We start from the raw sequence: 543414 nt of genomic DNA, 5'->3' as shown, positions 1-543414 counted from the left end.
CTTATTGGTACAAAGGTGTGATTTTGTTCCTTCTCAGACAGGCTTAAGTTAGCAGGTGTGGTGACTATCCTATTCGTGCCTCTGTTCACACACACACACATTTCAGCATCACTGCGGAAAAAGACAAGCTGGATTCACTAGGTTCTGTCGCACTGCCTCTCGTTATATTTAAACAAATGCGCATAAGTGCAACGTCGCGCTTTCACAAACCAAAACATAACACACTCCAGTGTACTGATACATGGTCATGGCTTGGTTTTGTCACACCTCGAAGAGGTTAGCAGATAATGCGATGGGCCTTGAGGTTGGAAATGCAAAGTGCGCTGGGACCGCACTGTAGCTCGCAGGTCTGGATCAGAGGCGCCCCCAGGCCCACTTTATATCAATCGATCAAAGAAATGTTTATTTAGACCAATGGTCTTTAAATAACACAATTACACATATAATCAAATTGTAATATACATTTGAAATTTTACACCAAAATGTAACCCTATTTAAAATCATCTGCTAAAATCTCGATAAGACCAGAACATCTTAAAAATACCTGGTTATATTTATACCACTTCATTGCTCCTTATAGCTCCTTGTTATAAATCACCTAAAACCAAAACTAATATTGCTTACCCATGTAGGGCCTTTTTAACTGCAGTCATAAACCTTCCAATAGCAATATCCAAATAGCGCATGTCAATCTGCCTGTGTTTCCATTTATAAATCCAATATCCCTGCACTTGACAAACCCAATATCCCTTTCTTAGCAAGTTTATATTTATTATTTTATCAGACTTTTTGAGCTTTTACAAATATTGGTCCTGTTAGTGACTTGAGTTCAAAGTGAGAAGGCAATCTTCCCCAGCCCATCGAACACAACCCAAGCATTCTGTGGCATGTACATATATTCTCCCCTCTCCACACCCTCCTCTGGGCCTTCTTTTTTCAGGAACAGACCCTGAAATGCTGCCAGCCTGCGTTTGGACTCTCAAGCCTGGCCCTTCTTTCACCCCTCACCTTTTCTCAGCGCTTATGCTTAAATTTAACAAAATGTACATAGACAATAATGCATTCCCCTTTTCACAATCCAGGATCATTTAGGGTTCCTTCTTTTCATCATACTAATGTTGAAATTCATGTTTAAATGTAGGAATGAGTGGGATACCCCAGTATCGTCTAACTTCTTTGTGTTTTAACAGAGAACAAAGTCATGACCTTGTATCACAAAGCAGACACTTAGGAGAGAGTGTTTATTTATTTGTAAAAAGCCTTAAGTTGCACTTTTGTGTAATTAATAAGTGGCTGAGTGTGTTGCATAGAGGTGTTGAAGTTAAAGCCTACACCGCACTGTTATGTCACTCATTTTTCCTAGTAGTGCATAATTTAATAAGCAGTTGAAATATGTATCGTGACTGTATTTATGGAAAAATATATAGACAACGCAATGCAATCATAAAGTCATTTGTAGGTCATTTTTAACGGTAAGGTGACTGAGGACACAAGTAGCGTAGATTTGTTGCATTTTCATAAATGTAATGTAAATGACAGGCGTTACAAATACTGAAGGTAATGCTTCTCAGTTCATTGACCTGAAGGATGAGTGGTTGAGTTGAAGTTGCTGTCCGTTAAAATTGTGACTCAAAGATGTCAGCAGGTGAGTGCTTAACTCATTGAGCCATATTGCCTGACCCGGTGTCCCGAGGTCTGCTCAGCAGCATTGTTTAAAATAAAAAATGTAAATAAAAAAAAATACATAAGTACTTTGAAAAAAAAAATAGAAGTTATATAGATAATATAAATGCACATCTGTTTTGGTGCATTATGACACTAATGCTTTAGGAATTCAAGAGGTAAAAATGTAATCCTGTTCATACCAGACGAGTGAGCAGTGCGTAACAAACTTCATAAAGTTGCTAAGTGTGCCATCTTTGAAAAACCTAACGTGCAGGCAGAGTTTCCCTATTTGTAGGACATTTTTCCTGCTGAATCTTTTTGTGAAATTGTTTTTGCAGGACATTCGACAAACTATTCTTTTCTTAAAAGGATGAAGCGATGTTTTTAAAAACTTTGGAAAGTTTGCAGAAGGCCGTCTTGCAATTGTGGCTCTTGGTTTAAACAACTTAATTGGGGCATTTCTCTAATGCCCCTTTACACTAGCTTCGGCAGTCTTCAGATGTTTGCTGTCTTAAGGCATGCTGCAAAGTTTCAAGTAAGGGACCTAAACATTAATACATTTGAGCAATTGTAGAGACAACCAACTTACCAGACCAGCTACCCGACAACGTGGATGGACCCTGGCAACCTATACTACAAAGCAAACAAAAATAACCACCCTAGAGATGCAGGTAGCTGGCAGCATGTTGCCAACTTTTACAAAAACGTCTGACATTACAGAGAAAACTGTAGTAGAGGAAATGATATCTGACTTGGTACGGTCAAAGCATCTGTAAAATAGATACAAATTAGGTAGGAGGATAATGGCATGTGAGTTAAGGTTGTGAGATAATTATGGGAGTGTCCCATTGTTTAAAAAGAAGGTAATACTATCGAAAACAATACAGCTGTTAAAGGCCGTGGTCAGAAGGTCGAATAATGTGTGCTTTAAGTGAATCGTTATTAACGCAATGTGTATTTTGATGGAGGCAGTGGTTGGGGAGGAAATTGATAGTTTCCAGTTTTTTGAGAAAGCCTCACTTTTGATAACCAGTGCATCTCTGTCGCAGGGTTTCCTACCCAACACATTAAACAGGCCAGATCATGCCAATACTAAAAAAACGCAAATCTAAACCAAGCCAACTACAGGTTAGTCACAACCCTATTAGGGCCGGGGAAAGCCATTGAATGCTTCAAGTACAATCAACTTACCAAATCAACTTATCACTTTCTATCAATAAGGATTCAAAGCAGGTTTCAGCATTGAGATGGCTACAGTAAGGTACTTCACATCTGCCTTATCATTAATATAGAATATTCCTGCTTTCTGATATTGCGGAATCTCTCAGCAGCCTTCGACACTGTATCATTTTAGACCGCTAGAAGCACCTAAACGCAGAATGGAATCCATGCTAAAGTTCTAAGTTGGTTCACTTTCTGCCTCTTCTACCTTAGCAATCACTCACACTTGGTAGCATCATCTTTTCTACATTCATTATGAGAGTTCATTAGGAATTAACATCAGAACCGCTGCTATTTTACCTCCATCTCGAACCTTGCTCAGAAAAGCTGAGACTGGCGTTCAACATAAACTGGTAGTCCAGTGATGCACAGTTTTACCTAAAACTTTGTATCTGAATTGCACTGATTTCTTTCTTCAGAAAGCTCAGCACTGGATGTCTAACAACTTCCAACTTCTAAATACACTAAAGACTGTGTTTATGTTTGTCACACCAAGGTAAAACACAAACTTGATATCTGTCTTCTATCACCCTGAATGGAGTTACTTTTGATAAGTTTCTCGCCCTCTGGCCGATTTCAAACTGATCTCCAAAGAGAGGCTATTGGCACTTGGCTTTTGTGCCAAACATCAAAGTTACCCGATTGGCCATTCCTTTAGGTGTCATAGGGGTGGTGAGGCTAGTGGTTCGGATACAGGGATGATTACTCGATGTTGTAATAGATAGAGTGCAGGAAAGACACTTCCAGAATTATTCTCAAGTCACTCTCTGGCTTTATTTAGAATTGTCAGTATCCGGATCTTATAAACATTATGTTCAAGGCATGTGAGCTGTAGATCACATGCTGTGCAGAGCCTGCCATCTAGTGGTGGGTCCGATGTTTGCACATTGTTTTTGTTCTAAGAAGTCTTTTCCAATCACAAGGTAGGTGACTCCTCCTTTCGGTGATAGTGTGCATGGCCATTGACTCCATTGTTAGATTGTTTTTCTCCGCCATCGGGTTCGGATGTGAATTGATGTGCACCAGTTCAGCACCGTTTCTCGGGTTCCTTCAACGCGCAATCAACTACCCTTGACAGTATTGTTTCTCGATTGCGTTTCCCATTCTCCATGTATCGTTTCAACTTAAAGATCTTCGATCGGAAAATCTCGTAGAGGGCCGTTGGGCCTACCAGCACCGTGCTCGCTAGCAGTTGATGAAACTGACTCCATTCAAGCTCTGTCACGGGTGTCGCGCCAAGTTTCCGCGCACTGACCTGCACGAAGTGTGCAATCTCTGTTTGTCCCCGGAACACGACGAGAAAGACGTGCTGATCGTTTCGATCAAAGAAGACGCTTAGTGACCGTCTGGCTCGACGTCACGTGATACAACACCAAGGTGGATCCATACCGAACATCTTCCCTCAAGGAGCCGAGGAAGAGAAACAGGTCTCCGTGTCTGCAGCCGACATGGAAGAAGAGGAGCAAGTTACACTGGGTCAGCGTACCGTGAGTACTGAAACCCCCTTGCTCCAACAACCAAAGACAAAAAAGGTCCTTCCTCTGCCTGTGGGCCAAAGTCAGCACAAAGAAAAAGTTTTGAGCACCCAGCCCGCGGGCCCGGCGCTGAAACACAAAAGCCTTTCGGCTGAGGCTCATGTCGGCCCCATGCAGGCACCGAGCCTAAATCCTCTGCGCCGAAATCCAAGCACGTCCTGGTCCACAGTCCTTCTTTGTCAAAGCCTAAATCTTCGGTACCGAAGAGTTGGGAGGGGAAACATTCGACGCCGAAAACTGCAAGTAAAGATAAAAAGACTCCGACAAAAGAGCCTCGGTCCGGTGTTACACCTTCGGATCCGAAACAGAAAGAACTGGTTATTAACCCAGATACTGGACATATTCATGCCAATTTGCCTGGAATAAAGAAATTGGACCAACAGGATAAGCACCACATGCCCCTGAAGAAAAGGAATGTGGGTACAAACCCTTCACCACCTTATGTGCCACCCCCTTCACTTACTAATCCTCAATTACTCATCACACCCACTAATTCACCATTATCACCTGACCCACACGATAAAGGGGATGGAGATGAGGATAGGCCACAAGATGTTGACCCATGATAGGATTATGATACTGATCCACACAGATACTGACCCGGACTTATACCCATCCAGGCCATCACCACCTGACGACAATATAGGCTACATCGAGCTTCTTAATAGGGCTGCTAATTACCATGGGGTGGAACTACATAAGGAGGCTTTAGAGGAGGACTTCTTGTTTAAGACTTTAAGCTCCACTCAGAAAACTACACATACACTACCAATGCTTAAGCATGCAGATGAGGTTTTTAAAGATCCTGTAAGGGCAAGAATCATCACGCCCAGGGTTGAGAAAAAAATGTAAGCCAGCACCTACTGACCCTGCCTACATCAAGGGTCAGCTGCCCTTAGACTTTCTTGTGGTTTCTAATGCTCGCAAGAGAGCTAACTTACAGACCACAGGTGATGCCCCTCCTCCTGATAAGGGGTTTCTGTTAATTGATGCCTCTGGCAAAAGGGTAGCCTCACAAGTAGCTACTCACTTGCACATTACTAATGCTCGGGCTTTGCTAGCCAGATATGATGGGGCTCATTATGATGAGCTAGAAAAACGTATGCAATTTCTGCCTGATGAGCACAAATCTGAGGCAAATGATCCTATCCAGGAGGGCAAACTTATCACCAATACCTCCATCAAGAGCGCATTAGATGCACCCGACTCAGCAGCGCGCGCAGTAAACACCAGCGTACTGCTACATAGACACGCATGGTTGAGAATTTCAGGTTTCAAACCTGAGGTACAGGCCTCCATTATCAATCAGCCTTCTGATAAGGAACACCTCTTTGGTCCAGTAGTGGACACCAGGCTGGAAAACATGAAGGACACCGAGGGCGCAAAGTCCATGAGTGCTTTACAGTTACCTGCGAGTAGGGGTGCCTATCGGCGCTCCTTGTACAGGACTGGCTTCAAAAATATTACCACAGAAAATCCCTCCTCTTACAAGGGAGTCAACCAATCTCCCTCATCAAGAGGCTATTTTAGAGGACGTTTTAGAGGAAACAATGGTAAGGTAAGAGGCAGAGACAACTCCATACGCACTTCCCCCGCACTTCCTTCTGTTACGCCCGATCATTACACTCCTGTAGGGGGATGTCTGTCCCAATGTCTCCCGGTCTGGAACACCATCACCTCAGACAAATTAGTTTTACAAATTATCCAATATGGTTACTTCCTGGAACTTACAAACACTCCCTATGACATTACGTGTGATCTTGGAAGAATGTTTGGGGAACATGTTACCCTTCTAAAAAATAAGTTCTCTCTCTGTTGGAGAAAGGAGCGATAGAACCAGTCCCATTAAAACATCAAGGGACCGGAGTATACTCCCTGTACTTCTTGATTCCCAAAAAGGACGGCTCTCTCAGGCCTATATTCGACCTCCGTGAACTAAATCTATACATTGTCGGACCACTTTTACATGGTCGCACTCCAGCAAGTGCTACTGCTCCTTCAACAAGTCGACTTTCTGTCCACTCTGGACTTAAAGGACGCCTATCTCCATATCTCAATACACCCTGCTCACTGCAAATACCTCAGGTTCGTAGTAGCAGGCCAACACTATCAGTTCAAGGTGCTCCCATTCGGAGTAACTACCACACCCAGGATTTTCACCAAGTGCCTGGCAGTAGTCGCAGCTCATCTTTGAAGACCACACATTCACGTCTTCCCATATTTGGACGACTGGCTCATAAAAGCCAGCTCGGAAAAAAGCTGATACGTCATGCTCACAAAACAGTGCAATTGCTCCACAATTTTGGATTCACAGTAAATCTGGCCGAATCCCATCTACATCCATCCAACACACAGGTGTATCTAGGAGCCACAGTAGATACACAAAAGGCTTTGGCCTACCCCAATCCGGACAGAATTCCCAACATGCAAACTTTACTCTATCAGTTTCAGCCTCAACACTGATTGCCAGCTCGAGTGTTCAAGTTACTAGGGATGATGGCGTCTTGCATTCTAATAGTCCCTTACGCAAGACTCCAGATGCGTCCCCTTCATCAGTGCTTAGCACGTCAGTGGAACCAGGCTCCGGTTCTCTTATCAGATCTAGTGTTGGTGGACGACCGCACCCATCACTGGCTGCAGTGGTGTAATACACAAAACCTTTCAAAAGGCCGGCCCTTTGAACACCCGGTTTCACAGATAGTGCTAACAGCAGAAGCATCGCTCACTGGTTGGGGAGCTCATCTCCAGACGCATACAATTCAGGGCATGTGGAACCTGCAGCAAAAGCAGCTTCACATAAATGATCTAGAGCTGCTAGCGATTGTTCTAGCGCTCAAAGTGTTTCAAGTTCATCTAGTAGGCAAAGCTGTCCTGATCCAGACAGACAACGTGACAGCAATGTACTACATACAAAAACAGGGAAACACGCTCTCTCCAGCTGTCACAACTAGCACAGACCATCTGGAGATGGGCCATACGTCACAAAATATTTCTCCTTGCAGAACACCTTCCAGGATTAAACAATCAGATTGCAGATCTGCTCAGTCGTAAAAGACAACAGATCCACGAATGGGAACTCCACCCTCAAGTTCTCCTCCAATTCTTCCAAATGTGGGGTTTTCCGGACATAGATCTGTTTGCCACAAACCTAAACGCAAAATGCCCAAGCTTCACATCCAGACATGCGCACCCATTGTACAAGGGCAATGCACTATGGATAAATTGGTCAGGGATATTTGCCTACGCTTTTCCGCCTCCTATTAATTCCATTAGTGGTACGGAAGCTCAGACAGGTGTCCCTGACATTAATCTTAGTTGCTCCCACATGAGCCAGACAATCCTGGTTGACAACCCTGTTGGACCTCTCAGTAGTTCCTCACCAAAAACTACACCTCACTCCCAGTCTTCTCACTCGGAGAGATGAGACATTCAGATCTCAACCTTGCAATCTGGCAACTGAAATCGTAGAGTTTGGCGACCTTAATTTTCCGCCACATTGCATGAATATTATCAAAGAGGCTAGACGTCATACCACAAGGGCATGCTATCTAGCAAAGTGGAAGAGATTTGTAATATACTGCAATAACAATCAGATAGATCCACTGGACGCTTCAATTCAAAACATCATTTGCTATTTACTACATCTGCAGCGTTCCAACCTAGCATACTCTTCCATACGCTTACACCTTGCTGCAATAGCTACATAGTTACAGAACAGACAACATCTGTCTCCTTTTAGAGTGCCTGTCATTAAAGCATTTATGGAGGGACTTAAAAGAATGATTCCTCCAAGACTTCCACCTGCTCCAGCGTGGAATCTCACCATTGTCCGCACCATGCTACTGGGTCCACCCTTTGAGCCATTGCATAGATGTAAAATACAATTGCTCACTTGGAAGATAGGTTTCCTCATAGCTATCACATCTCTGAGGAGAGTGGGTGAGCTTCAGGCCCTAACCATAGAAGAACCATTCTTACAAATACACCAAAACAAAGTGGTTCTTTGGACCAGCCCTACATTTTTACCAAAGGTCATATCAACCAATCTGTTGAGTTGCCTGTGTTCAACCAGATTCTGTGGAAGAACGTGAGTTACACACTTTAGATGTGAAAAGAGCATTTCTTTACTATATAGAAAGAACGAAACATTTCCGCATAACATAATAACTGTCGCTTTTGCTGCACCACATAAAGGCAATCCTATATCTAAAACAGGCATTGCAAGGTGGATAGTCAAGTGCATTTAAATATGCTATGCAAAAGCGAAAAGAACACTAACAATTCCCCGTTGAGTGTACTCCTCACGTAAACTAGGGGCTTCTATTGTATTATTAGGAAATATATCCATAGATGATATCTGCAAAGCTGCAATATAGTCTACACCTCACACATTCATAAAACACTATTGTGTAGATGTGTTAGCAAGACAGCAAGCTAGTGTGGGCCAAGCAGTTTTACGTACACTATTTCAGACAACAGCTACAGGTTAGCCACCGCTTTGGGAGATAACTACTTTATAGTCTATGCACAGCATGTGATCTACAGGTCACATGCCTCGAACGGAAAATGCTACTTACCCAGTATGTATCTGTTCTTGGCATGTAGAGCTGTAGAGTCACATGCGCCCACCCGGGTACCTATACCTGTTGCAATTACATCTTACTTAGATACATATATACGTGGACATCTCTTACTAACTCCATTATCACACTCTGCGGCAAACAATCTAACAATGGAGTCGATGCCCATGCGCACTATCACCTAAAGGAGGAGTCACCTACCTTGTGACTGGAAAAGACTTCTTAGAACAAAAACAAAGTGCAAACATCCGGGCCCACCACTAGATGGCAGGTTATGCACAGCATGTGACTCTACAGCTCTACATGCCAAGAAGAGATGCATACTGGGTAAGTAGCATTTTCCTTTCTATTCTATTCACGGTGTCTAATCTAGCGCACTGCTATACCCAAAAGGTTTCCTGGCGCTAAGATAAGCACACCAGCAAAACCAATCATGCTAAAATTAGAATAGATAGGTTTTTAAGAGTTTCCTGAAGGATATTTCTGGCTGAGTCAGTCTTAGATTAGCAAGGAGGGAATTCCACAGCATGGTAGCCAGGAAAGCGAAGGAGCGGCCGCCACATCTGGTCCTTTTGACCTTAAGAATGGTCAGAAGGAAGGAACTTTTGGAACATAGTGTTTTACTTGTAACGTAAGGGCAGAGAAATCTTCAAATCAAAAGGGGACCTTTTCCCTGCATTGCACAGTGGGCCATGCATAGGACCTTGAAATTGATCCTCCTTTGTATTGGGAGCCAATGTGGTGCAGCAAATGCTGTAGCTGCTGAATGCTGTTTGGGGAGCTCAAACAGTGAGCATGCTGTGACATTCTTGATGATCTGGAAGTGCCTTAGGACGTATTGAGGGCTTCCCAGAAACGGAGTTGCTGTAATTATGGTGGAAGTTAATTAATCTCAGTATGGCCACCCTCTTAGAAGAGGTTGGTAGCCATTGCATGACTTTTCTAAGTGTTCGTAGTGGTCAAAACATGTTGCGGGCAGTTTGTTAGCATGGGTTTCCATAGTGAGTTTGCTATCTAGCCAAAATCCAAGGCTTTATAACTGGTGAGAGAACTGGCCACTCTCCAAGACATTCAGGCCAGGGCAATTCTTTCCAACAGGATGAGTTGTTGCCAACAACCAGCACCTCTGTCTTACTACCATTGAGCTTAAGGCTGCTGTCTGACATTCATTCTGTTATTTCCTTAAGGCAGACATTTATATAGCTGGATGTCTGCTGAGATTTAGGAGTAAGTGCGAGGATCAACTTAGTATCAGTGTAAGAAACGAGATCCAAGCCGTGTGCCTGCCAAATTCTCGCCAGCAGGAGGACATAGACATTAAAACAAGTTGGACTTAAAGAGGAGTTCTGTGGAACTTAACAGTCAATGGAATAGGTGGCTGAGAAAAAAATCTCATCGCAAACCTGAAAGTTTATGGTACTCGGGAATACCTAAGTAATTTAAGGGCAGAGCCTATAATGCTGGCATTTTCAAGTCTCTGGACCAGGTTAGAATGGGAGGCTGGGTCGAAAGCAACACTGAGATCCAGCATGAGCATGACTGGTGATCCAGCTCTATCCAACATGGTTTGGAGCTCCTTAGCAGCCACTAATAATGTGGTCTCTGTGCTGTTTCCTGGCCTAAATCCTGTTTGAATAGGATGAAGGATGGAATGATTTTCCAAAGAACTAGATAGATGTTTATTAGCATGTTTCTCAGGAATGTTACTGCCAATTGGAAGCAGAGAGATTGATCTTAAGTTCTCGACCACCAATGGGTCTGCATGCAGCTTCTTAAGCAGAGGTTTAACTATGGCATGTTTACATGCCGCAGGAACAATGCTATGTGCTTGGGGCCTGTTTAGGATCTTCATTAGAGTTGGTAGAATAATGTCGCTAGCTTTTAGCTTTTAGACATCAGGTGGGGCAGGGTCTAGTGGAGAGTCAGTTTATATAGAAGTTAGGATGATTCCAATGTCCTCTATATTTGGAGACGGAAAAGAGGACAGTTGGGCTATCATTATTGGTTCTTCAACACAACAGTAATTCTTATAATTTTATTAGATCCCTACTCAAAATTAGTATGTCTGTCGGTGATGTTATTACTTCTGCAAAAGCCGAATTGATGAATAATTTCGAAAGGAGAAGAAAGGAAAAGGAGAGGAAATTGGACTGCTGATGCAAGGCCAAAGGGAGGTAATTCCAGTATTTGGCAGACAGACAGCAAAAGGAGCCTCTGCAAACCTGTGATTTATGGATCTGGTAATGAATTCTATTGGCCAAACACAAAGAATGAGAAGGTCTGTAGAGGACAAGACTGTTTTGCAGATAGATCGGTCCTTCCGGTAAGTGTTCTGTGTGGCAGCTACAGAGAGCCTTAAAGATTGAATGCTTACTAATCAGGTGCCAGTGAAGATTGCAAGGACGATGGGGGTTGGGGGTAAAAATAAGATGTGCTGTGGTGTATAGAGCTTCTGATGGCCTTAACAGAATTGTTGGGTCTCCTGTCACCCAGAAAGTGTTTCCGGGTATTGTCCCATTATCGAGAGTATCCATAATACTAAGGTAACCAATTTATGCTATTACTCCTTTCAAATTCAAAATAGGTTAGTTGTTTTTTCCCACGGAAACGTGTTTCTTTTTCATAAAATTGATAACCTGTGATAACCTAAGTTCCAAATAGATCCACTGTTGTGGAATCTTTCTATTCACAAGAGTTAACGTTAAACCTGAAAGGTGCTCCCAGTCTTTTTCATTGCAATCTCAGTTTTAATATAATGGTCCTTCAAAGTCATAACGTCAAGTTCGAGGCATATGAGCTGCAGATTACACACTTGTGCATGGATCGCCATCTGGTGTTGGGCCCGGATGTTTGCAGTTTGTTTTTCCTCTTGGAAAGTCTTTGGAAGTCACGAGGTCGGTGACTCCTCCTTTGGATCGTATTGCGCATGGGCTTCGGCTCCATCCTCAGATTGTTTTTTTCCGCCATCGGGCTCGGATGTGATCTTCGCGCTCCGGTTCCGAACAGCTTCCAGTTCGACGGTCGACACGCAATCCTCACCTTAAACCGCAGTATTGTTTTGATCGTGATCTCCCCCACTCGACGCGCCTTCTCATCGGCACGGACCTTCAGTTCCAGTCGTCGACGGCGGCCTTCGGGCCTATCCAAGCTTCGGTCCTGGCTAATGGAAAGGACTCCGTTTAAAAAGTGCCCTCGATGTGGGTCCAAATTCCCCCACACCGATCTCCACGAGGTATGCAATCTCTGCCTCTGCCCTGAACACGAGGCTCGAGACTGTCCGGCATGTAAGTCCTTCCGGTCCAAAAAGACTATTCGGGACCGAAGGGCCAGAAGAACTATGGTGCACTCCTCGACGACGATTCCGGACGACATCTTCGGACAAGGCATCGACGCTCCAGAGCAGTACACCGAAGAGGGCCTCGTCAGCGCTTCCGAGGCCGACGACTCAGATGTGGAGGACATCACCCCGGCGCAGAGGGTCGTGAGTACTGATCCCCCCCCACACCCCTGCCGGCACTGAAAAAGGCTCCGGTCACACCTTCGCCTCCGGGCCTAGGCAAGACCAAGGACACTGCTTCCAACACCCCACCTTCGGGCCCGGTGAAGAAGCCAAGCAAGCCTTCCGGCGGCTCGGGCTCGAGCCAGCCTACTCCCGGTTCCGATGAACACGTTTCGGCGCTGAAAAGAAGCTGACCCCCATATCGACACCGAGCTCCGCACCGAAGCACTCTGGGTCGAAACCCAGCTCTTCGGCACCGACACCACCTTCGGTGCCGACCAAAGCACACAAGGCCACCGGCACCGACACTTCGAGGCCGAAATCCATCTCGGCGCCGACCAAGCGTCCGGAGGTTCCCAAACCAGGTTTCAAACAACGAACCAGCACGGAAAAGCCTAAAAAGCCAACGGCACCGATTCCTTCGGCGCCGACGGACAGACCAGCCTCACCAGACTTATTTACACCGGATCCCTTGCAAAAAACACTCACCAAGGATCCAAAAACTGGACTTTTGACCCTTTCTTCCAAAAAGATACCTTTGGAGAAGCCTGCTCCACCTCCAAAGAGGAAGGACTCGGCTACCTCCCCGTTCAGAATACCTTCCCCACCTCCTCTACCTTCTCCACCACCACCACCCCCTCCGCCTTCTCCACCCCAACCTCATCGTTCTCCCACCCCTTCTCCACAAGATGATGATCACGGGGACCCATATGATGACATAGGGGATGTCCCACAGGACCTACCCACAGGGACCCCACTCCTACAGGATCCCCAGACCCATGGGACGACTACAATATACCTGACATCCCCAACGGCCCACAAGATGACCTTTACCCCTCCAGGCCATCTCCACCAGAAGACTCATTGGGTTTCCACCACCTACTGCAAATGGCGGCACACTATCACGGGGTAGACTTACATACCGACCCCATGGAGGACGATTTCCTCCTTGACACGTTCGACACCACACATAGGTCTACCTCCATATAACCTATTCTTAAAGGAGTAGTAAAGCATGCGCCAGAGGATTTTAAGGACCCAGTTAGAGCCAGGGTCATTAACCCGCGCATCGAGAAAAAATACAAAGCTGCCCCCACAGATCTCTCCTACATCAGAGGGCCAGCGCCACTAGACTCTCTAGTGGTATCCACTGCACGTAAAAGGGCAAATTCCCAGGCGTCAGGCGAAGCACCACCACCTGACAGAGTCGAAGCTACTGGATGCATCAGGGAAACGCACTGCGTCACAAGCAGCCAATATGTGGCGTATCGCCAATACTCAAGCGCTATTGGCCAGATATGACAGGGCACATTATGACGAGTTAGAGAGCATAATGCACCACCTCCCTGAAAAATATAAAGCTAGGGCCAACAAACTAATTCCAGAGGGTAAAACCATTACAAACACCTCTATACGCTGTGCCTTAGATGCAGCAGACACAGCTTCCAGGGCCATCAATACAAGCGTCCTCCTACGTCGCCATGCTTGGCTGAGAATATCAGGGTTTAAACCGGAGGTACACGCCTCCATCCTTAACCTCTTCAGTGCCCATGACGAGATAGTCTCGTCATGGAGCACGGTTGCGCTGTGCCCATGACGAGACTACCCACTAGTGCAACGCCCGGCACAGGAAGGAGAAAGGGCGTGGCACTGAAGGGGTTAACCATCACTTTGACAAGGAACATCTATTTGGCCCAAAGGTAGATGAGGCCCTAGAAAAAATGAAGAAGGATACAGATACTGCGAAGTCCATGGGAGCCTTACAGTCACACCCTCCTAGACGCTCCTTTTGCCGCTCTTCCTTTCGCAGTACATCTAGAGGCTACTCCTCAGATACCACGTCCACTTCGTATAAATCCCCCACACAGTCCACCTTCACGAGGGGTTCTCAAAGAGGCGGCTATAGGGGTAACAATAATAAAGGCAGAGGCAAAACAACGCCCGCTCTGCCACAACGCCTACCCAATGACTTCCCCCCCCACTCCCCCCAGACCATTCCACTCCGGTCGGGGGCAGACTCCAACATTTCCTTCCCGTCTGGGCTACCATCACCTCAGACAAATGGGTGACACAAATAATTCAATCAGGCTACTGCCTAGAACTGATATCTACCCCCCCAAACAGTCCACCCAGGCAGCGCCCAATGTCACAAGAACATTTAATACTCCTAAAGCAGGAGGTAGTCTCCCTCCTACAAAAACAAGCAATAGAACCCGTTCCTACCAACCAACAAAACATGGGAGTCTACTCCCTATATTTTCTCATACCAAAAAGGGATGAGACTCTGCGGCCCATCCTAGATCTCCGGCCCCTAAACACATACATAGACTCCAGCAGGTACTTCCGCTCCTCTCCCAAAACGACTTCTTGACCACCCTAGATCTAAAATACGCGTATTTTCACATTCCGGTGCACAAAGCTCACCGCAAGTACCTCAGATTTGTAGTGGACGGTCAACACTTCCAATTCAAGGTGCTCCCGTTCGGAGTCACAACAGCGCCAAGGGTATTCACCAAGTGCCTAGCAGTGGTAGCAGCACATTTACGAAGACCACACATCCACGTCTTCCCATACTTAGACGACTGGCTGATAAAAGCCGGGTCGTACAATCAGTGTGTTCAATACACATCTACCACCATTCAATTACTCCACCAGCTGGGCTTCACAGTAAACCACCAGAAGTAGCATCTCCAACCATCCCACATAAAACAATACCTTGGTGCCACCATAGACACCCCAAGAGCACTAGCCTGCCCCAATCCGGCAGGGATTGCAAGCATTCAAGCTCTACGCGCAAAATTCGCACTACAACACTCCCTTCCAGCTCGAGTGTTTATGCAACTATTAGGGATGATGGCCTCTTGCATTTTCATAGTGCCTCACGCAAGACTCCAGATGCGTCCTCTCCAAGAGTGCTTAGCGGGCCAATGGAACCAGGCCCAGGGTCAATTAACAGATCTGGTGTTGGTAGACGGTCGCACCCATCGCTCTCTGCAGTGGTGGAACACCACAAACCTTTCCAAAGGGCGACCGTTCCTGGACCCGGTTCCTCAAATAGTACTGACAACGGACGCATCGCTCTCCGGCTGGGGAGCTTATCTACTACATCTCACCACACAGGGCAAGTGGACACCTCAACAAAAGTTACTCCATATCAACCATCTGGAGTTACTAGCAATCTTCTTAGCCCTAAAATCTTTTCAAACTCAAATTTCAGGCAAGGCAGTCCTGATCCGGACAGACAACATGACAGCCATGTATTATATGCAAAAACAAGGCGGCACACACTCTCCACAGCTCTCTCACCTAGCACAGAGCATATGGAGATGGGCAATACCCCAGAAAATCTTTCTCCTAGCTCAGCATGTCCCAGGAGTTCAAAACACAGGGGCAGATCTGCTCAGCAGACAGACACAACAGATCCACAAGTGGGAGCTTCACCCACAAGTTCTTCACCCATACTTTCAAATGTGGGGGCATCCACAGATAGACCTCTTCGCCATCCACGAAAACGCCAAATGCCCAACCTTCGCCGCCAGATACCCACACCCATTGTCAAAAGGGAATGCGATATGGATGAACTGGTCAGGCAAATTTGCATATGCTTTTCCGCCTCTCCCACTCATTTCACTAGTGGTGCGCAAACTAGAACAACAGTCCCTCACACTAATCCAACGTGGGCCAGACAACTGTGGTATACCACACTGCTGGAACTATCTGTAGTGCCGCACCAAAAACTACACCTCTTAACCCAGAACCATGGAGTGATCAAACACCCGGACCCAGTGCAGCTCAACCTTGCGATCTGGCTCCTGAAATCTTAGAATTCGGGTACCTAAATCTTCCCCCAGACTGTATGAATGTCATCAGATAAGCTAGAAGACCTACCACTAGAGCGTGCTACGCCGCCAAGTGGAAACGTTTTGTTGTTTATTGCCATAACAACACCATCAATCCACTGGACGTGTCCATTCAACACATAATAGGCTACTTACTCCACCTACAAAGGTGCAATCTAGCCTATACGTCCATTCGACTACACCTCGCAGCTATTGCAGCTTACCTACAAAACAGGCAACATCTTTCACTCTTCAGAGTACCTGTCATTAAAGCCTTCATGGAAGGCCTTAAAAGAATAATTCCCCCTAGAGTGCCACCCTCACCTGTGTGGAACTTAAATATCGTTCTCACAAGGCTAATGGGGCCTCCCTTCCAACCTCTCCATAAATGCGAATTACAGTTCCTAACATGGAAAACTGCCTTTCTTGTAGCCATCACTTCCCTTAGACGGGTCAGTGAGATACAAGCACTTACCATTCAAGAACCTTTTCTCCAAATGCACCATAACAAAGTTGTTCTCTGTACCAACCCGAAATTCCTCCCTAAAGTCATTTCTCCCTTTCACCTAAACCAAACAGTAGAACTACCAGTATTTTTCTCGCAACCACAGACCGTTGCAGAAAGGGCTCCTCACACACTGGATGTGAAACGAGCCTTACTCTACTACATTCAGAGAACACAACCTTTCCGTAAGACCAAACAACTGTTTGTTTCTTTCTCTCCACCACACAAAGGTAACCCCATCTCAAAATCGGGGATAGCTAGGTGGATTGTAAAATGCATTCAAATCTGCTACCATAAAGCGAAGCAAACGCTATCCATTCCCCCAAAAGCCCATTCTACTCGAAAAATAGGGGCTTCCATGGCATTCTTAGGGAACATCCCATTAGATGATATCTGCAAAGCAGCTACATGGTCAACACCGCACACTTTCACCAAACACTATTGTGTAGATGTGCAAACTAAGCAACAAGCTAGTGTGGGCCAGGCTGTACTCAAAACATTATTTCAAACCACTGCAACAGATACGGGTGGTCGCCGCTAACGGTGGGTACTGCTATATAATCTATGCACAAGTGTGTAATCTGCAGCTCATATGCCTCGAACGGAATATGCTACTTACCAGTATGCATCTGTTCTTGGCATGTAGAGCTGCAGATCTACACACGCCCACCCGCCTCCCCGGCTACCTTTATCTGTTCCAGCTTATCTTATTTAGATAGCACACACATGGGCATCTTCACTGTTACTACTACGCTCCATCTTTTCCTGCTGGCGAAAAACAATCTGAGGATGGAGCCGAAGCCCATGCGCAATACGATCCAAAGGAGGAGTCACCGACCTCGTGACTTCCAAAGACTTTCCAAGAGGAAAAACAAACTGCAAACATCCGGGCCCAACACCAGATGGCGATCTATGCACAAGTGTGTAGATCTGCAGCTCTAAATGCCAAGAACAGATGCATACTGGTAAGTAGCATATTCCTTAGTGGCCTATCTAGGTAGTCAAACGATTTCAGAGGTTCATATTTTTTCCCCCTCCCGTGTGGAAATCCGCCGTACTACAACTGTGTATACTAATCACTATACAGTTTATTTGACTTCCATTTATTGTCAAATCTTTTGTATTGCAAAAGGAGTCAAACATCTTACAAATGTTGGAGACCACTTGTTTATGAATGCAGCAGCACCTGCAAACCAGAGTTATGGAATTAATTTACTTAGTACAGATTGAGGCACAGCTGTTTTGTCACCTCAATGGTTACAATTATGGACAATGTACAAGTCATGATGCAAATAAATGAGCAACAAGATTTTTTTTGTAATTACAATATTTGGTCCAGACCTTACATTGAGGTTACTGCTACTACACAACTCAGTTACAGCACAGAGAATGTTCTCTTCCAGTCCTAACAGCGCAAAGAGCACCTATTTCTAATTAATGCAAAAGAAAAAATGTCAGGTCAAGAAACAGGAAAAAAAAAGTGTCCTATTTTACAGTACTCTATAGTTAGAGATGAGCAATTGCAAACAGGAAGTCTGTTTTATTATGCTTTACCCCTAAAGAAGCGCAGCTTGTACGCTGGACATGATATTCGTTCTTAGTGAACTAATGTTTTAGAAAGTTTGGATAGAAAATATGAGGACGGTTGGACGGTAATTGCCTGGAAAATTTGTTATAAATCAGGATTAATCCAGTATTGGGCCAAGATGATTGGATATCAGTCAACAATGTAACTTAGTGTTTGCATTTATTATGTACAATTTCACTCTGTCACGCATTTTTGCTCTGAAAATCAGATGCTTGTGAAATCCACAGATATACAATGTTTGGAGGCTTGTGTTTTATTCCATGCAGTACTGTGTTAATTAACTTCAGAATGCATCGTCCCCAAATACTTGTTTTCAAATGGTGCAAATGAGCAAGATCTTTGTCTGGACCATGTAAATTCAGTACATGTTTGGACTGCTAGATGAATGAGTGTATCCACCAATTTACTCAAAAAAATGTATATCTGGGGTGGGAGAACATTTTGATAGATTTCCTTTTGTTTACGTCACAAGCATGCTTTCAGTCGCATAATAGAAATCAGCTCATCGACTGAGTACTATATTTACACACCTTTTTTCCTCACCGTAAATGAATGCTGTAGTCGGGGATGATAATTTGCAACTTTGAGTGCTCATGACAAGTCTCTGTGGCCTTCAACTAACCACTGGATGGAGTTGATGAGTTATGATGTGAGTGGATCACAGCAAAGTGATGTAGACCGAACTACCAAAAAGCTCACTGACACACTGCCAATGTGTGCCAGAATGTGTCTACAGTCTACAGGAAAGTAACCAGGTGCACCCAGGCCTAAAAGCACTGTGGTGGCTCCTAGGGGGATCAAATTCAGAACTGGTTGCACCATGAAAAGACCTTCTAGGAGAAAGGACCTGGCTACATGCCAAAACTCAATGCACTCCTCCCAAAAATGTGCATTCACCTACCTGGTGCCAGTCCTGTCAATGGATCTTTAAACAACGGAAGCAAGACAATATATCACAGCCTCTCCTCCCATCGATTCATATAGACCCAGAACTCTCAGTCATTAACTATGCACCCGCCAAACCCCACCCGGAACTCTAAACTTGTGCGTTACGGACCCAACTCATGGTCCATAAATTACCCAGAAAATCTGACCAGTAATGCTAAAAAGAACATAAAGCACAGAACCTTAAAACACTTATAGTAGACAACTACCACACCGCGGCTAACGGCAAGATGAAAACCAACTTCATCTTTTACACAAATCTCCCGACTAAGTGGAAAAACACCTTCCTTCTTCACGTCCAAGTCACCAAGTCAATAAATATTCCCTATGGCGAAAAAATCTCCACAACCGTCACCCCTACCTTTAAAGGGGAACTCACAATTTCCATCTTCAGAACAGGAAACGCTCTCATACAGGCCACTGACCCGCACCGCACCACTTTTGATCAGCACTTCCCAACATTACTCTCCTCTCTAACTCATCGGTACCATCAAACCCAATCTCCCCTACCCCCCCCTGACAGAAAACCCGGAACCGACCCAATCTCCCTCCCCGGACAACCCACGCTACAACTCCTGGACATCTAACCTTCATTAATTATAATCTCACTACCCCTATCAATCAAAGCATTTATAGAGCGCGCTACTCACCCGTGAGGGTCTCAAGGCGCTGGGGGGGGGGGGGTGGGGGTGCTGCTACCGCTCGAACAGCCAGGTCTTGAGGTGTTTCCTGAAGGTAAGATGGTCCTGGGTCAGTCGTAGGTGTGAGGGGAGGGAGTTCTATGTTTTGGCTGCCAGGTAGGAGAATGATCTTCCTCCGGCGGTGGTTCTGCGAATCCGTGGGATGTTGGCGAGGGCGAGGCTGGCGGAGCGGAGTTGTCGGGCGGCAGTGTAGAACGAGAGGCGGTCGTTGAGGTATTCGGGGCCCATGTCGTGGAGCGCTTTGTGTGCGTGGGTGAGGAGTATGAACGTGATACTCTTGCTGACAGAGAGCCAGTGCAGGTTTCTCAGGTGGGTTGATATGTGGCTGTGGCGAGGGATGTTTAGGATGAGTCGTGCGGAGGCGTTCTGTATGCGTTGTAGTTATTTCTGAAGTTTGGCGGTGGTTCCTGCGTATAGGGCGTTTCCGTAGTCCAGCCGGCTGGTGACGAGGGCCTGAGTGACGGTCTTTCTGGTCTCAGTAGGGATCCATCTGAAAATCTTCCGGAGCATGCGCAGGGTGTTGAAGCAAGAGGCCGAGACGGCGTTGACTTGCTTGGTCATCGTGAGGGAGGAGTCCAGGATGAATCCTAGGTTGCGTGCGTGGTCCGAGGGTGTTGGCGCGGAGCCCAGAGCTGTGGGCCACCAGGAGTCGTCCCAGGCAGATGGGGATTGTCCTAGGATGAGGACCTCCGTCTTGTCTGAATTCAGCTTAAGGCGGCTGTGCTTAATCCATTCTGCGACGTCTTTCATTCCTTCCTGGAGGTTGGTTTTGGCGGTGGTTGGGTCTTTGGTGAGGGAGAGTATCAGCTGGGTGTCGTCGGCGTAGGAGATGATGTTGATGCTGTGTTTGCGTGCGATGGCGGCGAGTGGACTCATGTAGATATTGAAGAGTGTTCGGCTGAGCGAGGAGCCTTGGGGTACGCCGCAGATGATCGCGGTTGGTGCTGATCGGAAGGGAGGGAGGCGGACTGCCTGGGTTCTATCGGAGAGGAATGAGGTGATCCAGTCCAAGGCCTTTCCTTGGATCCCAGTGTTGAAGAGGCGGGTTGCTAGGGTGCAGTGGCATACGGTATCAAAGGCTGCCGTGAGGTACAAGAGGATGAGGGCGGTTGTCTCCCCGTTGTCCATTACCATAACACTCTGCCATCAAACACCCTCTACAGTGGCTTCAACCGATACCACCAGGTCCAGCAAGCGCACAGTTAATAAACACCACAAGGCTCATCCTGAGCTAGGCAGATCAGACTCAAACGACAGTCTTTCCATTACAGAAGACACTACAGGCACCCCCACCCCTCGACTTCAGGAGACCCAACTCTACCCTCGCAAACTATTCCCAACTCCACTAATGTCCCTACTCCTCCTGCCCAAACTATCTCCAAATCCAACGTCACCAATAATCCCTCGGACACTGGCCTCCCTCAAACCACTGAACACTCTACCTCCCCTGACCCACCGCCACATGCCCACGCCGCCTCCACTTCTAATCACACTGCCAATCACGGACTTCCTCCTAACCATTACTCACTCCCCTCCCTTGGACCCAAGACCCACAACACCTCCTAACCTCTTGACCAGAAGCAACAACGACCGACTCCTCACGTCCAATCTCTCCCCATTCCTAATCCCAATGATGCCACTCAATCCCACAACCTAGTACTATCTCCTTCCACAGACCCTAGTCATACACTGCTCCCGACGAAGGCAATATGCCCTTTCAGCGCACTTACCCAGCTAGTGATCTGAATGGAGCAGAAAATAGACTCCCTAGCGGCAGATATCCTACACCTACAACAAGACCCTCCCAACCGGATTAAGCTACCATGCTCACACACTCTGGGTAGCTACACACCTTCCCCCCACACAGTCTCTTCTATAGCCCCACTTGGCACCCCATGGCCCACCAATCCTATGAGGAATCAGGCACCTCGACCTAGCCAAGCTCTCTGCCCCATTTCAGAACGAGGAGCAGATGATATCAAGGACTCTTATCTCGCAAAAAGACAGAACACGGCCCCTTTTGCAATCCCAGTTTTAGTGAGCACTAAAAGAATCCCTAGACCTGTCCTTTTGCCCAGACCCCCTGCTCACTACACTTCTATACATACATCACACACCAACACTGCGGCTCCCCGTCCTCTATCGTGCATGCTCCTCAACTGTAGATCAGCAGTACAACACACCACAGATATTGCTGAAGTTATACTTGCGGAAGAAATAGACATCGCATTCCTCACAGAATCCTCGCTCAATGACCATTCTACCCCCATCCTAGACCTTCTCACCCCTCCAGGCTACAACATCATCGACACGACAGACCGATCAAAACCGGTGGCAGCCTAGCTATCATTCACAAAGAAGGAGTACAGCTTACCAGATTAAAATCCACAGTCACAAAAATTGAGCAATCCTTTGTCCAAACCTCAAATCCTCCCACCCTCACAACCTGCCCCCCTTTAACCACCCCTGACCAAACAGATCAAAATCATACCACAGACAACAAGGCCCGCTTCCAACTGAAAAATGACGCTAATTGGTCGAACTTCAAACTCATATCGGAAATGGAAGTCTTCAATATAATTACAAGCTTAAAGTCTACTTCCCCAATTATGGATCCCCTCCCATCCACAATAGTAAAAAAAACTCAACCACATCATTGCCCCTTTCTGGACAAAAATCATCAACTCCTCTACAAATCACACCTATACTCAAGAAACCAGGGGCCGACCCCAGCAAGCTCAACAACCTCAGACCTATCTCCAACCTTCTATTCCTAGCTAAAACATTGGAGAAGTGCGTTCTCCAAAAACTTACAAACATATTGATGACTTCAACCTCCTCGACTCCTTCCAATCGGGTTTCAGGAAAGGTTGTAGCACCGAAACAGCGATGCTCAATATTGCACATAATATCCACAGAGCCTTAGATGAAGGTGAAGCCTGTCTCCTCATCCTTATTGACTTATCAGCGGCATTCGACACAATAAACCATCTAGCTTTACTTGAGACTCTGAAGAGGCGCTCTGGCATTAATGGCACAGTACTAGAATGGTTTACTTCCTTCCTTTAGCACAGTTCGCAACAAAGTAAAATCAACTCTTTGTATCAACACGAGTCAAACTGGGAGTACCGCAAGGATCGATCCTCACACCATCCCTCTTCAATCTCTTCATGGTACCCCTTACAAATATTCTGAAACAAGCAGGGTTTCAATACCACCTATATGCAGATGACTCACAAATATACTACAAAATAAAATCACCCAGTGACGTCCGACACCTCAATATCATGCTAACCAAGATCCAAACCTGGTTTAACCACTTAAAATTGAACCCGGACAAAACAGAATTATTACTGTTCTCTCTGAAAAGTAACCACCAACCAATTCAAGACTGGCTCAAGGAGATTGACGCTCTAAACTGCTCCCTCGTCCTATCAGACTCAGTAAAGTCACTAGGCATTACCCTGGATAAGAACTTGCCAATGAAGGACCACATCAAGAACTCTGAAAAAGGTGCGCTTTACTCTCTAAAACACCTCTGGAAAATTAAACCTTTCATTCCCCAAGATGATCTCAAGACAATAGTACAATCCCTAGTCCTTTCTAAACTGGACTATGGGAACGCCATCCTAACAGGGTCACCAAAAGCTCAACTAGCCTCACTAAGGTCAGTCCTTAACATGGCAGCTCAACTCATAACTGGTGTAAAAAGATTCGAACACATCACACCAACCCTCAAAGCACTCAACTGGCTTCCCATGGAAGGTAGATGTATTTACAAACTGGCATGCATCACACACAAGGCCCTTCATGCCCAATCCCCCAACTGCCTATACAGCAAACTGGTAAAAGCAGGAAAATCCAGAACTCTGAGAAGCACCAACTCACTTCTTCTCATCCCTCCGCACTCCCTATTGACCTCAGATGCAACCCCTCCTTCTCTTGCTTCAAAAAGGACCTGAAACTTCTTCTTCTCAACCAATACTTTATCGACCAAGTCAACCAACCTAGGTATCAATAACCTAATGCACTCCCCCCTCACTCGGACCTTCAAGAATGGTGGTTATCTGACTGTTTCGACCGCCTGCGTCTTTCTCCCCTCACTGTATACATAAGTATTATGTCTTTGCTTATACCTTTATGCACCCTCATGTCCTGCGATGTTATGCAATTTTTCTTTTCCTTTGTGCATGTAAAGTGCTCTGATACCCACGGGTCTAGCTAGCGCTATATAAAATTTTATAATTAAACAGCGTTTCCAAGGGTCCATACCCTGATATGCAAAACCTAACTACTATGTTAGAAACCCCTGAGCACAGAGGTCCTGAATCACTCGGGATCACAACGTAGACCAAACCTGGTGTGAAACGTTGTCATGTCAAATATGAACAGGCAGGATTGGAAGAAATCCATTTCACGAGGACAAATGGAAAGATAATTTTGCACTCACAAATCCACTGAGATTTTATCATGAGTAGAAGTCTGCCCTTTTGAAGTAAGGCTATCAAAAGAACTCATCCCAAAGTCCATATTCGTGCACCCGTGCTTTTTGGCACCATACAAAATTGACAGTGTAAACACCTAAAAAAGGTATTATAGTTTACCATAATGTTTGCAATGAAGCCAGATGTGGTCTTGCAACAGTGCAGCCCTAGACATTCAGTATGTCAACAGAAGGAAGGAGACCTACCATGGACTCAGCCCAAATAAAAAATAAATTCAGAGGTTGTGGACTCCAACAGCCACACTGCAATGTGTGGTAGTCTTTGAACCCTAGTGTTCAGAGAGACATACAGTTCAGTATTTCAACCAGACCTATTGCTCCCAAATTCAAACATACTAACACATCCTTTGTTATACATGTGAACATCTATTCAGATTAGTTCTGTAGTTTCAGTCCAAAGAGTAGAGCACTTGTTACCCAGTGGGTGGTACAGTTACCTCAAAACCAGCTTTCTGCCCAGGGGGACTGTAATGCATTATTGTGTGCATATGTTTTTAGGGGCAGCGGGGCAATCCTCTTCTGGCTGCACAAACGTATTGTCGCTAGTCTGCAGTAGGGAGTCCTATGTCTTGACAATGTTGCCCCTGTGATCGCCATTGGAATTACAGTGCTGGTGGTGGAAGGACTATTGCCAGAATTGGACCAGCACTCAATTCAGATCTGTGGGAGAGGACTCCATGGTTAGTCTACAATTTCAAATTGAAGCATCCAACTTGCCAGTGGAGCCTTGACAGTCACAGCACATGAAGCAGTTATTTATTAAGCACGCAGCCAACACCACATGCTTGGTAAGTCTCTCGTTCTCAAAGGGAAAGATCATTGTCTCATTGAAATCACGTTTTGTCGATAGCTTTGGCTGCTGTTCTCTGGAGGCATCCTGGAGATAACAGGAACTGGGTATACTATGAGGCACAGATTCTCAAGTGACCTTCTATTTTAGAGGTGTTTCTAAGTTGAGTCACATTACAACTAGATATGTATCTTTTCTCTTTTACTAATTAAATAGTTTATTAATGATCCATTGCATCTGCTCTTTTGTCAGGGTCACATCTCATCTCACTTTCTTTAAATCCACATCAAGCCACTACAGAAAAATACATTAACTTAAATTAGTAATTTAATTCATTGATAATTCCAAAATGTAAGTACACAAACATTCATGTAGAAAATGTCTTCTAGCCTGCTTTCTCTAGCCTCTGTATTTTTCAGTTACCTTGCACTCACATAATTAAATGAAAGCCCCCTTCATGGTAGCTCCTGTGCAGGTTGAGGGGTTTCTTTTGATTGACATATTAAATCGTTCGCCATTAGTGGTCTCCTGAGATAAAACTCTGATCTGGAAGTGCTTGCTCTGGATTTATTTCCTCTTGTTCAATCAATACATAAACTGTTCAGTTGCCTCCTCTGTGGCCATATCCAACACTATCTCTATGCTTTTTCTATCTCCACCGCTTGCTGATAGTGGTATTCCAGCATGTGAAGTTTTCATTTTGGTATGGTGTAATGCATAGCTTTAAAGAGGTGCACCACAGGTGATTTTTATTCCTAAACCAGGATGTTGGATTTATGTTCATTTCATCTTTGTTTTACCTTATGTTTTGTTGTCCTACATATAAAGGATCTCATGGACATTTGCTACAATAGATTATTTTTTCGCAGTTGCAAGTGTGGTATCCATGAATGTAATAGGTGTGATTGGTCCAGAATACTGTCTTTCTTCACATTGTTACAGTTCGAAGAGGAGAGCCCTGGAAATGTTCCCATTTGTCTTACTCCAAGGCAAAGTCCTGCTTTAGGCCTTTATTTATATACGTTGTCTAAGTCAGGGCCACGTCGGCAGACATTTTGATTTGCATCCAGGTGTTACTGATCCAGCGGCGTACCAACAACAGATCATCCACTACCATATACTCACCTGGGCCCATAAACACACACTTAAGTTGAGTAAAAAGTTTATAACTTTCCAAAATTTTCAAGACTAGTTATTTCTTACTCCTAACTAACCTTTCACTGATCAAAAAGTTAATTCCTCTGGTTGATGGACCATTAGTTGAACTAGTTGATGGTGAAAATGTACATAAATCTAACCTTTCTATATTTAAAGTAAAATAACCACAGACTCTGGAAGTTTTAAAACCTTTATCTAAATTTTCAAACTCATGTGAACCATCTCAAATACACAGTGCAGTCACCATCATTCTTAGGAGGAACAATTCAATTAAGTCATCAAACAAACATAACACGGTTTTACTCAATGAACGATGTCTAAGGAAAAGGAGAGGATAGAGAAAAAGAGCATCTGCAAATAACGTGAAATTTATAATGACCAAGGATGGTGTGAAGACCAACACCCTGGCCAAAGGGCTGGTAAGGGTCCCCCGGGAAAGATCAGGCGACAAAGACTTCAGGACAGGATTCAGGACAGGATTCAGGAGAGGATAGTTGACCTCTCTAATACAGATGGTTACGCTGCAACCCTTTCTGACACTCTCTTCCTCCTCGAGATTCTTCAGCGATCTTCTTATCTAACCCAATTAAATTAGGATAGAAGGTTCTGCATTCGGCTTCTTCACAGCATCTCTCCCAGCATCAGCATCTCCCACTCCACAGACAGCATCCCGAGCTCTGCTAACTAACTAAAGCTATCTTAATTATACCTTTCATTCCTCATATACTACCCACTAAAGTTTCAATATCGTAAAAATACGAAATCTAATTGGTCAGCCAAGAGGGGAAGATCATCACACCATGCTTACATGTCATCTGAAACTGTTTGACCATTGTTCACAAACCCATCCCCTTAATTTTTATTCATAATTTTATTTCCCACCAGCATTCACATTTCATTTGCAACATTTGTTAATAGTCCAGTATGTAAGTCCACTCCGTTGAACTTTTCACCATCCGTTCCCAGGCTGGGAAACTTTGCGACCTTGGCTTTTGTTCAAACTCTGAGTCATCATTCCGGTTTCACTTTCAGTAGATATGCGCAGTCGTCACATGACTCAGCTTACTTCAGTTATACATGAGAGGCCCAAATGTGAACTAGTCATAAAGTCAAAAAGACAAATGTTATTTTCACAAATAAACAGTTTCACTGTATACTACCCATCTCTGCTCTATTCCCCTTTACTTATTAATGCTTTCCCTGCATTAGCATTTAGTAAAATAGCTCATTTTGTTACAGCTAAGCAGATGCCATGCACGCGAGTCTTCAAGACCCCATTTTAGTGCCTTTTGCTTATGTGGAAGAATTTCCCTCCAAGCATTAGCTCATCATACTGCGTAGATGCAGTTGACGCATGCGCAGTAAAGATTTCCCCGTTTAAAGCGTTTTTAGTCCTTTGTTTATGTTATTCATATTAGTAAACACATAAGCAAGCTTCACTAACCCGCATATTTTTGTGGTGCGTATTAGTTATTCACAAAACATATTTAATAACATGTTAGTGAGTTAAACAAGAGGATTACTTCCGAGCAAGTCTCTTCTTTACGAGTCCTTGCTCCATCAATCCCCTCTCTGATGGCATTTTGAGCCATCACAAAATTACCCATCCCTCCTCAGATGCCAACTTTCAGCATTTCTCATTCTTATTTTCCTCTTTTTCTTTCTCAATATCATCTTTGTTTTCTAAATCTTTCATAGATCCTTCCTTTCATTTCCTCCATCTGTATTTCTTTGTATTCTCTCTTTCTTTTCTTTCCTTTCCCATTCACTTTGTATTTTCTTTCTCTTCCTTTATTTCTACTACATTTGCACCAAATCATTACTGCTTAGACTATTATTGGTATTCCAACTACTGGAAGAATTATTTGACCTAAAATACTTTTCCCTAAATCAGAAAACCAAGTCCATATTGAGGAAATACTCTTTGTTAGTCTTTCCCACACACTGTCAACCTCCAGTGGTTTCAAATCTTCATGAAGTTTTGTAATATTCTTTATATACCCTCTAATTTCCTTACTTTCATCAGGAATGTAAGTGCAACAATGTTGAACTTTCAGCATTCCACAGACTCCGCCCTCTTTTGCTAATAAAATATCAAGTGCAAGTCGGTTTTGTAAAACCATAGATCTGATTGCAACCATTTCTGTATTTATCATCAAGAAACCCCCAGCAGTATCTGTCGAGAGACAATCAACTATTGTCGACAATTTACAAATTCTATGTGAATTCAGAATGACTCCCACTGAAGGTATCAATGCACCAAATATGTCACCTACTATTTGTGGAAAACTAGCTCTCTTTTTCCGTGTTAGCCCATTAATGTTTTCATTGCTTCCAGTGATTCTCTTTACATGATACATTTTCGGGAATACTATCCCAAAGTAGCAGCTTCCGCACCACCGTGCAGGCAACTTATAGTAAGCATTATTCCCACACACGTAGTAAACCTCAGGAAATACTGGATCAGTTCCTCCTTTTAGTCCCCAACCTCCCAAAATTAGGAAGTTATGTTCACAGTCACTGGAACCAATAGATATGTTATTATAATCTGTCTTTAATCTATGGAGGCAGGTTATCCCTTTCTTCACAAAATCCAGGGACATCGCAGCATGAGCTTTGCCAGTTTCATAAATTCCCTCTTTCTCAGCCCATGGAGGTGCATGGGTTTTCTGTTCAGCAGCTTTCTTTTGGAAATCCTGTCTCCTTCTCTCAACTAAATTCAAACACACTTTCTCTTCTTCACGTAATACACATGTTAAATTATTCTTGTGTGCCTTAACTACATCTATTGATTTCATTGTTAAGAAAAATTGACCCATGAACTGTGCATCCTGACTACTAAGTACTGGATTCATATTCTTTCGAATAGGAAGCTCAGAAAATACTACATCTAAGTTTGAATAATAATACTGAAGTTTCCCCATTGCATAACACAGACTTGCTCAAACACTACATGATATACCATATGTTAAAGGTCAATGGTGATATGTGACTCCCTCTGATACTGACACTGGTAATTTCATACAAACATAACAATCACTAATCTCCATTGTATCTACATATTGAAATAGCAACTTAGTAAAAACATTTAAAGATGTATCGTTATCTAGTACTGTGAGATGAAAATCTGTCTCATCTGCTGCTTCTAATTCTACTCTATCTCCTTTTATTGTAGCTACTTTCCCATTAGTATCTGTATCATTGGTTTTATTTATCATAAATAAAGGAACGGCTACTGTTAGAAATAGCCATACTAAGATCACTAATAAAATACTACATATGCAGGCTTTATAACATCTTCGTCCTAAACTTCGTTTCGGTGACTCAGTTTTTTGCCATTTTGATCTGAGAGGATATTCTCTCCTCTTTATTTCTTCACTTGGAAATTCAACTCTTGTTTTTAAGGTGGTCTCAATTCTCTTTCTTTTAAAAATAAAATATAATCTTTATTATTGCATTTCTCCATATACATACTTCCCCTCCTTCCTCCCCCCCCAGGTATTGTCTTCCTTGGTATTTACATGAAATCAGGTATATTTATGATATCATAAGCATTACATTGTACTTCAAAAATCAAATAAGTATATTATAGTACATCAAATGTTCACTTTACACAAGACATTTCAGCATCGTATGGTCAAAGCCTCATATGGTCTCATATAGTCAAAGCCTTTCCTATTACATTATATAGTTTAGACAATTAGGGTCTAGTCTCGGGGCTCTAGGCTTTGCATCCACTGCAGCAGGGGATCCCAGATTTTCAACCCTTGTTTCCTTTTATTCCGCCCCTTCCTTCTATAGATAGCTATCTCAAGGCTGTGAGTAGCCAGTAATTGCGCCCGCCACTGTTGGAATACGGGTGGGTTTGAATCTAGCCATGCCGAAGCCAGACATATTCTAGGTATTGCCATAGATATAAATACCAACCCTTGCATATTATTTGGTCGGATATTTCCATCTATACCTAGCATTATTTCTCCGGTTGTAATTTCGATTCTCACATTAAAAATTTCTGATAAAAAGCCAGAGATATCCCTAATCAAACCTTGTAATGTATCACATGTTGCAAATATATGTACAATGTCGACCTCGTACAACGAACATCTTGGGCATTCTGTGCCTTTACCAGACCTCCATTTGGCTATCCTATTTGGTGTATAATATAGTTGAAAAAACGTTTTATAGTATTGGGCTTGTAGCCTAGCAGACATTAATGTAGATTGAAATAGTTCATAAGATCTCAGACATGACTCTACCGTCGTTCCCAGTTTGTCCTGCCATTTTACGACAAATTTATTCATGTCATCGGGGAGTGTGGTGACCAAGCTATCGTAGATTTCACCAATCTTTACTGCTTTATTCTCCTTTAATATTTCAAAGATCTGAATTCTCTGAAATTTTGATCGCCCACCCCCTTTCTTTGTTAACAAAATCTCTGACTTGAAGAAAATGAAAGAAGTCTCTATAATCTAGCGTATACTCCTTTCTTAGATCCCCGAATGATTTAAGCCCCGTCAAAGAGTAGAAGCAGACAATTTGTGTGATCCCTGCATTTAGCCAATTATTCATACATGTGTCATTGAAAATCTCTGGGAGATTATTGTTTTGGGATAAAAGAGTGTAGTAGGAAAACCTTTCGACTCCGACCAGTTTACGCACATTATTCCAGGCTATGTGTATGCCTGCCAGGGTTTTGAAGCGTACTCTTTTAAAGTAGCAGTTATGTATATGTCGCCATAGATACCCGCTAGCCTCATTGCCCAAGATAAGCTCTTGTGGTGTTGGTATATCCCTATTTGACCTGTTGTCCCTATTTGGAGTTAATAACACTTTACAATATTTCAGGATCGTAGCCCACCAATATACTTTAAGATTAGGCAGGGCGAGGCCGCCTCTTTCTTTCGGGAGTGAGATGTATTTAAGCGCCCTACGAGGTCTTCGATATCCCCATATAAAGCAGGAAAACATGTTATCTATGGCTTTGAACAGTTTTGGTGTAAACTCCAAACCAATTGTCCTGAAAAAATACAGAAATATTGGGAAGAAAAGCATCTTTATGACATTACATCTACTTCCAATAGTTAGGTGCAGGTTATTTAGTCTGCTGAGATCTTTTTCAGTTTGTTTTATAAGCGGATCTAGATTGATCTTCACCAAGTTTTCCAGATTTGCTGTTATGGTAACCCCCAGATAGATGGCACTCTCTACTGCCCGATCGTCATTACTCGCAGATTTGTTATTAAGAACTATCTGGGTTTTATCCTGATTCAATTTATACCCGGATACCTTCCCAAAGTCTTTAGCCTCCTCATCCATCGCTTTTATTGCTGCGCCTGGGTCACTTGTAACCAGCGCAATGTCATCTGCGTAAGCTAAGGTCTTTGTATCGCCATTTAGGGACTTTATTGGTGGAATTGCCGGATTATTTTCGAGTCTACAGATAAAGGGGTCAATAAAAATTGCAAATAGTAGGGGGGAGCATGGGCACCCCTGCCTTGTCCCTCAGGTTACATCTATTTTTCCTGATACTGCCCCATTCACCATTACTACTGCTTCAGGATTTATATACAACATTCGAATAGCTTGGATGAACTGTTCCCCTATATCACTCTTTGACATTGCTATCCATAGATATTGCCAGGAGACCCTATCAAAGGCTTTCTCTGCATCTAATAATATGAGTGCCATAGGGTCTCCTGCCATCTCGGTAATGTCAAACAGTGTGATCACTCTCTGTACATGGTCGGTGGTAGATCTCCCTGGAATGAATCCATGTTGTCGGCTTGATACGATCTTATGAGTGATTGGCGCTAGTCTGCTGGCTAGCAATTTTGCATATATTTTGGAGTCGCAATTTATTAAGGTGATAGGGCGATAAGATCCAAGTTCTGCCGCGTCTTTGTTTTTCTTTAAGAAAACTAAAATTTTAGCTCGAGCCCAAGATCCCGGAGAGTGTCCTCCCTGAAAGACATGTTTGAATAGGTCACTTAAGCTCCCCTTTAGTGGTTTATAGAATTTGGCGTAAAACTCTGCTGGTATACCATCCAACCCGGCTGCCTTCCCTTTGGCTAAGCTATTTATTGACAGTAATATTTCTTCCCACTGTGGTATTACATCCAAGCTGACTTGATCCTCCTGCGGCAGCTTCGGGTTTATTGTCTGATCAAGATATTCATCAATCTCATCTTGTTGTACATTGGTTTCCTCATATAGTTCTTGGTAGTATCTCTGGAATGCGGCTCTTATCTCTTTAGGGTCATTTCTAAGGCCATATTTTGGATCTCTAATCTTTATAATCATATTAGCTGTATTTTGTTGCCTAGTGCGTACCGCCAATTGATGCCCCACTTGTTCGCTCAGCTCGTACGCATTCTCCCTATTCATTGTAGCCTTGCATATCGCCTTTTCTATGAAAATATCGATAATGTTGTTTTTAGCCACTTCCACCGCTCTCAGTACCTCCTCGATATCCCGACCTTCTTGTACCACCCTTATCAATCCCTCCTCCGCTTCCGCCAAATTTTTTTGCAACATCTCCATTATTAATTTAGATTCTTTGTTAGATTTTAACGAAAACTGTAAGGTTTCTCCTCTGATTCCTGCCTTAAGAGTGTCCCAGACTATCTCTATTGAGGTACTACCCAGGTTATCCTCTATAAATTCAGGTATCCATTTGTTTATATATTGACAGTACTCTTTATTTAGGAGCAGGGCCCTCTCAAAGGTCCAAATATTCTGGTCGTCATTCATTTTTCCACTGTCAAAACTCATGATTAGGGGATTGTGATCCGATAAGACTCGCGGTAGTTTGTCTATTATACAGTTTGAGATTATGGCATTGGTTACAAATACATAATCTAATCTAGCAAATTTGGCATGTGGATTGGAGAAGAAAGTATAACCTGGATCTTTAGTGTGTTTTGCCTGCCAGCAATCACTCAGACTGTGTGTGATGCACAATTCTTTAAGGGCACAATATACCTTGGGTTTTCTCCCTTTATATATAAATCCAGACTCTAATGACCAGTCAAATGGCAGATTCAGATTAATGTCGCCACATACAATCAATGGGAGTGGCCAGTGAACCAGTTAATTAGTGACAAATTCCAATACATCCGGATCGTCAGTGACATTGCCATATATAGAACATATAGCTAATTTTTTCCCGTTATTGAGCTGGCATTCTGTGATTGCCCAGCGGCCATACTTATCGACTGCAGATCAAACAAATTGCATTCCCCTCCCCATTGCCAGGATGGCAACCCCCCGTGTCTTTGTCGCTTGCGTAGTGGCTATAACCAGCCTATACCCTAGGGTTTTAAGAAGATGTTGTTGCGACCCCTCCATATGTGTCTCTTGGAGACATATGATATCAGCCCCTATTGCTCTTAATCCCACCGCCACTCTTTGCCTTTTTTTCGGGTCATTAAGGCCACAGATATTAATAGACAGGATTTTTAATTTAGCCATTTAGGGTTTTAGCTGCCCCCTCCCTCGATCGTATCATCCATTCATACCACTCATACCGGCTTTGACCTTTACTCTGATGCACCATGATTTATCTATCCTGATTGCATGTCTTATACCTTTTGAATGCTTTTTACCCCGATTCCCCCCACCAACCTGTTTGCAGCCTCCCCCCTCCCACCTCCCTCCCCCACCCCTCTTAGGGCAATCAGGCTCAATCCTGAGCCTGTGTGATAGCATCTGAGTTGCCCGCACTCCCTCCACCCTCCCTCTACCTTGCCTTATGTTCAATCTAATTTATATGTGAGGAAAGGAAGTCAATTTACTACACATCTATATTCCTCATCTAGTATCACTCATGAAAGAGAGAGGGAGTCCTGGAGCTATCCCCCCCTCCCCTTCAAAATATATTCACAATATCCTCGTCAGCCCCCCTGGAAGATCAGAGGAATATGTATTACTATCCCATTCTCTGTCTTACAGGCGTTTTGCAACATGAGGTGGTTAGCTCATTTAGTCTCGATAGGTTTCTTTCCTGCTGTTATAATCTCGTCTAGCAGTTTCTGTGCTTGTATTTCGGATGTAAAATAGAAAACCCGTCCTTGATGAATGATTTTTAGTTTAGCCGGATTTTGTAAGAAAGTTGATGCGCTGGTTTTTTGGAAAGGGGTTATGAGCTGCCTGAGTCTCCATCTCCTTTCCACGGTGGCATGTGCAAAGTCTGGTTTGGCAAAATAGGAGAAGTTTTCCCCCTTCCTCTTCATGTTGGGTCTAGCCAGATCGTAGACGGCTTGCCAGAGTAGAAAGTTCCCAAAGTATATTAAGATCACGCGTGGATATCCTTGTGTGTTTACAGAGCGCTTGGGAGCTGACAGGGGAAACCTATGTACCCGCTGGATTTCCTTGTCCCAGTCCCAGTGTGCTAGTTCCGGTAGAGAGTTTTTCAGTAGGTTTATTGTGAATCCTCTAACATCTTTCCCTTCGATGTTTTCAGGAATTCCCAGCAGTCTCAGGTTATTTCGGCGTTGACGGTTTTCTACTCCCTCCAGCTTCCACATCACGTCTTTTAGCATACTGTCTTGTGAGGATGCCTGCTCTTTTAATGTATCCACCGTGTTATCTAGATCTTCTGTGCATTTTTCCACCATGCCCAACCTATCTGCGATCTCTGTGCATGTTTTCCCAACCTTGCGCATAGTGCCTTTCAGTTTCTTTGAGACAAGCCGTGCTTAGCGATTTTCGATCTTTATCTGATCCGGAAGAGACCTCAAGGACTGAAAGATCATTGACAAAGATGATTCTGCGGCTTCATCCTGGGTCTTCTGCGCCCCCAATCAGGTTGTTGTTCTTTTGAGAGTTTTCCTGTTCCTTTTGGGTTATTGGGGAATAACATTTGAGTTGCTGAATAATCCCGTCCAAGTTCTCCTTCTTCGTCTAGGTTTTTCTTGTGTCTGTGTTTCTCCCCTTCCGATCCCCGTTTTGTTCTTTTCTGGACTCTCTTTTCCTCTTGTTGGCTGTAGTTGCTAGTGGAGGTATCCTCACCTTCCACCCCTTCACTGCTGCTAGAGAGCCCAGTCTCTGACTCAGCTGATTCTTCATTCAGGGAATAAAATCTTTCCATGGAATCTGGGGAGAGATATCCTGCCTCATAGCTCTTTTTTTTTCTTCGGGATATCCCCTTCAACATTAGCTATCTGTTGAGACTGCTGAAGCCCTTTTTCCCTAGGCTTGCTGATTGCTGTATCCCCTTCAGTATTCTCCTCTCCCTGGGGGTCTCTACAGGGCTCCTCCGGTGAACCCAGGACTGTGTTCTCATCGCACGACCCCCAGGATGGCCTCCCCTCCTCCACATGTTCTGATGAGATAGCTAGGGGGGAACTCTGGGGGGTTTCTATAGAAATTGCTTCCTGATTAGACATATTTTTGTCCTTTTGTGGCGCACCCGGTGCCCCCATCCCTTTGTCACTGTCAATAGGGGAAAACATGCTGGTTATTGCAACTTGCTTTTTCTCTCTCGACCCCCCCGGCAGCATACCTTTCAAATCGGTGATTTGAGTGCCTTTGAGAGCCTCCGTTTTGTCTTTGCCCTTTTCTTGCTTGGCCCCTTTGCTGGCACGAGTGTCTGTCTTCTTTGCTGCCGCCTCAGTCTTGGGATCATTCTCTTTGCGGGAGCTACATAGCGTATTCAGACACGTCCTGCCACGACCTCCTCGCGCTGCCATGGGTTCTAAAGAATGGCTTTCGCGATCTCTCTCGGCTTCACCGTTACTACGCAACCCCAGCCAGCAGCTGAAGCAGATCCTTCCGCTATCCCCTGACAGCAGAAGCCGAGCGATGGATTCCCAGTGCGTGGAGCCGGCTGTCGCGCATCGGCGGCTCTGGGCTCCGTTAGGTCTTCGGAACCACCGTGTGCAGAAAGGATTTGATAGTCCTCGCATTTCTCGCCCCGATTTCCTTGCGTTCTTCGGTGATTTCTTCTACGTTTAGCCCGGTTTATCTCACTATGATTCTGCCAACGGATTGTATTTCATCCATGTCGGTGATCGGTGATGAGCCTGGTAAGTAAGCGGAGCGGAGTGGAGGTGAGTGATTTCGAATCTCACTCAGACGTCATCTTGCCTCATGTATCAGGCAAATTCTGATTGGGCTCAATTCTCTTTCATTGATCTGTGCAGCATCTACTTCTTCTGGTTCCTCACTTAAATCTAAATTCTCAAATTCTTCTAGCATTACATAGGTCCACTCAGGGGCCTTGTATTTATTGTTCAAAATTCTCAGTCTTGGGGTTCTCCGTGTATTTCTTACAGTTGACTGTTTAGACTGAGTTTGACTAGTAACCACATTCACTTGCTCGGGTCTTTCATTTGTTTTTCTCAGGTAGTATCTCAATCTTTTCACTCCACTTGGCCAGTTATCACCTTTTCTGACCCTTTTAACCTGAACTGCACTTTCACCCTCTTCGTCCTTTTCTAAAGTTCTTTTATTTTTAGTATGTCTAGGCACAATCTGTACTTGTTCTGAATCACTCTCTACCTGTTCTTGTTCAGGTCTTATTATTGTTATTTCATCCACCTGAACCTGCTCTTCTTCCCCTATCTAATCATGTTCAGGTCTTATTTCAATTTGATCTTCTTCTTCTACCCGAACTTGTTCTTCTCCTAACTGGTCCTGTTCAGGTTCTTCTGCTGCCTGAATGTGTTCTTCTTCTCCTATCAGTCCATGCTCAGGTCTTTGAATAGTTCTGTTTGTCTTTGCCTGAGTATGTTCTTCTTTCCCTGTCTGCTCCTGCTCAGGGTCACGAGTAACTTTGTTCACTTCTTCCTGAGCATGTTCTTCTACAACTATCTGATCCTCACTACTTTCCTGTCTTTCTAATCTGGTTCTTCTTCTTTTCTGAATAACAACTTCAGGTATATCAATAACTGGTGTCCAACCCTCCTGACTTGTGCTCGGTTGTTCTTCGTCTATTACTTCAGAATCTATCACTCTAAATTCTTCGACTTCACAACCTTCAGCTGTCTCAACTGGTTCAATCAGTTGCTGTTCTTCAGTAGGGCCTGGAACTCTTTTGGTATGGCTGGTGTGAATCCAATTAGGTAAATCTGCACACTTCACTGCTGTTGTAGTGACCAGTATGACTTGACGTTGTTTATCCCACCTGGGTGCTAGGCACTACTTTCTGGCACGTTTCTTCACTACCACCCAGTTTCCAGGATTCAAATCATGTGCCTGTGTTGGCTGCCTGGCAACTGCATCTTCTCCAACCTGGTGAGAGACAGAATGCACTAGGTCAGCTAATCCTTTGCAATAGTCCAATACTAGCTCATCAGTTATACTCATCAATTTATGTCCAGGAATAAATGCTTGTCTCATTACCCTTCCCATAAGTATTTCATGGGGACTCAATCCTGTTTTTCTGTCAGGAGTACTTCGGAGTCCCATCAACACAAGAGGCAATGCATCTGGCCATTTCAGTGATGTAGATGCACATACTTTCTTGTGCTATTTAGTTGCTCAACCACTCCAGAAGCCTCTGTGCGGTATGCGCATTGCAGTTTTTGTTCAATATTGAATGATTCATAGATCAATCGAATTATTTAATTATTAAAATTAGGTCCTCTATCTGATTCCAAAGTGACTGGGAAACCGAAACGAGGAATCAATTCCCTCAACAGTATCTTAGCAACTGTGAGACTGTCATTTCTCCTAGTGGGATATGCCTCCACCCATCTTGAAAACAAGCACACTATGACAAGGACATACTTCATTCCATTGCTCGGAGGCAACTCTATGAAGTCAAGCTGCAGTCTCGTGAATGGTCCTTCTGCCTTTCCAAATTTTCCCCAACTGACCACTGTCTTCCGGCCTGGAATTTGGTGCTGACAAATTAGGCATCTTTGGCAAAGGCTCTCTGCGACTACCCTAAACTTTGGATTGTACCAATTCTGTCTGAATAATCTGATCATTGCATCCCTACCAACATGCGTGTCCCCGTGATACATTCGTGCCATTTGAGAGAGTAGGCAGTCTGACATAACTGGTCACAACCTGATTTCATCCAGATTTCCTTTTCATTTGCCTCTTCCTGCAACTGTCTAACATCATCCCATGTCTCTAGAGGTGAGAAAACATAAGTTGGCAGCTGATTTCATTTGTTTCAATTTTTCTTTTGAGTGCCATGTGATTTCTTGCACAATATTGAGCAATTTGGTCAGCATACCTGTTACCTGCCGCCACATAGTCATTTCCTGACTGGTGAGCAGCACACTTGACCACTGCTATTTCTTTTGGAAATTGTATTGCTTCCAACAATTCTTTTAAATTTTTCCCATTTCTTATAGGGGATCCTGAAGAAGTCAGAAATCCCCTCTGCATCCAGAGCTGGACGAAGTCGTGCACAACCTCGAAACCATATTGACTATCTGTAAATATGGTTATTCTCCAATTTTTCCCAATTTTGCATGCCTTTGTTAGGGCCACCAATTCAGCTACTTGTGCAGACTTGACTCCCGGTAAACAGGATGCTTCAATGACCCCTGATACTTTACACACAGCATACGCTGCACCGAGTCCTCCTCCCTCTGTTCTCAGAGCCATCTACAAACGGTTCATGATCTGGCTCTTTCAGGAGCTCTTCTTTTATATCGGGACGAAGCTTGGAACACATCTCAGTCACATCCAAACAATCATGATCCACTTCATCTTTCACTTCCTCACAACATGTGTCTGGCAATAGTGTGGCAGGATTCATTATTGTACATTGTCACATTTTCTGCTCCCAGAATCACTCTTTCATACTTAGTCATCTGACTAGTGATACGGTGCTGTGTTCGAGTTCTTGTTAAAAGAATTTCAACTGAATGTGGGAAGTAAACTTTGACTGGATGTCCCATCACAATCGATTCACTTTGCTCCAGACTCATACAAGTAGCAGCTACTTCTTTTAAGCAGCCAGGTAAAGCTGAAGCCAAAGGATCCAAAGTAGCAGAAAAATATGCTACTGGACGTCGGCTTAATCCATGCCTTTGAGTCAACACTGAAAGTGCACAACATTCTCTCTCACAACAAACCAGTGCAAATTCTTTTGTATACCCAGGCATGCCTTAGGCAGGGGCCTTACACAAACAATCTCGCAATTTCACCAACACTTATATACACTCATCATCCCAGACAATCAGGTCCTTCGGTCTTTTCCGGGTCAACTGAATCACTGGGTTTGCTAGTAGGGAAAACCCAACTATCCACTGCCTACAGTACCCAACTACTCCGAGAAACATTCTCATCTCCTTTTGTGTCTGAGGCAGTTGCATTTGCTTGACTATCTTTATTATTTCTGGGGTCACTTTTCTAACTCCCCTTTCTATTTTGTGGCCTAAATATTTAACTTCTTGTTGGCAAAACTGCAATTTTTCTTGAGACACCTTGTGTCAGTGACACAATCTTCTCGCGATTTCGATGCCACCAGTAGGGCATCAATGTACTGAACCAGGACTGAATTTCTGACCATGACCAATGTTTTCTAGAAATTTTTCAGGATTTGGTTAAAAATCAAGGGGCTCTCTGTATACCCTTGATGAACTCGGCACTCTGCCAAAACACGGTCTTCGAGCCTAAATGCGAATAAATATTGGCTGTCTGGGTGCAAAGGAATAGAGAAAAAGGCTTGGCATAAATCAATTACTGTAAACCAGCCTGCATTCCAGGGTATCTGATAAAGGATCACTGCTGGATTTGGCATTACTGGGCAACAAGGCACTACAATTTTGTTGATTTTTCTCAGATCCTGCACTATCCTGTATTTTCCGCTAGGCTTTTTAAGTCCCATTATGGGTGAGTTACAAGGACTACCCATTATTTCTTTTAGAATGCCTTGTTTAATCATTTGATCAATTTCTGGAGCAACTCCTGCTTTCACTTCCAGACTCATTTTGTACTGTTGTGTGTTTGGATAAACTGCACCTTCTTCCACTGTTAATTTTACTGGATCTACATTTAGACGTCAGGCCAATATCTTTTCCTGTAAAATCCCACACTTCTTGATTTACTGTTGTTCTTAACTCTTCTGGTAATTAATTTTCAGTCATCTATGAATACATCTCATCTACTTCAGTCCCTTGCTTAGCAAGTAGGATTATATATACAATGTTTTCATCAGGGATTTGGAAAGCAACACCATCCGGTGTGCAGTAGATTGTGCAATTCATTTTGAACAACAGATCCCTTCCTAACAGATTTACTGGACTGGAATCTCAAACTACAAACTGATGCATATCTTTAAAATTTCCAATATGACTTCCATTGGTTTTGTGATCGGGGTTCTAATTTGTGGATTCGACACCCCTACAACTTGGATAGAGTCTCCCGAGAGGGGTATGTTTGGGATGTCTGCTGTTCTCACAGTAGACTGGGTAGTACCAGTATCCAATAGAAAAGTGACATCACTACCTTCCACTTTCCCGACAATAAATGGACCTGACTGATCTACTGGCAAGGATGCGCCAAGCACGCACTCCTCTTCCTTCACCCTCAGGCACCGTCATTGTGCATAGTCTATCTCGTCATCATTCTGTAAAAAATATTGCGTAACCACAGAATTTTTCTTACCACTTTCTCCCTGAAATCCGGAGTTTGCACTGTCTTTGAGAGTTCCCAAAGTTTGGCATAGGAGCTGCTGGCACCTGATACTGTGGAGTGATTACCTGCTGCGGCTGATTCATAATCACTTCATTTTGCATCTGTGGATTTAAATTTTGGTTTGGCCCATTATTATTCTGAATATTCTTACACTCGTTCTTCCAATGTCCAAGCTTTCCACACGCATGACAAGGAAACTTCTTCTTCGCTTCCTCTCTATTCATTCGTCCTCCTACTTTACCACCATTAGCTGCTTGATCATTCTGATTCTGCTCTTTCACCTGATTATCAGTCTGTGTATTTAATTTATTTTCCTGCTGCTCTGCCAATTTCACTTGTGCCCACATCATTTTCTCTTTTAGCTTTCTACGCCTTGCCTCAATATCATCCCCACAATACTTGGCATACTTCAAAATGTCATCAATCATCTTGCTCTGCCAGCACAACATGTGCTGTTGATTCATCTGACTAATCTCTGTTTTCAAACCATACACAAACCGATACACAAAATGTCTCATATCCTTATCACCAATATTCTCAAAACCACTATACTGCTTCAACACCTGCAGTAACCCCTCATAATACGCATGTACAGATTCGTTTGGCTCTTGAGTTGTTCTATCTATCTTTACCCAATCTGTTTCTTTAGGAGGGAGTTTCCCTTTCAGGAAAGTAATTACTCGGTGATATTTTTTCATCACCTCCTCTGAGGGTGCTCCTGTCTTTCAGTCTCTAGCATACTCCTCACTTGGCCAATCAACTGTGATCTTACACTCTGTCCATAAGTCAGCAGGTACCACAATATCAAACAAACCATCCAGATCCTTCAACAGAACCTTCGAAACTTTCACAAACCTCTCAACCTGTTTACACCGTTCAACGGACTTCTCTCTCAACCTGGGGAAATTGTTTGTAAATGACAAAATATCTTGCCTGCTCCACGGAACATGAACATATCCACCACCAGAAACCTCTCTCATGGGACACAATCTCTCTGCCTTTTCTGATTCTTTTAGTAAGAATGCAGATGATGCTTCCTTTGCTTGTGCTTCCTCCTTTGTCCTTGTCCACCTAGTCCTCCATTTGTCAATGTCTCCCCATTTCTGCAAAATGTTCATGAACTCTTTTACCTGTAGTTTCGTACCAGATGCAATTATATTCTCCAAATCCTTGTCAGTAAACTCCACTCGCTATGGTTTCAGTAACAATCTCCAATCTCTGAAGCAAGTTCTGTCAATCTCTCATGAAACATTGCGTTTCTGGTTATACTCCTACATATAAACAACAACTCTTCATCATTGTAAAGGTTCAATCTTTCTATTCCCACATTTCCAGCTATCATCTCTTCCAACTCCACTTTCAATCTGTAAATATCTAAAATATTTGGTGTTGAGCTTCGCTTTTCTATTCCCTGTGCCCATCTTTCTAAATCTTCTGGAGAAACTGCTGTTGTGTTTCTAGTTCCTAACGGTACCATAGACCCTTTTTCCTTTGAACTTCCAGGTGTGGCTCTTTTTGGGGTTTCAATCATGGGTTCTCTTATTGGAAGGTCCATTAATGAAATGACTGAATCACACTCACTAGCCTGATCATCGGATATTACTATCTCTTTTCTGGGTTTATTCAATGGAGTTGTTACTACTTGAGGTTTTGGGCAACTCATTTTATCTCCATACAATGGGATAACAGGACCTATAGTCACTGGTACTGTCAATGCTTCAACATTTAAATGTAATTGACTTATTTTCTGTACTATTTCCTCCCTAGTTTTACTCAAATATTCTCTTTCTTTATCTTGGAGCACTCTATTAACTGATGTATCATGTAAAATTTGAAGAATTAAGGGTGTTCCCATTACCGGCGCGCTTGGGGTGACTCTACTGGGTTCCTCTTGATACGGTGGAGGATTTTTAGTTAAAATGTCCTCCAACAATTTGTCATCTGACTCACCATATCCTGTTACATTCAGGTGTTTTGTTTTTCTCCTTACACTTGCTTCCCAACTGTTCCTCAGCCATTAACACTGGGTATAAGCCTTCTGATACCATAGTTCTTCTCCATTTCTTCATCTGACCTTTGCGTAACTCATGCAAATACCTGGGGAAAAATCCTTTATAACTCTTTCTGCCTCTGCATTTTTCTCGTTCATATGACTCAGTCTCCCATTCTTCAAAAGCCTCATACTGAGTTAACCTAGGTCTTGGTTCCAAATCATTCATTTTCATTCTAAAATTCTCAAGAATTCTCACATTAAACGTACCATGTTCTGGAAAAGCTAGAACTCCATCACCTTTTGTATATTCTATCCAATTCTCGAACCATACACAAGTATGATATCCTCTTCCCATCATCATAAAGGAAGCAGGTGTTTTTGGTGGCGGAATAGGAATTCCCTCTCTAGTCAATACAGGTTTATCTTTCTTAAAGAAATTCTTAATTTTCTTTATGAACGACATTTTTCTCTTTTCTCAGTACATTCTGGATGAACGATGTATGAAAGAATATTCCACAAACACTTGAACTCTTCTATCAGCTTGACTCACACCAGCAGTCAAATCAAAATCCAACATACAATTTCTCTTTCGTTCAATCCTAGCGCAGCTTCTATCTATTTAACCAATCAGATTCAGGCTCACGCTTGTGGTCTGACCAATGCCAGTGCGGCCTTTTGTGACGTCAGTTTTACTGCTTGCTATTGATCCCTTCTTTGCAATCTGTTCTGTCTCACGCCCGCTGTTTCAACCAATCCCAGCGCGGCTCTCTGTGACGTCAGTACAACTCTGGCAACTGACCCTCCCTTCACAAGGTAATACGAAAACATATTTCTTTTACTTTTCTTAAAATAAAATCAGTTAATAATCAATTCAATATGTTTATTAAGAATTTGGATCTCTAATGAGGTCCACTTAAGACGTACATAGACAGTCATATAAAAAAAACCAGCAATAATTATACAATACACTTCATTAAAACCATTATATCTAGGCCGCTACATCAATTTGTACAAATTTCGATCCTCAAAAGACATCAAAGATTTCCGAAATCAACTCTGGGGATTCTTTAGGCAGCCATGGGGTCCTCCAGTACAGGAAAACGGAGAATGACACAGTATAACATTCTAAAAACGTGTGTAATTTGATAGCATAACATAAGAAAGCAATTTCATCTAACGGAAAATTATTAAATATAGTGTATCATATAGCAGCAACAATGGCAAATTATTAAAGTGCATCATATAGCAGCAACAACATAGCAGCAATTGTAAAGTTACATCCTATACTGAGATGGGAAAGGATCAAAACATGTTAAGTATAAGTACAATTTGGAAAATTATCATACCCTAGCAGCACCATATATTTTATATAAAGTGCGTCAGAAAGCGGCGAAATCATTTCCCTTAGGACTTATTTAAGATAGATAAAACCTAATTTAGTACAAACAGCAATAAGTTAACAACAATCATAAGTATATATTTTTCACAGGTGAGAAATAAATACAAAAGGTCTGGGAGACATGAGAGCTTGGAATTTTGAAGGCAATATAATAAGAAAACGAATTAAATGCATAGCCAACCATACTCAAAGACTAATTAAGAACATTTAAAATATATTCATAAACTCCCTAAGTTTTATGCATTTAATTTTTTGGACAAAACAAAAATTCTCGAGCAGCCGAAACATTTTTAATACTATTCTGGATAAACATTGGTCGAAGCCACCTAAATCGCAATTAAATCAAAGCCGGACATACAAACAAGATATGATCAAGGTTCTGAATACCCTGATTACAAAATTTGTAGTTTTTTCCACCTTTCCTAGTAAGTGTTCAATTTACGGTTAAGTCATTTAGTGGTAAAAGGTTCATACGACAGAGGGTGAGCCACCAGCTCTCGGGGAAGAATCCTTGACTATTGTTTCCAGTCTGACCCTTGCTCTACATAAAATGACATCTCTCTGATAGCTAATTACGCCACTTGAAATCTTTAAGAAAGATTTCAATTCTGTGAGAGAGAATGACAGCACGAAATCCTCTTGCACGTTAAAATATTGCAGTGCCAGGAAGAAATCGCAAAAAAAAGAGTATTTATACATTTGTCCTAAAAAACTTTCCTGTTGCATAAAAATCCTCAATGAAAAAGGTTTAGTATTCTTTAGCTGGTAGCCCCAACGTATTACCTTAGCTAAACCTTGTAAAAAAGAACTTACCGAGCCAAATTCTAGCCTAATGGCGGCTATTGGGACAAGAGCATTAAGGTTGCATAATTTAAGGAAGATTTGGCCTTCGATCTTATCCAAGAAGCTCCATTCACTTACTGGTATGGATTCAATTGCGTATAACAAGGTGGGAGGAATTTTAGCTTTAAAAACTAAAAGCAGATGTGAGAAATGTCTTCGACCCATAGCACTATAAAATCGGCGTAGGCCATTTGCACAAGATGTCGCTTTACAATATGTTCAATATGGGGACTAATATGGGGACTAATCCTTGTACTACTTGAAATAACTTTCCCCAGATAAAGGTAAGAATCTCCAATCTCCAATTTTTCTGGACCAATTCTCCAATTGAAATTACAAACTTTTCTATTTTTTCCTTGTTTCATAACAAAACCTTACTTTTAGAAACTTTTATCTTCAGAAATTGTGCAGATGTATAGTTCTGTAGTTGTGACAATTTTTTGTTTAAACCAATAGGGGTCAGGTCCATAATTACAATGTCGTCTGCACACATAAGGCAAGGAAAGGAGCGGCCACCTATCTTTGGCGCGTCCCCTTCCGTTAAGGAAAAACAATCTGGTAGATCTCTTACATATAGAGAGAACAGTAGAGGTGCTAATGGGCAACCTTGCTTCAAGCCATATTCCATAGAGATTACTGAAGATAGGCCCTGAGTTCTCCCCATTAGTACCGGACACCATGTTTGCGAGTGTAGGGCAATAACTAAGGATAACAGGGTTGAAGGCACCCCCATTTTCTATAGCTTTTTCCAGAGAAGTGGGCGGCCTACCTTATCGAAAGCAGTAGAAAAGTCTATAAATGCTACATAGACTTTTGTCCTGCGAAAGACCGTATATTTCTCTTCTATTAGTTTCAGCAAACAGATGTTGTCTAAGGTGGAGTGTTTTTTCCTGAACCCTGCTTGCTCAATGGAGAGAATGTTGCAGGCAAAGATTTTCCCCACTGAGTCAAATAAGGCTATTTGCCGGTACTTACCTGGAAGATGTCTTTCGCTCTTTTTGTACAGCAGAATTAGGATGCTACCGGACCATGACGAGGGGGTCCGCCCATACAGATAACAATATTCAAACGGAGGGGTAAGATATGTTGCCTATAGTATTTGCTCTTTTTTAATGACTGACATAGGGATTTCATCTGGGCCCATTGTCCCTGAGGCTCTCATTTTTTTAATCAGTCTAAAGACTTCCTCCTTAGAAGGAGCATTATTGTAAACTGAAAGTTTTGGGGGAGTTCTTTAGAAAGAAGTCAGACCAAAAGGAATTTGAATTTGTGGAGTAAAGATCCAATAAGTGGAATTTCCATTCTTCTTCATTTATTGGAATGGGAAGAGATTTCATTCTAGTACCACAGCTTTCCGCAATTATTTCCCAATATCGTTTTGAATTATTTTTAAAAGCAGCTTCTTTTGATTGGACCCATTCGTAATCTTCCTTTTTTTGTTTTAAGGAGCGCTTTTTCCGTTGTCTTTTCCTCTTCAGTAAACCTATCACAATAATTCAAAAATGGAGCCTTCACTAATTTGTTTAAATCCTTATTTATTTGAAGTAATGGATTAAAACCAGATCTCTGTTTAATTATTGGGTGGATAGATTTACAAGACATAACCATACTGTTTATACTATGGCCATAAGATTCCTTCAAATTATTTTGGGGGTGATCTAGATATTCTGTTACTCTAAGCTGCTTATCGCCTATTAAAATAGTTAAAGACTCTTTTATTTTAGAAATGGCCAGAGAATTCCAGTGAATTCTGCCATTTGCTTTGTTAAAAGCTACCGCTTTATCCTTAAAATTCCAAGAGCTCTCCTCAACACAATCCGTTAGAAACAACATAAAAACATTCGCTACTCTGCCTGTTCCTCTAAACAAAGGATAGATTTCAACTTATTCTGGAGTTTTCAGAATTACTCCTCTTCGACTGCGAGTAAAAACCTCTGTTTACCCTTCATTCAAGCTCGGAAGAACCTGTTACTGCTTCAGTGTTACCCCTACTGGGAAAATAAGACCAGAGTTTCACCAGCGAACTCTCTGCTATCACTCACACTCTACTTTTATACAAAAATATTCCCTAATTTAATACTGCCAGCCCTACGTAGCTTCTCAGTATTATTCCAACAGACGAGTAACCTTACTGCAGTGTGGCTTCTGTCACCACCCGCAATTCATTTTCCCGGGATTTCCAGACAACATAAAACGAAACGCTAACTCTTTTGCTAAACATAAATCAATAATCAATATTTATCACCAAACTATGAGGAAAATGTGTTGGTGAAATGTCTGAATGCCCCCCAACATTAACCATTGTACAATAAGAATCATAAAGCTACATACATTGGCCAACAGATACTGCATGTAATAAAGTATAGATCATGTCCTGTGCAAATCAAAGAGGGAAATGTAAACAACTGCCCTTTCTTCACTCCTCAGGCGACGCTGGGTATGCACTCTCCCCACATCTCCTCACCCCTTACAGGCGTGCAAAAACTGTACCACAGCGTAGGTACAATAGGGCATACATACGGACTCGAGCCATCATAGAGCGCACTTTTGGTCTGTTGAAGTTGTGATTCAGATGTTTCAACCGTACAGAGGGTGTGCTGCTGTACCCCCAAGAAGTCGTGTGCAAGATCATATTAGCCTGTTGTGTTTTGCACAACATTGCCTTAACGCATGGCTTGCACATACCGCTGGAACCTCGGCTAGTTCTGAATCTGGGAAACCGGGCCATTGCACATAACCGAGGTCAGGGTATGCAAGTCCGTGATCAGCTCGTTGCCACGTTTTTCACATGAGCAACCTGTAGTGTCATGGACAAAATGTGGTTTGCTGTCTGTTGCCAATGATGAAACTTGGATATACACGACTGTGTCAATAAATTCCTTCCTGAAACGACTTTGCAAGCCACACTAACTGCATGTAAATCACAGCTGTTGACAGTAGTCAAAAGGTTGAGCGTGCTTCAGCTCATGTGCCCATGTCAGCGATCAGTGTAGTGGATGTCCCTAAAGAATCTATTGACGCAGATGAAAAACGATACATGTTCTGAGAGACCTAGCTGGACCTCATGAGGATGGGTCACTTAATCACAAAAGGCCATAACCATTGCATTGTCGGGCCTGTGCCCTCAACAGATTTGATTCCCCCACAAATGATGGGCCCACAACGTGAGTGATGATTTCATGGGTGAATCAGGCACCATATGTCTGTGATATATTCACACTGCTCCACCCCAATGTTACGTAACACATCACACAACTCTGGTAATGAGAACTCAATATGGACTACATGTACCATAATGCAAAGTGGGAGAAACTGAAACTGGGGTTTGATGTTGTGTCAGCCCCCCCACCACCGTCCGTGCAGAAATGTCATTAAATGGTCTTTTCCCACTTTTGTTACATATTCATAATTCTCACCTGCACTGTCATTTAGTTTTTTTCCACAACAGAACAGCAGGATGGCGGTGGATTTGATTTCTGATTGTGGATGGATCAGGATGAATCCAAAATGGCTGCCAACTATTTCCTGGGATGTATTTCCTGCCTCCCACTGCCTGTAAAACATTTCCAGTATGAAATAATGTGTTCCGGGTCATTTTCGGAGTTAACAGCCCAAAGTCGGAAGTTCCGATTTCGGAGCGTAATGCGCGTGTGCGGACCCACCGCTCCGGAACCGGAAACTGCGCTTACGGGCCGTAAACTCCGAAAATGACCCAAAGGGTATTGGATGCTGTGACTTGCATTGCATTTGTAGAGTTTGGGTTCCAATTCAGACAGATCATCATGTGCCATGGAGTCAAGACATTAAGTGCTTCTAAATTTGCAAGGTGTGTCCACTGACAGACGTCTCACCCTCAGAAGCCTGTATGACATTTTACATGTACAGGTAGCTGTCACAACAATCCCCCACTGTTCACTGGTGTACTGCACTACCTTATCAGTCACCAAAGCCAATATGTGCCACTGGATTGTCAGATTATGTGTGGGGACAGCAAAAGACAGCAAGTGTGTCTGGAGGTACGCATGATGCGAGAGGACATTGTCCGATCTCTGGCCACCCTCACCACCAGCATCAATTCAATGGCCACAGTAATGTCGTCTCTTGTCTCCCAAATCCCTTCCCATACCACCGTCAATGTCTCCCCCTGTCCGTTGCCCCTGACTGTTTCCCTCCGTACTCCTCGTGTGTCACGAACACATGTGGTGCCTGGTCCTGCACCCGCCAGCCGTGTGCCTGCATCAGACTCTGAGGATCTGGACATTTGTGGTAGTAGAGGATGACCAGAAGGACACTTGACTTTTGACTGAGACGTCGTCCTGAACAATTATTTCATTTTCCCCTTGTAGATAGACTGTTTTCCCTGACGCTCCCTGACGTGTTATATTTTTGTTGCCCCTCCCCAATCCAAGTTCCCTTCTCCATCTGTATTAAGATCATCATTTGTTTTCCTTTCTCCATTCCAAACGGACGGTTGTTCTTCTATTCATTCATAAATATCTTTGAGGAATTCTAATTACTTTAACTTGTTTGACTTCATTTAGAATGTCTGGTTCAGAATATGCAAAAACCAAAGGAAATGATGGACGGAGTGTTGAACATTGCAAGCACTCACCCCCAGTCAACTGATCTGGGTTTAATCCATCACCGTTCTTTAGCCCACTCTGCCACCCCAGTTCAGACATGGCCATATGCAAATCAGTCTGAACCTGTGCCTCATGGGAACAGTCCAGCCCGAACTGCCAAGCCATGTCTTCCCTGGACCGGAAACAAGCTTCCTAGGACCGGTTTCTGGCATTTCAGCCGTCTTCAGCCAGGCTTGCTTGAATCCAGTGGCAAAGTGAGCAAGGGACTCACGTCTGAGCATACCCTGCCAACTTATGGCGAACAAAGCAAAAACCAAAGGAAATGATGGACGGAGTGTTGAACATTGCAAGCACTCACCCCCAGTCAACTGATCTGGGTTTAATCCATCACCGTTCTTTAGCCCACTCTGCCACCCCAGTTCAGACATGGCCATATGCAAATCAGTCTGACCCTGTGCCTCATGGGAACAGTCCAGCCCGAACTGCCAAGCCATGTCTTCCCTGGACCGGAAACAAGCTCACTCAGACACATATTTGGTGAGTCATCTGCTATGCACATAATGGCTTGTTGCAATGATGGGTTACATTTGTAAATGTGTCACACACACACATACCTCCTCACATCTCTAGGCTACCTACATCGTTACACAGGACATGATACACAACAGAATCTTAGTTTTGTAGATCTTTATTTTTTCAACACACATATTCACGTAGTTAATTTGCCTTGGGGTTCTTGTCACTGGCGATCGTGCTTGTGACATCACAATTTTGGGGGTGATGATCGCTCGGAGGGGTCAGGTCTGGCTCGTTGCCTACGTGTAGGTGGGTATTGTCCTTGGGCCTGTACAGGGTGATCTACATGTGCTGGGGCAGATGGTGTATGCACATTTGATGTTTGTGCCTGGACAAGGGCTGGTTGTGCACGTGGTGGGAGTGCCTGTACAGGGGTTGGTGGTGGTTGTGCAGGTGGTGGCAGTGCCTGTACAGGGGTTGGTGGTGGTGGTGCAGGTGGTGGCAGTACCTGTACAGGGGTTGGTGGTGGATGTGCAGGTGGTGGCAGTGCCTGTACAGGGGTTGTTGGTGGTTGTGCAGGTGGTGGCAGTGCCTGTACATGGATTGGTGGTGGTTGTGCAGGTGGCGGGAGTGCCTGTACAGGGATTGGTGGTGGTTGTGCAGGTGGCGGGAGTGCCTGTACAGGGGTTGGTGGTGGTTGTGCAGGTGATGGCAGTGCCTGTGCAGGTGTTGGTGGTGGGAGTGCCTGTTCAGGCCGCCGGTGTGGATGTGTACCTTTGCTGTGGTGCTGTGCAGTTGGTGGTACAGGTGTGTGGATGTGCTGTCTTGTAGGCAGATATGATGGCTCCCCTCCCTGCGTTGACCGTGAAGGGAGACGTTGGATCACTTTCAGCATGACCTCCATCATCTTCATGTCCAAGGCATGGTGTCTTGCACTCTCTTCCCTTTGGATGGATATCATGTCTCTCATATTCCTGGACATGTCCTGTCAAGTTCTATCCATTCTATCCAAAACTTGGCTCAGCCTTTCCACCACCTGAGGGAATTGGACCATGTCCTGCAGGGACTCAGACATGTCGGACAGGGTAGCCCCTATGGCACCAATGTCCTACCTCACGTCTCTTCTTAACGAGTCCTTGCTCCATCATTACCATATTACAACTGGATAGTTTGTCATGCTAGCCCCTGCTGGTGAATGTCTTCCAGAGATACTGTCTAAAGCCGTCTTCAAATCTACAAAGCACCATTTGGAATCTTGATGGGTCGTCTGAAGCTTTGATTAGCTTTGCCATTGGTGCTATGGTGACAATCAATTTGCTGGCCGAATGGAAACCAATTATGGATCCTTCCTTGAGCCTTATTTTAAAAGATTGGGTATTGAATCGCGTCTCTCTTGAAGGCATGTCTTGTGGTAAAGTGGTAGCCTTGGTGTTTGAAACGGAACCGTCCTGTTTAAAAAGAACTGTGGGAAGGCCATTTGGACAGAGTGCATCATAACTCTTGCTATTTGGTTTTTGCATTTCTGCCCCATGGCTGTATTAATGACCCACAATAGACTAGCCTGAGAGAATTGTGTTTGTGGATGTATTCGGCTGGGAATTGGCAGTTGCACATGGGGCCTAGTGATGTCCTACATGGGATTAGTAGAGCCTTGTGACCCCTCTCCCCCATACGCCCATGGTCTGTGCTGTTTAAGGCCTGTTTTTGATCCGTAGCCCTCTTCCAGGTGGCTGCTCCGCATGTAGGGACCCAAAGGGTTAATCTACGTATGTTTATTGGAAGCGACCCACTGTTGATAGTTTACATGATTACTTTCTAATTTCAGATCTCTGGTAAGCCAAAGCTATTAACTTAGGCCCAGAATTGCTTGGAGACTTTCATATGTCAAATCTCACGCAGCTGAGACCATTTTGGGTCAATAAGCTCTTTTTTTTGCCTTCCACAAGCCTTACTTATATTTTGGCCATAGAAATTTAAATGTTACTCTAAGAGGCAGTTTGTCTGAGTGGGCCTTTAGTTATCTTCGGGAAACAACCTTTACAACAAGGTTTTTACCATGTTGTACCTTTTACCACGCACGGTTTTAGAACACATGCTTTTACAACACATGCCTTTACCATGCATTTAAGGTAAGTTCAGGGGTGTGGGGGGACTCCCCCCACAAACATATTGGCCCTGATTCACAGAACTAACTTAAGACAAAATCCTAAACTTACTACCATTTTGGTATTCACAGAATGCACTTACTACTTCTGGTATTCACAGAATGCACTTACTACTTTTGGCATTCACAGAATGGACTTACTACTTTTGCTATTCACAGAACGGACTTACGACTACTAACTTTATGTCCGCAGTCAGCCGGAATTTCCGCCCCCGAAGCAGAGATTCCGCACCAGGAGCGGGAATTCCGCTCCCGGGTCGGAGGCTCCGCTCCCGTGCCAGAATACACAAACTGTGGCCGTTGATCATTTTAGCCAAGGGTAAACACCTGTCCAAGTGCCTACCATCCCAGACCATGCATCAGCTGACACACTGCAGCCAATCCTAGCTCTGCAGCATGTATAACTGCAGAGCAGACACACACAAACCCTTTCAACATGTCACTGAATGTGTTTGTTGCACTGCCCCTTGCCATTCGGCAAAACTACTTGAGGAGTAGGAGGAGAGCAGAGAGGATCTTCAGACAGAGGATCAACCTATTTGGAATGTCCAACCAAGGTGTAAGGGCCAAGTACCGTTTCCCTCCACAAGTCATCTTGGATATAGTATGTGAGTGGGAGCAGGAACTTGACTCTGTGACCTGCTGCTCACATGCAATACCAGCATATCTCAAAATCCTTTCTGCACTCCATTTCTTTGCCACTGGGTCTTTCCAAAGGGTCTCCAGTGACCATGTGGGCATATCCCAGGCGAGCCAGTCGCGGTGCCTGTATCAGGTACTGAGATGCATCGCTACTAGAGCCCACAACCACATACACATGCCACATACACTGGCCCTGAGACAAAGGGCAGCACGAGATTTCTATCTCATTGCACAATTCCCACGTGTGCTGGGTACAATTGATTGTACCCATGTGGCCCTTCAGCCACCCCGCCGCATTGCAAACATCTTCTGCAACAGATACCGATGGTATTCCATCAACGTGCAAGCTGTCTGTGATGCCAGTGGGAGGTTCATTAATGTGCATGCGGTGTTCTCAGGCAGTACCCATGTCAACTTCATATTCCGCATGTCACCACTTGCCCGGCGGATGGCTGTGGGAGAATTTGGCAACATGTGGCTACTGGGTAAGTACCAAGCATTAAAAATGAGGAAAATGTGTTGGTGAAATGTCTGAATGCCCCCCAACATTAACCATTGTACAATAAGAATCATAAAGCTACATACATTGGCCAACAGATACTGCATGTAATAAAGTATAGATCATGTCCTGTGCAAATCAAAGAGGGAAATGTAAACAACTGCCCTTTCTTCACTCCTCAGGCGACGCTGGGTATGCACTCTCCCCACATCTCCTCACCCCTTACAGGCGTGCAAAAACTGTACCACAGCGTAGGTACAATAGGGCATACATACGGACTCGAGCCATCATAGAGCGCACTTTTGGTCTGTTGAAGTTGTGATTCAGATGTTTCAACCGTACAGAGGGTGTGCTGCTGTACCCCCAAGAAGTCGTGTGCAAGATCATATTAGCCTGTTGTGTTTTGCACAACATTGCCTTAACGCATGGCTTGCACATACCGCTGGAACCTCGGCTAGCTCTGAATCTGGGAAACCGGGCCATTGCACATAACCGAGGTCAGGGTATGCAAGTCCGTGATCAGCTCGTTGCCACGTTTTTCACATGAGCAACCTGTAGTGTCATGGACAAAATGTGGTTTGCTGTCTGTTGCCAATGATGAAACTTGGATATACATGACTGTGTCAATAAATTCCTTCCTGAAACGACTTTGCAAGCCACACTAACTGCATGTAAATCACAGCTGTTGACAGTAGTCAAAAGGTTGAGCGTGCTTCAGCTCATGTGCCCATGTCAGCGATCAGTGTAGTGGATGTCCCTAAAGAATCTATTGACGCAGATGAAAAACGATACATGTTCTGAGAGACCTAGCTGGACCTCATGAGGATGGGTCACTTAATCACAAAAGGCCATAACCATTGCATTGTCGGGCCTGTGCCCTCAACAGATTTGACTCCCCCACAAATGATGGGCCCACAACGTGAGTGATGATTTCATGGGTGAATCAGGCACCATGTGTCTGTGATATATTCACACTGCTCCACCCCAATGTTACGTAACACATCACACAACTCTGGTAATGAGAACTCAATATGGACTACATGTACCATAATGCAAAGTGGGAGAAACTGAAACTGGGGTTTGATGTTGTGTCAGCCCCCCCACCACCGTCCGTGCAGAAATGTCATTAAATGGTCTTTTCCCCCTTTTGTTACATATTCATAATTCTCACCTGCACTGTCATTTAGTTTTTTTCCACAACAGAACAGCAGGATGGCGGTGGATTTGATTTCTGATTGTGGATGGATCAGGATGAATCCAAAATGGCTGCCAACTATTTCCTGGGATGTATTTCCTGCCTCCCACTGCCTGTAAAACATTTCCAGTATGAAATAATGTGTTCCGGGTCATTTTCGGAGTTAACGGCCCAAAGTCGGAAGTTCCGATTTCGGAGCGTAATGCGCGTGTGCGGACCCGCCGCTCCGGAACCGGAAACTGCGCTTACGGGCCGTAAACTCCGAAAATGACCCAAAGGGTATTGGATGCTGTGACTTGCATTGCATTTGTAGAGTTTGGGTTCCAATTCAGACAGATCATCATGTGCCATGGAGTCAAGACATTAAGTGCTTCTAAATTTGCAAGGTGTGTCCACTGACAGACGTCTCACCCTCAGAAGCCTGTATGACATTTTACATGTACAGGTAGCTGTCACAACAATCCCCCACTGTTCACTGGTGTACTGCACTACCTTATCAGTCACCAAAGCCAATATGTGCCACTGGATTGTCAGATTATGTGTGGGGACAGCAAAAGACAGCAAGTGTGTCTGGAGGTACGCATGATGCGAGAGGACATTGTCCGATCTCTGGCCACCCTCACCACCAGCATCAATTCAATGGCCACAGTAATGTCGTCTCTTGTCTCCCAAATCCCTTCCCATACCACCGTCAATGTCTCCCCCTGTCCGTTGCCCCTGACTGTTTCCCTCCGTACTCCTCGTGTGTCACGAACACATGTGGTGCCTGGTCCTGCACCCGCCAGCCGTGTGCCTGCATCAGACTCTGAGGATCTGGACATTTGTGGTAGTAGAGGATGACCAGAAGGACACTTGACTTTTGACTGAGACGTCGTCCTGAACAATTATTTCATTTTCCCCTTGTAGATAGACTGTTTTCCCTGACGCTCCCTGACGTGTTATATTTTTGTTGCCCCTCCCCAATCCAAGTTCCCTTCTCCATCTGTATTAAGATCATCATTTGTTTTCCTTTCTCCATTCCAAACGGACGGTTGTTCTTCTATTCATTCATAAATATCTTTGAGGAATTCTAATTACTTTAACTTGTTTGACTTCATTTAGAATGTCTGGTTCAGAATATGCAAAAACCAAAGGAAATGATGGACGGAGTGTTGAACATTGCAAGCACTCACCCCCAGTCAACTGATCTGGGTTTAATCCATCACCGTTCTTTAGCCCACTCTGCCACCCCAGTTCAGACATGGCCATATGCAAATCAGTCTGAACCTGTGCCTCATGGGAACAGTCCAGCCCGAACTGCCAAGCCATGTCTTCCCTGGACCGGAAACAAGCTTCCTAGGACCGGTTTCTGGCATTTCAGCCGTCTTCAGCCAGGCTTGCTTGAATCCAGTGGCAAAGTGAGCAAGGGACTCACGTCTGAGCATACCCTGCCAACTTATGGCGAACAAAGCAAAAACCAAAGGAAATGATGGACGGAGTGTTGAACATTGCAAGCACTCACCCCCAGTCAACTGATCTGGGTTTAATCCATCACCGTTCTTTAGCCCACTCTGCCACCCCAGTTCAGACATGGCCATATGCAAATCAGTCTGACCCTGTGCCTCATGGGAACAGTCCAGCCCGAACTGCCAAGCCATGTCTTCCCTGGACCGGAAACAAGCTCACTCAGACACATATTTGGTGAGTCATCTGCTATGCACATAATGGCTTGTTGCAATGATGGGTTACATTTGTAAATGTGTCACACACACACATACCTCCTCACATCTCTAGGCTACCTACATCGTTACACAGGACATGATACACAACAGAATCTTAGTTTTGTAGATCTTTATTTTTTCAACACACATATTCACGTAGTTAATTTGCCTTGGGGTTCTTGTCACTGGCGATCGTGCTTGTGACATCACAATTTTGGGGGTGATGATCGCTCGGAGGGGTCAGGTCTGGCTCGTTGCCTACGTGTAGGTGGGTATTGTCCTTGGGCCTGTACAGGGTGATCTACATGTGCTGGGGCAGATGGTGTATGCACATTTGATGTTTGTGCCTGGACAAGGGCTGGTTGTGCACGTGGTGGGAGTGCCTGTACAGGGGTTGGTGGTGGTTGTGCAGGTGGTGGCAGTGCCTGTACAGGGGTTGGTGGTGGTGGTGCAGGTGGTGGCAGTACCTGTACAGGGGTTGGTGGTGGATGTGCAGGTGGTGGCAGTGCCTGTACAGGGGTTGTTGGTGGTTGTGCAGGTGGTGGCAGTGCCTGTACAGGGATTGGTGGTGGTTGTGCAGGTGGCGGGAGTGCCTGTACAGGGATTGGTGGTGGTTGTGCAGGTGGCGGGAGTGCCTGTACAGGGGTTGGTGGTGGTTGTGCAGGTGATGGCAGTGCCTGTGCAGGTGTTGGTGGTGGGAGTGCCTGTTCAGGCCGCCGGTGTGGATGTGTACCTTTGCTGTGGTGCTGTGCAGTTGGTGGTACAGGTGTGTGGATGTGCTGTCTTGTAGGCAGATATGATGGCTCCCCTCCCTGCGTTGACCGTGAAGGGAGACGTTGGATCACTTTCAGCATGACCTCCATCATCTTCATGTCCAAGGCATGGTGTCTTGCACTCTCTTCCCTTTGGATGGATATCATGTCTCTCATATTCCTGGACATGTCCTGTCAAGTTCTATCCATTCTATCCAAAACTTGGCTCAGCCTTTCCACCACCTGAGGGAATTGGACCATGTCCTGCAGGGACTCAGACATGTCGGACAGGGTAGCCCCTATGGCACCAATGTCCTACCTCACGTCTCTTCTTAACGAGTCCTTGCTCCATCATTACCATATTACAACTGGATAGTTTGTCATGCTAGCCCCTGCTGGTGAATGTCTTCCAGAGATACTGTCTAAAGCCGTCTTCAAATCTACAAAGCACCATTTGGAATCTTGATGGGTCGTCTGAAGCTTTGATTAGCTTTGCCATTGGTGCTATGGTGACAATCAATTTGCTGGCCGAATGGAAACCAATTATGGATCCTTCCTTGAGCCTTATTTTAAAAGATTGGGTATTGAATCGCGTCTCTCTTGAAGGCATGTCTTGTGGTAAAGTGGTAGCCTTGGTGTTTGAAACGGAACCGTCCTGTTTAAAAAGAACTGTGGGAAGGCCATTTGGACAGAGTGCATCATAACTCTTGCTATTTGGTTTTTGCATTTCCGCCCCATGGCTGTATTAATGACCCACAATAGACTAGCCTGAGAGAATTGTGTTTGTGGATGTATTCGGCTGGGAATTGGCAGTTGCACATGGGGCCTAGTGATGTCCTACATGGGATTAGTAGAGCCTTGTGACCCCTCTCCCCCATACGCCCATGGTCTGTGCTGTTTAAGGCCTGTTTTTGATCCGTAGCCCTCTTCCAGGTGGCTGCTCCGCATGTAGGGACCCAAAGGGTTAATCTACGTATGTTTATTGGAAGCGACCCACTGTTGATAGTTTACATGATTACTTTCTAATTTCAGATCTCTGGTAAGCCAAAGCTATTAACTTAGGCCCAGAATTGCTTGGAGACTTTCATATGTCAAATCTCACGCAGCTGAGACCATTTTGGGTCAATAAGCTCTTTTTTTTGCCTTCCACAAGCCTTACTTATATTTTGGCCATAGAAATTTAAATGTTACTCTAAGAGGCAGTTTGTCTGAGTGGGCCTTTAGTTATCTTCGGGAAACAACCTTTACAACAAGGTTTTTACCATGTTGTACCTTTTACCACGCACGGTTTTAGAACACATGCTTTTACAACACATGCCTTTACCATGCATTTAAGGTAAGTTCAGGGGTGTGGGGGGACTCCCCCCACAAACATATTGGCCCTGATTCACAGAACTAACTTAAGACAAAATCCTAAACTTACTACCATTTTGGTATTCACAGAATGCACTTACTACTTCTGGTATTCACAGAATGCACTTACTACTTTTGGCATTCACAGAATGGACTTACTACTTTTGCTATTCACAGAACGGACTTACGACTACTAACTTTATGTCCGCAGTCAGCCGGAATTTCCGCCCCCGAAGCAGAGATTCCGCACCAGGAGCGGGAATTCCGCTCCCGGGTCGGAGGCTCCGCTCCCGTGCCAGAATACACAAACTGTGGCCGTTGATCATTTTAGCCAAGGGTAAACACCTGTCCAAGTGCCTACCATCCCAGACCATGCATCAGCTGACACACTGCAGCCAATCCTAGCTCTGCAGCATGTATAACTGCAGAGCAGACACACACAAACCCTTTCAACATGTCACTGAATGTGTTTGTTGCACTGCCCCTTGGCATTCGGCAAAACTACTTGAGGAGTAGGAGGAGAGCAGAGAGGATCTTCAGACAGAGGATCAACCTATTTGGAATGTCCAACCAAGGTGTAAGGGCCAAGTACCGTTTCCCTCCACAAGTCATCTTGGATATAGTATGTGAGTGGGAGCAGGAACTTGACTCTGTGACCTGCTGCTCACATGCAATACCAGCATATCTCAAAATCCTTTCTGCACTCCATTTCTTTGCCACTGGGTCTTTCCAAAGGGTCTCCAGTGACCATGTGGGCATATCCCAGGCGAGCCAGTCGCGGTGCCTGTATCAGGTACTGAGATGCATCGCTACTAGAGCCCACAACCACATACACATGCCACATACACTGGCCCTGAGACAAAGGGCAGCACGAGATTTCTATCTCATTGCACAATTCCCACGTGTGCTGGGTACAATTGATTGTACCCATGTGGCCCTTCAGCCACCCCGCCGCATTGCAAACATCTTCTGCAACAGATACCGATGGTATTCCATCAACGTGCAAGCTGTCTGTGATGCCAGTGGGAGGTTCATTAATGTGCATGTGGTGTTCTCAGGCAGTACCCATGTCAACTTCATATTCCGCATGTCACCACTTGCCCGGCGGATGGCTGTGGGAGAATTTGGCAACATGTGGCTACTGGGTAAGTACCAAGCATTAAAAATGAGGAAAATGTGTTGGTGAAATGTCTGAATGCCCCCCAACATTAACCATTGTACAATAAGAATCATAAAGCTACATACATTGGCCAACAGATACTGCATGTAATAAAGTATAGATCATGTCCTGTGCAAATCAAAGAGGGAAATGTAAACAACTGCCCTTTCTTCACTCCTCAGGCGACGCTGGGTATGCACTCTCCCCACATCTCCTCACCCCTTACAGGCGTGCAAAAACTGTACCACAGCGTAGGTACAATAGGGCATACATACGGACTCGAGCCATCATAGAGCGCACTTTTGGTCTGTTGAAGTTGTGATTCAGATGTTTCAACCGTACAGAGGGTGTGCTGCTGTACCCCCAAGAAGTCGTGTGCAAGATCATATTAGCCTGTTGTGTTTTGCACAACATTGCCTTAACGCATGGCTTGCACATACCGCTGGAACCTCGGCTAGCTCTGAATCTGGGAAACCGGGCCATTGCACATAACCGAGGTCAGGGTATGCAAGTCCGTGATCAGCTCGTTGCCACGTTTTTCACATGAGCAACCTGTAGTGTCATGGACAAAATGTGGTTTGCTGTCTGTTGCCAATGATGAAACTTGGATATACATGACTGTGTCAATAAATTCCTTCCTGAAACGACTTTGCAAGCCACACTAACTGCATGTAAATCACAGCTGTTGACAGTAGTCAAAAGGTTGAGCGTGCTTCAGCTCATGTGCCCATGTCAGCGATCAGTGTAGTGGATGTCCCTAAAGAATCTATTGACGCAGATGAAAAACGATACATGTTCTGAGAGACCTAGCTGGACCTCATGAGGATGGGTCACTTAATCACAAAAGGCCATAACCATTGCATTGTCGGGCCTGTGCCCTCAACAGATTTGACTCCCCCACAAATGATGGGCCCACAACGTGAGTGATGATTTCATGGGTGAATCAGGCACCATGTGTCTGTGATATATTCACACTGCTCCACCCCAATGTTACGTAACACATCACACAACTCTGGTAATGAGAACTCAATATGGACTACATGTACCATAATGCAAAGTGGGAGAAACTGAAACTGGGGTTTGATGTTGTGTCAGCCCCCCCACCACCGTCCGTGCAGAAATGTCATTAAATGGTCTTTTCCCCCTTTTGTTACATATTCATAATTCTCACCTGCACTGTCATTTAGTTTTTTTCCACAACAGAACAGCAGGATGGCGGTGGATTTGATTTCTGATTGTGGATGGATCAGGATGAATCCAAAATGGCTGCCAACTATTTCCTGGGATGTATTTCCTGCCTCCCACTGCCTGTAAAACATTTCCAGTATGAAATAATGTGTTCCGGGTCATTTTCGGAGTTAACGGCCCAAAGTCGGAAGTTCCGATTTCGGAGCGTAATGCGCGTGTGCGGACCCGCCGCTCCGGAACCGGAAACTGCGCTTACGGGCCGTAAACTCCGAAAATGACCCAAAGGGTATTGGATGCTGTGACTTGCATTGCATTTGTAGAGTTTGGGTTCCAATTGAGACAGATCATCATGTGCCATGGAGTCAAGACATTAAGTGCTTCTAAATTTGCAAGGTGTGTCCACTGACAGACGTCTCACCCTCAGAAGCCTGTATGACATTTTACATGTACAGGTAGCTGTCACAACAATCCCCCACTGTTCACTGGTGTACTGCACTACCTTATCAGTCACCAAAGCCAATATGTGCCACTGGATTGTCAGATTATGTGTGGGGACAGCAAAAGACAGCAAGTGTGTCTGGAGGTACGCATGATGTGAGAGGACATTGTCCGATCTCTGGCCACCCTCACCACCAGCATCAATTCAATGGCCACAGTAATGTCGTCTCTTGTCTCCCAAATCCCTTCCCATACCACCGTCAATGTCTCCCCCTGTCCGTTGCCCCTGACTGTTTCCCTCCGTACTCCTCGTGTGTCACGAACACATGTGGTGCCTGGTCCTGCACCCGCCAGCCGTGTGCCTGCATCAGACTCTGAGGATCTGGACATTTGTGGTAGTAGAGGATGACCAGAAGGACACTTGACTTTTGACTGAGACGTCGTCCTGAACAATTATTTCATTTTCCCCTTGTAGATAGACTGTTTTCCCTGACGCTCCCTGACGTGTTATATTTTTGTTGCCCCTCCCCAATCCAAGTTCCCTTCTCCATCTGTATTAAGATCATCATTTGTTTTCCTTTCTCCATTCCAAACGGACGGTTGTTCTTCTATTCATTCATAAATATCTTTGAGGAATTCTAATTACTTTAACTTGTTTGACTTCATTTAGAATGTCTGGTTCAGAATATGCAAAAACCAAAGGAAATGATGGACGGAGTGTTGAACATTGCAAGCACTCACCCCCAGTCAACTGATCTGGGTTTAATCCATCACCGTTCTTTAGCCCACTCTGCCACCCCAGTTCAGACATGGCCATATGCAAATCAGTCTGAACCTGTGCCTCATGGGAACAGTCCAGCCCGAACTGCCAAGCCATGTCTTCCCTGGACCGGAAACAAGCTTCCTAGGACCGGTTTCTGGCATTTCAGCCGTCTTCAGCCAGGCTTGCTTGAATCCAGTGGCAAAGTGAGCAAGGGACTCACGTCTGAGCATACCCTGCCAACTTATGGCGAACAAAGCAAAAACCAAAGGAAATGATGGACGGAGTGTTGAACATTGCAAGCACTCACCCCCAGTCAACTGATCTGGGTTTAATCCATCACCGTTCTTTAGCCCACTCTGCTACCCCAGTTCAGACATGGCCATATGCAAATCAGTCTGACCCTGTGCCTCATGGGAACAGTCCAGCCCGAACTGCCAAGCCATGTCTTCCCTGGACCGGAAACAAGCTTCCTAGGACCGGTTTCTGGCATTTCAGCCGTCTTCAGCCAGGCTTGCTTGAATCCAGTGGCAAAGTGAGCAAGGGACTCACGTCTGAGCATACCCTGCCAACTTATGGCGAACAAAGCAAAAACCAAAGGAAATGATGGACGGAGTGTTGAACATTGCAAGCACTCACCCCCAGTCAACTGATCTGGGTTTAATCCATCACTGTTGTTTAGCCCACTCTGCCACCCCAGTTCAGACATGGCCATATGCAAATCAGTCTGACCCTGTGCCTCATGGGAACAGTCCAGCCCGAACTGCCAAGCCATGTCTTCCCTGGACCGGAAACAAGCTCACTCAGACACATATTTGGTGAGTCATCTGCTATGCACATAATGGCTTGTTGCAATGATGGGTTACATTTGTAAATGTGTCACACACACACATACCTCCTCACATCTCTAGGCTACCTACATCGTTACACAGGACATGATACACAACAGAATCTTAGTTTTGTAGATCTTTATTTTTTCAACACACATATTCACGTAGTTAATTTGCCTTGGGGTTCTTGTCACTGGCGATCGTGCTTGTGACATCACAATTTTGGGGGTGATGATCGCTCGGAGGGGTCAGGTCTGGCTCGTTGCCTACGTGTAGGTGGGTATTGTCCTTGGGCCTGTACAGGGTGATCTACATGTGCTGGGGCAGATGGTGTATGCACATTTGATGTTTGTGCCTGGACAAGGGCTGGTTGTGCACGTGGTGGGAGTGCCTGTACAGGGGTTGGTGGTGGTTGTGCAGGTGGTGGCAGTGCCTGTACAGGGGTTGGTGGTGGTGGTGCAGGTGGTGGCAGTACCTGTACAGGGGTTGGTGGTGGATGTGCAGGTGGTGGCAGTGCCTGTACAGGGGTTGTTGGTGGTTGTGCAGGTGGTGGCAGTGCCTGTACAGGGATTGGTGGTGGTTGTGCAGGTGGCGGGAGTGCCTGTACAGGGATTGGTGGTGGTTGTGCAGGTGGCGGGAGTGCCTGTACAGGGGTTGGTGGTGGTTGTGCAGGTGATGGCAGTGCCTGTGCAGGTGTTGGTGGTGGGAGTGCCTGTTCAGGCCGCCGGTGTGGATGTGTACCTTTGCTGTGGTGCTGTGCAGTTGGTGGTACAGGTGTGTGGATGTGCTGTCTTGTAGGCAGATATGATGGCTCCCCTCCCTGCGTTGACCGTGAAGGGAGACGTTGGATCACTTTCAGCATGCCCTCCATCATCTTCATGTCCAAGGCATGGTGTCTTGCACTCTCTTCCCTTTGGATGGATATCATGTCTCTCATATTCCTGGACATGTCCTGTCAAGTTCTATCCATTCTATCCAAAACGTGGCTCAGCCTTTCCACCACCTGAGGGAATTGGACCATGTCCTGCAGGGACTCAGACATGTCGGACAGGGTAGCCCCTATGGCACCAATGTCCTACCTCACATCTGTCTGCTGTTGGAAGAAGTCCTGCTCCCAGTGGCCATCATAGCCAGGTGTAGGCCCTCTCTGCAGGTGTCTGCCATGGATGGGACGAGCAGGTCCAACAGCAGGGGAGGGGGTGGCAGGTGGGAGCCTGTGGGCAGGAGAATGGTGCCCAGGGGATACCTGCACCACAACAGGGCTGTTACTTCCCCCAGATGGTGGAGAGGATGGCAGTGATGCACTGTATAGGGAAGAGCGGGTAGGGGAACCACCATGTCAGTCCTGGACGTGAGGGCTGTGAGGGAGTGATGTCTGTGTTGGGATGCGTGGGAGCTGTGGCTGGTTTGCTCGATGCTGGGGACAGGCAATAGTTTGCTTGGGAGGAGGCTGACGAACGTTGCTTGGCGGAGGATGGGATGCCCTGACAGATTTTGGCAATCTGGCACGATAGCTCTCATTGGCATCAGTATCGTCATCGCCGGAGTGGATGGACATGAAGTCATCATCATCCACCAAAACGACGTCTTCAGGAAATTCCTCCTCCTTCTCCTCCTCTTGAGCAGTACTTGCTGCCGACATAACTGCTTGGAGGATCAGGGGATTCTCCCCTCTGATTCCCCGTCGGCCCGCACTGGTCATAGGTCTGTCATCCTCATCCTTAGCATCCCCTGGAAGACAGAGATTGCAACCGTATTAGTGATTGACCTGGTATTACATGTGGTGCAACACAAGGGTTGTATTAACTGTACTTTGCATCAACAGATGAGGATCATGTGACCTGATTAGGGTACCACCACAAATGACAGCTCACACCATAGCACTGAGGTGTTACACAGAGATGTGCATGATACAAGCAACCTCACCAGCTCCAGCCACAACTTTCTGTCCCTTCGTGTTCCCCCCTAGTGTCACCTGCTGAACCTGTCTCCTCATAGCTGTTGTAGACATAGCTGTCCCTGATCCAGCAGTTGTAGAGGGAAGTGACAACATTCTCAATGATCTGCATCACTAATTGACAGACAGGCACAGGACACTCCTGATTTGTATTTCACTTTGTAAACAACAACTGCTGATTCCATGCAGAGGGGGATCTTGATCTCTGTCATGGCTTAGGAATCTAAGCTAGTGACTCACCTCATGCCAGAATTACCTGAAGGATAGGTGCGCAAGGGTTTCACTGCTGCAGCCAGGATGTCATGCAGTCCCCGGGATGGTGTCCACTGCTGTGGTGTCATCCTGTCAGCAGCTGTGATGAGACATACATGTCCATATTTTTGTACAACAGATGGTAGCTCTGAGCCAACATGTCATTCTCAATAACCATTTGCGGGTCATCCAGGACAATGTGCAGCATGTTTACCTCATGGATTTTACATGTGGGCACCTGCTCACATGCAGCATTTGCCATTCGTTACCTCCACGCAGCACTGACATCAATAAGATGACACATCAACAGACACACCTCATGCCAGAATTACCTGAAGGACGGGTGCAGGAGGGTTTCACTGCTGCAGCCAGGATGTCATGCAGTCCCCGGGATGGTGTCCGCTGCTGTGGTGTCATCCTGTCAGCAGCTGTGATGAGACATACATGTCCATAATTTTGTACAACAGATGGTAGCTCTGAGCCAACATGTCATTCTCAATAACCATTTGCGGGTAACCCAGGACAATGTGCAGCATGTTTACCTCATGGACTTTACATGTGGGCACCTGATCACATGCAGCCTTTGCTAGCTGTTACCTCCAGCACTGACATCAATACGATGACACATCAACAGACAAACTTGTATGAGAAGGTTACTGATATTTCAAGGAAGGGATAAATGACCCGGACTCCTCCGCATTACACTGATTTCACCTTTGCCATTTAGACTTTCATTTTTCCTGAGTGTAATGTTGTCTGTTGACAAGTCAGAAAGGGGTTCATGTGTGAGATGTGCAATACTCAGGGACATGATGTTGCTCATGTGTGCTTCCCTACGCATGAAGTCACACAGCTCATTTTTGAATGAGAGAACACAGATTTCTTATGTCCATCCTTTGAGTGTCCTCTCTTTGCATACTCTATTTACAACATCATGGTACTACTTGGCTGACAACGATTGGTGTCTTGTACAGCAGACATCCAAACCTCATATGTCAAACACTCACCTATACATGTGAATACGGTAGGAGAGGAGGCAAGCAGAATGCAACATTTGGTTATGATCACACATTGCGGATAAGCTGAGAAGCTTTGATGCTTTCTGCCTGCACTGGATTAGCGTGTTGCTCTTCAGCCAAGTTATTTTGTAGGTGTGACTGCATGAAGATTCACCTTAGCAGCCCCTACATCCATCTCAAAGGTACACAACTGGCATCAGTGTTGTCCTCAGCCATACCAATTTCATTATGATTTAACCATATATATTTTGCTAGGGATTTTTTCCTATCATTGAATTGCAAGCATGATGTGTTTTGGTCACTTCATATGACACATTGTACTATTGTATGTCGATTCTGCACTCACTTGGCATACAATTTGTGGCATCCTTTCATTAGCCACCAGGGTCTGATCTTGCATGGGTTCAAATGCCATATGTGAGCATATTGTGATGCAGGACAACAGTGTTGTACAACACATACAACATACGGTGGAGGTGAAAGGCACATTTAATGAGCATTCAGCCTGATTTATTCTTGGGTTTACTTCCCTTGGCCCAGCACCGGGACAGTGTGTGGTCCCTGAACAGACGTCACAGCCAACCTTGTAGCAGAAGTCAGTGTGTGTCTTTGATTCTGGGAGGACCTCGTTGTACCTACAATGATAAGTGTGTTTTGCAACTTTACATTTCTGCAGCCACATGTGATGCACTAAATTTCTGGCACAAAGGATGAGCACAAGCAGTTGTGGGCACCAGCGTTGCTGAAGTGTGTTATACTTAATATCATGAGTGATCCCACATATAACTTAGAATGGGCCCACTACCTAGATGCAACCTATATCACAATGACAGGTCTACGAATCCTGAGGTAAGGTCCACTATCGTGTTTTGTTGATGGCCAACAAAAAAGCCAGCCAATGTAAGAGGTACATGACCAGCTGTGTGGACTGGGCATTTAATCTATATTGGAAACATTCAAAGTTGGACAGTGGATGCATTGTCAATACTACTGACCCTGGTATCTCACTTCTTGTTCATCATTACCATATTTGTGCAAATTGGATTTCTTGATTAGGTCTACAGACACTATTACAACATAGTGGGGACACCCTTTTGACTAGTTGTGGCACTCGATTACAGGATTGGATTCCCAGGTCTGGGACTGTTGGTGAAAAACATGTCATGTTCCACAATTACAAAGGTATGATGAGCCAAGACATGTTATATTTTGTCTTTCGCTGTTCACAAATATAATTTGCTAAAGGTAGATGTCCATTGACAACTCCAATAGTAATGCAGCTATTTTTTCATCTCTGGTTGACTTTCATATGTGGGCACTATATGTCCCTCTGTTACTCCTGACAATGTATGCATTTTGACTATCTCCTGTCCAGTTTGACTTACCAGTTGGTGAGGGTGGTATGCCTTTCTCTGCACGATGTTGATTCCTCCCAGTAGATGCAGGGACCTCTGCTACTGCAGCTGTCTGTGCTCTGGCCGAATGTGTCAATGGGTGAGAAGAGAGAAAAGTAACCAAATGGGAAATGTGCTTGTGGAACTTTTCAGGGATTTCCCCATTTCTTCTGCATGCTAACAGTGTTGTTCAGTCCTACCGCAGACTGGGCAGGTAGGAGCAGTGGTGCTTTGGGGATGTAATGGCGTGGCAGGGTGGGAAATGTTCAACAGAATAGGTGTATGACTATTTTGATCTGATGATTCTCTCACCTTCTGTTTTGTGATTTAGGCTGGCACAGGGTGATTTACTTCTTGGATAATTTGTGGCAGATTTACAAGCCCCTTGGAAAACATTTATACCGCCGTTGCGTCACTTCTGTGACACAGCGGTGGTGTAATACAGGTGACACAATTCGACTTATTCACAACGTGATGAATCTATGGGGATGCGTCACGTTGTGAAGCCCTGTGCAACATTAAACCTGCGTCAGCTTTGATGTAGGCGGGGTGGGCGTTTTTTTGGGATATGCCTCGTAAAAGTGATGCAGTGTAATCGACGAGATTTCACGGAGTCACTTTTCATAGTCTGCTGCTACGCAACCTTACGCCTGCTTGAAGCACACGTGGCACAGAATGTTAGGTATGGGCGGTCCATGGCCATTGTTGGAGTTGCATCACACTTGCGACACTACTCCAGCAAAACACCCCCCTTATGCCATCAGATGCAACACACATCTGTCTATCCCTGCGCCACAGTGCACCGCATTGTAAATGTGACGCATCCGCGGTTGCGCAAGAGTTGAATTGCGTGTCGCATTGTTACTGGCGCATCCCTGCTAATATTTGTCAATTGCTACTTGGCAGGGTTGTGTATTACGGCAACAGTACAGTGCCCATGTTTTCAAAAGTGGGGGAGGGATTTGCCATTTCTAATGCAAAGGATTGTGGGACTTGTGGTGCTACATACAGAGGGTGACACATGAGTCTCTGACTGACTATAATTTTTATATACACTTTGGACAACTTCCTTACTCACAATGACAGTGCAACACAGACAATCTTTTCATGCACTTTTTCTTTTCATCCCATTTACCTGGTACCACGTAGCGGACGTCACTAACAGGTAGCCCATGGACCAAGTGGGGGTGTATTGTGGTAAGGATATCCTCCTCCAGTGGGGTGAGACGGATGCGGGGTCCAGATTATGCAGCAGGGAGGATCCTGTTTAATTCGTTCCGGGAGTACTTCTCCTTCACCCTCTGCCTTTCATCCTGCCACTTTTTCTTGATGTCCTGGACTGTGCACCTCTCCTTCCCCACTGCTGTGACAGCAGAGGCTAATTGCTGCCATAGGGCTGCCTTCTGTGTGCCACTGGTGCAGTAGGGTGGGAGTCCATATAGGCGTTTGTGGTGCCTCACTATATACTCCACAAGCATGGTGGTCTCCTCTGCTGTGAAGTTCTTCTTCCTCCTCAATAGTTCAATTTTTCTCTTGCGGTGTCAGCATTGTGAATACAAACTCTCTGTGGCCAAACTTGTGCCTTCAATGTGTGCTGCTTTTATATGTTTTTTGGTGTTGGTCAATTAGTGTTAATTGGCTTCAGCTGGAGCGTGGTGGGGGATGGTAGGCACTTGCAACATCATGGCAAACTGGAGCTGTTGGCTGGGATTGGCTGTAGTGTGTCAGCTGATGCATGGTGGGGTATAGTAGGTACTTGGACAGGTGTTTACCCTTTGCTAAAATGATCAATGGCCACAGTTCGTGTATTCCGGCCTGGGAGCGGAGCTTCCGGCCCGGGAGCGGAGCTTCTGGCCCGGTAGAGGAGATTCCGGCCCGAGAGCAGAATTCCCGCTCCGGGCGCGGAATCTCCGCTTTGGGGGCGGAAATTCCGTAAGTCCATTCTGTGAATAGCAAAAGTAGTAAGTTCATTCTGTGAATTCCAAAAGCAGTAAGTGCATTCTGTGAATACCAGAAGTAGTAAGTGCATTCTGTGAATATCAAAATGGTAGTAAGTTTAGGATTTTGTCTTAAGTTAGTTCTGTGAATCTGGGCCTTTGTGTATATATATATGTATACATATATATATATATATATATATATATATATATATATATATATATACACAATGCGTGGTAAAGGCATATGTTGTAAAAGCATATGTGCTGTAAAGAAATGCGGGGTAAAAAAGGTGTGGTAAAGGCATGCAGAGTATTTCCCTGCGTTGTTCCATCATACAACCGCGATCTTCATGCCCTGAGCATCGCCTTTTCCAAACAAAGTTCAGAAAAGAACCATGGTTTTACCACCCAAAGTTTGCACGGTATTATTTTGCTTCCGAGTGCACTCTCCTTGTGCATGAAAGAAAGCAGTTATGTGTGGCCAGAGACCATCTCCTCTACACCGGGCCTGCCCTTGCTGTGTGTGGCATTATAAAATACTTCCACTAGTTTAAAATACTATCAGAGAGCTCCTTTTGACCCTTCAATACTTCTAGTACACAATGCAACCCAGTTTCCTTTTCTCTCAATATAATGGCCTTGCATTATTTGCATTAATTGCAGAATAAAGCCGCTTTCAAGTTTTTAATCAAACCTACAGTTGTGTACATGAGTAAACAACACTAAGGAAGTTAAAGAATGCCCAATTGATGCTTTGCTGATACTGGAAGAATTGGCTTATTTAACAGCATGGCCTCCATGAAACTCTACAGTTAAGGGATCAGAAGCCTCAGCCATGTAGGATGCTCGGTTGGTAGACCCTACATGGTCTTTCTGTTGGGTTGGGAGATGTAACTCAGGCAGAGTCCATATGCGATCCAGATGGAGAAGCCAATCATCCTCAGCTGGGTGGAAAAGGTTCAGGTTGAAGTCTCCTCTCAAGATGATTGCATAGTCCACAGACTTTTAGCTGGGCAATAAATGAGCTTGTTTAGAACTGAAGATTTGGAATGGTTTTTCCGATTGACTATTTTTGGATTGCTCAAAGCGTGATAGTTGTCCACTGTTGTCTGTTTAGCCTATGGCGGCTTTCCTTTTTCCTTGTAGAAATATGTAGGGTGAAATCTTCTGCCTTGTCAGAGGAACTGGGTGGTGTAGATTTAGCATGGGGTGCCGGGTGGTAGATCTACCACCGCTTTATATATGTTGATTGAAACAGCAGCTGGCGCACAGGCCAGTGCCATGGGATTGTGTGTATATGGATGATGCATTGATTTGTTACTTTTAGCTGTAATGTTCGGGCCAATGGTGTTATATACGGCTAAGCTGCTTTTGAAATTATCAATAATTGCCTGTCAAATTTGAAGAATACTCAACAGTTTCTTTTAAATAGGAGAACAACTAATAGGTGTTGCAAATCCTGTCACCTTGTCTTGTGCATGCTCAACAAATTAAATTAAGCTTCCAATTTTATCAATTTATTTCCGCGAAGTTGGCATTGATTGCAATAAACCCACTTGATTGTCTAGCGCACAGAGCAGAGACCATAATGTCATCACAACTTTGAGTTCATTCCACAGCGTGGGAGTCATCTGCTTGATGTGTCTGCTGAGCTGGGGATGGATCAAGATCTTCCCAAAAGTTGCATAGTAAGATATTGTGTAGTGAAGCAGGGATACATTCAGGCTGGTACTGTTGGCTCCAGGTTGAAGGCACACAAATAATGTCATGTTGCAATTTGTTTCATAGAAGATAAAAAGGTTGCCTGATTAATACCTGCTCAAAGTGCTGCCCCAGCTGAGACATTTTTTGAGATGTACTTTGCAATCTGGGGGTGGGGGAGGGTATGGTCTATAGACATGTTTAAATAGGTGCTCCTAGAGGCTGAGTCGGCTGTGATGATTGGTGCACGACTGCACACAATATGTAGATTTAGCAGGGCAGAGCTTCTTGTAATCTAGCCACAACGATCTATAAATGTTTCATAGAATGCAATTCTCTGACGATGGTACCCAGTGGTGTGAACTGCCCCCTACCTGCCAGGCCTCTGGCCAGATGACAACACGCAATCTACTTGCTGACATCATGCCACTTCTGTGTTATTGGTTCCTTTATGGCAGGAGGAGCCAATTGACTGCTGACTCTTGTGGTCCATCCCTTGTCAATTCCTCTCCATGCACATTTGCTGCATCACTAGTAGACTCATTGTTGGATGAGAACCATTTAATTGCCCAGTAAAGTGCGCTGTGCAGTAAAAGCAGCTCTGTAAGGTGCAGTTCAATGTTAAGGAAACATGCTGCTCTGGTGTTGTAGCTTCCCATATGGCAGAAGGAACCAATGGACTGCTGGCTTTTGTGGCCTCGCCCTGTTTTAGACCTTCAACACACGCCTCTGCTACAGCACTAGCGGGTGTATAATGGGGGCAAGAGATGTCAATTGCTCAGTAAAGTGCTCTTTGAGTTAAGAATGGTTTAGATAAAGCTGTAGTGCCTCTTCATCCGTCTTCCTCATCCCAAGCCTCGCTGAGCATTGGCTCTCCGCCTGCATAAGTTTATCCAAACTTAAATAAAACAAGTTCCTACCCATGAGATGACTTCCACTTCTTGCCACTGTTCCCATGAAGAAGGGAGGGCCATCAATCCCCACTGATAGTGGCGCTTAATGTCCACATAAGAATAGACAACAGAGGGGTCCTGCCCTATATCAATTATGAAGGGGGGGAATCATGGGGCAGACTCTATTTCTATTAGCAAGGGAAATCTGCATGTGGGCAGAGGGCAATATCCTCTCTGTATTTGCAATGTTTCTTTCGGAGAGGGAGAATGGGCCTGTGGACCATCCGAGCAGAGATTTCTCTTCTGAATCACTGCCAATGAGTTGAGGTTTTTCTCTAGATAGCTTAGAGTTTTGGGATGTCAGAGGTGGATCTATTTGCATCCAGAGAGAATGCTCGCCTTCATTTTTAGGTCTCGCTGAGCCCAGCGCATGCTCTGGCTCGGAGAGACATTTTGTGTGTGAGTGTTTTTAAGTGCTGCTGGCTGGCCTAGCGCTTGCGTGCACGTGAGAGTGCACGCGCGCAGCCGCCATGCGCTAGGCCAGCCAGCAGCACTCATGAAGGCCTTTCTGCGTCATCGCGATCATTTTCGCTTTCACAGCGATCGTGATCGCGATGACTTTCGTGGCCAATGCTTGTTTTTTAAAATTTTTCTTTTAGCGCGCCAATGCTTGTTACTCTTTCTTTCACTTCCCCTTCTCTACACAGAGCAGTCACTGCCACTCCCTGCCCGCACAGAGCATTCCCTTCCACTCCCCGCCCGCACAGAGCATTCCCTTCCACTTCCCCGTCCGCCTCTCCATACTTCCGCCGCATGACCCTCACTCCGCCGGCATTTTCTCTCTTCCTCTGCCTTCTGTCACCTTTTCCAGTTTACCTGGCTCTCCCTCACTCACTCACCGACATTTGTCAATCCTCACCATGCGTGACAGCATTTTGCCATTTTGCTGCGTGTTGTGTGGCTGCGCACCTGATAGGAGTCCATTTGTAGGCTCCATGACCGCAGGGGCGTAACACAGGCCCCCGCAGCCCCCGCGGTGCGGGGGGGCCCCCAGCGCTCCAGGGGCCCCTTCACTCAGTCTCAGCAGAGCCATCAAGCAAGCCTCCATTTAATTCACAATTGAAGTTCATTCATAATTAAATAGTGCGCACGGCGGCGGCCTCTCCATAAATTAAATGGTGCGCGCCTCACACGCCACGGCCTCTTCATTATTTAAATGGTACCGCGGCCTCTAATTGGTTGATAGTGATGGTGCGCACGCGCACGCCGGGGCCCCGGCCGGGCGGGGCCACAAGGGACCTTCACTTCTTGCCGTGCCTCCGGACCCTGAAGATTACATCGCGCCCATCCTAGATCCGAGAGAAGTGGAGAAGAGCTGGTGTGGTAAGTGGAGAGTCCTGCACTGCAGGATGCCTCGCATAGCTTTATGGTACTCCGGCACCTGAAGATTACGTTGCGGCCCCTCCTCGGGCCAAGAGAAGTAGAGAAGATTGCGTGGGTGAGGCAAGTGGAGGGACCCGCAATGCGGGAGGTCTCCTGTGGCTTTATGGTGCTCCAGCAGCACCTGAAGATTACGTTGCGGCCCCTGCTCGGGCCGAGAGAAGTAGAGACGAGCTGGTGCGGCAAGTGGGGGTTCTGTTAAACCTGTTAAAGCCTGTTTGGAAACTTTTTATAAAAACACATATATTGAAATCTACTGAATGGATTTAAACTGCGCACAGAAAAGCCCACTTTCGGAGTAAAGTTCAATTTCATGCCAGGTTTGGTGTCAATTCGTTCAGTGACTTGGTCCATAGGCATAAGTACAATTCCCTACGTGAGCTAAAATGGGAAAACACAACTTTCTTCAACCGCCCCTTAACTGTTATTGAACCCTCCCATCCCTTATCATGGATCTATACATAAATTGGCATGCCGGACTTTAGCTGACTATTCAAGCAACTGCTAACTCTGGTGCAAATCCGTCCAAGGGATTAAAAGTTATAGACCGATTTTAAAGCATGCTTTTTTAAAGGAAAATGCAGGGTGACTGCCACTGTGTGATATAATGGACTGGCACACATGCAATTGTACTGCTGATTATCGAGACTCAGGATATCGAGATACAATAACATCCAGGACAAAATGTGGAACACCGAAATAGCAAAAGGCGAGTGCATATAGAGGAAGTTTAGATACACTATTCCCAACTCCACATCTGTGTACCTTGTACTGCGCAGGTACTTATATGTGGAGTTAGGTATAGAAAATCTAGACTTACTTGCCATTCGGTGTTTTGGATTCGATATTCTGCCCTCGATGTTTATATACTTCCATATTCCAGGGGCGTAACACAGGCCCCCGCGGTGTGGTGGAGCCCCTGCGCTCCAGGGGCCCCCTCACTCCATCTCAGCAGAGCCATCGAGCAAGCCTCAAGTCTGTGCGCGCATGATTGAAGTTCAATCATTAATTAAATGGTGCGCACGGCGGCGTCCTCCCCATAAATTAAATGGTGCGCGCCGCGCATGCCACGGCCAGCCGCATGGCCTCTTCATTATTTAAATGGTGCCGTTTTGGTACCGCGGCCTCTAATTGGTTGGTAATGGTGGTGCGCACGCCCGGGCCCTGGCCGGGCGGGGCCACAAGGGACTTTCACTTCTTGCTGTGCGTGGGATGATGAATTCAACTGTGGAAGACTAAAAGTGGAAATGAAACAAAAGCGGACCTGGGGGGCCCCTGGAATTGCTGCCGCTTCACAGGTAAGACTGTGGCTGATGTATCGCTTTCAACACCTACAGCTGGCTGCAATTTCCGTGTCCTGCTACTGTTATGTACAACCGTTGCTGCTGTGCTTGCTGTTAAGTCTTTCTATCCTCTGTGATGTCTGTTGTTTTTTTCCCTGTCGATCTAACTTAATGCAAGTTGCTACTGCCCTTTCACCCATTACCACTGATTTGTCCTAATTCGAGGGGCGGAGTCATGGTACAACTATGGACATTTTCATGGTTATCTATTGTCACTGTGAAACATGCAGGCCCTGGAAATGAAAATAGATATATTCTCCTGGAACCCATCGATTAGAAGGGGGTGGGGGTGTGAGGGGTAAAAGGCGTCCAAATCTGGGGGCTGGGGGGGGGGGGGGGGTTAGGAGTGGAGTTCTGCCCCTATGTACTCACTATTTTTTAAACCTCTGCCCCAAAAGAAATTGAGACCAAGGAAAAATGCAACAGTGAAGCAGTTCAGGCTACTTAATTGATCACATGCAGATTTTATTTTAAGGTAGTTTATGGTGTTAAGGCACCTGCTGCAGGAATCTACTTGTATCCGGCAAGTATCCAAGTATAATACTAGTAAGATCACTCAGGTGGATTAAAAACTTGCAGTGTGTAACCTGCTGGTGATAAGTCTGAATCGTACAATTCTTGTTGGGTTAATGTGTTCCTTCCTGCATAGTAATGTGTGTAACGTATAGCTCAGAGCTTCCTATGGTCTTCTCCTAGCTCAGTGCACTAATGTATGTGCTGCAGAGAACCTTGCACAAGTTGTCAGTCATAATTTCCAGTATTGGATAAAATAGCCCAGTGGGTCATGGTTGTGTTGCAAAGATACTGAATACCGCCTGATTTGTATACTGAGCTGCTGGGGTCACTGGGATGTAAAATGCAGGTCTGCTCTAGCATGGATGGGTGATGGAAATGGAATAGAGGGATTTCAGATAGGCCGATCAGTCATGTTGTGGCAGGGCACTGTTTCATGTGTCACTCCTGAGATGCAAGCTTGACACAGTTTTTAGTCACTATCCAACAGCACCTTGCACAGCCTTAGGCCATCCCTTTGAAAGCCTTCAGCGCGTGAAAGGGGCTAGGGATGCAAACATGCAGACACTGGTAAAAATGATCACTCTCCGCACAGCGAGAATAGGGAAAATGTACACCTTCAAAAGTTGCAAAAGTTTTACTCTGGGTTTAAGTGGGATGAAAAAACTGGGGGGGGGGGTCTCCCAAAGGGTCATGGCCACTGTAATTAATGTAAATCTGTGCTTAGCATAGTATGCCGCCCAGCTTGTATTTTGCTGTTTCTGTCTTTGCATCCAGATATATGAAACAACAAGTAACATCATACCTACAACATGTCAGGACTATTGGCTGTGTCAATGGTTGTTAGTGCATACGCTAAATAAGCAGCAACTATGACTTGTATATATTAATGAAAAAGCTTCTAGTTAAAGCCTTGGTGACACCACCACAATGTTGCTGCTCCTGAGTTTCAAAAAGAGAAGCAAAACCCAGAGAGAAAATGACTCTCTTTAAAGGATTTACCTTCTCCTTCAAAGCTCACCTGGCAAGATGTCATGCCGTAACTTCTCCACTAGTGAGCAGTGTGAGTATGCACACATCGATGTGCCCGCTGTCACTGCAGTCCGGAAAAAAACGGACCGCCTGTGCCAGGGCACAAAAAGAGCCCGATAGAGACCCGTTTTGGGGCCCCCTTTAAAAAACTGCTGGTGCTCAGCACCGGTGTGACCCGGTCCACTTAAAGCCCTGGTTTTACTCATGTCACCAACAGCAACTGATGTTCCGGTTGTAATTTCGACCATTTACCGTAAATCTACAGCAGTACGTCTTGTCCCTGCCATGAAAAGGCTGCTGCTGATGCCACCATCTGACTTAATGGGCCAGGAGTATTGCAATTACTAATCTAGACCTATACTCATTATGCTAATCTAGACCTATATTCCTTATGCTATTATCTGTAAACCACATAGAGAGCTATATTTTTCTTATGGCAAGGTCTGTGCTATATAGGTGAACTCAGTAGTAGAAGTCTAAACAGTTGCCAACATGGTATCACAATCCACATGTTATAGGTTGCTGGGCAAACCATAACTCATCCTCCCACCACTCACTGCTCTTGACTGCCCAAAAGACATGACCAATAACATCTCGAGTTGCATTATCAAGGGCATCACTGATACCATCAATAACAACAATATTGTGAACACAAGATTAATGGCTCTCGCTCATAACAATACACATGTTAAACAATTTTTTCAAGGCACAGTTTGAGAGTTTTGGTCCACCAACACCTCTTACAGGTAACATAACATGTATTTGTAAAAGCGCACGTTCACGCGGAGGCATCTTGGTGCTGAATAACAGATGTTTATTGTTACCCAACTCAGTGGTACGCATTTTATTGAACTCAGATGGATGAAGGGCTGTGTGGACCCGCCAGGATTTGAACCTGTGACCATGAGGTCAAACACAGGGCCCTGTAGTGGATGCATTAGACCACTGAGACACTAAATGCTCCCGACGATAGAGACTGTGTAGTTGCACACAATATGGTTTCTGTACATTGTTTTTAACTTTGGAGCCACACCCATCAGTCCAACTGCACCATTTACTTAGACAACAGACTTTAAGAATATCTTGCACTGTTTCAAAGACGCTGAACAGCTCATAGTCACAACCCTAAGCCACACTTAGTCTTCGATCCCTCTTCGCCAGCTTTAAGCCACACCAGGTGTAGAGTTTTCTGGCTCCCATAATATACTCAATGTGTGGATTTTTGTGACACATTGTTTGCACCTGATGTGCCACTAGCTAGTACAGTGCTCTCAGGGCTTATTACTTGAAATATACAGGATGCATTTATCTCTCCAGATCATATACATAGTGAGTGGCGGGGTGGTAATCAGAATTATTAGATAATTTGGATTGGAATCCGGGAGGGCATCATGGTGGGGCCCGGCCGGCAATAAAAGTAAAACGAACATAATGTGTATTATGCTGCTCGGCCTCACCTCCCTGTCTGTTCTTTGGCTTCTTAGCCTCGCTTGATCACCTCATCATTCGACTGCTACCAGAAGGCTCCAGTCTTTGCAGCTATTTGTCTCCGTGTGGGAGAGTGCAGTGTGTGTGCTGCTGTGCGTGTGACACGCGCACAGTCGAGAAAGGTACTGAGAAAAGAACCACTTCGCTATGGTAACTTTCAAAACTAAAATATTGCAGGTCAGTACATCCTGTCCATGGGTTCCACGTCGAAAGTAAACTAATTTGGGCCTTAAGTATATTTCACACATTTAATATGTGAAAGGAGGAGTAATCGTGACAACGACTTCGTCGATGCAGCCAGCGCAACGGAGCACGCACAACATTTATTCAAAGACTAAAGAAAGACCACTTAGGGTAGAGGGGCACAATGTTTAAACTGGCGGGTCCTTCACAGTTAATGATGCTTCTCAAGAGCAGGGTGTACCGTGGGCTCGGCCAGGGCGTGGGGTGAAAGGGCTAATACTGAATCCGCCCCTTATGGACAGGTGGCATGGATGTCGTGGGGTTTCAGTGGTGATGGCGAAGGTCTTTGCTTCAGACCCGAGGGTCCCTCACACACAGCAGTATGAGGGGATCTGGCCCAGTCTGCACTGGCTGCATAGCCAAGGAGAGATGGGCTGACTCTGGGTGGGCTCCATTGCAGCAGGGCAGGTGGTCAGTGGCTGCGTTCGCTGCAGAGCCAAGGAGAGGTCGGCTCACTCTGGGTGGGCTCCTTTGCAGCAAGGCAGGTGGGCCGTTTCTGTGCTGGGTGCAGAGCCCCAGGGGAGGTGGGCAGTGTCTGTGCTGGGTGCAGAGCCCCAGGGGAGGTGGGCAGTGTCTGTGTTGCCTGCAGAGCCTCAGGGGAGGTGGGTGGTGTCTGTGTTGTCTGCAGAGCCCCAGGGGAGGTGGGCAGTGTCTATTCTGGGTGCAGAGCCTCAGGGGAGGTGGGCAGTGTCTGTGTTGCCTGCAGAGCCCCAGGGGAGGTGGGCAGTGTCTGTGTTGCCTGCAGAGCCCCAGGGGAGGTGGGCAGTGTATGTGCTGGGGGCAAAGCCCCAGGGGAGGTGGGCAGTGTCTGTGTTGCCTGCAGAGCCTATGGGGAGGTGGGCAGTGTCTGTGTTGCCTGCAGAGCCCCAGGGGATGTGGGCAGTGTCTATGCTGGGTGCAGAGCCTCAGGGGAGGTGGGCAGTGTCTGTGCTGCCTGCAGAGCCCCCGGGGAGGTGGGCAGTGTCTGTGCTGCCTGCAGAGCCCCAGGAGAGGTGGGCAGTGTCTGTGCTGCCTGCAGAGCCCCAGAGCCCCACGGGAGATGGGCAGTGTCTGTGCTGGGTGCAGAGCCCCATGGGAGGTGGGCAGTGTCTGTGTTGCCTGCGGAGCCCCAGGGGAGGTGGGCAGTGTCTGTGCTGGGTGCAGAGCCCCAGGGGAGGTGGGCAGTGTCTGTGTTGCCTGCAGAGCCCCAGGGGAGGTGGACGGTACACTATACTAAGCACAGATTTTTCGCTTAGGTGTTTTTAGCCACGTCCGTCCGTAATTACATCGAACACACACTTTGGAGAGACCCCCCCCCATATTTTTCATCCCACTAAAAGCCCCAGAAACAACACCATGTCACTGTCACCTCATGGCCTGGCACTGTGCATCATGCATGACTCATGACAAATTTCCAGATTGCCTATGTGTAGTGGCATAGTGAAACCTCCTCCACCGAACCCCGCCCCTTGCTTTAGGGACTACGGCGAAGTCCTTGATGGGCCTCTACTGTCTGCCACTCTGCAGACAAAGGCTCAGCTCATAATTAATATGAAAAGGTGGACAAGTGAGTAGGTGAAGGGATGGGTGGATGGCTAGATGGATTAGTGAAAGGGTGAATGGATGAATGAAAGGTTGAATAGATGGATAATGAGAGGATGGATGGATGGATGGATGGATGGTTGAGTGAGTGGAAGGATGGATGGATGAGAGAAAAGGTAAATAGATGGATGTATGGGTGGAAGGTAGATGGATGGGTTAAAGGGTTGATGGATGAGTGAAAGGATGGATGGGTGAGTGAAAGGATGGATTGATGAGTGAAAGGATGGATGGATGAGTGAAATGATGAATTCATAAGTGAAAGGGTGAATGGATGGATGAGTGAAAGGGTGGATGTAAGGATGGATGAGTGAGTGAAAGGGAGGGTAGATGGATAAAAGGATGGATAGATAAGTGAAAGGGAGGGTAGATGGACAAAAGGATGGATAGATGAGTGAAGGAGTGAAAGGATAGATGGATGAGAGAAAGGATGGATGAGTGATAGGGTCAATGGATGGATTGATGAGTGGATGAGTAGATGGATGGGTGGAAGGAAGGAAGGATGGCTAAGTGAAAGAGTTGACGGAGAGAGAAAAGGAGGATGGATGGATGACTGAAAGGGTGAATGGGTGGAAGGATGAGGGACTGGGTGGTTGGATGGGTGGAAGAGTGGATGGATGAGTGTACAGATGGATAGGGTGAAAGGGTGGATGGATGGATAATGAATGGATGAGTGAAAGGGTGGATGGAGGGATGGACGAGTGAATTGATAGATGGAAGGATACATGATGGATAGGTTTGCAAATGGTTGAATATGTTTGGGATATGGATGGGCTTACTTATATACTATTGCACGACCTCCTCTGATGGGTCTGTAAAACGTACCTTTTGTCTCAAAGTTATGTCCTGAATTTTGACGTCCTGTCCTGAATTTTGACCCGTGGTAGGGCAAAGTGGTAGGTGGTGGGCTGGGCTGCCGGGGGCTGGGGGGCCCCCTCCATGTGCTTTGCAGGGGGGCCCCCTCAAGTTTCGTTACGCCACTGCATGACCGCTCCTTATTTTCACACTTCACGAAGTTGTTGTGAGGATGGTGTGCTGCAGGGTAGGCAGTTCGAGCCGAGCTGGGACATTCCTGTCACTGCGCTTGGAAAAACCTGCCAGCTAAGGAGAAAGCTGGTTAGGGTCGCAACGTAAACACAAAGAACGGACCTTTGAACGAAAGCCCCTACATAATTGCAAACGTGTATAGTAATATTCGAAGATATCGGTGCTCCGCACACTAACTCACAGAATGCTTGTAATATTCTGTTGAATAATCAGAATCTACCACCTCAACTGACCACTTTCAGCAACACGATTTCAAAGTTTTTTTCGTAAACTATTGATGGCGCTATTTAACAAAAATAATTTGGTGACATGTAGTTTGTAAGGCACTAGTTCTAAAGACACGTTTTGTAGGATGCCTGTGCTCTAACTCTCGCACCCCCTTAAACTACAAGGAAAGGGCATGGCATAAGGCCTCAGGTGCATGCCAAATGTGCCCGGGTCACACGTCCGGTTGCTGGTTACAGAGCTCCGCAGCTTTAGTGGCAGTGACTGCATGTTTACATCCCAGTTTTGTTTTACCAGAATTGGGAAAATATCATTGGTCGAGCAGGAGAATCTGTTTTGCTTTCGGGTTACGCTGCCTGTCCTTTTCTCAATAATGAATGCACGCGGCATGTCCCCTACAAACTCCGTGTTGCTTTAGAAGTTTATTGGCCCAGGAGGGGGAAGGGAACAGTTACTCTTCTTACAGAAGTGCTAATAAAAGCGCTAATGCCAATTGCTGTGGTTTTATGCGCAATGAACATCTACATGATTGAACTGCCTATTAAAGACCTTTCATGCTTGTCTTTCTCTCCATGAGAATGTATCTTAATGTTTTTGTTATAATTGTAAATACTATACAATTATAATGCTTCAACTTAATCTTTGTTTTTTGTGGGATTGAAAAAGATTTGGAAACAATCCTAATGGTAAACAGAGTTTCATCTATCAAAAGTGCAATTTTGTTGTAAAACATTGTGTTAGGGTATTTTTTTACCCGAGATGATTATGTTTGTGAAAACACACTTAAAAGGGAAATCGTGTTTTATAGGTACTTGCAGAATCCAACAGACCCTATAAATCACAATCCGTTACAACACCTGCCAATGACACCCCAAACCATCTCTAGAGACCAACCAAAGTATCCCTGACAATGTCCCATAAATGCCACCCAAGCAGTTCCTACAGACCACCCAAGCACCCTCAACCCTAATTCAACACTAGACCACCCTTTATAGAACACCAGCACGCCCTCTACACAGAGCTGGCTTTAGCGCTGGGGCATAGCCAATAGGTCTCCCTGTGGGACCTTATAAGTGTTCAGCCATGCAACAGTTGATGTTGTTGCACAAGGATATTGTGCTGCATAACTAAATACTTATAAGATCCCAAAGGCGAGACCTATTGGCTATGCCAATGCTTGTTGCACTTGAAATCGATCTTCAGAGGCCTTTCAGTGGTCAGGGGAACTGATGTATGCCTTTCCACCCTTCCAACTAACTCTGAAGGTCATGAAAAAATATCCCAGGGAATTGAGAGGTGATGTCGGTCACCCCAGGGCAGTACAGTCATACTTGGATCCCTCCTCCAGATAGCAGTGCAGAATCATTGGACTCTGCCGCTGTCACTATAACCCTTAATAATCCCCCTTATCCTCGTGGATCATCAGCCCACCGGCAGTAGACAGTATGGCTTTTGAGAGGCTGAATTTGCAGAAGGGCTGTTCATAGGAGATGGCAGTGATTATATAGTAGTAATGCTGCCCAACAAAACTGAAAGCATATTCCAGACACTGCAGAAGGTTTGAAAAGTGGTGCAATACTAAGAACGTACACCCTTCTTGAGCTGATAATTTGTCTGTCCTTGATTTATTTTTTTTACGGCGCGGTTTGGGATTTTTCAGTGTTCATGGAAGTGTAATGGAAGAGGACAAGATGGGACAAGACAAGCCTGGGAAAAGTTTTGAGTGCCTGAGAAAAGTTTGAGTGTGTTAGAAAAAAGTGGCCAATTGTGGAATATGGCAAATATATATTGACATTTCGTAACATGACATATTTAAGTTGGGAAGTTGGGAAGTGTAGCCCAAAAAACGTAGTGCATCATTGTTTAAAGGATCAGCACTAAAATGTAAAGTTGCACTAAGGTTATTAAAACCCACCCCATGAATATACTGATGCGCCCAGTTTAAATAACCACTCTATGCCATAAATATGTTACTGGTCAAATTAGCTGATTGAATTTTAACACGTCATGAAAGTAATTTAGGAGTAGGAGTTGTGTAGAGCAAAAGGCAAAATCAGGCATTTGTTTCCAGGTCCTACACCTAGGTTAGGCATATGAGTTTTTGGAACCCAAAAAAGGGTCATTTATGGGCCTTAGGCCTTTATGGTAAAATGCCAATAATAACTGGTTTTCACATCTAAGCCATACATCTGACTTTGAATAAATGAATTTTACCTGTATGTTGAAGAGGCAACACACAGGTCTAAAACATGTCTGCTCTACTCAAAAATAAGAGTTGTATTTTATTGATTTATTGTTAAAAAAGAAAGGTAACATATTTCTCTTTAATTTGGTGTTAAATAACGATAAAAATATCTTTTGAGTCAACCATTTCTTAATCCTAGGTATCCCAATTCGCTTCCTTATTACCACTGTTAATGTATTTATCAAACCATGGCATAAGTCTAAAATATGTCAGCTCTACTTAAAAATAAGAATGGTATCTTATTGATTTATTGTTAAAAAAAGAAAGGTAACCTATTTATCTTTAACTTAGTATTAAATAGAGGTAAATGTATCTTTCGAGTCAACCATTTCCTAATCTCAGGTATCCCAATTCTCTTCCTTATTACCACTGTTAATCAATGTATTAATCAAACCATGTTTTTCCATAATCATGGCACACAATCTGTGAGTGAAAGGTTGACACAACAAATTGTACTTCCTAAAAAGTGGTTTGGGAGAGTTGACCGGTGACTGAACTGCAGTGGCCTCAAGTTCACTGGAGCAAAGACCAATGTTCCCCTTATGGAGTCGAGAGAGAAACTCCAAATTTCTGAAAAACTCACTCAGTTTCCAGAGTAATTTGGATTTCAGCATTGTTTACCAATAATGCAAATCAAGTTGTGAGGGACCTGGGAGCCAAATCTCAGTCTCAGGCCCACTTAATCTCAGAATTTGATCTACATTTCATATTCTGTGACAACAGAAATGTGCTCTACCTTACACAGACAAGAAACATCACAAAAGTATAACTGGTGTATTAATCAATACCAAAGGCTCAAATAACCACATTGCATTATGCTCAAAATATTCTAGGAGGATAACAATCTCTTCACCTTCCTATTCTGGTAGCATAGTTCATATCCTGAGAGATCTTTTAGTATTTATGAATTATGGCACATAGAGCAATTTAGTTTGTAGGTTGTGCCTTGTAAATAATATAGTAACATATAATGAAATAATTAAATGTGCTGAGAGAAAGTGGTGTTTCATGTTTTTATTGTTGAAAGGTGTAAACAGATATTAACAAGGTATAAACAAGTATTAACTATTTTTTTTACCATCTAATAACCACTCACAGAAATCTCAATACAAAATCAGTGTATGAAACATTCGACATGAAAATACCAAGTACTGTTTCAATCTGATTCATGACTCAATAATAGGGCATTCTTGATATAACTGTTGACTTCATATTTCAAGCAACAGCATGTCTGGCCAACAAGATAAATAGATATTCTTTCTCTTAAATGAACTTTAATTGTAGATACTTTTCAAATATTTGTCCATTAATTATGTACAAATATCAGATGAATTTGCAAATATATTAACACTAGATTTTCTTCCATGTTCATCAGATGAATATGCAAATATATTAACTCTAGATTATCTCCCATGTTTTCTCCCTACCGAAATCAAGGATGCATTTTAAGGCATACCTACTATTCCTTTTATAAATCAGTTTTCTAGCAGCACCACCGCCTTGTGGTTTTACAAACCCCAAAGCTCATGTTTTTCCTGCATTCGTGCTACCATCATGATGTCTCATGCCTATGAACAAATCACTGAAAAAAATTTGAATGGTCAAAGCTTAACCTTCCTAGTTCTCCATCATTCACTTTTTTGCCCATATATTTATATGATAGCCCATTTACTGAGAGATTTCCCTTAAGTAGCTTTTACCTGCTTATTACTGGATGTCAAACTTGTATACTTAAAAGATATTTTCTACTTGCCCAGGCACCAAAAACGTCTGCCTTTATTTTACTGGAGTTCTTATTTCTTTTTATAGAGGTAGTGGTACATTATTGGTAATCTATACTTCAGACCCATTCTTTTTCTACCAGTAGCGCTGCATTATCTGTGTACAGAACTCCATGTTCATCGTACATGCATTGCTATTACAATTTTATTGATAGTCTGCTAAAGCAGAGTTAACATCAATGGTGAATATAAAAATTAGTGGTTGGCAAAAATGTGTATTTCAATGCACAATCACTGTAATTTTCTTTGCAATTACAGGTTTACACATATTATGCATCAGAAAATTGGCAATCATTTTTTACTGCAAGATCCCATTTTCAGCACCAGCTCATGAGTAAACATAATCCCAAGACGCCTTTTCAATGACCTGTAAGTTGAAAGGAAAGCATACACAAGTGCGTACAACAAGCTGTGCAAGATACATATATCCAAACAGTTCTAGTAATCCATTTTGTACTGCAACTAAGTCAAATGACATGAGCCAAATTTACCGAGGTTGCTTATTTGACATAACTGTAAATAAACAAATTAAGTGAAATATGGATAACCAGGTTCTACACATAAATATACTCAAGTAATAAGAATTACGCACACCCCAAGTATAAATCATTGCCTTCCCCCTTGCGGTCTCATATATGGACATAACCAACCCAATGTTTCTGTTCCTCACTCTAGCTGTAGCTCCCTGATACGGAACCTCTGTTAAATTAAACAGCCCCTGTGGAATTACCGTTTACGGTATCTACATGCAAAAATATGACCTATTTTTTCAGTCAAATATATATTTAGAACTTGAAAACAGAAATACATAACTTCCTGTATTCAGTTTTAACGTATTGCTTAACTTTAGTAAAAAAGTATAAACTATGGTGTATTGCCAGAAACCTCTACTGAACCCTTATTGAACAAACAGCAACAGGACCTGTTACTTGTGAACAGTCTAAAGTCAACTCACTGGTACCTTTGGAAATCTGAGGCAAAGCTATACCCTTTTTAAAGGCGGTTCAAGCTATTTCTAGCTACACAGATTACCTTAATCAATGTAGTGATCACAGCTGACCACAGCGAGTGATAACTTCCCAAGAAATCATTTCTTGGGCCATCAGAGAGATTGACTTTGTGTTCTTAGCTCGCTTTAAATGTCCTCTACCTCAGACTGTGACAACATTCTTAAAAGGAGGCTTGTCTGCTCAGGATGTATGACGTTACAACGCACACTTTTACAACGCATGCACTTACAACGCATTTTTTACAACGCATAATCCATTACAACGCATGACATTACAACGCATGACACTACAACGCATTTTTAAAAAATACCTTTACAACGCATTTCCATTACAACGCATACTACCTTTACAACGCATACCATTACAACGCATAATATTAAATTACATTTAAGGTAAGTATTAGATAGTATAGGGGTAAAAGTTACTATTCTAACTCCAGGGGGTGCAACAGTAGGGTAAGTGTTGGATAGTATAGGGGTAAAAATTACTATTCTAACTCCAGGGGGTGCAACAGTAGGGTAAGTGTTGGATAGCATAGGGGTAAAAATTACTATTCTAACTCCAGGGGGTGCAACAGTAGGGTAAGTGTTGGATAGTATAGGGGTAAAAATTACTATTCTAACTCCAGGGGGTGCAACAGTAGGGTAAGTGTTGGATAGCATAGGGGTAAAAATTACTATTCTAACTCCAGGGGGTGCAACAGTAGGGTAAGTGTTGGATAGTATAGGGGTAAAAATTACTATTCTAACTCCAGGGGGTGCAACAGTAGGGTAATTGTTGGATAGTATAGGGGTAAAAATTACTATTCTAACTCCAGGGGGTGCAACAGTAGGGTAAGTGTTGGATAGTATAGGGGTAAAAATTACTATTCTAACTCCAGGGGGTGCAACAGTAGGGTAAGTGTTGGATAGTATAGGGGTAAAAATTACTATTCTAACTCCAGGGGGTGCAACAGTAGGGTAAGTGTTGGATAGCATAGGGGTAAAAATTACTATTCTAACTCCAGGGGGTGCAACAGTAGGGTAAGTGTTGGATAGTATAGGGGTAAAAATTACTATTCTAACTCCAGGGGGTGCAACAGTGGGGTAAGTGTTGGATAGTATAGGGGTAAAAATTACTATTCTAACTCCAGGGGGTGCATCAGTAGGGTAAGTGTTGGATAGTGTAGTGTAATATTATGCGTTGTAATGGTATGCGTTGTAATGGTAGTATGCGTTGTAATGGAATGCGTTGTAAAGGTAGTTTTTAAAAATGCGTTGTAGTGTCATGCGTTGTAATGTCATGCGTTGTAATGGATTATGCGTTGTAAAAAATGCGTTGTAAAGGTAGTGCGTTGTAAAAGTTGCGTTGTAAAGGTTGTTCCCCGTCTGCTCATGATTCACTGTATGAGGTTCCCTACTTGCGTACTTTATTTGTTTGAAGTTTTCTAACCACAGACGCGAAAAAATTATTGCTTCCCATAAATTATATTAATAGAACGCCTGCATGACTAGATTCCAAATTTCATGGATATATTGTTTCAAATAGGTGCCCCCCATTGTTTTTCTTCGCAATTCAAACGTATTTTGCTCCTACTTTTTTTTGCATTTCCTTTTACTTGTTGATATCCTTGGAGCTGACTATATGAAGGTACGCCTCTATAGTGTTTCTGTACTAGTCTTTTGTGAGTACAGTTGGCTCTCCTTATACCACTGTTTAAATCACAGATCCGTACTATTACGTATCTCATTAAATTTACAACCCAATAATAATATGCTAACAGTCCACAATGCAAAGTCTAACGTCTCCATTGGGTGTGTGTACCACAAACCCAATGGTGATATTACATTTTGCATTTTCCTCAACAAACTGAACATGTGTTTAGTAGAAGATAAGTATCTGCTACCCCACATTTGCATGTTATCGGAGCCAAGTTCCTTGCTACATAAAGGTGCACTTATCAACAAGAGAGCATGATGCGCTGTTGCCCCAGAAAAAGAACAACTTGTTAAAAAGTTAAATTACATCAATAAAAGTGGCAAGGCATTATAAAGGAAGATAAACAAATTCACATTTTTGGGAATATTACCAGTTCCAAAGGTACAGCAACTTTGTTTACTTTGTGCTCTAAAAACTAAACTAAACATAGGAAAAATAATGCTTCTGAGAAATTGCACATAGATTCAAACTGAAATGTGTTTTATAATAAAATATACTTAGAGTCATTATACCATTTGGTATTAAATTAGAAACTCATTTTTTTACTGCATAATGTAAATAATTTATTTTAATTCTACAAATATTTTATTTTAACCAAAGAAATGTATTTTACAACCAACAAAATCCACATACCCTATTTTATTTTCTTCATAACATTTTTGATACAAAAGAAAATGCATATATTTTACAGTGAACAGTTTGTTTTATGTAGCCACTAAATTATTTATGTCCCACCCAAATAAGCTATTTTAGTTTTAATGAAGTAATTTTTTTTCTCACTTTAGTTGTTAGTATGAAAAAAGGTCAAATCACATGTGCCTATTCTGCCCAGTCTTGGTATATTTAGCAAGTGTCCTCTCAGAATTCTTATGCAACTCATCGATGTGTGAACCTAATATCTTTTCAAATTCTTGAGCTCTTTTTTCTTCTTCACGAAGAAAAAGTTCTGCTGCGGAGAATGACATATTTTGGGAAGGCTGAAAAACAAAAAAACACAGTGATTATCAGGAGTATCTCATTAGGTGATTGTTTAAGTCTACAGGTGTGGACATGTATTTACATTGTAGAACAATGTATACAACCATCTGTAGTACATGTACTTCTAAAAAGGAATTTCTAAATGTACAATGGATAAAGGTGTTTCAACTTCAGCCAAAAGGAGTTTCTGAGATGCAGTTCTTCTAACAACAATCTTTATGTTTATTTTGCTTATGTTACATAGACTGCAAATCTTAATTGCTTTTAGGTGTAGAAGCATTATGTTGGACTAGATGGGGATGGATGCCGTGAATGAATTTGAAAGGTGGCTTACCTGAATTTGGTTACATAGTTCAGAGTATTTTATTTGTAGCATTAATATAGGTTTGTAGGTTCCACAGATGAGCGCACATAATTACATCATGCTGCACATGATGGTTAAATTAACCAAGAACTGTGATTCCAATTCCGGGCAGTTCAGTACGTGTTAGCAGAGCCATCTGGCTTCTATAAATCGTTTATTACATACAAGCAAAATTAAGATGTGAGTATTATACACTATGAAATGTAAGCGAGTGATAGGGATGCAAAATTAACTGGTTAGTGCAGGTGATTAGTAGAAATTAACTTTAGTTATGAAATTTGGATATGGTTCTGTTTACTATGGCCCTTCTCTAGTGAAACAAGTTAACTCAGCCAAGCTCATGGTGAACAAATTCTGCCAACTATTAGAGAGTGTGTGTTTGGTATCAATAGGGAAACACTATAACATTGCCGGGGTTCATGATTTCAGTCTTCATTATGAGTGCTAAATTCTCTAATGTATGATTTCATGAATAGTAGAAATGTTAAGACACTCTAGAATGATCCAAGAAATACAATGTTCTTCATTATATTTTTTGATCACTAGGAGCACCCAGGAATTTGTAAATTCAGGAACTAAATCTAACAAAATGGAAAAAGGAAAAACAGTAATACGGCTGTGTTCTTGGCACCACAATGTACATGTGAATCCCTGTGATTCCTCACTTATGAAACATAGACTTGGAAGCCTAACTCACAGCATTCACATCAGACTAGGATTCTGTCCTGAGATCTATCTAGCTGAGTCCTGAACCAAGCTCATGAAAGAAGGTTGTTTTAATTTCTGTGTCACTTCATATACCAAAAACAATATCTACCTAATTACAAACGGTAAGTATATCTTTCCCTGGACTTATCCCTCATAATCCTTACATTTCTATTGTGTACCACCCCTCAAAATTGCTGCCTCCAATGGCTGTTGCAATGAGGTGTATTTGTTGCTTTGGAATGTAATTAATCCCAACTTCTTCCTACGCCCTTTAGATACCTTTTAAGGAAGCAGCAATATCATTTGTTGGGTGGCTGAGCCTCTATGAGTTTCCTAGTCCCCTCCAATAGCTATGTGGCAGTTTAGATGCATCTTCAAGGGTGATGTGCTCCTCACTGATACGTTTCCAAATGGAGGTTCATTATCAAGCAGACAAGGAACACACACAAATGTATATAGATACCCTTATATTTAGGGGAAGTCAAGATTCCTCACTCCTGAACCACATATAACATAGAAGGAGAATAACTGCAGAAATAATCTTTGCGTATGGGTAAGATTCCTGTTCAATCAGGGATTGTTTCAACAGGGCTCAGTGGGCAATTGTTAGCTCTCACAGGAAAGCTTGAAAGAACATCTTACTCCCAGCTCATCCTCTGTCACCTATCACACATGGGGAACCTTGATTTAATCTTTCAATTTTTCCTACTTAGGTACTCCCCATTGTATTTCATGTATTAATTTATTCAAATGCACGTTCTTTTCATTATAAATGCACAGTAGTCAGAATTGTTTAACGATGGTCTGTTTGCAGTGTAATAATTCTGCTCGTTTAAATATATTGTTTAATGTTTTTTTTCAGTTTAACCGTAACTCTTCATTTTCCACTTATCTTTTCTAAAAAGTAAACAATGTTTCACAGAAAAATAAGTGTGTGAAAGGTTATTAGGGCTCCTATACAGTGGCCGCTCCTCCGCCAATGAGGAGGAGTGTCGCCCCACTACTTAAAAGGAATAATACAATGACAATAACGTATCGCTATTGATTTTTTCCTATTGCAGTCAGTGGTGGGGCGGGGCGGGGCAGCGCAGGGGTAGGAATGTTGTTCACTCCTAAGTGCGCTTGAGTGCTTGGGAAGCCCTCCTGGGCTGGCCAAACAGTTATGCACACGTTGCATCTTCCCCATCTTGCTGCACTACACAGCCTAGTGAGGATCATGCATAGGATCCCTGTCCCCATCTGAGTGCTAAACCACAGTGCTCAGACCAATCACAATGCTGCATTGCATTGTTGTGATTGGCTATGGGGAGCCAATAGCGTTGTGATTGGCTCAGGAGAGCATGTGTGCCCGGGTGCCTCCTGCTGCTAGCCGGGACTGGAGACCAGAAGATGAAGAGGACGGAGGAGAGGAGGCCGTCCGTCTGTTTCAGATAAGTGCTTTTTATTTTTTGCCACCCCTTTCCCAACCCAGGATCCCCCATCCAGTAGCAGCCACTACTGCTCCTAAATTGACTGTTTCCATAATATTCAGCAAAGATTAAATAGCATATATAAGCTGCAGTAGAATGTTATTTGGGGAGAGAGGAAACTTTGAGCCGCCTTACGATGGCTGGCAGACATTGTCCGCCCGCCACCGTAACGGAAAACGGGACCGAATGCCAGAGGTGCGGTGGTCCCGCAAGGCCAATTAGGATGTGACGCCACATTGGCGGGCACATCCTCGACTTTAACATTGCGGCGGGCGGTGCTGTAAGCAGCACCCGCCGCAATATTAAAGTCCATGTTGTGCATTGCCATGCACAACGTGACAGGCACCGCGCGATGCCTGCCTGCCATCTTGTGCATGGCAATGAAGGGGGGTACCATAGGTACCCCCCAGTGCAGCCAGTGACCACCCCCACCTCCCCGGGGGCCCGCAATGGGCCCCCAAAGTAATTTCCCACATGCCTTTCCCTGGCGGAGTCTCCGCCATGGAAAGGCATTGCCATCGCAGGCATTATAAAATGGATGGCGGTGCCTCCAAGACACTGCCACCATATTATGGCCTTTTTCCGCCCGGGCGGCAATCGTAACGATTGCCAACCAGCGGAAAAGCGGCGGACGGTCTTTCCGTCTGCTGCGGTACCCCTGGCCTTACTAATATGGTGGGGGGGTGAAACAGGAACAGATGGCGGGCGGATTGCCACCACTGGGCCAGCGGTGGCTATCCGACCGCCATACTAATAGGCCCCTTTGTTTGCAGAATTGTAAAGGAAGGTACATGCAGCTCCAGACAGGCTTATTGCTCTGCATGGAGACACCAAAGATGCTGAGAGGAGAGACAGAAATAACAGTTGTCTTCTTAGGGAACATTACTTCTGTTGTTCCACTAACATATGTGGGTGGGAGCAAGGCTATTTAGGAAACTCACACAGGATCCTCTTGGTGTTAAAAGTAGCATAGTTAATGTTATATTACGTTTTACTTTTCTGATTGTTCACCAATATTGTTGCCACTATCTTGTTTGTTTTAGAGTAACCACTATTCATATTGTGTGCACCAGGAAATGTTTTTGATTGTAATAAAATCATAAAGAACATTCTGAGTGTGAATTCTTGAGTGGAGAAAAGAGGTTTAAAGTCCATAAATACTCATGTGAATCAGACAGGACTAATTGTAGCCTAATACACACCTTCCTCATAAACTACTCAATAGGTTACAGTTCACTGCGTTCTCTGTCCCATGATGGTATGTTTACTAAGCCTGCGCTGCTAGTAGGTCTAGAAAATCCAAATTTTTTGCTGTATTCTGAAAATATTCCAGAAAACATATTAAACCTATTAATGGCCCTAGAGTCCTTGCAAGGACTCTAGTTCTAGGATAAAAATAGAGAAATATATTGTTATGTTCTATATAGGTACCCCTATAGCAGCTCAAGTAATGAGTAGCAGCAGCGCGTATTCGCTTGTAGCGCTAGCACTAGGTGACGGCTTGCTCTTTATAACCTCCCGATATCCGAATTGCTTTCTAACTTGTTTTTAAATTGTTTTTAATGTTTTGGTGTTACCTCAGGTGCCGTAACTTGCTCAAGCCAGTCCCCGGTACGCCACAGCTTGTGCTGATTGATGCGGAGGGACATGGCTCCTCCCCCCACCTCCTTCACTTCCGGGGGTAGAATACATTTAAACAGAAGCGAATAGATGCGCAGCAGTAGCAGCAGCGCGTATTCGCTTGTAGCGCCAGCACTAGGTGACAGCTTGCTCTTTTTAACCCCCAGATATCCGAATTGCTTTTTAACTTGTTTTTAAACTGTTTTTAACGTTTGGGTGTTACCTTAGTTGCCGTAACATGCTCAAGCCGATCCCCGCCGCAGCTTGTGCTGATTGATGCGGAGGGACGTGGCTCCTCCCCCACCTCCTTCACTTCCGGGGCAGAATACTTTTAATTAGAATGCCGGATCGGACGTGTGCAGCTGGCGCGAGCACGCGCCGAAGGCGCGCCAAATGCAAGCCCTTCTGCGCCCGTCCGCGTCTGGCGGGGCCAGGGGCCACAACCCCTGGGTCTTGCCCTCCGCAATGGATGCATTATGAGGCAGAGGAACTATTTAGCATAGCAGGCCCAATAATGAATAAATGTAAACATTCTATTTTACCAGATATCCCACCAAATAATGATCAATTCAAATGTCCTCACTGTTGTTTCCAACTGTCTACTGGTATACACACTAACTCTACCAAATCATATAAAATGTTCCTTCTAAACTGCAGGTCACTGCCCAAACATACGGCAGAAATCTTGCTCCTGCTTGAAGAAGAAGGGCCAGAGGTCCTGTTCCTGATGGAAACATGGCTTAACCCTAGCTCTGACCCTGACCTTGTCCAGGCACTCCCCCCGGGTACTCCATACAGAGGCTGGACTGGCCCACAGGGTAAGGGGGCGGGATCGCTATTATCTACAAAAACCATCTAACTTGCTGCATAATAGGCAGCTTAGTACCAGACTGTGAGAACGCTGTCTTCTCCATAGGTTTTTCGCCAACAGTCACCTTCTCGGGTATCTTTATTTACCGGCCCCCTGGTCCCTCTACGGAATTTTGTAACTCCTTGTCGGACTTGGCAGGTAATTCTGCTAGTACATCGGCTAACTTCACATTATTGGGAGACCTAAATCTCCACTTTGATACCCTTCACAGGCGGGCGCAACCGAAATGATAAAGGATCTGGCGGCATATCAGCTCCAACAAAAAGTTAGTGGGTCAACCCACATAAAAGGGCATCTACTAGACCCCATTTTCTCAAATTTGAAGGACTTAGTGGGAGAGAAACCTATCCCAGTTCCGTGGTCAGACCACTTTCTAATTCCATTTACCTGGTCCCTGTCACCCACATTGTCACATATGAAACCTAGCTACACAAGCTCACGTCCCTGGTCCAAATTATCAATGGAAAAATGGACCACAGTACTAGAAGAAACTAGACCAGTGCCAACCTCGGATGTGGTCACTGCTAATGAAAATTTTAATAACTGGATTCAGGAATCCCTAGACTTGCTTCTCCCTGTAAAACGGACCCAAACTAAATTAAGAAGCGATCAAAAGGCATGGTTCTCAACAAAACTCCGGGGCCTAAAACAGAATTGTAAGAAGCTTGAGAGAGACTGGAGGAAAGACTTCTCAAGTGATAAGAAACTGAAATATAGAGATGCAATCAAACTATATCAAGATGAAATTAAACTTGCCCAGGCAGCCTTTTACGAAGAGTAAATCTTAACAGCGGCCAATTCCGCCCGTGAGATCTTTCAGATTGTCAAAACACTCTCCAGACCTCCATCTCCTCCGGTTATCCCCAACACCGCAGGCACTCGCTGTAACGAACTAGCTGAGTTCTTTGTTAAGAAAATCGAAACTATCTTTGCCTCATTCCCCCCCTTTAAGGACCTCACAACTCACAGTAGCCAACCCCTCCTGGAAACTATTCCATTGATGGATAAGCCAGCACTGGAAAGCATCCTGTCCAAGATAAAAAATGGGTCACCCAAAGATCCAGCACCTATAATGAAATTGAGGCAGGTAGCGGAAGTTGTGTCTCCTGTCTTCTTAGAGCTGATAAATGCCTCATTCTCTTCTGGAGTGGTTCCTCCCCTATGGAAGGAAGCAATGGTCAAGGCACTTTTAAAAAAACCCAGACTTGATCTTTCAGTCCTGGGAAATTACCGACCTATATCACTTCTTCCCGGAATCAGCAAAATCGCTGAAAAACACTTCAACTCAGTACTGTCCACCTTCTTAGAGACACATAATCTCCTTCATCCGTCCCAGACAGGTTTGCGACCCTTCCAGGGAACCAAAATGGCCCTGCTATCGGTAGTGGAAGAGGCAAGGAAAATTGTGTGCTCCGAAGGCACCGCTGTGGTCTTTCTGTTGGACCTCAGTGCTGCCTTCGACACAGTAAACCTTCGTATTCTGGTTCACTGACTCAGAAAACTGGGAGTCACCGGAACGGCTTTGGCTTGGCTGCAGTCCTTTCTGAGCAACAGATCCTTTCAGGTCTTTGATAATGAGGTGACCTCCACTCAGATGCCCCTCAGTTGTGGAGTACCGCTGGGGTCATCCCTGAGCCCCACCTTATTCAACGTATACATGTGCTCCTTAGCAGAGGTGGTGTTACCGTTTGGTGTACATGTAATTACCTATGCAGACAACACGCAACTTGTGGTCGAACTTAATCAAGCTGAAAGCTCCCCCTCCAGTCTTCATCCTTGCCTGGGAGAAATTGCCAATTGGATGAATGATTCCTTTCGTAAACTGAACGGGGACAAAAGCGAGATATTGATCCTGGGGAATCATTCCCCCATTGATCTAAAAACTATATGGCCGACCACCCTCGGCTCCCCCCCTACCCCAACGTCTCAACTAAAAAGTCTGGGGGTCTGGATGGACCAAGATCTTACCTTCAAGACTCAAGCAAGGAAAATGGCAGCCGCGTGCCACGGTATCCTGAAAATGATTCGAAAGGTCCTTCCCCTTCTCCCCTTCCAGGCAAGAAAATCCCTGGTCCAGGCTCTCATTTTGTCACGATTGGACTACGGGAACGCTCTTTATTTGAGCGCTCCTACTACAACCTTCTCTAGATTCCAGATTACATAGAATTGGGCGGCAAGACTACTCCTGGGCGCTCCCAAACATCACTCCACTAAACCCGCCTTGAAATCCCTCCACTGGCTCCCTGTCAAGGAGAGAGTCAGTTTCAAGGCCTTATGTATCATCCATAAGTCATTAGCGGGAAAGGGTCCTGCCATTCTTCATAACATCTTTCAGCCCTCCCAGACTAACAGACGCCTTTGTTGAAAGGCCTTGAATTTTGTCTTTGTCCCCAGGATCAGGAAGGCCAGAAGTGGGGGACGGCTATTCTCATATAATGCAGCAAAGCTATGGAATGCCCTTCCCCTCCATTTACGAAAGGAAACTAATCATCTGGCTTTCCGCAAATCGTTAAAGACCTGGTTGCTCCCCTAATTTGGCCGAACTCTATGCACTTGCTGCTATCAGCGCTGGGATGCCTCCTGGTAGCCATGCGCTATAGAAATGTATTTTTCATTTTGTTTCATTTCATTTCACCTTTCACCTACATTCCCCTGATATTACACTACACAACGGATCTTAGTACTGACCTTTTACCTAGTTACAGTAATGTCCAAAGATGACATGGGGTTTTCTCCAAAAAGCTTAAGCCTCATTCATTATGCATGAGAATTCTTGGAATCACAGCAGCACAGCAGGGCCTACCATCTCCTGCATAATAACTATGTATAAGGGTCATTCCTTCCGTCATCCTAGTCCTACATGACACAGCAAGGTATATCCCCGGGGGGTACCACTTTGGGTATATATACACCATATCTTGCTGAGGTATTCAGAGGCGAAATAGACTTCCATGCCGACACACTGATGCAAGATGCTGAGGTTCTTGCACGTAGATACTCCAGCTCGCAGTGGTCTGACATCCCTTGCGAGGTGTCCATCTCGAGACTAAGACGGGATCCCACAGTCTCTCACTTCAGGTAATGGGGTTGACTGTATCCTAGTGGGATTCTTGGCTTTACCCCTGCATACATGCTAGGTACACTTAGGTACATCTAGTTAGGGTTGCATCGTAGGAGAACGCATTTATTACTGTCATGTATTTTATATACTTGCCTGTATTCATTGTTTTAGCACGATGGTAGAAATCTACCATCCTTTTACTCTGTTAGTGCTTCTAATCATTTATATCTGTTTCGGTCTAATGGTTGTTTCAGCACACCTATTTTACACTAGAATGACGCTGGTTCAATAAATGCTTATTGAAAAACGTCCCCATCGTTTATTCTGTGTATCTCTCTGAAACAAAGTGAGCACAAGTGGCTGAGCGAAAAGTATCGGACTGTTTCCACGATCCCTGATGAGACAGGGTTGTCATGATCGATAGTTGCCAACAACTATTCTCTCCTCGATAAGAGGGGTTTCTAGTGGCACTGTGAGCTAGCTGGTATACAGGCTACCATACCTGTTAGGGGTGTCCAGAATCAGTCTGACACCAATCCTGCAGTGTATGTTGTCTAAACATGCAGATCCTATATAGGTTTATAGGAACTATACAACAATATAGGAAAGAGACCAGCTTAGGCTGAACTAGTAATAGCTCACATAAGCTGCCTCACTCCTTGATGAGTACACTATTGCCAGGCAAAAGCAACCTAGATCCAAAAACGTTCTTTTACCATCCTTGCTTCAGCTTAATTACTCACATTCTGCTACAGAGTGTGACAAGTGGATCCAGATATGCATTACTTACTACATTAGGCAGAAATGTACTGGTCTTACAGATTCTGCTAATTACCCCAGAGAGGAGATATTGTTGCATATTTATGATGTCATTATCAATGTCACTCACCTTGATGCTTTATGCTGTGTATAGTGATAATTCAGTTTCTTATTCATAAAAGGGCTGCATATTAGAATATCATATACAGAAATATTTTCTTACATATTGTATCCTAAATATTGTTTGCAAAAATATTCCCTTTGGGTGTACATTTTTGATTAACTCCAAAGGGGCGAATGATATGTAAGACAACATATTTATGTCAAACAGTATTCTGACAACACTATTCTGGGATTGCACCCTAACAAGACAGGATAAGTCATGGTTAAAGGGCCATTTTACCTAGCTTCATCTCTGAACTTGCTTTGACTGGGGTAACATGTAAATAATATGTTTTGCCACTAATTATTTGCCCTTTTCTAATTTTATATTTTCTACTAGAGCTTGTCACAGGTCAAGTGGTCCTCTACAAGATGCAGTTCGGGAATAAACTGTACAATACAACGGACTTTATGTTAGCAACAATACTATCACCGAATTTGTTGTTTTAACGGTAAGTGAACTCTGGTACTTGTTGAGTGGAGCTATCAGCAGTCCATAAGGGCTGTAAGACCTAGATCATTTATTCTGCCGTAATTGGGCAAAAAAATGGTAAGCTGTATGGGCCACATTTATCAACATTTTGCGCCGGCGCAAACTCACTAGAGGTGACGCAAACCAGGGCAAAGCGTTGATGTCTTATTTACTTTTCAGCTCAAAACGTGTTTTGCACTGAAAAGCTGATTAAAGTTAATGCAAAACAGTGCAAAGTTTTGCGTCAGGGGGGTGGTGCATGGGCGTTCCCATACAATTTCCAATGGCTTTTGATAACATTAGGGGTCGCATTTCTGCAATAGATGGGATCAAGATCATGCGGTCTCTTTTGGAGTGCTGTAGCAGGACAGCAATTTTAATTACTTATTTGAATATTTACTCAGTGAAAAAAAATCATTTAAAAGCAGTGCACTTAACTACTGGAGAAGTAAAAAAATGTATCACACATTGTTTGACCTGTGACCTTTACATAGGGATTTGCCATTTCTTGGTCATTTGCATTGAACCAAAAGTAACCAACCAAAGAGCTGTTCAGTCAAATGTCTATTTGCTCATCCAGATCCATTTGGGTTATACTAATTTGTTACTAAGTACTCATACATGGTTTTGGGGTTTCCTCTGGTTCAGTAGAAGCATATGGAAAAGGCATGCAATTCTAAAACAAGAAAGATACTAAAATCTTTAAAAAGGGGCTAGACTGCGCAATGACCCGTCTTCTCAACCTTCGCACCATTTCTCAGGCAGTGATTGTTCATAGACCTGTAGCACTATGATACACAGTGGCTAGCCACTGAGAAGCAAGAAGCCCAGTTCAGCAGGACTCCATTTGAACATGGCACCTGCCAGCCATCACAGCTCCAGTCTCCTTCCTGGTCCAAAGGGGGAGTTTGAAGGAGTGCAGAGTGGATGATGTCCACTAGTTCACTGGTAAAAATAAATATCTCTTTATCTGAACTGGTAATGACCAGAGCATGATCTACAACATCTGACCATCAGTAGATTCTGTACTCCTTCCCAGTTATGGGGGCCGCTCAACCAACATCCAGTGGACAGCAAGCACAACCCTTCTGACAATTTCTGAATTTGGAACTACAGCGGCATAAAGTTGACCGCTTTGCTTCATGCTGGCTTTGATGTATTGCAATACCTGTATGCAACTTGACGACGTTCCATGTGTTGCGGAGGTAAGTCTATGATCTCCACTATTACTATGACGGAAATGAAAAGACAGCATGAAAGATTTATCAGGTTCACGACAAGTGTGATAGGAGTGAACATCTCGAACAAAGTCGAAGAGCTTCCACGGTGAGACCTGTAATTCCTCTTCAGCTGACCTGTTGTTAGAAAGCCCCTGTAAAGGCGCCTGAGCGGCCATCTTGCAACGGATGCCTGCAAGGGGAGACTGCTTAGCCTTTCTTTAGGATTCTCCTCGTCTACAGTCCCTCAAAATGGTTTCTGCTAGTTACTGTGCTTCTAGCTCCTATTAACGTGCTCAAATCTATGCACCAAAAATACATCTGCTGTCATCTTAATAATGCGATTGCTCTTAGAACAGAATTTATTTTCACATAATTGCCAGCAGCTTCTTCTGTCATTCACATTATTTCTTATGCTATTATTATGTCGTGTTTTTCGTACTGCTTCTCATTTTAAGATTCTAGGTGAACATCAAATAAGATCCCGGTGCCAGAGTGAAAGTAAATAATTGGTCCCAGCTAAGCCTTAAACCACACAGACACCGCTGTCAGCATTTATGGTCGAATAATTCCTTTTGGACAAAAATAGTCCTTAAAGGGAACTGGGCACAATACTGGAAATTGTTTATTTTAATGTGCAGAACATTTTCAAATTCTCCTGTTATTCTCACAAAAATGTTAGAGAATTAAAGATGGGTACCGGTGAATATGTAGTTAGAGATATTTTTCAGACTGGGAAGGCATAAAATGTATTATCGCTACTCTGAGGAACAAAAAGAGTTACCAAAAACCATCATCCCATAACAGAAATGGTATCTTTCAAGTGTTGAAGATAGGCAGGGTGGAAAGAAATGCATGCCCTTTCACTGAAATGTTATGTATGGCTTCTATTAGAAGCTATTAGCGTCAATAACCAGATTGTAAGCCTATTCTCTGCTATGATGTAGTAATAGTGGGAAACAAGGACAAGTGACTTCAAATAGACAATGAGAGTAAAGCTTAAGTTGTCTATGATGCCACGCAGAATCCTGAGGTGAAAAAAATATGTTATTCAGTTTTTATCCACTTCTAATTTTTAGTTATATATCTGATCTGCTTGCAAAATCTGTGTAGGGGCAGAGAAGTAATGGGGAAGCCATAAAAAACATAGACTACCTTCCCAACGTTAGAAAAACCCTGTGGGCAGATGTACAAGAAGCTGGCGCTGCCGGAGCGTCATTTCTTTTGACGCAGCGGCGGCGCAATCAGTGCTCCACACTGCTCTATCTTAACAAACTGACGCATTGGGCCCAATGCATTGGTCCAATGCATCCGTTTGTAGAGGCCTGCGCCAGGTATAATGTATGCAGGGTAGGCGTTCCCATGGTAAAAGCCACATAGAACTGACGCAGTGAAATTTACAACTTTTCACTTCGTCTCCCTGCGACTTGACTGCGTCAAAATCCGTACGCCTTCTCAAACCAGGTGTAAGGATTGATGCAGGGCTTTTAACATGGTACTCACCTCTGTTCTGACGCATTGCTGGAGTAGTGTCAGTCTTACGACCCACTCCAGCAATGCGTCACTATAGCGCCAAAAGATATGTCAGAATTCCTGATGGATGCGTGAATCCTTGCGCCATGGAGCGCTGTATTGTAAATACAGCGCATCCATGGTGTCGTGAGGGCATTTACGGCAGTGCAAGTAATCTAACGCATCAATGCTGATTCTTACAAATATGAATTTTTAGAATTCAGGGCACACTGGATGGGGCTACACCATGTGATTAGATGGGTGATGGAGGTTTTTGATTAATTTGTCTTTCCTCCTCCCATTCCAGATTAAAAGAAAATAATATGTGCTACTGGGTGCCAGTTCTTGTTTGTTTAAATCTTACAAATATGCCTCTGCTCTCCTGCCACCCATCCCTACCACCATCTGTACTACACTGACAGGCTCCCTGAGAGCCCTGTCAGTGCAGCCATGAATTCCTTTGTTATGTAGCAACAGGCGGGAGCCATAGCAGTCGTTTCACACTGTTGCTCTGTTCAATGGTGATTAATATTTCCTATGCCATGGAAGTCATGGAGACTTCGATTATTCCACCATTGCCCAATTTATCGCCGAAGCTGTCAGCAAAACTACTGCTAAAATCAGCAATGTCTAAATCTTGGGCCACAGACATCCATGAACTATCCCTGAAGGCTCACGCTCACGCTTACTTATGCGACTCCCTATACCAAGAACCAGGGAGAGCCACTTACTTAGCCTCCCACAGAAAAATATTTGTGAAAAAAGAGTTAATGAGACTGAGATGCGGGCTCATCCCTTTAAAGGCCCACAAATTCGGAAGACTACCTGGAGCTTTCGACCAGCAGTGTCGGCTATGTAACTTCCCAAAGGAAAGCCTAGCACACATGATATGTGTTTGCCCAGTTTAAAAAATCTTAGAGGCTTTTGACTGAAACCGCTGTTTTGTAACCTCGGCATAAAGGACTGCAATAAATCTATTCTTGCTTTCCTGAGCGGTATAAACTCACAGCTAACAGCCCGGGGAGTGAAATTCCTTAAAGAAACTCAGAAACTATTGGCCCTGGCATCATCAAATTCCTAAGTATTAATGCCTTTAATCGACGGATGGCCTAAAACTCTTTTTTTTTGCTCTTCCTTTTTAATTTTTTTTTTAGAAATGGTTTAAGCTTATTTTTTTACTTACGCTGGTGACTAAATTCTGCACCTTACACTTTAAGGAAGCTGGGGCCAGATGTACGACCAAGAAAATAGCACCTCGCAAATTGCGAGTTTTTTGCGACTCCCAATTTGGGAGGCTTTATTTCCTATGTACAACAGTGTATTTCACACTGTTATCGATTCCAAATGAGGTCACAAATTGAGAGGCTCATGAAAATTAATGAGCCTCTCGCAATTTGCGACCCCATTGGGAATGACAGGCCCTCCCAGGTATGGTGGCCTGCTGGGCTCAGCAGACCACCATGTCTGGAACTGCTTTTAAATAAAGCATTTTTTTTAATGCAGCCCGTTTTCCTTAAAGAAAAATGGGATGCATTTAAAAAAAAAACCAATTGAAACGTTTTCGTTTCATTTTTTAAAGGGCAGGTAGTGGTCCCTGGGACCACTGCCTGCCCTTGACAATAATATTTTCCCCTGCATTTGCAAAGGCGAAGGGGTTTTGCGAGTGCATTACCACCCTCTTGAAGAGGGTGGTAATTTGTGAGTGTTTTGCGCCCGCAGGTTATAGAAGACTGCATCTCCCTGGAACACGGGCTAAAAATTCCCTGGCTTAAATATGGAGACTCTGGAGTAAATTGGTTCTGTAGACCTATTTGCCAACCCCTCCAAAGTGGGTATGAAAGACAAGGCTTTGGTTAAGGACCAGTCTTTTAAATATGCACTAATGCTCCGGGAAGATACAGAGTTGGTCAAGCAGTCGGTCAGTGAACACCTAGTAGTTAGATCTGTCAGAGGCATGGTCTCACCATGTTCTCATTCATTCAGCATGTTGTTCACTCCTTGCTGCTGTAAAGCAGTGATGCCCATATATTTGGAGAATATAGCTAGAAAATGTACATTTTTGTTCCATTTCTTACCAGTTTTAATGGGGATAATTCGAATACCCCCGACCATCCCCTGAGTATATAGCCTCACTATTAGCATCAACGCCATGCACATATATGGGCTTCTGTGCCTTCAGTGTCATTGGATGCTACCTGCGATCAGGGTCTCTGCTTTGTTTGGTATACAAAGCAGAACATTACCTTAAACCACCCGCTGCTGCCTTTGGAGGGTCGGCTCCTCAACTTGCACTTTGTACACCCAATTAGTTAGAGGGGAAGTGAAACAGGGTACGTGAAGTAAGGGAGAAAAAAGGGTCAAATAATTTGAGGATTACTTGGGAGAGGGTGAACATTCGGGAAAGAAGGAGTGAGGACTGTGTGAGAGAATCATAGGGATAAACAAATGAAGGGGTTATGGAAATAGAGAAACAGGTATAAAGTGACATTAATTCAACATTCAGTGTGACAAAGTCTGTGCCAGTTTCTTTTCCAATCAATCATATTGTATTTGATCAGAGAGCACCTTATGCCAGCAATCTTATGTCTATATTGACCTTTCTTGAGCCACCTAAGTCTTCCAAGATCGTTCATGAGTTTGAATCCCTAGCTGGGCCAACTCAGCCTCTTGTCCTTTGAAGGTTTATAAACTGACTGCAATTAATTGAATAATAATAATGCTTGTAATATTCACTAATTTAAAAGTGTAAAACTGTTGTACTAGCTTTTATTTAAAAGGCAAGTTATACTTACAACTTAGTATTGTGAAGTTTAGGACTGGAAACTGTAATGTAAAGTGCACTGTTTGGCTCATTTTGTAAAATATTCCCAGGAGAGCCTCCTCTCTCAGTACACTCCTGGAGAACATTGAGCCTGCCTACCCCATCACCCATTCAGTGCAATCTGGGGCAAGAGTATTTACACCACTATGAAAGCTCAGCAGTGTGAGAAAGTGAATTATTTCTATGGTGGGTGGTAGTGCATCACAAGTAATGAATCCACTAACTTGTTAGGTCCAGTCAACGTTTTCAGTAATGTAATCCTAAACTCAATGCCTGGTAGTTATGGCACAGAGCAGACAGGCTCAACTCAATGAAAATGTGTAAAACATTTAGATGTACAAAAACGGTTTAAAAGTGTAAAGCACAAAACAATAAAAACCCCGCACAAATTTATTAAAATAGGGAAAAATAATAAGCAAAATGATATGAAATTGACAAATATCAAATAACAGAAATTAGTGATATGAATTTTTAATGATCTGAGGGAAAATAGAGCCAAAAAGTGTGAAGCACCAATGGTAGTCAATGGTTGCGGTAGACCCCGACCAAGGCTCGATTTGAGGCCAAGCAGGACGGACTGTGGGTCAGACACAACAAGCAGAATGGGCCTACTAGGGCATGGAAGTAGGGAAGATCAAAAAAGTGTCTAAGTCCCAATCTGAAAAAGGACTTTGTTGTCTTTTTGAGAAAAACTCCCCTCTGTGCGAGACAAACCTGAAACTTTGACCAACGATGTGGTACTACCAGTTGGATTTCTTCCACCGTCAATCCCCTTGAAGCTCTGGAGCAAAACATTTGAAAAAGTTCACTAACTTCTTTTGGTGGCCAAAAAACCACGTAAGTACACTTCCAAGGCTCCCAGGAACTCAGCGGGAGCACTTATAGACTCTGAGTGCCAGGCAGAGGGCATCAGCAAAGTCCAGTCCAGGTCCAGTTGCCACTGGTCAGCTGGAATCCTTTACAGGAATGTCACCATCAACATTTTTTATGTTCCTGGACCTACCTAAGGAATCAATCCTATGAACCTTGGCAATCTTCTTGTCCTTGGATTTCAAGTGGAAGGGGGTCCAACCTCCTCAGGTCCTTCTTACAGATCACATATGCCAAGTGCGGCAGGCTTGGTCTGTCTGGAATCATTTTGCAAGCCCAGTAGTGCTTTGAGGAAGGCTGGGTGAAGGTCCAACTTTGTAGGGTTCACCAGCCTGTGGGTGTGTGACACCCCAAGACATTCATATTTCCTCTCTGACCAATGGACTGAAGGCTCCCAAGTCCTGCTCTAACTACTTTTTCAGTAGTTGTATTTACTTTACTGCAAACAGGCCCAAAATGCAGTGTGTCGGGGCAACTCCAAAATGGTGTCTTAGGCCACCAAAACCTATCCCCCCTACATCTAACACTACAATCCAGTTGAAGGAAGCACTTTACCCACAACAAATCCAGAGACAAAAGTCTTATATGGCAAAAGCTGGGTCCTTCAGCAACCAGACAGGGGATACATAGGAACTGTCTTGGCATCCTGTTCTTTCTCTTTCAAGTATGCCCCAAATATTACATGTGGCTCAACTGACTTGTTAAGCAGGATTTGACACTGATGTCAGCATTATGCCCAAAGCCCCCACCAGGCATATTCTGTTGAGCTCAGAGGAATCATCGCTGCCTATTCAGGTCAGCCTATTACTTGCTCTGGTAGGCATTTCACACCTCTTTTGCACCTATTCCAAGGCTTGAGCACAGGCTAATGGCAATTGGCCTTCTCACAGTTCAGGCAGGTAAACAGTAACTTTCTAAAAGTTACTTTTCCTTAATATTTATTACAATCTGACTTCACCATTGGATTTTTATTAACTACTAAAATAGTTGTTTAATTATTTTTCTTGCCTGTACCATTCCAGAGATAGCAGTATTAGTAGTTTGATCTGTACTCTGGTTTTCTACGTAGGACAGCTAGACCTGCCAAAGTGAAATTAGATTTTTGGGCCATGTCACTGTAAGGACCTGTTAACATTCATTCTTCCACACGTCACACTTTAAATACCATTCACCCATTCTTGCTGGCTACAAGGCTTCCATATTTTAAGGAGAGGTTCCGACGTGTCAAATAAAGTTATTTTAATAGGCCTCATTGCAGGTTTTACACTACTGCATTCAGGCTACCATGGTAGGCCTAAACCCATGCACAGTAAGTGCTACAGTCTACCGGTGACATTCAACTTTCAATGTCATAGTTGTATTTCTACACGTTATACTGTGACCTAATAGAAAAGGTAAGTAAGCCAATCAGAGAGTAGCCAATTTCAACATGTTATAGGGGTCAGGACACATACACTGAGCACTGAAGCACAGTGAACCAGTTTGCAGAGTATTATACCCAAAAATATTTCAGGAAAAAATAGGGGTAACCATTCAAAAAGGGGCATTTGTTCAGAGCCAGGTTCCAATTTTCTAGCATTTTGGATTTAAATATTTTCTGTTTTCAGTGCCATCCTTAAACTACCTCCCTCTTTTGAATGTTTATTCCATCTGTCTAGAAGATTGTTATATCGAGTGCACTGGGTTTGTTTGTCACTGTAGGAAGTATTGCTCATTGAGGTCAGGGTAATGGTGATCTTTGAAGAAAGCTAAAAAGTGAGAACAACAAATGATAGTTCTGTGAGGTGTGTGGCTATTTTGGAGCAGGCTTTAGGCCTTGTATTTAAAGATTTGCGCAACAGGAGAGCTATTGGGCACTGAATGGGCTGTCATTTCTTGACAAGTATCTCATTTCTTCAGAATAATAGTGGAATTTGCTGAAAGACTCAGATTCATGTTGCTGTTTAAGGACTGGGAATAGTAGATGAGACTGGGTTCTTTTTACAGACATATTGGTGGTCACTGATGGGAGTGCCAGTGGGTAGCGAACACTGATATCTAGCACATCCAAACATTTCATTTATCAAACGCAGACTTTTTATTTAACTTTAACCAGTGTGCATTGATGTTTTTTGACACAATTGCTTATAATCTTCAATTTGACTCTTGGATTCCTCGAAGTACTTACCAACTGAAATCCCAAACCTATTTAAGTCATCTTTTTACTGACCCTTTTCACTTAAAAATGGGCCATTCTCTTAAATAATCTCCAATAATCCTTGGGGGAGAGGTGGATTCTCCAACTGTAAAGTGGTCTTAGAATTGATATCATTCTAATTAATTTTACTGCTACAATCTGCTTTGTAATGTTCTGTTTGCCACCATATATGACATAAGTCTATTGCAAGAGAACTCTTAATTGCCATGCAGAGTTTTCAAGTTCTGGTTAGTTTTACTCCAGTATACTAGCCCAACATGCTGTATGTGGAACACTGCAAAGTCCTGTTCTGACAGATTCCATGAGGGACTTCAGTACCCCCATGTAAGAATGTCTTTAAAGTAAGTTCAGGTTTGACTAACATGAACTATTTGTCTCCCGCTTTCACCTCTTGGGAAAACAGCATTAAAAAAAACGAAACAAAAAATAATTTGGGCTTTAAAACATCACCAGCACTGCAAGGTACCACATCCAACTTGCTCCTCCTCCGCCCGAGAACATTTCCTGGTCATTGCGGGGGGGCCATGCACCCCCAACTATACACTCCTGGCTACGGCCCTGGCCTAGAGCCTGGAGGGGCCCATTGAACACTTTTAATACCCTACCAGAAGTCAAAGGGGCCATTTTCATTGCTTGCACTAGGCCCCATGGCATCCTTGCTACACTAAATGTTAATGTGTTTGTACTTGTATAGCGCACTGCCACCCCCAACGGGGGCATCCTGGCGCTTTTACTCATACCGCTGTGGAACCCTTCCTGGCTTTCCATGTGAGGTGTCCACTCCTGGGCACCCCCATGGTGAGGCCAGGCATCCCAGCGCTGTTGGGGCCGTTGTGGAGATTAAGCAAGCTATTGCCCAGAGTTGCAGCGTGGGACCCATGATTAGAATAGGCACTGAGGCGAGAATATCCGGTCCGCGGAATTTATAGCCCGAGACCCTGCCGTGGCGGGAATCGAACCCTGGTCCTGGACCAGTGCTCTGCATCGAGGTCTGCCACTCTAACCATTGAGCCACACTTCTCCACTGTTGTTCCCTCCATGTTCCGTTCCCACACCTGTGCCTAAAAAAAACAAAAATGCTTTTGCGCTACTTTTGTTTCTATTATTTATTTATTGGTCCAACTTTTGCACCCACCCGCTAAATGAGGCGGGTGGACATGTCATATTAATTGTTTTCTTTACTCTGTATCCATGCTGCACATTGGGGATGCTACACAGCATAGCTAAAAACCATTGCCAAAGCCAACAGCTCCCAATGGCGAGACATATTGCCTTTGTCAAGGCATGCTTGCCACTGGAAAGTGTTTAGGCAATACATTACCTGACATTGCAACAATAGGCCTCGAGCTGCAGGTCTCTATAGCGGGAATTATGAAGTAACAAAAACTTTAGGGACATTCTAAAATGTGCATGTTCCACCGTTGCTCAAGGATGACTTGTGTAAAAGTCCCATACAAAGGAAGCCAAGCATTTTAAGGCAACATGATATGAACAGATTATTCTGTACTTTAGCACTTGCAGCAGGAGGGACTTCAAAGGCGGTGAGGTAAAGTGAATAAAATTTCTGTAACAAAAATAGTAACCAACTGCCGTAAAAGTCCTCATGTTTAATAGAGATATCTGTGTGTAGTTTTGAGCCAATGGGAGCTACTGCGGAGATGTACATATGGTCAGTGGTACAGGTTGGGCTGTTTAGGTCCCCAGTGAACACATCCAGACTAAGGCTAACAGCTGGATGCTAAACTGGTGTAGCTGTGGCCTCCAGTTTTGTGACAAGCATGGCTGTCTCAACCCATGACCAGCCCTGCCAAACAGCGAATCGGGCTGAATTACTAACGTCTCGCGGTCTCTGCTCTCCGTGACACCTGGCGAACCAATGAATGAGGGCCATGCAGATGATGTCCCTTGCAGAGTACATAATTATACAGCCCAGAGCCTGCTACATACCTTTTTAGTGGGCTGCCAAGTTCAGTTCCAGCCACTAAACAGGAGAGTTCAGGCATTTCTAACAAGCAGAGGAACTAGATGGTGATGTAATGGAGCCCGATGGCTATGAAACTAGCAGCATTCAGGTGAAGTGAGATATGGATATGCTATTAAATAGGACCATTTTTAATTCCAAGTCATTTACCACAAACAAATCATGGTAGCAGTTTTTTATCCCTGTTAACCAATTAATAAAAAACATAGGCCCTGATTTAGATCTTGGTGGACGGGTTACTCTGTCACAACGATGACGAATACCCCGTCCCCCGAAATTCAAATCCCATTATATTCTATGGGATTATCTATTTCTGTGGACGGGATATCCGTCACCGTTGTGATGGAGCAATCTGTCCTCCAAGATCTAAACGAGGCACATAGCTTCCTGTTGTCAGACCTGGGTCCTTATTGAACTATAAATGGGAAATAATTCGTGGCGGAGGGGTAACGCTTGGTAAAGCGGGTGTGCTACCAATGTAACAATACGTGCTGTATCTTCCGTGTATTAACTACCAATTATTGGAATGTTGATTTGGCAACAGCTTCTGCTTAGAACAGACTAACAAAGCTGAAAACTTGCTGTAAAGGATGGATAAGTAAGTAAAACATTTATACAGCCCACTAATACGCCATGCAATGTCAAACAAGAAGACCCTGCTCACCGGTGGGCTGCTGTCCCCTTTACTGTACAGAGAATCCATCAGAATGTTTGACATGTCAATCCCCGACGGCAGGCTCCTCTGATGGCGCTGATCCCCAGCAGCTGTAAATGAGGGTATGGCGTCCACGGCTGGATCTCCGCAGATGCTGAGTCTCTCCGACGGGGAAGACATGCCACTGGGACTGGGACCATCACTTCCCAGAGCACTGTCCTTGGTGGTATGGTACCTGAGATCCATCAGACTGTCCATCGGCCATTCATCTTCATGTTCAAAAAGTCTAAAAGAAAGTTTTAAAAATACTTAGTTATTCATTGAATTATGTGTCTGAATGAATGGAGCCACTTATAAAGTGCGACCAGCTACTTCTATGGAAGTGTGCCAGTGCTATAACAGAAACCCGAGGTCACCAGTTACCACACACACAGACTCTATTTATGAATGAGCAAAAATACACTAGTACAAGAAGATGGCGGAAACGGCCCCAACATGGATGGAGCTCCATATAAAGGAAAGGCTCAGCGATTAGCATTCTAGGCAAACAGGAATGTTTTAATCTGTTTTGTAAAAGTCAGAAGGTTTGTTTGAGTATGAATGACTACTGGCTTTGTTTTAACCTCTCTTGACATTATTGCATTGTAATGTATTTCATTGTACTTTTATGGTTTATTTTTAATTATATTGAATAAAGTTTTTGAATTTGACTAGTGGCAATGGCTTCTCCATCAACCTGGTGGTAACGGCCAACAAACGCCCCCTTGTTTGGTTTTCCTGAATTCAGGGGTCATGCGAGTGATGTTTGGATCTTAGATCTCAAGAGGCAGCACATCAGGAGAATGTGACGTCATAATGGTGGCCTGACATATACTGTGAATTGTTTTGTGGCTCAGACACAACGCTTTGATCAGGCATATTGGTAGCCAGTGTAAATGTTGTAGATGCTGTGAAATAGGTAGATCTTTCCTGAAGCCCAAGATCATTCTCATGCTGTGAAATAGGTAGACCTAGTCTGAGGCCCAAGATCATTCTCGCAACTGCGTTTTGGAAAAGGTGAAGACGGGGGATCAGATATTTGAGGGCACCCACCAGTAGGGAGTTGCAATAATCCATTCCGGGTACAATGAGAGCTTGAAAAAGTCCTTTCTGGCAAAGGAGGGGATAAAGGGCAGAGTTGTTCTGGTTATATGTAGTAGCTGGAATCTCTGTGTTAAATATTTGTCATGAGCATAAAACGACTTAATGTTAGAATGAACACCATCTTACCAATAAATTCACAAACATCAATGCGTGGTAGGGGCCGAAGGTACCGTTAGTTCACTTAGCATTAACTGGTGAACTTTTGTGCTTTAATGTTAGTTTTTAATCACATTTCTGCACCTAACTATAATGCTACTTTAACCTTTGTTTTTTTCATGAATATTTTGTTTTTCTTTAACATAAGCTAAGATCCTATTACCGTACCTAACTTTAACGTCACTTCTATCTTTGGTTTTGTCAATGATTCTCTGTTTTTGTTTTTTAATGTAAAGGAAGATCATACTACCATAATGAACTATAATGTCTCTTTACCCTTTGTTCTTTTCAGTGACTTTCTGTTTGTTTATCATATTCTGGCAACACCCCACTGTGAATGGCATTCAGCTATCTGCAGCGAGCGTTGGCCCAAACCTACGCCCCATGGCTGGCCAACTCCCTCCTCTTTGTACGGCTTTTGGCTGAGCGCAGTGGGGAGCATGGTGCTCCGCAGTGCCCCACTCCCCAATGGGTGCACAATCTCTCTGTCTATATGCATAGTAGGGGATTGACCGCAGGCCCTGGGCCCATTACCACCGCTGACCGACAACCCCTCATTACGCATGACCTTTAGTAGTGCGTAGCCATACGCTGGCCCTGAAACAACCCACTTCAAGCAGCCAACCCCCACTGTGCACAGCCTATATATTGCACAGTGATGATTGGTTCCAGGTTTTGCTGCCCCAACTGCTTCCACCTACTCTGCAATGTCAGTGTGCTGCCCCTAAATTTCCCATCTACCATCCATTGTCAGAGTACTAACCCTGTGCCCCCACCTGCCCTCCGTAGTCAGCTTGCTTACCCTGCTGCCTGCTCTCCATTGTCAGCTTGCTGCCCCTGCCCCTCCCCCTCTTGCCTGTCCTCTGTTGTCCAAATGCTGCTCCTGACCCTCCTGCTGGCCCACCATGGTCAGATTCGTGTCCCTGCCCTCTCTGGCCTGTCCACCATTGTCCATGTGCTGCACCTGCCACCCTCTGCCTGCCCTCCATTCTCTGTGATTTACTCCTGCCTCCCTTTTGCTTGCCCTCTATGGTCAACTTGCTGATCCTGCAGATTCCGGCCTGCTCTCTGTGATCAGCGTGCTGACCCTGCCCCACTCCTGCCCCACTCCTGCTTGGCTTCTGTTGCACAGGTGGTGCCCCTGCCCCCTGCCCTCCATTGTCCGTGTGAGTCTCCTGCTCCCCTCGCCTGCCTTCTGTGGTCAGCCTGCTGCCTCCGCCACTTCTGTCTGCCCTCCATTGTCCATGTGCTGCCCCTGCTCCCATCCCACCGTCCCTCCGTAGTCAGCTTGTTTACCTGCCTGCTCTCGTTTCTTTGTGTGCTGCCCCTGCCCCCTCTTGTCTTTCCTCCATGGTCAGCTTGCTGCCACTCCTCATTCTGGTCTGGACTTTGGGGTAGGTTTGCTGCTCCTGCCCCAACTTTGCTTGCCCTCCACTCCTTGTGTGCTACCCTGGCCCCAACCCACCTGCTCTCCATATCAGCTTGCTGCCCCTGCTCATTTTGGCCTGCCCTCTGTGATCTGTTTGCTGCCCTGCCCTCACTACACTGCCCTCTATTGTCCATGTTATGCCCCTGCCCCCTGTGGTTAGCTTGATGCCCCTGCCCATTGCAGCCACTGCCCTACATAGTCAGCTTGCTGCCTTTTGACCCCACCAGCTTCTCCTCCACACTTAGGGGTCTATTAGGATGGCGGTCGGAAAAGCACTCCGACCTCCATGGTAGCGGGAAAACACCACCCACTAGGACCGCGGAATTGCTGGCCAAGCCAGTTTGCAGAGATTCTTGAGGAGTTATTGTTTGATGAATCCGTAACTAGGCTTTATTCACTCCCATTTGTGCTATATTATAGCGGTGGGAGTGTATGCGGCACTCTGCGCTATTATTGGCTGTGCTTTTTCACTCCATACTTGATTTCTCTGTTATTATGTTTCATTTGCCAGAGATCTTCCCACCAATAACATTTTGGGGAAGTGTTTAACCTATATTGCAGATGTGGGAAGGACAACAAACAGCAGTCACAGTAGTTCCTGTTGGAGGCTTCATCCTGCGTAGACTATGGTTATGGGGTGGGGGGGGGGGGAGGGAGGTGAATGGGCCAATGGCGAGGCTCAATAGGCGGGAAGTGGTTGACAAAGCCAAAGTTCGCTTAGAGGCAAAAGTAAGGATGCATGTTCACAATCCTCTGCAACCGGAAATTGTTTTTCCACCCTAGTAGCAGTGCAAGACTGTGTCATTTTAGCGGTAGGCAAGTGGTGGCCTTCTGTGGTCTGTGCCTTATCCATGATACCGTGAGGAGAGGGGTTCACGGCTCCCTTGATTGCGTGCTTTACCAAGTCTACTCACTGCACCAAAATCATTAGAAAGAAAAATGGTTCTGGTCGCCATGGCCCAGCACAGAGCAAGAGTATGCTAGGGAATCTGAAGTGGAGTAAATAGAAACGCTATGACAGCATGCATGCATCAGTCATGCAAGAGAGGAACTGAGGTCTCCCCTCATGCCGGCTCAAGCACTGTCACAAGGCTCCTCAAGACTGTTAACGAATTACCCTGACTGTGCACCTATACAGCGAATCAGGGAGATTATATCCTTATATCACATCATCTAACCTACCTGACCTAGCACAGCAAGAGGCAACTGGAGACAAAAACCAAGGGCCCAGATGTACTATGATTTTGTGTCAGGGTTGGGTCACTTTTGTGGTGCAGCCCGAAGAAAAATAATTTTTGGCATCTACTAAGCAATGTAAAGTCACTGTGCTTGTTTTAGTAAATTCAAAGTAATGCAACGCTGAGCAGAACACTTTGCGTTGGGTAGGCGTTACATAGTTGGAGCATGAACATTCCATGCATGCATCCACTTTTTGGTGCAAACCCATAGTTACAAAGGCTTGTAAAGCGGGCTTTGCGCCAAAATGATTCGCCTACCCAATGAAAGCGAACTGGCGAGAAATATATTTACCCTCGTTACTTCCTCTTCCCATGCATGCTGCATTTTATTTTGCAGCACACATGGAAAGAGCAATATGTCTCAATTGTTTTTGTGTAGAATCCTGCCCGTAACGCAGGCACCCTTGCACTATGGTGCAAGAATGCCTGCCTTGGTTCTATGCTGCACACAGTGCGCCAGCACAAGACGGCAAAAATGCTTTATATCTTTGTAAATATGGAGCATTTCTGCTCTCTCTCGCTCATGCAACACGATGCATGAAATAATAATAAATATGCCCCAAGATGTTTTATGAGAAAGAGCAGCTTATATAGCAGGGAAGGAGACTAGCTTTCTTAGTGCTTTATATGCAGATGTGTATAAATCTTTACAATATTTTGCAGGGAAAAAAAGTTCTTAGGCTTATTGGTATGAGTGCCTGTCGTAAGATGAGGCTCCACCTCAGTCCAGTAAGATGTGTGAGGAGGCAGCTGGACAAGTTTTAAGAAAGACAGAGCCTAAAATAGTCTGACACAACAAGCTGCTTTGACTCGTTTCAGTGTACATATGTGAATTGTAAACTCCATTGCTTATTACACATTCCATAGGGTATAATAAAGGCTCCCTGTTTTCCGTTTTTACTGATTTTTACAGATAAATACAGACAGAAACCATTTATTTTCTTGTCTACATTTATTTTTACATGTGGATAAAAACGGAAATTGGGTGCTTTTTGAGTGATTCTAAATACTGCCTGCCATGACTGCCAGGCCAATCACTGTGTGGATTGATAGGTAAGGGGGTTAAAAAAAGAAAGGAATTTTAGTAAAGAGGCTTGAACAGCAGTGGCTATGCACAAGGCCGATACGGAAATGTGCATATTTTCATATAAGTGCATTGATTTATCTTCTGCAGGTGCTCATATCACGGAAACCTGGCAGGCATTCAAGCATGACTGCATATTTATTGGTTAAAAAAATGTAGAAATATACCAGTTTCAGCTTTATTTTTTTCACTAAACCCATAATAAATATGGATAAATACAGATAAAGTTGGCAAAAAATAAATATGGATAAATACAGACGGAAATGTCAAAAGACATAAATACCATAAAACTGAGAGCCCCAAGTATAATTCACTAAGAAGGTAATAAAGCAGACAAGATATCCGTCACATTTGTGACGGTGTGAGCCATCAGGCAAACTTTAAATTAGTCCTTTGGTTTTCATGAACAAGTCTCTCCAAAAAGGAGTGTTGCTCTCCTGTCAGATATGGTAAATAAACCAACTCAATGTTACAAATATGTTATCAGGGCGTCTCGACGTTGTAGAATAGTTCCTTTTTATTTCCAGTGGCTGCAGCTTACACTAGACAAAAATACAGCTGGAATGTCAAAACTTTGAAAAGGAAATAATGCAGTTTAATGCACCCATTAAATATCCTCTGTGGAAACATTTCTTGGTGTTCTTGTGTGTTTTATATTGATTTCTCTGGTACACTACACAAAACAGGTCAATTTATAACAATCAAAGAGTGTTTCATTCATGAGCTGGTGGTCAGCGGTATGATTTGTGTCACCTGTCGTGGCGCCATTGGAGGGAACCTACCCAGAGGCAGATGAGCTCTCTACTGCGGGGAGATCAATCATTTGTTCACATTCGCGGAGTTCAACAAACCACATCGACTCGGACAAAAGAGGCAAAGTAATGACTCTTTATGTGCAGAGAGTATGTGACCTGTTTCCTCAATGTGTCGCGAGGACAGGCTGACTCGGTAAATCTTGATGAGGCAGCTGATGGACTAATATAAGACTCACATCCACATATACCCTTGTCTGTGCACAAACAAGCACAGATGCACAACACAACTGTGTGTGTACGCCTGCACACATACACCAACACACACACAGGACCATCCTACTAGAGACAAAGATATGCAATTAAAGGAATAACAAAGCAACAAGCCTTCTCCATCTGTGTACCCAAGATCTGGAACGACATCCCTTTATGCACCATGAGCCTGTGAGCGCGCTAACTCCGTTCCAGTGAAAGTAAGAGGTTAAGATACACTTTAAAAAAAAAATTGCATCACAGAACAGGAACAGTCCATTCCTGCTATCAGAATCCAGCTACCCCTCCAATCACTTGTTGGCTGCAACTTTACCCTGGACCCCGTGCAGTCCTCTGCAGTTAGGGTCGGATTGGTAATGCGGGCACTTGGGAAATGAGTTCTAAGTGTGGGCTGCTTTTCTTGGCAGCCTGGGGGCTGTCTGTGCTGTTAAGATGCCGCCAGCGGCCCAGTAGGCGTCTGAGTGGCCTTTCTAGAGGCAGATGGGCGGAGGTATCACTCCCTTTCTCTCGCTGGGCCGGCCCATTAATGGATGCTGATTGAGCGGGGTCAGGAGACCTGAGCAGAAGTAGTTTCCCTTGGATTCATGTGTGCCTCAGCAGTGTGAACGAATCTGTAATTTTTTTTATCTATGTGAAGTTAATAAAAGAAGCCCCCCCCCTTTCTTTTCATACAACTTTGCTGAAGCAGTGTTTTGTGGCAAGGCAATACGCAAATGTGGGCCACGTTTTTAGGTCTCGCTAGCGTAGGCTGCGCACATGCGCAGTCTCGCTGGCGAGATTTAATGATATGGGGTATTTTCTGTAAGGGGCATGAAGCCCCGCACCTCTTTTCCATTGGTTGGCGTCACCGTTTATGCTAAACGGTGGCCAGCCATTGGAAAAGAGCTGTTGGTGACGTATTTGCTCGGCTTTCTGAGCCATTTGGACGGGCTCGTCTGCCTTCCTTGCATCGCAAAAGGTTTCTTATCACCCATGGCCCCATAAAGACAAGAAACCTTTTAGCAGGTGAGGCCATCCAAGTGGGACGGCAGAAAAAGCAGAGCAAATACGTCATGGCGAGCGCTTGTTTTTTTAGCAAATCCTTTCTTTGCACATGGCCACTGTGAGCAAAACCAACAGTTTTCTGCAACTTTAATCTACAGAGCCGTTATGTTAGTGTTAAGTATACGTGCAGACAGAAATAGTCTCAAAACTCACAATTTTCACACCCAAGTGTCAACGTGAGAAATAAACGTAATGAAAGGGTAAAGTTTTCTCGCACTGAATCGATTACTGGTGGCCTGATATGAACCCAAAACTGAATCCGCAACTAGATACTCGTTTATAACTTAACCCCCATTGCGGTTATACACAATTTCCACTAAACACTAACAAATCTTGGCCGTTTTTTTCTAAATTTATTCAGCACAAATTCTCTGAACATCGCACAGGCTCCGGCAAATAAAGGATAATTACTTCCGTTTGTTTTCAAATTAGTTAAATGCAAATTTCTGAAGCGCAGCGTGTTTTTGAGACAGACATTTGACAAACATTATCAGAAAACATTCAGTTTGAATAGGGAACCTGCCCTGAAGCGAAAGATCTTACTTTTGGTTGAATATTTATTTAAGCTGAACTGCAGAGCACCTCTAATCCGCGCATGGATGTCTTTCTCCAGCACCTCTGTTCAGCCAAAGAAATGATGCGCAACCCGACTTACCACCCCAGAAACTGCCCCTGTGCTACAAAACCACCCCCCAGAAAAAAGGGAGGAGGGAGTGCCCTGGGTCCATCTGTGAGTTGGTACAACTAAAGTCCAGTTTAACCTGGCACAAGTCCAACCAGGGCCCAGAATCCAGCATAAGGCATCTGCAGAGGCTCGCTAGATTCTGGTCCCTGGTTGGCTGGCCACGAGTCCAGCCCAGTCCTGGGCGAGCCAGCCCGTGGTCCGGCCCGGTACTGGGCGACCCTGTCCAAGACTCGCCCGGTCTTGGGCGAGACACTGCCCAGAGGCCCGCCTGGTTCTTGACAAGTCTGCCCAGAGTCTGTCTCAGTCTTGCTTGCGCCTATCCAAAGTGCAGTGCAGTGCTGCTTGTATAGTCCCGTCCTGGTGAGCCTGCAGCTTTGTGCTGTTCACAAGCGCAATAATTTGCTCCACAAATGTTATGTTCCGAAGCGGTTAGACTTCCACAACAGTGTAATGAAATGTTGTGGCCTCCTCTTCCAGAAGGTTCTCTCTCCTGCCCTGGGGGGAGTCGGGCTGACCTTTCCCCGCCCCCTCACCAGGCTGACACGTTGTGCTGTTCAATACAGTCTGCTGTCTTCACCTCTGGCACCAAACATGTCCTGTACACCTGCCAACCAGTGCACCTGCAAGGACATTGTGTTTCCTTCCCGTGTCTGACATCAGCAGGCTCCACCCCGACCTTGAAACAGGGAGACGTCTCTGCAAGCCTGCCTGTTAATGTACATAACCTACCTCACCACTGCCAACACGTAAAGCAGCTTTACTCCAGCAACCTTAGCGACAGAGCAACCGAAATACTCACAAACACCGGGTTTTTAAGCTATCAGAGGATTCACGTTTCAGGGGAGGGGGTGTGCGTCAAAAAGCACCTGTCAAGAATGTTTATATAACTCCAAAGCACCCCAGGCTCATGAGAAAACAAAAACGTGGAGTCCATGAGATACTCCTGCATGGGTCAGAGGAGGTCGAGAGCTCAGAAATAATAATAATATAAACTTTAAAATAATAACATAATAAGCAATATTCACAAATACCACTTGAACACTGCCCATTACAAACCAAAGTTCTCAGGTGCTTTAATACGGATTGCCATTACACAAAAACACAAGTACTCATTTTGTTGGAACAGAATTCTGAAAGGCTGAGTAGGCCCAGCAAGATGCAAACATGTGGCCTGAAGTTCGCACCCCGATCTCTGCAACAAGGTGGTTTTAACACACTGAGCTAACCATACCACATTAATTTACATCTCGGGCTGCAAAGTAAGGTTGAATATTTCCGTCTAATAACCGTTTTTAGGTCTCGCCTGACCCAGCGCATGTGCTGGTCTGGCAAGACTTATTGCCTAGAGCTACAATGCATGTGCGCGGCCGCGCGAGCCGCGCTTTACCGCGATTACTTTCACTTTCGCGGCCGCACTGCCGCTTTGATCGCGATCGCTTTCACTTTCGCGGCCGCTTGTTCTACTCGCAATAGTGTTATGCAGAAGTACCCCATAGTTTTCTGTGATGTATACCTTATACAGAACCTTTTTTCAAACTATGTCCCTAGCTTTTTCATTGCTTGACAGAATGTTATTTTCAACAAAACACTTTGAAGTGTGCGCAAGTTATGTTCTCAATAAATGCATAAAATCGAACCCAACAAACCTTGTAAGTTCTCGCATTTCACGGAGTCTTTGGGGTCATGTGTTTCATATTTAAGTTGCTTCCATGCAGAAGCTGGTCTGATTTCATCGTCATCTGTGGCGCCTCAGTCACCATGGGCAGAAAGCAATGTGCTGTGCCAAGTTCAGCATGCCAGCCAGACCGAAGGCCTAAGAAAAGAGACGAGGCAGCTGAGCCCGCCCAGGTCTGTCCTCAAGTCCTTCATCCCCTTCTCATTAGCAAGTAGCAGTCTCTACCTTCTTTTTGCTGCTTACAACCATTCGATTAAATCCGTATTTTGATGTTTAGAGTAAGTATTACTTTAGCTTATGTTAATGTAATCTTTTTTCTATTTCTTTTATTATAAATTAATACAATTACAAACAGCTTCAGGTCTTGTAATGCAGCATTAACATTAAGGATGAATGAATATGTTAAATTAAAATTACTGTTACACCTTCAATTTTCAAAAGGAGATTAGTTGCTGGTTTGAATATCTTGCAACCTCAATTTAAATAAAAAATAATAATGAAAAAAACGTTTAATGGCTTGTCATGATGGTCTTAGTTTCCGATGTCCCTCCCCTTAATAACCTTGCGAGACAGTTTGTGTGATGTCACTTCCTCTCACACCTTTGATTTTTGGAGTAACAGTGCTACTGTGCTAGGAGGGTCGAGAAGAAGTGGAGAGCTCTTGCGAAGAGGCAATGACTAAACGTAGTGCATGATTTTCACCTCTTTAGATTTCGAACATTTTAATGAGTGCATTCTGCATCTTGACTTTAATATACATTTGTTGTGACTTATATCGGCGTGTCTTCAGCAATTCTGAATTGACCGCAAAATAACCTACTGTAGCCCCGATAAATTAGACGATCTCGCAAATTAACGAGGCAATTGATTTCAGAAGAGAAGTGTAAAATCACGTTCTCCTTAAATAAATTACTTAAAGTATTTTAAAATTAATTGTGCAAATGGCCTAAATGTCAGTGTTATGACGAGTTTGTAAGTCATACTGAGGATGTAGTTATTGAAACATTTGCAGTTTTAACACACGTGTTTTCCAGAATATAAATTATTTTTTTGAGATTTGGTATTGCACTGGAGATGGAGTTACTGATGAAGGTCCTTTCTTATATTTGAGGGCCTTTACTTATTAGGTCTCGCCTGATCCAGCGCATGCGCTGATCTGGCGAGACTTTTTGTGAGGGCTCAAAAAAGTGCTACCATGGCCAGCCTAGAGGTACGGTGCATGTGCGCTGGCGCGCGCGCGCCTCACTCCCGCGGCCGCACGGCCACTTTGATGTTTGGATCGCGATCACTTTCACTTTCGAGGCCGCAGGACCGCTTTGATGTCCTCCTTGAGCCAGTTCTTTGGAATTTGGTCACTCCGGCGATGCCGATCGGCAGTCAAATCGTGTTAGCGCTTTTTTTTATTGAGTAAGTAAGTATTGCTGTTTTATATAGCGCACCCGACCCGAAGGTATCCGGGCACTTTACATGAACACCAGTTGCATTACAAACACTCGGGAGATTAAGTGATTTGCCACGAATCACAGGATAATGGCCCACAGCCAGACTCGAACCTGGTTCCCCAGCTTCAATGTTGGTTGGGCGCTCTAACCGTTAAGCCACTTCGTCTGGTTGGGTGCTCTAACTGTTAAACCACATCCTCTGCTGAATGTTATTACGTGAACATATGGCTGGTATTTTTCTCTGGGTAAAAGACGTCATCTCCACGTAACCATAGATATGAGGGTCAAGTAGTAAAGAATTTAGATCGTGCGTAATGACTTTAATAAGACTTGCACATGGCAAACAAAAAAAAACACAGCTCCAATTTTAGAATTACGCAGTCAAACGCCTTAGGAAGCTATAGATAAAAGAGCAGAATGATCAAGCACAAACTGAGCCTCTCTAATCTTTTTGAGTGAGCGTTTCATACCCGACATGCGCAGTGCACACTAGAGAAGGAAACCTACCTGTCTGTGCATAGCACATTTTCCCCTCTGACCCTAAGTGACGTGCAACTCTCTGCATAGGCCGGAGCGAGGGCTAGAGAGAGGGGAAGATGGCAGTGGTGGCGCTTCCTGCCGATTGGATTAAGAGTTGGGAGAAATCTGGCAAAACTGATTTGTAAGTACAGAAACGTCAAGCAGTGGACAGTGGACTGAATGTAGCAGCGAACTGCGACGGGGTATGGGAGAGTGCTTTTCTTCAATCCTCAGTCGGCAACGGTAGCTTGGCATCAGTTACACAGAATGTTTGTACACTTGCACACGCTCATTATAGTGTACATGTGACTCCAGAGTAGCTTTACCTGCAACCCCAGAAACTTCACTTACCTCTTTTTTTTTGTAGAGGCCATATATGTGGCTAACTCTGAGGTAAATTGTTTGCTGACTGTTTCCTTTTAAGTATTGTTTACAACAAAAAAAAACTAACATTCTCCATGGCATTTCAAGCTAGCCCCAAATGCATTCGAATAAGAAATTAAAAGTAGCCGCTTTAAGAACATCTGTGAACGATATGCTTGCCCTATCCCAGGTATTTCCCCCCCAAAGGCTATCTGTCCTACATCATCCTCTCATCTCGTAGGTTCTCACACATTGCCCTCCCTTTCAACCCAGTAGCCAGCTTTTTTAGCCCGAGAGTCCCACACAACGACGTCTTGTCTATAAAGTTGCCATGTTTTTACCTTTCACCTCTGAGGTTCCCAAAAGTTGATTTTAGTAGATGTTTCGTCATTTCACCACCTTCGACTGGCTTTTACCATCACTGTCTCTCTTGAGAGATAATTTCCTGACGTGGCCGTACCCTTTTCAGAGTCATTCATGCTCCTGTCTATTATCATTCCTAGAGCAACTCTTTTGACCCCAACCCTCTTTTCACTTCCACAGTTCCTGTAGTACACCATCTTTTCCCAGGTACAATATTTCTTCTTTTCTCTGTTAAATCTCACTAATCTGGTCTCCTAAGAGTTATTTTTTACCAGTTAAAATCCCATTCACAGACTCACAGAGCGAACACGTGCTAGCCTTATCCCCTCAGTAGGGTCTAGTTACTTTCTTCCCACACTGAATCCTATGGGATTCTCTACTTCTTTTCCCTATGGAAATCTTCCCAACCCACAGGCTCCACTCCAGGGAGTTTTCGTGTGAATTACTTCCTTTTATGCATTTATTGTATTTGCGTATATGAAGCATGATCCAGTGGGCAACAAAGTGCTACACATACAACAATGTATGTTGCTCCATGAGGTTAGATGCATGCATGTTGCTCCATGATGTTAGATGCATGCAGGTACCTTTAAAATGAGAACTCAGTGTATTAGACGCACAACATAAAAGTGGGGTAAAGTGGAATAGGTAAAAGGTTCTGTCCTGATTGGTAGAAACATTGTGATGCGGTGGCGTTGGAGATCCTTCCTGAAATGCAACATCTAAGTAGCGAGTCTAAAGTACAAGGGGATGTAGTTCCTGGGTCTTGCTCAATATGCATACAAAGTCTACTTGGTTAACTTCAAGTCCTTTGGATTTAGAGTGGTCAGGGGGCATCCTAGTGGTGCCACACACCCTGTTTAGAGACAAGATTGTCGTGTTCACTCAGATAGAGTGCCTTATAGATCATAATGCAAACAAAGTGGATTCTGCTGGGGAGCTAATGCCATTCTTTCAAGGTATTGTAGATGTGACTGGCTTTTGTTGATTACCAGAGCGTCTGATTGTGTCTGACTTTGAATAGTGTCAGTCAGGCTGTGGCTGAACAGTAAGTGTTATGACGTTTTAGTTATTAACATATAGTATATTGCTGAAGACCAGTTTTTCTACAATATGGTATACCTAGAATGGTATTTGAGCCAGCCCCTTGCTCTTGATCACATGTCGTTCTTGTCCTGTCCCTGCTCTTTAGTCCCTGGCTTTCCTCTTGTTTTTCTCACTTTAGAGCATTGATGCTTTCCATTTTTTCTGATAGGACTAATTGAATCCTTCCATTGCTAATATGAGTGGCCTATATTTCGACTTGCGTTTACCCACATTATGGTGTACATCATGTTCCTTGCACGCTTCCTTGTCCTCCCCACCTTTATTTTATTTTATTATTATTATTTTTTTTTAAGCATGGTCCTGGCATCTGTTGACTGCCACTGATTCGGCCACTCTTTTTGTCATTTTGTTGCTGCTTCCTCAACATTTTCCATCCACCTTTTATTTAGGTCTCACCTGACCCAGCGCAAGCGCTAGTCTGGCGAGACTTTTAGTAAGGGCTTCAAAAAATGCTACCATGGCCAGCCTACAACTTGCGTGCATGTGCACGGGCGGGCGCTTACGAGCAGAGGCGCCATATGGCTTTCCTCTCTCGTCATGGGTCATCAGCTTTCAAGATACAAGAGCTTTCTTTCACATCCCTGAAGACGATAGCTTCCTTGTCATTTGCGTTACTAAGCAATACTGGGCGGAGCCAACTGTTAAATTAAATGAATCAGGTTATTCGTGTTTACAAGCATCTCCTGAGAAATGCGCAAAACTTTCAAACGACTCCGTGGTTTGAAAGTTTCACTACGTTTCTCAGGAGATGCTTGTAATCAGCTTTCAAGATAGGAAAGTTTTCTTTCACATTCCTGAAGTCGATAGCTTCCTTTTCACTTGCCTCTATATACCTACCTCTCTTCTACCCCTTTACCTCTACTCTACCTCTCTTCTACCCCTCTACCTTTCTTCTACCGCTCTACCTCTCTTCTACCCCACTCTCTCACAGACAGACACTCTCTCACAGACAGGCACCCTCTCACAGGCACCCTCTCACAGGCACCCACTCACAGACACTCTCTCACAGACACTCTCTCACTCCCTCTCACAGACACTCTCTCACTCCCTCTCACAGACACTCTCCCACTCCTTCTCACAGACACTCTCCCACTGACTGACTCCCTCTCTCTCTCACTGACTGTCTCCCTCTCTCTCACTGACTGTCTCTCTCACTGACTCAGTGCCACCACATCATCATTGAGCAACACCACAGCATCTCTGAGCAACACCACAGCATCTCTGAGCAATACCACAGCATCACTGAGCAACACCACAGCATCACTGAGCAACACCATATCGCCTGCACCTAGCGCTACCTGGCAGACGCCTGCGATCATCTTAATCATTTTAATAGCCCTCGTTTTGTCGTATGTTCTTTGGTTAATTCGATTCACTTTGACCCCGGTTTTTAATTAGCTTAGAATTGCCTAAAATATTCCATAGTCGCCCCTACCTGTGCTTCTATTCCCGGACCGCATCGCTGCACTGTAAAACTTGGCTGCTTTCACCGCCATTTCGGCGGCCCGGTCCCCGCGCTCTGTTTTCCTGGGGCGCCATCTTGGGTGGGTCTTGGAAGCACTACGCCATCATTTGCTGGAGCCGTCACGTCAACGGGCTAGAGGCTGTATCTGGAGTGCATACTTAAGGTGGGTGGGAGAGAGCCTCATTCTTGATATCGCCTGCACCTAGCGCTACCTGGCAGACGCCTGCGATCATCTTAATCATTTTAATAGCCCTCGTTTTGTCGTATGTTCTTTGGTTAATTTGATTGTGGAGAGGTGTGGCTCACTGGTTAGAGGCGGCAGATCCGCAAGCAGAGAATCGGCCAGGGACTGGGTTCAATTCCCGACGCGGCAGGGTCGTGGACCAGGGTCAAAACGGACTCGATAATTCTCGCCTCGGTACCTACTCTAACCAGGAACACACTCGGCAACTCTGGGCATTAGCTTGCCTCATCTCCACAACGGCCCCCCACATTTGCCGGGGATGCCTGGTTTCACCTTGGAGATACCCTGGAGGTACCATCTCAAAGGGATAGCCAGGACGGGTTCCCCAGCGGTCTACAGCGCCAAGACGCCTCAGGGCAGCAGTGCGCTTTACAAGACATACATACATTTACATTCACTTTGACCCCGGTTTTTAATTGGCTTAGAATTGCCTAAAATATTCCATAGTCGCCCCTACCTGTGCTTCTATTCCCGGACCGCATCGCTGCACTGTAAAACTTGGCTGCTTTCACCGCCATTTCGGCGGCCCGGTCCCCGCGCTCTGTTTTCCTGGGGCGCCATCTTGGGTGGGTCTTGGAAGCACTACGCAGCCATTTGCTGGAGCCGTCACGTGAACGGGCTAGAGGCTGTATCTGGAGTGCATACTTAAGGTGGGTGGGAGAGAGCCTCATTCTTGATATCGCCTGCACCTAGCGCTACCTGGCAGACGCCTGCGATCATCTTAATCATTTTAATAGCCCTCGTTTTGTCGTATGTTCTTCGGTTAATTTGATTCACTTTGACCCCGGTTTTTAATTAGCTTAGAATTGCCTAAAATATTCCATAGTCGCCCCTACCTGTGCTTCTATTCCCGGACCGCATCGCTGCACTGTAAAACTTGGCTGCTTTCACCGCCATTTCGGCGGCCCGGTCCCTGCGCTCTGTTTTCCTGGGGCGCCATCTTGGGTGGGTCTTGGAAGCACTACGCAGCCATTTGCTGGAGCCGTCACGTGAACGGGCTTGAGCACTACTTAATTGGTTGATTATGACGCGCAGCGTGTACGCGCATCGGGGACGCCACAGTGACGCCGGAGTCACGCCAGAGTCCAGCCCGTCTGCGCCCGTCCGCGCTGAGGACGTGCTGGGCGGCTGGACTCCGGACTCGGACGGAGCTGTTGCCTCCTCATGGAGATATACGCACCAGGAGTTGCTACGCCTGAAACCTCGCCACTTGAGATGCTCGCACATCTTTGAACCAGACGACTTTTTTCGCCCCCTTCTATGTGATTGTCACTATACGTGTCCATCAGGTAATTTTGCTCCCCCTCCCCTTCACCCCTCATTCAATCCCCCCGCTGCTATCAGCCCCAAGACAATGGGAGTAGAAGGCATCTTGATCAATGCCCGCTCCCTGGTTAAAAATAAAATAATGTTTAGAGAGATGGTCTTGGATAGAAAGCCTGCCCTAGTGTTTATCACTGAAACTTGGGCTAAAGAGTCATCTGGCCCTGATCTGATGGAAGCGGTCCCAGAAGGATACTGCCTGGCCAGATTGGACAGACAGGGACGAGTGGGAGGTGGGATAGCTATTCTTTATCGAGATCACATGCAATGCCACATAGTGCCTATACCTGATCCTCAGGATGGCGTTCAGGCTCTCTTTTTTGTGGTAAAGGAAGGGCGTTGCCCTCTTTTTAATGGAATGCTACTGTATCGACCTCCTGGCCCGAGGACTGACTTCATGTGTAATCTTCTCCAGTATTTGGAGCCCTACTTTGGTCAAGAAAATTTCTCCATTCTAGGGGATTTTAATTACCACTTAGAACGGCCTGATCTAGCAGATACTTCGTGTCTTATTGATGCCCTGGCGTCCTGTGGACTCACGCAGCGAGTCCGCGGGGCTACCCATCGTGCAGGCCATATTCTAGATGGTATCTTTTCTAACGACCAACGCTTGACCGTCAAGGATCCGATACATCTGTCTTGGTCCGATCATCTTGCGGTTCCATTCCTTCTGGAATGCCCTCAGATGGACAGAAGCAAAATGGGGAAACACACTATGGGAACTGGTAGAAATTTTAGAAACATTAGTAATGATTCCCTTGCACCATGGGTTGTCAGTCTTTCTACCGCGGGCTCGGATAGTGTCCAGACCGCGGTCGGCCATTTTGAACAGGTTATTGCCGAGGCCCTGAATGAATTGGCTCCATTACAGACCCGTCGTCGAGCCAGGAAGAGACCCTCTGCCCCATGGTATTCGGAATCCCTTAGACTTCTCAGGCAAGAAGTGAGGAGGATGGAGAGGCTCTGGCATGCTAGCTGGGACCTCAAGAATAAGGAAGCTCATAGACTCCTGGTCAGGAAATACAAGGCTGAGATTGTGCAGGCCAAACAAGACTACTTTGTGGCCACAACAACTTCCCTCTCCTCGCCGAAGGAGCTTTTCAGAATCGTTGACTCTTTGATCAACCTACAAACATCTGATCCGGTAGTACCTTCGCAGGATCTGTGTGATAAAATTGCTTCCTTCTTTCACACCAAAATACAGGATATCCACCTGGCTCTTGAGATACAAAAAGCTTCGATCAGTGGGCCCTGTGTCTCGGTTGAGATGGATAGGACCACGTCTGACATCTCCCCATTGAGTATTCTTGACTCTTTCCCCCCGCTGATCTTACAAGATCTGGAGATCTTGCTCAATAAAACCAATTCTGGCTCCCCCCTAGACATCTGCCCCATGAAGATCATCAAGCAGTGTAGGGAATCTCTCTTACCGCCTCTACTAGAAATTATGAATCTATGTATGAGAGATGGTATCTTCCCCTTGGAGTGGAAGAGTGCAGTAGTTAAACCTCTGCTAAAGAAAGCCTCCCTTGATCCGGAGGTCCTAAAGAACTTCCGTCCGATCTCTCTGCTTCCAGCCCCTGCGAAGATGCTTGAGGCACATCTAAACAAGCATCTCGCTGCCTTTGTTGAAGGCTCGGGCTGTTTGGACTTTTCCCAGCACGGATTCAGGAGGGAATACAGTACTGAGTCGGCCCTCACTATCGTGCTTGATAAGATCCGCACTAGAGTGGATGGGGGCCGGACCACCCTCCTGGTCCTGTTAGATCTAACTGCGGCCTTTGACACCCTCTCCCCCTCAATACTTTTACATCGTCTGAGGGATGTGGGGGTGAGGGACGCAGCTCTAGATCTGTTGACCTCCCTCCTTCCTTAAAGGAAGGGAACAAAGAGTCAAGCTGGGAGAGTTCCTATCTCCATCCCGACCGGTGCTATGTGGGGTCCCGCAGGGGTCGGCCCTTAGTCCGACCCTATTCAACATCTACGTGACCCCACTGGCCAGATTAATAAGAACTTTCGGGATGGAGGTAGTCTCTTATGCAGATGACACCCAGATCCTCGTCTCCCTTTCCCATTCAGATGTACCAACTGCCTCCAATTTTAGATCTTGTATGGAGGCAGTCGGTCAGTGGATGGTTCAAAATTCGCTCAAACTGAATGGGGAGAAGACTGAGGTGATGGTGTTTGGAGGAAATCAGAACATCTGGTCAGCCAGTTGGTGGCCTGATTCGCTGGGAGTATGCCCTTCCCCCAAGATATCTGCCAGGAATCTTGGGGTGATGATAGATCCTGCCCTGGATATGGGCGCACAGGTTAGTAGAACCATCTCTACCTGCTGGGGCTTAATTCATACCCTGCGAAGAATCAGGAAATATCTTTCCCTACAGTCCAGAAAGCAAATAGCTGTCGCTCTCATCGGCTCACGACTGGACTACTGTAATGCGCTGTATGGGGGCTAAATAGGAGCCTACTACAGCGCTTAAAGGTAGTCCAGAATGCCGCTGCTAGATTTGTTCTGGATGTTCCTAGACGCTCCTCGGCCACTCTGGCCAGGAAAACACTGCATTGGCTACCGGTAGAATATCGAGTACGGTTTAAAGTTTTATGTATGACCTACAGAGCCATTGCAAGGAATAACGACATGGGAGTTGGCTCTATCATCTCCCACTATATTCCTGGAAGGGACTTGCGTTCCTCCAGGAAATTGCTTCTGACAGTTCCCCGCATACGAAGAGCCAAGTGGGGTGGCAGGGCTTTCTCCACTCTGGCTCCGAAGTGGTGGAATGATCTTCCTTTGGACCTCAGGTCGTTACCTTCCCTACAGAGATTCCGAAGTGCCCTTAAAAACTCGCCTCTTCCAGCGAGCCTACGTGTAAGGCTGTACATTTATATCTCTATTTTCCTTATGTTAGGCGCCTTGATACCTGCGGGTTATTGTCTTGCGCAGTATAAATCTTTTATCATCATCATCATCACCACAGCATCACTCACGGCCCCACCACAGCATCACTCGGCACCACATCAGTATCACTCACGGCCCCACCACAACATCATTTGGCACCACATCAGTATCACTCAGCATCGCCTTTGCAATAGGACTCCACCACATCATCATCACCCAGCAAGACCCAAGTATCATTCAGCATCACCTCAGCATCGCCTCAGCACCAGTCACCACCTCTAGCACCTCAACATCACTCAACACCACCTCAGCCTGCTCTCGGAATCTGCCATCTGTTGTTTCTACCCTAGCGTCTGGCCGCTGCTAGTGTTATAATACAGGTACTAGTTCACAACCTTCGTCCTCCAATTGTTTATGCCCCCTCAAAAAAAAACTTTAACAAGCATTGCAAGAACAAAAGAAAAATGAGGAAATTTGTTATGGTACATACATTTTTTAATATGGTCGTTCTGTTGGACATAATGCCTTCTTGGTCATATATAAGGAAACAAAAATACTTCTGGCACTTTTTTATTACAACTTTTCAGCATGCTGCACAGCAGCCACACTTCTTTACAGCACAGCTTAAACACATTGGCAAAGTCAAAAGCTCTGCCTAAACACTTATAAGGCCCCAAAGGCGAGACCTATTGGCTATGCCAATGCTTGTTTATCCTGTTACATCAACAAGAAAGTGGAAAACCACTTCAGAATTACTTGACGAATTGGTACGGGGGTAAAGTAAAACTCAGGGAGGAAGTGGGTAAAATAAATAGCATTTTCAATGCAATCGGTCTCACATTGGCAAGAGTTTAAGCTATTGGCATTGTAAATGACCATGCCTTTTATTTATGCGTTTTTAAAAGCAACCAGCACAAATAAAAGGCATGGTTATTTCTCATTTGCGAGAGTTAGAGCTATTGGAATTGCAAATGACAATGTCTTGTATCTATGTGTTTTGGTTTGGAGTGATGTAGGTCCAAATTTAGGATTGACGTTATTGCCCCTTCCGAAGTCTGAGTTGATGAGCTTTGCTGTCCACAAGATGGAGCAGCAACAGCAGCAGCAGCAGCAGCAGCAGCAGCAGCAGCAAGAGTCTTATTACAGTCCCAGAAAGAGTTACAAATATATTGTTCTACTGCAAGGCCAGACCTCGCTTTATTGTTGGGTGGGATCACAGTGCAGCTCTCTGCGGTTTGCTACAACACCCAGCGCCCAAGGCTGAAGCCCTGGTGCGGGTCACCAAGAGACTGTCATACCATAGTGCGCCACTGTGTGAACTTAAAGTAAACAGTGCCGCAGCAATACAGGAAGCAGATGTGTTTTGAAATAGAAAGACAAACAAGCATAAAACTAGATTGTTGCCATGCAGTGGGGTTTGGTAACACCCTGGCACAGCACAGCATAACCAGTTGATACCAGGGACATTAGTAGCCGCATTGTGTCCCAAGACCCGTCAAACATTCTGGGAATCATGGGGATGCGGCACAGGTAGTTGAAACATAAAGCCTTGGTAGGGGCACCATTTTTCAACAGATTTTCCTAGTGTGTTCATTGGGAATACTAGCAATGAATACATTATGAATCTCAGTCACCGGGAGGCTTTAAACCACAACAAAGGCAGCAAAATACTGCATTCCTTAGACCAGTGGGCGATTTCTGAACGAATGCACACAACACAACATTAGTCGGTAATTACAACAAACAGCATGCGCAGCGAAGCTTGTGGACTCTGCATGGGAAGTGTGAGTTGTATATACACCCTGGCACAGATTTCTAACATGGGGGCCACGCGGCGATCCTAAGCTGTGTGCTTGGGTCACAGATCCTATGTGATTTATATGAAAGGGCTTTAGCTTTTAACTAATATGATTAAACTAAAACACCCTACACACCATGAATTGCACACTAACCAGTGGATGACAAGAGCATTTTAGCTTTTAAATTGGAGAGCAGGATGCCCTGCTAGAGTCATGAAGCCTACACTCACATTCAGTCAGAACTGGTGGGGATGTGTGTGGGAGTCACAAGTGTGGGAAAGTCTCTTGTTTCCAGTAAACACCGGCTCACTAGAGGAGGGCAGATGGTAGGTGTGGCGACTGACCACTCCTAAGCAACATTTACAGCCGCTGCCAAGGTGTTCAAGGAGCAAGATGTAACAGTTGGACATCAGTAGCGAGCTAAGTGGCAGGAGGTATTTCTGCTCGTATTTGCCCTCGCTTGCACACTTTCGGTGGGTAATTTGAACATCTTTAAGGCCGCAGACTTGCCGTTGGAAGCAAACTTAGTGGTTTTTTTAAAACTGGGGAATACAAGGAGGGCCTACAAAGCAGAGATAAGATTGGGTGCCTGGAGCAGAGGCTGGGCACACTGCGCCCAGGAAAATAGGTGTATTTTGCACCTACCCTGGAGATGGTGAGAGGCTGGTGCTAGAGCCGCTGGCCGGACCCATGTTCATAAAATGTCTGCAGGGCAGCTTGCCATTGCTGCTCTCCAAGGACAGTCCTGCACCGCAGCTATTGGGGAGGCAACTGTCCCTCTGAGACTAAATCATGTAGCCGCTGGGGTTGGTGCGGTCTCTGTGAGGTTGCATGATCTGTTGCTGGGTAGACATGGTGGTGGGGCTAATGGGCATGTAATCGCCCGGCCGGGCTGGTGCCACCGCTGGACTCATGGGCATTGTTGTAGGCTGCTCCACGGCAGTGTAGTTGTAGACTGTGCCATGACAGTGTAGTCCTAGGTGCAGGCCTGGCAAGGGGTCGCTGCTGGCCGGCGGGAGGCACTGGGGAGATGCCCGTTGAGTGTGTCAGGTTCCTGAAACCTGGATCCTGGGCTGGTGAGGGCCGGCGAAGTGGTGGGGCCCAGCAGCCCATGCAGATGTAGACCAGCTCGTCGTCGAGTGGAGTGTGGCCGGGGAGTTCGGTGTCACGCTGCAAAAGTAGTCCTAAAAATCGCTGGGGCTGAATCCTAGTCATCCGGCGTCACGGGGGGAGCTGCCGCGGAGGCCCTAGTGTGCTGTGGGTAGAGCCTGTCTGATGTGGAGCCGTCGGCGCTGGAGCTACTGGCAGGGCTGGTGACAGCCGCTGGAAAGCAGTGGCAGACTGTCGCCGAGATGGAGCCATGGTAATAAAAACAAAATTGCACAAAAGAGGGCACCATGCTAAAACATGATGCGCGGCGCTCATGCTTATTAAAGTTATACGCCCTAAACAAAAAGTATTCCCTAAACCAAACACACAAAAAACTACAGTGTAAGTAAACTGTAGTTGGTCGGTGCTCCTCGCCTTAAAACAAAAGTGATGTATCGGGAGCATGACCAATAAGGAGCCAGTAAAGAAGAGCAATGCAGGAATTAACCAATGGTAAGCGGCAGGCGAGATTGCACGCCTATACTGTTTACAGCAAGCCTTGCAGACAGGGCATGTGCACTGCCTAGGTTCGCCCTGAAAAGACTGAAGTAGCTGTGACAGCCATGATACAAGCACCGCAAACCTCTGTGCAGGGTTGGCCAGCCGATATCCATAACCCTCTAGGAAACAAAAATAATACAGTTCGGTCTAGCAGTTTGCATAGAAATGGAGCAACAGTCTCATACATATCAACTTAGTACCAATAGGAGTGTTTAGCCAGAACAGAACTTGCACCTATTTGAATTCCTTAATATCTTCTGTTCAAGGGGGCACACAGTTCTGTCCACACTGGGGGCACTGTAGGACTCCCTCATAAAAAGATGTAGGTCATCCAGTGGTGCTGCAGTGAACATCTTGAGGTCATGCTGCTATGGCTCTTTTCCTTCTGGGTAGTGTCAACGGCACCTCTGAGCAGCCAATCAGCTCTCTTCCTCATAGCAGGTCCAGGTAGTGTCTCCTTGCAGTCTGAGTCGAAGTTCTCAGGTTTCTGGTCCTGAACCTGGCTGGAGGAATTGGAGGTCACTACACCAACCCATGCACACAAAGAGTTTCTCACTGGTGTGCAGACTCTGGTTTCTGTTGAAGAAATCAGGGCCGGCTCTAGGACGGTGCGATCGGGACGACCGCACCGGGCGTTGACTTGGGGTGGGGGCGTAATTTTTGCAAATGTGTATTATCATTTTAAAAGCACCTGCCTCGTTCCTGCCCTCCAGCAACTTTCAGACATCAATTAAAATGTCAAGAGAAGTCCAGTGATTAATCGTCTTCCTGGAAAGGGACAGGAGGTTTGTCTTGTGTAAGTTTTGACTCATCCTAAGTTAGCGCAGAGGGTTAAAATGCCTGCTGCTAAGAACGTGTATCATGCAGATAAGGAAGTGCATATAATGTAAATAGGTCAGTGGGTTACTGCTTCTGTAAGAAAGCTCCTTTTGTTACTTTTCGTTTATAAGTCAAAATCCTAATATAGAACATTGAGCTATTAACTCTCATCAAAGAGTTGCATGCAAACTGTAAGGCATATGTTAGAGCTATATGTTTTTTGCCCAGTCTTTCATCATCCTAATCTTGTGAAAAGGATTCATTTGGGTAGGAAAAAAATCTTATTATGGAAGAGTACTCCTAACAATGATGTTAAGTTTTAAATTCTGAATTTGTGCTTTTCCTGAATAAGAACTTAAACAATATTGCCTACCAGTAACGATGACGTGTCACTCCTACACTACACCTTGTAGCACTGTCTGATGTAACATTTCCTATACACTGATTTACACACATATGATTGTCTCAGTGTAATGTGAGTGTGGTGTAAAGTGCTCTGACACCTTACACTGGTATGAGTGTCACTATAAAACTAAATGAATCTGGGAGACAGTGGTTATGGAGACTTGAGAGGCACTCTTAAAGGCTGCTAGTGAGGTAATCCGTGGCAGAGGTGGTCATTGGGGGGCGCCAACAGACTTTGTCGCACAGAACGTCACCAGCACTAAAGCCGTCCCTGGAAGAAATCATTTTACACAAACAGTAGGTTTCTGTCCCATCTTTATACCGAGGTTGCATGCAGTTATTTCATGAGTTCCCTGTGAGGCCCACTGTGGTTCTCCCCCATATTAGCCTAACTGTAGGTTGTAGGTTGCTTTTGCTTTGCACACGTTACAAAGTCGCACGTTTGTGTCGAACTATTATTTTAGAAATAGGCTGCAATTTTGTTTTTGCTATTCAGCACTTCTCCTGGGACTCAGTCTGGACATTTCGTACAAGGTCGAACAACAAAGACATAGACCATTTTGAAAACAGAGAGGAGTATTACTAGCAGAAGAAAGGTCCCGGGACGAGCGCTCAAGCTCTGTGCAATCTGAGATGCAGACCAGGTAACGGCAAATGCCAGGAATGGGGGCCAGTACTAATCCCAGAGATCACTGATATATCACTGTGCTCACGTAGTGAGGCTAGGCTTAGGCAGATATATCACTCACCATGACAGGTCTATTCATTATATACAGTTTATTAGAAATGCTAATTATACTGCTCAGTTGTATGTGTTTCTAATTGCAGCACAGTTGCAACATAATAGAGCGTGATAGTTCCAATAAATATTGTAAACTTTCTTCATGTCTCTTTTCTATTTATTGTGGACATGCATGAGTGAGAGAATAAAAGGTGATGATCCGTTTCCACGGATCCCTGAGGGGACTAGAGTGTTGTGTTCTGGGGTACCTGTTACTCTGGGATGGTTAGGAGGGCAGGTAAGGCACTACGACCTAGTCAGGATTTGGGCCCATAGGTACTGATGTTGTACGGTGACTCAGTCCCTACATACTGACTTCTGTGATCCCAGGCATACTTCTGTTTTCAAACAGACTCCCCGCAACAGTAATAGCGCATTCCAACAGTCAGTTGAGACTGATTCTAAGCTGTGCTCGTCCTTTTACTTATTTCACTCAAACTGATCCAGACAAAGTTTTTGTTACAGGTGCTAGTAGGGAGGTGAAGCTGGAGGTCTCCTCTCATGAGAAACCCAAACAAGGGTACGAAGTAGAACAAGGATGTTCCACTTTAATACCAGTTACGGTTCCAGACGTGCCAATGAATGTGGCAAAGTGGCAGGAAAAGGCAGTGGAACTCCCTAAGTTACAAAGGGGCCCTCTGTCTGCTCTCTTCCACACCCAAAAGCCAGTCCCATTACAAATGATGTCTGGAATGTCCTGGAGGAGCCCTGCAATTCACATCTACTATGTGGGCACTCTTTAATTCTCCATTGTAGGTCCCTCTTGGCTGTAGCAATTACAAAAATGGATTCTAGTATGACATGTTTCCCACACGAGGTTGACTCACAACTCCCTCAGTCCAACACCTACATACCTGCTAAAGCATCTGCATCCCTATCTGGTGATTAGCTATGCTATATCAATCAACATAACATAGCATAACATAACATAACACATGTGTCCTCTATACAAGCAGATAAGTATGCAAATGTGATATTCATGTCCCACATGGATGGACAAAGGGCCCAGTTGTAGGGAACTGGCAGAGCACTTCTGTAGCTTGGAGAGCCGACATCAGTCATGCTTGGTAAAGAGGGTCACATGGTGTGCCTCTCCTAGACCACAAACCCCGCTCTGGATCTCAATACGTGATGCCATGATGAACTGAGGAGGGGACCTTTTGCCATCCTAAAAGGAGTTTGCGAATCACCACTGAGTCTTGGAGAAAGATATTCCTATATGACATTTGAACTTATTTCAAGGTTTCACCAAATAGAAAAAGTAACGTCTTAAGGGCTTTGTGAATTCGTACTTAGATTTTCTGTAATGCAAGCCATTTCTACCTTTGAACACATTCGCATGTTTCAGCGTGTAGAAAATAATGCATGCATTTAACAGAAATAAATCCTATAAATCTTCTATGAATGAATAACTCTACAGAGCACATAAATGATTATGTTGCCAAATGGATCCTATTTTACATGGATGTCATATTTCCATTTACAGTTTGTTCCTTGTCACAAAGGCACTTTTATTTTAACACAAATAAGCATATTTTTGCTCCAGATGTGTTCTACGTTATGACATCAAGCATTGAGGATAAAAAACTAGTCTAAATTTAAAGCAATGGTCTTTTATAGCATATTAATGTTGCGACATGTTTATTGAAGTGTACCACCTGGCCTTTTATTCCTGTATGAAGATGTGGGGCATTAATGAAGAAAGAGGTTACATATATGGAGCTATGAATATATGGCACTGGGTAATTTCATTACACAACCGGAGGCTATCATTATGCATTAACCTTTTTAAAGGTCTCCCCTGCAGCTGTTTAAAGAATTATATAACATCACAATAAAGTCAATAATCAAGAAGTAGAACTTCCCCAATGCTTAAATATATCCCCCTTGGAATGCTCTTCCTCTTTAAATGCTGCTCATAGAACAGATAAGTAGCATTTCATATTGTCCTTGAGGATATTCTGTGAGTTTGAAGGCGAATGTGAGTAGAATGGGTTTTCAACTTCTGGAAACAGGGTAGTATTTCTCCTTTCTATATATTAAACGGGATGCAAACAAATCCACTTCTATTGGTCCTAAATACAAGTCTATCCTCTGAAAAAATTTTCTCCTCAGCATCCGATCGCAGGAACCTCTCAAAATGTGCGAATTCCAATCTAGCACTAAATTATCCTTCCCTGGTATTTACTGAACTAATACATTTATTTTGTTCTCCTGACAAAACTCCCATAACTCCTGCCCAATCTCAGACAGCTCCTTCGACCTGCTTCCTCTAAACTTGTTTATGAAGGTTACTGCTGTTACATTGTCCATGGCAATTTTGTGCTGCGTTAGCAGGCCTTTATAATTGTAAATAAATCAACTCCATGCTTGTTATCATTCTGCACCAAGACAACACCCCTGCAAAACCTTACTAATAATACCTAGAATGTGTTATTGCATGTTTTATAGTTGTTTGTAATGTATCACACAAGAACAGTGGCACAGTGTCTAAAATATGACCTTAGGCATGCACACCCCTTTACCATTCATGCCTTTACCACAAAATTGCATGGTGAAGGGATGCGTGGTTAAGATGCATTTGTGGTTCAGGCTGCGTGGTAGAGGCACATGTGGTTTAGCCATGCGTGCCTCTATCATACAACCAAATGGGGAAATAGTCAGGCCGGGGCCGGGTTTGTATGAGTTGGAGAGTAATTTTCAGGGCGTGGGGGTCAGGCAGTTTTTAGGGCTTGGGGGTTCAGGGTTTTTTTCAGGGGTGGGGGTAGTTTTCAGGGCTGGTGGGGAGGTCAGGGGAGTTTTCAGGGCTAGTGGAGGGGTTGTAGTCGTGTTTAGGGCTGGTGGGGAGGTCCGGTAGTTTTTTTTAATTAGGGGTTAGGGTGTTAGGCCTAAGGGCAGTGGAAGGGGTTGGGGTAGTTTTAGGGACAGTGTGTGGGTGGAAGGGCATTCGGGTACTGTGTGTAAAGGGGCAGGGATTTAGGCCTCAGGGCAGGGGGAGGGGAATGGGAAACTAATGGTGTTTTTCTAGCACACAACAAAAAAAAGAACTACACTGATATTTCAGAATAAAGCAAAATTGGGAAAGTACAAATTAAGTTTACTTTTATGTAATTCTGAAGTGTGATGGAAACAAATATTTCAATACGATCAAAGCACATTAGTACACTAGCTGCAGACATTTCCAGATATTACCGTTTGTGCGCAGTAAAACAGTAAAACTGTATGTCTGTGCAAATGTAATGGTCAATTCAATTGAAAATGTGTGGTCTGTAACGGCAGTGTGCTACCTCACCATGCATACTCCACATTAATCCACTCCACACCACTACACTCTACAGCACTCTACTCCACTATATGCCCCTCCACTCTACGCCACACCACTCCATTTTATGACACTCCACATCACTCCACTCCACAACATGCCAATTCACTCTACGACAGGCCACTCCACTCTACCACACTCTACGACAGGCTACGCTACTCCACGCCTTGCTGCTCCACACCACTCCACTCTACTCTATGCCACTGTACTCTATGCCTCTCTACTCTATGCCCTTCCACTCCACACCACTTACTCCACTAAACTACTCTACTCCACTCCTCTCCAATCTACCCTAATATACCCACTCCAATGTACCTCAATCTACCCCATTACACTGCAGTCTACTCCAAACTTTCACATTCAACTCTACCCCACTCCACTACAGTCTACACCACTCCACACCAATATACCCTACTGCACACAATCTACCCCAAACTGTTCACTTCAATCCAATCTACCAAAATCTACACCACTCCAATCTACCCCTATCCACACCACTCCACCCTACTCTAACCCAGTCCATTCCAATATACCCCATGCCACTTCAGTCTATCCCACTCTTCCGCACTCCACTCCAATCTAACTCAGTCTACCCCACTCAATTCCAATCTACCCGACTCCACTCCAGTCTAACCACCTCCATCCTAATCTACCCGAATCCACTCCAGTCTCCACTCCACTCAAATCTATACCACTCCACTCCAAGCTACCACAATCTACCCCACTCCAGTCGGTAAACAACCTTTACAACGTAACTTTTACAACGCACTACCATTACAACGAAACTTTTACAACGAACGCGATGTAACCATGCGATGCCATTACAACGCATGTATTTACATCGACTTGCGCTAGATGGCGTGCTAACATTACAAATAGTGTAGTTTACTATCCCAACACCTTCCCTACTGTTAAGTGGACTGGAGTTGGAATAGTAAATTACGCTTTTCTAATGTTAGCACGCCATCTGGCGCAAGTCGATTTAAAGACTTGCGTTGTAATGGCATAGCGTAGTAACATCGCAGTCGTTGTAAAAACCGCGATGTAACTGCACGCGTTGTAAAGACTCGCGTTGTTACGTCATACATCCCTTCAGTCTTCCACAATTTACCACTCTCCACTCCAATCTACCCCCACACCACTCCAGTCTACCCCAAGCTACACCATTTCAATCCACCCAGTCTACTCCACTCTACCCCTATCTACTCCACTCTACCCCACTCCACTCCCCTCTCCCACAATCTACCCACTCCACTCCAATCTACCCCACTCCAATCTACCTTAATCCACTCCTATCTAACCCACTCCACCCAATATACCCCAATCCACCCGCTCCAATCTACCCCACCCCACTCCAATCTACCACACACCACTCTACCTTAATCCACTCCTATCTAACCCACTCCACCCAATATACCCCAATCCACCCGCTCCAATCTACCCCACCCCACTCCAATCTACCACACACCACTCCACTCTACCCCCTACTATAACCCACTCCGCTCCAATCTACACCACTCCACTACAATTTACACAACGCCACTCCAATCTACCCCACTCAACTCTACTTTACCCCACTCCACCCCAGTCTACCCAATCTACACCAATCCACCACACTCCAATGTACTCCAGCATACCCCACTCCAGTTTACCCCACCCCACTCCAATCTACCCCAGTCCAACTTCATTCCACTCTACCCCACTCCATTCCAATATACCCCAATCCAGTTTTCTGCAATCTACCCCACTCTATCCCAATCCACCCCACTCCACTCTAATCTACCCCACTCTGCTCAATCAACTCCACTCCAATCCAATCTACCCCGCTCTACTCTAATCTGCCCCACTCAATCCAACCCACTCTACCCACTCCACTCCAGTCTACCTCACTCCACTCTACCTCAATCTACTCCACTCCCATCTACCCCACTCCGCTCCAATTTACCCAATCCACCCACCCCACTCAAATCTACCCCACTCCACCCCAATCTACCCCACTCCAATATTACCCACTCCAGTCTACCCCACTTCACTTTAATTTATGCCACTCTAATCTGCCACAATCTACCCCATTCCAGTCTACCACAATCTACCCCACTCCACTCACCTGCACTCCAATCTACCCCACTCCACTCCAATTTATCCCACTCCACTCTATTCCACTCCACTCCAATCTACCCCATGCCAACCTATCCCACTCTAATCTATCCCACTCCAGTCTAGCCCACTTCTCTACTTCATTCTACCTCACTCCATCCGAGTCCAATCTAACCCACGCAACTCCAATCTGCCCTACCCTACTCCACTCCACTCTACCCCACTCCTCTCCAATGTAACCCACTCCACTCCAACCTGCGTCAATCCACCCCAATCCATCCCACTCCACTCCACCCCAATCTAACCCTCCCCACCAATCTACCCCACTCCAATCTATCCCACACCACTCCAATCTACCCCATGCCAACCTATCCCACTCCAATCTATCCCACTCCAGTCTACCCACTTCTCTACTTCATTCTACCTCACTCCATCCCAGTCTAATCTAACCCACGCAACTCCAATCTGCCCTACTCTACTTCACTCCACTCCACTCTACCCCACTCCTTTCTATCCCACTCTACCCCTTCTCCAATCTACCCCACTCTACTCCACTACAGTTTACCCCAATCTACCAAACTCTACCCCACTCCACTCAATCTACCACACTCCACCCCACACCACAAACTTCTAGCCATGCTAACCAGTAGCGAAACTGGTGTGCACCATGGCTAAAACACATTGCCAAAGCCAATAGCTCTTGCATAAGCGAGACATATTGGCTTTGCCAATGCTTGTTGAAAATATGACACTTTGTAAATGGACAAAGCAGCCTGCATACAAAAACCAGCAGGGGCAAGGCTAATAGGTTTCGCCTATGCATGATCTATTGGCTTTGTCAATGTGTTTTTTAGCCATGTTCTACAGCAGCATGGCTGAAAGTAAAAACAAAGCATTATGATGTGGTCAAAACTGGCTGCACTGTACTGTTTTTAAAAATTACTTTCACCCATGCTGCACAGCAGCTGCGCTGCTGGACAACATGGCTTGTAAACTCATTGATAAAGCCAAATAGCTTGTGCGTATGTGAGATCTATCTGGCTTTGTCAATGTTTTTTTGAGGCAGGAGGGGTGCAGGTGGTACGGGCAAGCAACAGTAGGAGGGAGGGGGCAGGCTGGAGGTGGGAGGGTCTGTTGGTATGAGGCAACCAACAACAGGTGGAAGGAGGACGTAGTGAGTGTCACGGGGCAAACAACAACAGAGGGAAGTGGGGTTGGGGGAAGGAATAATGGGCAACTATTGAAGGGGCAAGCAACGATGGAGGAGGGGGAACACGAAGGAGCAACCAATGACGTGTGAGGGAGTTCATGCAAAAACAGGCAAGCGATGATGCAGGAAGCGGAACAGGGTAACAAGCAACAACAACAAAGGAAGAAGAAAGAAAAATATCGCAGCTCAAGTATCAGAAGGACCTTCATCAAAAAGAAGTAATCAGTACTTGGTCCATGCACCACAGAGGGAAGAAACTAACACAAAGTGAAACAAGCATAAACTGACCAATTAAGGCCCATAAATAAGAATGACAATGAAGCCAACGAATGGTAAGCAATGGGCGGGCTCAAAGCCCCTTTTAGTTAACAAAATGTCTTGCAAGCAGCGGCGCATGGCTGTCTCAGACGAGACCTAAAAAACAATGCACCCAAGCTCTGAATTGGGATAAAGGGAAAATCTTCAACTCCATAATATGGCTTCAAATAACAATACCTGGTCACAGTAACATTAGATGTAGGCTGCCATGGGCACATTTCATTAAATTGAGACCACCACTTGGACTGGTGATATGTGGTGGTAAACCAGTGCTGAGGCTCAGGCTGCTGTAGGCCCACCTTCCAGTGATGGGTCTGGTACCTGAGTATATAGTCTATGAGTGACGCTCTTCCAAGTGTCCTCTGACATGCTTAAGTGGGGGTTCTGGGTGACACTGGTCAGACGCTGAGACCAAATGGGCAGGCACAAGCAGACATAGACGGGTGAGCAGGCATTGGCAGTCCGCATTTACTCGCTTGAGAAGAGTGAGCCTGTCAGCCATATCTAACCATGTGACTCTATTTGGCACCATCACTGTAGTTGTGAATCTAGAAAGAATTTCTTGAATGTTGCTGGCAGTCGATAAACAAAAGAGTCATTGTCCCCAACAATGAGCACCGGTGGTCCCCACACAAACACAAATAAAGCAGTGCTCAATACAAGTGGATACATTGACTTCTTTTTTGATTTTATTGCATGAAACTTTAAAGAAAATCTTCCTGTGCTCATCATACATTGCCATAAAACTGTAAATGCAGTGGTTATTGCCCTGCCTTAACTATGGCAATTCCTTATATGCTGGCATCTCAAAATATCTTAAGGCCATAGTTCAGATGATGCAGAATGTTGCTGCCAGATTCCATGTGAATTTGGGGAACAGAGACCTTGCATTTGCCTGAGCTGCACCAGCAACCAGTATTTCTATGGGTAATCTTCAAATGCTGGTAACTTGTCATAACCTAGACCAGTTTTCAAAAGACAGATCTGTTCAGTGCCTCCACTCAAGATACCATATGTGGTTATACAAATAGAGCTTAATTTAATGAACAAGACAATACCAAAACAACGGCAATTCAATTAGTAAAACCGGAGTTATGAATTTTTAAAGAATAAACCGAAATGTAGTGCTTAAAAGCATAGAGCACCGCGGCTATCTAGTCATGCTAGGCCAAATCAAATCCAAAAGTTCAGGCTGACCACGATGGAGCCTGGGTCGGATACAGGGACCAGCTTTGGCCAGCTGCAAAATACATTTGTTGCGTCATCGTCGAAGACGAGATGCTGGGTGCGAAGCGTCATCTGATTCACACAGGTAGGCGATGCATAAGTTCCGCAGTAGAAGAGATGCGTTGGTTCCGAGGCCTTTGCGCCGAGGCCGATGCATTGGATTCTGCAGTAGCAGCACTTTAAACCCACTTCCACGGGCCCAGGACTGGATTGGCAGGGCAGGCTCACAGATGGCAGAGTCCCAGTGCTGGGGCAGGTGAGTTGGAAGTCTTCTATGTCCCTGAGACTTCAATAAGGATGCAAGCCAGCAAGCCTTGGAGTCACTCTGGTCTGGGTTTAAGTGATTTGAGTCTAGTCCTTCTCACCCAGGCAACAAGGGCAGCAGGTCAGCACAGCAAGAAAGCAGTTCTTCCAGAGCAGCGTTCCAACAGAGTGGCAGTCATTCAGCAGCACAGCAGTCCTTCTTCCTGGCAGAATATCTACAGGTCCAGAAGTGTATTGAAATGGTAGGGCCAGAAGTCCAGTTCTTATACCCAGTGGTGCCTTTGAAGTGGGGGAGACTTCAAAGGACTTTTAAAAAAAATATTTTTATTAATTTATCAGTAAAGTCACATACATTTCCCGGCTGCCATTTCGAATAATTGTACAATTCTGCATCATCATAGGTAAGGAGAAAATAGTTACAAACATAATGCCCCAACATCACATTCTTCCCTTCTTTGCGTTTCCAGCTCCTCTGATGGGGATATACACAGGTTGCCACGGTAGATATTCCATATGCCCCATTTTCTATCCCACTTCTTTGAACACCCACGCGATTTGAATACTTCCGTTTCTGCAATCATGCATTTATCTATTTCTTTCACCCATACATGGGAAGAAGGCGCATCTGCCACCCACCATCCCTTTGCAATCTCACGCTTGAGAAGGGTGTAGCCCAGTATAGTTCGTTGCTGTTCCACTTCTGTGAGGTCAGTCGGCTCCCAAATATTAAGAAGACCCAGTCTCAGTGTGAGGGTGACTTCCTTTCCTAATGCATTCTGAATGTGGGTCGTGGCGCCCTCCCATATGTACCGTACTACCGGACATTCCCAGATTGTGTGATAAAAAGTGGCAGTGTGGTGGCAGCCCCGGAGGCACATCAGATCCAGTCTGGCGCCTATCTTCGCTAGAATAACCCCAGTTAAGTACGACCTATGTAAGATTTTGAGCTGAATCAATCGGAAGCGGAGAGTGATTGCTGCTTCTCTGGGGGACATTAGTGCCGTCTGCCAGTCCTCATCGTCAATGGGTCCTATGTCTCTTTGCCTTTTCTCTCATAATTTGTGGAATGTATCAGGTAGGTTGTTGCACAGCTTTTTGTATGTCAGCGATATAGCTTCTGAATGTAGTGGTCCATCTAATAATCGGTCTTCCAGTGGTGATGCCTCTGGTATGTCCGTGAGATCAGGTAGTGTCGTGGTGAGGGTGTGTTTAATTTGTAGGTATCTGTATATTTCACCGTGGGCCATTCCGTATTTCACCCTGAGCTCCTCAAACTTGAGAATCGAGCCCTTTTGAATCAAATCTCCGATATTGGGCATTCCTATTTGATTCCATTTGTTAAAGCCAGGTTGATGACATAAGTGTCCCAGCCTCTGTCTATACCATAGGGGCGTGGCTTTTGTGAGGACATTTGACCATCCCAGACGGGAGTTCGCTTGATGCCAGATCGTCACCGTGTGAGATGTGGCCCAAAATATCTCTTCTTGTTAATTTTTGAATATAGTGCCCCTAAATACCCTTCTCGTCCCGTTTGGTATCTGTCTAGAAGATAGGCTGGATCTATGGGGGAGCGATATAGCCAGTGATTTACTACCACTAATTGAGACACCCAGTAATAATGTCTAAGATCCGGGAGGGCAATCCCTCCATCGTACCATCCTTTCGTGTATTTCCCAAAATTCGTGAAGATATTTAAGACCCCGTGGATGGATCTATATGGGGAGGCAAGATAAAGCAGGATGTCATCTGCATAGAGGGATATTCGGTCGTCATAATCCTCCACCCATTTCAGGCCTCTTACCATGACATCTCGCCTCACCCATGCAGCCAGTGGTTCCAGAATGAGGGAAAAAATCAAGGAGGACAGGGGGCATCCCTGTCGGGTGCCTCTTTTTAATGTAATGTGCGGAATGGGTAGTTGTACACTCGCACTTGGCCCTGTATACCCATGTAGAGCAATTTCACCCAGCCCAGAAACTTCGGACAGAAGCCCATTCTCTTCAGGACTTCAAATAGGTATGGCCACTCAATAGAGTCAAATACCATGGAGGCATCTAGGGACAACACCACTGCATCCTCTTCTATGTAGTCCCGACGCGCGAGCACATTATGTAGGCGTCGGATATTTAGGCTGTATTCCTTCCCGGCATGCAGCCAGATTGATCTGGCTGGACCAAGGAGGAAATGACCGTAACCAAATGCGAAGCCAGTACTTTCGCTAGGACCTTAGCTTCTACGTCAATTAACGAAATCGGTCTGTAGGACCCGCAATTATGAACCGGTTTCCCTGGCTTGCATATCACTACTATGGAGGCTAGACGTTGATCCTCCGGCAGTATCCCTTTTTTGTAGCTTTCATTGTACATGGCCCTTAGGTGAGGGGCTGTCTGAGAAGCAACCAATTTTTAAAATTCGACCGGAGTCCCATTTGGTCCCATCGCCTTTCCTGATTGGATATGGCTTATGGCCTTTTGGATTTCCTCATCTGTCAGGTCCTCATCTAGGGTATCTCTATCAGTGTCAGAGAGCTTCTGTATGTCACTGTCAGAAAGGAACTGACCGGAATCTTCTGCCGTATAAGTGGTGGACGGGGAATAGATGTGCTGCAAGTGACTTGCAAAGGCTTCTGCACTGTCCTTTGGATGTGTGACTTGCGTACCGTCGTTTAGAATCAACCAGGGCACCCACCTCTCGCCTTGATCCCGTTTCTCTAGCCAGGCCAGGGTTTTTCCAGCCCTGTCCCCCAGTTCGTATATTCTATGTTGAGTGCGGAGTAGTTTGGCCATCATTTTTTCCCTAGTTTTAATCTTATATTCCTCTTGTTTAAGTGTGAGGCGGTGAAGAGTATCTTCCGAAGGCGTTCTTGTGCTTTCAACTTCCAACTGTTGAAGCTCACTTTCCAATTGCACGAGCTGCTGGCGTTTCTTGGTAATGTAACCCATCTTGAGTGACAACGCCTGCCCCTTCAGTACCACCTTGAAGGCCTCCCATATAGTGAGTGCTGAGTCAACGGAACTCACTTTTTCCTTAAAGTAGTTAGTTGTTTGTGTATATAGTTTCTTTTTAATAGCAGGGATTTTCAAGAGCCAGGGATTAAGGATGATTGTGGCGCGGGGGAGAGTCGCGCCTACGATGGCCGGTGACACTCGTGGTTCCCTCAGGAAAGATCGCTCCCGCAGGCCCAGCAGCTCGCCAACGCCTGGGCCTCTATTACAGGCTGCTGCCGCTCCTCACCCCAAACACCACACCTCCTTACCTCTCGCAGTGGGTGAAGCGGCGTCCCGCTAGTTTGCCAGGGCTGCTTGTTCTCTTGGGGGATAAGGTCGGGGGTCAGTACCCGGTACCTGGTACCTTTGCTCCGGGGCCTCCAGCACAGTTTATCACCTTATATTACCGAGCTGGCAGTCCGATTCCAGGATTCATTTTAACCCACAGGGCCCAGCTTAACCGTCAATAGTTACCGCGAGGGGGAGGGCGGGGGGTATCCCAGTTCTTGCGAGCCCTGATGTGTGTGTGGACCGCGGGGAGGAGGCTTCAGACGGGGCCTAGCAGGCCGTTGAAAGCTGGGGCTTCGATTTCGGACCTCCGCGGCTCCCCTCTCCCGGCGCTCCACCCCCGCACCTTCCACAGCGCAGGGAGCGCAATCCCGCTCCATGTAGAAGCAAAAAGGTGGGTCCGTGCGAATCCGTTAGTCGTCTTCTGTGGGAGTCGGAGCAGGCGCACATACTGTTATCACGGAGCTCTCCTCACGGGTTGCCGCAGTTCCACCACGTTGGCCGCTCCGTCGTTCAGCTGCTCAATATCGTTGCTCCACTTGGAGTTGCGGCAGTTTTTCATCCATATACAGGTGGTAGGCGACTACAAGGTTCTCCAACCTACATTCATTGAGGTCGGTATCGCTTGCTGCAGCAGAATATTGTAGGATACGGAGCGAGGATTCGAAAGCTTCGCTAACACGCCGCCATTCTGCTCGGCTGCTAGCCACGCTCCCCTCAAAGAAGGACTTTGAAGTGCACGGAGGTCCTTCCTACCTGATCTGGCTTCAGACTCATTAGAGGGTGTAAAGCAGTCCTTTGTGTGGGGACAGGACACTGCTTATTCAGGTGTGAGGTTGTGTCCAGTTCCTTCCTCCCATCCTGCCCAGGATGACTCATAAGGATGTGGATGGCCCATCAAGTCACACCCAAGCTCCCTTTGTGAGTGGCTGGCTAGAGGGAATGCACAAAGCCCAGCTGTCACCCTCACCAGATGTGTAATGAATACAGGCTGCAGGCATACAGGGCTAAGAGCAGACAAATACCATCTTTCTAAAAGTGGCATTTTTAAATATGTAAAGATAAATTCAACTTTACCGTTAAAGAAGATTCATTATTACATTTCCATAGGTGCTAAACATGAGAGCTCAACCTACTTACAATTGGGAATTGCAGCTTATTAGATGTAACAAGGAATCCCCAATGTTACGATATGGGAGGGGGTAGGATTCACTGTAGTGAAAAACGAGTTTGGGAGTGTGAGGGCCCCATTTCCCAAATTGTGATACACCCACACTCTACTCTTTTAATTAGACAGAGCCCTGCCCTTTGGGCTACCTAGGGCCTACCTCAGGGGTGATTTATATGTAATTAAAGGGGAGTTTAAGGTTCGGCATGGGGTTTAAAATGCCAATTTGACATCGCAGCAAAAACTGCACACAGGCTCTGCAGTGGCAGGCCTGAGACATGTTTGAAAGGGCTACTTAAGTGGGTGGCACAATCAGTGCTGCAGGCCCCCTAGTAGCATTTAATTCACAGGCCCTGGGCACTTATACTTAAATTGAACATGGCAATTGTGGATAAGTCAATCAAACCATGTTTTAGGGAGAAGGCACAAGCACTTTAGCATTGGTTAGCTGTGGTAAAGTGCAGATATTTCTAAAGCCAACAAAAAGAGGAAGACAAAAAGTTTGGGGGCGACCCTGCAGAAAGGGCCAATGGCAACACTGCACTTAGCACTAGGATACCCTTACGGTTGCGCTGTACAAATTCCCATCATCATTATCATCTGAAATAGATGAAAGTCACACAGTTAAAAGGAGTTTGAAGTATCTTTCACACCATGGGCCTCTGCTGGAGATGGATGGCGTCAGACCCATTTCATGTGATAAACGTCGGATGTAATTTGCAGCTCTGAGTAATACATGCCTTCCTTTGTGTACCTGGACTCTTGGCGGATGGAGAGAGGGAGGATCGGTTGTTGTGGTGCAGTTTCCCGCCCACCTCGCATATGTACCAGATACGATGAAACGTGCGTTTTATTTATGCAACGTTGACAGTCGAATATTAATCGCTCTAAGGCTCCTCTCCGTGTCAGACCGCGAGCGCACGCAATTAGGTGCGTAGCGTGACTGCTGCAAGAGGGGCCTTCACCAGCGACAGGGCCTCATGATAGTCAGCACACATTTTATGTCGAAGAAGGAGCAACATTAGAAGGATGAGAGAGAGCGAAGTCACTGCAACAAGTGCACGGTATTATTTTCATGGAAGACGAGGAACGTCATGTAGGACTATTCACAGGGGCTAAATCCGTCTGTACGTTTAGCACAGATGCGCCCACCCTTTTTTACGAATTATAAACAACACGAACACTCACACAAACACCCTTATTCACCATTGTAAAACCACCTTACACACGTGCAGGGCGGGCTTTAGGGCGGTGCGACCGGTGCCACCGCACCAGGTGCTGGCTTCCTGGGGGCGCCGTGTTTGAAAGTTTATTATGCTTTTGAAGCACCTGCTGCAGCGTTTCTTTCCCCGGGCAATTACCAGGCCTCGCATAAATGTCAAGATAACGCCTGTGATTAATTATCTTCCTGGAGAGAGATCAGCATTTTGTATAGTTGAGGTTTTGACTTAAGTGAAGTTAGTGCAGAGGGTTAATATGCCTGCTGCAAAGAACGTGTACCAAGTAGATTACAGCGTGCGTATGATGTAAACAGATCAGCAGGTTACTGCTTTCAAAAGAGACATCCTTTTGTTACTTGCAATTTATAACTTAAAGTCCTAATATAGGATAGTGAGCTATTAACTTTCATCCTAGAACTGCATACACACTGCAAAGTATACATTATTAGAGCATTAATTAATGTTGCAAAAAGGGTTAATTTGTCAAGAAATCGATTCTTATTTTTAAAGAAAACTCCCAACTATGCTGTTTCTTTTTCGACTCTGAGTTTGTGCTTCTCCACACCAAGCACTCTTAAACTATACTGCCTACCAGTTTGGATGACATGTGACTCCTACACTTAGAGGGGCAGATTTACTACTTCTGGCGCATCTCTGCTAATCAGCAGGGATGCGCCAGAAGAGTTGCGATGCATCTGCCCACCCGTGCGCCACCACTGATGCGCCGCATTTACAATGCCGTGGTGCACGGATGGGCAGATGCGTGTCGCAGCCTCCGTTGGAAAGGCGGCGCATTGCGGGAGTTGCGTCGCAAGCGCGACACAGCTCCAGCAAGGCTCGGGGGGTGCCCTATCCCTAACATGCTGCGTCAATCCTTACGCCTGCTTCAAGCAGGCGCAGGGTTTTGACGCAGCATGGCCTTAAAAGTGACTGAGTGAAATCTTGTAGATTTCACTCAGCCACTTTTAGGAGGCGTTCCTGTGCCGGAACACCCCCCCCCCCCCGCGCCGGAACGCCTAATATGGCGCAGGGCTTTACAACGTGACGCATCTCCCAGATGCGTCACGTAATAAATACCCCGCAGCATGGCGCTGGCTTTGTGCCGCCGCTGCGTCACAAAAGTGACGCAACAGCGGAGTAAAAGTGGCGCACGTCCAACATAAATCTGCCCCTTAGTCTTTTGGCTTATGTACCATTTCCTATACACTGATTTACACACGTATGATTGGTATGAGTGGTGCTGTATAACTAATTCAATGCATCTGAGAGGGTGTGGTTATGGAGACTTGGTCAATGTTAAAGGGTGCTAGTGAGAGAATCCGTGGTGGAGGTGGTCATTGGGAGGGCGCCAACAAACATTGTCGCACAGGGCGCCACCAGCACTAAAGCCGGCCCTGCACACGTGCACGGCACGCGCACACATACACACACAGCCTTTTTTTTACGAGTGTAAACACACACTTTTGCAATTCATAAACCACATTTTACATTCAAGAAAGATTTACTCTCATAGGGGCATATTATCAAGCACGGCGTTAAAATTATCACCGCTTTAGCGGCAGAAAACTGCCGCTAAAGCGGCGATAATGGGCTTGATAATATGCACTTGAGAATTCCCATAGAAGCCCATGTTGACACCAGAACATGGGCTTCTATGGGAGTTCTGCTGGGGGCGGCAGCAGCGTGGGTGCGTGTGGGGGGAGAATGTTTGCAGCAAGCAAGCAGGCCTGGCTAGAGTGTTTTGGGTCTGCTGATGGCTGCCTGAAAATTATTTATTGGAATGTGTATAATAAAGGAACACGCTGTCCGAATAGTTACAGGAACAAAAAAATCAGATCACATCACCCCCACGCTGAAAAGCCTTCACTGGTGACCACTTAAAGATAGAATAGATTGCAGTTTACACCGGCCTACCGCCATCTCTGAGGAGTAGACTCGAACTCACCGGTGGGCAACGAGAAACAAGAAGCAGACATCGACTAACTCTGAAAATACCTAGGACCACAAAAGCCAAAACAAGACAGGCATTTTCATACCTAGCTCCCAGAGTGTGGAACTCTGCTCCGAAGCACTAACCTTACAACTTCCAGGAAAGACCTAGAAGCATATCTATTCAGACTATAGGTTTCCTGTTGATCTTTTCTGTTATCTCCCCACTGTTCCTTGTGTAACGTTTCAGTGTTTCCCGTATTACTTGTGAGTGGCTAGGTCCAATACACATACATAATAAATGTATATATGTATGCAGGAAAGTAAATGAGAAAGCAGCAGTAGTGGTGTGTAAGGATGTGAGAGAAAAAACATAGATGATCTAATCTCTGACGTCGAAACAGCCACATCTTTCTATTCATACTCTAAACTCTACACACAAAAACACGAAATTAGGAACGTAAACATAACACACCTACAGGCACATGCATCAACGAAGACTTTTGCGGTTCCTTAATTGAGATTATTAAGGAATCGCAATTAAGGAATTGCAAAAGCCTATGCATGTAGGAATCGCTTTAAAAATAGCGATTCCTACAAATTCCTTGCGAGTCGCAATTAAGGAATGCCATCCCAATCATTCCTATGGGCCTCCAGGCCCATAGGAATGAATTGGAGATTGCATGAGCAATTTTCGAGTACCAGTAGGTACTCGCAAATTGCTCATGCAATTTCAAGGGTGCAAGGGTGTCAAAATGACACCCTATTGCACCCCTGAAATTGATCTGTGCACATATGTTGCACACCCACACATGCTCTAAGGGCATGTGGGTGCGCAACATGAAACTTTGAAAAATGCACAAAAGTGCATTTTTCAAAGTTTTTGCAAATTACCATGAAGTTCAACTTCATGGTAATTTGCTCCCCCTATTAGCGAAATCGCTATTTTTTTTACTTTAATGCATTGCATTTAAGGAATCTCAATTTGGGATTCCTTAAATGCAATCGCAATTTAAGTAATCGCAATTTAGAGATTCCTTAAATTGCGATTTTTGCATTTGAGATGATTCATCCCAAATGCAAAACTACTGGTCGCAAAGGGGCAGATTCTGAGAATCTGCCCGTTTGCGACCAGTTTTTCCTTTGATGCATGTGTCTGCTAGTGCACAAAGAAAAGAAAAGAAAAAAAATGTACTAATCTACTAACCTCAAATCTTGGGTTCCAGAGTAGCGTGCTACTCACCCCAAAGCACTTCAAAGCCTCATACGGGGAAGTAAGAGTAATATAAATACAATTTGCAATTCCAAGTACAAGTTCCCAGAATACTAATGGGAAAGGAACATCTGTAGAGGTCAGGCAGAGTGAGGAGAATGGCAAGATATGGGAATCACTATGGCAAACAAGGCTATTGGAAATTGAAAAAGAAAAAGTCATGGCAACATTTGATAGACCTAATACGAAATCAGGCAATGTCCTATTTGCTTGGCATAATTTGGGTATGGATAGGAAAGGGGGAAATAAAGTAAAATTATTGTAACACTTGTACTCTACAGTATTTAGAAATGGTGATTGGATATTACTCGACCAAATTTAATCTTTGAGACAATCAGTGAACGCAGACAGCTGAGTGACACTCGAACCCGATTGAGCAAAGGCTGCAAATGTGCATGGGCTGAACATGTGTTGAAGGGGAACAGATTCCACTGCTAGAGGCAGCTTTCTCTAGCTTTAAGTCGAACAGAATGGATGTTGTTTGTCAATCAGATTATTATAATAATTTGCAACAGCCTTTAGCAGAAACCATTCCCCTGAAGGACAATTTAATGACCTTCAAGTAGAAGTCGGAGACAAGTCAGGTGAGGTAAGACTCCCAAGAAAAGGCTTGATAACAAATCACAGCAAGAATAAGGTAACATACAACCTAATTGTTGATATCAGTACTAACCTTGTAAGGCTGCTCACAATATATAATTGGTAATCATAAAAAATGGAGAATAGGCCGACTAGTTGAAGAAGTAATGCAGAATTTGGGGGAATATTTACAAGCGCCTATCCGCACCAGAACGGCACATTCAGTGACTTTGTGATGGCTATAGGGGCCTCGCCTTATTTACAAGGGAGAGTTAAGCCACTTAACGTGACTTAACGCTGCCTTGTAAATAGGACCCTTTCACATTGTACTTAGCGTGAAAGGGGGGGGGGGCAATGGATATTGCTGTGGGCGCCAAAATTAAGACCAGGGAAAACCTGGTCTTAAACAGGCGAAATGAGCAGAAATGCTTTATTTCTCCTAATGTTTGCTGTTTCCATGTGTGCTGCCTTGTGCAGCACACATTGAAACAGCAAATTGCCTATGATTGGTTATGTGTAGGAAGGTCCCCCTTCCTGCACATAAACAATCATTTAAAAAAATGCAGTTTGCAACAAATAAAAATGCCTTTCAATTCTGTGTTTATCTTGTCCCATTTGCTGGTGCCTCAAAGACAGAGGTCAAATGTCAGGCTGCTTATTTTGAACATGGGGATTGGTGTTTACTTTTCTTTCTCTGACTGCAAAGTGAGAGAAGTTTTTAAAGTGGATTATGTCACAATCTTGCTGGAGTACAGGGAGTGTGAAAGAAAAGGCTGTAGGATGCTGTTTTTTTCGGGACACAAAACAAAATGTAAATACCTGTAAATGAACTGTATGCATTCAGCAGTTAGGAAGGCAAAAATGAAACACATGTTTTTGTAATTCTGACAGGTGCTGGACCAGAAATTTTAATGGGATCAAACCAAATCAAGACACTTTAGTTGGTGATGCACAAATGATAAATATTCACAGAAACCTGATTTCCACTCATTATCATTTATATGCTATATTGTTTTATCAGTAAAACTGTATGTCTGTACAAATTTAGTGGCCATTTCAAAGGCCTCCGTGAATGACAATGCACAACCACACTGTGCTTTAGATTACAAAATCGCCCGCCTCATGTCCTTTAAAGGTAGGTGGGTTGCAAACGTTTGTCATTCTGAAAAGTGGGTCTTGGTTGTAAAAATTTGGGAACCACATGCGTAGCATCTCTTCCACTCATTTTTTAATGTGCTCATGTAATTAGCCCGAATACACACATAATTAGTTTGGATATACACACTAATGAAAGAACAATATCAACAGTATTTAGTTGGATAGATGGCTTAGGTCTCAAAATGGAAAAAAAGGATTTTACCTGAATTGTTTTCAGGATTTCAAGAAACATAGGCTATGGCTCTCATTAATTGTCACAGCTATACCAGCTGAAGAACACATGCTCATAAAGGACCCTAAGTAAAACCCTCTGGTTGACTAAGTAGATGGGTTACAAATTGGTTTCATGACCAAACAAACCAAACCACTGTCAATCATAAAAACCTATTGCATGTCAACCTTGCAAAGCGTTGGAGTACAATTGATCTACACCAATGATGCCTATAAGGACAGCCTTTTAGCTATGCTGGAGGTAATATTTAATACTGAAGACATGATGCAGAGTGGAAGCAGAAAATGCAAGTAATTAAACAGTGGTATGTGGGGATTTCAGTGTGTCATTCTCCAAACATGACCTAGAAGATGATGGATTATGCATTCAATGAGAGATATGCCAGTCCCTGGCAATAGCTAAATCCAAGGAGGGGTAATCTGAAAGGCAAAAAACGGTTTTATTGAAGTGTAGCTCACTTAGAAATAATGTGGAAACCAAATCTGATAGACCAGCAAAAACAACATTTCATAATACGAATCAAGTTAGTTTGATATATCACTGTTAATAACTGTTAATGACCAGGCACCTGTGTTTGCTTCTGATTGCATCATTCTCTGCAGGTGTTGCCTGCCTTGCAAGGGCACCCTCAGGGTGCACAATGACTATGCGCCACCTCATTTGTGGTGCACAGTCACTGCATCTCCTCACAATTTCTTTTCCATTAAGCCTATATCTGCAATACAGTGTGGGGGCAATGGCAAATGGTTCACTTATTTGCCTGAGGCTATATACTCATGCCAATGAGGAAATGCCCCCTCATGATCGCGGACTTTGTCTGAAGACATAGGTAGGCATAGTTAACGTAGTCCAAATATGAGTGGACAAATGCATTCACCCCCATTTCCTTGGGAGTAAAACAGGAAGGGTATAATGCGTCACAATACTCACACTTGATGGAAACAAGTTTGATTAACCATGCTAAACGGGGGTTCACCAATAGGTAAATTGCAAAGAACAAAGAAGTCACCAAGGTGTAGTGCTATGGCAGCGCTTGAAAAGTCCTTTGTGGTCGACCTCATAGATTAGCACCTGGAAGGCCAAGACGTACCACATCTAGCTTCTCAGCTCACTTCATTTTGGACCGCAAAATAATTTTCACTATACCTCGGTGACTCCTTTGTTCTTTACATTAGCGGACTAAACACGTGTTGCAAATCAAATATACAAAATATATATAAATATATATAAATCTCGAGTTTATGTAAATGGTATTCTATTAAATACCAGCACACAACATAAATGTCCAACACTCAGGTGCTCCCCAGTTCGACCCCCATCTCATGGGACATTTTTCCACTTTTTAGAAATGTTTCCCATCAATTGATCCTTTCACACTTGCATCTGATCAGACAAAATGTCTGCTTCAATCACTTCTGCTATTTATTCCACCACATCCTAAATCTCTATCCAAGCATAGGTTGGGTTCCAGCAGTCACTGGCACCTTTTGAGCCAACTCAGTATTATTCCTTGCTTAGGTGTGTCACTTACCATCAACATTAATACGAAACATCTTCTCATTTTACACTCTTCCTTTCCTTTCAAGAGATTTTCAGTTTTTGACTTAAAACTGCGAAAGGGATCTATTATCCATCTCTTTTGTTGACTCAATTAGATTATCCATGTGTGTTCTCTACTTGAAGTTGTTTGCTTTTTCCCCGCCTACCTCCATCATCATCATGATTCTTCAACCTCGTCTAGTCATTCTCGGTTCATGAGTGTGCCACATATTTTACCAATGTATGGGTTATATTTTTGCACAATAACCCTCTGCTGCTGAAAGTGTTCCTTCTGTTTCTCCACATCTTTTGATTGTTTTCTTCTTATACAATGCTGTCGTATGCTGTTATTGAAAAAAATATTCAATGGGTGCATTACATCCATCAAACTTTAAGTTGATTTCCTTGACTAATTTTCAATCTTAATGAAAGAAAAAAAATGATCATTTTCAACATTTAAATTTTCTTCACTCACAGTGCACTATTTCAGGTACAGTGTCTTTTATCACTGTAGTTTTCAAACCACCTTTCTTGTTTCTTTTAGATCTACCTGCAGCTTTTGACACAGCGGGCTCCGCTACTTAATTAACTTGTCCTTGTTAGGTATTTCGAGAACTTTATGATACATGTTTAATTGCTACATTTTATTTCAGTGTATTGCAAGATTTCTCTTCGCCTCCTCTCTGCTTTACAAGCTCTGAATTTGGACCACTATTATTGTCCTCACTCCTGTCATTACTTCCTTTGGTTTTGATGCACATTTTGATGCTGATGATTCTCAGATTTTCTTTAATCTTTCACACTTTTTCTTTTTTAATTCAGATATTTTTATTGACACTTAAAGATAAATATTTGGTACACTGCAAGAAAGCTTTGATGTATTTTACCTATCAACTCTTCTCTCAAGCTTTGTTGGCCCGCCATTCCCACACAGGTATAAAAAATAATGCAAACCACATCAATGGATAAGTGTGATTGTCCGACTACAGTTGAATATTTCCTACTTCTCAATCTCTCCAAAGCAGAAATGCAAATACTACTGCTGTGAATAAGTTGCTTCATCATTGTTGACCATCACAAATTTTAAGTTCTTATTGCTGCTTGCAATTCTTCAATGTAATTCAACTGTCTTCTATATGTTAAATTCTGACTTTTTTCTAATAAACTCCTTCTTTGTCCTCTAGGGTATTTCTTGTATTAAGATTTTTAACATATGCTCCTTCTCTTCCAATTCCTTCTTAAACACCTCTGTACATAATGTGTTGTGCTTTTTGTCTTTCGTGCCGTGGCTCACTCTCTCTCTCTGTTCATTAAGTCCCACCTAGTGTGTTGCAGAGTGGCGTTGTTCAGTGTTGTATTCAATGTAGTAATTGGTTACCCTCTTCACATTTCTCTGCCCCTCCTTCTACCCACTAACTCGTGTAATCTTTGCTTGATGCCTTTTTTCTGACTGCTGTATCCTTCCACCCTGTGCAGCTTCTAAGTTCTTCTCTCAATTTCCTGTGTCACAATTATTAAATGCTCTACCCTGCTTCATGCAATACCCTTTCACACCATCCTTTGTATGTTCAAACAAAGTCTGAAATGTCAGTTTCACCCATTTATTTTATCATATATTTCATTAAAAGTTGCTACTTTTGTATTCCAAATTCTCTACTGTGGCTTATTTTTGTAAAGTTTTTCTTTCTGAAGTGCAACCCAGTTTGTTATTGTTGGCCTCATGGTGGCCAGCTACAGTCCGCTCTTTTTTTGCTGTGTGCGAAGCCCTTTGACTGTGAAGCTCAAGGCAACGGAGAGCGCTTTCATCGGTCAAGAAATTAAAACTCTCCGAAGGAAGCGTCCAACAAATGGAACTGGCGGAACACAAGGTCCTCTAGAGGGGACTTCAGCACAAACTGCTCATTAAAACAGTCCCCTACGGAGCGCCTGCGTGCTGCACGCCGCCTCCCCACTGCTCCATTTAGTTGGTGTGAAAGTTGTAAAGGCAAAGTAAAGAAATCGTGAAGCATTCAAATTTGAACCTTGCAATTCTGTTTTTTTTTCTGTGCTGTGTTTTTAAAGGCATCAATAAGATAGCAAAAAGGAAAATAAGTGAATAAATCTATAGTTTATCTGCCACTGTTTGTATACTTATATATACATTAAAATACTAGTAAGATGGATCAGGGAGTTAGTTAACCGTAAGCCCTTGACATCTGCCGTGATCTGTAAGTCACAAGTTGGAATCCTGGCCAGGCCAACGCAGCTCTCGGGTCAGCGAACTATGGGGCATATGTACAAGGAGTTACCGCTGCCGTAGTGTAAATTTTTCTGACGCTACGGCAGCCTTTTTTTTTATCGCCTTATGTACAAGTTGCCGCTAACCGCGGGTAGCAACAGCATTCTGGCGATATCGTCCGTTTTTCTGTTCACCACTACTGTTAGCGATAGCTAACGAAAATGAGTTGCAGGTAGGCGTTTCTGTGTAAAAACAGCCGCTAACCCCACTTCGCGATATGTACAATGATTGCCGGGGCTGGCGAAACGCTAACAAAAACAGCCGCTAAGGTCCGTTAGCGGCTAGTTTCTAAGACCAGAAAAAAGGTGGTCTTAAAAATGGAGATAACAAAACAGGATATAAGGGGGAGTAGCCCAGAACCACATTTGACAACCCACTGATGCCATGGAGGTACTGCTCATGCAGCTTGGAGCACCAAGAAGACCAAAACAACTGCAGCCACCGCCCCCGCCCCCAGGACCACCACGGAGGCAGCGCCAAAGAAGACAGCGGGTATATTATCAACGCTTCTCCCTGATAGAACTAACACCAGAGGATGTGATAGTCCCCCATCCTCCGCATATTGACCCAGATAGCCCCCAGGCTGCAGGCACCAACAGAGCGTTGCAACAACATCCCTCCGCAGACAAAGCTCCTAGCAATGCTGCACATGTTGGCCTCAGGTACCTTCCAACCAACCACTGCCAGAGTTGGGCTAGTCTCCCAGTCATCCTTTTCAAGGTTCCTCCCAAATGTCTTGGATGCCATCATCAGCCTGACACCACAGCACCTACGCTTCCCCAACACTGCTCAAGAACAGCTTGACACCAAACAAGGCTTCTATGCCATGGCTGGCTTTCCCCATGTGTTGGGGGCAATTGACTGCACTCATGTCTTACCTGTGCACATGTAGTAAATGTCAAACAACATGCCTTGAAACATGTCCACCCATCATATCAAGAACCTTAGGGACTGCGGTCCTTGGGGGTAGCCTTGTAGACAAACTTCCATCCAAAGTCCTGTCCCTCCGTCACACATCTGGGAGAGGTTGGAAAACAAATAGTTGTGATGGTGGGTTATGACCTATGAGGAAAGTGTGAACACAAGCCCAAGTATGGTGGTGGTGTCCTGCATAGTCATGAGCTTGCGGAGCACAGACTGTCCCATGCTGGTGCAGAGGGTGCGTCTGCATCCCAGTCTGATGTAAATTAGTGCGTTGGTGACTGTATTCATGGATTTGGGGGGGGCATTTGAAGCTCTTACAGAAGCTTGCAGAGGGTGTTGAAGTAGCTGGATGTGACGGCGGTGTCCTGTTGGTACATGGAGAGGGGGGATTTGAGTACGATGCCCAGGTCCCTGGCGTGGTCCGTCTGAGTTGTGGGACTGCCGAGGGTGGTGTGCCACCATGCCGCTGGGGTGTTTCCAAGGATGACAACTCATGTTTTTTCTACATTGAGTCTCATGCAGGTGTTGCTCATCCAGTCTGCAACTACCTGCCTTCCTTCCTGGAAGTTGAGTCTGATGGTGGTGGGCTCCATGGTGAGGGAGAGGATGAGCTGGGTGTCCTTGGCGTACGATACTATGCTGGGTTTGTGCTGTTGGACGATGGCGGCGAGGGGGGCCATGTGGATGTTGAAGAGTGTTGGGCTAAGCAATGATCCCTGGAGAACTTCGTACGTGAATATTTGTGGTTTCAGAGAGGAAGGGAGTCGGTCTGGTTCCTTGGCTTCTGCTGGTGATGAATGATCGGATACAGTCAAGGGTGGTTCCTTGTATGCCTGCGTCATGTAGTCTGCCCGCTTGTATGTGGTGGGAGATGGTGTGGAATGCTGCTGACAGGTCAAGTAGAATCAGGGCTGTGTTGTGGCCTTGGCCGAGGAGGGTGTAGATGTTGTCTGTGGCAGCGAGTAGGGCAGTCTCGGTGCCGTGGTTGCTTAGAAATCCAGACAGAGATGTGTCCAGGATGGCGTAGTCCGTGGCTTATCTGGTGGTCTTGGTGAATTGATGGATGACGTTGAATATGTCTTGAGTTGGTGGTGTATGCAACTATTATGTCATGGCAGAAGCTCCTATTAGTGCTACTAATGCGTTGGTGGTATTTGGACATGATGTTCTTGTATGTCTAGAAGTTAACGTGTGCCTTGGAGTTCCTCCAGTTTTTCTACAGGGTTCTGTAGGTGTGTCTGGAATATTTTAGTTTGGTGGTGAAATATACAGATTTGCTGCTGCGCTGTCTGTTGGTGTTGCGTGGTGGGGTGCGTTTGTCTGCACATTTTGAGATCCATGTGTGGGATTACCTGGAAGCCCGTTTGGCGTATGCTGCAGTGTTGGGGGAGTTGTAATTGAGGGTTGATTACATCTGCTCATCGGTGACTCAGCTCCAGTACCTTTGCGTTGCATGATGTGGTGGTGTGTCCAGCTTGGTTTTGTTGCCAAGGAGGTGTATGCGGTGATGGTTGGTCCATGGTTGCTGTGTGGTGTGGCTGAAGGGTACTCTGTTTCCTACTGCACAGAAGGGTACGAGGGTGTCTCCAGTCTTGTGGGTCGGTGTGGGTAAGAGTTGTGTCATTCACATGTTGTCGACCTCTTCATCCAGAGGGTAGAGGAGTTGGTATCTTTGGGGTTGTTAAGGTGGTAGTCCAGGTCTACGATGAGCAGGTAGTCCATGGAGGTGATGGCGTGGGGTGCAAAGAGGTCATTGATGGTGTTGGCAAAGCAGTCCATGTGTCCGGGGGTCTGTAGGCAAGTGTGGATTCAGGACTGGGCTGGACCTGGAAGTGCTTCTCTTCCTTTGCGGCAAATGTGTTGCTGGAGGTGGAGAGGCAGATGGACTTTTTCATGCATGATGTTGAGGATTCCTGCCGGGGTGTTGGGGGCAGTCCTCCCTCCGGATCTTGTCTCCGTCTGGGATTGTGAGGGCGATGTCAGGGGCAGATGAGTTGGTGATCCAGCTGTCCAAAAAGATGGCGATGTTGGGTGATAGTGTATCCCGGAGGTACCAGATGTCCACGGCGTGTCTGTGCAGGGAGTGCATGGTGATGAAGATGCATCTTAGTGCATTCGCGGTGTTGGCTGCCGTGGCGGTGGTGAAGGTAATGCGGCAGTGGAGGCAGGATAACTGGCCATGGGTGGTGTTCACTGTGGCCTGTTGTCAGTTGTACTTCCTTCTGGAGTTGAGTGCGACAATGGCGGATGAGTCGTAGAGGCAGACGTAATGAGATCCAGGGTCCCTGGTGCCGGTTGTGTCTGGGTCACGGACCGATGCAGACGAGCTTGCTTTTTGTGTGCCTTTGTTGCACCAGTGGTGCTAATGTGCAGTCGCCGCCATTACGTAGGGTAGGGGGATGGACGAGCAGCTGGGAGGCAATGTCATTTGCTCTGATGCTGGACAATTGTCTAAAGCTACACATGGCAAAGCTAATTTACCTAAGTAGCACAAATCACACACACAAAAATAGGAGCACTCCAAACGCAGCATGCACATATACTGATGGACACATCTCTCCATTTCATGTTACAGGGGATCAAGGATATGCACTATCTCCATGGCTAAAGGCTATGCACTATCTCCATGGCTAATGACACCCCTTCGAGCCACAAACACCAAGGCGCAGAGACATTACAATGTCGCACTTGGACGCACCAGGTCCATTGTGGAGAGAATATTTGGTGTACTCAAGTCAATGTTCAGATGCCTCGACATCTCAGGTGGCAGACTGCTGTACAGCCCTGAAACAGTCTTCTAGATCATCGTGGCCTGTTGTGTGCTGCACAACATATGTGTCTGCACCAATGCACCATGGATAGAAGTTCCAGATCAACCTGACAATCCTGAGGATGAGGAAGAAGGGGCTGATGCTGCACACCCCCCAGCCATGGCTGCAAGAACAGCACGAAGGGACAGAATCATCCACAATTTTTTCACATGACCACGTAAAAATATGACAACCCTTTCTTTGTTTAGACTGTGCAAAATGCACATGAGCATAGTTCTTCAAATAAAACATCACAACACGAAAACCTTGTGTGCATGTTCATACTCTGCATGAGTACATACATCTGACAAGTAAAAGTTTAACATTGTGCCTTTATTATTGTTGAATTGTATGTTTGTGGGTGGGTATGTGTTTTTGGGGTCAGAGATGCAATTTAGGGGGTGTTTTGGGGTCATAGATGAAATTTAGGGTGTGTTTTGGGGTCTGAGATGAAATTTAGGGTGTATTTTGGGGTCATAGATGAAATTTAGGGTGTGTTTTGGGGTCAGGGATGAAATGACAGCAAATACAGTTCATCTGAGGTAAAACTTGCAGATAGCGTCCAGATTTTTGCCACATTAAGGCTATGGCGACATTTTTTTCATAACCGCGATAGGAAAATACAGCTGAATACATGTAAAACACGAAATCTTATTGCAAAATCAATTTTGCATGCAGAAAATAATCGCAAACTCTAAAAACAGGCTGCAAACACACAGGAAGTGATGTCAGCATACATCCTGTTGTCTGGAGGAGTACAACACACTTTCACTTTTGAGCACACTTCTTGTGATTGTGGAGACTGTTGGAGGTTTTTGGTGTTCTGTGCTGCTGAATTTGGTTTTGAGAGTGTGGTTGTGTCTTGTGAACTGTCCCTAGTGTCCCTGTGAAGTCCTGTGTAGTTGTCCTTACTTGTTTTTTGTGTCTAGTACTATATTTTGTCGGTGTTTGCCCAAGGGGTATTTTAAATTAATAATCGTTGTTGGGGTATATATTGGGGTTTTAATTTTTTAGGAGTGGGTTTAGGTGTGTGCTTGGGGATGGTGGGTGTAGGTAGGGAGGACAGCATGTCGTAGGGGGCATTGGGCGGCTTCCTCTGGCTGGTGAAGCACTACTTGCCCTTGATGATAGAAAGTGGGGGTCGGATCCTGCAGGGCTAGCAGGTACGTGTGAGGAAGGTGAGGTGGAAGAATGTGAGGAGCCAGATGCTGCAGGTCTTCAGTGTGGACAGGACTACCCGACAGTGGAAATATCAATGGCAGGACTGCGTTGGCCGTGAGGGTGACATGTTGGATCACCTTGGAGTCCTCATTGGCCAACAAGGCTGTAAGTACAACCTCAAAATAGTTGAATGAACACTTTTGTTACTAATAGGAAGTGCTGTCTGTAACACAATGGGGTATATGTACAGGTATTTTGCGGACTTAGGTGTTCTACATCATGCCTTCATGCAGAACTTTCCCACTGCAGAGACGCATTGCTGCACCATGTTTAAAAGCATATGGTGCAGGCTTAAGTTTCCACCAGTGCTGGTGCAAAAATGTTGCAGTGTAGTGCCAACCCAGATACCCTTGCACCCTAGTGCAAGTGTGTCTGCGCGCAGCGAAAACATTGTTCATGTACATGAAGTGTGACCTTACATGACATAAATAATCCAATGCATTATGATCATTCCATGTGTGCTGCACAAGGCAGCACACATGTAAAGATAATAAAAAAAGAGGATTAATAAAAAAAAGGATTAATGGTTTTCTCTGAGTTTTGCTGAGATAGGAGCAACTGTTCACTAACATCCCATGTTTGCGCAGACTACTATGTACGCTGTCCTTGTACCTCTGTCTAGAGTACATTGTATCAGATATGAAATTTAAAATCTTTAGCATATGACTTCTCAAGAGTGACATACACCATCAATAGTTTTGACACACCCTTATGCATTCTCCATCGATGCTATTGTCAAAAAAGCATGTAGCACATAGTTATGTTTGGCCAAACAGGGTCTTGGGAATGTGTCACACAAGTCGTCTGTGCAAAATGTGTGAATGTGCAAGCATGATTGTCTTGTTAGCCCTCACTCGGCATTATCATGTCTTGTTGGAACCACAGGCAAAGTCAACACAATCATGTATGCCACATTGAACTGCAAAAGTACAGTTACAGAGCATTTACATTGAAGGTGATCAGTTGGAAGATGACTAGGGCATGTGTGAATTATTTTTTTAGTTACGAACACACATTTTGTTTTATGTCTCACAGCCGGAAGACCACTCATCACACAGGGGGACATCAATGCCACTGGTGAGTACACCCATTAAATGTTGTCAATGTGAGATGTGATGAATGTCAGGATCAAATCATGTCCTTAGTACCAGGCAGTATGTGTGGGTATCACATGTACCTTTACTCCAGTGTGATGGGCTTTGGTGGAAGTGTGAAGGGTCTACAAATTAGTAAGTGAAGATGGAGGAATACATATGTCTTCCTGATGTATGTTTACACATCCCCAGTCAGTGATACCCATGCAAGAAATATCAATGGGTTCTGTCTATACAGCACATGCATGCTTATTCCTGAGCGTACAGACAGGAGAGGGGACATGTGAGTGGTGTTGGTGATGAGTATGACCAGACATGGAATGCGTGTACATCCTTGGCTGAGATAACTGCACAAGTGTGCCAGACTATGCACAAGTAGGTAGTGTTTTCCTGGCTGTGCGGTGTCAGATACAGGTCTGCACAGTACTATCGTATGTATGCTGCATAACAGCTTTAAAGGTTTTCCATGGCGTAGCTTAAAGCCAAGGCTTCCAATGTCAAGTTCACCCACCAACTAGTAAAGATGGGCCTATGTATGTAATTGGCATGTTTTGTCACTGCAATGGTGTTGTAAAGCTGTCTCCTTGGATTCAATCCCCTAATTTGACTCAAGGTCAAATGTACAAGCCACTCTCGCAGAATCTGTGACGTTACCCCACATGCATTTTCCAGGCATGCTTTTAATTCACATGTTTTAACACACAATATCTTTACAATGCTGGGCTTTACAACGCAATTCTTTACGACACATTTCCCATTAAATCCCAATGAATATTCTGACTATAGGGGGGCGTTACTTTTGGGAATGTCTTGTAACATTTAGCGGTCTACAGTGCTGTGTTTTGAAATTTCAGCAAGGTTAAAGATGTGGATTAAACCACGTTGGTCCCACTCACCACCACTATCTCACCTATTGTCAAGTAGTGGTGGCGAAAGGGGCTGCGCCTCATGTACAAGTCAGTGTTCATACACCGAATGTTGTTTTGCCATGTGTGATGCTTGATGCAGCACCAGTGAAAGTGACAGTAGGGCTTCTCCAGGATTGTTCATGTGCATGGAGGGACGCCTTCTTACCCATGAACAATCGTCACATTCACACAAACACCCTAGCACTCTGGTGCAATGGTGCCTGCGTTGGGCAAAGTAGTTAAACCTAGCATCATCGCAGAATGAAAGGCAAGGCTGCACCATATTCTTGAGAATACGGTGCAGCCTTGCGTTTCAAAGGTGGCGGAGAGTGTAATTGAGCCAAGGAGGCTAACGACACACTCTGCCACTTCCTAGTACATATCCCCCATTGTTCATGTACAGGAAGGCACACCTTCGTGTACGTATACAAAACGTGGCTTTTTGCATAGTGCATGTGTGCTGCACACGGCTGCACACATAGAAGAATCAACTACGATGAGAAATGCATTGATTATCCTCCTTTTGACTATTTTGGACCTGGATTCTCAAGGTCTTATTTCTGGTGCTGCCTCAAATGTAGGCCACCCTTGTACATAGGGAGCAACGTCAAATACAATGGGTGTTGCGCTGAAACGACCCACACAACACCCACTGGATGTACCTTTCACACTAACGATAGTGTGAAAGGGGTGAAAGGGTACCTGCTGTACAAGGCAGTGTTAAGCCACGTTACGTGTCTTAATGGTGCCTTGTATATGATTTGCAACCCTTTGTCCACAATAATCTCTCTGAAGGTGAGGTTATGTTGGCGATAGTGGATTGCACGTATGCCCCTGACAGGGTCATGGGGTTGTGACACTACCAGTCACATGACATGCACTTGGCATGTCCTGTCATGTGCCTCTGGTGTGCGTGGTGGTAGATTGTCAGCGGCACTGTAAGGCACTGACACACCAGGGGGCAGAGATGTGGAAGTTGAAGCAGCAACAGCATTCATCTATGCCAAACCTTGATGCAGCACTGCTGTGACGAGCAGCTGCAGGGCATGAAAGATTCCAGCAATGTGTCTGTGGTCTTCAAGTGTGGCTGTCATTAGCGAGGCTTGCATCCGCTCCATGTTCTCCATGCTCATTCGCATGTGATGCAACTCCTTGCTGACATCGATGGAGCCACTCAGACTGGACAGTTGTTCTTGTCTCTGAGTCAGAACTCCAGCAATGTCAGCCATGGAATGCTGGAGAACATGGAGCGGACTGTGGGTGTCTGTGATGGTCTGTAGGTGGTCCCGAATGGGACTGAGACACCCACGTAACCCAGCTAATTTGGCAGCCAGGCTGTCAAACCCCACCCGCACATGACCAGCCATCTCCTGCGGGACCTCTACCACACGACGCTGAAATGCCAGAAGGGGGTCCTCAAGGTCCTGGGAGACAGCTGTGGTGGTCGGTGCTTGCTGCAGGGTTGTTTGTGCGGGGACTGGAGCTTCCACAGCACTGATGGATGGCCCTGCTTCTGGAGATGGGGTGCTAATTGAGTCGAGCAGATGTTGGAGTGTGTCCTGGTTGATGGTTGCTAGGTCTTCGTCTTCATCATTGAAGAGTGGGACAGGCTGCTGTACAGGAGGAGATGTTTCTCCCTCTGCAACATAAAGGGGAGATGCATTTGTATGCATGTTAATAGTATGATCATGCATTGTATTGGTGTACAAGCAGATAGCATGACAATGTACATTCATAGGTGCATATGTACAAGGCCCTATTGCCACACCAATGTCACCTATGTTGACGTTGTGATGGCAATTGGGGATGTCCCTTATGTACAAGGCGGTGTTAAGCCACTTAACGTGTCTTAACTTTGCCTTGTACATAAGGCCCCCTGTCACGTTATGCTTAGCGTGAAAGGGGTGGGCAGTGGGTGTTGCAGTGGCTGTTCCACTGCAACACCAATTCATTTTTACGCTGCCCCCTATGTACAAGGGTGGCATACATAGGGGGCTGCAAAAATGAAGACCAGGTATGAACTGTTCTTAGGATGGCAAACCAAGGAGAAATGCATCATTTTGCATCAATTTGGCCTTTTTCCATGTGTGCTGCTCAATGCAGTGCACACGTACATACAAATTGCTTTGGGTCTTGTGATTTCTCATGTGTGCATGGCGTCATTCATGTTTTTCCATGCATGCATTGCTTGCTGCCCTGTTGTGAGATTGGTGCAGCGTGACTTTCTATTGTTGCTGCCAGCTGAACAGACAGTTACTACACCCATTACCGTCAAAGTTGACACCACAATGGTGCATGCGTGCTGACATCGGTGTGGGCATTCTCACTTGTGCACATCATCTGTCGCATTCACAGTGCATCCTCATTTTGTCGTCAAAGAGATGCAGCCCTGTGCAGACAATTGTATGTGCGTCGTGTTGAGGCAAGGGGGGCATTTGGCCAGCCTGCTGCATCTCCAGGCTATGTACCACTGAGCTCTTTCCTGTTGCCCTTATATTGTGGTCTGATATGGATCTTTGGCTATGTTTAGAATTACTTTTCTGTGCATATTTCCAAGTGTATGACCCCACCAATATGTGTCTTGCAATATATTTCATGACTAGGGTGATATGTGTCTCTACACCCAGGGCAAGAGTATCTGTGACAGGATCTGCAGTCATTATGGATGTGCACTGGTGGATATTTAATTGTGCATGAGTGACATTGGGCCCATCCACCCGTCCCCCTAGTCCCTGGTTGTTACTCACCGTGTTGCCGATGTTGCTGGTACTGTTCAGTAGTGTCCTGTCCCTGGACTCCAACCACCGACTCCTCGCAGATGACTGCCGACACCTGTTCCTCCAAGGCATCCAGCTCCTCCTGTGGCGCTGGACTCCCACCTCCGGTCTGTAGTGCTGCATTGCGATTGGCCACCAGTTTTTCCTTGGTCTTGTGCTTACCATCATGAAAGTGCTTCTTGCAGTCATTCACTGTCCTCCTCACCTCTTTGACAGCATTCAACTTTCCTGCGATGGATTGCCATATTGCATTCTTTGTCCCCAATGACACAGTGGAGCTGACAAACAGCTGCTGTTGTTTTTCTGTCACTTCCGCATTCAGAACCTGGTTTTCTTCCTGCTGGCTGAACCTGGTTTTCCTCTGCCTCTTCTCCTTGCCCTTCTCCTGGCTGTCTGGCTGGTCCTCCTGGCTGTTTTGGGGGTTGTTTTCTCCTGCAGTACTGGGTCCAACTTCATCCATGGTTCTTTTTTCTCAGTTTGTGATATTTTGCGGGCGTATTGTAGTCACTTTTCCGTGGCGTCACGCTAATTTGCGTGCAGTTTCTGGCCGCTGACTGGCCTGCCGACACTTTTTTCATATTAGCGGCAAGATATTTGTCGGCGTGACGCTGTTCTTAACGTTGACATTTTCCGCTAAGATGAGAAACTATCGCCACGTAGCATCGGCTTGTACATACGTCGCTAATGTGGCGATAGTTTGCGGCGGTGTGCGGCGATAAAACTTTTGCCGCTAACTAGCGTTAGTTAGCGATATTTTTAGCTGGTTCTTGTACATATGCCCCTACGTGCCATCAAATTGGTTAATAGTAGATGTTGCTTACAGAATTTACAAATGGCAGCTTGCGGCAAAGAGTTATTATTAAGATAAATAACTCATATATTACCCTGTGTCCTCCTATGATTGGTTCATACCTTTGAAGCCGAATTTCTGTTGAATACCTTCATTGAATTAGTCCAGATGTTTTCAGCCAAACAGCATAATAGTGAGTAAAGAGAGCCACTTGTGTGCCCTAACAAATTTGTTTAGCTCTTCCCCCAACATTTGTGCAAGTATGTACTCTGCTTCACCTGAATCTTTATGGTTTAAATCTTTTTATTATTTTAAAGCAAAATCAAGCAGAACAGTAGCCGCCACCTACACCCACCGGCCGGTGGGGAACTTTTATTGAAAGTAAGAGGTAGAAAGGATGAAAGGAAAGCACCTGAATCTTTAAAGGCAACAACCACATGACTGGCAGACAGAGATCGAAAGAACGTGGACCCGCATAATAATACTAAAAAGAGTCAGAAAGTAGTTGAGTGTAGGCAGCATAAAGGATGTGTTCCTACTTATATGTCCAACAAGCGAACAAGGAAATTGTTAAACAAGGACATGCTTGCCAGTTAAAAATATATGAGCATATTGCCCAATACATAAACGAGAAAGCCCTAGAGGACAAAGAGTGTATGGGGGCAGCAAATATGTTTCATAACAACTCTACCTCAGTCACGTGCGATTGCCAGGTAGATGCGTAAGTTGTACGAAGCAAGTGCGCCCTTGCCCCTTCTTTTACCGGGCAGTCTTAGTTCTTATACGCCTGCAGATGGTCTATGCAATAAAAGGCCATAGCTGGTCATAGAGGGGAGATTTGAGTATGCTTATTTTAGGTCTAACGTAAGGAGAGCTTGAGGTTTTTGTTGTCAAAGACCGACTATCCTCAATATAATATACAGAGTGGGCTCTGGAGCAGCCCCTTACTTATGATTGGATATCTTTTTGGTCTTTCTCAGTTTCCTGATCCTTATTGCATGGATCTAGTCCATATTCTTGTGTCTGTCCCGTCCAAAGAGCATTTGTGTCTCACTGTGTTTTGATAAGACATGTTGTTTTCTTCCATTGTTGATGTGAAGGGCCTATTATTAATTTTTCTTTAGCACTTGGCTTACCTCCCTCTCTTCCTTATGCCCCGCCCCAATGCTTCATTTTTTTAATGTAATTTTTCTTTTCATTTTTAAATGTCCAGTTGCTGCACTCTGCCAATGGGCCATTTACTTTTCAATATTTGCTCTCATAACCCAGGTCAGTAGCTTACACCCACACCACCCTGCATTGTCAACTTCTGTTCCCCCACCCCATCAACGTTCCCCCTTCCGCCCTGCTTTTTTTCAAATATCTTTTTTCTATTTCCAGTACTGCTCACAAAGGCATTACTTGGGGCAAGAAGCAGAGTGGACAGATGCCTCTGTCTATGTCAATAGTTCCATTGACATCCTTGTGTAAAAGCCCAACTGAAATCAGCGATCTTCTTACAATGTGGTATGTCCTGGAACTCAAAAGAACAACAGAAAACCATCTCCAGTTAAGCCGTAGCAAACGTTTACAAAACAAGGATGTGTACACAGCTTCCGGCTATAGTGGAAGGAGCCAACAGAAGCTGTGGAATATTGGCTGTGTCAAAGAAACTCAGCAGAATGGTGTCAGGAACAGCAGGTTTATCTGTTGCAGCCTTTCTCCTAATGTTAGTGCTGTAGCTTTTAGCTACAAAGATTGTGGCCACTTTCAGCCACTTTCAAAATGTTCTCATTGCTAGAGGGGGTGAGATCATGGGCGTCCGCTTTCCTTCCATGCCAAGCCTGCTCTATCCTCATCACCTTTCCTCCTGGCCACACGTCCTCTCCGGCGCACAGCTGTCACCAGAAACAACACAGGTATCAGACAGAAAAGTCCACATCACACCACAGGTACAATCAAGTGAGAGCATGAATCTCTGGGAATAGTGAGTTTCTGTATCTTTTGTGCACTGGGGATGTGATCTAGTCTCTGTGTCCCCAGCGTGGCTGTGTACCTGTGTAGACTGAACTCTGTACTTCTGCATGCTGGGAGAACCTCTTTGTAGGAGCTTTGTGTACATGTTGAGTGGCCACAGTACCTCTAATACATGTACCGTGAGAGTATGTGGACATTGTCAGATAGAGGATGAATGTGAGAATGTGGCCTAACAGCTAGAGTGGTCGACCTAGAAGCCGGGGAACGGAATTCGAGTCTTGGCAGGGGCGCTGAACATCCTCTAATTCTGGGTAAATCACTTAATCTCCCCGTGCCTAACTAAAGTAAAATGAGTCTGTAACGCAACTGGTGCTCATGCAAAGGGATCTAATACCTTTGAGCCGAGTTTGTACTATATAATACTGTATAACAAAAAAATACAAGCAAGCACTGTGAACGTTGAGGTTAGGTTGAGTCTCTGTTACAGTTTGAGCTGAATGGTGTCTTGGGTGGATCTGCGCATAGCTGAGCGCTAACTAGCGTGCGCCGCCCCTATGGCGGTCGGACCGGTCCCCGGGGGAAAGGGGGAGGTGGGAGCACTCCCACCTCCCCCATCAGGCGTCCAATAGGTGGCATTCCTGCCGGACGTGAACGGTTTACGCGGGCATACAGCGTAGGGGTCCGGCCGGTTTAGACCGGCTTGGCCTGTGCCCCCCCTTTTAAAAGGGGGTGTGGGGAGCAGAGCAGTCTCTTGTTCTGCTCTCCCCACGAGCACAGCACCCGGGCCACCAGCGTGTATATGTATAGTGTTACCGGTGTGCGCATCAAGGTTCCATCAGGCTTATATCGTGCTACACTTACTGTCCGATGTGAAGAGTAACTTCACACCCCTTCACATTTTTGAAACATCTTTCCAATCTATTGCGAAACCTTATAAACAATAAATAACTTCTCAACATTGCGTGCCAAACCTTCTTGGAGTTTCAAAAGCACTATACATAACAGGTGCTCATATCGCCCTGCTGCGCTCAATCTACCCACGTGAGAAGGTTTAAAAAATTTACTGGGTCCACCCCTGAATTTCCACACCCGGTCGAATCTGTGGGGTCCCTTGTAAGCGACCCACATTGCGTGCCAAACGACGACATGCGTAGGTGTAACTGGGCGATATAAAGACGCTTGCCAATTCAGCGTTTGTTAAAAAACACATGCCCCTTGAAAATCAGAGACTCGAACCCCTGACTATCAGAATCGTCCTGATAACGAAATGGTAGGAGCATGACTGCTTACTATGGGCATTACATCAAGGCATTTCAAAACGGGGTGATGTCACGTCAATATTCGACAAGTCTTTTTTGATGTCAGTCTCGAGAGGCGCCTGCCTCTGTGTGGTCATTTACATACATTATCAGTACTTAGGATGTCACCACATCCCAGGCCTCATGGTCACACCTTCGAGAGTCCCGTAAGCAAGCGGGTGCTGTTGCAAATATGAATATGAATTAGGAGTCTGTTGTCAAATAACATCTATGCACCCATCACAGGTACACGTATGCATGGGAAGCTGGTATGTCACCCTATAGCTCTGCACCTGTGTGCTGGTTCACGGACACAAGACAGGCCCGTGGTTTTTTACACACAGTACCTATGCACCCTTTGTGCGCATATACTTATGATGAGTTATGTATTATATCACGAAAAATCTCGGCACCCTTGTGCCTGAACGCGGAGGCATTGGGATGGCTGTGTCGCACGGTACCTATGCACCCTTTGGGCTTGTGAAATCAAGATTTACATGCCTGGGGTTCGTCACCCCCTTTTTGTGCTCGTACACGTATACTATTAATGTATTGGGTCACACAGTAACTCAGTGCCCTAGTGCCCGAACACTTATGCAATGGATGTCCATGCTTGTATCACGGTACTTATGCTTGGGCACATTCCGGCATTAGATGCCCAGGTTGTATCATACAATACATACGCACCCTGTGTTTTCTACACTTTTGTCACACTAGATACTATGGGGTAGCCGATGGGCCTGGCATTCAAACCGCATCTTTTTCCTCAAAGGCGAGGAGCACTAACCATCAGTGTTTTATGTACGGTGAATCCATGAGGGTGACACCTGTGAGGTGACCCACACCGCAATGACGGCGAGCTGTCAGGGCCACTTCTGCTATGTAGCGATGGGTCACGCCTCACCATCTCCCAGTTCAAGAGTCATGAGTTTCGCCATCCACAACGCCGGGTTGGATTCGGCTGATTTGCTGTAGCCCATCGGTTCTGTTCATATGAATTGCAATTTATCCTGTGACTCAGGGAGAATTTTGCATCAGTGCACTGGTACATAGTATCATGCACAGTAGTGTAAGTTTAGCCTGGCAATAGGGCAATACATGGACGGATGTTCTATTTTCATGTTTACAGACAGTTTCACAAGGTCATGTGGCGTAAGTTGGCAACAAGAATAGAGTTAGCCCATTGGGTCTGTTGCACGTGAATGGCACACTTCTTTACCCTGTGACTCAGGGAAAAGTTTGCATCAGTACACTGGTACCTAGTATCATGCACAGTAGTGTGAGTGTAGCCTGGCAGTAGGGCAATACACGGACGGATGTTCTATTTTCATGTTTGCATACAGTTTCACGAGGTCATGTGGCGTAAGTTGGGAACAAGAATAGAGTTGGCCCATTGGGTCTGTTGCACGTGAATGGGAAGCTTCTTTACCCTGTGACTCAGGGAGAAGTTTGCATCAGTGCACTGGTACATAGTATCATGCACAGTAGTGTACGTTTTTAGCCTGTCAGTAGGGCTGTACACTGACGGATGTGCTAATTTTATGTTTGCTTGCAGTTTCCCGAGGCCATGGTGCGTAATGTGGGAACGAGAGTATAGTTACATGGACATGCACCTAGGGGGTAACGACCGGCTCGTCTGGGATGAAGGGTTGTAGTTGAGTCCCGGGGCAGGCGAGTTACAGGGCATGACCTTCCTAGTGGGCTGAGGGGGAGGACAGATAGTCGGGCAACTATGCTGTCCTGTGGCGGTAAGGTCATGATTGGTAAGCATAGTCTTCGGTCCTTAGCGGTCAGAACCATGTAACTCCAGGGGCAGTGACAGCCGGTAGGTAGGCTGTCGGGGTGCGGGGGCCTGGGGAGTCATTCTTTCCAGTGGGCCTGTGGCCACCCCCACACGCGCATGCGCATCAGGGCGCAAGTATGCAGAATTTCTGCAGCCCCCGTCATGGAGTTTAAGGCACAGGGCGCGGGGGGGCCCGGGGGAAAGTATCCATCCGATAAGCTGTACCCCCTGCGTAAGCCAACTCCGGCGAAATAATTTCGCGTAAATTGCTAGTTTGCTGGGATCTGGAGGCTGCCAGTCATTGACTTTGCCGTAGGCTCTAGAGGGGACACGCAGAAAGTGAATATATGCATTGTTAGATTTACGGTAGGAGTGTCGTGTGTATTAGAGTTAAGGATAGCCATGTGACATCATCTGTCTAACAATGTATTTGGTCTTTCTGCGTAATTGTACATAAGGTTAATAAATAATGTTTTTTAATTTTGCAATAAATACGGCCGGGGGGTTACACCCCCTAATCCAAAAAATTGAAACATTGGTGTGGTCTCAATACATGCCTTAAAGGAGGGAGGGAGACCTCATCTGGACAAGGGCTGTGGGTATCAAAAGTTAAAGAGGGGACTTGGGGGAGTACCAGGCCATATGCGCAAGGCTGAGCGCTAACTAGCGCGCGCCGCCCCTATGGCGGTCGGACCGGTCCCCGGGGGAAAGGGGGAGGTGGGAGCACTCCCACCTCCCCCATTAGGCGTCCAATAGGTGGCATTCCTGCCGGACGTGAACCGGAAGCACTTTAGTGCTTCCGGTTTACGCGGGCATACAGCGTAGGGGTCCGGCCGGTTTAGACCGGCCTGGCCTGTGCCCCCCCTTTTAAAAGGGGGTGTGGGGAGCAGAGCAGTCTCTTGTTCTGCTCTCCCCACGGGCACAGCACCCGGGCCACCAGCGGCCCGTAATGTAGTTTCCCCACCCACCATCCCCTAAGGCAGGCAATTTAATGGTGTTGGTCAGAAATGTATTTTGGTTTGTTCTATTAAAACATTTTTTCTTGCAGGTATGTCAGGAGATAGCATTAATGCAAACTTGATGATTGGGTACGTTTAATGGTGTTTATCAGCAATGTATTTGTTTTGTTCTTTTGATTTGATTACAGGTATCGCAGGATTTGGGAGTAATGAAAATTTGATGATTTGGTACATTGTAAATGCGTTTGTCAGTAATGTATTTGCTTTGTTCGTTTACTTTTATTGCAGGTATCGCAGGAGATAGAATTAATGTGAATTGATGATTAGGTACACTTAAAATGTGTGGGGCAGTAATGCATGTGCTTGTCTCTTTTACTTTTATTTACAGGTATCTCAGGAGATAGTTAAGAAAAATATGATGTTTTGGTGAATTGATAATAATAAAAGTGTCCTTATTTGCAAGTTTGTCAAGTACAGGATTGGTTAACACAGAGTTATGTGATTGAAATATAAAGTTTAAATAGATGTCAGTACATGTTTTTTGATTTCATGTAATAATGTCGTATTTAGTTGTGTGTGTGTCTCCGGTCAGGCGGTAAGGTCATGATTGGTAAGCATAGTCTTCGGTCCTTAGCGGTCAGAACCATGTAACTCCAGGGGCAGTGACAGCCGGTAGGTAGGCTGTTGGGGTGCGGGGGCCGGGGGAGTCATTCTTTCCAGTGGGCCTGTGGCCACCCCCGCACACGCATGTGCATCAGGGCGCAAGTATGCAGAATTTCTGCAGCCCCCGTCATGGAGTTTAAGGCACAGGGCGCAGGGGGGGCCCGGGGGAAAGTTTCCGTCCGATAAGCTGTACCCCCTGCGTAAGCCAAGTCTGGCGAAATAATTTCACTTAAATTGCTAGTTTGCTGGGATCTGGAGGCTGCCAGTCATTGACTTTGCCGTAGGCTCTAGAGGGGACATGCAGAAAGTGAATATATGCATTGTTAGATTTACGGTAGGAGTGTCGTGTGTATTAGAGTTAAGGATAGCCATATGACATCATCTGTCTAACAATGTATTTGGCCTTTCTGTGTAATTGTACATAAGGTTAATAAATAATGTTTTTTAATTTTGCAATAAATACGGCCGGGGGGTTACACCCCCTAATCCAAAAAATTCAAACATTGGTGTGGTCTCAATACTTGCCTTAAAGGAGGGAGGGAGACCTCATCTGGACAAGGGCTGTGGGTATCAAAAGTTAAAGAGGGGACTTGGGGGAGTACCAGGCCATAAAGAGTGGGAACAATGCTACTTTATCATCTTGGAGAGTGGTAAATTGTTGCTTGTCAGGAAACTTTAAAGTAATGTGCTGCTTTTGGCTGGAAAGATAGCACAATTTGTTAACATATCAAAAGTAAACAACATAACATACCATAAACAGAAAAACATGGGGTGGGGGGAGTAGCACTCTGCAGACCTCTGCTCTGCTAATCCCCATTGAGCACCAACCTGCCGTACAAAGTCGGACCCGAGACCCCCCAGAGGCCCCTTGAACTTGAGGTCACACCACCGGGCACGGTTGCATGGCTAAATGTAGCCCCTGGGACTGTAGATACTGCAGTCAAAGCAAAGCGGGGACTAGAGCCGGCGACAAAATGGTGTCCGATCTCTGTGAGGACGAGACCTGGTAAAGTCTGGACCCACTGCTGATGCACCAGGTGAGCCAGTGAGAGGACGACGGGGACCAGAGCACAACCAGGTCTCCCCCCCCCCAGACGACCAGTGACCTCGTTTTGACCTGAGTGGCTCCAGGGGCCGCGAGACTGGGTGCAGGAGTTGGGGCAGTGAACAAGGCATGTGGTGCTCCCCCACAGAGTGGCGGGGCTGGACTCGCCTTGCACTGAGAGTCGGAAAGGGGCCTGGCATCTCCTGACGGCGACGAACAGGCTGAATGATCGGCGCCTGAACCTGGGGAGGAGGGTCACTCTCACCGAGACTGCAAGGCCTCGGCGATGGCGGGGGCTGTGAGGCCTGTGATTGGGACCAGCTGAACACCTGCGACAAGGCGCAGCCGCGGGAAACAGTAAGAGAGCAGTGTTGTGATTGACATGCTTCTGTCCCTGCGAGGACACCGTTACTGTATTGCGCCTATGTGTCTGATCTGTCACCAGCTGCCAACTGTCCCAGGGTGACAGTTGACAGCTGATGACCTTGCAGCAGCGGCGTCAGTTACGCTCCATGTTTCTGTTGGAGCCTGTGTTGGCAAAGTTAATAAAGAACTCTAATCCATATCCTTCTACAGCCTCCGGGAGTTCTTTACAAAGTGGCGACGAGCGCCAACACCAGGACCCACCGATTAAAGCTGCGGAATGAAAAAGAAGACGACAATCTTCATTACAAAAGATTTATAACGGCAAACGAAAGCGAACGAAAAGAAAACTGAACAAAAAGAAGAATTTTGAAGAAGGAAAAATATTTGAAGTAAAGAAAAAGAATACTAGTTTTACTCATGACAGACGTCGGCAAGGTCAGTCAGCGAGGCAGTGCTGCGTGCGTGTAATTAAATATAGGAACAAACTTGAAAAAGAAAAGAGCGAAATAAGATTTTTTTTTTAAGTACGTGCACAAATAAGAGCACCTGCAGGGCAATCTAGCCTTCAACTAGCCTGTTAACTTTATTATCGCATCTAAAAATCCTCAGGTTGGAACCTGTCACGGATCGGAACAAATCCCAACGAATATATGATTGACAGTTCAACCGTCAGTTGCAGTCAAAAGATCGGGAGCAACCGCCAGCTGTCTTCAACGTAGCAGTCAGCTGCAGCAACACGACGTAAGCGCACACGCACTTGCGCAGGTTCAAGAAGACATCTTGGAACAATAAAATTCAAGGTCTAGCTTATTTATATGACGCAAGATGCATGCTCATCGGCGCCATTTAAAAAAATAAAATAACGGAGACTACAGTGGAAACCAGCGTCCGGCGGCTTCATCAAAAAGAGAAACTTGCTGAAAACGGAAAATAAAGGTAATACAAAGGTTAAAACGAAATCGGAAGGCACTACATTATTAAAGCGCTGTGTATAGAAAAAAAGGATAAAATCTGCATTAAATAAATCGGACAATTGTTGGGCAGGGTGCACGTTGAGAAAATCTCGGCACACTTTGAAGCACCTTCCATTTACCCGATTACATTCTAACAAACACATTAACAGGGCAGGCAGTCTACCTTAGTAGTTGTAGAAATCAAGCCTTATGCTGCATAGACTACATTAAAAAAAAAAGAACAACAAAAACGCATTGGAAAGGACACAATACCCAGCATGGCATCAGGTTATGTATGGAACCTGTCTCCACCTGAAACATTCTTACGAGCAGGCAGTGAACCTTAATTAAAATGGGAGGAATGGAGAGAATATTTTCTAAATTACATCTCTACATTAGAAGAGGATGAAGAGGTGAAAGCAGAAAAGAAATACAAAATGCTTATGCATTGTTTGGGCGCAGGAGGAATTAAAGTGTCTAATGCAATAAATAAGAAAATACGGGCAGAGAATGAGGGTGATATCTTTACCAATGCTATAGATGACCTTAATGGTTATTACAAACCAACAGTTTGTGTTGGCGTGGAAAATATAAATTCTTTCATAGAAAACAAGGTAAAGATGAATCCATTGACGACTTTGTCTCCGCACTAAAAAATCTAGCCATCAACTGTCGTTTTGGTGAGCTGCACGACAAATTTATAAGGGACCAAATTGTCATGCAGGGTTCCAACTCGGACATCCAGGAAAATTTATGGGCCAAGGGTGAATACCCCCTACAAAACATCATTGATATCGCAAGAAAAGCCGAGCTTACAGGCCGTTGCGCAAAGGCAGTTTTGACTGAGAGTAAAGGAAAAAAAGAGGATGACACAGTTAATAAAGTGACAGAGCAGAGGCACAACCCAAGAAGAACCTGGAACAAACAAAATACTAAACTTACACCTAACAAAGGCCAGACAAGCAACTGGGGGCGTTGTTACAGGTGTGGGAGCACATATCATATGGCCAATGACGTGAAATGTCCAGCTCGCAATGTGAAGTGTACACATTGTGGTGTGATTGGTCATTTTTCCAAAGCATGCAGAAGACGTAACTCTCGTTCTGTAAAGATGGTGGAAGCAGTTGAAGCAGATATCCAATACATGTCTGATGAAGACAAGATCAACATGTTTATACTAAACATTGAAGAAGAGCAAGTCGACAGTGTTAGTTCTTCATGTACAACAAAAACTAGAAAACCAGTCTGCAGCATGGCAATTGGAGGTGTAGATATCAATATTGTTGCAGATTCAGGCTCACCATATATAATTGTCAACAGAAAGGTGTGGGAGGAGAAGTTCAAACCCATCATAGGTGAGCAACTTGAAAAGGCAGACATCATAATCCGGTCATTCACAGGTGAACCAATCGATGTGTGCGGATACAGGGAACTTAATTTTGTATTTAAAGACCGTGAGTCTGCCGGTAAACTTTACGTTTCCAAAGTGGGACCATCTGTACTAGGGTGGATGGACCAAGGCAATCTTGGAATAATCCTGGACCCTAGCAAGGCAGACCCTGTATTAGGCATAGCAGGAGATGAAGACTATGCAAAGTCTTTCCTAGACACATTTCCAAAAGTATTTAGTGAAAAAGTGGGGATCCTAAAAGGTTACCAGCATAAAATCAAGGTCAAACCAATAACAACACCAGTCGTACACAAAGCCAGGAATCTTCCATTCGCCATAAGAGATGAGGTAAAAGCTCAACTTGAAAAACTCCTAGCAGACAGAATAATAGAAAGAGTGAAGCTTCTGAGTGGGTCGCCCCTCTTGTAGTCGCGAAACGACCCAATGGAAAATTGAGACTATGTGTGGACCTACGGGACCTCAACAACAACATTGTGGTGGAACAATTCCCCCTTCCCAAGATAAGTGAAATGTTAGCAACCACCAAGGGCATAAAGTGGTTTTCAACAATCGACTTGAAGTCAGCCTACCACCAGGTGCCTTTGCATCGCGAAAGCAAGAAGCTAACCACTTTCGTAACACCTTTCAGGTGTTTCCAATTTACTAGAGTGCCATTCGGTCTGGCATTGGCAGCCGCGATGTTCCAGAGGCTGATGCACAATATTTTTGACGGAATTTCAGGCATACTACTTTTCCAGGACGACATCCTTGTGATGGGAAAGACTAGGGAAGAGCATGACGACAAGGTCAAACAGGTGTTGGAGATCCTGGATGAAAAGGATTTAACTGCTGAGCACCTTAAGTGCAAGTTTGCAAGCAACTCAGTCAACTATCTGGGACACAAGATAACTGGTGACGGCATCAGCCCGAAAAGAGAACTCCTCCAAGCCATAACAGACTCTCCGGTTCGAAAAAACAAGAATGGGTTGTGGTCCTTCCTGGGAATGTTAGAATTCTACGCTAAGTTCATTAGAAACTTTTCACATAAAACATACGATTTAAGACAACTGCTCAAACTTCGGAACAAGTTTGAATGGACGGAAGAGTGCGACAAAACCTTTCTGACCCTCAAGAACGAAATGTGCGCCTCTGTAAGGTTTCGATCCATCACTAAGCAACTTTGTTACTACAGACGCTAGCGCAAAGGGATTAGGTGCTGTACTCACACAAAAAGATACCAAGGGTGTGGAATACACCATAGCTTTTGCTTCACGTTCGCTTACCCCTGCTGAGGAGAAATTTTCAGTCATTGAGCATGAAGCACTAGCGTGCGTGTGGGCCTTAGAACATTTCAGGCAGTTCGTTTGGGGCAGTAATGTCACGATATGCACAGATCACAAGCCCCTTACCAAGGTGTTTACTACAAAGGGGTTGTACAATGCGTCACCCAGATTGGCCAGGCTATCTGTGCGTTTGTTTGATTTTCAGTACAACATTCAATATGTTCCAGGGGTGAGGAATGTAGTGGCAGACTTTTTGAGCAGGATGCCTGTCGGAACAACAGACAAGGACCACATCTCAGAAACAGAGGAGACAAGCATAGCCAATGTACTAGAACAGTTCAAAGGCATATCAAATGAAGAATGGCTCATGGAGCAAAACAAAGACAGCATTTTAAGTTACATTTTAAAAATGTTAAAAGAGGGATGGACATGCAAAAGCCAATTACCCGAACCTCTACGAAACTACTGGGAGGTGAAAGACGAATTGTCACAGGCGAGTGGATTTTTATTAAGGAGTGGTAGGGTGGTACCCCCCAAAAGCCTTAGAATGAGGATACTAAGTTTGTGGTCAAAAGGAGGGACGTGGAGCCAAGTTTGTGAGGTCCTGCTCAAAGGCCCCAATGGAACAGTAGATAAGGAATGAGCAGTTCCTAGGGGTACTGTCTAGGACAGGGGAAAGGGGGGGAAGGGGAAGCACAGGTGTTTCTTCGAAATGCCCTCACACACCCCAAGGGATGTCATGCTTCATCATATGGGCATTTGCCCCTCGTCTGGCCGGCGCTGCAATGCCTGACGGGCTCCCGAAACCGGGGCTCTTTGTCAGGGATCTTTTGAAGAAGCCGTATGGGTGCGTGTGGGTGTGAGGGCGGATTGGTGCACTAGGGGTGAGGTGAATAAAAAAGGTTATAAGAGCTATCCTGCTAAATACAGTTTTTATTCATGAGGTAGCTCCAACCTTATTAAAAATGTGAAGAAGCCCTTTATAGGAAATAATGTTCCCTAAGGGCTAACTTGAGTGAGTGTGGTCAACATGTTTCGTGCCCCATCTGCTCCAGAAGGGGTCAATGGCACTTCGTCAGGACCGATTAAATGAGAAGTGAGTGCACCGCCGTATCGCAGTAGTTGCTGATTACGGCAGGAGTAGGTTGATGGAGAACTGGTACTTGGGATGTACCAAAACCCCCAAAAGCCTAATTCGCGCTGACGGGGAGGTACAGAGCACTACAGTTGCTCCGGAGTAGCGGTAGACAAGCAACTTCGCCGGTGTCCTACCCTCGCTCTGGGCCCCGAGCGAGGGTAGGACACCGGCGAAGTTGCTTGTCTACCGCTACTCTGGAGCAACTGTAGTGCTCTGTACCTCCCCGTCAGCGCGAATTAGGCTTTTGGGGGTTTTGGTACATCCCAAGTACCAGTTCTCCATCAACCTACTCCTGCCGTAATCAGCAACTACTGCGATACGGCGGTGCACTCACTTCTCATTTAATCGGTCCTGACGAAGTGCCATTGACCCCTTCTGGGGCAGATGGGGCACGAAACATGTTGACCACACTCACTCAAGTTAGCCCTTAGGGAACATTATTTCCTATACAGGGCTTCTTCACATTTTTAATAAGGTTGGAGCTACCTCATGAATAAAAACTGTATTTAGCAGGATAGCTCTTATAACCTTTTTTATTCACCTCACCCCTAGTGCACCAATCCGCCCTCACACCCACACGCACCCATACGGCTTCTTCAAAAGATCCCCGACAAAGAGCCCCGGTTTCGGGAGCCCGTCAGGCATTGCAGCGCCGGCCAGACGAGGGGCAAATGCCCATATGATGAAGCATGACATCCCTTGGGGTGTGTGAGGGCATTTCGAAGAAACACCTGTGCTTCCCCTTCCCCCCCTTTCCCCTGTCCTAGACAGTACCCCTAGGAACTGCTCATTCCTTATCTACTGATACTAAGTTTGTGTCATGAAGGACATTTAGGTATTGCAAAAATGAAAAAAAGGGTCAAAAACAATTACTGGTGGCCAGGCATTAGCTTAGAGGTGGAGAGAATGGTCAGGAATTGCACCCTCTGTGTTAACTCTGATAAGACACAGGTAACATTCAGACCCCCCTTGCACCCTATCCCATGCCCAACTATGCCATGGGAGAAAATAGGTGTGGACATTATGGGTCCCAAACCTGAGAATCTAGAACAGTGGTACGTATTAGTCATCAGTGATCATTACACTAAATGGCCTGAACTTAAATTTGTGAAAACACCAGACACAGGTAGTGTAGTCAAGTTCGTTGATGAAGTGTTTGCACGGGAGGGTCTTCCCAAACAAGTTGTCAGTGATAACGGGGCACAATTCATGTCCGAAACATTCAAGAGTTACATACAAGGGCACCAAATAGTACACACAACCACATCAGTTTATCACCCAGCGGGCAATGGGGCTGTTGAACGATTCAACAGAGTAATCAAAGGAATTGTTCAGATAGCTAACAGCAACAACTAAGCTGGAAACTGGAGACACTAAAAACACTGTGGGCTTACCGCATCACACCCTGCGAAACCACAGGACACAGCCCATTCGAGCTCGTGCGGGGAAGGACTCCATTGACCAAGGACAATGTGGGTTGGGTCAAGGCAGCCAAGAGAGTACACTGGTCCTCCCATCTTGTCAGAGAAAGGCTAGTGCGTGCACAGACCAATTGCAAAGAAAAATACGACAACAAGCACGGGTGTAAACAAGTGGAGCTCAAGATTGGGGACACTGTCAAGGTCAAAAGAAGTGTGGTCACATAGGGAAGGGCCAAGACAGATACACCTCACCCCTATCAGTGCGTAAGGTGTACTGCAATGCTGCACTTTTGAGCGATGGTGGGTGTGGCACTTCTCCGCCCTCTCTGCTTACAGAAAACCCACAGGGAATCCAAAAGTTACCTTGCCCACTGATCAAACAACTGAGTGTCCGGAAAACATCAAACGTAGCGTAACACACCATAGCGCATCAGACTTTGATTCCGACTATGAGTTTCCTACAGCCCACGCCATGGCTCACAGCAATATCACGCAGCCCACTTCTGAACCAGTTCACAGTCCACAAGACCTAGGTACGCCAGGAAGAGTTAGAAGACAGCTGCCTTCTATACCTTTACATGACGCTCCCTTGCCTATCAGCAGGAGCTGGGCCGGAAGGCTTATCGTACCACCAGTTAAAATTTCTGACTACATTTGTGAGTAATTGCTACTGCATGCATTTTGTTTGGTAACCCCATTTTTTTCTCTCTCTCTCTCTGTCTCCGTCTGATCTGTCACCAGCTGATGACCTTGCAGCAGCCGCGCCAGTTACGCTCCATGTTTCTGTTGGAGCCTGTGTTGGCAAAGTTAATAAAGAACTCTAATCCATATCCTTCTACAGCCTCCGGGAGCTCTTTACAAGCGGCCGCGCACTGATCAGTAGAGGCTGCCGATGAATGGGGGCATGACTGGTCCGTTCGGCCTGTAAGGGCACCCAGGTGCAGCGGGCCTGTGCCGGAAGCAGTCGCCCCGCCCACAATAGTGCTGACAGGAGGGAGCGGATGATGCAGCCTGTGTAGGAAGGCCACAGGACGGCCTACTTAGTTGGGCCCTCTCAAACTAAAGCTCCTGTTACCTCCAGATAAAGAGAGCAAAACAAACGGAGGCACCGAGCGGGAGCTGGCTCAATATCCCTTTGACAGACTATGAGGGAGGGGATACAACGTGCAGACACCCAGACACCACGAGATACGGGGCCCATACAGCTTGACCTTTGCGCCTCGAAGAGAAGGGGGGAAGGAAGGCCATGACCGCGGTCGCCTGACTGTGAAAACCGCTTCATAGAAGTGCGAGACATGCAAGGCTCAACTAGGGTCAGAGCAAGTGAAGCTCAAATAAGAGGCAACATTACCAAGACTCTGCCTGATGCGACGGCCAGGACTTAAGTTCCAAAGCTGCGCTAGGCACTTGGATACAGGGAGAAGATGTGCAATAGATAACGCAATGGGCAGAGAGGGTCAACACCACAGAGCCGGTCATGGCAGACATATCGCCCACACTTGCAACGACAGTGGAACGTCTGCATGCTATGGAATCCAAAATCCACACCCTGGAGCTCAGAGCAGAAGATTCCAAAAAACGCTTGTGCCACAATAACTTGGGGCTGCCAGAGAAGGTGGAAAGTACCTCGAGCAGTGGATACGAACTGAAGTGGCCCAGGAAGGCCTCTCCACGTTTTTCACTCTTAAACGAGTGCATCGGGTTGCGACAAGTCTGCCCATGCTGGAAGCCCCATCCTAACCGGTGGTGGTGCGCCATCTACACTACAAAGATCGAGACCACATCATGGCCCAGGCCTGCCGCAGAGAAGAGCTCTCAGACTTCTATTGTGAGGCGCATCAGAAAAGAGCTTCATTCCAAGAGGCTTAGCGCCAGTTGTGCCAACTCTCCCATATACCATGCTCTTCCCGGCCTGGCTAAGGGTAGTGGCGCAAGATAGCACAAAATTATTTCAAACACCGCAAGAAATCTGGGATTGGCTGGAGCAACGTCCGCAACTGGAGACCACAGACAGACGGCGAAAACAGCGTACCCGCCGCTCCCGCTCTCAACGCGGAGAAAGCCGAATAGCCTGGCTGCGCCATCACAGGCTTAAATGCAATTAGAGCAGCTGAACGTGATTAAGATGGTGGCGCAAATCAGTAGAGGAAACATGAGTCCATTGACATCGGAGAGAAGAGATCCAGTACGAGACAATTAGACAGATCTCACCCACCACTGTGAGATTCCCAGACAGTGCGCACGACCCAGACCTTCGAAGCCTAGCGTTGCCAATGGGGGCTGATTGATTCCTGGAGAACCCTGCACCCCCACGACCTAGATTATTCATACTTCTCTGCCCTACACGAGGTCCATGTCTGCCTAGACACCTTTCTATGCACCCCAGACATCCAAATCTTAGTCCAAACGGTTAAAAACTTGGCCCTAATGATAGAGGACCATTACCCGGTCCTCCTCGGCTTGGGATGGAGCCACCCGAGGCCCTCAATACCTACCTGGAGGCTCTGGCCAGACTCCTTAGAAGATCAAGTCTTTGGGGAAGTGATCCGTGAAAAGATAGCCCAATTCTTCAGTGACAAATAGGGAACGTCCTCCTTTCCTTCTTGTGGAGTGGGATACCTTTAAGGCTGTCCTACCGGGCCAGTGCATATCAGAAACCAAAGGGATTAGACATACACTCCTGGAAGAAGAACTGACTGCAGAGCGGGACCTTTGAGAGTTTAAACAGAGACAGCAGGGACACCCAGAACTGCATTCAGAATTAACGGGCACCAAAGAGGAAGAGCAAAGTATTCTGAAAGACTTAGATGTTTTGACTTTAAACTGTATACGGACGGGACACACGCCAAATGGTAACAAGTCGAGGTCCCTGTTGGCTTGGCCGGCGAACCCAGCCAGCAGGGGTTCACCCGTGGTTGAGCTGGAAGACTCCGAGGTGGACAGGAAATATACACAGGAGGGGGTCAATCATATTTCGACCTGTACTACTCCAGCCTGTACCGTAGTGCCCCAGTGTGAAACACTGATGCAGTCTGGGATTATCTGCAGTTGGGAGGAGTAGAGGCAGAGGCACTGGGTGCGGACATCTCCCCTCAGGAAGTGAGAGCAGCCATTAAACCTATGGCACGTAACAAGACTGAGGGAACTGATGGCTTCCCAGTCGAGTTCCATGCCACCTACTCGGGTGAACTGGTTTTTCAACTGATATTGCTGTATTCCATGGACTGGACTGCGGGGACTTTGTCTAACAACACCAAGGAGGCCCTCATAATACCAGTTCTGGAACCAAGGAAACTCAGCCCACGACTGCACGGCCTACAGACGGTTGTCAATGCTAAATATTGACCATAAAATTTTGAGTAAGATATTGGCGGGCAGGCTTTTACCCCACATGTCAAAACTAAACTATCTAGACCAGGCGGGTTTCATCCCAGGCCGGAATACAGCCATTAACATCAGGTGACTCCTGTCCATACTAGACGTTGACAGCTGCGATAGGACCACAGGAGCTATGTTCGCAGTGGATATAGAGAAGGCATTCGACAGTCTCGAATGGCACTTCCTATATGAGGTGCTGTGCAAGGTAGGCCTAGGTGGGGGATTTCTAAGGTGGATGAAGTTATTATATGCAAATCCAACGGCCAGATTGCGAATGGGGAGGACTATTTCTTTGGGCCAGAGGGTGGAGTGAGGAACGCGACAGGGATGCTCCCTGTTTCCCCTACTGTTCGCACTGGCTATGGAGCCTTTGGCCTGCTGTTCACGAATGGGACAAGACTATCAGGGACTGGCAGTGCGATATTCACAAAACTGTATTGCCTTATATGTGGATGACCTCCTGATCTTCCTTCGTGACGTGAGAGAGGATTTGAGGGGAGCGAGGAATATTCTGGAATGTTTTGGCCTACTATCAGGCCTGAGAGTAAATTGGCAGAAATCCAGACTCTTTCCTACGATGCCCAATAGACCTCCCCAGCCGAGCTAGGCCACTTCCAATGGGAACCTAGATGCCTGGATTACCTAGCGGTAAAGATATACCATAATACCTCCAACCTATTGGAGGGCAATGTCGGTAGAGCGATCTGCTCCCTTCGATCATCCTTTGGCGTTCTGCAAAATGTTGTCATTATCAGCGGTGGACAGGGTGGCCCTCCTGAAGATGGTGGCACTGCCGAGTCTTCTATACTACTTTGGTACATTTCCGATATGGCTACCTCTGACGGTGTTCTGAGAACTGGACACACAGGCCATATCGTTTATTTGGGGGATGGGCTGCAGACAAGTGGTGGAATGGTGATCCCGGACTCTGAAGCATACTTTATTGCGGTGCACCTGAACTGACTGATCCAGTGGCTGGCATCCAGAAGGAATCCGGACAGGGCCATAGGCCCATTTACGCCAGCATCCTCTGAACTCACAAAAGTACTATTACGCACACTGTGATGATCTGCTGGGGACACTAAAGAGCTCAGAGTCATACTCCAGTGCGGGACTAGATATTTGCAAACGGCTTGCAGTAGAACCCTGTACTCTCCTGACTTACCCCTCGACATGCTTTGACATATGCCACATGGCAGAAGCTGGAAGGACCTTAACTCTTGGGTTACAGCGGGGGCGACTCAAGTGGGGGACCTCTTTCGAGACTCTAAACTACTCCTGTTTGATGGGTTTCACACAATTTGATCTGCCTCAAGGTCATTTCCTCCTTCATAGGGCCCTTACCACAGCATTCAGAAAACACTGGGGTACCAGATCAGTAGAGCCACAGACGCTGAGCTGCTGTCGATATGTGGTTCTATCAGTGGGCACAGTCAAAACAGTCTTGTGACTTTATAAAGCAATACGAAATGTTCTCCAAAGACCAATGGAACGATTACGAACACAGTGGGAGGAGGACGTGGGGAATCCGAAATCTGAGGCAGACCGGGATACTATATTGAAAAGGACACCAAAGGACTCGCGGAATGCACAGTGTAAGTTAATTAATTACTATATTCTGATTAGGGTGTACCTTACCTCGATGAAAATTAGAAGCTATTTCCAAGTGGAGGAGGCAGTGTGCCCCCGATGTGGGGAAAGGCACACATTTTGCACATGCTCTGGGAGTGCCCTATTCTGAGCGCCTTTTGGGAGGAGGTCTTGAATATAGTTGAAACTGTCACTGACAGGGAGATTCACCGCACCCCGGGTCACTGTGTACTAGGATGGTTCCCACACATAGCCAAAACCAAAGTCACTGGGAAATTCCAAGACCTGGCATATGTCCTGCCCAAATGGGAAATCACCAGGAACTGGAAGTCAACGGGAGGGCCTAAGATAATAACATGGAGAAGGGAACTAGAAAAATGGTCAGGATGTGAAGGGAGAATATTCATTAGGGAAGCACACTGAGGTATAGGCACACTGGATAAAGCCAGGGCCTGGGGAGGGCTAGTCGATGAACTAATAGCAATGGATTTGGGCGCTACTGCAGCCTCGCCCTCAAGATCTCCATCTCAGGAGCAGAACACCAGGGCCCACATCTAGCAGCCCCTCTTTGAATACACCCTGTCTCCCATTCCTGTATAGCCTGTACAAGCCTACACACAACGACCTCTAAGAGTGCAGACCCATCATATACAGTGACAAAATTGAAGTAAGGAACTGACTTAAGTGAGGAGGGAGGAGTTGAGAATGTTTGTGATGTGGTAAGAAACGAAGAAGACAACGGCATTAAATTGACCTAATACCAATCATGTATTGTATAATGATGATGCAGCACTTGTGGAAAACCCCAATAAAATCTAGTTAAAAAAATAAAATAAACAAAACAACATACCAAAACTGGTTTTTTTTCTCAAACTTGTTTTTTATTGAATTTTTCACCACAATTGTCACGACACATGGAAATGCATAGAATCATACATCCCGTATACAGCTGTAATAATGCTATTTCCGTGTACAGAGTGTTGCGGTTATTACGGTTCTCCTAGAAGACATATACACATTACCAGTACATTGCGGACAGCAAATTCGTCTTAAACTGGCCCTACCCATGGAGCCCTAACCCACCCCCCTCCGCAATCCCCAGTGCCTAGGCCAAATAATCACTCCTGCACCCGCTTATGGTGAGAGTACAAGGGAACCTGGGAATGAACCCTCAACTGTGTGGGAACAAATCACAGAAAGAAAAAGAGGAAAAAACATAAATCTGGGCTGGTGTAACTCAGTCTAATTACGACCCTGGGCGACTAGAAAGTGGGGAGTGAAGCCTCTGACGCGCTCTGATGTGTGACTGTATGCTATTTAGAACTGGAACATGTGGAGTGTCTCTATAGATGTCACTCAGTCGTTCCATGGTTAATGCCTTCCAGAGGCGTGCCTGCCATAGCATCATGGCTGGCGCCTCCTGCTGCTTCCAGGCTGCAGCCAAAGCCATCTTGGCTGCCCCCAAACAAAGCCACAAGATGGCTTGGTCTGCTGTGGTTTGATACTTCAACCCTGGATCTCTAAGTCCTAGAAGCACAAATGCTGGAGAATCTGGGATGTGATAACCTAAGATGTCTTTGATATGGGCGAGAATTTCATTCCAAAAGGGCGAATGACCAGACAATCCCACCATATATGGCGGAAATCTCCAAGAAGGCTGTCACCTCTCCAGCATAGGTCTGTTGTGTTGGGAAAGATCTTTTTGAGTTTGGTGGGGTATAGGTACCAGTCATAGAGCACGTCATAATGTGCCTCTCGTTGCGTCAGGGAATGATTATGGCGTCGTGTGTCCCTCCATATTGCTTTCCACTGGGTGTCCGTAATGTCTTGGCCAAGAGTTCTTTCCCAAAAGTCAAGATACCGGGGAGGAGGGAAGGGTAAGGTGCATAACAGAAGTGTGTGAAGGAAGGAGATAGCCCCTTTCATTGTGTCTGCTTTTGTCAAGTAGCGTTCAAAAGGTGTGAGTTCCCTTGTCGCCCCTTCTCTAATCACGGGTTGTAGGGCCCAGTGGCGTAGTTGGAGATAGTGAAAGTATTCTGACTTGGGCAAGTTGAAGTCACATTGGCAGTTTTCAAACGTTAGGAAGTCCCAATTGTGGAATAAGTGTGTAAGGGTGAGGCATTTTATTTATTTACTTGAGTTTTATATAGCGCTGGCTAGACCCGGAGGTATCAGAGCGCTTTAAATGAGAGAGTTACATAGGTTACAAATTACACATTGTTACGGAAGGTACAACAGTTACAAGTTACAGCTGTTGGTTCTTGGCGTGTAGAGGGGTAAGGGGTAATGTTAAAGGGTGAGGGGAGGGAGATTAAGCGGCGCATAGGCATAAGGATAGACAAAGCAGGCAGGAGGAGAGGAATTCAGGAGAGAGAGGAAAGGAAAAAGGGAGGTAGCCAAAGAATGAAGGAGATATGCAGCGGTGGCGGGAGTAGGGGACACAGCGTGGAGACGGGGAAGTAACTGTGTCTGATGTCCAGCTGGGTGGGAGACGGCTCCCCGTGGAACAGGGATCATTCTCAGTCCTCAGTTATGTGTGATTCCCTTGTCACGGTGTACTCTCTCAACGGGGTCGCTGAGACTCCAGGACATAGATGCTGGATCCCTCCCCAATAAGGGGAGAGGAGTGCTTTGGTCACGGGCACACTCTGAAGAATGAAGGAGGGAAGAGGTAGGGGGGAAGGAAACCCAGCGGGAAAGACAGTGTCTGACGTCCGGCAGGGTTGGAGACGGCTCCCAGTGGTAAGGGGACCAATCCCAGTCCTCCGCTTTGTGTGACACCCTTGTCACTGTTGTCACAATTCTGGAATAAGTGTGTAAGGGTGAGGCATCCCCCCTCCCTCCATGCATCGAAAGGACCCGGTTCTAGTGCAGGGGGGAATGCTGGATTGTAATGTATGGGGGTGAATGGGGAGGGGAATGTCGTCCACTCAGTCTGGCGCAGCACAGCGTTCCATGTTTGAAGAGCCGTATTGGTAGGTATGCTAATGTAAGCATTTGCTGGACGATCCAATTTCGGCTTCCAAATAAGGTCCCAGATCACTCGACCGGCGATCGCCCGGTCCATATGTAACCAGTGTTTGTCCGATTCTCGGTGAGACCACTTGACTACAACCTGGAGTTGTGCTGCCTTGTAGTAGAGTTTTTTAGGGGAAGGTTATCGCCAACAAAACAGGGGCGGGGGAGAGCACAGAACTGGGAGAGACCAGGAGGTTGGAACAGGGGAAGGAACACTCAACAAGCCACATCACGAGTACGGTTTTACCAACCGGAAACGCATGGGGAGATTTCCACACGGAGACAAACATACAGATGGTAGACACCCAAACACGGAGTGACCAGCACCATAATAACACAGACTACTCCGGGAACAATATGCGAGTAACAACCAATCAACTGATGGTTTACACTCCTCCACAGGGTCACAGCATTGCGGAACCACCTAACGTAATGGATAAGTTACATAAGACCAGTAACCCGAACACTAGCACCACATCAGACCCCATCATCAATCTATCACATCACACTCTATCTCATGCAGAGAGAGATGTGCTCTCACAGGGACTTTCCTTTGTTCCTACAGTGATCCCAGACTCCTTCCAAGTGAAAATTGAACTCCAGCGTTTCTTTCGCAAGATTAGATTAAAGTATTACTTTAGTAAAAACTCCTATAATCTATATCCAACAGCCACATGCTTCAGACCCACCTCCACATTTACACCAGGAGCCTACATGATGAGTGAGAGGATACTGGCATACGAGAAAACTGTACTCCAAGAGACTATGCAAAATCTGGAGGAAAGAAAGTACATAAAATACAACACCAGTAAGGAAGAAAAAATTGCACTACGTTCCCTGAGAAATGATAAAACCATTGTGATCAAAGCAGCAGACAAAGGTGGGGCGGTGGTATTACAAAATACCAGTGACTATGTAGAGGAGCTCGAACTGCAACTTGGAGCTTTGGACAGCTATCAACCTACTCCATGAGACCCTACCCCTTTCCTTAAATCCTTGATAGAGAGATTGACCAAGGAGGGTTTATCTGAAGGATTCTTAAGCCAGTCGGAGTACGAGTTTCTCAACAATAAAGAACCTAGGATCCCCACCATATATACATTGCCGAAGATACATAAGCGTGCAGAGAAGCCACCTGGAATACCAATTGTTTCAGGCTGTGGTTCCATTTTGGAACCACTTAATCAATTCATTGATCACTTTTTGCAACCATTTGTACCGAAGACCAAATCATTCGTGAGAGATACCATGCATATCATACAGCTGCTTGAAGGTCAGGCATTCGATACCCACACCCAACTGCTTGTCACATTAGATGTGTCTTCACTCTACACATCGATTCCCCAAGACACAGCATTGGATGTCATCAGAACTACATTGGACACTAGACCAAGACCTCATTGGATCCCAACCGAATTCTTACTTTCTTTACTAGATATATCCATGAAAAAGAACTATTTCATGTTCAAAATACAATTCTACTACCAATGCAAGGGAGTAGCCATGGGTGCTACCTATGCCCCTAGTCTGGCGAATATATACATGGACTACTATGAAGAAGAACATCTGTACAACCATGCCAACCCATATCTCAACCAAATTTTGGTATGGAAACTTTATATTGATGACGTGGGAATGATCTGGTCGGGAAACAACGATGAACTGAACGAATTCTTCAATTGGCTGAACACTAGATCCAATGACATCCAGTTCACAATGTCATACAATAATGAAGCTATAGACTTCTTAGATCTGACATTCGGTGTAGAAGATGGACTACTATACTGCGATTTGTACCGCAAACCAATAGAGAGAAATTCTTTGCTGAAATACTAGTCCCATCATCCACGTAGTCTGAGGGATAATTTACCCTACGGGCAGTACCTCAGGCTCAGAAGGAATTGTACAAGGAGGATTGATTACTTCAAGGAATCCGAAATACTCACTATCTGTCTCAAAGAGAGGGGTTATCCAACTGGACTGTTAAAACGGGCCAAAAAGTGGGCCTGGTATTGCCCTCGTGAACAACTGCTGGAGGTTAGTCAAAAACACATGGGGACAGACAAGATCGTCTGCGTTACCACATTCAACACCAAGAGTAACGAAATAAAAAAAGTAGTGAAGAAATACTGGAATTTGGTTGCCAGTGAACTACAAACCACGCAGGACCCCGTCTTTGCCTTCAGGAGGGGCAAAAATATCAAGGACACAGTTGTAAACGCATACCTCGAAGCACCTAAGCCACCTGATCTCAGAAGCCATTTTGGTCTTCCACCATTGACTGGACACCACAAATGTGGACAATGCAAGGCGTGTGATCTATGCCAGGAAGGAACCACATTTGTACATACCAACAGAACATACAATCTTTCCCACTTTACCAATTGCAACAGCTCACACGTTATATATGCCATTCAGTGCCCCTGTGGTCTTATATACATTGGGCAAACAACCCAGAAAGCCAAAGTCAGGATTTTGCAACACATGAGCAGGATAAAATGCAGGGTCCAAGGGGCCCCCATGGTTGAACATTACATGACACACCACCACTCTCCTAACAACTTAACATGGTGGGTACTAGAGAAGATCATCCCCAATGTTAGAGGGGGTTCGATTATGAGGAGTTTGAACTATAAGGAGTGCAGATGGATCCATTTACTTAACTTAGTACAAAATGGGTTAAACGAGATGGAGGAGACATCGAAACAAATGGGACAACTCTGAACTGTCCAGTTCACTTACCCTGTAGACACTCCACTTTACGTAATTTCCACATTGTGCCTTCTAGATGGCCAGGTATCTGACTACCCCCTGCATGGTTTTATATAATCCTGGAACCCTGTATACACCCATGCACAACACTTGGAAATTGACTGGGTAGTACCGACATGTTAGTCTAGAACGATACTGCAGCAACCTTGTTGCATAGTATACGCATAATAAATGCATCGAACTAGGGTACTTTTGCCATTTCCTTGGCAATTAGTTAAAGATGTTGAACTTTCAATACATGAAATCGACTGCATGATTGCATACCCACTGTACCTTAATCATGATGGCTATAAACACGTACAACGTATGTAACACACTGTATATAGTCACGCACAACATATGGAAATATCTTAGAAATTGGAACTGTGCCCAATTAAAAAAGGAGAAAGTTTTGCACTCTGGAAAAGAAGAAGCTTTCCTAGCTTTCCGTTTTTTATCATTATTATATAAGTGAATCCGTACAACAGACGTATGACCAATCATTAAAACAACAGTGTAATGTTGCCTGTTCCCCAGTATGTGAAAATGCTGGAAGATTATTATTGTATAAAAGCATTGAAAAATTCGTACTATACCATGCTGTATTGTTCAACGTGATATGATGATGGTCGAAGATCATCACTGTATCAATGCATTGAGATATCTCACTACACCACATGGTCTTACACATAATCGCACGGGCGCGTTCACCGCCCCCTGCGTGATAATGAATGTAATTTTAGGTGACCCCTCATTCGCTTAGACAGGTCCAATCTCTACCTGGCAAATCTGCATGACGCTGGACGCGAATCGGCGCCAGCGTCATCCGTTACCGAGCAACCGGCAATCCTTCACAAACGCGCGACGTACACGCACACGTTTTTTCTGCTACATCAGCAGGCTCAGTGCAAGCGCTGCTGTCAGTCTACACAGTCGAGCCAGGACTAATGCCGGCCGCCCGTGATTCAGCATCCAGCCCTTGACGTCCGATACAAGGTGAGCAGTGACTGCCGCTCGAGCCTCTTTCATTTTATTAGCTAGATGGCTCCCGTTCCTAAATCGTATCCTACTTTTTAACAGATAAAATACATGAAGCACCTGAAATAATGACTGCCTGCTCCTATTGATTCAGCCTCAACAAAGGTGAGCAGCGTTTGCCGATTGAGCCACTTTTCTTTAATAGCTAGACGCCCCCCCCCTCTTTAACCCTATCCTAATTTTCTACAGACACATTACCTGAAGTGACTGACTTAATTAACTGGAACGCTTCTCATCCTGAGGTGAGCATGCAAAACAGTTGTTGACAATTTTTCCAAACATCCCCCAGACCACCCTCCCCCTTCCCTTCCCTTCCCTTTCCTCCTTTTCCTTTTCTCCCCCTCTTCTCTCCCTTTCCCCCTCTCCCCTTCCCCTTTTCTTCTTCCCCCCACCCCTCCTTCTCCTATTTCCCCCCCTCTCTCCCCCTTCCCCCCGACCCCCTCGCAATTCATTTGCCACTAAATAGCTTTACACAAATGTTAAATCATTTTTCTTCACCACAGAATTACATCAGATGTCCTGAATATACCTTTTACTGTTATAAGGAGGGTCTAGGTACAAGCCAACCACGCTAAACCTTGAACTACCCTTAGGTGAATTTTTATACCACCACACATTCTATGAGTCATTGTTCCTCGACAACACACCTGATTCTAGCATCTTACTACCTACATGCCGTCACCCCCTGTCCCTGTCCTGATGAAGATGAAGACCTGCACTGACTTTATAGTAGTGCAGTATCTGGGTTGAAACGTCAACACTATCCCCTGGATCAGTAGCCAGAGCCTGCGAAAAAACGAATTTACTCAGTTCGCAGATCTACTATAAATACATGTTTTCTGGCCCTCAGAATTCTTTCAACTTTTTAAAGCACTTTGTATATATCACGCACTTTATCACTGAGCACTACTTGTCACATTGTCACGAATTGTTATCACTTTGTACCTTGACGGCCTTTCAAAATGTCCTTGAGTATATATATGAATGACGCAATTTATATATAAAAATATCAGAATACCTTAAAGTTTGTTTTGTGTGTTGCCTATGACTAATTGCAAATCTCGAATAACGCATGACTTATGCTATCTTTGTAAAGAGACCTTTTTCACCCTACGGAACCACTGTTTCTTTGTTGTAATAGAGTGTCAAGTCGGGCATAGCTAGGCCCCCTTCGTCTGTGGATGTTCTCAAGAGGTGGAATGGAAGCAGCGGTCTTTTATTTTGCCAAACAAATTTTTTAAGTAGTATGTGTGCTCTATGTAGGAAGTGTTTCTCGAGGCTGATGGGAAGGCTCTGAAACAAGTGCAGAAATTTCGGCAGTACCACCATCTTAATGGCATGAAGTCTACCGATCCAAGATAAATAGAGAGGTGACCAGCGCTTGAGGTCAGTCTGTAATTGGGTGAGGAGCGGAGGATAATTAGCAGTGAACAAGCCTGAGACTTTGGGGGTCAATTTAATCCCTAGGTATGTCAAGTCCTTCTTGCACGTTGGAAAGGTGTAGAAGCCTAAGTTTCTCATTTCGGCTTCTGGCAGTGTTAGATTTAGTAGGAATGATTTAGGGAGGTTAATTTTAGGACCGCCTACCAGCTCAAACCGGGTCAGCGCCTCTTGTGCTGCAGTCACGGAGCTCAGGGAATCTGATAACGTCAACAAAATGTCGTCGGCAAACAAAAATATCTTATGTTTGTCAGAACTAAAGGGCAGCCCTCTAATCTCCAGGGATTCCCTAATAGTCACCGCAAGTGGTCAGATACTTAATGCAAAGAGGATTGGGGACAGTGGACACCCCTGTCTCGTTCCTCTCCCCAGCAAGACAGGATCTGAAGCCACCATGTTAACCAAGATCTTGGCACTCGGAGCTGCAAAGTTAGCTCGTATCATGTTGATAAAAGTGTCGCAGAATCCAAAGCCCTGAGGACCCAGAAGAGAAAGGCCCAGTCCACCTGATCGAGCGCCTTCTCGGCATCTAACCCCAGGAGAACTGCCGGAATCTGTTTCTTATGTGATTTCTCTATTAAGTGGATCACCCTGCGTACATTATCGTGTGTTTGTCTGCCCCCAATGAATCCGGATTGGTCTGGATGTATAAGATCTGGCATCAGTTTGTCCAACCGCGAGGCCAGTATCTTGGAATAGAGTTTAGCATCCGGGTTAAGAAGTGCGATGAGGTGGAAAGAACCACACAGCTAGGGATCCTTCTTGGCCTTAGGGATCACAGTAATTAATGCTTCGCTCATGATGCGAGTCACCTGCGAAGCAGTCGCTATGTAGTTGAAAAGAAGTGTCAGTTGGGGAGTAAGTTTCTCGCTAAAGCTTTTATAAAATTGAACAGGCAGACCATCCGACCCTGGGGCTTTGTGTTTGCTTAAAGGTTTTTAGGGCCGCATGAACCTCCTCCTCCAAGATAGGTTCCCCGAGTAGCTCGTTCTGGCAGCGCGTCACCTGAGGAAGTATCACTGAGTTCAGGTAGGTTGCTTGAGTGTGTGGGTTGGCGTGGTCGGGAGTATAGAGGGTATCATAGAAGTCTTTGAACAATCGCGCTTTACCTGGTTCCTCCCTAATCTGGACTCCTTTTTGGATCCTTCATGCTTGCGATATGCTACCGTTCCCTTTTTACCCTTAATTGTTGTGCCAGATGCGCCCCTATTTTGTTACCCTGAGCATACGACGTCTGCTGGAGGCGAAGAGGGGTCAATTCCGCCCTATTCGAGTATATTGCATGTAGCTTCCCTTTCAGGGCTGTGACTTTTCTTTGGAGCGTGAGATTGGGATTGGTTTTGTGCTCGCGCTCCGCAGTCTTTAATTCTCCCTCCAGGAGTAACCTCTCTGCCGCCCTCTCTTTATTAAGGGCAGACATAAGGGACAGATATTGTCCCCGAATAACTGCTTTGAAAGTGTCCCAGTTATTTGTCATGGACGTATCTTGAGGACTATTCATTTGGAAGAATTCTCTAATGGAAGTTTTCAGGGCATCGCGCGATGTTTTGTCTCGGATTAGGGCAGTAGGGAAATACCACCTATTGGACTTGAGTGGAGTGCACGACCACTTCATGGAAACCGCCAGTGGGCGCGATCAGAAATGACTATGGGGTGTATAGTAGCTTCCCGAACCTGACTAGTGAGTGTTTGACCAAGGAAGGTGTAATCAAGTCTTGAGTAGCTGCAGTGGACATGAGAGAAGAAAGTATAGTCGGTGTCATCCGGGTGTACTTCTCTCCATGCGTCCCTGAGACCCATTGCCTGTACCTCCTGTTTCAGAGCTTTTGGAAAACTACCCGTATGGATTTTTTGATGGTTGGAACTGTCTGCCCCTGAGTGCCAGGTGAGGTTTAAGTCGGCCATGAGGATTATATCACCTGTCGCAAAGCCCCACAGCAAAGACAGCGTAGAGTGGAGGAATTTCGCCTGGTTAGTATTGGTCGCATATATCGTTGCTATGGTGCACTGTTGTCCCCGCAGCCGTCCCAGCACCATTAGGACTCTCCCCTCCTTGTCTGTTTTGTAGTCCTCAGGTTGGAATTTGAGAGAGGAATGAAAGAGCAGGGCTACCCCGTTATGTTTTGTAGTGGCGGAAGACTTGTAGATCAGTGGGTATGATTTGTGTTTCAATCTATGATCCTCGGACAGGTTGAGGTGGGTCTCCTGGAGGGCCACCAAGTCATAGTGTTGATCTGTGAGGTATTTCCATATCTTGTAATGCTTTAAGGGGCATTCATACATCTTACGTTCCAAGGAAATGTAGAGATCCCCATAGTGAAGACAACGGTTTAAGCACCCTCATAAGAACACATCCTAGGACCCATCCCTTTTTACATCCCCCCCCCGTCCCTGCCCGACTCCCGCCTTCTGGGGTTGCTGCATACTGTGTCCCCTCATCCTCCCATCCTCTCAGAGCCTTATGTGTTATCCCCGGCACCCAGGGTCAAAAAGAAAACCCGAGCAAGAAAGAAAAAAAAACAGTGAAGTTGAACAATGTCTACTTTGGAACTGTCTGACCCCAGTCCCGCGTACCTTCATAGTGTCTGACCGACACTGTGAGGCGATTAGGACCAAAGTCCGTTGCCAAAAGCTCAATGATGTAGCTAATTGTAAAGACAATCACCGGCCCCCTATGATCAGTGTAAAAGGCTCCGATCGTCGGAGCTTGCTCAGAAGGATGGGGTGGGCAGCCTCCATTGCACAGACGTTTGGACTCTAATAATACTGAGTCTGCAGAGAAAGTGGAACAAAGTCGTTGCCGTCTGTTTCACAGAATGTATACATCTCCACTCCCCCAGGCCCTAAGAATGCAGTTCTTTTGATCCGATCTATCTACTCTCCTAACAGAGTCTCTCCGCGGCGCTCCTCAATTCGGGTCAGTGGTATCTTGGGTATTCTTTGGTTTGGGGAGTCGGCGGGGTGGTCACTCGCTTGATTCACCCCCTCCAGCCATCTCAATGCTTTGAAGAGCTGGGGTATTCTCCCCGGGATCGTGAACAGGCAGTGGGATCCCCAAGACCCTGCACGCGTGCTGGACCTCAGTGACGTGGCGCGCTCTGTTTTTGAATTCAAAGCTGAGACCAAAAGGGTATGTCCATCTGTAGCGGATATTGTCTTGGCGTAGCTTGTCTGTAACAGGCTGAAATTGCTGACGTCGCGCCAAGGTCGCCGGGAAGATTGCTTTGAACAGTTCACAGGCGAGCCCCTGAAACTTCACCACATCCCTTTTTCTGGCCACCTGGATTATCGCCCCCTTAGTTTTGAAGGAGTGCAGTTTGGCGAGGATGTCCCTTGGTCGACGTTTCTCTCCTTGTAGGAGCATCCACACTCTATGGACTCTCTCCATTTTCACCTTCACCGTCGATAGTCCCAGTATTTCCGAGAACAGGTCTTGGCCTCGAGGTCTTGGCCTTCCGCTCCTTCGTCCAGATTGTGGATCCGTATATTATCTCACCAAGAGCGGTTCTCCAGATCCTCCTGTTTCAGTTGCGTTGCCGTGAGCTGAGTCTGGAGATCTTTCGTTAGGGCTGAGATGTGTTCTGTTCTCTGTTCGAGTTCCGCATTTCTAGTCTCCGCATCCAGCACTCTCGTGCCCAGTGAGTCGATATCTTGCTGCAGGGAGGTGAGTCTGCCACTTAGATCTGCCTTCAAAGCATCCAATGGTTGGTACCAGTCTGCCTTTAGTTCATCCCTCAGCTCCTGCTTAAATGCTCCCAGAAAGGCGAGCAGGTCATCCTTTGAGAGAGCCATTTCGCCCTCCTCGTGTGCACTCTGTCGTGGTTCCGTATCGGAGTTAGGCACAAAGTATGCAGACAACCTGTTGCTCTGGGGTTGTTTTTTAGGCGGCATAGAGGAGCAGGCGGCGTGAGCCGGGGATGTCCCAACCCCGGGACTCCTGAGTCGCAGAGCCTTGAAGGGCTGTGTTCCTCTCTCTAGCGCTGCCCCCTGAACCCAGTCAGGACGCGAGGGCAACATCCTGGCCAAGGTTCCTGCTCCTTCGGCAATTCTCCACACGTCGGGATGCCTCAGTCCACCCCTGCTGTCCCTCTGGTATTAGGTGGCCGCTTCAGCCATCAATCTTATATGACCGGCCTGTCGCTGGAAGGAGTCGCCACTGAGGCTGCAGACTGGGTCCCTGTGCCTTTTTGGAGCTATGCACTGCAAAGTGCTCCAGTGCTGTGTGGAGCGGATGAGACCCCTCCTCTAGTGCCGATCTGCCGCCGTGTAAGGGGGCCCAGTGCTCACACAAGGCATAGCGTCCACCGCGGGTGCCATGTTGAAGTCAGGCACCGCTGTATTTATTGCCTCCCCAGGGGCAGCGAGGAAGTGCTATCAGGGCCGTGAGGGGACCCTAGCCAGCAAGGTAAACCCACTGCCGCACCTCCCGCTGCTATCAGATGTCCGCTTCCTCCCTGCCGAGCATCCGCCCGCCTCGCCCGTCCGGTCCCCGCCACTGGGAAATGGCGGCCGCAGTGTCTTCAGCCTTATGCCACAGTCACTCATGGTGGTGTTGCAGGCGTAGGATCTCTGAAGGCTTCAAAACACATCTGGCGTCGATGTGGCACGCCTCGCCGCTGGACCCATGAAGTCCGCTCCGCACCTCCGGGACAGCACCGCCGACAGCCAGGGGCGAAGCTCCAGCGGGGACAGCAGCCTCTCACTGGGGCCTCAATCGCCTGCCATCCGATGCTCTAGACGCTGTCCCAAACGGTGCAAGGGAGACCGGTGACGTTTCCACTTTATCTCCGGTACATTTCCGCACTTTTGGTGACTGCACCGTGGCGGTGTCAATAATTAAACCAGTTTGGGCAACGGAGCTGTTGTGCTCACGTCTGCACGGCCATCTTGGTTGGCCACCACCCTCATAATCAAAACTTTTTAAAACATAACAGGTCACATCACAACAAACCAGTTAAAACAGAAAGCAAAACAACTACTGTTGTACAATATGACAGAACCCTCATCATCATTACCACAAAACACCACATTACAGATCTGCAAAAACGTTTGTGTTTTTTAGATACCCGTATACTCAGGAGTTGGTAGGTGCTCCCACATTTTCCAGGGTGTCCTTGCCCTCGACTCCCCAATCGTATGCCTAAAATTATTTACGAAAAAAAGATTTACAAGTGCAAATTCATTTATTGTGAATTCATTGCACTAGTTAATCAAGCTAGAGAGGAGTTGGCCTAACGGTTAGGGCAATCGACCTCGAATCTGGGGAACTGGGTTCCAGTCTCGGCAATGACGCTGAGCATCCTGTGATTCTGGGAAAATCACTTAATCTACCCGTGCCTAACAAAAATGAATGTGTCCACATGTAATGCAAATGGTGCTATGTAAGGCGCTCTGATACCCGATTCGGGTCAAGTTCGCGCTATATAAAACGCTGTAAAATAAAAAAAATTAAATAGATATATATATAGATATATATATAGATATATATAGATATATATATAGGGCTTTATAGGTTGGGACCTTGGACTACAAGCCAACAGCATACAGAAAATATTCACAGAATTTAGATGAGCAGGGTGTTTATCTAATAACTTGAGTTATTTACACAGTGCTTGCTATTGTACTATACACTGCTACAAATAAAAGATGCCTCAGTTACCTATCTGAATGACTCTTTTTTCATACAGAGGTCTGTTAGGTTTCTAGGCAAGGAAAGGATAATGGATTCAGAAGGAAACATCACCTGTCTTCATTTGTGTGCCCTTGTACTGCTTCCTGGAGGGCATCCCATTGAGTTCCAGAATGCTTCTGCACTGCGTCCAAGGACCTCCCCACCTTACACTGCAGGCTCTCATGGTCATGCTGTAGCGTATCATTCTTATCCTGCCGGCTCCTCATGGACACTGCATAGCCTTCTCGAGGCTCCTGAAATGGTTTCAAACCCTACGAAGCAAAGTGAAGGACAAACAGCAATTAAAACTGTCAAGCTATGTAAATGAAGAATGTATACAGGGAACAAATGATTCAACACCCAAGGTAGATTAAATAGACATGTATACTTTCTCTGGTACATCGCCTCCAGGGTAGTGCGTTCAAATCAGACATGTTACAAAGTAATTAAACAATTGATAATATCTTCATACAACTGATTTTTTTGTTGGAGAAGAGGAAGTTACGAAGCAAGCCTCAAAAGTGGTACCTTGCTGATTTTGGACAAATAAGGAAATTCATTTTGCCTATTTTGGTAGGTGATAGGATGAAGTTGAACACATGCTCTCCGTGGCTGCAGAGTCAATGTGCAATGCAATGACACACACATGTAGGGCCAGTTTTAGTGCTGGTGGTTTCAGGTGCAACAGTTTGTTTTTACGCCCCCCAAATCTTCCTTCTCAATCAATCAAACAGGATTTGTAAAGCGCGGCTAATCACCCTCAGGGGTATCCAGGCTCTGAGGGCTGCCATTTCGGATGGTTCGGTTGGACAGCCAGGTCTTGAGTCCCTTCCTGAACTCTAGAAGAGAAGGTGAGGTGCGGAGGTAAAGGGGAAGGCCATCCCAGGAGCTGCCAGTGAGGTAGGAGAAGGAGCGTCCTTCACTGTTGCTTCGGCAGATGTGGAGGGTGTGAGCGAGGGAGAGAGTGGCGGAGCGCAGGTGTCTGAATGGGTAGTGGAAATTCATTCAGCGGTTGATGTATTCTAGTTCTTGATCGTGGAGGGCTTTGAAAGCGTGGATCAGTGTCTTAAATTGGCATCTCTTCTGGATGGGGACCAGTGGAGCTTTTTGAGGTGGGGGGTGATCTTGGTTCATTTGCGGAGGTCGAAGATAAGTCTGGCTGCTGCGTTCTGTAAGGTCGGCAATCTCTTCAGGAGGTGATACGTTGCCATAGTCCATCTGGCTGCTGAGTATGGCTTTAGTGACGGTTCATCTGGTGTTAATGGGGAGCAATATGAAGACTTTCCAGAGCATGCGAAGCGTGAGGAAGCTGGCATACAAGACTGCATTGATCTGGCTTTTCATAGTGAGTTTGCTGTCTAGGTGGAGAAGTGTGGCTCAATGGTTAGAGCGGCAGACCCTGATGCAGAGATCTGACCAAGGTTCAATTCCCGCCTCGGCGGGTCTTGGGCTCAATTTCTCGGACCTGACATTTTTTGCCTCGGTGCCTACTCTAATCATGGGTCCCACTCTGCAACTCTGGGCAATAGCTTGCTTTTTTTTTTTTTTTTTTTGAAAAATTTTATTGAAATTAGGCAAATCCAATAATACAAAGTTTACGGCTGTGCAATCAACAAAAAGCAAATCCGTAGCCACTGTGTGACACTTCCGGTTCTTAGATAAACAATACCACATCATCAATGCAACTGACAACAAGACCCCATCTACCAATCCATCATCGACACCTGCCCGAACCTGAACCAGGGGGATCTCTGACCCGTGCTCTGTCTCTAGGGCACTAAAGCCACCCTCCACCCCTGCTCATATCTCGAACATGGGAAAACGCCATGTGGCACACAGTACCTGACCCCAGGAGCTAAATATCCCTGCGTCCGCACCCTCCCCTGACCACTACATCTGCGTAACATTGGTTGGTACAACCTACCCCACTCCAGTGGGAGCTATTCCGGGATTCGGGGATGGCGGGGTTGAGCCAGGTAAGCCTGCAATGTACGTTTTATACGGGCCCCAGATGTCCCTAGGACGCGCCATCGTGGGGAGGAGACTAGAGTAGATCTCGCTATTCGTGCTACAGAAAGCCATGGCCGTCAGCCACGTCTTGGACGTGGGAGCTGTCTTCTTCCCCCAGTACCTTGCTATCTCCCTCTTGGCCAGGAGAAGCCCCAGAGAGGCCAATTTACGGACATTCTTTGGGAAATTGACGGTATACCCCAACAGTGCGACCTCAGGAGTGGGAACCAGAGTAAGCTCTAGCATCTCTTCTAGGATCTTGTGAACCTGTGTCCAGAATGTCTGTAGTCTCGGACACGTCCAAGACATGTGTGCAAAATCGGCATGTGGTGTAGCGCATTTCCAGCAGGTGTGTGGCCGCGCGGGATCAATGGCATGGAGTCTAACAGGGGTCATATACCAACGGCGTAGGAATTTATAGTGTAGGAGTTTGTGACGACTGTTCAGTGACACCGTGTCGGTGACCTTGCAACATGCCGTCCATTGTTCGTCCGTGATAGGCCTACCCAGGTCTGTTCCCCATTCCTCCCGCGCACGATCGTTCGTACAGGGGACCCGTGCTGCGCACGCCCTGTACAGCTTGGAAACAATATGTGCCCCCGTATCGGCGTCAATCAGGGTGGTGAGGGGTTCCAAGGAGGCCGGCTCGAGGGGAAATCCCTTAATCTCCGCCCGGGCGGCGCAATAGAGCCGGCGAAGAACGAACCGGTCCATGAATGTAGCATCACTGAATCGCGCGTCTTCCGATGCTGAGAAAATGTGCCCACCCGGGTATAAGTCCCCGATCCTGGTGAGGTCAAATTTCGTCAACGTTCGTTGCACCAGTGCTTCATCCGTGCCCGGTAATAGCCCAGGGTTGGGTAGCGGGAGGGAAGAAGAATACAGCAGAGGCTGAGCCAAATAGCGCGAGAGCCTGCTCCACGCCCAGCTGGTGGTAGATACCGTTTGAATGTCCATTGGGTCTCTGGGGACACCTCTGGGCAACACCGCCGACAGGCGACCTGGGAGGACAAAGTCTGCCTCTGGGCGAAGGAATGGGATCCGAGCATCAGGGTGATACCAGGCATAGGCATGTGCACACTGAGCGACTAGGTAGTATAAATATAAATCAGGCACTCCAAGGCCACCTCGATCCTGTGGGAGTGTGAGAGTCGCCCAGCGGATCCGGGGGTGTTTCCCGCCCCAGACCAGTCTAATCATGAGGGACCGCAGAGTGCGGAAAAAGGTCCGGGTTAGAGGAATAGGGATATTATTGAAAAGATACAAAAATTTGGGGAGCACTATCATTTTAAGAATAGCTATCCTAGCGGACATAGAGAGCGGGAGCCGCAGCCACCCATCCACCTGAGTCTCCAGTCGCGCAATCGCGCGGCCATAGTTGAGGCGGATGATTTCGTCCGTGTTCAAATGTATTTGTATGCCCAAGTACCGCACCGAGTCCGGGCACCACTCCAGAGGGAACTCACACTGCCATGGGGAGGTGCCACTAGTCAATGGAAAGATGATGGACTTATGCCAGTTTATGCCCAGACCCGAGTGGCTACCGAAACGGAGGATTTCATGTATCAAGGGGGCAAGGTTGGCCTGCGGCTCCCTGACATACAGGATTGTGTCATCGGCATAGAGAGAGGCCAGCAATGGGCCCGTCCGAAACTGGAGACCCCTGTGGAGGTGCCGCTCCTGGAAATGCCGAATCAGGGGGTCCATAGCCAAAATAAACAAGAGCGGTGAAAGCGAGCAACCCTGCCGCGTACCGCGCGTGAGCGAGAATGGGCGAGATAGCGTGCCGTTGAGACGCAAACGGGCCGTAGGGCGACTATAGAGAAGTCTGACAGTCGCCAGGAAGTTCGCAGGCATGCCCATGCGCTCCATGACGGAAAGAAAGAAAGGCCATTCTAAAGAATCGAACGCTTTTTCGGTGTCTAGGAGGATCGCTGCAGCCGGTGTGGTCGGGTTAATTCTGTGCAGAACCGTGAACAGCGTACGCAAATTTAGCGACGTCGAGCGGCGGGGGACAAAGCCAGACTGTGCGGGCGATATAATGAATTCCATCAGCTGGGAAAGCCTGTTGGCTACTATCTTGGCCAAGATCTTATAGTCAGTGTTTAAGAGGGAGAGGGGCCTGTACGACCCACACAACGTCGGGTCCTTATTCGGCTTCGGGAGCAGCACAATGACTGCCTCACTCAGAGTAGACGGGAGGGAGCCACGCTCCAAGGCCTCCGCATACACCTCTATTAACTTGGGCGCCAGCAGATCAGAAAAGGCCTTGTAAAAGTCAGCGGAGAAGCCATCAAGGCCCGGGGCTGAAGAGCCCCGAAGCACTTTGATCGCCCCCCGCACTTCCGCCACCGTTATAGGTTCCGCCATGAACTCCTGCATGCCCCTATCCAGGAACACAAGAGCGATTCACGATAGATAGGCCGCACGAGCGGCCGCGGAGTCACCCAACTTGGTGGTGTATTGGGCAATAGCTTGCTTAATCTCCACAATGGCCCCAACAGCGCTGGGGATGCCTGGCTTCACCTTGTGGGTGCCCAGGAGTGGACATTTCACAGGGAAAGCCAGGAAGGGTTCCACAGCGGTATGAGTACAAGCGCCAGGACGCCCTGTTGCTGGGGCAGCAGTGCGCTATACAAGTACAAAATTTAATTTCATTTCAGGATGATGCTTAGGCTGCAGAAATGGTCTGTCGATGTGGTGAAGGTCCTAGCTCAGACCGCCACCAGGAGTTCTTTCCAAAGTTGCTCCCCAAAGATCAGCACCTCAGTTTTGTCAGTGTTGATGAATCCATGAATCCCCTTACTACCACCCTTCAAATGTGATCCTCATCTATCAATAGGTCCTCTGTCTAATGCATTTCATTTTTTGTGGCACTACACATAGTTCATTCACACTCTGATGTTCTGTGATCTGCATGGTACATGTTCTTTGCAGCTGGTGCATTAAGCCTCTGCGCTACTTTATATTGAGTCAAAATTGCCACTAGACAAACTCTGATCTCTTTTCGGCAGGAACATTAATCACCAGAGTTACTTTGACATTTTTATTGTTGCCTGGACACTGCTCAGCACACAAGTAACTCTGCAGCAGGTGCTTTTAAACCCATAAGTTATTTTTAAACACAGCGTTTCCCCCGGTTGCACGTGTTAAGTAAAAGCATCAAGTGCTGTGTTTGAAATACCTTCGAAGCGATCAGAGGCAGTGGAGGCAGTGTGCTACAGGAGTGCAATAACAGGTGAGCTCTTTAGAAACCAAAACCTATCTATTCCCAACACGGAAAAGTGGAATATAACATATTTCCACAGGCATTATTCCTCCCTGGCCTATAGGTGTCAACCAAATCATGAAGGGACTCAGAAGAACTGATGAAGCAGACTGGCCACTAATCCGTGGGTGCCACCAAACCCATGAGAAGCGTTATCCATAGTAGGATTGAAATCCCCCGCTGCAACCACACCTAATGTGTGCATGTACATGAAACCTGCAGATGCACATAACACTGCTTCAAAATTTGGAGGGAACACAGAAATCAACCAAGGACACCAGATGACATCATAAGAAATCAGGACTAGCACCGACCTGTCCACTTTACAGTTGAGCAATTTCTACAGCAGCACTCTGACAGACAAGATGGAGGCTTGGCACCGCGAATAGTCCTATCCTCGAAGGTGAAGCATGAGGAGAGCCGATCAAGTGTCATCCTGGAAGAAAGCCATGTTGATTGCATGCTTCCTCACTCATGCATCCATTTTCTAGGCTTTCATATGGTAGTTAAGTCACTGAAAACTCCACATCAGGCGTTTTAACGTTACTCTAGTAGGCAGAGGAAGCAGTCATTTTAAGGAGGTAGGCAAATACTGCAGTTTGCAATAGTCATTATGTACAATGAATGCAGCAAAGAGACAATCGTTGTGGGGAGAATAAAGTCGCATTGACAATACTTTGATCAATATAGGAAGCGCTTCAATTATTAGGAGCAATAAACGGAGAAAATTGAGGATAATCAGAACATCGACCAAATTCTAATGTGGAATTGAATTCAAACAGAAACTGACTGTTGATTGTGCATTAGCAGGGGACCAACTATGATAAAGAAACACTAAAAATGCCAAATTTCAATCCACAGCCATGATTCTGAATACACAGAGTCTCGTGCCAACCGGATGGATATTCACCAGCGTACCAGTGATTTGTCTAGAAAGGGGGCATTCTTAAGCACTGGCACAACACTGACTGGATTTGATCTGATTCTACATTTATAAAGCGCAACCATCACTCCAAACAGAGCATCTTGGCACTATGCGGAAAGCAGAAATTCAGACAGGCATAGATTGTGTAATAATTACATCAGGGAGAAACAAAGTGCTTCAGAGATTGTAAACATCCACGTCTTACAGGCTTTATTGATGAGAGCTTCAGATTCCAAAAGTCTTTGCTGCGTGGGCAAGATGTTCCAGGCTCTGGTCCCCATGGCTGCCAAGGATTTTCCTCCTTTGGTTTTAAGTTTAAATGGGGGCGGGGGGTTGAGCTGATTCTCTGAGTACGATCTAAGTGTTGTGGCAGCAACATTAGGTGTAAACCTGGCGGTTAAATATGCTGGCCCTGATGTCCTGAACGCTCTAAAGGTAATTAGGAGGAACTTAGATACAATTATTTTATGGATCGGCAGCCAGTGGAGGGCTTTAAGGGCTGCCGAGGCCGAGTAATGGCGAGGTAGTTTCAACACCAACTGGGCAGCCGCATGTTGTACCATCTGTAGCCTTTTTAGCACTTGTTTGTTTACTCCCCACCCCCCTCCTGTGGAAATTTAGCTTGCGAACTGAACATTATCTGCGCCATCTTGTCTCTCCCCAGCGCGACACACAGGAAAGCGCACGGCAGCCATTTTAGGCACCCTGGTCTCTCCCTGCTCATTGCCGATCGCCAGCGCGTCCCCCTGGCGCTGCAAGCATTCCCCCGCGCGCCGGCCTCCCCCGCTCTCTCATACACAGGCCATAAACCCTCTCCTTCTGCGCGACCCTGCCATGGAACCACATCCCACGCCTGACCGACATCCCATACATGGTCATGCATCTCTTTGATAACCCCCTTCCTCTGCGCTCAATTGTCCGAACCGATCCCAGGCCATCACCTAGCCCTGCGGATGCAGTTTATTGCCCCTACTGTAAGGGAAACACCCCACATCAAAGGGATTACAGTAGATCAAGGCCCCCCACCCCCTGAGACCCGACCGGTCACACACACCCCCGGGAATTGGCGGAATGTCCAGCTGTGTCATAGCCATCTCCTACTGTGGGTGGGGTGGGGACTTCCACTGTAGATATGTGTGGGAATGAGCTTGAAGTGGGGATTCTGAGGATGTTCTTTCATGTATCAAAGCGATCTCAAGAATGTGCCATGTATGATAAACCTGCAATAAAGTCATAAACCTGTGTATAAGAGGCCAGGCCTCAGAGATGTGGTTAGAGCACCTCGTGACGATACCTCGCTGTCTGATCTGATGTGTTCCACTCCGACGGAATAAAACTTTGTTTCCTGCCTTCCAGTCTCCGGCGCCTGCCTCTTTATTGGTTTAGCATCGAATGGTATAAGAGGCGATTACCGCCGGGCAATACTTGAAAGGTTATCGACTACGACTGCCGCTACCATTTAACAATTGGCGTCCCAAGCGTGGGGCCCATCAGCGACACGTGGATCCAGTGGGAGAGGTCCCGACGACAGAGTGAACGACTGCAACGATCGGGAGAGCTCCTGCCCGATAGACCCTCGTCTGGCAGCCGATCATCCGAACTTCACTGGTTCCGACCAGACCTCTCTCGAGTGATCTACGGTCCTGACTGGGAACCATCAGGAGTGCTGCGGCAATAACAGAGAGTAGAGGACGATCGGGCGCTGGAGGCGGAAGACGAGAAACTGTCCACGCGGTCCGGGTAAGGTCGTGAAACACGACAAATTGCGAAACGATTGATTGATTGATTGAAATACTAGTATTTGCTTATTGATTGTTCTCTTTGAGATATTCGCTGTCTACAAACGGGGAGGAGTAGAAATACTCTCTCTTCCTTTGCAGATAGTGAAGGGTAGGTAACGCAGACTTTTGTCCCCATTGTAACCCGTCGTGCCTATTTTTATCTCCCCACTGATTGATTGTCCGAATATTGATTGTTTTGAAGGATAGTGCTCTTTGAGATATTCTCTGCAAATAACGTAGAATAGAAATATTCTGTCTAGTCTTTGCAAATAGTGAAGGGTAGGTAACGCAGACTTTTGTCCCCATTGTAACCCGTCGTGCCTATCTCTTTCTCACCATTGATTGATTGATTGTCCGAACACTAGTTGTTCGATATTGGTTCTTTGGAGGTATTCTCTGCTTACAAATAACGAGGAATAGAGATATTCTATCTAGTCTTTGCAAGCAGTGAAAAGATAGGTAGTGCTGACTTTTGTCCCCGTTGTAACCCGTCATGCCTATCTTCTCCCCACTGATTGGTAGTTGGTTCTGCCCGGACCGCTTATTAGAGGTGGACCACCCGGCTCCACTGGAGGGCACCCCTAATAAGGACATGTTCACTAAATATGGACTAGTCGCCGTAGCTTATAGCAAGCTATGGCATAAATATACAAAGAAGGACCCCGAGAGTCAGTGGCCACTGATGGGATCCTTCGACGACCATAAAATAGAAATGCTAGAAATAGCTCTGCGTAGTAATAAAACGACGCCTACTATGCTTGACAGTATCGGCATGTGGCGCAAAGAAGCAACACAACGGAAAAAGAGGGAAGAAGTAAAAGCAGAAAAGGAATTACGAAAGGCAGCTCACCTTGCCGCTAGAAAGTTAGAAGAAGAAATAAAGGAGAGAAGGGAAGCTAAACTAAGACAGGAGCCTGAAACATCAGGCCAGTACCCTGTTAGGACCCCCTCTATGCTCTACCCTGAGTTGTCTTCTATGCAACGAACGAATGACGAATTGCTATTAGGTCCCCCGATCATTTACATGCCCCCTCCATACGCACCCTCCCAACCGGTAGTGCAACACCCACAACCCCCAAACACAAGCGAAAGCAGTACAGGGGCCTCGGTCCTCACGGCCTCCGCGCCGGCCGAGCCTCTTGTACTGAACACAACGTTGGCAATAACGTTGGATGACCCTGAGATGAGAAAGAAAGATCCCACCAGAATGAATCGACTAACAAAGGATGAACGAGCAGGAATCGACAAGATAGTAAGGACACTGGTGGAGCGAAAGGAAAGTGAGGAGTATATAACAGACGTGTATAACTCGTATGCCGACAACCGCAGACGACACTTTGTCGTACGACTTTGTTATCACGCCCTGAATACATATGAGGAGAGGTACCACGATAAAGGTCCCGAAGGCTTAGCGGCCCTATATAGGAAGGTAGACATTGGGGAAGAAGGAGAGGGCGATGTGACGGACCTCTTCACTCGTACACTCGAGGTCTACCGGCACCTTAAAGAGCACAGACAGACAACCAAAGCAGAAACCCCCATAGCGACTAAGCCCCAGGCAGGAAGGGCTGATACCATGATGCCCATCAAAGAGGCAGCCCCCTACTGGGTCCCCCCACGAGGTCAGGGAACACATGACGACATCAACCACCAAGATGCGAAGGGAAGGGTTGTATATAATTGGGTCTACCAGCCATGGGACCGACAAGACATTTTGACCTTTAGAAAAACCCTACCCGACTTAAGAAAGAACCCGACTGCCTTCTACACCGAACTAGGTACAGCCTTAGGTTCAACAATAATGACCTTAGCAGATATCGACTTGTTCTTCGGGTTATGTCTGCCGGCTGATGTGTGGAAGCAAATCCGGAAAGTTGACCACGCTGAGCCGTTCGGATATACTTGGGTACAACTTGATACCATAGACAAACAGCGAGAACCGGGACAGAAACCCCCAAAAGCCATATTGGAGCTCCCAGACAAGATTGTACAGAAGTTGAAGACTCTAATCCCGGAAAGAAAGGTAGACTGGTCGATAGTGACGGCTTGTCGCCAGAAACCCCAGGAGGATGTGTCTGAATACTTCTCTCGATTCGAGACCGTGTTTTCCGATTATAGTGGCCAGGACATGACCACCGCAACTGGACATCACCTCTTTGTCCAGAATTATGTGAAGGGTCTGTCACAAGAAGTCTCCCAGAAGCTACAGACCAGCGAGAGTAGTTGGGCAGCCTCCAAACCCGCAGCAATCCTCCAGATGGCCCAATACTACGAAAACCAAAAGAATGAGAACGATAGGGCGTCAGAGAGGAAGAAAAAGGAACTGAAGGAGAGGGTAATGATAACACAGTTGCAAGGGGTGACCATAGGAAGGGAACCCCCAAAAGGGAATTACCAACCAACCGCATCTAGAAAGCTACCCCCTAGAGACCATACACCTGCACCCTACAACGGACGGAGAGACTTAGATGGGAACCAATGTGCGTTCTGTAGAGGGTTCGGACACTGGAAATCCCAGTGCCCGGTCCTTCTGGAAATGAACAAAAATAGGGACCCCAGAGACACAGCATATGACCCCAGAAATAGAGGACAGGGACGAGGGTACACGAACGACGCCATCAACGACAGGCCAGGCAGACCAAACACCTTTGATCGCCCCCGACAAAACCAGTGTCAGCAGTCCGACTACGAAAGCACCCATGACTTCGCATAGGACCGCCAGGGGCAAGGGAGGGATCCAGTCAAACTCCGTGTTGACCAGCAAGGTCCTTACGTCACTGCTAAGGTCTTGGGCACAAAGTCTCCATTCCTGGTAGATACTGGGGCGACACGTAGTGCGTTATCTAAACGACTGATTCCTAGGGCACCCTTGTCTGGCTCACACGTAACCTCAATAGGCTTCGATGGAACGCCCTCCACTAACCCCTTATCAGCACCAATCTCCTTTGACTTAGAAGATAACGCCACTGACACGACCTTTCTGCTCTCCTCCAACACCCCCGATGCTATTATGGGACTCGATTTGCTAAAACATTTCCGAGCTACCATCAGATGTTCCCCAGACGGAGTTCGAGTCATCCTGCACGATAACCCAGATCTGTTCAGACCTTGTCACACACGACGTATGCTCTCTATAACTGATGCTAACCTGTCCCTACTCGACACGTTACCCTCACATCTATGGGCTAAAACCGACTCAGATGTAGGGCGCATGGTGATCGACCCAGTACACATAACCGTCCGACCGGACGCAGTGCTACCAAAGCTTCCACAGTATCGAATATCGCCCGAAGGTGAGAAGGCATTGGTGGAAATCATCCAGTCCCTAGTCAATGCAGGAGTAGTAGAAGAAGTAGTCAGTAATGTTTGCAACAGCCCTATCCTACCCATTGTAAAGAAACAAGGCGAGGGAGATGAGAAAGCATACCGCTTCATTGTTGACTTACGAGACGTTAACAAAGTAGTCATACCTCAGTACCCCGTGGTCTCAGACATCACCACCATCCTCACCCTAATTCCGTCCACTGCCACCACCTTTACTGTTATTGATCTCAAGAACGCATTCTTCTCCATCCCCATCCACCCAGACAGCCGCTACCTGTTCGGCTTCACTTTGAAAGCCCGGTCGTACAGATTCTGTAGGGCACCCCAAGGCTACACTGAGAGTCCCAGCATTTATAGCCAAGCCCTCAAGAGACAACTAGATACAGTCCAATTACCCGATGGAGTGGTGTTAATACAGTACGTCGACGACATTCTTTTGGCGGCCGACACCACCCCACTTGCTGTCACGGCCACCCTTCACCTCCTCCACTTCCTCGCGGAGAACGGTCACAAGGTCTCCAGGAAGAAGTTACAGTTCTGCCAACCCCAAGTGACATACCTAGGCCACCTCCTATCCAAGGATGGGAGGAAACTTACCCCTGACCGAATTCAGACCATCCTAGAAACCCCTGTTCCCAAAACTCAGAAGCAAGTGCGGTCTCTAGTAGGCCTCACCTCCTTTTGTCGACAATGGTTGCCAAACTTCAGTCTTATTGTAAAACCTCTGCTTTCCCTGTTGGCTAAAGATGTCCCCTTCCCCCTCCCCTGGACACCCGAATGCCAATCCTCCTTCAAAGAATTACGAGACGCCCTCTGCTCGGCCCCAGTCCTAGGAACCCCAGACTACACTAAACCTTTCTCCCTCTACACCCACGAAAGGGAGGGATGCGCGTTGTCTGTCCTAACCCAGTCCATAGGCCCTAAACAACGCCCTTGTGCCTACTTCTCTGCCACTCTTGACCCTGTAGCCAGAGCATTGCCCGCCTGCCTTCGAGCAGTAGCCGCCGCTGCTGTCTCTATCCGGCAAAGTGAGGGGATCGTGCTCTCGAACCCCCTCACTGTATTGGTACCCCATGCGGTTGACACCCTCCTGAACCAGACCAAGACTCAACACCTGACTAGCGCACGACTGACTGGCTATGAACTGACTCTGCTTGCACCCCACATCACATTGAAACGATGCACCACTCTGAATCCAGCCACTCTACTACCTCTCCCTGACACTGACCCCAATGCGCCCCCCATACATGACTGCGTGACTCTCACCGACGAACAGACCAAGAGTAGGGTTGACCTTCGAGATACTGCCTTCCCGGACCCTGACGGAGAACTATGGGTGGATGGCTCATGCATCAAGCTCCCCGATGGCACCACTTCCGCTGCCTATGCAGTCACCACAGCCCGAACAGTTGTTGAGACAGCCCGCATCACACAGCGATCCGCACAGGCGGCTGAACTGATTGCTCTCACACGAGCATGCATCCTGGCAGCAGGGACAACCGCAAACATTTACACAGACAGCCAATACGCCTTCGGGGTAGTTCACCACTTTGGGCTCCTTTGGAAGGAGAGGGGATTCTTGACTTCCCATGGCACACCCATCCTACATGGAGATCTAGTCTCTGCCCTGACCGAAGCAGTCCTCCTCCCCACACGGCTGGCTGTGATCAAATGCCAGGCACACAAGAAAGTGACAGACATTATAGGACAGGGAAATGCACTAGCTGACATTACTGCCCGAACCACAGCCGAGAATAGGTCCACGACCCGTATGTACGTAACCAGGTCACAAACTGAGAAATGGAAGGATGCTAGGGAAACGATTAGGGACATCCAATTAGCCAGCTCACCACATGAATTAACTGAATGGGCCCGGGTGGGATTGAAGGACGATGACGGTTGCTGGCGAACTAAAGACTCGAACAAATGGTTGCTACCTGACTCATGCTTGATCCCCATGCTGACCATGGCACACTCCCCCGCACACATAGGGTCTGCTCCCATGATCGAACTCATCTCCAAAGTCTGGCACAACGACAAAATCTCAGACTCAGCCAAACGTCTGGTCCAACAATGCCTGGTCTGCCTCCAACACAACCCTGGGAAAGGAACTGCTGTACCCCGGGGAGGGTTTGGGGTTCCCAATCACCCCTTTGAAGTCCTACAAATGGACTACGTCCAGTTAGAAAGGTGCCAAGGTTTGAAGTATGTACTTGTCGTTGTGTGCGCCTTCAGCAAGTGGGTGGAAGCCTACCCAACCCGCGACAACACCGCTATGACTACCGCAAAAGTACTACTGAAAGAATTCTTCCCCCGGTACGGCCTTTGTCGAATTTTGTGGAGCGACAACGGCCCCCACTTTGTAGCCGAGGTTATCCAACTCATCTTAAAGGGGCTGGGTGTAAAACAGAAATTCCATGCTGTCTTCCATCCCCAATCTGCAGGCTTGGTTGAGCGACATAATGCCACATTGAAGCTTAAGATAGCAAAAATAGTTGCCACCACAGGACTGAAATGGCCAGACGCTCTCCCGCTAGCATTGCTATCAATGCGTTCCACCCCCACCAAACACCACTTAACCCCCTACGAGGTCGTCTTCGGGCGGCCCATGAACCTTTGGACTGCACCGAAACCAACATCCATCCGCGACGTCCCGGACGTCCTCATGTCTGACTATTTGTACAACCTAACTAAAACGTTGTCTGTTATCCATCAGCAGGTGCTGCAAGCCATTCCCGACGTTTCCAGAGGCCCCGGGCACGACATCCAACCGGGTGACTTTGTCTTAGTGCGTAACTTCCAGCGCACCAAGAGTCTGGAGCCCCAGTGGACGGGCCCTCTGCAAGTCCTGATCACCACCCGAACAGCTCTTCGAGTGGAGGGGAAGCGCAATTGGCTGCATGCACACCACTGCAAGAAGGTATCATCGACCCTGACGACCACGGACAACATCACCGCCCAAGAGGAACTACTGGACAAAGACCGACCATCCCTGAGCCACTGCCCGGATACAGAGACACTTGAATTAACGAAATATCCCGATCCCACCGTCCCATCCAAAGAAGGGTATAACCTACGACGAAAAGAGGGAACTTCGTCTAAGCAGACCACAAACTAAGTTGAAATCTCAAGAGCGGTTGCCTAGCCACCTCAAAGGCCACCAGGAGAGAAACTAAACAAAGTCTGTGGTTCTGCCCGCTACCAAGTCCCTTGAAGGTGATGGAAGCATCCGACATGAAGATGATGGAAGCAACCGGACGCCCAAAGATCCACTACAAAATCCCAAAGACTGACAAAATGCACAGCTCAAAGACTATTGCACTTTTCATTACCCTTCTCTTTTGCCTTCTCCTCATGGTCACCTTCTGGATCATGGAGGAGAGCGCACCCGCCCATAAGATATTGCTGACCACCGTTCCACCTACCACCATGAAAGAACACCATCTGATCTCACTTTCACCCCAAATCCGAGAATGTCTGAATCTGGAATAACTCTTTTGTGCAGTTGCTCCACCAAAACAATCTTGCCTCCAATGCCACTAATTGCTGGATCTGTAGATTGCTACCACATGCCACCGGACACTCTATCCCTTTCATCCCTTCACCTTTTTCGGTCCATGGTTCCTGCCTCGCCTGGCTAATCCTCCTGCAGGAAAGCTACAAGGACAATGCCACTTCCGGCAAAACTGTGTCACACTTCTACCATGGGTTCTGGCTGAACAAAACTGGAAAAACTTCTGCCCCCTTCTGTCCTCTGAGATCAAACACTTCCTTTCACATGAACATCCCTGCCAAAGAACGAGTTGAAATGCAGGTGTTTAACAACCCAGCCAGACCCACCTTCTCTTACCTCCGGAAACGAACGGCCGCCACCCTAACAGTGGCCCTATCCGTCATCAACATCACTGGACTTGTGTGCCTCGAAGGCCTGGGGGCGCAGCTGGTGGGCCACAGCTCCTGCCTCATCACCCGAACATTGGACTCAGTTGATCCACCCTCCTTTGTTGCCTCCCCGAATATGTACTTCGTCTGTGGTACTAAGGCCTACACCTGGCTTCCGAAAGGTTGGGGAGGCACCTGCTACATCGCTTTTGTCCTTCCTCCGACATATGTGGCTCCAGCAAACCATCACCGACAGAAACGTGCCAAAGACATTGCGCAAGCCGACTCCACCGGAGCACAGTTCATGGACGCAGTAAAAGGTCTTGTTCCACTCTGGGGTCCAATGGCAAACAGCCGTGCCATCCGCCACTTAACCCAGGCAGTCGAAACGGCGATGAACATTACGGCTGGCATCCTCGCCAACAACACCGCTGAGCTTCAGGCCGTCCGCCTGGTGGCTCTTCAGAACCGCCTCGTTCTAGATGTGGTTCTGGCTGATCGTGGAGGAGCATGCCGCATCATTGGGTCCAGCTGTTGTACCTACGTACCGGATAACTCACCCTCAGTCTACAAAGCAATTGAACACCTCCACAGACTTTCCGCAGAGGTTCATCAGGAGCAAGAAGAATGGTCACTGGGAAGTTGGTTTTGGGACACTATTAGAAGTTGGGGATGGAGGCTGTTTTCATTTATCCTAATACCAATTGTGATACTATGTGGATGTTGCTTGGGGATTCAGTGTCTGCCACCTTTATGTTCGCTTTTTATGAACTGCATCTGCCCTAAGACTTTGAACTTTGAAGCGGAGCGAATGAAAGCTTTGTATGAGGTGGAAGTTCGTAGTATTATGGGGATAGATCCGAACTAAACAAGCTGGCGAGATATGTTAAAAGGGAGGACTGTGGAAATTTAGCTTGCGAACTGAACATTATCTGCGCCATCTTGTCTCTCCCCAGCGCGACACACAGGAAAGCGCACGGCAGCCATTTTAGGCACCCTGGTCTCTCCCTGCTCATTGCCGATCGCCAGCGCGTCCCCCTGGCGCTGCAAGCATTCCCCCGCGCGCCGGCCACCCCCGCTCTCTCATACACAGGCCATAAACCCTCTCCTTCTGCGCGACCCTGCCATGGAACCACATCCCACGCCTGACCGACATCCCATACATGGTCATGCATCTCTTTGATAACCCCCTTCCTCTGCGCTCAATTGTCCGAACCGATCCCAGGCCATCACCTAGCCCTGCGGATGCAGTTTATTGCCCCTACTGTAAGGGAAACACCCCACATCAAAGGGATTACAGTAGATCAAGGCCCCCCACCCCCTGAGACCTGACCGGTCACACACACCCCCGGGAATTGGCGGAATGTCCAGCTGTGTGATAGCCATCTCCTACTGTGGGTGGGGTGGGGACTTCCACTGTAGATATGTGTGGGAACGAGCTTGAAGTGGGGATTCTGAGGATGTTCTTTCATGTATCAAAGCGATCTCAAGAATGTGCCATGTATGATAAACCTGCAATAAAGTCATAAACCTGTGTATAAGAGGCCAGGCCTCAGAGATGTGGTTAGAGCACCTCGTGACGATACCTCGCTGTCTGATCTGATGTGTTCCACTCCGACGGAATAAAACTTTGTTTCCTGCCTTCCAGTCTCCGGCGCCTGCCTCTTTATTGGTTTAGCATCGAATGGTATAAGAGGCGATTACCGCCGGGCAATACTTGAAAGGTTATCGACTACGACTGCCGCTACCATTTAACACTCCCCCGCCCCTTACAGGCTATTGCAATAATCCTATCTGGATACGACCAGGGCTACTGCTACTGTTTTCCTTGTAGCATAAGGGATGAAATCAAAGTTTTTTTGAGTGATTTGATTAGGTCAAAACCCACTGCCAAGGCCTGAGGTCAGAATGGAAGGGAGGTGTAAAATTTTACCCCAAGATTCTTAACTATTTCCACTGTGTTATGAGGGGCAGGCATGTCTTCTGGCCACCATTTGACTGGTTCGAAGAGATTGTCTTTGCCTATCAACATTATCTCGGTCTTGTCTGTATTACATTTCAAATGGTCTGATATGCATTGCTTAAAATTAAGTTCAGAGTCATTTGAGTCTTTATCTAACACTAAGAGGTTTTATGTCATTTACATAGGAGGTGGTTTCAATATTGAATGAGGAAATTAGTGACATGAGTGGGGCTATGTAGATGTTAAACAAAAGAGGGCTCAGGGAGGAGCACTGTGGTACACCAGAGGAGGTAAGGCATTCTTTTGAAAGGAACGGTCATAAGACAATGTTTGGCTGCGGTTGTAAAGAAAGGACTGCATCCAAGCTAAGACCGTGTGAGTTATGCCGCAATTTTTCAATTGAGCTAGAAGAAGATCATGAGAAATGGTGTCAGAAGCAACAGACAGATCTAATAGGATCCGCACTGCATTCTTTCCTTTGTCTAAAGTTAGCTTCAGTGTATCTACCATTTCCGATAGTGCAGATTTGGTCGAATGCTTGGGCCGAAAACCAGATTGTCAAGGATGCAAACTTCTGGCCTCTTCTAAAAGAGAAGACAGCTGCTTATTAACCAATCTTTCTACGGTCTGGCCGAGGGTGGGTAGTAATGAAATGGGACGGAGGTTAGAAGGCGTAGATGGATCCATGACCTGTTTTTGTTAAAGTGGTTTAACCACTGCTAGTTTCCATTCTGGAGGAACTGTCGCTGTGGTGAGTGATTATGTTCTTGATAACTGGATTAACGATCTCTACAATCCTATGAAGCACTGCAGGGGGACACACATTCAAAGGGGACCCAGATTTACACAAGAGAATTGCTTAGTGCGACTGCTTCAAGGTGATTCTGCAAAGACCTGGTGATAGGGCCCTATATATGTGGAACCTAGCTCCAGGTCCTGTAAAGGGGTGAATGGGATAATACAATCTTTTTGGATATTATGAATCTTTTCCTTGAAAAAGGCTGAGATCTGATCACATAGAATCTGTGATGGGGGAATGTTCTTAGCTAGTATTTTAGGAATGGTAAAATGCTTTACAATCGAGAATATCAATTTCTAATCCTATTTATCATCTATTATTATTTTAGGGAATACTCTTTTTTTGCAGACTTAATTTGTTGATGATATTTCTTCCTAGCTATTTTGAACACATTCAGTTCTTCTACTTAGAAGCCTCTTCTCCACTTACTTTCCAAGCGTTTGCCTTGAAGGCGAAGATCAACTAATGATGGCGTATACCAGGGAGCTGAGGTTTTGGGAGTGTATTTGATAGGAGCTTGGCCTATGGTACTAGTTCATTACCGATGAAGATCATCCATGCATCAAAATGCCGGAAATCGTCTACTGTATTTCCTGACGTAAACGGTATAGAAGCTTGTGCTATATAAGATAACTCTGGATTTGCAACCATCTTACCCTATTTACGGCGAGGTAGTGAGCTTAAATCAGAGTTCAGGGAGGGATTTTTTTAAAACAGAGTTAATGTTAAAGGGGATTAGCAAATGATCCGACCAAGCTTGAGGAATTGGGGAATTGACTGTTAGGCAAGAGAAATTGGAGCAAACCCCATCCAGGGTGGCCCGCCTCATGTGTATGACCTAAGACCAGTTGGTTAAGTCCTAAGGTTTCTAATGTATCAAGAACGTTGTCCACTCCTGGTTCTTTCTGACAGTCTAGATGAAGGTTGAAATCTCCTAAAAGATTCAAATTTGAGCATTGTGGAATAAGGTGTCCTAGTGTCTCCTAGAGTTTCTAGGAACTCTTGATGAGGGCTGGGGGACAGTATTTCAGACCTCCTGTAAAGGAGGTAAAGCCATTAAGTTTAAAGCAGAAATCCAGGCTTTCCGATCCTATCAGGGAGGAAAAGTCAAAGTTTGTGCAGTGATAGGAATCACGGTAAATAATCGCTAATCCTCCCCCTCTTGTCTCCTTTCTATCTTGTCTAGAAATAGTGTAGTTAGGTGGGAGGGCTAGTGCAATATCAGGGTTGCACCATTCCTTGAGCCATGATTCTGTGATAAATAAAAAGTCCAGCTGCATTTCAACAATGATTTCATTAATGTCTTGGGCATGCTTACAGAGAGAGCTAGCCTTAATGAATCCTCCCATCAATGCAATATCGGTGGTGGTATTGGCGGAGAAAGATGAACTAGTGTTGAGAAACATAAAAGCTGTTTTACAGTTTATGCAGGTTAGAGGTCCTCGATTTTACTTGGCAACAAACAAATATCACATTTATGACCAGTATTTAAAGAATTTAGAAAGTCTGCTGGCATAAGAGTACCTGTGCAAAAACGGGCAGCGTGCCTGCCCTGGCCACGTTCCGGGCTTGGACGGGCGCAGAAGGGCTTGCCTTTGGTGCTCTGGCAGCATGCCTGCTGCGCGTCCGCGTTGGCAGGCCCTTTCGAGCGCAGTAGCCCCAAGATGCCTGCCCCAAAACGGGTCTTCCTCCACCCGGAAGGGGAGGGTTAAAGTGCAAACAGATTCAAGGTAACTTTTCCCACTCGTAATTTCAATTTCGTTTCCCAGAGCAACAGTAAAAATGAGTTAATATTTTAAAATTAGCAAACATCATTTTAAAACAACAGAGAGTAGTTCGGCGATTAATCAAGCAGAAGCCTAATTTCCACATACTTACTGTATGCACCCATCTAGGGATACTCCAAAATATTTCTTGCACAAATATAGACATCATTGTTATCAGGCTCGGGAGATATATGCCTCAATAATTTTAATGGTGTGTTATGGTTTTGTGTATATTTGCTTTCATTTTTCCTGAGAAGGTGACCATCCAAGATCTTACCAGTGATAATATTGCTGCCAATAAATTTGTTTGCTAAATCTGGTGGGCTGTAAAGAGCACCTTTCTATCATGCTCCATTCGAAGCCTCGCACAATTCAACCTTCAATGTTCTCTAAGTATCTTCTTAATGTCAAGGATGATTTCCAGGTCAAATTGTTGTAAAACACTGCTCTGCAACTATCTCAATGTAGCTTTTTATTTCACCAGCCTCAAAGCTGCACCATCTCTTTCTTGGGTATCATTGCTGGACATGTGCACCATAAGATTATTATTTTTTTAGATTTACTAAGGAGATCCAGTGTTACATAGATATTCTCACTAGCACCTTCGATGTCTTATATGGGCGACTCAGCCTCAACACTACCTCAATGTACCCTAATACCAAGAGGCAGACACCAGGCCACCAACAGGATCTAGGGATCTCAGCACGAAGAGGCACACTCTCAGCTGGGAATGTCACTAAACAGAGCACAACACCAGGCAACAGAGATCGCTAGGAGACTGGGCACTCAGGAGCTGGGAACCACCTCCAGCAAGAGTGAGCTCGGGCAAACAAAAGGATGGTAGTTGTCTTTGCAAGACGCTACTCTTCAAACAATGCACACTCTAAAGTCTTTCCAGAAAAGAATAAGGGGGAAAGACCTGCAGACATCATGGCTCTTGGGCAAAGGTTAGTTTGAGGAAAGGAAAAGTGTAAGTGAGAAGGGAGAGGAGTTGGCCTAACGGCTAGGGCAGTCCACCTCGAATCTTGGGAACTGGGTTCGAGTCTCGGCAATGACACTGAACATCCTGTGATTCCAGGCAAATCAGTTAATCTCCCCGTCCCTAACAAAAAAATGAATTTGTCCTCATGTAATGCAACTGGTGCTTTGTAAAGCACTCTGAAACCCGATTTGGGTCAAGTTCGCGCTATATAAAACTTTGTACAATACAAGTGATAAGCAAACAGTTTCCAGAACATCTATGGTGATTCAGAAGATTCTTAATACATTTGAGCTGGTTTGATGAAAGGGGAATAACCCTTAACTGTGGGAAAGCCCAGTGTACGGCCTTTAACCCACAAAGACATGTTAGACCACATTTCTTGGGTTGACTAGTGTGTCTAAAGATGTTGAATTGCCTTTAAAAAAAAAAAAAATTTAGACTATTAGACTATGTGGTTTATAGAGGATCTGTCGGGGCAAGAACATTAATAAAATGGACATGGCCTGTTAAATACGGTTGCTATGGTTGTCAAAAAGATTGGGCAGCAGGGTGATTATACTAACATTTGATGTATTTACAACCCAATCCACCTCACCAGCACTATGAGAGCTAACCAGCAAGTTAAAAATTATGGAGAATTCTGTTCCCAAACACATACAATTACGTAGAAGCATCCCTACAATATTGTTCTTTATAGAATTGGATATTAGGGGTATTGATAATAGAACTTACTAAGATTCTCAAGAATTCCTCACATATAATATGACAGGCTGTTAAAATCTTATGCAAAAATTAACTTTAAGTGTTTGTTGCAAAAGGTAGTCCCACGTGCTGCTGAATGAAGGGACACAATTTTTCCACATATGGCTACTGAATGTTGGATGATTTTTAAATAAATGTTGACTAAGTAAAATTTGTGTTTCATTTTTGTCATCTGAGATTAGATGTATCTACTTGTTACAACTTGATGAGTACTAGATCAGTCATCTTAATATGTAAAACCATAGAAACTTAAGGTGGCACCGTTGCTTTCTTACATCACTGTAAATTGAATGCATAAAAAAAGTGATGAATATGGAATTTTAAACAATCAGACAAAAAGTATGTGTCATCTTTGTGGCTTCGAAATTGACTAGGTAACAACATTTTGCACATGCCCTCTCAGATGAGGTATTTGTAAAATTGGAAAGGCTGCTAAAGAAGCTATCATTTTTGTATAATCTAATAGCCCCTATATTCCAAGGTTACAAGGGACGAATGACATAAAACAGTGAAACCCTTCTATCCTGCCTCTGAAGCATGGTCCGTGACCCATGCAGATCAGCATTTGTAAATGACATGAGGTGGGGCATAAACTAAAGATGCTATATCGTTTATGTCAAAGACATCTTGTTTTCTAATAGTGTTAGATCTTTCGGTACATGGGATTGTGAAACACATATAGTTCTGTAGGTAAGGATGGAATGCAGTAAGAGGTTCCTGGGCCTTAAATGTTGAGGAATCAGTCGTGCCTTGGCCCTGTGAATCACCAGCATTTGTAATGAACAGAGAGAGGCCCTCAACAAGAATATCAAATAACCTCTCCTAAGCAGGCTGATACAGCCATAAGAAGGTGAAATATGTCATGAGGTAACTGACCCAATGCTTAACTATCTATGCTTAATTTCGAGTAAGTTGTGATTTCAAAGGAGTCTTTCTATTGTGTTTATTCTCAATTTCATCACTGATCACAATATATGATTATTAACTGATCTATATTTTTAATCTCCTAATTAGATGATGATATTGTTTATGTTGTATCTGACTAACGATTTATTTCACTGATTGGTGTCTTTATATTTCTTTTTGTATGTCACTTATAGCCCTGGCAACGAGTTTAATCCACGAAATACGTGTTGGCTGTTTACTTACTCTTGTGTAAAATTCTATTGAAGATTGAAGTGGGTGATATTTGGAATCTCTCCATTGATGAATGCCAAACCCCGGGGAACGCCACCTACCCGGGGCAAACAATGTAAAATAAATGCAGGGGGGCTTGCACGCCCCCCGCTGCTCCAGGGACCGCCACTTCCCTGTTGCACTGTGTAATATGTAACAGGCCAACCTGCATTCACACCTTGGGGACCGCCACCTCCCCGGTGCAAACAGTGTAAAATAAATGCAGGGGCCCGCTTGGCCCCGCCCGCAGTCCCAAGGCCTGCAATGTGACCGGGGCTCAAAGAAAATACCGAAGGAGGTTCATCGCTGCCCTGGCCCCGCAGACCACCACCTCCCTGGGATTTAAATAAACATTAGAGATGGGCTGCGCAGCCCCCCTCGTGAAACCATGGATGGCCCTGGGGACCACCACCCCCAAGGGCCGGCTCCTGCTTCTTCCCGTGGTGCCTATTCTCAGGAGGTAGCTGTTTGCCTTTGCTTGATGGGTCCTGACAGCTTCCACAAAGCAAAAGCGAACATTACTCCTCTTCCTGAAAGCCGGAGCTGTCAAACAGCTCCGACTTACAGAAAGCAGAGTTTTCATCTGTTTCCCTGCATGCAAATATGCGTGCAGTGAAACAGATGAAAGCATTGCTCTCGCAAGCAAGGAGCTACTGTTTCAGGCAGTTCCCTGGTTGTGGGAGCAATGCCTGCTTCCACAGGAGTCAGAGCCGGCTAGGGCTGTAGGGCCCTTGAGGATCCCCCCGCGGTCCCAGGGAAGAGGAGAAAGAGGGGAAATAAATGTCAGAAACAAGCACAAAGAAGCAGAATAAAGATCAGAAAGAAGCAGAAAGAGACAGAATAAAGGTCACCAAATAGCTGAAAGAGGCAAGATAAAGGTGCGAAATGAGGTGAACGAGTCAGAATAAAGGTCAGCAATGAGTAAAAAGAGGCAAAACAAAGGTCAGCAATGAGCAGAAAGAGGCAAAATAAAGGTCAGAAGTGAGTAAAAAAGGCAGAAAATGAGCAGAGAACGAGCAGAGCCACTCACGTTTCCACTCACAGAACAACTCTGACACACTCACACCCACTCACAGACTCAGTAAGACACACATGCACCCACTTACAGAATCACTCATACTCTTTCTCACTCACTCACGTCTGACTCACAGACCCCCTCAGAGACTCAAATATACACTCTCAAACCCACTCAGAGACTCATGCATCCACTCACAGACCCACTCAGACACTCATGCAGTCACTCACAGACTGACACACTAATAGAGGCACTTGCAAACTCACTCAGACACTCTCATACCCACTCACAGACCCTCTCAGACACTCACACACCTACTCACAGACTCACTCAGAGACTCATGCACCCACTCAGACACTCATGCACCCACTAACAGACCCATTAAGACACTCATGCACTCACTCACAAACTGACTCACACACACATGGAGGCACTTGTAAACCAACTCAGATACTCTCACACCCACTCACAGGCCCACTCGGACATTCAATCATGCGCCCACTCAGACAATCACACACCCACTCACAGACCTACTCAGACACTCATACACCCACTTAGACACTCACGCATCCAGTCAGACAATCTCACACCCACTCACAGAGCCACTCAGACACTCACTTAGAAACTCATGCATCTGTTCACACAGCCAGCGAGACACTTATGCAGCCACTCCCAGGCTCATTCAGACACTCACATACCCACTCACACACATTGAGACACTCGCACACTCACTCACACACCCACTGAGACACTCATGCACTTAGTCACACACTCACTCTAAAAGGTTACAGTTTACAGTTAGGAACTAAAATTAAATAACCTTAAAAATTCACTTAAAAAAACAAAGGTTACAGGGACGTTATAGTTAGGAAATAGAATTTAAAAATCCTTGAAATTTGCTGAAAAAAACAAAAGTTACAGGGACGTTATAGTTAGGAAATAGAAATAAAAAAAACCTTAGAATTTCACCGAAAACAGCAAAGGTTACAGGAATGTTGTAATTAGGCTCAGATTTCACTCATCTTACAAAACCGTAGTAATTCAGCAGTTATAGCTACCTGAGCTAACTATAACTTATGCCCCCACAATGTACTGCTTATGACTTCACATATTACATCACTCATGACCTGGTCAGTGACATCACTGATGACATCTCAAATGACATCACTGACTAATCCAACCACAGAACCACTCGGATACCCACTCACACCCCCATAAACATCTCATACACCCACAATGACTCCCACTACCACACATCCCTTCACATACCAATTCACAGACCCATACCAGCACTGACACAACCAATCACTCATCCACAGATACACTCACACATCCACTCACTCATACAGCTACTCACACACCTACTAACTCACCAATACAACCACTCACACATCCAGTCATACAGACACTTTCACACCCACTCACTCACCCATACAGGTCTGCACACACCAACACACTCACCCATACATGCCACTTACACTGCCACTCAATCACCAGTACAGCTACTCACACACTCACTCACTTACCCATAAAGCCACTGACACAGCCACTCACTCACCCATGCAACCACTCACACACCCACCCACTCACATACCCACAGAACCATTACATACCCATTCACACATCCATACAACCACTCACACACCCACTCACTCACTCATCCTTTCAGCCACTCACAAAGTCACTCTCTAATACAGCCACTCACTGAACTCACGTACCTATACACACACTCAAACAGCTACTCCCTCATCCATACAGCCACTCACAGAGCCACTCAGTCACCAATACAGCCACTATAACACCCACGTACACACCTATGCAAACACTCACACAGCCACTAACTATTGACATTGCCAATGTTTATTTTGTATCAGTGGCCACCAAAACAACAGTTACATATTTGGTATCACAGAGGGAACTGCAAGCCCAATCTGTGATATCAAGCTGCGCCCCTGCAGGAACTGCAGTTTTGATACTACAACTCACCATTCCTAAAGTAAATTCAACATGGAGTTTTTGAAGCAATAATGGTAGGACAAAATTAGTAACTTTTTCAATACAGAGATACCAGAATGGGTAGCATCAATAAATTGTAGCCTTTACATCTAGCAGTCATTATGTTGCTGTTTCTTTACTTGGCTATGTTCCTTCATTGTGATTTAACTCTGTATGTGACTTGCTACATTCTACATTAGTTATGCGCTTGAGCAAATTACACACTTGTCAACACCCTCTGGGCCAGATGTATGTCTTTTTGCATTTGCAAATCCTGATTCACATAATCTGGCCATTTGTGACTGAAAAAAGGCTTTTTATTACGTAGGAAATCCAATTGTGATTCAGTAACATGTTACTGAACCACAATTTGTGTTTGTGAACAAACACCGATTTGTATTTGGAAGGGGCATGTTTAGGGATTGGTATTTATTCATGTTTTGCTATCAAAATCCAGAGACAAAATGTTAATATCTTATGGACTGCTGAAAAAAATTGGGAAGGCATTCGGAAACAGGAAAGGGTCCCAGCGGGATCACTTCCCCTTTGTGAATGCTGAAAAAATATTTATGATGTTAGTGAAAAAAAATATTTTTGTTAAATGTATCCTGTTTTCTTTTAAGGAAAGCGCGATTCATTAAAAAAAAATTGTTTATTTTTTTTTTAAAACTTTATTTTTCGTTTTCAACAAACAATCGTAATACTCCCCCCTCCCCCCGACATCAGAGCACGGCAGTACATACAGGTCCAATCAAAAAACATGTATACTTCTGTGGTACCTCAAAGTGAGACATTGCCCAGGCCATAACATGTGAGTAACTGGAAAAAAATGTTTATTTAAAAGCATTCACAGACATGGTGGTCTGCTGATCTCAGCAGACCACCATCCCTGTAATGGTTGCGATTCCTAGTGGGTCGCAATTTGCAGCTTCCCTCATTAATATTCCTGAAGTAGTTAGAATTGCAATCTACTAGGAATCGCTATTTTTGCGATCCTACCTATTAGTACATAGGTCGGTTCACAAAATACCACACCGGTTGCAAAAATTGCAACCCCTATTTTGCAACCAGTGCTACGTGCATCTGGCACTCTGTTTCTAAAACAATCATAGTCTGCTTTCTTCCTAGTGCATTTAGTTCATTGCCATGATGCGGGCGCCTTCCAGATTTTCTATCAGCTCTTTCAGGTGTTTATTTTCCTTTTTAAGTGCGTCGTGATTCATTATGGAGATCTAGAAGCAATTAAATTACATACTCAGGTATTTGATAGCAATACATTTTTGTGCCCTTTATGCATGCTATTATCCTTCGTCAAAAAACAAATCTGGATTCCAGCTGTGAACATTCTAAAAACAAATTAATTTCTAACCCTTCCCTTGATTAGAGCTAGAAATACTTCAGATGTAATCGTGGTAGAGATGATGAAATGCGCACCTCGTCAGTGATAATTAATCTGGTACTGATCCGAATAGGACAGATCCTAAACATGAGTGTGGTGAATGATAGGCAGGCAGCAGTTCCTTGTTAATACACAGGGCACTTAAGGCGCTTAGAGGGATCAGCACCACAAATGTGTATAAAGTGAGTCACTTGGCTGCAGTACAACCACTGATGAGCAGACATGAATACTGATGATGGAGAACAAAGTAATCCTCTCTCGTATTTACTAAGTGTGATGTGTTGACCTCTTTCTATAAATCCTTTTGCAGTAAATTCCTCAAAGAGGCTCGCTAGTTATGTGTAAAGTTTCTGCCTTTGGATGTCCATTATATGTACCCCTGTAATAACTTTGGGACCAATAATGGGATCCACCAGCCTCAAGCGAACTAGATGCTCTGTGGGAATAACGTAATCCAGCGTCACCACGGGGCGCGCTCATTGTGACAACTAATGTTCGCTGTGGATCACCCAGGCTCTAGTCTGTCATTTTGTGGGCAAAGTCTGACTTACTTGAACATTGTGGTCGCTGACCTGATACCCGACTGAAGATGGGTGGGGGAGGGTCACATAAACCCAAGATTATGACCAAGGGCCTCAGTACGACTCAGGCAAAGTGGCGTTACCTCATGAAATTCCACTTGAAGTGAGTCAGTTTTTCCACACTTGGTTTTCATTTGTTTTGCCATGTGGAAATGTAGGTAATTCCATGTGGTAAAATCGCATGAGGCTTTGGCCTCATTCTCGCTGTTTTTTACAGACGACAGGGCAAGCATGGGTCCCACTTGCCAGTAATATCCTTCCTTTTCACTACCCTACTGCCCCAAACTCTCCCTCACCCACCACCCCTCCAAGCAGTCCCCTCATACATTTGCTACCTGTCAGAACAGGTGAGAAATGTATGTGTGGAATGCCAAGGACTTGGGGATTCTGTGTGGTATCACTAATGGAGACTTGGACCCACACAGCCATTCCCTATTGCATGGGGCTTAACGTGTAATTGCAGTGCACTGGGTCACATTTACTGTGTGGTAATGGTAAACTTGCATGTGAATTTACCATGCGGTAAATCCACCCCAGTACCCAGAAACTTGTAATTAGGACCTAAATGTGGATCCATACATACTAACAGAAACTCATACAAAGCGTAATTGCAAGCTTCAAATCCTAGCAATCTCTGTAATGCGAAGGCAAATGAACTCATATATGGAGATTAAGGAGGAAGATTTGTTAAAAATCATTGAAAATCTGCACCTTCAAGTTTACTGCCTTGCAGGTGTGCAGATTTCGTATTTTAGGCATTCTTAAAAGTTTCCAAGCATCGTCCTGAAAACGTATAGCAGCTACAGATATCCACGACCAGAGCCGGCTTTACAGCTGATGGCGCCCGAAATGACAGTTTTATTCCCCCCCACCAGCCATGGCCTCCTTCTTCATGAATTCCCTCACTACCACTCTACAACAGTTCCCTGAAGACTGTGATAACTGAAAGGCTTAGATTCCCAGCTGCCACTGTTAGTCTATGTGAAAGGAACAGCCACAGAACACCATCTTCCTGTGAATTGTTCCTTCAGTGCTCACTGGCACAGCTTGCGTGACATTCACTGGAGAGGGGACTAGGAGTCCTTCCCTACTGAATGGGTGGCGCAGCAAAAATAACAGCTACTGGCAGGAATAACTCCAACAAACTCCCCAGCTTCAAACCCCCCTTCGTCAGATAAGTTAAAAGCACAGTAAACAAGCGCACAGCTGCTTCTTGATGTGCGCTTACCTCTTGCAGCTTAGTCTGGCTGGAAGTGACGGCAGAGGCTGGTGCGTGCTGCACGCGCTCAGGGCTGACTGGGCTTTGCTGCTGGGCCACAGTGAAGGGAAGGAACGTAAGATGGTTTACTTCCTATAGCCAACGCGTACCTAACCAATCCAAGATCTGCTTTCAGCATGAGAGAAGCACCAGGATTGGTTTGAGCAGGCTAACCCAGCGCTCATTTTGCAACTTGGTGACTCTGCGTGAAATTCCCAGGGCAGTTTAATACTGCTGGGATTGGTGCAGTATGTCAAACTGGCCATCGCAAAACAGCCGGACAATCTGACATGCGCACTCCAGAGTGGCAGTTTCACAAGTCATTCTGATCCTGCTGCTGTCATCAGCCTCGCCCTGCACTCACACTCTGGCACTCGCGCTAGAACAGCGCACGCCTGTGATAAAATGGTAATAATGACCATTATTTATTTACATGTATCTGCTGTGCTCTCAGCAGGCAGGGCGATGCTCCGCCGCCCTTTAGGAGAAACTGCCAATGAATAATTGACATTGCAGAAGTTACATAAAAACTGTAAAATTAATATAGCAACACAACACAGACAAATGTCTTTTTTAGATACCACCTATTTTATGGTGCCTATTTGATACTGAAAAGTGGTGGGATATAAAACTGGCCCTGAATTCTAGCGAGCAAGCGAGACAGATCTCTTCTGAATGGATTCGGGGCTTCTTCCCCAAAGAAAGTTTGCAAAAAATTGGGTCAAATGGTACATTTTAAAGCAAGATTTTCAAATACATTTGCTAAAAAGCCATGGGTTCTGAAAGGGAACTAATCAAATATTAAAGATCTTCCATAGTCTGACAAACTAATGGTACCTTCCCAGGCATTGACTCAGTTTTTTGCAAAATGTGTTATGATAGCCTCCGTATGTCAAACGGTACCTCCTAGAGGGTCAAGGCCAGCACTGGTCATGGTTGCTTCTCTCTCTTGTGCCATGGATCTCATCCCTTATACCTACAATTCCCTCCGAGAGCTAGCACCAGCATTCTAGCACAGGTGGCTCCCATGACAAGAATTCATTCAAGTATGCCATACTTTTCCCACATATACCCCATATGTCAAGAATTACCTCTAGTTTGCCATGTCCAATATTTTCCCATGAGTGCCTATTATGCCAGGAATGAACTTCAGTATGCCAGTGCTAGTATTTTATCACAGGTTTATGTCATGATAGGAATCGTCAACAATATGAAAACGGAGAGGCACACACTTATTTAGAATACTTTTTCAAATCAACACAGTATTATAAAAAATGTTTTTGTTATGCTGAAAACTAAACTTTCATCATAAGCGTGCAACAGGGGAAGGCATGAAACAGTCAAACACATGCCACTTAAACCACATCAATATAAAGGGTCAATGGGACCCAACCTCTGTGCACTGTTGCTGTTACCTATTGGTATGACAACATAATCAATTTTACCAACGTAAATTTGTGTGTTTACACCATAAATTAAATCCACAATAGACTCATAAGTTTGTTCAAATGTATTTACAAAATGATCTTCGAATATCAATTCGAAAATAATCAAAGAATGTCCATGAATCCTTCACTACAGGAATATTTTCAAATTAAATTCTTTCACTGGAGTTTTTCAAATTAAATCCATTCATATTGAATAAAAAAAAACTTCAGATGCCCAATGCATTTCGAGTCGGACTGACTCTTCTTCAGGGGCTTCAATTCTAAAAAAGAATGAATGAATGAACATGGACAATATATACAACAGGTATGCTATAAGCATCTAACAAATCATGACTACACTAAAACATGACAGTGTTATGTCTTCGTTGCGTTACTAAGGTTATTCAAACATTAGCTCATAGAAAAAGCAAGAAAGATGAAAGCCTTCCGTTCACCATAAAAGTGTCACTAAAATAAACGCAACCGATTAAAACGAATGAAAGTGAGAAACACTTTCGTGCATCCATATATGTCTTCAAACTGCTAATGTGCCTAGCTCGACGAGCCAACCGTGAAACACCCATTGTATTTAAAAATGCCACAAGAATACCTTGATTCTCACGACAAAACCGCTGAAAAGCGAACCGCTAGAAGTGAGCCTGCAATCAAAAAAACACACTCGTACTTAAACCTCTGTGGGAGCGATAATGAAAAACATGACCTAATAGACTGAAATGTCAAGAAGTGATGGACTGTTACGAGAAAAGGCTGGGACACTTCAAAGATCTGGACCCTCTTGATCAACGTCAGGACAGGCTGGGGAATTCTTAACCGCGTCCTCGTCACTTTTGAGTACACTACTACCGATACCCGGAAATGCCCGTTCATGGCAGAAACACTGAAAACGGACTCCGATTTACGTTGGTAAAATTGATTATGTTGTCATACCAATAGGTAACAGCAACAGTGCACAGAGGTTGGGTCCCATTGACCCTTTATATTGATGTGGTTTAAGTGGCATGTGTTTGACTGTTTCATGCCTTCCCCTGTTGCACGCTTATGATGAAAGTTTAGTTTTCAGCATAACACATTTTTTTTTTATAATACTGTGTTGATTTGAAAAAGTATTCTAAAGAAGTGTGTGCCTTTCCGTTTTCATATTGTTGATTCTTCACACACAGTCTTTGGCAGAGAGCACCCAATCATGTCATTTGACGCCATTTCTAGTCTCACTGATAACAGGGCCAACACCCTTGCATACACACCTGAACAAGCTTCAGATATTTATTCATTAATACAGGAAGTTAAGGCATCTGACTTGCATGGCAACACAATCACTCAACAATTAAAACAACTAGAGTTCTTGGTTAGAAGAGAAATCAACCAGCGTCTCCACGCATCCACTTTAGTCCAATATCACCGAGCCAAAAGGATTCCGCGTGGTCTGAGGTTGTCTATCAAACCTATGTTGCTTAGGTTTCATCTTAATAAAGATTTCATGGAGAAATGGTTTTCAATTCTAAATAAATGTTCGTTAGATTTGATTTTACTTTTAGTAGAAGAATTATCCAAAGCGATCAAAGAAATCAACACCGAAATTGATGAGATCAAACATAACTTAATCTCACGAATGGAAGATAGCGAATGGACAAAATCCCTTGAAGATATCAATGCTAGATTGGACAAATACACCAAAGAACTACAAGAAGGAAAATTGCGGAAATATAAGCGAGATACCTTGGATTATAAACTGAATGAGGTTTATACCTGGGCGGAAGTGTATGCCCAGCGACGTCCTTATTTCAAAAAGTCTACTTCCTCAGAAGAGAGTGTGGCAACCGAGTTGGATACTGAAACAACCAGACCTTCAGCAAAAAGCCAAATAAATAGTGGTTTACATTCAAAGGAGAGTACTGAAACCGCATTCACCTCTAGTTCAGTGTATTTTTTGTCCAAAGACCTGGATTCAAGTCAGCCACCAGGAACGTCCAAATCCGTAAAACCAGGAGAAGCTGTCGGAAAGGCAGGTCGAACAAAGAGCCAGAAACAAATCTAGTTATTAACATCTCTTCAAAGGAACTTACTCCATCTCAAATTCAGGTTCTCAACAAAGGTTTGGGCTTCGTCCCCACATACGACACCAACATTCTAGAATGTGAAATAGCGCTGTTCAAATTTTTGAGAGTTTTACGCCTAAGACATTTTTTTACGAATGTGTTACCACCTATGTAAGACAAAGAAGCGGCTGAATTTTTGGAGTTTCGCCCGAAATCTAAATTTCAGGCTCCGATCTCTCATAAAACACTTGACACGTTCGAGAATTTGGTCAAAAAAGATCTCAATCACCTACATTTCAACAAAACCATAAAGACTAATCTATCTAAACATGAAATACGAATGTTGCGATCCATTCAAAATGATAACGATATACATGTACAAAAAGCGGACAAAGGAGGTGCCATTGTCATAATGGATAAATCTTTTTATTGTTCTGCAGTACGGGATCATGTTACTGACCCACAGACATACTTGCTGTTAGATGGAGACCCCATACACGAACTTAAAACCACGCTTAAGTGCATTTTAGAACATGCCTTTGAGATGGGTTGGATCACAAGTGCCACTAAACAATTTCTGACTGTGGATTATCCCCGTAAACCTCTTTTGTACATGTTGCCCAAAATCCACAAGGATTTGCACAACCCTCCCATGCGGCCAATCGTTACAGGATGTGGTACCATCTTTGAACCACTTGGTCATTATATAGATTATTTCTTACAATCTTTCGTTCAGAGCTGGCCATCCTACATAAAAGATACCAAAGACTTTTTATCCAAACTTGAAACCTTAGTTTTTACTGAGGAAGTTCTATTGTGTACGATCGATGTCAAATCGCTTTACACTTCCATGCCACACATTGCTGGTATGGAAGCTGTTGAGTGGGCCTTGCTGCGTCAATCCTCTTTAAGGGCTGATAAAGTTTTTTTACTTGAACTTCTACATTTTTGTTTGTATCACAGTTATTTTTATTGGGAAAATATTTTTTTCCTTCAACAGCAAGGAACTTCTATGGGTTTTGCAGGGGCCCCTGCATACGCCAACACATTCATGGCGAAATTCGAGCATGACCATATTTACAACGAGGTTGACTGGACCAGGAACACTCTGCTTTACTGCAGATATATAGACGACATCTTCATTCTCTGGACCAATACCCAGGAGCTCTTGAATGAGAAAATTCAACTTCTCAACGCTGTAGATGACCATATCCAATTCACTCATGAAATAAGCAAGAAGACGATTGTATATCTTGATGTAACTCTTACTATCAGGGACAACCTGATCCACACACAAGTACACAGAAAACCTACTGATGCTAACAATTCCTTGCACTTCCAAAGTTTTCATCCTCCCAATCTAAAACAGAATCTACCTTATTCACAGTTTTTGCGGATAAAAAGAATTTGTTCTGAACCTGAGGACATGAGCAATCACTTTTCATCACAACAGAAATTGTTTCTCAAAAGAGGGTATCCCCTAGAAGTTATTGAGCAGGCCAAGTCACGTACTGAAAAACTGACAAGAGAGTGTTTATTCCAACCTCAACCTCGTAAACAAAAGTCCAGACAAGTTTTTGTTTCTAAATTCTCTACTAGCTCTAAGAAGGTTAAAAATATCATCATCAAAAGGTGGGAAATACTGCAGAATGAATCGGATTTCAACAACATCTTTAACGACACTCCACTATTTGCCTACACTCGCTCTAAGAATGTGAAAGAACTGATTCATTCTCCCCAAAAACCACTCGCCACCAACTTCAAAGGGATGAAAAAATGCCAGAATTGCATTCACTGCAATAACGTCATTGTGGGTAATGTGTTATATCATCCAAATTCAGGAGAAATCATCAAATTGTTCCATAACTCTGATTGCAACTCTGAAAAACTAATTTATTACATCAAGTGTCCTTGCGGGAAACTATATGTTGGCAAGACTGAACGCAAGATTAAAGTATGCATCTCTGAGCACAAGAGTACGATAAGAACAAAAAACAAAAGTAGTAGCTTAGCAACTCATTGGCAAGAGGAAAGACACAGCATAGCTCAACTTCAATTCTCAGTGTTAGAGAGAGTCATACATCACTCTGGTATGGACATCACTAGAGCTCTCCTTCAAAGGGAAACATTCTGGATAAAACGCCTTGACACCCTGATAGACAAGGGAATCAATGATCGTATAGATTATTCATGTTATTTGTAATTTCTGAACCAATTGATTGTTATTCGACATGTGTTTGCGTATTGACTGCTGTGTGCTTCACAAGAAAAATCTGACAAGCTCATATTCTCTTTGTCTCAAATTTCATCTCCTATTTTCACTTTCAGTTCATTTTCCTCACCTCACTTCGTATTTTAATTTATTTTGTTTTATTTAATTCATTCTCCACTTCAGGAGTAGGTGTAGTTCACGTTTTTCACTGTGGTTCTTATGAGTAGATACATGGACAGACCAGTGATAACATGGCGGCCATTGAGTCACTCGTAGTAGATATATCTTGTGGTCCTTTTTTCTCCCAGCGTTTGTTTTGGATGCATCAGAGTCCGTTTTCAGTGTTTCTGCCATGAACGGGCATTTCCGGGTATCGGTAGTAGTGTACTCAAAAGTGACGAGGACGCGGTTAAGAATTCCCCAGCCTGTCCTGACGTTGATCAAGAGGGTCCAGATCTTTGGAGTGTCCCAGCCTTTTCTGGTAAAAGTCCATCACTTCTTGACATTTCAGTCTATTAGGTCATGTTTTTCATTATCGCTCCCACAGAGGTTTAAGTACGAGTGTGTTTTTTTGATTGCAGGCTCACTTCTAGCGGTTCGCTTTTCAGCGGTTTTGTCGTGAGAATCAAGGTATTCTTGTGGCATTTTTAAATACAATGGGTGTTTCACGGTTGGCTCGTCGAGCTAGGCACATTAGCAGTTTGAAGACATATATGGATGCACGAAAGTGTTTCTCACTTTCATTCGTTTTAATCGGTTGCGTTTATTTTAGTGACACTTTTATGGTGAACGGAAGGCTTTCATCTTTCTTGCTTTTTCTATGAGCTAATGTTTGAATAGCCTTAGTAACGCAACCAAGACATAACACTGTCATGTTTTAGTGTAGTCATGATTTGTTAGATGCTTATAGCATACCTGTTGTATATATTGTCCATGTTCATTCATTCATTCTTTTTTAGAATTGAAGCCCCTGAAGAAGAGTCAGTCCGACTCGAAATGCATTGGGCATCTGAAATTTTTTTGATTCAATATGAATGGATTTAATTTGAAAAACTCCAGTGAAAGAATTTAATTTGAAAATATTCCTGTAGTGAAGGATTCATGGACATTCTTTGATTATTTTCGAATTGATATTCGAAGATCATTTTGTAAATACATTTGAACAAACTTATAAGTCTATTGTGGATTTAATTTATGGTGTAAACACACAAATTTACGTTGGTAAAATTGATTATGTTGTCATACCAATAGGTAACAGCAACAGTGCACAGAGGTTGGGTCCCATTGACCCTTTATATTGATGATAGGAATCGTCCCCAGAATGCCAGTGCCAGAATCTTATCACAGGTTTTTGTCATGATAGGAATTGCCCCCAGAATGCCAGTGCCAGTATTTTGCCATGAGTACCTCTAGAATCTAAGAAGCACCTTCAGAATGCCAAGACCAACCTCAGACTTGCAAGCATAATACTACATTCTCACTCAATCTGACTTGCACTCACTCTTACACTTATTCAATGCATTCTCACTTACTCTGACTCAATAATTCTCACTCGTAATTCCTTTACGCACTGTCTCTCCCTCATTCTAACTCAAGCTCACTACACTCCCTCACACTCATTTTTATTAATTCTTTTTATCACCCACTCTCATTCGCTTGCATCACACTTACTCTCACTCATTCGCACTCTGACTCACTCATACTCACTAACACTCAATCTCACTTATTCTCATGGACTCTAACTCATTTTCTCTCACACACATGCTTACCCACCCAGACACACAATCACACATACAGGCACTATCTCACATAAACCCAATCTCACTCTCAAGCAAGCAGACAACATATATTTTATAAGTATATTTTACTTATCTCTCCGGGAGAAATACCTCAACTCGTAATAAGGGCCTAAGTGTTTCGACTGGTTGAACAAAAGAGGTGTACTGCTGTACATTTATTTTTCAGCACTAGAGTTAATTTTAAAAGGCAAAAATAAACATTACTGAGCAGGCCCAGTGCTTAATTGGAGACGGTGGTTTCTGGTGCTTGGCACTGCCACTTAATTATAAACACCAGGGCTTGTGACAGTCTGCCACAAGGTGGCGCTGTCTGGTTCATATGGGATGACCACAACAACAGTTAGTTCTTATAGCTTTGGGGGCCTGAAATAGTCCGATTTGCCACACTTGTAGGTTAGTAGCTGTGTTGTTACCTTCATTGGCAGCATGTCAAGGGCATGTGTGGTGCAAGCTGCAGTTGCCTTCTGAAGAGAGCCCTGGCACTTATTATTTTACAAATTAAGCACGTGAGAAGCCACACTGACACCCCTTCGTGAAGCAGGTTACAGTGCACATTTGCAGCAGAGATTTCGAATTGAGGAAAGCGTCAGTCTCTTCCCCCTCAGATGATACTGCAGGGTTGTGTTACTGCGTTCTTGAACCTTCAGACACAGGCGTGCATGCGCAAATCCTTTATCCCCTGTCAAGACATAATTAACTAGCACTGTGCGCGGCTAATGGATGGAGAGCCGTGGCGACTATTCACATACCTGTTGCTTGGAGAGTTGTTTTTCCTTCATTTCTAATTCCGCTTTTAGCTGCCCTTCCAGAAGGCGGGCGTCTTTAATGATAGTTGCTATAGTAATATCTTTCTGACGAAGCTTCTCCCTCAGGGCGGAGGGTTCAAACTCCGTCCTCTCCGAGTCGGAGTCGGGGAGCTTCTCCTGCTGGTAACGATGGATCCGAGCCTGCAGGGGAAATACACACGTCTTTTAAAATCGCCATACCGCCTTTTTGTGGCAGGCATGTATGTGTTCAACTGGCGCAATCGTTAGTACTAAACATCAGTGTAGTAACGCAAGACCAAGGGGCCTCCCTGCGGAGTGGGACGGGGCCCCCGAGTCTCCCCCATCTCACATTTATTCTTAGGCCTTGGGCTGAATGGGGGCCCTTGAAGGGTTGAGTGCCTTCCTACGCTGCAGGGGCTTCAGGGGCCTGAGTTATGCCCCTGCTAAACATATGTTTTGCACCGGACATGCCCACATGTCCCTTTAGCTATAAGGGTACACAGATTCTATAACATTATTTGAATAAGAGGTGTCCAATGTAGGTCGAGGAAGGCCAGATACACGCCACAGTGGGAAAAAAAATCAATACAATTACTTCAAAAGCAACTCTTTCATATAGTGGTAATCTTGAAAATCTGGCATGTATTTATCTATAGTTACTCGTACAGCGCAAACCTCACTAGGAACAGGAACCTTGACTGACAGGCAAAGCGTTCAAACCAGCTGGCTTACACTGATATAGGTAACATGTAAGTAATACTGATAGATCCAGCCCGCCTAGATCTGCATTCGACACCCCATCTTTAAAGGTGGCTTTAAAAGCTGAGTTACTGCCTCCACTGTTACAGAGTGGACGGGTGGTGGCCAAGCAGACCGTGGTCTGATCCGATGGTGGCATTTGCCACTGCTGTTGCATTCAGCGCACCAATACGAATGTAACGCTTTAGTTTCTAAATAGTAAGCACAACTACTGATATGTTTCTCTACGCTGTATAGAATATTATATCCATATACACTGTGGTCCTCATTTATGAAAAATGCTGCATCGCTGCGCGAAAACAGAGATGCAACACTTTTCAGTGCGCCCTCCTTGCAACACCATGGGCGCGCCGTATTTACTGTATGGAGATCCATGACGCAAGGATTTTCAGATACGCCAGTAATCCTGATGTAGCTGTAGGCGCAAAAGTGCCGCATTGCTGGGGTTTGTCTACAAACAGATGGAACTCCAGCAATGTGTCCTTTCAGCAAGGCCCATCGAAAGGGCCTGCGTCAGTCTCACGCCTGTGTGAGGCAGGCGTAAGGATTCGACGCAATGATGTCCTAGAAGTGTAGCAGTGAAATCTCATAGATTTCATGCAACACTTTTACGAGCCTTTTTTGCGGAGGAAACGCCCACCCTGACACGGATATAATGTAGCGCAGGGGTTTATAAAGTGACGCATCTGCTTAGATGCATCACTTTGTAAATATGTCGCAGTGTGGTGCATATTCAATGCCGCCGGTGCGTCAGAAACAGTGACACACCGGTGGTGCAAGGGGCTCAAAAATAAGCCCCTATGTTGGTAGTGTGCGCTGTTCGTCTCCACATTCCATGTTTCCCCTGTGTAAATCAAGCACAGTGCTGCAGTGTTGACAGAGCAGAGTGAGCCATAAAACAGGCCCTAAATGTGCTTAAATGTGCCCAGGCTATTTGTAACATTTTGCTGTATAATCTGCTGCGTGGCACCATAAGCTTGAGGAATAAAAGCCAGGGCACAGACATACAAGGCAATGAAGGAGGCATGGGGAAGAGAGATAAGACACAAATAGCCTCTGCATATTTGTCCACGTTTGTGTTTACATAAGCACATTAAAGTCAGAGCTATTGTCGTTTCCAATGCTTGTTTATTTTTCTCAGTTAGGTGTCACTGGTCACTGCTGTCATGACAGCTGTTGCTGATGCTACTGCAGTAGCAGATGTGATTCTTGCAGTGCTCCATTGAAATTATAGCTGTGGTGGTTTCTTTGGCCCATGCATCTGTGGCAACAATGAGCCAATTCCTACACACTCAGAGGCATATTTACTTAAAACAGATTATTAAAGATTCTGCAGCACACTTAGAAAGAGGGAAATGTCTCACAGGATTGTTTTTGTGCAGGTAGGTATCCCTTCCTGCACAAAAACAATCCTGCTTACAAAACAATCCTGCTTACAAAACAATCCTGCTTACAAAACAATCCTGCTTACAAAACAATCCTGCTTATGATGCAAGTGCAAGGGGTGCCAGCGTTGGGGCTAGGCAGCACATTGTGCACCAGCACAGGGAAAAGAGAGGAAGGTGCTATATAATGTTAGATAAGGCGCATTCCTGTCCTTTCCTTATCATGCAGCGCAACAAGGTGACTTTCTACACTGCGCTGTGTGATTTGTAAATCAATATGCCAGTCAGTTCAAAGGAAAATTCATAAGTGAACTATATATTAGTTAATGCAATTCAATGTAGTGAGCAACAAGTGATCAAAGTGTACAACAAAGTGAAAAAGGTGAAATGTCTGTTGTTTGGGATTACTTATGCTTCAAATTACCTTTGATTTCTTACTGAAATGATCTCACAGTGCATCTCTTTGTTTCTTATGTTTTTCCTGCTGTTGCTGCTGCTGTGAATACTGTGCTGGTTGCTTCTGCAGTGGCTGCTAAGGCCACTGCTGTGGTCGCTCCTGTGGTCCCTGCTGTGCTTGCAGATGTATTTACTACTACAGCAATTGTGGTGGTGGCATTTGTGAGAGCTGTGGTGGATGTTGTGGCAGCAGCTCGTGTTGTTGCTGTTGTCCCTGCTGTGGTGGCAGCTGCTATTGCCATGGCCCCTGTTACAGCTGCAGTGTTCCTGCCTGTTCTGGCTGCTACTGTTCGTGCTTTGGTGGCAGCTATGTTCATTGGTGTGGCCACTCCAGTGGTTGCTTGCCACTGTCCCTGTTGTGGTTGCACCTATAGTAGCCAATGCTGCCCTTGCTGTGGTTGAGGTCCCTGCTGTGTTTAGAATTATTGCTGCTACTATAGTGGTGTTGCGTGTGCACCTGTAGTGGTTCGTGAGCAGATCCTGGTGTTGCTGTTGTGGTTTCTGATATGGCAGAAGACATTGTTCCAGCAGTTGTCACTGCCATGGCAGAAGCTGCAACTGAAGCTGTAATCCCTGCTATTTTGACAGCGGTGGCCACTGCTCTGTTCCCTGCGGCAGTGAAGCCACAGTCACTTCTGTCGTCCTTGTAGTGGCGGCACCTTTCACCACCACTGTGGTTACTGTTGTGGTCCATGCTGTTGTTACAGTTGTGGTGCCTCCTGTAACCCTTGCTATGTTTGCAGCTATTGTTGATGGCATTTGTGGAAGATGTTGTTGCTGCTGTGGTGACAGTTTTGTGGCCGGTGTTGCGCGTGTGCTAGTGCATTCTGCTGTTCTATGATTCCTACTGAGGTACTAGTTATCGCCACTGCTGTTTCGCCCGATTCCTGTTAGCTGTTATCGCCCACACAAAGGTGATAGCTCTGGTTGCTGCTGTGGTCACTGCTTTCGTGACAGCTGTGATTACTGCTGCTGTGACAGCTTTTGTTGCTAATGTTATCCCTACTGTGGTGGGAGATGTGTCTGCTGCCCTGTGGTGGGAGATGTGTCTGCTGCCCTGTGGTGGGAGATGTGTCTGCTGCCCTGTGGTGGGAGATGTGTCTGCTGCCCTGTGGTGGGAGATGTGTCTGCTGCCCTGTGGTGGGAGATGTGTCTGCTGCCCTGTGGTGGGAGATGTGTCTGCTGCCCTGTGGTGGGAGATGTGTCTGCTGCCTTAGCTCCTGCTGTGGTTATAGCTGTGGTGACTGGTGTGGCAGCTGTTGTCACTGCTGGACCCTACGAGCCACATGTAAGTCCTACCTATCCTTCTGTTTTGCAGTAGTTCCTCTTTAGACCTTATTTTCCTCACGTTTAAGGCAGTATTCCACAGGGCCTGCATCCCTAGCCTTATCATTTAACTTGTACCTCACCCTCATGCTTGTTCAATTCGAATGCTTGCAGATAAAAAAAACAACTTTTGGAGTGATTATCGTCTGCTTGTCTCATAAATCTACATCTTCGGCACACCTGCATGAACAGGATTTTCTTTTGCAAGAATATAAGTCATTTGAAACTGAATCCTGAAAAAACCCAGCCAGTTGTAGTGAGCGATTTGTTTATAGGTAACTTTCCTACGTCATGCCACAATGGAGAACCTGGGGATTATTTTCGTTCAAGTCCATGCAGTGTACCATAGATGGAGGCAGCCACCAGCAAAGCTTATTTCTTCTGTCACCTGAGGAAATTGTTTCCGTACCTGTCGTCCCAGACGATGTGAATTTTGTGACTCGTTGTCATCAAAATCTATGCGAATTTTTGATACAGACCAAGCATCTCATTTTCCATCTGCAGACACGAGCACATCAAAGCATTCATTCTCAGGAAATGCACCTATTTATTTAGAAATCTGTTTATTAAGTTTTGCAGCGAGAATCGTACAGTACATCTCATAATGGCAGAGAGCATAATTACAACTGGTGCACGGTGAAGTCTCAGAACACATCACATATAATCATAACACTTTGCACCAATTGAGTGGAGTTTAGCATTGACTAAAGTTGTAACCTGCGAGTCTGTAAGGAATGCTATCATCACGCGTGGTGTTGCAGTTACATCACTAGCGGAAAGCATCAAGCCGCAGTCTCTTTTGCCAAAGACGTACATTTCCCAGTGCACCCCCAGACCGATATTCAAACATCACTGAACGTCCCATCCTGCAACTGGGAAACTGTCCCTCAGGAAATGCACCTATGAACTGGAATGAATAGGACACGTTACAACGCACGTGTTTACAACGCATGCCATTAAAACACGGTCATTACTGCAACTGCATTGCTACATCGCATATCATTACAATGCACGTCATTACGACTTGCTGTGGGGGGGGGGGGCATAGGAGTTTAAATGGTATAATTTACTATTCCAACTCCAGTCTGTGCAACTGTAGGGAAGGTGTTGGATTTAAAATCCAACACCTTCTGCCCCCTACAGCAAGTCGCTGTAACAACTTACATTGTAATGGTATGCAATGTAACAACGCGGTCATTATAATGACCGCGTTGTAATGGCATGCGCCGTATCGCATGTGTTGTAAATGATGTTTACCAACTGGAATGTGTTCCTCACCCAGATGAAAAAAGCCCCATTTTTATCCACCTTCAAGAAAATACTTAAAATAGACTCCACCTTCATGACCACCACCAATTATGTCATCAGTCATGAGAACCAATGGTCTGTATGTATCCTTCCTGTCTCACTACAGGTTTTTGTTTTCTGTGCCCCATTACCTAATGGTACCTTACTTAATGTAATGTGATTTTTTAGCAACAACTACTACCTTACTGCTGGTGGACAAAAGAATAGACTTTTAACACACAAGGAAAGTTATGGCACGGATCCCTCTCTCCTATTCCGAAAGCTGGAGACACAAATACTGACTCGAGCTGTCCACTCATTTGATGGACCTTTCCAGAGTTTCCAAATCTTGAGCACGGTAAGTGTTCATTCCTAAGATGTTAAGTTGTTCTCAAAATAAAGCGTACACTGTGGCCATTGATATGTCTGCAGCAAGAAGTAATGCGAGCCAAATGTATGCTTTGCACCTATATTTAAAATAACATAACCTCACCGACTGGCCTTGTAGATCATCCCTAAATTCACTATTGGATGCAATAAATATATGTTTATGACAGTAGGAACCCACTGTACTGGTGCTAGTACTTTTCTGGTTATTGCTGTCCTGCCACCTTCCATCCACTACTTGACTGTACATTGTATTTTTGTGTTGTATTTAAGGGGTTCATCGTGGTCTAGTGTTCTGCGCGCTCCACAGTCCTGTATGTCAGTGGCTTTACCATGGAGTGAAGGGTTGATGCAACCGATGGGACGTGCACACGTATCATCGTATTATTACCCGTGTCCTGCAACTCAGGAGATCAAAGCACATCTTCTGTACATTACACAATGACCTTCAATATTATCCTGGAGTCAAGGCTTCTCTATTCAATTTACACTCACTTCAGAATCCTAACCAAACACAACGACTGTGATGAGCGACAGTGTCCCCGCTGTAGGGATCCTGGGAACATGTAAGCTGTAGGTTTGAGGACTGACTAAATATTCCGTGTTGTTGTGGCTGTAGCAAGCAGTGATAGGATGTCAGCACACATGTATGTCTTATCTTATCTTTACCGGTGTCCTGTCAGTAAGGTCAGAGAAATGTATTTCCTGCATGTACCCGAGGAGCTTCGCAGTGCCAGGCCTCAGGGGGCGGTCAGTAAGTATCAATCTTCTATCTTGTGATTGATGGTGGACTCTGGATATGCCGCAGCTGGTGTTATGCATCAATACATGATGTATTAGAACTCTGTGAAAATTATGTGGCATCTTTGCAGCAGCCCATAATAAGTGGTTCAAATGTGTCTTCATTTATACACATATAAGAGTATCAAACATCTCGGTACTGGGTTGTACTGGTAGAAAACCGTTTTCAGCTGTGTTGGTCCAACTGAATTAAAACAACATTACAACTCCCATAATGCATTAGAATGTTAAAGAAAAGCCCAACAACGGAAACTAGACAAACATGCATTATATATATGCCTTCCTACTTTTGGTATATGAATTTGTCACAAGTATTCTAAATATCTCAATCTAAAGAATGACAGTATCAAGACGTCGAAGTGGGTGAGATCTATGGGCAACATGTGTTCACGTTTTTTTTTATTTACAAAAATATTTCCTATTAAAAAACAACCCTTCTGAACATGTAATGCCTGGCTTCAGGCGTCTCCGCCTCCGGCTCAAGCAACAGATTGGGAGGGTGGTGGGGAGTTGAGGGAGTTATAGGGTTCTAAGGAAGAAGCAAGGATTCTCGCCAGGGTGCCTGAAAGAAACTTAATGTGCACCCATTTTTAATCAGCAAATGTGAACTCTACGTGGGAGCCAAAATAGAATGTGATTGATGGAGTCATTTGAAGCCTCGTGGTGATCTAGATTTATTTTTTGAAAGGCAATATAAGGCTGAGTTCTGAAGTGCGTCCTTTTAACAGACACATAAAAAATGCTTGCACAAGTTACTGCCCATTTGCGTAGTACTAAAATATACATTTTGAAAGCATGTGTTTTATCTGAGACACTAAGGGGGATATGTACAAGGCAGTGGAGGAGAGAGGCGTTTGCCTTCCTCTCTTAACGCCTCTCTCCTCCACTTCTGAATCGCAAGGCTGCACCATATTTACAAGAATATGGTGCACCAGAGTGCAAGGGTGTCTGCGGGCAGGGGAAGATTGTTTATGTTTAGGAAGGTGTCTCTTCCTGCACATAAACAATCCTATAAATGCCATTCTGGCACTTTCATGCGTGCTGCTTCATGCAGCACACATGAAAGTTACAAAATGGCATTTAAAAAAAAAGTTTGTTTATTAACAGGAAGGGACACCTTCCTGTACATAAACAAACCATGGCATTTTGCTTTTTCCATGTGTGCTGCACAAGCACACATGGAAAAAGCAAAAACGAGGAGATATAGTGTATTTCTCCTCGTTTCGCCATCTTAGGACCAGTTTTTACCTGGTCTTAATTTTGGCGCTGCCTCCTATGTACGCCACACTTGTACATAGGATGCCGCGTCAAAATAATTGGGTGTTGCGGTGCAACGCCCACCGCAACACCCACTGCCCACCCCTTTCACGCTAACCATAGCGTGAAAGGGGGCCTTGTATACAAGGCAGCGTTAAGCCACGTTAAGTGGTTTAACGCTGCCTTGTACATAAGGCGCAGCCCCTTTCGCCACCACAACGTCACTTTAGGTGATGTTGTGGTGGCGATCGGGGCTTGTACATATGCTTCTAAATCTTTTTTCACATCTTAAACAGTGTGTAGTACAATTCTAAAATATGACTTGGTCAAAGTGCTTCCTGTCATGGGTTGGGACCTCTTGGCACTCTAAATATACAAGTCACTACCACCCACTCCGCCAGCCAGGATTCAGTTCTGTGACTCTCTGGTACACGCACTGGCATCTGTAGGGATCACAATAAGCAGCTGAGCTCTCCTAAAATAAAAGAGTACATCTTCCACTGATTAGTTTAAGTTGTATTTGTTTTTTTATTTTAGGAGTGTGTATTATTTTCGATGCAGTCAGGCGAAGGTGAAAGTTGAACAATATTACAGAATATTTTGTTCTTTTATCCCCGTCCCTGACCGCGCCTCACACTCACCGACGTTCGCCTCCATTGCACACAGGTTCCCAGCTTCCATTATATTTGTATGCTCTTCAACCACTGGCTGTCTCCTATTATGGTAGTGAGGAACCTGTCAGGCCCTTTAAAAGCGTGTTATGCCCACATGTTTACATAGCTCTGGAAGGAAGCAAAACACCCCAGAGGTGGAAAGCTCCTGCTCAAGTGTCTTGAAAGTCTCTAAAAATAACCAGAGAGGGACCTTGCTTCTCTGCCCTCTCTGCAGCAGTGTTTTATTGCCCTCATGTTTAAAAGGGAAAAAAAGCAAAATACAGCAAAGGTGGGAGACTCGTGCTCCTCTTTGAAAAGTCTCTATGAGGACAGAAACAGACCTGGCTTCCTATCGGTTCCCAGTGCAACAGGTGGAAAGCTTTTGCTCGTTTTCAGAAACTTTCCAAAAAAGCATTGGCAAAGCCAATAGGGGTCACCTATGGGCGAGCAATTGGCTTTGGCAATCGAGTGGTGGTTGGTAACAGGGGGCAGGTGTGGGTGGGTAAAGGGGGAGTGGGTGTGTAACAGGACAATAAAAAAACCGATATGAAGCGGCCTTAGCTGGCTGCTTTATAGCTAGGGCCGGACTAACCGTAGTGGGTAGCGGGCATTTCCTAGTGGGTGGGGCTGGTTTTCAAGCAGTGGGGGCTGATTTTGATACCGTAGGTCGGGCTTGCAGCAAAGCTACAATATCGACCTCCTGTAGCAAGAGCGGCAGCAGCATTAAAGCAGTAGCAGTGCTGCTTCTCAGCAGCACCCCTACCCCCACCTCCCCCCGGAGGCCGGTCTAGCAGAATTGCTAATGCTGGTTTGTTTTCCCAGTCCGGCCCTGTTTATATATATTTTTTTTATATTTAATGCATTTTTATATAGGGCAGACTTTACCCAATGGTGTCAGAGCGCTTCACAATAGAACCAAGTACAATACATGAGGAGAATTTTAAAAATGTACATGTTACAGAAACAAATGAGAAAGAAGAAAAGTAAAATAAATTGATGGGAATCACACAAAACAAAAACACATTAGGATGAGGAACGTAACAGGCCTAGATTACAAATTTACAATATTGAAAGAACTTCCTAGAGGGACATGAAAAGGGATGTATTAGTTCTGGAAGTGTCTTTGGAAGAGAAGAGATTTGAGGTCAGTTTTGAAGGTCCGGGTAGAGGTGGTGGTACGGAGAAGTGGAGGAAGCGAGTTTCTGATTCGGACCGCATTGCCTGAGAAGGATTGAGCCATCGATCTTTCCCTTTTGAAGGTAGGGGGCTCAAGCAGTAAATTTTCCGCATTACGAGAAGGTCTGGAGCCTCCAGAGATTTTAAGTTTATTCTCCAGGTATAGAGGGGAGGAAGTGTGTAAGGCTTTGTGGGTGATACAGGCAGTCTTGAGATTGATCTTGCCTCGATGGGAAGCCATCCAAGAGAAGACAAAATGGGTGTGATGTGGTCACTTCTTTTGGCCCCAAAGACATAACGAGACGCTGAATGGAGAACGGATTTAAGAGGGGAAAGGTGGGATTTGGGGAGGTCAGTAAGAAGAGAATTGCAATAGTCCAATCTAGAGAGAACCAGAGATTGGACCAAAGTTTTTAATTCTTGCTCCGGGAAGAAACGTCAAATCCCCCAGAGAAGACGCAGTTGGTATCGTGCATTCTTTGCAATGGAATTGATGTGGGAGAGTAGATTGAGCCTTTTGTCAAGTATGACACCAAGGGATTTTGCGATGTCGACAATGATAGGTTTATTGTTGAATAAATTCAGCTGATCCATCCAAGATTGAACAGGAGGAGGAGAGAGTGAGGTAGAGAGGAGGAATTCAGTTTTGGAAAGATTCAGAATGAGTTGATGAGCTAACATTCAGTTTTGAATAGAGTTAAGAGTAGAGTTGAGGATTGAGATATCGTGGGTGGAAGACACCTTAAGGTAGATTTGAGTGTCATCCGACTAGAGATGGTAAAGGATCCCAGATTTACTTAGGAGATTTCCTAATGGTTCCAATTAAAGATTGAACAAAGTGGGTGCAAGGATAGAACCTTGAGGGACGCCTTGACCTACCGCCAATGAAAACGAAAGACTGTTCGCGATTTTGATCATTTGAGATCTGTCCGAGAGGAATGAGGCAAACCATTTAAGTACTGTGCCTTCCAAGCCCATCCTCTGTTGAAGAGTGTTAAGGAGAGTGTTGTGATTAACAGTGTAAAAGGCTGCAGAAAGGTCTAGAAGAATCAGAAGACAAGACTCCCCCACATTGAGTACAAGCAGCGCATCATCGATCACTTACAGCAGGGCTGTTTCGGTGCTGCAGTTTTGAGTGAACCCAGACTGGAAATTGTCAAGAAGATTATTATCCTTAATATGTAGGGAAAGTTGTTTCGCTACACATCTTTCTGTGATTTTCACAAGAAAAGGGAGGTTAGTTATTGGGAGGAAGTTGTTGAGGTCGTTCAGATCAGCAGAAGTTTTTTAAGAAGAGGGGTAACCTGTCCTGTTTTAAGGGCAACAGGAAGGCAGCCTTGACAGAGGAAGAGGTTAACCAGACTGGTCCAATAGGAAAGAGTATGGGAGTAGAAATCAATGGCAATATCACTAGGGATGAGGTCAAATGAATGGTTAGAGGGTTTTATTTCGAGGATGCATTTGAGGAGGGCATCTTCAGAGATGACGTCAAAGTTCTGCCAAATGACTAAGGATTTGCGCTCCTCTAGAGGGGTAGAATGAATGACCTGCTCCACCAGTGATTTAACTTTTTCATCAAAGAATATAGTGAATTCTACTACTTTCTTAGGAGGGTCGTCAGGCTTGGTGGTTGAATGAGAGCGGTTTGGATTTTTGATGAGGTCAAATGGGTCTGTTTTTGGCTGAGTCGAGGAGGATTCGGAAGTGTAATGTTTTTTCATGGTAGATGTGTTTGTGGTATTTTCATCTTGCTGAACGTTGAGTAGAAAGATTAGAGGTGGATGAAGATTGTCTCCATTGTTTCTCCAGGATTCTCAGGTTCTTCCTTTCTTCATAAAGGGATTTATTGAACCATGGTGCTGAAGGAATAGGCCTTTACCTTTTGCTTTGAAGTGGAGCGGCATTATGAATTTCGACTGCAAGGACTGAGAGGCATTGGGAGGTAAGATCGTTGACATCCAAGTTGGGATCTAACCTTGGAAGTGGAAGCATAGCAGAATCACTGAGAGTGTCAAGGTCAATGTTTTTGGAGTTACGAAACCAGGTAGCAGTCCTTTTAGGTTGGCCAAGCATTATAGAGTGTGATAGGTGAAGAGGGAAGGGGATGAGGAAGTGGTCAGACCAGTCTACTTGAATAGGGATAGCAATAGTAAGCATGTCTGCTTTAGATTTAACAAGGACTAGGCTGTAGCCCTGTTTTTTTACTTCTGGGAGTTGGGAAAACAAGCACGGATTGGAGTGATGGTGTTGGGGGGAGAAGAAACAGAGACAAGAGGGCGGATGGGAGGCAGTAGGAGAACCAGAATGGGGAGGGTGGGAAAATGTTTTAAAAAAGTGCTATGGCGGGGCCAGCGTTGATTGTGTCATAGTGCTTCTTTTAATACAAAATGGTGCCTGAATCACAGGACACCCAGTTGATGGCCAGGGGAGGGACACTAATTACATTTATTTAATCTGTGCTTGGTCCATGTACCACCAAAAGAAAAGGATGTGACGCATGACAAGCGCTGCCCAATTAGAAGGCAGCAAAGAAGAGTGACAACGCTGCCTAGAAATGGTACGTAATGGGTTGGTTCCAAGCCCTTTATAGAATGTAAGAGTCTCGCAAGTGTGAGTGCGTCCAGATAGGCTTGGCTTTCTCGCACTACCCATACCCCGCAGGGAGGGTGGATAAACCCCGGGGTGTATCTTCAGAGAAGGTGTATGGGGTGGTACACCCCACCCCCGATCCTTTCTTAGAGTTGGGTTTAGGAGGCCTCAGGTAGACTTGTGAGGTGATAGTTGGGTCCTTTTCTTCTCATCTCTTCACTGCAGATAGCAAGCTTTGGAAGGGTTAAGGTTTGGCAGGGAGGGCCCAAGGTGGCCGGGAACATCTTGTGCCACCACCACAAACCCCTGCTTGTAACTTGCTCTGTATGGATGGCTCCCCGTGACCCGATGTGCAAGGGCTAATGGTGGCCTAGGAGATGTGTGCCAGACGTTGGATTTTGGGCCACTCCTCTGCACAGAAACCGCCTGTGAAGAAAGGTCTGATTACAATCTGGGCCCTCTGCAACATCCTTTGTTTCTACTCACATCAGAGCTGCATTAGTGATCTTTGGTGACACCTCAACTCGGGACATAATCAGCAAGTCACAAAGCGCCTCAGGTTCGGACTTTCAGGCACTTCCGCTGCATGTCCCATCAACCCTCGTGCATATGTGCGAGGTGATGCAGGGCCCCAGCACAGACCTGTGACCTCAGCTAGAGAAACGTCTGCCAGAAAGGTTGGTCAGAAGGCGCTAAACTATGAATAATTAATTCTGATAGTAGGGTTTCATGCAGCAGTGCCATTCTCTGTAAATAATTGATGTTTCTTATGCTCGTCGTTGCTCAGTTGGCTAATGCATACTGGAGTCATGGTTCAGAGCGTAATTTCCAGCGGCAGGTTTGATGCGTCCTAAAGTAGCTTGGAGGGTTAATGTGCCTGCTATCAGTGCATTGCATATAATGTTAGGTCAGACATTTGCATTCGACGTAAGACAGATCAGTGTGTTACTGCTTTCGTTGCTTACCGAAACCTTGTTAGTAACAAGCAACAGCCCTGGGAAAAACTCTCAGTAAGTTTTGCACCCGCTACTAAGGGCTGCATGTAACACGCAAGGCAGAGTTTGTATCCTTGCGGGTTTTTACTGAAGTGGTTCAGTTGGGTAGTAACAATCAACATTGCGACACATATTATGAGTTGCTCAGAGCATCGTCCTGGGGGAGATACCCCTCTGGACAATGACGGGATTTTCGGTGTCTTCGATCTGGAATTGTGCCAGGCCTGCGGTCAGATACCGGAGCCAGTAATCTCCCGCCCTTAGACACTGGCCATGGACCGTCCGGATAGAGTAGTTAATGGGAACCCGCAGCACCTTTCCCGCGCTCCTGCTAAAGCAATATGGAAAACAAATGCCTCACAGCGCCCTCCTACTCGTGGTCGTTTCTTTGCCCTATGCCCTCTGCTACCTACACTATGGGCAAAGCAACGCGCACACACAATTGGGCCTGGTATTCCTGGGTCTAAGCGTTATTCCCAATCTGGGGGAAATAACTTGTTATCCTGTATTTTGCTTCTGGGATAACAGCTCCCGGTATGCATGCCTCAAAATACGAGGACCTCGAAAAACGAGTCTAAGTGCCGTGAAAGTCGGTTTGTATTGTTACTCTTTGTGAATACACACATGAGCATGTCTCTACTGACTGGTCCATGCCCCTTGCACCGCCCGCCTCTGCCATGATCCCTCAGTGAACTTCATGTGACTTCCATACTCAGAGAGTGGAGAGCGCAGACTGGTCACACTGCCATCGTGTTAGACAGCCCGGCTCCATGTTTAGCAGCTGTTGTGTATAAGTTTGAGCAGCGGGGAGGGGGTTGTGCTCTAGTTCTTCTCTGACGGATCTTTTTGGAGGCTCCGTGAAGGGGCGGTGCTCCTGCCCTGTGACACAGAGCTCATGTCCTTAGTTCTGCCCTCTGCTTCCACTCGTCCTCTCTTTCCAGTCTACCCAGGGCCCCCTTCTCCAATGCTGGGCAGGGGATGGAATCCCTGACTTGGACTCTTTCTGTTGTCTCGGCTCATTACTGTCCTTCAAGGGATGCTCTTATGAATATCCCATCAGTGCTGGAAATTGAAAGAATTGACTCTAGGAGCTAACACACTGGATGAGGGATGGTCGGTGGCAGACAGACAGACAGACAGGCAGTGGAGTCACAAGGGTGTGCATCATGAGGAGCTGAATCAGTGACAGTCAGTCGATAGCCTGCCAGGATACGTGCATTAATTGTACACACACTGCCCCTAAATGAACTGACGAAGAAAATCTGGCAGTTAAATCTGTTTTGCCTTCCTCAATTTGTTACAAACTCTATTTCAAGATCCTTCAGAGAGTTAAAGACACTACTACAGAGACCTATGTGTATTCAGCAAGTCTCAGCTTATAATACTGGTAAGATAGCTCTGGCGTTTAATGTACATATGGGGGAATCTATGTGTAGTCCTGGTTACAGGGGTGAATTACAGAATAGATAGGGTTAATGTGCCTACTGCAGAGCGTTGCATGCAACCTGCATGACACAGATTTATACTGAGGGGCATACGTACGAGGAAGCGCGGAGTGAGGTGTTAGCCATCATGGCTTAACGCCTCACTCCACCACTTCTGAAACGCAAGGATGCACCATATTTACAAGGATACGGTGCAGCCTTGCATTTCACCTTGCGCTGGCGCTACATTTAGCAGTGTAGCACCAACGCAGGCACCCTTGCACCATAGTGCTAGGGTGTCTGCGTGCAGGGGATGATTGTTTATGTGTAGGAAGGTCCCCCTTCCTGCACATAAACAATCCTAAAATGCCATTTTGTCACTTTTATGTGTGCTGCTTAATGCAGAACACGCAAAAGTCACATTGCATTTTTTTTACAGATTGTTTATGTACAGGAAGGGACACCTTCCTGTACATAAACAACCCATGGCAGTTTGCTTTTTCCATGTGTGCTGCACAGGGCAGCACACAAGGAAAAAGCAAAAACGAGGAGAAATAAATAATTTCTCCTCGTTGTGACAGAGTAATACCAGGTTTTCCCTGGTCTTAATTTTGGCACTGCCTCCTATTTACGCTGCCCTTGTACATAGGGGGCAGCATCAAAATTAATGGGTGCTGCGGTGGAACGCCCACCGCGACACCCACTGCCCACCCCTTTCACGCTAACCATGACGTGAAAAAGGGCCTTATTTACAAGACAGCGGTAAGCCACGTTAAGTGGCTAAACTCTGCCTTGTAAATAAGGCGAAGCTCCTATCACCACCACAACGTCGGTGATAGGAGATTCTAAATATGCCCTTAAGTGTGATAGTTCAGAGGAGTAATGCGGTTGTTGCAGAAATCCTTGTGCAACTTGAAAGAGATAAGTTACAATAGTGGTAAAGAAGCTCCTCTGCAAACAACTTAACATTAAGGTAACTTAATGTTTTGTAATTCAGAGGTTGTTAAAATTCTTTCTGTTGGGCAGTGCTTAATTTGTGAAACAATAAGTGCCAGGGCCCTTGTTAGGAGGCCACTTCAACTGCCCATGCCAGCTCGGCCAGTGACAGTACCAACACAACTACTAAGCACCACACTCTTACAAGTTTAACCATTCAGTCTATTCCAGTCCTCCGAACCCATAAGAATGGCATGGGCGGCAGGTATTACTATTTTTAATGTATATTCAGTTAATAAACAACTTTTCTTGTGCTCAAGTGTAAATTAGACAAGCAGCCCCACCATGTGTCAGACTGCCATAAGTGCAGGTGTTGACAATGAAATGCCGGTGCTGACCTCCGGAAACCACCGCCTGAAACTAAGCACTACTGTTGGGTGGTACTAACACTTATTATTAACATTTGCAATCTAGTGCTTGGTTCAGCCAGCAGAAAGCTTGCTTAAGAAACATTTAGTGATCTGCAGGTCACAACTTCGCAGACCTCCATTCTTCTGAAGTCGAACCTGGTTTCCTAGTATCTAATTGCTTGTGTAACGGTGTAACTGTTAGGCCATAGGAAGGACAATATAGACAACACTAACATACCGTGGTCAGAAATGCAACGGTTGTGCTATATTAAAACAATAAACTTTCAGATCCGTTTGTCTCTTGGTGATGTAGGACCCGAGACAGTGTCTTTGTTCCCCAGATGGGTTGCTCTGTCTGAAGGAGTTGTGAAATTCTAGGTGGGCTCAAAGTCTGACCTCTCAGACCTGCTGCCAGTCCAGGGACATCCTCAACAAATAGAATTGTGTTTGTCTGTGAAGCTGAGCATTTGCAGCCTGAGCATGGCTGAGAGGTAGAGATGGACCTAGCGGATCCCCTGCAGGCCACTTCCCACCTCCACAGATGCACATTGAATGTGTGGCTGCTGCTGCGTGTGTGCTTGTGTCAGTACTCTCCACTGATAGGTAGGTAGGTGGAAAGATTTGCTGAATGTTTGCCCAAAAATAGCTGCTGCAACCAGAATCAGACCTGCTCCGACCCTTCTCCAGCACTGCTTTCTGCACATGCACACCCCTGGTCCTTTTGAGTTGAGTACGCCACCGTGCTTGTTGGGAAACCTCAGACTCACTGGCCCCCTTTACAGTATTTGACAAGTTACGCCCCTGGTTAGACTATGTCTCGGCCACCGGGGTTAGATTGGGATTAAAAATCGGCTTGGGCACACTAAAAAAAGTGGCCCACATTTGCAAATTGCCTTTCCGCAAAGCACTGATTCTGCAAAGTTTTATAAAAAGAAGGGGGGGTCTCTGACAGAGGCATGTTTTCTTAACTTTGTTTAGATTAAAAAAAATGCACAAATTAGTTCACACTGGTGAAACACACCTGAAAAACAAGTGAGGCCACTTATGCTCGGGCCCTCTGCCCCCACTCAATATGCATACATTAATGGGCAGGCCCAGAGAGAGAAAGGGAGTGATACCTTTCGCAAAAGGGAGGTAATGGATGCCCATCACCCCCAGAAAGGCCACTCAGGGCCCCACCGGGCCGCTGGCGGCATCTGAATACACCAGACACAGCCCAAATCAGCCCCCAGGGAGCCCAAATAAGCGGACCACAGCTGGTACTCTGATACTGGCCCCTCGGCCAGTGCCCAAGTGCCCGCGTTACCAATCCGACCCTGTCAGCCACCTCCTTACAGTACCAGCTTTTAGGCAGACAGGCAACAAAGAGAGACGCTGCTCAGAGGCCTTTACCTCAAGCAGGTGCATCTCACAGTGTGCTGAATGCCAAGCCAGGGAGCAGCCTGCATTCACAGAAAATAAAATCAGAAAATGAAACTTTACAGAAACAGTTTTGTTTTATTGCAGCACCTTGACTTGAAATTGTGAGCATTGCATGTCTCAGCCAGATTTGTGGTAAATACACGATTCTCAAAATCACAAAAGGTTGAGTGGGTCTGGTTATAGTTTTGTGTAGAGTGGATCAGACTTAAGGGTATCAAGTTACTACATTTCGAAATAACCATAGAAATGTCTCTTAAAGTTTTTACATTTACAAAATATAAAAGTTAATTCAAACTGGAAAGGTGACTCGATGACAGAAGGTACAGGAGAAGGTAGGAGGCATGTTAATTTTGTTTTTTTAATATAGCAATAAAGAGAAAAAGGAACTATGGGTATCATTATGATGCCAGTGGGACCCCCACCGACAGGCCGTTGGGGCTGGTCCCACCAACAGGCAGCCCTTCGGGCGACCGCCGCATTAGGATGCAGGTGGTCGGACCCTTGACTGTCGGTGGGACGGACTGCCGCCTCAAAAAGGATCTATTAATTCAGACGGGCGGCTTTCGGAATCGTGATCTTGAATGGAGGCAGTGCCTGCGCAGGCATCGCTGTCAAGATTACTATGTCCATTTCCGACAGCCTTTTCATGGCGGTCCCACCACCATAAAAAGACTATTGGAAAAGAATTTTGGGGGCCTCAAGCAGGGCCCCTACCCTCGTGGGCCACTGCTAAGTGGCCTGGGGGGCACTTGTAGTGCTGCCCATTACATTCATGCACCGTGTGCCAGGCACCACATGGTGCATGGATGTCTACAAACTGCCTTTCTCTACTGCGGCCCTTTTCCTGGGCCTCAGCACAAGCCGCAGTAGAAAAAGGCAATTTCCTACCGCTTACATGGCGGTCTTATCGTAATATGGCAGATGGGACTGCCGACTCCTGGTCGGGTGGTTTTATTCCTACTGTGATGGCGGTTGTTCGTTCGACTGACCGCCATCGCAATCAGGCCCAGTGTTCTTAGGACACAGTGGAGAGGAATCCTCTTACTGCAGTTGGACCTTTGAGGTTCTAAAGGTGAGGCAATGAGTGCCATCTGCGTTATGTTCCTCCACTTTATCCCAAGAAATGCCACATAACTGTCCATGTGACACACTTCCTGCTGTCCATCCTGCCCTTGATACCCCAAAATACACACATATCATCTCCCAATTTGGAAAGCTAGAGGAAACTCAAACTCTGAACTGAGGGTGGACGTGAATCTTCGTGTTTAAGTGTGGCACACTAGCTTGTGCCTCCAAGAGACTTCTGAGAGCTGATAAACAAATACTTCTTGCAAAGACTGCTGTCCTCTGAGGAATATTGCATTTGTGGATCCCCAGGGGCCCATCAGCCCCTCCTCTACTACGTATGCAGTTCAGAGTTCTCTCCATAGCGAAGAGGAGGCGGGAAAACAAAGAGTATATAGAGGAATGTGAGAAGAAGAAGACTGCCATGACACATCATGAAGTGTCTTGTAGGGCGTAACAGCTGCCCTAAAAGGGTGTCCTGGCGTTCATGCTTTTTTTAATTCATCCTTATTCGTTCATTCGTGTCTTTACATCACAGTGTGAGGGTGCCTCAATCCACTTGCACATGGTATGCCACTTGCCAATTTTTGCCAATCATGAGCATCGATAAGGGGAAACGCGATTGGGACTAAGCATACAAGAGTGTTGAAGAACAGGAGATGAAGGTACAAAATGATTTGAAAGAGAGTGAGCAAGACCACGAATAAGAAACCATGATGGGTCCCTGTGAATTCACATTTAAAAAACTTCCAGTGGCCTATGTTCTTTTTCAGTTGCTGTTGCAAATCAGAGAGTCTAAGGGGCATATCAGCAACACCCGGCGATAATTATCGCTCAGCGCTCTTAGCGTGAGGATAATTATCGCCGGGTAACGTGGATTTTTATCGCTGAGATAGCGTGCTATTAGCAACGCTTATCTCCTCAGCGATAAAAATCCTCATGCTAACTGCCTAACGTGAGATTATCGCTGGAAACCCAGCGATAATCTCACGCAATGTGGCGTTAGCTTGATGATAGGGACTCACAAACTTAGCCATGATATCCACCTTCCATAGGATATCATGGCTAAGTCAGTCCTGAAGCAGGCGTAAGGAAAGTAGCGATAACAGGGGTTACCATTTGAGAAGAGGAGTGTCGCCCCACAAGCTCCATTGCTGAAAAATAAAATGGTAATAAAGTTAATTTATTATGATTTTATTTTCCAGCAACCCATCCTGAACTAAATGTGAAGACGGGGCACCAGTGCTGCTGAATGGCAGCAGCAGAGCTATGCTCTTTAAAATGCGCATCTCTCTTTGGCCGGCCGTCTTCCGACTGCCAGCCAGACATGCACATTTTAAAGTTCTCTACCTCTAGAGAAAGCGCAAGCCTCCAGTGCTCCTAGGAGCACTGGGAGAGGCCACACTATCCTATCCTGGCACTACTTTCATGCTGTGAAAGCAGGGCCAGGATTGGGTAGTGCAGTTTCCTGCATCGGGAGCTTCTATGAGGAGAGAAGACACCCGGGGAAGGAGGAGGTCGCGCCTCAAGATACAAGGTATTTTTTAATTAACATTTCTTTTTGCCACCATCCTCAGTACACGCCAGCCGCCACTGCTTACCATTTTTTGTTGACTTTTATTTTTAGGTCTCGTCTGGCGTAGGCTGCGCAGACATGCGCAGTCTCGCTGGCGAGATTTAATGATTTAGGGTAGCTTTCACTAGCGGGGTTTGAGCCCCGCCCCTCTTTTCCATTGGCTGGCGTCACCGTTTATGGTAAACGGTGGCCAGCCATTGGAAAAAAGCTTCCAGTGATGTACACCTTTCTATTTTAGAGCCGTCCTAGTTGGACTGGCTGCCCTGACTTACTGCTGGCGTAAAAGGTTTGTTAGCTTTATGGGGCCAAACACATGGCCCCATAAAGATAAGAAACCTTTTAGCACAAAAGGAAGTCAGGCGAGCCAGTCCAACTGGGACGGCTCTAAAAGACAAAAGTGTACGAACGAAAAACGTCATGGCGAGCGCTTGTTTTTCAAGCCTGCCGTGTTTGCCTCTTGCAGGTCGCTGGAGCCGTCGTGCATGTGTGGGCTGGTTACTGACGGAGACAGAGGCGGGCTCTAGCAAAGTTTTGCTAGCTCAGCTTTCAGCAGCCACGGCACACGGAGCTCGCTACTCCCCGGCTCGGACTGCCCCAGTGACTTGGATTTACCCACCAGGACCGTCCGTAGGGAAGGCGGCGAGGAATCGCACGGCCGGAGCCGAGGGCATGGGGGCGACACGGGGCTGGCTGATCCCCGCTTTACACACGCTGTGCCTGGTGGGGCTGTCGGCGGCCGCCCAGGAGCTGCTCCCACGCCTCCGCTTCCAATACGGTAAGCCGGCTGCTTTTTGCCAGTGTTTATATTAATCAATGAGCGGGCTGGGTGGGGTATTGCTAGTCCGTTCCTTCTCCGTATGTAGGTAAAATAAGTCCCAGCACAGTAGAATGAAGCCACGAGGCGCTGGCACTATCTTCTGTGCTGTCACGGTGTGCAGGGTCTCTGGCATGGTGCCACTTTAAAAGATGCGTCTAAAGTGCTTACACTTATAGCATCATCCTGGCGTTTGGATGTTTGTTCTCGGATGATAAAACGCATGTACAAAGAGGCATCGCTGGCGCTGGCACTGCCCCTCTCCTGGGCTTTCTTCCTTGTTGTGATAACCCTGGTTCTAGAGTAAGCTCTAAGTGAACCTCGGACATCCACTTCGTTCTGGGCACAGTGAGGGGTTTCTTTAATGAACTTCAAAAGTAAACAGCAGAGTGTGGGACTGAAGCAGCGGCAGGGCGCTCCCTTGGCAGCTGCTGGCCTGCTTCCCCGAGGCGCTGAACAACCAGAGCGTCTCGAATTGTCGAGTTTACTTTTATTTTGCGCGCGATCTCTGTGTTTTTTAAATGCCCTGTATGTTTTTTAAATGACCCCGTCTCAGGTTCCAGACGTGTGAATGAACACTTGCGGAGAAATGGGCTTCAGGTCTATGGCGAGTCCTTGTTTTTTTGGGGGGAGGGGCGAGGGAGGTCAGGGGTGGGTGGCACAATATTGTGAGTAGGTAACCATTATAATTAGTGTGTAGTAGGAAATGCACGTTCCCATGTGTAGTGCGCACAGTAAATCTAGTGTGAAAAGCCTCTCACAGAGACCCCACGCATGCATTCCTGACTTTCATTTTAAAACGGATCCGTAGCGGCAGTTGTAGTTAGCGCTTCTCTGAATGTTGCCTGGATGTATCCATCTTCCCCAGAGGCGAATATGTCTTTCATACAAGAAACTCCTCTCAGTAGCGATTTTTTTTTTTTGCTCGAATGTTGCCCATATACAGTGGGACAAGACTCTGTATATTTAGCAGCCCCTATCGTTGGTTTCATGCGCTTAGAATCTTAGGCAGTTAGGCACTACGTAGACCAGTTAGCCACTCAGGTTCAAGAAGGTCTTTTGAAAACAACAGCGTCATGTGGATATTTAAATGACAAAACGCAGTCCAGTTTGTACGAGCGGTGTAAATGGCTATTTTTACCATTAGCACTATGAGTAGTAGTGATGTCTGAAGCCGGGGTGCTATCCCACGAGGCCTTACCTTGTGTACACACCACTTTCACTACTGTTCCTCATGCGTCTCCACTTTATAGAGTAAATACCATTGTTAGCCTGCCCTTTGTATACAGTTTCTTCTGTGTTCGGCACTGGACAGTTGTTTTACTATGACTGATTTGGGGAAAGGGTATTACTGGATAATGTACCAGGTGCTCTCTCATCCTGGCTTCCCTCAGTGAATGCTGTGATGTGTTAGATTTCCACAGCACCTAGCCTGCCACGAGGATGTCCTCAGGGCGCTGTTGGGGTTTTCCGGTGCTCTCACACCCTGGTGTCGAGGGTACGATCACACCAAAAGCCTGATTTCTGTTTGTGTGATTCGAAGTAGCAGTGATGGAGGCGTGGTCCACTTGCCATTTCCTGTCTGCATGTATCAGTCATGCGTGTGCTATAGCGGGCGGCAGTATTTCATGCGTGTGTGCAGGCGCTAGTTGAGAGTATGGTGTCCTTTTGAGGATGTATGTGTCTCCCTCACCGGGCTAACCCGGGTGTAGGTAGCATGGCTGTTGACATTTAGTGTATTTGTGTGTCGTTGGTGTGTGTTATTCAGTTGTGGGATACCGATCACTTCATCTTCCTGCCTCTCGGCTCTTCCTTCTGCGTAACTAGGGGCGCAGAGTTCTGCCGCTCCCGTGAACCGAATATTTGTATAATAATACTATGTATCGGATCTGAAGGTCTTTCTTTTATTGTCGGCTGCTTTCTACTCGGTTTTTCCTTTCACATTAGTACTCTGGTGTTTACTTTCTCCCCTCGTGCCCTCTTCGGCCTTCTCTTACTGACCTTTTGTCGACGGTCTCTATGGGAGCTGCATGAATGAACTCTGCCTCCTGGTAAACACTCGCCGCCTTTTAAACGCCATTCCTGCCAGCCCGGCGGGAGCCCGGAGCCTCCTGTTTACGCACACAACCCGGGGAGGCGGTCCCCACTTCAGTCAGACTCCCACATCGAGGGTAAATAACTGGCCTCAGGCGTTGTTACCATGCTGGGGTGAGGGCTGCAGCGAGCCCCTTTAAAAACAAGCATTGAAAATGCAATAGGTTTCGCCTTTAATTAAGTTAAAGCCATATGCTTTGTTAATGGTATTGTATAGCAAAGCAAATGGCTTTAACTTAATGAAAGGCGAGACCTATTTCATTTTTAATGCTTGTTTGATGTTATGTTAATGGCGCTCAACACAGATATATTTGAATGTGTGCTTTGTATCACACTCCACACATTCATGTTTTGTTTTTCTCTTTCAGAGCCTTAGTGCTGTGTCTTTTCTCAGTAACGTCTGTGTCTGCCTCACCTGCTATGACTGCGTTTCTCGTTAGTGACCTCGTAGTGTTTGCCTTACTGCAGTATCTTACCATGGAAGGCAGGTCTTCCTTGAGATAAGTTTTTTGAACTTGGATAAAATAGCAGGAGCAAAGAGCAGCTGATTGGCCAGAAGAGGTAGGGACCACAATGGATTGTGTTTTTTGTAGGCCTGGGCGGTACATTCGGTTGCGTTCACGGAATTTGCAGAATTTGGGTAATTTTGCGTTCCACGGAGAACACGGAATTGCCGAAAATTCTGCGTTCCGCAGCTTCGTGGAATTTTTTGCTTGTTTGCGTTCTCAAAATGCGTGTTCGCGAGATATTTCTCCCCGAGCACGCAAACAGTGATCGCGAAAAAGAAAAAAGCATCGCGAACAAGCAATTCCGCGTGTTCGCGGAATTTCTGCGTGTTTGCGGAGATTTTTTACCGTTTCGCGGAGCTTTGCGGAGTGCGACTACGCAAATTCCGCCCACCCCTAGTTTTTGGAACATTTATCCGTATTTGAATATCATGCTTTAAAATGGTTGGTTGGGCGGACTGACAATAGATTTAAAATAATATTTACCCTCTCAAAAAATTAATGTTGTGAAATGCACTGTATTAACACAGCAGGTACACTTACGGTGAAGGAAAAGAAGGTGGAACTATTTATGGAAACACCACTGCAACATTTTGGTTTACGTAGATGATTCACTAGCTATCCAGTCCCCTCTTTTACCTTGAAAATATAGTTTTTGGGGCACTAATATTACATCATTTCATAGAATGCAGGAGAATTGATTAGATGCATATCATATTTTCAAATTTTCTACAATTATTTCTACACTGTTCTATGCATCCTACACCCCCACTTGAATAATGTGCACATCTCCTTCTCCTTACCCATCAGTTAGTCTGGCTCCTTCACATCAGCTGTTACTGGGTGGGAACCCTTCCCAAATTGACATTTCATGCTCCTCCTCTTGTTTCTCTCCTCCCAGGGTTATATCATTCCTCTCGCATTGTTCGCCCCACTGATTTATATCAATATAATCCTTAATCTGCAAGGATCTTGTGTGTATATGTATTGGTGCTTTATACTGTGTTCAGGTAACGTAACCTTTAATTTTAAAAAGCTTTAGCACACTTGGACACCATGCACAACCTCAAATAAATAAATAAATATGTAAATCACATATTTCTACTAGGCTGTAACCCCTAATCGTAAATCTAAGCCTTTGAACCCTGTCCAGCACAAAATCCACATTATTTCTAATCGCATTCATATGTCGCAAGTTACTCTGCATCAAGACCATGGCAACCCTGCTGGATCACCTCACCGGTTGCCATCAAACTGCACTCCACATACAGGTAGCATTTACGAATAGTCCCCTACTGCACTCCACTGGACTTGCAGCAGGAGGAGCGCCTCCACAAGCCTCAACAGTGTGTGCAAACCATGAGCAGGGCCACAGGAATTATGCAATTGTGTGGTCGCAGCGATTGTCTCCTAATTAAAGGTTTGTCACAGTTGCCACATAATCCATCATCTACCGCATAATCTGCAGATTTTAATGAATTTTTTTTTGTCTCTAGCTCAAATGGTACAAACGTGAGTAATAACTCAACAGCACGTGTTGCCGCGCAGTGGAAGGTCCTATGCAAACGTTGACTGGTCACCTTTCTGCACCTTATTGCTATATTTGGGTGCTAAACTGATACTAATGCCCAGACAATGTTAACAAGCTTAAAAATGACAAAATAATGAAGTAATACTATAACAAAATATGCCGCACAATGCCACATAATTTTCCCATTCTTGCCACATAATTTAATAAACCTTGCCGCAAAATTGAACCTTCCTGCCGCATAGTTCCAATTAGCCCTGACCATGACCATGAGCTTTTGAGAGTACAGTAGTGGTATGCAACTGGACTAAGGAGAAGAGTAGGTGTAACTAACAGGAGATGCAGTAGTCCTTGTGAGGGGGCGGTTACCAAGCTTTAGGACCACACTAGAGACAGCAGTAGACTCTATAAATCACAACGACAACATAGCATCTACGCTGTCACACAGGACATAAACATTGACGCTGCACTTACCTTAATTTGATCTTTCTGCTGAATTTCCTGATCCTGTTCAACTTTGTGTGGCTCCTGTGTCTTCTTTGCCAGTTCATCATTCAATCGAATGCAGCTTGTTGGTGATTGCTCACAGCTGCAAAGAAATACAACAATTAAAAATACTACTGCCACAAAGTGCCATGTTTTATGATACTTTGCTAGATTAATTTTAGCCAGAAAGGCACATTTGTTTTCTATTTCACTAAAGAGGAATTACGTCCAGGGCAGGATTTGAAATTTTACAATACTCAATTGTTGGATAAAGAGGGATTTGCAGTTCTTTCAGCATATTTAACACTAATAAGTGGGCAAACAGCCAAGCAGTATGTTGATCAGTCAGCAGAAGGAAAGGTTTTACCTCTTGTGATGGGAAGCAAGGCTAAACCTCAGCATGTTGGCATGCGTGGGTGAGCGGCCGGAGCAGCAGGTGGAAACACATGCCTTTCTAGCACATTCAACACTCCGAGGATATACATTACATTTAACACCCGGTCCTAGATGAAGTCTTCAAACTTTAGGGAGTCAAAAAAATGCAACATATCAAGAGAAGTAAAAATAATTTTGAAGTTGACCTATATTTACCATATCTTAAATTCAGGTATTCTGTGTATAAACTGGGCCATTGGCTGCTTGTCTTGGAATTGCCTAAGATGGGTGCCACTCGGGCCCATCACACCGTGGACATTAGGTGTGCAGCGTCCCTTGACATTATGGTCTTGATATAATGACCCGTCAAAATTTTGAATTCAATATTCCCTACTACAGTCCTTCCTGACTTTCTCTCATCTGCATACTGGCCTGGTGCATGGCTCCATGGGAACTTGAGCCGCAACTAATCCAAGGTCCCTTGTCTGAATGTGGGAAGAGATCTTACTGACATTTTCAGCAACTAGAGGCAGGGGAGGTATTATAGAGGCCTTGGTAAATTGAAAGCTATGGACCCTCCACCAGTGTCAACAGTAATTTGTGGTTCCTCTATGTCCTCTGATAACTTGGAAGAACTGCCAAGGAGCCTACATATTCAACAACTCCTTTCATCACCGCCTTTTATGCAGCACTAACCAAAGTTTACCTTTAAAGGTCTTCTCCCAGCCTTCGATAGGTCTCGCTTCAAGTTTTGGTTACTCCCTGATCAACCTCATCGCTTGCTCCCAGACTTACTAGCAACTCCTCTGACTCTCATAAACCTTCACCAGGCCCTATGTGTAATCTCCCTGCAGATTTCTCGTATGCCACCCTCACCGCTTCCCTCCGAGGCTCCATGTTCAGCTCCCACCCTTCACAAACTCCAGCACAGTTCACCCACCCTTCCACAAAACTAAACTCGTGTAACCCCCCACCCCACCTTGTAGATGCCCAGCATACATTTAAAATGAAAACTCACACTATCCCCAACCAAACCTTCACAGGTCTCTGCCGGACAACACTCCTCAAAATACCAGAAAGTAGAAGAATAAGCAGGGCTTCGAGTTTAGGCTCTTTATCCGGCAGCGTTGGGCATATTTTGTGGCACAAAGAGCGCCATATTTGGCAGAATAATTATATGTATTCACTTCCATGCCTGATGCTAGAATATATATCTATTGTGGATTCAAACACACACTGCACTTGTCAATAGAGTGATAGCACCATACCCTCCAGGTACCCTGGGAATTCTATATCACTACAGAATATTGTGGACGGGTGAATGCTTGGCCATGTCTTTTGTTGGCGTCACTGCCTGGAGTTACTTTTTTTGTTGTTGCAGTTTTATATAGCGCAAACTCGACCCAAAGGTATTGGAGCGCCTTACATGACCACCAGTTACATTACGTAAGGTCACAATCATTTGTAGGCACAGGGAGATTATGTGATTTGCCCAGAATCACAGGATGTTAAGCGACGTCCAGACTCTAACCCGGTTCCCCAGTTCCAAACTCGGCAGCTCTGGCCGTTACACCACATCCTCTCACCTGTTGCTTGACAGTGTAAATGGTGAATCAGCATTAAAATAATGTTCCAGTAACCAGTCTGTGAAATCTGTCATGACCAAATGTAATCTACCTAAATTGTACATTTCCTACCACTTCATTGTATGGAGAAATCATATGCAGTCCAAAAGTTGTTTTTCCCCATTTTGCCATGTGCAAAATTACTTTCAGTAATCACTTCTACTGGTTGTTAATACGTCATCTCACATACTTTTCCGCTGTCAGCAACAAGCGCCTAACTCACTGAGCCATCTAGATCGCTTATCAAGATATTATTAAAAGCAAAACATCTCTCATCGAACGAATGTGGAATGCTGCTTCTAAACAGTCACTTATAAAAACCGTACAAATCTGTATCTTTTTGCACTTTCTTGCCTGGTCCGTGATGCTCTGTATTTTTCTACTTCATTTTCCAGCGTGATATGCTCCAGTTCGACAACTTGTAAGAGGTCCTCACGTGACTGCAATGCCATGTTTGTCCTGGAAAGTTCGTCCTCCAGCTTCTATTCAGACACAAACATGTAAAGTCACTTATGAATGTACTTACTCAAGTACCTGGCTGGTAAACATGAATACTATTATGAGAACATGAAGCAAAGGTTGATTTAATATTGCTTTCAATTAATTCCCTGTTACATTGCATGTTGCCGATCATTGTCCTAAAGGAATAAAACCCTTAGTGTAAAACTAAACACATTAAAAACCTGTTAGGTATTTGTTGCAAACAGATGTTAGAAACAGTTAAATACGTCAGGTTAAAAAAAAACTGCTGTAGCTCAGAATGTGTAGAAACATGCAGAAAGATTCTAGCTTTCCTCTATGGAAAGAATGCAAAAAATAAACATGCTGTCTCTACTTGTCATTTATGCTGAAAAGTAAAGCAGAAGAAAGCAAAGCAACCTTCCATTTATTGTTCCTTTAAACAGTTGCTTCAGTTATGCTCCATGGCCTCCCCTGCCTTTCACCTCAGCTGCCGGCTCTGGCAGCAGAGGCATTGCGATGTCAGAACTCGACCGTAATAACTTATGATAGTGGAGTTCTGACGTCTTTTCTCGCAGCCTTGATCACAATAAAGAGTGCCATTTTTTAACTTGTTTATATATCCGCCACATGTTACCAACACAGGTGAAATACTTCAAAATTAGTTCATTTGCAGGTATTAATCACAAAAAAACAATGCTTACTCACTAAAAATCGTAATACAACAACAGTTTTTCTCCCGTAACCTAAACTCAACATAGCATTAATAAGTCATTATTTTTAAATGCATTTACGATCATTGTAGCTCCCCAATTGGCATGTTTTGCTTGAAATGGAAAAGAAAATTAAAAAACTAACAAAATATAATAAATACATTTCTAATCATTTAACCCCAAGTGGGCATAATACACAGTTGCACTTAAATGGGTAAGATAATGTACACACATTATCCAACAATTATATTCATGTTAATAATTTTGTAATACATCTAACCCCTGGAGGTTCTTTTGGATGCCATAACTCTGTTGTAGATTATATTCTTCAATAACTAATCTGGTGCAAACCTCCTGACTTTCTGAAACATAAACACAACACAAATGTCTTAAAAACCACTTGATATAGATACAAAGAATCCAATTGCAGGCAACAAATCTTATTCACAATCTGTCTCTGAAGATTGAGAGATGGAAACACATCTCTTCATCTGTATTTAAGCCAAAGGTCTCAATTGTATCTGATTCCAAAATCTATCTATTTTCCAGCCTTCTTTATGCCTTATCTCAGTTGCCACCCCTCACTGACTCGGAATTCCATCTACCACACTTTTACGTTCCCTTCATGCTGACTCCAAAAGTGCCTTGCTACTGGATATGACATCCATATACTCAATGGCTTGTAAATGTTGTAGTATTCGCATGTGTACTTGTAGCTTAGTGCTGTCTATATATCTTTTCGAACAAGGGCATGTTTGCATATAAACTACAAAGTATATACAGTTGCTGAACGCTATTGTTGTTAGGTGAAAATGTCAGTTAAAACATAACATTTTAAACTCAAAAATACACTGAAATTCACCAGTTACAGTCAACTGATTTAACTATGACTTGAGCACTTGCCCTAAACAGTCATGGCATTAATGATGTCATTACAGATGTCATCAGCGATGTTATCGTATACCATATCAAATCAATTCAAATCAAATCAAAAAAGTTTATTTCGGATTCAAAGATCCTCGAAACGACATACATTGTACAAAGAACACATCCTTATGTGAAATATAAGTATTAAAATCAATAAACAATATCAAAATAGCATTAAAAAATACATGATATATATATATATCTCAATATAAAAGTTAATCAGTAAGATTACACTTCATTACCATATGATATAGTATGCAAGTAATCATGTAAAAATGGTAGAATCTCATAAAGTGCAAATCTTTGGCAGCACCCGATAATAGCACCAGTAACTAGCGCATGCCTATACCCTTTAAAAAAGTCATAAATATGATAAGTGCAAAACAGCATTTCAGTACAGAATTTCATACATGTCTACTAGGACTGTACTGTAACATGGTTTGGCCTTAGAGCAAGGACCTTATTGCCGATGATCCATGCAGAGGACAAGAGCTTAGCGACACTGATACAGATCTTCTCATCAGTGTCCATTCTCATTATTCTCAATGCATGTTCCATTCTCTTAATGCCTAGCAAAATGCACATAAGTTTAATCCACTGTCTGCAAGGAGAAACATAGGCTTTGCAAAAGAAGAAAAAATGATGTACGGTTCCCATAAAGTGCAGGTGCAATAGTTTGATGCAGAAACTGTTAATGGCATATCTAAAACGCATAAACATCTGCTTGCCTAAAGGGCAAGTTATCTTATCTAAAAAAGGCAAAAAATGGGACTGCTTTGATATCTGAAAAGCTGCCTGTGCAGCTGCCCTGGTTGCATTTTCTCAATTCCTCATCCCATAGAAAGAGTTTTAGTTTATCTTTAAGAGTGGATGTTGAAATAGAGGCAGCATCATCAGGGGAATTTCATAAGATAGCTAGATCAAGCATGAAGGTAATTTCCTTAATAAACCTTAGCCAAGGACTTTTCCGATAAATATGTGGGCGCATTAGTTCTGCAAGAAGGAACCTATATGGGGCCAGCTCTTTCCTAGGCCATAATCTGTGCAAATATTGCAGAGAATGCATTTTGCAAACTAGAGAAATTGGAAAAATGCCAATGTTTACGTACTGTGGAAGATGTGGAGTACTTTGAAGTAAATTCAGCAATCCCCTTACATATTTTTTGTCTGCTAATGTCAGATTTTTTACCATATCATGGCCCCAAAGCTCCGTGCCGTATAGAGCAGCACCCTTGGCCATAGCATTGTATATTTCTACTAGAGGGGAAAGTGATCTATTCTTGATCTTCTTTACCATCGTAAGGATCGCCATGGACTCTTGCTAGAGCTTAAATATGCTCTCCTCTGGCTTCAAGGACCAGGCTAGCTTGTTGGTAAGTCTAACCCCCAAGTAATCGAAGTTATTAACTTGTTTGAGCAGATCGCTTTGAGGTTGAATGCTGCACCTCCTTGGGGGGTAGGGATTTAAGGACATAAATTTTGTCTTTTGAAGATTCAATTCCAAACCCCTTTCAGCACAGAATGATAAAAAAAGATCTACCAGAACTTGCAAGCCTGCTGCAGATTTAGAAATGAGCAAACTGTCTTCCTCGAATAATAATGAATGTCAGGACGTTGTTTGCCCCAATTTTTGGTGCGTTATTGTCTGGAACACCCAGATAATTCACTTAATCGTTTATATACAGAGAGGAGAGAGTGGGGGCTAGTATGCAGCCCTGACACACTCCCTTCTGTATTCAGATGCTATTTGTCACTTCTTCATTTCTGCCACACCTAACCCAAGCGTAGTTTAGTTCATGCACGATTATGATGAATGATAGGATCCCATCAGGTACTCCCATATTGCCCAGAACAGCCCATAGCTTGTCTCTGGCAATAGAATCAAAGGCCTATTTCAGGTTCACTAAGACCACATATAAGTTGGCCTTCTGTGCTAGGAACAATTTCCAATAAATCGTGCATAGGCAAAATATCTGATCCATAGTACTTATCTTCTGGCGTAATCCTTGAAAATCAGAAAGTACATTGTTCTCCTGTACCCACTTGACGAGTTTACCCAAAGTTTGCCGGCATTAAAGTTTTTGCATCTCATCAACCACACTAATGGGCCTGTAGTTGAGGGGATCATCACAGCTGCCCTTTTTGTAAATAGGTGCAATTTCTGTGTGGTACCAAGACATCAGTCTAGGCCCACCCTTTCAAATTGAATTGGTGAGAAGATTTAAATAGGGTTCCCAAATTAAAGGTTTATAATCACATAGAATATTGTCAGTGCCTGGAGCTTTACCAGGGACAAAAGCTGTCCAGGCCCCAAGGCACTCACTAATCGCTACTTCATGGGCGTGTGACAATGTGTTGCCCTCAATAAACTAGGTGGGAAACATCACCAAGCTTTGTATCTACATCAGAATAGAGCCCCTCAAAGTATTCAACCCATATTTGCAGCTGAAGCAATAAATGCACATGAGCGACTGCTGATTTGCTTCCATGGGCAAATATATTCCAGAGAGATTTGTTATCCCCTGTTCTCGTCGCCTTAACCAAATCTTTCCACACATCTGTCTCCCATGAAGATTTAGCATACTTAAGCTATTTCTCATATTCCCTCCTGACTGGTGCAATTTGGTCCCTTATATTCTGTTTGATTTTCTGTATTAGTGCTGCCTTGGCGGATCTGCAGCGCTTGTTAAACCATTGATGTTTGCTTCTGGCTTTGGATGACCTATTATGTTTTTTCATAAAAAAGCACCTAGTTGGGCAAACGGATCGTCCTGATGTTTAAGAGATCTCTCAATCAATTCGCTTCAGATTCCGGGCTCACCAACAAATCAATAAAGTTGGCTACTTTTCCCATATATCTTGTCCATAAGATTGGGATCACAGGAAACAAAAGACCATTTTAAGAACTGCTTTTTGTTGGTTACAGTAATATCCCCCAAGGTGCAGAGTATAGGAGTCCACCTTTCCTGAATAGGAACCCCTTCATTATTAATTGGAGGGCGTTATGGTCTCTATCACACCTGGAGATGACCATCATATTCACCATATGGGGCCATATGTTCAGGGAAAGAAGGATATAATCAATTCTACTAGATTGATTATTCCACTTGAACGTTTGCAAGCCACCCAGGTCTGAGGGGGATCTGCTATTGCAGGCTCTAAGATCTAGAGAAAACATAAGCCCTTAAAGTTAGGTCATATCTTCTTCCTCAGGAATACCAAACTCAGAGTTGTCTAAGGGTTCATATGTAACATTAAAGTCCCCAGCAATTATAACAGAGCACCCTGCAGAATACCATTATCAAAATCCTCCACAATACATGACTTGGTGCTGTAACCACCTTGCCTATTATACTATTATATACATTGAATATATATATATATATATATATATATATATATATATATCCAAAACAGCCTCCGAGCAAAGGAGCCCCCGACCCTACAGGGCGGCCTCGAGACAACAGGCACGGAGCAGCCCATCAATTTGACATCCATCAAGAAACAAATGAGGCCCAATATCGGAGCAGGAGCATTTTTAATCACAGGTTAGCAGCGCAAAGGCATCTCCATTCCCTTACGCGTTTCAGCGTCTTACTGCCTTGATCACAGGTGGAGACAATAATTTGCATAGTGCTTGCGTGCGCGCTTTAAAGTTTCAATATCACGTGACAGTCCTTTTAAAATACAATCCCCATGATGCATTGCACTGATTTTGGTACATAAAATCTTTGTAGATTATATTTCTCTTGTAAATATCCATTTTTTTGTAGTGCATGTTTCAATGATAGTGGGTTTCATTACTCACGCCGTCACTTAGATATCACATGGCTTAATGCTGTTGTTCCATTTTTGCCTGCAATAGTGCTCCAACTCCGGCACGATCAGAATGAGAGGTGTCCCCCTCTCTCCGAATCCCTTCCTGCAGCCACTGTATTTTTGTTAAAGTAACTTCCTTGGCTAGGATTGCAGTGGCGAGTGAGTCATGCTCCAGATTAGGTATCCAAAACAGCCTCCGAGCAAAGGAGCCCCCGACCCTACAGGGCGGCCTCGAGACAACAGGCACGGAGCAGCCCATCAATTTGACATCCATCAAGAAACAAATGAGGCCCAATATCGGAGCAGGAGCATTTTTAATCACAGGTTAGCAGCGCAAAGGCATCTCCATTCCCTTACGCGTTTCAGCGTCTTACTGCCTTGATCACAGGTGGAGACAATAATTTGCATAGTGCTTGCGTGCGCGCTTTAAAGTTTCAATATCACGTGACAGTCCTCAGAGTTGTCTAAGGGTTCATATGTAACATTAAAGTCCCCAGCAATTATAACAGAGCACCCTGCAGAATACCATTATCAAAATCCTCCACAATACATGACTTGGTGCTGTAACCACCTTGCCTATTATACTATTATATACATTGAATATATATATATATATATATATATATATATATATATATATATATATATATATATATATATATATATATATATATTACCTACTGGCGGTCGCCAGTAGGTAGTTATAGTTAGGACCCTGTTTCCATAGGAAAACCGCAACATTCTATTTGGAATAACTTTGGCGCCGGTCGACGAATCCTCGCGAAATTTTCAAAACTAATGGGGCGCTACGCTCCGCTCCTACCCTGAAAGTCTCGGGGGGATTCATCAAGCGGGGGCTGAGATAAAAGGGGGTCCCAAAACGCGTTTTTCCCATGCATTTTTCCATAGGACCTTTAGACACAGCTACAGCCCGAACGGCTGAACAGAGTTCCTTGAAATTTGGCAGAGAGGTAGTCTACAGGTCAAGGAAGTGCCTTTTGTAGGTTTGGTGTAAATCTGTTCAGTAGATTCTGAGAAAATAGCCTTTAAATCAATATATATATCTGAGCCAGCTTACGGTGCCCTTACGGTGCGCTTACCGTACGCGCACGCCGCCGTGCGCGAGCGCGATTCTGATTGGCTGTTAGATCTTAGTAAACATTCGAATCGGTCGAAACCAGGAAGCGGCGGCCGCCATTTTCTCTCTCGCAGTCTGAGAGGGGGTTAAAAAACAAAGGCCAAAAACATATAAAGGGGCTTTTTAGACAGCTCCTAAGCACCTAGCCATCTTGAGGGAGTCCTCAAAGATCCCCCAAGGCCAAAAACGGAATTTTAATTTTTTCGATAATTTCGCCGATTACGCTTACCGTACGCGTACGGTAAAAATTAATTAAAAAAAAAAAAATATCCATACTCTCCCCACCCCATGTGCAAATGGTGCCCGAATGGCATCATTTGTGCATGGCATATAACAGATATGAAAAATTAAAATATTACCTTTCACAACGAAGCGCATCATATGTCCTCCATGTGCGCACGGTGCGCGAAGCGCATCGTACGTACATGGCCCATCTAGCGTAACGTGGGCACGCGGTGCGCGTAGCGCACCGCGTGCCCACCGTAGCGCACGGAACGAACTGCGTTAAGTGGGCGCGCACGCCACGAATGGCGTAAAGTAACTTAGCATTTAAAAAACCGTACAAATTCACTGAAAAAACCATAGGTTTCACACACGTTATAGTTAGGAATTAGCATTTAAAAAACCTTGCAAATTCAGTGAAAAAACCATAGGTTTCACACATGTTATAGTTAGCTGGAAATTTTACTGATAAAAAACCAATGAAATTCCCCCGTTATAGTTAGTGCAGGCAACTATAACTCACGCGACCGCAATCCTCTGCTGATGACATATGTGTCTTTATGAAAAAAAAATATTTGTAATATATGTATAGCTAAAATTTAATGGAAGAAGACATGGGCAAATAAGTGTCTAAATACAGTATTAGCATCAGCAGAAGATTGCGGTCGCGTGAGTTATAGTTGCCTGCACTAACTATAACGGGGGAATTTCATTGGTTTTTTATCAGTAAAATTTCCAGCTAACTATAACATGTGTGAAACCTATGGTTTTTTCACTGAATTTGCAAGGTTTTTTAAATGCTAATTCCTAACTATAACGTGTGTGAAACCTATGGTTTTTTCAGTGAATTTTATATATATATATGTATATATATATATATATATATATATATATGTATATATATATATATATATAAGGGTTCCCCATCAGGAGCTCAGAACTGCAGACCAAAGATATCAAATTAGTTCAAGGGCAGCCTTTTCAAGGTACAATTAATCAAGATTTTAACCCAAATTGTAAGGCCACGTGAGGGGCACCCCTTTTCCATGCAGGTACCCTCACAATAAACATTTGTAAACCTGATCACAAAACAAGGTCAACACACCATGTTTCTTGGAGAATACATATATCAAAAGAGTCTACAAAAGTGCCAAAGTCAGGGTCAGCAAGTTTCGATTTAAGACCAACTGTGTTCAAGGAACCAAGCCTCCATTCTTCCAAAGGAGGTAGAGGTAGGTTAGAAACCTTGTGAATAAGTTGATGGTTACTGGCTCCTTTCTTAAGTCTCTCGCTGTCAGAGGATGCCTGGGCCACAATTGCAGTAGTTTCTAGGGGAATGGTAGATGCTTGTTGATGTAAAATTGTCTTAGTCTCTAGAGAGTTAAGCTTCAGCTTGATGTTTAAAAGGGCCATTCCAGACTATCTGATTTCCCCGGGATTAAATCCTCGGCCATGGTGTGTGGTATTAGTAAAATTTGGACATTGTCAAAATTGGCTCCTGGAACCTCGTAGCAAAATGCTCATTTAGTGTCGGAGCAAACTATAGAGGAGAATTTGCGGAAACTATGCAACCAGTGAGTTACTTTATTAGTGAAAGCGTCCTTTCCTTCTATCGCCCCACTTGGCAGTTCAGGCATGTTGTGCATGTACACTCTCCTAGTCCGACCGCTTCCCTTAGTGCCTAAGGCTTTGTTAGGTAAGGGTTCGGAGGATGGCAAACTCTAAGCAGGCTTAAATGCATGCTGTGTATAGAAAGCACCCGCCTGAAGGGCCAATTTTGCAGGCCTAGAATAGGGGCCGAAGGTCCTCCCTTCCAGATTGTATGGACCATTAGCATAACCAGGTAGATTGCATATGAAGCTGAAGTTGGCTGCTCAATACCCATCCTTTGACCCTTGTCAAGGCCCTTGTGGCCTTGTTCAGGAGAGGTAATTAAGGCACTGTTGGGGTAAAACTATGACTGTCATCCAGAAAGGGTGGCTGGTGATCTACAAAAGCACTTAAAAAAAGGAAGGAGGTAGAGGGAAAAAGGAACAAGAGGGCTCGTCCTCCAAGTAAACACATTTTAATCACAGAGAGCCCTTCTGTTGGAAGAAGGTTTTGTTTCTTTCCACTCTGATGTTTGTTGGGAAAATGTGAGTTTTCCTTAGATAACCCTCACCCACCAAGGTTTCCCGTGGTGGCATGCTTCAGCATCGAGTTCTTCCCGTTCCGCTGTAGGATGGAGCATACTACGACCTGCGTGTTACGTGGGTGCACTTATAGTTGGTAAAATATGTTTGGATGAAGTATAAAGGTGTGAGTAGAGGGAAAATGAGAATTTTAAAATACCTGGTTAGTAGGAAATGATTCTTTACTAGTACCTCTATCTATAGGGAAATGTGGGAACTTAAAGGGGAAATGTGCCTTAGTTACACTGGTCAACATGTTTCTAGCCCTACCCCAAGGCTATTCTTCAGGACCAAGATTGAATGCTCCCTGGTTACCCTCTTATATCTCCTCTTAGTCAGAAGAAACAAAATTGTGAAAATATAATAAATATAATAAATATGTACAGCACCGATTGGTGTTTAGTGTCAGGAGAAATCTGTATAAAATATTAGTCGCCTCTCAATTGCAACATGAGACAGTACGGCAGAGAGGCACGCCTGTAGTCACACTTGCCTCAAGACTACTCCCTCGCTTAAGGGTTCAGCCTGCCCATGTCTTTAGCAAGGGACTAGCCTTGAGGCAAGTGTGACTACAGGCGTCCCTTTCTCCCGTACGGTCTCTTGTTGCAATTGAGAGGCAACTAATATTATGTATGTATATATATATATATATATTCACTGAAAAAAACATGGGTTTCACACACGTTATAGTTAGGAATTAGCATTTAAAAAACCTTAGAAATTCAATGAAAAAACCAAAGGTTTCACACATGTTATAGTTAGCTGGACATTTCACTCGTAAAAAACCATTGAAATTCCCCCGTTATAGTTAGTTCAGCTAACTATAACTCGCGCGCCCGCAATGCACTACTGATGACGTCACATATTACATCACTGATGACATCTCAAATGACATCACTGATGACATCATCCAGTGAATGTGTGTTTTTCTGAAAATTAAATATGTTTAATATATGTATATCTCAAGGTCGATGGAAGAATAAATGAGTATATAAGTGTCTAAATTGATGATTTGTTTTTGAAAAATTGATTGTATTACTGACTGATTAAGTGTATCTTTTTGAATACATGGCTAAGTGAGTAATGTTTAAATGTGTAAATACCTGTATCAGTCTCTCACTTTGTATATAAGTGGCTGCATGGGTTGGTGAGTAGCTACATGAGTGTCTATATAGGTTATTAGTTGGTTTTTTGAGTATCAGTATGAGTGTCTGAGTGTCTTCATGGTGCGGTGGGGGGTATTACGTAGTGCATAGATGCATGAATGAGTGACTCACTGTTTGTATGTGTTGAAGACAGCATGTGTGCAGGACTGTATGGGTGGATGAGTGTGTGCATGGGTGTGTTAGTGAGTGAATGACTGTCTCAATAGTGTCTTCATAAGTAACTACATATGTTTTAAACTAGTATATGTGACTATTGGTGTTTATAAGTGAGTATATGTGAGAGTGAGAGATTGGTAGACTTCCTGTATGAATAAGTATGTGTTTCTATAAGTGATTGTTTAAAAGACTAAGTATGTGTAAGTTTCTGTAAAAGTAAGTGTGGTGGTGTGTGTATAACTGTATATGCAAGTAAATGGATGTTTGATTCTTTATTAGCATGAGTGACTATGTGTGTGAGTAACTCTATGGATGAGTGGCATTGTGTTACAGGATGTTTAGGTGTATGAGTACATATGATGTGTGAGTACATGTATGAGTGACTGTATAGGATTGTTGGTGGATGAGTGGATGTGTATGTGGATCTTAGAATTACTGAATAGGTTGTTGTAACTGTTATTGGTATGTCCATTTTTTTGAAAATTTCAGTCTCTATTTTTGAATGTTTGTATCAAAGGTTATATTAGAGTGAGAGGAGGTCTACCACTCTGTCACAAGGATAATGTCATCAGTGATGTCATTTGAGATGTCGCACGTCTTGCCGTAATTACGTTAGATTTCTACGCTGTTTGCGTTCATTTACGCAATTTGCGTAGACGCACGTCACGCGCGCATAGCGCGTAACACGTACGCTGCACGCGCACGTTACGCGGAAGTGAAGCGGCGTGCCTGTTTTGCGCATGCGCGCGTGCGCGTGTCTTTTTTACGCGCATGCGTACTTTTGCCGTAAGCGCACCGTAAGCGTACCGTAAGCGTACGGTAGGTCATGTGATCATGAAACACAACTTTTGATTGGTTGAAACTACTTTCAGTTCTAGAACTCTCCTACACCACACCCATTCCCCTCATTTCTGCTTGTGATCCCTTAGGAGAAGGAGCTGGGTTGTCTTTGTGATACGATGGCAGAACAGCAGAGCCCTTCTGAGAGTGAGGCTAGCAGCACTACCTTGAGGCAGAGAGCGAGGAAACAAAAGACCTCTTACATATGGGAGTATTTTTCTTTTCCAGAAGGCCAGCAAAAGGTAAATGCACCCTTAGTGACTTGTAAGCTGTGTGGCCGTGTACTTTCAAGAGGGAATCCCGACAGGAAGTATTCCTTTGGGAATCACACCATGATGAGACACCTTAAGGATGTACACAGAAGGACACATGCTCGACTTACTGAAGGTAACCCTTCAGTAAATCAACCAAGCACATCCACAGCAGCTCAGCCTGGACCATCATCTGCAGTGCCGAGTCCTTCTTCTGCAGGTCAGGTGAGCCCTTCATCTGTGGGGGGAGCATCTCCTTTTTCTGGTCCTCTGGAAACTAACCCTCGGTTTCTGAGGGTTGAAATACGGTGCGCCACTTGTCATGATCTAATTTGTTATAGGGAGACCAGTATTTCCCTAGTGAACAATAAAATAGATCAGCACACTTGTCGTACCGTCTAATATTCCCATTCTTTCTTTCCTCTGTCCCTGCATGAACACAACGGCTCTTTTAAGAGCCAACCTTACCTTTCATCTATTTTTTATATATGTTTTTAAAAACTTTTTTTAATTTTTTTTTTACCGTACGCGTACGGTACGCGTAATTTTTTTTTTTTTTTTCAAAATAACACTAAAAATCAATTATCACATTACAAGGTCCTTGAGAGACTACAATGAAAAACTGAAAATGTGATTGTAGAGAAGTGGAAAAAAGGGACCATGATATTATTGACTTACCATACCCACTCAAAAAAATATTTATTCATTTAAATTTTTTTTAAATTGCTTTAAAAATGGTTCTAGTTTTCGAAAATGTTCTATCTCAATCTGAAAAAAAAGAAAAAAGTATTAATATTTAACAAAACATTTTATAATACAGTACACATATTTACATATTTTTCAAAAAATATTTTTGCCTTTTTTTTGCTGTTTTCAGAATATATTGCATTTCACTATAAATTGTGAAAGCAATTGCATTCATCATTTAACAGCGGGCAAAAAAAAATTAACAATCTCAAACATTGTATAAAAAAAGCCCAGAATCTCTTTTAACTTAAACATAACATTATAAAAAATACATAATATTCTAAAAAAATATCATCTAATATCAATACTTATTTCTTTAAAATACCGTCTGATATTTTTGTTTCAGAAGTATAATCACAATAATATATCTCAAATAACTCCACAATACATCTGGTTCCATTTGCTTTAGGCCAAATAGTAATTTTAAAATTCTATTTTGATTAAATTTCCAATGGTAATCCAATAAAAAACTAAAGTTTAAATTGTACAGATCTCACCAATTCTCTGTAACATTTTGGTTTCCGAAAGATTTATTAATAATTAAATAAGTCCACAATAGAATTGTTTACCTTTCCGCATGGCCAAATAGTAATTTTAAAAATCTTTTTTGAAAAAGATTCCAATGGCAATCCAATAACATTCCAAAATTTAAATTGTGCAGATGTTACCGATTTTTTCTAAATTTTTGGTTTTCCAAAGTTTCATTAAAAAATGGAAAAATTCCACATTACAATTGGTTACCTTTCCATTAGGCCAAATGATAATTTGTTAAATCTTTTTATTTGTAAATTCCAATGGTAATCCAATAAAATGGTAAAATTGTTTTGTCCAGATGTTGCCAAATCTCTCTAAAATTTAGGTTTTAGGAAGATTAGATAGGAATTTGCTAAATCAAAAGGCAAACATTGCTTAAAAATCAATTGGGAATCATTACACAGTGTCCAGCCTTTTTCACATTTAAGATAAACTGTGTAATGACCAGAAGTTACAGTAGGTCCATCATGGAAAATTATTGCAACTGTTACAAAAGTTTTTCCTGAAATTGATAATTGCTGTCCTGTAAACTTCTTTATTAAAGTATCCAATTTTGAACCATCAGCTCTACATCGTTGCATCATTAAAATTACATACTGTCCGTATTCCTTTAAAATTAACGTTGAAAACATGTCAGATTTACACTCACCGCATTGCATGCTATGATTAGCATCTTTAACTAATTTAGCAAAAGTGACTGTTTTACTTTCTGGCAATGTTAAATAAATAAACCTTTCATTATCAACATTAGAGCCACATATATTAGAACAGTTTTCACAACTATGTTCCCATTTATAAGAGAGACCAAATAAATTTTTTATGGGAACCCCTTCTTCTTCCAGTACCTGAAGAAAAAACATCAAGAATTCCTGTGCGTCTTGCTGTACATTTTGAGAAAACTGTGTTCGTCCTGAACATACATCTAAAAGTTTTCTAATTTCAGTAGCTCTTTCTATTTGAGTTTTATCATTACTCAGCTTTTCAAAAAGGAGACTCAGCACAGAACAGAATCTTTTTCCCTGATTTACTATTATCTGCTCTTGCAAACTTTCCAGATAAAATGCAACATTCAGCACTACATTTGCGTAGCAGTTGACACCAGAGCTATTTTCAAAATGACATCCTACAACCTGTTCTTCATTTTCCATATTCTTTTTGCTTGCAATTACATCACTCCTCTTTTTTTTCCTCCTCTCTACATCTTCATTACAGATATTCTCATTTCTCCTTTTACGAGAAACTACACGTTTCTCCAACACAGGATACTGACCTAAATGAGGAGCATAGCTTCTTCTTAATCTATTATACTCCTTTACACAATTTGTATCAGCACTAACTTTTGAATCATCAAAGTCTATCATGAATAAACCTGATAATGTTTTCACTCGTGACAAAGCAACATATGCCATACCTTCTTTGAACACAGTTGAACCAATGTTCACAAATGCACAATCTACAGTCAATCCTTGAGACTTGTGAATAGTTACAGCTTATGCTAGAGAAAACGGAAACTGCTTCCTACGTACATATAAATCTTTCACAAGCATGAAACGAACTGAACAACGACAAATGTCTTTAACTTCTTCTATCTGATCAAATTTTATTTTTAAACATTCAATTCCATCTTTTTTCTGATAATTAATAAAACCCACAACTCTTCCCATAGCTCCATTATCTAAACCTTTTTCAACATCCAAATTTCTCCTTAAAAATACTCTACAGTTCATGCAAACATATAGATTTTTTTCTAATCCAGCTGTTTTGGAAATGTTCTTCTCTAGTGAATCCAATTTATTTTTCAGTGTGCCTGTTAATGTGACAGTAATTCTTCCATCCTCAATTTTGTCCACTGCTTCCAATTTCCTGATATATTCCTTTTCCAATTTCAAAAGCTCCTCATTGAATATTGAGCATTCACGTAGAGTTGGCATTAAGCAGATGACACTTTTGTTTTCTGCAATGTTCTTGTATATCTTCTCTGCAACTATTTCTTCCTTTGGAAATAAATTATGTAGCAGCCGACTCTGTAATGCTTTTTTGCCAGCTTCAGTGAGTAGTCCAATTCTGATATCTTTCAGAATACTTCCATATTCTTCATCGTTTACTTGCCTCATATTAGTAGTAAGTTCCTTGTACTCAAAGAAGGACCAAATATTTGTATTACCGATGCTTCCCAATGACTTCTTCGTGTCTTCATGTGTCACAGTATTAAACACTGGTTGTCCTTTAACTGGAGTAAGTTGCAAAAGATCTCCAAAAACTATGACGTGTTTTCCTCCAAATAACACGTCATAGTCTGTCTTCAGAATTTGCTGCATTCTTAAATGCACAAAGGCAAGCATTAAGTTTGATACCATGCTCACCTCATCAATAATGAGAACTTGCATCTTCTTCAATACTCTTGAAACTTCCAAGCATGCTTCTCCAGTTAGCTTGTTGTATTGTATTTTGTTCTCATGCTCCACTGGTAACATTAGCAAACGATGTAAAGTGATTCCTTTTATGTTATATGCTGCTAACCCAGTTGGAGCAGTAACCACACAAGACAAAGTAGAATCCGTTTTTTGCTGTAGGTAGCTTCTGATGACTTTTATAAGGAAACTTTTTCCAGTTCCAGCTTGTCTGCTTACATACATTCTGATTGGATGAAATGATGTGCATGAGCACTCTTTTTTTTCATGTAGTAATCCGTGATCAATTTTGTTTCTGATCTCTTCATAAATTTGTTGCTGCTCTTCGTTCAGTTGTCTTTCCAAATTTTGTAAGTCTATAAATTCTTCTTGAGCTTAATTCATAGCCGTTTCCACTTCATTCATGGCTATTGATGCTTCATTTTCAACGATTGGTTGTCCTAGGGGATCTTGACTGAGTGTTCCTGAACTTTGGCTGTCCTGAGAACTGTCTCTAGCTATTTCTGCTGCAATTGTAGTTTCCTGTTCAATTTCTTCATTTAACATTTGCAGATAAGTTGAGAATGTACTGCATTGTATGCTGTCTTTGCAAGCATTAAAAGAATCTTCATAGCTTTGAAATTCTCCCAGTAGTTCATCCTCTGTACGCCATGGTTTAAACAGCTGTAAAAGAGCCAAGTAGTAAAATTCCTTTTTGTCAGTAGTGTCGCAACTCAGCTTCCTGTGATTTATCAAACTTCCTTTTGTTTGCTTCACCAAACATCCTTCCTCACCAATGACTTTATATTTTCCATTGTTGATGTCTTCTGTGGCTTTCCGTGAATAAATGTAGTTCTGCAGCACTTCATGGAGACACATGTTCTCCAGATGATGACTTCTCTTGGGATAATATGTGTCCAACATGTTTGATTTCAAAATATCTGTACTTTCTGGCTCATTTTTGGCCAAATATTCAATTTCTCCAACAGATTTCAGTACCCGATTTCTCATTGCTGCAAGGCCTAAACTTGCCCAAATTATTCTTCTTGATTTCGAGTAGAGACTTGCAGAAGATAACCTATCTGAACATTAGTAGGATCCAATTTCTCGATGCGATAACATCTTCAAACTGAAACTGTACAGCTTCTTACTGACAGTTTTCTCGTGAGAAATCTCTTCCCACATTTCCTTCAATTCTGTTTTTTCTGATTTCGTAATGTAAGACGTTACATATCGAGCAACAGCAATGGAATTGTCAGCTACATACTGTATATCCATGTTAGCGTTCCACATGGATAAAATGACTGGGTTGTAGTCATTTATATTTTTTGATTCTTCTTTTCTTTTAAGGTTGTAGGTATTCTTAGGTGGTTTTCTTGTGATAGTATGTCTCACAGATGACATAAAACTGTTTACTCTTCCATTTGAAAGAACAGGTCTAGGAAATCCAAATCGACATTTAGTGTAGTATTTATCTTTGCTCTTGTATTTCCGTCGACAGTATTTTCCACACCGATGACTTTGGAAACGTAAAACTTGCTCCTTTAACTTTTTCTCTTCTGTGCTTTTTGGTATAGCACATGTTGCATATTCTTCAATGTAAGATAACACTGCTTCATCAGCATCTGTTCCAAACTTTGGGGCATCCTTGATCCACAACAGCATATGAATATGAGGAGCACCTCTTGCCTGGTACTCTTTTCTCCAAAAGAAATCCACTACTTCTCCTAGAGGTGGATTTTATTGCAGATGAACGACATCATAGCCTCAAATCTATGATTGAAATATCTGCAAACATTAACCGGATCCAATGAGCACAGTTCTCCTGCTGTCTTGTATTCGATGTTTTTAATGTTTGAATTTGCCTCTCGTAGAAAATCCAGTAAATCATCCCAAGCGTACTCCGCACAGCTTAGGGTAACGAACCATGTTGGTGTTCCTAAATTCCGTAACATGCATTTTAATTCACCATGGCGTCGGTACCAATATTCATTTGTCCCACGCTGACAAGCCATCAGAATGATCAGTTGTGTTTCCAAATGATCATCTCGGTGCTGCACTTTCTCCATAAAATCCTTAGCAGACACATTTTGTAAATGTACTCCACTTTTTAAAATGTGATTTACTGCATAAGACAATGCAGACAAGTCGCTTTCAAATAAAAGATGGAACAAATAAGGAATACTTTGTCGAAATCTGGGATCTTCAGCATATAGTCTTGTAGTCCGATACTCAGAAGCTGGAATCTGTTCCGGACGTTCATCGTATCGTCCTCCTTTTCCTTTAGGAAACAGCTGGGGAAAACATCGAGCTTCCAAGCTCTCCTCCCATACACTCACGGGAGTTCCTTTTGCTTTCTTCATCTGAAATAGATCAATATTGTCTCCCATAACTTCTTTTGAATGAAGAGGATGTATGCTAAAATGTTCATAAATTTCTTCTTCCTTTGACTTGTCCACTTTTTCAATTTGTCCAGTTGGTGTTTCTGTGTCTTCTTGTAAATCTTCTTCTTCTTCTTCTTCTATATAAATTGATTCATACCATTTGTTATTCCTTTTCAAATGCAAATTTGCTCTTTGTACTTTCCGTACATCTACCAGCTCCTGCCAAATCTTCTCATTCTTTGTAGGTACACCATTAACCAGAATAATAATGGTTCAGTTTCCAAAGTATCCGCATCAATAGTTTCCATATTTTTTTTCAAATCCAAGGGCAAATACACCACTCTACCTTTTAAACCTCTCAGTAAATCTGAAGGAGGTAATTTACCAGTTTTGGGCTCCATACGTACTATGGTCTGGAACGGATGAACACATTGAATGAGTATAGACTCATATGTATTTAATTCAGAAAGTTCAGCAGGAATAGCATCCAATTCTAAATTATTATGTACAGCTCTGGTCGGCATTCTATTTTCCTCTAACTTGTTGTAACAGTATTTACAAATACGCTGATCTTCACCCAATTCAAAACAATTTTCAAGAAATATATATATGGCAAAATCCTTCCACTTATAATTATCTTCATTTTCACATTTTCTGTAGAGATCAACATTCCTAGTTTGTTTTCTATAATGAGTTCTGCGGCAACAAATACAAGTAATATTTGGTCTTTCATTAGAGATTATTGCAAATTTTGTTATGTGATCATTAAATGTCTTACTTACAGAGGGTTCTACATTCTCTTCCACTTCTTCCTCATTTACTGTGTCCTTTTCTGCACTGTTTTGTTCAGGACCAAAGTAACAAAACTGAATTTCATCAACAACCTTCTCTACATCTGATACCGTTCCACGGAACAGAGCCCTATTCAATTCATCTAACTTTATTGCTGGACTTTTAGCAAAATAAAACCGTCTCACAAACTTTCTCATTTCAGTATGATGAACAGCCAGCATCTTAAAATGATGGAAAACACTATTACACACTTTTCTAGATAGACAAGCCAGAGAATGACCCTGCAAACCAGTATTCTCTCTCACTCTGCATGGATCCAGACTTTGAAGCACCTTAATCTTCTGTTTTACACTTTTTTTACTATATTCTCTTAGAAACTCACGAAATTTATCAATAGATTCCTGACGCACAGTGCAAATACTACTACAATTCCAAGTGTACACTGGGGCTTTAGGACGTCTCCCCATAGCCTCATCCGCCATCACTTGTACCTCATCTCTTGGAACCATTATCTCCTTCTCCATTATGCAACCATTTTTCACTTCGTAAGCACGACCTCTGGTGTCAACTGCATGCAGCAAACTATTACTTTGAAAATAGCTCTCTTCATTAAAAAAAGGTTCACTACTTGAACTATGCATCCATTTTCCTAAAAACACTTTACAAACGTTTGTTCTGTTCACTACTCTTTTCCTTTTGCTTTGTGATTTCAGTACATTAACCATTTTATCTAATGTACGCATCCTATTCAAAATTAAAATGAATAGTTTCCTTTTTAATTCTAATGCCTTTGCTGCAATGGCTTCAATTTCTTTTTTTCTCTTATAAAACTTAGCCTTTTGCTTATATTTCTTCACATCCTTTATCAAATTGGACATAACTCTTCTCTGAAACATTTTTCTACGTATCTCTTTAAACGCTGTTTTTCTGTTTAAGTTTATCTTTTTAGTTGCAGAAGGTATATTTGCATTAACTAAATGCTCAATTTTTTCCTCTCCTTTTCTATTGAAAACATTTTTTCCAGTACAGACATTTTGTACATTTTTCCTTTTTTTGAATATGTTCTTTAAAAAATCTTTTGTTTGCTTACCAGAAGATTTTTTCTTTTTCCCAACATGAGCATCTCCAACTAACTTAGGTCCTCCAGTTGTCTTCAAATATAGGTTTTTTTTGTGGTCTTTCCTTACTCTGGATTTTGTAGGCATCTTAAATTTTGTTCACTGCTCTTCAGCAATACCTGAAAAAAACTAAGAAAAAATTCCTTTATTTTATTTAAATATATTACTACATTTTTTATGTTCTTTAGAAATCTTAAAATACTATAAACCCCTTTCCTATAAATGAAAATCACAATAACACCTTCACAAATTAAATTTCTAAAAATAATTCCTGTGTGCACACAAAGTCATGCTTTGAAATTAGGCAGAAAACTGCTTTTTCAGACCAGCACCATGTGTAACCTGGGTGACTGCCTACACTCCAGCAAGGGCAACCAGCCTTAGTGATGCTGTATGTATTTGCATTACTGACTGAAACCTCAAACCCCACTCGCTTGTGAATACTGTGCATGATTCCACAGGGTAAGCAGCTGGGTGTGTGCTAAGAGTCTGCTTCTGCACCAAAAAATGGCTCCCCCTTTCCATCTAATGCAACTGTGAAATCACCAGAGCAATACGCAATAAATCTCTGCCTGTAATTCCTATATGCACACAGAGTCATGTTTTCACATTAGTCACAAAACGAAATTTCTTTGCCATTTTGAAAGCACACTTACTACTCTTTTTTTTGGCAAGTGATAAACACTTTTACAGACTGACACATTATGAATCCACTTTTCAGATTCTTAAAAAAGCACATGTCCAAACTGCTTTTTCAGACCAGCACCATTTGTAACCTGGGTGACTGCCTACACTCCAGCAAGGGCAACCAGCCTTAGTGATGCTGAATGTATTTGCATTACTGACTGAAACCTCAAACCCCACTCGCTTCTGAATACTGTGCATGATTCCACATGGTAAGCAGCTGGGTGTGTGCTAAGAGTCTGCTTCTGCACCAAAAAATGGCTCCCCCTTTCCATCTAATGCAACTGTGAAATCACCAGAGCAATACGCAATAAATCTCTGCCTGTAATTCCTATTTGCACACAGAGTCATGTTTTCACATTAGTCACAAAACGAAATTTCTTTGCCAATTTGAAAGCACACTTACTACTCTTTTTTTTGGCAAGTGATAATCACTTTTACAGACTGACACATTATGAATCCACTTTTCAGATTCTTAAAAAAGCACATGTCCAAACTGCTTTTTCAGACCAGCACCATTTGTAACCTGGGTGACTGCCTACACTCCAGCAAGGGCAACCAGCCTTAGTGATGCTGAATGTATTTGCATTACTGACTGAAACCTCAAACCCCACTCGCTTGTGAATACTGTACATGATTCCACATGGTAAGCAGCTGGGTGTGTGCTAAGAGTCTGCTTCTGCACCAAAAAATGGCTCCCCCTTTCCATCTAATGCAACTGTGAAATCACCAGAGCAATACGCAATAAATCTCTGCCTGTAATTCCTATTTGCACACAGAGTCATGTTTTCACATTAGTCACAAAACGAAATTTCTTTGCCAATTTGAAAGCACACTTACTACTCTTTTTTTGGCAAGTGATAATCACTTTTACAGACTGACACATTATGAATCCACTTTTCAGATTCTTAAAAAAGCACATGTCCAAAGTGGTTTTTCAGACCAGCACCATTTGTAACCTGGGTGACTGCCTACACTCCAGCAAGGGCAACCAGCCTTAGTGATGCTGAATGTATTTGCATTACTGACTGAAACCTCAAACCTCACTTGCTTGTGAATACTGTGCATGATTCCACATGGTAAGCAGCTGGGTGTGTGCTAAGAGTCTGCTTCTGCACCAAAAAATGGCTCCCCCTTTCCATCTAATGCAACTGTGAAATCACCAGAGCAATACGCAATAAATCTCTGCCTGTAATTCCTATTTGCACACAGAGTCATGTTTTCACATTAGTCACAAAACGAAATTTCTTTGCCAATTTGAAAGCACACTTACTACTCTTTTTTTTGGCAAGTGATAATCACTTTTACAGACTGACACATTATGAATCCACTTTTCAGATTTTTTAAAAAGCACATGTCCAAACTGCTTTTTCAGACCAGCACCATTTGTAACCTGGGTGACTGCCTACACTCCAGCAAGGGCAACCAGCCTTAGTGATGCTGAATGTATTTGCATTACTGACTGAAACCTCAAACCCCACTTGCTTCTGAATACTGTGCATGATTCCACATGGTAAGCAGCTGGGTGTGTGCTAAGAGTCTGCTTCTGCACCAAAAATGGCTCCCCCTTTCCATCTAATGCAACTGTGAAATCACCAGAGCGATACACAATAAATCTCTGCCTGTAATTCCTATTTGCACACAGAGTCATGTTTTCACATTAGTCACAAAACGAAATTTCTTTGCAAATTTGAAAGCACACTTACTACACTTTTTTTTGGCAAGTGATAAACACTTTTACAGACTGACACATTATGAATCCACTTTTCAGATTCTTAAAAAAGCACATGTCCAAACTGCTTTTTCAGACCAGCACCATTTGTAACCTGGGTGACTGCCTACACTCCAGCAAGGGCAACCAGCCTTAGTGATGCTGTATGTATTTGCATTACTGACTGAAACCTCAAACCCCACTCGCTTGTGAATACTGTGCATGATTCCACATGGTAAGCAGCTGGGTGTGTGCTAAGAGTCTGCCTCTGCACCAAAAAATGGCTCCCCCTTTCCATCTAATGCAACTGTGAAATCACCAGAGCAATACGCAATAAATCTCTGCCTGTAATTCCTATTTGCACACAGAGTCATGTTTTCCCATTAGTCACAAAACGAAATTTCTTTGCCAATTTGAAAGCACACCTACTACTCTTTTTTTTGGCAAGTGATAATCACTTTTACAGACTGACACATTATGAATCCACTTTTCAGATTCTTAAAAAAGCACATGTCCAAACTGCTTTTTCAGACCAGCACCATTTGTAACCTGGGTGACTGCCTACACTCCAGCAAGGGCAACCAGCCTTAGTGATGCTGTATGTATTTGCATTACTGAGTCCAACCTCAAACCCTTAAACTATTCTTTTTTTATACCAGTGCACCTTAATTTATCGTGAAAACATAGTCCATATTATTTTACATGTTCCTCACATTTAAATTTCTCCCAAAACAGAAAATAATAAACACAACTTCAACAAAAGGAATCCCATTTCTATTATTCATTTCTTAATTTACCATATACATCCCCTCTCAAACTCTAAACTCACCTTTAAAATTAGTTAGTTGTGAAAGAAATGTGGCACTCAAACAGCAGATTATCAGAGCCAGGATCTCTGTTCTTTACACCTCTCTCCTCTCAGCAGAACCAGATAATGGCAAACTTTCCCTCTCTTTTTCCACACATATACATGTTAGTTTCAAATCTCAGTGCTTCCCCCTTTTTTTCAAATGTAATCACACATTTCTATTGGTTGAAAACCAACCCTTTTCCAAAAGTACCCTTCCCCCAACTTGACTTCTGCCTAGTACCCTTCCCCCAACTTGACTTCTGCCTGCTACCATAGCAACAGCTCATGGAACACTGCTGTGTGGAGTTAGGTCAGAAGTTCACCAAACAATGTTTCAATTCCACAGAGCAAGAGTGCTTGACTTTTCAAACCTAACAGCAAATCCATAGTACTGTTCTTTGGTAACACATTTTTCTGTACCAATACAAAACATGCTTCTATTAATTTACACATACAGCCTAGTTTTTATTCTAGAATGGTATGAAACAGCCAATCAGTTCTTTTTTTTAAGAAAAAAATATGTATGCCTCCATTTCCAAACTGTCTTTCTTTTCATATTGCCATTCTACTGAAAGACACCTCCTGAGTGCATCCAGTTCTCCTTTGAAGATGTTCACAGTGTGGATTGTAGGGCACAGCTATGTCTTCTGGAGTGAAAAGTATGCAGAGAAAACAGATATGGTGAGAGACCTTGCTTTGCCAAATGTAGACATTAAATGGATTGGTCAGAGAGGGTTAAAGTGGCACCAATTGATGCCATTGGTGAAATCCTTCATGCACATCCAACACCCTGACCTCATAATAGTGCACTGTGGTGGCAATGACCTAGGCACTTTGACTGGGGTAGGTCTGGAAATGCTTATGAAGGACACCTTTGCACAACTGTTTTCACTTTTCCCTAAAACTGCCTTTGTGTTTTCTAACATATGCCAAAGGCAAAAATGGAACTGGTCCAATCATTTCTGTCCGCAGATTGACAAAGCAAGAAAGCACGTCAACAAATCTGTTTCTGCTTTCCTCCGTGACTATGGTATGGGTTCCATTTACCACAACAACTTGCGTTACGACATGCAAGACATTTATAGAGGAGATGGTGTGCACTTCAATGATGAAGGGAACAGAGTCTTCCTCTTGAACCTTAGACTCTGCATCGGTACTTACTTGTAGGTACCACTAAAAAATCACTTCATAAACACAACGGCTCTTTTTAGAGCCCCCTAATATCTAAACACTTAAATCTGCATTTCATTTCTTTTTTTTTTACCGTACGCTTACCGTACGCGTACCCCGCGATTTTTTTTAAAATCAATAAATGTTTTCTTTGTACTTTTCTGTCCTTCTTTGACCCCCTTACAAATGTTAGGGGGTCTGTAACTCTCCTCCTTGCCCCCTTTTCTTGTTATCACTCTTTTTTTTCTGAGTGAAACACACGAAATGGCGGCCGCCGCTTCCTGGTTTCGACCGATTCGAATGTTTACTAAGATCTAAGAGCCAATCAGAATCGCGCTCGCGCACGCCACCGTACGCGTACGGTAAGCGTACCGTAAGCGCACCGTAAGCTGGCTCAGATATATATATTGACTTAAAGGCTATTTTCTCAGAATCTACTGAACAGATTTACACCAAACCTACAAAAGGCACTTCCTTGACCTGAGGACTACCTCTCTGCCAAATTTCTAGTAATTCTGTTCAGCCGTTCGGGCTGTAGCCCTGTCTAAAGGTCCTATGGAAAAATGCATGGGAAAAACGTGTTTTGGGACCCCCCTTTTATCTCAGCCCCCGCTTGGCGAATCCCCCCGAGACTTTCAGGGAAGGAGCGGAGCGTAGCGCCCCACCTATTTTGAAAAATTCGCGAGGATTCGTCGACCGGCGCCAAAGTTATTCAAAATAGAATGTTGCGGATTTCCTATGGAAACGTGGTCCTAACTATAACTACCTACTGGCAACCGCCAGTAGGTAATATATATATATATATATATATATATATATATATATATATATATATATATATATATTAATGCTCCACAATCTCTCACTTTATGAAAGGAAAACAGCACTCACGGGGCTTGGTTTCAGCAGTGATTTATTCTATTAAAACTGACGCGTTTCGGATGTAATCCTTCATCGGTGTTTTCACAATACGTGCTGGGAGGCACCATCTTTAAAGCATCAGATATCTTGCCATAGAAACAAACGAGGGCTAGCGACACGCCGTATTGAGCGCGCCATTTTAAGATGGTAATCATCACAGGTTGCAACATAGCATACACAGCCAATATCCTATATAAATCGAGAAATTTAAATAAAAACTTGATATCAATTCATTCTGTTAATGTATCGTTACTGGTTTAACCAACCTGCCATTATTAATCTTGCCGTGTATCGGCCAATTGCAACCTATTATGTCAGGTTGCAAACATCCCTCCCACGTTCTATGTCATATATTGCCGTGTATCGGCCCCCACATTAAATGGTATGTTCAAGAAATTATAGATCAGAAACTGGTTCGCACAGATAAATCAATTCACATTTGTCAACAGTCCTTAAAAAGTCCTTAAAACACTATAGGGTTACATAATTTTAACCTAAGTGTACTGTCAATTCCTCCCCACTATTTAATCCATTTGGGGATTTCGTCTGGAGATCCACAATATAACGGGATTCTAGTCTTCTCAATTTTAGCACTCTATCTCCTCCCCTAATACTTGGTAGTACACAGTCAATGATAAAACTAGCAGCAAAGACCATGTTCACTAGGAAAACAGGTCCAGTGACTAGGGGGAAAGAAAATGCTAGTCTACCACAACCCAATGTGGACAAACTACGGAGGTATGAAAAATTGAAAAGGACAGAAATTACGAAGTGGTGGGAGGCAACATTATTACAGCACTACGTTGACCAGGACATGGTCCCTAGGGGACTCAGAATATTTACAACACCGACATATGAGAAACCAAACCTCAAAATGTTAGAAGAGTGGTCAACTAATTCTGCCCTGAGTGCAAGGAGAACGCTCGAAATACTTATAAAGTATGTCTGGCTGGACCGAGAGGTGATTTTGGAGGAAATCAAAGAATTAATGGAGGATTTGAAGAAAAATATGGATAAAGAAAACTTGGATAAGACATTAGTCAATATCAAAGAAAGACTAGTCAAATATGAGGATGACATTAAAGATAGGAAAGAGAGAAAGCTTAACCGTGACTACATTGACTATGATACTAGACGTATTCTCACCTTTAGTCACAAATACGATCACTTGTATAAACAAGGTAATTCTGAGTCTGAGAACGCCAGCACTACAAAGGAAATGCCGGAGAATGAAGGAACCACTACGAGTGAAAGTGAATCGGATGTGTCTGTACGAAGTGTGACTCCTGCAGGACAGAATGAAAAACAACTGACTTTTTTAGACGAATATCGGACAATGCGGAGGGGCCGTCAAACCACGAGGGAGACACCAATCCCAAAGACAAGAGGACAAAGGGGACGTGGACTGGGCAGAGGAAGAGGCCACAGAGAAATCGTCGAGCACGAATCAGACAATGGTGGCAGAAGAGGCAGGGGTCGTGGTGCAATGGGAAGCAGCAAAACATGAGCCAAAAAGGTTTACTAATGGATGAAGCAATGGTAAATAGAACTATTGTGAACTTGTCCAAAAGACCCATAAGTAATATAGAGAAAAGAACACTCTGCCTTGGCCTGTCATTCTGCCACTCCAACCCTTCTAGTTATACCAATGACAGGATTTACCTTTTAACCCCTTCCATGCCCATGACGGAACGGTTCCGTCATGAGCATCGGTTGCGCTGTGCTCATGACGGAACCGTTCCGTCATGGGCCCGCCCGCGCTCGAACCCTTCAGCACCGCGGGGGAATTCCCGCAGCGCTGAAGGGGTTAAATATGTCCGGAAATTAAAATTGAAGAAATGGCATAAGCTCAAGGGCGACAATGATAGCTATGTTGCAGAGACAGGGAGTGCCAATAATGATTATGATTTTAATCTGAGGGATGTAGATGTGCTCAACACGATGGCGGAACTGGGTCTCAATGAGGAAGGGGCAGTACAAGATAACACTCCAACGCAGTTATTGATTGAGTTAGATGTTACAACAGATGTGTCTGCTGATACCAACTTTAAACCGAAATCATGTTTTCTGCCTACATTACCACATGATAGCATAGACACATTTCATGAGTGTGTGAGCAAAGCACTCAATGAAGCCAGACACAGTCAAAACAAAACTTGCAAACAGGGGGGAGTCTAACCTTACTTTCAAACAAAGACAAGCCCTCAAGTCGCTGATGGAGGATGACAGTATTGTCATCCGCCCTGCAGATAAGGGGGGCAATATTGTCATCCTAGACCGTGGACAATATCGCACGGAGGCGGACAGACAACTTTTAGACACGACATTCTATGAAACAGTGAGTTTTCAACAATATAGTGATAGCATTACCACCATCTGGGAACTACTTACACAATGGAAGGACAAGGGGATATTGATGTGGGAGGAATACGGATATCTCAAACGAGATTATCCGGTCCTCCCAGTTCTCTATCTCCTCCCCAAGATGCACAAGGACCCCATTAGACCACCAGGCAGGCCTATAGTATCTTCAAGGGGGAGTGTGGCGGAACATGTTTCAAAGTATATAGATCACTTCCTGAGGGAATATGTGACCACCTTGGATAGCTACATCAAAGACACCAAGGATTTTCTTAAGAAAGTAGAAAGCCTGGAGTGGGATACTGACAGCATGTTCATCACCCTTGATGTACATAGCTTGTACACGATCATCAATCATAAACAAGGTTTGGAGGCTTGCAGACATTACCTAGAGACCAGATCCATCAGGTTCCGCGAACATACATAGATGCTTCTCATGATGACAGAGTACTGTTTGACAAATAATATTTTTTTGTTTAACGGGGCTTTGTTTAGGCAGGTGAACAGTACTGTGATGGGATCATGTTTTGCTCCCAGTTTTGCCAATTTGTTCATGGGGAACTGGGAGGAGAGCATTCGGTCCCATCCGGCCTTACAACAGGATTTCAAACTCGTGTCGATGGGGCTTCGCTACATCGACGACCTGTTTATTATATGGAAGGGATCTGAGACAGAAGCTCAACAGTTTATAAGAAAACTCAACAACAACGATTATAACATCATGTTGAGTGGCACTATCAGTAGGACGCAAGTAGAATATCTTGACATCAAACTGGAAGTAAGAGAAAGCAAGGTACACACCTCTCTTTATCAGAAAAGCACGGCAGGGAACAGTGTCCTACACGCCCTCAACAGTCATCCAGATACCCTTAAATGGAGTATCCCCTATGGGGAACTGCTGAGGGTGAAGAGGAACTGTAACACTGAAGAAGCATACAGTTTGGAAAGTAGGAACTTACTGGGAGGTTCAGGGAAAGGGGCTACCCGAATTGGGTACTCAAGAAGGCACTTTCCAGAGAAGCGGAGGTAGAAAGGGCACAGACCATCTCTGACACACCTCCCATATCGACCACGGATGAGGACACAACTAGAATCATAATGACATTTGGCTCTGATTCAAGGGCCATAAAACAGATCATCACCAAGAACTGGGGCATTCTTAAAAGTGATACTGTCATAGGTGGAAGTATCCCACATAGACCCAGTATAACATATCGTAGAGGTCGGAATATCAAATATATGCTTATTCACAGTAATATTACCACCTATCCACCCAGCAACATACAGGGCCTCGAGGGTTTCTACCCCTGCGGCCACTGCAAAGCGTGCAGTAATAGCATATCACAGAAGAAGGTAACGTATAACGGTGTGAGTAAAAACATCACCCAATTCTTGACATGTAGGTCCATTTACGTGATATATGCCATAGAGTGCACCTGCAAACTATTGTATATAGGGAGCACCACGTGCATGGCTAAAAATCACATTCTAGAACACTGTAGAGCCATCACCAATTTTGATCCGAAATACCCCATAGCACGACATTTTAGGGACAAACATTTCTCCAATACCAAGGAGCTGGGTTTTATCCTCCTAGAACAAGTGGAGAGAAATCCCAGGGGTCGGAACAGAGTTCTCAAACTTAGACAAATGGAATCCAAAATGATCATTGATTTTCAGACTAAGACCCCGGGGGAGGCTTAATCAGGAGGAAGAATTGTCCGTACATCTAAAAGATAGTGTTTTGACAGACAAACCCCTCATTGTGGCTATCTTTTCCTGCATGACTGTGCAGTTATCGTGCTTATGAAATGTAATTGTTCAATATGCATTGTTAGCAGGATGTGTAAACGTCTGTTTTTAACCACTGTTTTTTAATTATTGTTTTCATTTGTTTTATTTTTAGGAAGGAAGGAAGGGGCCCATTCACCAGATTTCACCTGCACGGGCTGCCTACCCTTTCTCTCTTCTCTTTTCATGAGCACAGGACACTGTGGGCATCACGGCAAACTGAAATGTGGCATAGGCATGTTATCTGTCTGGGTTCAATTGCACATAGATAATGCCAACAGCCTGTTCCTTTGCTTTTAGGCACTTGCCAGCAGGGTCGGTATGGCCTCTACAAATGACAGCACCCTCATTTATGCTTTACATTACTTATCATGGGTGTGTTAGGCATTTCTCACAATTCTTACAGTCCGTTCCTCCGCCACAGGGCACTTGCCAGCAGGACCGGGATGGTCGTTTACAGTATCAAGCACTCTTAATTTTGCTTTATATTTTTTTCAAGATTTTGGAGGCGGTTCAACCGATTGGTTATTATACCATCAGTGGGACATGGAACATACAATATGACATGCTTGTCTGTAATTCGCAGCAACCCCACATTGTGCTTGTGAGATGCCTTGATTGCGTGCTAGCACCAATATACTTCCATTTAGATATCTGGTGAAGTACATTGTCTCAACATTATGTTTTCACCCAGCATTAGGATAACTATTGGTGTTGGTGTTGACACTGGGCGCTAGGATACCCACGAGGCATGCGCATGGGGCGCTGGTGCTTGTTTTGAGCACCATAACTTTATTGTTCCAAGCACAATATGCTATATGGAGTGGGATGGTGGAAAGATTTCCATTTATAGAATCCCAGCAATGGTTACGGGAATATTATGCCCGTGTTGACAATGGCATCAGAAGTGTAGAGGACACTTTGCACGTATCCACATTTTTTGACATTTACGTCGTTTTATGATCGTACGTCTATTATTCCTGTTAGGGGTACGAGGTTATTTACCAATTATATGTTGAATGTTAACAGTGCCAGTAATATGATTTAGAACAGTATTGTATTGAACATATTATTTTTTCACTGATTAATGCTGGCGGTTCTTGAAGGCGTTGTCCTCTTCTATGTTCACTGCTTCCCACAGTATTTATGTTTGCCGACTACGGTGGTTTCTCTTACATGTGATCAAGCCCGTTGGCGAAACGCGTTGTGTAAATAAACAGAAGTTTATCTAATACTTCGTTGGGTCTGTGATTCCTGAGAGCGCGCGGATTGTAAAAGTCAAACTGAAGAGTTGAGATTGACGGTTATCTCCGCCAGCATGTGCGCCACTCTCCATGGGTCCATGAAAGTCTGGAAGGAGTCGTTTTTCTGGGATATATATATATATATATATATACACACACATACATGCATATATATATATAAATATATGGCACAAACGTCTTCAACTGCTAGAAGAACTGGAGGAAACACAACGGAGATTTCAGGTAAGGTATATATATATATACATACACATATTTACATTCACATACAAAAATTACAGAATGTAATAAATTAACTATAAAAGCATTAAAATATTACTAAAATACTACTAATTTAATTTTCCATAAAATGTAAACAATAAACAAAAATACAGTTTAGTAAAACTATCAGACGAAAGGATTTCCGAGGTATTTTTGCACGGCAGCGCGGAAGGGAGTACAAGAGGAGTCAAGTCTTCCCTTGCCAACTTGGACTCTATTGCAGTGTGTACAAAGAGATGATGATATCATTGGCAGCGCATCATGAGGACTCTTAAAATGGAAGGTGAAGGCTGCACATTTCAAACGTGACATTTTATTATTCTTTGTACATTACAGTGCACTTGGATTTTTTTGGAACTGTAATTTGGGACACTATCCAGCGAAATCTATATTTTATCACAGTTTAAGCACTGAGCATTGATTTCGATCAGACTGTGGCATCATAACCCTATTCAGCATTATTTTCATCTGCCGCAGTTTGTAAGAACACCCCAGGTGCATTTTGGGAAATGTAGGATTGCACCGGGTCACGTGAGCACTGTGTTTTAAAGAGTGCGAGTTCATTCAATGAGAGTTTCCTCACCTGTGAGCAAGGCCATGACCAAGGGCCGAAAAGCGTAAGGATGGATGTTCTGCCTCCTTTGTTACACAATAAAGGCAGCGAGGTACTAAGTTGGGCCTCACTATTTCTTGCTCTTTCGTATGCCAAATCACGGGATGCTCCATGCCCGTGTCTGTGAAGCCGCCCTGTAGGGATGGGGGCGCTCCCTTGGTTGGAGATTTTTCTTCGGAGATATATATATATAAATCAAATTAGTAATATTTTAAATGCTTTTATAGTTAATTTATTACATTCTGTATTTTTTGTATGTATATGTAAATATGTATATATATATTATCTACTGGCGGTCGCCAGTAGATAGTTATAGTTAGGACCGTGTTTCCATAGGAAATCTCAAAATTCTATTTTGAATAACTTTGGCGCTGGTTGACGAATCCTCGCGAAATTTTCAAAACTAATGGGGCGCTCCGCTCAGCTCCTACCCTGAAAGTCTCGGGGGGATTCGTCAAGCGGGGGCCGAGAAAAAAGGGGGGTCCCAAAACGCGTTTTCCCCATGCATTTTCCCATAGGACCTTTAGTCGAAGGTACAGCCCGAACGGCTGAACAGAATTACTTGAAATTTGGCAAAGAGGTAGTCCTCAGGTCAGGGATGTGCCTTTTGCATATATGGAGTCAATCTGTTCAGTAGTTCCTGAGAAAATTGCAGTTAAAGTACATAAATATCTATAGCCGCGCACCGTGTGCGCACCGTGCGCGCACCCTAACGTGTGCAAGCGTAATTCTGATTGGTGGTTACATGTCAGTCAACGTTCGAATCGGTCGAAATCAGGAAGTGTCGGCCGCCATTTTGTTTGTTTTGAGTGCGAGAGTGGAAAAGGAAGGTGGCGAACGTGAAAAGGGGGCAGGGTAGAGAGTTCCTGACCCCCTGCCTTTGTCAGGGGGTCCCTGAAGGACCCCGAAGGCAGAAAAAAACCTTTTAATTTTTTTAAAATAAATCGCGGGGTGCGTGCACGGTGAAAAACCATTAAAAAAATAATAATTTAATACGTAGTTTATTGTAAAATAAATATATAAAAAATATAATAATAAATACATAACTTAGCATTTAAAAAAACGTACAAATCCACTGAAAAAACCATAGGTTTCACACACGTTATCGTTAGGAATTAGCATTTAAAAAACCTTGCAAATTCACTTAAAAAACCATAGGTTTCACACATGTTATAGTTAGGTGGACATTTCACTCGTAAAAAAACAATGAAATTCCCCCGTTATAGTTAGTTCAGATAACTATAACTCGCGCGACCGCCACTCTAGCGAAAGGATGATGTCATCAGTGATGTCATGAGTGATGCCACTGACCATGTCATGAGTGATGTAATATGTGACGTCATGAGCAGTGGATTGCTGGCGCGCGAGTTATAGTTATCTGAACTAACAATAACGGGGGAATTTCATTGGTTTTTTACGAGTGAAATGTCCACCTAACTATAACATGTGTGAAACCTATGGTTTTTTAAGTGAATATATATATATATATATATATGTATATATACCAGTATAAAGAAACGAAAAACGCACTCTCGAAGGTCAGTCTTTTTAATCACAAATCGCTACGCGTTTCGACACAACTTGTGTCTTGGTCACACGATTTTAGCTGGGTTCTCAAGCATACATATAGGTATATGTAGACATAGAAAAGGTGCTAACATATTGCTCATTTGTGCTGCAATGCGGCCGCCATTTCTAAACAGGTTCAAACCTCGTGCATGTTAATGAATATGTCCAAGTTTCCTTGACTTAGGACTACACATCAGCTTAATAACATATTTGCAATAGGTTATACAAAACAAATTGAGTACAAATACTATCATATTGTCGGATTCCTGTAACGAATTTACCTTACATTTGGGTGCCGACAAAAAATACTTCAACCAACTTTATCAATTGCAAGTTGATACTCACAAACAAATGCTCGTGATAAGGATTACTGAAGCCATGTGGACTCTACTGTATATGCGTCAAGCGGACTAGTGCCACATTCCTTCCTATTAACGTTTTGGCATGCATATATGTAGTTCACAAACTACGAACTCAATTGTTTGGATTTGTTAACAAATCCAAACAATTGAGTTCGTAGTTTGTGAACTACATATATGCATGCCAAAACATGCATATATGTAATTGATAAAGTTGGTTGAAGTATTTTTTGTCGGCACCCAAATGTAAGGTAAATTCGTTACAGGAATCCGACAATATGATAGTATTTGTACTCAATTTGTTTTGTATAACCTATTGCAAATATGTTATTAAGCTGATGTGTAGTCCTAAGTCAAGGAAACTTGGACATATTCATTAACATGCACGAGGTTTGAACCTGTTTAGAAATGGCGGCCGCATTGCAGCACAAATGAGCAATATGTTAGCACCTTTTCTATGTCTACATATACCTATATGTATGCTTGAGAACCCAGCTAAAATCGTGTGACCAAGACACAAGTTGTGTCGAAACGCGTAGCGATTTGTGATTAAAAAGACTGACCTTCGAGAGTGCGTTTTTCGTTTCTTTATGCTGGTAATTGGATTATCCGGCGGTGGGTTCGCCGGACAGCGCACCACCTGATGAGGGCTTGGATCCCGGAAGGACCCGACTGTTATTGATTTGAAACGGAGGGATCACTCGCCGGCCTTTGGAGATACGTGGAGACTTCGTTGACAGACGAATCGGGAGAGAAACGTGAGCCTGCGTGTATAGGAGGTAAGCCGGGTCCCGGTGTGTGCTGCGGGGGAGGGTGGCAGGCGGGCACTTGTGCACGAGTGTTTACCCTCCTAGCGCTGATGCGAAGGGGCCCGGTACTTGCCTCCGGAAAAATCGGATTGTACTGTACTACAACAACGGAGACAAGCAGACAGGGCCACTTCTAACTCCCATAAGATTCGGGCAGTATCACATCCCAAGGCATCAGGAACCGCGTATGTACAGCGGGGAGGTCTGTCATTATTAATTGAATCGGAGGGTGTAACAGACACTATATGTTCTGTTTGTCCGCTGGTTTCCTAAGTGCAAACAGAAGACACAGAGTGTGTGCTGCATCTGGAAGAAATTGATTTAAGTTATGGAGAGTGACAGTGAGAGACGTAGAGAAGCACAAACCTTGTTCGCAAGAGCTCCAGGCAAGGGGAGCCAATCTGGAGCTTCTATAAATAAACCAGATGTAAATACGTTGAACATTAAAATGCGGAGGTATGAGAAATTAAAGAAACAGGAAGCATCGAAATGGTGGGAGGCAGTCTCACTTCAAGACTACGTTGACAAGGAGATGGTGCCACGTGGTTTGCGTATAAACACTACCCCGTCACATGAAGCACGAAACCCACGGATGCTCGAAGACTGGGCAAATAATTCGGCCCTGAGTTCTAAGAATATGCTTCTGATCCTCATTAAATACGCATGGGAGGACAGAGAAGAAATAATTAAAGAATTGGAAGCGATCAATGATGAATTCAAAAAAAGTACCGATCAGGATGAGATCAAAAAATTCAAAGAAGATCTTGTAAATAGACTTAAGAGATATGAAGAGGACATTAAATCACGTAAACAGAGAAAGCTGCATAGAGATTGTGCGGACTACGAGAGCGGTCGCATTTTAACGTATAGCCAGAAATATGACCATCTCTATAAGCAGAAAGACAACCAAGGAAACATATCTGAAAATGTGGAAGCAGTAACTGAAATACCGACAACAGAAGATTCAGACACAGAACTCTCAGATACCACAGCTAGTACTTCCTCTGAAGTGGAAATAACAAGCAAACCTGCGTCTTTTTTAGACGAATTCCGTGTCATGAGGACAAGGCGACAAAAGGAAGATACCCAACCGACCACCCCGAAGAGAGGACGGGGTCGCGGCCGGGGACAAGGAAGAGGAAGAGGAAGAGGCAGGGGCGGTCCAAGCAGAGGAGACTCAGGCTCCGACAAAGGAGAAATAAGCAAGGCACTCATGGGAACCAAAAGAGGAGGCCAAAGGAAAATGTACTAATCATAGATGAGGAAATGGTAAATAGAACAATCATTAATCTATCCTCTAGATTTCTTACACCCATGGAAAAAACCACGCTATGCCTGGGTCTGACTTATTGTCCCACTGAATTATATAACTATGCTAACACCAGAGTGGATATTTTTAAGTTCATAAGGAAACTTAAATTAAAAAAATGGCATAGCTTAAGGAACGCCAGACCACCTGAAAGCGATGATCAACAATTGGATATCTGGTCGCAACCGAATCTCAATGTTGGTGATGTGGATGTCCTGGAAACAATGTATGATCTAGCAGAGCCTGTAGTGGGCACTGGAGGGATCCAGAACTCAGAAGATCTAGAAGGTGTCAATATACATAGGGCAGCGTGCACTACGTTTAAGCCCAGATCCATTTTCTTTCCTATCTTGCCACATGACTCAATAGACACCTTTCATGAAGTGGTAACGAAGGAAATGATAAAGCATAAACACAGAATAGGTACACGTCATAATTTAGACTCCAATCTTTCCAATCAACAAAGAACCTTTATTCTATCTCTAGCACAAGACAGTAGTATGGTAATTAGACCCTCCGACAAGGGAGGTAACATTGTCTTGTGGGACAAACGTATGTACATTGATGAAGCACTAAAACAACTTTCTGATGCGAACTTTTATTGCAAATGTACTACTAATACATATAATGATAGCATAAACACCACATGGGAAAAACTAGCTAACTGGCAAAAAGAAGGACTCATCACATGGCAGGAATACTGTTTTCTAAAAAAAGATTTCCCCAAACTACCCATCTTGTACTTACTCCCGAAGATACATAAAGACCCACAGGTACCACCAGGGAGACCTATAGTATCGTCACTGGGTAATGTCAACGAGAACATATCTAAATACGTCGACTTCTTTCTTAGAGAGTATGTTACCCAGTTACCCTCACACATCAGGGACACTAAAGATTTTCTGAACAAAATCTCAGATATCATATGGGCAGAAGAATATCTACTCATTGCCCTGGATGTGAGCTCATTATATACCATCATAGATCACACCCAGGGCATTGAAGCATGTCTCCACTTTCTCAAGGCAAGAAACATCTGCTATCTTGATCACACCAACATGTTAATTGACATGATGAGTCTGTGTCTGAACAATAACATCTTCCTATTTAATGGTGAACTGTACAAACAGGTCCGCGGCACGGCCATGGGAACGTGCTTCGCACCTAGTTTTGCGAACCTCTTCCTGGGTAAGTGGGAGGAGGAGCTCCACACTAATAGTGACATGGATTCAGACTTTGAAAAAGTCTTGGTGTGGTTGAGGTATATTGACGATCTCTTCGTCATTTGGAAGGGCAATGAAGAGGAAGCTAGGAAATTCATTAGTAAACTTAACAATAACAAGTACAATATACATCTCACTGCTAACATAAGTAGTAATAAAATTGAATTCCTAGACACCGTCATTACAATACAGGAAGGAAAAATGGTTTCAAGCTTACACCGGAAGGAAACTTCCGGGAACAGCCTGCTCCATGCCCACAGTGCTCATCCAGAGCCACTTAAATGGAGCATCCCCTTTGGGGAGGTGTTAAGAGCACGGAGAAATTGCAGCACGGAGGAAGACTTCCAGAAGGAACTAGGTATCGTACTAAGCAGATTCAGAGAGAGAGGGTACCCGGAATGGGTATTAAATAAGGCCGTAAAGAAGATCAGTGAAATCAGCAGACTACAAGCCTTAGAGTACTCCACCAGGGAGGACAAAGAGGAAATGCCAACCAGGGTGATAACTACATTCAATCACGAATCCAAACAGGTGCAGAAAATGTTGGCTGACAATTGGAGGATCTTGAAATCAGATTCTGTCATTGGTGGGACCATCAGTGATAGACCCCTGATAACATATAGAAGAGGGAGGAATTTGAAAGACATTTTGGTCAGAGGGGACATCACAGAAATACCCAATAGGAACCTCTTCAATCTTAAAGGTTTCTATCCATGTGGCCATTGCAAAGCCTGCAAATGTAGCCACATGGTGAAGGATTTTAAGATCCCGGGATCAAGACAGAATAAAACTATCCCGCAGTTCCTTACATGTAGTACCAACTATGTAGTGTATATCCTGGAATGTCCGTGCAGACTCTGGTATGTTGGGAGTACAACTTGCATGGTTAAAAAGCGGATACAGGAACACCTTAGAGCCATAACCAACAAGGACCATAATTATCCCATTGCACGACATTTCCAGGATGTACACCAGTCCAATAACTCTCTTTTGAAGTACTTCGCCATAGAACAGGTGTATGTTTCCAAAAGAGGAGGTAATAGAGAGCTGGCCCTGAGGAAGAGAGAATCCAAATGGATCATGGAGTTAGAAACCAAGTTTCCAGGGGGGCACAATATGGACGAGGAACTTGCAACACATTTACATGATGACTGAACTTTTAATCCTGTAAAGTGATTTCTAGCTGTATTTTATCAGTATTGAATGCCTTCCAGATGTATGCCATTTTGAGTAATATGCTAGTACATTTATGTGTTGTTCAGTAATTTAAAGTCATTTGTAATTTTAACCTATGTTTCTCTCACCATCCAGGAGGAAAGGAAGGGACCATTCACGGCACAGGTTCCCTACCCTTTTCTTCACGAGGATGACACCCCATCGCACTCTCCTTGAGATAAGAATTGCACAGTTTTCATAGAATTTCAGTATATTCATCTATTTTTTCTGTTATGTCACGTACACTCTTGCGACTTTGGTTTTTGCTAACCACCAGGTGGTTGTAATTGGATGTGCTAACTGCTCTTGGCTTTTATTTTGCCATTTGGCATTCGAGCCATGCATTCTGTTTTAATGGGTGTATTTTGTATATGAGGCACTAGTCCGTTAACAAATCCAAACAATTGAGTTCGTAGTTTGTGAACTACATATATGCATGCCAAAACGTTAATAGTAAGGAATGTGGCACTAGTCCGCTTGACGCATATACAGTAGAGTCCACATGGCTTCAGTAATCCTTATCACGAGCATTTGTTTGTGAGTATCAACTTGCAATTGATAAAGTTGGTTGAAGTATTTTTTGTCGGCACCCAAATGTAAGGTAAATTCGTTACAGGAATCCGACAATATGATAGTATTTGTACTCAATTTGTTTTGTATAACCTATTGCAAATATGTTATTAAGCTGATGTGTAGTCCTAAGTCAAGGAAACTTGGACATATTCATTAACATGCACGAGGTTTGAACCTGTTTAGAAATGGCGGCCGCATTGCAGCACAAATGAGCAATATGTTAGCACCTTTTCTATGTCTACATATACCTATATGTATGCTTGAGAACCCAGCTAAAATCGTGTGACCAAGACACAAGTTGTGTCGAAACGCGTAGCGATTTGTGATTAAAAAGACTGACCTTCGAGAGTGCGTTTTTCGTTTCTTTATACTGGTAATTGGATTATCCGGCGGTGGGTTCGCCGGACAGCGCACCACCTGACGAGGGCTTGGATCCCGGAAGGACCCGACTGTTATTGATATATGTATATATATATATACATATTTACATATACATTCAAAAAATACAGAATGTAATAAATTAACTATAAAAGCATTTAAAATATTACTAATTTAATTTTCCATCAAAAGTAAACAATAAACACAAATACAGTTTACTAAAACTATCTTTAAAATACATACATTTATATATGTAAACAATTTACAGTTAAATACACAAACACATAATAATATTATATTTTTAAACACTTTTACCAAAACTATTAAACTCAAGTAATAATAAATAAACTATTCCCACTCAAATCCATACAACAGTATGGAAAGTGTTTGGCTCAGGAGTGGTGAAATGTACTGTTCCCTCTCAAATCCATACAGCAGTAGGGAAAGCATTGGACTCAGGAGGAATAACATTTATTATTCCCACTCCAGTCTCCAGAAAGCTGACAAGGGTGGAAATGTGGTGGTTTTATCACGTGAGATGTATGTTAATGAAGGTATGAAACAGTTGATGGACCCAGAGAAGTATGAGGCAAGCAGTAAAAAAAAAAAAAAAATATGAGAACTCTGTTCAGTCTTATCAAACACAACTATCAGTTTGGTTTGAGAGAGGTATTCTAGAGAAAGAAGAATACAATTTTCTTGTCTGCAAACATCCCAAATTACCGGCATTGTATCTGCTCCCCAAAATTCATAAGGATAAACTAAATCCCCCTGGCAGACCCATTGTTTCATCTAGGGGAAGCTTTCTGGAGAACACATCTAAATATGTTGATTTTTTTCTCCAGCCTTTCGTACAGAAATTGCCATCTTACATTAAGGACACAGGGGATGTCCTTAGACTCCTAAGTACAATACAATGGGAAACTCGTTATAACCTTTTATGCCTTGATGTTGCAAGCCTTTATACCTGCATCCCCCATGATTCGGGTATAAGAGCCTGCAAACATCTTCTTGAGAGAAAGATCAGCCTCATTTACTTCACACACTGAAATGTTAACCTCAATGATGCTCAGTTGTTTAACACGAAATGTTTTCATATTTGATGAGAAAATCTATAGGCAAACCCTAGGAACTTCTATGGGTAGTTGCTTTGCTCCTTGTTTTGCGGGTCTCTACCTAGGATTTTGGGAAGAGACCATAGTGAATAAAATGGAAACCAGAAAGAAAAATGTAATTGTCTGGGCGCGCTACATAGACGACATTTTTGTTGTCTGGGATGGCAGCGAAGAGGAGGCTATTAATTTTGTTGAAGATTTGAACAGCAATGATTTCAACTTGAAGTTTACTAGTCAATTCTCGAGCTCAGCATTAGAGTTTCTTGACCTCAAACTGACGGTGGTAGAAGGCAAATTAGAAAGCACGCTGTTTCGCAAAGAAACGGCAGGCAATAGCCTTCTACACACAAGAAGCTGCCACCCAAGAAATCTGATCCACAGCATTCCCTTGGGGGAATTTTTGCGCGCAAAACGCAACTGCAGCACGGATTATAGCTATCACCTAGAAGAGGAAGCTATGACAAAACGTTTTCTCGAGAGAGGTTACACCAAGACAGTCATCAGAAAAGCCAAAACTGAAGTCAGGGCCCGCAACAGAATTGATCTTTTGACTGAAGCTAATGTAGAAGCTGTCATCCCTGATGAAAAGATCAGATTTATAACTAACGTTTAGCAGACAGGCCCAGCAAGTAAGACAAAGTCTCAACAAATTTTGGAATGTACTTTCCACTGACAAAGACCTGGTTTCACAAGTGGAAACCTACCCTCAGATCACATATAGAAAGGCCAAATCTTTAAAGGATGCCATTTGCAAGACATTAAAGCCATCTAAAGAGAAAGGTTTTAACATCAAGGGTTTTTTCACTTGTCGCAATTGCAAAGCATGCAAATATAGTAAAAACTGTAAAGAGTGCAAATTATCACCTTCATGCAAACCATTCACAATCCAAAAACATCTATCCTGCAACACAGATCACGTGGTGTATGCTCTCGTCCTTGCAAAAAGACGTACATAGGAAGCACACTACATAAAGCCAAAAAGCGAGTACTGGAACACCTTAGAGCCATAAGAAATGGTGATAAACAATACCCCATGGCTAGACATTTTCAGGCAGCCCACAATAAAGATGAAAGATTACTATCTTTCGTGGTCTTGGATTCGGTTAATGTCAACATAAGAGGAGGCAATCGTGTACAAGATCTAAGACGCTTAGAACCGAGGCTGATCATCCAATACCGCACAATGGCCCCTGAAGGACATAATTGTGATGAAGAATTGTCTGTACACTTAGGATAGAAATCCACATCATTCAACACAAATTTGATGCGAAATTTAAATGAAACTTTTGAAGTTTAGTAAGTCAAGTATTTTCAAGCAACCCAGGTTTGCATTAAAATCTCGCCTATAAATCCTGCTAGTTTTTCCTGCATCCATGCCTCCACAATTGTTAGTGTTTAAGTAACTTAATGTGATAGGTATTTTTACAAACTTTAATGAGCTGTATCTACTAGACCTTTCCAATAGTATAACAGATTTTCCTAAGGGAATTTATTTAACACTGTTTTTCTAACATTTTTTATTCTAAAAAGTAAGATCTTTTTAATAGCCTGCGACATCACACATTTTTGTATGTTTATGTGTATCTGTTTGTCAATGTGTTATTTATGGAAACTTATCGATTATTGTTGGTTTTTGTTTAGATCGCAGATTTGTTGGATTAGGAAGCAGTCATGAAAAGGATGGAGTTCTGTTCATTGTTATAGAAGATCAGCCAATTTTTCGTCCAACACCCTTATATATAATTATTTCGAGACACACAATGATTGCCCACTGGGGCTTTATTATTTTCTTGAGCATGACTCAAGGTATGATTTATTAATTTAAGAGAGGAACAACAAAGTTTTCCCAGGGTTCTATGGAATGGACTGAAAGCTAATAATTACATGTTTAACGAATTTCAGAGCTTATCCTTGAGACTATTTATCTTTCCATTGTGAAGGTAACATTGCGAAAAATAATTTAAATCAGCAATTATTTTGTTTCCAATGCTTTGAATAACATTTCATGTTTTTGTCACATTTATTCAACTTTAAAATGACTTTTAGAGTGATGGTAACTCTTCAAGTCTGTTTTCCATTATTATTTGTCACATGATGGTTTGTTTATTTAAGCAGATTGGCCAAACGATACCTGTTACTCGTGATCAAGGGGTTGTCCCCGAAACGCGTTGGGTTGAGTGCGAAGCGACAATAAATCACCGCTTTTTGCAACATTATGGTCTTAGGCTGTTGATTTAACGAAGAAGAATCGACAATTGTTTGGATATGTATATATATATATACATATTTACATATACATACAAAAAATACAGAATGTAATAAATTAACTATAAAAGCATTTAAAATATTACTAATTTAATTTTCCATCAAAAGTAAACAATAAACAAAAATACAGTTTACTAAAACTATCTTTAAAATACATACATTTATATATGTAAACAATTTACAGTTAAATACACAAACACATAACAATATTATATTTTTAAACACTTTTACCAAAACTATTAAACTCAAGTAATAATAAATAAACTATTCCCACTCAAATCCATACAACAGTAGGGAAAGTGTTTGGCTCAGGAGTGGTGAAATGTACTTTTCCCTCTCAAATCCATACAGCAGTAGGGAAAGCGTTGGACTCAGGAGGAATAAAATTTATTATTCACACTCCAGTCTGTGCAACAGTTGGAAAGAGTTAGACTGAGGAGGGGTAAACTGAATTATTCCCACTCTGTATGTGAAACAGTAGGGAAACATTGGACTCAGAAGGGGTACAGTTTACTATTCCCACTCCAGTCTGTGCAACAGTAGGGAAAGCATTGGACTCAGGCGGAGTAAAATTTACTATTACCACTCCAATTTGTGCAACAGAAGGGAAAGCGTTGGACACCGGAGGGGTAAAATTAACTAATCCCACTCCACTCTGTGCAACAGTAGAGAGAGAGTAGTTCACTTCAAACAAATAACATATTTTAACAACTCAATTAATTATCCAAAAATATAAAACTCTAAATATAAAAATGATGTGTCTACATTTTTACTAAAATTAAACAAATTACATGATTATTTTTTTAAAGAAATATTATTAATTTAATTAAAACACCAAACTATAGTCCCACAAAAATAACAGCCAACAATAAAAATGTAACTTAAATTAAAAAAGTATAACATAATTAAATTAGTAAGTAATAAATAAAACAATTTTTAAATTGTAATTTAATATTTAAATATTTTCCTGCCCTATTCCTCTACAAACTAAACAACACACACCAACAAAAATAACTATTTCACAATTTCCATTATTATCAATGACATAATTAATGTTAAATTAATAATTAATAATTCAATAATTATTTCTTAATGACCTACCTACCCTGAACACCTACAAACCCAACCCGCACATGAAAAGTAACTTAAAAAATATCTTAGGGCCTCATTACGATGCCAGTTGGACTTACGTCCAACTGGCACCGCGGAAGCAGGACCGGCTAGTAGTCGGTGGTTCCGCTGTCCGCATTACAATGCAACCGCCTTCACTACTTTGTATTGCAGCTTCTGCTGCAGGCTGCAGCACATGCCGCAGTACAAAACATACACATCTCACATATCCCTGCACTATGCGGCAGGCAACATGCAGTGCCTGCCACATGGTGCAGGGATATGTAGGGGGACACCATAGGTGCGCCCCCAGGGCCCATATCGGAAGGACAGAGGAACAAGGGGGGCCCGCTATGGGCCACCAAGTCACTTTCTGCCTGCCTTTTCATGGCGGGTTTACCGCCATGAAATGGCCGGTGGAAATGGACATTGTAATCCCTACGGCAGTGCCTGAGCAGGCACCGCCACTGTTGTAGCGATTGCAGTCCCTCCGATGGAGCCCATCGGATGAGTTGCGGTCGGTCTCTCCGCCAGCCATTGTAATGTGGTGGGCGGGGTCCAATGGCAGTGGGACCAATGGTGGAGGGACCGCCACCGATGGCCTGACAGTGGCGGTCCCACTGCCATCGTAATGAGGCCCTTAATTACATAATTTACTTAATTATCAATTAAATAATAAATATTATTTAAAAAATATTAATGAATTAAAATGTATTAACTTCCCACCCCTTGCCCCTACAAACCCCACAATCTGCACCTAAATTACAACATAAAAACAACTCAATCACACAATTTACATAATTAATGATCAATTAAGTTATTAATAATAACTAAAAATGATGGATTACAATTAATGAATTTCCCACCCTTTACCTCTACAAACCCACCAAACTAAACCTAAACTACAACTTAAAAATCAAATAATTACACAATTTTCATAATTAATTATTGATTAAATAATTAATCATGATTAAATATAAATATTCATTAATTATAATTAATATACGTCCCACCCTGTACCCTGCCATGATAGAATCATCCACATTTGCAGACAACAACCTCCTGGTGTAGGTCTTCGCTTTTGTCAAATTGGATACCTTGACTTCGCAGCTGGGTCTCTAAATACCCTGATTAATAAACGATTAGGATCACAGGCATCAATTCCTTGCGGCTGTCCATAAAACCCCCCCCCCAACACAGTCCTGATGAAGACCTGCCTCTGACGTGTATTAAGGTGCGCTATCCCTAGGGGTCGAAACGTCTACGTCATTGTCACACTAGTCCATGAAGTCTCCTTGACCCGAATGCAAAATAATACTTGGGTCTTGTATTCATGTGTTAATGAATGGACAGGAAGAAATAAGCTTGTAAATTCACTATCTATGTATCACTCATGTTGGTTATGCCTGTATATAGCACTGTTGACCTCACGTATCACCACAAGTCACTTCTCCTGCACTATCACTACTACATTGCTGTAATTTAATATTTAGTTGACAGCCATATTCATTGTTAGTTGTAAATAACAACTTAGTAAATAACTTTCTTTTTGAAAAAATTGCCTTGCCTTTGTGGTATGTTTCCTTTTCTCTCCCATGGTTAAAAATCACTTTGTATTATATGCTTTTGGAAAGTGAGATTTCAAAATGTATTATATGCACTGAACAAAGTAATTGTTATTTCCCGACAGAACCATTTGTTCTATATATCATAAATACCCAGGTTCTGAGGGACACAGGGATACTCCATTGTTGTTAATGGAGAGGACTTTGGAGGCAACGCCTCCTTTCTCCACCACCCTTCAAACGCGCCTCCTGATGCACTGCTGGATGAAGTCTCCTTTGCCTCCAGAGGGTCCTTGGGGCCAACAAGCCCTCCTGTTACCTCTTGGTGCACTGCTGTTTGGGGGCCAGCATCCCCTTGGCTCCAGAGGGTCCTTGGGGGCCAACTACCCCTCCTGTTACCTCCAGTAAGTCCCACACAGCAGGATTGCTGAGAGGTTATCGGAGGCCACACCCCTTTTCTCTACCACTCTGCAAAAACTCTGCAAATGTGCCTCCTGGTGCACTGATGGTAGGAGTATGAAGTTCCCTTGGTTCCAGAGGGTCCTTGGGGGCCAACTACCCCTCCTGTTACCTCCAGTAAGCACACAGAGCACAATTGCTGTAAGGAATTCGGAGGCCATGCCCCCTTTCTCCACCACTCTGCAAACGTGCCTCCTGGCACACCGTTGCTTTGGAGATGAAGTCTCCTTGGCTGCTGAGGGACTTTGGGGGCCAAGAAGCCCTCTGCAAACACGACTACTAGTTAAAAACCATAGAAATTAAAAAACCAAAGGTTAGGAAATAGAATTTGAAAAACCTTAGAAACTCACGGAAAGAAACAAAGGTTACAGTGAAATTATTGTTAGGCTGAGATTTTACTCGTACAAACCCACTGAAATTTAGCAGTTATAGCTACCTGAGCTAACTATAACTTACACCCCCACAATGCACAGCTTATGACCTCACATATTACATCACTCATGACATGGTCAGTGACATCACTGATGGCATCACTGATGACATCTCAAATGATGTCATCAGTGTCAAGATGTCAAGTGCTGTCATTTGAGATATCATCAGTGATGTTATCAGTTATGTCACTGACCATGACATGAGTAATGTAATATGTGAGGTCATAAGCAATGCACTGTGGGTGTGTTAGCTATAGTTAGTTCAGGTAATTATAACTGCTGAACTTCACTGGTTTTGTATGAGTGAAATCTTAGCTTAACTATAACGTCCGTTTAACCTTTGGTTTTTCGAGTGAATAAAAATATATATATATACATATATAGGCCGACATGGATTGGCTGTCAGAAACAGACATCATAATCCAGCTGAAACGCTGTCCTTAAGGGATTATGGTGCCTTTCCAACTGACCCTTCCTTTCCTTCAGCCCCTCGGAACCGCGTCGGATTCCCCTGGCGGTTTAAACTCCGACCACCATCATCCTAATGCATCGGTCAGACTTTAAACCTACCATGTCATGTGGGAAGCCTCTGACCGGTCGGAGGCTTTCTGCTGGACATTGTAATGAGGGCCAAAATATCCGTATATTGTCAGAAACTATTAATTTCTGCCTTGAGAGTTCTTTACCTTACAATGTTCTTGGCACCTTTTCAGTTCCTGCAGGAGTTGCTGATTTTCATTTTGTAGCATATTCCTGCTTGAAGTTAAGTCACTCATAGCAGACGTCAGATGTTCAATAATCATCTCATCACTCTTGATGGTTTCCTGGGAATTATCCAGCCGACACCTCAGGCGTCTGTTATCCGACTGACTGGAGAGTATGGCCTCGTCCTGGAAATGTTTGCGGCTATTCAGCTGAGACTGGTAGGTTTGTGACTGTTTCTGTGAGTTTCAAAGTGTGAGAAAGTCGAGAAAATATGTTTAAATACCTTCTTCAATCTATATGGATTACATAATGGTCAATTCTAATAAAACTTCTAAAATATGATATTGCATATTATCCGCATATGCAAAACTACGTGGATTGGATGAGAATCAGGGCACACAGTGCACATATTCCATGCGATTACATGTCGCTCATGCTTTGTGAATCAGATGTAAACTATGCATATATAAATTACTACATTTTCTGGGACATGTAAGATATAAGCCTAGTGAAAGCTTTGAAAATTTGCCCCATGATCTTCCAGATTTTAGAAATGCAACTGGTATGACAGTTTTTTTCTGATGTGCCCGATTCACAGAAATAACTTAAGACAAAATCCTAAACTTACAACTTTTGGTATTCACAGAAGTTAGGACTTAAGACAGACTTAAGTTAGGATTTTGTCTTAAGTTTGTCTTAAGTCTGTCTTAAGTCTGTCTTAAGTCTGTCTTAAGTTTGTCTTAAGTCTGTCTTAAGTTTGTCTTAAGTTTGTCTTAAGACAAACTTAAGACAAAATCCTAACTTCTGTGAATACCAAAAGTAGTAAGATTAGGATTTTGTCTTAAATTAGTTCTGTGAATCGGCCCCAAAGAGTTATAAACTTTTGTGACAGCAAATGTGCTGTAAACCTAAATCGGGATAAGGAGAAACTACACGCGGAAAAAGTAAGAGTTTACTTGCAGAGCCCTTTAAGAGGCAAGACAAGAGATTCAGACGGCTGTTGGGGCACATATATTACCTTACTTCTGACAGCACTGGAAGGTACATGGTTTACCTAATGCCCTAGGCGTTTCGCCACATGTCAATGACAAGGTTTATAGGTCTAAGTTGTTTATGTCATTGGCACTTTGATCTTTAACTCTCCACATCCCCACTGCTGGAAAGAAAGCCTCACTTGTACAATTAGACTCCAATTAGAAAGCCACTGTTTTCAGAACCTTGAGTATCTCAGTACCAAATGTTCCTCTTGTAAATCTCTCAGAACTTTAAGCACATTCAGTCAGGCCCCAAGCATCAGAAATATCCTTCCTCTAGAACCAAGATTCTCTTCCACTGATAATTTTCAGCTTCTACACACCTCAAAAACAGCTGTGGTCACGCTTTTGCTCTTATAGTATTATGAAATTTTGAAAGTTTTTTTTTAATTGACCGTTCAAGACTTTAAGTATTTTCCTTAATTTAGGGTCTCAGTATTAATCATTGCTTAAAATCAGCAGAGGAAGACACTTAGGGGCCTATTAGGTTCTCGGGCAGATCGCCACAGCCCGCATGGCGGTGGCGATCCGCCCGAGATCCGTCCCCGCCCGCCACCCATTTCCCCCCTGCCATATTACTATGGCGGGGGGACCGCGGCAGACGGAAAGACCGTCCGCCGCTTTTCCGCCCGGTCAACAAGTCGACCGGGCGGAAAAGAGTCTAATATGGTGGCGGTGTCTGTGAGACACCGCCAGCCATATTACTATGGGCGCGGAAACATGCCTTTCCGTGGCGGCATTACTGCCACGGAAAGGCATGCGGTTATTGCTTGCGGGTAGGCCCGATGCGGGCCCCCAGGGACTCTGGGGGGTGGGGGTGCACATGGGGGGTACCTATGGTACCCCTCTGCATTTCAATAGACGTGGCAGGCACCGTGCGGTGCTTGTCACGTTGTGCATTGGAATGTGCGACATGCATTTTAAACATTGCGGCGGGCGGTGCTTTCAGCACCGCCCGCCGCAATGTTAAATATACGGGATGCACCCGCCACTGTGGCGGGCGCATCCTAATTGCCCCCACGGGACCCCCGCCCTTATGGCAGGCGGTCCCTTTTCACATCGGGCTGCCCGCCATCCTAATGATGCCCGTAAACTTAACTCTGTGGTGACTTTGGGGCATACGTACCAGAAAATGTTGGCGTGCGGAGCTGTGCCAAATTTGGCAGCCCCGCATTCTGACATTTTCAAAACACAAGGATGTGCCGTATTCACAAGAATACAGTACACCCTTGTGTTTTCCCTAGCGCTGGCGCAAAATTTAGCTGCCTAGTGCCAATGTAGGTCCCCTTGCACCATAGTGCATGGGTTGCCGGCGTTGCAGGAAATTATTGTTTATGTACAGGAAGGCGTCCTTTCCTGCACATAAACAATCACTAATGGCTATTTGTTACTTCTATGTGTGCGGCAGAATGCAGTACACATAGAAGTAGCAAATCTTCATTATGTAATGATGCTTTATGTGCAGGAAGAACACCTTCCTGCCCATAAACAATCATTAATGGCATTTTGCTCTTTCTGTTTGTGATGCAGAATGCAGCACATAGAAAAAGCAGACACGAGGAGAGATAAAAGTATTTCACAAGCATATGGCGCACCCCTTTGTTTTCCCAAGCGCTGGCACAAAATTTAGCTGCGTAGCGCAAACTCAGGCAACCATGCACCATAGTGCAAGGACTGCCTGCGTTGCAGGGAATGATTGTTTGTGTGCAGGAAGGCGTCCCTTTTCCTTCACATAAACCATCACTAACGGTGATTTGCTACTTCTATGTGTGCCGCAGAATGCAGCACACATAGAAGTAGCAAATCTTCATTATTTAATGATTTTTTATGTGCAGGAAGGGACACCTTCCCGCACATAAACAAATATTAATGGCATTTTGCTCTTTCTATTTGTGGTGCAGACTGCGGCACACATAGCAAAAACAAAAACGAGGAGAAATAAAAGTATTTCTCCTCATTTCGCCATTCTAACACCTGCTCTTGCATGGCGTTAGTTTTAGGCGCTGCCTCAGATTTAAACCTCCTTGTAAATCTGGGGCAGCGTGAAAAGCAATGGGTGTCGCGGTGTAATGCCCACTGCAATACGCATTGCACGCCCCTTTCAAGCAAAGTCATTGATGTAAAAAGGCCTTATTTACAAGGTGGCGTTAAGTGAGAAAAAAAACGACTTAACACGGCTTTGTAAATAGGGAGAAGGTTATATCGCCACCAGAACGTCGCTAAAAGTAACGTTAGGGTGGTTATATTTCCTTGTAAATATGCCCCTTTGGTTCTTAGAATGTGTCTGCAGGCAGTGAAGTGGGAGCACCACATAAGGCGTATGTAAAGCAAATGAGGGAGATTCATTCTTCTGACTGACAACATTCCACTTAGACACCAACAATTACCACATTCTTATAATGCCATATAAGCAAAAACGGTTCTGCAGAGTTGTGTAGGTCTAACTTTGACGCCAATAAAAACATTTTAAAAGAAGTTTGAAAAACCTCAGATCCATTCTGACAGAAATTACATTGTAACTGTTACAATTCTGATGTCAAGGAATGAAACAAGAGGTCACAAGATTGAAAGTAAATATTAATAGCTGCATTATTATAATTCCTACAAAATTCCATTAAAGTAAAAAAAAGTGAAAGTAAGATGATGTAATCAAAACAAATAGCTATGTCACTGAATATAACCAAGGGTAGAATGGCCACGAAACCTGTGAATATGATACATTTCACGTAGTTGGAAACTTAACCTCCTGTATATGGTGTGACAAGTGACAAAAATAACTAATAGTCAAATCTTTTTGGGAGTAAATCAAAACTAATCACATTTCTGTACGTACTGACCCTCAGCTTGGTTGCAATGACTGAAATTGGGATACCATCTTGAACTATTATTTACTTTATAAACACTGATATGAGATTAGGATTTTTTTTGCATCATTTCTCAAACACACCTGATTGGTAAAAGAACAACTTCACATTGAAACATATTTACTTGCACTTTAAGCATCTGAAGACAGCCTCCTCAACCGAAAAGGTCTACGGTTTTTTATGTACCTGGAAGAGCTCACATTTCTCTGCCAATGATTTCCTTTGGGCATCCAAAGACGCAATCTGCTTTTCATATAATGATTTTTGTTTCTCCCATTCCTTGGACTTTGCCTTCAATTCCTGAAGAAACAAATGAAATAATACTGTTAACGATAAACACAGTTAAGCCCATGTAACTGTATTTTTACTGGTGTAGGCTTTATGTTCATTGAGAGACATTTAATAAAGCTCTGTTGGTTTGTCTTAACACTGTGTACAATCAAAAAATGCCTTGCCACACAGATCTAAATACATGAATCCTTGGTTCTAAGCAATATGCCACATCTAGTGCTTTTGGGATTTTACACCAGTGCTTGAAGTAGCATCTTTCAGGATTATTCTCCTACACAGGACTTTTATCCCGTTATGGGACAGTTCCAAATGAACATAGGGCCTTCTTACGACTACTGTCGTGGTGGCGGTCTGAGTATTACAGCCACTGGACCGCTGCAACCGCTGGGGATCCGTGATCCTGTGACGGTGGCACAGCGGTCTGAGGCAGCAATATGATGGTGGTGCAGCATGTAGTAGACCTGAAAAACCCCGAAGTGTCGGGTGAAGAACCTAGCCAAAGGAGAGATTTTTTCACTCAATCGGAGTTAGAAAATCAGCAGGAAAGAAAACTTTCTTTCTTGAGTCCCCTCACTCACCAGGGTTTCCCCACAGTGACATGCTTCATCAAAGGGGCCATCTCAGTCCTCTACGAAGTAGGCATGCTACGACTTGCGGTATTACGTAGGAGCACTTTTGTGAAGACTAAGGGGGTCATTAGTATAGCGGGCGGATCGCCACCGCCCGTATGGCGGTGGCAATCCGTCCGCTAAAAACCTCCGCCGCTTAGAATTTCTCACCGCCACATTACCATGGCGGGGGGGACTCCGGCAGACGGAAAGACCGTCCACCGGTTTTCCGCCCGGTCAAAGAGTCGACCGGGCGGAAAAGCTGCTTACATGGTGGCGATGTCTGGGAGACACCGCCATCCATATTAGCATGTAAGCAGGGACATGCCTTTCCGTGGCGGCAGAAAGGCAGGCGTTTTTCGCAATTAGGGGCCCATAGTGGGCCCCCATGGATTCTGCGGGGTGGGGGGGGTGCACATGCATTTCAATGTACAACGTGGCAGGCACCGCGCGGTGCCTGTCACGTTGTGCATTGAAAGGCACAGGCTGCCTTTGAGACATTGCGGCGGGCGGTGCTCTCTGCACCACCCGCCGCAATGTTGCAGATGCGCCATGCGCCCACCAGTGTGGCGGGCGCATACTAATCGGGAGTGCGGGACCGCCGCACCCTCAGCGGGCGTCCCGTTTCCCGAGGGTATAGCGGGCGGGCATACTAATGGGGCCCTATGTGTGGTGCAAGAAAGTGTGGTGGAGTGAACAAGGGTGAGTTAAAAATACCTAGCTAGTGGGTGAAATAATTTTATTCTTGCTCCTAGTTAGTATATCTAAAAACGGGGTAGAATACTGGAAGACCTAGCTATAATGGGTTAGGTGTCCCTAGTATTTGTCAACATGTTTTGAACATTCCCCAGAGCTCTTCGTCAGGACTACATAGGGACCAGCCCTGTGTATGCCACTCCTTATTGACCTAAGTATGGTTATCTAACATTAAATGACGCTGCAACAAATAAGCATGCGTGAAAGTATACATACAATTAAACATTGTCACGCAGTATATTTTTAATTGTGCCCCATGGACTTGGAGGGGCTGAGGGTGTCTCATATTCTTGGTGAGAGATCTCCTCACGGTATGTCACCTAGTTGGCTACCCTCCAGACCGCATCTTAGCGTGTCTTGCCTCCGGGGCCAACTTAAATGCTTCCGGCTCTGCTTAGTCATTGTGGGCAAAAAAACTAGAGCGGAAGGAGTTTATTCCCAAAAAGGCCGCCATGTGGTGGCTAATCGTGTCGGCCCTATTGGGTATGCTGGAGAGTGTTGCAGCATGCCAAGCATATTATGAGTTGCCGCCGCATGACCCTTTCCACGTTAGTGAGTCTGCCATAGAAAGGGTGGGAGTGAGGCAATTCAGGGGGTCCCTTGTTGCCTCTGTGCAGGGGGTGCATGAAGAGGGGCATATGTTGTATCCCCTGTATGTCTGCACCCCCTGTTCGAGCACGGAAAGCAATGCCTGACATGATGCTTTTCTTCCCGTGCTGGAACGTACTTTGGCAGTTCCACAGAGCTGCCTTTCTAAGGCTCACATATGAGCCTTAGAAATGCAGTGCCATGGGACCTCCAAAGCACCGCCAGACCACGAATACACTCGTAATCTGGCGGCCGGTCTGACTATGGGATTGTCGGTCTTTAGATGGGGCGCTAATATGGCGGCCTGCTTGAAGACCGCCAAACCCATAATAAGGCCCATAGTTTTGTAGTCGATACAATTTCTACTGAAAATGGACAATCATATACTTTTATCTTTGAGATTTATAGTTTTAGTCGCATTGTTTTAAGGATAGTCTTTAGAATTTTCTATAATGTAACATTAGTTCCTTTAGAATGTGCACAACTTTACTTTAAAGAAGCAATCTTTTAATAGGAATGGCAAATTCATATCAAAGACAAAAACCAGCGGAATTGTAATTTAAATTGCAGAACTGTCCACAAAGAACAATCATGACAGCACAGAAGCAGGTATGAGGCTGACAGAGCCAACTATCAAGGTACCCTCAAAATAATTAGACACACGCAAGAATTAAAAGGAATCTTGAGGACACAAGGCAACTTCAAGAAAATAGAGAGACCTTTTATCGAATAAATGAGAATAGGCAAGTCCTTTCTTGAATAAATTAAGAAATCACACATGAGTAAGCTAGTCTACACATCAGAAAGAGGAATTAATCTAAAATTTCTCAAATTCTACAAAGTCTAGCAAAAAAGGACAAGTCACTATCAACATACTACACTTTACATCTTTTAAAATATCCTAGACTTGCCAGTTTTGCTAATGGAATTAAAAGAGCAACTACAGTTTGACATGTTCAATATATTCATCCAATATTCAACTGAAGGTAAGATTCCAAAATATGGACATAAGGCTTTTTACCCATATGTGCAAAAACTATATCTACCTGAAACCCCATGCCCGGTATGTGGCTAAGCAGCAAACTACATTAGAGCTGAATGGATATCACAGTAACTATAGCATTACCAACTATAATAAAAAATATGTTCACAGAATACTGGGAAATAAGTGTATATATTGTCAACTTCCAAAAGGCTCAACTCAAGTTGGCACACTGAACGTTTCCTAAAACTCTTTGAATGTGGTATGGAGGTAAGGTGAATAAAGAAATTAGAACAATATTGCCATCTATTCAAACAAGAATAAAGGATGATGCCGTAGTCCAGCTTGAGTCAACATGAACTTGAATGACCTGTTAGCCAATTTAGTAGAAGGGAAGACCTATGGCGCTCAGGATCCAAGACTGTGGAATACTCTGACTCCAAGCATGATTTTTCAATTGTACAATCTCACAACTCCTTATGTATTTTCCTCATCCAAACTTAGTCCTTTGAAGTGAGCACTAGGCTACACATCGCACTTTACATAATACGCAGAAGAAACATTAACATAAAAATTGCCTGCTTCACAAAGAATATGCGAACCTCAGATACCAACAAAAGAAGGCTCTCGCAAATATACTTAATATAAAACAACACTCATCTGAATTGGGGAGCTTAACAACACGGAAAATATTGATTTTTCATTAGAAAATCCACCTTAAGATAAAACAAAGACTATATCAAACACTAGATAACATAAATCACCTCAGGAACATTCTCTCAAAGAATGACATGTCTCCAAGAAAAGGAAATACCAGTGTTCTACACCTTGAAGATGAAGTGTCAAGGTCTAAAATGCCATGAAAAACTCACAATAAAACAATAATCCTATCTGGCAGTGAATCCTCTATGGCTTGCATGTTACCCTGGATCAGAATGTTGACACTGTTCTAGTAATCAGCAGAGGTGTGAGACAGAAGGACAGGGGAAATGTGGTTCCAGGACCATACTTTTAAAACTGATCCAATTTCAATTGTCTTTGTATTTACTAAATTTGGTAGTGTGCATCATTGTCAGAGGCCATCACATTTCAAGGTGCCCAAATAAAAACAAACACATCAATACAATATATTTAACACAATAAATACTTTATAACATACACAGATAAAATTCAGTGCAACCCTAACAACCTACTATAATTTAAAATCAGTACAGAGTAATGAATCCAAAAGCTACTAGTAGAACATGAAGTATGGCTACTTAATAGAGGTATATCTCCAGCAGGTGTTTTTAAAATTAATCTAGTAGAGTGCTGCAGATATTGTGGGAACTGGTTCTAACTTTTCACCCCAACTAAAGGGGTGATTAGGATGCGCCCGCAATTGTAACCTGATTTACCCCCCGCCATATCATAATGGCGGGGGATATTGCGGCGGACGCAAAGTGCGTCCGCCGCTTTTCCGTCGGTCGGCAATCGTTCCGATTGCCGGCCGGGCGGACTTGGGCCACAATATGGTGGTGGTGCCTGGCAGGCACCGCCATCCATATTAGTATGTGTGGCTTTCAAGGCCTTTCCATAGCTGGCAGGGAATTGCTTTGGGGGCCCGTTGTGGGCCCCCGGGGGGTTGGGGGCCTGCACTTGGGGGCTAAGTATGGTACCCCCCTACATTGCCAATCACAAGGTGACAGGCACTGAGCGGGGCCTGCACCGTTAAGCATGGCAATGCACAACATGGCACTTTGGCATTGCGGCAGGTGCTGCTTACAGCAGCACTCGCCGCAATGTCAAATATGCGGCATGCGACCGCCAGGGTGGCGGTCGCATCCTACTTAGCTCTGTGGGATCACCACACGTCTGGCGGCCGGTCCCAGCACCGCTAGGGTGGGAACGGACTTTAGTCCTAATAACCCATTAAGTATTTTACCTCCCTATTTCTCTTATCCCCATTTCGGCAGCATCAGCTTGGGGTCTTGTAAGGAACATAAGAACCTAGTGTAAAAATAAAACTGATTAGACAATTGAAATGGAGATGCACCATGAATGGCTTTCCAGACTACACATAGAACTCTATATTTAATATTACCTTACTGCCAGCCAACCTAACTGAGTACATATAGAAATATGATCATATTTCCTCAAACCAAATATGATCCTGATGGCGTGATTTTGCACTGCTATAAGATCATCAATATACTTCTGGGGAAGGTTTAAATACACTACTGACAATAGGACAGTGTTAAAAGTACTACTGCATCAATCACCTGGGTCAATGCTACATTACCTAGGAAAAGGGCCAATCTAAGAGACTTTAAAGAATTTTTAAACAAGGAAATAGGCAGACCTGCGACCAAAAGAGCTTAAAGATCAAAACAACATTTAGAGTAAAATAAAATGTCTGGAATCATTCAGGGTTGCACTGCTGGAGGAGTGGTATCTAGGTCAAAACCCAGAGAGGTTGAATGATGTGACTGCCTTCCAAAAGGCTTCCAGTATTTTTAGTATTCAAGCTTTAACAGCTGACAGTCATCCATGCTTTTATGTTCTACATTTAGACATTAATGGAATGCTGATGAGGGTCACATCAGAGAAACCCTCCAAAATCTGGGTGTCGTCCATGCACTTTTGAAACTGCAGACCATGAGTCAAAATTATATTTTACAGCACAGCAGAGCAATACATTTACAAAAAGCCATCTTTTAATAAGTGTCACAAGATGAAGTATACATAACCAAATGTTTATATTAATCAATAAAGAATATGAATATACAGAATGCACATTATCCTAATTTGGATCACAAGGAATCTTCCCAATAGCATATCAAACTTCTCTATCGCTTTTACCAAATCACTCCTTTGGAATACTCGCATAAATCTGGACTGTTTTACTGAGAAAGGACCAATCACCTGATGTTTAAGTGAGACCATTCTAAATTCTTACTCCTAACTAAATCACACATACACATAATACAGAAGGTCACAGGAAATGTTTTTAACTTTATTAATATTAAGGCAATCATAGGCCCTAACACAAATGTGATGGACTGTATACTGAAGAATCCAAGTTAGGAAATCTAAACTGCAGCATCTTCCTGAATCTTAAGGAGATCGTTAACTATAAATGTTCAGTGCCCTGTTTTACATAATATCCTCCCTTGCCGCCCAACCATTTTATTTCAGGATAATCCTGAATATGCTATGTTAAAAAAAAAAATTGTAAAGCGCACGGACACCGGATTGGTTTCATGGCGCTGCTCTGAGAGATACCTGAGCCCTAGGGAGTTACTCGTAAGCTTGTCTAAACAGCCAGGTCTTGAGGAGCCTCCTAGAGCCTAGGAGGTCGGTGCAGGATCGAATTTTGGAGGGGAGAGAGTTCCAGAGTCTTTTCTAGCTGGGACGGCAAACCTAGCACCACCCAGGCGCTTTAGTTTGAAGGAAGGGGTAGACAGAAGGTGCTTGTGGGCTGAGCGCAAGTTGCGCATTGGTAAGTGCCTCTGAATAAGGCTATATAAGAATTTAGGGTTCCTTCCATTGAGAGATTTAAAGATGAGACAGCAAACCTTGAAGGCACATCGCTGTGTGATGGGGAGCCATTGCAGCTTCCTCATGAGGGGGGTGACATGATGGTGCCTAGGTTGCTGAAAAATCAGTATCGCTGCTTGATTCTGTACTGGTTGCAGACGTTTGGTTAGGTATAGTGGGATGCCAAAATAAAGCGAGTTGGCGTAGTCAACATGGGACATAACCATGGCAGGAACCACCGGGGTCAAAGCTTCCTGGGTGAGTAATCTTCTAATCTTTCTTATTTTCCTCAGCTGGAAGAAGCAGGTGGATATCACTGACCCAATTTGGGACTTCATGGTGAAGTCGTGGTTTATTGTTACCCCGAGGCTTTTGGCTGAGGCAGATGGGGAGGGGGATTGGCCCAGTTCCTTTGGCCAAAAGTGTGAGCCCCAGGGGTTTATTGTGGATACCCCCTGTTAGAACTAGCTTGGTTTTGTCTGGATTGAGTTTTAGGTGATTGCTATTCATCCACCCGCTAATGAATAGCATGGTGGACTGAAAATCACAGACCGATTCGGGGGAATTGCTGATGGGGAATATGAGTTGGAAGTCATCGGCGTAATTGAAAGTGCAGACTTTCCTCTCTTTCAAGGCCCGAATCAGTGGGAGGAGGTAGCGGTTGAACAGGAGGGGGGAAAAAGAGGAGCCCTGTGGGACTCCGCACGTGGTCCTCATTTTGGGAGCTGTAAACTGAGCAATTCGAACCAACTGAGAGCGGTTTTCATAGAAGGAGCTGATCCAACCCAGGGCTAGTCCCTGGAACCCTGCATCTCTGACATGATCAACCAGTATACCATGGTCAACCGTGTCGAAAGCTGCAGAGAGATCAAGCAGGACAAGGCTCTGCGGAGAGCCTGTATTGGCATCTCTGCGGAGTGTGTCCAATACTGTTAGTATTACGGCCTCTGTGGAGTGTGCTGGGCGAAATCCTGCTTGATGGGGATCGAGGTATGCAGACTCTTCTAAGAATCCAGAGAGGCATCTAGTCGTGTAGGCCTCCAAGACCTTGGCCAGCTATGGGAGAAGAGAAATCGAACGGTAATTCATCAGGGTTTGAGGGTCTGATCCTAATTTCTTCAGGAGGGGGACAACAATTGCCTCCTTGAACGTTTCGGGGACAAGGCCCTGGGATAGCAACTCGTTTAGAAGAGATAGAGCTGGACTGGGGAGGTCAGTGAATATTTCTTTTAAAATGCCGGGAGGGCAGCAGTACCTGAGTGAGCCTGATTTTACTTTGGATGGGAGATCCAAGAATGTCCGGTTGCTCATTGTTGGAAATTGTGTGAGTGAAACTTTTCTCAGTCTATATATCCACAGAATGTTGATCTCTTTATACAAGCACAAATAGTTTGAAAAGTCAGCCTACCTGCAGTTTCTCAAATCTACTGAACAAAATGACCACATATCAGACTTACAAATGGGACTCACATTCTCTGTACACAGGGTACTAAGGTCTCTTTCATTGCCATCTGGAATGATGTTAAAACTATAGAGAGAAATTAGGTAGCATCTCTCATAATCCTGACCTCTCAGTAGAGTTTGACATGGACACCATACACCCACTAACAAAATACTGTGGGGCATATTCTCAAGCAGTTATCGCCGCGAGTTGGATGTCGTCGATGAATGGGAGACCCGGGGGTGCAATGAGGTTTACAGAATTGGGGCCATGGCCCGGGGGGCCTGTACATGAAGGTGCCACAGATGATGTGCTTGGGCTTGGTCCGGATCTGGGATTTGAGGTGGTCCATGGTCACCCTTGGCTCATTAGAGTGCGTGGTCAGTTGGAGTGTGCTTCTGTAGGTGATGGCAATGCCTCCTCCTTGACGGTGGGGGTGCTCCTTGCAGGTGATACTGCATCCGTCAGTGATGGCGATGTCCGTCCGGAGCAGAGGTTGGTCCTGGCAGGCGAGGTGGTATCCAGGGTTGATGGGGAGGAGGGTGCTGGCGTCGTAGCGGTGGAGTGTCCAAGAGGAATGTTCCTTGGTGCTAAGCGTTTTCCAGGGGCAGGCGGCCACAAACGGGCTAGCCTATGGGTTGCCTTAGGCACGGGAGATGCCAATTACAATGCAGGCAGTACACCATTAACAACGCAACTCTGACAATGCAGGTGCCTTTACATCGCATTTGATTACAATGTATTGTGAGGTCAGTAATGGGGTATTATTGATTTTTGCGGGTGGGTATGAGTTCCGGATGTCGGACCAGGAAATTGGGGTGTGTATTTGGGCAAAATATGAAAATTTGGGTTTATTTTGGGGTAAAATATGAAAATCGGGGTGTGTTTTGGGTCAAATTTGATTTTAGGGTGTGTTTTGGGAGCTCAGAAAGGAATTCCAGGGTTCATGGTTGGGTTTGGGGTGCAAAGATTAGTTTAGGTTAGTTTAGGGTTGCACTCACTGAAGAGGGAATATTGATATTTATGCCTCCGCTATGCAACACCTACCCTACTGTAGCAATGTGCCTAGTATTGGTATGTATTGGAATGGAATGCAATGTCATGGCATGCATCATAACTATGTATGTGCCTTTGGCACATGAGTGGTACGCCCCCTGTGCATGGGCGCACAGCCGCTGGCACTGAGAAGTGCTGGGGAGGGCTGGACAGCTGTGAGGTGGTATATGCCGTAAAGAATAATGGATGGTGCGTGGACATGGGGATGTGTGTGTGAGCGGGTGTTGTAAATAAATTAATGAGGGAAGTATTACTTTGAAGCCGGGCCCCGTGTCTTTGTAGCTCCTGCTCTCCTGCGTCTGCTTCAAGGAAAAGGAAGTTGGCAGCCAGGCTCCTCCCCTGAATCAATCACAACACTGCGATGCAGAGGTGGGATTGATAATTGGCAACGAGACAAGTCATGCAGCCAAGAGGTGGGCATGTTCTCCATGCAGGCTGTAATGGAGCCTGCATTGCGAACAGGGAAGTGCGCATGCCTTCTTTGGGCGGCCTGAGTGGGCCAACCAAACAGCCATCGAGCAATTGAGCGACAATGCCAATCCGCCCATGCCCTGCTCCGTGTCTGGAGTAGTCCTACCCACCCTCCAACCCCCTGAGGATACATGGCATGATTACATCAGTTAGCTATCATCATGTGAATATTGTTCCTCTTCTGCACTGATTGAGTCAGTGAGGCAACGCTCTTCCGCCATAACGGAAGAGCCGACACTGGGGGCGCTCCATCTACGTGTGTTAGGCCTGAGCGACTCGCCCTCCGGCCCTCCTGCGCTACGCGTCCCACATTTTCCTTACCTGGACATTGACACCGTGGCGCAATCCACTGCGCTCTCTCCAAATCTGTGACTCAGCCAGCAAGAGCATCAGCCAGCTGTGATTTCACTAGGCTGGGTACAGCAGTCACCACCTAGTCCACTGGTGGACCTCCAGGTGCAGTTGAAGCAGCAGGCCCCCCTTAGGCATGATGTTGCAGCACTCACGCCGCACAAGTTTGGCGTAGTATAGGGGCCTCACCCTCCACAGCATATGGCCAGCCCAACATCATCCGGTCTGTGATGCAGGGAGACGGCACATACCGTTGGTAATCTCCTCCCTGCGCCCCAGTGTAGTGGTGGATCGTAGTATGCGATGCGGACTTCACTACGTTGGTGCACAGGAGCGCCTCTACCATTAACAGCTCCATGGGTCGCAAGGCGGTCTCTCACACAGGTCAGCAACATGTCTCCACACGACCTGCCAATCTTCACCACCAGGTACGGGCGATCTTAGCACCTCAATGTCTACTGCCACGGCTCATCAACTCCACAGCTCCTCCGCATTCGGCTCCAGGCTCCAGTCGCAGGTCCAGTGAGGCATCCAGGCTCCAGACGCAGGTCCAGCGAGGCATCCAGGCTCTAGATGCAGGTCCAGCAGGGCATCCAGGCTCCAGATGCAGGTCCAGCGAGGCATCCAGGCTCCAGACGCCGGTCCAGGAAGGCATCCAAGCTCCAGACGCAGGTCCAGCGAGGCATCCAAGCTCCAGTTGCAGGTCCAGGAAGGCATCCAGGCTCTCATCCTGGCCATCCTGGATGTTAGGTGGCTTGAGGGGGTTGTTGATTTGTGCTGCACTTGGCCCTGGCTGCGTCATTCTGCTTTTCCTTTTTTTTGGGACATATTTTCTATTGGGGGTAGACTGATAGGCTATTATTTCTAATAGATACAAAAATAGCTCATGTTAGGCTGACTAACGTGAGTTTTTTTTATCGCTAATGGGCCTAATGTTAGTTTTCGACTGCTAATGCTGGAATTCCTATCGCCATAACATTAATGTTAGCGGCAGTTTTCACTGCTGATCCCTGTAGCTATCGCCATGTAGCAACGTGTTGTGAATACGGCGCTAACAAGGTGATAGTTTCCCGTGGTGCGCGGCGTTAAGAAAAGTATCGCTAACCGAGGTTAGCTATAATTTTCGCCATTTCTTGAGAATATCCCCCGTGTCTTTTGGGAATTCAAGAAAAAGCTTTAAACTAGATTGAATTCTATCCCACTGGGAGATCACATCTCACAATAGGTGCACAGACAGAAAATCAAGTTTAAAATGTCGACAAACACAAATATCGAGTTCTAAATATTGTGATACATTAATATCGACAGTAAGAATTTTGTGGTCAAATATATCGACTTGCAGGTAAGAAATATCGTTTTTGTAAATATAGAAGCTGTTAATATCGTTTGCAAAAACATAGTTGTTAAAATATCGATGTTTTAATTAGTGTTATGTATTTTAGTATGTATTTTAAAAGTATATGATCTATTTTTTTGTATAAGAATTTGTTTTAGTTTTTAAAATATGTGTTACATTTTTAGTAGTTATTAATTTTATCTAATTACATTTTTGCGTTTTTAACTTCTGTAGCGGGTTGTGGGTTTATAGGGGAATTTAATTATTAATAAATTAATGAATATTTTTGATGCATTAGTATTTATTTAATTTAGATTTTATAGTGTTAATGGTGGAAATTAATTTATTATTCATTATTTATTAATTGGTTGTTAATTATTTTTAATTAATTGATTGTCAATTATGTTAATAGTGTCATTTCTTTAGGAGCAGGTTGTGGGTTTATAGGGGAATAGGTTGGGAAGTAATTTAATTTTAATACATTAATTATACATTTTTATGTGTTAGTATTTATTTAATTTAGATGTTATAGTGTTATTTGTCAGAATTCATTTATTATTAATTATTAATTAATTGGCTGGTATTTAGTATTATATTTTGTATTTATTATTATGTATTTACTTTATGTTGTATAGTGTTAACTGTGGGAGTTATTTTATTATTAAATATTAATTAATTTGTGTTAATTATTATTAATTGTAATTAATTATGTTAATTGTGTCGTTTTTTAGGAGTGGGTGGTGGGGTTTATAGGAGAATAGGGTGGGAAGTAATTTATGTATAATAAATTAAGAATTGTTTCTTAATTATTGGTAAATTAATTAATTAAAATTAAAATATGGCAATTCTGTAATTAATTTTTGATGTAAGTTGTGGGGTTTATAGTGGTAAAGGGTGGAAAGTAAATTATTTTAAATTAATTAATAAGTTGTTGTTAATTGATATTAAAATTAGTTATGGAAATAGTGTAATGATTTTTATGTGGGGGTTGTGGTGTTTATTGGGGTAGAGGGTGGAAAGTGATTTATGTTTAATCAGTTGATAAATATTTATGGTAAGTGTTTAATGTTATTTTGTGTGTGTTTTGGTTTTATAAAGGCAACATTTGGGGAGTAAATTAATAATATTTGTTTAATTGATAATTATGTTAATTATGGAGGTACATTTTTTTAAGAATTTGAATGTGGGTTGTGAATTGTGTGGTGTTATAGGGTAGGACATACTAAATATTACATTTATGTAATAATTAATGTTTTTGTTTATAAAAACCTTCTATTAAAAAATAGTTTTTTGTTTTTAAATTATTTTTGGATTTTTTTAAATAATCTTTCTAGGTATTTGTTAAAATCTTTTAAACATTCTAATCTGTTTCTATCTTTTGTAATATTTAAAACTTTCATATATGTTTTATTTTTTTGTTTTTTAAAATCTTTTGTTTTGTAGTTGTTAATTTGTTTGTTTTTAATTTTGAAATGACTCCAGTGGGAATAGTATTTTTACCCCTCCGATATCCAACACTTTACCTACTGTTGCAGTCACTGGAGTGGGAATAGAAATGTTTACTCCTCCGCAATACAACACTTTCCCTACTGTTGCACCCACTGGAGTGGGAATAGTAATTTTCCCTTCTCCGCTATCCAACATTTTCCCTACTGTTGCACTCACTGGAGTGGGAATATTAAGTTTTTCCCTTCCGCTAACCAACACTTTCCCTGCTGTTACACTCAGTGGAGTGGGAATAGTAATTTTTACCCCTCCGCTAACCAAACATTTCCCTACTGTTGCACTCATTATAGTGGGAATATTAAGGTTTACCATCCCGCTATCCAACGCTTTCCCTACTGTTGCACACACTGGAGTGGGAATAGTCAATTTTACCCCTCCGCTATCCAACATTTTCCCTACTGTTGCACTCACTGGAGGGGGAATAGTAAGTTTTACCACAATTACATATTTTAATGTTTTAATTTATAATATAATGGTATTTTTTATTAGATTTTATGGTATAAGTGTATGTAAATATATATATTTATTTGTAAATTTTTATATATTTATAAAATTATAAAATAAATAAAAAATAATCGTTTATTAATTGTTTTAAAGGAAATATATATATATATATATATTCACTGAAAAAACCATAGGTTTCACACACGTTCTAGTTAGGAATTAGCATTTAAAAAACCTTGCAAATTCACTTAAAAAACCATAGGTTTCACACATGTTATAGTTAGGTGGATATTTCACTCGTAAAAAACCAATGAAATTCCCCCGTTATAGTTAGTTCAGATAACTATAACTTGCGCGACCGCCACTCTATCACAAGGATGATGTCATGAGTGATGTCATGAGTGATGCCACTGACCATGTCATGAGTGATGTAATATGTGACGTCATGAGCAGTGGATTGCGGGCGCGCGAGTTATAGTTATCTGAACTAACTATAACGGGGGAATTTCATTGGTTTTTTACGAGTGAAATATCCACCTAACTATAACATGTGTGAAACCTATGGTTTTCTAAGTGAATTTGCAAGGTTTTTTAAATGCTAATTCCTAACTATAACGTGTGTGAAACCTATGGTTTTTTCAGTGAATTTGTACGGTTTTTTAAATGCTAATTTATTTATGTATTATTATTTTTTTAATATATTTATTTGACAATAAACTACGTTTTTTGGGGGGTTTTCACCGTGCGCGCACGGTGCGCGCACCCCGCGATTTAAAAAAAAAAAAAAAAAAATTCTGCCTTCGGGGTCCTTCAGGGACCCCCTGACAAAGGCTAGGGGGTCAGGAACTCTCTACCCTGCCCCCTTTTCACGTTCGCCACCTTCCTTTTTCACTCTCGCACTGAAAGCAAACAAAATGGCGGCCGCCACTTCCTGATTTCGACCGATTCGAACGTTGACTAACATATAACCACCAATCAGAATTACGCTCGCGCACGTTAGGGTGCTCGCACGGTGCGCGCTTATAGATATTGATATGCTTTTAAATGCTATTTTCTCAGGAAATACTGAACAGATTGACACCAGACCTTATGGCTACCTCTCTGCCAAATTTCAAGTAATTCTGTTCAGCCGTTCGGGCTGTAGCTGTGTCTAAAGGTCCTATGGAAAAATGCATGGGGAAAACGTGTTTCGGGACCCCCCTTTTTTCTTGGCCCCCGCTTGACGAATCACGCCGAGACTTTTCAGGGTAGGAGCTGAACGGAGCGCCCCATTAGTTAGGATTCGTCAACCGGCGCCAAAGTTATTCAAAATAGAATTTTGAGATTTCCTATGGAAACACGGTCCTAACTATAACTATCTACTGGCGACCGCCAGTAGATAATATATTACATTGTATATACATATGTTTAAATATTTTTTAAATTACATTTCTTTTATTATGTTTGATAAAATGTATATTGAGGTGCCGATTACGATCCGGTAAAAAATGTCCCCGTACGACTCGTATCCGGTCTTTTTACCGTACGAATCGTACAAGTGCCGTACAAACTGCCAAGTACGATTCGCATGGGAAAAAGACCATACGAATCGCATTGGGAATTATTCCCCACACGTCCTCGGGTCGGAAAATGTGTCCGACACATCCTCGGACGATTTACCGTACAAATGTGAAAAGTGAAGTCCGACCGCGCTAGTACGATCCATCCCGTGCGTCCGATGTTACAACCAGATGGAAAAAACACCGTCCGCACCAAACTCACATAGCAACCATGGAGACATGTGCCCACATACGCGCCCAACACCCCCCCCAGCCCCCGTATGTATGCGCCAAACCATCCCCCCAGCCCCCGGATGTACGCGCCGAACACCCCCCCAGCCCCCGTATGTACGCGCCGAATCAACCCCCCAGCCCCCGTATGTACACGCCGAACCCCCAGCCGTGCATGTACACCCCCGTACGTACGGACCATACACCCACCCGTGTATATACACCCGTGTACGTATGGCCCATACCCCCACCCGTGTATGTATGGAGCGTACCCCCACCCCAACAGTGTATGTACGGACCGTACCCTCACCCGCGCATGTATGGAGCGTACCCCCACCCCAACCGTGGATGTACGACCCGTACCCACACCCGCGTATGTATGGAGCGTACCCCCACCCCAACCGTGTATGTACGGACCATACCCCCACCCCAACCGTGGATGTACGGACCGTACCCCCACCCCAACCGTGGATGTACGACCCGTACCCTCACCCGCGTATGTATGGAGCGTACCCCCACCCCAACCGTGGATGTACGGATCGTACCAACCGTGGATGTACGGACCGTACCCCCACCCGAACCGTGGATGTACGACCCGTACCCTCACCCGCGTATGTATGGAGCGTACCCCCACCCCAACTGTGTATGTACGACCCGTACCCTCACCCGCGTATGTATGGAGCGTACCCCCACCCCAACCGTGTATGTACGGCCCGTACCCTCACCCTCGTATGTATGGAGCGTACCCCCACCCCAACCGTGTATGTACGGACCGTATCCCCACCCCAACCGTGGATGTCCGACCCGTACCCTCCCCCGCGTATGTATGGAGCGTACCCCCACCCCAACCGTGGATGTACGGACCGTACCCCCACCCCAACCGTGGATGTACAACCCGTACCCTCACACGCGTATGTATGGAGCGTACCCCCACCCCAACCGTGTATGTACGACCCGAACCCTCACCCGCGTATGTATGGAGCGTACCCCCACCCCAACCATGTATGTACGGACCGTACCCCCACCCCAACCGTGGATGTACGACCCGTACCCTCCCCCACGTATGTATGGAGCGTACCCCCACCCCAACATTCTAAGTACGGAGCGCACCCCAGGCTCCAACACCAGCACCTTCACCCAACATCGCGCATGTACGAGTCGTACAAAGCCAGACACAAGGACAGCACTGTACAACAAAATTGGCGAAGTACACACCGTACACACGCTAAAAACGCATGTACACAACCAGGACAAAGCACAACAACACAAGAATACACTATTCGAATGGCACAAAGCCACAAAACATGTCCAACAAGCACAAATACAACACATTCACTGACCTGCAACTGCCAAAATCCCAAACAGAGGCCCAAAACACAACTACTCCTTATAACACACCCACCCAAAGTACAAACACAGCCACACCCACCAATGGACCAATAAAAAGGGCCCACACACACAAACCATGAGCCTTTGCAACAGACTCACTGCTGCCAAACCCCACAGACAACCTACAGCACCATACTTGAACCTTTACTACACCTTACACTTGCACACCTTCACACACACACCTTCACAAACACCCCCTCATCACATTCACACACACCTGCACAACCACACCCACACACCCACAACCATCCACACCCACACCCCCCACAACCATCCACACCCACACCTCTCACCATGCTCACTAACAAGAATCCAAAGTTCACTAGCCAAGAGTTGGAGGTCCTTGTCGACGAAATCCTCAGAGTCGAGCCACACCTCTTTGGAACATTGGTCAGACAGACCAGCATTTCCGAAAAAACAGCCATGTGGCAGAGGATTGTCGATGCTGTCAATGCTGTTGCGTCCACCAGAAGGACCAGGCATGAATGCCAAGCCAGGTGGTACGATCTGCGGAGGAGTGTCCGAGCCAAAATGACCGACGACCACAACCAGGCCAACATCACAGGAGGAGGGCCGCCCCGCAGACCCGTACAATACCATCCCTGGGAGGAGAGGGTGATGGCCATACTGCCGGTGGTGGCAGTGGACGGATTAGAAGGACTCCGAGACCCGGGTGAGTACACAAACAACTCACCTCACATGGAGGGAACGTCATCCACAACCAAACTCACAATCAGGCACGCAACCACCCCAAGCTATCGCATGACTCAACCACACTCCATGAACACGCACATGCCACTAGCGCCACCATGCCCCATGCACCCAGCTGGACAATGCCAAGTCACAGGCCACAGAAAACACCAACACAAGACACGGTAAGCCGGATGGCGGGAGTGTGGGCCCCAAAAATCACATAGTGCAACTCAGAAGCAGACAACAATGCTCTCTGCCCATATGGCCTAGGTCACAGCCAGACAAACAGTGTGTCCCCACACAGGAAAGACTTGCCAGCAAATGGCGGACGCCTTGCATTAAGACATGGGTGTGAAGGCACTGTTTGCACATGACAGCAGCTAATGAACAGCCAACACTGTGAAAGAGTGGCAGCACACACCACCACAGCAGCAGCGCAGACACACACACTACACCCAATGGGTGCCTGGAGATCAGAAACAAACTCACATGAACAAGGCAAGGGCCATTCAAAGATCTGCTAAAAGTGTGTGCCTAGGAAGCTGGGCTGTGGTGACAGAGGGTGACACACAGAGGGAGGGAGAGGGGGAGAGAGAGGGAGGGAGACACAGGGAGACGGACAGAGGGAGGAGGCTGACACACAGAGGGAGGGAGAGGGGGACAGAGAGGGAGTGAGAAAGGGACACACAGGGAGCCCAATTCAGCCTTGGGGGGTTTGGGAATGTCTGCTCGTCAGCAGGTGGACTGCGTGCATGTAGACAAGGGTGGCCAGTGCCTGAACCCCCCCTCTTCCCCATGGCAAAACACAGAGCCATGTCTCAACCTGTGCATGAGCACAACGTCAGCTACCTGCATTATCTAAGTGTGTGGAACAACTCCATGTGCCCACGTACAGTGCAACACGGAAGGCGCCAATGCATGGCTCGCCACACCTGCTCACTCCACTGCTGACTGCAGTCACAATTGACGCAGCAAGTAAGGCTGTGCCACACATAGGTAAAGTCGCAAAAGCTGTGGCCAAGGGACATACCCATGCACAAGTGTACTGTGAGTGGAATGCAAGACATATCCAAATTCCCAGAGGAAATGTGCCAACTTAGAAACGAATGAAACATGGATGTTGCATGGAACAAAAATAACATTGTCTCTCTCACACACAGGTCAACGTCGTGGATCACCCCCCAACACTGGGGGGGAAGACTCACAGGACCCGGCTCGGCGGGATGACGGACCCACCGGCAGCGACGACTCTCACCACTCTGTGGACGAACCCGACCCCGACCAACCTGGCCCCTCTGGTGTCCAACCACCTGCAGCACCTGCGTCAGGTACAACTGGGCCAACCACCACCCCCACTCCTGCCACATCCCAGGAGACACCCAGGATCCCTGCCCCACCACCACAATGCAGCCAGGCTGGCCAGGAGGGACACGGTGTACCGGGCACCCAGGAGGAGGCAGGCGACAACGCCAATGCCACCCCTCAGGGGTCCCGGAGACCCGATGTGCCCACAAGGGCAGGCCAGGTGCAAGTGGGCAGGGGTGGTGGGAGTGGAGGACGGCGGAGGCGCGAGCCTGACCAGTTGGCTGCAGAACCGGTATATTCCCATGTCCGAAACATCCTGGACACATACCGGCAGGACACCACGGGCAGGGCCCAGGTTGTGTCCATCCTCGAGGAGATCAAGACCCAGCAGGCCCAGCAACATGCGGAGCAACATGCCTGTCTACTGCGACACCAAGGGCAGATGGAGGACAGACAGGCTGAGCTCGTGACGGTGTTCACGGGAATTCACAGTACACTCCGTCGGATAGCCGACAACATGGGCAACCCTCCCTGTGCCGCCAGGCGTAGAACATCACCACCCACAGGGAGGGATGAGGAGGAGGAGGAGGAGACATCCGACGGAGCATCCCAAACATCGTCACGGCCTGCTTCTGAGTGTCCCCACAGGAGGGCGGGTCGTCCACGGAAAAGACCGTGAGGGTCAGCGCAACTGCACCATCTCCCAGGACACCTGGCCTGGCACCTGGCCCACTGGACCAACAGCAGCACAGCAGCAAAAGACATTCTCTGCCACATGGACTTGCTGGTCACTGTCTGACCAATGTTGACAAAGACTGTGGCATGGACTCTGAGGATTTCCAATGGCAAGGACACCAACTCCCCTAGTGAACTTTGGATTCCACACACCCGGAAAGCCCCTCATGTCATACCCCCCCCCCCCCACGTACCCCAACCAAAATAAAAAGTTACACCATGAAGAGAAGATGCCTACATTTTGCATGATTACCTTACATGTGTCTTGTAAAGTCTAACCATGCCTGAGTTCTCATTTGACTTCAACCATCCACACCCTGGGGCCTGAGTCTGGCACAGGACACACATGGGTCACATTGTATTAGGCAAGACAGACATGGAGCACCATACACACCCGTGATGGGCCCAACCAGCTGAGGGGGTGGCGGCACAACCGTGCCGACAGACATATTGAGTACAGCGACAGCCATGCGCAGAGGTCAGGGATCATGTGGAGTGTCCTGGGGGCACCCAGGTATGTGTGGACAGGTTGCAGAACCATGTCCTGCAAGCTTGAGTCAGGTGGATGCAGAGAATGGTGGCCTGGCCAACGTTGGATGCATGGGGATGGCACATGTCACAATACCCACACAGTCATGGACATCATGCACAATACACAGTGTAATCCCACACAAACAGCTAGCATCTTGCTACTCTACACATAGACACATAGCCACTATCACGGAAAACCATGCCAGACATGCCGGATGCACCGTGGCAACACACCAGCATTGACTGAGAAGAGGCACCTTGGAGGCATAGGGACACCTTTATTATTCATGTATTCGGGAATGCAGAGGCAACTCGGAGTACACATGAACAGGTCATGTGGAGTAACATGTGGGTCCAACACTGGAACCCCCCTTCTGCAGCACAAATGCGTGATAGCCATGGAACTGGCACACAAGTGTCGGGTAACAGCTAAACACCCCCTGCTGCTCACGGAGAGGCTGCCATACACCATTGATCCTCTGATGTGGAAGTCCCACACCATGTCAAGCCAATGCAAACCGTATGTGTCCGAGGGCAGTGTAACACACATTGATGCCATCATCACAATCCACAATCCCATCACAGATGACTGTCAACAAGTCTGACCATCTATTCAGGTGTACCCAGCTGCATGTCATGTGTCCCATGGTGATGCGACATGTCTGCAGAGGAACCAAACATCGACAGGGGCAGTGTGCACACATCGTAAACAACTGCCACACCCAATACACCCCTGATGCATCCCTTACCCTAAGGAGACTTCCAAACTTGTCCGTGCGTGTAACGCTGAGTCAGCACACGATGACGTGTCCATGAGGAATAGCAGTGCCACAACAATGCAACCAGCAGACGGCATGCGCAAGTACCTGGGGATGAGAGACACACAAGAAGTCAGCCACAAAAAGCACAGCCACTTGCATGTGCATGTACTCGACACATGTAAGGATGACAACATGCTAGGTCACAATTATGACTGGGGAAATACACTCATCACTGGTACCATCACTCCAGTGACACATCCACACACACCTCTGACTCACGTGCCATACATGCAGATGGACACACACATCGCAACACATGCCACACGGGGACCAATGCGTGCACACACAGACACTGGTACTCACCACTAAGCAAAGAAGTCGCGTATGAGCCGACTCCGGATGTCCTCTTGCGGAACCACATCCTCCACATCACTAGCCCCATTGCCAAGCCCTTCGTCCTCCACGGGTGGATGGTCCTGATCATCTTGATCCAGGATGAGTGGCACAGCTTTCTCAACTGCCATGTTGTGCAGCATGCAGCAGACCATAAGGATTTTGCAGACCTTAGCCGGGGCATATGGGAGTGCGCCGCCGGTCTTGTGGAGGCATCTGAATCGGCTCTTCGGGAGACCAAATGTCCTCTCTATCACTCGCCTTGTCCGGCCATGGGCGGTGTTGTAGCGGAGCTGGGCCGGCGTGATGGGGTTGCGGAGAGGTGTGATCAGCCATGGCATGTTGGGATAGCCAGCGTCCCCTACATGGAAACCACATGGACATAAGTAGGACAGGAGAAGCGGTCGTGCTGGAAGTCTACGCAAAATGCAGGACAGACAGAGTGTACCCACCAACAACACATGCTCGTTCGTTGCGCAGCTGCGTCATCATTTCAGGCACCCTGCTACGCCTCATGATGTAGGCATCGTGTGCTGATCCTAGAAAACGAGCACAGACATGTGAAATCACCATGTTGGACAGACACACCACAAGGGCATTGATGGAGTGGTAGTGCTTGCGATTCCTGTACGCTACCTCCTGTGCCTGTGGTGGTACCAAAGCAACATGTGTCCCATCTATGGACCCAATGACATGGGGCATCCCTCCCAGGGCATAGAATCCACGCTTGACCCCAGTCAACAGTTCAGGAGTTGGGAAATGGATGAACTCATCCAGGTGAAGCAACATGGCCTCTAAGAAATCATGCAGCACACGGCTGAACATGCTCTGGGACATGCCACCAACATGAGCTATGGTATATTGAAAGGTACCCGTGGCAAGAAAATTTAGGGCTGCCATTACCTTCAGCTTGGGTGTCAGTGCCGTAGGATACCTGTGCAGCGGTTGCAGGTGTGGTGCCAGCCTTGCCGTCAACTCCTCAATCAACGGTTGGGGGAAGCGGTAGCAGCATATACAGTCATTCTCCCGCATGTCAGCCAAGTCCGGAATTGGTCGGGGAAGAGGCGGCGCTCTGCAGTAATTTGGAAGTGACAAGGAAGAGTGAGTGCACTACAACAACAATTGATTTGTACTGAGCACATGTTAATCTGTCAATACACATATGCGACATACGGAGTCAGGTATGTGCCAAATGCCCTGGACACGTATGGCTGCCAGGTGACACTCCTACCAAGACCCAGCTACACACGGAGATTGTGAACCTCCACATGCCATGGCATGGGATTAGCTGTGTCCCAGTGTAAGTGAACAGCCAGACGCAACACAGGAGTGACATACATCAACACATCAGCAGAAGTAGGATGTCGATTTCAGAGACTGGTAGCGGAACACTCGAGCCACAGGTCACATGACATGACACTAGGACAGCCCACACACCTTGCCAATAAGGTGTACATGTAATGACTCACCACACATTCATTGAGAGGATGCAGACATGTCCTTGTGACGCTACTCCGTGTCCCATGCATACATACGCACCTCACATCCGATACCACATGTGGGCTGGTGTGCGTAACAGTGTGCCATGTCCATCTACACACAGACACATGTTGGTTGCTGCAACAGCTGATGCTTTTGAGGGAGCACCAACATCAAGCTAATGGGAACACCCCACACATATGCGTACCCATAGTGATAGTGAGCGTACAGGCGTGTGTACGGTCCGTACCACTATGGGTACGCATACGCGAGAACACCCATAGTGATAGTGAGCGTACGCACGCGTGTACGGTCCGTACCACTATGGGTGTGCTCGCGTATGCGTACCCATAGTGATAGTGAGCGTACAGGCGTGTGTACGGTCCGTACCACTATGGGTACGCATACGCGAGAACACCCATAGTGATAGTGAGCGTACGCACGCGTGTATGGTCCGTACCACTATGGGTGTGCTCGCGTATGCGTACCCATAGTGATAGTGAGCGTACAGGCGTGTGTACGGTCCGTACCACTATGGGTACGCATACGCGAGCACACCCATAGTGATAGTGAGCGTACAGGCGTGTGTACGGTTCGTACCACTATGGGTACGCATACGCGAGAACACCCATAGTGATAGTGAGCGTACGCACGCGTGTATGGTCCATACCACTATGGGTGTTCTCGCGTATGCGTACCCATAGTGATACAGACCGTACACACGCCTGTACGCTCACTATCACTATGGGTACGCATACGCGAGCACACCCATAGTGATACGGACCATACACACGCCTGTACGCTCACTATCACTATGGGTACGCATACGCGAGCACACCCATAGTGATACGGACCGTACACACGCCTGTACGGGCCGTTGCTATGCTTTTGGGGTGCCCTAGGGCCCTGGTACACACCGTACATGTGTGTGAAACTCCAAATTACATAGGGGACACATGAGGGACAAGTATAAAGGCCTACATGCATGCTGGTTGTCATGGAGACCAAGTTTAAAGTTTGAATTTTTTTCAGCAGGTGCACAGCAGAAGTCAGTTTGAATAAATCTACTTTGTTGCAATGTGGTTCTGGAGTTGACATCATGCTCAAGAAAAAAACACATTCAGAACCCACTGACTGTGCTAGGTTTGAAGGGATTGGAGGAAACATAGGATGCAAATGTGAGTGACCATTCACTCTGTACTCCTGTACATGAAACAGACCAGCAAGGCAGATATAAGGCAGCCAGGTCCCATGAGGGAGCACTTGCCTGCACATCTTTGGATTCTACGACCCAGCTGCTGCTACTGATTCCCTGGAACCATGTCAAGGTCTGTGGAGAGGTCACAGCCTTTCACCCTGGAGGAAAACCTGGCATTGCTGGATGTGATCCTCCCACAGTACCCCCTGCTGTATGGGCGACCAGGGTATCAGGTGAGTGCAGAGTCTACTAGCACAGACTGTGTCCCTTGTTTGTGACTGTGACTTCTGGCATTGTGTCCAGGTGTGACACACATGCTATGTACTGTAGGGGGGGTCCCAGGGGGGGGGAATTGATTTGTACTGAGCACATGTTAATCTGTCAATACACATATGCGACATACGGAGTCAGGTATGTGCCACATGCCCTGGACACGTATGGCTGCCAGGTGACACTCCTACCAAGACCCAGCTACACACGGAGATTGTGAACCTCCACATGCCATGGCATGGGATTAGCTGTGTCCCAGTGTAAGTGAACAGCCAGACGCAACACAGGAGTGACATACATCAACACATCAGCAGAAGTAGGATGTCGATTTCAGAGACTGGTAGCGGAACACTCGAGCCACAGGTCACATGACATGACACTAGGACAGCCCACACACCTTGCCAATAAGGTGTACATGTAATGACTCACCACACATTCATTGAGAGGATGCAGACATGTCCTTGTGACGCTACTCCGTGTCCCATGCATACATACGCACCTCACATCCGATACCACATGTGGGCTGGTGTGCGTAACAGTGTGCCATGTCCATCTACACACAGACACATGTTGGTTGCTGCAACAGCTGATGCTTTTGAGGGAGCACCAACATCAAGCTAATGGGAACACCCCACACATACATGACATAGACACATCATGCACCGTGGGTAGTCACATGTCTGGTGTGGTAACCCCTGTAGCGGGCATCAGGGGACACTTGCGTGTGTTGTTGACTGTGCCATGCCAGTGACGCTCATCCCAAGTGTGCAGTACGACATGCACACATGTCAAAGGAGTTAAGGGCATGCCTGGCACACATTGCACCGTCACACATGACATCTGTACACATCTCATCATACATCTGGTGCCTTCTCGACTCAGGAGTAATGTGCCACATCACAGCCTTTCACACCTGTGCCCCACACATGTAGTACTGCCCAGACAATGCCTTGATGTCCATCCATGGACAAGTATGTCAGCCCTATTCCTTCCTGTGTGCTGCCTGTCACCACTGTGATGTGTGAAGGCACCGTACATTCGCTCAGAGGGCCTGTGTACGTTCCCTATCACTATGGGAGTGCTGCCGTATGTGTACCCATAGTGATAGTGAGCGTACGCACGCGTGTACGGTCCGTATCACTATGGGTGTGCTCGCGTATGCGTACCCATAGTGATAGTGAGCGTACAGGCGTGTGTACGGTCCGTACCACTATGGGTACACATACGCGAGAACACCCATAGTGATAGTGAGCGTACGCACGCGTGTACGGTCCGTACCACTATGGGTGTGCTCGCGTATGCGTACCCATAGTGATAGTGAGCGTACAGGCGTGTGTACTGTCCGTACCACTATGGGTACGCATACGCGAGAACACCCATAGTGATAGTGAGCGTACGCACGCGTGTACGGTCCGTACCACTGTGGGTGTGCTCGCGTATGCGTACCCATAGTGATAGTGAGCGTACAGGCGTGTGTACGGTCCGTACCACTATGGGTACGCATACGCGAGCACACCCATAGTGATAGTGAGCGTACAGGCGTGTGTACGGTTCGTACCACTACGGGTACGCATACGCGAGAACACCCATAGTGATAGTGAGCGTACGCACGCGTGTATGGTCCGTAGCACTATGGGTGTTCTCGCATATGCGTACCCATAGTGATACGGACCGTACACACGCCTGTACGCTCACTATCACTATGGGTACGCATACGCGAGCACACCCATAGTGATACGGACCGTACACATGCCTGTACGCTCACTATCACTATGGGTACGCATACGCGAGCACACCCATAGTGATACAGACCGTACACACGCCTGTACGGGCCGTTGCTATGCTTTTGGGGTGCCCTAGGGCCCTGGTACGCACCGCACATGTGTGTGAAACTCCAAATTACATAGGGGACACATGAGGGACAAGTATAAAGGCCTACATGCATGCTGGTTGTCATGGAGACCAAGTTTAAAGTTTGAATTTTTTTCAGCAGGTGCACAGCAGAAGTCAGTTTGAATAAATCTACTTTGTTGCAATGTGGTTCTGGAGTTGACATCATGCTCAAGAAAAAAACACATTCAGAACCCACTGACTGTGCTAGGTTTGAAGGGATTGGAGGAAACATAGGATGCAAATGTGAGTGACCAATCACTCTGTACTCCTGTACATGAAACAGACCAGCAAGGCAGATATAAGGCAGCCAGGTCCCATGAGGGAGCACTTGCCTGCACATCTTTGGATTCTACGACCCAGCTGCTGCTACTGATTCCCTGGAACCATGTCAAGGTCTGTGGAGAGGTCACAGCCTTTCACCCTGGAGGAGAACCTGGCATTGCTGGATGTGATCCTCCCACAGTACCCCCTGCTGTATGGGCGACCAGGGTATCAGGTGAGTGCAGAGTCTACTAGCACAGACTGTGTCCCTTGTTTGTGACTGTGACTTCTGGCATTGTGTCCAGGTGTGACACACATGCTATGTACTGTAGGGGGGGTCCCAGGGGGGGAATGCCTGATGTCTCCCAGCCAGAGCATGCTGTGGTGCATGTCTGCTGTCCTCACTTGCATTGTGTTTACTGTGACAATCACTGCATGGTGCATGCCACATTCTGCCTGTCTTGTCCTCCTGGGAATGTAGCCTCTACAGTCCTCATGTGATTATGTGGTCAGCCTAGTGTGACAGGTGACTGTACCCACAGATGTGTGTTAGTTCTGTGTACCTGTGCTGAGAGTGTCCACATGATGTGTTCGTACCCTGGACATCGGTGTGTGTGTAAGTCCCCTGTCATGTGGGTGGGTGCATATGTGGAGTGTGGCACCCGGGCTGCATGAGGGATGGATATACCCTGCCCATGTGATGTGAGCAGGGAGCAGTGCTGTGTGTCTGACGTGGAGAGCCAGCCCCACACCTGTGAGCCCCCCCGTCTAGTGGCACATGTGCAGAGTGAGGTTTGTCGCTGCATTTGGCAATGGCAGGTGAATGTCCTGTGCCTGTGTCTGTGTACTCTGCTGAGGTAGCGTCAGTGGCCTGTGGCATGTGACTGCTTAGAGGTGCTGCACATTATCCTGGTGTAGCTTGTGATGCACAGTGTGAGCCTGGATCATTGATTGTGTCGTTGCCCTCATTCCACCTGTGTACTTTCAATGGCACGTACTGCTTTTGCCCTTCCCCAGAGGATCATGTCCCTATGACAAAGGTGCAATGCGTTGGATGCATACTATTCCTTGTTGTAAACAGCAAATTGGTTCTAATATGTGTCTCTGTGACATGTGCCAGGTGTATTGATGTAGTGTCACTTGTTCATCCTCACAGGTAGGCGCCTCTGCCAAGAAGCAGATATGGATGAACGCCGTCAGTGCCGTGAGGAGGACGGACGGTCGCAAGCGGCGCCTGGCCCAGGTGAGGAAACGCTGGCAGGATATCCGGTGCTGGACGCGGAGGATCGCACGGGTCCTGCTGGGGGACTCACCTGAGACCCATAAGAACCGCGGGCGCCGCCGTCTGACCCACATCCACAAGCGTGTGCTGGCGGTGGTATTTCCAGACTTGGACAGGCGCTTACAGGAGAAGCAGCAGCAGGAAGGGGGTAGGTACCTGTGTGTTTGTTGTGTGTCACCAGCATTTGTAAGTGCACAGTTGCATCGATACACTGCCAGGGTTTAAAGGTGCAGTGCAGATCCTGTTACCCACAGTATAGCGGTGCTCTCCTGCCTCCCTTCCCCTCCTTGCAATGTGTTCCCTGGTCTGTGTGTAGTCACTCCTTCACAAGGTTATGTAGGCTGGCACTTTCTCCACGTGAACTATGCCTGTAGCATCATGTGTGGGGGTGGTGTGTAACAGGTTTTGGGACCTTGCCTGTGCCCTGTCCAGTTCAGTACTTGTGGGTTACATGTCAGTTGGCACTGATGCTAGTCCAGACATGGGAGTTAGTCTCTCAAGTGTCATGCCTTACAGCACGCATGTCCTATGTTGTGGCCTGTGACATGATGTGCATGAGTGTGCGATACGCATAGTGCAGGGATGGTGGTGTGTGTTGCAGTCATTCCCATTCAGGACCATGGAGTTGTGTGGCCACTACTGTCCCCTGGGGCATATTTTCATAGGTGTCATGTGTGTCATCACAAAATGTGGACACTCTCAGTGTCTACAGCATAGGTTGTGCTCTGTACCATTGTCCCCTGGCACCATGTATATTGACGTAATATGTAGTACAAGTGTCCACTGTACAGCCTGACCTGATTTTCCTTGTTCATACTCACGGTGGCCAGTGCCTGTGTGTCTTGTTACAATCATCTGATGATGACCATTTGTAAATGATTATTTGGACAGGCGCACCTTGGGTATTTGGTGTCCAATCTTGCATTTATGCAGCCCCTGTGTATTTCACCCAGACTAAGAGATGTAAGTGCTTCCTGTGTCTCAACAAATTGTCTCATGTAGGGGGTGGTTGGTGCGGGCAAAGCCTATATGTCAAAACCTGATGTCTCCTTGCTAGGTCTGGCCAGTGTGTGATGTTTGTCTGGACATACACTCAAGGTGCAGTGAGCCAGTCATGGTGGGCATGTTTTCAGTATTACCTATGCAGCATGTGCCTCAAGTTCATGGATATGGTCCCTGCTCATCCCTATTTTCGGCAACGCTGTGTGGTGCAGATGCAGTGCTGTATTGTCCCCAGGGCCTGGCTCCTCTGTGAAACTCCATTTCATGTCATTTGCTATTGTGCCATGCTCTCCATGGTTTTTCAGTGGCATGGTGGGTCAACCAACTGTGTGTTGCATGCCCTACATCTGTACCTTGTTTTGTAGATGTTACTGATCTTTCTTTTCAGGCTATGCACTGTAACCTATGTAGATTGGACTCATGTGACATATGTATACAGGTGTATGATTAATTGCTGTCTCTTCACCTTGCCCACAGCATCGTCGGGGGACACAGAGGGAGACATGAGCACAGACGGAGCGGAGGGACCGAGCACCAGTGCCAGCGTTGACATCGTGGCTGGCACATTGAGTGGAACTGAGGCGGAGGAGAGTGAGGCCGAGGACCTGTCCACTGGCACGACAGAATATGAAGCTGACGGGTCCGAGGATGATCTCTCCGAGTGGGCGGAGGCTGCACCAGCAGCTGACAGCGGCACAACATCTCACCCCGCCCCCTCCATTGCCATCAGCCGCCTCCCACTTGCTCGTGTCCCTTCCCAGCGTGCCCGGTCACCACATGTCTCCTTCCTGCCAGGCACCGCACCCCCTGCCCCGGTCTCCACTGCTGTCGCCAATGCTGAGTCTGTGGACATCCAGCGGCAGTTGCAGGTTGGTCAGGCTGCGATGCTTAATGCCCTCCATGGCCACAGCCAAGTGCTGAACAACATGGAGGCATACTTGGAGGGCATTTTCTCATCGCAGGCTGAGCAACGCAACTTGCTGAGGTCCATTGACTCGACACTGACTGCAGCAGTGGGTCTCCTGCAGCGCTACGTCCAACACCCTACCCCTGACCCATCCACACTTCCCACTCCCATGCCTGTCCCACATACACCCAGACGTCAGCATGCACCCACCACAACAGACACAGGCACCACACCAGCAGGGAAGGTCATACACACACCTCCTGGCACGCACACACAGGGTGAAGTAGGCACACCCACTGGGTTGGGGGGCAAACGTAAGCCACGCAGCCAGAGTGGGAGTCCGCATTCCACCCAATCCACTCCCTCCAAATCCCCTCCCCTCAGCTCTCCTGGCCACATATCCGGCAAAGACTCCTTCATGGCCGCTCTGTCCCTGAGCCCCACTGTGACACCACCCCGCAAGCGGTCAAGGGAGTCCCCGGTCAGGGTGGTTGAGTCCCCCCCCCTGTCCACACCCTCCCCCAGTGGCGCTGCGACCCATCCCTCCGCCCCCCCCCCCTCCTTGGGGCCTGTGGTTCCTTCGGGTGCAGGGGAGTCTCTGGAGGACCTTGCTAAGGTGTGCAGCGACATCCTGGCCTCCGCCTTTGGCCCTGCCCCACCCCCTGTGGTGGAGTCCTCCATCCCTGCACCCACGAAGCCTACCCTTCGCCCTCATGTCCCTGCGGTGCCTGGTCCTTCCCCCCCCACATGATGCCCTCCCCGCTCTGGAAGACGAAGGAGTCTGACTGTGCAGGCAAGCTAGGGGACACGCGTCCCACTGTGTCCCCCACCTGGATTCGAACTTTGGATTGCCCTATGGGCATTGTACATTTTGAACTTTCAAGGGACAAACTTATTTTTGGATGCTGAATAAAGCAATTTATTTTTCCTTAGTACACTACTAACTGTCTGGTACTGATGTTGGTCGACCTGCCCCATTATTTTGGGTGGTGAAAATGTGTTGGGTGTGTGGGAATTGTAGTCTTGTGCTGGTCATAGGGTGGATCCTGGTATCTGTGTGCCATCACAAGCTGTTGGGTACATAACTTTGTTCATGTAAGCAGTTACTGCATGGTGACATCGTCCCAAGGTGTGTCCCTTCCTCTGTGTAACCTGACATCTTCCCTGCAGGGTCTTTCCAATATGTGGTGCTGAGCTGTGTCTACATTGGCTGGGTGTGTGACGGACTCGTTAGACTTGGGCCATGCATGCTGAGCGATGTCTCCACCTGCATCATTCGTGGCGTCCTTGGTGGTCACTGTACTTGTGTATGTAGACTGTTGTCATGACTTCATGTGTACATGTTTTCTTTTTGGCGCTATGCATGTGTATACTCCCAGCCTCGCACACATGTGGTACATGTACTGCAGGATCTTTGTGCACCTGACTGACATTTGTGGGCATTGGATCTGTGGGTACTCCACCCTTTGCTTTGCAGGGGCACTGCTGGGAGTGTTGGGCACCCACCCCTCCTGCGTCTGGGCACTGCTGTGAGTGTTAGGCACCCACCCCTCCTGTGTCTGGGCACTGCTGGGAGGACTCTGCACACACCCCTCCTGCGTCTGGGCACTGCTGGGAGGACTCTGCACACACCCCTCCTGTGTCTGGGCACTGCTGTGAGTGTTAGGCACCCACCCCTCCAGTGTCTGGGCACTGCTGGGAGGACTCTGCACACACCCCTCTTGTGACTGGGCACTGCTGGGAGGACTCTGCACCCACCCCTCCTGTGTCTGGGCACTGCTGTGAGTGTTAGGCACCCACCCCTCCTGTGTCTGGGCACTGCTGGGAGGACTCTGCACACACCCCTCCTGTGACTGGGCACTGCTGGGAGGACTCTGCACACACCCCTCCTGTGTCTGGGCACTGCTGGGAGGACTCTGCACACACCCCTCATGTGTCTGTGCACTGCTGGGAGGACTCTGCACACACCCCTCCTGTGTCTGGAAACTGCTGGGAGGACTCTGCACACACCCCTCCTGTGTCTGGGCACTGCTGTGAGTGTTAGGCACCCACCCCTCCTGTGTCTGGGCACTGCTGGGAGGACTCTGCACACACCCCTCTTGTGACTGGGCACTGCTGGGAGGACTCTGCACACACCCCTCCTGCGTCTGGGCACTGCTGTGAGTGTTAGGCACCCACCCCTCCTGTGTCTGGGCACTGCTGGGAGGACTCTGCACACACCCCTCTTGTGACTGGGCACTGCTGGGAGGACTCTGCACACACCCCTCCTGTGACTGGGCACTGCTGGGAGGACTCTGCACACACCCCTCTTGTGACTGGGCACTGCTGGGAGGACTCTGCACACACCCCTCCTGTGACTGGGCACTGCTGGGAGGACTCTGCACCCAACCCTCCTATTTCACGATATGTACGCTTAGAACATACACGGGTGTGGTTTCGCACCATGCATACGAGGTGGGGGTACGGTCCGTACGTACACTGTTGGCATGGGGGTACGCTCCATGCATACGCGGGTGAGGGTACGGGTCGTACTTACACTGTTGGGGTGGGGGGTACGCTCCATACGTACGCGGGTGAGGGTACGGGTCGTACTTACACTGTTGGGGTGGGGGGTATGCTCCATACGTACGCGGGTGAGGGTACGGGTCGTACTTACACTGTTGGGGTGGGGGTACGCTCCATACATACGCGGGTGAGGGTACGGGTCGTACTTACACTGTTGGGGTGGGGGGTACGCTCCATACGTACGCGGGTGAGGGTACGGGTCGTACTTACACTGTTGGGGTGGGGGGTACGCTCCATACGTACGCGGGTGAGCGTACGGGTCGTACATACACGGTTGGGGTGGGGGTACGCTCCATGCATACGCGGGTGAGGGTACGGGTCGTAGTTACACTGTTGGGGTGGGGGGTACTCTTCATACATACGCGGGTGGGGGTACGGGTCGTACTTACACTGTTGGGGTGGGGGGTACGCTCCATACGTACGCGGGTGAGGGTACGGGTCGTACTTACACTGTTGGGGTGGGGGGTACGCTCCATACGTACGCGGGTGAGGGTACGGGTCGTACTTACACTGTTGGGGTGGGGGGTACGCTCCATACGTACGCGGGTGAGGGTACGGGTCGTACATACACGGTTGGGGTGGGGGTACGCTCCATGCATACGCGGGTGAGGGTACGGGTCGTACTTACACTGTTGGGGTGGGGGGTACGCTCCATACGTACGCGGGTGGGGGTACGTGTCGTACTTACACTGTTGGGGTGGGGGGTACGCTCCATACGTACGCGGGTGAGGGTACGGGTCGTACTTACACTGTTGGGGTGGGGGGTACGCTCCATACGTACGCGGGTGAGGGTACGGGTCGTACTTACACTGTTGGGGTGGGGGGTACGCTCCATACGTATGCGGGTGAGGGTACGGGTCGTACATACACGGTTGGGGTGGGGGTACGCTCCATGCATAAGCGGGTGAGGGTACGGGTCGTACTTACACTGTTGGGGTGGGGGGTACGCTCCAAACGTACGCGGGTGGGGGTACGGGTCGTACTTACACTGTTGGGGTGGGGGGTACGCTCCATGCATACGGGGGTGGGGGTACGGTCCGTACATATCCGTACCCACGCTACGGAATGCTTGTGCGGGCCGTACCCAGGCCTTTGCCACGTGGGTACAGCCGTCCCGCCATAGTTGGGATGACGTAGGTGTGGGCGGGGTACAACTCGTACCCACGCTCTTAAGGCGTGGGTACGGGACGTACCTGTATTGTTGTGCTGCCGGTTCGCGTCGTCAAGCACTTCCGTTGTGGCGGACGCTTGCTTTGCTGGACATGCCCCCACCCCCTCGTAGTGACCAGGGCCTGGGGTTCAGGTATGTCCAGGGCATGTGTGCTGTGTGACTTTGGTGGGGGTTTTTTGGCCTGCCCCTGCTCCTGCCCCCCCCCCTTTTCCCCCTCCCTTTGTTGTTCTGACCTTCTGCGGCGTCTGCGTCGTAACCTGTAGAGGAGGTCGACTGCTATGAGGGCCGGGATGACACGTAGGTTCGGGTCCATGTCTGTCCGTCGCGTGCAGGTACTCCTTGTTTGCGTCGTCCTGATTTCCCGGCAGTTTTTGGCTGCCGGAAAATATGGTCCGTGCGGGATGACGTCGGTGCGAATCGTAATGCCTGGTTCGTGAATGGCAGGCTGCGTGCGTCCCGACGTCACGTCGGCGCTTTCCCGGATCACATTTGTGTGTTTATTTTCGTCGGTCGGGGTTTTGTACGATTCGTACGGAAATGGTATTTCCGTGCGAATCGTACTTCCATGTTTGTATATTTTTAAGACCGGGTACGCGTCGGACGGAGAATATGCTCCGTCCGACGGTTCGTACCCGGTTTTTACAGGATCGTGATTGGCACCTGAATCTAAATAATTTTTTAAAGTAAATTTTATTATTTAATATTTTTAACATACATTTTTATTCAAATAAAAAAATTGATCTTTTGTACATATATATTTTTTACATCGATATTTTAGTTTAAATATTTTTGTACTTACAATTTTAAATATAGGATGTCCATATTTTTGACATCGATATTTTTGCATCGATATTTGTGTATGGGGAACCCTCACAATACGCCTAGATGCCAAAATACTTAGGTGCTCATTAGAATGGCAGGCGGATTTGATCCGCCCGCAGCCAGAGTGGTGATTGGGTCTGACCGCCATGTATGCAGCGGTCTCACCCATCCAATTATGATGGGACCGCCACCGCTGCGGTCGGATTCCGCACCTTTAACATTGCGGCGGTGGCTGCTGACAGATAGGGAAAGGAGCATATTGTGCATTTCATTGCACTACGTTGCAGGCACTACACTATGCCTGCCACTTGGTGCAGTGAAATGTAGGGGGGTACCATGGGTACCCCCCAGAGCACCCATATCTCCCCCCAACACAAGGGGGGCCCGCAACGGGCCCCGGAAGACATTCTCCGACAGCCTTTCAATGGAGGTTGAACCACCACGGAAAGGTTGGCTTCCCCCTGCATCATAATTGTGCCGGCGGAGCCTGCTTGGCTCTGTCACCATTGTGAGCATGCTGACCGGGCAATCGTGACAATTGCTACCGGCGGAAAAGCGGCGGACTGACTTTCGCTCTGCCGCGGTACCCACCACCATCCTAATTGGATGGTGAGTAAATCCTGTGCGATTGCAGAAGGACCGCCACTGTCATCCTAATCAACCCCTTAGTATTGGGTTTTCCATTGGAGAGCTATGAATGCGCCCCTGCTTTTCAATGCATACTTCAGCCAGGACTAATCAGATCCTTGGACCTTACATGCTACAACCATACCAATTATCCCATTAGAATAGAAAAATCAAATGATAGAACCCTCTGCTCCTTAAGACCCTATCTGAGGCCAATTAAAATTTGGATGAGTGTGGATGCACTTAAACTAAAATACTCACATGTTGGGATTGGGGATCACTGCAGGCACCTCTGAACTGGCCACCAGAGCTAAGCAATGCAACACTACTAACCAGTTGTGTAAAAATCCTGGGAGTTATAATGGACTCCAACCTCTCCCTGTATCGGCTTATCAGTGAGGTGGTTAAATCTCCTCTTCACTGTTGCACAGGCAAGTCCCTTTTCTTGTTTTTCCCCAAAGTGTTCTGGCGACTATTGTTATAGTTCTATCTGAACTAGACTATGCCAAAGGGGTTACATCTAGGAGCATCAGCATACCTGCTATAGAGTCTTTGGAAACGCTGTTCCTAGACTGATTTACTCCTACATTTAAGGGAACACACAACAATGGCCTAACTGCCTCTACATTGACTCGCAGTCACCAGGCACATATCCTTCTAGGCTCGATGTATCACACATATGGTCAGCAATGGTAACCACTCCCTCTTCTTTTAGTATTGTTTCCATATGTACAACCTTGGAGGAAACTCAGATCTAAAGCTAAGATGCAAATTGATATCCACAGCTATAAAAACTCCACCTGGGAGAAATGTGATTTCAAGTACCATTAGTCAAATTTTGGAACTTCATACCTTAATTATCTGGAGGTTAACAACCACTCTTCATTACTGGGGTGGTGCCGCCAAAATCTGACTCATCTCCCCGCTACGGCCATTTCAAACTGGTTAACAACTCAGACCATGGTTAAGTTGGGATCTTTGATACTACCATATTTATTGCTTGAAGAATAATTGGTTTTCCACATAGAGTTACTCAGAAATAGAAATCACCCTCTTGCATATGCCCTCCCATTTCCTCCTGGAACCAGCTCCAAACAAACTGTCTAAGAATGTCAAACGAATTAATGACGATCTGACCTTGGTGATTATCATCTGTAATCAGCATGCAGTATCGCACAAATACTATCAAGTGAACTATGAACTTATGCACCAGTAGTATCCAAGGGTCAGATGTACGACGGTTTTTAGCAGTCGCAAAAGGAACATTGGGCTGTTTGCGACCGATAAAAAGGGTTGCAGCATGCACAAACCCTATTTTATGAGTCGGTGAGCTATAACAGAATCGCAAAATAGGGTTTACGAGTCACTATTAGGAAGGGGCATGCCAAGGGGGGTTGTACAATTGTTTTGAAACTGCAAATGTGGGCGCAAAACAATCGCAGTTACCACCAATTTCAAATTGGTGGTAAGCCAGTTGCAAATGGGGAGGGGTCTCCAGGGGACCCCTTCCCCTTTGAGTTTGGCAGCGAAAATATTTTTTAAAAGGAGGCAGTGATCCCACGGACAACTGCCTGCCCTTAAAAAACATGAAAAGAACATTTATTTTATTTTATTTTACACGCTTCCCGTTTTCCTGTGAGAAAAAGAGGCTACATAGTTTTTTTCTTTTGCTTTATTTAAAAAGCAAACACAGACATGGTGGTCTGCTTTCCCCCATCAGGCCACCATCCCTCTGAAAGTAGTCCATTCCCAATGGTTCGCAAATTGTGACCTGCCTCATGAAAAATGATGAGGCAAGTCATTTGCGACCCCATTGGGAATCGTTGAATGTGTCTGATACACATCGGTACATTCCGTTTTTCGAGTCGCAAATTGTGAGCCACAAACAATTGTAATTTGTGACCCGCAAAACAGAATGGTTGTACATCTGGCCCTAAGCCTAGTGCCTCTATGCTGGGCTTCTGACTTCAAACGCTTCTTTACATCATCCAGGCACCAAGTTAAAGACCCTGTCAGTGAAACCTGAATCCACGCATAGTCAATGACATACATCCCACTTAAGTATGGTAAAACAACGATTACCTTGCCTCTCATTTAACTCGTATGCATCTTCGCTTGTGTCTGTCCTTGTTTGCTACGTAAGACGCAGTTGATGGTATGTATGTAAGGAAAGTATGAATGTATTCTATTGGTATCACACTGTTGTTCATTCAAGCACGCCTGAGTGCAGTGTGAATCAACACTTCTTTGACTACCCTTGGAATCTCACTTACAGCATACACTTCAACCACACACTCTTAGAACCATTCACATAGACTCTGGCTTGCAACAGATCAGAGAAGAAGTGCAGGCTCTGGTCTGTAACCATTCATACAAGGTATGCATGCTCCACTCTCCAACAAAATGATCAAAATAATTTGCTGCAAGATCACAGCAATGGTCGAAGCATGATAGACAAATGACATGCACCATTACAGTCTCTAGCATGCTTACACTGGCCGCTACTGGAGTTCCTTGGTCAAAAAAAATCACCATCATGGAGCATGTGGGGAAGACAATCTGCAGTTGACACATGAAAATGGCAATCAAAAAGAGTAAGGATTTATAGAACATGAATTCAGCTGCTTGACAAGTCTGAGAAACAGGTACTACACATGCTTGCAATGGGCACAATCACATTATTGGATCTAAAGTAAGGCATCAAAAAGTATGCAAAATCAACAATTGGGATAGGAACCACTAAGCCACTGTGAGAAAGTGCCATCTTTCTTGCATGGTATGCCCCCACTTTTTTCTGAATTGCTGAATGTACTTTGACTGAGTGTGCCCTGGACTCCTGCCAATCAGGTGCCCAGGGCCTATGTTCCTTCCCTAAAAAACCTCAAACCCAAATTGGCAATCCCTGGCCACATGTCAGCTCCTGGTAAATGGTACCCTAGGTACCCAGGGCCTTGTGATCAGGGAAGGCCTCTAAGGGCTGCAGCACTCATTGTGCCACCCTTAGAGGCCCTGTACCCTAACACACACACACTGCCCTTGCAGGCTGAGTGTCTGGGTACAAGACAAAACCAATAGTCGACATGGCACACATCCCTGTGTGCCATACCCACCACCTACACTGCCCTAGCATACATCAGCTACCCCTCTAGCTGGGTGCCCTATGCCAGTGGTGTGGGCACAGGAGCATGAGCCCTGTGCCCCTACAGTACCCAGGTCCATTCCTGGGCCCTGTAAGTGCAGTGCTGCCCTTTAAGAGTACATGGTGCTGAGAGCTCGTCAAACACGAGCTCCACAGCACCATAATGGCAACACTGAAGACTGAGAAGTTTGGTATCAAACTTCTCAGCACATTAAACCCACACTGATGCCAGTGTAGGATTTAATGTACCAAGCACCACAGAGGGCATCTTAGAGATGCCCCCTGAAACCTAACCTACAATCCACGTCTGGTCTGAGAGGCTGCCTAGGCTGCCACACAGCAGACATGTTGCTGGACCCCTGGGTAGGACAGCCCCTGCTCTCCTGGGCCTGCAACAATGCACATCCTGGGCGAGGTGCTAGGTCTCCTCCCCCAGGATGGACAGGGGGAAGCTTCAAAGGCATGCCGCCTCTGTGAGCTTCTCCAGGCCACTTGCAGCCCCCACTCTGGTGGGAAGCCTGGCCGGAAACCCCAAATAAGGACAGGGGATGTGCCAGCCTGCCAACCCCACCCCTCAGGTGGGGGAGGCGAGGTGAAGCACATCTCCGGGCGCTCGCCATCTTGAAGATGGGAGGCCATACCCATCCAGGCCTAGGCTACTGCCCCCCTCCCACAGGAGAGTGGCAGAATAGGGGGTGTACCCACCCCAGGACAGGGACCAATTGGTCCCTGCCCTTTATCTACCTGTAACGCCCCTAAATCTAGTATTTAGGGGCACCCTGAACTTTCCTTCGCCAGATTCCAGATTTGAAAATACAAAGAAGAGCAAGAAGAAAGGAGACCTGCCGTGCAGCTGCTAAGAAGAGGAAGACACCAACTGCTTTGGCCCCAGCCCTACCGGCCTGTCGACCCTCGAACCTGCTCCTGCTACACCCCCGCACCTCTTGTGGCCAGCAAACTCACAAACCCTGGAGGACCTGGCTACCCTTTGGCTCTAAGCACCTGGAACTCCCATGAGCAGAGGCTCTGCTCAAAATCAGCTTCTAATCCCTGGCATCAGCCCGGAACCGCAAACCCTGCACACTCTGCACCCGCCAAGCCTGGCCTGTGCCGAAGTGAACAAAGACCACAAGGAAGATCCCCCGGTGACTGTGACCCAGAGTCCGGCACACAAGAACTTCCCTCGACGCTGCTGACGACGCCTGTAGCCTCAGAACCAGGTACCCGCACAACCGCGATCAACAGAGGGTAAGATTTCCCGACACCAAGAGGCACCCCTGCACCCGGCGCCCTGCGGCCCCCTGTGCCCAACTCCTGGGTACCTACCTATCCTCCAACTACCCAACTTACCTCTTGAAGTGGTGGTGGCACCTGAAGAATCTTCGACCCCGAGCTTGCAGCCTTTTTCCAACCAGGAGCTTTCCCATTGAAATCAATTGAGCGCCCGAAGGCTCAAAAGCACCCTGCACCCAGCCGCCCAAGTGGCCCTGGAAGTGTAACCTCTACACCTATCTACTTCCCCATTTGCCCTGAGCAAGTGACCAGGAGCACAGCTCCCACAGCCGCGTGGCCTGCTAGTCAGCAGCCACCAACCAAGGCCCCCCTGCCTCCCATAGGATAACATTGGGCCTAACTCACTCTGCACCCGGCTGCCCCTGCGCCGCTGAGGATGTAACAACTGTACCTACCTGCCCCTTGATGACCCCTGAGTCTGTGCCCAGAACCTTAACTTTGCCAGTCGAGTACTTACCCAACAGCCGATAACTCAATTGTCTCCATAGGGTAACATTGACTGGTTTCTTCTGAAATTTCTTCCAAGTGTGTAGTTTCTAAAACTTAAAATATTCACCAAAAATCAGCTGAGTAACGAAAACGAAATTTATCACCTGCTTTTAGGAGAGATCCCAGTGCTGGATCTTGGTGCCCAGCGCTGACCCTGAAAAATATTCACGACAGCACTTACCAGTAACCCAATTTTCTTCCTTAGGAAACCATTGACTGTTTTTCTGTGAAATTTCTTCTAAGTGTCGATTTTTGCAAACTTTAAATATTCTTTAAAAATCGTGCTAACTGTGAAAACGTAATTACTTACCTGTTTTAAATAGAGATCCCAGTACTGAGTCTAGGAGCCCAGTACTGGATTACAAAAGTAACAAGAACCTACTTTACCTGCAACTTGAATTTTCTTCCATAGGGAATCATTGACAGTTTTTCTATGAAATTTCTTCTGTCAACTTTTAAAATAGCTAAATATTGCCTAAAAATCACAACAGAAACTAAGTCGACTTTTATCACTTGTTTCTAAGAACTGTCCCAGGACTGAATCTAGGATCCAGTCCTGGAGTTACAAAAGTAATCCTGAAAGTAATCTATTGCAAATAACTTAAAACTTCCTTTGAGCTCAATGCATTATTGTGTTGCCTAGTGCAACAACCTGTAACCAGTATTCACAAAAGTCAATTGCATATTGCAAAAGTATTTACATAATGCATCTCATTCTGAGAAAGTATATTTTAATACCTATTGTTGGTTCTAAAATAAAACAGACATATATTTTTTATATAAACAATTGGCCTAGAGTTCAGTTATTGAGTGTGTGAGACCATTTGCTGACTGAGTGTGTACAACAAATGCTTTACACTGTCCTCTGATACTGCCTTACTGCTCGACCAAGCTACCACTTTAGAGAGTAAGGTTATATCTAACTTCAGCCTCTGCCAAACCTCTGTGGACTGTGGACTCTGCACACACTGTACCTATTTGGGAACAGTATATACAGAGTCACTTTCTCACAGCCACCACTCAATAACTTCATTTTTTATTAATTTATTTACTGATCAAACTTATGATGCATACACTGTGAACCAAATCCTCGGTGCGGCAAAGATGGGTACATGGAGAACAGGGATCACAGAAAGCAAAAGGACACCTTTATAGGATTTTTTTGAAAATTAGGACAGAAGACACAGTCAAATATGTGATGCGAAGCACAGCTTTAGTGCGATCACTTAGAAGCAGTGGTATCATCTTCCTGCAAATTTTTAGACCAAAACTGATTGGAGGAGGGTGTGGAAGAAGAACAAATTTTGAGGCGGTGCTTGAAGAACAACATTGTTGCAGAAATATGTGTGAGTGGATGGTCAAGGATTTGTATGTGAGGCAAAGGATTTTGTCCTCTGATATCATTCTTTGTAGATCAGTCATTCCAAATGAAGCTGCCTTAGTATATGATATATATGTGATAAACCACATGTTGCAGAAGGTATTATCAACAGAGGAGCTGAGATGCAGCCAAACCACATCAAATTTCACATGGTCCAAACAAAATTAAAAATATGATTTGTTGAGTATAGTAGGATCATTGGATTCCTGGTTGCATTTGGGACCAGTAAATGGGTTTATAATCTTTCAAAGACATGGGGGGAGCTTTTCTGAATCTAGAAGATGATATGAAATATCAGTAGACAGGCCATCTGTGATGCTGTCCCAGTCAACCTACATTGATGTGCGAAGACTTTGGGATCCACAAGGCATGTCAGAACTCTAAAGAATAGAAGCACTTCACATACTTTCGAAAACTTAACAGCCAGTTTATAAATGGCTCGAAGGTAAATACACAGCACATCCTGTCAGCAAAACTATGAAGGATAAGAAATAAACTGTAATATATCAGTGATTCTGTACAGTCAAAGAAGCCCTAAGTCAAGGCCAGGAGTAGAAGCGGACAACATTCAATGAACAAAGATGCAGCATAGTTACATACTGTAGAGTAACACCAGAGAACGTGTAGGTGGATCTGGGAACAGTTTCTGGTGCTTACATTTCTTTGATGAGGGATTTCCGTATGTATGTCTTAAGGTGCACTGCATCATAATGGTATGCTGCATGTTATTACCATTGGGCACCTTGTATGTACTGCCATTAATTTATTACACCCCCCTTGACACAGAGGATGGAGACAGTGTTGGTGCAGACAATAATAAAAACCATCCTGATGAGAATGATGAACCAAGCACAGCTATCACATGCAGAAAATTAGAATTGTATATATTAGATGCCCTATGCTGCCACCCTCTAGGTCACTAAAGTTCAAGTCACTAAAGCTAAAAATAATTTTGCCTAACCTTATGGTGTCCTTATAATTCAACAGGCACTTAAAGGTTGTTCTATAGTCTCCATGGTCGAAGTTTTTAAAGGTAACACCAGTCCTGCAGAAGTCTAAGTGGGTGAAATCCTGAGATTCACTCAGATGAGTGCAAAGCATGCACTGATATCTTAGGTGGTTCCTAGAAAAGCCCAACTGGATTAAATTGTTAGCTGGTGATACATATAAGCATCTTCATTGCTCAATGAACGAGCACCCACAGACCTTTTAATCAGTGGGGGTTCCTCCTGAAGGGAGAAAAGTGTTGCCCGCCCTGCTGCGAGCGCAGCAGGTACATGTAAATAAATAATGGTCATCATTATCATTTTATTACAGGGACGGGCTGTTCTAGCGCGAGTGTCAGAGTGTGAGGGCTGGGGGAGGGGCTGGTGGCAGGTTCAGGATGACTTATGAAGTTGCCCTTGTGGAGTGTGCATGTTGGATTGACTGGCTGCCTTGCGACGGCCAGCCCGATAAGCGCTCTTCAGCCGCACCAATCCCAGCTGTTTTAAACTGCCCGTGAATTGCCGGCACAGGCACTTGGTCTCAAAAGGCGCCCTGGGTTAGCCTGCTCAAACCAATCCTGGCACCTCTCTCGTCATGGAAACAGTGTAAGAGCAACTCCAGGATTGGTTAGGTTTGTTTTGGCTGTAGGAAGTAAACCACCTTCCTTTGTTTCCCTTCACTGTGGCCCAGCTGCAAAGCCAGATCAGTACTGAGCACGTGCATGACACCAGCCTCTACAAGCACTTCCAGACAGACTAAGCTGCAAGAGGTAAGTGCAAATTAAGAAACAGCTGTGCGCGTGTTTACGCTGCTTTTAACTTATCTGAGGAAGGTTTCTTAATATACCATAAGCAGCATTATATTCTATGAAATCAAACATAAGATGTCTTTGTAAAAAGCATATCCTGAACTTTTGTATTTTAAGGTGCACTCATATGTGATACTGAAGAAAAGTGAGGCTTGGTAAAATAAAATATTTGCTGAAGATCACACAGTTTGATCAAGTGGGGAAGCTGGAATTGGTCACAGGATTTCTGCTTTTACATTATGCATTTCAGGCCTTGAGACCGTGCGGTTACCTTGCTCATGCCATGAAAGTTGGAAAGAACTTTAACGCCCTACCACTTTCAAGTCACCAACCGCCACTTCTTTAAATATGGTACAATAAGGGCAAAAATCTAACATAGGGAAAACTTCATGACACTCGGAATAGGTCTGGAGATATACATTTTCGTTGGCTAAAACATCTAAAAGATTAATGTACACAGATTGACTGTTTCACCCAATATGAGAGAGTAAATGGTATGCTTTAACCCGCTTCAATAGCTGAAGTGTCAAGAGAAATAATAGGGAAATTTACAGACTCGCAGTGCAAATATACAAGCAGTGAAATTTAAAGAGATTTTGGAACTCATTCATGAGAGATACATAATGGAGTAGTACTATTCAAGTTCAGATATATATCACTCCTTCTGCCCGCAGTGCAGGCTGGATGCAATCAAATATTTTGACAATACTTCTTGTATTACTTTTATGAACGTATGTCCCTTAAACAATACAAGAGAGTGCCTGCTGACACTCCTTAGTATGTTTTAATTAAGGTGCTGTATAGCTCATGATAAGGCCTGCCGGACAGTCTGCCAATTTCTAATTAGAGCAATAAGGATACATGCAAATAACATAGCAACTCTGCCTGCGCATGCATGGAGGCAGCATGGAACTCTACCCATAGTGCGTAAAGAGAGATCTCTTGCACACGTGTCAGCACTCAAACATCTGAGGCAATGCTGAACACGTGTGATTGTTCCAATGTGAGAGAGACCTATTTTTACTACCTTCTTTTTACATGTATCTTTTGCTACATTAGTGGAAATAATTCTGAGGATCAGACACCAAACAGCTGCAAAGTAAATAGTTTCCTAGCTTGCACAGAAGAAATCTACATTGTGTTGAAGACAAGAAGGCAGAAATTATATGGCATTTAGAGAACAAAGGTCTAGGGGGCGTGGCTTAGACAGCAATGGGTGCAGACGCCTGACTCCATAGCTCCGTTGATCCTGGGAGCGAGCACCACAAAAGAACTTATATGCGCTGAGAGAAACAGGAAGGCAGTGACACCAGAGGACGTCGGAACAAGCAGAGAACCTGCTGGGCTGAGCAATTCAACCGGGCAAGCAACGTGGGAGGGAGAAACCCAAGATCGGAGAGGAGATGAGAACAGGATCTAAGATGGTGGCCGCAAGCTGAACTTCCCCGAGGCAGAATCCAGAGTTTCAGACACGCACACAGTGTTTCCCTGCAACCAACCCGTATAATCGCACGCAAGGTCAGTGCTGCTGGGAACTTCATGCGATATCGCGGATTTGACAGCGCTAAGATAGGGACAAACGGAGGTCTGATAAAATTAACAGGCAAAGGCGAAACCGAAACTGAAACTGAAACAGACACTGGCTGATGGGGGCCGCCATCTTTTAGGAAAGCAACAACAATGGACACTCACAGCGAACAACAACCTAAGACTTGCACAGACGGCGGGGGAGAGAGGAGTAAGTCTAGCACATAGGAGAGGGCTAATATCATCGTGGGCCACCATTTTAGGGAAGCAACAACAACGAGATACACACGGCGAACAACAACCTAAGACTTGCACAGACGGCGATGGAGAGAGGAAGAAGTCTGGCATATAGGAGAGGGCTCATATCATAAATTGGGTCATTACTGTGGACCGAAGCCTAGAGAAAGATCGGAGGTGCGCCCAACGCTCCAAATCGGCCCGAGCGAAACCGAAACTTTCGGCTGGGTGCCGCCATCTTTATAACGCACTACAACAGCGATAAAAGGCGAACAGACAAAGCTAAGCAAGGGACAACGCGCTCACCAACCATAACGTGTGAGGGGCGATGTACTGCTAACACCGAACGGAGGGAACAACGTAAACCTCCCAGGTATAAAGGAATCAAAGTAAAACCGTTAGCCCGATCTGCCCCACAGGCTTTACTCGCGCCAGTCTACTGTGTTATCTGTGGCATATCACCCCACCGGCTAAAGCCCAGTGTAAGATCGGCAGGGGAATGCAGCGCAAGTGATTCCAGGAGAGACCCAGGTCGCAGCCAAGGAGAGCACAGATCATACCCAGAAGGAAGGATCAATACACCACAGAACCATAGCACCAAAAGGACTGCAGAACGGCCAAACCCAGCGAGAGGCATAACGTGGAATAACCAGATCATACAGAGCAGCTCAGCAAACTTATAACTAGCGTACGGCCTACATACATAAACCAAGTGGCCACAATCGCCACTCAGAGCACAATACCAGTCGGCAAGTCGAAAACAGAGAGCAGAATCGAACAAGCTAAAGACACTCATAATCAAAAAGGACCCATAAGAGAACCAATCATAGAGCGGAAGGTCAGAGGAAACCTCACCCTAAAACAGGAGAAGAGGGGACGAGCAACGATGGCTGGTAACGATGGGAAACCCACTCAAAAAACCAAAAAAAAATAAGAGCGAGAATCTAGATTCCCTGATCAAACAAAAACCAGACATTAATAGCACATTAGACATGATCTTAAAAATATTGGCAGACGTACATGATCTAGTGAAATCGACCAAACAAACCACAGATGCTATCCAGCTGGAACTGGCTGCAGTTAGGGCAGGCATACACGCAGCAAATAATAGACTAGCGGAAGTAGAGCAGAGGGTAAGCGAAGTGGAAGATAAAGAACTAAAATCCAACAAAGCTCTGCAAGAACTCTCAAAAACAACAACAATACTACTAAAACAAACAGCTGAGCTGGACGATCGCAACAGAAGGGGGAACATCAGGATTCTAGGCATAGTAGAAGGAGAAGAAGAGAAAAAAGGGTTCTTGCATGGCCTTCCTACAGGATATAATACCTAAACTCAACAACCTGAAGTTCGATGCGCCCCTGGAGATAGACAAAGCCTACAGAGTTCCGGCCTACAGACCAACAAATATGATTGCGCCACGGTCCATTATATGCAAACCATTGAGACTCCAGCATACTGTAGCCATATTTGCTTTGGCCAGGAAAAAACAGTACTTGATGTGAAAAATAATCCTTACTCAGGACTACTCGAAACACACAGTGGACATAAGAAAACGGTTCCTTATACAAAGAGATAAGCTGAGAAAGGAAAACATCCTCTTCTCCTTCATAGGTCCAATGAAATTTAAAATCACAGACAGGGGCAGAACGCACATCTTCGAGGACCCCAATGATCTAACCAACCACCTACGAGGGCCGCCTACACAAGAAATGGAGCTGTCGCAAACAAACGTGAACAAGAGAAGAGCATCACCAGAACTGGGAGAGAACTTATGAAACTACCTTCACCTTTATAAACGTGAACACAACTATATATACTCAAACATCTACCTCATCGTCAACATCTACCTCAATCAGAGTTTTATTTCTAATCAATCTAGTACCTCAATAACCATAGGCCGGAATTGACCTTTTTAAGAACTACAGTGAACTGGGAGCTGATATGCATTTGGAAGGAACCCCGTGAACTCACCGACGCAGTCACACGCTTTTTCCCTTTTTAAAGATTAGTAGCGAGAAAAAAGAGCAATAATATCCTTCTATTTTTAAGACAATGTTATAGCACAAACATGCAGCCAAGTATGTTGCTAATAGAGTAATTAAGATGCAAGTAACTTGTGGCGCGTAGGTGATACGCATTATATTAATAACACCCGAGGGGAAATAGAGCAGGAGCTTTGCTGTAACACATCTAAAATTCAAGATGTAGGACGCGGGGGGTGGGAGGGAGGGTTTTTGCAGGAGGGGGGATATCTGTTTTGTATGTCAGTCTAGTACTAGCACTGTTTTATCAAGCACTCATATTTAGTATCTACACCATGTGCCCTCTTGCTCCCCATTTTTTCCACCGACACAATCATGCACAGGATGCGAGCGATCACAGCACGGGTAAAAATGGAGATATTCACGGAGAGAGATCGAAGATAAGGACAACACTCATGAAACACCAGGAGCCAACGTGAATACTAACACAAGGAAAGGGATCAGGGCCCGATCTTTACAACCTCAACTTAACCTCACATAATGACACCCAAACAAGGTAATGCACTATCACTCTCATCCAACCTGAAGATAGTATCCCTAAATGTCAAAGGCCTTAACCACCCAGACAAAAGGAAAAAAGTACTAGACTACTTAGCTAAAACTAAAGCAGACATATTTCTCCTCCAAGAAACTAGGCTATCACAAGATGACGCAGGAAGGATTAGGGCTAGATGGGTAGGGCAAATGGCGTGCTCACAGGCTACAGGGAAAAAGCGGGGAGTGAACACCTTGATAAATAAGAAGTCCAAGATAAGCATAGAAGACCACGAATGCGACCTAGAAGGAAGAGTCCTAAGGACCTACCTGAAAAGGGGGGACGAAAAATTTCATATACTTAATATATATGGCCCTAACACGGATGATACGACCTTCTGGGAGAACGTATCAGAGAGAATGGATGCACTCCCACAAAATGAGGTAACAGTGCTGGCAGGCGACTATAATATGGCACTAGACTACACATTAGATAGACAATCACAATGCCACACACTACCGCCGGGGGGACATAAAGTACTTAAAAATGTATGTACCAAGTACAACCTGAAAGACACCTGGAGACTTCAACACCCAGCAAATAGAGATTACACCTTCTACTCAAACCCACACAACTCATATAACAGGATTGACTACATATTGATCTCTGGCTCTCACACCCATCTAATAGAGAACACGGATATAGCCACGAGAACAATCTCAGATCATTCCTGTATCAGCTTAATACTAAATGGCCGACATAATGAAGACCATCCGCGTAGATGGAGATTCAACAGCGATGTCTTAAAAGATCAACTAATAGAACCAGAATAAAACAGGCCATAAATGAATACATCAACTTTAACGACACACCAGATTTGGACTCCAAAATCGTTTGGGACGCCCTGAAAACCACAATTAGGGGAACGATCATGGACATTAAAGGCAAGATGAACAAGAATGCCAAGGCCCAATTAAACCAACTAGAGCAAGATATTCAAAAACTTGAATCATCGCACATCTCACACATAAAGAACGTAGGGGCACTCACAGAACTCGCAAGGAAGAAATATGAATTCAACAGAATTCTAAGCGAGAAAGAAGGTCTGTGGGTAAACATATATAAGGCAATTAACCTGTGCGAAGCCAACAAATCAGGGAAAATCCTGGCATCCTACCTAAAACACAAACAAAGACAACACACCATCTCCGCGATCACAGATTCCCATAACATCACACACACACAACATAAAGAAATCCTACGCACATTTAGTGGTTTTTACCAGGAGCTCTATAACAAGGACCAAATACTAGATGAAATTGGCAGCTTCGAATACCTTAACAACCTGAACCTCCCAAAAATAACATCAGAAGACGCACTTAGCTTGGCGAAAGAGATTAGCATAGCGGAAATAGAAATGGCATTTAAGTTTTTTAAAACTAATAAGGCTCCCGGACCAGATGGGTATACAGCCACCTTCTATAAAACATTTATCACGATACTACAGCCAATGTTGAAAAAAGCTTTCAACCACTGCGAAGGGACGGTCACGCAAACAATGACAGAAGCGAATATTATAGTCATACCCAAGGAGGGCAAAAAACACCCAACTCCCACAAAATTTTAGGCCTATATCCCTGATTAACGTGGATTGCAACATATATGCAAAAATTCTGGCAGTAAGGCTGAACGGGGTACTCCCAAAACTGATAGGGAACACACAAGTGGGCTTCCTCAAATCACGCATGTCACACGACAACACCAGACTCTTATGCCATATTATCGACAGGGCAGCCAGGCAAACAAATCCAGCAGTGGCGATCGCACTTGACGCAGAGAAGGCTTTCAACAGGGTCTCATGGCATTTTCTAGAACACTGCATGCGAAGTTTCAACCTAGGCAATGCTTTTATAAAGAAAGTTATGGCTCTATATGACAAACCTACGGCCCGCATAGTGATCAACGGGCCATCTCCGAACCCTTTAGACTCCACAGAGGTACAAGACAAGGATGCCCATTGTCCCCCTCACTATTCCTACTCGCATTAGAACCACTAATCAGAGATATTGAGGCAAACAATCAGATGAAGGGTTTTGCCATTAAAGACACTACAACCAAACTAGCTGCATATGCAGACGACATTCTTGTCGTCACCGAAAGCCCTGAAACCTCCATATTTGCTCTCATGGACTCCATAAACAGATACTCTGCATACTCGGGCTATAAGCTCAACAGAGATAAGTTGGAATGTAAACCTCTCAACATAGATACAACCAGAGACATATTGGGAGACTCAGGCCTCACTTGGCAAACCGGGTTCATCAAATACCTCGGCGTCTACTTCGACAAAGATCTTAAAAACACGCTAGAACACAATGAGAAAATGCTTTTAATAAAGATTAAGAAGCTGCTTGAGGGGTGGTCACCGAAATTCATCACATGGGGGGGGAGGATTGAAACAATTAAAATGATGGTCACACCTATGATCAACTATCTTACTAACATGCTCCCTCTAACCGTCAGTGTCGACTTCCACCGCAAAATAGACAAGATGCTAAATAACTTTATCTGGCGAGACAAAAAACCAAGGATGGGCCTTAAAAAACTTAAGATTGACAAAAACTCTAGGTGGGTTAAACTTGGCAGACTTCAAGATTTTTCAAACAGCCTTCCTAGCAAAACAAGGGAGCTACTGGATTTTACCAGACCAGGAATACACACCGGCGTGGCTGAAAATAGAAAGAGCCTTGCTAAACAACCTAGAGCCATTAGCGCTTCTAACAACCAACAGACACAACACTCTAATAAACACCATACTTACAAACACCAGAAACGCCCTACTGAAAGTCGATCAAAAGTTAGAAAATAGAATAACAGACTCGAGATGGGAATCACTATGGTCAAATAACAAAATAAAATACAAAGGCAAGACACTATATATGAAGACATGGGTGGAAGCAGGAATATCCCTTCCCATCCAACTCGAGGATGAAGGGAGACCCCTCACGTTCAGCTCGCTTAAAAACAAACACACCCTACCCGACATTGAACTATATAACTTTCTAAAAATAAAAGCAGCACTGTCTAGAGCGAGAATGTCTAAGGCCACGCCCTCAATCTTCCAGTACATGTCTAGCCTCAACAAAACAGGACACCATGTGTCACACATCTATAGATTACTGCGCCCAAATACTTCAAGACTCAACACTAAAACACAAACATACGGGGAGTCACAGCAAGGTAACACTCTAAGCGAAAAGGAAAGCCAAATACTATGGTCCTCCCCCACACACAGTATAGTAACCCCGGTACTGGCTCAGACAAAATTCTGGATCTTACACAAACTACACTGGACTCCTGCTCGTCTGGCGAAACTGAGCATAAACACAAATGACCTATGCTGGAACTGTAATAGCGAGAAGGGTGATCTGGCACACCTCATCTTTTACTGCCCTAAAGTTAAAACCTACTGCGGAAAATATTTTACCTTTCTAACAGACATGCTAGGGTGTTCCCTTAATTCGGAGTTCGCAACCCTGGTACTACACCTATCACGACAGACCCAATGTCTCAAAGAGATAGAGACCTACTTGACCTTTTGCTAACTGCCGGGATTAAATTGATTCTAAACAAGTGGAAGGACACATCCAAGGCATCGTTCAAAGGGTGGCTCAACTGGGTAAAATATCTTAGGGGGGCAGACGCAATGTCCCTACGAGACTCACCGTGGAGACAGCCTAACAGAGGGATGTGGACATCTATGGATAAGTACCTAGGCCCATATGAACCCCCCTGAAGAAGGCGAGACTGACACCGGCCGCCTAGCTTCTAGAACAATCCACCAAGCTCCCTCTCTCTCTCTCTCTGTGCTCCTATACACTTACCGCAGATCAGGCATCTTTCCCCCTCCTACATACCCGAGACCCCTTATTAGAACAGAAGGGGATGGCAGACTATAAAGAAAATAGAGGGAAGCGGATGGTACTGTAGATCTTAGAAATCGCAGATTTTGTGCATGTTCTATGTTTTTGTATGACTAAATGTTTAGTTTTGTGTGCTTATGTTTTGTGTTCCTTTTTTATGCACAAATTTCAATAAAAATCTTTGAAATACAAAAAAAAAGAGAACATTGGTCTAGAAAACAAGTTGTAAGTTTGTCTTTGCCACTACAGTCGAATTATGAAAATGAAAGTGTTCAGGATCTATCGTACAACAGCAAGTCGCTTCTTATTCCTGTCTTGATAATATCCAATGAGGAGGAAGTGATGACTGTTCCTTTGTTGTTACAATGCAGCATGTGGTTGCTGGAGAGCCCTTCGCCCTCTTTACCTGTTGATATGTCATATGTGCAGTTTGATCCCTTATGAGTTACTTTCCCAGAAAGCACAGCATGATTAAAATATGTTGTCTTCTGAGTTGTGCCTTACAATCTGTAAATTTTATTACTGCGCAGGAATGATAGAATGTTAAGGATTTTAGCCGACAAGAAGGAGTATAAAGAAAATATATATCAACCAATATCCTTTTATGAAATCTCATAAATTTGTTTTATTTGATTTTATATTGCACATAAAGAAACATTCCCTTGCTCTGCAAGCTAAAATGTTATATTGCTGGGCTTACTATCAAATGAAATATAGCGCAGAATAAATATATCAGCGACATAAAAGCATCTGAAATCCGTCACACTTCTGTAATGATGTCGTGTTGGTTCAAAGCGCAGCTTGATATGCACAGTTCTATAGTTTATCAAATAACATTAGAAAATACTGTGAGTATTAATATTTCATGAGGCTTCCTCACTAGGAATACAAAGGTTTGCATCATCACATCAGCAAGGAAGATTGTAAAGCTCTCCAAAGTGCCTCCATAAAATGAGTACAGTTGGAGTCGTGAACAGTTATTGCGATAAACACGTCTCATAAAGCTTCAATGGATCAGCTGATACACCGCGGTCATTGCCTGCTGACTACTAATGCGCTTTGAATGGACAGACGGGCAAGTTGCAGGTCTTGAGGTGAAAGCAGGGCCACTTGGCTTCTAAAGATGACACTCCAAGGGACTCCTCTCACCAGGTCTCCCTTCAAAAAGACTGACCTCTAAAGAAATGTGTCCCATGGGATTCGTTCTCAATTGACTCACCTCAGCGGCACTTGGCTGAGAAGGACTCAACAGAAAGTGCTCACCTCAACAGGACTCGCCTCAATGGGTCTGGCTTCAAAGACTCACCTCAGACAGGACTCGCTTCAATGGGTCTGGCTTCAAAGACTCACCTCAGAAAGGACTCTGCTAGTGAGTCAACCAAAAGAAACATGTCCATTATGAACAAACGTATGGACCAGTAACCCTGACCCTATGACCCACAAACCTTTTAACGACTGAGATCAAATACAGACCGGGATATAATAGAAAAATATATCAAAATACAAAATGAACCATTTTCTAAAATTGCTTTGCAAATCCATTATCAATGCCTCACGTGGATGAACAAAAATAAGCAGTGAAAAAGTGCGCATGATTTCCTATACTACATGTATGGACTGAAAAGTATAGGTAGATATGAACGCACGAAAAAGACACACACACAGACAACAACGCACATTTTAAACCCGCCCAAAGACAGCATGCATACATACACCACAGAGGTATAAATGCTTGACTGTATGTGCCTGGGCACTTCTATGTGCTGTCTGTGCATGCATGTTTGCTTGCCTGTTTGTGTCGTGTATGATGCATGTGTAACTGTGCAGGTTGCCTGTGTATATGTTCTCTGTCCACACATATTAGCCTGTACTGTTAACGATCTTGAATGCATAGGGAAACCAGACATTTTGGCCCGCCATCTTCCTTCTGGGCCGGTTGCTGCATGCAGCTCAGCCCCAGGCCGGGCAGACTGGTGCAGCTCTTTGGGGCTGTATCTTCTGTGTGCAGCAGTGACCTGAGACATCCCAGACTCTTTTCTGTTCCCAGATATGATTAGATCTCTCCTGGAGGTGATAGCTAAGAACAGTAGCACCCTGCTGTCTGCGTGAGCAAGGTAAGTCAACTTTAAATAAAACAAGCATTGGCAAAGCCAAAAGGTCTCGCATTTGGGACCTATTGGCTTTGCCAATTTCTTTGGGAGTGCCGTAAAGAATCAGCAGGAAACGCCTTTCTGATGCTGTGCTGCAAGGCCAAAATGGAGAGAAAGAAAAAAGGCATGAAGACACAGCTGTCAGCGGCTGCATGCGCCATCATAGAAGGGCACGTGCCTCACCAACCATGCCCGCGCCTATGAAATGATGTGGGTGCCATTTTTTATTTACCAAAGCAACATGGATCAGTAAAAAAAATTTAAAAAATGAAAGCAAAGTTATGCAAAAGCACTTTTTCTCCAAATGGGTGAAGGAGCTTCCACAATTTCTTGCCTTGCCCTTCAAAAAAATAAATCCATCTATCTATCTATCTATCTATCTATCTATCTATCTATCTATCTATCTATCTATCTATCTATCTATCTATCTATCTATCTACATACATATATATGTATGTATATTCACTTAAAAAACCATAGGTTTCACACATGTTATAGTTAGCTGGACATTTCACTCGTGAAAAACCATTGAAATTCCCCCGTTATAGTTAGTGCAGGCAACTATAACTCACGCGACTGCAATCCTCTGCTGATGACGTCAGATATTACATCACTGTATTTAGACACCTATTTACCCATGTCTTCTTCCATTAATCTTTAGCTATACATATATTACAAATATTTATTTTTCAGAAAGACACATATGTAATCAGTGATGTAATATCTGACGTCATCAGCAGAGGATTGCGGTCGCGTGAGTTATAGTTGCCTGCACTAACTATAACGGGGGAATTTCAATGGTTTTTCACGAGTGAAATGTCCAGCTAACTATAACATGTGTGAAACCTATGGTTTTTTAAGTGAATTTGCAAGGTTTTTTAAAAGCTAATTCCTAACTATAACGTGTGTGAAACCTATGGTTTTTTCAGTGAATTTGTACGGTTTTTTAAATGCTAAGTTCTGTATTTATTTATTTATTATTTAAGGTTTTTCACCGTGCGCGTACCGTACGCGCACGGTGCGCTTCGCGGAATTTTTCCGTTTCTACCGTACGCGCACGTTACGCGTACCCCGCGATTTTTCGAAAAAACTTAAAATAAATTTTGGCCCTTGGGGGTCCTTCTGGGACCCCCTGACCAAGGCTAGGGGGTCAGGAACTGTCCACCCTGCCCCCTTTTCACGTTCTCCACCTTTGTTTTTAACCCCCTCAGACTGCGAGAGACAAAATGGCGGCCGACACTTCCTGGTTTTGACCGATTCGAATGTTTACTAAGATCTAACAACCAATCAGAATCGCGCTCGCGCACGGCAGCGTGCGCGTACGGTACATTTTACCGTACGCGCACGGTGCACGCTCATAGATATATATATTGATTTAAATGCTATTTTCTCTGGAAATACTGAACAGATTTACACCAGACCTGCAAAAGGCACATCCCTGACCTGAGGACTACCTCTCTGCCAAATTTCAAGTAATTCTGTTCAGCCGTTCGGGCTGTAGCTTGGACTAAAGGTCCTATGGAAAAATGCACGGGGAAAATGCGTATTGGAACACCCCCTTTTTCTCAGCCCCGCTTGACGAATCCCCCCAAGACTTTCAGGGAAGGAGCGGAGCGGAGCGCCCCACCTATTTTGAAAATTTCACGAGGATTCGTCAACCGGCGCCAAAGTTATTCCAAATAGAATGTTGCGGATTTCCTATGGAAACACGGTCCTAACTATAACTATCTACTGGCGACCGCCAGTAGATAATATACATACATATATATGTATATATATATACATATATATATGTATGTATATATATGTATGTATGTATATATATATTCACTGAAAAAACCATAGGTTTCACACACGTTTTAGTTAGGAATTAGTATTTAAAAAACCTTGCAAATTCACTTAAAAAACCATAGGTTTCACACATGTTATAGTTAGGTGGATATTTCACTCATAAAAAACCAATGAAATTCCCCCGTTATAGTTAGTTCAGATAACTATAACTCGCGCGCCCGCAATCCACTGCTCATGACGTCACATATTACATCACTCATGACATGGTCAGTGGCATCACTCATGACATCACTGATGACATCATCCTTGTGATAGAGTGGCGGTCGCGCGAGTTATAGTTATCTGAACTAACTATAACGGGGGAATTTCATTGGTTTTTTACGAGTGAAATATCCACCTAACTATAACATGTGTGAAACCTATGGTTTTTTAAGTGAATTTGCAAGGTTTTTTAAATACTAATTCCTAACTAAAACGTGTGTGAAACCTATGGTTTTTTCAGTGAATTTGTACGTTTTTTAAAATGCTAATTTATTTATGTATTATTATTTTTTTTATATATTTATTTTACAATAAACTACGTATTAAAATTTTTTTTTTTTTTTTTGTTTTTCACCGTGCGCGCACAGTGCGTGCACCCCAGCGATTTTAAAAATATATATATATATTTTTTTGCGTTCGGGGTCCTTCAGGGACCCCCTGACAAAGTCTAGGGGGTCAGGAACTCTCTACCCTGCCCCCTTTTCACGTTCGCCACCTTCCTTTTTCACTCTCGCACTGAAAACAAACAAAAGGGCGGCTGACACTTCCTGATTTCGACCGATTCGAAGGTTGACTAACATGTAACCACCAATCAGAATTACGCTCGTGCACGTTAGGGTGCTCGCACGGTGCGCGCACGGTACGCGCACCCTGCGCGCGTATAGATATTGATATGCTTTTAAATGCTATTTTCTCAGGAAATACTGAACAGATTTACACCTGCAAAAGGCACTTCCTTGACCTTATGGCTACCTCTCTGCCAAATTTCAAGTAATTCTGTTCAGCCGTTCGGGCTGTAGCTGCGTCTAAAGGTCCTATGGAAAAATGCATGGGGGAAACGCATTTTGGGACCCCCCTTTTTTCTCGGCCCCCGCTTGACGAATCACCCCGAGACTTTCAGGGTAGGAGCTGAACGGAGCGCCCCATTAGTTTTGAAAATTTCGCGAGGATTCGTCAACCGGCGCCAGAGTTATTCAAAATAGAATTTTGAGATTTCCTATGGAAACACGGTCCTAACTATAACTATCTACTGGAGACTGCCAGTAGATAATATATATAAATATATATATTATCTACTGGCGGTCGCTATAGTTAGGACCGTGTTTCCATAGGAAATCTCAAAATTCTATTTTGAATAACTTTGGCGCCGGTTGACGAATCCTTGCGAACTTTTCAAAACTAATGGGGCGCTCCGCTCAGCTCCTACCCTGAAAGTCTCGGGGGGGTTCGTCAAGCGGGGGCCAAGAAAAAAGGGGGGTCCCAAAACGCGTTTTCCCCATGCATTTTCCCATAGGACCTTTAGTCGAAGGTACAGCCCGAACGGCTGAACAGAATTACTTGAAATTTGGCAAAAAGGTAGTCCTCAGGTCAGGGATGTGCCTTTTGCATATATGGAGTCAATCTGTTCAGTAGTTCCTGAGAAAATCAAAAGTAAAATCATATATATATCTGGGCGGAGCCTAACCACACATCTCATTGTGAGATCTGATTGGCTGTCAGTACTTCATCCAAGAAGTGTTGGCAGCCATCTTGGGACCAATATACATGACAGCACCTCATTAAAAAGCATTGCAGTTAATAGAAGGTTTTAAGACTTTAGTTACATTATAAATCATTTGTTGATGGTACCATACTCATTTTAGGAATTGTGGTATGTTCTAAGGTGATTTTACCATATGAAAAAGTCTTCTGCTGGGATATCATGAATCATGTTTGAGAGAAAACTATTTTCACATGCTTTTCCCACAGAGGTTTGGAAGATGATCTATAAGCTAAACTGAGAGCATATTTTCTGTAAATTCACATTATCTTTCTCAGTCATGTGAGAATGAAGTCTGACATTCTCAGTAAAACATGTACATCCAACAAGGGCAGAGACTGTCAGTTGATTCCTTTGTGTTCTACTGCAGCTTCCCAGAGTGTTCCAAAGAACAACTAGAGCGCTAACAGTCTTACTTATGACAAAGTTATGGCACACCTGAAGCCATCTTGATTGGAATAAAGTGGTAACATTTAAAACATTTAAATTAAAAAGGAAAAACATGAGAGGGTTCATTTTGCCATAGAATGTATGATTAGTGCTGCAGAAAGAAAAATTAGGGCACATTTTGAGTGACTTCTCAAATCCTCTTCTATTTCATTAAAGAATTCTGACATGCAGACTGAAACATGCACTTTCAATACCAGCAGCAGACTTCCCTGGTGAGCAGTAGCTTTACTACAGTGATCTAATGAGCAACTAGAGTGCTAACATTCTGAATTTATGGCAAATGTGTGACACATCTGAATGCCTTCTTCATTGAATCAAAGTAAAAAACTGACAGTATGCCTACTGAGGAGACTGCAGTAAATGAGGAAATTAGGAATCTTCATAACAAGGTTCCCAAGATGGCCACCAGAGACAAAAGAGCCCAAATGTAGCACAAATATCACCGAGATGTAGCCCAAGTATAGCCCAATGACAGAAATCCCAGAGTGTTTTAAAGAACAACTAGAGCGCTAACAGTCTTACTTATGACAAAGGTATGGCACACCTGAAGCCATCTTGATTGGAATAAAGTGGTAACATTTAAAACATTTAATTTGCAAAGGAACAAAATGAGGGGGTTCATTTTGCCATAGAAATTATGATTAGTGCTGCAGAAAGAAAACTTAGGGCACATTTTGACTTCTCAAATCCTCTTCCATTTCATTAAAAAGTCCTGACATGCAGACTGAAACATGCACTTTGAATACCAGCACCAGACTTCCCTGGTGAGCAGTAGCTTTGCTACAGTGATCTAATGAGGAACTAGAGTGCTACCATTCAGAATTTATGGCAAATGTGTCACATCTGAATGCCTTCTTGATGGAACCAAAGTAAACAAGCATTGAAAATGCAATAGGTCTCGCCCTCGTTTAAGTTAAAGCAATTCTGTTTATAATTAGGTGGCTTTTTAGCTTTGCTTTTATTAGTGTTTTTCAAACTTTCATATACATACCATGCATATGTATGCATATATGTATATGTTTGCATGAATTTATATTTATATAGATATGCAGATTATATGTTTATATATGTATATATATATATATATACACATATATATATATAAATGCATATGCATATATATGCATATATATATGTGCATATGTGTGCATGTACAGAGAGGTAGAGAGGTAGAGGTGTATAGGTAGAGGTGTAGAGGTAGAGAGGTAGAGGTAGAGAGGTAGAGAGTAGTAGAGAGAGAGGTAGAGAGGTAGAGAGTAGAGAGTGAGTAATAGAGAGTAGAGAGTGAGTAGTAGAGAGTAGTAGAGAGTAGTAGAGAAAGTATTAGAGAGTGAGTAGTAGAGAGTAGTAGAGTGAGTAGTAGAGAGTGAGTAGTAGAGAGTGAGTATTAGAGAGTGAGTAGTAGAGAGTAGTAGAGAGTGAGTAGTAGAGTGAGTAGTAGAAAGCAGTAGAGAGTAGTAGAGAGTGAGTAGTAGAGAGTAGTAGAGAGTGAGTAGTAGAGAGTGGTAGAGAGAGTAGTAGAGAGTGAGTAGTAGAGAGTAGTAGAGAGTGAGTAGTAGAGAGTGAGTAGTAGAGAGTGCATAGTAGAGAGAGAGTAGTAGAGAGTAGTAGAGTAGTAGAGCATGAGTAGTAGAGAGTGAGTAGTAGAGAGTAGTGGAGTAGTAGAGAGTGAGTAGTAGAGAGTAGTAGAGAGTGAGTATTAGAGTGAGTACTAGAGAGTAGTAGAGAGCGAGTAGCAGAGAGCAAGTAGTAGAGAGTGTGTAGTAGAGAGTGAGTAGTACAGAGTGAGTAGTAGAGAGTAGTATAGAGTGAGTAGTATAGAGTAGTAGAGTGAGTAGTAGAGAGTGAGTAGTAGAGAGAGAGTAGTAGAGAGTGAGTAGTAGAGTAGTAGAGAGTGAGTGGTAGAGAGTAGGAGAGAGTAGTAGAGTGAGTAGTAGAGAATAGTAGAGAGTGAGTAGTAGAGCAAGTAGTAGAGAGTAGTAGAGTAGTAGAGAGTGAGTAGTAGAGAGTGAGTAGCAGAGAGAGTAGTAGAGAGTAGTAGAGAGCGAGTAGTAGAGAGTGAGTAGTGGAGAGTGAGTAGTAGAGAGCGAGTAGTAGAGAGTGAGTAGTAGAGAGTGAATAGTAGAGAGCGAGTAGTAGAGAGAGAGTAGTAGAGAGTGAGTAGTAGAGAGTAGTAGAGTGAGTAGTAGAGAGTGAGTAGTAGAGAGTAGTAGAGAGAGAGTAGCAGGGAGTGAGTAGTAGAGAGAGAGTAGTAGAGTAGTAGAGAGTGAGTGCTAGAGAGCAGCAGAGAGTAGTAGAGTGAGTAGTAGAGAGTAGTAGAGAGTGAGTAGTAGAGAGTGAATAGTAGAGAGTAGTAGTAGAGAGTAGTAGAGAGAGAGAGTAGTAGAGAGTGTAGTAGAGAGTGAGTAGTAGAGAGTAGTAGCGAGTGAGTAGTAGAGAGTGGTAGAGAGTGAGTAGTAGAGTAGTAGAGAGTGAGTGGTAGAGAGTAGTAGAAAGTAGTAGAGTGAGTAGTAGAGAGTGAGTAGTAGAGAGTGAATAGTAGAGAGCAGTAGAGAGTGAGTAGTAGAGAGTAGTAGAGCGTGAGTAGTAGAGAGTGAGTAGTAGAGAGTGAGTAGTAGAGAGTAGTAGCGAGTGAGTAGTAGAGAGTGAGTAGTAGAGTAGTAGAGAGTGAGTAGTTGAGAGTGAGTAGTAGAGAGTGAGTAGTAGAGAGTAGTAGAGTAGTAGAGAGTGAGTAGTAGAGAGTAGTAGAGAGTGAGTAATAGAGAGTGAGTAGTAGAGAGAGAGTAGTAGAGAGTATTAGAGAGTCAGTAGTAGAGTAGTAGAGATTAGTCAGTCAGTGTCAGTCAATGTCAGTCAATGTCAGTCAGTCAGTCAGTGTCAGTCAGTCAGTGTCAGTCAATGTCAGTCAATGTCAGTCAGTCAGTGTCAGTCAATCAGTGTCAGTCAATCAGTGTCAGTCAGTCAGTGTCAGTCAATCAGTGTCAGTCAGTCAGTGTCAGTCAATCAGTGTCAGTCAGTGTCAATCAGTGTCAGTCAGTGTCAGTCAGTCAGTGTCAGTCAGTCAGTGTCAGTCAGTCAGTGTCAGTCAGTCAGTGTCAGCTAGAGCAGCTCTGCTGACCTGGTTCTCTGGCTCTAAAGGAGCTCTGCTGACCTGGTTCTCTCTCTCTAAAGCAGCTCTGCTGACCTGGTTTCTCTGGCTCGACAGTAGGTCTGCTGACCTGGTTCTCTGGCTCTAGAGCAGCTCTGCTGACCTAGTTCTTATGCTACAGAGCAGCTCTGCTGATCTAGTTCTCTGGCTCTACAACAGCTCTGCAGACCTGGTTCTCTGGCTCTAAAGCAGCTCCGTTGACCCAGTTCTATGGCTCTGAAGCAGTTCTGCTGACATGGTTCTCTGGCTCTATAGAAGCTCTGCTGACCTGGTTCTCTCCCTCTAAAGCAGCTCTACTGACCTGGTTTCTCTGGCTCTGCAGCAGCTCGGCTGACCTGGTTCTCTGGCTCTAGAGCAGCTCTGTTGACCTGGTTCTTAGGCTCTAGAGCAGCTCTACTGACCTGGTTCTCTGGCTCTAAAGCAGCTCTGCTGACCTGGTTCTATGGCTCTAAAGCAGCTCTGCTGATTTGGTTCTCTGGCTCTAGAGCAGCTCTGTTGACCTGGTTCTTAGGCTCTAGAGCAGCTCTGCTAACCTGGTTCTCTGGCTCTAAAGCAGCTCTGCTGGCCTGGTTCTCTGGCTCTAAAGCAGCTCTGCTGACCTGGTTCTCTCCCTCTAAAACAGCTCTGCTGACCTGGTTTCTCTGGCTCTACAGCAGCTCTGCTGACCTGGTTCTCTGACTCTAGAGCAGCTCTGCTGACCTAGTTCTTAGGCTCTAGAGCAGCTCTACTGACCTGGTTCTCTGCCTCTACAGCAGCTCTGCTGACCTGGTTTTCTGCACTCATGACGCACGCACCCGACTTCGCGAAAATATATTTAAAAATAATATAAGTTTCTTATAAGTACAAATATATTATTTTGATGAATATCTTACATAATCTCTTGCCTTAATATGTATATTAAAGACACATACATATCATTTTGGAACATACATTTTTTTGCGGGCGTCGCGCACCCAGCGTGCCCCAGCACGTATATGATGTCACGCGGGACCCGCAAGCGCGCAAACATCTCGTACCGTAATGCGCATGTGTCACGAATGCACGGGAGCAGGAGTCGCAGACTAGTCGCATACCAATCGCGCATATCACGTGATATTAAATGTATATGATGTAACTGAAAAACACGTAGCCGTCGCACACCATACGCGGATCCTTCATGACTTCTAAAATGGCGGCTAGAATGCGCGCACCCACCGTGATGTGTACACTTTGAGTGCGCGACTGCGAAAAAAAATTGAATTTTTTTTTTAAAGAAAATGATATAAATATATTAAAATAAAAAATGAAAACAAGAAAATTAATCAATATTTCAGTTTTAATTAAAAAATGTTTTTTGCAATTTTCAGAAAAATATATGTTATTTAATGAATAAAATATTTATAAATAAACAGTTAAAAAACTGTAGAAAATCAGAACAAAAAAATAGATATAACTACTAGCACACTTAAAAGTTAGCATTTAAAAAACCTTTGAAATTCACTGAAAAAAACCATAGGTTTCAGAGACGTTATAGTTAGAAATTAGCATTTAAAAAACCTAAGAAATTCACAGAAAAAAACATAGGTTTCAGGGGTGTTATAGTTAGCTGCCCATTTCACTCGTACAAAACCATAGAAATTCCTCTGTTATAGTTAGTTCTGCTAACTATAACTCACGCGCCCGCAATGCACTGCTGATGATGTCACATATTGCATCATTCATGACATGGTCAGTGACATCACTGATGACATCTCAAATGACATCACTGATGGAAGCCTCAGAATCATCCACAGCACCGTTGCCGCATTGCCTCAGGTGTCCACAAGCTGTTGTGACCACCAGGCCCCCGGCAATCGCCGCTCACCCCCTGGAAAAAAGAAGGTAATAAATATTTTGCCTTTACAAGACTCCTTCTCCTCTCTGGTTTCTGCTTAAGAAAGGGGCAAAGACTCTCCCTGCCAACCATCTCACCTGTGCCAGTACCGTTCTCCTTGCCACAGCATTTCCGTCTCCCGCCGCCGCCAAATCCAACAGCGGCCGCGGAGTGGGGACGGACTACCATTCCCAGCAGTCCTAGCGGCAGGGGAACCGCCCACACCGTTTTGGCGCCAGGAGGCGTACAAAAGATCGCTGTCACTCCCGCGTCGCGGGACCGCGCGCGGACAGCGCCGGGCTAAGCCCGGGCAAAGGGCGGGCCGTCTGTGGCCGTCAGGGGCAGGAAGAGGCTGGGCTGGGCCCATTCCCTGAGAAACCATCACAGCTACACAAGGTATATTATTTACAACTATATACTGTGTCCATCTAATCCCCAGCGGATTGTCTGAGACTATCGATTGAGTGACATTGTCTGTACCAACTACTATTACTATTGTACGCTGATTACTTAAACAGGCAAAATGCCAACACGAAGTACGAAGAGTAGAGCCTCATTGGGTGGTTCAGTGCGAGGCACCCTGGACAATTTTATCACTAGGGCTGCTTCAGTTCTTGAAAAAGAAATTGCTATGGTAGAGAGACGCTTATCGGTTGAACATGTCCAAAACAAACGCTCTTCACTTGGACCAATACAACTGGCTGTCTCTCCGAACCCTACAATATCTGTTTCCTGTTTAATACACGATCCTTTGAATGATTCTAGGTCCTCTTCATCCGTTTGTGACACTATATCTTTGACACAATCTTGTACCCACTTAACATCGCCTGTTTCTAAATCCTATACTAACCCTACCTCTGATTGTACACCGCTAGTTTCATCACCTACTAGGGTTATTGACATAAAATCCCAGGAGAGGAAGGGTACAAAATCTACTACTATCGCTCCTCCCCCTTTGAAAAAAAGAAAGAGGGGAACGAAGAAAAGCAATAAAAACAACACACTCGCTAATAACAAGTCCAACCAAGCAGGAAATATTGTTATTGACTGTCACTCACCCGTTAAACAGATAAATGGCCTTGATATTCAGGCAGGTCCTTATAATTACGACCTAATAATGAATGAAATCACGGGTCGACTAGAATCACTAGTCAAATCACTTGTCCTTCCTGTATTGGAAAGAATAAAGGGCTTGTCCAAACAATTAGAATCAATAGAGAAGTTGACATTAAAAAATACTGACCAATTGAAAGACTTATTGTCTAATACAACGGTACCTTTAAAAGGACTTACCAATCCTAAATCACCATTAGTGACTAAAGACATACAACTTAACTCAGAGGCAAACGAAATACCATCAACCTCCTCACCATCTCAAAAATACCTGTCACTAAGCGGAAAAAGTAAGAATGAACCACAACAAGGTCTGATTACTCACAACTCTTTAATCAGCAAATTAGAACACAAATCACGTAATGCATCTGTTGGTATCGCCCCGAGAACAAACGAGGGCTATAATTATAGGCATATAGATTTACCCCCAGAGGCGGTCCCATACGCTGTAATTTTAACAGGAGTCCCGGTCCTGGAAACAGGGAAAAAAGAGGGCTATTATGACCTGAAAAATAAGGTGATGCATTGGTTGAGACAGAACCGGCCTCTACCTCCAAATATTAATGGGGAAATTCTGAATGTTCGTAGATTTGGCTGGGTCGGCTCACGGCCGAAAGAAACTCAAGGCGACGTGATCATTGTCAACTTTAGAGATCACAGGGCAACCAGACATATAATTAACTGGTTCCCAGGCCAGGATCAAAGCTCTATTAGAACCTATGACCTGACCTATTTCTACCCACAGTCATTTCTCAGATTAGCACAGTCAAATACCTGCCCACGGGCCCGAGCAAGGCCCTCTAATTTCAATATTTTAACATCCAATCGTTTCTCTCCCCTTAGAGGATTAGAGGATGTCGATTGACTTTCTCCACGAGATTCCAATCAGGGTATTTCTTGCGGTACAACGAACAAACAAGTACATAGCGATCCCTCTAATCTCTCTCTAACTTGTACCGCTCCAGTTGCCAAGCAGTTAACACCTCTGTCACAAAATACCGATTTACATTTAAGGGACGAACTATCGGAATCCCTGACACCTGTGTTAAATTCTAAAATTACACTTGACCAAGAACTTAGCAAACTAAAAATTGCGGTTGCATATTGGAACGTAGCTGGTCTACGCTCCAAGCTAGAGAATGACGTGTGGACTAATTTTATCCCAAATTTTAATGTTTTGTGTCTACAGGAGTCATGGCTGACAACAGCGATCCATCTGGATGGTTATAGAACATATTTTTCACCCGCTCAACCTTCTAGATCAGGCCGGGCTAAGGGAGGATTAACTATCTATATATCAAATTTGATTAAGATAGACAAGATAAAGGTCATAAAACTCGACCCCAACTTCCAGCTTATTAGCCTTACGCCAAATACCAGGGACCCTTTCCTCTTGGTCAACTATTATAACAACCTCTCTGATTTGGATGCAATGGAAAAAATTAATTCTATTTTTTCCCTAATACTATCTATAATTAAGAAATCAATCAGAGATGTGACCATCATATGGGGTGGTGATTTTAACCAGACTATTTGTGGCGTTTCCAATGCTTCTTTATGTGGTTTAAACGATGAGGATGATAATCCCATCCCACATTTTCCCCATTCGACTTTAGGTAACTTACTAAATGAAATAATTTTTAATCTCGATCTGAGAATTGCCAACAAACTAGCTCATGTAAACACGACGCTGGCCCCCACCTACCATGGCAGGGGATGCAATTCCACTATCGATTTCATTTTGCTCTCAAATGGTTCGACATTGAGGGATGCTACCTTTACTATTCATCCGACCGTACTGAGCGACCACTATCCTCTTAGTATTACTTTTTTTCTTTCCATTAGGCCCGAGACTAAAATCCCTAGTGTTCTTGATCAAAATAGTCTAGAGCTGGCTAGAGTTAATGGCTATTCTCTTAAGTGGGCACTAGTTGACCCAATTGAAATTTCTAACATAGTGGTCACTGAAGCATACTCGTCTATTATGAAATGTCTGGATTTGACTACCCCAGACGTTGACGTTATTCTTAACTTTGGCAACGTGATGCAGACCATAGAAAAAGCTCTAATGGCAAAAAAGAACAGTTCCACGAAGAAAAGACAGGGCTGGTTTAATTACTCGTGCACAGTAGCCTATACTAAATTAAAACTCGCCCTGCACAAGGTAACTAGGGATCGTGTAGAAATCTCTAAATTAAGGAGAGCTTATAATGTCGCCATAAAGGAAAGGAAATTGGAATTAAAAAGACATCTCTGGGACCAACTACATGAGAGCTGTCTTAGCAATAACAACATTGCCTTTTGGAAGGTAGTAAAAACACCTTTTCTGACCGATAAGGGTAGCCTTCCAAGTGTAGAGGTCGCTATAGCTGAAAGGGAATGGGTAGATCATTTCTCACAAATTTTCAGGACCAACTCATTATCAACCGCCCCTAGGGAAAATGATTTCCCTTATTATCAGTTTTCGTCTTTCCCTATTGATATGTCTATTACATACGATCAGGTCGAACGGGCCTTAAACACAAGTAAGAAAGGGAAGGCCCCGGGCCCCGATGGTGTCCCAATAGATTTCTTCAAAACATATTCCGAGCTCTGGATCCCCTTTTTGACCAGGGCCTTTAATGCGCTGTCTGTCATCGGCATCCCAGAATCCTGGAAGAAATCCATACTAGTTCCTATCTTCAAGAAAGGGGATAGGAACTTACCCTCCTGCTACCGCCCCATCTCCCTACTGGATTCCACGGGAAAAATGATGGGCCAGATATTACTTGACCGCCTGCAGGAATGGGCAACGGAAAATAACATTCTATCCGACCTACAATATGGGTTCCGCGAAGGTATGGGGCCATAGACCAAGCCTTAAATTTATCATTATTAATCGATAAATATGTTAACATCAAAGCAGGCGCCTTGTATATGGTCTATGTAGATTTATCAGCTGCATTTGATTGCGTTAGCCATTCCAAACTCTGGTCCATCCTATTAGATCTAGGGGTGGAACAGTCCGTAGTAACCTATATTAGGGAACTCTACACTGACGCATCAGCCAGAGTAAGGTTCGGTATCAGTGGAGAACTCACCGTGTCGTTTGGAGTGGAGAAGGGCGTGAGGCAAGGTTGTGTCCTGGCCCCATTCCTATTCACCCTCTACACTAACGGTTTGGAGAGGGAGATGCTGAAGGGAGCTCAGGACCTTCCTATGGTAGCAAATCGTCGTGTACCAGCTCTTCTGTACGCCGACGATGCGGTGATATTGGCTCGTACACCCAATGAACTCCAGAGGGCCCTAAATAGTTACGCATCATTTATGGCTACCCTAGACCTTAAAGTCAACATTGGGAAACCTTTTGTTATGAAGGCGGGGATTGGCAGGAAAAATAAAACTGGGCCCATTTATTTGAACAATGAAAGAGTATTAATTACTGACAAATATCCCTATCTCGGTGTCATGATTGATGAAAAATTAAGTTGGAAACCGGCAGTTGAAGTAAGAAAACTGCAATTTGCAAGAACCACCTCCGCACTTATAAATTTCTCTAGGAAATTGGGGAAAAAAACACCTGTAGATATGGTTAAAATCTACAAAGCCAAATGCATTTCAGTGGCTCTATACGGAGCAGGCGTATGGGGACACGCAACTGTGGGTCCCATTCAATCAGTAGAGAATGGCTTTTTAAAATATCTTCTCGCCCTACCCACTACAGTAGCCAATTACTCCTGTCATGTGGAATTGGGTCTTCCCTATGTGACAGACCTGGCGAGAATCCAGCCTTTGCTACTATGGCACCGGATTTGGTCATCTGAACAAGCAGTCTTTACCCAACAAATTATTCAAGACTGTAAGGGCCTAGATAACGCTCATAGATCTAGGTGGTTAGTCTACGTTAAAAACTTTTTGACTGACCTAGGGTTGGAAAAATACTACTACGACCCTATCCAGATGCATCAGTTAACGAGAAAGGTCTTCTATAAACGTTGTTTTAATCACTTCGAAGACCTTAGACTCAACTTAGAGATCATGAAACAAACAGTCAGACATAGTTTAACAGTCCAGACGGTCTTTGGGATTCAGCCTTACCTAACTTATACTATAACTTCATATGAATTGTTCCTTCTAGTTAGGTTTAGACTGAACCTCTTCCATCGCTTGGTGACTTTTCCGTTGAGGAATAATTGGGCTAAAATATTGCCACCTTGCCCCTGTGATGGGATATCTTTTCAGTCTACAGCCCATACTGTTCTTTTTTGTAAATATTACATGGACCAACGGAGAAATTTATTAATCCCCCTACTAAAGCGTTGGGGCTTTCGTACCTGCAGCCCAGCCCTACTTTTTTTTTAGAATCACTCAAGGGGGAGGGGATAGTCTACATTGTTTCTAACCTCTTACAGTACATTATGCGACACAGACCGAACCTAGGGTAGCGTAATTTATTTTTCACTGTCAAATTGATTATAAATTGATCTTTTAATTGTGATATTTTTCTGCATTGTCACTTTAACCATACAGATGGAAATCACTGTGATCATTCATGTCTGTGATGTATTTTAAACTTATAGGCTTTTAATGATAACATTTTATTATGTAATTGTTTTTAATTGTATCTTTTATGGCCTTTTTCTGAAAAGCCGAATAAAGAAATATTGATTGATTGACATCACTGATGACATCATCCACTTGACAATCCGATACACCACATCATACACTAGTGTAACCTTTCATCACTCACTGTAAAATACAGAGTACCATATTTGAAACCATTGACACACCAATACCAGTTACTACATACCCACTCACTGATTCCTAAGTCTACACACACAACTACCCATTCAACAACAGAATCATCTATACATGCAGTCATTAATTAATAGAACACTATAAAATGCACTTATACACATATATAGACATTGTCACATCAGCAGTCATCTTAGTCGGTTATGCAGTCATCCTACTCACTCATGAAAAAAATGTATCGCACTTAAATTTACTCACTTACACAATTATCCAATAATACCTCATTTATTCAAACACATAGTAACTCATCGTTAATATGTTAAAAAAGCACCATTACAATTATTCACTCATTCATATATTTACTCTCACAATCACTGACTCTTACACAAACTTATTTATATACCCAACTCTCACATACAATGCCTTTTATTTTTTTACTTCGTTGAAGATGTACAACTAAAACATATATTCGCTCACCAACACACAAATAAATACACTCAGTCACGAAAACAACTGTTTCCACATGCACTCTTAAACCCATATACCAAGTCAATCAACCATTCACACATCTATGCATAGAGTTACACACACCCCATCCAACCACACACAAACTCAGTGTCCCATACAAATATTCACCCAAGTAATCAATAACTAATATACACACTCATGTAGTTAGTGACCAACTGAGGCAGCATGTTATACAACAACAGAGACAGTGCTGCACACATTCACATAGTTTAGTTACTAATCCATGTATTAAGTGAGACACTTTTAATTACTCACTTAAAAAGACAGTCAGACAGCTACTAAATCCTCCATCCAGACAGTTATATATCCACTCAATCTTCAATACAGATTGGTATATATAAAATACATATTTAAAATTCAAACTAAACCACATTCAGTGGATGATGTCATCAGTGATGTCATCAGTGATGTCATTTGAGATGTCATCAGTGATGTCATCAGTGATGTCACTGACCATGTCATGAATGATGCAATATGTGACATCATCAGCAGTGCATTGCGGGCGCCTGAGTTATAGTTAGCAGAACTAACTATAACGGAGGAATTTCTATGGTTTTGTACGAGTGAAATGGGCAGCTAACTATAACACCCTGAAACCTATGTTTTTTTCTGTGAATATATATATATATTCACTTAAAAAACCATAGGTTTCACACACGTTATAGTTAGGAATTAGCATTTAAAAAACCTTGCAAATTCACTTAAAAAACCATAGGTTTCACACATTATAGTTAGTTCAGATAACTTTAACTCGCGCACCCGCAATCCACTGCTCATGACGTCACATATTACATCACTCATGACATGGTCAGTGGCATCACTCATGACATCACTGATGACATCATCCTTGTGATAGAGTGGCGGTCACGTGAGTTATAGTTATCTGAACTAACTATAACGGGGGAATTTCATTGTTTTTTTACGAGTGAAATGTCCACCTAACTATAACATGTATGAAACCGCGATTTTTTAACAAAAAAAAAAAATGTTTTTTTCGCCCTTCGCCAAAGGCTAGGGGGTCAGGAACTCTCTACCCTGCCCCCTTTTCACGTTCGCCACCTCTCTTTTTCACTCTCGCACCCAAAACAAACAAAATGGCGGCCGACACTTCCTAATTTCGACCGATTCGAACGTTGACTGACATGTAACCACCAATCAGAATTACGCTCGCGCACGTTAGGGTGCGCGCACGGTGCGCGCCTATAGATATTTATGTGCTTTTAACTGCAATTGTCTCAGGAAATACTGAACAGATTGACTCCATACATGCAAAAGGCACATGCCTGACCTGAGGACTACCTCTCTGCCAAATTTCAAGTAATTCTGTTCAGCCGTTCGGGCTGTAGCTTGGACTAAAGGTCCTATGGAAAAATGCACGGGGAAAACGCGTATTGGAACCCCCCCTTTTTCTCAGCCCCCGCTTGACGAATCCCCCCGAGACTTTCAGGGAAGGAGCGGAGCGGAGCGCCCCACCTATTTTGAAAATTTCACGAGGATTCGTCAACCGGCGCCAAAGTTATTCCAAATAGAATGTTGCGGATTTCCTATGGAAACACGGTCCTAACTATAACTATCTACTGGCGACCGCAAGTAGATAATATACATACATATATTTCTTTCTTTCTTTGCAACACGTTTATGACTAACATACGTTGTGCTTTCATGAATTTAAAAGCTGTAGATACAGAATTCTATTTTACCTAATTGTGTATTAACACATGTACACATTCTTGATTTATATAAAAGACAGCCCATTCAGGGCGTTATTATTTTTTGCAACACGTTTATGATTAGCAAACGTAGTGTTTTCATGAATTTAAAAGTCAGTGAGACAGAACTCTGTTTATTTAATTGTGAATTGAAACACATGTATATATTCCTGATTTACAAAAGTTATTTGCCTCTATAATTTGAGAGAAAAGCTTAACGTGGAATCCGTCTGAGAATTATGGTATTACATAGTGTTAAGATGGCCGACACTTCCCACACTGAATACCTGTATATATGTAGTCCGCTTTTTAGTCCCATTTTTCTATGATCATGGCAACCAATGAAATGCTTAAATAGATTATGGTAATTGAACACTATTGACATTGACGAAGGCCAGGAGGCTGAAACGCGTTTGTCAGCAGAGCGTTCACAGATCGTGTTTTGCAACGAATTGAAATAAATTACTTTAACTGCATTTGACCAGAGTGCGCAGCAATTTTTGAAAACTGTGGCTGAAAATATATATACATATATATATGTATGTATGTATGTATATATATGTATGTATGTATATATATATTCACTGAAAAAACCATAGGTTTCACACACGTTTTAGTTAGGAATTAGTATTTAAAAAACCTTGCAAATTCACTTAAAAAACCATAGGTTTCACACATGTTATACTTAGGTGGATATTTCACTCATAAAAAACCAATGAAATTCCCCCGTTATAGTTAGTTCAGATAACTATAACTCGCGCGCCCGCAATCCACTGCTCATGACGTCACATATTACATCACTCATGACATGGTCAGTGGCATCACTCATGACATCACTGATGACATCATCCTTGTGATAGAGTGGCGGTCGCGCGAGTTATAGTTATCTGAACTAACTATAACGGGGGAATTTCATTGGTTTTTTACGAGTGAAATATCCACCTAACTATAACATGTGTGAAACCTATGGTTTTTTAAGTGAATTTGCAAGGTTTTTTAAATACTAATTCCCAACTAAAACGTGTGTGAAACCTATGGTTTTTTCAGTGAATTTGTACGTTTTTTTAAATGCTAATTTATTTATGTATTATTATTTTTTTTATATATTTATTTTACAATAAACGACGTATTACATTTTTTTTTTTTTTGTTTTTCACCGTGCGCGCACGGTGCGCGCACCCCCGCGATTTTAAAAAAAATTTTTTTTTTTTTTGCGTTCGGGGTCCTTCAGGGACCCCCTGACAAAGGCTAGGGGGTCAGGAACTCTCTACCCTGCCCCCTTTTCACGTTCGCCACCTTCCTTTTTTACTCTCGCACTGAAAACAAACAAAATGGCGGCTGACACTTCCTGATTTCGACCGATTCGAAGGTTGACTAACATGTAACCACCAATCAGAATTACGCTCGCGCACGTTAGGGTGCTCGCACGGTGCTCGCACGGTGCGCGCACGGTACGCGCACCCTGCGCGCGTATAGATATTGATATGCTTTTAAATGCTATTTTCTCAGGAAATACTGAACAGATTTACACCTGCAAAAGGCACTTCCTTGACCTTATGGCTACCTCTCTGCCAAATTTCAAGTAATTCTGTTCAGCCGTTCGGGCTGTAGCTGCGTCTAAAGGTCCTATGGAAAAATGCATGGGGAAAATGCATTTTGGGACCCCCCTTTTTTCTCGGCCCCCGCTTGACGAATCACCCCGAGACTTTCAGGGTAGGCGCTGAACGGAGCGCCCCTTTAGTTTTGAAAATTTCGCGAGGATTCGTCAACCGGCGCCAGAGTTATTCAAAATAGAATTTTGAGATTTCCTATGGAAACACGGTCCTAACTATAACTATCTACTGGCGACTGCCAGTAGATAATATATATAAATATATATATTATCTACTGGTGGTCGCTATAGTTAGGACCGTGTTTCCATAGGAAATCTCAAAATTCTATTTTGAATAACTTTGGCGCCGGTTGACGAATCCTTGCGAAATTTTCAAAACTAATGGGGCGCTCCGCTCAGCTCCTACCCTGAAAGTCTCGGGGGGTTCGTCAAGCGGGGGCCAAGAAAAAAGGGGGGTCCCAAAACGCGTTTTCCCCATGCATTTTCCCATAGGACCTTTAGTCGAAGGTACAGCCCGAACGGCTGAACAGAATTACTTGAAATTTGGCAAAGAGGTAGTCCTCAGGTCAGGGATGTGCCTTTTGCATATATGGAGTCAATCTGTTCAGTAGTTCCTGAGAAAATCAAAAGTAAAATCATATATATATCTGGGCGGAGCCTAACCACACATCTCATTGTGAGATCTGATTGGCTGTCAGTACTTCATCCAAGAAGTGTTGGCAGCCATCTTGGGACCAATATACATGACAGCACCTCATTAAAAAGCATTGCAGTTAATAGAAGGTTTTAAGACTTTAGTTACATTATATATCATTTGTTGATGGTACCATACTCATTTTAGGAATTGTGGTATGTTCTAAGGTGATTTTACCATATGAAAAAGCCTTCTGCTGGGATATCATGAATCATGTTTGAGTGAAAACTATTTTCACATGCTTTTCCCACAGAGGTTTGGAAGATGATCTATAAGCTAAACTGAGAGCATATTTTCTGTAAATTCACATTATCTTTCTCAGTCATGTGAGAATGAAGTCTGACATTCTCAGTAAAACACGTACATCCAACAAGGGCAGAGACTGTCAGTTGATTCCTTTGTGTTCTACTGCAGCTTCCCAGAGTGTTCCAAAGAACAACTAGAGCGCTAACAGTCTTACTTATGACAAAGTTATGGCACACCTGAAGCCATCTTGATTGGAATAAAGTGGTAACATTTAAAACATTTAAATTAAAAAGGAACAAAATGAGAGGGTTCATTTTGCCATAGAATGTATGATTAGTGCTGCAGAAAGAAAAATTAGGGCACATTTTGAGTGACTTCTCAAATCCTCTTCTATTTCATTAAAGAATTCTGACATGCAGACTGAAACATGCACTTTCAATACCAGCAGCAGACTTCCCTGGTGAGCAGTAGCTTTACTACAGTGATCTAATGAGCAACTAGAGTGCTAACATTCTGAATTTATGGCAAATGTGTGACACATCTGAATGCCTTCTTCATTGAATCAAAGTAAAAAACTGACAGTATGCCTACTGAGGAGACTGCAGTAAATGAGGAAATTAGGAATCTTCATAACAAGGTTCCCAAGATGGCCACCAGAGACAAAAGAGCCCAAATGTAGCACAAATATCACCGAGATGTAGCCCAAGTATAGCCCAATGACAGAAATCCCAGAGTGTTTTAAAGAACAACTAGAGCGCTAACAGTCTTACTTATGACAAAGGTATGGCACACCTGAAGCCATCTTGATTGGAATAAAGTGGTAACATTTAAAACATATAATTTGCAAAGGAACAAAATGAGGGGGTTCATTTTGCCATAGAAATTATGATTAGTGCTGCAGAAAGAAAACTTAGGGCACATTTTGACTTCTCAAATCCTCTTCCATTTCATTAAAAAGTCCTGACATGCAGACTGAAACATGCACTTTGAATACCAGCACCAGACTTCCCTGGTGAGCAGTAGCTTTGCTACAGTGATCTAATGAGGAACTAGAGTGCTACCATTCAGAATTTATGGCAAATGTGTCACATCTGAATGCCTTCTTGATGGAACCAAAGTAAACAAGCATTGAAAATGCAATAGGTCTCGCCCTCGTTTAAGTTAAAGCAATTCTGTTTAAAATTAGGTGGCTTTTTAGCTTTGCTTTTATTAGTGTTTTTCAAACTTTCATATACATACCATGCATATGTATGCATATATGTATATGTTTGCATGAATTTATATTTATATAGATATGCAGATTATATGTTTATATATGTATCTATATATTTACACATATATATATATATGAATGCATATGCATATATATGCATATATATATATGTGCATATGTGTGCATGTACAGAGAGGTAGAGAGGTAGAGGTGTATAGGTAGAGGTGTAGAGGTAGAGAGGTAGAGGTAGAGAGGTAGAGAGTAGTAGAGAGAGAGGTAGAGAGGTAGAGAGTAGAGAGTGAGTAATAGAGTAGTAGTAGAGAGTAGTAGAGAAAGTATTAGAGAGTGAGTAGTAGAGAGTAGTAGAGTGAGTAGTAGAGAGTGAGTAGTAGAGAGTGAGTATTAGAGAGTGAGTAGTAGAGAGTAGTAGAGAGTGAGTAGTAGAGTGAGTAGTAGAAAGTAGTAGAGAGTAGTAGAGAGTGAGTAGTAGAGAGTAGTAGAGAGTGAGTAGTAGAGGGTGAGTAGTAGAGAGTAGTAGAGAGTAAGTAGCAGAGTGAGTAGTAGAGAGTAGTAGAGAGAGAGTAGTAGAGAGTGAGTAGTAGAGAGTAGTAGAGAGTGAGTAGTAGAGAGTGGTAGAGAGAGTAGTAGAGAGTGAGTAGTAGAGAGTAGTAGAGAGTGAGTAGTAGAGAGTAGTAGAGAGTGAGTAGTAGAGAGTGCGTAGTAGAGAGAGAGTAGTAGAGAGTAGTAGAGTAGTAGAGCATGAGTAGTAGAGAGTGAGTAGTAGGGAGTAGTGGAGTAGTAGAGAGTGAGTAGTAGAGAGTAGTAGAGAGTGAGTATTAGAGTGAGTACTAGAGAGTAGTAGAGAGCGAGTAGCAGAGAGCAAGTAGTAGAGAGTGTGTAGTAGAGAGTGAGTAGTAGAGAGTGAGTAGTAGAGAGAGTAGTAGAGAGTGAGAAGTAGAGAGAGTAGTATAGTAGTAGAGAGTGAGTAGTAGAGTGAGTTGTAGAGAGTAGTTGAGAGTGAGTAGTAGAGAGTGAGTAGTACAGAGTGAGTAGTAGAGAGTAGTATAGAGTGAGTAGTATAGAGTAGTAGAGTGAGTAGTAGAGAGTGAGTAGTAGAGAGAGAGTAGTAGAGAGTGAGTAGTAGAGTAGTAGAGAGTGAGTGGTAGAGAGTAGGAGAGAGTAGTAGAGTGAGTAGTAGAGAATAGTAGAGAGTGAGTAGTAGAGCGAGTAGTAGAGAGTAGTAGAGTAGTAGAGAGTGAGTAGTAGAGAGTGAGTAGCAGAGAGAGTATTAGAGAGTAGTAGAGAGCGAGTAGTAGAGAGTGAGTAGTGGAGAGTGAGTAGTAGAGAGCGAGTAGTAGAGAGTGAGTAGTAGAGAGTGAATAGTAGAGAGCGAGTAGTAGAGAGAGAGTAGTAGAGAGTAGTAGAGTGAGTAGTAGAGAGTGAGTAGTAGAGAGTAGTAGAGAGAGAGTAGTAGAGAGTGAGTAGTGGAGAGAGAGTAGTAGAGTAGTAGAGAGTGAGTGCTAGAGAGCAGCAGAGAGTAGTAGAGTGAGTAGTAGAGAGTAGTAGAGAGTGAGTAGTAGAGAGTGAATAGTAGAGAGTAGTAGTAGAGAGTAGTAGAGAGAGAGAGTAGTAGAGAGTGTAGTAGAGAGTGAGTAGTAGAGAGTAGTAGTGAGTGAGTAGTAGAGAGTGGTAGAGAGTGAGTAGTAGAGTAGTAGTAGAGAGTGAGTAGTAGAGGGTGAGTAGTAGAGAGTGAATAGTAGAGAGCAGTAGAGAGTGAGTAGTAGAGAGTAGTAGAGCGTGAGTAGTAGAGAGTGAGTAGTAGAGAGTGAGTAGTAGAGAGTAGTAGCGAGTGAGTAGTAGAGAGTGAGTAGTAGAGTAGTAGAGAGTGAGTAGTTGAGATTGAGTAGTAGAGAGTGAGTAGTAGAGAGTAGTAGAGTAGTAGAGAGTGAGTAGTAGAGAGTAGTAGAGAGTGAGTAATAGAGAGTGAGTAGTAGAGAGAGAGTAGTAGAGAGTATTAGAGAGTCAGTAGTAGAGTAGTAGAGATTAGTCAGTCAGTGTCAGTCAATGTCAGTCAATGTCAGTCAGTCAGTGTCAGTCAGTCAGTGTCAGTCAATGTCAGTCAATGTCAGTCAGTCAGTGTCAGTCAATCAGTGTCAGTCAATCAGTGTCAGTCAGTCAGTGTCAGTCAATCAGTGTCAGTCAGTCAGTGTCAGTCAATCAGTGTCAGTCAGTGTCAATCAGTGTCAGTCAGTGTCAGTCAGTCAGTGTCAGTCAGTCAGTTTCAGTCAGTCAGTGTCAGCTAGAGCAGCTCTGCTGACCTGGTTCTCTGGCTCTAAAGCAGCTCTGCTGACCTGGTTCTCTCTCTCTAAAGCAGCTCTGCTGACCTGGTTTCTCTGGCTCTACAGCAGGTCTGCTGACCTGGTTCTCTGGCTCTAGAGCAGCTCTGCTGACCTAGTTCTTATGCTACAGAGCAGCTCTGCTGATCTAGTTCTCTGGCTCTACAACAGCTCTGCAGACCTGGTTCTCTGGCTCTAAAGCAGCTCCGTTGACCCAGTTCTATGGCTCTGAAGCAGTTCTGCTGACATGGTTCTCTGGCTCTATAGAAGCTCTGCTGACCTGGTTCTCTCCCTCTAAAGCAGCTCTACTGACCTGGTTTCTCTGGCTCTGCAGCAGCTCGGCTGACCTGGTTCTCTGGCTCTAGAGCAGCTCTGTTGACCTGGTTCTTAGGCTCTAGAGCAGCTCTACTGAACTGGTTCTCTGGCTCTAAAGCAGCTCTGCTGACCTGGTTCTATTGCTCTAAAGCAGTTCTGCTGATTTGGTTCTCTGGCTCTAGAGCAGCTCTGTTGACCTGGTTCTTAGGCTCTAGAGCAGCTCTGCTAACCTGGTTCTCTGGCTCTAAAGCAGCTCTGCTGGCCTGGTTCTCTGGCTCTAAAGCAGCTCTGCTGACCTGGTTCTCTCCCTCTAAAACAGCTCTGCTGACCTGGTTTCTCTGGCTCTACAGCAGCTCTGCTGACCTGGTTCTCTGACTCTAGAGCAGCTCTGCTTACCTAGTTCTTAGGCTCTAGAGCAGCTCTACTGACCTGGTTCTCTGGCTCTACAGCAGCTCTGCTGACCTGGTTTTCTGCACTCACGACGCACGCACCCGACTTCGCGAAAATATATTTAAAAATAATATAAGTTTCTTATGAGTACAAATATATTATTTTGATGAATATCTTACATAATCTTTTGCCTTAATATGTATATTAAAGACACATACATATCATTTTGGAACATACATTTTTTTGCGGGCGTCGCGCACCCAGCGTGCCCCAGCACGTATATGATGTCACGCGGGACCCGCAAGCGCGCAAACATCTCGTACCGTAATGCGCATGTGTCACAAATGCACGGGAGCAGGAGTCGCAGACTAGTCGCATACCAATCGCGCATATCACGTGATATTAAATGTATATGATGTAACTTAAAAACACGCAGCCGTCGCACACCATACGCGGATCCTTCATGACTTTTCTAAAATGGCAGCTAGAATGCGCGCACCCACCGTGATGTGTACACTTTGAGTGCGCGACTGCGAAAAAAATTAGAATTTTTTTTTTAAAGAAAATGATATAAATATATTAAAATAAAAAATGAAAACAAGAAAATTAATCAATATTTCAGTTTTAATTAAAAAATGTTTTTTGCAATTTTCAGAAAAATATATGTTATTTAATTAATAAAATATTTATAAATAAACAGTTAAAAAACTGTAGAAAATCAGAACAAAAAAATAGATATAACTACTATCGCACTTAAAAGTTAGCATTTAAAAAACCTTTGAAATTCACTGAAAAAAAACATAGGTTTCAGAGACGTTATAGTTAGAAATTAGCATTTAAAAAACCTTAGAAATTCACAGAAAAAAACATAGGTTTCAGGGGTGTTATAGTTAGCTGCCCATTTCACTCGTACAAAACCATAGAAATTCCTCTGTTATAGTTAGTTCTGCTAACTATAACTCACGCGCCCGCAATGCACTGCTGATGATGTCACATATTGCATCATTCATGACATGGTCAGTGACATCACTGATGACATCTCAAATGACATCACTGATGGAAGCCTCAGAATCATCCACAGCACCGTTGCCGCATTGCCTCAGGTGTCCACAAGCTGTTGTGACCACCAGGCCCCCGGCAATCGCCGCTCACCCCCTGGAAAAAAGAAGGTAATAAATATTTTGCCTTTACAAGACTCCTTCTCCTCTCTGGTTTCTGCTTAAGAAAGGGGCAAAGACTCTCCCTGCCAACCATCTCACCTGTGCCAGTACCGTTCTCCTTGCCACAGCATTTCCGTCTCCCGCCGCCGCCAAATCCAACAGCGGCCGCGGAGTGGGGACGGACTACCATTCCCAGCAGTCCTAGCGGCAGGGGAACCGCCACACCGTTTTGGCGCCAGGAGGCGTACAAAAGATCGCTGTCACTCCCGCGCCGCGGGACCGCGTGCGGACAGCGCCGGGCTAAGCCCGGGCAAATGGCGGGCCGTCTGTGGCCGTCAGGGGCAGGAAGAGGCTGGGCTGGGCCCATTCCCTGAGAAACCATCACAGCTACACAAGGTATATTATTTACAACTATATACTGTGTCCATCTAATCCCCAGCGGATTGTCTGAGACTCTCGATTGAGTGACATTGTCTGTACCAACTACTATTACTATTGTACGCTGATTACTTAAACAGGCAAAATGCCAACACGATGTACGAAGAGTAGAGCCTCATTGGCTGGTTCAGTGCGAGGCACCCTGGACAATTTTATCACTAGGGCTGCTTCAGTTCTTGAAAAAGAAATTGCTATGGTAGAGAGACGCTTATCGGTTGAACATGTCCAAAACAAACGCTCTTCACTTGGACCAATACAACTGGCTGTCTCTCCGAACCCTACAATATCTGTTTCCTGTTTAATACACGATCCTTTGAATGATTCTAGGTCCTCTTCATCCGTTTGTGACACTATATCTTTGACACAATCTTGTACCCACTTAACATCGCCTGTTTCTAAATCCTATTCTAACCCTACCTCTGATTGTACACCGCTAGTTTCATCACCTACTAGGGTTATTGACATAAAATCCCAGGAGAGGAAGGGTACAAAATCTACTACTATCGCTCCTCCCCCTTTGAAAAAAAGAAAGAGGGGAACGAAGAAAAGCAATAAAAACAACACACTCGCTAATAACAAGTCCAACCAAGCAGGAAATATTGTTATTGACTGTCACTCACCCGTTAAACAGATAAATGGCCTTGATATTCAGGCAGGTCCTTATAATTACGACCTAATAATGAATGAAATCACGGGTCGACTAGAATCACTAGTCAAATCACTTGTCCTTCCTGTATTGGAAAGAATAAAGGGCTTGTCCAAACAATTAGAATCAATAGAGAAGTTGACATTAAAAAATACTGACCAATTGAAAGACTTATTGTCTAATACAACGGTACCTTTAAAAGGACTTACCAATCCTAAATCACCATTAGTGACTAAAGACATACAACTTAACTCAGAGGCAAACGAAATACCATCAACCTCCTCACCATCTCAAAAATACCTGTCACTAAGCGGAAAAAGTAAGAATGAACCACAACAAGGTCTGATTACTCACAACTCTTTAATCAGCGAATTAGAACACAAATCACGTAATGCATCTGTTGGTATCGCCCCGAGAACAAACGAGGGCTATAATTATAGGCATATAGATTTACCCCCAGAGGCGGTCCCATACGCTGTAATTTTAACAGGAGTCCCGGTCCTGGAAACAGGGAAAAAAGAGGGCTATTATGACCTGAAAAATAAGGTGATGCATTGGTTGAGACAGAACCGGCCTCTACCTCCAAATATTAATGGGGAAATTCTGAATGTTCGTAGATTTGGCTGGGTCGGCTCACGGCAGAAAGAAACTCAAGGCGACGTGATCATTGTCAACTTTAGAGATCACAGGGCAACCAGACATATAATTAACTGGTTCCCAGGCCAGGATCAAAGCTCTATTAGAACCTATGACCTGACCTATTTCTACCCACAGTCATTTCTCAGATTAGCACAGTCAAATACCTGCCCACGGGCACGAGCAAGGGCCTCTAATTTCAATATTTTAACATCCAATCGTTTCTCTCCCCTTAGAGGATTAGAGGATGTCGATTGACTTTCTCCACGAGATTCCAATCAGGGTATTTCTTGCGGTACAACGAACAAACAAGTACATAGCGATCCCTCTAATCTCTCTCTAACTTGTACCGCTCCAGTTGCCAAGCAGTTAACACCTCTGTCACAAAATACCGATTTACATTTAAGGGACGAACTATCGGAATCCCTGACACCTGTGTTAAATTCTAAAATTACACTTGACCAAGAACTTAGCAAACTAAAAATTGCAGTTGCATATTGGAATGTAGCTGGTCTACGCTCCAAGCTAGAGAATGACGTGTGGACTAATTTTATCCCAAATTTTAATGTTTTGTGTCTACAGGAGACATGGCTGACAACAGCGATCCATCTGGATGGTTATAGAACATATTTTTCACCCGCTCAACCTTCTAGATCAGGCCGGGCTAAGGGAGGATTAACTATCTATATATCAAATTTGATTAAGATAGACAAGATAAAGGTCATAAAACTCGACCCCAACTTCCAGCTTCTTAGCCTTACGCCAAATACCAGGGACCCTTTCCTCTTGGTCAACTATTATAACAACCTCTCTGATTTGGATGCAATGGAAAAAATTAATTCTATTTTTTCCCTAATACTATCTATAATTAAGAAATCAATCAGAGATGTGACCATCATATGGGGTGGTGATTTTAACCAGACTATTTGTGGCGTTTCCAATGCTTCTTTATGTGGTTTAAACGATGAGGATGATAATCCCATCCCACATTTTCCCTATTCGACTTTAGGTAACTTACTAAATGAAATAATTTTTAATCTCGATCTGAGAATTGCCAACAAACTAGCTAATGTAAACACGACGCTGGCCCCCACCTACCATGGCAGGGGATGCAATTCCACTATCGATTTCATTTTGCTCTCAAATGGTTCGACATTGAGGGATGCTACCTTTACTATTCATCCGACCGTACTGAGCGACCACTATCCTCTTAGTATTACTTTTTTTCTTTCCATTAGGCCCGAGACTAAAATCCCTAGTGTTCTTGATCAAAATAGTCTAGAGCTGGCTAGAGTTAATGGCTACTCTCTTAAGTGGGCACTAGTTGACCCAATTGAAATTTCTAACATAGTGGTCACTGAAGCATACTCGTCTATTATGAAATGTCTGGATTTGACTACCCCAGACGTTGACGTTATTATTAACTTTGCCAACGTGATGCAGACCATAGAAAAAGCTCTAATGGCAAAAAAGAACAGTTCCACGAAGAAAAGACAGGGCTGGTTTAATCACTCGTGCACAGTAGCCTATACTAAATTAAAACTCGCCCTGCACAAGGTAACTAGGGATCGTGTAGAAATCTCTAAATTAAGGAGAGCTTATAATGTCGCCATAAAGGAAAGGAAATTGGAATTAAAAAGACAACTCTGGGACCAACTACATGAGAGCTGTCTTAGCAATAACAACGTTGCCTTTTGGAAGGTAGTAAAAACACCTTTTCTGACCGATAAGGGTAGCCTTCCAAGTGTAGAGGTCGCTATAGCTGAAAGGGAATGGGTAGATCATTTCTCACAAATTTTCAGGACCAACTCATTATCAACCGCCCCTAGGGAAAATGATTTCCCTTATTATCAGTTTTCGTCTTTCCCTATTGATATGTCTATTACATACGATCAGGTCGAACGGGCCTTAAACACAAGTAAGTAAGGGAAGGCCCCGGGCCCCGATGGTGTCCCAATAGATTTCTTCAAAACACATTCCGAGCTCTGGATCCCCTTTTTGACCAGGGCCTTTAATGCGCTGTCTGTCATCGGCATCCCAGAATCCTGGAAGAAATCCATACTAGTTCCTATCTTCAAGAAAGGGGATAGGAACTTACCCTCCTGCTACCGCCCCATCTCCCTACTGGATTCCACGGGAAAAATGATGGGCCGGATATTACTTGACCGCCTGCAGGAATGGGCAACGGAAAATAACATTCTATCCGACCTACAATATGGGTTCCGCAAAGGTATGGGGACCATAGACCAAGCCTTAAATTTATCATTATTAATCGATAAATATGTTAACATCAAAGCAGGCGCCTTGTATATGGTCTATGTAGATTTATCAGCTGCATTTGATTGCGTTAGCCATTCCAAACTCTGGTCCATCCTATTAGATCTAGGGGTGGAACAGTCCGTAGTAACCTATATTAGGGAACTCTACGCTGACACATCAGCCAGAGTAAGGTTCGGTATCAGTGGAGAACTCACCGTGTCGTTTGGGGTGGAGAAGGGCGTGAGGCAAGGTTGTGTCCTGGCCCCATTCCTATTCACCCTCTACACTAACGGTTTGGAGAGGGAGATGCTGAAGGGAGCTCAGGACCTTCCTATGGTAGCAAATCGTCGTGTACCAGCTCTTCTGTACGCCGACGATGCAGTGATATTGGCTCGTACACCCAATGAACTCCAGAGGGCCCTAAATAGTTTCGCATCATTTATGGCTACCCTAGACCTTAAAGTCAACATTGGGAAACCTTTTGTTATGAAGGCGGGGATTGGCAGGAAAAATAAAACTAGGCCCATTTATTTGAACAATGAAAGAGTATTAATTACTGACAAATATCCCTATCTCGGTGTCATGATTGATGAAAAATTAAGTTGGAAACCGGCAGTTGAAGTAAGAAAACTGCAATTTGCAAGAACCACCTCCGCACTTATAAATTTCTCTAGGAAATTGGGAAAAAAAACACCTGCAGAGATGGTTAAAATCTACAAAGCCAAATGCATTTCAGTGGCTCTATACGGAGCAGGGCGTATGGGGACACGCAACTGTGGGTCCCATTCAATCAGTAGAGAATGGCTTTTTAAAATATCTTCTCGCCCTACCCACTACAGTAGCCAATTACTCCTGTCATGTGGAATTGGGTCTTCCCTATGTGACAGACCTGGCGAGAATCCAGCCTTTGCTACTATGGCACCGGATTTGATCATCTGAACAAGCAGTCTTTACCCAACAAATTATTCAAGACTGTAAGGGCCTAGATAACGCTAATAGATCTAGGTGGTTAGTCTACGTTAAAAACTTTTTGACTGACCTAGGGTTGGAAAAATACTACTACGACCCTATCCAGATGCATCAGTTAACGAGAAAGGTCTTCTATAAACGTTGTTTTAATCACTTCGAAGACCTTAGACTCAACTTAGAGATCATGAAACAAACAGTCAGACATAGTTTAACAGTCCAGACGGTCTTTGGGATTCAGCCTTACCTAACTTATACTATAACTTCATATGAATTGTTCCTTCTAGTTAGGTTTAGACTGAACCTCTTCCATCGCTTGGTGACTTTTCCGTTGAGGAATAATTGGGCTAAAATATTGCCACCTTGCCCCTGTGATGGGATATCTTTTCAGTCTACAGCCCATACTGTTCTTTTTTGTAAATATTACATGGACCAACGGAGACATTTATTAATCCCCCTACTAAAGCGTTGGGGCTTTCGTACCTGCAGCCCAGCCCTACTTTTTTTTTACAATCACTCAAGGGGGAGGGGATAGTCTACATTGTTTCTAACCTCTTACAGTACATTATGCGACACAGACCGAACCTAGGGTAGCGTAATTTATTTTTCACTGTCGAATTGATTATAAATTGATCTTTTAATTGTGATATTTTTCTGCATTGTCACTTTAACCATACAGATGGAAATCACTGTGATCATTCATGTCTGTGATGTATTTTAAACTTATAGGCTTTTAATGATAACATTTTATTATGTAATTGTTTTTAATTGTATCTTTTATGGCCTTTTTCTGAAAAGCCGAATAAAGAAATATTGATTGATTGACATCACTGATGACATCATCCACTTGACAATCCGATACACCACATCATACACTAGTGTAACCTTTCATCACTCACTGTAAAATACAGAGTACCATATTTGAAACCATTGACACACCAATACCAGTTGCTACATACCCACTCACTGATTCCTAAGTCTACACACACAACTACCCATTCAACAACAGAATCATCTATACATGCAGTCATTAATTAATAGAACACTATAAAATGCACTTATACACATATATAGACATTGACACATCAGCAGTCATCTTAGTCGGTTATGCAGTCATCCTACTCACTCATGAAAAAAATGTATCGCACTTAAATTTACTCACTTAAACAATTATCCAATAATACCTCATTTATTCAAACACATAGTAACTCATCGTTAATATGTTAAAAAAGCACCATTACAATTATTCACTCATTCATATATTTACTCTCACAATCACTGACTCTTACACAAACTTATTTATATACCCAACTCTCACATACAATGCCTTTTATTTTTTTACTTTGTTGAAGATGTACAACTAAAACATATATTCGCTCACCAACACACAAATAAATACACTCAGTCATGAAAACAACTGTTTCCACATGCACTCTTAAACCCATATACCAAGTCAATCAACCATTCACACATCTATGCATAGAGTTACACACACCCCATCCAACCACACACAAACTCAGTGTCCCATACAAATATTCACCCAACTAATCAATAACTAATATACACACTCATGTAGTTAGTGACCAACTGAGGCAGCATGTTATACAACAACAGAGACAGTGCTGCACACATTCACATAGTTTAGTTACTAATCCATGTATTAAGAGTGACACTTTTAATTACTCACTTAAAAAGACAGTCAGACAGCTACTAAATCCTCCATCCAGACAGTTATATATCCACTCAATCTTCAATACAGATTGGTATATATATAATACATATTTAAAATTCAAACTAAACCACATTCAGTGGATGATGTCATCAGTGATGTCATCAGTGATGTCATTTGAGATGTCATCAGTGATGTCATCAGTGATGTCACTGACCATGTCATGAATGATGCAATATGTGACATCATCAGCAGTGCATTGCGGGCGCGTGAGTTATAGTTAGCAGAACTAACTATAACGGAGGAATTTCTATGGTTTTGTACGAGTGAAATGGGCAGCTAACTATAACACCCTGAAACCTATGTTTTTTTCTGTGAATATATATATATATATATATATTCACTTAAAAAACCATAGGTTTCACACACGTTATAGTTAGGAATTAGCATTTAAAAAACCTTGCAAATTCACTTAAAAAACCATAGGTTTCACACATTATAGTTAGTTCAGATAACTTTAACTCGCGCACCCGCAATCCACTGCTCATGACGTCACATATTACATCACTCATGACATGGTCAGTGGCATCACTCATGACATCACTGATGACATCATCCTTGTGATAGAGTGGCGGTCACGTGAGTTATAGTTATCTGAACTAACTATAACGGGGGAATTTCATTGTTTTTTTACGAGTGAAATGTCCACCTAACTATAACATGTATGAAACCGCGATTTTTTTACAAAAAAAATAAAATGTTTTTTTCGCCCTTCGCCAAAGGCTAGGGGGTCAGGAACTCTCTACCCTGCCCCCTTTTCACGTTCGCCACCTCTCTTTTTCACTCTCGCACCCAAAACAAACAAAATGGCGGCCGACACTTCCTGATTTCGACCGATTCGAACGTTGACTGACATGTAACCACCAATCAGAATTACGCTCGCGCACGTTAGGGTGCGCGCACGGTGCGCGCCTATAGATATTTATGTGCTTTTAACTGCAATTGTCTCAGGAAATACTGAACAGATTGACTCCATACATGCAAAAGGCACATGCCTGACCTGAGGACTACCTCTCTGCCAAATTTCAAGTAATTCTGTTCAGCCGTTCGGGCTGTACCTTTGACTAAAGGTCCTATGGGAAAATGCATGGGGAAAACGCGTTTTGGGACCCCCCTTTTTTCTCGGCCCCCGCTTGACGAATCACCCCGAGACTTTCAGGGTAGGAGCTGAGCGGAGCGCCCCATTAGTTTTGAAAATTTCGCGAGGATTTGTCAACCGGTGCCAAAGTTATTCAAAATAGAATTTTCTGATTTCCTATGGAAACACGGTCCTAACTATAACTATCTACTGGCGACCGCCAGTAGATAATATATATATATATATATATATTTATATATATATCTTACCTACTGGCGGTTGCCAGTAGGTAGTTATAGTTAGGACCTTGTTTTTATTCAACAAGCGTTTTTTCTTTTGCCAATATCTTTGGAGCTGTTTGATGAATCTTCGTGAAAATTTCAAAACTAATGGCCCACTCACTTTAGCTGCTGTCTTGGATGATTCGTCAAGCGGGGGCTGAGAAAAAGGGGGTTCCCAAAATGCTTTTTCCCCATGTTAATTTCCATAGGAAACTGTTGATGCAGCTACAGCCTGAACTGCAGAACGGAATTACACCAAATTTGGCAGAAAGGTAGCTCTTGGTCCATAGTGCACTCTTTTTGTTAAATGGTGTAAATCTGTTCATCTCAGATGTACAAATATGGCCGCAGAGGATCCGCGAACCCTCCTGATTTCGAGCCTGCAATCTGATTGGTTGCCAACACTTCAAACCAGGAAGTGATGGCAGCCATCTTGTGACTCAGTTGAACCGAGTCTCAAAAAAAAGGTACAAAAATGTAAAAAATTAAGAAAAGGGGGCAGGGTAGAAACATCCTGACCCCATAGGCCTGCTCAGGGGCACCACAGAGACCCCAAGGCCAAAAAAAGCATTTAATAAAAATAAAAAAAGGCACGATTTGCATTGGATCCGTGAATCCGGCTGAAACCCCCCACCAGCCCCGGGTGAGCCAGGTCCACCCCGGGGCTATGTTTATTAAATGCGGGGGGCCACGTGTGCCCCACGCAACGCTGGTGAGCGCCACCTCCTCAGGGCTTTGTTTTTAAAATGAATGTGTGGAGGGGCCTCCTGCCCCTCCACAAACCCCCGAGGGCCCACAGGGCTAATTATGTTAAATGCTGTGGGGCCCCTGGGGATAAGTTCAAGTGATGCGTGGGGGGCTCCAGCCCCACCACAGAGCCCCAAACACTGCCACCTCCCTGGGGCTGATTTAATATAATGCTGGGGGCACACGCCCCCCCCGCAGCCCTGTGGACCGCCACCTCCCCGGGGCACAAATTCAGAAGATGTGTGGGGAGGCTCCAGCCCCCCCCACGGAGCCCCAGGGAGCGCCACCTACTCGCGGCTTTGTTTTTAAAATGAATGATTGGAGGGGGCTCCTGCCCCAGAGCTGCCACTCCCCATGGCTACTTATGTTAAATATTGGGGTGGGCCACGCTGCACCCGGCAGCCCGGGGACCGTTACCTCCCTGGGGCTAAGTTTAAATGTTACTTGGGTGGGCTCCAGTCCCACCACGGAGCCCCAGGGACCGCCACCTCCCCAGGGCTAATTTAATGTAATGTGTGGGGCCAGGCGCCCCCGTAGTCCTGGGGATCACCACTTCCCCGGGGCACAAATTAAGTAAAGGCAGGGGTCTGTTGTGGACCCCGGCCCCGGGGACCACCTCCCCGGGGCTACATTGTAGATGGGAGGGGTGACACGTGGCCCCCATCCATGTGCCCTCCATGGCCCCATGGCCGGCTCCAGCAATGTCCCTTGGTGCCCACCCCCGGGACATTGCAGTTTTCTATGGCTTGGCGGGAGTACTGCTCCTGCCAAGCAATAGCAAACTCTGCTTCGCTTCATGGAAGTGAGAGCATTGAAAATTGAGCATTGAGAATTACTTTTGAGTAGAGGGAGCTGCATGTTTGCAGCTCCCACTGCCCAAAAGCAATGCCAGCTCCCACAGAGACCGCGGGGGCCTTGAGGCTCCCCCCGTGGTCCACAGTGACCTGGCTATGCCCCTGGGGGATGGTGTCACCGGTGCAATATCGGCCCAGGTAGGGGGGCCTTGAAGGCTCCCTTACCCATTTTTATGGTTTTAAAAATAAATAAAGGCTACGGCCTGGCTTCGGGGGGGGGGGGGTGGGGTACCTGTGTCCGAAAATGGCCTGGGGGAAGGGGAACGTTCGACATCCCCCTTAATTTTTTTTAAATAAAATTGGCCGGGCTATGGAGGAAGGGGTCCCTGGGGCCGAAAATGGTCTGGGGAAGAGGGCCACTCGGCTACCCACCCTTAAAAAAAATTAATTACAAAATTGGTTGGGCCCCGGGGATGGGGTCCTTGGGGCCGAAATCATAATCGAGGGGGGGCGCACAGCCCCACACCCACCCATTTATCAATGATTTAAACATACGCCTATCCCCGGGGGATGGGGTCCACGGGCCAAATTTGGCCTTTTTATGTCACTGACCATGTCATGAGTGATGTAATATGTGAGGTCATAAGCAGTGCATTGCAGGGGCGCAAGTTTTAGTTAGCTCAGCTAACTATGGGGCATATCATCAAAGAACAGCGTTAAATATCACTGAGGGGCTTAGCGCAGATTTGCTTAACGCCGGCTATCGCCGGATTTGATCGACGAGATATCGCGTTATTTACAACGCATGTCTCACGGCAATATTTAATCCGGCGATAGCAGTGAAATCCGCGAACATCGCTGGAAATCCAGCGCTACAACGGAAGCGATAAGGTATTCCTTGCAAATAGGGAGATGTGGATTCAGCCATAGAATCCACCTCCCATCATATGTATAGCTAAGTCAGCTTTTTTGCAGACGTTAGCTTTCGGCGATATCCGTGGTTCGCGCAGATTTTAACGTCGGTATTGGTGTCCTGGGCCAGCTTGTTGATAGGGAGAAGTGCTGTTAGCCATGATCCCCGTGTTGTGTTTGAAGGAAACGCCCACTTTGCATCTCATTAGAGATGCAAAGCGAGGCATCGGTAAAAAGACTGCTAACATGCGCTAATGCATGTTAGCACTGCCTTGTAAATAGGGAGAAAACATTATCTCCGCTTTTTTGGCTTTTAAAGCCAAAAAAGCAGAGATAAGGCCTTTCATAATATGCCCCTATAATGGCTGAATTTCTCTGGTTTTGTACGAGTCAAATGTCAGCCTAACTATAACGTCCCTGTAACCTTTGTTTTTCCGTGAATATACATATATATAGATAGATACATATAGATATATATAAGAAAAACTGCTTGGATTAGTGGTGCGACAAAGGCTGGTTGTGGGGGTGCAGACCACTAGGAAAGGAGCAAAATGAAGGGTGGGGGCAGAAGCACACTAGGGACAGAAAACCACAACGGTGAGGGGAGAAGGATATGAGGGAGAGTGCAACATGTATTACAAAAAAAGCCCATGGGAGAATGAGAGCAACATGAAGCACAGGATCAAGACAAGCACACCAGGGAGACAGCTGGATAACATATACACTATCACAGAGTGTTTAACCAAAAATAAAATGAGTTCCCTAAAATGTGAACAGTGGAAGGACACAAGACAGCCAATCAAGAGAATGGTAAAGTGGCTACACGCAAAGGGAGGGACAAACACAAGATGGACAAAGAAAGACATCGAAAAAGAAGCAGGAAAATGAAAGTGACAACAAAGAAAGCCAATGTTAGGCAATGGGTGGGTTTTAAGCCCACTGTAAGTTCTTCGTAAGAGACATCTTGCGCTGCCTGGTAGGCAAGACCTAAAAAAGGACTCGGCCAAAAAGTAGCTGCTAGATGATTGGATCAGTATATTTTATGACCATATTGCAGGTGACACTTTCCCTTTGCAAAGATAAGCAACAGCAAAGGCAGAACAGGAGGCACATGATTAAATAAAATGCACTCTAAGGACAGCCACTATTGGCTGTTTCTGGGTTATTAGTAATTGTAGCCTTCTAGATTCTGTGCTGCTCGCCAACATGTTTCTTTCACAGCAATCAAATAAGGACTGGAGTACACTAACCACGGAAGACTTCTTTCAGTGGAACGTATTTACATTCATGACATAATAAGAATGTCAATCATTGTTTTGGAGGAATATCAGAGGAGAATAATTATTGCTGCCATTTTTTTTTTTTATATATTGTTATTAATTCCAAACAAACGCATCCAGACAAATGCAGGATACAAAGGCTAACAGGAACACATTAGTCAATAACAGTCTCTGATTGCAACCAAATACAAGGTACATAGTCGCAGGTATCAGGTTTGCGTGTCAATCCCCAGGATAATAGCACCAGGTAACAACCAGATGAATGAGGAAGAATCATTGCAGCAACAACCAGTGATCAATGAGAGACATAGCAGCAATACCATCGCCACAGGAAAAAATATTCCTAAACCGCCCACCGTCTTATCCCTCCCCCCTCCACGGCGTGTCACACAGAGCAATCGGTGTAAGAGCATCAGGATAGGGCACAAACGTTCGCAAAACAGGTAACATGAGATGCATTCCAAAGAACACTACAACGACAGCAATGAGTATAATTAGGGACATGGTAGGTACAGACAGCCAGGTAGGGAACATATATTGGTCAGGGTGAGATAGCCGGATCACCAGCCGTAGAGTCCACATCCAAATCAGTGTCCGGGGCCTTCAGTAAGATCACCAACGCATCCCAGGCCCTCGCGTCCTCCAAAGCTTTGTCGCTGTTCGCTCGACTAGCTAGCTGCAATTGAACTGTGCCCTCGCATTCCGCCCATTTAAGGGGATCAGCTCTCCACCTCTGAAAACTGGGGTCCAGCTTATACTTACAATGTGCTGTAATGTCTCGTTTGGCCAGGAGAACATTTACTGGTGATCTTGCTCTTGGATGTGTGGGGAAACCAGTGCAGCAAGCAAGGGCCTATAGCTGGTTCTATCTCCCTCTCAGTAATGTCACACAATAGCGAAACCACCTCCTTCCAATACGTCCCAAGTTGGGGACAGTCCCACATCATATGGCGGAAATCCTCACCCTCCGTATTGCATCATGGGCACAGCGCTGTGTCCGTATCGAAGTATGTGTTAATTTTAGCCGGGGTGAGTTACGCCCTATGCAGTACAAAAAATTGCACTAACTGGAAACGGGCATTTCTAGTACTTTTCCATGCCCTCTCAACCAATTCCACCCACACCTCTGGGATCTCCTTGCGAAAGTCCTCCTCCCATTTCTGCTGGAGTGCCCGCAACAGGGTCAGCGGCTCACACGTCATACGCCTATATAGGCAAGTAACTGCCTTAAAGGTCCCTGCCGCCATTATAATGTACTGACATGCCATGGAGGTCCGTGGTTCAGACAACCCCTCCCTCCAGTGCCTTTGGATGGCCGAGGCCAGAGCCGAGTGAAGCAGAAAGTCCCCACGGGGGAGATCATACCTAGCCTGCAATGCATCGAAGGGGAGGAGTGTACCGTCCTCATATAAATCCCCTAACATATATAGACCCTTCTTCCCCCATTCGGTCAGCGCAGCTCAGTTGCCCCCATGACACAGAGCAGTACACATGGCTAAAGGGATTTCCGGGGCATAGGGACGCGCAATCTGCGCCCTTGGCTGACTCCTGTTCCAGCAAAGCCGAAGCGCCCATACCTCATTAGTAAGCGTTTGAAGCCGTAATGGCAGTGGTAAGATAGCACTTGTCCTGACACCCACTCTCCATCCCGCTCAGCTGGACCCCTAAATGTCAGTGCCACTGCTTGAGTAAGCCACTGTAATTGGGCTGCCTAATAATATGTCTCAAAGTCAGGCACCACCAGGCCACCATCAGCCTTCGGCCTCATTAGAGTTTTCAGCACCACCCGTCGCCTGCCAGCCGCCCAGAGAAAATCCGTGATCATTGATTGAAGTTATTTAAAAATCGACGCAGGTATCCAGACTGGTAGGGTTTGAAAATAATACAATAACCTGGGGAGAGCCACCATTTTAAGAAGGGCCACTCGGCCTGCTACAGAGAGTTGAAGGGTCCCCCAAAATTCCAGGTTACCTTTAAGGCTCCGGATGGCTCTACCCACATTGCCATCCAGTAGGTCGGCCGGCGTATGATAAATGCGGGTGCCAAGGTACGTCAAGCAATGATACTCACACTGCACGCCGTCAACAAATAAAGGACCCCAATCCGATGGGGCAGTAGGGAACAGGCAAGACTTCGCCCAATTCACCTTGAGTCCCGCAACAGCCTCAAGATCCTGGAGTAAACGCTTCGGTCCAACGAGGGCGTCAGTCGTATTTGTTAGAAACATGAGCAGATGATCGGCATAAAGCGCAATGTATTGAATACAGCCACGCACATTGAGCCCCGGGTAGCGCTACCACGTCCTGGCCTGGGCCGCTAGAGGCTCCATGGCCAGGGCGAATAGCAGAGGGGAGAGCGGACATCCCTGTCCCGTCCCGCGGCTCACCTTTCAAGCATCTGAGATCAGGCTACCCGTCTTAACCCGAGCAGTGGAATATTTGTATTACAATGCCGTCCAAGCCACAAAAGTGTCGCCCAAGCCAAAACTAAGCATGACCTGGAATAAGTAAGGCCATTCTAGACTGTCGAACGCTTTTCTATGGCAACCGATAAAATGGCAGTGGATGCCGTCGGGTAGGAGTCAGCTTCCAATATGTGAAGTAGGCGCCTCACATTGATGGCTGTGTTCTGTGTCGGGATGAATCCCGTCTGATCCCTGTGTACTAAGTGAACCACGTGCGGGAGTAATCGAGTCGCTAGGATCCGACTCAGAATCTTATAATCAGTGGTGAGCATGGATAGCCAGTGGTAAGCAGTCCTATCAGAAGGCGACCTCCCTGGCTTCAGCAATGGGATAATGATGGCCTCACAGGTAGTGACAGGGAGTTCACCCGCACACTTCGCCTCATTGTAAAGAGACACAAGCTTAGGAGCTAAGAGATCGCTATAGGTCGAATAAAACTTGATCGGCAGTCCATCGACCCCAGGGGTCTTTTTCCGCGCCATGTGCTTTATAGCTCCCTATCTTCTCCGAATGTTAAATCCTGACCTAGGAGTTTGGCCTGCGTCCCATCAAGGTGCGGGAGGTCAGCCATAGCCAAAAACTCCCAGAGGGTGTCATCATTCAGCGTCACCTTACTCTGATAAAGATCCTCATAGTAGGCAAGAAACTGATCATTTATCCCCTGCTGGGTATAATAAAGTTTCCCCGTCGGGCTACACAATTCCAAAATGACCGTCCCCCGTCGAGCGGTATTGGCTAACCAAGCCAACAACGCACCTGATTTATCATGTTCTGCGTGTGCGCGCGCTATATACCTTTTATAATCAAAACAGCGCAGCCTTTCAACCTGCACGGCAACCGCCTCCCTCACCTCCAACAAATCCTGCTGCCCGCTGGGTTGCTCGGGCCGGGTGCGATCCGCTGCGCGCAAGCGCTGGTCTGCAGCCTCTATATCTTGCAGTAGTGTCTTACGCACCCCAACCATGTTAGCAATACAGTGACCCCTTAGCACGACCTTAAAGGCATCCCACTCCACAGCGGTTGAAGATGCCGTGCCCTCGTTCTTGAGGAAATATTGGGTAATACCAGCCCCACCACCTCCCGATAGACCTGATCCTCGAGGAGCTCTGGATTTAAGCGCCAAGTTGGGATTGCGGGCCGCGCCTGGGACCAATAAAACCGTAGGAGTAATGGATTATGATCTGACAATGTTCTAGTGAGGGATTCACTATGCTTAACTACTGCATGTGTGTCTGGGGAACACAGTATGGCATCTAACCTACCATAGAGCTCGTGTAGCGCTGAGAAGAAAGAATAATTGCGCTCCCCCTGGTGGAGTGCATGCCAGGAGTCGACCAACCCCCACCAAAGTTGTCAGTCTCTTCTGGCCTTAGAGACCTTATGGATAGTTGCATCGGGAAGAGGCGTCTGTGATCTATCCAAGGAAATATCAGGGATAGATTTAAAATCCCAACCCATAATCACTGAGCCAGTCAGATAGGATGCCAGCTTTCAAGACAGTTGAGTAAAAAAGGCCGGCTGTTCCGTGATGGGGGATAAATACTATACAGCACAATATCCCTGCCATTGAGGCGACCCACAACCCCTACATACCTCCCCTCCGGGTCAGCTAGCTGTTGCACCGGTAGGAAAGGCACCCCCGCCCTAACCCAGATCAACACTCCTCGCGCGAAAGCAGTAAACGTTGTATAGAAGATCTGACCCCTCCATCTACGCTGCAGGGCGAGACCCTCATGGCGTGTGATATGCGTCTTCGGAAGGAAAGCGATTTGAACCCCTCTGCGCACTAAGTTAGCATGTACCTTGTGTCGCCACACCATTGTATGCATGCCCCTGACATTCCATGATAAACATTTCAATTCAAGTAGTGACCCCATTATATCACATTATACAGCACCCAAGTGGGCTCCCAAAAGTGACACACCGAGGCACCAGAACTTCCCAATACAAAGAAAAAGAAAACCCCCAACTCTGCTGCCCCAGAACAGGCACTGAAACACTAGTCCCATCCAAACTAGATAAACACACAGTACCCTCTAGTAACTACGGAGGATCAAGGGGGGGAAGTGACTGTGAACCGGCGTTACCTCGCTATGGTACCATTAACAGAGCAGCGCCATGCCCCAGACAGTACACAATGCCCCGCATCCGAGGGCAAACCACAACTGACACAGACCCCCCCACCCCTCCAACAGCCCATCAGTGCAAGAAATGTCAATGCAACATTGGCAGGTCAATGAAGTGGATAAGCAACAGAATAAGAGTAAGAGTAAGAGTGAAGCAGAATTAGAACAAGGCAATAGAGCAGTCAAATAATTCCATCAGCTGTTCCCGGGGTAACATGCAGCAGTTTAACACTGTCAGCATTGGACTCGCCAGATGCGGAGCAACCCGACACCTTCTCTGACCCAGTGTCCGCCCCAGACGACAGTTGACGATCCTGTAAGAGCTCCGACCCCGCCCGCAGTGCGGCCAATCTCTCTTTCTCCGCCTGGGAAGCACTAGGCGCCTGCAGGACAATGCGGCGACGCCTTGTGTGCCGTGATCTTCACGGGCTCTGGTCCACCATGGTAGGTTTGTTTCATCACTCTGCCGGTCCGCGGCCAGTTTTGTAGGATTCAATCCAGTCCCACGCCTCCTTGGGATCATCACAAAAGTGAGTCTTGCCATCTAAAACTATCCCCAGTCGTGCCGGAAACATCAAGGAGTACTGCAGCCCTTCGTCGCGCAAAGCCCTCTTGACTGCCAAGAAAAACGTATGGCGGCATTGGACTTCCAGCGTATAGTCAGGGAAAATTGACACTTTGCAATTGTCTACTTTATAGGGCCCTGAGGAGCGTGCTTTCTGCAGTAAAAAATTCCTGTCCTTATAGTGAAGCAGTCAGGCGACCACCGGCAGAGGAGGCCTCCCCGGTACCGGAGGACGGGCAGGGACCCTGTGGGCCCTCTCTAGAGTATAGAACTGGGTCAATCCAGCAGGTGCCACTACGTCACGAAGCCAGCCCTCCAGGTAGTCGATCATACTAGTACCTTCCACTCCCTCCAGCAGACCCAGCACCCATGTGTTATTTCTTCGATTGCGCCCTTCAGCATCCTCAGCTCTCTTCTCCAGCGTCTGAACCCTGTGAGTGATATCTCCCATCTGAGCAGCAAGGGATTGCTGCACTGGCGCCATATCCTTCAGGGAGGCCTCCGTTTGCTTCACCCGGTCAGCCAGCTTAGTATGTTCCGCCCGGAGGAACCCCAGCCTCACCGCCACATTTGCAATGTCCTGGTGTAGGATGTCTTCAGTATCCGCTATTGCCTGCAAACTCTGGGCCAACTGTTGCTGGACTAGAGTGTCCGCCGGGGGCTCAGGGGAGTCCTGCTGCCTGCGGTCCAATGCCGAGTCATCAGGGTCCTGGGGAAACCCCGTCTGCTTGCCCCTTGGCTTCCCCATGTCCCCAGGAGTGCAGCGTCACCAGCCCAACACTGAGGGACAGCAGCGTCCAACAACACGGTCTTTGAAACAAATGGAAGCGGCCGCGTCCCACACCAGGATGAGAACAGCGCTCAAACTTTGCCCCTGATTATTGTCTATGTAGCGCAGTTGCTCCCGACCCCTGTGTCTCGCCGCCACACACAAAGCCAAGAGCAGAGTTACAATGCACTGCGAGGGCACGTGCCCCAGTTCCCTCTCAACGAGTATTGCAATGAACCAGCCCTGGGAAGACTGGGGCCCGGGCGTCTCCACGTCCAACGCAGTTCTCTCACAAATGGCCCAGCGGCTCCACAGCAGCAAACAGAGCCCAGTCACTCCCCACCTCACACCGTAGGTTCGCAGGGCGGGGATCCGTGCAGACAGGGCCTCCAGGAACAAGATAGAGCGCAGAGACCCAGGGTAAGCAGTCCCAGGCGTAGTTCTTTCACTCCCAGCAGTCTCAGCAGTACTCACTCGGACCAGGGCACAGAGCCGCACCATGCCACCAGTCTGTGCCCGCCAGCAGAAGTCCACTCCGCAACTCCCAGAGATGGGACCAGAGGCTCCAGCAGTGTCCCACCTGCAGATCGCCGCCCGCCGCAACAGCCAGAAAATGGCGGCGGTCTTGATGCAGGCTGGTCCAGCAGGGAACTAGTACCTTGTGGGCTGTGGGCCCAGGCGAGGGCCCCCTCTGTCATCCCGCAATGCAGCAAGGCCCTGGTGTCAGCGCAGGCAGCCGCCTCAATTCAGCCTCCAGGAACACTGGGAGGCACCGGCGGGCCCCGCCGCAGGACGCGAATCCCCACGCGGGTAGCGCTCCTCACAGCCATCCCTCGCAGACAGGGCAAGTCAGCAGAACCCCCCGAGGTCAGGCCAGCAGGCGCCGAGATCAGCTGGACCCACTCCGCAGCCGCCGCAGCAATCACTCCGGAGCAGTGAACGGGCCCATCTTGTGGATTCCGGGCCGGCGCCTCCATGCCTGTTCTACACGGACAGCACGGCTCCCCAGGTACTCAGGCCGATCTAAAAACAGGCCCAGGTTCTCCCGGTCTCGGTGGGACCAAGTACATGCCCCCGGATCCGAGGCAGCAGCGATAAAAGCAGGATAATGAGCTGGGCCGGCGCGGAGCTCCGGGCTCACATGTCCGTCACCATTGGCTTGTTAGCCAACCTGATTATTATTATTTCTGTCATGAAGCATATCTTTGCATGGGAGAAATAAATTAAACTATTTTGGCTAAACAACTAGGATACCCTCAAGTACAGTCATCTTCGCCTTGTACACTTTTATAAGATCGTTCTCTCTGTCAGCGCCTCCTTCCTGTCCCCCTCAGAGTCTGCTATGTCAATTTCCCATGTCCCTTGTGATCTCAAACTCCCATCGGGTCCATCACTGTTGTCTCTCACTCCCTCAGCCAAAAGCTCTTCCATCCCAGACACAACCGGTCCTTGAAGGTCTTTCCATATCTATGACAGTAGATCATAACAAATGGCCTACTGAGGGGGGTCCACACTGTTTAGAAAATTAAATAATATTGGCAGATTCATAAAGTATATACACATAAAGGAATGCTCAGATATAAAATTAAAATTTTTTGATTGTTCTGTAAATGGGAAGGGGTTTTAATTGAAGGATACAGATAACGTTGGTATCCTCCACTTAATTAAAGGTTGGAGCACAAAGAGAATCTAGTATGGACAATCGATGACCTGAATTGGAACAGTGGTACGTACTGACAAAAGGTGAGCATGCATTAGTTGATAATCTAGAGTCTAGCATATTACTCAGTCTTTTAGAAGTAAAAACACATTTTGAAAAACTTCAACCTTCCCATTACAATTAACATTTCCATTCAGATGTAGTTTTTGTTCATTGTTTTGAGGTTCTCCCCAGCGTCCAGTAATGATTCATCAGGGGCTCATAGAAGTCAAAAGATTAAGACTAGTTTCTTATATTTCCCTAAGTGCCCAGACATCTCCTGAATGACCTGGTTGGTTCCTCCGAAGAGAAGGGAGCCTAATAACCAGCCCATGAAGGCTGCAATTTGTTTTGCAGACACACTGTCACACAGCGAAAAATAGTGACAATGGATGCTGAAGAAAGACTCATCTGTCTAGCAGAAGAAACAAAGAACAGACTATTTCTGGAAAACACGCCTACTTTGTGGCAGTCATTTTGTAATGCGCTAGCTCAATCACTGCAGAAATTCAAAAGTGGCAATACAAGTTATGTATTTTTGTTTGCTAGCTTATGTTCAGATAACATTTTACCCAAGGACAACAGCTACTAGTCGAACATTGAAAAGCATGAAATTATTACCACTAAATTAGCTAGAGTCTAATAAACGTTGACACTCTCCAAGGATTTCATTGTTGTCCATGGAGTTCCTGTCGAAATTTCTATCACCTCTGTTGGAACAACATTCTGAGACGGCTGCAGCTTTTACAACTCGGCTGTATAAAGTCTGAATGGACTGCGGCCATCCAGCATTTCATGAGTGTGGCGCATGGGGTGAGGTGAAAATTGTGGATAGATCTCACACAAGGAAGGTGAATGGAACAGCAGCTACGCATGCATAAGTGTGCATGCCTTGGTGTTTGTGCATGCACACCACAAAATGCTCCACTGCGAAGAAAGACATGACAAGATCTGTACCATCTGTGGGGCCTCTCTGCAGTCTCCAACCTCATTACCTTCACAGCATTAAAACTTCCAGCTCCCTCAGGGTCATTGCGCAATGCACTGTGGTGTTGGTTGCATGTAGATCACTTTGCCTATTGGTGCTTGCCTCTTCTGAATGCAGATTGAGCTGCAGTGAGGCAAATCCATGTCACTTATGATGGCTGACATTCCAAATCCGGAATGGCTGCTCTGTGACCTGATTCAAACTGTGAATGACACATCAGACTGAGTAATGGCAGAAGGGGCCTCACCCATTGCCCCACTCTACGCACGCTGTCTTATGGACTGATCCAAAATGTGATTGACACTTCCAAATGAGTAATGGCTGAAGGGGTCTCACCCATTACCCCACTCTACGCATGCTGTCTTATGGACTGATCCAAACTGTGAATGACACATCCAACTGAGTAATGGCTGAAGGGGCCTCACCCATTGCCCCACTCTACGCACGCTGTCTTATGGACTGATCCAAAATGTGATTGACACTTCCAAATGAGTAATGGCTGAAGGGGTCTCACCCATTACCCCACTCTACGCATGCTGTCTTATGGACTGATCCAAACTGTGAATGACACATCCAACTGAGTAATGGCTGAAGGGGCCTCACCCATTGCCCCACTCTTTGCACGCTGTCTTGTGGACTGATCCAAACTGTGAATGACACATCCAACTGAGTAATGGCTGAAGGGGCCTCACCCATTGCCCCACTCTATGCACGCTGTCTTGTGGACTGATCCAAACTGTGAATGACACATCCAACTGAGTAATGGCTGAAGGGGCCTCACCCATTGCCTCACTCTACGCATGCTGTCTTATGGACTGATCCAAAATGTGATTGACACTTCCAGCAAGCAATGGCTGAGGGGGCTGACCAAAAGGCCGTCCATGTATATTTTGTATGCATTATTGCTTATGTATTATTTTTCGTTAGGACATTAGTTCTGGTAGACAGCTAAAGCTGTTGTCATACTACACCTTATAACGATATTTAAAGGGACGCCAATTTACAATAATTAGAATAGTCTTGCTGAATCTATTTTAAGAAGAAACATGATGCAAAAATGTAACCTAGTAGTCAAGGTTAATCAAACGCAGCCCACCCAGGACAATTAACGATGCTAACATGAAAAATTAATGACAGCAATTAGCACGAGGTGCCATGATCTATTGGAATTACCGAACCAAGAGAGACATCAATGCAAGACATTTTCTTTCGTGCTTGAAATAGTTCAAAGATTCTAAGCTGATGTACGTTCCCCTCTGTTGACAAAAGAATTAAGCAAGTTCTCTCTGTGGTGTAATAGTCATATAAAACGGCTTAGTGAGAGCAAACTGCAGCTCACCCAAGGCCGACGACTACAGAACTAGAGACAGTGATAAGGATATGCTTGATGCAGAGAGCCTCATTCATGCTCTGTTATTCAAAAGAAGTGAGGATTTGATTATGGTAACATATTTTGAAATAACTGGTTGAATTGGAATATTAAAAGAATAAGATTGCTTTCTTAAATTAAATGAAGTATACGGAGATTTCTCTCTCTCATGAAAACAAATGATCTCTCTCTGCTCGCACTCTGTTTTCTAAACATATCTGCCTCCCTCTTATTCTTATAGAATTTCAGGAAAGCACATCTCAGCGACATAGAGATAATGTACACAGTAACTATTGTAACAATTCAATAGAATGGACAACATCACAACTGAATGCTTAGGGGCGTATTTATGAGCCCTTGCGTCACTTTTACGCCGACAGTGCGTCACTTTTTGTGACGCACCAGCTGCGTAAAAAATTAGCCTTGTTGCATCATATTTACATAGTGACGCATCTAGGTAGATGCGTCACTTTGTAAACCCCTGCGCCAGGTATAATGTATGCAGGGGGGGCGTTCCGACGCAAGAAAGGGTAGTAGAAGTGACGCAGTGAAATCTGTAAGATTTCAAAGCGCCACTTCTAGGATGCAAATGCGTCAATATCTTACGCGTGCCTCATGGCAGGCATAAGACTGACGTAGGCACATTTCACATGGGACTTGTGCATTTTAAATAACCCTGTGCTGGATTTGCGTCACTTTTGCGACACACTCCAGCAATGCGTCATTTTTGCACCTACAGATACGTCAGAAATACTGACATATCTGTAACTCCTTGTGGCATGATGTGTCATACTGTAAATATTAATTTGAAAAACAATGGGTCCTTCAAAAGCAATTCAACATGGGAGAAATATAGACCAGAATCGGCTCTATATAATTATGCAATGCCCAGCCGGACATTGAAGTTTAAGGATCAAGAAAAACAGATAATTTAGACATACGTGTGAATATTGAGTGGGACACAGTCCTGCGTCCTTCAACACTTAACATAATTACAAACAGTCACACATATAAGACATTTATCAGGCTGAAGAGAGAAGCTTATAGCCGATAAGGGATTCAAGGGCAAGCTTTCAAGGCGGTACAGTGTCATGCACAATTTTAACATATGCGTTTAACATGCATGTTTGTACATAGGGTCGACGACGTTTCGATCTATTCACACAATACATAGATCATCATCAGGACTAGTGAATAAACAAGCCTGAGAATACAATTCCCAGAATGGAGGCGAACAAATTCTTGTTACCAATAGGAAGGAACCGAATTACGGTTGTTGTTCGGAGGTCCAGCGGCCATGAGGAGGATCTCAGAATGGGGCAATCGCTGGAACACTTGCTCGTAGCGGCGTGCAGAAGGATGGTCGGAGCTGTTATGATAATCGGCTTCCGAATAAGGCGGCTTGACAATCCAAGGTGCGCCAGAGAACGAGTGAACTGGCCCGTCAGTCCATCAGAGGGACTTGTATCCCTACAACAGTGGCGGTCTCTGCCAGGCACCGCTGTAGGGATTACAATGTCCCTTCCCGCCGGCCTTTTCATGACTGTTTACTCGCCATGAAAAGGCAGGAGGAAAGGGACATTGGGGGCCCGTAGCGGGCCCCCCTTTCTCCCTGGCCCTCTGACATGGCCCCTGGGGTGCACCTATAGTACCCCCAACATAACCCTGCACCATGTGGCAGGCCACCTAGTGTAGGGATATGCACGGGGTGCATATTTTGTACTGCGGTGTGTGCTGCAGCCCGGAGCACCTGCCGCAATACAAAATGTACACTCTGGAACCGCCCTGAAGGCAGTCGCATTGTGATTCAGGGTGCGGGACTGCCAACAGCTGGTTGGGCGGTCCCATCTCCCAACAAGTTGCCGGTCGGACGTAAGTCCGACCGCCATCCTAATCAGGCCCAATGTTTGAATGTCATATTTCACAATGAAAATGTATATTTCAATACTTTATGTTCTTTGCTTATATTAGCCTAAATTCAATATAGAGCTGCCTATTTGCACGCATTGTCCTTGCTTTGTTCAACTTCGTTCTCATGTGAAAGCTTCCTAAGATTGCAAGTGAACTGAAAAAATTTAACTATGTTGTATTCTGAGAGTTCCCACTTGCATACAAGAACTATTTGATACAAATTCTGTTACAATGGAGACATTCAAAACTGTCCTTTCAAACTCACTTATGTGCCTTTACTAAAGGATCTTTGTTTAAGAATATACAACTACAGGATGGACTGCTAACTTACGTATTTGCACCACCTATATTCCTATAAAATGTGTCTTCTTTATGCCTCATGACAATTATGCTATACAAACTGACCAATGGACTGGGTGGTCTGACCAAATGGGGTGAGCAAGGAGGCGTCACCCTGGAACTACGCACCGGAGGCGCATAAAGCCATCCTTGGGCCCCCGCAGCGCAGGATGCCCGGAACACAGCTGCACCAGCACTTTCCCATTTGGTTGGGGGACTCCATCCCCCAGTGATACCCGTGACAGGAGGCGCCCACCAGACACGTCACCAACTCCGTGCCGGAGTCGCATAAAGCCATCCTTGGGCCCCCGCAGCATGGGACGCGCACGGAAACACAGCCGCACCAGCATTTTCCCATTTCGTTGGGGGACTCCATCCCCCAGTGATGCCCGCGTCAGGAGGGGCCCGCCAGACACGTCACCAACTCTGCGCCAGAGGTGCAGAAAGCCATCCTTGGGCCCCCACAGCGCAACATGGGAAAGGAACAGTAGGGACATTGGACGCTTTCTTAACCAGAGCTGAGTCTGTTCTCAACCATGAGATTCAGATAGCAGAACATCGGCTATCACTAGGATCTCCCTTCTCGCAAAAGCGCTCCTCCCCAGGTAGCATTACTAGGGCAGGTGACACTCCCTCTGCCCACCTAACATCTCCCATTGCCTCCCCACCTCCTGTACCATCAAAATCATCTTCTCCTATAGTGGATGTAACAACAGATTCCAACATTACCACCAGAGGCCAGGCCGCCAAAATCCAGTATGTGAATTCCAGTGACCCTCTTGTAATAAAAAGGAAAACAGGGGGAGTACAAATGCAAAAACCCCAGAAACCAGCTCGGGCAGCGAGACCTAGAGAGACTGGCGGAACTAGAGCAACTGAAACTGGCCAAATCTTAAATGGGTCTACTCTATCAATGCCATCTCAACCCCCGGGATCACCTGATGATGTTACTTGGGAAAGACTGGAGACTATAGCCACCACGCTTTTGGAACCACTTTTTCAAAAGATAACCCACATTGAGGAAAGACTTAAGAACATTGAGGGTGTGGGAGCCAGCCGGGAGAAAGATCTTGTTGATAAGAACTTCGCTGCCCTTTGGAAACGACTAGATCGGTTGGATACTTTGACAAACAGACGAAACTCACAACTTAAAATCACTTAGCCTACTATCACTGAGGGGTTGGATTCTAATCTGCCAGCTAATGGTGTACTTAATTGTAAACCACAGATTGCCGCACCAATATCTTTTCCATCTTCTGGTTTGTGTGGCACCTGCAGTAAAGTCAAGGAATGTTTTTCATCAGAGCTGTGCAGGATAACCTTTCTAATGCTGGTGGTACTAGCAGCTTGCTTGTCACAGCTCCAAATATGTCCCCGGTTTCTCGCAGTGCGCCTAGAGTACCCCAGACAGTACAAACTTAGGGGGTGGTAGACCTTGTGCGTGGGTTCCGGACCCCGAGAGAATAGAACTACCATAGGCCAGCAGGGAGGTACTTAGTCTACCACCTGCATCATGTCCTTTTGTTTTGGTCCTGGCAGTTGTACCCCCTATCAGGAAAAACCTAGTAGAAACATGGGACCAACTGCGCAATAAAAGTGCTAATTGGTTGTCAAAACATAAAGGGTTCAGGATGTCAATCATAAATGATATTATCATGGTGCACAGAGTAGGTTGGGTAGAGCCATCTCCTAGGAATATTGAGGGGGACTGTATAGTCATTAAGTTTCGAAATCTGTCAATAGTGAGATCCTTATTGATGGCACAGGAGGTAAACACTAGCAACTTAACCCATATTCGGTCACTGCCTCTTGGATAATTTTACAGACCAACTTTGGGGTTAAAAACCAATGATGTTTTCTCCCTAACTACGCACAATAGGTTTCTACCTTTGTCTGGCCTAGATAATCAGGATTGACTGCCCTCCCTGCCGGTTCCTAACGAGCCTAGTTGCGCGTTAAATGAGCTCCTGTCTGCTGGACACTGTACCTCAATCATGTCTGTTAATGATCCAAATCTAAATATATTACGCTGGAATGTTGCTGGCCTGGCGTCTAAAATAAACCTGCCAGACTGGATAGAATTGGTTCAAAAACAGGACATCCTCTTGTTACAGGAAACCTGGGCTACGCGGGATATATACTTAAAAGGGTTCGAATGCTTTAAAATTGTTGTCCCCATTCCTAAGGCAGTCCGCCCGTCTGGTGGGCTCTCAATTTGGGTAAACATCTCTGCAGGAGGCAGTGTAAGGGCTCTTGATTAAAAAAATAATAAGTTCCAGCCATTGATCTACACAAGGGGGGTTTCTATTTGTTTAATTCATTTTTATAACAATAATTTTTACACCTTACCAAACATGAATTTCACTAACCTGTTTAAATTTATTTCAACTTTAAAAAAATCATAAGAGTTATGATAATTTAGCTGGTATTTGTCTGGGGGTGATTTTAATGTTAGTATCTCCAGTGGAAACATATTAGACATGGACTCTCTTAATATCGCCGCCCCTTGTAATAGGGGGAGAGAATTATTGGATCACCTGTGCACTCACAATTTACTTAATACTATTGAACTAGCCGTAGTACCCAACAAGGATAAGTATGTTGAGCCAACATATAGAGGCAGGGGCAGTGCGCCTACTATTGATTATGTTTTCATTTCCTCTACTCTAGAAGACCATAACCCTATCCAAATAACATTGAGAATCGCCCCTAAGCCAACTTATGCTAAAGAATGTGGCGCTAGGAACCTATCACCCTCTACTGATAATCTGAGACTAGTCTGGCGAGGTATTGATAACAATGATCTGTTGGTTATTATGGTAAAAAAAAACACTTGCCTCTTATTGAAACTTGTCTGATACTAAAAGATTATAACCCTGAGGCAATTGGTGCCTTTGTTCAACTCTGTGAAGGCATTACACTTATGCTATCAAGGCCCATAGCAGAAACACATTCTGGCCCAAGATGGTTCAATAGAGATTGCTCTTTAGCAGACAGAGAGCTTCGCAAGGCACTCCTAATGAACCCCAGAGACCAGGTTCTTATTAAATCCGTGAGGCAGCAATACAAAGTAGTCATCAGCCAACGAAAGGATGAAATTATAAAAGACCGTTGGGATAACCTTGCATGCACCGCCATATTAAAGAATGGGAATGGCTTTTGGGCTGCAGTTAAAGACATGAGGTCGATGGGACACACACTGACCCCCATAAGCTGTAATATAACTAGCGATGCATAGGAGGCCCATTTTTCTAAGATTTATTTAGCCCCTATGTAAAACGAGATCTACTATGACTATAAAGTCAGAAGTGGTGGACGCCATTCAACAGAGTCTGGGCAATAAAGCTCCTGGCCCTGATGGGCTGCCCATTGATCTCATAAAAAATAAACCAGAGTTCTGGGCGCCCCGTTTATTAATTATTTTTAATAACTTAACTAATGCCACAATTTCTAGCACATGGTCTTCTAGTATCGTTGTTCCTATTTTTAAAAAGGGTGATCGATCGAATCCAAGCCGTTACAGACCGATCTCCCTGATTGACAATTCATTGAAAAGTTTAGGGAGGATCTTGTACAACAAGATAAGGTTATGGGCTGAGGAGGACCACCTTTTACAACCTTCTCAGTTAGGGTTTAGAAGCAAAATAGGCACAGTTGAGCAGTGTCTAAACCTTAATTTGATTATTGGCAAATATACTATAGCTCAAAAATCTCCTTTTTATATGGCTTTTATGGATCTTACCTCAGCCTTCGACTACGTTAATAGATCACGATTATGGTCCATTCTTTTAAAATACGGCTTGGATGAGGTTTTAGTTCATTTTTTAGCTTATTTGCATAGGGACTTGAATGCTCGGGTGAGGATCAGCAAGGGTGGAGAGGTATCTAAAGACATCAAAATTGGTAGAGGGGTCAGGCAGGGGTGATTCTTGGCCCCTCTCCTTTTTATCTTATATATTAATGATTTGCACAAATCTTTGGCTAAGCTTACTAATGATGTCCCCAGAATTAATGGTAATATACTCCCCGCCCTACTGTACGCTGATGATGCGGTCCTACCGGACCGCACACCAAACGCACTACATGTTCTTGTAAGGGGTTTTGTAGATATTATGGCAGTTTTAGATCTACGTACTAATTTAAAAAATCATTTTTAATGGCTTGTGGACCGAAAAAGTACCTTATCAATACAATCATTATAGATTCTGAAAGTTTACACCGCACTTGCACTTTTCCCTATTTGGGGTTGGTATTCGCAGCAAATGGCTCTTGGGTTGACCATGTGGCGCATAGCAGGAGTACGTTCTCAAAAGCCATTAATTCAATACTTGGCCTCCCACAACCCAAAAAGATAGAAGTGGTTTTATATATTAATACATTTTTTAAATCTCAGTGTATCCCCACTGTCACATATGGCGCAGAAGTTTGGGGTTTTACAAAGTGTAACAGCATCCAGGGTGAAGAAAATAGATTTTGCCGGAGACTCCTTGGACCTCCGATTTCCTCATCACAGTTTGTTTGTCACAAAGAATTGAAATTACCATGTATCGAAGATTACATTAGGGCTCGCCCGGCTATATTCTGGCTTTCAATCTGGAAAAATTCGGTAGCAATCCTCACCAGAGACATAATAAAGGATTGCCTTAAGTGTGATTAGGGCAGGGAAATACCCTGGCTTGTTGCTGTAAGGGAGAGTCTAAACAGTGTGAATCTTGAGCATATTTTCCAAAACCCCGCAGACTTAGAGGGTATAAATAAAAAAGCCTTACGGGAGGTTTTATATGCACAGTATAGCAAAGCAAGATATGAAAAGGAGTCACAGAAAACCTCCGTTGCCAGGTATATGTCCATAGAAGATGCCTCTCATTTGCCATCCAGCTATCTTTTAAAACCCATAGATCGATGGGAAAGAGGATTGCTCTTTCGCCTAAGGGCCGGTACAGTGAGATATTTACTTTGTTTTCCTTTGGGATATAATGCTAATGTTGATAAACTGCTATGCCCTTGTGATGATCGAAGTAATCAAACGATGTTACACTTTCTATTTTTTGTAATTTTTATTCAAAATATACCAAATGTATGTTGATGCCATTTCTTTTTTTTTAAAAGCTTCTACTCACAATAAAGTAGCTTACACGGAAATCCTCAAATTGCAAGAGGAATACATTTTCCGTGTAGGCTCATTTTTAAAAGCAGCAGTATGTGCACGCAGAACAATGTGTACCACATGAAGGATGTTCTTGATGATTGTTAACTGATATTGTATTTATGACTAATGTTTAATTATTTGGACCTGTGCCTATTGATGTAACTTATTAAACTTTTTAAGAAAGTAGCCACATATAACCTACCAGTTCCTATTCAGAAAATGTTTTTATAACGTTGTATTTTTATTGATCACATCTTTTATTGATTAATGTATTACGATGCTGCTATTTGATCTGTGTTTTTATGGATATTTGTATCCGTATAAAGATTCTTTGACTGACTGACTGACGTATATCTATCCTCAAGTTTCAGGGTGATGCCTCCTTGGTCACCTTATTTGGTCAGACCATGTATATATCTCTGGGTGGGTGTGTGTGTGTGTACCAAACTCATAACTATCAGCAATATAAAACACAATACAGCATCTTGAATATTTCACAGCAAGTAAAAATTACCCAATTCCATGACTAAATCCAGATATCACATTTTAACCAATAAGTACAGGGCTGCCGCCATGTCCTAGTACCATATTTTACGAACAATCTCCTGAGGTATATATAACGAAGTTAATTAAATGTAAGATAGTTTAATATTAGATATACTGTAGAGAACTTTCACCTTCGAACACAAGCACATTTCCTCTTGTTTCCTTTCCCTATATAAACTCTTTTTTCCATGATAGAAAGATTTCCATCCCAAACTTCAAAATGGCATTCCACATCCATTGTCTAACGTCAAAGACAAATAATACCATTCCTCCGAGTCCATCAGGGAATCTTTTGATAACTGTACATGTGATTTATTCTTCTGATGTTTCATATTAGGCTCGTGCTTCAATTTTCGATCTTCTCGGCATATAATCACATTCCATCCCTGAATCCTTCACACCGAGAGACCTTGCCCAAAGTTACAATTCTCTTTCATCCTTACATGCCATTCCCTAACCTCTACGTCTAACTGGGAGGGTGAGTTTGTTACATCTGACCAGAACATTGTAAACTCTTCCTCTATCCCCCTTGTCTAGACTCGAAAAATAATGAATTGTATAGCCTTTAATTCTGCTCAACTTTTGTATGCTATCAATCCTAATTTTCAATTCTACTACTATGATCATGCATGATTTGGATCCAAGCAATTCCCCTCCAGGTTCTACTCGATCCCCAACTGCAAGAATTCCAGTTCCATATAGTGCTATCGGTCTTATTTTCTTTTGTTATGCTTTTAAAAATGATCTTGTCAAAAACTCCCCGTAAGGGCCATTTCATTTTATTGTAAATCCACCCTTGCTCATCTCTTTCCTTTGAATTATTTTTCATTGAGTTTTACATGAGTGTTTGTTACTGAACATCATTCCTAGATATTAACATGTTTCTACTAGCTTTAACAGCTCACTCGCCAGCCACTAGTTGAACTGTTTCCTACCTGTCTCAAATCTTAATATTTTTTGAACTGCTGATAGTAATACGACAATAGTGTTCCAATCTATTGATTTTATGTTGTAATCCAAACTGGGTACAGTCAACTAGTACCAGATCATCTGCATATGGAAGACACCCCACCCTTCTGAAACAAACCAAATGGGAGAAAGACATCAATGTCTCCGCTGCCTATGATACAGAACAAACCAAACAGACCTGGTGCTAAGGCACAGCTCTGTTTTAACACATTCTCAATTACGACCTTCCCTGAAAGACTCCATTTAAAATCCACTTCCACAAGTGCCCAGTTATTTTAAGGAACTCATTGTAAGATTGACTGAGGCTTTTCTATTATTTCACAAAGGAATCCTATTATTCCATAGTATTCCTCTGCCCAGTGTCGACCAAACAGCAAAATATTTTGCTGCATCTCTCCATCGACTTTTGCTCACTCCCCCACAATACAAAATAGTGGTCCAATGTTGAATGTCCTGGCATAAAGTCCACCTTTTGCACAGGAAGAATAACACATCTACTAGCCCGAACAATAAATCTTAATAGAATTGAGTACTGTACTTAGATGCCAGTGTAGTGCCGACCATGCTTACATTATATATAGGGAAATTTTAACACAGGATAAAAATGTCCTCATCGCCTTTCCCTACACTGATCCCTGGTCAACGACCCTTCTATGACATTATAAACAGATCAACAGACTTAGCACTTTCATTGATACATTCTAAACCACACTGGTCCTCTCAGTAATCCAAGTGATTTCCCTGAATAGTTTAGTCAGGTATGAATTTTATCAATTGCAAAATGATACTATAACATATTTTAAGTAAACTGTGCAATGACTCTGAAGTAAGTTCTGGTAAATGCAAGGGGTATGAAAGCCAGTGATTTATTTTATGATCTGAAACGCCATCCAGCAAGATCCACTTCGCCACATTCCTTTTCCATTCTGTAGAACTCGTCAGAGAGTAACTACCTTATAGCTGGACTGCCCTGAAAAGTTCCCATCTCCTTACCACCCCTTATCCCACCTGCCAGTCTGTAATTTCCTTCTTTGACTCCTGTTCCCTCTGTGTCCTGAATCCTTTACATCTTTCATCATCACCCTTCCCTCTCCACTGTAAACCATCACTCACGATGCAGTTGAGTAGCTCCACGCCACCTGCGCTCTGTACTATCCTTTACACTTCCCACTGTTAACCTCACACAGGTACTCTCCGTTGCTTTGTAGTTAGCTTGTGTGGTATGAATCCCATACATAATGCATTAAAATGACTTTTTAACACAAACAAATCACACCCCTCTTCTGCTAGTAGTACAGTATTCTTACCTCTAGTTTCTGGAGGTCTTCAGAATCGTCAGTGTGCTTGAACTTGGGGTGTTTGGTGGTGTGCAGCTTCAGCTTTTCATAGGTGCTCTTCAGCTTCCCAAGCTGAAACAGTAAAGCACCATTTACTAGACATGACTTCCCTTTGTATTGGCATTCAATCATAGTTTTAAGCAAACTACAAAATAATCATAGACTGGCTATTATTTTATTTAGGCTTTTTGTAATGCTCTACTAAGAACCCTATGATAGCCTCAGGGTGTATGCAATAACTGATGGAAATAACCATCTTTTATGTGGTGTAGCCCCAGGTTTTTGCTTTGACTGTTTTACTGACTATAGAACTCTGTGCACTTTGGCCCTGCTAGCCAGTGGTATAGTGCCTGTGCGCCCCCTTTCAACATGATCAAATTTGCACACTGCTGATTGGCCTATTTAACTAATAAATACAGCCCCAGTATATGGTATCCAAAGTGTGCCGATGGCCTGTAAGTGAAATGTCACTAACGGTCACAGCACTCATTGTGTCACTCACTGCAGTGACAATGCAAGAATGTCTGCAGACCTACCACCAGTAGCCTGGCTGTGCAGGCAATCCAAATCATGGTTCAATCCTGCACTGAATAACGAAAGACAACAACTTAGACTGGCAGAAAGAACATGGAGACAACACCCTTCTCCCTCACACCTTGCTGTCCTCAGATCTGCTAGATCTACTTATAAGAAGCACATTTTCAATGAAAAGGCTTCCTTCTTCCGAGCTCAACTTGATCGTGCCAAAAACAGGCTTAGAGAACTGTTTAACATTGTTAGAAAACAAACTTCATCTGCCCCTCCAGAGATAACGGCATCAATAACGAGATGTGAGGAAATTGCCAGCTTTCTCTCTGAAAAAATTGCCAAAATTGACCAATCCTTCCCTCACATACAGTACCCGCACAACCCCCAAATTACATCTGACACTGCCATAGACCTGCTTGGTCAGCACCACCCCTCCCACCTCATACTACCAACCACCTACCCACTCAACCCTCACCCGTTACCATTCTTTCTTACTTACAACTGAAAAATAACGCCTCCTGGCATAATTTCCGTCCCATGACCGAGCTCGAAGTCTTCAATATCATAGCTAAACTAAAGCCGACTTTGCACACCAGAGACCCTCTCCCTTCTACACTAGTTCACAATCTTAACCACATCATTACCCCTTACTGGACCAAAATCATTAATACCTCCCTCGCCACTGGATGTGTCCCTGACTCCCTCCAACTCGGACAAATCAAGCCCATTCCTAAAAACCTTACTGCTGACCCCAATGATCCTAACAATCTCCACTCTATCTCTAACCTCCCTCTTCTCACTAAAGCCCATGAAAAATGTGCTTTGCTCCAACTGGAAAAACACATAGGCAATTTCAACTTACTTGACTCCCTTCAATCTGGTTTCAGGAAAGGCTGCAGTACAGAAACCGCCATGCTGAACATTGTTGATGACATCCACAAATCCCTAGATAACGGTGATGCTTACCTTCTCATACTCCTTGATCTCTTTGCAGCATTCGATACAATTAACCACTCTTCCTTACTTAATTCGCTTCAAACTCGCTTTGGCCTTAATGGTGTGGTCCTCAAGTGGTTCACCTCTTTCCTCCATCACAGAACTCAACAAATCAAAATCAAAACCTGCATCTCTAACCCTACACACGTCTCCTTGGGTGTACCACAGGGCTCTATCCACTCCCCCTCTCTCTTTGACCTCTTCATGGAACCCCTTACCCTCATTCTGAAACAAGCTGGAATCAACTATCACCTCTATGCTGACGACACCCAACTCTACTACAAAATTAAATCCCACTCTGATATTCTGCATTTAATCAATACCCTGAGTAAGATCCAATCCTGGTTCTACTCCAACCATCTTAAACTGAACCCTGAAAAAACTGAAATGATTCTCTTCCCTCCAAAAAATAATCGGCTCCCCATCCAAGGCTGGATCACAGACCTAGATGCCCTCAATTGCACACTCTCCCTATATGACTCTGCGAAATCCCTTGGTTTCACCCGTAACAAAAACCTGGACCTTAAAGACTACATAAAAAACTTGGCAAAAGGAGCACTCTTCACTCTCTGTCACCTTAATAAAATCAAACCCTTCAGTCCTTCTGATGACTTCAAATCGGTCGGCCAATCTCTAGCCTATCGAAATTGGACTATGGGAACGCTATCCTCACAGGAACCCCCAAAGTTCACCTAGCCCCACTTAGAGCTGTACTCAACTTGGCGGCCAGACTCATCAATGAATCTAAACGATTTGATCACATCTCCCCAGCCCTTAAAGCCCTAAATTGGCTCCCCGTTGAAGGAAGATGCTTTTATAAGACTGCATGTATCACGCACAAAGCTCTTCACCAACAAACCCCTCTTTACCTAAGGCGGGCTGTACCAGACTGATGGGAAGCACCAATGCGCTCTTCCTAGTCCCCCCGCGTCTAAAAAAGAAATCCGCCCAATCTCGCTCCTTCTCCAGGAACGCCCGAACATCTGGAATGCCCTCCCACTCGACCTGCACTGTAATCCCTCCTACCTCAACTTAAAAAAGATCTAAAACATCACCTTCTCAATTTATACTGGGGTCGTTAATCTCTCCTTTGACCGTATGCTCTATTTCCCCTATTGCGGTTATCTTCAGTTTCTTTCCCAACCCTCTCTTCACTCCCCATACTCACATGTTATCCTCTCTTCTCTGACGTTAACTGCTACTTCCATGTATATTATTTTTATGTGCATTACCCTCTAACCACCAGGTATTCCTAATCCCCCTTTTCTTAATATTTGAATTGTACCAGCATGTTTTTATTTCCCTGAAGAAACGCCAACCTTATTTTTCACCACTTATAACTTTATATTGTGATGTATTCGCTTGCTTTATTTGTTATCCTGCACAACTGTCTTCCTCGATTTCCTTATTCATGTAAAGAGCTCTGATACCCTGGGTCGAGACAGTGCTATATAAAACCCTTCAAATAAATAAATAAAATAAATAATGGTTACAGCACTCATTGTGTCACACACTGTAGTGACACTGCAAGAATGTCTGCAGACCTACCACCAGTAGCCTGGCTGTGCAGGTTAAAACTGTCAAATTCACCTGTCAGAATAACCTCTTTTGACAAGCCTAAATTCTCCATTTAAATGTTAAGAAGCCATTCCTAAGTATGCCTTACTACCTATTAAGACAGCATGGATGGTATTCAAAAGTATGACATGTAAAGATTGAAAGTTGCACATGTCCTTACAGTAAAAAGGACATAACAGTCATTTTCACTATTGGCAGGGTTAGCTGTTTAATAAATTTAATATTGCTATCTATGCCTAGGAAATAATTACAGAGCTCATTCTTGGACATTTTAAAAATATTTATGTCAAGCCCTATTATTGGTAAGTCAGATTTGTAAGAAATATTTTAAAGCAAGTACTTTTGAAAAGTTGCCTGTTACCTGCCTAAAACCTCTAGAAGCCTATTTGCATGAAATGTCACCCAGGATCTGAGTAGCCCGTTTGATGATGAGTGAACTTTCTCCCAGAGCTGAGACAAAGGACTTTGGTGAGGGGAGGTGTTCTGTTTCTCTGGCAGGCTGACCATCTGAGCTGTGCCCAGGGACTTAAGTAACTTTAAAGATGTCTACACACTCACAGGCAGATGTAGCTAACACCTCGGCCTTTCCCTTTCTTTGTCCCCTATCCAGTCAAACACCAGAATAGCACCTACCCCAGAACAAGTTTAGATTGACCACAGAGATGGCTTGTTTATGTTCCTGGTCACACCTCTAGGATGGGCACTGAAGCTCTGCACAGGGGTGGTGGAAAGGTGATTCCATATTGGTTTTGGACAGAGAGGGGCAAAAGAGGGGTACGGTTACCCATGGGAACTTTACTCTATTTGTTTGGGAGTGGCCAGCGGCTGCCCCCACCCACAAGCTGGTGGCAGGCCTACATGTGGCACCCACAGTACTCTCCTCAGATCAATTCCGGACCTGACAAAGAACAGAAACAGATTAGACCTGCTGTCTGTGACCTGAGAAGACAGGACCTGCTCTTCCTTTTGTACCCAGTTCAAAGAGGTGGACTCCAAGGGTCATTTGGCTGACTTCCAATTTGAGTTACAGGGACACAACAACCTTTAAGAGGCCTTTTCTGCATTCACAACTGACACATTCCAATTGGACCAGCCCTGGACCCTGATGCTGGCCTCTACTGGAATGAGTCTTGAACCCCAAGTGTTGTCTCCAAGGTCCTGGACCCCTGACTGGTTTAAAAGTGTAGTTCTCCTAAAGTTTCTTAAACCTGGGATCAGACACACTGTGCCAACTTTTCTCTGTGAGAACCAGCATGGGACTGGGACTAACCTGCTAAACCAATCCGCCGCGGTTGCATCACTGCAGGGATTGACTTTGCCACAGCTCCCGCTACATTATTCTCCACAGCCGAATATATGATTCAATGAGGCAGCTGTCAACTGGCATCTGACAATGACAGTTAATCTTCATCCACAGCCTTCAGCCTTGCCTCACAGAGAAAATCCAAGCTCAGCAAAAGTGTCTACGTCTGAACAAATAAAGTTTCACCAGACCAAGCAACTGACAGTATCCGACTGACGATGAGGGTGGTTTGGCATGAAACCCGGACTTTCAAATCTTTGTCCGCAACTTCACAGAGACATTGGACTTCTGCTCCTGTCATCGTTGAGCTCAGCTTTGGCCACAGCCTGCTGCCTTTCCTTCCTGAAGTCTTTTTGCTCATAAAACATAAAAGTTTCTAAGTACGAAGGTACCTTTTTGACTGGAACGAATCAGGTCCTCGTATCCGACCCACACTTCATCTGCCTTAAAACATACCCTTGTCTCAGTCAGGTGCAACCAAATGACCACGATTGTTGCTTAATACTTTTTAGTGCTATATTCAAATTCAAAATTTTAAGAATTCACAACTCCAGTTTTGCTTGTTGGATTTTTTTCGTTTTCGTGTCATTTCACTTATTAAAATGCAGTCTATTTTTCTAAATTAGTTTAGGATTTTTCTTGAGTTGTGTTTTGATTCTATTGCTGTTTGAGTACTGCATCCATACTTTACACATTGCCTCTAAGTTAAGCCTGCCTGCTCTGTGCCCTAGCGTCCAGGCGGAGTTGCATTCAGTTGAATTTAGTAACTCTAAGGGTTCACCCTGACAGGGACTGCGGTTATTATTTGAGGTGGGTACCCAGTCTCTCAACTAATACCCCAATTTCTTACAATAAGTATCTACACCAGAGTGGATAGTTTGGTAGAATTAACAATACATTTTTGGGTGTTTCGTTAATATATTTGCTGAATTACAGTCAAGTTGAAGCAACGATCAGCTAATTGTTTGATATGATACATCTACCCCTCACACGCAGCCTGTCAGGAAAAAAATATACAATAAGGGTTTCCCGAACGACACCAAATATTGTTAGACAAGCATGCATTTGGTAGAGGCACTCCTGTGGTAAAATATCTTGTGCCATCATTTGACAAAGCAGTTAAAAGAAATGATTTTACTTCACAGTTACTTAGTGCCCTCTTGTGTTAGAAATCTAGATTTCACAAATCAAATATGAAATGTGAAAATGGACCGCAATCTTTATGTCTGAGCAGGTGTGACCTACCCGTTACTTACTCCTGGTCTTACTTCTGAATTTCCAGGCGTAACTGAAGAAATCTTTGGAACTCAGGGGGCCGTATTATGGTGGTCTGTTCTGGTGCAGCATTGGGCCGAGCGCCTGTGTTATGTGCGTGCAGTGCGTCGTTTAACCCGATATGTATCTGACATTTGCCCAGGGGCCACAAAGTATGGTCTGTGGTGTGACCGAGGGCCGCACTGATGGCAGCAGGCTGGCAGTAGGGGGTCTGGGTGGGTCAGGTAGTGTGTAAGGAGGTCTAAAAACATAGTAAATAAAGGTGCAAGCATTTATTTGCAAGTTAATAAATGCTTGCCCATTTATTTAAAAAAAAATAATAATAATCTGAATATTAGTGCTCAGCAACTAAACAACAGTTGATGCTGCTGTTCACTAGGGGGGTCGCATGTAAAGGTCAAGAGGGCCGCAAGCGGCCCACGGGCCGTACTTTGAGAATTACTGACCTAGGGGAACTCTGATTGGTAATCTTTTGCATGGGCGAAGAGTTCAGAAAGTCGTTAAGGCTCCCTGGGTTAATTGGGTCATTCCTATGCTATGGTCCTGTCAGGGTAGTTTTTAGGTCTCGTGACGTAAGCAGCGCGTGCGTTGCTCTCGTCTTACGAGGCTTCTTGGAATCGATACGATTCCAGAAGCCTCGTCCCAGCTCTGCCTTCAGTTGTGATTCGTGCGCGTCGTTTTGCGTCACGAATTATGCCAAAGGCAGTGCAATGATTGCACTGAAGGTATGTCACTCACTGCTTGCTGCCACCCTGTCTCCTTTTATCCACGCCCAGCGGGATTTGATCTCTTACTGGCGGCGGGAGACAGTGTCTCCTAATTAGCCGATACGCACTTTTTTTTAATCATTCCCCTTTGGCAAAGGCAGCTGCGTGTTTATAATTGCATTGCGCTTTCACTTAAAGTGAAAGCGCGATGCAATTATAAACACGTGGCTGCCTTTGCCAAAGCCGAAAGCTTGTTTTCCAGTGTTAGAGACACCGTGGGGACTGAGATTGTACCTCTGTATCCCGCAGTGTTTTGTGACCTGTTTTCCGGTGTAAGCTTTAGATTGTACCTCTGTATCCCGCAGTGTTTTGTGACCTGTTTTCCGGTGTAAGTTATTGTCAGGAACACTAGAGCATATGCGTGTGACTGCAGTCTGCCCATGATGAGCTTCCCGTGTTCATATTAAGCAGGGCCTTACATTGTACCCATGTCATTGCAGCACCTTTGGGATGTGTTTTCCAGCTGCCGTGATTCACAAGCTCTCTGTATCCCGCCGCAGCCTGTGTTTTGTGACCTTTTTTCCGGTGTAAGTTAAGGTCAGGAACACTAGAGCATACACTTGTGACTGCAGTCTGCCCGTGATGAGCTTCCCGTGTTCATATTAAGCAGGGCCTTACATTGTACCCATGTCATTGCCGCACCTTTGGGATGTGTTTTCCAGCTGCAGTGATTCACAAGCTTTCGGTATCCCGCCACAGCCTGTTTCTCGTGTCTTTCGGTGTTAATGATAACGCAGGCGCTTGTCATTTCACTGCAGTCTGTTTGTGTCAGGTGTTTTTTAGCGCTCGACATAACCAGGCACTTTGGATTTCCGCCACACTCCGCCAGAGCAGCTTCGACATCAGCAGAGCCCTCATCCCCAGCAGGAAACGGACTTACTTTGCAGCAATTTTCGCTTAAATAATTATGCTTTAACAATGACGATGCACCAGTATATCTGGCAGCCTGTCATTGGAAGAGCCGTGGAAGGAGGAGTGCAGTATGTACGTCGCAAGATAAACTGAAGTGTTAATTAAAAACAGCAAAAAACATACACTGAAAGCATATCATTTGAGCAGATTTGAATTCAAAGCAAACTAGCACTTAACGGCCCTCGTTACATTGCTGTTAAAGGGTGATTTATGCCAGTGTGCTGGTGAAGTGCCACTACCAATCACGGCACTCAGCTGAGGGGTGACGGGATAGTGCGCTGCCTGGACCCCCCCCCCCCCCCCCCCACCGGGATCCATATGGCACCGCCCACGCACTGCTGAGGTCTCCTTCCTCCATTCTCCTCCTTTCTTATCTTCTCCAAGACGATGTGGCCTAATGGCTAGAGCGCTCGACCTCGAAGCTGGATAATAGGGCTGAGTCTCGCCAGGGATGCTCAACATCCTGTGATTCTGGGCAAATCACTTCATCTACGGTGCCTAAAATGAATGTGTCCCTCTCTAACGCAACCAGTGCTCACGTAAAGCGCTCTGACACCTTCGGTCGAGTTCGCGCTACATAACATTGCCAAACAAAAAAAATAAAATCTAAGAACCTGTTCGGGACCATGCAGGCCTTATGAGTAACTGACAGTAGTGCAGCAGGTGCAGTGGCACTGAGCAAGGACCAGGCCTGTGAGTGACGTTGGCTGTCCTTTACTACTTAGTCGGAGGCAGGAGTTCTATTTTTAAGACTTGCCTATAGATAGCTTTAGCGGTGTCACGCATACAGGGACTTCTTCTCGCAGCCCTTGTTATTCAATGGTCTGTTCAAGTGCCAATCACATTTTACTTCCCCCACCACAGCATGCATCATGGGGACACTTCAGCCATTGGCTCTCTTCACTAACAGCATGTTGCTTGTGCACTTGGCCCATCTGCCTTAAAAGTAGCTCACTTCAACGGTGGGTGCCTTGGGGTTGTGATTGTTTTTGTCATTTGTATTGCTTTTTATTGTTTTGATGTAGGCAGTCAACACTGACCACACTGCCAGGAAGGATGCCCCTACAACCTCGGACATTTAAATGACTTATGGTGCTTCTCCATTGTTGACTACTCATCCACAATTTACCACCTTTTGCCACAAAATCTAATATAATGCCTTGATAAAAAAGTAACTCACTACAATGAGCAGTTAGAGGGCCAGTCTCTGTTTTTAGGTCCTGCCTCTCAGATGGCGAAAGCCCCTGTTGGACCATATAAAAACTGACAGAGGACTAAAATCCCGCCCACTGCTTACCATTTGTTGGCCTTATTGTCACTCTCATTTGCTTGCTTCTTATTTTATGGCTTGTGTGTTTGTCCCTCCCCTAGAGCATTGCCTCTTCACTATCCTTTTTGATAGGCTAACTTGCATCTTTCACATGTCTGAAACTGCTTTTTACTTGTGCTATAAGAACTTTATGTGAGTGCATGTGTCTTCCAGTCCTCTCTTTTTTGTGCTTCTTCCCCCTAAATACTCACCTCCATACTTGGATTGCTCCCCCCCAACTTGCTCTATCCCTCATGTGCTTCTTTTCCGGTTGATACCTGCCCGCCATCAGCCTTTTCGATCCCTTTTGGCCCCAAACTGGCTTTTTTAATCTTTATATCCTCCGCCCTCCCATCTGTTGCGCTCCATTCCCTGATGGTTCTCCCCAGATGCTCCCACTACACACTTCTTTTATTGCTCCCCTACCTCTCAAAACAGTTAGTTGTACATCTTTTGGAAGACCTGACCGCTCCAAGTTGTTGAGGTGCCATTCTGTTTTAAAAAATGCTTTTGCATATGTGAAAATAATTTTTTTAATTTACTACTCCAAGTGGCACCTTCCTTTTTCAATTGGTAAATAAAAAATAAATAAAATGGCGCCCTGTCGTTCAGTAGGAACACACACGCATCACACGTTAGACACCCACTGAATGATGTGGCCACATGATGTCCTGACACGTATGTGCTCATGCACTTGTTGGGTCATGATGTCTTTTTATTTTCTTTTTTTTCACTGTTGCCCAGCATTGGCAAAGAACATTTTGTATAAATACCATTGGCAGCTTCACAAATGTGCAGCCTATTGGCTTTGCCAATGCCTTTTTATTTTTCCATTTCTGCTTTATTTTCATGTATTTTAACATTTATTTTTGGGATGGGTAATTTTTGCTTGTTTTACAAACATATGCCTGCCACCTTCAAAAATTGGCATTTTTAGTATTTATTTATTTTTAATGTAAATTGTTCATGTTTGCAAAAATTAAAAAACAGGATGCTTGCCCAGGTCAAACCTAATGGCTTTACTAGTGTCTGTTTTACGTGAATTATGGCCACTGGCATTCTTTCAGTGCCACTCATGTAGGGAGGGCACAAATTCAAGGATCTAAAGGAGCTGTGTTTCCCCACGGCTCAATTGGATACAGAGGTTGTTTTCAGGAGCCCTGGTACAGTATTAAAAAGCACTGGCAAAGCCAATAAGTTTCGCCTTTGCAAATTCTATTGGATTTGTCAATGTTTTGTTAGTCTTGTTCCTGCTGCTGTGCAGCATGGCTTACAGTAAAAAAGAAAAGCCCTGTGATGTGGTCAACGCTGGCAGTGTTATAGCACTTTAAAAACAAGCATTAAAAATGCAATAGGTATCGCCTTTGATTAAGTTAAAGCCATTTGCTTTGCTATACAATACCATTAGCAAAGCAAATGGCTTTAACATAATCAATACGAGATTTATTGCATTTTCAATGCTTGTTTTTTATTCTTGTCTCTAGATATTGTGGCCTATAGTAGCGGTTAAAATATTGTGGCTGAAAAAGCTGCAGCGGTTGGAGAAGCACTCAGGGTTTTATGTGAAGCAGGCAGGGAGAATCTCATTCCGCCCGGCTTGCTTTCACAGGCCTGAGTGGATCTGGAGCGGCCTAAATGCACTGCTGCCAGTGGGGTTGCAGCAGCGGTCTTCGCATGTTCGTCGCTGCAACAAAAAATGAAGTTTCGAGGTGCTTGTTGCCAAGGGGATGAAAGGATGCAGATGCCAGCAGGTGCAGCCGAAGCAGAGGCATTATTGTACTCCGCTTGAAAGGAGAAGAGGCAGAGGCCGCGCGCATAAATGTGTGTCAAAATTGCCCGGCACATGAAAGGCGGGCCCCAGGGGAATTATTAGAGCAGTCTGCAAGCAGCGCACTGTTTCAGCCCCGCCAGTGAGTCACGCGGTGAAAAGAACAGGCCAGCAGGGTGCAGCAGGGTGGAGCAGAGTGCGTTTGTGTGTTGTACAGCACGAGCACTCAAGTAAACAATGTGCCTATTTTCCAAAATTTGTTAAAAAGAAGAGTTTCACAAGAAGAGGCTGGCTGTAATTTAGAAAGGGTGCTTCCAGCCTTTACATGCTCTACAGAGGAGGATATTATAAAGAACGTGGTTCAAGCAGAATTGTTGGTAGGGGAACAGAATGTGGCGGGAAACAACAATTACAACGATGGCCGAACCACGCGTTGCCTTTGCAACGCGGTCGGAACACTGAATGCGGCTTAACCATGCATTCCTTTACCACACATGTCGTTAAACGACATGACTTAGGTAAAGCGGCATTGGACTTTAAAGTCCAACGCTTTCCTTACTGTTGCGTGGACTGGAGTTAAAATAGTAAATTATACTGTTCCAAAGTCCAGCACTTTCCCTAAGGCAAGTCATTGTAAAGACTTGCGTGGTAAAGGAATGCGTGTTTTAGAGGCATTCATAGTTCCGACCTCGTTGTTAAGGAACACGTGGTTTATGCATGCATGGTTGTGTCATACAACCGAAGGTGGCAGGAAGTGGTGATAATATTATTAATCAAACTTCAGAACAGAATCTACTCGTCAGTCAGGGTGATAGTTTTCTGATGGGCCCCCAAGCAGTGAGTTTTTTCAGGGTCATAATGGACCAAGGACACAAGGAGTTTTACCTGCAGGTAGGTGGGTATGGGTCTCTGGTGATGCTGAGTTGAGCCACAGTGGTCAGGTAGAACACAGTCCCTGCAGGTTGTGGTGGATTGCAGGACATCGGATGGAGAAGGCTGCATGGCAACCAACAGATGCAGTGAGGTCCAGCTGGCTGGGTTTGCAGCGACTTGGGATGACCGGCCTGAAATTCACCGTTTGGTGCAACCATCCCGACAGCGTGGGAGAAGAAGATTTAATCAGAGCCACATCAATCCTCCCAAAAAGTTGATTGAAAACATTGTGATGGGGGTGTGGGAGATGGGGAATATCTCGGCGTGGGTACTTCATATGTGGAATTGCAAATGGAGTGCAACTTGTACTATGAGGAGAATGAAGAAGAATTGGAGGAGGGGGAAATACAATGTTGGCAAGAACATAAAGAGGTCAAAAAATGGAGGCAGCAAAAAAGTGGGAGGGAAACAAACTTCTTTCCAAAAGTCATATCTTACAGGCAGTGGTTTCCCAAGCGAAGTCACTGGATAAAAGAAGGAATGTTAAGAGACCACAGGATAAAGGCAGACACAGGCAAACATTCCTGGAGTCAGCAGGCAGATTCAGAACAGGTGAGACTCAATGATGGTGTTGTTGGGAGGGGAATAACACGAAGAAGCTGCACAAAAACGTACACAAGGGAATAGGGCTGATAGCAGTGGACAAGGGTATCGGTACAGACCCTATTGCAGAGGATGCAGAAAAAGCAGGAAAGAAAGAAAGAGGGTCTGGCGCAGGAAAGGATACCAAGGTAGGAGGAATCAGTGATCTCAGACAGTAATTGACAAAGAAGAGCAATCAAAAGAGGATGGGGTAAAGAGTAAACGGAAGGTTTGAAAAGACTGCCTTACATGGGGCTATCTATGCCTTTGGGCACGCATTTGAGCAGTACGATGAAATAGAAGATTTGGAATGGTTAATTTGTTGATGTGTATAAACTATTACATAGAGAAATACCATCCAAGGAGGGTTCTAGAGAAGAAGCGTGAGAACTAGCAAAGAGACCTAGAGTACCCACAATAAAAGACACGGCAATGCCGGCATGGTTAATATATGTCAGCATCTACTGCGAAACATTTACAGAGAGGTCTGTGTTGATATTTAAATATATATATATACATATATGTATAATATATATATTACCTACTGGCGGTCGCCAGTAGGTAGTTATAGTTAGGACCACGTTTCCATAGGAAATCCGCAACATTCTATTTTGAATAACTTTGGCGCCGGTCGACGAATCCTCGCGAATTTTTCAAAATAGGTGGGGCGCTACGCTCCGCTCCTACCCTGAAAGTCTCGGGGGGATTCGTCAAGCGGGGGCTGAGATAAAAGGGGGGTCCCAAAACGCGTTTTTCCCATGCATTTTTCCATAGGACCTTTAGACACAGCTACAGCCCGAACGGCTGAACAGAATTACTTGAAATTTGGCAGAGAGGTAGTCCTCAGGTCAAGGAAGTGCCTTTTGTAGGTTTGGTGTAAATCTGTTCAGTAGATTCTGAGAAAATAGCCTTTAAATCAATATATATATCTGAGACAGCTTACGGTGCGCTTACGGTGCGCTTACCGTACGGGTACGGTGGCGTGCGCGAGCGCGATTTTGATTGGCTCTTAGATCTTAGTAAACATTCGAATCGGTCGAAACCAGGAAGCGACGGCCGCCATTTTCTCTCTCGCTCTCTGAGTTGGGCAGCAAAAACGAAGCCAAAAAATGGCTAAAGAGGCAGTTTCGTCACATCCTAACCACCCAGCATTGATATAGGGGTCCCCAAACAACCCACAAGCCCAAAAAAAAAAAGTATTTTTTTTTTCGGTAATTCGCCGATTACGCTTACCGTAAAACTTTAAAAAAAAAAAAATAATCCACATTTTCCCCACCCCGTGTGCAAATGGTGCCCGAAGGGCACCATTTGCGCATGGCTTATTACAGATATAAAATTAACAAAGAATACATTTCAAAAAGATGCGCATCATATGTCCCCCATGTGCGCACGGTGCGCGAAGCGCATCGTGCGTACATGGCCCATCCTGCATAATGTGGGCACGCGGTGCGCGCAGCGCACCGCGTGACCACCTTGCGTGCACGGCACTAACTGCGTAAAGTGGGCGTGCGGTGCGCGAAGCGCACTGCGTGCTCACTGTGCGCGCACGGTGCGCGAAGCGCACCGTGCGCGCACGGAACGAACTGCGTTAACTGGGCGCGCAACGCCACGAATGGCGTAAAGTAACTTAGCATTTAAAAAAACGTACAAATTCACCTATAAAAACCATAGGTTTCACACACGTTATAGTTAGGAATTAGCATTTAAAAAACCTTGCAAATTCACTGAAAAAACCATAGGTTTCACACATGTTATAGTTAGCTGTACATTTCACTCGTAAAAAACCAATGAAATTGCCCCGTTATAGTTAGTGCAGGCAACTATAACTCACGCGACCGCAATCTTCTGCTGATGACATATGTGTCTTTATGAAAAAAAAATATTTGTAATATATGTATAGCTAAAATTTAATGGAAGAAGACATGGGCAAATAAGTGTCTAAATACAGTATTAGCATCAGCAGAGGATTGCGGTCGCGTGAGTTATAGTTGCCTGCACTAACTATAACGGGGCAATTTCATTGTTTTTTTACGAGTGAAATGTACAGCTAACTATAACATGTGTGAAACCTATGGTTTTTTCAGTGAATATATATATATATATATATATATATATATATATATATATATATATATATATATATATATATATATATATATAACACACAGCGTCTTCTTCACAGAAGGACTTGCACTCAGAAAGTAAACCAAAGGTTTATTCGTAACGCATTTCGTCAGACACACTGACTTGATCACACAAAGTACTACAAACACAGGAGGCATTACATAGCTGCTGAAATAAAGGACAGACTAATTGTTTGACAAATGTTGTCTTTGACTTTGGCGGCCATTTCTAAATGTCTAAATAAGCAATCATAGTGATAGATATCCAAGCATGCTAGTGATATATACACATGATAGAGTACTGTAATCTGCAATAAATGCTAATTCTTAATAAACTTTAGTTTTTGCATTTTTGCAAATGTGGTAGATGTAAGGCGTGTAGCTGCAGTTCCAATGTTAAAACTTTCTCTCTCCCCAATGGCAAGCAAGGAAAAATACGGAATTTCATCAATTGTAACACCGAGTATGTTGTATATGTCATCAGCTGTATTTGTGGCCTACGCTATGTGGGGAGTACAATCTTCCCTGTAAAGAAACGCATTTTGGAACATCTGCGCGCAGTGAAAAATGGTGACATGTCATATGCTATTGCGAAACATTGTCATGTAGTGCATGGTGACATCAAGGATATCAATACTAAGATTGCATTTTTTGGTATCAACAGGGTTCCTGCTAATGCTAGAGGTGGTGACCGGCAACGGCGACTGAGGCGCCTAGAATCGGAATATATTATTAAATTATGCAGCAAGTTCCCTGGTGGGCTCAATCAGGAGGAGGATCTCCACATTCATCTTGGATAGCTGGACCAGATTCAATGTTGTTTATGATTAGCATGATATTACCTCTTGTGCTTGCAACAGAATTGTAGCTTTTCTTGGCAATTTTGTTCAGTGCTATCACTCCTGGTCTTTCCCTACCCTATTTTGGTGTTTTTGCCTATGATTGTACCCATTACAGTTTCCAATGCATCTCAAAGTATATATACATACACATACTTTTCCTTGAAACTATTCCCCCTTACCCCATTGTCATCTCAACCTTCATCTCTTTATTTGTCTCCTTCTTTCTTCTTCTTTTTCTCTCCCTTCTTCCCTTCTCTCTATCCTAGCTCCTTGTCCCTTTATTCCTTCTATATCCCCTTGTTTCTCACATCTGCCCTGGTAACTTTGGGTTATGACTTGCCTATATCCACTTGGGATATATGCATTGATGCCTGGGCCTTTTGCTAGTCCTCTTGAGCGGCTGCTCGAGGTGTATCTTGGTTGGCCTAGGTTGTCTTATGTGACTCTTGTCTTCAACATATGATGTTGCCAACTTGCTGGTACGTTCTGTCCTTGTACATATATTTCTTTGTGTCTAATTAGTAACCCCTAGGTGGTCGAATCGGGTGGCCTAGCTTTCCCCCACAGTAGGTAACTACGAGAAAGGTTATATATCCTTTAAGGTGTTTTGAGTGGCAATTGCCTTTATACATGCTAACTTTGGGTGAGACATTTGTTATTTATGCACTTGCATAATACTATCAAAAAATAAGATAGAAATTGCTCTTACGATGTTGGCCTTCTTTGCCACTTGGCATTTATTATATTTTTTATTTTATGTTATTTCATTTTACAATTAATTAGGGTTATACATATATGTTGACTCTTTGTACTTTACTTTGCTGAATTATGTATATGTATTTGAACTTGTGTGATTCTATGTATGGATTTCACGTTTATTTACTGTGATAGTCTGTTTTTCATTGAAATCACACTGCAGTTTCATTTCACTTTGTAACTCACCCTGTTTTCTATGTCTACTAAATTGTGAGGAAGGACTCTTAAGCCCTTGACCTCTTCCGGGTTACTGAATGACTCTTTGACAAAGACGGTTGTCGTTGAAACGCGTCAGAGTCAATAAAATTGTTTTTCGCCAATTCGAATCCTGAGTGCGACTCATTTCTTATGCTGGAGCAGCGTAAGGCTTTATTCATATATATATATATATATATATATATATATATATATATATATATATATATATATATATATATATATATATATATATATATAATTTGTAAGGCCCATTTGGAGCTTATGTGGTTTGCATGGTTGCACTAGGAGTTTAGGTCTGTGTGGTGCTCATACCAGATAAACCATGGGGGGGCGTGGACAACAAGCTATGGGTTCACTGGATGTATCCATAGAGACCCCTTCGACAATGTACATTGCATGTGGCTTAGCAGTTCAACACCAGACTTTTCAAAGGAAACCCACCTCGGGGGGGGGGGGGGGGTGGAACATGGGGTAGAGGCCAAAGTCCCAATTCAGGTGATTTTTAACAGGGGTTACTGCCCGAGAAACCCTTGTAAGTATAAACACAAGTGTTCTTAATGCAGGGGTAAGCATGCAGTCCTTCAGTGTTTTGGGGAGCAAGGATATTTTGGGGGCAGTGGGCAAGGCAGGGGCAAGGGGGATCCTTCCAGCCTAGTTACAAAGGCTTATATGCCAATTAAGGTGGATTGTTTGAGTTCTTGGTTAAAATGTTACCCTAACAGAGAGGAGGCAATAACGTTTGAATGGGCTTCAGAGAAGGTTTCAGACTTGGTTATGGGGGCCCTAGGACATGCAGGTTTTTTTAAACAATTTAAAGCCAGCAAAATAACATCATCATATTGTTAGATTAAAGTTACACAAAGAAGTAACAGAGGGAAGGATCGCAGGCCCTTTTACATCCCTTTGCATGATTTCGTGATTTCTCCCCTAGGGGTGATACCTTAGAAAGCTGTGAGCATTTCACGATTCATCACGATAGTGCAAGAAAGGACGCTGCAGTGCAGTACAGTTTGCTTCAGTAACCATAGCTCTAGTTAGATCAGAAGGCCTACGAGCTAAGTTAGCAAAATGCAACATCAAGCCAGCTTTTCGACTGCACCCAGTTCAGCCTATGAACTTTTCTCTGTTAGGTATTCAATTTGACAATCAGTTGTATGTTGATAAAGTTTTACCAATCGGATGTGCTACCTCTTGTAGTTTGTTTGAGTCATTTAGTACCTATTTGCAGTGGTACTTTACATACAGAACAGGTTATTAATTGATTACCCCATTATTTAGATGATTTTTTGTTTGCAAGTGCAGGAGGCACACAGGATTGTGAGGCAGTCTTAAAACAGTTTCAGGATATGACCGAAGCGTTGGGTGTACCTTTGGCTCCTGAAAAAAGAGAGGGCACTAGTACATCTCTAGTTTTTCTTAGATTCGAATTGGACACAGTTAAATGGAGGCGAGGTTACCTGAATTGAAGGTTAGTGTTGCGTTACTCGAAGAAGCAATGGCAGCACCTGAGCTACAGCCGAACAACTGCTAGGTCATCTCAATTTTGCTTGTTGTGTTGTAAGAGCGGGCAGGACTTTTTGTCGGCGTCTTGGTTTTGTTACGTCAGGAGCTAAGTTACCACACCACAGGATTAGGATCTCCACAGCAATGCGGGCAGGTTTTGAAGTTTGATTAATCTTTTTTAAAGGTTTCAATGGCATCACTATGTGGTCCCTGGATTTGGATTTCTTTAGATTGTCTAGATAGTCTCAAATGCAGCTGGCGCCAGTGGTTTTAGTTTATTCTGGGATGGTAGGTGATGTGCCGAAATAAGGCCATTGAAGTGGGTGCAAGAGGGTAGGAGCATTGCCTTCTTTGAATTCTTCCCTTTGTGGGTGGCTTTGTCAGCGTGGGAAAAGAAATTGGAGAATATAACTGTCACTTTTAATGTGGGCAACAAAACAGTTGTGGATCTGGTCAATGGTCAGAAAGTAAAAGATAAGCATCTTTTAAAGCTACTGCAAAGATTCATGCTAAGTTGCTTGATGTTTAATATTGTTTTTGGAGCCAAGCATGTGCCAGGTATGGACAATAATATCGCAGACGCAGTGTCTTGTCCACAGTGGCAGAGATTCTGTGGTTTGGCGCCTGGAGCAGATTTGTAGAAAACACAGCTGCCGCAGCAGGTATGGAAGCTAGTGGACTGACAATGCATGAACTTGTTGAAAAATCTCTGGCAGTGACCACTAGAACCTCTTACATGAGAGCATGGGAGGAATTTCTGAAGATGGGGGAGTCTCGTAGAACTCAAGACGAGCAAGGTTGCTTGCTGTGCAGAGATGATGTATTAGGATCTATCATGAACAATATGGATGAGAAAGTATCAGCTAAAAACTATTGCTGGTAAGTTAGCTGGTTTGAGATTTTATGGCAAGTTTTTCTGGGGCTATGACCCTTCAGCTGGTGAGATGGGTAGGAGAATGTTGCAAGGCTGGGCTAAAGAAAATCAGAGAGGTTGTTTTATCAGGGGTCCTATTTCAATGAAATTGTTGTTGCATATGATGAAGGGCCTTTCTGCCATGTTTTTCTTATTTTGAACCATTGTTGTTCAGGTTATGCCTGTCTTGGTTGTTTATCAGTGCATTTAGGATATCTGAGATATTAGGGAGGGGCCACTCAAGGGGTATGAGAGTATAAAATATAACTGTGACAGTTGAAGCAATACAAGTCTTTCTGGAGGGGTCCAAAACTTACAAAAGAGGTAAGGGAGCAAAGATTTTACAAAAGAAAGTAGGTGGGTTGGTGTGTCCAGTGGTAATGTGATTTCAAAGCAACAGAGGGGCCTGAAACAGGTCCAGTTTTTGCTCACCAAGATGGCTCGCGGCTGCTAGTGTCACAGGTTCTGGGGTCATGAGAAAGGTTTTATGTCATGTTGGTGAAGATCCTTTCCGTTTTGACACTCGTTCTTTCAGAATTGGGAGCTGCTTCTGAAGCGTCCACATTGGGTTTCTCTCTCAAAGAGGTAAATAAAAAAGATTAGGACGTTGGTCATCTGATTGCTGTCTTCGGTACAGTAGGGAGATTGTGGATGCTCAGCTTGTAAGTGGTTGTTAACTCTTCTTTCTCATTTCAGGTGGTGTGGCAGAACCAGCGGTGTCTTTCTTTCCCATTTTGATTGTCAGAGACTCTTCATTAAGTGGGCAGTGAAGCAAGCTGAGAACCGTCCTTTTGAAAATATTCTGGGTTTTCGCAGTAATGAAATCAAGACTGATTGGTGGGGGGCGGGGGCATGAAATGGGGTCAACTGTTACCTTGCTTATTTAATCTGTTGTCAGTTAGAATGTGCTCAGATGTTTCACTTTTACATTTAGGTGAAAACGATCTTGTGCAGTTTTCGGGTTTGGGTTTGATAAAAGAGATCAAGAAGAATCTTGATATGATTGGGAAGTCTTGGTCAGAGACAACAATCTTGTTGACAGCTTTGGTGCCTAGAAGAGTTTGGTGAGGTGCAGTTAGATGTACAGCAGTTGAAAGAGTGAGGCACAAGGTTAACTTGGAACGCAATGGTTTTGTAGGAGCAGGGGGTATAGGCTGGTTGGAATACACTGACTTAAAAAAAGAAGATTTACAGTTTTTAGACAGGATGGAGTTTACCCCTCGTTTGTGGGTAATGAATTGTACCTACTTGAAATAAGGGAATAAATTGCCTTAACATTGGCCCTTAAAAGGTGGTGTTAACATTGTTCGGGCTGTTATGGCGACAGCCAGTTCTTTCTAGCTCCCTATGCATTTTATTGGTGCTTGCTGTTGGGGCGACAGAGTTTTTCAAGAGATTAGGGTTTTTTCTTTCTTTTGTGCAGGAAATTGGGGGGGGGGGCAGGATAAATAGCTTGACAGGTTTTTTCTGGTGGCTGAAATTGAGGAGCTCCCAACAGGTCAGAAGGGCTGAGGGCATTGCAGAGTAGGTTTTGGCAGAGGGAAAACAGGGGAGCGATGGTTGTGTCCCATGTGAAGGTCAGTGGATAAAAGAAAAGGGAATGGGGAAGATTGAAAGCTATAAGAATGGTTTGGGGATTTTTATTGTTGGCGGAGGTTTAAGGGTAGGGGTTAGGATTTGTTTAACGTATTAGTGAGGCAATGAGTCTCAAAATTTTAAAATGTTTTAATGAGTTTCAGAACTGCATACCTGTCCTAATCCAGCAGCCTTTTACTCTCACTTGGCCTGGTTTACTTCACCATTTCGCCCGATGCGGGCTCCTGGGATGGAGTCCATAGGATGTCTAGCCCAGGCCTTAAGGGAACTCCCATTGGTCTTCTTATGCACCGGGGCAGGGTTCAGAAAGCTGATAGGGCTCTCTGGGTTAATTGCATCATTCCAATGCTGTGCTCCTCTCAGGGTAGGGTTGTTTTTATTCTTGTCCCTCCCTCCCTTCCTCCCAATATTTAAGTCATTTCCAATTTTCTGCTTTTGGGGGGTCTGCAGTTCTGGGGGTTTAGGTTGTCACTTAGAACAGGTGGCAAAAATTAAGGAGCTCGCGACAGGCCGGAAGGGTTGGGGGCATTTTCAGAGTAGACTTTAGCAGAGGGAATATAGAGGAGCAATGGATGAGTCACGTGTGAAGGTCAATGGATAAACGGAAGGGAATGGTGAAGATTGAAAGTTGTAAGAATGGTTTTGGGATTTTTATTGTTGGGGGGTTTAATGGTCGTAGGGGTTAGGATTTGTTTATTGTATTAGTGAGGCCATGGATTTCAAAATTATAAAATGTTTTAATGAGTTTCAGAACTGCATATCTGTCCTAATAAAAAGGCCTGGTTTATTTCGTTTCGTTTCGTTTCAGAAATCTTTATTTCGATCACAGATCATAAAAGATACATAGCAAAATATGGACAATTAAAAAAGTATTAAACATGATGTGATCCAATGAATTAAGACATTAAAATGCATTAAGGGAAAAAAGAAAATATGGTGTACTGTGCTAAAATCTAACAATAAGTCAATTTATACAAGTCTTTTCAGGACGCTGCTACGGGTAAACCACATGGAAGTTAAGAATTTCGCAACTGCAAAAACGACAATGGGAGAAAGGTCTGACTTTAAAACCCTATAGGCTGGTTGGAGGGATCTGAAGCCCAAGTTCCTAAGTAACGGGACTAACCAGCGTTTCCTGCTCCTCTTGTAGCCCTTGCAGAAAAAAACGGCGTGAACTTCGTCTTCTTTCGGATGAGCACAAGCAGGGCAGGTTGCTGTGGTGGAGCATGGAGACCAAGACGCTGTGAAAAAAGCTAGAGGAAGGCATCCATATCTCCATTGAAAGAATAATTTCCTCGTTAGCAGAGGGGAGATCGCATCAAGAGTGCTTTCAAGGCAGTAGGAGTCTTTTGCTTTCAGGAATAAGTGGGTCAAGGATCCTTCACGGCTCTCGTTGATGGCTCTTGTGAGCATCAAATTGTAGTATGCTCTTGCGAGTGCCTTCTTTGAAATCTTTACACAGGATTTGGAAGGATCGGTCCATAGTTCCGGATAGCCCAGATCCTCAAAGCTACCCTTGACATAAGTCAGCCACGGAATCCTCGAGGCGTTCCGCAGCTGTAAGAATTCCTGAAGCTCCTCTCTGTAAATTAAGAGATCAGAGCTACACCACAAACGCCTCCAAAAGGTTAGGGGTTTAAGACCTAGCTCCTCTGATATTGGTCTTACTCCCAGGTCTAATCTAAGGGGGAGTAATGGAGTGCTTTGAGGAAGGGCAGTTACCTGTCTCAGGAATTTGTTTTTGGTGGACTGTAACTTTGGGACATGAGTGTGACCCCAGATTTCACCCCCATATGTAACACCCGCCCTTGCTTGGGTTTTATATATATGAATAATTGGGGTCAGTGGGCGGTAAAAAGATTTGTTCGCCAAGCGCAAAGTGCCACCCGCCAACAGTGCCAGTTTGATGGTCGCTTTGGCCTGATGAGACGTCCACGATAGATGTTCGTTTAACGTGATCCCCAAATATTCAATATTGTGCACACGTTCCAATTGTGTTTTGCCGAGCCTGGGTGGGGCACGATTCTGGGGCTTGGGGTTCAGAATCATGAACTTAGTTTTTTGAGGGTTGATTTCCAGTCCCCGGTCGTTACAAAAATCTAGAAAACCATCCAAGATGCGCTGGATCCCCATAGGGGATTTAGACAGCAGCAGGGTGTCATCTGCAAACATAATTGCAGGCACCCTGCTGCCGGTTAATTTTGGGGCATCCGAGTTGTGAATCCTGTTTAGGTGGGCAACTACCCCGTTCACAAAGATGCAGAACAGGGTCGGTGCGAGCACACAACCCTGTCTCACGCCTCTGCGAACGGGGAACCTTTCGGTTAGTTTGCCACCTTTACCACACCTTACGCGAGCGTAGTTATTGTGGTGAAGTCTCATCAGGATTGTCAGGATGTCAGTAGGTACGTCCAACTCTTCCATAACTCTCCATAGCCTCGCTCTGGGAACCAAATCAAAGGCGGCACGTAAGTCTACAAAGATGGTGTATAGACTGCCGCCCTCGATTATGGCTGTTCTCCAGTAGAGGAGATTTAACCTGAAGATTTGGTCTATGGTTGACACGCCCTCCCTGAATCCTGCCTGGTAAGGGGACAAGATTTCCATTTCTTCGATCCAGGCCTGCAATCGATTCAAAATCAGTCTACCGAACAATTTTTGGGATATATCGATTAAACTGATAGGACGATAGTTGGAGGGGAGCAAGGGGGATCCCTTTTTGAAGATTGGGACCACCTCTGCTCCCCTCCAAGTATCAGGCACCTCCAGTCCCCCGGCAATGGCATTAAATATTAATGTGAGATAGGGTGCCCATATCCCAGGTTCCTGCTTAAACAGGTCACCGGGCACCCCATCGAGACCAGGGGCTTTTCCAGCAGCTAACCCTTTAATGGCTTCCCTCACTTCTTTTTCAGTGAAAGCAACCCCGATCGGGCAGAATGAAATTGTGGGACCATCTCTGTTCTGTTCACCCCCACCCTCTGCGTACAGGGCTTCAAAATGGGTCTGCCATACCGTGGGGGCTATATTGGGCTCTATTGCAGAAGATAAATCCTCCGTGCCATTCGCCACTACACGCCAAAATTTACGGGAATCTCTGGTTGTTAATGCATTAGTGAGATTTTCCCAGTAATCGTGGTCCCATTCTGCCCTTGCATTCTCCAGGAGGATTTTATAGGATCTTCTCCTGGCGCGAATTTCATCTTTGTTGTGATGTTCCTTTATGGCAAGTAGCAAGTTGGCCTTGGCTTCCCTGCAAGCTGCATTGTACCAAGATGTCTTTGGTTTAAGGCCATTCCTTTGCCTTGAAGATGAAAATAGATCCTGCTCTAGGGTAATGAGGATGCCTGCATGTATTTGTGCAAGCTCTCCTCGCATAACGTCGTCTAAAACCCTAGATCCTAGCTGGAAGGCATCCTCCAATAATGGAATTATCCTTTCATATAGGCGGGATATTCGTTCTGGGTTGCTGGCCAGTTTCTCCCACTTGACCTTCCTACGATTATTTTCAAGTAGGAGGCCCGTTTTATCTTTAACCAACCCATTGATTCTTGGGTCTCTCCCAGGTAGACAGTAGGTCAATTCCAGGGAGTTGTGGTCACTGTCTAGTCTTGGGGTAACTTTAAAGTCCACTATTGCTGACCACATGAACAGTTTAACCATTATGTAATCCAATCTGGATTCGCTGCCGGGTTTATTAAAAGTATGGATACTTGGCGTGTCTGATTTAGTGCGACCGTTGCATGCCCTTAGACCCAGGTTGAGGGTGAGGGCGGTTATCTGTAGGGCTAGTGGAGTCCAAGCCCGTGGAGAAGGTGCCACCGTCTCAGGTATGAGCCAATTTAAGTCTTCTTCCAGAGAAGGACCATCACGTAGCCCCGGCAGTGGTTCATATTGAGCATTAAAATCGCCTCCTACCAGGCAAGCCAGTTCACTTGGGATACCTTCTAGGAGCTTGGCTAGCTCATCCACTGTGCCAGATTCTTTATGCATTGGAACCGGCCTTGAATAGATATTAATTACTATCAACTTCGATGAGTCTGGCCACTCGAGTGAGACAGCCAGTAAATCATCAGAAGCGGTCTCTAGATAAGTAGCTTGGCATCCTAAATCCGTGGCTACCCATGTAGTTAGTCCCCCAGATGGCCTGCCCCTACCCCCCCATTTAGCTGCTTTGAAGAAGGAGGCAAAACCCGGAAATGCTATTTCTTCACGCGCCCAAGTTTCTTGTAATAGAATTATATCCTTCGAACTGATATATGTACCCCATTCTGTGCAATCTATCTTGCTAGCAAGGCCAGCCACATTCCATGAAATCACTGTTATTTCTAGTGGTTGGGTGGAGGCCGTGCCCATATGAGCCAAAGTGGTGGTGGTGCACTCGTGGGGCCGCCGAAGGTTTGTGGGGACGAAGGACGTGCCCTTGGGGTTATTATCATGGAGGGGAGCGGAGGGCGCGACACTTGGGACATGTGCAGGATCAACTGTGCCAAATGCTGAAGGATGAATATCAGCAACCAGGTCAAATTTGAGCCCATTTATGTGAGATATTTGAATTGCGCTCCCCTCGTCAACCGCATGTCAATCTACCATCTCAAGGCTACTAAAGCGGTTATGGGTAGATAGATGGGCGGGGTAGTGTATTCTATGTGGCCCTGGAATTCCCCTCCTCTGTCCACCGCCTCCCCCCCTCCTTCTTGCAACAGTTTCCCAGCCGGCCTCACCCCCATAAGTAGGGAACTGCTCTGTTGGTCTTTCCCTGTATGACGGATAGTTGTTGTTCTTCCTCCGACTATTTTCCCAACCCTCCAACAGCTCCTGGTGATGCCTCCACCTGTGATCCTCCAGGTTGTAAAAATTTGAGGGGTAAAAGAATGAGAGGGGTAATGGTTGGATGGTGCTCGCAAAATCCCCATCAGCAGCACGGGTGCAGATATATGCGGCTGCATTCGGATCTCTGAAGGTGACCAGAATGCAGTCGCCACCGATGGATTTCTTAGTGTAGCCCACCCACGTTGCCCTCCTAGCCATGGTTATATCGCTAGTAGTACCTCTCGGTAGCGGTCTGTTTACGGAGAGCCAATTGATTACTTTATTTATTAGTGAGATGGTGGATTCAGATGTAGTAGAATTTAATTCAGGGACCCCCACCAGAACCAGAGTGTAAGGTGCTACTTCTGGGGGGAGGTTTATGAATTTAGATTTAAAAGTAATGTCAGGTTTCTCTCCAGTAGTAGGAGGGCCACTCTTGGCTTTGGCCGGAGGCTGGGTATTATTGTCTTTCGGCGGGAGGGTTGATTTTGGGATAGCAGTAGCCGATTGTTGAATGGGAGTGGGGGCCTTATTTACAACCAATGGTGCCGGAGCATTAATTGGTACAGGTTGTGGGGGTTTGGGGTTAATTTGCGGGGATTTATTAGTAGTTGGTGTGGGAGGGAAGTTGCCTTTGGTAAGTTTTGAACCTGATCCCTCTCTAAATATTTTGGTCCCACTGTTGACAGTTTTCCTTGAGTCTAGGAGTTGCACGGTAGCCTTTTCAATACTAACTAGTCTGGCTTCCATCTTAATCAGTCTTGCCTCGAGAGGGCTCAACAGAGACCTAACTAAGGTGCCTATATCTTCTAAAGTAATGTCATCTGAAATAGTGTCTGATGGTGCGTTGCTAATAGGTTGTGGTAATGAAGTTAACTTACTCGTTCTAAGGGGAGATGGCGGTCCTAATCTATTCCCAGTGAGCTCGGAGGAAGCACCTATCTCCCTTTTGCCTCTGGCTTGCTTAGATTTCGAAGTTTTAGTCCTATGATCTACTTTATTTTGGAGGCCCTGCTTCTTTTTAGGAACAGCCCCTTCCCTGGTACCCCTGTTGCTGTCTAGGTTAGTTCCTGCAACTTTAGCTGTCTCAGTGTTCTCTACGGATGTAAGCTGGGGGATTTGCGTGTTGGGTAGGGCCATAAGGCTCATGTCCTCAAGGTAACTCGGGGCCTCAGTAGTAAACTCGGGATTGGTAAAATTAATGGCTGGGATAGGACATGTTGCCGGGTCTATACTATGGTTATTTGGAAGACCAGATCTATTTTCTGGGGTTCTAACATGGGCCATGGGGCCCAATGAGGACCTTCTTACCCAGTCTATTTCTTGTGAGATTCTGCGCTCGAGAACCTCTATTTCATCATTTTTCATAATTTCACCCGAATATCAAGTTAAATTAATTGACATTTACACACTGCAGGTGCATAAAACAGGAGCTCGGCTCTCTGCCAGGAAACCCCATTAAGGTAGGCCCAGGACTTTTTGTCTTCATTCAGACTTCTCTAGCTTTCTGTCTACCTGGGCCTATGGCCTACTCTATGACTGTCACGGAATCAATCCTTTTCCCCATCTTGCTCCTTTCCTTGTCTTCACCCATATCTCTGCCCTTGTGTTCCTCTCATTCTCCATATTTCTTTCTCACATGTACTCATTAGCTTGTCTGCTTCTCGAACTTTCTTTACATCATTATGCATAAAGCTATCACCCATAAATCGGCCATCTGAGAAGAGTCAGCCTGCGGTTCCTTTAAAGTTATTATCAGACCTTTCTTCGAAAAAGAGGGAACTGGACCCTCGGAGCTTGAGAGACTGCAGAGGTGAGCCAACTGCTAAAAACTTTGACAACCCTCTTCAAAAACGAGGGAAAATGTTTTTTCTGGTTCAGAGGAAATTCGAATGGACTGTTAAAAGGATCTATATCATTACATAAGGTTCCCAAAAGCTATAAATGTTTTATGGTGAGGATAGTTGAGACCTATCCTAGGGATTCATATCAATAATTGTTGCCCTAGGTGTTTGTCTTAATCTAGGAAAAACACCATCAAATGCAGTAGCGGCTGGCAGGGAATAAGGGTGGACGGGTAGGGGGTAAATGGGCGGGGACGGGACAAAATAAAATAAATAAAAAATAAATACCACTTACCTCTCTGCTGGCCGCTTCTCTCCTCGCTACTCTGGCGAGTCCGAAAGTACAACAAGGAAGCACCTTGGCCCCGCATAGCCAATCACAACGCTGCAATGCAGTATTTGATTGGTCTGAGCCCGTGGATCGGCACTCAGATGGGACTGGGGGCCTATGCATGTTCCCCACCAGGCTGTGTAATGGAGCCTGGTGGGGAACATGCAAAGTGCGCATGACTGTTTGACTGGCCCAAGACGTGCGCCTAAGCAGTCATGCACATTTGGAGTGTGCAAACCACTCCTCCCCCTGTGCCTCCGACCCGCCCCACCCTAACCCAGCCCAGAACCCGTGAAATATAAAATGATAATTACTACATTAATATTATTTTATGAAGAGCAGTGGGACTATGCTCCTCTGCCTTATCAATTGTTATATAACGAAAAAAAAAATCACATAAGTGAAAAACCATCATAAAGTCATAATTTATGCACTTATACAATTTTTACTTCTGCTAACTGGTTCAGGGACAATGGCAGGAATCATTTCCTGAGATAATATCTAAAAAGCTTTTCTTCTGGCATAGCATTTTCTAAGGGGTTTTCCTCTAATGGGACACCCTGTACAAGATAGGCACTAGTTCTCATGTGTCTCCGATACTTGCGTGTTGTGTATAGAGTGATCTGAATCAAACATATATTTTTTATAGGCACACGCAAGACTTTCTCCTGTGGAAGAAAATGCTGCTCCCAGATCCTGTGGCAGACAGTGAAGTATTTGTGATGCTCAGGAGCTTGAGGAGTGGACTACTAAACTACCAAGATGGGCTGCTGCATATCTGTTACCAGTAGAGTTCAGAGGGTTGCATTGCCAGGTTAATAGCTCTATTTTAGGGTCAGTTGGAGTGATCTTAGCCGCGAGGGCTGCTTTCGATCGCATCTATTGTCTTTAGCTGCGTGAACATATTGCTAATTTGGGCATACTTAACTAAGACAAGGAAAATTAGATTTATCTCTCTGGACATAGAGCAACAGAGTATTTACTGCATAACTGAACTCCAATAGTTGGTGTCGACTCCACGCCAGCTTTCTCTAGGAGAAGCATGAATGGCCTACAGAGGTCGAGTAAAATGTGGGCAGCACTGGGGGCATTGTAGAGGAGGTAGCAAGCCCACAATTGAGCTTCATACATAAATCTCCACTGACGGACAACCAACTGGGCTATATTTTGCTGTATAACTTTATAACAATTTTCTGCATAATTCTTTTGTCCTTTCTGGAGAAATTATCCCTTTGCCTCCAAATAATCCCACCTGTAGAGAGACTTCTTACCTAAGTATCTGCTATGGTGTTTTACACTTTAATAGAAACCATGTATAAGAATATCCATGGCTGCCTCTCAATCCATGAGGCTGTGTGCCTCTCAGACTTGTATTGGTGTACAATGAAGTCAGCACTCAAAACCTCTGCTTTGTCATTTTGCGCTCTCTTCCCCTTCCTAGTGGCAAAGACCCCTTCAAGGTAAGTGCTTTTTCCCTTTCCATTAAAACACTGAGACCATCCTTGAACCCTCCGCCAACTCCTTGGTGAGACAGGACCCCTGTGTACACAATGTTGACCCCACCAAATGCTAAGGGGGAAACGTCAGGCACCCCAACTCCCCACAACTTTGACTGGGGTTTCAGACAGGACAGTGATAGAGGATCAACGTTGAATTGCTGTTTACGCTCTCGTTTAGCATTACTAAGAAGGCGTTCATTACACTCCAGCATATTATACAACAGACAAATTATTTCAAAAAAGAAATCTAACTGCCTAACTCAAGCGCCCCTTCAGTTGGTCTGGCTTCATAAATCCCAGCCATTAGCAGAATTGTAAGACCGTCTCAGGTGGTCTTCACCTTGCAGCCATAGAGACATCTAAAGTCAGCAGTATCACTGAAGAGAGCTTGTAGCCCCTTCCGTAAAGTAAGCCTGGTGAAAAAAACTAGGAATAAACTGTAATTATGTCAGGGTTTGAACTCAATGCAATTTTAGGGAGCAGGTCCCAGTGAACCTACATTGTGAACTTACTTTGGGGTATATTATCAAGACAGGCGATAAAATTATCGCCGCTTTAGCGGCAGAAAAATGCCGCTAAAACGGCGATAATGGGCTTGATAATATGCTCTATGGAATTCCAATTGGAGCCCATGTTAGATGTGAAGGACATTTAACCTGAGCTTCAATTGGAATTCCATAGAGCATATTATCAAGCCCATTATCGCCGTTTTAGCAGCAGTTTTCTGCCGCTAAAGCGGCAATAATTTTATCGCCTGTCTTGATAATATGCCCCCCAGTGTTGCCGTGCACATGGGAGTGAGATATCACCGGCTTCAACCTGACATAGCGAATGCTGCCCCTGGTCGGACGGGGGCAGAAAGTAGGCAGGGCACCAAAATTAAAGTGGACCTTATTAGCAAATGAGAGAGCTAAACAAGTAGCCTGCATATGTAAATCAGCCAGAGCTGAAGTTGTAAAGACAGGCTATCTGAATATTTTGCAAGGTATGAGGCTGCAATAATTTGTGTTGGCTGCAGGTATTGTCTGTGGTAATATTAGGAAAGTCAACAGTAGAAACTGGCCCACCTGGCCATAAAACCACCCCACGCACTGCTAAAAAACCGGTCCATACACTGATCCGTCAGGCCAGCCCGTCGGGCACCGCCTGATTGCCCCCTATAGGCCAGTCCGACCATGATGCTGGCAACATGTGTGCATCACTCTGTCTTCTAATAGCATTACTGGGTCTCCACTCTCCCACTAAAAATACTTACAATGAGTTCAAATTACACCTTGCAAATGTGAACAAGTGCCCAACAAAGATAAAGTCATGAAACATACTTGATATTGGAGTACATTCAGCTGTCCTTCATACTTCTGAATGATCAGGGTCTGCGCCTTCTCTGCACTTTCCAGCTTCTTTCTAAGGATTCCCAGCTAGGTTTGATATACAAGTAACACAATTAGTTTTATCAAAGTAATGCATATGAAAAAACAATGTAGACACTGCAAATTGACAAATTCCAATTGGCTGGTTAGATTTTTAGGGAAGCTCACAGTCAAAGTGAACAAAACATGTTCAAACAGCAAAATGTGAAATGCCCCAGATGGGATTGTTCATGGTGGGATGTCAAAAGCATTAAGAGAGGATTGGCAAGCACTTTGTAACCCTGCAGTGCTAACATGTCAGTGTAAAACAATTTCAGATATGAGGCCTCCTTCACTGAATTTAAATGTCACTTGCAAAGTATACCTCGAAGCCCCAAGGCACAAGTGCATAACGTTCATAAGAGAAGCAGAGACTTGTACCAAACTTGAATGTTTCGCTAATTATGACACTAAAAATGCCTCCATTGCAGGATTATGGCAGCTTTTCATTGGCAAAGCTTGCAATGCCTATTAAAGAGCAAATTGTTGTATCCTCTGCTAGGAAGCAGGTACAGATACCATATTTGTGGCTTTGTGCTACTCAATTCTATTCCCCACCATTGGGAAACTCAGGACTGTGGTACCCGTGGCTCAAATATGGATTTTAGGCAGGCTGTTACTTCCTGCTGGGTGAATGGGAAGTTAACTCACCAGTTTGGACAGACACGCTCCTCTGCCAGACCTGTAGTTGGCCTTCCCCTGGACTTATAACAGTTGAGAAGTCAAGGATCCCAGCTGGAGAGGAAGGGAAAGACTGCAGATTGGGTATCAGCCAGTGATGATGATGATGAGTAGGATTTGTAAAGCACACAGATGCTCCAAGAAGTGTCCCGGCGCTGGTCTTCCGATAATGCAATTACAGCTGAGTAAAAAGTCAAGTTTTCAACTTCTTTTTGAAGATCTGTTCCCAACTCACCAGACGGAGGTCCAGGGGAAGTTTATTCCACTCAGAGGGACCAAGAAAGGATAAAGAGCGCCCATCAGCCCTAGTACTGTCAATTCACCATACTAGGTCACAGACCAGAAGAATGGCAGGGTCTTTCCATTCACATTCCACAGGCCTGATCCAGTCCAGTGAAGAGAGACCTTTGATGGAAAACTCTCTCCAGAAATCCTGGGTCTTCGCACTCAGAAGGATTCAATAGATGGATGATGAGGTTGAGCGGAAATGAATCTTGGAATGTAAGGGGAGGGCCCTAATATGGGAGGAGGGTCTGTGGGAGGACTTAGATATCACAGAAAGCCCAGTGAGCCAGCTGACTCAAGTGTCCCAGTAATGATATTAGAAGAGTGCTTTGTGGATATTTTTAACTGTAAAATAAATGAAGAATAGAAAAGTCTGGGTGAGCCCAGAGTGGAAACGTAGCCACGATAGAGTCCGAGCCTTACACTAACCACTGTTGCACACTTATAGAGAGGTGGGAAGCCTGCTATATAGTTGAAACCTGAAAAAGACAGAAGCTACTGGGGGCGGTATGATCTCTATTGCCTCAGAAAGGAGAGAGGGGACGAGAGAGGGAAATCCTGCTCCCCCTTGGTTCACCAGAGCTGAAAAGCTCCTCTACAGTTAGTGGAGCTGGCCTCCTGAAACACCATAGCAAGCAAAAGATCAAGAGAACACTTCTCAAATTTGGGTAAGGGATAAGAAGGCTCAAGAGGAATCTTTGGGCCGGCTTTGCTTTTGTCCCTGTCAGAATGACTGGATGAAGTTGCAAGGAGCCCTTCTCTTAGCTTGCACTGGGCTCTTCCCAGAACTGGTTGTGCCGATACACCCTATGGGACAGTGAGGAGTGCCTGGACTTGCCCTTCTTCTTCACGGTAGCCAGGCTGTGCTGACCCACTGTTGTGCTGCTAAGTTGTGTGACCCATCCACCCCAGTGCTTTATTTGAGCCGGTGGTTTCCAGTGTTCAGCACCGGCCGACACATAATTGCCGGAACCTGCACTTATGACAGCTGCCACATGGTAGCGCAGTTTGTGTAATTTAAAGAAGAGCAGAATAACAATTATTTTTCTAATTCAATATATATTAAAAACAACTTATACCTGCCACCCAAGCTAGTCTTAAAGCTTTGGCGGTCTCAAACAGTCTGAATTGTCACACTGGTAGCAGTGTGATGTTTAGTAGTTGTGTAAATACACTGGCAATGTGTGGTGCAAACTGTGGTGGGCTCTTAGTAGGGCCCCTGCACTTATTTTGTTTTACAAAGTAAGCACTGTCCCCCTAAATTGCAGGTGTAGGTACCTAGCTCGACAGTGGGCAGAAGAGTGAGCACCCCACCAAACTGAGAACTGGAAGCCTGCAGTGAGTATTTTGATCAGATGCGCAACGCCCATTAGGCTGAATGGGCTTTATCCCCCCCCACCCTCCCACCCCGCCCCTGTTGTGTGTCTCAGCCCAGGCTGCTGCAGCTGTGGGCTCGGCTGCGCAGTGTCTGGAGTCTTATCTCCGGCACGCCCACGTTTTTCACAGGTCTTTCAATACCATTTGCATATTTACTTACCGTTGTAAATTGGTTACCAAGGCTTAGTTTTGTTTTCTGGTTCCAGTACCCCCTGGGCCCCCATTCTGCCTATTCCTTACATTGTATATTACATTTATTGCCGTAGTGTGCAAATGCATTTCATAAAAAGGAATATAAAGTAGGATTCCCAAAAGAAAAATGCTAGCCATGTGTTGTTTAAAGAGCCTGCAAAAACCGCGTCTTGACACTAAATACGATTATAAATAAAAAAAGTGTGTATTCATTTGTAATGTGACTTCTCTGTCTTTGTTCCCTTTAATTATTAGGCATGGATCATTCGGGCAGCCCTAGAACACAATTAAAAGTGCTTTTTATTTATATTTGCTGTTCGAAGTATGCACAGATAAGTGTTGAAAATACAGCTTTAGGTCACTGCTAATTTTCGTACAGTCTGGGACATCAAAATAATAAGGTGGCAACCCTAAGCATAAGACTAGTAGTTTGTTGCAGGATCAGAACATTATTTATTTCCTCACCCTCTATCCCTGATTAATGCCATAATAGCAGGGCTTTAAGTGGGCCGGGTCCTGCCGGTGCTCAGCACCAGCAGTTTGTAAAAGCAAGCGCTGAGACGGGTCCCTATCGGGCTCTCCATTTTCACCCTCACACTCAGACTGGAAAAACAAATCTTAACTCTGCAGCAGTTCACTGTATTGATGTAACTTTAATTTTTTTGCAGTTCTGTATTGCTAAACATGAAGTGCTTCACATGAGCACCAACAAAGACATCTTCATTAATTTTTTGGTAGGCATGGATGATTAAGTGATTTGCCCAGAAACACAGGACGTTGAGCCGACGCCGAGACCAAACGTGCTTCCTCTGCTCCAAAGTGGGCAGCTCTAGCCATTACGCCACAACCTCTTGCACAAGAACTAAAGCATTTTCAATATTATATACAAAAAAGCCATAGTTGTATTTATGCACGTAATATATTTATCTTATGCAACTAACAACCTTTGACAAAGCCAATAGTCCTGGCTTGTTGTAGGTGTAATGTTACTTATGTGGAGGCAATAACAGAAGCAGCAAAATACCAGTTGGGCGGCACATTATGCTGAGCACAGGTTTTTAGCATAAAAGTTTTAAGCCACTCCCTTAATTATATCACCCCTTTGAGAGACCCCCCTGTTGGAAGCTGGCTCTGTATATACTATACCAAAATGAGGTATAGTGTGCACCGAGCCCAGTGGAACCCCAAAGGTGGGCAGAGGTAAAAGTAGATAGCACCTTACTCTCTATTTGTGGGAGTGTGGGGGAGCAGTAAGGCTTTATCAGACGGTAGTGTTAAGCATTTATCGTACACACTCAGGCAAGAAATGATGTCACACACTCTTAAAGACTGAACTCAGACCAATTTGTTTGTATAAAGATATCATTTAGTTATTTTATTTCTAAAACCAAGCCAGACCTGGTGCAGGTAAGTGAAATACTGCTTTGCAAAATGTTATGCAGTGATTTACAGTTGAATGCAGGTTCAAATGCAGTTGGTTGATTTACAGGTAAGTAAACAGTTCAAAATTACTTTTCAGTTACTTTACAGATTACTGTGCATGTTACTTTTTAGATTACTTTTTTAGTTACTTTGGATAATCAGTGTGAAATGCCTAGATATCACATTGAGACATTTCCTAGACAAAAGGTAAGTAATTCAGTTTTTACACATATGCAGTTTTTCAATGTTTCATACAAACCAACTCCACACTTTAAAGAATTTTCAAGGAAAAGCAGTCATTGCATTCTTATGGGAGAAAAATAAGTTATCGGTTTGCAGGTAAGTACTGAGTGAGTGAAAAATTACTTTTATTTAATTTGGTTTAAATCATAAAAGGGTGTCACATGCTGGTTTGTGGGAGGTGGTATTCTGGGGTTAGAAGCAGGGTTCCCCTAGGGTCAAGGATGCACTCTCAGATCACCCTCAGCGGCACTAGGGCGGCCGGGGGGGAACATCCTTAACATCGCGGTTAGTACACCGCGATGCAGTTACATCGCAATCGTTACAACGACTGCGATGTTACCACGCCATGCCATTACAATGCAAGTCTTTACATCGACTTGCGCTAGATGGCGTGCTAACATTACAAATAGTGTAGTTTACTATCCCAACACCTTCCCTACTGTTAAGTGGACTGGAGTTGGAATAGTAAATTACGCTTTTCTAATGTTAGCACGCCATCTAGTGCAAGTCGATGTAAAGACTTGCGTTGTAAAGGCATGGCGTGGTAACATCGCAGTCGTTGTAACAACCGCGATGTAACGGTACGCGTTGTAAAAACTCGCGTTGTAACATCGTACATCCGCGGCCGGGTGCAGAGTGCTGAGGCACAATGTTATCCAATGGGGGATAGGGGGCCTCCAGTTGGTGGCTGCTCATAAGCAGGCCACAAGGTTGTGGGAGCAAAGCTCCTGGTGTTAGGCTCAGGGCAAAGGGTGTCCGAGTTAGGATACTAGGTGCAACCACAGCGGCACAGGGGCGGCTGGGTGCAGGGTACTGTTTTGGTGTTGGGTGCCCTGTTGTTTATTAATGGGGATTGCCAGTTTTGGTTTTTTGCTGCAGGCTGCAGGCTCTGTGCACCTCGGGTTCTCTTCTCCAGGGTGCAGGGCAGCTTGATGCAGGGGTGTCTTTTGAGGTCAGATTTCACCTTACCGGGCTACTTGCGTTTGGGGGGGTCTCCGTGCAGAGGCTGCAGTCGACGTCGGTGAGTCCTAGAGGGGTCAACCCACAGGGAACTCAGACTCTTGAGCACTGGGGGACCTCGCTGGGACCGGTGGGCCACCCAGATTCAGGCCGTGGTGGTTCCAGGCGTCAGGTGCAGTGGTGGTTCCAGGCATCAGGTTTCTTCGTCCTCAGCAGGCTCAGAGTCTGTCTTGGGAGTTTCTTTTGAACCGAGCTGTTGTTCACAGGCGATCCGGTCTTTGTTGAAGGCAGTCAGTCCTCCCAGGGTTTCTGGAGGTCACTGGCTGCAGGACAAGTCAACTTTTGGCGCAGGATCTTAGGAAACTGCAGACGGGCCGGTAGGACTGGGGCCAAGTCGGTTCTTCTCTGCAATCTCCTATGCGGGTGTCTTCTTTTGTCCTTCTTCTTCTTAGGTTGTGGGAATCTATCATCTTGGTTCAGGGCTGCCCCCTAAATACTGAATTTAGGAGAAGTTTTAGGGCTCTCGAGGTGAGTAGCCAATGGGCTACTGACCTTAGGGTGACTACACCATTGGTGTTTTCACCCCACATGGTGGAGTGGGCACAATCCCTAATCCTGATTGGAGATTGCCTGCCATCTCCAAAATGGTGAGCACTGAAGAGTGGGCTTCCCCTCGTGTCCCTCACCTTAGGGGTGGGAACACCTTCTGGGCTGTGCTAATTTTTCCCACCTGTCTTCCCGGCGAAAAGGTGGGGAGACAGCTCGTGATAGCAGGAGAGGCTGGGAGTCGCGTTACAAAGGCAGCAAGGCCTTTGAAGCTCCCCTGCCACAGATGGCTCTTCCTGTCCTGGAGGAGGTGTGACCATCTACGCCCAGAAAAGGCTTTGTTTCTGGGCTCAGGGAGCAAAGCCTTCCACCCCAGGGGTCCAGAAACATGTCTAATGGTGGCAGGCTGGTGTGTACCAGTCAGGGAACACACCAGAGGCTGGTCCATTTTCCGGAGGCATCGCTAAGATGCCCTCTGAATGCTTTGTATAATAAATCCCACACTGGCATCAGTGTGGGTTTATTATACTGAGAAGTTTGCTACCAAACTTCCCAGAATTCAGTAATGACATTATGGTGTTGTGGAGTTTGTAATGACAAACTCCCAGACCATATACTCTTTATGGCTTTACTGCACTTACAATGTCTTAAAATGGACTTAGACACTGTAGGAGTACAGTGCTCATGCAACTGTACCCTCACCAGTGGTACTGTGCACCCAGCTAGAGGGGTGTCTTACCTATACCATAGGTAGTGGGTTGCAGGCATGGCACATGTGTGCCATGTCGACTCTTCACTTTTCTCTGAACCAAAACATGCAGCCTGCAATGGCAGGGTTTGTGTGTAAAGGTACCGGAACTCTAAGGGTGACACAATATGTGCTGCAGCCCTTAGAGGCCTTCCCTGGTCACAGTACCCTTGGCACCCATGGTACCTTTTACAAGGGACTTACATGAGGCCAGAGAGGTGCCAATGGAGGGAAGAAAGGTACAGTTTTGGGAAAGAACACAGGTCCTGGGAACCTGATTTGCAGGGACCCAGGGCACATCAAGTCAAAGTGCATTAGAAATCTAGCGAAAAGTGGGGGGGGGGGGTTACTGCAACAGAGACCCAGATTCCTACACTCCCCAGTTTTTTCATCCCACTTACAGCCCTGCATAATAGCAATAGTTTAACTTATATCTGAAACTCTATGCTGCCGTCAATAGCATGCTGAGTTACTTCAAGTTTCTGGGAATGCACCATGCATTCAGACAACTCACTCCTCATTCTCGCCCTTCACTTTCACGCTCACCCTGCACTCACAGCGATTACAATGCACTCATACTGATCTCCATGCACTCACATCATTCACCGGCTCACCCTGCACTCACATCGATCACTCTGCACTCACAATGCACTTGTGATGTTCACCCTGTACCTCATCCTGTAGTCACACAAACACACTACTCACCCACACTTATGTGACACTTCACCCACCTGTCCCCCTCAATGCTCAATCTGCAATTTCACCCAAACAAGCCCATCACTAACCATGCATTCACTCGTCCAACTGTGCTCTTACATCTGCACCCAAATTCATATGGTCACCTCACTCACCCTGCAGTCAATCCTCTTACCCTACTCTCACACTGTTGCATTGCTCACCGTGCACTCACATGGGCACTCCTGTCACCCACACAGTGCAGAGGATTAATGTGCCTGCTACAAAGAATGTGTACCATTCAGATCACAGAAATGATTGTGAGTGGACTATGAGTAGCGCTATAAAAAAATTAAATGTTTGTTAGAAAGGTGCTATGGAGTGGTACTAAGGGAAGTAATGGAAAAGGAGGAAATGGGGGGGTGGGGGGGGGGCAACAAAAGAATGTTGCCCCGTGTGCGAACAGTGCTAGCCACCCTCCCCCCAAGCCCGAACTTCTGGTTTAGTTGCGCCCCTGATTCTGATGCAGCAATGTTCCTGTTGTTGAAGATGGAGTTGGAGGCACGGAAGACCCTCCCCCTTCTTGCGTGCTCAAACAATGTGCATAACCAAGGAAATATTTTACTGAATTTCAATGAAAAACAATGAAAAACGTGCGCACCAGCCGAAAAGATCACTGGCTCAGCCACCAGTCTCCCAGCCGCATGTTATTCGTTTTTGGTACCAGACTGGCATCTAGTGGCCTTTCTTGATAATGCTCTATTACTTCTAATGGATTTTGGTCCCAACTAACTTCAATGAGCGTTTTTGGACGATTGTACTCTGAAACATGGAGTACAGAGTAGTATCATGAACAAAATATTGAGGGACAAAATATGGAATGTTAAGTGCGCATATAGGGAAGTATATATTTACTGTTGTTAACTTCACCTCTATGTACCTATGTACCTTGGCGATCTATATCGTAAAGGTACATAGATGTAAAGTTGGGTATAAAATATCTATGGATACTGACCTTTCGATATTTAGTCAACGTTTTGTACATATTAGAAACTCCCTTGAACAGATGTTCTTGTTTTGGCGAGATTTCAATCAATTAAGTTTCCGACTTTTTACTGAATGGGTTTGTGAATTTTATGTGGTTTATTTCTTGACCTTACTTGCACTTTCTGTGAGGGCAGCCAGGACTTCTCACAGAAACCTGATGTTCTTTTTTGAGCACTACATTGTTTTGTTTTTGTGGGAACTCCACCTCAGCTCACATCAACCCAGTGACTGCTCTCCCCTAATTACTAGTGCGATTTCCTACAGTTACTTTTGTTGAAAGAACAGCAGACTTTAAGAATACAGTTCTAGTCCTAGGAATCACTCAGGCGCGAGAAAGTGAAAACGACCTTAACAACGCGGTCAAAACACTGCAATACATTTACATTGCTGCTTTTACAACGCAAGTCGTTATAACGACTTGCGCTGGATGACGCTATAGACTAAGGAATAGTGTGATTTACTATTAAGGCAGAGTTACTTTGCCAAACACTGTTGCTGTTCTAAGGCACACTTCATATCTTTTTCCAAAAGTCGTAAAATGAGCAAGGCCTAAGACATTATGGTAGGCCTCGAACAAGTGCTTCTTTGTAATGAATCATCAGGGGTCTCGAGCCTCTACTGTAATAAGAGTTACTTATGTCCAATGAAAACCATCCACCACTACTGATATTATTAGTGTTGCAATAATGACCACTGAATCAGACATAATGACATTGGTGGCCAACCTATGTAAGATTACCTGCAATGATCTCCTCAGTAGCCAAGAGTAATGCAAAAAGGTATTGTCAATTTGAATGCCTCTACGTAATAGCCAGATTGTAATGTTACTAACATATCTCCCCAACACTATCACTCAATTATCAGCATGAAATATGTTTTTGAAATTACGAGACATGAAAATACACCTAATTTCATCTCAACTACATACATTTCAATGTTGATAGCCATATTTAATCAACCAAACAAAAACCTCTAATTTAGTCGGCTGGCTTCAAACAGGAGAGTTACTTACATATAATTGGAGAGCTATCGAATAGCTCCTGAGCTACTCGTTGGTGAAGCCTGGAAAAAGTAGTAGTTAACTCCTAGATAATGATGGATACTCATGCACGTGTGTTGAGGGGTGGAGGACGCCTATCAGCAACGAACGTCTTGGCAGGTAATGTGGATCCTTAAAGGGGTTGACTCAGGATAGCTTTAGTTATTATATTGAAAAAGCGCTCTCACCAAAACACAAGACTGGATTAACATCCAGTACTTTAATATGACAAGAAGCTAACCATTAAAACAGCAAGGGGTGTGAGGCGCTGTTTGAAATATATTAATACAGTGGGCAGGCCTGATATTTATAGGCAGGGGATGTTCATTTTCAATATTTACTTTAAACCCTTTACAAGGGTAAAACATAAATACATTGTGGAACAGTGCTCGGGGGGCCCTGTGAGCTGCTCCAGAGTGGGGATGCATATCACTCTCAGGGTATCACAAATTACTTTCATCAGGTTAGTGATGGAGCACTGGCATACACAGGTAAGGCTAAGTGATTGCTACACATCCCTTACTAAGCAAGGGATGTTAGGCTATGCTATGAAGGGTTTGCGCACTATCACCAGAAAGGGTAACCTGGCGCTGAGCAGGTGTGACTCTGGCCACACCAAGGGCCTTATGGGACTACTTAAAAAAACAGGTCTTTAGCTTCTTTCAGAATTCAAGAAGTGAGGATGAGGCTCTTATGTGTAGTGGCAGGTCATTCCACATTTTCTAAGTGATGTAGAAGGCTCGACGTCTGGATCTGGTTTTCCGTATGCATGGAATGATTGCAAGTAGAAGTGCCGATGAGCGGAGGTATCTGGGAGGTCTATAAAAGCAGGTGCATTTGTAGAGGTGTTATGGGCAAGTGTTATGCACTACCTTGCTAGTGTGGGTGATGAGTTTAAATTGTGCTCGTTTGTGTATTGAGAGCCATTTGATCTACCCCTGTTGTGGTGTGATGTGAGTACAGCATGGGAGGTTGAGAGTGATACTGGTCACAGAGTTCTGAACGGTCTGCAGCCTTCTGGTGAAGTTTCTCTTTGACTTGGGTGGTCATGTTGAGTTTGCTGTTGATGACGATCCCAAGGTTCTTGGTGTTGTCAGTCCTACCTTTGTTGGCCACCAGGTGGAGTCCCACAGTGAATTGCTCTTCCTGAAGAGCACGATTTCCATCCTGTCGGTGTTCAGCTTCAGACGCTTGGTCTTCATCCAGTGAAAGATTTCAATCATGCAGGCATTGAACTTGATCTGGGTACTGAATGTCTTTTCTGTAAGGGGGAGAATGAGTTACATTCAATTGGCGTAGGATGTTGATGTCATAGGAAGGGATGGCGCTTGCTGCTATCATTGCTCAGAATGTGCCTATTTTCACTCCAGTTGAGCTGGATGTTTTAAGGCTCCATTGCAAGGGGTCGACAAATGCACTCCAAATACCCGCCAGCATAATATAACCTCCTGCTTCTCCGCTGTACTTCTCATACTTCACTGGAATGTCTCTTCCACTCATTGGATTAGTTTTGGTATCTCCATTAATACATTGGCCATGACTTCCGCAGGTACCAATAAAGTTCAACAGAAAAGCAGCCAACGAGCGACAGTCTCCATCAACTTTAAACTGTAAGTCACATTAGCACTTTGAAAGCCCTTAAAAACAAGTGTTTAAAAGTAAGTTGTTTATGATGTCTCCTACCTCTTCACTTTTTATCTCCGCAGAGCGTCGAGCCTTTTTCATTCCCTGATCCTGAACCTCCAGTTTTGCCTCCAGAGCTTTCGCTTTCTGCTCCCACTCTGTTTTTTTGCTGTGGACCATGATGTCAATTTGATGCATTAATTCCTGAAGTTCAGCTTCACAGGAAGAATTTCTAAAAGAAAAAATATATGCTCACATCAGAAGCAGGCCCTTCCGGTCTAACCATTTCCTGTCTTCTCTTTATTCTCCAAGGTCCCGAAATGTTAGACCTGCTAAAATACCTATATCGCTTTCATGATCAAAACATACTTTACCTACAAAGTTTAATCATGTTTGTAGCCAAAGTTTTATTACAAAAATTTATATTTCTCTGCTCTGCACTTTTTTGACCAAAGTCAACAGGCAAAGAGGAGAACTAATTGTAGCCGTGGGCTATTGGATGTTATGGACAGCCGTGAAGTACGTTTTATGCATAACTACCCTCCACGCAGAATACACCGAGCTGAACTAGTTCACGAATTTCACTGAACTTGGGGTTATAGCTACAAAAGCATTTTTGCAGTCTGTAACGGCTCGATTCACAACAGCAAAAATGCTTTCACATATGTACAAAGCACAAATTGCGATTCAGTAACATGTTACAGAATCGCAATATGTGTTTAGTGATTCGTTGGAAGGGGCATGTTTAGGGCATCCCTTCCTAATACCGAATCACAGTGGTATGTATGAATGTTTTGCAACCAAATTACAGTCACAAACTATTCAATTTTTACCGGCCCGCCCAGGGTGGTGGTAAGCATTTGCAAATGGGAATGGGTGCCCATGGAACCCCTTCCACTTTGTGAAATTTGAACCAAATAGGGGAGAGGATGTAGCCTTATGGCTAGAGCGGTTGACCTCGAAGCTGGGGAACCGGGTTCGAGTCTCGGCAACAATGCTCAATATCCTGTGATTCTGGGCAAATCACTTAATTTCCCTATGCCTAACAACAAAAATGAATGTGTCCATCTGTAAGGAAACGGGTGCTCATGTAAAGTGATCTAATACCCGTTGTCTCAGGTCTAGTTTGTGCTATAAAAAACAACAAAATATATATATATATATATATATATATATACATATATATATATATATATATATATATTACCTACTGGCGGTCGCCAGTAGGTAGTTATAGTTAGGACCCCTTTTCCATAGGAAAACCTCAACATTCTATTTTGAATAACTTTGGCGCCGGTCGATGAATCCTCGCGAATTTCTCAAAATAGGTGGGGCGCTACGCTCCGCTCCTACCCTGAAAGTCTCGGGGGGATTCGTCAAGCGGGGGCTGAGATAAAAGGGGGGTCCCAAAACGCGTTTTTCCCATGCATTTTTCCATAGGACCTTTAGAACGAGCTACAGCCCGAACGGCTGAACAGAATTACTAGAAATTTGGCAGAGAGGTAGTCCCTAGGTCAAGGAAGTGCCTTTTGTAGGTTTGGTGTAAATCTGTTCAGTAGATTCTGAGAAAATAGCCTTAAAATCAATATATATATCTGAGCCCGCTTACGGTACGCTTACCGTACGCTTACCGTAAGCGTACGGTGGCGTGCGCGAGCGCGATTCTGATTGGCTCTTAGATCTTAGTAAACATTCGAATCGGCCGAAACCAGGAAGCGGCGGCCGCCATTTTGTCTCTCGCACTGAGTGTTGTTTATCAAACAAAATGGCCAAAAACATGTTACGGGGCTGTTTTGACAACTCCCTCCCACATAGTCATGTTGAGGGAGTCCCCAAACATCCCCCAAGAGCAAAAACGGTTTTATTTTTTTTTCGGCAATTTCGCCGAGTACGCTTACCGTACGCTTACCGTAAGCGTACGGTAAAAAAAAAAAAATAAAAAAAACACTATCCACACTTACCCCACCCCCTGTGCTTTTGGTGGCCGTAGGACACCAAATGTACAGGGCTTATTAATAGGTAAAAAAAACTAAATTTTGGCAACATGAAATTATAAAATCGAAATAAAAAAAACACTATCCACACTGACCCCACCCCCTGTGCTTTTGGTGGCCGAAGGCCACCAAATGTACAGGGCTTATTAAAGTTGATAAAAACCGTGCACGGAACGAACTGCGTTAAGTGGGCGCGCACGCCTCGAATGGCGTAAAGTAACTTAGCATTTAAAAAAACGTACAAATTCACTGAAAAAACCATAGGTTTCACACACGTTATAGTTAGGAATTAGCATTTAAAAAACCTTGCAAATTCACTGAAAAAACCATAGGTTTCACACATGTTATAGTTAGCGGAAATTTTACTGATAAAAGACCAGTGAAATTGCCCCGTTATAGTTAGTGCTGGCAACTATAACTCACGCGACCGCAATCTTCTGCTGATGACATATGTGTCTTTATGAAAAAAAAATATTTGTAATATATGTATAGCTAAAAATGTATGGAAGAAGACATGGGCAAATAAGTGTCTAAATACAGTATTAGCATCAGCAGAGGATTGCGGTCGCGTGAGTTATAGTTGCCAGCACTAACTATAACGGGGCAATTTCACTGGTTTTTTATCAGTAAAATTTCCGCTAACTATAACATGTGTGAAACCTATGGTTTTTTTAGTGAATATATATATATATATATATATATATTTTTTTTAAGAGCAGCCAGTGGTTCGTGGGACTACTGCCTGCTCTTAAAAAATGAAACTTCAAAGTTTCATGTTTTTTAAAACCATTCCAATTTTCATAGAAGGGAATTGGTCTGCATTTTTTTTTTTAACTGGTCTGCTTTATAAAAAAGCAATCAGTGATATGGTGGTCTGCTGACCCAGCAGACCACCACCCCTGAGATGACAGCGATTCCTAATGGGTCTCAAATTGCAACCTACCTCATTAATATTCCTGAGGTAGGCTGAGTGCGCCCTCATTAGGAATCTCTAAATAAACTCAATGGGTTTCATACTTTAGGAATTGCGAATTTCTGAGTGCGATTTGCAATGAATCGCAATTAGAAAAATTGCAACCCCTAAAATGTGTACATATGGCTCATGGTCCAAAGATAGGAGCTCCAGAACTCTGACTCTTTTAAAACTGCTTTTCAATCTTCTAACTCATGTTGTTACTATTCTCCTAATGTAACTCACACCCAGTTGCCATATTCTACTTTTAGATATGATACAATTATAATTAGGATATTTCGGATGAAAGTTCATGTTTTTTTTATGGGGTGTTATTTTATTGATATAATTAATGTTTAAACTTTTTTTATATTAAACTTTCATCATTTACACCATTGTACAAGTTGCCAAAGTAGAAATAACAATTGGGAAGTGAAAGCCAACAGCATGGTTCACTGAGTAGAATGTTTGCGGCTGGCATCTGCTATGATGTGAAGATCAAGAATTCGTTGCCAGTCACGTCCCATTCAGTCATACACGCTTCATAGTCTGGGTGCATTGCTTAGGAAAGGCAGAAAAGCAATGTGAAGGGCGATAGAAAGGAAATATGAATTTTACGTCAGTGGAATATGCTCTGTTTGTCAAATTGTGAGAAACACGTGTGCCACAACTTTAAGCAAAGCATGTTGTCTATTTTCAGATATCCAGAGAGGAGATTGATGCATGTTTAAAAGAAGGTCATTGTGGTGACACTTGGTAATTATCACAAATATGCTTTGCATATATATATATATATATATATATATATATATATATATATATATATATATATATATATATATATATATATATATATATATATATATATATATATATATATATATATATATATATATATATATTACCTACTGGCGGTCGCCAGTAGGTAGTTATAGTTAGGACCCTGTTTCCATAGGAAATCCGCAACATTCTATTTGGAATAACTTTGGCACCGGTCGACGAATCCTCGCGAATTTCTCAAAATAGGTGGGGCGCTATGCTCCGCTCCTACCCTGAAAGTCTCGGGGGGATTCGTCAAGCGGGGGCTGAGATAAAAGGGGGGTCCCAAAACACGTTTTTCCCATGCATTTTTCCATAGGACCTTTAGACAGGGCTACAGCCCGAACGGCTGAACAGAATTACTAGAAATTTGGCAGAGAGGTAGTCCTCAGGTCAAGGAAGTGCCTTTTGTAGGTTTGGTGTAAATCTGTTCAGTAGATTCTGAGAAAATAGCCTTTAAATCAATATATATATCTGAGCCAGCTTACGGTACGCTTACGTAAGCTTACCATACGCGTACGGTGGCGTGCGCGAGCGCGATTCTGATTGGCTGTTAGATTTTAGTAAACATTCGAATCGGCCGAAACCAGGAAGCGGCGGCCGCCATTTTGTGTATTTGACTCCGGTAAAAAAGAGTGATATCTTGAAAAGGGGGCAAGGGAGAGAGTTACAGACCCCCTAACATTTGTAAGGGGGTCAAAGAAGGACAGAAAAGTACAAAGGAAACATGTATTGATTTTAAAAAAAATCACGGGGTACGCGTACGGTAAGCTTACGGTAAGCGTACGGTAAAAAAAAAAAACAAAAAAAAAATGAAATTCAGATTTAAGTGTTTAGATATTAGGGGGCTCTAAAAAGAGCCGTTGTGTTTATTAAGTGATTTTTTTGTGGTACCTACAAGTAAGTACCGATGCAGAGTCTAAGGTTCAAGAGGAAGACTCTGTTCCCTTCATCATTGAAGCGCACACCATCTCCTCTATAAATGTCTTGCATGTCGTAACGCAAGTTGTTGTGGTAAATGGAACCCATACCATAGTCACGGAGGAAAGCAGAAACAGATTTGTTGACGTGCTTTCTTGCTTTGTCAATCTGCGGACAGAAATGATTGGACCAGTTCCATTTTTGCCTTTGGCATATGTTAGAAAACACAAAGGCAGTTTTAGGGAAAAGTGAAAACAGTTGTGCAAAGGTGTCCTTCATAAGCATTTCCAGATCTACCCCAGTCAAAGTGCCTAGGTCATTGCCACCACAGTGCACTATTATGAGGTCAGGGTGTTGGATTTGCATGAAGGATTTCACCAATGGCATCAATTGGTGCCACTTTAACCCTCTCTGACCAATCCATTTAATGTCTACATTTGGCAAAGCAAGGTCTCTCACCATACCTGTTTTCTCTGCAAACTTTTCACTCCAGAAGACATAGCTGTGCCCTACAATCCACACTGTGAACATCTTCAAAGGAGAACTGGATGCACTCAGGAGGTGTCTTTCAGTAGAATGGCAATATGAAAAGAAAGACAGTTTGGAGATGGAGGCATACATATTTTTTTCAAAACAAAAAGAACTGATAGGCTGTTTCATACCATTCTAGAATAAAAACTAGGCTGTATGTGTAAATTAATAGAAGCATGTTTTGTATTGGTACAAAAAAATGTGTTACCAAAGAACAGTACTATGGATTTGCTGTTAGGTTTGAAAAGTCAAGCACTCTTGCTCTGTGGAATTGAAACATTGTGTGGCGAACTTCTGACCTAACTCCACACAGCAGTGTTCCATGAGCTGTTGCTATGGTAGCAGGCAGAAGTCAAGTTGGGGGAAGGGTACTAGGCAGAAGTCAAGTTGGGGGCAGGGTACTTTTGGAAAAGGGTTGGTTTTCAACCAATAGAAATGTGTGATTACATTTGAAAAAAAGGGGGAAGCACTGAGATTTGAAACTTACATGTATATGTGTGGAAAAATAGAGGGAAAGTTTGCCATTATCTGGTTCTGCTGAGAGGAGAGAGGTGTAGAGAACAGAGATCCTGGCTCTGATAATCTGCTGTTTGAGTGCCACATTTCTTTCACAACTAACTAATTTAAAAGGTGAGGTTAGAGTTTGAGAGGGGATGTATATGGTAAATTAAGAAATGAAAAATAGAAATGTAATTCTTTTTGTTGAAGTTGTGTTTATTATTTTCTGTTTTGGGAGAAATTTAAATGTGAGGAACATGTAAAATAATATGGACTATGTTTTCACGATAAATTAAGGTGTATTGGTATAAAAAATGAATAGTTTAAGGGTTTGAGGTTGGACTCAGTAATGCAAATACATTCAGCATCACTAAGGCTGGTTGCCCTTGGTGGAATGTAGGCAGTCACCCAGGTTACACATGTTGGGAAATATAGGCAGAGATTTATTGTGTACAACTCTGGTAATTTTATATTTGCATTAGTAGGAAAAAGGGGGAGTGATTTTTTGGTGCAGAAGCAGACTCTTAGCACACACCCAGCTCCTTTCCATGTATAATCATGCACAGTATTTACAAGCAAGTGGGTTTTGAGGTTTCAGTCTGTAATGCAAATACATTCAGCATCACTAAGGCTGGTTGCCCTTGCTGGTATGTAGGCAGTCACCCAGGATACACATGGTGGTGGTCTGAAAAAGCAGTCTGGACATGGGCTTTTTAAAAAAATCTGAAAAGTGGATTCATAATGTGTCAGTCTGTAAAAGTGATTATCACTTGCCAAAAAAAAAGAGCAGTAAGTGTGCATTCAAATTGGCAAAGAAATTTCGTTTTGTGACTAATGTGAAAACATGACTCTGTGTGCAAATAGGAATTACAGGCAGAGATTTATTGCGTTTTGCTCTGGTGATTTCACAGTTGCATTAGTAGGAAAAAGGGGGAGCGATTTTTTGGTGCAGAAGCAGACTCTTAGCACACACCCAGTTCCTTTCCATGTATAATCATGCACAGTATTTACAAGCGAGTGGGTTTTGAGGTTTCAGTCTGTAATGCAAATACATTCAGCATCACTAAGGCTGGTTGCCCTTGCTGGAGTGTAGGCAGTCACCCAGGATACACATGGTGGTGGTCTGAAAAAGCAGTCTGGACATGGGCTTTTTAAAAAAATCTGAAAAGTGGATTCATAATGTGTCAGTCTGTAAAAGTGATTATCACTTGCCAAAAAAAAAGAGCAGTAAGTGTGCATTCAAATTGGCAAAGAAATTTCGTTTTGTGACTAATGTGAAAACATGACTCTGTGTGCAAATAGGAATTACAGGCAGAGATTTATTGCGTTTTGCTCTGGTGATTTCACAGTTGCATTAGTAGGAAAAAGGGGGAGCGATTTTTTGGTGCAGAAGCAGACTCTTAGCACACACCCAGCTCCTTTCCATGTATAATCATGCACAGTATTAACAAGCGAGTGGGTTTTGAGGTTTCAGTCTGTAATGCAAAGACATTCAGCATCACTAAGGCTGGTTGCCCTTGCTGGAGTGTAGGCAGTCACCCAGGATACACATGGTGGTGGTCTGAAAAAGCAGTCTGGACATGGGCTTTTTTAAAAATCTGAAAAGTGGATTCATAATGTGTCAGTCTGTAAAAGTGATTATCACTTGCCAAAAAAAAAGAGCAGTAAGTGTGCATTCAAATTGGCAAAGAAATTTCGTTTTGTGACTAATGTGAAAACATGACTCTGTGTGCAAATAAGAATTACAGGCAGAGATTTATTGCGTTTTGCTCTGGTGATTTCACAGTTGCATTAGTAGGAAAAAGGGGGAGCGATTTTTTGGTGCAGAAGCAGACTCTTAGCACACACCCAGCTCCTTTCCATGTATAATCATGCACAGTATTTACAAGCGAGTGGGTTTTGAGGTTTCAGTCTGTAATGCAAAGACATTCAGCATCACTAAGGCTGGTTGCCCTTGCTGGAGTGTAGGCAGTCACCCAGGATACACATGGTGGTGGTCTGAAAAAGCAGTCTGGACATGGGCTTTTTTAAAAATCTGAAAAGTGGATTCATAATGTGTCAGTCTGTAAAAGTGATTATCACTTGCCAAAAAAAAAGAGCAGTAAGTGTGCATTCAAATTGGCAAAGAAATTTCGTTTTGTGACTAATGTGAAAACATGACTCTGTGTGCAAATAGGAATTACAGGCAGAGATTTATTGCGTTTTGCTCTGGTGATTTCACAGTTGCATTAGTAGGAAAAAGGGGAAGCGATTTTTTGGTGCAGAAGCAGACTCTTAGCACACACCCAGCTCCTTTCCATGTATAATCATGCACAGTATTTACAAGCGAGTGGGTTTTGAGGTTTCAGTCTGTAATGCAAAGACATTCAGCATCACTAAGGCTGGTTGCCCTTGCTGGAGTGTAGGCAGTCACCCAGGATACACATGGTGGTGGTCTGAAAAAGCAGTCTGGACATGGGCTTTTTAAAAAAATCTGAAAAGTGGATTCATAATGTGTCAGTCTGTAAAAGTGATTATCACTTGCCAAAAAAAAAGAGCAGTAAGTGTGCATTCAAATTGGCAAAGAAATTTCGTTTTGTGACTAATGTGAAAACATGACTCTGTGTGCAAATAGGAATTACAGGCAGAGATTTATTGCGTTTTGCTCTGGTGATTTCACAGTTGCATTAGTAGGAAAAAGGGGGAGCGATTTTTTGGTGCAGAAGCAGACTCTTAGCACACACCCAGCTCCTTTCCATGTATAATCATGCACAGTATTTACAAGCGAGTGGGTTTTGAGGTTTCAGTCTGTAATGCAAAGACATTCAGCATCACTAAGGCTGGTTGCCCTTGCTGGAGTGTAGGCAGTCACCCAGGATACACATGGTGGTGGTCTGAAAAAGCAGTCTGGACATGTGCATTTAAAAAAATCTGAAAAGTGGATTCATAATGTGTCAGTCTGTAAAAGTGATTATCACTTGCCAAAAAAAAAGAGCAGTAAGTGTGCATTCAAATTGGCAAAGAAATTTCGTTTTGTGACTAATGTGAAAACATGACTCTGTGTGCAAATAGGAATTACAGGCAGAGATTTATTGCGTTTTGCTCTGGTGATTTCACAGTTGCATTAGTAGGAAAAAGGGGGAGCGATTTTTTGGTGCAGAAGCAGACTCTTAGCACACACCCAGCTCCTTTCCATGTATAATCATGCACAGTATTTACAAGCGAGTGGGTTTTGAGGTTTCAGTCTGTAATGCAAAGACATTCAGCATCACTAAGGCTGGTTGCCCTTGCTGGAGTGTAGGCATTCACCCAGGATACACATGGTGGTGGTCTGAAAAAGCAGTTTGGACATGTGCATTTAAAAAAATCTGACAAGTGGATTCATAATGTGTCAGTCTGTAAAAGTGATTATCACTTGCCAAAAAAAAAGAGCAGTAAGTGTGCATTCAAATTGGCAAAGAAATTTCGTTTTGTGACTAATGTGAAAACATGACTCTGTGTGCAAATAGGAATTACAGGCAGAGATTTATTGCGTTTTGCTCTGGTGATTTCACAGTTGCATTAGTAGGAAAAAGGGGGAGCGATTTTTTGGTGCAGAAGCAGACTCTTAGCACACACCCAGCTCCTTTCCATGTATAATCATGCACAGTATTTACAAGCGAGTGGGTTTTGAGGTTTCAGTCTGTAATGCAAAGACATTCAGCATCACTAAGGCTGGTTGCCCTTGCTGGAGTGTAGGCAGTCACCCAGGATACACATGGTGGTGGTCTGAAAAAGCAGTCTGGACATGGGCTTTTTAAAAAAATCTGAAAAGTGGATTCATAATGTGTCAGTCTGTAAAAGTGATTATCACTTGCCAAAAAAAAAGAGCAGTAAGTGTGCATTCAAATTGGCAAAGAAATTTCGTTTTGTGACTAATGTGAAAACATGACTCTGTGTGCAAATAGGAATTACAGGCAGAGATTTATTGCGTTTTGCTCTGGTGATTTCACAGTTGCATTAGTAGGAAAAAGGGGGAGCGATTTTTTGGTGCAGAAGCAGACTCTTAGCACACACCCAGCTCCTTTCCATGTATAATCATGCACAGTATTTACAAGCGAGTGGGTTTTGAGGTTTCAGTCTGTAATGCAAAGACATTCAGCATCACTAAGGCTGGTTGCCCTTGCTGGAGTGTAGGCAGTCACCCAGGATACACATGGTGGTGGTCTGAAAAAGCAGTCTGGACATGTGCATTTAAAAAAATCTGAAAAGTGGATTCATAATGTGTCAGTCTGTAAAAGTGATTATCACTTGCCAAAAAAAAAGAGCAGTAAGTGTGCATTCAAATTGGCAAAGAAATTTCGTTTTGTGACTAATGTGAAAACATGACTCTGTGTGCAAATAGGAATTACAGGCAGAGATTTATTGCGTTTTGCTCTGGTGATTTCACAGTTGCATTAATAGGAAAAAGGGGGAGCGATTTTTTGGTGCAGAAGCAGACTCTTAGCACACACCCAGCTCCTTTCCATGTATAATCATGCACAGTATTTACAAGCAAGTGGGTTTTGAGGTTTCAGTCAGTAATGCAAAGACATTCAGCATCACTAAGGCTGGTTGCCCTTGCTGGAGTGTAGGCAGTCACCCAGGATACACATGGTGGTGGACTGAAAAAGCAGTTTGGACATGTGCATTTAAAAAAATCTGACAAGTGGATTCATAATGTGTCAGTCTGTAAAAGTGATTATCACTTGCCAAAAAAAAAGAGCAGTAAGTGTGCATTCAAATTGGCAAAGAAATTTCGTTTTGTGACTAATGTGAAAACATGACTCTGTGTGCAAATAGGAATTACAGGCAGAGATTTATTGCGTTTTGCTCTGGTGATTTCACAGTTGCATTAGTAGGAAAAAGGGGGAGCGATTTTTTGGTGCAGAAGCAGACTCTTAGCACACACCCAGCTCCTTTCCATGTATAATCATGCACAGTATTTACAAGCGAGTGGGTTTTGAGGTTTCAGTCTGTAATGCAAAGACATTCAGCATCACTAAGGCTGGTTGCCCTTGCTGGAGTGTAGGCAGTCACCCAGGATACACATGGTGGTGGTCTGAAAAAGCAGTTTGGACATGTGCATTTAAAAAAATCTGACAAGTGGATTCATAATGTGTCAGTCTGTAAAAGTGATTATCACTTGCCAAAAAAAAAGAGCAGTAAGTGTGCATTCAAATTGGCAAAGAAATTTCGTTTTGTGACTAATGTGAAAACATGACTCTGTGTGCAAATAGGAATTACAGGCAGAGATTTATTGCGTTTTGCTCTGGTGATTTCACAGTTGCATTAGTAGGAAAAAGGGGGAGCGATTTTTTGGTGCAGAAGCAGACTCTTAGCACACACCCAGCTCCTTTCCATGTATAATCATGCACAGTATTTACAAGCGAGTGGGTTTTGAGGTTTCAGTCTGTAATGCAAAGACATTCAGCATCACTAAGGCTGGTTGCCCTTGCTGGAGTGTAGGCAGTCACCCAGGATACACATGGTGGTGGTCTGAAAAAGCAGTTTGGACATGTGCATTTAAAAAAATCTGACAAGTGGATTCATAATGTGTCAGTCTGTAAAAGTGATTATCACTTGCCAAAAAAAAAGAGCAGTAAGTGTGCATTCAAATTGGCAAAGAAATTTCGTTTTGTGACTAATGTGAAAAGAAATGTAGTAATATATTTAAATAAAAAAAAGGATTTTTTTTTTAGTTTTTTTCAGGTATTGCTGAAGAGCAGTGAACAAAATTTAAGATGCCTACAAAATCCAGAGTTCAAAAAACTCACAAAACAAACCTATATTTGAAGACAACTGGAGGACCAAAGTTAGTAGAAGATGCTCATGTTGGGAAAAAGAAAAAATCTTCTGGTAAGCAGAAAAAACAATTTCTAAAAAATATATTCAAAAAAAGGAAAAATGTACAAAATGTCTGTACTGGAAAGAATGATTTCAATCGAAAAGGACAGGAAAAAATTGAGAATTTAGTTAATGCAAATATACCTTCTGCAACTGAAAAGATTTACATAAATAGAAAAACAGCGTTTAAAGAGATACGTAGAAAAATGTTTCAGAGAAGAGTTATGTCCAATTTGATAAAGGATGTGAAGAAATATAAGCAAAAGAGTAAGTTTTATAAAAGAAAAAAAGAAATTGAAGCCATTGCAGCAAAGGCATTAGAATTAAAAAGGAAACTATTCATTTTAATTTTGAATAGGATGCGTACATTAGACAAAATGGTTAATGTACTGAAATCACATAGCAAAAGGAAAAGAGTAGTGAACAGAACAAACTTTTGTAAAGTGTTTTTAGGAAAGTGGATGCATAGTTCAAGTAGTGAACCTTTTTTTAATGAAGAGAGCTATTTTCAAAGTAATAGTTTGCTGCATGCAGTTGACACCAGAGGTCGTGCTTACGAAGTAAAAAATGGTTGCATAATGGAGAAGGAGATAATGGTTCCAAGAGATGAGGTACAAGTGATGGCGGATGAGGCTATGGGGAGACGTCCTAAAGCCCCAGTGTACACTTGGAATTGTAGTAGTATTTGCACTGTGCGTCAGGAATGTATTGACAAATTTCGTGAGTTTCTAAGAGAATTTAGTAAAAAAAGTATAAAACAGAAGATTAAGGTGCTTCAAAGTCTAGATCCGTGCAGAGTGAGAGAGAATACTGGTTTGCAGGGTCATTCTCTGGCTTGTCTATCTAGGAAAGTGTGTAATAGTGTTTTCCATCATTTTAGGATGTTGGCTGTTCATCATACTGAAATGAGAAAGTTTGTGAGACGGTTGTATTTTGCTAAAAGTCCAGCAATAAAGTTAGATGAATTGAATAGGGCTCTGTTCCGTGGAACGGTATCAGATGTAGAGAAGGTTGTTGATGAAATTCACTTTTGTTACTTTGGTCCTGAACAAAACAGTGCAGAGAAGGACACAGTAAATGAGGAAGAAGTGAAAGAGAATGTAGAACCCTCTGTAAGTAAGACATTTAATGATCACATAACAAAATTTGCAATAATCTCTAATGAAAGACCAAATATTACTTGTATTTGTTGCCGCAGAACTCATTATAGAAAACAAACCAGGTATGTTGATCTCTACAGAAAGAGTGAAAATGAAGATAATTATAAGTGGAAGGATTTTGCCACATATCTATTTCTTGAAAATTGTTTTGAATTGGGTGAAGTACAGCGTATTTGTAAATACTGTTACAACAAGTTAGAGGAAAATAGAATGCCGACCAGAGCAGTACATAATAATTTAGAATTGGATGCTATTCCTGCTGAACTTTCTGAATTAAATACATATGAGTCTATACTCATTCAATGTGTTCATCCGTTCCAGACCATAGTACGTATGGAGCCCAAAACTGGTAAATTACCTCCTTCTGATTTACTGAGAGGTTTAAAAGGTAGAGTGGTGTATTTGCCCTTGGATTTGAAAAAAAATATGGAAACTATTGATGCGGATACTTTGGAAACTGAACCATTAATTATTCTGGTTAATGGTGTACCTACAAAGAATAAGAAGATTTGGCAGGAGCTGGTAGATGTACGGAAAGTACAAAGAGCAAATTTGTATTTGAAAAGGAATAACAAATGGTATGAATCAATTTATATAGAAGAAGAAGAAGAAGAAGATTTACAAGAAGACACAGAAACACCAACTAGACAAATTGAAAAAGTGGACAAGTCAAAGGAAGAAGAAATTTATGAACATTTTAGCATACATCCTCTTCATTCAAAAGAAGTTATGGGAGACAATATTGATCTCTTTCAGATGAAGAAAGCAAAAGGAAGTCCCGTGAGTGTATGGGAGGAGAGCTTGGAAGCTCGATGTTTTCCCCAGCTGTTTCCTAAAGGAAAAGGAGGACGATACGATGAACGTCCGGAACAGATTCCAGCTTCTGAGTATCGGACTACAAGACTATATGCTGAAGATCCCAGATTTCGACAAAGTATTCCTTATTTGTTCCATCTTTTATTTGAAAGCGACTTGTCTGCACTGTCTTATGCAGTAAATCACATTTTAAAAAGTGGAGTACATTTACAAAATGTGTCTGCTAAGGATTTTATGGAGAAAGTGCAGCACCGAGATGATCATTTGGAAACACAACTGATCAATCTGATGGCTTGTCAGCGTGGGACAAATGAATATTGGTACCGACGCCATGGTGAATTAAAATGCATGTTACGGAATTTAGGAACACCAACATGGTTCGTTACCCTAAGCTGTGCGGAGTACGCTTGGGATGATTTACTGGATTTTCTACGAGAGGCAAATTCAAACATTAAAAACATCGAATACAAGACAGCAGGAGAACTGTGCTCATTGGATCCGGTTAATGTTTGCAGATATTTCAATCATAGATTTGAGGCTATGATGTCCTTCATCTGCAATAAAAAAAATCCACCTCTTGGAGAAGTAGTAGATTTCTTTTGGAGAAAAGAGTACCAGGCAAGAGGTGCTCCTCATATTCATATGCTGTTGTGGATCAAGGATGCCCCAAAGTTTGGAACAGATACTGATGAAGCAGTGTTATCTTACATTGAAGAATATGCAACATGTGCTATACCAAAAAGCACAGAAGAGAAAAAGTTAAAGGAGCAAGTTTTACGTTTCCAAAGTCATCAGTGTGGAAAATACTGTCGACGGAAATACAAGAGCAAAGATAAATACTACACTAAATGTCGATTTGGATTTCCTAGACCTGTTCTTTCAAATGGAAGAGTAAACAGTTTTATGTCAGCTGTGAGACATACTATCACAAGAAAATCACCTAAGAATACCTACAACCTTAAAAGAAAAGAAGAATCAAAAAATATAAATGACTACAACCCAGTCATTTTATCCATGTGGAACGCTAACATGGATATACAGTATGTAGCTGACAATTCCATTGCTGTTGCTCGATATGTAACATCTTACATTACAAAATCAGAAAAAACAGAATTGAAGGAAATGTGGGAAGAGACTTCTCACGAGAAGACTGTCAGTAAGAAGCTGTACAGTTTCAGTTTGAAGATGTTATCGCATCGAGAAATTGGATCCTACGAATGTTCAGATAGGTTATCTTCTGCAAGTCTCTACTCGAAGTCAAGAAGAATAATTTGGGCAAGTTTAGGCCTTGCAGCAATGAGAAATTGGGTACTAAAATCTGTTGGAGAAATTGAATATTTGGCCGAGAATGACCCAGAAAGTACAGATATTTTGAAATCAAACATGTTGGACACATATTATCCCAAGAGAAGTCAACATCTGGAGAACATGTGTCTCTATGAAGTGTTGCAGAACTACATTTATTCACGGAAAGCCGCAGAAGACATCAACAATGGAAAATATAAAGTCATTGGTGAGGAAGGATGTTTGGTGAAGCAAACAAAAGGAAGTTTGATAAATCACAGGAAGCTGAGTTGCGACACTACTGACAAGAAGGAATTTTACTACTTGGCTCTTTTACAGTTGTTTAAACCATGGCGTACAGAGGATGAACTACTGGGAGAATTTCAAAGCTATGAAGATTCTTTTAATGCTTGCAAAGACAGCATACAATGCAGTACATTCTCAAGTTATCTGCAAATGTTAAATGAAGAAATTGAACAGGAAACTACAATTGCAGCAGAAATAGCTAGAGACAGTTCTCAGGACAGCCAAAGTTCAGAAACACTCAGTCAAGATCCCCTAGGACAACCAATCGTTGAAAATGAAGCATCAATAGCCATGAATGAAGTGGAAACGGCTATGAATCAAGCTCAAGAAGAATTTATAGACTTACAAAATTTGGAAAGACAACTGAACGAAGAGCAGCAACAAATTTATGAAGAGATCAGAAACAAAATTGATCACGGATTTCTACATGAAAAAAAAGAGTGCTCATGCACATCATTTCATCCAATCAGGATGTACGTAAGCGGACAAGCTGGAACTGGAAAAAGTTTCCTAATTAAAGTCATCAGAAGCTACCTACAGCAAAAAACGGATTCTACTTTGTCTTGTGTGGTTACTGCTCCAACTGGGTTAGCAGCATATAACATAAAAGGAATCACTTTACATCGTTTGCTAATGTTACCAGTGGAGCATGAGAACAAAATACAATACAACAAGCTAACTGGAGAAGCATCCTTGGAAGTTTCAAGAGTCTTGAAGAAGATGCAAGTTCTCATTATTGATGAGGTGAGCATGGTTTCAAACTTAAGGCTTGCCTTTGTGCATTTAAGAATGCAGCAAATTCTGAAGACAGACTATGACATGTTATTTGGTGGAAAACACGTCATAGTTTTTGGAGATCTTTTGCAACTTACTCCAGTTAAAGGACAACCAGTGTTTAATACTGTGACACATGAAGACACAAAGAAGTCATTGGGAAGCATCGGAAATACAAATATTTGGTCCTTCTTTGAGTACAAGGAACTTACTACTAATATGAGGCAAGCAAGCGATGAAGAATATGGAAGTATTCTGAAAGATATCAGAATTGGACTACTCACAGAAGTTGGCAAAAAAGCATTACAGAGTCGGCTGCTACATAATTTATTTCCAAAGGAAGAAATAGTTGCAGAGAAGATATACAAGAACATTGCAGAAAAGAAAAGTATCATCTGCTTAATGCCAACTCTACGTGAATGCTCAATATTTAATGAGGAGCTTTTGAAATTGGAAAAGGAAGAGATCAGGAAATTAGAAGCAGTGGACAAAATAGAGGATGGAAGAATTACTGTCACAGTAACAGGCACACTGAAAAATAAATTGGATTCACTAGAGAAGAACATTTCCAAAACAGCTGGATTAGAAAAAAATCTATATGTTTGCATGAACTGTAGAGTATTTTTAAGGAGAAATTTGGATGTTGAAAAAGGTTTAGTTAATGGAGCTATGGGAAGAGTTGTGGGTTTTATTAATTATCAGAAAAAAGATGGAATTGAATGTTTAAAAATAAAGTTTGATCAGATAGAAGAAGTTAAAGACATTTGTCGTTGTTCAGTTCGTTTCATGCTTGTGAAAGACTTATATGTACGTAGGAAGCAGTTTCCGTTTTCGCTAGCATATGCTGTAACTATTCACAAGTCTCAAGGATTGACTGTAGATTGTGCATTTTCGAACATTGGTTCAACTGTGTTCAAAGAAGGTATGGCATATGTTGCTTTGTCACGAGTGAAAACATTATCAGGTTTATTCATGATAGACTTTGATGACTCAAAAGTTAGTGCTGATACAAATTGTGTAAAGGAGTATAATAGATTAAGAAGAAGCTATGCTCCTCATTTAGGTCAGTATCCTGTGTTGGAGAAACGTGTAGTTTCTCGTAAAAGGAGAAATGAGAATATCTGTGATGAAGATGTACAGAGGAGGAAAAAAAAGAGGAGTGATGTAATTGCAAGCAAAAAGAGTAAGGAAAAAGAAGAACAGGTTGTAGGATGTCATTTTGAAAATAGCGCTGGTGTCAACTGCTACGCAAATGTAGTGCTGAATGTTGCATTTTATCTGGAAAGTTTGCAAGAGCAGATAATAGTAAATCAGGGAAAAAGATTCTGTTCAGAGCTGAGTCTCCTTTTTCAAAAGCTGAGTAATGATAAAACTCAAATAGAAAGTGCTACTGAAATTAGAAAACTTTTAGATGTATGTTCAGGACGAACACAGTTTTCTCAAAATGAACAGCAAGATGCACACGAATTTTTGATGTTTTTTCTTCAGGTACTGGAAGAAGAAGAAGTTGCAATTGATAATTTATTTGGTCTCTCTTATAAATGGGAACATAGTTGTGAAAACTGTTATAATATATGTGGCTCTAATGTTGATAATGAAAGGTTTATTTTTTTGACATTGCCAGAGACTAAAACAGTCACTTTTGCTAAATTAGTTAAAGATGCTAATCATAGCATGCAATGCAGTGAGTGTCAATCTGACATGTTTTCAACATTAATTTTAAAGGAATACGGACAGTATGTAATTTTAATGATGCAACGATGTAGAGCTGATGGTTCAAAATTGGATACTTTAATAAAGAAGTTTACAGGACAGCAATTATCAATTTCAGGAAAAACTTTTGTAACTGTTGCAATAATTTTCCATGAAGGACCTACTGTTACTTCTGGACATTACACAGTTTATCTTAAATGTGAAAAAGGCTGGACACTGTGTAATGATTCCCAATTGGTTTTTAAGCAACGTTTGCCTTTTGATTTAGCAAATTCCTATCTAATCTTCCTGAAACCTAAATTTTAGAGAGACTTGGCAAGATCTGGACAAAACAATTTTGCCATTTGATTGGATTACCATTGGAATTTTCAAAAATAAAGATTTTATAAATTATCATTTGGCCTAATGGAAAGATAACCAATTGTAATGTGGACTTTTTTAATTTTTAATGAAACTTTGGAAAACCAAAAATTTAGAGAAAATCGGTAACATCTGCACATTTTAAATTTTGGAATGTTATTGGAGTGCCATTGGAAATTTATTCAAAAAAGATTTTTTAAATTACTATTTGGCCATGTGGAAAGGTAACCAATTCTATTGTGGACTTAATAAATTATTAATAAATCTTTCGGGAACCAATATGTTACAGAGAATCGGTGAGATCTGTACAAATAAAACTTTAGAATTTTATTGGATTACCATTGGAAATTTAATCAAAAAAGAATTTTAAAATTACTATTTGGCCTAAAGGAAATGGAACCAGATGTAATGTGGAGTTATTTGAGATATAATATTGTGATTATACTTCTGAAACAAACATATCAGACGGTATTTTAAAGAAATAAGTATTGGTATTAGATGATATTTTTTTAGAATATTATGCATTTCTATAATGTTAAGTTTAAGTAAAAAGAGATTCTGGGCTTTTTTAATACAATCTTTGAGATTGTTATTTTTTTTTGCCCGCTGTAAAATGATGAATGCAATTGCTTTCACAATTTATAGTGAAATGCAATATATTCTGAAAACAGCAAAAATAAGGCAAAAATATTTTTTGATAAATATGTAAATATGTGTACTGTATTATAAAATGTTTTAAAAATATTAATACTTTTTTCTTTTTTTTCAGATTGATATAGAAAATTTTCGAAAACTAGAACCATTTTTAAAGCAATTTTTTTTAAAAACAAATGAATAAATATTTTTTTGAGTGGGTATGGTAAGTCAATAATAATAATTGTAGTCTCTCAAGGACCTTGTAATGTGATAATTGATTTTTAGTGTTTTTAAAAAAAAAAAAAAAAAATTACGCGCACCGTACGCGTACGGTAAAAAAAAAAAAAAAAGTTTTTAAAAACATATATAAAAAAAAGATGAAAGATAAGGTTGGCTCTTAAAAGAGCCGTTGTGTTCATGCAGGGACAGAGGAAAGAAAGAGTGGGAATATTAGTCTCTGCGACAAGTGTGCTGATCTATTTTGTTGTTCACTAGGGAAACACTGGTCTCCCTATGACAAATTAGATCATGACAAGAGGCGCATCGAATATCAACCCTCAGAAATCGAGGGTTAATTTCCTGAGGGCCAGCAAAAGGAGATGCTCCCCCCACAGATGAAGGGCTCACCTGACCTGCAGAAGAAGGACTCAGCCCTGCAGATGATGGTCCAGGCTGAGCTGCTGTGGATGTGCTTGGTTGACTTTCTGAAGGGTTACCTCCAAAAAGTCGAGCATGTGTCCTTTTGTGTACATCCTTGAGGTGCCTCATCATGGTATGATTCCCAAAGGAATACTTCCTGTCAGGATTACCTCTTGAAAGTACACGCTGACACAGCTTGCAAGTCACTAAGGGTGCATTTACCTTTAGCTGGCCTTCAGGAAAAGTAAAATAATCCCATACATAAGAGGTCTTTTGTTTCCTCGCTCTCTGCCTCAAGGTAGTGCTGCTAGTGCTAGCCTCACTCTCAGAAGGGCTCTGCTGTTCTGCCATCGTATCACAAAGACAACCCAGCTCCTTCTCCTAAGGGATCACAAGCAGAAATGAGGGGAATGGGTGTGGTGTAGGAGAGTTCTAGAACTGAAAGTAGTTTCATCCAATCAAAAGTTGTGTTTCATGATCACATGACCTACCGTACGCTTACGGTACGCTTACGGTGCGCTTACGGCAAAAGTACGCATGCGCGTAAAAAAGACACGCGCTTGCGCGCATGCGCATAACAGTCACTACCCGACACTTCCGCGTAACGTGCGCGTGTAGCGTACACGCGTACGCGTCCCACGCGGAGTACGCGCGGCTACGCAAATTGCGTAACTATACGCAAACAGCGTAGAAAAATTACAGACGTTGCGTAAACCGTACGCTTACCGTAAGCTTACGGTACGCGTACTAAAAAAAAATAAAAAAAAAAGGAAAAAATGTATTGCTAATAAATTTTACGTTTATTTTATAAAATATATTAAAAAAACATATTATAGAATTTTAAAAATTTAACCATAGTCTTTAAAAAAGGATAGAAAATTAAAATATAAATATGTAAAAAAAAAAAAAAGAAAGAAAAAAAAATTAGCATTTAAAAAACCTTGCAAATTCACTGAAAAAACCATGGGTTAAACACACGTTATAGTTAGGAATTAGCATTTAAAAAACCTTGCAAATTCACTGAAAAAACCATGGGTTTCACACACGTTATAGTTAGGAATTAGCATTTAAAAAACCTTAGAAATTCAATGAAAAAACCAAAGGTTTCACACATGTTATAGTTAGCTGGACATTTCACTCGTAAAAAACCAATGAAATTCCCCCGTTATAGTTAGTTCAGCTAACTATAACTCGCGCGCCCGCAATGTACTACTGATGACGTCACATATTACATCACTCATGACATGGTCAGTGACATCACTCATGACATCACTGATGACATCTCAAATGACATCACTGATGACATCATCCTTGTGACAGAGTGGTAGACCTCCTCTCACCCTAATATAACCTTTGATACACACATTTAAAAATAGATACTAAAATTATCAAAACAATGGACATACCAATAACAGTAACAACAACCTATTCAGTATTTCTAAGATCAACATACACATCCACTCATCCACCAACAGTCCTATACAGTCACTCATACATGTACTCACTCATCATATGTACTCATACACGTATACATCCTGTTACACAATGCCACTCATCCATAGAGGTACTCACACACATAGTCACTCATGCTAATAAAGAAACAAACATCAATTTACTTGCATATACAGTTATACACACACCAGCACACTTACTTTAACAGAAACTTACACATACTTAGTCTTTTTAACAATCACTTATAGAAACACATTCTTATTCATACAGGAACTCTTTCAATCTCTCACTCTCACATATACTCACTTATATACACCAATAGTCACATATACTAGTTTAAAACATATGTAGTTACTCATAAAGACACTATTGAGACAGTCATTCACTCACTAACACATCCATGCATACAGTCATCCACCCATACAGTCCTGCACACATGCTGTCTTCAACACATACAAAGAGTGAGTCACTCATTCATGCACCTATGCACTACATAATACCCCCCACCGAACCATACAGACACTCAGACACTCATAGTGATACTCAAAAAACCAACTAATAACCTCTATAGACACTCATGTAGCTACTCACCAACCCATGCAGCCACTTATACACAAAGTGAGAGACTGATACAGATATTTACATATTTAAACAATACTTAGTAAGCCATGTATTCAATAAGATACACTTAATCAGTCAGAAATACAATCAATTTTTCAAAAACAAATCATCCACTTAGACACTTATATACCCATTGATTCTTCCATCGACCTTGAGATATACATATATAAAACATATTTAATTTTCAGAAAAACACACATTCACTGGATGATGTCATCAGTGATGTCATTTGAGATGTCATCAGTGATGTCATGAGTGATGTCACTGACCATGTCATGAGTGATGTAATATGTGACGTCATCAGTAGTACATTGCGGGCGCGCGAGTTATAGTTAGCTGAACTAACTATAACGGGGGAATTTCATTGGTTTTTTACGAGTGAAATGTCCAGCTAACTATAACATGTGTGAAACCTTTGGTTTTTTCATTGAATATATATATAGATAGATAGATAGATAGATAGATAGATAGATAGATAGATAGATAGATAGATAGATAGATAGATAGATAGATAGATAGATAGATAGATAGATAGATAGATAGATAGATAGATAGATAGATAGATAGATAGATAGAGAGAGAGATAGAGAGATAGATAGATAGATAGATAGATAGATAGATAGATAGATAGATAGATAGATAGATAGATAGATAGATAGATAGATAGATAGATAGATAGATAGATAGATAGATAGATAGATAGATAGATAGATAGATAGATAGATAGATAGATAGATAGATAGATAGATAGATAGATAGATAGATAGATAGATAGATAGATAGATAGATAGATAGACAGCACTTCAAAAACTGAAGTGCAGGTACCATCACCTCACTACCCGGATCAAATTTCACAGCTTAACTTGTATATATTAAGTGCTTTAGAGTAGAACACCGCCCTAAAATGGACCACGTGATAAGAAGTGCAGACAGATGTTGGGAGCAGGTCCAAGACCTCATCAATTACTGAAAGGAAGTTCTCTCTAGGTCTTAGAGGGTCTAATTTGAAGTAAACATATATGTTAACAATAATAAAAGCATAGAGCAGTTTTCTTAGCCTGGAGCAGTTTTAATTCTAAACTAACAAAAAGAACATGGATATCCTATACACCTCAGGCCTCTCCTGTTTCAGATTAACAAAAAAACTGATTTCTGATTGCCCATGAACTTTAGACGCCGATTTTCATACCTCATTACTCACAATGCTGTTTCTCACGGGTACCTGTTGGTTTTTTCTTGCTACATAAGAACAACTGGAGAGACTATATATTTTGTCTCGTGGAACAGGACCACAATTAAAATTTTGAAAATTTTGATATACTCATTATAGCTGCTACTTAACTTGAACGTTGCTGGTCATCTTGGAACACTGTGTAATATTAGCCCTGAGGAAGTCTGTGGCTCACACCACAAAGAGACGAAACACGTGTTGACGGCTAGGACTGATCTTGGAGAAGTTTTAAAGAAATAAAAGAAGATTAAGACGACCTCTAGGTGTTGATTTATAAAGAACTTTGATTGATTGTGAAATATGCTCAGGATATATCTCTTTTTTCTTGTCTAAATGGTGTAGAATTTCTATACCTTCTGGTATATGGTGGGTGGCCGTTATCATATCCTTGGAGCTACCTACATTTTGAATTTTGATTAACTCACAACTCTGCGTAATTGACACCCAGCCACCCGTTCTGTGAAGTACCATGAACTTTTAGGTTCTCCCCAACTACAGCCCAAACCCCGTTTGATACTGATCAGATTCATGACATAGCATGCCTCTACTAAAGCTAAATAACTTTCCGTACACTTTTGGTACCCATCCACCAATTTGACATAACAGAGGCCTAGACTGTAACATAAAAAAATAAGCAGATAGATACAAACACCTGTGTTAAATGCATTCTATTGACTTCCAGTGGAGCACAAGATCAAAATAAAAAATACTATACAGTAGGCAGAAGATCTTCTGGAACAATGGTCTAAACTTCCTACAAATCACACCAACCACCAAGCTCCCACAGAAATCTCAAGTCCTATAACAACATGAGAAGTCTCTTGGGTACTGGTAAAGGAGCTATGACGTTTGAAGGGTTTATATATAAATGCAGCAATAATAAAAAAGCTTAGGGTTATATCTTGGAATGTGAATTATCTTAAGCTGACTCACAAAAGACAACCACCTTTGGAAGTAACGTCTGACATCATGATGAGACAGGAGCATTGTGTGTTGTAAGTACTTAGAAACAGTTAAAGTTGAAAAGCAATGAAGCAATGTAAATGTAAGTGGGGTGCTGTGTAAATAAGGACAACAAGTAGAAAGGTGGTATGTCTCTTCAACAGATGTGAGATGTCTAAGGGAGGGTGTCATACAAGCATGACATGTTCTTTATGAGAGGTGTTTTTGGTTCCCGGCTTTAGTACTAAAGGAAGGATGGAGCTTCTCGGGCTGGAGGCAGGGTTACAGATCCTCAGTGCATAGTTAAGTCCTGAGATGAAGCCTTCTCTTTTCTACACTTTTGTGTTGCTTGGTTGGTGCAGTTACTGCTGTGGTAGTCACTGGACACCTTGATCTCGCTTGACAGGCACATTGTTTTGCAGGGTTCACTACCCTGAAGGAGACTTATCAGACTTTGAAGATGATGTGGGTGGGCAGAGGGAGTGAAGGGAGTTCTCTGAGGAGGAAAATGATATCAAATTTCTCCAACACTCATGTTGTGGGCGTTGGTGTTAATAACATTTTAAGGATTGCCTGTGCTAATCAGCTTGTTGCCACAACACGAGGCAGCACAATATGTATGGAGGAAGACATTGCCAGTTTTAGATCAATGAACTGGACAAAGGGTCATATACGAAAAAGCATTTTTGCAGTCCCAGATGAGCCATTTCCGACCACAAAAATGCCTTTTCATATGTACAAAGCATAAATTGTGATTTGGTAACATGTTACCGAATTACAGTTTGTGTTTATCTATTCGTTATTTTGAAGGGGAGTTTTTAAAGCGTCCCTTCCAAATACAGTGCTATGTATGAAGGTTTTGCAACTGAATTACGGTTGCAAAACATTAATTTTTTACAGCCACCTCAAGGGTGGTGGTAACCATGTGCAAATAGGTGGGGGTCCCAATGGGATGGCTTTCCATTTGGGGGCGATGGAACAAACATTTTTAAGAGCAGGCAGTGGTCCATGGGCCCAAAGCATTGTTCCTGCTCCAGATCGCCTGCTCTCCTCATCCATTTTACATACCCAGGCACTAGTTTTCCGACCTTATTACTTCCTTCATATAGTTTCTGCTGCATTCTCATACAATGTGCTTCAGCAGTACTGGTAACCAGATTGTAACATTTCTCTTTTTTAGTCTCCAGAGGTCTTCTGATCTTAGGTCAGAGCTCCTTAGCATATTTTCTCTCAAGCTGCTGAAGTATGTTTTTTTTTGTTCAAATATCGATATTGTGGTTTAAAAAAGCTAATACTGAAGTTTGTTTTTGAGGTCTCTGACCTCTTGTAGTCTCCTCCTTTTTTGAGTCTGTGGTCTAGACATAGCCTGTCCCCTCAATACCACATTCAAAATATCTCTTGTGGCCACCAACCCATTACTGTCCTCAAGGTATCATGCTTTCATAAATATAAAAAAATCCATCATGTCCTTGTGGTTAAGTTCAACGGCGTTTAATTGCTGCATTACTTGGTCTGCACCCAGTGTTTCCCCCAAGGTATTAGTTAAATGGGAATGATATGAAATGTCACTTAAGAGGTAATGTACATCCCTAAACCAGGCTTGACCTACAATAAATAAAAATAAATAATCAGAGAAAAGTATGAGTGTGTCACAGAGAAAAAGAAACTATGGGGCATATTAACAAGCCAGGCGATAAAATTATCGCCGCTTTAGCAACAGTAAATTGCCGCTAAAACAGCGATAATGGGCTTGATAATATGCTCTATGGAATTCCAATTGAAGCCCATGTTAGATGTCCTTCACATCTAACATGGGCTTCAATTGGAATTCCATAGAGCATATAATAAACCCCATTATCGCCGTTTTAGCGGCAATTTTCTGCCGCAAAAGCGGCGATAATTTTATCGCCTGGCTTGTTAATATGCCCCATTGTCTTTGTTGCCATGTGTGCTGTGCCAAACAGCAGCAAAACTCAGGGCAACAATTTTTTTTTAATGAACTTAGGTTACTGTGTCTGTTTCATGTATCATAGACCTATCCAGTCCCCTTTTCATCGCCACACTGACGCACCCATCGATAGCAGAGTCCAAGTGGTTTTGCTTTTGGATCTCTGTTTTTTAGATCTCTGCTGTGAGTGGGATTTTGTGCACAGTAATGCTCAATGTAAAATGCATTTGATCTGCATTCTTCTGGGACCAGTTTTTTAAAATAAGGTCAGCTTTTGAGTAAAGGTCTGTCCAGCAGGCTGTCAGCAGGCTGCATGGGACATTTTCACACATGCAGGCTACTGAGAAAGACTGCTCTGGCTCAGTGTAGCACCTGCACATAGGTAGCACTACCGCAGATGGGGGCAGTCTAAATTGTTACAGTTTCATTTGGAGTCTAAACAGAAATACGCCATTCCATTTGGATTACGTGTATCAATTTGCTATATGTTTTTTTCATTTTGGTAATTGTGTTGTTGAATTGTGTTTAAACTGTAACTTTAGATCGGAAAATGATACATGGACCAAAGCTACTTCCTTCTCCATAGTCTGCAGGGCCCAAGATTCACATAATATTTAATTGACTTAAAGTTCCTTCAAAAAGTTTATGAAGTAGCACATTTTCAGTCCCCTGGTGGAATTTGCCTTTTGAGTTGTCTGAGTGAATGAATTAATTATTATGTTGCACTAGCTGACAGATCAAAAACCCCAATAGAAAACAGGGCCATTCCAGGGAGTTGAGAATCCACTGTTGGAGAAGAATAATGGTTCTAATCTCCCTAGCAATCATCCAGCTACTACCTGATAATTAAGAGAAGGGATTCCCCCATGAGGTGACAATGGGAAGACTCTGTTCTACTTATCACTCCATTTAAAGAGATTTGGAGGGTGGGGATTAGCTCAGAGAGCGAGATGTGCTCTGGTTTTAGATTGAGTTGACTTCTTGAGTCAAGAATGCTATACTGGGAGCAGGCAGTGGTCTGCTTACTATAGTGTCATTTAGAGGTAGAGGGATGATGTGGCACCGGGTATTTGGGTGGGTGTTCCACCAGTCACAAAAAAAACACCTCCCTTCTTAAGTACCCATGCAGGCTGCAGGAATTGAGAAGGAGGTTGAACGGTCAGAGGAAGGACCGGAGCATCAGTGGTCTGTGGCAGGAATTTGGGGTCTTTCTCCAGGGCTGATGATATCTCTCACGATTCTCTTCTAGGAGCAGTGAAGAGTGGACTGGCCCTGCTGAGATGCCTTATGAGTAGGAGCTGTGGGTTCTTGTTGCTGCACACAGTCACCCTGTAAGAGGTGCAAGGCCTAAGTGGCTGGCTAGTCTGAGAAAGCAGAGGACCTGTGGGGCGATGCGGAGGAAGACCCCAAGTATGGAGATCTCTGGGGCTCAGCCAGACGGTAAGCCATGAGCCCAGAAGCTAAGCTGCTGCTATTGGTGCCATGGGCTAGTGGCTGCGTTGGAAATAATGATATGATAATTGGTAAGCGAGATAGGAGTAGGCGGAAGAACCGTGTGCATTTTTGCTGCTTTTGTTTTCAGCTGTGGTGTTCAGTCATCTTTGCTATTATTGCCAGTGCTTAATTTCAGCACTTGGTTGCAGGTGGGGCCCACAGGTACTAGTTTTTTGAGGATCAGCACTTTTTCCTCAGAAAACTGTGATCACGAGCAAGAGAGAGAAAAATACAAAAAAGTGGGCAGGAAGGAAAAAGAAAAGGACAGGAAAATAGTGACAAAATGGAAGCAGTAATGAAAAATAGCCTGCAAGAATGAGATGAAGATGCAGACAGTGTCTGCTGGTGAATTAATGAGGCATGCAGTGAAATTAAGACTACAAAACCATGTGATTCGGCACCCCATCCTTTGATAGCGTCAGCCGTGGGGGCTTTTGAACAAAATGTTCAATCAATCAATAAGGGTTTATATACTGTGACTACTCACCCGTTAGTGTCTCAAGGCGATGGGGGTAAGGGTAGGAGGGCTGCTGGTCCGTCTAGGTGCAGGGGTTAAGTCGAAGAGCCAGTTTTTGAGATCCTTCCTGAATTGAGTCAGCGACAGGGATTGTCTGAAGTGGAGAGGCAGGGTGTTTCAGGTCTTGGCAGTGAGGTGGGAGAAGGATCTTCCTCCGGTTTTGGTCTTTTGAATCCGTGAGATGGTCACCAGGGCCAGTTGGGTGGAGCAAAGGTGTCTGGTGGGTCTGTGGAATGAGAGGCAGTGCTTCAGATATGCAGGTCCTACATCGATGAGAGCTTTGTAGGCATGTGTGAGGAGTCTGAAAGTGGTTATTTTGTTGATTGGAAGCCATTGGTGTTCTCTAAGGTGTTCGGTGATGTGGCTGCCGTGGATGTTGAGGACCAATCTGGCTGTGGCGTTTTGAACGTTCTTTATTGTCCTGAGTTACTGGGTGACGCTGGCGTAGAGTGTGTTGCACTAGTCGAGTCTGCTGGTGATGAGTGCATGGGTGACCATCTTTCTGGATTCTGTGGAGATCCATCTGAATGTCTTTTGTTGCAGGTGAACCATGTGGAAGCAAGGTGAGGATAAGGCGTCGATCTGGCGGTTCATTGTGAGCGAGGAGTCCATTTTGATGAGGAGGTTGCGAGCGTGGACGTAGGGTGGGGGTTGTCCCAGGCTGAGGGGGTGGGTCCCAGGATGAGTACTTCAGTCTTGTCCAAGTTGAGCTTGAGGCAGCTATCTTTTATCGAGGTGACAACAGTCTACATCTCACTGAGGAAGCTGATTCTGGCGGCAGTGGGTTCTTTGGTAAGATAGAGGATCAACTGGGTGTCGTCGGCGTAGGAGACAATGTTGAGTCCGCGGTTCCTGACTATAGCAGTGTTGAGCCCCAACACTTATTCTTTTATACCTTAAGCACTGATTGTACCACTGGAAACAGGAAGTGTCAATGCATGCAAATTTACAGAGTTAGTATGACAACCTCAATCTGATGTTTATCTCATTTCCATATAAATTTGCTCTAGACCCTCTGTCCTTTCCTTGTCTTTAGATGATGCAAGAAGGCCCAGAGGTATTGTTTGCTGGCTGTGGGGTGAAGCCTGTTGTCGCAGGATTGAATATCCAGGTGAGTAGGAGGCTAGCTTAGTATATGGTGCTCACTTATGTAAGTGTAGCACTCTGCACTAACCCAGACAACCCTTACGGTGATTTTAGAGGTCTTAGATAATATTACAAAGCTCTCTAAGTGGTAGCTGTGGAGAGCAGCCTTCATGCTTATTCCAGAACAAGTGTAAAGCAACTTGGTTCACCAGATCTTAATATTATTGGTATAGGTTAAGTGTAAAAGAACCACAAGTGTAGTTATGAAAATAGATATCTATTGTAGGACACTCACTAACACACAACAATATCGCCTACCAAGAGATATGACACAATGCACACAATACTTTGCAATAAAAACAGGTAGTAGCACAAATACACAGTGGTCACCAGGGAGAGACCAAACAATATACTAAAATATTGGGATGCGAACCACGACTGGAGTCAAGACCATACCCAGAAGTCATAGAAGGGCCGAGGACCCAAGGAACCACCCGAGGTAAGTACCCAAGAACCCCACGGAGGTTGTGTGCAGAGTGGGAACACGACCGCGTACTCAATTCAAGTCAATGGATACATCGGGTTGCAATTTTTAAGAAGAAGGATGCTTCCCAGTGGATCCTGAAGAAACCCCGTGAAAGACAGAAGGTTGAGGAACCCTCCCACCCATGGATAACCCAGGAACCAGGATACCTACACCAGGGAAGCCGGTTGCACAGGTGCAACGGGGCGTCAGAGACAGCTGTCGAACACACTGGAGGATTTCAGGAAGATACCACTGGCGAAGAAGGTGAAAAGTGTCGAGCATAGGGAACAGAGTCTATACCACTCAGGAGTGAACAGGAGGCACGGAACACGAGGTCTGCCATTGTCGAGAGATGCATGAGAATCTTTGTAGGAATATCTTCAAGCCACAGTTCCGCGGAATCGATAGCTCCGGCTGGGGCTACCACAATACTGCGGACAACAGAGTCTAGCAATTTCAAATAACAGCGTCTGTGTGGGTCAGTTTAAAGCATTGACAGACTTGTAGCCAGTACCTTTCTGATGCATCAATCCCGTTGGTACGAGTCGGTCGGGGCAACCGTTGAGGTTGCGTTGTGAAAAGAAGCGATGCAGTGGCACGGTGCACAGGAGTTCTGTGGTAGCAGCTCCATCGAGGGACACTGGCCTCAAACTCGGTGAGAAGACAGTTCAGGCCTCGAGGGAGTTGCAGAACCACCACCTGTGTTTCTGAGCCTTTCGAAGTCCAGGGGAGCCCGGGATCAGTAGACCAGTGTTGGACTTGGCCCTTCTGGCAGGTTCACCCCTAAACGTTTTGCTTTTACTGGTGACCTGGTGGTAGTGATTTTTGGTTTCTGCGCACTTTCCCTGTGTCCCAGAGTAAAGTGCGTGTGCACTCTGAGTGCATTTGGTGAGATAGGCCTGCCCTCCCATAGGAATGCATGGGGAATGTATGTGTCCCTGGTAGTTCCTGATGCGTGGGGTGTGCAGGCTCGAGTTTGGTATGTGCGGACTCGTGTGATTGAATGCTTCGCAATGATGTATGATGCGTGATTACGTCATGTGCGGAAGTGCCACTTCTAGGAGTTGGCATATTAGTGTAAAATGTGCAGTGACTGCCTGTCGCGTGATTGGCTGAGTGAGGTCATGTGACGGGCTAGGGAATCCCCAGAGTCAGGAGGAGTCACCCAGTAGTGAAGGGGGAGATCAGCAGCTAGATGGGGGGAGGAGTGCACCTGGGTCCTGAATAGGGCTGGGTTTTCCCCACACAATGCTGGCTCCGCCCCCTGTGGTGCGACTGATGACCCTGGCCTGCACTCTGAATAGGGAGAGGGGCTGAGCAAAACAAAGTGCTCAGGAACCAGTTGTAACTGGTTCGCCCCTTCCCTGCACCTTGAGACAAAGGGCTTTACTGTATAAAAATGGGGCTGTGTCTCCACAGAAACTGTTCACTTCCAGGATCCTGAGGGGGGCTGCTGCTGCTGGAGGCCAGGAGGAACTGCCACTTGGGACTGCCTTCCTGCCCTGGAGGGCCCAGTGAGCTGGCCCCTGGCCCAGTCTTGTCCCCCTGCCTACCTTCCTAGAAACTTTGCTGGACTTGGTGGTTATTCTCCCCCAAAGCGCTGGGAGCGCTTCATTTGTGTCCCTAAGCGCCTGGAAGCGCTTTTATTTTCCTTTAGCGCTCAGGAGCGCTTTAGTTCTGAAAGCCGGTGCCCACCCGGCGTTTGCCCCGTCTTTGCCGATTCCGAAGTCCCCTGGCAGGTGCCCACCCTGCCAGGGACATTGCTGTGCGTGTTGGCGGGTGCCCACCCCGCTTATTTGTTTATTTCACGGCGGGTGCCCACCCAGCCGTACATCCACTATCACGAGGGAGCCTACCCCTCTGGTTGCCGAGTTTTGGAATCACCGCCGCGGCCGGGCTTGCAGGAAGTCAGGCAGGCCGGGGGCGGGACTCCGGGACAACCGGAAGTAGGAGGGCGGGAGCCTACCCCGCCTCCTTCCGACGACGCGCGGCTGGTCTTATTCCCCCTCGAGACCCAGGCGGGAGCCTACCCCGCGCTGGGCCGGCCCGGAGAAGAAGCGGGGTCGGAGGTTCGGCGGGAGCCCACCCCGCCAACCGGCGAAGAAAAGAGCCCCGTGTCTGCTGCTGCTCCCGATCCGACGGAGTCCGGTGAGTGGGGGCCGCATTGGGGTTGTCCAAGTGCCGACGCTCCCCCGAAGGGGGCCGTGCTCCTCGAGCCTAGAGGGGCTCCAGCAGCGGGGAAAAGGGCTGATCACGAGTCCCCCCGAGCGGGACTCCAACGAGGAGGGCGATCCTTGTCTGTGAGCCCCGTGAGACTCCAAGTGCTTTGCTGACTTGCTCTCGAGCCCCGAGAGGGCTCCAACGTGAACGGGAGCATATTGGCTGTAGAGCCTGAAGGCTCCAAAAGGGCAAATTAATTGTGTAGAGAGCCCACGAGGCTCCCACATACACGGGGGCAGTACTGTTGGTGTTCAGAGCGGCCCCGGAAGACAGCGGGCCGCTCCAACGGTTGGGGACATTACTGGTTCTCGAGCGCGAGTGGCGCTCCAACGAAGGGACAGTGGTTGTCCAGAGTGCGAGTACGCTCCAACGACGGGGGCAATATTTGCATAGAGCCCTGACAGGCTCTAGGGGGCATTTCGTGTTGTAGAGCCCAGAGGGGCTCAGGGGGCCACACGTGTTTCGTATTTAGAGTCCAGGAGAGGCTCCAATCCCTGCCATATTTGTTTAAGAAGGCACAGTGGTGCCCCAGCATTTCTCCAGTTGCCCAGCACTTAGTGGGCAACTGCAACGTGTAGGTTGTGCTTGTGCGCCCTGGTTTGCGCAGCCTGCGCAGGCGCGCCCTGACTCTGCTGGCCACAGGGCGTCCTAGCCCTTCAAGGCCAGTTGGCCTAGGGACTGCCACAGGTGGTGGCTTATGTGAGTTCTTGCGCTATTGTTCCTAACCTGCACCTCTGAATGTCTTTATGCGTCATGTGCCTTGTGTTTACACCTCTGAATGTGATGCATCATGTGTAATGTGCGTTTACCCCTACAGGTATTGTGATACTTAGGTGGTTGTTTTCTCCTAGTACAGGTGGTGCTAGTGAGGTTCTGGTTCCCTGCGCGATATTCTCCTAAGGTGGTTAGGGTTGCGTAGGTGGTACTTACCTGTTACCAGTAGTTACTGGTTGTGTGCTACATGCTCTATTTTTAGTGCTACAGTGATTGTATGTGCTATGTTCTAAAGTATTATTTTTATGTTCTAAGTGCTAAGTTCTAAAAGTGCTAACCCCTGACAGTGGTCCATGTGGCCCTGTCCCCTGTACATATAATCCCTTGTAAATTCTGCCCGTGCCTGTTGGCACATTGTAAAGTGTGTGTTTTTATCTAATGTGTTTGGTATAATGCAAAGGCTATTTTTATATAATACCTTGTGCGGAGTTTCCTTTGTGGTGGGCCTTGGGTGTTGTTCCTGGGTGCGCGCGCAAACGCTTTACACATTGCCTCCGGGATAAGCCTGACTGCTCGTGCCAAGCTACCAAGGGGGTGAGCAGGGGTTATCTTTGGCGTGTAACTCCCCAGCCCTGACTAGAGTGGTGGTTTCTGCCTGGCTTTGGCGCAAGCCCTAGCCAACCAGAAATCCCATTTCTAACAACCAGTCAGCTGTGTTGTGATGCCTGCAGATGCAGTGACTCCTTCACTCCAAGGGAGATTCCTTCAGGTGTCTTTGATGTCCACAGGCCTTGTGAAGATCCTGTATGGAGCACGGGCACAGACATCGCAGTAGCCTACCAGGACGGCGAAAGCCAGGAGCATAAGGAGTCTTTGCAGTTGCAGTCTCGGGCCCAGAGCGAAGTCCAGAGTACCCACACGGTCAAAGTTAAAGCGACGTCTGATCTGAATCTTGTCCCACGACGAATCTAGGGACTCACCCACAGGTAAGCCCTTGATACCCTAAGGAAAGGGTTGGAACTAATCAGGGGTCCCTCGCAGAGGAGGGGCTGGACAGTGGGGAGGATACTCCCATTTCCTTTGTCCAGTTTTGCACCAGAGCGGGAGCCAACAGCTCCCTGAACTGGTTTGACCTGGAGTATGAAAGGAGGGCACCAAGTGTGCCCTTCCAGCAGTCTCAGTGGCGCCTGCAAGTGCCCCCACCCTGCCCCACTACACTAAACCCTGTCTGGGAGGTGGTCGCACCTCCCTGTGACAGGATATCTTTTGTGCCGCCTTACCCTGTTCAAGCTTGGCTCAGCAGCAGGAGGGCAGAAACAGGGAGCACTGAGGGCCTCCCAGAGGAGCTTTACAATGCATGGAATCATACCCCCACACCGTTTACGGTGTGGGGGTATGATTCCAACATGTTTGATACCAAACATGACAGGATTTGTTACAGCCAGTTTAGAGATGGTCATCGAGTAATGACGCATGGCCACTTTATATATTGTAATGGCTGATGCACTTACAACCTGGGAAAATGGACTCTGAAGGTTCTAGGAGTGTCCCTCTCATGCAGGGGCACCTTCACACTAAGGACTGAACACCCTGCCTTCAGGACTGAAAGGCCTCCTTTAGGGGTGACTTATAGGTTTTTATGTGCATTGACCTCAGATATTAGAAAACGTATATCCGTCATAAGTGATGCTAGCATCAGGTTACGCAGGCTGCAATGGCAGGCCTGGAGTCACAATTTTTGTGGTCTCTCATGGGTGGCATAATGCAGGCTGCAGCCCATAGGAGACCCCTGGTGTACCTATGCCCTGGGTACTTTGGTACCATATACTAGGGACTTATAAGGATACACCAGTAGCCAATCTGGTGTGTACCTAAGTACTTACCATGATAATTTAAGGGAGAAAGCACAGCAACTGGGGTCCTGGTTAGCAGGATCCTAGTCCGACTAGTCAGAAACAGCATAACACCAGGCAAAAAGTGGGGTATAACCATGAAAGCAGATCCTACTTTCCTACAAGGTTTGTTTTGGTCACGATATAGGTGCATTACAAGACCTTATAGAATATTTTAGGAAATACTGAAAGTGAAAATGGAGGTCCAATCTAAGAGCACTGGGGATGTCTCATTGGTGAGAGAGCGTGGTGCAGCGCTGTACTGAGACGCACATCAAAAGCTCTGAGAATTTGTCTGTAAAGGGATATCAGTAAATGATGCAAGTTATTGTGGATGTGTCTGATAGGAGTTTTGTTAATGTTTCAACCTTGGAATTTCAAGTCGAATGTAATGAATAGTCCAATGTAAAATATTATGGTTTTAATTAACTGAAAAAAAATATTTGGATCTTTAACCTTTGAATATCAGTGCATGGTGCAAGCCTAATTAGAAGGATATTGTGAGGGCTCTGATGATGTCTTGGTTCTAGGATACTGTGCAAACAGAGGTGCAATATGAGACATTGGAAGATGTTTTACTTGAAAATCAATTTTACAATGTGGTTCAGATTATAGGCGCTTTGTTAGAGCTTCATGAAAATGTCATGATGCATATAGTGGTGTATGAAAAAGCACAAAATAACGTTTTTAGGACATTTAAATGTGATGGTCCTTGTATTGATTCTTTAGTTTCCCAGTTCTTTAAGAATGCTACTTATTCAGCAGGACACCTGTAAATTCAATGTCACTGGGGTAGCCCACCCATCAAAGTAAGTAGTATTCCTAATATCAGCTTAATGAGATCAAAGGACACTTTTTGAATTTATATTTAGGAATACACTGCTTCCTCACCAATGTCTGTACTCTTTATGTTAAACTACACTGCAGGTATGTAGATTTGATCGTCATTTCACAGCTTGCGAATGACTTAATGCTTATAAACGTTTTCATTACTTTTTAGGTTTGTCTATTACAAAAAATGTATCCTATTGCATTTACAGACAAGTAGATGTGCATGTCTGTATGCTATGGATATGAATGCATACATGGTACACATATCTTTACATTCATGTGTCCTATATAAGAAATGTGTTATTTGTAAAACGAGCCAAATCCATTAAAGTTAAGGACATGGGAAGACTGTGCCATCACTTCCTGCAATGTCATTCCTTGAGGTGTCATTGTGCATTCTATGTTTTGCCCAGGCATGCAGGGAAGAGCTTTCTTTCAGTCTACAGACAGTGAAAGGATAACTAATTGTGCCCACTGTTGTTCGTTTGACACTGGTGCGATACTGCATATGAAAGCATTGCCAGAACTGCTCTTCGTCCCGCGCACACAGTTTGCAGAAGTGTACTCAGTGCCAACATTTGGACTATGCAGCCCTTACTGTAAATATGTACATGTCGTATTTAACCTAAATTAATTCTACAGTTGTACTATTAGTGTACTACAAAATTACATTTACACACACACACACACAAACACCACACACATCATGCACAGGCTGAAATAGGATATTCATTACCATTGTTGATGGAAGGGCACTCCCCACAGTCAATAAATAGCATCTTACACTCTATCCATCTATCTGTCTATCTATCTATCTATCTATCTGTCTATCTATCTATCTATCTATCTATCTATCTATCTATCTATCTATCTATCTATCTGTCTGTCTGTCTATCTATCTATCTGTCTGTCTATCTATCTGTCTGTCTATCTATCTATCTATCTATCTATCTATCTATCTATCTATCTATCTATCTATCTATCTATCTATCTATCTATCTATCTATCTATCTATCTATCTATCTATCTATCTATCTATCTGTCTGTCTGTCTGTCTATCTATCTATCTATCTATCTATCTATCTGTCTGTCTGTCTGTCTATCTGTCTGTCTATCTGTCTGTCTGTCTGTCTGTCTGTCTGTCTGTCTGTCTGTCTGTCTATCTATCTATCTATCTAGATAGCTATCTATCTATCTATCTATCTAGATAGCTATCTATCTAGATAGCTATCCATCTTTCTAGATAGCTAGATAGCTATCTATCTGATATATACATTTAAAAATCCCAATTATAATTACTGCACAATTTTATAACGCTTTTAATCAAATAACATATTTACATTTCAAATGTATTGAAACGTATCTTTTAAACAAGTTTGTTTGATTAAAAATAAAAATGTTAGTGAGGGTGGATGATTTTAATTTTACAGTAGACAAAAACGAATATTTAAAAAAGAAATCAATTAATATATTTCAGTTAAATTACAATTTAATCCAAAGCAAATTTTAAAGGATAATGTGTTGTATTTGTTTCTCTAAGTAGTTCTATTTTACATTTTAATTTTGCATTACAGTAAAACAATGTTTTAAATGTTATTAAAGTTCCCTTTATTTTCCTATAGGGAGATCTCCATCTCAATGACAGAGGCCTCTACAAAGAGGTGGAAAGGTATTAACAGGAAGGACAGAGCAGATCTACACATTCAAACATACCTTTGTGCTGGGTCCTGTTTGTTTATATACTAAAGTAAACACAAATACGTAAACAGAAGCAAACAAATAATTAATTAAAAACTCAACACACACATCAACCAAGGAACTTATTGGGCACAGAAACCTGTTTTGCCTCCATATCCCTGTTATTCCTGGACAACAAACTGCTGTTTGAAGATCAAAGTCAACTGGACTGGGATATGGCTCCCAACTAATTATCAGTTGCTGAGATTAATTCAAGCTTTCCATCCATCACTTTTTTGTATACTTTTGCACTAAACTGCATCAATAATATTATGGCTGACGATCTGTATAAAGCCCTATTGCTAGGTCACTTTAGTGCATTTGGGAGTGATTGCTACAGGGTCCTACTGCAGCACATGGCATCAATAACAGGTATTCAAGAAAGTTTTAGGGATGTTTGAAATACCCTAATAAAAAGAGAAGTAAGTGTGAAACTATTGGGCTTCTCCATAGTGACAACAGTGACTTGTCAGGATACAATGGGCACACTGGATCACATATTCTCTACAACACACTAAGCATTATCAAAGCAATGGATTTGATTTGCTTTACGATGCAGATGGCAAACAACTATTGATTCAAGCAGCATTTTCCCAGAAAGTATTGAGATACTCAGCCACCGCTTGAAGGACAAAGAATACTACATTTTCTAAAGGAAGAATAGCTGCTATTTTACCCTTTCTCCCCTTCTCATGTTAAGTAAAAATCCACAAGCAAAACCTACTATATTCAAAATAGAGGTCACTGTCCACACCAAACATGTCTGCCTCAAAAGGATTTTAGTTCTAGAAAAACAGGTAAATCTACTGAAGGACCAATCACAGCACAAGTTCTTACTCTAATCAAAGCCACCACTTCATTTCCCCAAGAGATACAGGGGCAGATTTACAATGCCCTTGCGCCGCCGTTGAGTCACCTTTGTGACGCAGTGGCGGCATAAACCATGCGCCACGTTGCGCCCCATCTACAACGTGACGCATCTAGGGAGATGTGTCACGTTGTAAAGCCCTGCGCCACATGAAACATGCGTCAGGTTTCATGTGGGCGTTCCGGCACACAAGATTTCACGCAATCACTTTTCCGACGCTAGTGCGTCAAATCCTTACGCCTGCTTCAAGCAGGCGTAAGGCGTGACGCACCATGTTAGGGACAGGGCAGGTTGGAACAGTGCTGGAGTTGTGTCGCGCTTGCAACACAACTTCAACACTGCACCAACCTTACGCCGGCAGATGCGTCACGCATCTACTGATCCTTGCGCCATGATGCACCGCACTGTAAATGCGGCGCATCTGCGGTGGCGCAAGGGCAAACTTGCGTGACGCATCTTCCCTGGCGCATCCCTGCTGATTTGCAGGGATGCGCCAGGGAACGTAAATCTGCCCCAAAGTATCTATGTGCCCCTAAAGATAAAATACCTTCAGAACTCAAAAATGTCAAGCTATCGGAAGGGAGAATTGGTTCTGAAAAGAAATCATAGTATCCCATGCGAACAACACTACAAAGTGCATTATCATAGAGTGACTTTCAAGACACCAAGCCTTGATTAGGACAAGCCTCTATTGTATGTCAAGTTATTCTACCGGCTCCACCAATACATAAGATTTTGCTAACTTTTTTCATATCCAGCTATGTAGCCAATTGGTACTATTCATTACCTCAGTGACAAACTATATTTGAGCCTCCCAGTACCTCTCTGAAAGTTTTTTTTTAAAACAACTCATTTTCTGCAAGTGTCTCCAAACCTCACTCCGAGACAAGTCTGCTATATATGGACCTTACTCCAATACCAGGCCATTGTGTAAGGAATGAGTGTTAAAAACAAATTTTGACTTGCAGACTATATCAGAATTGCACTTTTAGAATGCATTTAAACTGCTGTTGAAATGTTTCACCTAGAAAATAGATCATAGGAAAATGAGCTTGCTTTAAATGTGTACAAGAATTACTTTAGAATTCATTTAAGTTTTGATAGAACAATGTTTTCACATAGAAAATAAAATGCGGGGAAAGTATTCCTGCTCTTAATGTAAATGAAAATAATGTAAAGACATTTTTTTGTACTAGGCTATCATTCTTAAATGTGCCACTGTACTGAGGCCCAAGCACTTTTCTTTTGACCCTTGCTCATAGCTAGGTAGACATTTATTTAGGACATTTTACCTAGCACCAGCATCTTGCTGATGAATGTGCTAACTTCAATCAATTCTTTCCTTAGCGTCATCACACCATATTACATCATTCGTATAACAATGAACGTTGCTGATTTCATAATGAATAGACTGTTAGAATAAACTATAATTTAGACATATTTTATGTATGCTTAACTAGAACATCATTGAGACATTTGTTTCAGCTCATCTAACTAGCCATTGTATTTGCAATAGACACTGGAGGCAGCTTCTAGCTTAGGTAAGAAGGTTCTCATGAGAACTTTCTTCCCCATGTTGCTAACACCTGAAACAATGTTTTACTATATACCGGCTAGATGTTTACAGTGGGAATGGAGAGGAGAAGTAACGGATGTTGACGACACTATCGGATGAGCGGTTTCCATCGGCTGAGAGAAACAGACACCTACTAAGTGTTGTTACACTATTGTGTGATTTTTTATTAATGAGTTAGGAAAGATTCCTTCTTCCAGCATGACTCAGCTACAACAAGGTCACTCTTTTTCACCCTCACCCTTTGTTGCTGACAGCTATTGCTACAGGTGACTTTATTCTGAATTCTCTGATCAATGCTACTCTTCGGCAGTTGCGGTTTTGAAAATTGCAAATGCCTTGTGATTCTACTCTTGTTCAATATATAGATGACCTATTGGTAGCATCAGATACATGTGATGCTTGTAAGTACGACACTATTGCACTGTTGAATCACCTGGCAGAGAACAGACACAAAGGGGCCAATTCTGATCCGTTAAAAATATTCCCCGTATGAATCGTATCCGGATTTTTTTACGTACGAATCGTACAAGTCCCGTACAAACTGGCAAGTATGATTCGTATGTGAAAAACTCCATACGAATCACATTGGGAAAATTCCCCGACACGTCCTCGTGTCGGAAAAAGTGTCCGACACGTCCCCGGACAGTTTTACGTATGATTCGGTAAACTGAAGTCCGAGCGCGCAAGTACGATCCGTCTCGTCCGTCCGAATGCACAACCGTATGGAAAAAACACCGTACGGAGCGAGCTCCCATAGCATCCATGGAGACATCCAAACATGTGCCCGCATACGCGCCGAACACCACCCCAGCCCACCCCCCCGTATGTACGGTGCGTACCCCCACCCCCGTATGTACGGCGCGTACCCCCAACCCCCGTATGTACGGCACGTACCCCCACCCCTGTATGTACGGCACGTACCCCCACCCCCCGTATGTACGGCGCGTACCCCCACCCCCGTATGTACGGCGCGTACCCCCACCCCCCGTATGTACAGCGCGTACCCCCAGCGCTGGGGGTACGCACCGTACATACGGGGGTGGGGGTACGCACCGTACATACGGGGGTGGGGGTACGGTGCAGACATGGGGTGGGGCTGGGGGTACGGTGGGACGTGTAGGGATGGGGGTACGGTGCGTACCGGGCCCGCTTTTCGGCGTGCATCGTGGCGTACTTAGCTTTTCCGGCACTTTTTGGGTCCCGTAAAAATATTGCCGTGCGAAGTGCTGTGGGTACGAATCGTACTTGCTGGTCTGTAAAACGCTGCCTGACTCCGTCCGATTGTCGCGTACGCGGTGTCCCGGATCGGAATTGTGGGTATGTATTAGCTGGTCGGTGTTTTTTACGATTCGTACGGAAATGGTGTTTCCGTACGAATCGTACTTGCATGTTTGTAAGGTATTTTTCCCGGGTACGAGTCGGACAGAGAAAACGCTCCGTCTGACGATTCGTACCCGGTTTTTCCAGGATCGGAATCGGCCCCAAAGTGTCTACAGGTAAACTGCAGTACTGTCAAAAATAAGTTAAATATGTGGGACACATTATCATGAAGGAAGTCAGAAAGGTGTCACTAGAGAGAGTTGAAGTCATCTTACAGATGAATTCACCAAGAACACAAAATGAAATCAGGATGTTTTTGGGAATGGTTGGCTACTGTGTACAGCGGATAACAAACTTTTCCTTTATTGCAAAGTACCTGCTGAGGCTGACACACCGAAATGTGTCTATTCTGCTTCCTTGGGACAATGAATGTACAAAATCGTTTGTAGATTTGAAAGAGAAATTGTGCCACACCCCTGCTCTGAGAATGCCTGATTATACAAACAATTTTACTCTATTTTGCAGTGAAAGAGGTGGGTGCGCAATTTTAACTTTGTCACAGACTAATTGAGGGGCCCAAAGACCTGTGGCCTATTTTTCTACCACACTTAATACTGTAGTGGCAGGACTCCCCAACTGTGTGATGGCAGTTGCCATGGTGAGTGCTAGTTTGGAAAAGAGTGAGAACATAGCGATAGGACACCCTTTAACTGTCATGGTCCCACACTCTGTAGAGCTATTATTGACTAAAATGAAAACATAGCATCTCACACACAATAGGCAGACAAGATACGAGCAGGATTTGCTAGCTTTTGAGAGTTTAGTGATAAAAACGTTGTAATGTACTGAATGTATCTACACTCTTGCCGGTAACTGAACAAAGTGAAAATTGTGAAGAGTTCAATCATGATTGCCTAAATGTCACTGAACTATGCACAAAGTCCAGACCTGATATTAAGGATGAACCCCTAAATGAGCCTGACCATGTCCTATTTGTGGATGTTTCATCCCTGAGAGGACGTGAAGGCAAACTAAGAGCAGCATATGTTGTGTGCACCTTAAATGATGTGATAAAAGCTTGTTTTCTCTGCACAAGTTGCCGAGTTAATTGCCCTCACCCAATCTTGCAGTTGAAGTGCTCAAATGAGAGTTACCATCTTTATGAATAGCCAGTATGGGATTGGAGTAATGCATGATTTTTTAGCAATTATGGTCACAATGTGGCTTTCTTACATCCACAATTACCCCTATTCGGAATGGACCGCATGTAAAAAACTTGCTCAATGCACTCCAAATGCCTAGTGAAATTTCTGTTGTAAAATGTCCAGGACATCAAACAGGCAGCGGGTACACTGCCATGGGCAACAGATAAGCTGATTCCGTAGCCAGGTATTGCACACTGCTAGCATGCACATTTAATGGAGGTTTCACTTGAGAATCTGAGGAAGAAAATGTTCTTGCAATGATAATGGAAACAACTGACACTTGGGAGGAATTGAAAAGTGTGCAAAAAGACGTGTCTGAGGCAGAGCAGAAAGGATGGATCAGGACAGGCTCTATAAAGAATGCAAATGACATCTGGGTGTCAGCAGATGGAAGGCCAGTGTTGCCTGATAGCTTGTTGCTTCCAATGACATGTTATTACCATGGATTTACACATTTAGGAAGAGATGTCACAGTGAGACTCTTTCGACAAAGTTGGTACAACCCCAGGTTTTGAATAATTGCTGATGAAAATTGCGGAAGGTGTGTTATTTGTCAACAGCTAAATGTAGGGAAGAAAACACACTTTAGAAGCACACATATAGGGAGATCAAATGACCCTTTTAACAGCCTATAGATGGATTTCATTGAGATGCCTGTGCACAACGGGTTGAGATATATACTAGTGATTATCTGTGTATTCTCAAGATGGGTGGAAGCCTACCCAAGGAGCAGAAATGACAGTCTCACTGTAGCAAACTATTGTTATCAGAGCTCATTCGAAGATTTGGGATGCCTGTCCTTCTTAAGTCAGATAGAGGGACACACTTCAACAATAAAGTAATGAACATGTTATGTTCTGTTGTACAGATCAAACAAAAGCTACACTACAGCTTCATCACACCATATTAGAACATTGGAATGTTGGGAGCTCCATTGAAGACAATGGAGTGATCCATGCTTTTATGGGCCGGTAAAGGCCCGCAAAGCAACATTCCAATGTTGTTTTAAAAGGCCTCTCGGAGCCCGAGGGAATTTAAACACCTCGAACTCCGAGAGGACTTTGTTTTATTTGTTGGAACATTCTATCCTCTAGTGGCAGAATGTTCTAATAGCCTTATAGCCCTTCGTAGCAGGGCTATACCAGCTATTAAAGTCCTGCTCCCTTGTTGAAGTCCCTCGCCTTCGGATCAGGCTTTTAACGCTGGAGCGGGCCTTTAATAGCCGGGATAGCCCACTATGGCAGGCTATAAGGCTATATTAGATCATTTATATAACAATGAAACTTGCTGAATTCATAATGAATAGACTTGTAGAATTAACTATAATTTAGATCCATTTTATGAATGCTTAACTAGAACATCATTGAGATATTTGTTTCAGCGCATCCAACTAGCCATTATAATCACAATAGACACTGACTGAACACACATTTAAGCTTAGATAAGAAGGTTCTCATGAGAACTTTCCTCCATGTTGCTAACACTTGAAACAGAGTTTTACTATATACCAGCATGAATTTTTACCATGGGTATGGAGAGGAGAAGCAATGGATGTTGACGACACCATCAGATGAGCGGCTTCCATCGGCTGAGAAAATCGGACTCCTACTAAGTTTTTCTGCATTATTGTGTGATTTTATATTAATGAGTATTCCTAGTGAGTTAGGAGAGATTTCTTCATCCTGCATGACTTTGCTATGGAAAAGTAATTATTTTTCACCTCACCCATTGCTAAAGGTGACTTTATTCTAACTTCTTAGATCAATGTTACTGCAATGACCAATCTTCTTTCATTGATATTCTAACGGTTGCTACTGCAGTTGTGAGGAACTGTGCTGAGTTTCCAGAACGACTCTACATGGAAAGTTTTAGTCTTTGACTATGCCTCGAAATCTTGCTCTTTTCTGGAAGAAACTCTTCATGGGTTTCTCTGCGTAGGGTAGGTTAGGTTCTTAGCTAGATAGTGACAATTACCTTTACGGAGCACTCCATATTGATTTATGCTGTCGATAATCAATGTTTAATTTGATATATCTGTAAACTGGACTAATCTGAATAAAGATGACAAAACCATACTAATCCTTTAAGCTTTAAGATAAATAAAGGTTTTGAAAATGTATCCAATCTCCCATCATTGACTGATTATTAAGTAGCTGACAGCTGATGATTTATGAATGACTTGTCTTTTGTTCCAGCTCCATTCGTGCCACTGTGGCAAAGTTCCATACCACTTGTCCAGCGCCATCTGAATTTTGAAAAGCCATGACCTGGAAGCTGGGGGGTCGGTCTTAAATACCATTTAGCCAATCCTTTAGGCGCTAACACTATCTAATTCGGGATAATGCATTTCATTAAATTTTTCTTATTTCATAAACTGCCCGCTATACTGATAGTAGGAAGAAGAAAAGGTTTGGATCCGGGAGATCACTTGGATGGTGGGTGCAATGTCAATGCTGTCAATCAATCAATCAATTACAGATCTGCCAACTAACGCAGTGCTGTTGAGTGCCACACAATATCGGATCTCTTTACACGGTCACCTGGTAAAGGAAAGGATATCACATGCTGAGCACAAAGTGAGCTTGACACACTTAACTGGGGGGGGTGCGGGGGGGGGGGGGGTGGTTGCCAGCTCGTGTGTGAAGTTCTCCACATATTTCACAACCTGACAGGATTTCACAACCTTCTCAGGTCACACAGCAAGAAACTCCAGTAACGTTTTATGTGTATGGCAAATGTAGGTGGGCCTCCCACCTCTCTAAGCCTCCTGCCCATTTTACCCCATACCAGCTTCGGCTGAGCTGTGACAGACTGAAAGCCCTAGTCCCATTCCCAGGTCCCGCGCCCATTTCCAGTACCGGTGCCCTGCGAGGCCCCACCTCCTCTCACAATATCCAAACAAGGTTTCCAAGTTGGCAGGTCAGCAATCAACCAGGGTGATTGACAGGGGGGTCGTCTATGTTCATATTTCTGTTTATTTGAAAGCACACAGTACATAACGTAGTTGCTTCTAGGCCCTCTAAAGACGAAACCTAAAGAGCAGTTTGCAATAAAATAGATCATATCATCAAGAAGCATGTGTGTGGGGGCAGCTGCATGGTATCACAGGGACTTGTCATCAGAGCCATGCGCTGCCTCAGTCCACAGTGTGACCTGCTTAGAGTTTCCTTGAAGTGAAACTCTTACCTCAGTTGAAAGAACTGCCCAAAGCTCTCCATTTGTTGCGTCATACCGTGGGTTGCCTTTCTCTCGAGTCTGTCAAAGGGAGAGAAGACAACATGTAAATCCGCCATTCTCTAAAGATGCCATGAGCAGTATTCGCTGTGAGTTCTACTCTGATGCTAAATCCATGAAGGAATCTACCTCAGTGCACACACGGGACATGGAACGGAGAGTCGTCTGACATGATTCTTCTATTGTGACATGCTGGGCTTGCAAGTCAACGTTCTGCTGTTCTTTAGCTCAGCGATTCTAGCACAGGCTTGAGAACTCTCATGATCTCAACGAGTCTCTTGTTGTCAAAGGCCAGTATTGTTCAGATTTAGTTTATTGTACAGTTAATTAAAACCTTTACAATCGTACATTACATATTTCCATACACTTAAAATTAATCATTGTTAAAAAAAGGCCAGTATTATGTATATTCTCATTGCCCTTCAAGAAAGCGCGCCTGTTCCTCCTCCACTTTAAACAACACTAAACAGCGCGACCGGAGTGCCCGTGTTCGCCGACAGATTGTATTTTCATTTAAAGGTATAAAGCGTCTCGTGTAATTTTTGGGAATAAAATGGTAGATCGTGGCTAACTTTATGTGCCCATTTTTTTAAAGCCCTTAAAGTGTGTGATTAAGTATAAACTGATTGAGCTGAGCTAAAATCAATGGTGTGGGGCCAGGAGGTGGTCGCATAGGGACGTGCAGCTGTACTTTAAAGTAGTAAATACATTCGAGGACATTCATGTGGTGCTTAGCAACGTACGCTCGGGACCATGTTTATAAAGTCAGACCTCTGAGGCACAAAGGAGAATGCGTGTGTTCACATTTTTCGTTTAACGCGGCTGCCCTATAAGGTTCTCGAAGCACTAAAAGAAAGGTTCTTCCATTTCCTTTTTTCTTTTCAATGGAAGAAAAATATATTTAAATGAGTACATGAAATTAGAAATTAGAAATCAAAATAATCGTTATTTCCCAGTTCAGGCCAGTTTGCCACGGAGAAGTGCCGGTACCCTCCAGTTAAAGTATTGCCCTTGTTAAGAAGTGCCAGTCCTTTCCCTTTCAAATTCAGAACTGCGGGTGTCCGGCACCCGACAGTGCCTGCCCATTTGAAGTGTTGTGCTTAAAGTGGTGACTTGTTCAGTGTGCCTCTCTTCCACGTGCATGTACGTAAACTCTGAAATAAAACAAGCTCACTAAAGAAGCAGTTCAAACGTGACACACTGTGCGCCCTGGATGGTCGGTGCCATCCAGGCACCCTGCTTTCGACCCCTTTTAACTGTGCGTGCTGACCGCTAAGTCGAGTTCCACTCTCCCAGTGCTGCCCTGGCACCTGCCAGCTGTTGAGCGGTGCCCCCTCCTTCCTCTTTGGGTCCGTGCCCTCACTCTCCGCTCATCTTCCCCGGACTGCCCTCTTTTTAACGGAGCCGCAGTCCCTGGGGAGAGCTCCCCCTCTCACCTGCAGTCACGGGCTGCTGTCCTCTGCTGCCTGCCTGTCGGGAGCTCCGGAGCTCTTGCACTGCCGGCGCTCCCGCCCTCCCCTGCCAGGCTCCCGCCAGCCCGGCCAGCGGTGGCGCTCGTAAGGCCGCTGGCGGCGCCGCCCGTTGCCTTGGCGACGGCGTCCGCAGAGGCGAGGTCTATGGAGGAATGGAGGAGAGGTGTGAGAGGGAGCCGGGTCACGGGGTGGCCCAGGGCCCAGACTCGGAAGTGTCCTACTCACCCGACCGCCGCTGAGGGACCCGAGGGAACTGGGCAGCCCTGCTCCTCGTGCTCGGACCCTCTTGCAGCAACTAGGCACCTGTATTTATTTGACAGGTTTTATATAGCGCTGGCTAGACCCGGAGGTATCAGAGCGCTTCACAGGTGCCTAAACAAGATTCCAAGAGTTGATCAAAAACACAGTATATACAATACAATAAAAACAGACATTCCATTGTGGTCTGATAAACATGGTCACTACAAAAGCATATACATTTGCATATAAAGTGGCTGGTGAGGGGAACACGCTTCAGGGCTGGGCTGTGGGTGAGGTAGAAGTTTGCCAAAGGGTAGGCGAGGGAAACAATAGATTGGGGGGATTGTTAATAAAAACACAGCATAAACAGCAGAATAATTCTACCTCTCAATCACTCCACTCTCAGTGTCTGTTAAGACTCAGAGTCTGACTAACAATGTGAGCCTAGACTGAAGTTTCCCCTGGAATGCTTGGGGCTACAGCAGTACTTCGAAGGGTCCCAACTCAGCAATCGTCGGGAACGTTAGACTTTGGAACTGAGCATCAGTTGACTACTGTGATCATGTTGGCACTTGTGTATTCACCGAATAGGTCTGTAGTGATCTTCCTTCGTGGGGTTTGGCCCTGGGAGCGGAGGACTCAAATGTTACTGGACAGTGCCAGCGCTTCCCCGGAGGGTTACTATTAACAGGCAGCCTCACAGCCCATCACTTACCATTTTTTTACATCAATATCAGTCTTCTTTGCTGCCTTATAATTTGGTGGTCACTGTAGGATTGCCGCTTACTCCCAAGTTAGCCTGATGGAAGAACTAGGCTGACACCTTTTGTGTGGTACAGTGCTTATTTATTCGAAATTATATGCACACAGGAGCGCCGGAGCGGAGCTCCGTGTAGTTTCAGAATCGGCGCTCTAATGCCGATAAAATGGCCGCTACCGGATGTCCGGTGACGTCACACTCCGTGTGCGCCCGCGGACTAGACCGCTACACCACATCTCCCCTTTTTATAATAACTAACAACATAACAACATAACAACTCCCCATAACTTGTAAAGTCTTACTTGTTGTCCATACTGAACTCCCCAAATCTCCTGGGCAACATGACTCTTCTTCCACACCGTGTCCACTTACTGCTCTCCCCCGTCTTTGGGGTGGTGGTGACCCCTTCTATGCAGGGAGTTCCTTCATCGCCATTTAATCCTGCATCTGTCCTCACCTCTTTCTCAATCCCTACCGGGCCGGGGGACGCCTGTCCTGTAGTTTCCTCTCTCCCTCTGCGCCCACTTCCCGACTGGGGACTGCCTTCTCCTTCCTTGGGACACTCTCGCTCCATCTGCATGTCCCGCTCGGCACCAGCTGCTCCAGCATCGTCCGACCCTGCACTTGTCCACCTTCCTTCGGTAGTGGGGCATCTCGCCATTCGGTCTTGGGACCATATCTTCCCGTCGCTGAGGAGGGCCGACCTGGAGTATGGTTCCACTACTTGGAACGGGGAAGTGAACTTACTGTCTCCTTTCCTCCTTTGTGTGGGCAGTTTGACTCTTACCCATTCGCCCTTCTCGAGTGCTACTTCTTTGGTGTTGTGCCTCTTGTCGTAATATTCCGTGTATACAGTCTGCGCCTTTTCCAGGTTCTTGCGTACTACCGCTGGGGACCAGTGACTTTGTACCGTGAGATGTTTCCATGCCACATTGTCTTTCGTGAAGGGCTCTCTCCCTCTCAGCACCCGGAAGGGACTGTATCCAGTGGAGGTGGGTGTTATCCAGTATGCCCACAGCAACCGTTTCAACTCCTTTTCCCAATTGGCGCCTTGGCTGATAGCTGCCTGCACTGACCCCATGATTACCCGGTTGAACCTTTCCGCCGCTCCGTTTCTCGCTGGGTGATAGATCGGCGTATGACGGACTGTGATGCCATTTCTGTCCATGAAGGTTTCCCACTTGTTTGACGTGAATTGCGGGCCATTGTCACTCAGAATCCCTTTGGGGATTCCCTCTTTTATAAAAACGTCTGTTAGAAACTCTAGTATTGTTTCAGTATCCGCATTGTCCGCCACATGAACCTCCGGCCATTTGGAGTAACGGTCTATTACGGCGGTGATGTATTTCTGGACGTCATTCATGTCCTGTATCGGTCCCAGGACATCGATGGAAACTTCCTCCCAGGGATTCTCTGGACACTCATATCGCCCCAAGGGCGGACGTAACACCCTTTGAGTCTTGTCCGCATTGCAGCATTGCTCGCACGCCCTCACATGGCTTTCCACTACCATGTCCATCCCCGGCCACCAGTAGTCTTCCTTCGCTTTCCCCTTCGTTTTCACTATCCCCAAGTGGCCTTCATGTGCGATGGACACAATGCGTTGCCTCAATGTGGACGGAGGGATTACTTTACTGCCTCGCAGCAAGAACCACGGGTTGTCCCCTACCGACAACTCTTCCTGGACTTCCCAATGCTGCTTCAACTCTTCCTCTAGTAACCTCTTTTCCGGCCATCCCTTTGTTACGTACGCTTTAACTGCTCTTAATTTCTCATCCTTTTCATATTCTGTCTCCCATTCCTGTCCACTTATGGCTCGTTCATGATCTCCTGTGAACGCCACCGCGTAGTCCTCCCATCCTCCTTCATCCTGGACTTCTGTGACTTCCCTGGACGCTGCTCTGCTTAGGAAGTCAGCTACTTTGTTCTTGTGTCCAGGCAGATACTCCACGTCATATACATAATCTAGGAGTCTCAGCGTCATCTTGGCGATTCGTGGCGTGGCATGTTCGTGCCCACAGGACGTGAGAACTTTCACTAGCGGCTTGTGGTCCGTGCGCAACAAGAATCTTCCACCCCACAGGAATTGCCGGAATTTCTCCATTGCCCACACCGCTGCTAGCATTTCCTTCTCGATGACACTAAATTTACTCTCGTTGGGAGCCAACACCCGAGACGCAAAACTTATCGTGTTGGTCACTCCTTCTGTAGTCCTTTGCATGAGCACCGCTCCTAATCCCCGGTCACTAGCGTCCGTGGTCAACACAGTTTGCGCATTGGGGTCAAATCCATGGATGGGCACTGCCTCGCTGTCTTTTCATGTCCTCGAATTCCTGTTGCTGCTCTTCCGTCCATCGGAAAGTAGATTTCTCTTTAAGAAGCGCCCTCATGTGGTGGGTTTTGGAGGCAAAGTGAGGTACAAACTTACTGTAAAACTCCGCCATCCCTAAGAAGGTCCGGACATCTTCCTTGTTCGTGGGCGTCGGGGCCTCCTTTATGGCCGCAACGTTGGACGCTTTGGGTTCAATGCCGTGTTTGCTTATCTCGTGCCCTAAGTACGTGACTTTGTTCATGCCGAACTTGCACTTGTCCCATTGGGCTGTGAGTCCATTCTGCTTTAACACGGTCAACACTTCCCCCAACTTCCTGTTGTGATCCGCTTTAGAAGTCCCCATTACCAGTATGTCATCCTGGAAGTATTGTATGCCTGTTTTCTTGTGGAATAGCTTGTGCATCAGTTTTTGGAAGACTGCCGCTGCTGAGGCCAATCCGAACGGCATCCTCAGGAACTTGTAGCACCCAAACGGAGTGATAAATGACGTGAGATGGTTGCAGGATCGGTGTAGGGCAATCTGATGGTAGGCCGACGTCAAGTCTATGGTAGAGAACCATTGTGCCCCTTGGGTCTTGGCCAACATTTCGTTGATGCGGGGAAGTGGGAATTTGTCCACCACAATGTTCTTATTAAGCTCCCTTAGATCAACACACAACCTCACCTTCCCGTTGGGCTTCTGCGCTACCACTAACGGCGTCAACCATTCCGCATTGTCGATTGCTTCTATCACCCCATTGTCCTCCAGTCTCTGCAGCTCTTCCTGTACCGCAGTCCGGGTCCGGAATGGGAAGTTGCGTACTTTGTGGGACACCGGATGGGCCCCTTCTCTCAGTTGGATTCTATGAGTGAACTTTGCCATACGACCAATGGAGTCCTTGAAGACTTCTGGGAATTCTTCTCTCCAACGCTGCGCTTCATACTCGAGTCCGTCTTCGGTCATGAGGATTTGCACGTGTCCACCTGGGTTCAGTTTCATCCCCAACGCTCCCTGGTCCTTCCAGCCCAATACAGAGGGTCCCTTTTCTGCCACGTACAATTTTCCATCACACGTTCTGCCCCTGAACTCAAAGAGTAAAGGGCAAAACCCTACCATGGGTATGGGCTCCCCGGTGAACGTCACTGGGTGGATGTCCGTGGGCCTCAGGTGGTGTTCCGTCCTTGTAGCAAAATCTTCTTCCCATATTTTCCTCTGTATAATTGTGTAAGGCGACCCCGAGTCCGCTACCATGGTAACACTCACTCCGCCAATAGTCATTTCGCATCTTGGTTTTTTATCTGCTGAACTCTCTATGCCAAATATTTGTTCTTCCACTATCAAGATCTCGTCTTCTTCATCTTCGTTCTCCTCAACATCGTCTTTGCGTGTTTCGTGCGCCACGTACTTCACTTCCTGCCTCTGGGACTTCCTGCGGCACACTTTCTCATTGTGTCCTACCAATCCACACTATGCGCACTTGGCCCCGAACGCCGGGCAGCTTTTGTCGCTAGCGGTATGCGTGCCAGTGCCGCACCTGTAGCAGGCAGTCTTATTCCACTGCCGTTGTTCTTGTGGTCTGGTTGTCCTGGCGTTGTACCTTTTGTAGTTCCGAGATCCTTGCTGTCCTGCTAGTTGATTGCTGTCTCTAGCTTTCCGATCCTCCACTTTGCACACCGCTTGTTCTGGCTGACTTTCGCGTTTGGCCGCTTCAGCGCCCCTCCTGGTCAATTCTGCCTTCTTTACTAAGGCCACCACTGTCTTCAATGGTGCGTCACCATTGGCCCACAGCTTCTCTTGGATGGAGGAATTCACCGTGTGCATGATGATCTGGTCTCGTATCAGGTCTTCTTGTAGGGTTCCGAATTTGCATGTAAGGGCTAATTTCTGTAGAGCCGCCACGTATTCATCGACCGTTTCCCCTTTGTTTTGCATCCTATGGTAGAAGTTATACCTGTCGATCGCCGTGCACACTGCCGGGCGATAGTGGGCGTCCAGATCATCTAACGCATGTTTGAACACGTTGTCGTCCGTTGCTGGTCTCACCTCTTTCACCAGGTCGTCGTACACTCTTTGTCCCGCCGGGCCCAAATGGTGGAGAAGAATTTTCTTCCGTCGTGCACTCGAGAATTCTGCCTCGCCTTCTTCCTCTAGTGCCGAGAGGTAATTTAGAAAGTACCTTTTCCAGTCCTCCCATGGCATCTCGGGTTCCCCGACTTTGGTTAGGAAGGGCACCGGGTTCGTCAGCGAGAATGTCTGCGAGCTCATCGTTCCTCCGTCTCTGGTGCGTCGCCTTCTAGGGGTGGAATTGTTGGGTGTCCTCGCAGCTTGGGCTTGCCCGCCCCTCGCTTCGTCGTCCTGGCTGGACTCACCGCTCCCCGTGGGGTCTCCACTGGCCTCCTCCAGGGTGTGGGACACTACTCCCCTCTCCGGGGCTGGAGAGTGGGCACGCTGTCCCTGCTGTACCCGGCGTGGAGCTTGACCCCGACCCTTCACCTATCGGAGCTAGGAGCGCTGTTCCTTATCCCCCGCTAGTTCTGCGCGGTGCTTCTCCGCCCTCTGCCGCGCTCTCCTGTGTGCCTGCACGTGGGTGTACAACCGGCCGCCGCTCTGCACGTGGGCCTGGATGGAGCACAAGGTACTCCCTCACCTCCTCGTCGCCATTGTAGGATTGCCGCTTACTCCCAAGTTAGCCTGATGGAAGAACTAGGCTGACACCTTTTGTGTGGTACAGTGCTTATTTATTCGAAATGATATGCACACAGGAGTGCCGGAGCGGAGCTCCGTGTAGTTTCAGAATCGGCGCTCTAATGCCGATAAAATGGCCGCTACCGGATGTCCGGTGACGTCACACTCCGTGTGCGCCCGCGGACTAGACCGCTACACCACAGTCACGTAATTTTCTTTCTGTGGCAAATGGAGCAAGTACAAATTGATTTCTTTTCAGCGGCGGCTCTTCCTCTATGGCGAAGAAACGTCACCCCGCAAAAAATGTCAGAAAATAAAAAATAAAACACTCGTTTTATTTATCTTTTCCTGTCATGTTGGGAGGTGGACCTGGGGGGTGACAACACTGAGGGGAGTGGTGTGTGGGCTCCCTTCACTGCAATGAACCTTCATGCCCAGTGAAGCTCTCTCCAAACGCATTGCTAGGGTTGGAGAGAGCAGGCACAGACTCCCAGCCTGTACGGGAGCGCTAGTCGAGAGCCCTCAGACCAATCCTGAAGCTGCCCTCATTCGAGAGCATCTCAGGATTGGCCACAGGACAGGCTGGGAGCCTGTGCCTGAAGAAGAGGAAGCAGCAGAGGAGTGCGGCAGGGGGCGCGGCTGGCTGACAGTAAGTTATTTTTTTTTATTATTATTTTTTATTACCTGCCCTCCATTCATGACCCCTATGCCCCTTCTTGTCCCCCCCAACCCGCCATTTCTCTCGTAGCAAGCACCGGCCGCTACTGATTATCTTAATTAGTGTCTTTCCGCGGCTTTTGCTGTGATTGAGACACTATTTCTTCTTTTTTGGCATTTTTGTACAAGAAACTCGATCCAACACCAACGTACTAGAGCGCTTTACAGGGTGTTTTTTGGCTGGGGAGATTAAGAGATTTGCCCAGAATCACAGGATGTTGAGCCGATGCCAAGACTGGAACCTGGTTTCCTATTTCCGAAGTTGCGAGCTTTGGCAGTAATGCCACATCTTCTCCTCTTTTAAGGTCTTGACTAAACAGCACATGCACTGCCTCTTCGAAACATATTGTTTACACTTAGTGAGCACTCCTACCTTACCATTTGTTCACTTTGACATTGCTCTTATATCCTTCATTCCCATTTGTCATGGCATGCATATGTCATGTCTCTCCTTGTGTTTGGCCCTCCCCTAGAGCATGGACCAAGTGCTTGTTTCCATCCACTTCAGTTTTTAGAGCTACTTTTTGAATTGTGTTTAAGCATTCCATACAATTGCATGTGTTTCCAATCCCTCTTATCTATTCCCACCTGCCCCCCATTTGTGTTGCTTATTTTCCCCTCCCAACCCATCTGTTGCTTCTTTTCTCTCTCATCCCCCTGCCCCGTCTGTTTTTTCTTTACGTCTCCCACCTTTCTCCACCCTTTAATTATGTTTAATGCAAAAACAACAATTGATGGACAGAATGCAGAACAATGTCATACATTCACCCCAGTACAGAGATCTGGGCCTAAATCCATCGTTTTTTTGCTCACCATGCCATTCCAGTTTGAACCCAGTCATATGCAAATCAGTCTGACCCTGTGCCTCATGGGAACAGTCCCAGGATGCTTGTTTCCAGTCCAGGGAAGACATGGCTTGGCAGTTCGGGCTGGACTGTTCCTATGAGGCACAGGGTCAGACTGATTTGCATATGGCCATGTCTTAACTGGGGTGGTGGAGTGAGCTAAGGAATGATGATGGATTAAACCCAGATCGGTTGACTGGGGGTGAGTGTTTGATTTGCTCTAGCGCTCCGTCCATCATCCCCTTAGGTATCGCTTTAATTATGTTTAAGCACTAGCTTCTAGATGCCGCAAGTGAGAGTTTGAGCAGCGCGAGGAGGTGGAGGACGCAGCGCCGTTCCTCGCTTCTTTACCTTGCTTTCACCCATCCTCTACCCCGCTGAGCCCCTAAAGGAATTGCTGGGCTTTGCCGAGGATGAGGCTTTCCGCTCGCCTTGGCCTCCACGACCTCGCAGCATCACATAGGCTTCTTCACAGGCTCTGCATCCTGCTTAGGTCAGCTGAATCTGCCGGTACAGCTGGGGGCTTGGAGAAGCCTGTGCCGCTGTGCGGGATTGAGCCAGGTCCCAGGCGCCAGGAGCTGAGGAGCCGAGGAGCTGAGAGCTGTACGCACAAGGTGAGGGGGCGCCGCACCATTCCCCCCCAACTGCACTGCACCGTCACCAGAGCTACGGAGGGACGGAGTGACGGTGGAGGAGAAACGGTGAGGCCGCTGGTAATAGACTGGTAGTAGGCTCAGAGCAGAACCAGGGCTTGGGCCTGAGCTTGGTACTGAACGTCACAGGAGTGGCTAGTTATCTCCCTTTGCCCTCCTTAGCCTCCCAGTCTCCCAGCCACCTGCCCCCGCCGACCAGCCCCCACGGACTGCACCACTGACTGCATATCCCGGACACAGACTGCACCACTGACTGCATATCCCGGACAACGCCACGACAACGCCACAATCGATCGAAAGGGCAAGCGTGGCTGCCGTTTAGCAGGCGGCCGCACCAAGGGCCATATGTAGGTAGCTTCACATTTACCGACTCATAAATACCGAATTTTACCGTTTCGGTATTTATGAATCGGTAAATGTGATGTAGGTAATGAATCGGTAAAATTTACCGATTCGGAAAAAGTCGGTAATTTAGAATCGGTATTTACCGATTCGGTAATGAGGCATGCCTTCCCATTGATACCTATGGGCCAGGAGGCCCATAGGAATGAATGGGAAGCCAGTTACCATTACCGAATCGGTAAATACCGAATCGGTAATGGGGGAGGCAGTATCATGGGTGGCAGGGTGTCACATTGACACCCTGTTGCACCCCTGATTCGTCCATGTGTGCACATGTGGCGCACATACATGCCCTAAGGGCATGTATGTCTGCCACATGGCACTGTTACATCTGCGAAATATCATGTTTTGCATGGAATTCGGTATTTATCACCAACCTATATTTGGTGGTAAATACCGAATTCTAATTCCTACTCATCACTCATTAGAGTGTTTCCTACATATCATTTCAGGATTCGGTATTTACCGAATCGGTAATTTTACCGATTCGGTAAATTACCGAATCCTGAAATATGCCCCCTACATCTCAAATAGCTAAATACCGGTCGGTAATGGGATATTTACCGAATTTCGGCCGTTACCGACCGGTATTTAGCTACCTACATATGGCCCTAAGTGAGCACCCCTGGCCATATGCGGAGGCATTAATAAACAAAAATATCCACCTTTGAAAAGGAAGGTACTGAAGATGCTGAATAAATTGGGGTAGTTATAGGTGAGTGTCCCAATATGGTTGGGCACACACAGTGTTGTTTAAATACCCCTCACACACCAAGAATGGCCCATTGTGTCATGCTTCATCATAGGGGTCTTCCCGCCCCGCTGCGGGACGGGGCGTGCTACGACCTACGACTACGTGGGAGCACTGATGATAAATCGCTATGTGTGATGCAAAGGGGAGGGTCTGATGTAGTTGTAAATATGTGTTGGTAAAAAGCACCTGGCCCCTTAAGACAGAAAAAACTTTAATATGTCCCGGGAGGCTGGTACTGCTAAAAACAAGGGTGCGGAGTTGGCCTACGTAATGTGTGGTTACTCCTTGTGAGTCAACATGTTTCGATGCAAAAGCATCTTCATCAGGACAGGAAAAGATCCCTCCCGACTAGAAGGCATGTGCTTAATAATATAGAGAAGTGAGAGATGCATTCAATGGTGCACGTATATACAATACCTACTCGTATGTATGCATATCTGTAAAAACAAGGAAGAATAAAGGCATCTTCAATTTCCTGGAAACAGAGCGTGGTACCTGTAAATACAATGGATGCGCCACAATGTGACCTAAAACGCGTGCTTAAGCTAAAATTTAGCGTTATCAGGAAAAGGTGCAGTGACCTGTAAAGAAAAGGACAGTACAAGACACTACAGACAGAAAACACACACTCTATAAATTATCGTGAAAAATAAGTGGTCCAGGTGGGTAATACAGTTAAAAAAGCCCAAATGCATACTTATATGTATGTGAGTATAATGCCTCATGAACCTTGAACGGGTGGAATCGTCATGGGACCTCAATTCTAGTGGGAAAAACGGAGGGGGTACAACATCAGGCTTTTTCCTTGGGTGAGTGTCTCGAATGCTGAACGAGGTCTGTTTCCACGGGCGGCTGTGCCGTACTTACGTGCCCTGACTGGAAACTCGACTAAAGTCAATCCCTCCCGCGGTTCCGCTGTGTAATGGGACCATGGCGGGAAACTGCTTTTAAACTACCCGTTACTTGCTAAATGTGAGTCAGCTGGTGGTGACGGGGGCATACAGGTATACTTCCGGGTTAAAACCCAGGCGAAAACTAGACTGCGGTATCGGTGCAGGCTGACCCGGAAGTGAGGGTAGTTCCTTCGTTAGTTTCTAAGGAAGAAGTAAAAAATAAAAAAGGGAGATAACTTTATTGACTACGGGAGATGTACTCTGAACTAGACATAATGTATCAATATAGTCAGAGCAGTCTCCGTACTAGACTGTGTGTGTTTCCAGACGGCACTGCGGTGTGTTAACGATATGGGTCGCGAGTTCAGGATTGTGAAAAAGAGAGGCACGTTCCTGATTATACCGGCGTACTTGTATGAAGCCCGGTAATGTTATGGCTAACGTGCTAAAAAATGAAGCCCACTTAAAATTAAGCGGGTGTGTTGGGGATTTTGACAAAGGGTACGAAAAAAGGGGGTAAGAAAATTGGGGGGGGGTGGTTGTGATTATGCTTATACATATCGGCGTGATTGCGCCGTGGGAGTGACACCTGACAGGTCTTAATAAACAATATGTATCCACACGGGACGGTGAAAAAAAGCATGTTAAAGATTGGTTGAAAAAGTTGATGAATGGCATTGCAGTTGGAAGAACCCGGTATTAAGTCAATTGTGCCCAAGGTATATCATCGTTGAGACCGGTTATGTGCGTGCCCAGGCGGAACACCGATCGTTGCTCTTTTTCAAAGAGTCCACGTTCATTATTAAGTTGTTCAATGATGGTCCACTTAATTTCATCCACGCCATGATTCATGGTCAAAAAGTGGGTTGCCATCTTGGTTGTGCTCTTCTTGCAGCGAATATTGCTCTTATGTTCACCAATCCGCACCTTTATTTGTCTCGTGGTCATACCGACATACTCCATATCGCATGGGCAGGTGATAAGGTACACCACATTCTTGCTGTTACAATTGGTGAATTTGCGTTGTTCCCATGATGTACCATTTGCAAAGGTGAGCTGGGTACTTTTTTTAGTGAGAGAGCATGTACTACACATGCCGCATGGGTGATGCCCTTTGATGGGTGGTAACATACTACACGTGTCTTGACGTGCTGGTGGAATACGTGGTCTGGTGTGGACCAGGATGTCCCTCAGACTACGTCCGCGTTTATGAGAGAACATTGGTTTTGGTAGGTCCAGACCTCCACAATTCAAAATCTTCCAGTTCTTATTTATAATTTTGGACACTTGGTTAGAGTGGGTATTAAAAGTGGTTACACAAATAGGTCTGGTCTCTTGTTCTTTTGGTGTTTGGTTTTCCAGGAGAGCGTCTCATATGCGGAGGCAGCCTGTTAGACCAGGTCTGGTTCGCTGTCTGCAATAGCCTTGTGAGCCCCGCTTGCCAATCCCACGCCCGCACCCGCGCTTGCTCCCGCTTCGGCCATCCAAAGCCTGCTGCTCTCAGCTCACTGCTCGCATCCCATAGCTCTGCGATAAACACCACTGCAAATACCCCATATTAAGCGGACCCAAAATTGACACAAATCATTGACTCAACTCACCTCAGCTTCTCCCACTCTCCCACTTCTTAAATCACAAGTAGTGGAGCGGAGCGGCCCACTTATACCCTCTCGATTGTTACGTCGTTGCCACATCTTAGCTCAAGCCTTAGAGCACCCTTCTTTATCGGAGCCCGCGCACAACAAGGGAATAATGAGGGAAATTAAAGTGCCTCCTGCCGACTCTGCACCTGAGTTTTTGTTTATTCATATCCATCAAAGGTGAACCAATCCAACACTCGCTGCAATAACAACAGTTTTTTTTGTCAAGCCCAGTGAGTCTACCAAGTGCAGAGTCCCTTTTAAGTTAAACTTAGTCAAATTTCTTGGAAGCTGGCGGTACCCCTCCCCTCAGCAAGAGTTCCTCAAGAATGAGATCAGGGCGAGTGAGGAAAGCACCAATAAAGTCCATAAAAAAAACCACAAAAGAAAAGGCCCTTCCAACAGTCTAGAAGTACTGACTGATTCCCCTAAGCAATCTCAATTTCAATCACCTGCAAACTCACATACAGACCCCGAGCTTGATTCAGGACACAAATTTAAACCTCGGTAGCCCCCAGTGCAAGAACAACCCACTAAAATACACCTGTCGCATCCTGCTGCAGGGGGATGGCTACAGGGCAGGAACATAGGAGAAACGAGGCGCCAAACCGGGGTTCAACAGCTCCCTCAAATCGAGCAACAAATCAACTCTCATTAAGGGATTACTTTAGGAACCTAGCCCCATCGGCAGCCCCGAAGAAAAACCCTAGTTCTACGGCATCTCCCCAAGTTTTTCCCTCCACAAAAGCAGGCGCAACCACGAGCCAAATTTTTATCCAGCCTTTAATTCATGCGGCTGCCAACGAAGGTGAAATCTGTTCGCAGCTAAGCCCTACCGCAACGATGGAACCACATAACTTGGTCACTTCAGTAACCCCAGTAGGCAGCCGACTGCTTCAAGCCTCAGGACTGTCCCCTCCGGACCAACAGTCAGTTCAAACAGAACAGGCCTCAACCCAAGTTTCTACTTCCAAAGACGCTAGGTTGCCAACCGTCCAGCCTGCACAGACCTTAAGTCAGTTTTCTTCATTAATATCAAACCTTTCATTTGCATCCCCATTTGACAGTCAAAAAACGAGCGTCCTATTTTCATCCTCAATTTAAAAATCCAGAAAGTCAATCAGAAATGGCTGATCTAGGTGATCAAACGGGTAATCAAGGGGGCCGGGAGAGAATATTATCCTTACCCCCTTAGACTTCTCGCTCTTTTCAAACGAACAGCAAAAACCATCGTCCATGAAACTCCATCAACAACTGACCATAATGATCTTTGGTCCCAGCTATTGCAGACTCTTCAAACTTCAGCTGCCGCTTTAACTTATCATTCTGACAAAATAGACCTGCAGGTGCACCTTTTGAACACACTAGCAGTGTACACCGCCGGAATAGACCTAAAACTAGAGGCACTTAATCTGCTCATCACAAAAGCCCAATCCCAAGCCAAACCGGTCCAATCGGTATGCTGCTGCTCCCCCATTATCGATTCATTATCGTCCCTCCCACAATTTCTTTCTTCAGTGAATACAGAAATCAAGAAGCTGCCGTCGGCAGGGTCGTCACCTCCCTCACCCCCATCTTTAAACTCAGCCGAGGGACCTGCTGCTATGGAAGATCAGTCCTTATCCATCTCCCCGCATTTTACGGAGTTAGAAGACTGTAAAGTAACCCCCACTAAATCAGTTCAACAACACAATAAGCACAGGTTGTCTAAAAGGGAAAAAAAGACTATATATACACGACAGAAACCAAAACACAAAATGCCGAAAGCCCGGTCATTCTCAACACAGACCAAGCACGAGAGCCGCTGCCCATTCCAGGAGCAAACTCAAACTCAACAGTACAAGTCCCGACCCCCCATTATGACCGCTTGCAACTAAATACACACCAAGAGGGACCGTTTCAAGGCCGACAGTCGTCCTTAGAGCACCCCACGCAAGTTGTAACAGGATCCGGTAAATTCATAACAGCTGCTCCTGCACTAGTTAAAATGCAACCGGGAATCGAAAACCCTCCGATGCTGCCTTTAGACACCTACTTCAGCAGCGCATCATTAGTGGAGTGCAATCATTACGCTTTGCAACGCACAGTCAATCAGCCAGTCCACCAGAATCTTCAAAACGTCTCAAGTAGTCAACTGCTGGCACCCACGAGCAAAAGATCCCTCGCTTTGCCACCAATCAATAACTAATGTGAGCCGTCTCCCCCCATCGGCAGGCACATGCACGACCATGCAGGTTTTTACCACAAAATCAAAGAAAACAAAGTCTTCAATCGGCGACAAAGTTCCTAAGCAGCCAACCAACAACTCAGGCACCACGCGACTGCTAACCCCAGAGTACGTCTCAAGGTGCCCACGTGATATTTTAAATCGTGGAAACATATTAAGACTTTTCAAATCAATTCCGGACTTGAGCGCCCTGCAGTCTAATGATATAATTGCCATCCAACTTATTCCATCATTAGGAACCAAAGAGGGCGAAACAACCCAACTAACACTGGCGACCCCAGCAATCCGAGAACTGGTCCAGTAAAAAGTTGATCAATTTAAAAACTGGGGCATAACAATATCACCATTCAGTGCCCCCAGCTACCCATCAATTTTAGAAAACAATCAGGCCCAGGTTCCCAGTGCAAGTCCAGAGCCTTTTTCAGTTTTAAAATCAGCAAGAAGTTGTTCACCCACATCAACCCTGAAGCACATGACAAGCCAGCAAAACCCTGACTCAGTAGACTTGTCATGTCTCCCAGGGGCCCTGGTTAGAAGCCGGAATAATTGAAACACCCTCAACCCTGGCATATCAATATGTTCCTGGAACATCAATGGCCTTGGACAAAAAATTCAATCAGCAGCCACCAGTGGTTTTTTAAAGGAGCATGATATTATCCTACTGCAGGAAACCTGGGCAGTAGACAATATACCCATCGAAGGCTATCTTGAATTTGTGTCCTTTGCAACAAGACAGTTCATTTTTGGCAGGCCAAGTGGTGGCCTGGTAATTTATGTGTCAACCAAACTATTAAGCAGCTAAAATTTGATGAAGATTGGCTGAGCTGAATACTTTTGAGAAGTCGACAGATCGACAACCAGCTGCTTCTCCTTAATGTTTATATATCACCGCGCACCACCTAGAAAAAATCCAAACTGGACCGAATGACCAACATCGTGTGCAACCTGCTCAGTGAGCATGGCAGTATACCAAGTATAATCACAGGAGATTTTAACACCAACCTTTACTACGACCCTTTTGAGGATCAAAAACCGCTTCCCTAACGGTTCCATTACATATTGCCACACAGTCAATCCCTGTAGGAAACAGACCATCTAAATTGGGTGAGTATGCAGTCACCCAGTTAAGCAGCGTAGGTTATACCGTACTGAACGGTCATTTTCATACGGATAGCCTACCAGCCTGGACACGATCCAACGGCCGAACTTTCTCTTTTCTGGACTTTTCCCTAGGGAGTATGGAAATTCTCCCTCTGATCGAGAGTTATTACATAGCACCACCAGGTAAGAGCGACCATCGGCCACAAATAATAACAATTCATGTTAAAACCCTGCGTCACCCGGAGCTTGCCTATATCCACGCAGGCTGCCACAAAGAGAACTTAAAACAAATTAAATGGTCAGATAACATGGCTCCTTTCTTGATCAAAAAATGCAGAGCATTGCTAACCCAACAACCAGATACTGACACCTCTGCTATTAGCAGCTTCGCTAGCTTCATCAAACAACTATTAGAGGCAGCTCCACTCAAGAGGTGAACCGGGCAGTACGTATTTCGACCACACATTTCCTCAGCAGCAAAAAAACTAAAGCTTAGCAGAAATCGAGCCCTTCGGCAATCAAGGAAGAGCCCAGACAACAAAATCAATTTTTGCAACTATAAACAAGCCCAAGCAGCTCTCAAGTCTGCCGTACGCAGGGAAAAACAAGAGGCCTCTGATCAATTTTGGCTGAAGCTCTTCTACGAAAGTAAGAAATCAAATTTAAACCAATTCTGGTCCCTGGTAAACAGGGGTCAGCAAGGCGGAAGTGGCTACAGCAGCGCAAATATCAGTGCTGATGAATGGACTCACTTTTTATAATCTCATTTCGAGATCGCCAACAACAAAGATAACTGCCCCAACCTCCCAAGAATGAACAATGCAAAGTTATTTTTACCGGAGGCTACGAATTCAACATGGCCGTGCCCCAGCTCCTCATCTACTAGTACATTCGAAGAGCCCGTAAACGTGGCCAGAGGGAACAACATCGATTCATCTCCCGTGACAATAGTGACACCTGAAGAACTAAAATATAAGATCCTACGCTAAATAAAGAAAGCTAGGTAGACTGTGCACCCGGGCCAAACGGTCTCCCCCAGGCAATGTTTAAATCAGAAGCAGAATTTTGGTCAGACCATCTGGCCCCCCTGTTTTCTCAATGTCGGTTAAACAATGAAGTTCCAGAGTCCTGGGAAGGTGCTATCATCCATCCTATTTATAAAAGCGGGAAGTGAAACGACCCCAGCAACTATCAAATGATAGCACTCCTTGATGCAGAGTCCAAATATTACGCCAGTACCCTATTGGAAGACCTGTTGACCTGGGCAAACGAAACACAGTGCCTCCCTTTCAATCAGACGGGCTTTGTGGCCAATTCTGGAGCAATAACCAATCTATTAACATTATCCGTTTTAATAGAGAAAGCAACAGTTCAACAAACCCAATTGCACTGTTCCTTTGTGGATTTCAAAGCGGCTTTTGGCCGTGTGCCCCGGGGCCTACTGTGGCTGGGGCGTTCCCCAATCTTTGCTACTTGCAAAAGCTCAACTCCACTCCGAAACATGGATAAGAAACAAGCTGGGAGAAGGTTCCCATGTTTTTAGGAAGATCAAGACCAGCAGAGGAGTAAAACAAGGCTGCGTGCTGGCTCCACTCCTTTTTAATCTGTTTATACATTGGATCTTAGCAAAACCAAAGGGGATGATGGACGGAGTGTTGAACATTGCAAGCACTCACCCCCAGTCAACTGATCTGGATTTAATCCATCATCATTCTTTTTTTTTTTAGAAAACCTTTATTTTAAAATCAGTGACACAGCTATTCAGCCGACAACCCGGAGGTACGGCAGCTTTAGAGGCACAACACATGCTTGCGTCCACATTTTACTGACAGGAGAGTCAAAGGTTCTGTTTTAAATAAACATAAATCCAACCCTAAACACAAACAAGGCGATAAGAACTGTAAGCACCAAAAGAGGTCCCCATCAGGGGGGACGAGCCCCATTTCGTCCAACAGACACAGGTCTATAGTAAGGGAAAGGAGGGAAAGGCAGAGACTCAAGAAGACAAACACATACCAGCAAGGAAGTCAAAGCCGGAAAGAAAGCTAAGGGGAAAGCTGCTCCTCAGGCGGGTCCGGGTCTGGGGGCAGGCATATGTCCCCTCTGTACTGGTTCCATGGCCCCCATACAGAGTGCCATTTCCGAGGGCGCCCTCGAGCACAATACACTGTCTTCTCCCTAAACATGCTCCAATCCATGTTTTCCATCCACGCTGTCAATGTAGGAGGCCTATTAGAGCCCCACAGCTGAGCAATGTCGCGCTTGGCTACCATGTTCCCTAGGGTCACCCACTGAGTCTGTGCCGCGTTGTGGTCAGTAGGACTCCAGACATTCAGGAGACAACATCGCGCCTCAGGCTGCATGACAATTCCCGTCACCTCCCCCATCACCTCGTGGACTCGCCTCCAAAACTCCATAATCGCACCGCATTCCCAAATAATATGTAGGAAGGTGCCCACCATACCACAGCCTCTCTTACATAAGCCCTCCTCAGAGAAACCCATGTGGACCAACCTGGGCCCCGTCACATAGACCCTATGGAGTATTTTAAGCTACACCAGCCGCAGGCGCGCGGGGATAGCGACCTCTTTGGGAGAAGAAACTGCATACTGCCAATCCTCATCATCTAGTTCAAGGCCATCCCTGGTCCATTGATCGCGCAACCCTAGAAGAAGATCGGCCCGAACATTAATAAGTTTCTTATAAATGAGCGAAATCGTGCTCTCTGGCATATGGCCATCCAGGATCCGGTCCTCCAACGGAGAGGACTCGGGCACCTTCTCCCCTTCTACAAGGACTGACCGCAAGGCGTGGCGCACTTGAGCATATCGGAAGAACTCCGTGCTCCCCAGCTCGTATTCCTTCTGCAACTCCTCGAATGACTTTATCCTACCCTTAACCAAAAGGTCTCCAACCCTGGATATGCCGATCAGGTCCCATTTCTCAAACCCTTTTGTATGCCAAAGCTTTCCCAGAATATCGGAGTCAAACAGAGGGGTGGCAAGGGTAAGCTTACCCTTCCAACCCAGTGAGTCCGTCGCCACCTTCCATACATGAACGGCCACTCTGGTGGGCCCCGTGAGGGTGAAGTCCGACGACTTCGAGTACAACGCTCTGTGGTAATTACCCCCACGGAGCAACCATCGGTCCATGGCAAAGCCGGGGCTCAGCGCCGGACCATATACACCATGGTTAATCGCGCTCAACTGGGTGGCCCAGTAATAACGGCGAATGTCTGGAAGCGCGATACCACCGTCGTACCACGGAAGCGTCAACTTAGTGATCGCTATACGCGGACGCCCGTCCCACAAGAGCGCGCGCTGGTGGCTTTCGACCTCACGGAAGTAGCTGGCCGGGACCAAGTCAAGGGTATTCTGCAGAGCATAGAGGAAACGGGGAAGAGACATCATTTTGAACAGTGCGGCACGGCCAAGGAGGGAAAGCGGCAACCGCCGCCAGCCCGCCACATCCCGCCGCAGACGCGCCAAGGGAGGGAGCAAGTTCTTCTCGTAGCGTAAAATGGGGTCGGTGGAAATATAGATCCCCAAATACAAAAAGCCCTGCTGGGCTATCTGGATCGAGCAGTTGCGCGGGACAGGCGGGACATCCCCACACAGGACATACAAGTATGACTTCCCCCAATTAATGACTAGGCCAGAGTTTCTACCGAAAGAGGTCAAGACGTCACAAACCACTATCAGAGATTTCTTGGGCGAGGCAAGGTATAGCAGAATATCGTCGGGGTAGAGTGAAATACGGTCTTCATGGTCAGGCGACCAACGAATCCCACGTATGTCCGGGTGCCATCGTATCCACGCCGCCAACGGCTCAAGAGCAAGGGCGAACAACAACGGCGACAGGGGACAACCCTGCCGGGTGCCTCTCCCGAGCTCGAACGGTGCCGACGCCCGCCCGTTCACCACGACGCTTGCAAGAGGCCCCTCATAGAGCAACCTCACCCATCCCACAAATCCAGGCCCGAAGCCGAACTTGGCTAGCACAGCCCACAGGTATGCCCACTCCACCGTGTCAAAGGCCATCGTGGCATCGAGGGACGCCACAATAGCCGGCTCTCGCATCGTGCCCGTCCTAGCAATCACTCCATGGAGGCGTCTAAGATTCAGTGCAGTGTTACGTTGCGGGATGAAGCCCGACTGATCCGGGTGGATCAAGTCGCCAAGCACCCGGACCAGGCGGTTAGCGAGGATCTTAGCAAGGATTTTCGGCTCGGCGTTGAGAAGTGATATCGGCCGATAGGAGCCACACTTATCCCGGGGCTTTCCGTCTTTATGTATTACCACAATCGTCGCCAGCCATTGATCGAGCGGAAGAAACCCATTCCCCCGCGCCTCCACGAACATGGCGCGCAGGTGAGGAGCCAACTTATCCGGACAAAGCTTGTACAGCTCTATCGGCAAACCATTTGGGCCCGAAGCCTTACCGGAGCGCAACGCACGGATAGCACACGCCACTTCGTCTACAGTGATATCGCCATCGAGGTCATCCCTATCAATGGCAGAAAGGCAGGGCAGAGCGATGTCACGCAGAAGATCACACGAGTCCTCAGTCGGCCTATCCGAGACCGAGGTGTATACCGTACGAAAATAGTCCGAGAAACACCGAACTATACCGTCGGGATCAGTGACAACCTCTCCCCCATCCGTCAACAACTCCGGCACCACTCGATTAACACGCTCTTTTTTATCCAGCCATGCCAGCAATTTCCCGGCCTTATCACCAACGTCATACAATCGATCCTGCTGCTCCCTATTGAGGGTCTTGGCGGCGTTCGTCACCAGATCCCTATATTCCAATTGCTTCAGGCTCAAATTATGCAGTGTGGACGTTGCAACATCCCCCTCCAAGGCCACTTCTAAAGCCGCTATCTCGTCCTCTACTTGTATCACCTCGGCGTCTCTCCGCCGCTTGGCGGCCACTACCAAGGACAAAGCCTCCCCTCTCAGTACAGTCTTAGAAGCTTCCCACAAGGACACCGCGGATTCAACTGAGCCCTGATTATCTCGAAAATAGTGGTCAACTATCTTCAGCAACGCGCTGCGCAGCTTAGGGTCACGAAAGTACCAGGGGTTAATGGGAGCTACCCTGCCCCCCACCACCCGGCCAATGTCCAGACGGGCCCACACCGGTGAATGATCAGATATGCCCCGTGCCATGTGTCTAGCCTCAGATACCAAAGAGGCGTGCGCCGCCAGAGTGAGCAAATAATCAATCCGAGAGAGACTCCCGTGGGCCCCAGAATGAAAGGTATATTGTCTCTGAGTGGGGTGCCGCAGCCTCCAACAATCTACCAGACCAAAAGTATCAATAAAGTCGGGAAGCCACTTCTGAGCACCCCCGGTGTCTCTGGGCGGGTACCTATCGAGCATTCCAGAACCAACCGCATTGAAGTCTCCTCCCACCACTAGCATCCCTTCGGGGAGTTCCAACAAGGCCTTGCCCAGATCAGCAAACGTGGAGGCCTGCAGGGCAGGAGGGACATAAACAGAAACCAATACCAACGTTCTGCCCTCCCACCTCCCCGCCACAGCCACAAAGCGCCCCCTGTCATCAGCAATGGTGGAGTCAACCTCGAATGGTAGGGAAGCTCTAACAAGTATGCCCGCACCCCTGGATCCCGAGGAAAACCCAGAGTGAGCAATGAATTTATAGCCCTTTCTGTTAAGTGCATAACACATATTCCCTATAAGGTGGGTCTCCTGCAGGAGGACCACGTCTGGCGAGGTCCGTTTCAAAAATTGCAGGACTATCCCCCGTTTAATACGATCCCCTAAGCCATTAACATTCCAGCTAATTATGTTTAAGCCCCTATCCCCCATCCCTGAACACAAAGAGACCTCCACCCCCCCAGAGAACCACGATCGGACAATTCTGACAACCATTGCTACGCCTTGCAAGAAAAAAACAACCCCAAACAACAACCCCAACATCCTGAATCCCCCCCCCTCCCTGCACCCCTGCGTCAGCTTACAAAGCCCCCCCAACTTGCAGTGTGCCTGTCGCCCTATCAAAAACAAATCTACAAAAAGTACCCCAAGGGAGGAAAGAGCCCCTATCTTCCCCCCGCCGCCCTCCCATTACTGCAATAAGGTGCGAGTCACTGTCCGGGGCTGAGTCAAAACAGGCCGACACCAGAGGTATCACTTCTGTCCATCCCGGTCGCCTTCCGCCCCATCCACGCTGTCCCGGCCGGGCTGTCGCCGAGGCAGTGCATCCAACCAGTCCCCTGCCATGTCCGGTGATTCGAAGAAGAAAGTCCGATCCTCATATACCACACGTAGCCTGGCGGGGAAAAGCATGGCATACTTCAGGTCCATATCCCTAAGCCGCCGCTTCACCCCCAGGAAACTTTGCCTCTGTTTCTGCACCATCTGGGTGAAGTCAGGGTAAAAGCTCACAGAGGCATTCTGAAAAGGCACCGGGCCTGTCACCCTCGATGCTTGCAGGATAGCGTCCCGATCCCGAAAATGGAAGATCCGGGCGACAATCGGCCGCGGGGGGCTCCCACATTAGGCCGTCCGCCAGGCACTCGGTGAGCCCGCTCCACCGCAAAAAACTTGCAGAGGCCCTTAGGCGCAAGATGATTCACCACCAAATCCTCGATGAGTAAATCCACGGAGAGCTCCTCTGAAGTTTCCGGGACCCCAATAAGGCGCACATTGCTGCGCCGGGCCCGACCTTCAAAGTCTTCGAGCCGGCGGGCGGAGAGGTCATTCGCGGTTCGTAACTTGCGAACCTCGCTTGAAGCTCCGAGACATCGTCCGCGAGGCCAGTGGTCTGGAGGTCCAGGGACTTCACCCGCTCGTTGGTTTTGCCCAGGTCCGCGCGAATCAAGTTGACATCAACCAAGATCATGTCCACCTTGTGCGCCAGGGTCTCGAACTGCCGGCCAATCGAAGATTGCATCCCATCTATCGCCCCCTTGATATCCTGCAATGATAACTCCGAGGCCGGGGATGAATCGGCCTTCTGTGCTTCCAGCGACTGTCCCGATCCACCAGGCGACCCCTTCTGCTGGGCATAACGATCCATATTATTGGATTGGGTATAGCCGCCTCGCCTGGTAGTCTTAGACTTCGACCTGTCCGCCTCTGATTTGGTCGACATCTCGAATAGCAGGACGGTCAGTCGCAAAAGGACGTCCCTCACTCCGCTAGAGGAAACAGGGTCAACTAGGACTTCAGCAGCTAGTCAGGACCGAGTGGAGGTCTTCCAGACAATAGAGGGCCTGCACGGAGCACTCCCAACCCTGAGCAAACAAAGGGCGAGAAAGCGAAAGTGAAAGTGCAGCGGCGTCCGTCCGTCAGTTCACTCCTCCCAAGGCTGCTGTTGTTCAATTAGTGGCCGGGCATCCTGCCACCGCAAGCCCCTGGCATCCTTCGGAGGTAGGCCGCAATCTTCCGCCACGCACAACTTCGGTCCCCGGTGGGCGATCTTAGCCCGGACAACGTCAGTCACCCCAGCTGTGACTCATCTGCAGGATGCCGTGCATGAAAGTCAGGATTTAGGACAGGATGATTGCAGGAGGGCGCGAGGGTAGCGGGAGCTCAAGGCTCACGCGGCCATCTTGGTCAAGCGCTAGGCTCCTCCCCCCCATCATCATTCTTTAGCTCACTCTGCCACCCCAGTTCAGACATGGCCATATGCAAATCAGTCTGACCCTGTGCCTCATGGGAACAGTTCAGCCCGAACTGCCAAGCCATGTCTTCCCTGGACCAGAAACAAGCATCCTGGGATTGGTTTCTGGCTAATCAGCTGTCATCAGCCAGGCTAGCTTGAATCCAGTGGCAAAGTGAGCAAGGGACCCACGTTTGGGCATACCCTGCCAACTTAGGACGAACAAAGCAAAACCAAAGGGGATGATGGACAGAGTGTTGAACATTGCAAGCACTCACCCCCAGTCAACTGATCTGGGTTTAATCCATCATCATTCTTTAGCTCACTCCGCCACCCCAGTTCAGACATGGCCATATGCAGATCAGTCTGACCCTGTGCCTCATGGGAACAGTCCAGCCCGAACTGCCAAGCCATGTCTTCCCTGGACCGGAAACAAGCATCCGGGGCCCGGTTTCTGGCTAATCAGCCGTCATCAGCCAGGCTAGCTTGAATCCAGTGGCAAAGTGAGCAAGGGAGCCACGTATGGGCATACCCTGCCAACTTAGGGCGAACAAAGCAAAACCAAAAGGGATGATGGACCGAGTGTTGAACATTGCAAGCACTCACCCCCAGTCAACTGATCTGGGTTTAATCCATCATCATTCTTTAGCTCACTCCACCACCCCAGTTCAGACATGGCCATATGCAAATCAGTCTGACCCTGTGCCTCATGGGAACAGTCCAGCCCGAACTGCCCAGATGTGGGTCCCGTGCTCTCCATGCCACTGGAATCAAGCTATCCTGGCTGAAGAGGGGTGAAACCCCGAAACCGGTCCTAGGATGCTTGTTTCCAGTCCAGGGAGGACCTGGCTTGGCAGTTCGGGCTGGACTGTTTCCATGAGGCACAGGGTCAAAACTGATTTGCATATGGCTGGGTTCAAACTGGAATGGCATAGTGAGCAAAAAAACAATGGATTTAGGTCCAGATCTCTGTACTGGGGTGAATGTATGACATTGTTCTGCATTCTGTCCATCAACTCTTGTTTTTCCATATATCGGATCTTTCGTCAATTCTTGACAGCTTTAATTGCCATCCCCCCCAATAAGACGGAGTACGTATCAGTAACCTCCTATACGCCGACGATCTGGTGCTGCTCAGTCACACGAAGGTGGGCTTACAGAGGCTACTTGATGAACTGCTCCCCTACACTAAATAAACCTCCTAGAGCTGAACTTATCAAAAACAAAAACAATTACCTTTGGGAAAGCAAAAAAAGACGTAGGGAGGGTGGCATTTTAATAATGTAAAAATCGATCCAACACCTCACTACAAATATTTGGGAATATTCCTTGATACCAGAAGCTCATTTGCCAAGCAAAAAGAAGTACTGATGACCAAAGCCCTGGCATTAGAGGCCACTGCTATAAAACTGTCCAAAAAACTACTTGGTGCCAGTTTAACCCCAATGTTGAAAGTGATGTGAAGGCAAAGATAACCAACTCATTGATGTATGGCCACGAGATCATGAAAGGAACCACAAACACTCTTCTAAATAAATTCACAATCAAAATTTTTAAACGTGCATTCCACCTGCCAAAATCAGCATCGCCAGCACAAGTCCACCTCGAACTCGATCTATCTGACCATCACGGTGTTGAGGCTGGAGCATTTTTAAAGTTTTGTAACAGACTGCGTCACGTCCAGGAGGGTTCCTTGGAGGCCAGACTCTGGCAAGAAATCCAGAAAAGCCATGGCAGTCACAAACATTGGTTCCACCTAGACCACAGTTTACAACTACTCGGTATTAAGGAATTCTGGGGAACAAACCCCTCCCAGCTAGCATTAAAAGCAGTTATTAAGAAGAGTGTTAGGTTGTGGTCCTTTCAAACGGTTAGGGCAATATTGGCAAGAAGGAAACACGCTTGGGCAGTGATTATCAACTTTAAACCAGGAGTGGCATCCCTTCATTTATCAAGCACGTTCGCACTTTATTTGAAACGAAAGTTCCTGGGCCTGAAGTTGGGTGAATGGCCTTTTCTAAAGAATCTCCCAGAATGGCGCCGCCAAGACAATCATACCCAATGTCGGCTGTGCGGCTACCACACCGAAGGAATGCTGACTTTTAGACGATTTTTACTGCGAGAAGAATAGATAAGGCTCAGAATTCGATCATGCCGCCAAGCCATAATAGCAGTTTTTAACCCGGATAACACGAAGTTGAATATCGGGTTAACAAAATTTGTTATCAAGGCGTCAAATCTGTTGGAAGCCATCGGTGCCGCTAACCATGCCCCACTACAGCAGTGAGATACCCCATCATTGGACGCAGTAACAGTTTGTCGACCATTGACAAACTGTTGACCAGAACTCGGCCCTCGAGTCGAACATTAACTGCTGAGAAGTTTTGCAGAGTTTTCAGCAAAATGTTAATTGTAACTTTAATAACTTTAATTAATGTTTCTTTTAAGAATATGTTGCCAGCGTTTTTATATTGTAAGGGTTTTAATTAACCAACAGTAACATTTTTACTACAGGATGTTTAAGCACTGCACTTGTGCTTGCTACTTAGGTTCTTTTCCTAATACAATAAAAAGCAAACACCACTGACTTATTCCATGTTGCTTCCCACAACCCCACACCCTCCTTCTCAATCACTGTTGTTGTTTCCCCCTTGCACTTGGGAGATCAGCAAGTGGTAGAATGTGAACTACCGCATAAATCAAACAGAGCATTGTATAAAGCCCTAATCTGAATGGATTGCAAAGGGAGAGTGATTTTGAAAACTAGGGCCACTATGCATGCACTCTGTGCTGCCTACTGGCAACTTTCAAACATTTCCCTGGTGTGGCTAAAAGACAATTAAAAAAGAGAAAGCAGCTTAAACCGGCAATTCGAGCCCATGGCATCATAGGGATGCAAATTAACCTTGGGACGGCTTTCTCTGCATTGCAGCTACAGACTAGTAAGAAATGAAGCTGATATGCAATGAAACAGAATATTTAAATATTGCAGTTTTTCACCTGGAGCAACACAAATTTTATGCAAAGGCAAACAATTACACGAAATGAATACGTTTTTATTAACAAAATAGCTAAATTTAAAACAGCTGCCAATCATTTGAAACGGAATAGGTGGGTTTTTTCTCATGTACCTGCAATGGGATAAATGTGCTCTGGGCGCGAAAAGTCTTTTTTCACTTTTCAAAGCAAATTGGCTTCACAGATATTATAAAGGAATATGCACTTAATCACAATAATGCTCCCACTATCTCATGGCACTGCTGCGCCTCCCTCTTCATCGCACTGCTGATCCTCCATCTTTATGGCGCTGCTTCTCCCCTTTCCCCCACGTGCTACTTCTCTCCTTCTTCATCATTTCGCACTCCAACCTACCCACTCCATCCCACTTCAATCTGCCACAATCTATCCCTTCTACCCCAATTTACCCTACTCCAATTCACCCAATCTACCCCACTCCAATCTACCCTACTCAAATACACCTCATCTGTCCCACTCCAATTTACTCCACTCTGTCCACCCAATATATCCCACTCCAATCCACCCCAGTCTAATCTACTCTACTCTACCCCACTTCAATCTGCACAATCTACCCAAAACAACCCTGCTCCAATCTATCACATCTGCACTACTCCAATCTACCCCATCTACCCAATCCAATCTACCCTACCCATTCAATCCACCCAATCTACCCCACTCCATGGTAACCCAAGCTACTCCACCCAAATTATCCCACTCCAGTCTGCCCCATCTGTCCCTGTCCCAATCTACCCCAACCTACCCCACTCCAATTTTACCTCAAACTACCCCACTCTAATCAACTACACTTCAATCTATCCCACTCCAATTTACCCCACAAAAGTCTACACCACTCCAATTTACTTCAAAATACCCCAATGTATCACATTCAAACTACCCCAGTCTACCCAAATTCCCCTCTCCAATTGACTCCACCTCAATCTACCTCAATCTACCCTACTCCAATCTTCCCCCGTCTGCCCCAATCCACCCAATCTACCCCACCTCAATATACCCCAATCTACCCCACTCCAATTTACTTGAATCTACCCCACTCCAATTTACCCCAAACTACCCCACTCTAATCTACTCCAATCTACCCCGCTCCAATTTATTCCACCCAATCTACTCCGCCTAACCTACCGCATCTATCCCACTCCAATCTACCCCAATCTACCCCACTCTAGCCATTACATTCTACCTCACTACACTCTACCCCACTCCAATCTACCACACTCTAATCTACCCCACTTCAGTTAGTACCATCTACCCAAACTAACCCGCTCCAATCTATCTCAACCTACCCCACTCCAATCTACCCCAATCTATCCCTCTCCAGTCTACCTCAATCTACCCCACCTCAATCTACCCAATCCCAATCTCCCCCACCCAACCTACCCTACTCCTATCCAATGTATCCCACTCAATCCACCCCTCTTCAATCTACCCCACTCCAATTTACACCAATCTACCCCACTCCACTTTATCCCAATTTACCTCACTCTAATTGACCCCACTTCAAGATATCCCACTCTTATCTACCCCAATATACCGCGCCCATTCTACTTTAATCTATCACACCACAATATACCCCACCCCACCTACCCCAATGTAACCCACCCAATCTAATCCATCCCAGTCTATCCCACTCCAATCTACCTCACTCAAATTTACCCCACCCAAATCTAACCCACACAGATCTACCCCCTTCCAATGTACCCAACTCCAATCCACCACAATATTCCCCACTCCAATCTACTCCAATCTACCTTCCTCTATCCCACTCCAATCTACCCCTTCCCAATGCACCCCAATGTACCCCACTCCAATATACCCCACTTCAATCTACCCCAATCTACAACACTCAAATCTACCCAATTTACCCCACTCTAATCTTCTTCAACCTACCTCACTCTATTCAACCTCATTCCAATTTTCCCCAATCTACAACCACCCTACTCTACCCACCCATCCTACGCCAATCTACCCAACCCCAATCTACCCCACCCCAATCTACCACAATCTGACCCAATTTACCCCAATCTACTTCAGTCTGTCCACGCCCATCTACCACATATTAGCCATGCTGAACAGCAGCCACACTTGTGTACTACATGGCTAAAACACATTGCCAACCCTAATAGCTCTTGCATAGACCAGACGTATTGACTTTGCCAATTCTCGTTTAATTTATCCTGCTTGGTTTTTTTGCTGCATAGCTTTTCTGTTTCTGCTTGTAGTATACAGCATCCTAGTGCTCTGAAACAACTAGAAAGTCACAGGCTGGCGCTATGTAGGATACGGATATAAACCATTTTAATAATCACTGATATTCAAAGATCTTTGTGCCTTTGAACATAATTTTGTGGGATTATCTCTGAAGGGCACATCACAATCTACGCATATTGAGGTTAATTTGAAGTATACTTTGCAATACATGACACTATAAATTATTCGTATTTATTTTTCTGCAATACATTTTCTCTAGTGTTTGAAAAGTTTAAACCAGAGATTAACATCCTGTTGTTGGAATAAATGTAACTTTTTATCATACATTGTGTGAGAAATCACCTCTTGAGGTTTAAAGTGAATGTACAGTTTACAGTTCTCCTGTGTCTGTGTTGCAAGTGTGAGAGTCATTAGCGGCTGGTGTTGTGTTTGAGTGGTAGGGAGTGGGGGTGGGAAGGGGTCAGGGACACACACACATTTTTTTTTACTTGCAGCCGGCAGCGTCTCGCTCTTCTGCTCCTCTTCTTGCAGGCACAGGCTCCCAGACTCCACTGCGGCCAATCCCGACGCTGCTCTCATGTCATGAGGGAAGCGCCAGGATTGGCTAGAGCGCTCTGGATTTGCACTCTCAGGGAGAATGGGAGCCTGTGCCTGCTCTCTACAACTCTGCTCTCAATGCACCTGGGGTTGTAGAGAGCTTCAGTGCGCATGACAGTTTGGCCAGCCTGATATGGCCGGCTAAGCCTTCATGCGTACTAATCACAGTGCACTACCACTCTTCCTTCGCCTGTCGTCCCCCATGGCCCGCCCCCAAAGACTCGGCAGGAAAAACATGTTTGTTAGCGTTTTATTTTTATTTTCAAGTCTTTTTGAGGCAGCTGGCGGGGGAGCGACGCTTCTCCGCCATAGTGGAGGAGCCGCGGTTGGTGAGAGTGATGTATAGCCCTGGTTTGCAATTAGATAGGTCTGTTCTGAATTGTGCTGAAGTGTCCTATTGCAGATATCGGTGATTGATCTGTGGAAGGACATCTTAGCCTTTCAACATACCGAACTCTGTGCAAACGTGCTGTTTTGAGAGGCTTGCCAGAAACACCGTATCATATACGATTTAGTTTGTGGTGGCGGAGCTCTCTGCCCGGCGAACATGTCCCACAATGTGGATTGCGGATGTAACACTGTTAGTGTCGGACACTTAAGCTCAAAGTTACTTAGCGTGAGCCTTGAACAAGAACTCGACAGGAAAAATACAAGAGCAGAAACCCACAGACTGTTTGACATACCCAGTGGCTCTATCAGCACATCTTTGATGTGAGGTAAAATGCCACACAGATTGTTTGCCAGGAGGAGCCAGTCTGGGACCCGCTTTTCATTACTTCTGAGGGGTTAGTAACACTTGACAGAATGCCCTGGCAGGGCTGGAGGAGGGTCAAGCAGTATCATTAGACACCCCACCCAACACTCCTCCTCTCACATGTTGATTTCTGCGTTAATTAGCATCTGCATAACTTTGCCATAACTAGTTTCCTGCGTGAAAAGTAGTCAAAAGTAAAACAAAATTAAAAACGCTGAATTCAGTGTACAGTTTTGAGATACCACAAGATATGTGTTTGCTTTTCCACCAGTATTATGATTGTTTTCTTTTACTTTTGTAAACAATACTTTACAGACAATGCCAAAGTCAAAAGTTAGGCACACACATTATATGGGTGAGACCTATTGGCTTTGCCAATGCTTGCCATAATTTATGTACACGAATTATCATTTTTAGTCTTGCTTAAGTATTCTGATCATAACAATAATAAACGATGTACTGTAAGAATACCTTTTGCCCTTTATACTTAACTTCAATTGCACACTATACAAAATGTTAACTAGTGATTAACACCCTCTGCATAGGATGTTAGCTGTGGTTATTTGATGACTTGCAATTATGGTTCCAGGTTTTAGCCTCAGGTACATATTTCACTAGACATAGGTAGGCAAATAGGTCAACTGCCTATGCCTTCTCTGTGGCATTACTTCACAATCTCACTGAATTTAGGGACTTATTTACAAGCTCTGTGTGCTGCCGGAGCATCCCTTTTTTTGAAGCTCCGGTGGCACAGAGTGCAGACCCATTTCAACAAGGCCATGCAAAGCCACCCTGCATGGCTTTTCATGGCCTTGTAGCTATGGCGCAAGGCAACGCACCGCAAGTCACTGCATTGCCTTACACTGCATCAGGGAGGCGTGCCATGGGCGTTGCGGTTGGTGTTCTCATACAACGTTTATGGATTTCGACACATTCCCAGATTTACAACATAGTACATCTAGGAATGTGTAAAGGGGTGGCGCAACGAGGATAAATAACATTATTTCTCCTCATTTTTTCCTCTTTGTATGTGTGCTGCATTTTACAGCACACATAGAAAGAGGACAACACCTCCATTGATTGTTTTTGTTCAGGAATGTGTCGCTTCCTGCACAAAAACTATAATTCCTACAACGCGGACATCCTTGCATTGGCGTAAGGCAGCCATTTGTTCGCCAGGACTGTGAAGGAAGACAGAACTGCGCTGCATTCCTGCCCTTTTCTTTTGATGTAGGGCAGCGCAGCAAAGT

At 44.6% G+C, this 543414-nt stretch overlaps 1 protein-coding gene across 5 annotated transcripts; it reads right to left on the bottom strand.

Moving 5' to 3' along the window:
- Window positions 1–87642: 87642 nt before the first annotated feature.
- On the bottom strand, window positions 87643–512761 carry DEUP1 (deuterosome assembly protein 1). Of its 5 annotated transcripts, XM_085624053.1 has the most exons (13): window positions 512670–512761; window positions 511186–511254; window positions 466633–466804; window positions 455648–455743; window positions 425907–426008; window positions 316177–316290; window positions 312074–312328; window positions 265911–266038; window positions 263545–263659; window positions 238207–238404; window positions 201149–201348; window positions 109671–109947; window positions 87643–88921 (listed from the first exon to the last, which is right to left on the bottom strand). In XM_085624053.1, exons 2-13 carry the CDS (start codon window positions 511227–511229, stop codon window positions 88754–88756), a joined length of 1869 nt encoding a protein of 622 aa, XP_085480179.1. In that variant the 5' UTR covers window positions 511230–511254; window positions 512670–512761; the 3' UTR covers window positions 87643–88753. The 5 variants fall into 5 exon arrangements, with proteins under 5 accessions (XP_085480179.1, XP_085480183.1, XP_085480182.1 ...); XM_085624057.1 differs by lacking the exon at window positions 238207–238404; XM_085624056.1 differs by lacking the exon at window positions 425907–426008.
- Window positions 512762–543414: the final 30653 nt, after the last annotated feature.

The sequence above is a fragment of the Triturus cristatus genome, chromosome 8 (assembly GCF_964204655.1).
Source record: "Triturus cristatus chromosome 8, aTriCri1.1, whole genome shotgun sequence".
Taxonomy (NCBI): Eukaryota; Metazoa; Chordata; class Amphibia; order Caudata; family Salamandridae; genus Triturus; species Triturus cristatus.
This window is presented reverse-complemented; position numbering and strand designations above follow the sequence as displayed.

Coding starts and splice junctions, on each gene's coding strand:
- DEUP1 (XM_085624053.1), bottom strand. CDS start 511,229: ATGACGCAACAAATGGAGAGCTTTGGGCAGTTCTTTCAACTGAG. Junction 466,805..511,185: donor GGGCAGTTCTTTCAACTGAG/GTAAGAGTTTCA, acceptor TTTTTCTTTTAG/AAATTCTTCCTGTGAAGCTG. Junction 109,948..201,148: donor GGGCACACAAATGAAGACAG/GTGATGTTTCCT, acceptor ACTTTCTTTTAG/ACTTTTTGAACATGAAGATG.